Source organism: Pseudophryne corroboree, chromosome 5 (genome assembly GCF_028390025.1).
Source record: "Pseudophryne corroboree isolate aPseCor3 chromosome 5, aPseCor3.hap2, whole genome shotgun sequence".
Classification (NCBI taxonomy): Eukaryota; Metazoa; Chordata; class Amphibia; order Anura; family Myobatrachidae; genus Pseudophryne; species Pseudophryne corroboree.
Genome location: NC_086448.1, coordinates 296844390 through 297421105, shown reverse-complemented (window position 1 = coordinate 297421105; position 576716 = coordinate 296844390). Strand labels below are relative to the sequence as shown.

The 576716-nt window shown below is 47.1% G+C and overlaps 2 protein-coding genes and 1 pseudogene across 9 annotated transcripts in view; 1 reads left to right on the top strand and 2 right to left on the bottom strand.

Moving 5' to 3' along the window:
• CUL1 (cullin 1) overlaps positions 1 to 107300 on the top strand; it is a 198271-nt gene extending 90971 nt beyond the window's left edge. For all 3 annotated transcript variants that reach the window (XM_063922435.1, XM_063922436.1, XM_063922434.1), the window contains 17 exons: positions 2108 to 2198; positions 11050 to 11213; positions 12120 to 12282; positions 25741 to 25871; positions 26991 to 27098; positions 27197 to 27303; positions 27429 to 27477; positions 34353 to 34484; positions 53068 to 53185; positions 54386 to 54462; positions 73955 to 74086; positions 74219 to 74311; positions 74660 to 74707; positions 93630 to 93712; positions 104666 to 104771; positions 105919 to 106032; positions 106703 to 107300. In XM_063922435.1, the coding sequence (XP_063778505.1) occupies positions 2108 to 2198; positions 11050 to 11213; positions 12120 to 12282; positions 25741 to 25871; positions 26991 to 27098; positions 27197 to 27303; positions 27429 to 27477; positions 34353 to 34484; positions 53068 to 53185; positions 54386 to 54462; positions 73955 to 74086; positions 74219 to 74311; positions 74660 to 74707; positions 93630 to 93712; positions 104666 to 104771; positions 105919 to 106032; positions 106703 to 106783 (1797 nt within the window). In that variant the 3' untranslated portion in view covers positions 106784 to 107300. The remainder of the gene's footprint in view (positions 1 to 2107; positions 2199 to 11049; positions 11214 to 12119; positions 12283 to 25740; positions 25872 to 26990; positions 27099 to 27196; positions 27304 to 27428; positions 27478 to 34352; positions 34485 to 53067; positions 53186 to 54385; positions 54463 to 73954; positions 74087 to 74218; positions 74312 to 74659; positions 74708 to 93629; positions 93713 to 104665; positions 104772 to 105918; positions 106033 to 106702) is intronic.
• A 56021-nt stretch (positions 107301 to 163321) lies between these two features.
• Positions 163322 to 163440, bottom strand: LOC134931600 (5S ribosomal RNA; annotated as a pseudogene).
• A 79031-nt stretch (positions 163441 to 242471) lies between these two features.
• EZH2 (enhancer of zeste 2 polycomb repressive complex 2 subunit) lies at positions 242472 to 571399 on the bottom strand. 6 transcript variants are annotated; one of them, XM_063922427.1, is made up of 22 exons: positions 571317 to 571381; positions 511788 to 511866; positions 430711 to 430834; positions 423311 to 423439; positions 386365 to 386481; positions 366776 to 366896; positions 336045 to 336200; positions 335858 to 335963; positions 325848 to 326011; positions 322484 to 322575; positions 321360 to 321431; positions 321017 to 321257; positions 320753 to 320922; positions 320412 to 320506; positions 319459 to 319499; positions 300720 to 300845; positions 300347 to 300525; positions 298627 to 298722; positions 252485 to 252566; positions 251169 to 251249; positions 250415 to 250499; positions 242472 to 242792 (listed from the first exon to the last, which is right to left on the bottom strand). In XM_063922427.1, the coding sequence occupies exons 2-22, from the start codon at positions 511823 to 511825 to the stop codon at positions 242732 to 242734; spliced, it is 2376 nt and encodes a 791-aa protein (XP_063778497.1). In that variant the 5' UTR covers positions 511826 to 511866; positions 571317 to 571381; the 3' UTR covers positions 242472 to 242731. The 6 variants fall into 6 exon arrangements, with proteins under 6 accessions (XP_063778497.1, XP_063778498.1, XP_063778499.1 ...); XM_063922428.1 differs by having other exon boundaries at positions 335858 to 335960; XM_063922429.1 differs by lacking the exon at positions 511788 to 511866 and having other exon boundaries at positions 571317 to 571399.
• Between the last annotated feature and the right edge of the window lie 5317 nt (positions 571400 to 576716).

The window sequence follows — 576716 nt, the reverse complement described above, 5'->3', positions numbered from 1 at the left end:
CGATTGCTCGTTGGATTTGTAGTACAATTCAGCTTGCACATTCTGTGGCAGGCCTGCCACAGCCAAAATCTGTAAAAGCCCATTCCACAAGGAAGGTGGGCTCATCTTGGGCGGCTGCCCGAGGGGTCTCGGCTTTACAACTTTGCCGAGCAGCTACTTGGTCAGGGGCAAACACGTTTGCTAAATTCTACAAATTTGATACCCTGGCTGAGGAGGACCTGGAGTTCTCTCATTCGGTGCTGCAGAGTCATCCGCACTCTCCCGCCCGTTTGGGAGCTTTGGTATAATCCCCATGTTTCCTTACGGAGTCCCAGCATCCACTTAGGACGTTAGAGAAAATAAGAATTTACTTACCGATAATTCTATTTCTCATAGTCCGTAGTGGATGCTGGGCGCCCATCCCAAGTGCGGATTGTCTGCAATACTTGTATATAGTTATTGTTACAAAATTCGGGTTATTATTGTTGTGAGCCATCTTTTCAGAGTCTCCTTCGTTTATCATACTGTTAACTGGGTTCAGATCACAGGTTGTACGGTGTGATTGGTGTGGCTGGTATGAGTCTTACCCGGGATTCAATATCCTTCCTTATTATGTACGCTCGTCCGGGCACAGTATCCTAACTGAGGCTTGGAGGAGGGTCATGGGGGGAGGAGCCAGTGCACACCAGCTAGTTCAAGCTTTTACTTTTGTACCCAGTCTCCTGCGGAGCCGCTATTCCCCATGGTCCTTACGGAGTCCCAGCATCCACTACGGACTATGAGAAATAGAATTATCGGTAAGTAAATTCTTATTTTTTCTTCTAGCCTTAGCTTCGGCAAGGCGTGTTTCAGATTTGGGTGCCTTGTCATGCAAGCCACCTTATTTGGTGTTTCATGATGACAGAGCGGAACTTCAGACGAATCCCGCTTTCTTACCAAAGGTAGTGTCATCTTTTCACATCAATCAACCAATAGTAGTTCCTGTGTTGACAGCACATTCTGGAACTCTGGATGTGGTACGCGCGTTACGCGTTTATGTATCCCGAACGTCTACAGTTCGTAAAACGGATACGTTGTTTGTTCTCTATGATGCTGCCAAGATGGGTTGGCCAGCTTCTAAGCAGACCTTATCCAGATGGATAAAACTGACCATACGTCAGGCTTACCTTCATGCTAGGTTACAGCCACCTACATCAGTAACAGCTCATTCCACATGTTCTGTGGGAACTTCATGGGCAGCTGGTCGTGGAGCTTCTACGATGCAGCTTTGCCGTGCGGCTACATGGTCTTCCGTGCACACGTTTGTGCGCTTTTACAAGTTTGATATGTTTGCGGCATCAGCATCTAGCTTTGGCCGCCTAGTGTTACAGGTGCCAAACAGCTCTCCTGCCCACGGGGGAAGCTTTGGTACATCCCAAGAGTACTCCAGTGACCCCTAGTGGATGAAAAAGAAAATAGGATTTTGGTACTTACCAGGTAAATCCTTTTCTTTGAATCCATAGGGGGCACTGGACGCCCACCCAGAGCAGTTTTACCTGGTTTGTGGTCATTTCTGGGGATCTTATGGTAACACACTCTCACCGACTGGTTCAAATTATCAAGTGCTGGTTATGGTGTCGACTGTTTAGTTGTCAGTAACGTTAGGTGTCAACTTCATTGTTGTCCGTTATGTTATATGTAATACTCCATTGTCAACCTCATTATAGCTCCTGTTCGGCTCAGTAAAAAACACTGAGATACTCTGGGATATGGAGGGGTGGAGTGTTCTAAATTTAAATATTCAGTGCCCTGTTTCCTGCGGAAGCCGTCCATATCCCAAGAGTACTCCAGTGCCCCCTATGGATTCAAAGAAAAGGATTTACCTGGTAAGTACCAAAATCCTATTTTTTATACTTCTCTTAAATACTTTTTGGCTATCTATGCACATGGTGTAAATTACACCTCTTCCATTCAATGTGTAACCAGAATTCAAAGTGCTTAATCACTGGTGACTAATGTAAACCTATATTAAATAGTTTTCCTTGAAAATTGTTTGACTAGTCTTACTATTAAGACTTAAGTTGTCCTAATAATTGTCTACTACTTGTTGTGGAAAAGATTCAAACTGTTTATATGTCTCTTGTCTTAGGTGACAAATGCAGTGCTGAAACTGATAGAGAAAGAACGAAACGGAGAGACTATCAACACCCGACTTATCAGTGGCGTTGTGCAGTCTTATGGTAAGGTCTCAGGCATTTTAGGGAGAGCCTGCACTCCTGGTATATGCATTACGTGTGTATTACATATATGCCACTGTTATATCAAAGCAATATTTGAATCATACAGTTACTATTACATAGGGATAAGTTGAGTCTTCTGGTTTTAACAGTGTGATAATGTCTTATAAAATACAGGTTGAGTATCCCATATCCAAATATTCCGAAATACGGACTTTTTTGAGTGAGGATAGTGAAATCTTTGTTTTCTGTGGCTCAATGTACTCAAACTTTGTTTAATACACAAAGTTATTAAAAATATTGTATTAAATGACCTTCAGGCTGTGTGTATAAGGTGTATATGAAACATAAATGAATTGTGTGAATGTATACACACTTTGTTTAATGCACAAAGTTATTAAAAATATTGGCTAAAATTACCTTCAGGCTGTGTATGTAAGGTGTATATGAAACATAAATGCATTCTGTGCTTAGACTTGGGTCCCATCGCCATGATATCTCATTATGTTATGCAATTATTCCAAAATACGGAAAAATCCGATATCCAAAATACCTCTGGTCCCAAGCGTTTTGGATAAGGGATACTCAACCTGTGTATATATACGGTACTGTGCAAAAGTTTTGGGCAGGTGTGGAAAAAATGATGCAAAGTAAAAATGCTTTAAAAAATAGCAATGCTTAATAGTTTATTTTCTCTTATGTCCTAGTGGATACTTGGGAACTGTACTTTAGTATCGTGGGGTATAGATCGGGTCCACTGGAGCCTGGCACTTAAAACCTTTATTGTGTGTATGTGTGTGCTGGCTCCTCCCTCTATGCCCCTCCTACCAGACTCTGTTTTGAAAAATGTGCCTAAGGAGCCGGGTGCATTCCTCTGGAGCTCCAGAGTTTCCTCCAGTTTTATTTTTTTTATTTTTTTTCAGGTAGTACTGGTTGGCAGTCTACCTGCTTCGTGGAACTTAAGAGGGAGGACCGAACCAACCTCCGGAGGGTTAATGGTTCGTAATCCCTGCTGACAGGACACTGAGCTCCTGAGGTGCTGTTTCACACACCACACTGTGTGTGCGCATACCAGCAGCAAGCCGCCACCCTTTAACAGATGCCATAGAGACACAGGTGCGGTAAGTGTTAACACTGGGGTCCTCGGTTAGCGGCATGTCACGGGCCATGAGCTGCGGTGCCCGCTGCGGACCACACTGGCTTGGAGGAGTTTGTAACTCCACAGGGTGCTCATTTTACTATGCTACAGAAAAGGTGAAAATCCTTTTGGGCGCTGCTTGTCTATCGTTGGCTGCCTTCTAAATCCAAGATTGGACCTATCCCAAAAAAGATCCAAGAATTTGGACAGAAAAAAGTGATTTGTGGACTAGATGGTGCTAACGTTCATGCAAGAGTGGAAAATGTGAGGGAATAGGAGTACTTAGCCATGCTCTGTATATCCCAATAGTTGACCGGAAAGGCTCTGTGTCCGGGTCCTTGATGGAACACTAGGTGGAAAAATGCAGTTCCATATTCCCAATTTATTCGAATTAGAAAAAATTGCCGTGACCTTGGTACAATCCTCGAGGCACGAGGTGGATGAGAATGTCATTCTCATCCACCTTCCTCCAAACCAGTTTGTTTTCAGGCGGTTAAGAAGTCTACTAGGTGCCTCGAGGATTGTTCCAAGTATGTTTCAAGGTCACTGCAATTTTTTCTAATTCGAATAAATTGGGAATATGGAACTGCATTTTTCCACCTAGTGTTCTATCAAGGACCCGGACACAGAGCCTTTCCGGTCAACTATTGGGATATACAGAGCATAGCTGAGTACTCCTATTCCCTCACATTTTCCACTCTTGCATGAACGTTAGCGCCATCTAGTCCACAAATCATGTTATTTTACTATGTTTAACATGTATACAGCCAGTATAATTAATAGGGACCGTGCGCCATTATGGGGGCGGGGCTTCCCGGAGATCGGGACAGGAGGCGGAAAAGGCGCCATTTCCTGCTGCTGCTGATCACAAGGCTGCATGCAAGCTGCTCCTCCACAGACCCAGGCTGTTCAGACTGTGTACTGGTACCAGGGGGTCATAGGAGGGGGGGGGGGGGGGGGGCACATCAGCGGTGGCACACACACATGAACGCTCAGTGCCACAGTAGATAGTGTGATACTTATGTACAGTTATACACTGTGCTGCTGTGTTTGTGTACTGGTCTCCTTTCTCTATGTCACTCCAGGGGCTCTCTATGGTCTGTGTGGAGGTGTTCAGTGGGTTTAACTGTATTGTCACTGTAAAATCATGTCTGTTGTACTGCTTGTAATTTTACCCCTTCTTCTGAGGGGTCCCTTATGTGTGAACAGTGTTCATTATCCCCAAGGGGAAGCAGGTCTCGGGCACCTGCTTGGTTAGATGCTTTTAAGAGCATGATTCATAATGTTAATTCAGAACTGGCTGCAGCTAGGAAGGAGAGACAGGTGTCAAGTCTGTTGATTGTATGGCTAAAGCTGTGGATAACAAAGTCTTACAACAAACAAAGAGGAAGGGGGGTGCAAATCCCCACCTCCAAATTCCCTTCCGCACACTGAAAATTACCTGTAACCATCCCTGGATCTATCTGGTAATAAAATTCAGAGAATTCGTCACAAATGTTTGCAAACACATGTTTAGCTGCTGGCCACTTCACGGCTTCTCTGATACAGCAGTCCTAACTCTACTTGATAGCAGTGCCCACATAAGGCCATGTAATTTGTCACAGTACGCCTCATGATAAAGGCTATTACTATACTATTGCTATAACAAAGTCTTCTCTGTCCCCTCTGTTAGTTTCGCATAAACGCTCACTGCCACAGGTGCTCCAGTCTGATTCTGACCTGCCTGATGTGGATGATATGGAGGAGGACAGCTCTCTGTCATCCAGAGTGGAGGCCCTCATTTATGTTGTGAGGGAGATTCTTAACATACCCGATCCAGAGGCAGAACCAGATGAAAAATTGTACTTTAATGTAAAACCAAAATCCTCGGCCACTTTTCCTGTATCAAAGGAATTAAATTCCCTGGCTCGGGAGGCATGGGTAAACCCTGACAAAAATTCAAAACTCCTCAGAGGTGGTTATCATCTTTTCCCCTCCCAGCTGATGACAGCAAGGTATAGGAAAACCCCCCCCCATCAGTCCACACGTCTGTGTCCAGACTGTCTAAAAAAATTGGTACTGCCGGTACCTGGGGCTATATCACTGAAAGACCCAGCTGACCGTAAAATTGAGACCACTCACAGAGGGCGGCGGGCGTAGCACAACGTCCCACGATAGTTTGTGGTTGGATTTCAAGGGCAGGGTGTCAAGTGGTCTGATAATATTAATGGATTTGACTCTCTGCCCCAGGATGAGGTTATTACACTACTGCAACATATACAAGATGTTGCAAACTTTTGTGTCGGATAAATGGCTACTACTGCTATGGCTGTTTTGGTCTGCAGAGCTCTATGGTTATGTCAATGGTCAGTGGATGCTGGTTCCAAAAAGGGGGTGGAACATCTTCCCTTTACGGGCGATGCCTTGTTTGGTGACCAATTAAATAAATGGATTTCTCAGGCTACGATGGGTAAGTCTACCTATCTGCCGTTTGCTGCGCCACCTGCTAGGCGCCCTTACTCTGGACCTTCCTTGCAGTCCTTTTGTGTGGCGAGGTTCAGAGGCAGAGGCCGAGGAGCCTCCAATGCTCCTAGAGGATCTCGTGGTAAGTCCCGAAAATTTCCTTGGACCAAACTGAACTTCTACCACAAAGCCTTCCGCGTGACGGTTAGCCTCAACATCAGGGCGACTTTCCGGTAGGTGCTCGCATTCAACACTTTGCCCACATATCCAGGATGCTTACCTACATGTTCCTATAGCACTGTCCCATCAGTGCTGTCTCAGGTTTTCTATCTTCCAGCAACATTTTCAGTTTCGGGCCCCACCATTTGAACTGGCCACAGCTCCCAGAGTGTTCACTTAATTTATGTTGGTAATGGTGGCTTATCTCTGTCAGCAGGAGATAAGGATTTTTCCATACCGCTATGATTTATTAATCCTGGCATAATCTCAGGAATTGCTTCCGTGTCATCTGCAACAGACAGCTTGTTTACAGAGACACAGTTGGCTCATAAATTGGGCAAAGTTGTCCCTTGTTCCATCACAACAGATGACTAACTTGGGGGCTGTGTTGGGTTAGAGTCGTCTGAGAGTAATTTTACCTCTGAACAAAATATCCAAAATTCAGTTGAGGGTCCAGGAGCTGCTACACAGTCAAAAGGTATCCATTCACACAGCAATACGTGTGTTTTGGAATATATGGTGTCGACATTCGACATGGTGGAGTATGCTCAATTCCATTCAAGGCTTCTACAACGTCTGATCCTTTCCAAATGGTAATGGGTTACGTCCGACGACAAAAACGCATACTATGGTCCATCCTCTGGAAGTAAGGAGGTTATTAGCCTGGTGGCTACAGACATCCCATCTGTGGACACAGGGAGGCCCTTTTGGATACCAGATTGTGAAGTTTCTGAAAATGGATGCTGGTCTTCAGGGCTGGGGAGCAGTGTCAGGAAGAAGTTGAGATATATATATATATATATATATATATATATATATATATATATATATATATATATATATATATCTGCTCAAAAAAATAATGGGAACACTAAAATAACACATCCTAGACACTACGCTACACTATTGCCTATAATTTCCACCTGTTGACTATTCCATTTGCACAACAGCATGTGAAATTGATTGTCAATCAGTGTTGCTTCCTAAGTGGACAAATCTATATAATTTTTTTTTTTTTAAATAATTTTATAGCACTCATTCAGGCAAATTACATTCTTCAGGGGAGACCAGTTCAAATTTACAACAGCAGTAGCGTACCTCAATCATCAGAGAGGAACTCGCAGCCAAAAAGCAATGAAGGAAGCTATGCCGCACATTAAGGTGGGCAGAACTTTATCAATCCAGCCTTGTCCGCACTGTTATTTCCAGCAGTCCTAAACTGGGAAGCAGATTTTCTCAGTCTCCACGCCATTAATGCAAACGAATGGGCTCTACACCTCGAGGTCTTCCAGACTCTGGTAGACAAGTGGAGGTTACCGGAGATGGATCTCATGGCGTCACATCAGAACTACAAAGTTCCTGCATACGTATCAAGAACAAAGGATCTCGGAGCGACCTTTGTGGATGCCCTGTCATTAAGATGGGATTTACATATGGCTTATGTGTTACCACGGAGCGCCCTGTTGCCCAGGGTGATACGAAAGGTAAAACGAGGAAAGGGTGCCGTGATATTAATGGCTCCAGCTTGGCCCAGAAGTCATTGGTACACAGAGCTGCAGAGGCTGTCGATGGATGCTCCATTCCTACTCCCTCAACGTCCAGATCTACTGTCTCAGGGTCCTTGCTATTACAAGCACCTGGATCAACAGTCTGATGGCGTGGCTCTTGAGACTTCCATCATGAAAGCAAGAGGACTCTCGACTGGTAATTCAAACAATGCTCATAGCAAGGAAACCATCCTCTGCTCGCATTTATCACCGAATATGCTAAACCTATATTCAGTGGTGCAGTTACTGGAAATTTGACCCTAGGTCTTTCAGAGTTTCCAGAATCCTAGAATTCCTTCAGGCAGGAATGGACAAAGGTTTTCGGGTGGCTTCCTTGAGAGTGCAGGTGTCAGCATTGACTGGTTCCAAAAGAAAATTGCCAACCTGCAGGATCTTCACACTTTTTTTCCCCAGGGAATGCTTCACATTCAACCTCCCTTTTGTTCCTCCTGCAGTGGCTTGGGATCTAAATATAGTCCTAAAGGCGCTTCAAGTGTCCCCGTTTGAACCACTAAAGCAAGTGGATCTTAAATGGCATACAGCTAAAGCTCTCTTTCTACTGGCTATTGCTTCAGCTAGAAGAGTTTCAGATTTAGGGGCATTGTTATGCCATCCTCCTTTTTCTGATTTTTCTTCCAGATCAGTTCTCAGAACCAAATCTGGTTATCTTCCTAAAGTGGTCTCTAAATTCCACCTTAAAGAAATTTTAGTCCCGGCCTTCCAAGGGCTGGACCTTTTTGCGGGAGATGCATCATTGGACGTAGTCCGTGTCTTAAGGATCTACGTGGATCGTACCAGTGCCATCAAAAAGACACACACTCTTCGTTCTCTATGGATTTTATAAGAGAGGATGGCCTGCTGACAAGCAGACACTGGCAAGGTGGCTTTCGATGACTATTTCAGAAGCATATTCTCATGCTGATCTCCCTATTCCGGCTAATGTCTCTGCTCATTCGTCATGGGCAGCACAACGTGGTGCTTCAGCAGAACAGATATGTAAGGCAGCCACATGGTCTTCCATTAACACATTCGTTAGACATTATGATTTTGATAGCTTTTGCCTCTCAGGACGCTGAATCTGGGCAAAGGATTCTCCTGTCCAATCAGGAGCGTCCCCACCACTAAATTTACTTTGGGACATCCCAATGTTTATCCTGTGGACCCTGCAGGAGAAATATGTAGTTATGGTAGTCTTACTGCTGTATTTCTTTTAAGTCCACAGTATCCATAGAGTCCCACCCTGATGCACCTGATTTGAGGATCCTTTCACCTACTAACCTCTTTCTTTTACGGAAGGGTGTGCATGTGTGTTCTTCTCACCTGATTTAGGGCTCTCTCTGATGCTCCTGCTGTGAGCTTTGGAAAACAACTGAATTTCCTGAGCCAGGAGGAGGGGATATAGGAGACCGGCCCGTTGCATTCTGGGAGGCCATAAGCTTTGATCGCTGGTGCCAGTCCGCTGACTCTACCTCGTATCCCAATGTTTATTCTGCGGATACTGTGGACTTAGGAGAAATAGTTATCGACGATAAGTCTACCATAACTACATATTACTTTGTTTTGTTCTCAAAACACTGTCAAGCCCCCCCCCCTTCCTAGGATGCCTTTTAAAACTGTTTCGTTTTTTTTTTTTTTAAGTATGCTTTCTCACTCAGGGTAATTGATATTGATCTTATAGATGTCTATTTTTATTTTTTATGGTCTGGTAGAGTCAATTAATTTTTATTTTATTTATTTCTGGAAGTGCATCATTTTGTAGGAGTATGGATTACATGGTATTAATCGGTGTAAATCAGGGGTGAGGGAACCATTGGCCCTCCAGCTGTTGTTGAACTACACAACATGTCCTCGTACAGTTTTGCTGTTTGGCCATGCTAAAACTGTTGCAGGGCATGATGGAATGTGTAGTTGAACAACAGCTGGAGAGCCGCAGGTTCCCCACCCCTGGTGTAAATGACGATGCTGATAACTGGAATCATATACCGTATATACTCTCGTATAAGCCGACTTTTTCAGCACCTTTTTTTTGTGCTGAAAAAGCCACTTCGGCCTATACTCGAGTCAGTTGTAGGAGGTACACGGAGGGCACAGCACGCGGCTCTCCTGTGTCCCTCCTGCGTCTCCGGCGGCAGCAGCGTGTATGTGTTAAAGGAAGTGCACGAACCGGCACTTCCTTTAACACACACACACGCCGCTGCCGCCGGAGACGCAGGAGGGACACAGAAGAGCCACGCGCTGTGCCCTCCGTGTCCCTCCTTCAGAAGACCGCGCGGGAGTGACGGGACAGCGCGGGAGCGATGGAGGGTAAGTAACAAACTGGCACTGTGGGGCACATCTGGCACTGTGGGGCATATGACAGCATGAGGGCATATCTGGCACTGTGGGGCATATCTGGCACTGCGGGGCACATCTGGCAGCATGAGGGCATATCTGGCACATCTGGCACTGTGGGGCACATCTGGCACTGTGGGGCACATCTGGCACTGTGGGGCACATCTGGCACTGTGGGGCACATCTGGCACTGTGGGGCATATCTGGCAGCATGAGGGCATATCTGGCACATCTGGCACTGTGGGGCATATCTGGCAGCATGAGGGCATATCTGGCACATCTGGCACTGTGGGGTATATCTGGCACTGTGGGGTATATCTGGCACTGTGGGGCATATCTGGCAGCATGAGGGCATATCTGGCACTGTGGGGGCATATCTGGCAGTATGAGGGCATATCTGGCACTGAGGGCTGTGTACGTCTAGAGCTGCATTTCCCACCCTAGGCTTATACTCGAGTCAATAAGTTTTCCCAGGTTTTTGTGGTAAAATTGGGTGCCTCGGCTTATATTCGGGTCGACTTATACTCGAGTATATACGGTATTATAATTACTTGGTGTAATGTGCTGACCGGACTTTCCTAACCCCATGAGTTATAGCACTGCTTAGTCCTGTTGGAAAGTTGATGGCTTTCTTTTAAATTTACTGTATGTGACAAGAAACAAAAAGGAAGTGGTCACAATGCCGACGCCAGAATTTCAACTAGCAGGGAAATACTGACTGAATCCCTGCGCCACATACTTTCCTCCCTCTATGGGTGTCAACGACACCCATAGAGGGAGAATAAATCCTGTGGAGAGTGCAGAGAGCCGCCATGCCCGCATGGGGTTTGCTAGCGCATGCCCCGCTGCCGCCATAGCCGTGGTCGGGATCCCGCTGTCTGTATTCTGACGGCCGGGATCGTGACCGCCAGGTTTACATACTCAACCCAAACAAACTATTGCAAGAAGACCTATTTTTCAATTATAAGATTGACTTAAAGAAAACCTCCTTTTTTTTTTTCCTTTTTTTTTGTCATTTAGCTTTATTTTAAAATGTAAATTTAGATACCCTCATTAGATTCAAAGTTTGTGTCCTGATTTTGCTTCAGAGTGAATAAGACTGCTGGGGATGAGGTTTCTCAACACAATGCATGCTTGGCTGAAACTATGGACTGACAGTGTCCTTTTATACTTGCAGTGGAGCTGGGCTTAAATGAAGACGATGCGTTTGCCAAAGGCCCAACGTTGACAGTGTACAAAGAATCTTTTGAGTCCCAGTTTTTGGCTGACACAGAGAGGTTCTATACAAGAGAGAGCACAGAGTTTTTACAACAGAACCCAGTCACAGAATACATGAAAAAGGTTTGTTCAGTGTCGGCAATGTGGTTTTGTTATTAGTTTAATGCAGAGCTCATTCATACTATTTTATTTAATTTTATTTTTTATTGCTTGCGGTTTGCTTTAGCGGTGATTATACTTGAATAAACTTCAGAAGTAAGCTGTGGCCATTGTAGTATGACGATGACTCACGCACAGATAGATCAAATGTGTTTATTGATTACTTTTTTATTGATGCTGTCTAGGGCTGTGTGCAAACTACTTGGAAGCAGAACTTTTTATTTTGTATCTAACAGTCATCTTGTTCTCAAGTTTAAGCCCACTCATCTCTGGGTTCTGAGGCACTGATGGGATCTGACTGTAGACACCTCCATATATACACCTCCACTCCCCTAAAAATAAGTTAAAAGTAAATTGCATGTTCATCATTGGTTGTTTACAATGACTCAGTCAGTGAATGCATCGTTTTTCTGCAGCCTAACATTTTACACTTGCAGCAATGCTTTACGCTCATCCCAGGGCTGGCCCTAGTAGTACAAGTGTGCTTATGGTCATAAATAGCGTGCAAGGCATTGTGTAAAGTGGTCTTCATCTCAGAAATGACATACTCTGTGATCCTGATTAGAAGTTTTTTTTCCGTCGTCTGCATTGGTGCAAGACCAGCAGTATGACCTCAGTAGTAACTATGGCTGGCATGTGAATTGTCAAGACATTACCCTTACTACAGGTTAACTTCTTTGACTGTGCTGACGTTTTATATGACAAATTGTCTAGAAACCGTTTTCAACATATGAATCGCTGTATTGAGTAGCATTTACCCATTAGCCTGACTACTACCAGTACTTGGATATCTTATCACTGCTAAAATTAGGTGTTTATAGGCACTAAGCAACTGTATTTACACCCTTATTTTTATTTGCGGAATATTAGGCAGAAGCTCGGCTGCTGGAGGAACAGAGGCGGGTACAGGTGTACCTTCATGAGAGCACACAAGATGAGCTGGCACGGAAATGTGAACAAGTTCTTATAGAAAAACACTTGGAGATCTTCCACACGGAGTTCCAGAATTTGCTAGATGCAGACAAAAATGAAGGTAACCTATTTGTTGTTGTCATTAATACTTCATTCCTTAGAACTCTGCATATTATTTTGGTGGAACTTTTTCTTTCTTTCTTTCTTTCTAGTTGTGTCAGGCATGTCTTTTCTCTATCATCCATAAGGGATACTGGGGACATTTAGTACTATGGGGTATAGATGGGGTCCATAGGAGCCGGAGTACTTTAAATTTCTTCAACAGGGTGTGCTGGCCCCTCCCCTCTATGCCCTCCCTCACAGCTCAGTTTAGAAAAATGTGACCTCAGGAGAGGATGCACACTCTGGAGCTCCAGAGAGATTTTCTTCAGTTTTATTTTAATGTTTCTTATTTTTAGGTAAGCTGTTGAGCAACCGCTTATCTGCACCGAGGGACACTGGGGGGGAGACCGACACCGGCCTCCTGGAGGTGCTGAGTCGAATCCCGCTGACAGGACAATGGTGCTGAGGGTCAGTGTATCGCAGGCATTGCGCTCTCGCGCACACACCCGCAGCACGCTGCACACCCCCAGCACAGAGATTGAAGGTTGGCAGAGTGGTGAGTGACAACCGGGGACCTTGCTAGCCGGGGCCCTGGTTCTGTGTGTGGCATGGTCGTGGGGCAGGCATACGGACTCCCCTTGGGGTAATCCCCATAGTGCGCACCCCCACCCCCCGCGCGGTAACTGGCCAGCGGTTGTGAAAATACGTGCTTGCACCTCATTTTACACACATTGGGGACTTTTGCCAGTATAAATATGTATATAGCGCCATTGAAGAGGCGGAGCTTCATCAGAGCGGGACCAGCGGCTTCCTGGCGCCATTTCCTGCACTCTCGGCGTTACTCCAGGACTGCCAGCTCCTCCCAAGTGATTCTCCACGGCCAGACACTTGTACAGGGGTGTAGTTAAGGGGGAGAGCTCACTGTGCAACCCTTGTATTAGGCTCCTCAATCACTATACACCAAATTCCCATTTTCTAACAGTACAATTGTTCGTTTCAGGCTGTGTGCTGGTTCCTCCTCTCTGTCTCTCCACACACACTGGGCTAGGCAGGCTTGCTTGTACCTATGTGTGTGTGTGAATGTAAATGTCCTTTGTCAACATGGTTAAAATAGTTGTGCGCACTATTTGTCACACCAGGTTTTCCCCCTCCCCTGCAGATTCTCATGTGTGAACAGTGCAGTCAGCCTTCACAAGATAGTGGGGCTCCTGGGGGTGATTTGCAGGAGCCAACCTGGCTCACTTCTATTAAAACTGATGGCTGACATGTCCAATGAATTGACTACTGCCAGACAGGAAAGGCAGCAGTTACAATAGTCTGGCTGCTCTGACAAAAGAAAGGGCAGACAGACGTGTTTCTCCTCTCCCTAATCCATTACCCCAAAAAAGGGGGTTTCCGCATATCCTCTCTGAATCCGAGGGGGAGGAGCTGAAATCTAATACGGAGTTAGATGATTCCTCTGCTGCACAGGGTGTAGACTCGCTTATTGCAATAAGGGATGTCCTAAATATTCCTGGGAATGAGACCGATGTGCAGCAATCCTTTTTCTCTGCACAGAAAAAGGTGCAGATCACATTTCATGACTCAAAGAAACTGGATGATTTTTTTGAGGGAGCCATGGGCTACTCCTGACAAATTCTAAGTGTCAAAAAAATGGGTGGCCGCCTTTACTTTTGCTCATGAGTGGCGAAAGGTCTGGGAAACGCCCCCTGCTGTTGATGCATCAGTATCGCGTCTGTCAAAAAAGACAGTACTGCCGGTTCCAGGGGCTACAGCCTTAATGGAACCCGCAGACAGGAAAATAGAGACAAATTTAAAATTTGTTAATGTTGCAGCCAGGGTCCTCCCAAAGGCCTGTTATTACAGGTTGTTGGGTGACTCACGCCATACATTCTTGGGCTGGTAATCTTCAGGAGGGCCTCACTGGGGATAAGTCCCTGGCTGATATGGTGACGCTGATTCAGCACATGATGCCGATCAAAGGAATTGGCGTTATAAATGCCTGTACCTCTACCATGGTGGTTACTGCACGCAGAGCATTGTGGTTACGTCAGTGGGCGGCGGACACTGAGTCTAAAAAGAGTGTGGAAGCCTTGCCCTTCACAGGTGATTGGCTGTTTGTAGAGGAATTAGATATCTAGATTTCAAAGGCTACTGCTGGGAAGTCCATGTACAGTACCTCCACTCTGCAGCTTCACCGGCTAGATGTTCTTACACTGGGCCTTCACTGCAGTACTTTCGGACAGCGCACTTTGGGAGTAATTCAGAGTTGATCGCAGCAGCAATTTTGTTAGCAGTTGGGCATAACCATGTGCACCCCAGGAGTAGCAGATATAACATTTGCAGAGAGAGTTAGATTTGGGTGGTTATAGTGTTTCTGTGCAGGGTAAACACTGCAGTTCAGATTTCAGATTGAACACACCTCACCCAAATCTAACACTCTCTCTGCACAGGTTATATCTGCCCCCCCCCCCCCCCCCCCCCCCTGCAGTGCACATGATTTTGCCCAACTGCTAACAAATTTGCTGCTGCTCTCAACTCTGAATTACCCCCTTTAAGGGTGAGGCAAAAGGTGCCTTAAATGCGGCACAAGGCTCTAGAGCAGGGGTGGGCAATTATTTCAGCTGGGGGGCCGCTTAACACTTCCAGTGAATAGTCGAGGGCCACACACAAAATATCTTGTAAAATCGGGTCTGAACTGCGCATGCACCGCAATGTGCAGGCGCGTCGGTCTGCAGCGCCGGGCAGCAACGGGATGGTACGAACAAAGCGATCGCACAGTGATTGACAGGAAGAGGACGTTTGTGGGTGGCAATTGGCCGTTTTAGAGGAGTGTCCGCAAAAATGAAGGAGGGACCAATCGTTTGGAGGGGGGTTTCTGACGTCCGCTCCGGTCCCGATCATCGCACTGGAAGAGTAAGTCCTGAGCTGTGCAGAAACTGCACAAACTTCTGTTTGTGCAGCTCTCTGCAGATGTGATCACACCCCTGCACAGCGATTACCCCCACCCCCTGTAGGCGGCGACTACCTGATCGCAGCAGTGCAAAAATTGCCTGCTAGCGATCAGGTCTGAATTAGGCCCATAGTTATGTATATAACTATAAAAACATAGTGTGTATATATGTATATATATATATATGTATATATATATATATATATATGTATATATATATATATATATATATGTGCAAGGGAGGGTAGGGGTAATAGCGACTAACAGTGTCTACACAATAAAGGATATATATATGAAAAAACGATAAAAACCGTATTTCTAAAAGATGGGGGGGTATTTATTATAAAACAGACGTTTAATAGCAGTTAAAAAATATACATATTTTTGAATGATATAAAAAGTCAAGAAAAAAGAAAGGGGTTGGATTTAATCATTTAAAACATAAATTTAGACTTAATTAAAACATAAAAACATAACTGGAACATTAAAAGTATGTAAAAGTATATCAGATAAGAGAAAGGTGCTTATCTTTAAAAAAGGGAAGGTCACTTGAGGTATACCCAACGCGTTTCGTCCATCTGACTTCATCAAGGGGTCCTAGGTAGGATGATGACTGACATTTTATTCACTGCTGTGTATAAATAATGTGTATACTTGATTTATGCTGATTATTATTGCTGTTTTTATATGGGGTGTGGGGGTGTTGCTTTTGATTAATTGGTGGGTGGGTCTATATGGGTATATAAGGGTGATCCGTTCAGTCTGTAATTATCTTGACAAAGGTCTACATGCAGACTGAAACGTCGATGTGATTTCTACACTAATGATTTAAATAAAATTACTATACCTTCTTGAAGACTGGTGAGTGCTCCTGCTTTTTCAATTGGATTTATATATATATATATATATATATATATATATATATATATATATATATACACAATGCGGGTGTTCGTGGCGACCGGAGCCACAAGGCAATGACCCCCTCACCACAGAAGCAGGCGGCACTCCACGGATTTAAAGATGAAAAACATTTTTATGCAACAAACATCATGTAAATTCCAACGTTTCAACACCACGCTGGGTGTTTTTCTCAAGGATACATGGATACAAAAGCAAACATATGTGTTTTGTTTTTTTTTGTTTTATTTATTTATTTTTTTTATTTATTTATTTATTTTTTTTTTTTATTTTTTTTTCTCTGACGTCCTAGTGGATGCTGGGGACTCCGTCAGGACCATGGGGATAGCGGCTCCGCAGGAGACGGGCACAAAAGTAAAAGCTTTAGGATCAGGTGGTGTGCACTGGCTCCTCCCCCTATGACCCTCCTCCAAGCCCCAGTTAGGTTTTTGTGCCCGTCCGAGCAGGGTGCAATCTAGGTGGCTCTCATAAAGAGCTGCTTAGAGTAAAAGTTTTGATAGTTTTATTATTTTCAGTGAGTCTTGCTGGCAACAGGCTCACTGCAACGAGGGACCTAGGGGAGAAGAAGTGAACTCACCTGCGTGCAGGATGGATTTGCTTCTTAGGCTACTGGACACTAGCTCCAGAGGGACGATCACAGGTACAGCCTGGATGGGTCACCGGAGCCGCGCCGCCGACCCCCTTGCAGATGCCGAAGTGAGAAGAGGTCCAGAAACCGGCGGCTGAAGGCTTTTCAGTCTTCATGAGGTAGCGCACAGCACTGCAGCTGTGCGCCATTGCGCTCAGGCACACTTCACACCGGCGGTCACTGAGGGTGCAGGGCGCTGGGGGGGGCGCCCTGGGCAGCAATGTTAATACCTTTCTGGCTAAAAAGAATACATCACATATAGTCCATGAGGCTATATGGATGTATTTCACCCCTGCCAGGTCTCAGAAAAACCGGGAGAAGAGCCCGCCGGAATAGGGGGCGGGGCCTATCTCCTCAGCACACAGCGCCATTTTCCTACACAGCTCCGCTGCTAGGAAGGCTCCCAGGTTCTCCCCTGCACTGCACTACAGAAACAGGGTAAAAAACAGAGAGGGGGGGCATTTTTTGGCGATATTATATATATTTAAGCAGCTATAAGGAAACAACACTTATATAAGGTTATAGCGCTTTGGTGTGTGCTGGCAAACTCTCCCTCTGTCTCCCCAAAGGGCTAGTGGGGTCCTGTCTTCTATCGGAGCATTCCCTGTGTGTCTGCTGTGTGTCGGTACGTGTGTGTCGACATGTATGAGGACGATGTTGGTGTGGAGGCGGAGCAATTGCCGGTAATGGTGATGTCACCCCCTAGGGAGTCGACACCGGAATGGATGGCTTTGTTTATGGAATTACGTGATAATGTCAGCACGCTGCAAAAGTCGGTTGACGACATGAGACGACCGGCAAACCAGTTAGTACCTGTACAGGCTTCTCAAACACAGTCAGGGGCTGTAAAACGCCCTTTGCCTCAGTCGGTCGACACAGACCCAGACACGGACACCGAATCTAGTGTCGACGGTGAAGAAACGAACGTATTTTCAAGTAGGGCCACACGTTATATGATCACGGCAATGAAGGAGGCTTTGCATATCTCTGATACTGCAAGTACCACAAAAAGGGGTATTATGTGGGGTCTGAAAAAACTACCTGTAGTTTTTCCTGAATCAGAGAAATTGAATGACGTGTGTGATGAAGCGTGGGTTACCCCTGATAAAAAACTGCTAATTTCAAAGAAGTTATTGGCGTTATACCCTTTCCCGCCAGAGGTTAGGGCGCGCTGGGAAACACCCCCTAGGGTGGACAAGGCGCTCGCACGTTTATCCAAACAAGTGACGTTACCGTCTCCTGATACGGCCGCCCTCAAGGAACCAGCTGATAGGAGGCTGGAAAATACTCTAAAAAGTATATACACACATACTGGTGTTATACTGCGACCAGTAATCGCCTCAGCCTGGATGTGCAGTGCTGGGGTGGCTTGGTCGGATTCCCTGACTGAAAATATTGATACCCTGGATAGGGACAGTATTTTATTGACTATAGAGCAATTAAAGGATGCATTCCTTTATATGCGAGATGCACAGAGGGATATCTGCACTCTGGCATCAAGAGTAAGTGCGATGTCCATATCTGCCAGAAGTCGTCTATGGACACGACAGTGGTCAGGCGATGCGGATTCCAAACGGCATATGGAAGTATTGCCGTATAAAGGGGAGGAATTATTTGGGGTCGGTCTATCGGATTTGGTAGCCACGGCAACAGCCGGGAAGTCCACCTTTTTACCTCAAGTCCCCTCCCAGCAGAAAAAGACGCAGTCTTTTCAGCCGCAGTCCTTTTCGTTCCTATAAGAACAAGCGAGCAAAAGGACATTCATATTTGCCCCGAGGCAAAGGAAAGGGTAAGAGACTGCAGCAAGCAGCCCCTTCCCAGGAGCAGAAGTCCTCCCCGGCTTCTGCAAAGGCCTCAGCATGACGCTGGGACCTTACAAGCGGACTCAGGGGCGGTGGGGGGTCGCCTCAAGAATTTCAGCGCACAGTGGGCTCACTCGCAGGTGGACCCCTGGATCCTGCAGGTAGTATCTCAGGGTTACAGGTTGGAATTCGAGAAGTCTTCCCCTCGCCGGTTCCTAAAATCTGCTTTGCCAACGTCTCCCTCAGACAGGGCGACGGTATTGGAAGCCATTCACAAGCTGTATTCTCAGCAGGTGATAATCAAGGTACCCCTTCTACAACAGGGAAAGGGGTATTACTCCACGCTATTTGTGGTACCGAAGCCGGACGGCTCGGTAAGACCTATTCTAAATCTGAAATCTCTGAACCTGTACATACAAAAATTCAAGTTCAAGATGGAGTCACTCAGAGCAGTGATAGCGAATCTGGAAGAAGGGGATTTTATGGTGTCCTTGGACATCAAGGATGCTTACCTTCATGTCCCAATTTGCCTTTCACACCAAGGGTACCTCAGGTTCGTGGTACAAAACTGTCATCAGTTTCAGACGCTGCCGTTTGGATTGTCCACGGCACCCAGGGTCTTTACCAAGGTAATGGCCGAAATGATGATCCTTCTTCGAAGAGAAGGCGTATTAATTATCCCTTACTTGGACGATCTCCTGATAAGGGCAAGATCCAGAGAACAGCTGGAGGTCGGAGTAGCACTAACTCAAGTAGTGCTCCAACAGCACGGGTGGATTCTGAATTTTCCAAAATCCCAACTGATCCCGACGACACGTCTGCTGTTCCTAGGGATGATTCTGGACACTGTTCAGAAAAAGGTATTTCTTCCGGAGGAGAAAGCCAGGGAGTTATCCGAACTCATCAGGAACCTCCTAAAACCAGGGACAGTGTCTGTGCATCAATGCACAAGAGTCCTGGGAAAAATGGTGGCTTCTTACGAAGCGATTCCATTCGGCAGATTCCATGCACGAATTTTTCAGTGGGATCTGCTAGACAAATGGTCCGGATCGCATCTGCAGATGCATCAGCGGATAAAATTGTCGACAAGGATAAGGGTCTCTCTGCTATGGTGGTTGCAGAGTGCTCATCTGTTAGAGGGCCGCAGATTTGGCATACAGAACTGGGTCCTAGTGACCACGGATGCCAGCCTGAGAGGCTGGGGAGCGGTCACACAAGGAAGAAACTTCCAGGGCGTGTTGTCAAGCCTGGAAACGTCTCTTCACATAAATATACTGGAACTAAGAGCAATCTACAATGCTCTAAGCCTGGCAAAACCTCTGCTTCAGGGTCAGCCGGTGTTGATCCAGTCGGACAACATCACGACAGTCGCCCACGTAAACAGACAGGGCGGCACAAGAAGCAGGAGGGCAATGGGAGAAGCTGCAAGGATTCTTCGCTGGGCGGAAAATCATGTGATAGCACTGTCAGCAGTGTTCATCCCGGGAGTGGACAACTGGGAAGCAGACTTCCTCAGCAGACACGATCTTCACCCGGGAGAGTGGGGACTTCATCCAGAAGTCTTCCACATGATTGTAGTCCATTGGGAAAGACCAATGGTGGACATGATGGCTTCCCGCCTCAACAAAAAACTGGACAGGTATTGCGCCAGGTCAAGAGACCCTCAGGCAATAGCTGTGGACGCTCTGGTAACACCATGGGTGTACCAGTCAGTGTATGTGTTCCCCCCTCTGCCTCTCATACCCAAGGTACTGAGAATTATACGGCAAAGGGGAGTAAGAACGATACTAGTGGCTCCGGACTAGCCAAGAAGGACTTGGTACCCGGAACTTTAGGAGATGCTCACGGAAGATCCGTGGCCTCTACCTCTAAGAAGGGATCTGCTTCAGCAGGGACCGTGTCTATTCCAAGACTTACCGCGGCTGCGTTTGACGGCATGGCGGTTGAACGCCGGATCCTAAGGGAAAAAGGCATTCCGGAAGAGGTCATCCCTACCCTGGTCAAAGCCAGGAAGGAGGTGACTGCACAACATTATCACCGCATTTGGAGAAAATATGTTGCATGGTGTGAGGCCAGGAAGGCCCCGACAGAGTACTACATATACAGCCCCCGGTTGTGCCCCCAGTGGCACCGTGGGATCTCAATGTAGTTTTGGATTTTCTCAAATCCCATTGGTTTGAGCCACTCAAATCGGTAGATTTGAAATATCTTACATGGAAAGTAACCATGCTACTGACCCTGGCTTCAGCCAGGAGAGTGTCGGAATTGGCGGCTTTATCGTATAAAAGCCCATATCTGATTTTCCATTCGGACAGGGAGAATTGAGGACGCGTCCTCATTTTCTGCCTAAGGTGGTATCAGCGTTTCACCTGAACCAGCCTATTGTGGTGCCTGCGGCTACTAGCGATTTGGAGGATTCCAAGTTGCTGGACGTTGTCAGAGCATTGAAAATATATATTTCAAGGACGGCTGGAGTCAGAAAATCTGACTCGCTGTTTATACTGTATGCACCCAACAAGCTGGGTGCTCCTGCTTCTAAGCAGACGATTGCTCGTTGGATTTGTAGCACAATTCAACTGGCACATTCTGTGGCAGGCCTGCCACAGCCTAAATCTGTCAATGCCCACTCCACAAGGAAGGTGGGCTCATCTTGGGCGGCTGCCCGAGGGGTTTCGGCATTACAACTCTGCCGAGCAGCTACTTGGTCAGGTGCAAACACGTTTGTAAAATTCTACAAATTTGATACCCTGGCTGAGGAGGACCTGGAGTTCTCTCATTCGGTGCTGCAGAGTCATCCGCACTCTCCCGCCCGTTTGGGAGCTTTGGTATAATCCCCATGGTCCTTTCGGAGTTCCCAGCATCCACTAGGACGTCAGAGAAAATAAGAATTTACTCACCAGTAATTCTATTTCTCGTAGTCCGTAGTGGATGCTGGGCGCCCATCCCAAGTGCGGATTGTCTGCAATACTTGTACATAGTTATTGTTAACTAAATCGGGTTATTGTTGAGCCATCTGTTGAGAGGCTCAGTTGTTTCATACTGTTAACTGGGATTCATATCACGAGTTGTACGGTGTGATTGGTGTGGCTGGTATGAGTCTTACCCGGGATTCAAAATCCTTCCTTATTGTGTACGCTCGTCCGGGCACAGTGTCCTAACTGAGGCTTGGAGGAGGGTCATAGTGGGAGGAGCCAGTGCACACCAGGTAGTCCTAAATCTTTCTAGAGTGCCCAGCCTCCTTCGGAGCCCGCTATTCCCCATGGTCCTTTCGGAGTTCCCAGCATCCACTACGGACTACGAGAAATAGAATTACCGGTGAGTAAATTCTTATTTTTTTGTGGTACCTAAACCGGACAGTTCAGTGAGGCCATTTTGAACCTTAAATCGTTAAATCCATATCTGCGGATTTTCCGGTTCAAAATGGAGTCTCTGAGAGCAGTGATCTCAGGTCTGTGGGAGGGGGGGTGCTTGGTCTCTCTAGACGTAAAGGACGCTTACCTCCATATTCCGATATGGCCGCCTCATCAGGCCTACCTGAGGTTTGCTGTTGGAGGAACACTACCAGTTCCAGGCTCTACCCTTCGGCTTATCCACGGCCCCAAGGGTCTTCACCAAAGTTATGGCGGAAATGATGCTCCAATTCAGGATTCAAGTAGTGAACATTGTCCCCTACCTGGACGATCTGGTGATCAAAGCAAGATTAAAGGAACTACTGCTGGACAGCATCTGCCGCACGACATCCCTGTTGTCACACCACGGTTGGATTCTGAATTTTCAAAAATCCCACCTGGAGCCAACCCAGCATCTCCATTTCCTCGGAATGATCCTGGACACGGTGGCCCAGAAGGTCTTCCTTCCTGCAGACAAGGTGAAGGCACTTCAGGAGTTGGTTTGGGCAGTTCTGCATCCAAACAGGGTCTCTGTACATCTTTGTACCCATCTGTTGGCAAAGATGGTGGCCTCCTTCGAGGCCCTTCGATTTGGCAAGGACATTCCAACTGGATCTCCTGAAGAAGTGGTCGGGTTCGCATCTGCAGATGCACCAGGTCATACGCGTCTCACTGCAGGCCAGGATTTCTCTCCTGTGGTGGTTGCAACCCTCCAACCTCTTGAAGGGGCGGTGCTTCGGGATCCAGGATTGGTTTCTCAGCCTTTGGGACTGGGGAGCTGTCACCCAAGGGGCACAGTCTCATAGCAGGTGGTCAAGCCTCGAAGTCTGCCTTCCTATAAATATACTGGAACTCGGAGCGATATACAATGCTCTGCTGCAGGCTTCTCAGGTCGAGCTCCAAGGCCGAGTCATTCAAGTTCAATCAGACAATGCCATGGCAATGGCTTATGTCAGTCGACAAGGAGGGACGAAGAGCAGGGTCTGCATGCGGGAGGTATCTAAGATTCTCCTCTGGGTCGAGAGGAATGCAGTATCGGCCATTTTCATTCCAGGAGTAGACAACTGCGAGGCAGACTTCCTAAGTCGTCACCAGCTACACCCAGGAGAGTGAGGTCTCCACCCACAGGTGTTTCAACAGATAACAGATCAGTGGGGCTGTCCGCAGATCGATCTGATGGCCTCTCGGCTCAACAACAAGCTTCAGTGCTATTGTTCCAGGACGAGGGACCCTCTGGCAGTGAACGTGCTGACGACGCCATGGGTTTACTGGCTGGTGTACTGGTTTCCTCCGATTTTGTTGCGTCCCAGGGTTCTAAAAATAATCCGAGGAGAGGGAGTTCAGGCAATTTTCATTGCTCCCAACTGGCCTTGAAGGGATTGGTACGCGGATCTTCTGGCCATGGCAATAAAAGACCCCTGCCACTTCGGAAGGATCTTCTCCTGCAAAGACCGTTCGTCTATCCGGACTTAATGCGGCTTCGTTTATTGGCATGGCGGTTGAGCGAAACCTTCTAGCTGAAAAGGGAATTCTTGATAAGGTTATTACTACCATGATTTGAGCCGGGAAAGCTGTTACGTCGAAGTATTACCACAATTTCTGGGGACGATATGTTTCCTGGTGTGAGGACCGAAGATATCCACCTGCAAATTTCAACCTGGGAAGCTATTTGCGTTTCATACAGGCTGATGTGGATTTGGGCCTAAGGTTGGGTTCTATTAAGGTTCAGATCTCTGCCTTGTCCATTTTCTTTCAGAAGAAATTGGCTGCTTTGCCTGAGGTACAGACGTTCCTGCAGGGTGTACTTCACATCCAGCCTCTTTTGTGCCACACACGGCTCCTTGGGATCTACAAGTGGTTCTGACATTTCTGCAGTGTTCTTGGTTTGAACCTCTGATGTCTGTAGAGGTCAAGTACCTTGTGTGGAAGACTGTCATGCTCCTTGCCTTGGCTTCCGCCAGGTGCATTTCAGAACTTACAATGGGAGAGACAAGAAAGCTCTTGTGTGGGCGCACTCTTGTAGAAAGAAAGTTTGTTAGGTAATGTAAGTTAAGAAATATTTAAAACATAACTTTTAATGATAACATTAAACCTTAATTACCCATCCAAAAGATCCATATAAAGAAATAAAGAATTTACAAAAAATGTTAAAATGTTCTGGTCTCTTTATTTCAAAGAGTGTTCGGAAAGGTTGTGGACACTGAATTGTCATACCCCCATTTCCCCTGACCAGTACAGGGTTTCTGTATTATTGGGACCGGGGGTGGTCAAACAAGGTAATATAGAGAAGTCCAAATCTCTTCACTTAGATTTAAGTTGTAATCAATGGTCACCAAACTGTTAATCCAATACCTAAGTAGTAGACAAATACCATATTTGCAGACAAAATTAAAGGCATTAAACTGTAATCAAGGAATGAAATGGCTAATCACGATAATAAAGAAATGCTGGATAGAATTAGTGGTGATGCTGCTGTTGGTGTCTCTTGTCACATAGAGAAGAAAAATAATTTCAGAACTTGTCGCCTTGTCCTTTAGGAGTCCCTACCTGGTCTTTCATGAGGACAGCACGGAACTCAGGACTCCACAACAGTTCCTGCCTAAGGCGGTTTCTGCATTCCACCTAAATCAGCCTATTGTGGTTCCGGCATCTTTGGCCACTTCCTCAATTCCTGAGACCTTAATGCTCACAAAAAGGGTCATCCTGCTTCAAAGCAGTCTATTGCCCGTTGGATTAGGCTTACTATTCAACAGGCCTACGCTTCGGCGACCTTGCCTATTCCTCGGTCTGTCAAGGCCTACTCTACCAGGTCTGTGTGTTCTTCCTGTGCGGTTGCCCGTGGTGTTTCGGTCTTGCCACTGTGACAGGCCACTACCTGGTCGGGGTCAAACACGTTTGTGAAGTTCTAGAGGTTTAATACCCTGGCTACAGAGGATGTCCAGTTTGGACATACGGTGCTGCAGGTGTCTCAGCATGTTCCCACCTGTTCTGGGAGCTTTGGGACGTCCCCATCGTACTAAGTGTCCCTAGTATCCCTTATGGATGATAGAGAAAAGAGGATTTTAATTAGCTACCGGTCAATCCTTTTCTCGTAGTCCATAAGGGATACCAGGCGCCCACCTCTGTGCTTCGCCTTCCTGGAAGTTACTGTTCTTGTGTGAAGTTGGTTACACAGCTGTTGCTGTTTTCTGTGTTTGTTCTGCTGTGTGCTGGTTTGTTAATCTTGCCACTAGTTGTCTAGTCATGTTTCCTCCTCTCCAGTATGTCCATTTCCTTCGGATAGAGTTTTCCTAGATTGAGCTGTGAAAGAGGGTTTAGAGGGGAGGAGCCAGCACACCCTGTTGAAGACATTTTAAAGTGCACCAGATCCTTTGGACCCCATCGTACTAAGTGTCCCCAGTATCCCTTATGGTCTACGAGAGAAGGGTTTACCGGTAGGTAATTTAAAATCCTCTTTTCCATGTCCTGTTACATATTGGTGGGTAACATAGAGCTTTATGGATATGTACCTTCCAGAAGCTGTCAGTACATTGTCTCTCCTAGGCTTAATATGCAGATGTGTCCTCATACACTGTTGCTAAAGTTGCACCAAATAGCCCTCTCCGCCCGCCGTGTATGAAGACAAATCTGTAATCTTTCTAAATGATTCAGATTAAACCATTTGATAGCACAAATCACAAATTCTCTGACATATGACAAGTAGTATTTGCAGAGAAGGGTAGAAGCACTGAAGCTTTATTTTAGTGTGTGTAAGTATTGCTCACAAAAAATTTTTTTTTTTCAGATTTGGGGCGAATGTACAATCTTGTGTCCCGAATTCAAGATGGCTTAGGAGAGCTTAAAAAGCTATTAGAAACGCATATCCACAATCAGGGACTTGCTGCAATAGAGAAGTGCGGAGAAGCAGCACAAAATGCAAGTATCACATTGCCGTCTACTAACTTACTGAAGTGGCTTTGAATAGTAATGTGATGCCATGGTGCAGCTGAAGTCCTTCCTTTGGGTTGGGTATGAAATGCCGGCGGCCGGAGGTTAGCATACAGATATCAGTATCCCGGCCGCCAGAATGCTGACAGGATCACAAGCGCAACAAAGCCCCTTGCGGGCTCGCTGTGCTCACCACAGGTTCTATTCCCACACTGTGGGTGTCATTGACACCCACGAATGGTAATAGATCCTGTTAGCAGGGATTCTGGCTGGTGGCATTATCCGTGTTCGGGGTTCTGGCGTCAGTATCCTGACCACTGGGATCCCAACTGCTGGCAGTGTAACTTCATCCCTTTCCTTTATATGGCTTCACAATCTTTACCTCAAGTCACATGTTCATATGCCATGCTGTTTTGTTTTATTTTTCATGGTTAATGTTTAATTTGGTTTATATTCGAAGTCTGCGTGACTCCATTAACTTAAGGATTCCAAAACTTCTTGTCACCTTAAGGGCCCTACAGACTGGGTGACCCGCCGCCGATACGGTACACGGACAACCCAGCGGCAGGTGGGAGGTGACGGGAGGAGTGAACTTTCTTCACTCCCCCCGTCACCCAGCTCCATAGCACTGCACGCTAATATGGACAATTTCGTCCATATTGGCCTGCATGCATAAGCAACGGGGCACTAACGATGAACGAGCGTGGGGCCGCACATCGTTCATCGTTGGTGCCTACACACTTAACGAGAACGTGTTCATATCTTGCAGTGTTATCTGCCAGTGTGGTGGGCCCTTTAGTTTTCTTTATGAACAATTCACATCCTCCTGATGATGATTTTTAACATGTTCCAAACTGAAATCATCCAGAAATTGTGAGGTTAACATTGTCAATATATGCTTTAGAAGTGAATAACTTAACATTAGAGACTCTCCTCAGAAAACACACATTAACCTATTGCAGGTCAGGAACAAATAACTCTTTGATTTATACAATTGTATAATTTCAAATAAGACAGCACGTGTTATCATACATGCTGGAAAACAGAAATCAATAGAACACCTGTTGAGAGCAGCATTTAACTAAAGTGCTTCTTTCCCCCCTCTAGGATCCCAAAATGTATGTACAGACCGTTTTGGATGTTCACAAGAAATATAATGCACTAGTTATGTCAGCGTTCAACAATGATGCTGGTTTTGTGGCTGCATTAGATAAGGTGAGTTTCGATGCACTTGGTGTGTAGATTACTGGGATTTTTTTTTTTTTTTTTAAATTGGGCCGAGCATTTCTAATATGTGATTCTTTGCATCTTAGGCTTGTGGCCGTTTTATAAATAACAACGCAGTAACAAAAATGGCCCAGTCTTCCAGCAAGTCTCCAGAGCTGCTTGCTCGTTACTGTGACTCACTACTGAAGAAAAGGTTAGCAGCTTCCAAAGAGTCATCTCTGTCTTGGACACTAGACAGCAAAATTTGGCTGCGGTACTTACATGTTCTCTTGCCAGCCTATGCTTGTTCTTACTTTGTTGTACTTTGTTTTATCTTAGCTCGAAGAATCCAGAAGAAGCAGAACTGGAAGATACGCTCAATCAAGTTGTAAGTTTAAAGATTGTACCGAATAACATTTCTACAGTCTGTTTAGTTCAAATGAAGGAAAAAAAATGAAAAGATTTTCCTGTATAGCCTTTTAACTCCCACAGAGGCAATTTATACTCAAATGATCCTAATTAATTTGAACATAGAATGCAGGAGTCAGTAGAAGAGATTTAAATCTACATAGTAAACGTTTAAAGTCAAATATCTGCCAACGTTAAAGCGAAGTCCAGTTTGTCAATATTTTGAGCTAGAAATTCCTAAAAAAAATTGTATTTGTATAGTGTGCACACATTCTACTGAGCTTTCCAGAGATACTTTCCCATTCACAGTGGAGCATACAATCTATATTCCCTACCACTTGTACGCACACATACACAAAAGGGTTAATTTTGTCCAGGAGCCAAAAAAAGGATCTGAATAATGAAGGTTAGTCATAAAGACCTCCATCTCCCAGTTTTAATTACCAACTGATCACAACTTATTAAATTACATTATTTTCTTGGTGCCTCTGAATTACTGTCCTAAACTTTTTTTTTTTCTCTCTTTAATCCACTAGGGTCCACTGGAACAGCTTATACAGTAGGGGGTGTGAAGCTTGCAACCGGAGGTGTGGCACAATATAAAATTAAACAATTTATGCACAGCCGGCTCCTCCCCCTTCACGCCCACGTTTCCCTCAGTTTGAAAAATTGTGCCTAGGAGGTACAACACAAAAAGGAGCTACTGCTCCATTACAAAAGAACTGAGGCTGAGTCAACCTAATTGAAAGGGGGACTAAAGCCTTAAGATTAGGGGGACAAAGATCCCTTCTGAAGGGACCTGCATCTCTCTACAGGAGGTCCGGACCACAGAGAATTTGGTTTTATGCAGTGAGTACCTGTTGTAAAAAGGGCCCTAGTTTACAAGCCTATATAGATATATTAGGATAGGCAGCATTATAGGTGTAGATTTATACAGGTACTACACTCTGCCGGCAATTGGTTCTCGTCCGTACAAAGTTCGGGACCCGCGCCACACTGCTGCCTCCCGGCTCCCAGTAAACTCCCTAAGCAGCCGCAGCCATCGCCCGCCCCCTCACTCCGCCGGCACACGCGGTAGTGAAGAAGTATCACCACGCTCAGAAGAGGCGCCCAACAGTGGCAGATACTACATATGCGGCGGGGGGATCATGCACGCGGCAACGGCGTGGCTCTTTAGAACGCGCTGCACGAGGCCACAGCAGGGACGGCCAGGGGCTCCAGAATTTACCAACGTGGAGCAGTACAGCGAGCGCTGGGAGAGGAGGAGTACAGTAAGGAGCTCTGGCGGCCACAAAGCGCCAGAGGACTTTTAATGATGTTTAGGGAATTTTTCAATGGCGGCTGTCTTTACGGGAATAAGAGGCACCAAACTTGGGTAGAAATACCATACGCCCCCCTTAGTGAGGACATAACTGGCCAGACAGAACAGAGTGAGGGATCTTATTACAGGTAGATGAGTTGCTCACTCTACTGGTTAAAATGGACTATTTGTCTCTGCTGCAAAGGATCTTCCTGTATTTTAATCAGGCATTCTTATGCTTTATATATTCAAGGGACTTCTCTTTAAAAAGATCCTGATAAAAATAAACGGAAGCAACTGGACATCAACCCCGTCATCAAAGCTGAATCACAGTTGGGTGTGCTAGGGTTCCATGAAGGCTGGTGTATAAAAAAAAAAAAATCTTTTTAATTTGTTTGACAATATTTAGAAATAATCCAGCCAGGTGACTCCAGTTTACCTTTGCTTCCATTATTAGTCACAGTCTTTCCTAGTTTAAGGGGTGAAAGCACCAACCAAGAACACTAAAACATTTTATGTTTGCTCGAAATGTAACAAGAAGAGCACGAAAGTTGGCAGCTCTGGCGTGTGCGATTTCTTGTTTAGAAAGGGACACTCAACCCGGGAGCAATACTCCGTCTAGATCATGGGAACATGCCCTGGCAGACATTTCCAAGGAGATGGCGGAGTCCCGCAAGCAGCATTCAGAATGGGCTGCGGGATTTTCCAAGACCATGGAGGAATTTATGATCAGATTAACCCCACCTGCACAAGCAGTAAACAATGTGTGCAAGACAGTTAAGAGACCCCTCCCCATCCTAGGTCGGAGGGGAGGATGGTCTTGTTATTGATGAGGAAGAAGGTGAGTTGATGGAGACTATCTTGGATGTCGGTTCTCAGGAGGAGGACACAGAGGACACAGAGGTCAGAGGTTTAGATTCCCTTATTGATGCGGTAAAGGAGGACCTAAACTTTAAAGAGGAAGACGTTAAGGAGCCAGAGGGTTTTGATTTATCCGACTCCCAAAAACCGTTGTCAGTGTTTCAAATTCCTCAAACTCTCCAGAGACGGATGGGGGAAGCGTGGAAGCAGCCTGATAAATGCTTCCAGGTCCCAAAAAGGTTTGAGGCAAATTATCTTTTACCAAAGAGTGTCATGGCAAAGTGGGAGGTCCCACCAGTAGTGGACACCTCTTTAGGAAGGTTGTCAAAAAATACAGTTTTACCAATACCTAATGTGACGACTTTAAAGGACGCGTCAGATTGCAAGGTAGACACTGCCTTAAAATCCATCTTTGTAGCAGCAGGTACATCGCACAGGCCTTCAATTGTCGGTGCTTGGGTGAACAAGGCAATAGTAGCATGGGCTGGACGCATACAGGCAATTGAAGAAGAGAATAGCCTGGAGGAAATTACTCAAATAGCTGAACATGTCCGCGAGGCAGCTACATATATGTGCCAGGCCTCAAAGGATGCCAGCAAGATAGCGTCACGCATCGCCCATATCGGCTAGAAAGATTTTATGGCTCAGAGAATGGTAGGTAGACTCTGACTCCAAGAAGGCTGTAGAAGCCATTCCCTTTGGGGGTGAGATGTTATTTGGCAAGTGGAATTCACAGTCAACTGCAGGGAAACCTACCTTTTTTTACCTACACCTTATGTAAGACACACTCCACAGGTTAATAGAGGTTATTCAGGTCCAGTATTTTCTTCATTTAGATCAGTCCTTTTGGGCCAGAGGAAGAGGTTTTGGCACCCAAACTCGTGGAGGCAGAGGTAAGAGTCGTTCCCAGACAACAACCAGAAAGCAGGACAAGCCGGCTGACAAAAACGTGGCATGACGGTCTTCCAGCTCATCTGGGGTCCCCCTTGGTGGGCGCATGACTGGAAGGTTTGCAGCACACCGGGGCCAAAACCTCACCAGAACTTTGGATCAACAGGATTATCTCCCAGGGTTACCAGATAGATTTTCAAACAGCCCTCACTGTCAGTTTTTTTACAACAGGGTTGCCTCGGTGTCCTCAGAAAGCGAGGGCTTTACAGAGTGCAATTCAGGAAATACTACACACGAAGGTGATTCTAGCAGTCCCGGATCTCCAAAGAGGTACGGGATTTTATTCAAAGCTTTTTTTTTTTGCGCCAAAACCAGGCAGGCGGTCAGACCGATACTCAATTTAAAAGTTTTAAACCAGTTTCTAACGGTTTACAAATTCAAGATGGGGTCAATCCAGTTGGTTATTGCAGGTTTGGAACAAGAGGAATTCATAGTGTCCATGGACATAAAGTATGCATACCTTCATGTACCAATTTGGACTCCACACCAAGCTTACTTACGATTCGCACTGGAAAAAGATCACTACCAGTTCAGTGCCTTGTCATTCAGCCCTGAGGATTTTTACAAAGATCATGGTGATAATGGTCACAAGATTGAGAGCGCTAGGTGTCACGATCATACCTTACCTAGACGATCTGCTGATCTAGGCCACGTCTCAGGAACAGGTGATCAGAGATGCTCAGACGACTCGTCAATTTCTCAATCAACACGGCTGGATTGTGAACTTAAAGTCAAACCTAGCACATGCAGAGGATTCAATTCCTAGGTCTAATATTAGACACAATACAATTGAAGGTTTTTCTGGCAGAGAACAAGATTCAGGACATAAGGAAGCTGGTGGATCAGGTATTAAAGAACAAATCAGTTTCCTTATACCTATGTGTACAGCTTTTCGGGAAGATGGTGGCATCTTTCGAAGCTCTACAGTACGGCAGACTTCACTCCAGACCATTCAAGATGAACCTGATTGCTCAAGGAGCAGGCTCGCACTGACTTCTACATTGCAGGATCCGGCTGTCGACACAGGTCAGAACCTCGCTAAGATGGTGGTCATTACACTGAAATCTCGCAACAGGCAAGATACTCGGAATTTGGAATTGGAGGATCCTAACAACAGATGCCAGTCTCAGAGGCTGGGGTGCCGTTCTAGAGGATCATCGGTTTCAGGGCAGATGGACGGCACAAGAGAGCATTCTACCCATAAATATTCTCGAACTGAGAGCAATTTACAATGCACTTCTCTTAGCCGAGGACCTGGTGAAGAGTCAACACATAATACAGTCGGACAATGTAACAGCAACTGCATACATAATCCGTCAGGGAGGAACAAGAAGCAGAATGGCGTTAAGAGGACACAAAGATCTTGTTGTGGGCAGAAAGGCTCAACATCATCCTGTCGGCGGTGTTCTTTCCAAGAGTGGAAAACTGGGAGGCAGACTATCTCAGTCGCAAAGACATACAACCAGGGGAGTGGTATCTACACCCACAAGTCTTTGAGATGGTAGTGAGGAGGAGGGGCCTACCTCAGGTAGACCTAATGGCGTCTCGAAACAATCATCAGTTGCCCAGGTATGTGACTAGAACAAGAGATACAGCAGCGGAAGGAGTGGACGAGTTGACACTTCCATAGTCTTGCAGAAGAGTTTACATTTTTCCGCCATTCCCTCTCATACCCAGGGTACTGAAGAAGGCGGAACGGGAAAGAGTGTGGGCAATTCTAATTGCACCAGACTGGCCCCGCAGGTAGAAGACCTGCTGTCACAGGGGCCGTTCCTACACCCAGACCTGAACAGGTTGCGTTTAACGGCGTGGCTAATGAGACCCGGCTCTTGAGAGATAGGGGGATACCGAAAGCGGCCATTCCTACAATGCCAGCCGCTCGGAAGCCAGTCACATCCATACACTACTACAGAATATGGAAAAGATACATGGAGTGGTGTCAGGAAAGGAGGTGGAATTCAAAAGAATTCCACCTGTATAGACTTCGTTTCCTCCAAGCCAGCTTAGATGGAGGCCTAAGATTAGGTTCCTTGAAAGTTCAGATTTCGGCTCTCTACATTCTATTTCAACAATGTTTGGCATCCTTACAGGAAGTTCAGACATTCTTGCAGGGGGTTTTGAGGACCTAACCTCCCTTCTGTCCTCCCACAGCACCGTGGGACCTGAACTTAGTGTTAGAATATTTGAAATCAACAACTTTTAAGCCTTTTGGAAAGAGCAGAATTCAAATACCTCTCCTGGAAGGGTCACTCTGTTACTAACCTTAGCTTCAGCCAGACAGGTCTCTGAGATGGGAGCCTTATCGTGTAAAAGTCCTTTTCTAATTTTCCATGAGGATAGGGCAGTTCCTCCCTAAGGTAGTTTCAGGGTTTCATGTAAATCAGCCAATTCAAGGAATTGCAGATGGGGATGTGTCCTTGGACGTGGTAAGAGCTCTACGGATTTACATACATTTTACGTCCTCCATCAGAAAGTCTGACCATTTGTTTGTCCTTTATGATGGTCCGAAGAAGGGTTGGCCAGCATCTATACAGACTATGGGCAGATGGATTCGGCTTACCATTAGACCAGCTTATATATCCTGTGGTAAACTGGTTCCGTTTCAGGTTGGTGCCCATACTACCAGATCGGAGGGTGCCTCATGGACGGCAGCCAGAGGTGCCTCTACTACTCAGCTTTGCAGAGTGGCAACGTGGTCATCAGAGCACACATTCACGAGATTCTACAAGTTCGATACGTTTTGCGTTCAGAGATTCAAAATTTGGACGATTAGTTTTGCAGGCCACGGACAGCACTCCCGCCGTTGGGAGTAACTTTGGGACGTCCCCTACTGTATAAGCTGTTCCAGTGTCCCCTAGCGGATGGAAGAGAGAAAAGGATTTTGGTACTTACTGATAAATCCATTTCTCTGAATCCATTCGGGGACACTGGACGCCCGCCTCGATGCTGTCAGCCTACAGTGTTCAGTGTTCTTGTTAAACAGTTTGTGCAATCAGCGATAGCTTCTTTTAAGAAAGTTCTTGGATGCTGTTTGATTTGTTATTCCTCGGCATAGGTTTGTAGTCGCATGTCCTCTTCTCTCCGTCAAATTTTCCAAACTGAGGGAAGGGGGAGGAGCCGGCTGTGCATAAAATGTTTAATTTTAGATTGTGCCACACCTCCGTTTGCAAACTTCACACCCCCTACTGTATAAGCTGTTCCAGTGTCCCCAAGTGGGTTTAGAGAAATAGATTTATTGGCAAGTACCAAAATCCTCTTTTTCATTATGCGTTACTGAAAAGTAATTTTAAGAGCGCTACTTTTAGATATTAATGTCCGTTTTTAGTTTTGCCAATTAAAAACTGCTTCTCCTGATTGTTTCCATAGAAATGTTGCATGTAGAAAGAGTATTGACATTGTCTTCAATCGTTTAACGCTTATCGACCTTGTAGAAAATTGTTTAACTCATGTATTTCAGTTTTAGATTAATTATGCAGGGCTTTTTCCAAAATTCTCGTAGCATGTGACATAATTGCTGTGTATGTGACATCCAATTAACTGTGTGGGCCAATTGTAATAGCCAGCAGGTTGTGTAATGTGCCAAGATCTCAGAGTTTTAAAGAGGGAAAACCAAGTAGATTAATAAATTGTAAAAAGCTTTTTTAAACCCACAGGTTTAAAAATCTGTTTCTGAAACCCACAGGTTATGTTTTATTCATGAAAACAGAGGTCTGGTAACATTAGAAACTGTCTCTTTTTTGCAGATGGTGGTTTTCAAGTATATAGAAGATAAGGATGTCTTTCAGAAATTCTATGCAAAGATGCTTGCAAAACGTCTCGTTCATCAGAACAGTGCGAGCGATGATGCTGAAGCAAGTATGATATCCAAACTTAAGGTAAGTAACTGAAGAGTGTAGGGATCATCAGAATTTAAAAGTGCCCTTCTGTAATGACGCCTGAGAAAGACTAAGTAGGTTTAAGCACATTCTGTGAAATTAAAAAGGCACTAAACAATTTTTTCATCTTAAGATATGACTGTTCTGCAAAATACCCTTTTCTTTATCATCCACTAGGGGTCACTGGAGTACTCTTGGGATATGGACGGGCTTCCGTAGGAACAGCACTGAATATTTAAATTTAGAACACTCCACCCCTCCATATCCCAGAGTACCTCAGTGTACTACCTCAGTGTTTTTTCTGTGCTCGAAGTAGTAACAGCTCTGTGGCTAAGAGTCACAATTACTTTGAATATTTTTATTTTTATACATCCCTTTCCCCCTTCCAAAAGGCAGGGTCAGGGATAGTGCAGCTGCTGATAGCAGCAGGGGCGTGTCGGGCCTCTCTGAAAGAGCTCCCTCACAGCCACACACAGATCCTGCACAGGCTGGCCGGCGCTTACTAAGAAGCCCCGTCGGAGCCTCCTCACACGCTGCAGGACTGAAGGTATGTGAACGGGGCGGTCAGCTCCCGCTGCCGCCCCGAGGTGTGGGGACATTGTTAAAGAACTCGGGGACAGACTGCCTCCGGCCGCCGCCGCACACGGCTCCGGCCGCCGCTGCTCTCCCCACTCACAGCGGCTCCGGCCGCCGCTGCTCTCCCCACTCACAACGGCTCCGGCCGCCGCTGCTCTCCCCACTCACAACGGCTCCGGCCGCCGCTGCTCTTCCGCTCACACGGCGCCGCCCGCCGCTGCTCTCCCGCTCACGGCGCCGGCCGCCGCTACTGCTCCGGGTCCCACCGCTGTGTTACGCGCTGCTCACCCGGGCTCACAGGCGATCCGCTCGGCGATACCCGCTGGGGCCCCACACGCTGCGCTGCCGCTGCTCTGAATCTGAAAGAGCATGCAGGCATTACCAAAAGGGTGAGGCAGAGGGGGGGGCAATAAATAAGGGGGCTATAGAGCGGCATAAGAAATACTGCAGCACCAGTAGTGTCTGTTTTTGTGTATTGTATTGTCTGTCGCCATAATGAGTAAGGCACCAGCAAAAACTAAAAAGCATAATTGCAGAGTCTGTAGCAGTGTGTTACCGGATGGATCTACCACATGTACAGTATGTTTTGTGGATTCGGTTCAGAATACCATTTCTGCTCCAGTTTTACAACCAATGTCCTCACCGGACCCTCCGTGGGGTATGTTTGTAAATGTACTAGATAGGTTACAATCAGAATTGACCGCCGCTCGTCAGGAGCGGGAAACGGCAAGATCTGAGTCTAGGGTGAGACCGCCAGAACTACCGGAGGCGTCTCAGCCTTGCGTAAGGTCCAAATCCATTTTGGGTAAAAATTTCATATGTCTTATGATTTTCCAGTTTCTGCTATGTTGCACTCTGACGATTCCATGCCAGACCTCACGGAACAAGATGAGGGTGAGGAGGGCGAAGTGGAGTCAGATGGCGAGGATTTTAACAGTTCCGGCATTGATGATCTCATCAGAGCGGTACGTCAGTCTCTGAAGTTTACTGAAACTGAGGAGCCTCTCACAAATGATCAGGTCGTATTTACTAAACGACAAAAAACTCCGATAAGTTTTCCTGTGTCGGAATCTCTTAATCAGATGTTAGTAGAAACACGACGGAATCCAGATAAACGGTTTTCTATACCTCGCAGATTTAAGTCTAGTTACCCGTTACTAGACTCCGTAACATGTACATGGGAGAATCCACCAATAGTTGATTCTTCAGTGTCAAAACTTACCAAGAAATTAACCATACCAGTGCCAGCAGCTACTACGCTTAAGAAACTATGCTAAAATCCATGTATGTAGCAGCAGGTTACAGAACTCAAATCTGCTTTACATGACGAAAACCTGATACTACTTGTAAATCAAATGAGTGAGGCTGTAGAGTATCTCTGCACAGCGTCTACTGACGTCTGTCAGCTCACTTCTCGTATTTCATCGTCGCTAGTAACGGCACGAAGAGCACTCTGGCTGCGTGCTTATCATGCGGAGGCAGAGGTCAAACGAGGTATAGAGGCGTTGCCTTACAATGGCAAGAAGTTGTTTGGTCCTGAATTGGACGCATGGATTGTTGAGGCTACGGGAGGTAAGTCTGTTTTCTTACATTGCCTCCACCGGTATCAAGAAGAAGGTATGCTGGACCTTCGTTCAAATCTTTTAGACCTCAGCCCTTTCGAGGACGTGGCAGAGGAACAGCCACGCCTGCTAGACGTGGTCGAGGACGTGGTTTCCAACAAACCAACACAACTCGCGAGGACGCTAAGGCGACAAGCCAGTGGCATGACATCTCCGATTGTGGGAGCACACCTTCAGACGTTCCATTTGGCGTGGTTCCACACATCCGCGGATGGGTGGATCCGCAATTTAGTGTTAAAAGGTTACAAAATAGAGTTCGACTGTCTTCCGCCTCTGCGGTTTTTCAAGACAGGATTGCCTCTGTCGGACAAGAGGACGGTTCTGCAAATTGCCATTCAGTCCCTACTGGATTCGGCAGTTTTGATTCCGGTCCCTGTACACCAACAGGGTCAGGGTTATTATTCAAGTCTGTTTGTGGTACCAAAGCCGGATGGCTCAGTCAGACCAATATTGAACTTAAAGGGTCTCAATCAGTACGTAACTTACTACAGATTCAAAATGGAGTCTCTGCGCTCGGTGATTGCGGGTTTAGAGCCAAAGGAATTTATGATTGCGCTAGATCTCAAGGATGCGTACTTACACATTCCAATTTGGCAGCCTCATCAGAAACCATTACCAGTTTCAGGCTCTACCGTTTGGCCTGTCATCAGCGCCTCGGGTATTCACCAAAGTGATGTCTGTGATGATAGCTCATCTCAGATCCCTGGGAGTGACAATAGTTCCGTATTTAGACGATCTGCTCATCAAAGCACCGTCTCAACAGATACTTCTCCAACATGTGCTGCTAACATACGATGTACTGGTTCACCACGGTTGGATTGTCAACTTCAAGAAATCACATCTAATTCCGTCTCAACGCCTTCAATTCCTAGGTATGATTCTCGATACGGTCAATCAAAGAATTTACCTACCACAGCAGAAAGTACAAATTCTACGCCATCTAGTACAATTAGTGCTCAAGCCACGCACAGTGTCGGTACACTTGTGCATTCGCCTCTTAGGCACAATGGTGGCAGTTTTCGAAGCGCTTCAGTTCGGAAGATTTCACTTGCGTCCTTTTCAACTGAATGTGCTCGCCCAGTGGTCGGGCTCGCATCTGCAGATTCACCACAGGGTGAGGTTGTCGCCAAGGGCAAGAGTATCTCTGCTCTGGTGGCTTAAGGAACACAATTTAACCGCAGGAAGACTGTTCGGCGGACGCCAGTCTCAGAGGTTGGGGAGCGGTAATTCAAAATTGTCAGCTCCAGGGTCTCTGGGCGGATCACGAAAAATTGCTGTCTATAAATGTCCTGGAACTCCGCGCAATTTACAATGCGCTACGACAAGCAGTGCACATGCTTCGCTCTCAGCCTGTCCAAGTGCAGTCAGACAATGCGACGGCGGTCGCATACATCAACAAACAAGGAGGAACGAGAAGCCGCATGGCAATGCGGGAAGTAGCTCGAATCCTCAATTGGGCGGAATGCCACCAGGTGATGTCGGCCGTGTTCATTCCGGGAGTGGACAACTGGGAAGCGGATTATCTCAGTCGTCGGGATTTTCATCCAGGCGAATGGGCATTAAATCCAGAAGTGTTTTCACATGTTGGTTCAGCGATGGGGTTATCCTCAGGTGGACCTGATGGCGTCTCGACACAATCACCAAACGTTCCAGTATGTGTCCAGAACAAGAGATCCAAAGGCAGTGGCGGTGGACGCTCTCACTGTCGCGTGACCGTACAGTCTTGTGTATCTGTTTCCACCGTTTCCGTTGCTCCCTCTGGTGCTAAAACGGATCAAAAGAGAGTCTGTCACAGTCATACTAGTGGCGCCTCATTGGCCTCGGAGAGCTTGGTTCTCGGATCTCCGAGGACTACTCGCAGACGATCCTTGGCCGCTCCCACTACGTCCAGACCTGTTACAACAGGGTCCGTTCCTTTACCCCGATTTAGCGCGTCTGCGTTTGACGGGGTGGCTGTTGAGACCGCCCTCTTAAGGAGAGAGGGCATTCCAGATTCGGTTATACCAACCATGTTACGAGCTAGGAAGCCGGTTACGGCAGCTCATTATTACAGAATATGGCGTGCCTATATAGGTTGGTGTGAGGCGCGGAAAATTCCGACATCATCTTTCAAGTTATACCGCCTTTTGTTGTTTCTACAAACAGGGTTAGATGAAGGACTGCGTTTATCTACACTAAAGGTGCAGGTATCTGCTTTGTCAATTTACTTTTAAAGACGATTGGCTCTATTGCCGTCTATACGCACTTTTCTCCAAGGTGTCCTCAGAGTACAGCCTCCATTCATTCCACCTACAGCGCCATGGGACTTGAATCTGGTTCTTACAGTCTTCATATTTTGAACCCTTACAGCAAGTGGATATAAAGTTTCTCACTTGGAAAACAATTTTTCTTCTAGCCTTAGCTTCGGCAAGGCGTGTTTCGGATTTGGGTGCCTTGTCATGCAAGTCACCGTATTTGGTGTTTCATGATGACAGAGCGGAACTTCGGACGAATCCCGCTTTCTTACCAAAGGTAGTGTCATCTTTTCACATCAATCAACCAATAGTAGTTCCTGTGTTGACAGCACATTCTGGAACTCTGGATGTGGTATGCGCATTACGCGTTTATGTATCCCGAACGTCTTCAGTTCGTAAGACGGATACGTTGTTTGTTCTCTATGATGCTGCCAAGATGGGTTGGCCAGCGTCTAAACCAACCTTATCCAGATGGATAAAACTATCCGTACGTCAGGCTTACCTTCATGCTAGGTTACAACCACCTACATCAGTAACCGCTCATTCCACACGTTCTGTGGGAACTTCATGGGAAGCTGGTCGAGGAGCTTCTACGACGCAGCTTTGCCGTGCGGCTACATGGTCTTCAGTGCACACGTGTGTGCGCTTTTACAAGTTTGATACGTTTGCGGCATCAGCATCTAGCTTTGGCCGCCTACTGTTACAGGTGCCAAACAGCTCTCCCGCCCACGGGGGAAGCTTTGGTACGTCCCAAGAGTACTCCAGTGACCCCTAGTGGATGATAAAGAAAATAGGATTTTGGTACTTACCAGGTAAATCCTTTTCTTTGAATCCATAGGGGGCACTGGACGCCCACCCAGAGCAGTTTTACCTGGGTTGTATTAAGCTCAGAGGAGCTTATGGTAACACATTTTCACCGATTGGTTCAAATTATAAAGGTCTATCGGTTATGGTGTCAACTGTTTAGTTGTCAGTAACGTTGTGTGTCAACTTTGTTGTTGTCCGTTATGTTATAGGAATTCTCCATTGTCAACCTCTCTATAGTTCCTGTTCGGCTCAGTAAAAAACACTGAGGTAGTACACTGAGGTACTCTGGGATATGGAGGGGTGGAGTGTTCTAAATTTAAATATTCAGTGCTGTTCCTACGGAAGCCCGTCCATATCCCAAGAGTACTCCAGTGCCCCCAATGGATTCAAAGAAAAGGATTTACCTGGTAAGTACCAAAATCCTATTTTCTGTTACGTCCTAGGGTATACTGGGAATCCATTTAGTACCATGGGGTATAGACTGGTCCTCTAGGAGCCATGGACGCTAAAAGAAATTGATAGTGTGCGCTACCTACCAGACTCAGTTTAGAAAATGTGCCTGAGGGAGCCGGTCACGTCTATGGAAGCTCCTGAAGAGTTTTCTGCGTTTATTTTATATGTTTGTTATTTTCAGGCAGGACTGGATGGCACCAGCCTGCCTGCTTCGTGGGACTTAAGGGGGGGGGGGGATTGGCAGGGAACAGCCCAACCTCTTGAAGGGTTAATGGTCACGTTCCCCGCTGACAGGACACTTGCTCCTGAGGGAACTATTCGCAAGCCCCACCACGGCGAGCGTACATTCCCGCAGCACACCGCCACACCTAACAGAGCCAGTAGACTGAAGAGTGGTCAGTACTAAGCCTGGATGTATGTCCAAGTATGGCCAAGATAGTTGAGTCCCAATGGATACAGGATATAGAGTGGAATCCAGGTAGGTATTTAGTAACACCCCTTTCACACCGCACAAATAACCCGGTATTGACCCGGCATATTTCCGGGTCAGCGTGCGGTGTGAAAGGGGCATAGCCGAAATCCCGGGTTGCCTGACCCGGCAATTCAAACCGGGAATAGAGCAGTGTTATACCCGGGTTGAATACCGTGTCAGTGGCTGCGTAAACTAGCTCCCGGGTCGATGCGACCCGGGATCCGTTTACTAGATAGGGAGAGGCGGCGCGGAGATAATCTCATCTCTCAGCGACGCCGCCGGCTCCGCCCCCCCGCTGCTATGGCATCCCGCCCGGCATTTTGCCAGATCGGGAAAGCCTGCAGCAGCTGCTAATGCCGGATCCCACCCGTGAAGGACTCGCTTCCAATTCCTGGGTGGGATCCGGCATTGGCAGTGTGAAAGGGGTATAATAATAAGCTCAACGCGTTTCACTGGTAACAGTAGGATCCAGCTTCCTTAGGAGCATGCTCCTGAGGAAGCTAAATCCTATTTCTCTTTCATCCATCTGGGGGACGCTGCGCCATTACTTGTGGGTTAGAGGTGTGTGTTTGTGGAGTTTGGCACAGAACTATTAAAACCTGACTCCTCCCCCCTCTAACCCCTCCCATCTCCTTCCTGCCTAGCCAGCACCTCAGTTTTAGTTTTGTGCCTGTGGAGTACAGACACAGTTTTTATTTCTCCTAATTTTTATTTATTTTTTCTTTATTTTTCTATACCTAGTCCCTGTTTACAGGTGACGGGTATAAATGGAACAAGGATGCTGTCAGAAAGGGCCACCATACCTTGGTCACTGGGGCCTTTTGATTCACAGACAGATCAAAGAGATACTGGACAGCCACAATCTGTCACTGGCAGTATTGGGCTGTCCCTAACGGTTTTTATTATTTATTATTTATTAATATTTATTTATTTTACTGATTTTAGTATTATTTTTACTTTACCTCTCCCTCTCCCCCCTCCCCCCCCCCCCCCCGGCGCAAGCCCGCCAGCGGGAGCTGTGCCGGAGACCTGTACCCATACAGCCGCAGTACTGTCTGAAGGGCTGTGGGGACGGACGGGGATCCCGGAGAAGCCGCCGCAACAGTCGCTATACTTAGCAACGCGCGGCGGCCCGAACTTCCGGTTGGTCGCGTAAGGAGAGCAGGGACGGCTTCCCGCTCTGTTCTGCCCGCGCGCGCGTCACTTTGCCTGACGCCATCTACAGTGACAGGGGGACGCTGTGCTCGCTACCTGAACAGAACAACTTGGGGTGGCGGCACGCGAGAGCCGCAGACTTTCGGCTGCAGCGCGCCTACTGAAGCTGACAGGCGCTTCCTTGTTCAAGAAGGGACGGACTCCCGCCCTCCACTACCACGCGCGCACTCCCGTCCAGGTATGCAGGGCTCCGGCCGCCATCTTCTCCAGAGGCAGTACGGGGGACAAGTGCAGCGCTCACAACAAATGCTGATCACCTACCAGCAAGTATATTTTGGGACACAGTATAAATTCACTGTAGATTTACATTGTGTCATGCTATACTTTTAGGGGAGGTAATTTTTGCAATATAAAATATGCATTGAACACAGTATGATTCATAGTATATTTACAATATACAACAGTATATGTCAAAGTATTGGACTACTCTACTGAGTTTATTGTTCATTTGTAGTGCATTTGCTGTTTCAAAAAAGAAAATAAATTAATTAATTACTTATGAAATCTACAAAGGGTAAGACCGCCTCGTGGTTTATTTTTTCCTGCTCACTATGGGGATCATAGCTAGCAAAGGGAAGCCCGGACGCAGGTACTCTGTGTTTCATGCTCTGGGGCATCTGTGGCGGACCAGCAGGAAAGTTCCGCGGATCAGTCTATGCCTCTATGGCTACAGTGGAAGCTCTATGGGCTCGAAATATGGGCTCAATCTCTAAACAAATTTGTTAACTCTGCCGGCAGTTCTTATGCTACAAAACGGCCGCAGCCGTTGCCCGCTATAACTTTTCCGGAGGAGTAGTTGGAAACATTCCCACTGGAGGATGGGGAAGTAGACCCAGAGTGGGATAGTAGGATGAGGAGTTTTTCTACTAGCTCAGGTGTTAGATTCTGATATAAGCCATCCGTCAGACTCTTAATATTCAGAGTTCGGAGGTGGCGGGTTCTTCCTCTGCCTTTTTCAAAACACAAAAAAAAAAAAAAGACAAGTTACTGTCTTTCCCCCGTATTCACACTTTGCGGATATTTGAAAGAGCCCTGACTTAAGTCGGATTCTCCTGTCCCAGCCCCAAAATAAATGTAAATTTATATAAGGGGGATACAAGATGTTGAGAAACCCAAAAGGTAGACGCTCCTATTCACATTTAACAAAAGCTACGGTTATTCTTTTTGTACATGGGCAGTTCTGCTGGTGTAATGCTTGGCATTGCTGCCTTAGAGCACTGAGGTCGTGGGTTCAATTCCCACCATGGCCCAAACTGTGAGGTTTGTACGTTTTAGTTAAAAGATCCTACAGATAGGAAGATTGAAACAATGATTAAATCTGTTATCTTTATCAGGAATTTTCTACTCCCAATTATAGCTAGCATTTGGGTCCTCATGGCCGCGGATGACTGGCTGGCATAGGTTGTATCTTGAATGCAGTCCCACGATCCATCGGAAGTCATTCAATTAGAAGAATGAGACCTTGTTAGAGTTTACTGCGCTACCATCCTGTATTTCTGCCTTGACCGTGACAGCAAGACGGTCTCTTTGATTTCGGGTTTGGGAATGCCGTTTCTGACTCGGAACAGAACTTGACGGCGATACCCTTTGAAGGTGAGTTCTTTTTGGGTCGGAATTACAGAAGATTATTCAGAGACTACAGGGGGCAAGAGCCCTTTTCTTCCATTTGCTCCTCAGAGACCGAAGACCACGAGGTTTCGGTCCTTTCGTACACAGGACAGAGGTAGTTTCCATCCCTTTCGTTCTTTCTCCAGGTTCCCACGAAGAGAGGCATTCAGAGGTAGAGGACCACAGGCGGCTCTCAGACCAGCCAGTAAACCTGCCGACTTACCTACTGCATGACGGTTAACGATCTCTGGAGGGATCAATGACTGTTCGGGCTCGGTTACGGCAGTTCAAGGAAGTGTGGCTCCTGTCAAAACCAGATCTGTGGGTGACGGAGGTCATATCCAGAGATTATATGTTACATCTCGAGGAACCAGTCCCATATCGTGTGTTCGTCACTCCTCTCCAAAAACGCTCCCTCCAGACGTTGAGCTCTTCTTTATGCAACAGCCACTCTCTTACTAAATGGAGTGATTCTTCTAGTTCCCTCTCAGCAGAGAGGTCGGGATTTTACTCAGGTCTTTTTCTTGTGGACAAACCGTTTCGGCCAAAAGGGTTTGAATCCATATCTCTCAACCCAAAAGTTCAGAATGGAATCCATCCATTCGATTATCGCTACATGAAACCAGGGGAATATTTGGCTTCAGTGGACGTAGAGGACGTCTACCTGCATGTTCCTATTTGGACAGGTCGTCAATCTTGTCTGAGATACGCAGTCGGTCCTTGCCATTTTCAGTTTCTCTTCCCTTTGGTCTATCCACGGCTCCTCAGGTATTCACAAAGGTCATGGGCCGTGTGGTGACAATTCTGCGTTGCCAGGGTGTCAGCATTACTCCGTATTTAGATGATCTTTTCATCAGGACTGTCAGAGTTAATCCTTCACCAGAACTTGCGTCTCACGATAGAGACTCTAGTCATTCAGATGGATAATAACTTTTCCACAGTCGTCTTTACTTCCTTCCCAGAAAATGATATTTCTGGGATTCTTATTCGACGCCACCAACCAGAAAGCGTTTCTTCCTCACGGACAGGACCTCATCTCGAATTACAGCTAATCCGCTTGTCTGTAAAGACTCGTCGATCGCTTCGCTGGTGGCTTCACAGCCCAATTTGACCAAAAAGGGTACCGTTCACGATTTGCTCTTGGGGGATGGTCACCACAGACGCAAGCCTCAGAGGTTGAGGGGCGGTGTTTCAGACTCCTCACTCTCAGACATTCTGAAACAGTCGAGTCTAAATTACAGATCAACATCTTGGAGTTGAGGGCAGTCCGGTAGGCACTCCTTCGGATTCAAACCATGGTAAAGGGTAATCCAGTCCGGGTTCAGCCCGACAACGCCACGACAGTTACTTAAATAAAGGAACTCGAAACTGGACCGCCAGGAAGGCGGTCGCTCAGATTCTCACTTAGGCGAAACATTGGGTTCAGATTATATCCGTGATTCACATTCCAGGAGTCGAGACCTGGGAAGCGGTTTTCTTAAGCCGTCACACGGTACATAAGGGAGAGACGGGGCTTCACCAGGAGGTGTTTCTGACTCTAGTAGCCCGGTGGGGGATGCCCGATGTAGATCTGACGGCGTCTTGTCTCAACAATAAACCTCCTCTCTACGGGTCGCGTACTCAGGACCCTTAAGCAATTCTAATCAATGCACTGACGGCGCTGTGGCACTTTCAACTGGGATATGTGTTTCCACCATTTCCACTGATTCCACGTCGGCTTCAACGCGTTCAGAGAGAAGGTCTTCCAATCATTCTGGTGGACCCAGATGGGCCACGATGACAGTGGTACACTCTTCTGCACAATAGGGTCGTCGAGGAACCATCCCGACCCCCTCTGCTCTAGATCTTATGATTCAAGGACCATGTCACCACACAGGTTGGGTCGGCTGACTTTGACGGCTTGGTTCTTGAATCCAATATTTTAAGGGGAAAAAGGTTTTTCTCGTCCTGTTGAGTAAACGATGATTCTGGCTAGATAACCGGTGGCTTCTGGAATTTACATTGCTTGGTGTGAAAAGCGTGGTTTAACACCGGATGTGTTTAGAGTTTCCTCGTCTGTTATCCTGCATTCAGGAGGATCTCAATGAGGATCTCAGACTTCTTCACTAATGGGGTCAAGTTTCTACTTGGTCGACTCTTCTTCATAGGAGACTGGCTATCATTCCAGAAGTTCAGACGTTCCTTCAGGGAGTTCTTCGGATTCAGCCACCTTTTTTTTGTTCCTCCCTGGGACTTTAACTTAGTCCTTACGGTTTTTTTTTAGAAACCTCCATTTCAACCTTTGGAATCGGTACAATTGCGGTATATAACGTTCAATGTCTTCCGATTGACAATTTCCTCCAAAAGATGAGCATCTAAATTGGCAGCTCTTTCTTGCAGACCACCCTTGTTGGATTTTCATGATGATCGGGTGGTTCTGCGAACAAAACCTTCCTTCCTTCCGAAGGTTGTGTCAGCGTTTCATCAAAATCAGGACATTGTCCTTCCAGCGTTTACTCCTCCTCCTTCCGGGGAGGATTCCTATTGGCTCTCTTAGATGTGCTTAGGGCCTTACGGATTTATTTATCTCGTACGAATTCTATCCGTCGTACGAATGCATTGTTGGTTTTTAATGGCTGCGTCCAAATGAGATTGGCCGGATTCCAAGTACACAGTGACTCGTTGGGTAACTACGACCATCACAGAGTCTTCTAATGTTTCAGTTCCTGACTCGATTCAAGCTCCTTCGACTCCAGCTATTGGAGCTTCTTGAGATGTTCGCGGGGCTGCGTCTATTGAGCAGTCGTGTAGGGCGGCGACCTGGTCGTCTGTGCATACGTTTTAAAAAGGTTTTACCGTTCTCACACTTTCGGTTTGGAGACTGCCCCTGTTGGGCGTCAAAATTGGCGGACTGCTATGCCGTCTATGTCTCCCTCCTCTCATTTGCTTGCTTTGGGAAATCCCACAAGTAATGGCGCAGCGTCCCCCAGATGGATGAAAGAGAAATAGGGATTTTTGTTTACTTACCGTAAAATCTCTTTCTCTGATTCCATCTGGGGGACGCTGCGATCCCTCCCATATGTTGTCTGGTTTAACCAGTTAATTGTTTTCGGTCTATCTCCTTTGGCTTGGCTAAACGTTAACTGAGGTGCTGGCTAGGCAGGAAGGAGATGGGAGGGGTTAGAGGGGGGAGGAGTCATGTTTTAATAGTTCTGTGCCAAACTCCACAACCACACACCTCTAACCCACAAGTAATGGCGCAGCGTCCCCCAGATGGAATCAGAGAAAGAGATTTTACGGTCAAAAATCCCTATTTTTACCAGTGAAACGCGTTGAGCTTATTACTAAATCCCTACCTGGATCCATTGGGACTCTGTCAACTATCTTGGCCATATTTGGACATCCATCCATCCATCCATCATCGGAACTTCACACTTCAGCATCATTCCGGGTCATCCTTGCAGCTGTAAATGGACTTTCCCTAAGGCTGATGCAACCAAGGGATATCATTTTTGTGTATCCAGTAAATATGATTGCTCTATAAAGTCATAAAGAGATAGTATTCTTGGATTTATGTTAATGATCAGGGTTTACAAACCCGATTATATTGCAAACCCACAGATTCTAATAGTCAAATTCAAAAAAACGAGTCACCATCATATGAACTGGCTGGACGGCATTCCGTATAGCCAGTTCGAACTTCATACGTTCCAAACGTAATGGTACAGAGATAAAGGTTTATAATAAGGAGACAGAAGACATGATGAATCGTTTCCTAGAAAAGGTTATGATATGGATTCTCTTACAGAAGCACGTAAAAAAGTGGATCTTTTGGATAGAAATGGTTATTTTCAAATAAAACAAATAATAGAAAAACAGGTAAAACTGAAAATATTGAATGGGGTTTTGTATCTGAATTTAATTCCCAGTTCAGAGAAATTGAATATGCTTTTAGAAAGCACTGGCAGATCCTTCAAAAAGATCCCATTATAGGAAGCAGTTTGCCAACTAAACCTGTGTTTATATATAGAAGAGCACGTTTTCTTAAAGACAGACTTCTGCACAGTTCTATTGAACCATCTAAAAGAAGTAGTATGAGAACGAAAGGTTTTCATAGATGTGCTGTATGCAATATGTGCAGGGCCACAAAAGGTACCAGTAAAATAAAGGACTTTGTGGTGAAAAATAATAAGTATGATATAAATGAGTTTATAACCTGCAATTTGAAAAATTTAATTTATGCTATAGAGTGCCAGTGTGGTTTCGTGTATGTGGGAAAAACCACCCATAGTCTCAAGGTGAAACTTTCTGAACACTTGTATAACTTAAAAAAAGGGTTAGATCCCCATTCACTTTCATCACATTTTAGAAAGGTACATGGGTGTAGCCCCAATGGGATTAGGTCCTTTTGGGGAATTCAGTTAATCCTACATGGCACAATAAAGAGTAGATATTTTATTGGCTCAATCCGAAATGCGCTGGATATATAAATTAGGTACGTTAGTACCGTCTGGTTTAAATAGTGATTTTGCGTTCCAGTGGTTTCTGCAGTTTTAGATACCTTCTTTATATATTCAAAAGAGCCTCTTACATTTTTTCTATGTTCTTTCTTGTTTTTATTGTTTAATAATAGGAAATTTGTACTTTGATTAATCTAACATTGTTTTTAAAATCCTACTGTTTATTTTTTTATGATGGGTTGGCTGCCGGACGTTATATAAATTTACCCCCCTATGTGGAATTGATGTAACCATACAGTGGATGACTATCGCTATCGGTGGAACGCAAACAGGAAGTCCGGACATAGCTCTGGAACGCACTTCGCGTCACTTCCGGTGATAAAGTTTCGCTTTCAGCAGCACTGTACGCGCGGCTCCACAGGTTTAGCTGTGTTCACTGGTGATTAGGGTGGGTATATTAGGAGAGAAGGTCCGGGAATGTCCCATGCTTCTAATGAAGGATATTAATCCGAAAACGCGTTAAAGCAGTAAGGGACATTTGCACCTATCTGGATCCCGCAGCCACGCAGCACCAGGAGGTCTTGAGTTTGCTTTCCCAGTATCCGGAACTTAGAGTTACCATCTGGCTTTCTAAAAGGACTCCTGGAGTGTTTGGACTGGCTTGACTTTTGGGGAAACCAAGGATTTGGTGATACTTTCTCTGTTTTTTTTTTTTATTTGGGAGTGCATTTTGTATTAAATATTTGGTTTTATACCAGCGGAATTGCACTATCTCTTTTTTTTTTTTGTTTTTTTTTTTGTTTAAGCCCTAGCAACATGTTTAAGCCCTAGCAACGCATATCACCCTCAATGGGTTAACAGGACCAGATCAGGTCCTGTTAACCCATTGAGGGTGATATGCGTTGATTCATCAGCCTATATTTTTTAGATATAAATTCAACAGAAATGACGGATTGTTTTTACTTAGGAACTGCTGTGTCATATTTGTGTAAGCTACTTTTGATGATTAACGGTAGAGCCACGAGTGGTCACTTTTTGCTATTTCAAGAAATTCCAAGTGTCAAAAAAATGGGAGGCTGCCTCTCCTACTCATGAGGGGGAAAGGTCTGGGGAAACTCCCCCTGCTGTTGATGCGTTAGTATCACGTCTGTCGAAAAAGACAGTACTGCCGGTTCTAGGTGCTACAGCCTTAAAGGAACCCGCAGACCGGAAAATAGAGACAAATTTAAAATCTATTTGTTGCAGCAGGGGCCTCTCAAAGTCCTGATATTGCAGGTTGTTGGGTGACATATGCCATACATACTTGGGCTGGTAATCTTCAGGAGGGCCTCACTGGGGATAAGTCCCTGGCTGATATGGTGACGTTGATTCAGCACAACCAAGAATCTGCCTGCTTCCTTTGTGATACCATCAAAGGAATTGGCGTTATAAATGCCCATACCTCTACCATGGCGGTTTTTGCATGCAGAGCGTTGTGGTGATGCCAGTGGGTGGCGGACGCAGAGTTTAAAAAGAGTGTGGAAGCCTTGCCCTTCACAGGTGATTAGCTGTTTGGAGGGGAATTAGATATCTGGATTTCGAAGGCTACTGCTGGAAAGTCCACGTACCTCCCCTCTGCTGCTCCACCGACTAGATGTTCTTACACTGGGCCTTCACGGCAGTCCTTTCGGACAGCGCACCTTGAGGGTGAGGCAAGAGGTACCTCAAATGCGGCACGAGGCTCCAGAGGTAAATCACGTAAACCTGCCACCACTGGGTCTCGGGACCAGAGCATCAGCTCTATCTCCTCAAAACCCTCCGCATGATGGTGTCCCTCTGCTCCAGGGGAATCTCTGGGTGGGAGCTCGTCTGAGATTCTTCAGCTCCATTTGGAAAACCTCCTGCCAGGATGCCTGGGTAAAAGATCTGATCTCCCAGGGCTACAAACTGGAGTTCAAAAGTTCTCCGCCTCACAGGTTTTTCAATTCTGGTTTACAGGCTTCAGAAACCATGCGCCTCACACTACGGGAAGCCATTCAAAAGTTAGCTCAGACCCAGGTCATTGTTCCTGTGCCACTTCAGCAGCAGGGCGAGGGATACTATTCCAGCCTTTTGTGGTACCTAAACCGGACGGTTCAGTGAGGCCCGTTTTGAACCTCAAATCGTTAAATCCATATCTGCGGGTTTTCCGGTTCAAAATGGAGTCTGAGAGCAGTGATCTCAGATCTGTGAGAGGGTGAGTTCTTGGTCTCACTAGACATAAAGAACACTTACCTCCATATTCCGATATGGCCGCCTCATCAGGCCTACCTGAGGTTTGCTCTGTTGGAGGAACACTACCAGTTCCAGGCGCTACCCTTCGGCCTATCCACGGCCCCAAGGGTCTTCACCAAAGTGATGGCGTAAATGATGTTCCAACTCAGGATTCAGGGAGTGAACATTGTTCCCTACCTGGACAATCTGCTGATCAAAGCAAGATTAAAGGAACTACTGCTGGACAGCATTTGCCGCACGACATCCCTGTTGTCACACCACGGTTGGATTCTGAATTTTTTTCAGACATCCCACCTGGAGCCAACCCAGCATCTCCAGTTCCTCGGAATGATCCTGGACATGGTGGCCTGGAAGGTCTTCCTTCCTGCAGACAAGGTGAAGGCACTTCAGGAGTTGGATTAAGCAGTTCTGCAGCCAAACAGGGTCTCGGTACGTCTTTGCACCCGTCTGTTGGGAAAGATGGTGGCCTCCTTCGAGGCCATTTGATTTGGCAGATTCCATGCAAGGACATTCCGACTGGATCTCCTGAAGAAGTGGTCGGGTTCGCATCTGCAGATGCACCAGGTCATACGTTTCTCACTGCAGGCAAGGATTTCTCTCCTGTGGTGGTTGCAACCCTCCAACCTCTAGGAGGGGCGGAGCTTTGGGATCCAGGATTGTATTCTCTTGACCACGGACATGAGCCTTCGGGGCTGGGGAGCTGTCACCCAAGGGGCACAGTTGCAGGTCAGGTAGTCAAGCCTCGAAGCCTGCCTTCCTATAAACATACTGGAACTCAGAGCGATCTGCTGCAGGCCTCTCATCTGCTCCAAGGTCGAGCCATTCAAGTTCAATCAGACAATGCCACGGCATTGATGATGGAGAAAAGAGGATTTTAATTACCTACCGGGAAATCCTTTTCTCGTAGTCAACAAGGGATAGACGTCTCTGTGCTTCGCCTTCCTGTAAGTTACTGCTCTTCTGTGAAGTTGGTTACACAGCTGTTGCTGTTTTCCGGTTTCACTAGCTGTAGCTAGTGTGTTGTGCTGTATGCTGGTTCGTTAATCTCGCCACTAGTTGTCTTGTCATTTTTCCTCCTCTTAAATATGTCAAGCACACCCTGTTGAAATTTAAAGTGCACCAGATCCTTTGGACCCCATCTTACTAAGTGTCCCCAGTATCACTTATGGATTACAAGAAAAGGATTTACCGGTAGACAATTTAAAATCCTCTTTTTGTTATTATTGTGGCAGGACATTCTGGCTTGTGTAGTTTTACAAAAGCTGGAGAGGCACAGGTTAGCCAGGCAATGTCTAGTGTGAATGCGCCTTAACTTTTTTTATCGCCCTTTTTCTCCTTCTTCCACTAGGGGACACTGGAGCGCAGTCACTAATGGGTTTTCTCTTAAAAATTTTTTCTTCTTTCTTGTCTTTTTTTCACAGACTGGCAGCTCTACCACTGCCAGTCTGCTCCGCGGAAGCTGCCGGCGGGGTCCCAACGCAGCTGTGTGCGGCTCGGAATGGGCCCCGGCTGAAGGAGACACTGAGCTCTCCGAAGCTGGCCGGACACAGTCTGTGAAGAAAGAAGAAAAGAAAAAAAGATGTTTTTTTTTCAAGAGAGAACCCAAGAGTGACTGCGCTCCAGTGTCCCCTGTGGAATCGGACAAAGGGATTTATCAGTAAGTACCAAAACCCTGATTTCTTATTATACTGTAGCTGTGACAGCCTATTTAAGATGACTCTACTTTCTCAAATTACACATTCTCTCTCTCTCTCTCTCTCTCTCTCTCTCTCTCTCTCTCTCTCTCATCCTATTTTCAACTTCCTCCATTTCAAATGTATGCTCTTCCTACAGTTCTGTCCTTTCCCTCCCCAAACAGTCTTCTTCCAATTCCCTGATCTCTTAACAATCACTGTTGCTGCTTCACTACATTCAACTCACTCTTTCCTGCCCATGACTTTGTTAGCTACTTCACATTGAAAATGTAATTGATATGTCTGACATAACCACGTGCCAGGCTGTCATCTCTCCGCTCCCTCCATCCTCTGAAGATGAAATAATTGCCCTTATTTGGTCAGGCCACTCACTTGCTCCTTTTCCCCTACAGAACCCAATTCCCAGTCCCCACACTCAGTCGTCTACAAAGCCATTTCCCAATCTTCTCACCACCTCCGTCTGACCTCTTCCTCCCTTCTAACCACTTTTGCCTCTTCCCATTTGATTACCTCATCCCAGTAATGCCTTCTTGATTTTCTTATTCTGCTCCAGACCACAAGACCTTACTCCCTTGCTCCATCAGAGACTCCACCTGTCCAAAGCTTTAAAATGCTCCCAAAGTTCATTTACTTTATTAAAGCCTACCAGCTGTCATGCACACCTTTGTCTCACACCTGTCTGTTTTCTTATCACCTATATTTTGTACACTTTTACAAGCAGGGGCCCACTTCCCTTGTGGTCATTTTACGGGTTAGGTATGCGTGACTGGCGGTATACCGATGCCGGGACCTGTGCTCGCCACAAGTTACATCCCCACTCAGTGTATCGTGGACACCCACAAGTGTGATTAGTCCCTGTTATTCGGCATGCTGTCGGAACTGTAAGGATGCGGGATTCCTGCATCGGTATAGTGACCCAGCCGTCTCCTGATCCACCAGTCACATAACCTATCTCCCCATTATACCATCATCTTCTCCCTATTGCTAACAGTGAGTCTGAACCTTTTGTAGAATTTTTGGTTCTCATGACCTGTATATTCATTTAATGTTTATAATTGTATCCTTCTATGTTCTTGATGTGAAGTGTAAGTTGTATGCACAGTATATTTAATGTTGGTACTGTATGTATGTACTCTAAGGCCGTGGTGCCCTACAAATGAACTATAATAGCATTATACATCACACCTTACTGTGTGCATTCTGTTTACAGCAAGCTTGTGGTTTTGAGTATACTTCAAAACTGCAGAGAATGTTCCAAGATATTGGGGTCAGCAAGGACTTGAACGAGCAGTTTAAGAAACACCTAACAAATTCCGAACCACTTGACTGTAAGTAGCAAAGTCTGACTGAAATATTCATGGATAATGTGTGTAGTTTGCAATAGCACAAGCTTTTGATTTTTCTGAACGTTGAATAATTTACTAGATCTTTTAATATAAAGCACCTGAAAAACAGGATTTTAGTACTTGCTGTTTAATCTGTCTCGTGTAGTTAATTGGGGGACACAGTAAGGTTGGTATAAGCCCTGCCACTAGGACTTTTAAGGGGGAAATTCAATTAGCCACAATAAACTACTGTGGGCAATTGATCTCATGTGGCTATCCAAGCCAGGAGTTATGTTTTCCACCAGCCTCAGAGGTTCAAAGAAAAAAAAAAGTCCCCCAATAACTAGCGGGTTAATGGGTGGCGTAACCCTATTAACACTCTGATGTTCAATATTACTAACCTAATGATTCCAAAATGCCAGCACCATTACATCGTGTTCAAACATTTACAAAAGTAATAGATGGGTACAAGAAATGGTTTTGAGCTATTTTATTTTAGTAAAATATGGGTAATGCCTATATCTGGCATATCTGTAGAAGTTTCCTACACAATTTCTCCCTGTGGCTTTCCTCTAGCTCCTGTGACGCACCAAACTCTCACGAATATGATGTCGGTATAATCACTTAGTATGCCAAATCCTGCCACCCCCAATGCAATGCCAACAAAGTGCGTGCCAGGAGTTGCCTACTCATTGTAGATTAGGTGTGACCAATAAGTGGCCCTTAACCTTGAGGTTTTTTAGGACGTCACTTTACCCGGTAGTCTTGTCTCAGACACCACTGGGCATCTAGAAGAAAATAAAGAAAAAGCAGAACTTGCCGACTGGGAAGAAAATTAATCGAGGCACTGGTGAGCGAGATCAACTGCCATGATATGGCTAGCTGTAACTGCTGTTGAGATGAGCAAAACCTAGCACCATCATATACTCAGGTTGCAGTGTAGAGCATATTGAGTGAGTGCCAACACCCACCACTCCAGTATGCACGCTTCAGCTGGGTTTATTCATAAATTAACTCCTCAGTGTCCAGACTCCTGGTGACAGTCATACTATACTCTCCATTCTCTGTCCCTCTATGCAGTAGAGCAGAAAGAATTCATTGTAAATGTTCCTTTCTACAACAACCACAGCAAGTTGTTTTTTTAGTTGTGAGTGTAAAAACTGTTATTAAATTCTGTCTCCCCCCCCCCTCCCATCTCTGCAGTGGATTTCAGCATACAGGTTCTAAGCTCTGGATCGTGGCCTTTTCAACAATTCTGCACATTTGCTTTACCTTCTGAGGTACTGTGTTTACCGTTCTTCCATACTGAGATTTTGTCTGCAATACTGTGACCGCCTTTTTAATAGGTCTAATGTTTTTAATAATTTTGCATCAAAACCATTATCCAGGAACAAATGAATGCTAATTACATTTTCTGTGTATAGGTCCTGAAGCAAAAAGTATTATCTTGACAGTGTAACTTGTAGTTTAACAAGAAGAAAATGCACCCCAGGAGGTATCTTGAGGAATATTTGCAATCAATGGCAGGGTTTTGATGGTGATGTGGCGACAGGTTTTTTTTTTCCCTCAGTTGCAAGTAACTTATGGGTCTATTTACTAAGCCATAGAGAGAGAGAGAGAAAGTGGACAGGGATAAATAACCAGCCAATCAGCTGCTAACTTACAGGCTGTGTTTAAAAAATGCCAGTTAGTAACTGGTTGGTTGGTACTTTATCTCCGTCACTCTAAATTTCTCCATGGTTTAGTAAATTGACACAGTAGTCCCATCTACCATCGATTATGCTGCTACACACTGGAGCAAAGTCAGGCTAATTTTCTGTTTCGTGACAACAAATCTGCTACAGCGCTCAGTGTGTACGGATGATTTGCATGCTCCCGTAGTTGTAAGTAGTGAATGTACATTTGCCTTGCTGCACATCCAACCAGACATCAGTCGCTGGCCTATGTTATGCAAAGGAACAACGGAACAGTGATAGTTCCGTCCTTAATAAAATCTTTCCAGTGTGTGCGGGCAATCGGGCTCTAAGGAAGTCGTCTTTTAAATCAGCCCAATTGCCCGTCGCTCCAGTATGAACCTGGCTTTAGCCCCGCCATCCTCTGATTGGGCTGCCCACCAGTGGTTCAAACTAGCAACAGTTTTCAGTCAATGGTTTCCGTATGTCAATGTAAGATATCAATGGCACCATTGATGGTGAACCATTCGGTGTCCATTCTTGGTGGTGGGCATTTCCACGTGGATTATGTGTAATGGCATGGTCCTGATCTTGTGATCGGAAATTACTCAGCCAACAATAACATATATGGCAGTGCATCCTCTCACTGGGACAGGAAGTTCCAGTTAGTTGGAGGCTGTGTCTCTGTGGAGAGGCTGAGCATTGGTTGATTCCGGGAGGCTCTACTAATTATGGAAGCCAAACTTCCTTATGCTGATGGGGTACACATTTGTCTAGAAGGAGCATACAGACTGTCAGGAGCCTTAGCAAGCTTGGGCACTGTACGTTAGCAATGTGCATCTTATCTGCCACTTTTTTTAAATTATACCCAATCCAAGTAGCTGATGTCAAGTAGGTTTGTCTGTAGAATTACAGTAAGAGCCTTTCTGACACTAATAGTTCAGGTATTTTTTTTTCTCTGATTTTGGAGTAGACCATGTTTCATAAAAGTGGTTTGTTTCCAATAATATCAATAAATGACACATTTTGCGGGTTGTAGCCCATTTAATGAGATGGGAAACATTTAACTGTTTCAGGAATACAAGTAGAATCTCTGGTTTACCCTGTAAAACGAAATCTATCCAGTTTCCATTAAATACAGTATTTCTCTAACGTCCTAGAGGATGCTGGGGACTCCGTAAGGACCATGGGGATAGACGGGCTCTGCAGGAGACATGGGCACTTTAAGAAAGAATTTAGTTCCTGGTGTGCACTGGCTCCTCCCTCTATGCCCCTCCTCCAGACCTCAGTTTGATACTGTGCCCAGAGGAGCTGGGTGCTTTTCAGTGAGCTCTCCTGAGTTTACTGATAGAAAGTATTTTTTTAGGTTTTTTATTTTCAGGGAACTCTGCTGGTAACAGACTCCCTGCATCGTGGGACTGTGGGGAGAGAAGCAGCCCTACTGTCTGAAGCTAGGTCCTGCTTCTTAGGCTACTGGACACCATTAGCTCCAGAGGGATTGGTACGCAGGATCTCACCCTCGCCGTCCGTCCCAGAGCCGCGCCGCCGTCCCCCTCGCAGAGCCGGAAGATAGAAGCCAGGTGAGTATGAGAAGAAAAGAAAACTTCAGAGGCGGCAGAAGACTTCATGATCTTCACTGAGGTAACGCACAGCACTGCAGCTGTGCGCCATTGCTCCCACACACCTCACATACTCTGGTCACTGTAAGGGTGCAGGGCGCAGGGGGGGGGGCGCGCCCTGGGCAGCAATATAAACCTCTTATTTGGCAAAAGGAGCATATATACAGCTGGACACTGTATATATGCAGGAGCCCCCGCCAATTTTACACTTTTAGCGGGACAGAAGCCCGCCGTCGAGGGGGCCGGGCTTCTCCCTCAGCACTCACCAGCGCCATGTTTTTCTCCACAGCACCGCTGAGAGGAAGCTCCCCGGACTCTCCCCTGCTTATACCACGGTAGAAGAGAGGGTTTTAAAGAAGAGGGGGGGGGCATATATCGGCGCAGATAATAACAGCGCTACTGGGTAAACATTAAATTGCTGTGTTTTTTCCTGGGTCATATAGCGCTGGGGTGTGTGCTGGCATACTCTCTCTCTGTCTCTCCAAAGGGCCTTGTGGGGAAATTATCTTCAGATGAGCATTCCCTGAGTGTGTGGTGTGTCGGTACGTGTGTGTGTCGACATGTCTGAGGTAAAAGGCTCTCCTAAGGAGGAGATGGAGCAAATGTGTGTGTGAGTGGTGTCTCCGTCGACAACGCCGACACCTGATTGGATATGTGAAATTAAGTGCGAAGGTAAATTTATTGCACAAAAGATTAGAGAACAGACAGTGAATCTACACATGTCTGTCCCTATGTCGCAGAGACCTTCAGAGTCTCACAACGCTCACTATCCAAAATAATAGACACTGATATCGACACGGAGTCTGACTCCAGTGTCGACTACGATAATGCAAAGTTACAGCCAAAACTGGCGGAAAAGTATTCAATATATGATTATTGTAATAAAAGATGTTTTGCATATCACTGATGACTCATCTGTCCCTGACACGAGGGTACACATGTTTAAGGGGAAGAAAGCTGAGGTAAATTTCCCTCCTCTCATGAAGAAAAAGAGCGGGAATCTCCAGACAAGAGACTGCAGATTCCCACAAAGAATTCTCAGGGAGTATCCTTTCCCTACTAGGGCCAGGATACGATGGAAATCTTCCCCTAGGGTGGACAAAGCTTTGTCACGTTTACCCAAAAGATAGCGCTGACTTAACAGCTATCCTCAGGGATCCTGCAGATAGCATGCAGTAAAAGTACTATGAAGTCCATTTACACACATTCTGGTACGCTACTCAGATCGGCGATTGTGTCGGCATGGGTTTATAGCGCTGTAGCAGCGTGGACAGATGCCTCATCAGCGGAGATTGAAACCCTAGATAAGGATACCATGTTTTTGACCCTAGTGTGTGTGTGTGTGTGTGTGTGTGTGTGTAGATATATAGATATATATAGATATATATAGATATAGATATAGATATATATAGATATAGATATAGATATATATATATATATATAGATATATAGATATATAGATATATAGATATATAGATATATAGATATATAGATATATATATATATATATATATATATATATACAGGTTGAGTATCCCATATCCAAATATTCCGAAATACGGACTTTTTTGAGTGAGATAGTGAAACCTTTGTTTTCTGATGGCTCAATGTCCACAAACTTTGTTTAATACTCAAAGTTATTAAAAATATTGTATTAAATGACCTTCAGGCTGTGTGTATAAGGTGTATATGAAACATAAATGAATTGTGTGAATGTAGACACACTTTGTTTAATGCACAAAGTTATAAAAAATATTGGCTAAAATTACCTTCAGGCTGTGTGTATAATGTGTATATGTAACATAAATGCATTCTGTGCTTAGATTTAGGTCCCATCGTCATGATATCTCATTATGGTATGCAATTATTCCAAAATACGGAAAAATCCCATATCCAAAATACCTCTGGTCCCAAGCATTTTGGATAAGGGAGACTCAACCTGTATGTGTGTGTGTATGTATGTATGTGTATATATATATATATATATATATATATATATATTTCTCTAACGTCCTAGTGGATGCTGGGGACTCCGTCAGGACCATGGGGAATAGCGGCTCCGCAGGAGACAGGGCACAAAAAGTAAGCTTTTAGGATCACATGGTGTGTACTGGCTCCTCCCCCCACGACCCTCCTCCAAGCCTCAGTTAGGTTTTTGTGCCCGTCCGAGCAGGGTGCAATCTAGGTGGCTCTCATAAAGAGCTGCTTAGAAAAAGTTTTTTAGGTTTCTTATTTTCAGTGAGTCCTGCTGGCAACAGGCTCACTGCTACGAGGGACTTAGGGGAGAGAAGTGAACTCACCTGCGTGCAGGATGGATTTGCTTCTTAGGCTACTGGACACCATTAGCTCCAGAGGGATCGAACACAGGCCCAGCCATGGAGTCCGGTCCCGGAGCCGTGCCGCCGACCCCCCTTGCAGATGCCGAAGTTGAAGAGGTCCGGAAACAGGCGGCAGAAGACTTTCAGTCTTCATAAGGTAGCGCACAGCACTGCAGCTGTGCGCCATTGTTGTCAGCACACTTCACACCAGCGGTCACTGAGGGTGCAGGGCGCTGGGGGGGGCGCCCTGGGCAGCAATGTATAATACCTTTTTCTATGGCTAAAATACATCACATATAGCCCTTGAGGCTATATGGATGTATTTAACCCCTGCCATATATCGCAAACTCCGGGAGAAGAGCCCGCCGTTTTAGGGGGCGGGGCCTATTCTCAGCACACAGCGCCATTTTCCTGCTCAGCTCCGCTGTGAGGAAGGCTCCCAGGACTCTCCCCTGCACTGCACTACAGAAACAGGGTAAAACAGAGAAGGGGGGCATATTTTGGCGATATTTTTATATATTAAGCGCATATAACAGAAACAACACCTTTTAGGGTTGTTTATATACATTTTTATAGCGCTTTGGTGTGTGCTGGCAAAATCTCCCTCTGTCTCCCCAAAGGGCTAGTGGGGTCCTGTCTTCGATAAGAGCATTCCCTGTGTGTCTGCTGTGTGTCGGTACGTGTGTGTCGACATGTATGAGGACGATGTTGGTGTGGAGGCGGAGCAATTGCCGGTAATGGTGATGTCACCCCCTAGGGAGTCGACACCGGAATGGATGGCTTTAATTATGGAATTACGTGATAATGTTAGCACGCTGCAAAAGTCAGTTGACGACATGAGACGGCCGGAAAACCAGTTAGTACCTGTCCAGGCGTCTCAGGCACCGTCAGGGGCTGTAAAACGTCCCTTACCTCAGTCAGTCGACACAGGTACCGACACAGATGAATCTAGTGTCGACGGTGAAGAAAGAAACGTATTTTCCAATAGGGCCACACGTTATATGATCACGGCAATGAAGGAGGCTTTGCATATCTCTGATACTGCAGGTACCTCAAAGGGGGGTATTATGTGGGGTGTGAAAAAACTACCTGTAGCTTTTCCAGAATCAGAGGAATTGAATGACGTGTGTGATGAAGCGTGGGTTAACCCCGATAGAAAACTGCTAATTTCAAAGAAGTTATTGGCATTATACCCTTTCCCACCAGAGGTTAGGGCGCGCTGGGAAATACCCCCTAGGGTGGATAAGGCGCTCACACGCTTATCAAAACAAGTGGCGTTACCGTCTCCTGATACGGCCGCCCTCAAGGATCCAGCTGATAGGAGGCTGGAAACTACCCTGAAGAGTATATACACACATACTGGTGTTATACTGCGACCAGCAATAGCCTCAGCCTGGATGTGCAGTGCTGGGGTGGTGTGGTCTGATTCCCTGACTGAAAATATTGATACCCTGGATAGGGACAGTATTTTATTGACTATAGAGCAATTAAAGGATGCTTTTCTTTATATGCGAGATGCTCAGAGGGATATTTGCACTCTGGCATCGAGAGTAAGTGCGATGTCCATATCTGCCAGAAGAAGTTTATGGACGCGACAGTGGTCAGGTGATGCGGATTCCAAACGGCATATGGAAGTATTGCCGTATAAAGGAGAGGAATTATCTGGGGTCGGTCTATCGGATCTGGTGGCCACGGCAACAGCCGGAAAATCCACTTTTTTACCTCAGGTCACCTCCCAACAGAAAAAGACACCGTCTTTTCAGCCGCAGTCCTTTCGTTCCTATAAGAACAAGCGGGCAAAAGGACAGTCATATTTGCCCAGAGGCAAAGGAAGGGGTAAGAGGGTGCAGCAAGCAACTACTTCCCACGAACAGAAGCCCTCCCCGGCTTCTACAAAGCCCTCAGCATGACGCTGGGGCTGTGCAAGCGGACTCAGGGGCGGTGGGGGGTCGACTAAAGATTTTCAGCACACAGTGGGCGCGCTCACAGGTGGACCCTTGGATCCTGCAGGTAGTATCTCAGGGTTACAAGTTGGAATTCGAAAAGTCTCCCCCTCGCCGGTTCCTAAAGTCTGCTTTACCAACGTCTCCCTCAGAAAGGGCGACTGTATTGGAAGCCATTCACAAGCTGTATTCTCAGCAGGTGATAGTCAAGGTACCCCTCCTACAACAGGGAAAGGGGTATTATTCCACACTATTTGTGGTACCGAAGCCGGACGGTTCGGTAAGACCTATTCTAAATCTGAAATCCTTGAACCTGTACATACAGAAATTCAAGTTCAAGATGGAGTCACTCAGAGCAGTGATAGCGAATCTGGAAGAAGGGGACTTCATGGTGTCCCTGGACATAAAAGATGCTTATCTGCATGTCCCAATTTACCCTTCACACCAAGGGTATCTCAGGTTCGTGATACAAAACTGTCATTATCAGTTTCAAACGCTGCCGTTTGGTTTGTCCACGGCACCTCGGGTCTTTACCAAAGTAATGGCCGAAATGATGGTTCTTCTACGAAGAAAAGGCGTATTAATTATCCCTTACTTGGACGATCTCCTGATAAGGGCAAGGTCCAGAGAACAGCTGGAAGTCGGAGTAGCACTAACCCAAGTAGTGCTTCAACAACACGGGTGGATTCTGAATCTTCCAAAATCTCAATTGACCCCGACGACACGTCTGCTGTTCCTGGGAATGATTCTGGACACTGTTCAGAAAAAGGTGTTTCTCCCGGAGGAGAAAGCAAGGGAGTTATCCGAACTTGTCAGGAACCTCCTAAAACCAGGAAATGTGTCAGTACATCAATGCACAAGAGTCCTGGGAAAGATGGTGGCTTCTTACGAAGCAATTCCATTCGGCAGATTCCACGCACGAATATTTCAGTGGGATCTGCTGGACAAATGGTCCGGATCGCATCTGCACATGCATCAGCGGATAACACTGTCACCAAGAACAAGGGTGTCTCTTCTGTGGTGGTTGCAGAGTGCCCATCTGTTAGAGGGCCGCAGATTCGGCATACAGGACTGGGTCCTGGTGACTACGGATGCCAGCCTACGAGGCTGGGGAGCAGTCACACGGAAGAAACTTCCAGGGCGTGTGGTCGAACCTGGAGACGTCTCTTCACATAAATATACTGGAGCTAAGAGCGATTTACAATGCTCTAAGCCTGGCAAAACCGCTGCTTCAGGGTCAGCCGGTGTTGATCCAGTCGGACAACATCACGGCAGTCGCCCACGTAAACAGACAGGGCGGCACGAGAAGCAGAAGAGCAATGACAGAAGCTGCAAGGATTCTTCGCTGGGCGGAAAATCATGTCATAGCACTGTCAGCAGTGTTCATTCCGGGAGTGGACAACTGGGAAGCAGACTTACTCAGCAGACACGACCTCCACCCGGGAGAGTGGGGACTTCATCCAGAAGTCTTCCACATGATTGTGAACCGTTGGGAAAAACCAAAGGTGGACATGATGGCGTCCCGCCTCAACAAGAAACTGGACAGATATTGCGCCAGGTCAAGAGACCCTCAGGCAATAGCTGTGGACGCTCTGGTAACACCGTGGGTGTACCAGTCCGTGTATGTGTTTCCTCCTCTGCCTCTCATACCAAAGGTACTGAGAATTATACGGCTACGGGGAGTAAGAACAATACTCGTGGCTCCGGATTGGCCGAGAAGGACTTGGTACCCGGAACTTCAAGAGATGCTCACGGAAGAGCCGTGGCCTCTACCGTTAAGAAGGGATCTGCTTCAGCAGGGACCTTGTATGTTCCAAGACTTACCGCGACTGCGTTTGACGGCATGGCGGTTGAACGCCGGATTCTAAAAGAAAAGGGCATTCCAGAGGAAGTTATTCCTACCTTGATTAAAGCCAGGAAGGAAGTGACCGCACAACATTATCACCGCATTTGGAGAAAATATGTTGCGTGGTGTGAGGCCAAGAAGGCCCCAACGGAGGAATTTCAATTGGGTCGATTCCTACATTTCCTGCAGGCAGGATTTATATGGGCCTCAAATTGGGGTCTATTAAGGTTCAAATTTCGGCCTTATCGATTTTCTTCCAGAAAGAATTGGCTTCAGTGCCTGAAGTACAAACCTTTGTCAAAGGTGTACTACATATACAGCCCCCGATAGTGCCTCCAGTGGCACCGTGGGATCTCAACGTAGTTTTGGATTTTCTCAAATCCCATTGGTTTGAGCCGCTCAAATCTGTAGATTTGAAGTATCTTACATGGAAAGTAACCATGCTACTGGCCCTGGCTTCAGCCAGGAGAGTATCAGAGTTGGCGGCTTTATCGTACAAAAGCCCGTATCTGATTTTCCATTCGGACAGGGCAGAACTACGGACGCTTCCTCAGTTTCTGCCTAAGGTGGTTTCGGCTTTTCACTTGAACCAGCCTATTGTGGTGCCTGCGGCTACTAGCGACTTGGAGGACTCCAAGTTGCTGGACGTTGTCAGAGCATTGAAAATATATATTTCAAGGACGGCTGGAGTCAGAAAATCTGACTCCTGTTTATCCTGTATGCACCCAACAAGATGGGTGCTCCTGCGTCTAAGCAGACGATTGCTCGTTGGATCTGTAGCACAATCCAACTTGCACATTCTGTGGCAGGCCTGCCACAGCCTAAATCTGTAAATGCCCACTCCACTAGGAAGGTGGGCTCATCTTGGGCGGCTGCCCGAGGGGTCTCGGCATTACAACTTTGCCGAGCAGCTACGTGGTCAGGGGAGAACACGTTTGTAAAATTTTACAAATTTGATACTCTGGCTAAGGAGGACCTGGAGTTCTCTCATTCGGTGCTGCAGAGTCATCCGCACTCTCCCGCCCGTTTGGGAGCTTTGGTATAATCCCCATGGTCCTGACGGAGTCCCCAGCATCCACTAGGACGTTAGAGAAAATAAGAATTTACTTACCGATAATTCTATTTCTCATAGTCCGTAGTGGATGCTGGGCGCCCATCCCAAGTGCGGATTGTCTGCAATACTTGTACATAGTTATTGTTACAAAAATCGGGTTATTATTGTTGTGAGCCATCTTTTCAGAGGCTTCTTCGTTGTTATCATACTGTTAACTGGGTTCAAATCACAAGTTGTACGGTGTGATTGGTGTGGCTGGTATGAGTCTTACCCGGGATTCAAGATCCTTCCTTATTGTGTACGCTCGTCCGGGCACAGTACCTAACTGAGGCTTGGAGGAGGGTCGTGGGGGGAGGAAGCCAGTACACACCATGTGATCCTAAAAGCTTACTTTTTGTGCCCTGTCTCCTGCGGAGCCGCTATTCCCCATGGTCCTGACGGAGTCCCCAGCATCCACTACGGACTATGAGAAATAGAATTATCGGTAAGTAAATTCTTATTATATATATATATATATATATATATATATATATATATATATATATATATTATATATATATATCTATCATGCCCAAAGAGACATTAGTCTACTGGGTTCTAGTGTCAACGCTATGTCTATTTCTGCTAGACGTGTCCTGTGGAACATGCAATGGACAGGTGATGTCGACTAAAAGGGGCATATGGAAGGTTTACCTTACAAGGCTGAGGAATTGTGTGGAAGGGCTCTCGGACCTGGTCTCCACAGCTATAGCTGGTAATTCTGATCTTTTGCCTTATATTCCCTCACAGCCTAAGAAAGCACGACATTATTATCAAATGCAGTCCTTTCGGTCGCAGAATAACAAGAAAGTACGAGGAGCGTCCTTTCTTACCAGAGGTAAGGGCACAGCTAGTTCCCAGGAACAGAAGTCCTCCCCGGCCTCTACTACATCCACCGCATGACGCTGGAGCTCCGCTAAGGGAGTCCGTCCCAGTGGGAGCACGTCTTCGACTCTTCAGCCACATCTGAGTTCACTCACAGGTGGATCCCGGGGCAATAAAAATTGTTTCTCATGGTTACAAGCTGGAATTCGAAAGGTGCTTCCTCGACGGTTTTTCCTTATCGGACCTACCGGCTTCTCCCCCAGAAAGGGAGATAATATTAAATACAATTCACACATTGTATCTCCAACAGGTAGTGCTCAAGGTTCCCCTCCTGCAACAAGGAAGGCGATATGACTCAACCTTGGCTGTAGTCCCGAAACCGTACGGTTCGGTCAGACCTATTTAAAAAGATTCAAATTTAAAGTGGAATTGCTCGGAGCGATCATCGCCAGCCTGGAAGGGGGGGATTTGATGGTATATCTAGACATAAAGGCTGCATACCTTCATGTTCCCATTTATCCACCCCATCAGGCGTACCTGACAATTGCGGAACAGGATTGTCATTACCAATTTTAGGGAAATTGGCGGATATAATGGTGCTCCTACGCAAGCAAGGAGTCAGTTATCCCATACTTGAACGATTTCCTAATAAGGGCGAGATCAAAAGAGCAGTTGTTGAACAGCGTGTCACTTTCGCTGAAGGTGTCACAGCAACACGGCTGGATTCTCAATTTCCCGAGGTCACAGTTAGTTCCTATAACTCGTCTGCCCTTCTTGGGTATGATTCTGGATACAGACCAGAAATGGGTTTACCTTCAGATAGAGAAGGCCCAGGAACTCATGACTCTAGTCAGGGACCTATTGAAACCAAGACAGGTGTCAGTGCATCACTGCACTCGAGTCCTGGGAAAAACATTCCCTTCGGCAGGTTCCATGCGAGGACTACTGTACAAGTGGTTCGGGTCACATCTACAGATTCATCAGTTGATCACCCTATCCCCCAGGGCCAGGGTATCTCTCCTGTGGTGGCTGCAGAGTGCTCACCTTCTAGAGGGCCGCAGATTCGGCATTCAGGACTGGATCCTGGTGACCACGGACGCGAGCCTCCGAGGCTGGGGAGCAGTCACACAGGGAAGAAATTTCCAGGGTCTTTGGTCAAGTCAAGAGACTTGTCTTCACATCAACATCCTGGAGCTAAGGGCCATATACAACGCCCTACGTCAAGCGGAGACCTTACTTCGCGACCAACCAGTTCTGATCCAGTCAGATAACATCACCACAGTGGCTCATGTAAACCGCCAAGGCGGCACAAGGAGCAGAGTGGCAGTGGTGGAAGCCACCAGAATTCTTCGCTGGGCGGAGAATCATGTAAGCGCACTGTCAGCAGTGTTCATTCCGGGAGTGGACAACTGGGAAGCAGACTTCCTCAGCAGACACGACCTACACCCGGGGGAGTTGGGACTTCATCACGAAGTTTTCGCACAGATTGCAAGTCGGTGGGAACTGCCACAGGTGGACATGATGGCATCCCGCCTCAACAAAAAGCTACAGAGGTACTGCGCCAGGTCAAGAGACCCTCAGGCAGTAGCTGTAGACGCCCTGGTGACACCGTGGGTGTTCCAGTCACTCTGTGTTTCTTCCTCCTTCCTCTCATACCCAAGGTGTTGAGGATTATAAGAAAAAGAGGAGTGAGAACAATCCTCATTGTTCCAGATTGGCCACGAAGGACCTGGAACCCAGATCTGCAAGAACTGCTCACAGAAGATCCGTGGCCTCTTCCTATAAGACAGGACCTGTTACAACAGGGGCCCTTTCTGTTCCAAGATTTGCCGCGGCTGCGTTTGACGGCATGGCGGTTGAACGCCAGATCCTAGCAGAGAAAGGCATTCAGGATGATGTCATTCCTACGCTGATAAAGGCTAGTAAGGACGTGACATCTAAACATTATCACCGTATTTGGCGAAAATATGTTTCTTGGTGTGAGGCCAGGAATGCTCCTACGGAAGAATTCCAGCTGGGCCGTTTTCTTCACTTCCTACAGTCTGGAGTGAATTTGGGCCTAAAGTTAGGCTCCATTAAGGTCCAGATTTCGGCCCTATCCACTTTCTTTCAAAAAGAATTGGCTTCTCTACCAGAAGTTCAGACGTTTGTAAAAGGAGTGCTGCATATTTAGCCTCCTTTTGTGCCTCCGGTGGCACCTTGGGATCTTAACGTGGTGTTAAGTTTCCTAAAGTCACACTGGTTTGAACCACTTAAAACGGTGGAGTTAAATATCTCACGTGGAAGGTGTTCATGTTATTAGCCTTTGCTTCGGCTGGGCGTGTGTCAGAATTGGCGGTTTTGTCACATAAAAGCCCCTATCTGGTTTTCCATATGGATAGAGCAGAATTGCGGACCCGTTCGCCATTTCTGCCGAAAGTGGTATCTTTTCATATGAACCAGCGTATTGTGGTGCCTATGGCTACTCGTGACTTGGAGGATTCCGAGTTACTGGATGTGGTCAGGGCTTTGAATATTTACGTGGCCAGAACGGCTAGAGTCAGGAAAACTGAAGCGCTGTTTGTCCTGTATGCATCCAACAAGATTGGTGCCCCTGCTTCAAAGCAAACTATTGCTCGCTGGATTTGTAACACGATTCAGCAAGCGCATTATACGGCTGGATTGCCGTTACCAAAATTGGTCAAGGCCCATTCCACTAGGAAGGTGGGCTCTTCTTGGGGTCTCAGCACTACAGCTGTGTCGAGCTGCTACTTGGTAGGGTTCAAACACTTTTGCAAAATTCTATAAGTTTGATACCCTGGCTGAGGAGTACCTCCTGTTTGCTCAATCGGTGCTGCAGAGTCATCCGCACTCTCCCGCCCGTTTGGGAGCTTTGGTATAATCCCCATGGTCCTTACGGAGTCCCCAGCATCCTCTAGGACGTTAGAGAAAATAAGATTTTACTTACCGGTAAATCTATTTCTCGTAGTCCGTAGAGGATGCTGGGCGCCCATCCCAAGTGCGGACTTCTTCTGCAATACTTGTATATAAGAAATGGAAAACTTGGAACTCCACGTGGCGCTATTTAAATACCATCAGGAAAAAACTTACACGGTATAATCACATGCAATTTCAGATTCTCACAATTGTATCAATTGGGACCATAGCCAATGTAGTCACATGGAGATTGCAGATCTAACAGCTGGCTTGATTTAAGAACAGAACTAAAAGATATAAAATGTACAATACATAGTGCAAAACGGTTTAAAATTTGTATGGGTTTTTTGGGTTGTATCAGTCCCACTCACATAAGGATGTAATTTTAACGCATGTAGACCATCACAGAGAATGAAGGATGGTATTCACTTTATGCAGAATCTTCCTCCTCAGTACACTTTGAATAAAAAATAATAGTAATAGTGCAACACCGTCTTTAGGATAAAGACAAATAATTTAATAGAATGCACTCACAAAATATCTAATTTAAAAACAGCAAAAAGTATTGAAGACGTCCACATGGTTTGGGCTGCTGGCCCCGGGTATAGTCACCACAAAAGTCCAAGTGTCCCAAAGTCTTTCACCGGCTAGGGCAGCAGCTCCTCCACAGATACACGTCCGGCACGTCTCCCTGCTCAAGCGCTTTCGGACTTACGTCCTTCTTCAGAAGCATGGGAGCTAAAGTGTCCAGTTCCTCCTTAAATAGCACCTTAATTGGCACTAACTCGAAACTCCTGCTGTAACCGGAGCTTTTTTTCCCCTTCCCGGAAGTCACGGCCCCCGGAAGTGACGTATCGGGGAATGCCGTGCGGGTCAGATTCCTTCTCATGCGTCTCAAGTATACCAATATGAGACGCATGTATTCCCCATCCGCCGGAAATGATGTTAGCAGGAAATAGCCATGCGTTCCATGGCTTAGTATTTGCGTTCCACCGCGGATTCCTCCATAATTCACCAATACTCGTTCATAATATAGAATAAAAACAATAAATAATCTCAGAATATATAAAAAAATGATCAGCAACATGTATAATATAATAAAAAGTAACATATATACACTATAAAAACCATTTTAGTTCAAAGTCACTGTTAAGACCAAGAGGTACTAAAGATTTTAATTTATAGATCCACTTCATCTCTGTTTTTGAAAGGATTGTTTCTATTTCTTTATTGCGTGGTGTGGGATTGATGACTTGAATTCCCCAAAAGGTTTTAAAATGATTAGGATTGGAAGAATGTTTATCTTTAAAATGTGCAGAAACTGTGTGAGTTTCCAACCCTTTCCTAACATTATAGGTATGTTCATATAATCTGGTTTTCAAATTGCGGCTGGTTTTACCAATATAAATCAAGCCGCAATCACACTCCAACGCATATATCACATTGCGTGAATTGCACGTAATAAAATCACTAATTGGGTATGTAGTACCATTAACTGTAAATTCCTTAAGTTTACTTGGTCCACTAGTGCATTTGCACATAGCGCACAGACCACATCTATAGAAGCCTTTGCTTCTGATACTGCTTCTTTTTATAGGTTCTATGGAACTGTGTACTAAACGATCTTTAATTGACTTCGAACGCCTATAAATAAACTTAGGTCTTGCCGGTAATAAATCTCCAAGAACCGGGTCTTTGGTCAAAACCTTCCAATGCTTTTTTATTACGGATTCAATCTCCTTATGTTGTGAATTAAATCCCATTATAAAGGACCATTTAAAATCTTCATCTTTTATTTTTTCACACCTTCTACCCTGTATTAAGTCCTTTCTCAGGATACCATCAACATTGTCTTGGGCCTTCACTAATAATTCATTAGAGTAACCTTTCTCCAACAGTCTATCAGTAAGTTCCTTTGATTGTACAGCACAGATCTCGGGGTCGGTACAGTTCCTCTTAACCCTGATTAATTGGCTGTAGGGAATTCCATCTAGCCAATTTTCATGATGTTGGCTTGTACGTTCGATGAAACTGTTGGAGTCAGTTGGTTTGCGATACAATTTGGTTCTTAATGAACCATTCTCAACATATAGGCATAAGTCCAAAAAGGTAATTTCCTTATCGCTGACAACTGAAGATAACTTGATATTGAACATATTACCATCAAGGGAAGTCAAGAAAGAACTTAGGTCATCCCGACTGCCCTCCCAAATGAACCAAATATCGTCAATAAAGCGACGCCAATGCACCAGGCCCGCCCCCAGAACACCATCTGGCCATACTACAAGATCTTCCCAGTAGGCCATAAATAGATTTGCGTAACTGGGGGCGAACCTGGTGCCCATGGCTGTACCTACCCGCTGGAGGTAATAATTACCAATGAAGATAAAATAATTATTCCGAAGAATAAATTTTATGCCCTCTTTAATGAAATCTTTTAAATCACTGGTATAATCGGATTTGTCTAAAAAATGGGACACTGCTTCCAATCCCTTATCCTCTGCAATAATGGTGTATAGAGTTGACACATCTGCACTCACAAGGAAATAGTTACTCTTCCAATTAAAATCCTCCAGCAGATTTAATAAATGACCAGTATCTTTCAAATAAGACTTAGTCTCTTTGACCAACGGCTGAAGATAATGATCAATAATCATTGATAAATTGGACGTAATGCTGTTGGTCCCTGACACAATAGGTCTACCCGGCGGGTGTAAAGGGTCCTTATGGATCTTAGGCAGGCAGTAAATCGTGGGGATAGATGGTTGTTTGATATTAATGAATTCAAATTCGTCTTTGGTGATGATATTATTCGCAAGTGCTTCAGTAGTTAATTTATGCAATGCCTCACTAATCTTACTAGTGGGATCGGATTTGATCTTTAAATAGGTAACACCATCTCCCAATTGTCGATCCAGCTCTGCTACATAGTCAGTCTTATCCATGAGTACCACTCCGCCGCCTTTATCGGCGGGCTTAATTATTAAATTAGTGTCATCCCTTAGTGATTTTAAAGCTATCCATTCTTTTTTTGTCAGATTACACTTCTTCCGTTTCTTCCGTAAAGTGGTTTCGACTTCATCCAAAACCATCTTACTGAAACAGTCGATAAAACTCCCCTTCACATGTGATGGGTAGAAGGTTGATTTAGGTTTAAATTGAGAGTTGGATGAACCTCCGACACTCTCACTCGATGGTTCTCCTTTGTTAATGAAAAACTTTTTCAACGTAAGTTTACGTATGAACTTTTGAAGGTCTATATAAAACTCGAAGGGTTCTAACTGGCTGGTTGGTGCGAACTTTAGTCCTCTAGTAAGTACCCTTTTCTCCTCCATTGTTAGAACCCTTTTACTCAGATTAAATATCTTGACGGAATCATTGGATGTTTTATTAAGGGTGATTGATTTAATTTTTGTTGGGGTTTTTTTCTTTTTAACACCTCCCCTTTTACCCCTTTTAGTAGTGACCTTCCGTTTATTCTGAGTAGACTTAGTTAATTTGGTAGGTTGACCCTTATCAATTAGACAAATCCCCTCCGCCGAGGGGTTCGGTCTAAAAAACCGGACCTATAATGATTGTCTGATTGGAGATTTCTTCCCCATTGGTCCTCTCTTTGGTCCCACTCATCCCTTTCTTTATTCCAATAGTGATTATTCCTAAAACCTTTCCTATAGTTTTCCTGACCATAGTTTTTCTGAAATTGACTCCTTGTATTATCTCTCCACTTCCAATTTGGTCTAAATCGATCCCTTCTGGGTCTTGATTCTTCCCATCTCCCATTTTTTGTCTTAACAGGATTTGTCTCCTTTTGTGCCCCCCTCTTATTTAGGGCTTTTTCTGGTGACCTAGATTCAATGTTATTGGAGTCCAGGTTTAAAAGACCCTTATCTCGGAGGTACTTTCTTTTCTTCCTTTCTTTAATTTCCCTGGTTTCCTTATTTAATTTACGTACTATCTCTAGTTCCGCTTCCTTAACCTCTTTTATCCCTATTAGTGGGTCAATTGTAACACGAAGGTTAGAGATCTCCTCATTAAGTTTCTGGAGATCTTTTTTTCTTTCTGATACAATTAATTCCATCAATCTCAAAGAACAATGGTCCAATATTGAATTCCACTCTTTTCTGAACTCAGCATTGGAAGAACCAAACGACGGTTCCTTAGAGACTTGTAAACCCTTGGGAATCAATTTCTCGTTTTGATACCTTTCTAACGTATTGATTTCCCACCATAAACGATTCTCCTTAATCAGTGCTGAGTCCAATTTGTGCAACACTACGGATAAATCCTCATCACACAAAGAGGAGTCAGCTTCTTCTCCTTTAAACATCTCATCAAATAGGACTCGTCTATTATCCCTGAAGGTAAACATATTAAAGCAGCAATAGGGTCCAGGTGAAACAACAGTTTTGAACACAACATAAGGAGATTGAATCCGTAATAAAAAAGCATTGGAAGGTTTTGACCAAAGACCCGGTTCTTGGAGATTTATTACCGGCAAGACCTAAGTTTATTTATAGGCGTTCGAAGTCAATTAAAGATCGTTTAGTACACAGTTCCATAGAACCTATAAAAAGAAGCAGTATCAGAAGCAAAGGCTTCTATAGATGTGGTCTGTGCGCTATGTGCAAATGCACTAGTGGACCAAGTAAACTTAAGGAATTTACAGTTAATGGTACTACATACCCAATTAGTGATTTTATTACGTGCAATTCACGCAATGTGATATATGCGTTGGAGTGTGATTGCGGCTTGATTTTATATTGGTAAAACCAGCCGCAATTTGAAAACCAGATTATATGAACATACCTATAATGTTAGGAAAGGGTTGGAAACTCACACAGTTTCTGCACATTTTAAAGATAAACATTCTTCCAATCCTAATTTTAAAACCTTTTGGGGAATTCAAGTCATCAATCCCCCACCACGCAATAAAGAAATAGAAACAATCCTTTCAAAAACAGAGATGAAGTGGATCTATAAATTAAAATCTTTAGTACCTCTTGGTCTTAACAGTGACTTTGAACTAAAATGGTTTTTATAGTGTATATGTTACTTTTTATTATATTATACATGTTGCTGATCATTTTTTTATATATTCTGAGATTATTTATTGTTTTTATTCTATATTATGAACGAGTATTGGTGAATTATGGAGGAATCCGCGGTGGAACGCAAATACTAAGCCATGGAACGCATGGCTATTTCCTGCTAACATCATTTCCGGCGGATGGGGAATACAAGCGTCTCATATTGGTATACTTGAGACGCATGAGAAGGAATCTGACCCGCACGGCATTCCCCGATACGTCACTTCCGGGGGCCGTGACTTCCGGGAAGGGGAAAAAAAGCTCCGGTTACAGCAGGAGTTTCGAGTTAGTGCCAATTAAGGTGCTATTTAAGGAGGAACTGGACACTTTAGCTCCCATGCTTCTGAAGAAGGACGTAAGTCCGAAAGCGCTTGAGCAGGGAGACGTGCCGGACGTGTATCTGTGGAGGAGCTGCTGCCCTAGCCGGTGAAAGACTTTGGGACACTGGGACTTTTGTGGTGACTATACCCGGGGCCAGCAGCCCAAACCATGTGGACGTCTTCAATACTTTTTGCTGTTTTTAAATTAGATATTTTGTGAGTGCATTCTATTAAATTATTTGTCTTTATCCTAAAGACGGTGTTGCACTATTACTATTATTTTTTATTCAAAGTGTACTGAGGAGGAAGATTCTGCATAAAGTGAATACCATCCTTCATTCTCTGTGATGGTCTACATGCGTTAAAATTACATCCTTATGTGAGTGGGACTGATACAACCCAAAAAACCCATACAAATTTTAAACAGTTTTGCACTATGTATTGTACATTTTATATCTTTTAGTTCTGTTCTTAAATCAAGCCAGCTGTTAGATCTGCAATCTCCATGTGACTACATTGGCTATGGTCCCAATTGATACAATTGTGAGAATCTGAAATTGCATGTGATTATACCGTGTAAGTTTTTTCCTGATGGTATTTAAATAGCGCCACGTGGAGTTCCAAGTTTTCCATTTCTAGTGTACCATTTTAGAATCACGGTGAAAGGTTCTTTATTGGCCTCTAAGGCTGCTATCAGTATTTTAGCGCACCAGGGGTTCCTTCTTTCTTGTGTTCAATACTTGTATATAGTTATTGCTTCAATAAGGGTTACGTTAAAGTTGCATCGGTCTTGCACTGATGCTATGTTGGTTTCATACTGTTAACTGGGTAGTATATCACAAGTTATACGGTGTGATTGGTGTGGCTGGTATGAATCTTGCCCTTGGATTAACAAAATCCTTTCCTCGTACTGTCCATCTCCTCTGGGCACAGTTTCTCTAACTGAGGTCTGGAGGAGGGGCATAGAGGGAGGAGCCAGTGCACACCAGGAACTAAATTCTTTCTTAAAGTGCCCATGTCTCCTGCGGAGCCCATCTTTCCCCATGGTCCTTACGGAGTCCCCAGCATCCTCTACGGACTACGAGAAATAGATTTACCGGTAAGTAAAATCTTATTTTTTTATTTCTTCCAGCTGGAACGAAGTTACCAGAGGTTTACAGCTTTTTATGCCAGTCGTCACAGTGGGAGAAAACTGACTTGGTTATATCAGTTATCCAAAGGGGAATTGGTTACCAACTGTTTTAAAAACAGATACACCTTGCAGGTGGGTATTTGCAGAAGGATAAAATGAAGTTTTTGTTTATCCTTTTGCCTGAGTTTGATACTACATTGAAGCTGGCATTTGTTAATTTGTGTGATTAAGAAACCCAAGTGTGACATTTATTCTCTGTTTTAGGCATCCACATTCCAGATGGCAATCCTGCTTCAGTATAACACAGAAGATGCCTATACAGTGCAGCAGCTGACAGACAGCACGCAGATAAAAATGGTACCGTTGGGATATTCTACTTTTTAAATCTATATTGGGTCATTCCATGGTAACAAACGTTACATTTTGAAATATGTTTCATGTGAAAGTAAATGTTTGTGTGGTACATGATATGCTTTCATTTTGATGCAAAGCTTGTCATGAAAACTGGTAAGAAATGTTACATAAAAAGACCATTTTCATGGAATGACCCATTTGTGGTCTGTAACATGCATGCTGTCCAACTCACTTTATATACCCGCTCCCATTGCCTACTTCATATATTAGGGTGGATTTTCTTATGGTTCCGAGAGCTTATCTCGTAAAGATTTATATTGTATAAAATATTTATATCTTTTTCTATTACAGGACATCTTGGTACAAGTGCTACAAATATTACTGAAATCAAAGTTATTGGTAAGTGTATTGTACCCATTTGTGTCTTTTTGTGTCTCCTCTTTCTCCCGGAGAGAGAACACTGCTGGACACTTTGGGGGTTGGGACAGGGTTCTCGCATCATTAGCGCCGCCCCTTTCACACAGAACTTCGATTCCGTTGATTATCTTCCCATCCTGCCCACTTGACTAGGAAGCAGGTAAGATGTGGGAAATCCATCTACTCTACAAGAAAATCCAAGAGAAATACAAAAACCCTGACTCTCAATAAGAAACCTTGAAACACCACGGAATCTTATTGACTTTAACACAACCATCATCTAGGCACAAATTTAACCCCTCTTACCCACAATTATCAAAGCCACATGCAAAACTCCCAAACCTTCATTCAACAAAAATCAAATGCCAACAATCAAACCATGTCACATCCTCAGGCGCACTGGGCCTTGGCGTCCTTTAACCATTTAATTATTGTACTCACACGGGGTGGGTGCAGTGGGCTGTTACAGGGCAGATTGCTATAGTAGCCCATCTCCCCACTGCTTGTCTGTTTCAAAACCACTTGGTAATCTGATTCAGAAGCCACAGTGGGTGAGCAGAGGCCTCAGTGCGGTTTAGTCTCCAGAAATATGGCTGTCTGATATAATACAGTTAGTAAATGGACACATTGTAAGATAAATGAGTTCATAAGGAAATGTCTGTTAGCAAATTGGTGAACATACCTAGACATCTTTTGTGTCTTGCTTCTACACTACTCAGTTGCATTCTCAGTATCTCATGCAGACTTGTTTGATGATAAAGTAAACGTTTTAGGAAGTTAGAGATCGAGAAAGATTTAAAGGTGCAGTGGGGATGTGTAATGTGGCCTGGATATTATTCTCAATGTGTATGTGACATGGTAGGGGTGGTGGACACGATGTGGCTAGCCTTGCATTATGTAATAGGTCTAATCTAAAAGTAATATAAAAGTACCCTAAAGCCTGGTGGGCTGGGTGGCTCAGTCTATGCAGCTGCTTTTTTATAGCTGCACTTCAAGTGGGAGAGTTTACCTAAAATCTGCCACTCAAGCGAATACAATGTACTGCTAATAACTGCTGGACAGGCAGTCCCAGGAAAAGGTGGTTTCTCTGGATGCATACGCTTGTTTGTCATTCATAGTGTCAACAAGGGATCCGGTCAGGAGGTTAGGTTTAGGCTGCAGGAAGGGGGGATAGTTTTAGGCAGCCCCGAGGAGAGTTAGGGTTAGGCTGTGGAAAGGGAGGGTTGGGAGGTATGGAGGGAATGTAAGTATACTTACTTACCCCTGTCGGGATTTTCATAATCTAGTTGGTATTCTGACCACTGGCATATTGATCCCAACTCGTCAACAAGCAGGAGATCCACCACGGACTGTTAAAATGCAGCTTAAAGCATTTTCTCTAACGTCCTAGTGGATGCTGGGGACTCCGTAAGGACCATGGGGAATAGACGGGCTCCGCAGGAGACATGGGCACTTTAAGAAAGAATTTAGATTCTGGTGTGCTCTGGCTCCTCCCTCTATGTCCCTCCTCCAGACCTCAGTTTGAATCTGTGCCCGGACGAGCTGGGTGCTTTTCAGTGAGCTCTCCTGAGCTTGCTGTGAGAAAGTATTTTGTTAGGTTTTTTTATTTTCAGGGAGCTCTGCTGGCAACAGACTCCCTGCATCGTGGGACAGAGGGGAGAGAAGCAGCCCTTCTCTCTGAAGCTAGGTCCTGCTACTTAGGCTACTGGACACCATTAGCTCCAGAGGGATCGTACACAGGATCTCACCCTCGTCGTCCGATCCCAGAGCCGCGCCGCCGTCGTCCGATCCCAGAGCCGGAAGACAGAAGCCTGGTGAGCATGAGAAGCAAGAAGACTTCGAAATCGGCGGCAGAAGACTCCGGTCTTCACTGTGGTAACGCACAGCACTGCAGCTGTGCGCCATTGCTCCCACACACCTCACACACTCCGGTCACTGTAAGAATGCAGGGGGGGGGGCGTCCTGGGCAGCATTTGGACCTCTTTTTGGCAAAAGTGAACATATATACAGTTGGGCACTGTATATATGTGTGAGCCCCCTGCCAAGAAAATACATATTTAAGCGGGACAGAAGCCCGCCGTCGAGGGGGCGGGGCTTCTTCCTCAGCACTCATCAGCGCCATTTTTTCTCCACAGCTCCGCTGAGAGGAAGCTCCCCAGGCTCTTCCCTGCAGATACACGGTAGAAGAGGGTAAAAAGAGAGGGGGGGCACATAATTAGGCGCAAAAATCAATATAACAGCAGCTACTGGGTTAACATTAAGTTACTGTGTTATTCCTGGGTTTATAGCGCTGGGGTGTGTGCTGGCATACTCTCTCTCTGTCTCTCCAAAGGGCCTTGTGGGGGAACTGTCTTCAAAAAGGGCATTCCCTGTGTGTGTGGTGTGTCGGTACGCTTGTGTCGACATGTTTGACGAGGAAGGCTATGTGGAAGCAGAGCGGGAGCAAATGAATGTGGTGTCTCCGCCGACGGCGCCGACATCTGATTGGATGGATATGTGGAAGGTTTTAAATGATAATGTTAATTCCTTGCATAAAAGGTTGGAAAAAGCTGAAGCCTCAGGACAGTCAGGGTCTCAGCCCGTGCCTGATCCTATGTCGCAGAGGCAGTCAGGGTCTCCGAAGCGCCCACTATCCCAAATTGTTGGCACAGATACCGACATGGATTCTGATTCCAGTGTCGATTACGATAATGCAAAGTTACAGCCAAAATTGGCTAAATCCATCCGTTATATGATTATAGCAATTAAGGATGTGTTGCACATCACAGAGGAAACCCCAGTCCCTGACAAGAGGGTTCATATGTATGGGGAAAAGAGGCAGGTGGTGACCTTTCCCCCTTCACACGAGCTAAATGAGTTATGTGAAAAAGCTTGGGAATCTCCAGATAAAAAACTGCAGATTTCCAAACTGATTCTTATGGCATATCCTTTCCCGCCAACGGACAGGTTACGCTGGGAATCCTCCCCTAAGGTGGACAAAGCTTTAACACGCTTATCCAAGAAGGTAGCCCTGCCGTCACAGGATACGGCTACCCTCAAAGATGCTGCGGATAGAAAGCAAGAGGGTACACTGAAGTCCATTTATACACATTCGGGTACCTTACTGAGGCCGGCGATCGCGTCGGCCTGGGTGTGTAGTGCTGTAGCAGCATGGACGGACACCCTGTCTGAGGAACTTGATACCTTAGACAAGGATACTATATTAATGACCCTGGGGCATATAAAAGACGCTGTCCTATATATGAGAGATGCTCAAAGAGACATTAGTCTACTGGGTTCTAGAATAAATGCTATGTCGATTTCTGCCAGAAGGGTCCTGTGGACTCGGCAATGGACAGGTGATGCAGACTCAAAAAGGCACATGGAGGTTTTACCTTACAAGGGTGAGGAATTGTTTGGGGAGGGTCTCTCGGACCTGGTCTCCACAGCTACTGCTGGAAAGTCAAATTTTTTGCCATGTGTGTCCTCACAACCTAAGAAAGCACCGTATTACCAAATGCAGTCCTTTCGATCACAGAAAAGCAAGAAAGTCTGAGGTGCGTCCTTTCTTGCCAGGGGTAGGGGCAGAAGAAAGAAGCTGCACAACACAGCTAGTTCCCAGGAACAGAAGTCCTCCCCGGCTTCCACAAAATCCACCGCATGACGCTGGGGCTCCACAGGCGGAGCTAGGCCCGGTGGGGACGCGTCTCTGAAATTTCAGCCACAAGTGGGTTCACTCCCAGTTGGATCCCTGGGCAATAGATATTGTGTCTCAGGGATACAAGCTGGAATTCGAAGAGATACCCTCTCACAGATACCTCAAATCGGCCCTGCCAGCTTCCCCCCTCGAGAGGGAAATAGTGTTAACTGCAATTCACAAATTGTATCTTCAACAGGTGGTGGTCAAGGTTCCCCTCCTTCAACAAGGAGGGGGTTATTATTCGACCATGTTGTAGTCCCGAAACCGGACGGTTCGGTCACACCCATATTGAATTTAAAATCCCTGAATATGTACCTGAAAAGGTTCCGGTTCAAGATGGAATCGCTGAGAGCGGTCATCGCAAGCCTGGAAGGGGGGGATTTTATGGTGTCTCTGGACATAAAGGATGCATACCTTCATGTCCCCATTTATCCACCTCATCAGGCGTACCTCAGATTTGTGGTACAGGATTGTCATTACCAATTTCAGACGTTGCCGTTTGGTCTCTCCACGGCTCCGAGAATATTTACCAAGGTAATGGCAGAAATGATGGTACTCCTGCGGAAGCAAGGGGTCACAATTATCCGAAAAGGGTTTATCTCCTGATAGAGAAAGCTCAGGAACTCATTACACTGGTCAGAAACCTGTTAAAACCAAAACAGGTGTCAGTTTACTGACACCTGTTAGAAAGAAAGTATAGTTTAGGTTTTTTATTTTACAGTGAGACCTGCTGGCAACAGGCTCACTGCAGCGAGGGACTAAGGGGAGAAGAAGCGAACCTACCTAAGTGGTGGTAGCTTGGGCATCTTAGGCTACTGGACACCATTAGCTCCAGAGGGATCGCACACAGGACCCGAGTCCTGGGAAAGATGGTGGCATCATACGAGGCCATTCCCTTCGGCAGGTTCCATGCGAGGACCTTTCAATGGGACCTACTGGACAAATGGTCCGGATCACATCTTCAGATGCATCGGTTAATCACCCTATCCCCCAGGCCCAGGGTTTCTCTCCTGTGGTGGCTGCAGAGTGCTCACCTTCTCGAGGGCCGCAGATTCGGCATTCAGGACTGGGTCCTGGTGACCACGGATGCAAGCCTCCGAGGGTGGGGGGCGGTCACACAGGGAAGAAATTTCCAAGGTCTGTGGTCAAGTCAGGAGACTTGCCTTCACAGTCAGACAACATCACCGCTGTGGCTCATGTAAACCGACAAGGCGGCACAAGGAGCAGGGTGGCAATGGCGGAAGCCACCAGAATTCTTCGCTGGGCGGAGAATCACGTAAGCGCACTGTCAGCAGTGTTCATCCCGGGAGTGGACAACTGGGAAGCAGACTTCCTCAGCAGGCACGACCTCCACCCGGGAGAGTGGGGACTTCATCAAGAAGTCTTCACGCAGATTGCAAGTCGGTGGGAACTGCCACAGGTGGACATGATGGCATCCCGCCTCCAACAAAAAGCTACAGAGGTATTGCGCCAGGTCAAGGGACCCTCAGGCGATAGCTGTGGATGCACTAGTGACACCGTGGGTGTTCCAGTCGGTTTATGTATTTCCTCCTCTTCCTCTCATACCCAAGGTGCTGAGAATCATAAGAAAAAGAGGAATGAGAACAATACTCATTGTTCCGGATTGGCTAAGAAGGACTTGGTATCCGGATCTGCAAGAAATGCTCACAGAGGACCCGTGGCCTCTTCCTCTAAGACAGGACTTGTTGCAACAGGGGCCCTGTCTGTTCCAAGACTTGTTGCGTTTGACGGCATGGCGGTTGAACGCCGGATCCTAGCAGAGAAAGGCATTCCGGATGAGGTTATTCCTACGCTGATAATGGCTAGGAAGGACGTGACCGCTCAACATTATCACCGTATATGGCGAAAATATGTTGCTTGGTGTGAGGCCAGGAATGCCCCTACGGAGGAATTCCAGCTGGGCCGTTTCCTTCACTTCCTACGGTCAGGAATGACTTTGGGCCTAAAATTGGGTTCCATTAAGGTCCAGATTTCGGCCCTACCCATTTTCTTTCAAAAAGAGCTGGCTTCTCTACCTGAAGTTCAGACGTTTGTAAAGGGAGTGCTGCATATCCAGCCCCCTTTTGTGCCTCAAGTGGCACCTTGGGATCTTAACGTGGTGTTGAGTTTCCTGAAATCCCACTGGTTTGAACTACTCAAAACGGTGGAATTGAAATATCTCACGTGGAAGGTGTCATGCTACTAGCCTTGGCTTCGGCTAGGCGTGTCCGAATTGGCGGCTTTGTCACATAAAAGCCCCTATATGGTTTTCCATGCGGATAGAGCAGAATTGAGGACCCGTCCACAATTCCTGCCGAAAGTGGTTTCATCTTTTCATATAAACCAACCTATTGTGGTACCTGTGGCTACTACTGACTTGGAGGATTCCGAGTTGCTTGATGTGGTCAGGGCTTTGAAGGTTTATGTAGCCAGAACGGCTAGGGTCAGGAAAACAGAGTCTTTGTTTCTCTGACGTCCTAGTGGATGCTGGGGACTCCGTAAGGACCATGGGGAATAGACGGCTCCGCAGGAGACTGGGCACATCTAAAGAAAGATTTAGGTCTATCTGGTGTGCACTGGCTCCTCCCCCTATGACCCTCCTCCAAGCCTCAGTTAGATTTCTGTGCCCGGCCGAGCTGGATGCACACTAGGGGCTCTCCTGAGCTCCTAGAAAGAAAGTATAGTTTAAGTTTTTTATTTTACAGTGAGACCTGCTGGCAACAGGCTCACTGCAGCGAGGGACTAAGGGGAGAAGAAGCGAACCTACCTAAGTGGTGGTAGCTTGGGCTTCTTAGGCTACTGGACACCATTAGCTCCAGAGGGATCGCACACAGGACCCGACCTCGTCGTCCGTTCCCGGAGCCGCGCCGCCGTCCCCCTTACAGAGCCAGAAGGAAGAAGGTCCGGAAAATCGGCGGCTGAAGACTTCTGTCTTCTCCAAGGTAGCGCATAGCACTGCAGCTGTGCGCCATTGCTCCTCATGCACACCACACACTTCGGTCACTGATGGGTGCAGGGCGCTGGGGGGGGGGGCGCCCTGAGCAGCAATATTAACACCTTGGCTGGCAAAACTGACACCATATATAGCCCCAGAGGCTATATGGGTGTAAATTACCCCTGCCAGAAAAACACAAAAAGCGGGAGAAAGCCTGCCGAAAAAGGGGCGGAGCCATCTCCCTCAGCACACTGGCGCCATTTTCCCTCACAGCTCCGCTGGAAGGATCGCTCCCTGGCTCTCCCCTACAGTCCTGCACTACAGAAAGGGTAAAAAAGAGAGGGGGGGGCACAAATTTAGGCACAGTATAATATATATATGCAGCTATAAGGGAAAACACTCTTTATAGTTGATATCCCTGTGGTATATAGCGCTCTGGTGTGTGCTGGCATACTCTCCCTCTGTCTCCCCAAAGGGTTTTGTGGGGTCCTGTCCTCTGTCAGAGCATTCCCTGTGTGTGTGCTGTGTGTCGGTACTGCTGTGTCGACATGTATGATGAGGAAAATTTATGTGGAGGCAGAGCAAATGCCATTAAATATGTTGTCACCCCCTGAGGGGTCGACACCTGTGTGGATGGACTTATGGAAGGAATTACGTGACAGTGTCAGCTCCTTACATAAAAGGTTTGACGACATAGGACAGCCGGCTACTCAGCTTGTGACTGTTCCAGCGTCTCAAATGTCATCAGGGGCTTTAAAACGCCCGCTACCTCAGATGGCAGACACAGATGTCGACACGGATACCGACTCCAGTGTCGACGACTATGAGACTAGTGTACCCTCCAATAGGTCCACCCGTTACATGATTGAGGCAATGAAAAATGTATTACACATTTCTGATAGTACCCCAGGTACCACAAAAAAGGGTATTATGTTCGGTGCAGGAAAAACTACTGGTAGTTTTTTCTCATCTGAGGAATTAAATGAGGTGTGTGAGGAAGCCTGGACTTCCCCCGATAAGAAATTGATAATTTCTAAACGTTTATTGGCAGCGTACCCTTTCCCGCCAGAGGATAGGTCACGTTGGGAAACGTCCCCTAGGGTAGATAAAGCGCTTACACGTTTATCAAAACAGGTGGCACTACCATCTCCGGATACGGCCGCCCTAAAGGATCCTGCTGATAGAAAGCAGGAGGCTACCCTAAAAGCTATATATACACACACGGGCATTATATTGCGACCAGCAATTGCATCAGCATGGATGTGCAGTGCTGCTGCTGCGTGGTCAGATTCCCTGTCGGATAATATTGATACCCTGGACAGGGACACTATTTTGCTGACAGTAGAGCATATAAAGGACGCTGTCTTATACATACGTGATGCACAGAGGGATATTTGCCGGCTGGCATCAAAAATAAGCGCAATGTCCATTGCCGCCAGAAGGGGGTTATGGACTCGGCAGTGGTCAGGTGATGCCGATTCAAAAAGGCACATGGAAGTTTTGCCTTATAAGGGGGTGGAACTGTTTGGGGATGGTCTTTCAGACCTCGTTTCCACAGCTACGGCTGGGAAATCGTCATTTTTGCCACAGGCTACCCCACAGCAAAAGAAGGCACCGTATTATCAAGTACAGTCCTTTCGGCCCCATAAACACAAGAGGGCTCGAGGCGCATCCTTTCTGCCGAGAGGCAAAGGTAGAGGGAAAAAGCTGCAGCATACAGCCAGTTCCCAAGAGCAGAAGTCCTCCCCCGCGTCCGGTAAGTCCACAGCATGACGCTGGGGCATCACAGGCGGATCCGGGTACGGTGGGGGCCCGTCTCAGAAATTTCAGTACACAGTGGGCTCTCTCACAGGTGGATCCCTGGGCCCTTCAAGTAGTATCTCAGGGGTACAGGCTGGAATTCGAGACGTCCCCCCCCCCCCCCCCCCCCTCTGCCGTTTTCTAAAATCTGCCTTACCAGCAACTTACCAGTGTTGGTGGCTATCCAAAAACTGTGTTCACAGCAAGTGATTGTCAAGGTACCCCTCCTTCAGCAAGGGGAAGGGTTACTATTCCACAATGTTTGTGGTACCGAAACCGGACGGTTCGGTGAGACCCATCCTAAATCTAAAATCCTTGAACACTTATATCAAAAGGTTCAAGATGGAATCGCTCAGGGCGGTTATTGCGAGCCTGGACGAGGGGGATTACATGGTCTCCCTGGACATCAAGACCAGAAAAAAGTGTTTCTTCCAGTGGAAAAAGCCGAGGAGTTGTCATCTCTAGTCAGAGACCTCCTAAAACCGGGACAGGTGTCGGTACATCAATGCACACAAGTCCTGGGAAAAATGGTAGCTTCGTACGAAGCAATTCCATTCGGAAGGTTCCACGCAAGGTCTTTCCAGTGGGACCTGTTGGACAAATGGTCCGGGTCCCATCTCCAGATGCAACAGCGGATAACCCTGTCGGCAAGGACCAGGGTATCGCTGCTGCTGTGGTGGCTGCAGAGGGCTCATCTACTAGAGGGCCGCAGATTCGGAATACAGGACTGGGTCCTGGTGACCACGGATGCCAGCCTTCGGGGCTGGGGCGCAGTCACACAGGGAAGAAATTTCCAAGGACTGTGGTCAAATCAGGAGATTTCGCTTCACATAAATATTCTAGAGCTAAGGGCCATTTAAAATGCGCTAAGCCAAGCAAGGCCCCTGCTTCAGAACCAGCCGGTACTGATCCAATCAGACAACATCACGGCGGGCGCCCATGTAAACAGACAGGGTGGCACAAGAAGCAGGAGGGCAATGGCAGAAGCCACAAGGATTCTCCGATGGGTGGAAAAATAAGAATTTACTTACCGATAATTCTATTTCTCGGAGTCCGTAGTGGATGCTGGGGTTCCTGAAAGGACCATGGGGAATAGCGGCTCCGCAGGAGACAGGGCACAAAAAGTAAAGCTTTAGGATCAGGTGGTGTGCACTGGCTCCTCCCCCTATGACCCTCCTCCAAGCCTCAGTTAGGATACTGTGCCCGGACGAGCGTACACAATAAGGAAGGATTTTGAATCCCGGGTAAGACTCATACCAGCCACACCAATCACACTGTACAACCTGTGATCTGAACCCAGTTAACAGTATGATAACAGCGGAGCCTCTGAAAAGATGGCTCACAACAATAATAACCCGATTTTTGTAACTATGTACAAGTAATGCAGATAATCCGCACTTGGGATGGGCGCCCAGCATCCACTACGGACTCCGAGAAATAGAATTATCGGTAAGTAAATTCTTATTTTCTCTATCGTCCTAGTGGATGCTGGGGTTCCTGAAAGGACCATGGGGATTATACCAAAGCTCCCAAACGGGCGGGAGAGTGCGGATGACTCTGCAGCACCGAATGAGAGAACTCCAGGTCCTCCTTAGCCAGGGTATCAAATTTGTAGGATTTTACAAACGTGTTTGCCCCTGACTAAATAGCCGCTCGGCAAAGTTGTAAAGCCGAGACCCCTCGGGCAGCCGCCCAAGATGAGCCCACCTTCCTTGTGGAATGGGCATTTACATATTTTGGCTGTGGCAGGCCTGCCACAGAATGTGCAAGCTGAATTGTATTACACATCCAACTAGCAATAGTCTGCTTAGAAGCAAGAGCACCCAGTTTGTTGGGTGCATACAGGATAACAGCAAGTCAGTTTTCCTGACTCCAGCCGTCCTGGAACCTATACTTTCAGGGCCCTGACAACATCCAGCAACTTGGAGTCCTCCAAGTCCCTAGTAGGCGCAAGGCACCACAATAAGCTGGTTCAGGTGAAACACTGACACCACCTTAGGGAGAGAACTGGGGACGAGTCCGCAGCTCTGCCCTGTCCGAATGGACAAATAGATATGGGCTTTTTTGAGAAAAAAAACCCCACCAAATTGACACTCGCCTGGCCCAGGCCAGAGCCAAGAGCATGGTCACTTTTCATGTGAGATGCTTCAAATCCACAGATTTGACTGGTTTTAAACCAATGTGATTTGAGGAATCCCAGAACTACGTTGAGATCCCACAGTGCCACTGGAGGCACAAAAGGGGGTTGTATATGCAATACTCCCTTGACAAACTTCTGGACTTCAGGAACTGAAGCCAATTCTTTCTGGAAGAAAATCGACAGGGCCGAAATTTGAACCTTAATGGGCCCCAATTTGAGGCCCATAGACACTCCTGTTTGCAGGAAATGCAGGAATCGACCGAGTTGAAATTTCTTCGTGGGGCCTTCCTGGCCTCACACCACGCAACATATTTCCGCCACATGTGGTGATAATGTTGTGCGGTCACCTCCTTCCTGGCTTTGACCAGGGTAGGAATGACCTCTTCCGGAATGCCTTTTTCCCTTAGGATCCGGCGTTCCACCGCCATGCCGTCAAACGCAGCTGCGGTAAGTCTTGGAACAGACATGGTACTTGCTGAAGCAAGTCCCTTCTTAGCGGCAGAGGCCATAAGTCCTCTGTGAGCATCTCTTGAAGTTCCGGGTACCAAGTCCTTCTTGGCCAATCCGGAGCCACGAGTATAGTTCTTACTCCTCTACGTCTTTTAATTCTCAGTACCTTAGGTATGAGAAGCAGAGGAGGGAACACATACACCGACTGGTACACCCACGGTGTTACCAGAACGTCCACAGCTATTGCCTGAGGGTCTCTTGACCTGGCGCAATACCTGTCCCGTTTTTTGTTCAGACGGGACGCCATCATGTCCACCTTTGGTATTTCCCAACGGTTCACAATCATGTGGAAAAACTTCCCGATGAAGTTTCCACTCTCCCGGGTGGAGGTCGTGCCTGCTGAGGAAGTCTGCTTCCCAGTTTCCACTCCCGGAATGAAACACTGCTGACAGTGCTATCACATGATTTTCCGCCCAGCGAAAAGTCCTTGCAGTTTTTGCCATTGCCCTCCTGCTTCTTGTGCCGCCCTGTCTGTTTACGTGGGCGACTGCCGTGATGTTTTTCCCACTGGATCAATACCGGCTGACCTTGAAGCAGAGGTCTTGCTAAGCTTAGAGCATTATAAATTTACCCTTAGCTCCAGTATATTTATGTGGAGAAAAGTCTCCAGACTTGATCACACTCCCTGGAAATTTTTTCCTTGTGTGACTGCTCCCCAGCCTCTCGGGCTGGCCTCCGTGGTCACCAGCATCCAATCCTGAATGCCGAATCTGCGGCCCTCTAGAAGATGAGCACTCTGTAACCACCACAGGAGAGACACCCTTGTCCTTGGATATAGGGTTATCCGCTGATGCATCTGAAGATGCGATCCGGACCATTTGTCCAGCAGATCCCACTGAAAAGTTCTTGCGTGAAATCTGCCGAATGGAATTTCTTCGTAGGAAGCCACCATTTTTACCAGGACCCTTGTGCAATGATGCACTGACACTTTTCCTGGTTTTAGGAGGTTCTTGACTAGCTCGGATAACTCCCTGGCTTTCTCTTCCGGGAGAAACACCTTTTTCTGGACTGTGTCCAGAATCATCCCTAGGCACAGCAGACGTGTCGTCAGGATCAGCTGCGATTTTGGAATATTTAGAATCCATCCGTGCTGTTGTAGCAGTATCCGAGATAGTGCTACTCCGACCTCCAACTGTTCCCTGGACTTTGCCCTTATCAGGAGATCGTCCAAGTAAGGGGTAATTAAGACGCCTTTTCTTCGAAGAAGAATCATCATTTCGGCCATTACCTTGGTAAAGACCCGGGGTGCCGTGGACAATCCAAACGGCAGCGTCTGAAACTGACAGTGACAGTTCTATACCACGAACCTGAGGTACCCTTAGTGAGAAGGGCAAATTTGGGACATGGAGGTAAGCATCCCTGATGTCCCGGGACACCATATAGTCCCCTTCTTCCTGGTTCGTTATCACTGCTCTGAGTGACTCCATCTTGATTTGAACCTTTGTAAGTGTTCAAATTTTTTTAGATTTAGAATAGGTCTCACCTAGCCTTCTGGCTTCAGTACCACAATATAGTGTGGAATAATACCCCTTTCCTTGTTGTAGGAGGGGTAATTTGATTATCACCTGCTGGGAATACAGCTTGTGAATTTTTTTCCCATACTGCCTCCTTGTCGGAGGGATACTTTGGTAAAGCAGACTTCAGGAGCCTGCGAGGGGGAAACGTTTCGACATTCCAATCTGTACCCCTGGGATACTACTTGTAGGATCCAGGGGTCCTGTACGGTCCCAGCGTCATGCTGAGAGCTTGGCAGAAGCGGTGGAAGGCTTCTGTTCCTGGGAATGGGCTGCCTGCTGCAGTCTTCTTCCCTTTCCTCTATCCCTGGGCAAATATGACTCTCATAGGGACGAAAGGACTGAGGCTGAGAAGACGGTGTCTTTTTCTGCAGAGATGTGCCTTAGGGTAAAAACGGTGGATTTTCCAGCAGTTGCCGTGGCCACCAGGTCCGATGGACCGACCCCAAATAACTCCTCTTCCTTTATACGGCAATACACCTTTGTGCCGTTTGGAATCTGCATCACCTGACCACTGTCGTGTCCATAAACATCTTCTGGCAGATATGGACATCGCACTTACTCTTGATGCCAGAGTGCAAATATCCCTCTGTGCATCTCGCATATATAGAAATGCATCCTTTAAATGCTCTATAGTCAATAAAATACTGTCCCTGTCAAGGGTATCAATATTTTTAGTCAGGGAATCCGACCAAGCCACCCCAGCTCTGCACATCCAGGCTGAGGCGATCGCTGGTCGCAGTATAACACCAGTATGTGTGTATATACTTTTATATGATATTTTCCAGCCTCCTGTCAGGGCCGTCCTCAAGGAGCCAGCTATCTATAGACGGTACCGCCACTTGTTTTGATAAGCGTGTGAGCGCCTTATCCACCCTAAGGGGTGTTTCCCAACGCGCCCTAACTTCTGGCGGGAAAGGGTATACCGCCAATAATTTTCTATCGGGGGGAACCCACGCATCATCACACACTTCATTTAATTTATCTGATTCAGGAAAAACTACAGGTAGTTTTTTCACATCCCACATAATACCCTCTTTTGTGGTACTTGTAGTATCAGAAATATGTAACACCTCCTTCATTGCCCTTAACGTGTGGCCCTAATAAGGAATACGTTTGTTTATTCACCGTCGACACTGGATTCAGTGTCCGTGTCTGTGTCTGTGTCGACCGACTAAGGTAAACGGGCGTTTTAAAACCCTTGACGGTGTTTTTGAGACGTCCGGACCGGTACTATTTGTTTGTCGGCCGTCTCATGTCGTCAACCGACCTTGCAGCGTGTTGACATTATCACGTAATTCCCTAAATAAGCCATCCATTCCGGTGTCGACTCCCTAGAGAGTGACATCACCATTACAGGCAATTGCTCCGCCTCCTCACCAACATCGTCCTCATACATGTCGACACACACGTACCGACACACAGCACACACACAGGGAATGCTCTGATAGAGGACAGGACCCACTAGCCCTTTGGAGAGACAGAGGGAGAGTTTGCCAGCACACACCAAAAAACGCTATAATTATATAGGGACAACCTTATATAAGTGTTTTCCCTTATAGCATCTTTTTATATATTTCTAACGCCAAATTAGTGCCCCCCCTCTCTGTTTTAACCCTGTTTCTGTAGTGCAGTGCAGGGGAGAGCCTGGGAGCCTTCCCTCCAGCCTTTCTGTGAGGGAAAATGGCGCTGTGTGCTGAGGAGATAGGCCCCGCCCCTTTTTCGGCGGGCTCGTCTCCCGCTCTTCAACGGATTCTGGCAGGGGTTAAATATCTCCATATAGCCCCCGGAGGCTATATGTGAGGTATTTTTTGCCAAAAAATAGGTTTACATTGCCTCCCAGGGCGCCCCCCTCCCAGCGCCCTGCACCCTCAGTGACTGCCGTGTGAAGTGTGCTGAGAGCAATGGCGCACAGCTGCAGTGCTGTGCGCTACCTTAAGAAGACTGAGGAGTCTTCTGCCGCCGATTCTGGACCTTCTTCTCTTTTCAGCATCTGCAAGGGGGCCGGCGGCGAGGCTCCGGTGACCATCCAGGCTGTACCTGTGATCGTCCCTCTGGAGCTAATGTCCAGTAGCCAAAGAAGCCAATCCATCCTGCACGCAGGTGAGTTCACTTCTTCTCCCCTAAGTCCCTCGTTGCAGTGATCCTGTTGCCAGCAGGACTCACTGTAAAATAAAAAACCTAAGCTAAACTTTTCTAAGCAGCTCTTTAGGAGAGCCACCTAGATTGCACCCTTCTCGGCCGGGCACAAAAATCTAACTGAGGCTTGGAGGAGGGTCATAGGGGGAGGAGCCAGTGCACACCACCTGATCCTAAAGCTTTACTTTTTGTGCCCTGTCTCCTGCGGAGCCGCTATTCCCCATGGTCCTTTCAGGAACCCCAGCATCCACTAGGACGATAGAGAAATCATGTGTTAGCACTGACAGCGGTGTTCATTCCGGGAGTGGATAACTGGGAAGCAGACTTCCTCAGCAGGCACGACCTCCACCCGGGAGAATGGGGACTTCATCCAGAAGTCTTCCAAATGCTGGTAAACCGGTGGGAAAGACCACAGGTGGGCATGATGGCGTCCCGCCTCAACAAAAAGCTAAAAAGATATTGCGCCAGGGACCCTCTGGCGATCGCGGTGGACGCTCTAGTAACACCGTGGGTGTACCAGTCGGTTTATGTGTTTCCTCCTCTGCCTCTCATTCCCAAGGTAATGAGAATAATACGAAGGCGAGGAGTGAAAACTATACTCGTTCCGGATTGGCCAAGAAGAGCTTGGTACCCGGAACTTCAAGAGATGCTTTCAGAGGACCCTTGGCCTCTGCCGCTCAGACAGGACCTGCTGCAGCAGGGGCCCTGTCTGTTCCAAGACTTACCGCGGCTACGTTTGACGGCATGGCGGTTGAACACCGGATCCTGAAGGAAAAGGGCATTCCGGAGGAAGTCATCCCTACCCTGATCAAAGCCAGGAAGGATGTCACCGCAAAACATTATCACCGCATTTGGCGGAAATATGTTGCTTGGTGTGAGGCCAGGAAGGCCCCAACGGAGGAATTTCAACTGGGTCGATTCCTGCATTTCCTGCAAGCAGGGGTGACGTTGGGCCTCAAATTGGGGTCCATTAAAGTCCAGATTTCGTCCCTGTCGATTTTCTTCCAGAAAGAACTGGCTTCACTGCCTGAAGTTCAGACTTTTGTCAAAGGAGTTCTGCGTATTCAGCCTCCTTTTGTGCCCCCAGTGGCACCTTGGGATCTCAATGTGGTTTTGGAGTTCCTGAAATCACATTGGTTTGAACCACTTAAGACTGTGTATTTGAAATATCTCACGTGGAAAGTGGTCATGCTGTTGGCTCTGGCTTCGGCCAGGCGTGTGTCAGAATTGGCGGCTTTGTCCTATAAAAGCCCTTATCTGATTTTCCATATGGATAGGGCAGAGTTGAGGACTCGTCCTCCGTTTCTCCCGAAGGTGGTATCAGCGTTTCACTTGAACCAGCCTATTGTGGTGCCTGCGGCTACTAGGAACTTGGAGGATTCCAAGTTACTGGACGTAGTCAGGGCCCTGAAAATGTATGTTTCCAGGACGGCTGGAGTCAGGAAAACTGACTCGCTGTTTATCCTGTATGCACCCAACAAACTGGGTGCTCCTGCTTCTAAGCAGACTATCGCGCGCTGGATTTGTAGCACTATTCAGCTGGTGCATTCTGCGGTGGGACTACCGCAGCCTAAATCTGTAAAAGCCCATTCCACAAGGAAGGTGGGCTCATCTTGGGCGGCTGCCCGAGGGGTCTCGGCTTTACAACTCTGCCGAGCTGCTACTTGGTCAGGGGCAAACACGTTTGCAAAGTTCTATAAGTTTGATACCCTGGCTGAGGAGGACCTTGTGTTTGCTCAGTCGGTGCTGCAGAGTCATCCGCACTCTCCCGCCCGTTTGGGAGCTTTGGTATAATCCCCATGGTCCTTACGGAGTCCCCAGCATCCACTAGGACGTCAGAGAAAATAAGAATTTACTCACCGGTAATTCTATTTCTCGTAGTCCGTAGTGGATGCTGGGCGCCCATCCCAAGTGCGGATTGTCTGCAATACTTGTAAATAGTTATTGTTACACAAATCGGGTTGTTATTGCGAGCCATCTGTTGAGAGGCTCCGTTGTTATCATACTGTTAACCGGGGTTCCTATCACGAGTTATGCGGTGTGATTGGTGTGGCTGTTATGAGTCTTACCCGGGATTCAAAATCCTTCCTTATTGTGTCAGCTCTTCCGGGCACAGTGTCCTAACTGAGGCTTGGAGGAGGGTCATAGGGGGAGGAGCCAGTGCACACCAGATAGACCTAAATCTTTCTTTAGATGTGCCCAGTCTCCTGCGGAGCCGTCTATTCCCCATGGTCCTTACGGAGTCCCCAGCATCCACTACGGACTACGAGAAATAGAATTACCGGTGAGTAAATTCTTATTTTATCCTGTATGCTTCCAACAAGCTTGGTGCTCCTGCTTCAAAGCAAACTATTGCTCGCTGGATCTGCAACACGATTCAGCAGGCTCATTCTGCGGCCTGATTGCCGCTGCAAAAATCAGTTAAGGCCCATTCCACTAGGAAGGTGGGCTCTTCTTGGGCGGCTGCCCGAGGGGTCTCTGTATTACAGCTGTGCCGAGCGGCTACTTGGTCAGGTTCAAACACTTTTGCAAAGTTCTATAAGTTTGATACCCTGGCTGAGGAGGACCTTGTGTTTGCTCAGTCGGTGCTGCAGAGACATCCGCACTCTCCCGCCCGTTTGGGAGCTTTGGTATAATCCCCATGGTCCTTACGGAGTCCCCAGCATCCACTAGGACGTTAGAGAAAATAAGATTTTACTTACCGGTAAATCTATTTCTCGTAGTCCGTAGTGGATGCTGGGCGCCCGTCCCAAGTGCGGACTTCTTCTGCAATACTTGTATATAGTTATTGCGGCAATAAGGGTTATGTTATAGTTGCATCAGGGTTGACCTGATGCTCTGTTGTTGTTCATACTGTTGACTGGGTAAGTTTATCACAAGTTATACGGTGTTGCTGGTATGTGTCTTGCCCTGGATTACCAAAATCCTTTCCTTGTACTGTCAGCTGTTCCGGGCACAGTTTCTCTAACTGAGGTCTGGAGGAGGGACATAGAGGGAGGAGCCAGAGCACACCAGAATCTAAATTCTTTCTTAAAGTGCCCATGTCTCCTGTGGAGCCCGTCTATTCCCATGGTCCTTACGGAGTCCCCAGCATCCACTACGACTACGAGAAATAGATTTACTGGTAAGTAAAATCTTATTTTAACTGTGTTGGGATGTATTAGGACAGTAATATAGTGTATTGTTGCTACGTGCATCGCTTTATACCCATCTTCTAGTGGCTACTTTGTCTAGTGACACCTATGATTTGCACAGGTTCTATAGATTGCTAAATTCATGCCTGTATTTCTCCTGGTTTTAATCAGCCACAGAACCTGTGTAAATCATAGTTGTCCGGATTAAAGGGATATTATGACATGCCTAACTTTCACACTTCATCTCAAATTGGTTTTATGAAAATAACGAGTTTAGTGGCCTCCACATCGCCAGATCTCAGTCCAATAAACCAATACTTCTCAGACTCTGTCCACAAGCCATATTAATAGTCCAGGTTTTAAGGGTATCTGTGCTTTAGCGCAAATGGTTACGTAAAAATGTCTGGTAATAATAAAGTCCCTTGCATACAAGCATTTATATACTTGATATTGTACACATTGAGTACTGAGTTTGAGAAGCAGCGTGATAGAGCACCTTTGGGGTGTAGAGGAATGGGAGATTTGCAGCATCAATGTACCTCTGACAAATCTGTAGCATCTGCATGGTTCTGTCAAGTTACAATGGACCAGATCTCTAAGGCTGGGGTTCTTAACTCCAGTCCTCAGTTACCACCAGCAGGTGTGGTTTCGTGGGTTTCTTTAATCTTGCACAGCTGAGTTTTAATCTATTTCGCTGGTTCTGTAATTATCCCACCTGCTTCCCCAGACAGACATCCTCAAAGCATGAGCCGTTGAGGTTGGGAACCACTGGCCTAAGGAATGTTTCCAGCACCTTATTGAATCTGTTCCACAAAGATTTTAGGCTATTTAGGGAGAGAAGTCTACCACCTGAAGTGGCCACGGAGTATGTGTGTTTTTGGGTCACTATTATGATTTCCACCCACCACCTTCAACAACATCATTTGCCATGAATGTATGTTGAGTTGCATGAAGACTTTTGATTATGTTTATGCCTTTCTATTTCTGTAAGTATAATGCTCCTATGTTTGTACTATTATTTTAAATGATGTGATTATTTGTGTATTAAACTAGGTTTTAGAAGATGAAAATGCAAATGTGGATGAAGTGGAACTGAGGCCGGATATCTTAATAAAGCTGTATCTGGGCTATAAAAAGTATGTGCATATTTGCCATCCCACAACCTGGCAGTGACTTATGTAGTTGTAAATAGAATATTGTTCAATGCTCGGTAAGAGTGAAGAGATTACGAATAGGGGTATAAAGTAGCATTCTCCTTTGACATCGTACTCATGTACACATACCTGTAGAACATTTATGGGTATATATGTAACAACTAACCTATAGACAAACTATGTCCCTACCTCATTCATCTCAGTGTGAAGGACCAATAATTTTCCCCATCTTCAACTCCAAAGACCCATTTCAGGTTTGATGCCCAGTGTGTGTACGTTTGAAGTGCAAAGGTGGTTGCATTGCATATGCCATCATGGTCACCATTACTAGAATGCTATAGTTTTCAGCTGACAAGCCACCTATGTGTGATCCATGTGGCCCAGTTGAATGTTTGCACCTAGTTTACCAATTTTAGCGTTTTGGATATTGTTGATTTTCTTCTTCGGGTTCCATAGGTATCCACAGTGGTAGGATTGGGATGCGGTTATATTACCAGTGCTCAGTATCCCGGCGTTCAGCATGCTGACGCATATCATACCCAACCCAGTAGGATCAGCTCCTGGGCATCATACAGTTAAGCCTTTCAGATATCCCAGGATCCCTCTGCCCCTCTCCCTGTCCCCATGCTCAGGTAGGTCAGTTTTTCAATGGTGCCAGCAGAAAGCTGGATGCACCTCTTTACAAAGGGCTGCTCTTGCAGACAAATCTTTTTACTTTAATTTTCTCTTATTTTTACACCTGTCAGCGCTGGATGTCTATTAGACTTCAGCATACAGGCTCCAACACTCCCGGTCAGTGCCGAAAACTCCCGCACGGCCTCTGCCAAGACGAGTACTTGCAGCGGGGCCCAAACCCAACGACTAGCCCTACTGCTGCTGGCAAACCCTGGACTGCGTGGCCGGCCATCGAGGACCAGGTAAGAGGGACTTGCACTTATATCGCGGTCTGCCGTGCGTCCCGGGAGACAGGCGGCGGCGCTGGCTGTGGACTCTGTCGCCGGCCAGGGACTCCACATGTGGGGGCACAGGAAATCATTATTAAGGGCACCCCAGTACCAGTAGTTAAAACATCAGCATAGTGAAGGGAGTGCCAGTCTGTAGCCCCTCCCCCAGTTTTGCGTGCCAGTACACTGTGGACTTCCTGCTATTTATCTGCAGCACCACACCCTCCTCCCCTCAGAGACTCCGGCAGCCATACCAGTGCAAGCAAGCCAGGTCTCCGGGAACACTGGGTTCAGTCTCCCTGTAAAAACGTCTCTAAGGAGCCAGGTTTTTACATCACTTATATCCTACCTGCTGACAAACAAAGCTGAGTAGTTGATCGTGTTTTCAAGACAGTTATATAATTTTCTCTAACGTCCTAAGTGGATGCTGGGGACTCCGTAAGGACCATGGGGATTAGAGGCTCCGCAGGAGACTGGGCACAACTAAAGAAAGCTTTAGGACTACCTGGTGTGCACTGGCTCCTCCCACTAAGACCCTCCTCCAGACCTCAGTTAGATTCTTGTGCCCGGCCGAGCTGGATGCACACTAGGGGCTCTCCTGAGCACCTAGAAAGAAAGTATATTTAGGTTTTTTATTTTCAGTGCGATCTGCTGGCAACAGACTCACTGCAGCGAGGGACTAAGGGGAGAAGAAGCGAACCTACCTAACAGGTGGTAGTTTGGGCTTCTTAGGCTACTGGACACCATTAGCTCCAGAGGGATCGACCGCAGGACCCGACCTTGGTGTTCGTTCCCGGAGCCGCGCCGCCGTCCCCCTTACAGAGCCAGAAGCACGAAGAAGGTCCGGAAAATCGGCGGCAGAAGACTTCGGTCTTCACCAAGGTAGCGCACAGCACTGCAGCTGTGCGCCATTGCTCCTCATGTACACCTCACACTTCGGTCACTGATGGGTGCAGGGCGCTGGGTGGGGGGGCGCCCTGAGGGCAATAAATAACACCTTGGTTGGCAAAATATACATCATATATAGTCCCAGAGGCTATATAGATGTAAAATTACCCCTGCCAGTATCACAGAAAAAGCGTGAGAAAGTCCGCCGGAAAGGGGGCGGGGCTTCTCCCTCAGCACACTGGCGCCATTTTCTCTTCACAGTGCAGCTGGAAGACAGCTCCCCAGGCTCTCCCCTGTAGTTTTCAGGCTCAAAGGGTTAAAAAGAGAGGGGGGGCACTAAATTTAGGCGCAATATATGTATACAAGCAGCTATTTGGGGAAAAATCACTCAGTTATAGTGTTAATCCCTGCATTATATAGCGCTCTGGTGTGTGCTGGCATACTCTCTCTCGGTCTCCCCAAAGGACTTTGTGGGGTCCTGTCCTCCGTCAGAGCATTCCCTGTGTGTGTGCGGTGTGTTGGTACGGCTGTGTCGACATGTTGGATGAGGAAGGTTACGTGGAGGCGGAGCAGAGGCCGATAAATGGGATGTCGCCCCCTGTGGGGCCGACACCAGAGTGGATGGATAGGTGGAAGGTATTAACCGACAGTGTCAACTCCTTACATAAAAGGCTGGATGACGTAACAGCTGTGGGACAGCCGGCTTCTCAGCCCGCGTCTGCCCAGGCGTCTCAAAGGCCATCAGGGGCTCAACGCCCGTTACCTCAGATGGCAGACACAGATGTCGACACGGAGTCTGACTCCAGTGTCGACGAGGTTGAGACATATACACAATCCACTAGGAACATCCGTTATATGATCTCGGCAATGAAAAAATGTGTTAAGCATTTTCTGACATGAACCCAAGTACCACATAAAAGGGGTTTTATTTTTGGGGAGAAAAAACAGCCACTGTTTTGTTCCCCCATCAGATGAATGAATGAAGTGTGTAAAGAAGCGTGGTTTCCCCCGATAAGAAACTGGTAATTTCTAAAAAGTTACTGATGGCGTACCCTTTCCCGCCAGAGGATAGGTCACGTTGGGAGATATCCCTTAGGGTGGATAAGGCGCTCACACGTTTGTCAAAAGGTGGCACTGCCGTCTTAGGATACGGCCACCTTGAAGGAACCTGCTGATAAAAAGCAGGAGGCGATCCTGAAGTCTGTATTTACACTCAGGTTATATACTGAAACCTGCAATTGCCTCAGCATAAATAGTGCTGCTGCAGCATGGTCTGACACCCTGTCAGATAATATTAGACGCTAAGACAGGGATAATATTTTGCTAACATTGAGCATATTTAAGACGTTGTCTTATATATAAAGGATGCACAGAGGGATATTTGCCGGCTGGCATCCAGAATTAATGCAATGTCCATTCTGCCAGGAGGGTAGTAGAAACCCGGCAGTGGACAGGTGATGCTGCATTTAAAAGGCACATGGAGATTCTGCCTTATAAGGGTGAGGAATTGTTTGGGGATGGTCTCTGGGACCTCGTATCCACAGCAACAGCTGGGAAGAAATTTTTTTACCTCAGGTTTCCTCACAAAAGCCTAAGAAAGCACCGTATTTTCAGATACAGTCCTTTCGGCTTCAGAAAAGCAAGCGGGTCAAAGGCGCTTCCTTTCTGCACAGAGACAAGGGAAGAAGGAAAAAGCTGCACCAGTCAGCCAGTTCCAGGATCAAATCATCTTCCCTCGCTTCCTCTGAGTCCACCGCATGACGCTGGGGCTCCACAGGTGGAGACAGGTGCGGTGGGGGCGCGTCTCCGGAACTGCAGGGATCAGTGGGCTTGCCCACAGTTGGATCCCTAGGTTCTGCAAGTAGTATCACAGGGATACAGGCTGGAGTTCGAGACGACTCCCCCTCGCCGTTCCCTCACATCAGCCTTGCCTGCTGCCCTCGGAGAAAGGTAGTACTGGCGGCAATTCACAAGCTGTACTTCCAGCAGGTGAAATCAAGGTACCCCTCCTTCAACAAGGCCGGGGTTACTATTCCAAAATGTTGTGGTACCGAAACCAGACGGTTCGGTGAGACCCATTCTAAAATGGAAATCCTTGAACACTTATATACGAAGGTTCAAGTTCAAAATGGAATCGCTCAGGGCGATTATTGCAAGCCTGGAAAATTTCAGGGTATCACTGGACATCAAAGATACTTACCTGCATGTCCCTATTTACCCTCGTCACCAGGAGTACCTCAAAATTGTGGTACAGGATGGTCATTACCAATTCCAGACGTTGCCGTTGGTCTGTCCCCGGCACCGAGGGTATTTACCAAGGTAATGGCCGAAGTACTTATCCCGTACTTGGACGATCTCCTTATAAAGGCGAGGTCCAGGGAGCAGTTGTTCGTCGGAGTAGCACTATCTCGGGAAGTGCTACAACAGCACGGCTGGATTCTGAATATTCCAAAGTCGCAGCTGGTTCCTACGACGCGTCTACTGTTCCTGGGTATGGTTCTGGACACAGAACAGGATAAAAAGGGTTTCTCCCGGAGGAGAAGTCCAAGGAGTTGGCGTCTCTAGACGGAGACCTCCTAATACAAATACAGGTATCGGTGCATCTATGCACGCGAGCCTTGGGAAAGATTGTAGCTTCTTACGAAGAATTTCCATTCGCCAAGTCCCATGCAAGGATCTTCCAGTGGGATCTGTTGGACAAGTGGTCCGGGTCGCATCCTCAGATGCATCGGCGGATAACCCTGTCTCCAAGGGCCAGGGTGTCGCTGTGGTGGTGACTGCAGAGTGCTCATCTTCTAGGGGGCCGCAGATTCGGCATACAGGACTGGGTCCTGGTGACCACGGATGCCAGCCTTCGAGGCTGGGGGGCAGTCACACTGGGAAGAAACTTCCAAGGCCTATGGAAAAGTCAGGAGACTTCCCTACACATAAATGTTCTGGAACTATGGGCCATTTACAATGCCTTAAGTCAGGCTAGACCCCTGCTTCGACACCGGCTGGTGCTGATCCAGTCAGACAACATCACGGCGGTCGCTCATGTAAACCGACAGGGCGGCACAAGAAGCAGGATGGCGATGGCAGAAGCCACAAGGATTCTCCGATGGGCGGAAAATCATGTATTAGCACTGTCAGCAGTGTTCATTCCCGGAGTGGACAACTGAGAATCAGACTTTCTCAGCAGACACGACCTCCACCCGAGAGAGGGGGGACTTCATCCAGAAGTCTTCCAAATGATTGTACACCGTGGGGAAAGGCCACAGGTGGACAGGATGGCGTCCCGCCTCAACAAAAAGCTACAAAGATATTGCGCCAGGTCAAGGGACCCTCAGGCGATAGCTGTGGACGCTCTGGTAACACCGTGGGTGTACCAGTCGGTGTATGTTGTTCCCTTCTCTGCCTCTCATACCCAGGGTAATGAGAATAATAAGAAGGAGAGGAGTAAGAACTATACTCATTGTTCCGGGTGGCCAAGAAGAGCTTGGTACCCAGAACTCCAGGAAATGATCTCAGAGGACCCATGGCCTCTGCCGCTCAGACAGGACCTGCTGCAGCAGGGGGCCTGTCTGTTCCAAGACGTACCGCGGCTTCGTTTGACGGCATGGTGGTTGAACGCCGGATCCTGAAGGAAAAGGGCATTCCGGAGGAAGTTATCCCTACGCTATTTAAAGCTAGGAAAGAAGTGAACGCAAACCATTATCACCGCATATGGTGGAAATATGTTGCGTGCTGTGAGGCCAGGAAGGCCCCAAAGGAGAAATTTCAGCTAGGTCGATTTCTGCACTTCATACAGTCAGAGGTGACTATGGGCCTAAAATTGGGTTCCATGAAGGTCCAGATTTCGGCTCTATCGATTTTCTTCCAAAATAGAACTGGCTTCACTGCCTGAAGTTCGGACTTTGTTAAGGGAGTGCTGCATAGTCAGCCCCCGTTTGTGCCTCAAGTGGCACCGTGGGATCTCAACGTGGTGTTGGATTTCCTGAAGTCGCATTGGGTTGAGCCACTTAAATCCGTGGAGCTACAATACCTCACGTGGAAAGTGGTCATGCTGTGGGCCGTGGCGTCGGCCAGGCGTGTATCAGAATTGGCGGCTTTGTCATACAAATGCCCTTATCTGTATTTTATATGGATAAGGTGGAATTGAGGACTCGTTCCCAATTCCTTCCTAAGGTGGTATCAGTTTTTAATGTGAACCAACCTATTGTGGTGCCTGCGGCTACTTGGGACTTGGAGGATTCCAAGTTTCTGGACGTAGTCAGGGCCCTGAAAAGTATATGTTTCCAGGACGGCTGGAGTCAGGAAAACTGACTCGCTATTTATCCTGTATGCACCCAACAAGCTGGGTGCTCCTGCTTCTAAGCAGACTATTGCTCGCTGGATCTGTAGCACGATTCAACTTGCACATTCTGCGGCTGGAGTGCCGCACCCTAAATCTGTGAAAGCCCATTCCACGAGGAAAGGGGCTCTTCTTGGGCGGCTGCCCGAGGGGTCTCGGCTTTACAAATTTGCCGAGCTGTAACTTGGTCGGGTTAAAACACTCTTGCAAGAGTCTACAAGTTTGATACCCTGGCTGAGGAGGACCTAGAGTTTGCTCATTCGGTGCTGCAGAGTCATCCGCACTCTCCCGCCCGTTTGGGAGCTTTGGTATAATCCCCATGGTCCTTACGGAGTCCCCAGCATCCACTTAGGACGTTAGAGAAAATAAGATTTTACTCACCGGTAAATCTATTTCTCGTAGTCCGTAGTGGATGCTGGGCGCCCATCCCAAGTGCGGATTGTCTGCAATACTTGTATATAGTTATTGCCTAACTAAAGGGTTATTGTTGAGCCATCTGTTGAGAGGCTCAGTTGTTATCATACTGTTAACTGGGTATAGTATCACGAGTTATACGGCGTGATTGGTGTGGCTGGTATGAGTCTTACCCGGGATTCAAAATCCTTCCTTATTGTGTCAGCTCTTCCGGGCACAGTATCCTAACTGAGGTCTGGAGGAGGGTCTTAGTGGGAGGAGCCAGTGCACACCAGGTAGTCCTAAAGCTTTCTTTAGTTGTGCCCAGTCTCCTGCGGAGCCGCTAATCCCCATGGTCCTTACGGAGTCCCCAGCATCCACTACGGACTACGAGAAATAGATTTACCGGTGAGTAAAATCTTATTTTATTTCCCTGCATTGTATGTGACCTGTGCTAGTTTCTACTGTGTGATTTTCTCATCTCAGAGATATGTATGTGTGTGTGTATAAATAAATAAATAAATAAATATATATATATATATATATATATATATATATATATATATATAATTTATCCAATGTCCGGCTCTCACTTAATGCTCTGGTTCTGCGCCGGGTGCCCGCATGAGGAGGAAATCAATATACACGTGTTGATATGCAGCACTCCTGGCGTCTTTGAGAAATCACACGACTATTGCACTATCATATGGCAACGTTTCAGTGCCGTTTATTGTGGCACTTTCGTCAGGTTAAACCTGACGAAAGTGCCACAATAAACGGCACTGAAACGTTGCCATATGATAGTGCAATAGTCGTGTGATTTCTCAAAGACGCCAGGAGTGCTGCATATCAACACGTGTATATATATATATATATATATATATATATATATATATATATATATATATATATATATATATATATATAATACATACATACACAGTATATCTATACTGTGTATGTTTGTGTGTGTGTGTGTATATATATATATATATATATATATATATATATATATATATATATATATACACACATACACATACACATACACATACACATACACATACACACACACACACACACACACACAGGCGGCACTCGGAGACTGTCATCAGTTGAAAAAAGTGTGCTTTAATCGACATTTCGGGAGACGTACTCCCTTCCTCAAGACACAGCAAAGAAGTGTGCAAACAGTGCAAAACAACATTTAAATAACTTACCAGCCCCTGGCTTGCCCAATTCTGCCGCAGGCAGCGGCGTCCCGCTTCACGGCGCCTGCACTTCCGGGTTCAGATGACTCCGCCCCTCGGCAGTGACGTCCTTCCGTGGACGGGTGATGCCGCTGCTGCAGAGGAAGACACAGGAAGTGACAGCGCGTTGCCATGGGGATGTACCTAAACAATCACAACACATACGAAAACATGTAAACATGACATGAAATTTGACCACATATTGTGGAAACAAATGATTTAAACATTAAAACCCCCCAAAGTGCACCTTAAGACACACACTGCATACGGCAAGGGTGTGATGACAACAGTGACGAACGTGTCTAAAATCCATTATTTCAAAGAATCCATTCTTTTTTTTACAAAAATGTGAGAAATACATCGTATGCGTTAAGGCAAATCCCCTATTCTCAAGACTATATCTCTTGGGTCAATTAAATAGTTTCTTACTTCAATAGTAATCCTTAATATGCAAATTAGCAGCACACACAGCGTAGATGACACATGACGCCTCTACCGAATCTATGTGCCAATATTTTTATCAGATTTTTACATGGACAATGCAGCTTGAGCTATCCTGCACTAAAGCTACATGTCAACTAACTCCAAAGGGGCCACTAACTATCAATGGTATATTGGTCCGACCTCCTGACTTTAAAGGAAGCAATTGAGGCTCAAGTATTCATTTAAACCCCGTGGGTGGATCGTATCCAGTTTATGGATCCACCTTGCCTCTAGTTGTAGCAATTTATTGGCACGGTTACCTCCCCGCAATGAGTCTGGGACCTGGTCCACAATTTTGTATCGTACCGATGCCAAACTGTGACGCATCTGTACAAAATGACGCGCCACTGGTTGGTCACTTTTGCCCGTCATCAACGCTGCCCTGATGGCAGATCGATGTTGGGCCATCCTTTCTTTAAACATGCATTGTGTTTTGCCCACGTAGTATAAACTACATGGAGTTGATGACGGGCAAAAGTGACCAACCAGTGGCGCGTCATTTTGTACAGATGCGTCACATGGTCTTGCGACACAACCACAAGGTTCCGACATATGGATCCTGCTCCCGGGATCCACATGCAGCATTTGTGGATGCTCTCTCCATCAAGTGGACCTTCTATCTCATGTAAGTCTTAACTCCAGTTTCCCCATCTGCCATGGGTTCTACGGAAATTGAAACTGGAAGGAGGCAACCTCATCATAGTGGCCCAGCCTTCATTGGTTTTCCGACCTCCAGAGTCTCTCCGTTGGAGTTCCCCCTTAAACTTCCAGTGTGACAGGACCTCTTTTCTCAGGGTCCGTGTCTGCACCCGGACCTACACTTGGTTCTTGAGTCTTCCATACTAAGGCCAAAAGGTTTTTCTCGTCCAGTTGTGCAAACCATGCTTAAGGCTCAAAAGCCGGCCTCTGCCCGCATCTACTACTTGTTATGTCATAACTACTTCCAGTGGTGGGCTTCCAAGTGATATGAACCTGCAGTATTCCTGATTTCCAGAATTCTTGCCTTTCTACAAAGGGGATTGAGCCTTGGCCTTTGTCTGGCTTCCCTCAAAGTACGTTTCTGCTTTATCTGTTTGGTTTCAATACAGGATTGCCCCGCTTCTGGATATTCACACCTTCTTCCAGAGTGTTATCCGAGTACAGTCTCCCTACGTCCCTCCAGTGGCGCTATGGGATCTGTCTGTGGTTCTGGATGCTCTTCAACAGGTTCCTTTTGAACCTTTGGAATCAGTAGATCTAAAATGGTTAACTGCAAAGACTTTATTCCTTCTGGCCATTGCATATGCCAGACGGGTGCCCGATTAGGGAGCTCTTTCCTGTCTCCCTTCTTTCCTGAATTTTCATCCGGACAGGGCTGTACTTCATACTAGACCAGGTTACCTGCCTAAGGTGGTTTTCCATTTCCACATAAATGAGGACATTGTGGTTCCGGCTTTATCTTCCCAGATCTCTCAGCTGCAGAGTTCTCTGGACGTGGTTCATGCTCTCCGTGTCTATGTAGATCGAACCAGTTTTCTACGGAGATCGTAATCCCTCTTCATCCTCTGTTTTTACAAACTTAGTTGGACAGCTAATAAACTTACTCTGGCCAGATGGATTAAAATGACTATCGCACAAGCATACTCAAGCTGGTTTTCCAGCTTCAATTTCTGCTCATTCTACTCTGTCTGTGGGACAGTCATGGGCGTGTCCGCTGAACAGTTGTGCAAGGCGGCTTCATGGTCATCCATCCACACTTTTCTTAGGTTCTATGCCTTTGATACGTTCGCCTCCCAGGATGCTTCATTTGGATGCCATATTTTACTATCCACCCAAGAGCATCCCCAACCTAGAAGTACTACTTTAGGACATTCCCAATGTTATCCCTGTGGATCCTTATGGAATCTGAAGAAGTAAAGGAGAGTTATCGTAGACTTACCTTTTGTTAACTCTTTCTTCGAGATCCACAGGGCGCCCACACTGACACACCTGGCCTCTCAGGGTTTTGAGGCTTTGGTCACTGGTTCCTTTCTCCTGTCTGTGAGAGTGTAGTTATGTGTACCATGTCTTCCTTCTCTCATTCTCTTCCTGCTTTGTGCCTGTTATGAAAACTGACCTGCCTGAGCATGGGGACGGGGTTATAGGGAGAGGGACCGAGGCATCCTGGGATATCTGAAAGGCTTAACTGTATGGTGCCCAGGAGCCGATCTTATAACCCCAATGTTATTCCTGTGGACCCTATGGACCTTGAGGAAAGAGAGAGAGTTAACCAAGCTAAGTCAACCATCACTCTCCTTATCTGAAAGAACCCTGTGCAATATAAGAATAGTACATACAGAAGTTTGTCTGACCTAGATTCTGCTAAATAAAGTATTAAAACCATATTCACCTTGAACACACATTAATAAAAATCCTGATCCAACATGAAAATTCTTCAAATATTCGTGTGTATTCAAATTTCCCTTACTGTGACAGAATGTTAGCTCTTTATTTAACGCGTGACCTTTTTAACATAGCCTACTGAAAGGTTAGATGTGTGGTGTGTGACCGAATGCGTTCTACCCACTACTCCAAATATTCGCTAATCATCTGAAATGTTAATTTCTGATATAAATGATAAGATCACTAGAATGTTTATGATGGCATTTCCTCTTTTTCTTGGCAGTAAAAAACTTAGAGTGAACATTAATGTCCCTATGAAGACAGAGCAGAAACAAGAGCAAGAAACAACGCACAAAAACATAGAGGAAGATCGCAAGCTCCTCATCCAGGTAACACCTTGCCTTCAAGGTCTGATAATCCTTTGTACTTAGAGAAAGTAGGATAGGTTTCTGTCGTTTGAGTTTCGGCAACCTCTTATTTATGAACCATAAAATGTTTACTATGAAGTCAGCTATCGTATGTGAAAGTCTTTGATCTCTGACACCGATTACTTGCTGAAATATTTGTGGGTGTGTGCTGTAAACTAATTTGCAAAGATTTCGTCAGTTGCTTCAAGAGTTCTAGGAAATCTGCAGCCTACGTAATTATATAGATGCATTAACAGTTGTCGAGTTCATGAATACCAAAACCATTTTTAGTCCAGATTTGTGCCTTAAGATAATTCTAATTCTGCACGCCCTTATCCATTCCTTCGAATGCTAACAAAGCAAACTGGCTCAAGTGTGTTGCTTTTACTTACAGATGTGTCTTCCCTCATCGTTGCTGCAGTCACGTTAAGAATGCCTTATAGTCGCGCCTCATTACATAAGGAGGCTAGATGAGGAAGGAGGCATCTGTAGTTTTTACCTTTTATATACCACCAGCATATTATTCAGTGCCTTAGTCATCCTATTCTGTACCCTGCGCTCCGGTTTGGTTCCTAAAAGCCTGCTCTATGTGAATGGAGGGTTTGATTATGGAGGCTTTGCTTTCCTCTAGCCCAGTGGTTCCCAAACTTTTTTGAATCACGGTGCCCTGGTGCATCATTTTTTCACGGCAGCCGTAGACCAAAAGTTTCTTATTGAGACATTTACAAAGAAATCCTAAATTAAGTAAATTGTATTAAATGTCATCCTTAGGTTCAATTGTGTGGTGAGGGACAAGGTTTTCTTCTGTTTGTCCACATATTTTGTGATTGACAGCCACCAGCACTGGTTTTGCCTATTACATTGACCATAAATAATTTGAATTGGTCTTAGATCACCAATCCAAGGCACCCCTGCAAGTACCCCGAAGCAAACAAGGGACCACGGCACACAATTTGAGAACTGCTCTAGCCTTTTTTTATACACATATTATCTCCAAAAGAAAGATTAAGTACTCTGACCAGCGGTTCTCTCTTATCATGGTGCATTTGCTGCGATGTACTTTATTTGGAACGTGTCTGAGTATTTGCAGTACTTGATTGCTTTTCCCGTCACTTATGTCACAATGCAGGCTGCTATAGTGAGAATCATGAAGATGAGGAAGGTCCTGAAACACCAGCAGCTTCTTGGAGAAGTTTTGACCCAGCTGTCTTCAAGGTTCAAACCACGTGTTCCTGTTATCAAGGTAAATTTGAAACTAAATTTGTGAAGCCCTTAACAAGAATCTGAGTATGGTCAGAATTGCTTGTTGTATGCCAAACATATCATGCACCTGGGCCCTCAGCTCTATTGTGACTTGAAAGAACTGTTGCTGAGAAAACACCATGGTAAGGGACTACTGTAGACTTGTACAAGTGTCTACTCTGCTGACAAAGTTGAAATAACCGTGCTTGTTCTTGCTCACATTCACATGGGAGGTGTAATACCCACTACTGCAAGGACAAGTTAATTTATTCAGCCAGACAGACAAACACCTCACCTGCTAGTGTGCAGTTAATTGTCCTTATCATGGGTACATACAGGGCTTCTGGTGGAAGTAACGCGTCAGGTGCGCAACAGCACTCACCCTCTCCAAAACTATCCAGACATTCATTTTGCTTGTTATGTAGGGAGGGGGCTTGAGTAAAATAAACATAAAACAAATAAATATTAAAGTATCTGCAATTTTTCTAGCCTAACGCCAGAAACCACATGTGAGACAAACTGGCGAATTATGGCTACCAGTTGTGTGCAAATGGTGTAGCGTGCCATCTGCAGACTATTGGGCTGTACCGCTTGCAAGATACATGCAGACTATATACTAAAGGAAAACCGTACACTGGTTGCTCACTTTCTTGTTCTCTTTTTCTCCGTAGAAATGTATTGACATCCTAATAGAAAAAGAGTATCTGGAGCGGGTAGATGGAGAAAAGGACACATACAGTTACCTGGCTTGAATAAAAAAAGAAAATTTTATACATATATTTAGAAATTGCCTGATTGGGTAAATGTCATTTGTGTGACACTCGGCAGATAGTAAGTTACGTGATGGAAAGAATGGTGACACAGAAGAACTTCATATGAGCTTATTTGTTGCCACCTGGTCACTTTTTAACCACACAGGAAACATGACTCCAAAACGCCAGCCTCAGGACTGACACCATTTCAAGCATGTAAATATGGATATATGGACACCAATGCCCTTTAATTTAAGAACTGAGGGTAGCCTGTACCCAAGCAAAACAGATGTTCGCATGCTACCACCTCCCTCCTTTTAAATCAGTACATTTTGGCTGTATGGGCAACAGATGTCAATGAAGCTAGTCCCTAGTTATATTGGCAGCACAATGATATAGAGTATGAATGGACCTAATGTAATCTGCTATGAAATCCCATTTGTATAGTGTGTAATTTTTTTAATGTGTGAAAATAAAACAAAAAATCAAAAAAAAAAATAATAATAATTCTGTAAAAGTTTTTGTCCCATCAAATCACTTACTATGTTGTGACTGAGTAATAATAATCATGACTAGTAATCATTGACCTGCTGAAGACCTAAAACAAGATTGGTTGGAAGCAAATGTGAACGGCTGGATCTTGTCTGGAATGAAGGAAATTGTTACATTTTACATTGGTGACACCTACAGGCAAGCAAATCTGTATTCGGAAAGTGGACAATCAAAGTCTTAACCATCCTTCTAAAACTGACAAGGGCACAACTGCTGTCTGTGTCTTCTCTACTGCAAAGCTGTATGAAGGGAAGGCTAACACTGGGTTCAGATGTGTTGTCCTGTGTGCGAATTACAATTTCTTTTTCATCCACCAGGGGTCACTGGAGTACTCTTGTGATATGGACGGTGTTAGCAAGGACTGGGCACTGAATATTCAAATTTTAGTAACTCTCCTCCCCTCCATACTCCCCGAATACCTCAGTGTTTTTTCGGTGCTCACATGGATAGGAGCACAAAGTGTGGAGTTCCACATATTCTACTTTTAGATAATTTTTTATACTTTTTTCAATTACAATCCTTTCCCAGCTTAAACAAAAGCTCTGGGTCCAGGATTATAGAAGCTGCTGCGCCGCTGCTCTCCCCCTCCCTCCCGCTTCAGAGCTCCGGCCGCGAACGGCGGCTGGCTCGGCTCTGTCTGCCGGGAGAGGAGAGAGGGGAGACTGACCGCAGTCAGTGCTTGGGGAGGTCGCGCGGCCGGCCGCCGCTCTGAGAGATGCGCTGCAGGGCCGCTCCAAGCGCCGTTGAGCCGGGGTCTGTCCCTGTCACGGCGCCAGCTCAGCACTCAGAAGGGCACGCTGGGGGGGGGGGGGGGAGTTGCCGGCGGCTCTGCTCACTCAGACCGCGGACAGCGCTCAGTGCTGCCGCGGTCTGTCCCTAAAAACAGTCCTAGTAGTTACTGGGCTCATGCAGAGTGTGTGCCCTCATCAGCAGCAATAGCCTGCTTTTGCTAAAGAAGGCTGTTTTGTGTTATATATGCATAAGGGCACGTTTTATAACATTCAAATGCAATATGTAGTATGCTCTGTGTAAAGGACTATACGCACATGGCTGGAGGCCATTTTTAACAATGCTTCCTGTTTCTTTTCTAGAACTTTCCTGTCCTACAACACTCTCCAGCAGATGGCGCAGGGGTGTTAGTAGGAATTTTCACTCGTGCACTGCTCTTCAGCCATATACAGAATTTTACTGAGTCGTGGAATTTGTCTGGTTACATAATAGGTAAGGGGCCAGCAAAACCTCACTGCGCAAGATAGTGGGGATATTAACAGCCGGCCAGTGTTAATTTCACCAGGGCAGTGCGTCAGTCTCTGAAGTTTACGAGACCGAAGAAACTCTAATGCCTAATGGGGTACTATTTACTAGACGAAACAGAGCTCCGGTGTGTTTTCCGGTTTCGGAATCTCTTAATAAGAGGTTAGTAGAAACACGGAAGAAACCATATAACCGGGTTTCTATACCTCGCAGATTTAAGTCTAGTTGCCCATTTCCACAGTTTGTAACATCTACAGAATTCGTCTGTGTCTAAACTTACTCAAAATATTAACATTCCAGTAACAACTGCTACTACGCTTCAAGACCCGTCAGAGCATAAACTAGAAGCTATGCTAAAGTCCATGTATACAGCAGCAGGAGTGTTGCTTAGGCCTGGTTTGATTGCCATTTGGGTAACTAAGGCGCTAATGTTGTGGATACCTAACACAAGTCTGGTCTACATGACGATCACCTTATACTTCTCACAAATCACATCTGTGATGCTGCTAAGTATCTAGGTACAGCTTCTACTGACGTCTGTCAGCTCACTTCTTGCATTTCCTCGTCGCTAGTTACGGCACGACAAACACTCTGACTGCGGTCTCAGCAAGCGGAGGCAGAGGTTAATAGAGGTATAGAGGCGTTACCTTACGGAACTACTCTGGCCCGGCCTTCAAATCCTTTAGACCTCAGCCCTTTCGAGGCCGTGGTAGAAGAACAGCCATGCCTAGTAGACGAGGTCGAGGACGTGGTTTTCAACAAACCAACACCTGTAATCAGGAAGCTTAGGTCACCCACAAGCCGGTGGCATGACGAGCTCCTAGCCCTTCTCGGATCTCCAGTTCTGGGAGCACGCCTTAAGATGTTCCAGTTGGCATGGTTCCAGACTTCCACAGATGGGTGGATACGCAATTTAGTGTTAAAATGTAGAGTTCGACTGTCTACCGCCTCTGCGCAAGACAGGACTGCCTGTGTCGGACGACAAGAGGGCGATTCTGCAAATTGCCATTCAGTCTCTGCTGGATTCAGCTGTTTTGATTCAGGTCCCTGTACAAGACAAGGTCAGGGTTCTTATTCCAGTCTGTTTATGGTACCAAAGCCGGATGGCTCGGTCAGGCCAATATTGAAATTACAGGGACTCAATCAGTACGTAATTTACTACAGATTCAAGATGGAATCTCTGCGGTCAGTAATTGCAGGTTTAGAGCCACAGGAATTCATGATTGCGCTGGATGTCAAGGATGCGTACTTACACATTCCGATTTGGCCACCTCATCAGAGGTTCTTGCGGTTTGCGATACGGCAGAACCCGTATCAGTTTCACGTTTTACCGTTTGGCCTCTCATCAGCGCCTCGGGTATTCACCAAAGTGATGTCTCTGATGATAGCTCATCTCAGATCCTTAGGAGTTATAATAGTTCCGTACTTGGACGATCTGCTCATTAAAGCTCCGTCTCAACAGATGCTCCTCCAACATGCGTTGCTAACATACAATGTACTCGTTCAGCACGGTTGGATTGTCAACGTCAAGAAATCGCATCTACTTCCGCTCAACGACTTCAATTCCTAGGTATGATTCTCGATACGGTAAATCAAAGAATTTACCTACCAGATCAGAAAGTACAGATTATTCGTCATCTGGTACAATTAGTGCTCAAGCCACGCACAGTCTCGGTACATTTGTGCATTCGCCTCTTAGGCACAATGATGTTGGCTTTGGCAGTGCTTCAGGTCGGAAGATTTCACTCGCGTCCTTTTCAACTGGATGTGCGCGCACAGTGGTCGGGCTCGCATCTACAGATTCACCACAGGGTGAGGTTGTCGCCACGGACCAGAGTATCTCTACTCTGGTGGCTCAAAGTACACAATCTAACCGCAGGGAAACGGTTCGACGCCTGGAATTGGATAATTCTAACGACGGACGTGAGTCTCAGAGGTTAGGGAGCTGTGGTTCAAAATTATCAGCTCCAGGATCTCTGGGCAGATCACGAAAGATTGCTGTCTCTAAATGTCCTGGAACTCCAGGTAATTTACAATGGTCTATGACATGTAGTGCACATGCTCCGGTCTCAGACTGTTCAGGTGCAGTCAGACAACGCGACGGCGGTTGCGTACATTAACAAACAAAGAGGAACGAGAAGCCACATGGCAATGCGAGAAGTAGCTCGAATCCTCATTTGGCCTAAGCCTCACCAAGTGATATTGTCAGCAGTGTTCATTCCGGGAGTGGACAACTGGAAGGCGGATTATCTCAGTCGTCGGGATTTTCATCCAGGAAAATGAGCATTAAATCCAGAAGTGTTTCACATGTTGGTCCAAAGGGGGGGTTACCCTCAAGTGGACCTGATGGCATCTCGCCACGATCACCAAACACCCCAGTATGTGTCCAGAACGAGAGATCCAAAGGCAGTGGCGGTGGATGCTCTCACAATCGCGTGGCCGTACAGCCTAGTGTATCTGTTTCCACCGTTTCCTCTGCTCCCTCTGTTGCTAAAACGGATCAAAAGAGAGTCCGGCACAGTCATACTAGTGGCACCTCATTGGCCTCGGAGCGCTGGGTTCTCGGATCTCCGCGGATTACTCGCAGACTATCCTTGGCCGCTCCCACTACGTCCGGACTTGTTACAACAGGGTCCGTTCCTTTACCCCGATTTAGCGCGGGTGCGTTCGACGGGGTGACTTTGGAGACCGCCCTCTTAAGAAGAGAGGGCATTCCACAATCTGTTATACCAACCATGTTACGTGCTAGGAAGCCAGTTACGGCAGTTCATTATTACAGAATTTGGCGTGCCTATATAGGTTGGTGTGAAGCTCGGAAGTTTCCGACATCATCTTTCAAGTTATCCCGTCTTTTGTTATTTCTACAGACGGGGTTAGATGGAGGACTGCGTTTATCTACACTAAAGGTGTAGGTCCCTGCTTTGTCTATTTGCTTTCAAAGACGATTGGCTCTATTGCCGTCTGTACACACTTTTCTGCAAGGTGTCCTCAGAGTACAGCCTCCATTTATTCCACCTACAGCGCCATGGGACTTGAATCTGGTTTTAGATTTCTTACAGTTGTCATATTTTGAACCCTTACAGCAAGTGGATATTAAGTTTCTCACTTGGAAAAAAATTTTCTTCTAGCTTTAGCTTCGGCAAGGCGTGGTTCAGATTTGGGTGCCTTGTCATGCAAGCCACCGTTTTTTGGGGTTTCATGATGACCGAACGGAACTTCGAACGAATTCCGTTTTATTGCCAAGGGTAGTGTCATCTTTTTCACATCAATCAACCAATGGTAGTTTCTGTGTGAACAGGTAATTTGGGAACTTTGGATGTGGTACGCGCTTTACGCGTTTAGGTATCCCGAATGTTTACAGTTCGTAAGCCGGATATCTCTATCATGCTGCCAAGATGGGTTGGCCAGCTTCTAAGCAGACCTTATCCAGATGGATAAAACTGACCATACGTCAGGCTTACCTTCATGCTAGGTTGCAGCCGTCTACATCAGTAACAGCTCATTCCACACGTTCTGTGGGAACTTCATGGGCAGCTGGTCGTGGAGCTTCTACGACGCAGCTTTGCCGTGCGGCTACATGCTTATCAGTGCACACGTGTGTGCGCTTTTACACGTTTGATACGTTTGCGGCATCAGCATATAGCCTGGGCCGTTTAGTGTTACAGGTGCCAAACAGCTCTCCCGCCCACAGGGGAAGCTTTGGTACGTCCCAAGAGTACTCCAGTGACCCCTAGTGGATGAAAAAGAAAATAGGATTTTGGTACTTACCAGGTAAATCCTTTTCTTTGAATCCATAGGGGGCACTGGACGCCCACCCAGAGCAGTTTTACCTGGTTGTGGTAAGTTCAGTGGATCTTATGGTAACACATTCTCACCGATTTATCGGTTATGGTGTCAACTGGTTAGTTGTCAGTTACGTTATGTGTCAACTTTATTGTTGTCCGTTATGTTATAATGTTATAGGTAATTTTCCATTGTTCATCCTCTCTATCCTGTTCGCCTCAGGAAAAAACACTGAGGTATTCGGGGAGTATGGAGGGGAGGAGAGTTACTGAAATTTGAATATTCAGTGCCCAGTCCTTGCTAACACCGTCCATATCCCAAGAGTACTCCAGTGCCCCCTATGGATTCAAAGAAAAGGATTTACCTGGTAAGTACCAAAATCCTATTTTTTCTCTTTCATCCACTAGGGGACACTGGAGTCCTATATAGTAGGGGTGTGAAGCTTGCAACCGGAGGTGTGGCACAATCTAAAATTAGCATTGTCTGCACAGCCGGCTCCTCCCCCTTCACATCCCTCCTCCCTCAGTTTGAAAAATTGTGCTGGAGGTGCAGCACATGGAGCACTGAGCTCCTGACTAAAACTAATACGTAGGGTGGCAGCGTCAACCTAACTAAAAGGGGGACAAGACTGCATATCATCGGAGAGACAAAGTTCCCTATTGAAGGGAACTGCATCTCTCTTCAAGGATAAAGTTTTGTTTTTTGTTTTATATATACTGCTCCTTGAAGAAATAATAGTAAATGGATGCTGCGTCCACCTAAAAAAAAGGAAGACAAAGCTAACGTGGTTTTTGAGAGACAAAGATCCCTTTTGAAGGGACCTGTACCTCTCTCCAGGAGATACTCTCAGCAGCCCGGCTCTGTAAGTACTGGTTGTACGGAAGCCTCTATAGACAGGGGAGTCAGAGATAGTCCCCTGCTATTACCCCTATCACTGTAGCGCTTAGTCACAGCGAGCCGCGCCAGCAATCCCCATATCAGCCATAGCTGTGGCTGGAAATCAAGTGGCCGCAGCAGGGAGCGCATGGGGTAGCGCCGCTCCACAGAGCGACCAGATCTGAAAGCGGGGAGCGGCGGCCAGAACTGAGTGCGCGGCTGAGAGCAGGACAGGTAAGAGCACTCCATAGACGAAGAGGCAGCACTGCGCTATTAGAAGTCAGCGCCGCACAAGAGCGGGAGGCTGCACGGCGCACAGCAAAGGTCCCAGCGTTTTGACAGGGCTGGGGGGGCGGGCTCCTCTCGGTCCTGTGGCTACCTACCGGAACGGTATAAAACTACTTGTGGAATTTCAGGCGCCAAACTGAAATAGAGGGGGTTATACTCCTCCCCTCACGGAGACAGCCAGTTAGTCAGGGGAAGGGAGTCTTTCTTTAGATGGGATCTCCCTCTACTGGTAAAAATTGGTAATAGATTTATAAAAAGCTGCAATGGATCTCCTTTACTTTCATTATTACAATTTGTATTTATATTTTCAAGGGATTTCGGTGATAACGATCCTGACAAAAATAAAAGGAAGCAATGGACAACCCCAACATATCAGTGAATTTCAGTTGGGTGTGCAGGAATTGCAGTAAGGCTGGTGTTTTATTTATGATTTATTTTTAATTTATTTTTTAGTATATTACAGATAATCCAGCTAGGTGACTCCAAATATGCAGAGCTGGTGTGGCTCAGCACATTACTAAAGAGACATCCATAGGCAGGGGCCTGGGTTCAAGTCCCACCCAGGACAAAATTACCTTTGCTTTCGTCATCTGTCAGTCTTTCTCTTCCTAGTTTAAAGGGTGAAAGCGCTGCTTAGTAGTTTGGTACGGGGTTTATTCAACATGTCTAAGACACCAGCCAGGACCTCTAAGACCTATTATGTTTGCACGAAATGTAACAAACAGCACACGGGTTGACAGCTCCGGGGGGTGCGACTCCTGCTTAGACAAGGACGCTCCGCCTGGGAGCAGTGCTTCGTCTCGGTCAAGGGAAGATAACCTTGCAGATAGAATCTCCAAGGAGAGGGCGGAATCACGCAAGCAGCAATCGGAATGGGCTGCGGGATTCTCAGAGACGATGGAGAACTCCGTACAAGAGATTTTCTCAACAGGTTAACACCGCCCGCACAGGCAGAAACAAATGTGCGCAGGGCAGCTAAAATACCTCTTCCTATTGTACCAGAGGAGGAGGAGGGTCTTATTATTGATACAGAGGAAGGTGAGTTGATTGAATTCAACCTAGACGTCGATTCTCCGGAAGAGGACACGGACATCTCTGGTCTTGATTCCTTAATTGACGCTGTAAAAGATACCGTAAGCTTTAGGTAGAAGAAGTTAAGGATGCAGAGGATTTTGAATTATTTGAATCCTAAAAACCACATTCAGCAGTGTTTCCCATTCCTAAATCCCTCCAATCTCAAATGGAGGAGGCTTGGAAACAACCTGACAAACGCTTTCAACTTCAGAAAAGGTTTCAAGTAACTTATCCCCTACCTAAGGGTGAAATGGATAATTAGGAGACTCCACAAGTAGTGGATACTTTCCTAGGAAAGTTGTCGAAGAAGACAATCTTACCGATGCCTAATGTACCGACTTTACAGGATGCTTCTGATCGTAAGGTTGACACAGTCACTTTTTGTAGCAGCAGGTGCAGCACAGAGACCTGCTATCGTCTATGTTTGGGTCAAGGCCATGGGAGCATGGTCTGGCCATATTGTACAGGCTATTGAGGAGGAAAATAACTTAGAAGAGATTACCCAACTGGCGGAACACATTTGAGAATCTGCTTCATACTTGTGTCAAGCCTCAAAGGATAGCATTGAGCATCTCTGCATCGGCCATATCGGCTAGACGGATTTTATGGCTCAGAGACTGGCAAGGAGACTCTGACACCAAGAAGGCGGTAGAATCCATCCCCTTTGGGGGTGAGATGCTTTTTGGTCCAGAATTGGACAAGTGGATTTCGCAGGCTACAGCAGGAACCTGCTGACAAGACCGTGGCATGATGGCCTCCCAGCTCACCTGGGGTCCCTCTTGATGGGCGCACATCTGGAAGGTTTTCTGGACATCTGGGCCAACACCTCACCAGAACCTTGGATAAACAACATAATTTCCCAGGGGTACAAACTGGATTATCAACAGAGGCCTCACAGTCGTTTTTTTTACAACGGGATTGCCTCGGTGCCCTCAGAAAGCAAAAGCACTACTGACAGCAATTCAACAATTACTATATGGTCAGAAGTCATTATTCCAGTTCCCACCTTTCAGAGAGGAACAGGTTTCTATTCCAATATTTTTGTCGTGCCAAAGCCAGACGGGAAAAAAGTTTTAAACCAGTTTCTAAGGGTCTACAAATTTAAGATGGAATCAATCCATTCAGTTATTGCAGGCTTAGAACAAGGCGAGTTCATGGTATCCATGGACATATAGGATGCATATCCCAATCGGGACTCCTCACCAGGCTTACTTAAGGTTCGCACTGGTGACTGATCACTACCAATACAGGGCCTTGCCGTTCGGTCTATTGTCAGCCCCAGGAATCTTTACGAAGATCATGGCAATCATGTTTGCAGGATTGAGACTGTTGGGGGTCACGATTATACCTTATCTAGACGATCTACTGATCAAAGCAATCATCTCAGGAAGAGCTTATCAATCATGTTCAGACATCTCCTCAATTTTTCATTCAACATGGGTGGATTGTCAATTTCCAGAAATCCAACCTCATGCCAACTCAACGGATTCAATTCCTCAGTCTCATCTTGGACACGGTACAATTGGGAGTATTCCTACCAGAGAACAAGGTCCAGGACCTACAGTGATTGGTGTCTCAGGTACTGAGGACACACACGGTTTCTCTACACCTCAGTGTGCAACTTCTCGGGAAGATGGTGGCGTCGTTCGAAGCTCTCCAGTAAGGCAGACTTCATTCCCAACAATTCCAGATGAGCCTCATTGCTCAGGGAGCAGGTTCGCACTGGCTTCTACATCGAAGAATCCGACTTCCACCGCGCGTACGAACCTCTTTAATTTGGTGGTCGTTGCACAGGAATCTCGCAGCAGGCACGAGATTCGGCATTTGGGATTGGAGGATCCTGACAACGGACGCCAGTCTTAGAGGTTGGGGTGCCATCTTAGAGGAACATCAGTTTCAGGACAGATGGAAGTTGCTGGTGAGCAACCTACCTATTAACATTCTCGACCTAAGAGCAGCTTACTTTGCACTTCTCTTAGCCGAAGACCTAGTCATGGGTCAACACTTAAAGATACAATCGGACAATGTCACGGCAGCGGCTTACATAAACCGTAGAGAAACAAAGAGCAGGATGGCGTTAAAGGAAGCCACAAAGATCTTGTTGTGGGCAGAAGGGCAAATCATCATCTTCTCGGCAGTGTTCGTTCCAGGTGTGGAAAACTGGAAAGCAGATTATCTCAGTCGCCAGGACATGCATCCGGGAGAGTGGTTCCTACATGCACGGATTTTCGACATGGTGGTGAGGAGATGGGGTCTACCTCAAGTGGACATAATGGCGTCTCGGCAAAACCATCAGCTGCCCAGATGTGTCCAGAGCAAGAGATCCAGCAGTAGGAGTGGTGGACGCATTGACACGTCCTTGGTGTTACAGGAGGGTTTAAATTTTTTCACCTTTCCCCCTCATACCCAAGGTTCTGAAACGGTTAAAACGAGAACGAGTGTGGGCGATTCTAATCGCTCCAGATTGGCCCCGCAGGAGTTGGTACTCAGACCTGCGTGGGTTACTAGCGGAAGATCGTTGGCAGTTACCTCAGAGAGAGGACCTGCTATCTCAGGGGCTGTTCCACAAACCTGAACAGGCTGCATTTAACGGCGTGGCTATTGAAACCCGGATCTTAAGAAGCCGAGGGATACAAAGAACGCCCATTCCTACGATGATTGCCGCTAGGAAGCCGGTCACAGCCATGCACTACTACAGAATTTGGAAGAGGTACATGGACTGGTGTCAAGAACGTGGGTGAAATTCGACGAACTTCCACTTATCCAGACTTCTACTCTTCCTTCAGGCTGGTCTAGATGTAGACCTGAGGCTGGGCTCTCTGAGGGTTCAAATTGCGACTCTCTCCATCATATTCAACAGCGGTTAGCATCCTTGCCGGAGGTTCAAACCTTTTTACAGGGGGTACTGAGGATACAACCCCCTTTTCGTCGTCCTACTGCACTATGGAACTTAAATTTGGTGTTGGACTTTTGAGCCGTTGGCAAGAACTGATCTGAAATATCTCTCTTGGAAGGTCACATTATTGCTTGCCTTGGCTTCGGCCAGGCGGGTTTCTGAGTTGGGAGCCTTATCGTGTAAGAGCCCTTTTTAATTTCATGATGATAGGGCAGAACTCTGTACAAGAGCAGATTTCCTTCCTAAGGTGGTTTCGGGGTTTCATGTAAACCAGCCAATTGTAGTCCCATCTTTCCAGGGTCTCGCAGATGGGTACGTCTCCTTGGATGTTGTCTGAGCTTTAAGGGTATATGTACAAGTTACGTTGTCCTTCAGAAAGTCGGACCATTTGTTTGTTCTTTATGATGGGCCTAAGAAGGGTTGGCCAGCTTCTACGCAGTCTATGTCTAGATGGATTAGACTGGCCATTCGGCAAGCTTATATTTCCTGTGGCAAACGGGTTCCTGTTCAGACGGGTGCTCATACCACCCGTTCAGTGGGTGCCTCATGGGCGGCTGCCAGAGGTGCTTCCACTACTCAACTTTGCAGAGCGGCGACGTGGTCCTCAGCCCACACGTTTGCGAAATTTTACAAGTTTGATACTTTTGCGTCCGGTGACTCTCTAAGTTCGGACGTTTAGTTTTGCAGGCCACCTATAGCACTCCCTCCCTGGGGGATAACTTTGGGACGTCCCCTACTGTATAGGACTTCAGTGTCCCCTAGTGGATAAAAGAGGATTTTGGTACTTACCGATAAATCCATTTCTCTGAATCCTCTAGGGGACACTGGACGCCCACCTCGGTGTTAATTTTTTGGTTAAAGAAGGTTCTTGGCTGCTGTCTGATATGTTGTACGGTTCGGTTTCTCGCCATGTGCTATAGTATCATGTCCTATTCTCTCCGTCAAATTTTCCAAACTGAGGGAGGAGGGATGTGAAGGGGGAGGAACCGGCTGTGCAGACAATGCTAATTTTAGATTGTGCCACACCTCTGGTTGCAAGATTCACACCCCTACTGTATAGGACTCCAGTGTCCCCTAGAAGATTCAGAGAAATGGATTTATCGGTAAGTACCAAAATCCTCTTTTTTTGAAATACTGGAACATTTTGCACTGTCCCATTAGCTCCAGTATAAAAAAAACATAATACGTACAGTAGGTACTTTCTTCTCCATGGCTATATGTTGAATGTTATATAGTCATTTCTGTAACGAGCAAGTCTTAAATGAAGGTACCCTAACTGAAATGGACTATATTAATTTTCCTCTAGTACACTCGCTTAATCAAAAGTACTACACATAATGTTATGGTACCATGCAATACTGACTGAGATTTTGATAAAGGCTTTTTTGACCACACCCATGTTTATACCCAATATGTCAGAAGGCCAAGCCCAAAGCTGTTCTTGTTGTTCTTTGCACGAATAAGTAGTAGTAGGTTTTGGTTGGACATAAGGGGATTATGGGATAGAGCTAAAGAGAAGGACTCTGTTGTCAAACTAAACTAAGCACACCATTAAAAGAGTTAGGACAATTCCTACCCCTTCCCTGGTACCCCTGCGTATATGCGAATATCCTACCTGTTACTGCGACTGTGTAGTTGATTTGGCCATTGCAATATATTTCAATTGTATCCTGCATGGTCTGTGACTTGTACTAGTTCTGCTCTCTGTTCATTCATATTCCTGTCCGCATATAACTGTCATTTGTTTCCTTCCCTTTCACCTTAAGACCAGGCATTTAAGGGGTTCTGTATTTTCGCAGCTCTCAGTGCTGGTGAAGTTAATCACAGTACTGTCATTGTTGTACACTATCTGTTGTCATATTGTGTGCGATAATTCCCTTGCAGCTATGTCTGGCAAAGGCATGGGTCGCAAAGAGGCTGAGGCACCGCTGTTAGTCTCATGTAAGTCCTGTTTTGCTGGTTTATCCCCTCAGGACCTTTATACAGGATGATTTATGCATCCCTATATCCAGCACCCCCATCCCCTGTGCAGGGTTCCCCCTGGCAACCCCTCCTATTACACCCCCTCTGGGTTTACCTCATCAGGTGCATCTTACCATTCCAATGCCTCAGGCTATACCAGTCCCAGCTATGTTTCTTTCCTGGGTGGATGTGCTTTCTACCCCCGTGCAAAACCTGGCACAAACCTCCACGGATTTCCAACAGATGTACCAGGGTGACAGGCCCTTGTCCTCTAAGACCACTAGGCATCCTCTCACCACCTCTCAATCTACACATACTGATACAGAGGCATCTTCTCTCTCTCTCTCTCTCTCTCTCTCTCTCTGAGTCTCCCTTGGGAGGGATGAGCGTCAGTCCCCATTGGATGTATCTGCCCTTGTAAGAGCTGTCAAATATATCCTCCAAATAGAGGAAGAGGAGCCTGCTCCTGAATCTAAACATTCTCTGATATTTTTAAGCTGCAAAAGGTAGTCAAAGATTAATTTCCTCAGTCTGAGCCTCTTATGGAACTCTGATGTGAAGGCTGAAATAATCCTGGTAAAAAGTTCCCATTCCCCAAGTGGCTGACTTCTTTCTCCGGCAGGGTCCACAGGTTATCCACAGGATAACAATGGGATATGATGGTGCGACAGCGGATTGGCACCAAACGGTCACAAGCTTTCAGTCCTCCCAGGATGCAACGGGCCCGTCCATATATCCCCGCCCACTGGCTCAGGCAAATCAGTTTTTTGTTTGGTGCGGCAGGAGCCGGACCATGGTCAGAGAGGGCTGCTGTTCTTGGAAGCCCTAAGCTTTCTTATTTTATTTTTATAGTTACTATGTTTTTGAGCGATCTTTCTTAACAGCGTCTTATACGCATATTGGAGTCGCTCCAACAACTCTCCGCAGGGTTGCAACAACGCTTACCCATGTGTACAGTGCTGTCTTGATGGGCGTCTGTGTCGGATATACTTGCAGGTCCAGCAGACGTTACCAGGCTGCGGTCGGAGCACGGGGAGAAGGTAAGGCAAGGCAAGGCATCTGTTCCACGTAGTCGGGGAATACAGACACAGTCGCACTGTATTGGGAGGAGACTACCAAACAGTAGCTGACGCACCGCCACCACGGGTGCTCCAGCTCTAGGCCTTAGAGATCATAAGGCACCAGGAATAGTCTGAGGCTGCGATCCCTAGGGTTGATGTCAGCGGTGGGGAGTTAGACGCTCTCCTGGTCGCCCCTCCCCCCAGTTAATGACCAGTTTCTGCGAGTCTCCCGCCATGAACTGTTGCCTCACTTCCGTCTCAGACGCTACCACGAGGGGTCTCGGTCGCAGCATAGGCCGCTGCATCTGTGTTCACTAAACGCTACTGCGAGGAGACCCGGTCGCAGTACAGGAGTCTGTATGACCGGTGCGTCGGTATGCATAGTGCGTCTGTCCACTTAAGAGTTCCCGAAGCGGCAGTGTATACTAGCACCATCTGGATCCACTCAGCTTTCACTAACGTATTGATCGATCTTGGAAGGGAGGTGAGTCTCCCTGTATCCCACTCTACTGAGTACAGGTTATACACTACTAAATTTCTATCTACTTTTGTCAGTATGAATAGTTAAATTTAAGTGCCTATTACATATGAGTCTGTGTACATTACTGTGGTTTTCTTCGCATTGCATCTGAATACTTTAAGATCTGTATAAAACAGCATTCAGTAATATGTACTCCTACATACTTTAGAATGTGTTTGTAGTTGATTAAGTGCTCATATGACTAATATATAACATGTGGCTGAATGCAAGTGAGATTTCTGACTTTATATGTTTGTCAGTTGTTTCTTCTGGTCCTCAATGCTGGTTCATGGGTAGGGTCAGATTGATATCACTTTAGAAGGTTAAAGTGATTACAGTCACAAATTGTGTAGTACACTGTTAAAGTGCTTTATCATGTCTAAGAGCGGCAAAGGTGACGAGGGTACACTCACAGTAACACCAACACTCATATCATGTTTGTCTTGCAAAACTGTATTATCCTCTCAGGATCTGGTACAGGATGGTTTATGTGAAAATTGTTTTGCGTTTCAGCAGATTACAAGGCAGATCCCTGTTCAACGTCAGGTACAGATAGATCCACCTTGGGCAATGTTTGCACAGACCTTGTCCAGTATAGCTGAACAGGTAAGTCCTACAGCTTTGATACCAGGAATGGGGTACACTAATAACCATACATGCAGCTCCCTACCTACGGTATATCATTTCCCTCACCAGCTTCTCCAAAGAGACAAGCTGATAAACAAAGTGTAAGCAAACCGTCAACTTCACAGGCTACACAGGATGATTCATCGGACGATGAAAGCTCTATATACTCTACTTCGGCATAAGAAGAACAAGTAGAAGGTCTCAGCTCAGTGGATATAGCTGAGTTAATTAGAGCAATAAAGGCCATTCTATCCTTAGAGGATTCAGCAGAGCCTGTGTTAAAAGCCAAGGCACCTGTATTTAAACGGCCCAAAGCAGGTAAGACTGAGTTTCCAGGGTCAGATCAGCTAACGGAAATCATGGAAGAGGCTTGGGCTACACCCAGTAAAAAATATAGAATTCCCAGAAATTGGGATTGCAATTCTCCTTTTCCAGCTGGGGATTGTTTAAAATGAGTAATGGCTCCCAAAGTAGATACGCATGTCATTTGATGAGTGCGAAAATCTATATTGCCTTTGCCATCAACGTCATTGGATGATGTCACGGATAGGAGAGTGGATGGTTTTCTGGAAACCATATTTTCTCTGGGGCAGTCATAAGGCCAGCCATGGCTTCAGCTTGGATGGCAAAAGCAGTTGCTGCCTAGATAGAGGTACTGGAAGACTGTCTTTCAACACCTTCAAGGGAGCAAGAATCCTATATAGCTCATCTAAAACAGGCTGCAATATTCTTGGAAGAAGCAGCAATAGATATGGGCACTATCGCCTCCAGGGCATCAGCTTCAACAATAGCTGCTCGCAGAGCACTTTGGTTACGTACATGGAAAGCTGATTCAGAATCTAAGAAGGTTCTGGAATCTTTGCCTTTTACTGGAAGCATTCTGTTTGGTAAAGAATTGACAGATATTCTGGAGTCCGAAGCAGACTCCAAAAAGGTAAAATTTCCTTCCACATATAACCCCAAATGTAGGGGTCCTGCTTTTCGGCCCTTTGGGTCACAAGGAAAAGCAAAAGGAAAAAGTGATCGTAAGCAGCCCAAATATAATAAATTTGGTAAGGCAAAAAAGCAATGGGCTACCAGAACGCCAGCCTCCAAACCAGAGAATAAGCCATCAGTCTGATGGTGCGGGCCTCCTCCTGGGGGACCCCATGGTAGGGGGCCGACTTCTTCAGTTTGCACAGATATGGCAGCAGTCTACAACAGATGCCTGGGTGCAAGAGGTGGTATCTCTAGGTTATGTTTTTCCCTTCAAGAAGCATCCTCCTCGAAGGTTCTTCTGTACCAGCCCATCTCGGGTAGAGACAAAGGCCAGGGCTTTGCAAGAAGCAGTTCAGAATTTGCTTCAGTCACGAGTAATCATTCCAGTACCCCCTGCACAACGGGGACAGTGGTTTTACTCCAACCTGTTTTTTGGTTCAGAAGCCAAATGGGTCATTCCGGCCAATTCTCAATCTCAAAATGCTGAACAAATATATTTGGGTCCAACGGTTTCACATGGCGCCATAGTTTTGGCCATGGAACCAGGGGATTATATGGTATCCCTGGATATTCAGGATGCTTACCTACATGTTCCTATGGCACTGTCCCATCAGTGCTATCTCAGGTTCGCTATCCTCCAGCAGCATTTTCAGTTCCAGGCATTACCTTTTGGGTTAGCCACGGCACCCAGAGTATTTACCAAGATCATGGTGGTTATGGCAGCTTATCTTCGCAAGCAGGGGATAAGAATTTTTCCATACCTCGATGACCTGTTAATTCTAGCACAATCACAGGAAATGCTCCTGGACCATCTCCAACAGGCAATAACATGTCTGCAGAGGCATGGATGGCTCATTAATTGGGCAAAATCATTTCTTGTTCCGTCACAAAGGATGACTCACTTGGGGGCTGTAATGGATTCAAGTCTGCAGAAAATATTTTTACTTAGGGACAAGATAGCCAAGGTACAGTCAAGGACTCAAGAGTTGTTACACAGTCAAACAATATCAATTCACGCAGCTATGCGACTGATGGGTTTGATGGTGGCAACATTCGACATGGTGGAGTATGCACAATTCCACTCAAGACCTCTGCAGCGTCTGATTCTGGCCATATGGAATGGAATACATCAGACAATAAAGAAACAGACTATGGTACTTTCACACAAGGTAAGAAAGTCATTAGCCTGGTGGCTACAAACATCCCATCTAGACAACGGGAGACCCTTTTGGATATCGGATTGGGAGATCCTGACAACATATGCCAGTCTTCAGGGCTGGGGAGCAGTGTCTAGAAGATTATGGTTCCAGGGACAATGGACCACAGAAGAAAGTTGCCTGCCAATAAATCTGTTAGAACTTCGGGCCATATACATGGCACTGATTCAGGCAAAGGACACACTTCAAGGAAGACCAGTCCAGATCTGCTCGGACAATGTAACGGCGGTAGCGTAGCTCAACCATCAGGGAGGAATGCGCAGTCAAACAGCAATGAAGTAGGTAAGTCACATACTAAAATGGGCAGAACTCCATCTTCCAGCATTGTCCGCAGTATTCGTTCCGGGAGTCCTAAACTGGGAAGCAGACTTTCTCAGTCGACACGCCATTCAAGCAAGCGAATGGGCTCTACATCCGGAAGTCTTTCAGACTCTAGTAGACAAGTGGGGTTTGCCAGAGATAGATCTCATGGCATCCCGTCTGCACAACAAAGTACCCGTATACGGGTCAAGAACAAAGGATCCTGGAGCAATCTTTGTGGACGCCCTGTCAGTGAAATGGGATTTTCATCTGGCGTATCTGTTTCCTCCGATCATCCTGCTACCCAGGGTGGTGAGAAAGATAAAAGAAGCAAAGGGTGCCATGATTCTAATAGCTCCGACTTGGCCCAGAAGGCATTGGTACACATATCTGCAGAGAATGTCGATGGATGCTCCACTTCTGCTCCCTCAACGTCCAGATCTACTAATGCAGGGTCCTTGTTATCACAGGCATCTGGATCGACTATCGTTGATGGCGTGGCTCTTGAAACCTCTATCCTGAAGTCAAGGGGATTCTCACAACAGGTAATTAAAACAATGCTCAGAGCAAGGAAACCCTCCTCAGCTCGCATTTATCACCGAATATGGCAGGCCTATATTCATTGGTGCAGTGAAAGAAATATGGACCTGAAATCTTTCCAAATTTATAGGGTCTTAGATTTCCTTTAGGCGGGAATGGATAAAGGTTTGAAGGTGGCTTCCTTGAGAGTACAAGTATAAGCATGGACTGTATGGTTCCAAAAGAAAATTGCCAATTTACAGGATGTGCGTACTTTCTTCTAGGGAATGCTGCGCATTCAACCTCCTTTTTTTTTTTTCTCCTACAGTGCCTTGGGACTTAAATTTAGTCCTGAAAGCCTTTCAAGTTGCTCCATTTGAACCACTTAATAAAGTGGATCTTAAATGGTTGACCGCTAAAGTTCTCTTTCTACTGACTATGGCATCAGCTAGAAGAGTGTCAGATTTAGTAGCACTGTCATGTTGTTCTCCTTTTCTGATTTTTTTTTTTTTTATCCAGATAAAGCAGTCCTTAGAACTAAGTCTGGGTATCTTCCGAAGGTGGTGTCTAAATTCCACCTTAATGAAGAAATTGTAGTCCCGGCTTTTCAGGTATCGGGACTTTCTGTGGGAGATGCGTTGCTGGACGAGTGGACGTAGTCCGGGCATTAAGGATCTACGTGGATCGTACCAGTGCCATCAGAAAGACAGATTCTCTTTTCATTCTCTATGGATTTCACAAGACAGGATGGCCTGCTACTAAACAGACGCTGGCAAGATTGCTTTGAATGACCATTTCAGAAGCATATTCTCAAGCTGATCTCCCTGTTTCGGATAATGTGTCTGCTCACTCTACTCGTAAGGTAGGTCCTTCATGGGCAGCACAAAATGGTGCTTCAGCAGAACAGATATGTAAGGCAGCCGCATGGTCTTCCATTAACACATTCATTAGACATTCCTTGGATACTTTTGCCTCTCATGACGCTGAATTCGGGCGAGAGGTTCTCCTGTCCAATCAGGAGCGTCCCCACCACTAAATTGCTTTGGGAAATCCCATTGTTATCCTATGAATAACCTGTGGACCCTGCCGGAGAAATATACGTTATGGTAAGAACTTACCGTTGATAACTGTATTTCTCCTATGTCAACTGGTTCCACAGGGATCCCACCCATACGCACCTGATTTGAGGATCTTTCTACTCGCTAAACCTCTTCCTCCTTGTACGGAAGGGTGTGCACGTGTGTTCTTCTCGCCTGATTAGGGCTCTACACGATGCTCCTGCCTAAATGCTTTGGAATACAACTGATCTGCCTGAGCCAGTGGGCGGGGATATATGGACGGGCCCGTTGAATCCTGGGAGGACTTGTGATCGTTTGGTGCCAATACGCTGTCATCCATCCTATCCCATTGTTATCCTGTGGAATTAGGAGAAATACCGTTATCAATGGTAAGTTCTTACCATAACGTATATTTCTACCCAGTTCCAGCAGCTGACCGTACCAAGTGGGAGACTCCCCCCACCAGGGAATTCCCACGTAGCTGATTTAGTCAAACCTTGTCTCAAATCTGTATATTCCCTTACAAGTGCTGCTACTAGACCTACCGTGGGCAAAGCCATTAAACACTGGCAGACTCTTTTGGAGGAGGGCTCCCCTCAGTTGCTTCTACGGGAGACTCTCGCATCACTCATATCAAGGAGGCTGCCTCTTATCTAAGGGAAGCAGTTTTGGATGCCGGTCTCCTAACTTCCAAGACGTCTGCTACCTCCGTGGTCGTCCGCCGCATTCTCTGACTCCGTTCGTGGAAAGCAAATATGGACTCCAAGAAGGTCTTGGAATTCTTACCTTTTAAAGGGGACATCCTGTTTGGAGCGGAGATGGACAAAATTGTGGCTACATTGATAGCCGCCAAGACTGCTTTCCTGCTCTCTGCATCTGGTTTGGACGTACACCTTTTGCCGACATGTTAAGGGTAAAGGTCAGACCTTTCCCAGACAAGCGACTTCCTCAAAGACTATCAAGCCCAAACAGGCCTGTGCTACTCAGCCTGAAGACAAGCCCTCGGCCTGACGAGACAGGCCTCCGCCTGGTGGACCCCAGGGTGGGAGGCCAACTTTAGTATGCACCAGCCTGGCACCTGGCCACTTCAGACGCCTGGGTGCAAGAAGTGGTCTCCCACGAGTACGCCGTCTCATTCTGGAGACGGCCCCTTCAACAGTCCTTTTGCACAGGTCCCCCTTCAGATCCCAGCAAGGCTGTGGTCCTCCAAGTGGTCATTTAATCTCTCCTGCTATCGTGGGTGATAGTACCTGTCCCTTGGTCATAACGCGGGACCGGTTTCTATTCCACAGTTTCTGATTCAGAAACCCAACTGATTGACCTATTCTCTATCTCAAATCTCTCAACAAGTTTATCAGAGTACCCAGGTTTCGTATTGAAACCCTATGCTCTATTGTCCTAGCTATGGAGCCTGGGGACTTTATGGTGTCCCTGGACATTCAGAATGCTTATCTGCATGGCCCTATAGCACCCTCTCATCAACGATTCCTGCTTTTTGCTATCCTTCAACAACATTACCAATTTCGGGCTCTGTCCTTTGGGCTGTCTACTGCACCCAGGGTTTTTACCAAAATAATGGAGGTTATAATGGCATAGCTATGACGTCAGGGAGACAGACTACTCCCTTATCTGGATGACCTGCTCTTCTGGCGTACTCCCCGTAGGTTCTACAATGTCCTCTCTAACTGTATTGGCTTCTTATAGCAACATGGTTGGCTCATCAACTGGAAACAGTCATCTCTCGTGCCTTCACAACAGATGCTACATCTGGAAGCTTTCCTAGAGTCCTGGCTCCGAATGCTTTTCTTGCCTGCAGACAAAGTTTCAACACTGCAACAACGAGTAAGCAACTTGCTGCATAGTCGTCGAGTGTCCATCCACTCTGCCATGCAAGTCCTGGGATCCATGTTATCCACCTTCGACATGGTGAAGTCTTCCCAGTTCCACTCCAGGCCCCTGCAAAGCCTGATCCTGTCCCAATGGAACCTCATATAATCAGTACACAGATGATTGTCCTCTCCCTGGAGATCTGTCTATATTGCTCCAGGCGGCACACTTGGACAAGGGGTGAACCTTCTGGATTCCAGGTTGGATACTTATAACCACAAATGTCAGTCTCCGCGAATAGGGCGCAGTGACTGGACAACACTCCTTTCAAGGACATTGGATTACCACAGAAAGCTGCTTACCAGATTCAGTCAGACAATGCCACTGCGGTGGCCTACCTCAACCATCAGGGAGGCACTCTCAGTCAGTCGGCAATTAAGGAATTGTCTCACATTCTCTGGTGGGCCGAATGCCACTTTCCGGCCATAAAAACTCTCTTCATTCCAGGTGTACTTAACTGGGAAGCGGACTTCAGTCGGCAGGATGTACACAACGGCGAGTGGTCTCTACATCCAGATGGCTTCCAGCTCATGGTGAACAAGTGGGAACAACCGACGTGCACTTCATGGCCTCCCGACACAACCACAAAGTTCCTGTATATGGATCCAGGTCAAGAGATTCCAAAGCAGCTTTTGTGGACGCCTTAGCCGTGGGATGGACCCGCCGTACGTCTTCCCTCCAGTCTCCCTTCTTCCGCAGTGACTTTTGAAATTCAAGTAAGAAGGAGGCACTGTCCTCTTAGTAGCTGTGGCCTGGCCCAGGCGCCATTGGTTTTCTGATCGACAGAGTCTCCCGATAGACGCTCCCTTTCCACTTCCTCTATGATTAGACCTGCTGTATTATGGTCCCTGGCTCTTGAGTCATCCCTCTTAAGGTCAAAAGGTTTCTTTCGCTCTGTGGTTTAGACCATGCTCAGAGCGCGGAACCCGGCCTTTGTCCATGTCTATTACCGGGTGTGGCATACGTACTTCCAGTGGTGTGCTGCCCGACACTATGACCCTCTGGTGTTTTGCGTTTCCTGGATCCTTGACTTCCTTCAAGCTTGCTTGGAACTCTGACTCCGCCTGGCCTCTCCCAAAGTGCACATCTAAGCTCTGTCCTTCTGGTTCAATTGCAGAATTGCTCCACTGCTGGATGTTTACACCTTTCTTCAAGGTGTCCTCCATGTTAAACCTCCCTTTTCTCCGGCAGGGTCCACAGGTTATCCACAGGATGTAGCAACAGCAGATTGGCACCAAACGATCAAAAGCTTTCTGGCCTTCCAGGATGCAATGGGCCCGTCCATATATCCCGCCCACTGGCTCAAGCAAATCAGTTTTTCTCTGACGTCCTAGTGGATGCTGGGAACTCCGTAAGGACCATGGGGAATAGCGGCTCCACAGGAGACTGGGCACAAAAGTAAAGCTTTAGGACTACCTGGTGTGCACTGGCTCCTCCCCCTATGACCCTCCTCCAAGCCTCGGTTAGATTTTTGTGCCCGGCCGAGAAGGGTGCACACTAGGGGCTCTCCTGAGCTTCTTAGTGAAAGTTTAGTTTTAGGTTTTTTATTTTCAGTGAGACCTGCTGGCAACAGGCTCACTGCATCGAGGGACTAAGGGGAGAAGAAGCGAACTCACCTGCGTGCAGAGTGGATTGGGCTTCTTAGGCTACTGGACACCATTAGCTCCAGAGGGACCGAACACAGGCCCAGCCTCGGAGCTCGGTCCCAGAGCCGCGCCGCCGGCCCCCTTACAGAGCCAGAAGCAAGAAGAGGTCCGGAAAAATCGGCGGCAGAAGACATCCTGTCTTCACCAAGGTAGCGCACAGCACTGCAGCTGTGCGCCATTGCTCCTCAGCACACTTCACACTTCGGTCACTGAGGGTGCAGGGCGCTAGGGGGGGGCGCCCTGAGCAGCAATAAAAACACCTTGGCTGGCGAAAATACATCACATATAGCCCCCAGGGCTATATGGATGAATTTTAACCCCTGCCAGATTCCACAGAAAAACGGGAGAAAAGGCCGCCGAGAAGGGGGCGGAGCCTATCTCCTCAGCACACTGGCGCCATTTTCTCTCACAGCTCCGTTGGAGGGAAGCTCCCTGGCTCTCCCCTGCAGTTACTACACTACAGAAAGGGGTTAAAAAAGAGAGGGGGGCACTAATTAGGCGCAGTATAACAATACAGCAGCTATAAGGGGAAAAACACTTATATAAGGTTATCTATATATATATATATATATATATATATATATATATATATAATATAGCGCTCTGGTGTGTGCTGGCATACTCTCCCTCTGTCTCCCCAAAGGGCTAGTGTGGTCCTGTCCTCTATCAGAGCATTCCCTGTGTGTGTGCTGTGTGTCGGTACGTTGTGTCGACATGTATGAGGAGGAAAATGAGGTGGAGGCGGAGCAATTGCCTGTAACAGAGATGTCACCCCCTAGGGAGTCGACACCTGAGTGGATGAGCTTATGGAAGGACAGTGTCAGCTCTTTACAAAAGATTGATGACATGAGACAGCCGGCGACTCAGCCTGTGCCTGTCCAGGTGTCTCAAAAGCCATCTGGGGCTCTAAAACGCCCGTTACCGCAGATGGCAGATACAGACGCCGACACGGATACTGACTCCAGTGTCGACGATTAAGAGAAGAATGTGACTTCCAGTAGGGCCACACGTTGCATGATTGAGGCTATGGAAAATGTTTTTACACATTTCTGATAATACCAGTACCACTAAAAAGGGTATTATGTTGGGTGAGAAAAAACTGCCTGTAGTTTTTCCTGCATCTGAGGAATTAAATGAAGTGTGTGATGATGCGTGGGTTTCCCCCGATAAAAACTGTTAATTCCTAAAAAGTTATTAGCATCATACCCCTTCCCGCCAGAGGATAGGGCACGTTGGAAAACACCCCTTAGGGTGAATAAAGCGCTCACACGCTTGTCTAAACAGGTGGCACTACCGTCCCCGGATACGGCAGCCCTTAAAGAACCTGCTGACAGAAAGCAGTAAAATATCCTAAAATGTATATACACTCACACGGGTGTGATACTGCGACCAGCAATCTCCTCAGCCTGGATGTGCAGTGCTGGGGTGGCTTGGTCGGATTCCCTGACTGACAATATTGATACCCTAGATAGGGACAGTATATTACTAACTATAGAGCATTTAAAAGATGCATTTCTATATATGCGTGATGCACAGAGGGATATTTGCCGACTGGCATCAAGAGTAAGTGCGCTGTCCATTTCTGCCAGAAGAGGGTTATGGACAAGACAGTGGTCAGGTGATGCTGATTCCAAAAGGCATATGGAAGTATTGCCTTATAAAAGGGAGGAGTTATTTGGGGTAGGTCTAACAGACCTGGTGGCCACGGCAACGGCTGGAAAATCCACATTTTTACCCCAGGTAGCTTCTCAACCTAAGACGACGCCGTATTATCAGGCCACGGGGCAGAAATGAGGCGCCTTTTGCCCGCTTGCCCATAAGGGCAAGCGGGCAAAAGGCGCCTCATTTCTGCCCCGTGGCAGAGGGAGAGGAAAAAGGCTGCAGCAGACGCTGGGGCTTTACAAACGGTCTCAGGCACGGTGGGGGCCCGTCTCAAGAAATTCGAGACGTCTCCCCCTCGCCGTTTCATAAAGTCTGCTTTACCGACGTCTCCCTCAGACAGGGAGACAGTATTGCAAGCCATTCACAGGCTGTATTCCCAGCAGGTGATAATCAAGGTACCCCTCCTGCAACAGGGAAAGGGGTACTATTCCACACTATTTGTGGTACCGAAGCCGGACGGCTCGGTGAGACCAATTTTAAATCTAAAATCCTTGAACACTTACATACAAAGGTTCAAATTCAAGATGGAGTCACTCAGAGCAGTGATTGCAAACCTGGAAGAAGGGGACTATATGGTCTCTCTGGACATCAAAGATGCTTACCTACATGTCCCAATTTACCCTTCTCCAAGGGTACCTCAGGTTTGTGGTACAGAACTGTCACTATCAGTTTCAGACGCTGCTGTTTGGATCGTCCACGGCACCCCGGGTCTTTACCAAGGTAATGGCCGAAATGATGATACTCCTTCGAAAGAAGGGAGTTTTAGTTATCCCTTACTTGGACGATCTCCTGATAAGGGCAAGATCCAGGGAACAGTTGGAAGTCGGGGTAGCACTATCTCAGATAGTGCTGCGGCAGCACGGTTGGATTCTCAATATTCCAAAATCGCAGCTGATCCCGACGACACGCCTTCTATTCCTAGGGATGATCCTGGACACAGTCCAGAAAAAGGTGTTTTCTCCCGGAGGAGAAAGCCAGGGAGTTATCCGAACTAGTCAGAAACCTCCTAAAACCAGGCCAAGTGTCAGTGCATCAGTGCACAAGGGTCCTGGGAAAAATGGTGGCTTCCTACGAAGCAATTCCATTCGGCAGATTCCACGCAAGAACTTTCCAGTGGGACCTGCTGGACAAATGGTCCGGATCGCATCTTCAGATGCATCAGCGGATAACCCTGTCACCAAAGACAAGGATGTCTCTCCTGTGGTGGTTGCAGAGTGCTCATCTTCTAGAGGGCCGCAGATTCGGCATTCAGGACTGGGTCCTGGTGACCACGGATGCCAGCCTGCGAGGCTGGGGAGCAGTCACACAGGGAAGAAATTTCCAGGGCTTGTGGTCAAGCCTGGAGACATCACTTCACATAAATATTTTGGAGCTAAGGGCCATTTACAATGCCCTAAGCCAAGCAAGACCTCTGCTTCAAGGTCAGCCGGTGCTGATCCAGTCGGACAACATCACGGCAGTCGCCCACGTAAACAGACAGGGCGGCACAAGAAGCAGGAGGGCAATGGCGGAAGCTGTAAGGATTTTTCGCTGGGCGGAAAATCATGTGATAGCACTGTCAGCAGTGTTCATTCCGGGAGTGGACAACTGGGAAGCAGACTTCCTCAGCAGGCACGACCTCCACCCAGGAGAGTGGGGACTTCACCCAGAAGTCTTCCACATGATTGTAAACCATTGGGAAAAACCAAAGGTGGACATGATGGCGTCCCGCCTAAACAAAAAATTGGACAGGTATTGCGCCAGGTCAAGGGACCCTCAGGCAATAGCTGTGGACGCTCTGGTAACACCGTGGGTGTACCAGTCAGTGTATGTGTTCCCTCCTCTTCCTCTCATACCAAAAGTACTGAGAATTATATGACGGAGGGGAGTAAGAACTATACTCGTGGCTCCGGATTGGCCAAGAAGGACTTGGTACCCGGAACTTCAAGAGATGCTCACGGAGGACCCGTGGCCTCTACCTCTAAGAAGGGACCTGCTCCAGCAGGGACCCTGTCTGTTCCAAGACTTACCGCGGCTGCGTTTGACGGCAGGGCGGTTGAACGCCGGATCCTGAAGGAAAAAGGCATTCCGGATGAAGTCATCCCTACCCTGGTCAAGCCAGGAAGGATGTAACCGCAAAACATTATCACCGCATTTGGCGAAAATATGTTGCGTGGTGCGAGGCCAGTAAGGCCCCGATGGAGGAATTTCAACTAGGTCGATTCCTGCATTTCCTGTAAACAGGAGTGTCTATGGGCCTAAAATTGGGGTCCATTAAGGTTCAAATTTCGGCCCTGTCAATTTTCTTCCAGAAAGAACTAGCTTCACTACCTGAAGTTCAGACGTCTGTAAAAAGGGGTACTGCATATACAGCCTCCTTTTGTGCCTCCAGTGGCACCTTGGGATCTCAATGTAGTTTTGGGGTTCCTAAAGTCACATTGGTTTGAACCACTTGAATCTGTGGAGTTAAAATATCTCACATGGAAAGTGGTCATGTTGTTGGCCCTGGCCTCGGCCAGGCACGTGTCAGAATTGGCGGGCTTTATCCTGTAAAAGCCCTTATCTGATCTTCCATTCAGACAGGGCGGAATTGAGGACTCGTCCTCATTTTCTCCCTAAGGTGGTTTCAGTGTTTCATCTGAACCAACCTATTGTGGTACCTGCGGCTACTAGTGACTTGGAGGACTCCAAGTTGTTGGACGTAGTCAGGGCCTTGAAAATATATGTTTCCAGGACGGCTGGAGTCAGGAAATCTGACTCGCTGTTTATCCTGTATGCACCCAACAAGCTGGGTGCTCCTGCTTCTAAGCAGACTATTGCTTGTTGGATTTGTAGTACAATTCAGCTTGCACATTCTGTGGCAGGCCTGCCACAGCCAAAATCTGTAAAAGCCCATTCCACAAGGAAGGTGGGCTCATCTTGGGCGGCTGCCCGAGGGGTCTCGGCGTTACAACTTTGCCGAGCAGCTACTTGGTCAGGGGCAAACACGTTTGCTAAATTCTACAAATTTGATACCCTGGCTGAGGAGGACCTGGAGTTCTCTCATTCGGTGCTGCAGAGTCATCCGCACTCTCCCGCCCGTTTGGGAGCTTTGGTATAATCCCCATGGTCCTTACGGAGTACCCAGCATCCACTAGGACGTCAGAGAAAATAAGAATTTACTTACCGATAATTCTATTTCTCGTAGTCCGTAGTGGATGCTGGGCGCCCATCCCAAGTGCGGATTGTCTGCAATACTTGTACATAGTTATTGTTACAAAAATCGGGTTATTATTGTTGTGAGCCATCTTTTCAGAGGCTCCTCTGTTATCATGCTGTTAACTGGGTTCAGATCACAAGTTGTACGGTGTGATTGGTGTGGCTGGTATGAGTCTTACCCGGGATTCAAAATCCTTCCTTATTGTGTACGCTCGTCCGGGCACAGTATCCTAACTGAGGCTTGGAGGAGGGTCATAGGGGGAGGAGCCAGTGCACACCAGGTAGTCCTAAAGCTTTACTTTTGTGCCCAGTCTCCTGCGGAGCCGCTATTCCCCATGGTCCTTACGGAGTTCCCAGCATCCACTACGGACTACGAGAAATAGAATTATCGGTAAGTAAATTCTTATTTTTTGTTTGGTGGGGCAGGAGCCGGACCATGGTCAGAGGGCTGCTGTTACCTTAGCAGCCCCAAGCTTTCTTATTTTATTTTTATAGTCTTACTGTTTTTTGAGTGATCTTTCTAAACAGCGTCTTATGCGCATATTGGAAAGAGTCACTACAACAACTCTACGCCGGGTCGCAACAATGCTTACCGATGTGTACAGTGCTGTTTCGGCGGGCGTCTGTGTCGGATATACTAGCAGGTACATAAGACGTTACCAGGCTGTGGCCGGAGCACAGAGGGAAGGTAAGGCATCGGTTACGCTTAGTTGATGGAATACGGACACAGCCGCACTGTTTTGGGAGGAGACTACCAAACAGTAGCTGACGCGCCGCCACCACGGGTGCTCCAGCGCTAAGCCTTAGGGATCATGAGGCCACGATCCCTAGGGTTGATGTCAGCGGTTGGGAGTCGGACGCTTTCCTGGTCTCCCCTCCCCCCAGTTCAGGACTAGTTTCCGCCGAGTCTCCCGCCATGAACCGATTCCTCGCTTCCGTCTCAGACGCTACCAGTGTGTGACCACCGTCTGTGTTCACTGAACGTTACCTTGAGACCGGTGCGTCTGTGTCCGCTATAGGTTCCTGGAGCGGCAGTGTACACTAGTAGCGTCTGGATCAACTCTGCGTTCGCTAACGTATTGATCAATCACTGGAAGCGAGGTTAGTCTCACTGTATCCCACTCGACTGAGTACGGGCTGTACAGCACTGAATTTCTATCTACTTTGTCAAGTATGAATAGTTAAGTGCCTATTGCATATGAGTCTGTGTACATTTACTGTGGTTTTCTTCGCATTGCGTCTGAATACATTAGATCTGTTTATACAGGATTCAGTAAATGTTCGCCTACATACTTTAAAAAGTGTTTTTAGTTGATGATGTGCTCATATGACTAAAATATAACGTGACTGACTGCTAGTGTGATTGCTGACTTTAATGTATGTTTGTCAGTTTCTTCTGATCCTCAATGCTGGTGCATGGGTAGGGTCAGATTGATATCACTTTAAGAAGGTTAAAGTGATTACAGTCACAAATTGTGTAGTACACTGTGAAAGTGCTGATTATCATGTCTAAGAGTGGCAAAGGTGACGAGGGTACACTTACAACACTCCTATCATGTTTGTCTTGCAAAACTATTATCCTCTCAAGATCTGGTTCAGGATAGTTTGTGTAAATTGTTTTGCTTTTCAGCAGATCCCTGTACAACATCAGGTACAGATGGAATCACCTTGGGCTATGTTTGCACAGACTTTGTCCAGTATAGCTGAACGGATAATTCCTACAGCTTCGGTACCGGGTATAGGGTACCCATACATGCAGCTCCCTACCTACGGTATATCAATTCCCCCAGCAGTTTCTCAAATGAAACAAGCTGATAAACCGATGGTAAGTAAATCTTCACCCTCACAGGCTACACATGACGATTCATCGGAAGATGAAAGCTCAGTTTACTCTACCTCAACATATGAAGAGGAGGAGGAAGGTCTCGGCTCAATAGATATAGCTGAATTAATTAGAGCAATGAAGGCCATTCTGTCTTTAGAAGATTCAGCAGAGCCTGTGTTAAAAACCAAGGCACCTGTATTTAAACGTCCCAAAACAGTTAAGACTGAGTTTCCAGGGTCAGACCAGCTGACGGAAATCATGGAAGAGGCTTGGGTAACACCTAACAAAAAAATATAGAATTTCCAAAAAATGGGATTCAAATTATCCTTTTCCAGCCGGGGACTGTTCAAAAAGGGAGGTGGCTCCTAAAGTAGATACGCATGTGATATGATTAGTGCAAAAATCTATATTGCCTTTGCCGTCAACATCTTTAAATGATGTCATGGATAGGAGAGTGGATGGTTTTCTAAAAACCATATTTTCCCTGTCTGGGGCAGTCATAAGGCCGGCCATGGCTTCAGCTTGGATAGCAAAGGCAGTGGCTGCCTAGGCTGATACATTGGAAGGTGATTTTTCATCCGCTTCTAGAGAGCAAAAATCCTATATAGCCCATATTAAACAGGCTGCAGTATTCTTGGAAGAAGCGGCATTTGATATTGGGTACTATTGCTTCAGCCTCAACAATAGCTGCAGAGCAGTTTGGTTGCGTACGTGGAAAGCTGATTCAGAATCTAAGAAGGTTTTGGAATCTTTGCCTTTTTCTGGAAATATTTTGTTTGGTAAGGAATTGACAGATATTCTGGAGGCAGAAGCAGACTCCAAGAAGGTCAAGTTTCCTTCCACATATAACCCCAGATCTAGGGGTCCAGTTTTCCGGCCCCCTCGGTCTCAAGGAAAACCAAAGGGAAAAAGTGATTGTAAACAGCCCCAACACAATAAGTTTGGCAAGTCAAAAAACCATTGGGCTACCAAAGGGCCAGCTTCCAAACCAGAAGATAAGCCATCAGTCTGATGGTGCGGGCCTCCTCCTGGGGGACCCCAGGGTAGGGGGCCGACGTCAGTTTGCACAGATTTGGTGGCAGTCTACAACAGATGCCTGGGTGCAAGAGGTGGTATCTCTAGGTTATGTTTTTCCCTTCAAGATGCATCCTATTCGAAGGTTTTTCTGCACCAGCCCGTCTCGGGTAGAGACGAAGGCCAGGGCTTTGCAAGAAGCAGTTCAGAAATTGCTTCAGTCAGGAGTAAACATTCCAGTACCCTCTGCACAACGGGGACAGGGTTTTTACTCCAACCTGTTTTTGGTTCAGAAGTCAAATAGTTCATTTTGGCCAATTCTCAATCTCAAAATGCTAAACCAATATATTTGGGTACCAAGGTTCCACATGGAGACGTTACGCTCCATAGTTTTGGCCATGGATCCAGGGGATTATATGGTATCCCTGGATATTCAGGATGCTTACCTACATGTTCCTATAGCACTGTCCCATCAGTATTATCTCAGGTTCGCTATCCTCAAGCAGCATTTCCAGTTTCAGGCCCTACCTTTTGGGTTAGCCACAGCCCCCAGAGTATTTACCAAGATTATGGTGGTTATGGCAGCTTATCTTTGCAAGCAGGGGATAAGAATTTTTCCATACCTCGACGACCTCTTAATCCTGGCACAGTCACAGGAATTGCTCCTGTGCCATCTCCAACAGACAATAATATGTCTGCAGATGCACGGGTGGCTCATAAATTGGGCAAAATCATCTCTGATGCCGTCGCAACAGATGACCCACTTGGGGGCTGTACTGTATTCAGGTCTGCAGAGTATTCTTACCTCGGAACAAGATATCCAAGGTACAGTCAAAAATTCACCACTTGTTACACAGTCAGAGGGTATCCATTCACGCAGCTATGCGAGTGATGGGGTTGATGGTGTAAACATTCAACATGGTATGTACAATTCTACTCGAGGTCTCTGCAGCGTCTGATACTGGCCAGATGGAATGGAATACATCAGACAATAAAGAAACAGACAATGGTAATTCCAGTAAAGGTAAGGAAGTCATTAGCTTGGTGGCTACAGACATCCCATCTAGACAAAGGGGAGACCCTTTTGGATATCAGATTGGGAGATCCTGACAACAGATGCCAGTCTTCAGGGCTGGGGAGCAGTGTCCGGAAAATGATGGGACAATGGACCAGAGAAGAAAGTTGTCTGCCGATAAATCTGTTAGAACTTCGGGCCATATACATGGCACTGATACAGGCAAAGGACATTCTTCAGGGAAAACCAGTCCAGATCCGCTCAGACAATGTAACAGCAGTAGCATACCTTAACCATCAGGGAGGAACTCACAGCCAAAAAGCAATGAAGGGGTTAAGTGGGCAGAACTCCATCTTCCAGCCTTGTCCGCAGCGTTCGTTCCGGGAGTCCCAAACTGGGAAGCGGACTTTCTCAGTCGACACACCATTCAAGCAAGCGAATGGGCTCTACACCCGGAAGTCTTTCAGACTCTAGTAGACAAATGGGTGTTGCCAGAGAGAGATCTCATGGCATCCCGTCTGAACAACAAAGTGCCCGTATATGGGTTAAGAGCAAGGGATCCCGGAGCGATCTTTGTGGACGCCTTGTCTGTGAAATGGGACTTTCATCTGGCTTATCTATTTATTCCAATCATCCTGTTACCCAGGGTGGTGAGGAAAATAAAGCAAGCAAAGGGTGCCGTGATTCTAGTAGCTCCGGCTTGGCCCAGAAGGCATTCGTACACAGATCTGCAGAGAATGTCGATGGATGCTCCACTTCTGCTCCCTCAACGTCCAGATCTACTAATGCAGGGTCCCTGTTATCACAGGCATCTGTATCTATTATTGTTGACTGCGTGGCTCTTGAAACCTCTATCCTGAAGTCAAGGGGATTCTCACAATAGGTAATTCAAACAATGCTCAGAGCAAGGAAACCTTCCTCAGCTTGCATTTATCATCAAATATGGCAGGCCTATATTTATTGGTGCAGTGAAAGAAATATGGACCTGAAACCTTTCCAAATTTCTAGGGTCTTGGATTTCCTTCAGGCAGGAATGGATAAAGGTTTGAAGGTGGTTTCCTTGAGAGTACAAGTATCAGCATTGACTGTATGGTTCCAAAAGAAGATTGCCAATATACAGGATGTACGTACTTTCTTCCAGGGAATGCTGCGCATTCAAACTCCTTTTGTTCCTCCTACAGTGCCTTGGGACTTAAATTTAGTCCTGAAAGCCCTTCAAGTTGCTCCATTTGAACCACTTAATAAAGTGGATCTTAAATGGTTGACCGCTAAAGTTCTCTTTCTACTGACTATGGCATCAGCTAGAAGAGTGTCAGATTTAGGAGCGCTGTCATGTCGTTCTCCTTTTCTGATTATTTTTTTTTTTTTTTTTTTTTATCCAGATAAAGCAGTTCTTAGAACTAGGTCTGCGTATCTTCCTAAGGTGGTGTCTAAATTCCACCTTGATGATGAAATTGTAGTCCCGGCTTTTCAGGTGTCGGGACTTTCTGCAGGAGATGCGTCGCTGGATGTAGTCCGGGCATTAAGGATCTACGTGGATCGTACCAGTGCCATCAGAAAGACAGATTGTCTCTTCATTCTCTACGGATTTCACAAGAGAGGATGGCCTGCTACTAAACAGACGCTGGCAAGATGGCTTCGAATGACTATTTCAGAAGCATATTCTCGAGCTGATCTCCCTGTTCCGGCTAATGTCTCTGCTCACTCTACTCGTAAGGTAGGTCCTTCATGGGTAGCACAGCATGGTGCTTCAGCAGAACAGATATGTATGGCAGCCACATGGTCTTCCATTAACACATTCATTAGACATTATGCCTTGGATACTTTTGCCTCTCATGACGCTGAATTCGGGCGTAAGGTTCTGTCCAGTCAGGAGCGTCCCCACCACTAAATTGCTTTGGGAAATCCCATTGTTATCCTGTGGATAACCTGTGGACTCTGCCGGAGAAATATACGTTATGGTAAGAACTTACCGTTGATAACTGTATTTCTCATAAGTCCACAGGTTCCACAGGGATCCCACCCTGACGCTCCTGATTTGAGGATCTTTCTACTCACTAAACCTCTTCCTTCTTGTACGGAAGGGTGTGCATGTGATTTCTTCTCGCCTGGTTAGGGCTCTACATGATGCTCCTGCCTAAATGCTTTGGAATACAACTGATTTGCCTGAGCCAGTGGGCGGGGATATATGGACGGGCCCGTTGCATCCTGGGAGGACTGAAAGCTTGTGATCGTTTGGTGCCAATCCGCTGTCGCTCCATCATATCCCATTGTTATCCTGCGGAACCTGTGGACTTAGGAGAAATACCGTTATCAACGGTAAGTTCTTACCATAATGTATATTTTCATTCCGGACATTCTAAACTGGGAAGCAGACTTCCTCAGTCACTGTGATGTGCATGCCGGAGAGTGGAGTCTTCATCCAGAAGTCTTTCAACTCCTAGTGGACAAGTGGGGCTTACCAGACGTAGTCCTGATGGCATCTCGACACAATCACAAAGTTCCGGTCTTCGGATCAAGGACCAGGGATCCTCGAGCAGCGTTCGTGGACGCACTGGCAATTCCATGGAACTTCTGCCCTACGTGTACCCTCCAGTGTCACTCCTGGACACTGGAGGATCCTGCGGAAGTTCAAACAAGGAGGATTTCTACGTCTAGTCGCTCCAGCATGGCCCAGAGAGCATTTGGTTCTCAGACCTGCAGGGTCTATCGACAGAGCGCCCTCTTCTACTTCCTCAGCGCCCAGACCTCCTCGTACAGGGTCCTTGTCTTTAACCGGACCTAGCTTTGATGGTGTGGTTCTTGAAGCATCATTCCTGAGAGCCAAAGGATTCTCTGAGGCAGTCATCCAAACTATGTTAAAAGTCCATAAACTGGCTTCAGCTTGGATTTATTACAGGGTCTGGAATTCTTACTTCACCTAATGTGCTGATAAGAATTATGATGCATACAGATTCAGAACTTACAGAATTCTGGCTTTTCTGCAAAGAGGCCTGGACTTAGTCCTTCATTTGGCCTCTCTCAAGGTTCACATATCTGCCTTGTCGGTATGGTTTCAGAGAAAGATTGCATTTATACCTGACGTTCATACATTCATTCAGGGTGTCTTACGGATTCAGCCTCCCTATATCCCTCCTGTGGCACCATGGGATCTGTCTGTTGTACTGAATGCCCTGCAAGAGTCTCCATTGAACCTCTTGAGATAGTGGACCTTAAATGGCTCATGGCCAAGGTCTTCTTTTTACTGGCTATTTCCTCTGCTAGAAGGGTGTCGGACTTAGGCGCATTGTCCTGTCCTCCACCCTTTCTTATTTCTCTAACGTCCTAGTGGATGCTGGGGACTCCGTCAGGACCATGGGGAATAGCGGCTCCGCAGGAGACAGGGCACAAAAAGTAAGCTTTTAGGATCACATGGTGTGTACTGGCTCCTCCCCCTATGACCCTCCTCCAAGCCTCAGTTAGGTTTTTGTGCCCGTCCGAGCAGGGTGCAATCTAGGTGGCTCTCATAAAGAGCTGCTTAGAAAAAGTTTTTTAGGTTTCTTATTTTCAGTGAGTCCTGCTGGCAACAGGCTCACTGCTACGAGGGACTTAGGGGAGAGAAGTGAACTCACCTGCGTGCAGGATGGATTTGCTTCTTAGGCTACTGGACACCATTAGCTCCAGAGGGATCGAACACAGGCCCAGCCATGGAGTCCGGTCCCGGAGCCGTGCCGCCGACCCCCCTTGCAGATGCCGAAGTTGAAGAGGTCCTGAGGTCCGGAAACAGGCGGCAGAAGACTTTCAGTCTTCATAAGGTAGCGCACAGCACTGCAGCTGTGCGCCATTGTTGTCGGCACACTTCACACCAGCGGTCACTGAGGGTGCAGGGCGCTGGGGGGGGCGCCCTGGGCAGCAATGTATAATACCTTTTTCTATGGCTAAAATACATCACATATAGCCCTTGAGGCTATATGGATGTATTTAACCCCTGCCATATATCGCAAACTCCGGGAGAAGAGCCCGCCGGTTTAGGGGGCGGGGCCTATTCTCCTCAGCACACAGCGCCATTTTCCTGCTCAGCTCCGCTGTGAGGAAGGCTCCCAGGACTCTCCCCTGCACTGCACTACAGAAACAGGGTAAAACAGAGAAGGGGGGCATATTTTGGCGATATTTTTATATATTAAGCGCATATAACAGAAACAACACCTTTTAGGGTTGTTTATATACATTTTTATAGCGCTTTGGTGTGTGCTGGCAAACTCTCCCTCTGTCTCCCCAAAGGGCTAGTGGGGTCCTGTCTTCGATAAGAGCATTCCCTGTGTGTCGGTACGTGTGTGTCGACATGTATGAGGACGATGTTGGTGTGGAGGCGGAGCAATTGCCGGTAATGGTGATGTCACCCCCTAGGGAGTCGACACCGGAATGGCTTTAATTATGGAATTACGTGATAATGTTAGCACGCTGCAAAAGTCAGTTGACGACATGAGACGGCCGGAAAACCAGTTAGTACCTGTCCAGGCGTCTCAGGCACCGTCAGGGGCTGTAAAACGTCCCTTACCTCAGTCAGTCAACACAGGTACCGACACAGATGAATCTAGTGTCGACGGTGAAGAAAGAAACGTATTTTCCAATAGGGCCACACGTTATATGATCACGGCAATGAAGGAGGCTTTGCATATCTCTGATACTGCAGGTACCTCAAAGGGGGGTATTATGTGGGGTGTGAAAAAACTACCTGTAGCTTTTCCAGAATCAGAGGAATTGAATGACGTGTGTGATGAAGCGTGGGTTAACCCCGATAGAAAACTGCTAATTTCAAAGAAGTTATTGGCATTATACCCTTTCCCACCAGAGGTTAGGGCGCGCTGGGAAACACCCCCTAGGGTGGATAAGGCGCTCACACGCTTATCAAAACAAGTGGCGTTACCGTCTCCTGATATGGCCGCCCTCAAGGATCCAGCTGATAGGAGGCTGGAAACTACCCTGAAGAGTATATACACACATACTGGTGTTATACTGCGACCAGCAATAGCCTCAGCCTGGATGTGCAGTGCTGGGGTGGTGTGGTCGGATTCCCTGACTGAAAATATTGATACCCTGGATAGGGACAGTATTTTATTGACTATAGAGCAATTAAAGGATGCTTTTCTTTATATGCGAGATGCTCAGAGGGATATTTGCACTCTGGCATCGAGAGTAAGTGCGATGTCCATATCTGCCAGAAGAAGTTTATGGACGCGACAGTGGTCAGGTGATGCGGATTCCAAACGGCATATGGAAGTATTGCCGTATAAAGGAGAGGAATTATTTGGGGTCGGTCTATCGGATCTGGTGGCCACGGCAACAGCCGGAAAATCCACTTTTTTACCTCAGGTCACCTCCCAACAGAAAAAGACACCGTCTTTTCAGCCGCAGTCCTTTCGTTCCTATAAGAACAAGCGGGCAAAAGGACCGTCATATTTGCCCAGAGGCAAAGGAAGGGGTAAGAGGGTGCAGCAAGCAACTACTTCCCACGAACAGAAGCCCTCCCCGGCTTCTACAAAGCCCTCAGCATGACGCTGGGGCTGTGCAAGCGGACTCAGGGGCGGTGGGGGGTCGACTAAAGATTTTCAGCACACAGTGGGCGCGCTCACAGGTGGACCCTTGGATCCTGCAGGTAGTATCTCAGGGTTACAAGTTGGAATTCGAAAAGTCTCCCCCTCGCCGGTTCCTAAAGTCTGCTTTACCAACGTCTCCCTCAGAAAGGGCGACGGTATTGGAAGCCATTCACAAGCTGTATTCTCAGCAGGTGATAGTCAAGGTACCCCTCCTACAACAGGGAAAGGGGTATTATTCCACACTATTTGTGGTACCGAAGCCGGACGGTTCGGTAAGACCTATTCTAAATCTGAAATCCTTGAACCTGTACATACAGAAATTCAAGTTCAAGATGGAGTCACTCAGAGCAGTGATAGCGAATCTGGAAGAAGGGGACTTCATGGTGTCCCTGGACATAAAAGATGCTTATCTGCATGTCCCAATTTACCCTTCACACCAAGGGTATCTCAGGTTCGTGATACAAAACTGTCATTATCAGTTTCAAACGCTGCCGTTTGGTTTGTCCACGGCACCTCGGGTCTTTACCAAGGTAATGGCCGAAATGATGGTTCTTCTACGAAGAAAAGGCGTATTAATTATCCCTTACTTGGACGATCTCCTGATAAGGGCAAGGTCCAGAGAACAGCTGGAAGTCGGAGTAGCACTAACCCAAGTAGTGCTTCAACAACACGGGTGGATTCTGAATCTTCCAAAATCTCAATTGACCCCGACGACACGTCTGCTGTTCCTGGGAATGATTCTGGACACTGTTCAGAAAAAGGTGTTTCTCCCGGAGGAGAAAGCAAGGGAGTTATCCGAACTTGTCAGGAACCTCCTAAAACCAGGAAATGTGTCAGTACATCAATGCACAAGAGTCCTGGGAAAGATGGTGGCTTCTTACGAAGCAATTCCATTCGGCAGATTCCACGCACGAATATTTCAGTGGGATCTGCTGGACAAATGGTCCGGATCGCATCTGCACATGCATCAGCGGATAACACTGTCACCAAGAACAAGGGTGTCTCTTCTGTGGTGGTTGCAGAGTGCCCATCTGTTAGAGGGCCGCAGATTCGGCATACAGGACTGGGTCCTGGTGACTACGGATGCCAGCCTACGAGGCTGGGGAGCAGTCACACAGGGAAGAAACTTCCAGGGCGTGTGGTCAAACCTGGAGACGTCTCTTCACATAAATATACTGGAGCTAAGAGCGATTTACAATGCTCTAAGCCTGGCAAAACCGCTGCTTCAGGGTCAGCCGGTGTTGATCCAGTCGGACAACATCACGGCAGTCGCCCACGTAAACAGACAGGGCGGCACGAGAAGCAGAAGAGCAATGACAGAAGCTGCAAGGATTCTTCGCTGGGCGGAAAATCATGTCATAGCACTGTCAGCAGTGTTCATTCCGGGAGTGGACAACTGGGAAGCAGACTTCCTCAGCAGACACGACCTCCACCCGGGAGAGTGGGGACTTCATCCAGAAGTCTTCCACATGATTGTGAACCGTTGGGAAAAACCAAAGGTGGACATGATGGCGTCCCGCCTCAACAAGAAACTGGACAGATATTGCGCCAGGTCAAGAGACCCTCAGGCAATAGCTGTGGACGCTCTGGTAACACCGTGGGTGTACCAGTCCGTGTATGTGTTTCCTCCTCTGCCTCTCATACCAAAGGTACTGAGAGTTATACGGCTACGGGGAGTAAGAACAATACTCGTGGCTCCGGATTGGCCGAGAAGGACTTGGTACCCGGAACTTCAAGAGATGCTCACGGAAGAGCCGTGGCCTCTACCGTTAAGAAGGGATCTGCTTCAGCAGGGACCTTGTATGTTCCAAGACTTACCGCGACTGCGTTTGACGGCATGGCGGTTGAACGCCGGATTCTAAAAGAAAAGGGCATTCCAGAGGAAGTTATTCCTACCTTGATTAAAGCCAGGAAGGAAGTGACCGCACAACATTATCACCGCATTTGGAGAAAATATGTTGCGTGGTGTGAGGCCAAGAAGGCCCCAACGGAGGAATTTCAATTGGGTCGATTCCTACATTTCCTGCAGGCAGGATTGTCTATGGGCCTCAAATTGGGGTCTATTAAGGTTCAAATTTCGGCCTTATCGATTTTCTTCCAGAAAGAATTGGCTTCAGTGCCTGAAGTACAAACCTTTGTCAAAGGTGTACTACATATACAGCCCCCGATTGTGCCTCCAGTGGCACCGTGGGATCTCAACGTAGTTTTGGATTTTCTCAAATCCCATTGGTTTGAGCCGCTCAAATCGGTAGATTTGAAGTATCTTACATGGAAAGTAACCATGCTACTGGCCCTGGCTTCAGCCAGGAGAGTATCAGAGTTGGCGGCTTTATCGTACAAAAGCCCATATCTGATTTTCCATTCGGACAGGGCAGAACTGCGGACGCGTCCTCAGTTTCTGCCTAAGGTGGTTTCGGCTTTTCACTTGAACCAGCCTATTGTGGTGCCTGCGGCTACTAGCGACTTGGAGGACTCCAAGTTGCTGGACATTGTCAGAGCATTGAAAATATATATTTCAAGGACGGCTGGAGTCAGAAAATCTGACTCGCTGTTTATCCTGTATGCACCCAACAAGATGGGTGCTCCTGCGTCTAAGCAGACGATTGCTCGTTGGATCTGTAGCACAATCCAACTTGCACACTCTGTGGCAGGCCTGCCACAGCCTAAATCTGTAAATGCCCACTCCACAAGGAAGGTGGGCTCATCTTGGGCGGCTGCCCGAGGGGTCTCGGCATTACAACTTTGCCGAGCAGCTACGTGGTCAGGGGAGAACACGTTTGTAAAATTTTACAAATTTGATACTCTGGCTAAGGAGGACCTGGAGTTCTCTCATTCGGTGCTGCAGAGTCATCCGCACTCTCCCGCCCGTTTGGGAGCTTTGGTATAATCCCCATGGTCCTGACGGAGTCCCCAGCATCCACTAGGACGTTAGAGAAAATAAGAATTTACTTACTGATAATTCTATTTCTCATAGTCCGTAGTGGATGCTGGGCGCCCATCCCAAGTGCGGATTGTCTGCAATACTTGTACATAGTTATTGTTACAAAAATCGGGTTATTATTGTTGTGAGCCATCTTTTCAGAGGCTTCTTCGTTGTTATCATACTGTTAACTGGGTTCAAATCACAAGTTGTACGGTGTGATTGGTGTGGCTGGTATGAGTCTTACCCGGGATTCAAGATCCTTCCTTATTGTGTACGCTCGTCCGGGCACAGTACCTAACTGAGGCTTGGAGGAGGGTCATAGGGGGAGGAGCCAGTACACACCATGTGATCCTAAAAGCTTACTTTTTGTGCCCTGTCCTGCGGAGCCGCTATTCCCCATGGTCCTGACGGAGTCCCCAGCATCCACTACGGACTATGAGAAATAGAATTATCAGTAAGTAAATTCTTATTTTTTCATTGTGACCGGGCTGTTCTTGGGACTCTCCCAGGTTATTTACCTAAGGTGGTGTCATCTTTTCACCTTAACCAAGAGATTGTGGTCCTGGCCTTTATCTCTTCTGATTTGTCCTCCAAAGAGCGGTCTTTGGATGTGGTATGGGCTCTCCGTATATATGTGGAGAGGATTGCCTCTGTCAGGAGGTCAGACTCCCTTTTGGTCTTGTTTGGTTTTCACAAACGTAGCTGGCCTGCGAATAAGCAAACCTTGGCTAGATGGATTAGAATGGTGATTGCACAAGCTTATGCGCAGGCTGGTCTCCCAGCTCCTGCTGATATTAATGCCCATTCTACTCGGTCTGTTGGGCGACTCGCCATGGTGCATCCGCAGAACAATTGTGCAAGGCGGCTACGTGGTCCTCTGTGAACACGTTTATTAGGTTCTATACCTTTGATAATTCCACCTCCCAGGATGCTTCCTATGGACGCTGGGTTCTCATACCCGCTAAGACGCGTCCCCTTCCTTGAGGAACTGCGTTAGGACATCCCCAATGTTTTCCTGTGGAAACCAATGTAACCTGCTGCAGAAAAGGAGAGTTATGGTAGACTTACCATTGTTAACTCTTTCTGTGAGGGACATTGGGTTCCACAGGGCGCCCACCCTGACACACCTAGCTTCTATGGGTTTGTATGGCATTAGCCGCTGGTCCCTTCTCCTGTCATGAGAATGTGGTTCTATGTGACTAACATCTACTAACTTCTCTCTTACCTGCTCCTGCATTGGGCTGGTTAATGAAACTGAGCTCACAGTGCCTGGAGGCGGGGTTACAGAGGAGGCCCCAATAAGTCCTGGCAGAGCCTAAAGCTTTAGCCTGTTGGTGCCTCTGGATCAAGAGCCACTCTACACCCTGATGTTTCCCTGTGGAACCGAATGTACCTCGCAGAAAGAGAGGTAACAATGGTAAGTCTACCATAACTCTCACTCTCTATGTATGTATATATCTTTTTGCTTTTTAAAACTTTTAATCAAAGTATATGCTTACATACATCTCACTCATGGATCAAAAGCAGTGCCTCCAGATAGCACCGACAGAAGACATGTCTTCTGTCTGTGCTATCTGGAGGAGCTACTTTTGATCCACGAGACTGCTAATTCCTTATTTGAGATGTATGTAAGCATATACTGTGATTAAAAGTTTTTTAAAAATCAACATACTTATACCTTGCACACCTCATCTTTTCTCTTCACGTGCTATATCCAGCCTGTAGTACGGCTCTGTATGGAGGAGGCTGCAAGGGACATTACATTCTAAAAAGGACTATTCGGGAGCAGTGACAAAGAAGTAATGGACATGGACACACACCTGGGCCAGTATTTACTAATATTCGTGTTTGAGTTGGTTTGTGGAGTGTTTAAACTCCTTTGTTATCGGGTGCATTTTCATGCAACTTTATGAATTGAGATACGCTAATTTACGAAGCTGTCGTCTTATTTGTTTTCGTGTTTTCCGATGTCGTTGGCATTCGTTTTTTCGGGGGGGTCATTTACGGCCGTCATTAACGTTTGTGTACGGGTTTTTATTGTTTGTACTTGGTTTTTTTTCTATGTTAAACGCGGCAGTGTTTTTTTTAGACCACGGCCGCATTTTTACTTTTAGTTTCGGTTTTCATCCACGTTCATGATTGGTTGTGTTTCAGATGTAGGAGTGTCTGTGCGCAACCATATAAATACGCCCCAAACCGTCCGCACCTCGTGGGTTTAGTTAGTGGTGAGGAGAGAGGTTGTGCAGTGGAGTTTGGTGAGTAGTGTTTGTTTGGAGGAGTATTTTTTGCGAGTTCTGAGTGTTGTATTGTGTTTGAAAGTAGTTTTGTCATTCTTGTTGTCTTGTATTTTTTGGTTTTGTCTCAATTTTTGTCCAAGTTTTTTTTATTTATAGTCCCTTGTCAGTGTTTGTGTGTGTGTGAGATTAGTGTAGTGGTAGTGGAGGAGTGTTTTTTTTTTTTTTCTTTTTTTTTTTCTGTGTTAATTGTTTAGTCACACAATTATGTGTGACTCAGAGGTGGCTGAGGTGAGTGAGGGGGAGGAGGTCGGTCAGGTGGAGGAGGTGAGTGTTAGTGAGGTGGAGGAGGTTGCTGCAGCAGCCTCAAGTGATAGTGACAGTCAGACAGCTCCGCAGCCACGCACCACTACTAAGACTGGGCGTAATGTAAAGTTTAGTTATGCAGAAAATGTGGCATTGGTGCGGGAGCTGATGAAGTATCAGCGGCAGCTATTTGGGCCTGAGTCCGCCAAGGTGCCAACACGGAAGAAGACGGTGTTGTGGGCGAAAGTAGTTGCTGCTGTAAATAGTGAGGGGGTGGTCAAGCAGACGGAGGACACGTGCCGCAAACGGTACTATGACATAAAGCGACGTGTCAAGTCCAAAATGGCCAAGGAGGCGAAGTCTGCTCGCAAAACCGGTGGTGGTCCGCCCTTTATTGCCACATATCTGGACTATGAGGAGCCCATGCGGACTATAATCCCTCCAGAAGTAGTGTCTGCAACCCATGTCCAGGATTCCGATCGCCCCAGGAAGGATGGTGAGCATGAGTATTTGCCTTAACATTCTATGACATTACTTCTGGCTTACTGTATGTTTTAAATGTGTGTCATGTGAAGTTGCATATTACTCCCATCTTCAAGTGTGCGTCATCAAATACATTGTTTTGGGTCATGTTTCATACAAAAGTCAATGTAACGTCTTATTTGCTTGTATGTCATGTGGTTTTTGGACAGTACATTTTCCATGTGTAGTTTGGACTTGGTGTGTCATTGAATTGTCCACCAATAATGTTTTACTTTTGCACATTGTACATTTTGAAAGTTGGACTATGTTTTTTATTTCAGTTATCCATGTGCAATGTTTCCAAATCAGTGGTTGATATGTTAGAGGCTGGAGTAGTGCAAAGTGTCTTTGAAGGCAGTTACATGTGTAATTTCATTAGTACTCAATGTAATATTATTTAAGTCAAGGCCACTATTTGATGGTTCATTTTGAGTCTGTATTTGTACCCTGACACAACAACTGCAGACTTGGTTACCTTACTGTATTTTTATTTATTTTTATTTTTGTTGGCCTCCTATTGTGGTAATTTGTGTTTGGAGTGCCACATCACAGACCTATTTCTATATTGCATGTGTAATTTTTTTCCTTTTATTAGAAAATTAAGCTGTGTGTGTTTTGGCTTGTTAGTGTATGTTTTTGGAATTGTGTCCTGTATATGATTCCCTGTGTGGCACTTTCCATAGTCCATATGGCTATTGGACAATGTTTTGGGTTTGATGTTGTGCTTTTTGTGTTTAATGTCCTTATTTTTAGATTCATAATAAAACATCCTTTTTTTTAAGATGTAATGTTTATAAGCATACTGGGTGGATGTATTAACAATAGCAGGAATATATATATTTTTTTTTTAATTTACAGTGTTGAAAAAAAGCTACAGTCACTCCCATCACATCTGATGAGGATGACGCTGCGGAAGCAGGTAAAGTGTCCATTGTAGTATAGGTTAGGTTTGTAAATGAATGGCCATAACAAAATGTCACTTTCAATACTAGGTCCATCCAAAGAAGTCTTAAGCAGCAGAAGGCGCACTTCTGGAACACCACAAAAAACATCTGCCAGCAAAGAAAGCAAGGTCTGATGTCCAGGGCCAACCACAGCAGGCTACCCCGCCGCGAAGATTATCTACTGTTTGTTCGGTGCCCCCACTCCAAATTTTGGACACACCTCCAAGATGCCAACCACACTCCCCTCATCTTGATTGTGAGTAACAAACTGTGATACCAATTAAAATGTCAGATTTTTAAAAAACCATTTACTTAAACTCATTAAGTAAATACCCATCAAAATCGGCTATACTTACCCAAGTCAGTAAAACATGAAATGGAAACCTAACAAAATGGCCTTCACAACATCCAGTAAAGATATGCATGTCCACTTCAGCCATACAGTAGCACATTGTGTGGAAGATGCTGCAACAGAAACTCATGTGTAAGCTTTACAAATAGTAAGGTTGTTAGAATCATTTACACATGTGTTTGTCCTAACATTGCCAACTGCATACAAAAAGATTACTATGTTTTGGTTGGAGACACTATAAGGCAACACATTATGGATTACAATGTGTTTTTAGGCAGGAGTATGTCTGATGTACCATACAACTCATGTGTTTGCTTTCAGAATGAAGTAACCAGACACATTTGCCACAAACAGGCATATGTATGTATTTAAGTAATGAGTGATGATGTTGCTAGGCCGGATATCTAAAAGCACCAGTCCATTACATGTGTTCCATGTTTAGTGCTTTGTAACAATGTATTAAACATATGGATAAGTATTTCCGCTTCTAGTCCTGGTACCACCATCCCTCCGCAACAACAGCAACACAGTGACATGGATGACACAATCATGTTAGAAATGCATCCAGTAATCGAAGGAATCAGCCCCCCAGCACCTGTGAGAACTCCACCACAGCAAACCACACCACCACCCCAACACAGCCCAACAACACCAGTAACACAAGGCCCTGATCAAGTGTTCTGGACCATTTGGGCTAGACAGCAGGCCACTAATGAAGATTGCCTGCGTAGGCAGACCCAAATGTTTGCAAGCCTACCATCTCACCTCAGACGAATCAGCAGAAATCTGAGTAGACAAAATGAAACAAACACAAGAATTGCAAATACAATGGAAATCATGCGTGCAGACATTACACATGTCATGGGCAACTTACAGCGCATAATGGAAGAACAGCACAGACAACAGCAAAGCTATATCAACATTTTAGAAAGCAATCAAATGATCAATTAATCCATGTCCAGAATTGTAGACAATCAAAATGCTGCAACACGTGAACTCAATGCCACCCTCACTAACCTCAATGAAACACTCAGATCCCTGCAGCAACAGCAAACAAGCAGCAGTTCTGGTACGACTACTCCAAATGTAACTCCAAGGCGCTCCACCAGAGCACGCCAACACGACAGTGGTAAAGGCAAAGGCCAGGACAAGCAACCACCCAAATAAACATAAAAAATAAACCACACCCATTTCTTTAAAGAGAAGAGAAACCAAACACTTACCAAGTGTATGATTAACAGAATATATATAACACTTAGCTCCTTGACAATTTGTACAACATCATTAATTATAACTGGTACAAACAACAACAGGAATTTTGTACGCACATTTCTTCTTTATCAACTTTGTATTTTTTGTTAACAGGAAACTGTTGTTTGAGCTGCACATAGATGTTAGCAGGCAGAAAGCAGACCACTTGATTTTTTTCTAATCATTACTCTTTCTAGATTCTAATCATTCTTTGAGCCAGCAGGCAGAAAGCAGACCACTTGATTTTTTTCTAATCATTACTCTTTCTAGATTCTAATCATTCTTTGAGCCAGAAGACAGACTAATTGGCAGCCAGGCAGATTCATCCATGACCAATACAATTTACAATGTGAATTGTAACTGTTTTACATTTCTTCTCTGGACGAATTGACAAGAAAAACACAATTGAGTTGGCTAAAAGTGTCCTAATATGTTGGGGGTAATATTTAGATAATTCAGTCCGAAAATGACTGACATTATTGTTGTGCCATGTTTGTGTGTGTTAAAAATAAGTAATCAGATTTAAAAACATGATGCAGAAACAACAACATTTGAAATATTTGAAAGTTGAACACAAATGTGTGTAATAATGGATATATGTAGAAAAATGTGTATTGCCTTTCAAATCTACAAGTTTTGGCCAGCAAACATAAGGAAATAAATTATTTTGCGTGAGAGAAGTTTGTGTCCCTTTTATAGGCATCCTAATTCAGGTTAGAATGATTTGTAAGTGTCAACACATGTAAACACGGCTGAAAAAAGCAGGTCTATTTTTTTGCTGCGTTTTTTAACGAATCGCAAACCAATCTGACCGCAATTGAGCACTCAGAGACTAACACCCAAATACGAATGTATAGTGAATTCCCGTATTGTATGAAATAACAGGCGCGTTTTGACCGATGGTCTATTCATTCGTATTTGTGTACTTTGCCGTTCAAACCATTACGAATTACCCAAACACTGCTGAGATTTGTGCTTAGTGAATTCGTGTGTTGGGACTTAGAAAAAAACCCACAAATCGGCCAAACTCGGATTTTTAGTAAATACTGGCCATGGACTATGGAATGGGAAAGGGGGGGGGGGGTGAGACGTCCCAACCTCTTGAAGGGTTAATGGTCCCGTTCCCTGCGTACAGGACACTAGTTCCTGCGGGAACTATTCGCAAGCCCCACCACGGTGAGCATACATTCCTGCAGCACGCCACCACCCCTAACGGAGCCAGAAGAAAGAAGAGTGGTGAGTACTAAGCCGGCGTCCCGGTTGGTGGGTTGCTGGCCATTATGGCGGCGTGAGGGTGCGGAGATGCACCGCTTGTACATGGGGCGGCTGGCTCTCCAGACTCGGTACAAAGTGCAGACGCACAGCTCCTGAGGGGTCGAACCGAGTCTCAGTACACTGTGTACACAGTACCCACACTGGCATTACAGACTTAAAAGGGGGCTCACTCCATTTTAGGCACAAAATTACCTCAGCCGGTATAAAGAAGAGCGGGAAGACCACGTGCCATTGAAGGGGGTGGGGCTTCACTATGAGTGGATTCAGTAGCTCACCAGTGCCATTTTCCCTCTGCAGCTGACACAGACGCTGACTGACAGGGATGTGCAGCTCCTCCGGAGAGACTACAGATTACCTCAGCGATGCCAGGGGGGTCATAGCAGGGGGGGGGGGGGGTGATTATTGGTGTACTGATTCCCTAATCTAGGTACTTAGTCTGCGACCCGGCTAAGCTTGGCATTAGCAGCAAGGGTGCCGTGTGCTGGCTCCATACTATCTGTGTCTCCCTGGAAGGGCTCTTTGTGGGTTAATTGTGCATTTAACCTTTTCCTGTGTGTGTGTGTGTGTGTGTGTTGTCACTGTTATAGTATGTCAGGCAGAGTGTGCTTCATGTAAGGCACAGTGTTCCTCTTCTCCAGGGGGTTCACTACTGTGTATTCAGGGTAGTGTACCTTCCCAAGCTAGCGGGGCAGAGCCAGCATGGCTGGACTCCATTAAGGGAATGCAGAAAATTAGACCAGATGCGGTACACCTATCAGATAGCAATATGCAAATGATACTTCCCTTAACAAATCTTCTGTTGTAGGGTATAACGTGTACTTCAGACAAATGGAATCCACATGTGGGCATAAAAGAGAGAATTCCAAATATAGTGTAGTATGTTACAAATATAACAATTTTAATATAATCAAACAATAAAATTTGCCAACGTGGCCATTTAACATGCACTTTAAAATGGTAATAGATGGAGGTTTACCAGAATTAGGTAAAATAGAAGCCTTTAACAATGCCTTTAAAGTGTTAGTAGCTGGTGTATAATTTGCAGAACAAACATCCCAGTGCGTAAAAATATAGGTGGAGGTTTACCAGATTTTCATGAGGTATGTGCCTTTAAGATGTAAAGATGGGGAGATACCGGCTTCGGAACCTGTCTCCAAAGTCCACACAACTCTGTCCGTCTGGTGAATCTCCTTCCAACGATTGTTCTCCTGTCATACAATGCTGACTCGTTTCAGGACCTCTCTCTAGCAGAGGCAATTCTCTTTTGTGTGGACTTTGGAGACCGGTTCCTGAGCCGGTATCTCCCCATCTTTACATGTTAAAGGCACATACCTCATGAAAATCTGGTAAACCTCCACCTATATTTTTACGCACTGGGATGTTTGTTCTGCAAATTATACTCCATCGACTAACACCTTAAAGGCATTGTTAAAGCTTTCATTTTACCTAATTCTGGTAAACCTCCATCTATTACCATTTTAAAGTGCATGTTAAATGGCCACGTTGGCAAATTTTATTGTTTGATTATATTAACATTTTTATATTTGTAACATACTACACTATATTTGGAATTATCTCTTTTATGCCCACAAGTGGATTCCATTTGTCTGGAGTACACGTTATACCCTACGACAGAAGATTTGTTAAGGGAAGTATCACTTGCATATTGCTATCTGATAGGCGCACCGCATCTGGTCTAATTTTCTGCATACATGTGTTTAACCTGTGGTATTGGGGATACCTTCTGACCAGTTTGTCTGCAGCATATCTGTTTTTGGCGCCGGGGCACTTTTCTGACAGCAATAGTACTGTCCATTAAGGGAATGATTTCCAATATTTCTATTAAATTGTCCCTCAATAAGAAAGAGACGCAATACTTAGACAGTCGATGACTGAGTTTATGAAAAGAGACTCCGTACCCAAACCAGCATCTCAGTCCCCTGCCATTTGTCCGCAAAAATGTACTTTGGACCATATCCTGCAGTCTGACTTTGATGATGAACGGTCAGACATGGAGGAGGGGGAGGTGGACTCAGAGGTGGTGGAGGATACTCTGTCACAGGGAATAGAGGCTCTCAGCGAAGTTCTGCATATCCCTGATAAGGTGACAGAGAGAGTGAGGAATCTTATTTTCTCTGACGTCCTAGTGGATGCTGAGTACTCCGTAAGGACCATGGGGAATTAGACGGGCTCCGCAGGAGACTGGGCACTCTTAAAAGAAAGATTAGGTACTATATCTGGTGTGCACTGGCTCCTCTCTCTATGCCCCTCCTCCAGACCTCAGTTAGAATTTGTGCCCGGCCAGAGCTGGATGCACCTAGTGGGCTCTCCTGAGCTTACTAGAAAAGAAAGTATTTGTTAGGTTTTTTATTTTCAGTGAGATCTGCTGGCAACAGACACTGCTACGAGGGACTGAGGGGAGAGAAGCAAACCTACCTGCTTGCAGCTAGCTTGTGCTTCTAAGGCAACTGGACACCATTAGCTCCAGAGGGATCGAACACAGGGCCCGACCTCGATCGTCCGTTCCCGGAGCCGCGCCGCCATCCCACTTGCAGAGCCAGAAGACGGAAGATTCCTGGAGAAAATCGGCGGCTGAAGACTCCGGTCTTCAATAAGGTAGCGCACAGCACTGCAGCTGTGCGCCATTGCTCCCACAGCACACCACACGCTCCGGTCACTGGTGGGTGCAGGGCGTTGGGGGAGGGGGGGGGGGGGCGCCCTGGGCTAAAATATGTATACCTTTTTGGCAAAATGCACATAATACAGTTAAAACTGTATATGTGCCTAATCCCCCGCCATAAATATTATTAAAAAAGCGGGAGAAGCCCGCCGCTGAAGGGGCGGGGCTATCTTCCTCAGCACAGCCAGCGCCATTTTCTCTAAACAGCTCCGCTGGAAGGACGCTCCCCAGGCTCTCCCCTGCAGTATACACTACGAGAAGGGTAAAAAAAGAGAGGGGGGGCACATAAATTTAGGCGCAAAATGTGATATAAGCAGCTATTGGGGGAAAATTCACTTTGTAGTAGTGTAAATCCCTCTGTTATATAGCGCTCTGGTGTGTGCTGCCATACTCTCTCTCTGTCTCCCCAAAGGACTTTGTGGGGTCCTGTCCTCAGTCAGAGCATTCCCTGTGTGTTTGGGTTCGGTACGGCTGTGTCGACATGTTTGATGAGGACGCTTACGTGGAGGCGGAGCAGGAGCCGATAAGTGTGATGTCGCCCCCTGCGGGGCAGACACCAGAGTGGATGGATATGTGGAAGGTATTAACCGACAGTGTCAACTCCTTGCATAATAGGTTCGATGACGTAACAGCTTTGGGACATCCGGCATCTCAGCCCGCGCCTGCCCAAGCGTTTCAGAGGCCATCAGGGGCTCAAAAACGCCCGCTACCTCAGATGGCAGACACAGATGTCGACACGGAGTCTGACTCCAGTGTAGACGAGGATGAGACAAATGTACAATCCACAAGAGCCATCCGATGCATGATTACGGCAATGAAAAATGTGTTGCACATTTCTGACATTAACCCGGTTACCACTAAAAAGGGTATTATGTTTGGGGAGAAAAAGCAGCCAGTGACTTTTCCCCCATCTGATGAGTTAAATGAATTGTGTGAAGAAGCGTGGTGTTCCCCAGATAAGAAATTAGTGATTTCTAAGAGGTTACTGATGGCGTACCCTTTCCCGCCAATGGACAGGTTGCGTTGGGAAACATCCCCTAGGGTGGACAAGGCGCTCACACGCTTATCAAAAAAGGTGGCACTGCCGTCTCAGGGTACGGCCGCCTTAAAGGAGCCTGCAGATAGAAAGCAGGAGGCTATCCTGAAGTCTGTGTATACACACTCAGGTACTATACTGAGACCTGCTATTGCTTCAGCATGGATGTGTAGTGCTGCAGCAGCAGCATGGTCTGATTCCCTGTCAGATAACATTGATTCCCTTGACAGGGATACTATTTTGCTAACCATAGAGCATATTAAAGACGTAGTCTTATATATGAGGGATGCACAGAGGGACATTTGCCGGCTGGCATCTAGAATTAATGCAATGTCCATTTCTGCCAGGAGAGTATTATGGACTTGGCAGTGGACAGGTGATGCTGATTCTAAAAGGCACATGGAAGTTTTGCCTTATAAGGGTGAGGAATTGTTTGGGGACGGTCTCTCGGATCTCGTATCCACAGCAACAGCTGGGAAGTCGACTTTTTTACCTCAGGTTCCCTCACAGCCTAAGAAAGCACCGTATTATCAAGTGCAGTCCTTTCGGCCTCAGAAAGGCAAGCGGGTCAGAGGCGTGTCCTTTCTGCCCAGAGGCAGGGGTAGAGGGAAAAAGCTGCACCAGACAGCCAGTTCCCAGGAACAAAAATCCTCCCCTGCTTCCACTAAGTCCACCGCATGACGCTGGGGCTCCACAGGTGGAGCCAGGTGCGGTGGGGGCCCATCTCCGGAACTTCAGCGACCAGTGGGTTCGCTCACAGGTGGATCTCTGGGTTCTACAAGTGGTATCTCAGGGATACAAGCTGGAGTTCGAGACGTCTCCCCCTCGCCGTTACCTCAAATCAGCCTTGCCAGCTACTCCCTAAGAAAGGGAGGTAGTACTGGCGGCAATTCACAAGCTGTACCTTCAGCAGGTGATAATCAAAGTTCCCCTCCTTCAACAGGGACGGGGTTACTATTCCACAATGTTTGTGGTACCGAAACCAGACGGTTCGGTGAGACCCATTCTAAATTTGAAATCTTTGAACACTTCTATAAGGAAGTTCAAGTTCAAAATGGAATCGCTCAGGGCGGTTATTGCAAGCCTGGAAGAGGGGGATTTTATGGTGTCACTGGACATCAAGGATGCTTACCTACATGTCCCCATTTACCCACCTCACCAGGAGTACCTCAGGTTTGTGGTACAGGACTGCCATTACCAATTCCAGACGTTGCCGTTTGGTCTGTCCACGGCACCGAGGGTATTTACCAAGGTAATGGCCGAAATGATGATACTCCTTCGAAAGAAGGGAGTTATAATTATCCCGTACTTGGACGATCTCCTTATAAAGGCAAGGTCCAAGGAGCAGTTGTTGGTCGGAGTAGCACTATCTCGGGAAGTGCTGCAACAGCACGGCTGGATTCTGAATATCCCAAAGTCGCAGCTGGTTCCTACGACCCGTCTGCTGTTCTTGGGCATGATTCTGGACACAGAACAGAAGAAGGTGTTTCTCCCGGAGGAGAAGGCCAAGGAGTTGTCATCTCTGGTCAGAGACCTCCTGAAACCAAAACAGGTGTCGGTGCATCACTGCACGCGAGTCCTGGGAAAGATGGTAGCTTCTTACAAAGCAATTCCCTTCGGCAGGTTCCATGCAAGGATCTTTCAGTGGGATCTGTTAGACATTCAGGACTGGGTCCTGGTGACCACGGATGCAAGCCTCCGAGGTTGGGGGGCAGTCACTCAGGGAAGAAACTTCCAAGGACAATATTCGAGTCAGGAGACTTCCCTACACATAAATATTCTGGAACTAAGGGCCATTTACAATGCCCTAAGTCAAGCAGAACCCCTGCTTCAAAACCAGCCGGTGCAGATTCAGTCAGACAACATCACGGCTGTCGCCCATGTAAACCGACAGGGCGGCACAAGAAGCAGGATGGCGATGGCAGAAGCCACAAGGATTCTCCGATGGGCGGAGAATCACGTGCTAGCAGTGTCAGCAGTGTTCATTCCGGGAGTGGACAACTGGGAAGCAGACTTCCTCAGCAGGCACGACCTCCACCCGGGAGAGTGGGGACTTCATCCAGAAGTCTTCCAGCTGATTGTAAATCGTTGGGAAAGGCCACAGGTGGACATGATGGCGTCCCGCCTCAACAAAAAGCTAAAAAGATATTGCGCCAGGTCAAGGGACCCTCAGGCGATAGCTGTGGACGCTCTAGTGACACCGTGGGTGTACCAGTCGGTTTATGTGTTCCCTCCTCTTCCTCTCATACCAAAGGTACTGAGGATAATAAGAAAGAGAGGAGTAAGAACTATACTCATCGTTCCGGATTGGCCAAGAAGAACTTGGTACCCGGAACTACAAGAACTGATCTCAGAGGACCCTTGGCCTCTGCCGCTCCGACAGGACCTGCTACAGCAGGGGCCCTGTCTGTTCCAAGACTTACCCCGGCTGCGTTTGACGGCATGGCGGTTGAACGCCGGATCCTAATGGAAAAGGGCATTCCGGTTGAAGTCATTCCTACGCTGATAAAAGCTAGGAAGGATGTGACAGCAAAACATTATCACCGCATATGGCGAAAATATGTTGCTTGGTGTGAGGCCATGAAGGCCCAAACAGAGGAATTTCAGCTGGGTCGATTTCTGCACTTCCTACAGTCAGGAGTGACTATGGGCCTTAAATTGGGATCCATTAAAGTCCAGATTTCGGCCCTGTCTATTTTCTTTCAAAAAGAACTGGCTTCACTGCCTGAAGTTCAGACGTTTGTTAAGGGAGTGCTGCATATTCAGCCCCCTTTTGTGCCTCCAGTGGCACCTTGGGATCTCAACGTAGTGTTGGATTTCCTAAAATCACATTGGTTTGAGCCACTTCAGACCGTGGAGTTGAAGTATCTCACGTGGAAGGTAGTCATGCTGTTGGCCTTGGCCTCAGCTAGGCGTGTGTCAGAATTGGCGGCTTTGTCCTGTAAAAGCCCAGATCTGATTTTCCATATGGACAGGGCAGAATTGAGGACTCGTCCCCAATTTCTCCCAAAGGTGGTATTAGCGTTTCATTTGAACCAACCTATTGTGGTGCCTGCGGCTACTCGGGACTTGGAGGATTCCAAGTTGCTGGACGTAGTCCGGGCCCTGAAAATCTATGTTTCCAGGACGGCTAGAGTCAGAAAAACTGACTCGCTGTTTATCCTGCATGCACCCAACAAGCTGGGTGCTCCTGCTTCAAAGCAGACTATTGCTCGCTGGATCTGTAGCACGATTCAACTTGCACATTCTGCGGCTGGACTGCCACATCCTAAATCAGTAAAAGCCCATTCCACGAGGAAGGTGGGCTCTTCTTGGGCGGCTGCCCGAGGGGTTTCGGCTTTACAACTTTGCCGAGCTGCTACTTGGTCGGGATCAAACACTTTTGCAAAATTCTACAAGTTTGATACCCTGGCTGAGGAGGACCTTGAGTTTGCTCATTCGGTGCTGCAGAGTCATCCGCACTCCCGACCGTTTGGGAGCTTTGGTAAGATCCCCATGGTCCTTACGGAGTACCCAGCATCCACTAGGACGTCAGAGAAAATAAGAATTTACTCACCGGTAATTCTATTTCTCGTAGTCCGTAGTGGATGCTGGGAGCCCGTCCCAAGTGCGGACTTTCTGCAATACTTATATATAGTTATTGCTTAACTATAGGGTTATTGTTCTGAGCCATCTGTTGAAGGAGGCTCAGTTGTTGTTCATACTGTTAACTGGGTATAGTTATCACAAGTTGTACGGTGTGATTGGTGTGGCTGGTATGAGTCTTACACCAGATATAGTACCTAATTTTTCTTTTAAGAGTGCCCAGTCTCCTGCGGAGCCCGTCTATTCCCCATGGTCCTTACGGAGTACCCAGCATCCACTACGGACTACGAGAAATAGAATTACCGGTGAGTAAATTCTTATTTTAATATGAGAGAAATCCTCAGCCACGTTTCCTGTGTCAAAAGAACTAAATATCCTGTTTGAAGAACCGTGGGTTAATCCTGATAGCAACCTTTTAGGGATTTGAAATTTCCTATCTTTTGCTTTTCCTCCTGAGGATAGGAAAAAATGGGAAAATCCACCGTTAGTGGATGCATCAGTATCCAGGCTGTCATGAAAAATTGTATTGCCTGTCCCAGGTGCAGCCTCCCTAAAAGACACGGCTGATCGTAAAATTGAGACTACGCTCAAATCCTTGTATACAGCTGCTTGGGTCACCCAGAGACCCACTTTAGCATGTGGGTGGATTACTAGAGCCATTGCCAAATGGTTGGGTAACCTGATTGAAGGGTTAGACACCTTGCCTCAGGAGGAGGTTATGTTATTCCTACAGCATATACAAGACTGAAAATTTTATGGTGGAAGCCATAAAAGAAATAGGCCTACTTAATGCACGTACTACAGCTATGGCAGTGTCTGCGGCTACGCCAGTGGACTGTGGATGCAGACTCCAGGAAAGGCGTGGAAGGCCTACCTTTCACAGGTGAGGCTTTTTATTTGGAGATGAACTAGACAAATGGATCTCCAAAGCTACTCCGGGTAAGTCCACATACCTTCCTTTTGCATCTCCGCCAGCTAGGAAGGCCTTCTCAGGACCCAATCTACTGTCCTTTCGGACTGCCAAGTTTAGGAGCAAGGCCAGAGGTTCTTCTACAGCCACCAGAGGTGCTAGAAGTAAACCACGCAAACCAGCAGCTGCCAGTTCACAGGAACAGGGCTCAAGCTTTGATTCCTCAAAACCTTCAGCATGACGGTGGACTGCGTTCCCTGGAAAACTGGTAGGTGGGAGCCCGACTAAAATTCTTCAGTCACATTTGGACAAGTTTATGCCATAGATCTTACTTCCCAGGGCTACAGACTGGAGTTCCAGGAGCTCCCACCTCACAGATTCTTCAAATCAGGCTGACTAGTTTCACAAGATGCAAGTATAACTTTACAGAACGTCATTCAAAAGCTGATACAGACTCGGGTCATTGTTCCAGTTCCACCTCATCTGCAAAACAAGGGGTACTATTCCAACTTGTTTGTAGTACCGAAACCGGACCGTTCGGTAAGACCGATTCTGAACCTGAAGTCGTTGAACCCGTACTTACGAGTGTTCAAATTCAAGATGGAGTCTCTGAGAGCGGTGAACTCAGGTTTGAAGGAAGGGGAATTCCTAGTATCTCTGGATATCAAGGATGCGTACCTTCACATCTTCCGTTCTGGACGCCTTATCAGGCTTATCTACGGTTTGATAAGAAGAAAGGGGAGTTGTTCTGCACTGGTAAGAAATATCAGACAAGACCTTGTTACCAGGATTATGTCTGAGAACCGACCATAAACAATAAAACACTGTGTGTTAATATGGAGTTGGTGGTGCTCCCAGAGTCAGTAAGTTTACATGAAAAAAACAGAAAAAAGAAAGACTCTGTGCTGAGGCACTCTTATTAAAAAATTGATAGACAGTAAAATGTAACTTTTATTAAGGATCATGTAAAATATGGTGTGACAAAAAAGAAAATAATATTGCAAATATATCTAAATATATATAAGATAAACAGTAAATACTGCCAAGGTGAAAAGTGTTTGTAATAATATATTAACTGGAGTAGCCTGACATATATCCACAAGCAATAGATGGATGGCTTTAACCTCCTACAAAAAGGTGTCCCGTAGGATAATTTTAGCACCCTCAATAATTACTGATCTAATGAGGGGAGGGGGATGGTTTGTTGCCTAGTTTGGTGATAGTTCACCTTCTGTTTGTATATCTAACAGTGGTGTCACCATAGGCATTTTAATTCAGCAAATTATTCAAGAAGTGTATAATCTGCTAGTTAATTATGGCAGAAAATTACCACTATTGTAAATTAGTGCTATTTGTATGACAGTGGAAAAAAAAAAAAAAAAAAATAAAAAAAATATATATATATATATATATATATATATATATATATATATATATATATATATATATATATGCAATATCGGATAGGCACTCACCCTTCCTTGGGAATAGAGCCCCGGTGCCTTCTGGAAACAATAACACATCCAGCGATTCCTAGCATGCAGCGGCACTGAGTGCCGCTGCATGCTAGAAATCGCTGGATATATATATATATATATATATATATATATATATACACACACTCATTCCAAAAGGGGGATGCTGTATTTCCAAAGGTACTTGTACATTCACCTATCGGATCTTATGGGTGTAAGTAGGTTATATGGAAAAATTGTAGAGAGTTAGGGAAATTCCTTCTGCTTTCCAGCGAGACTGTTTACTGCACCTGGTATTCCTTGGCAGTCTCCCAAACAAGTACTAACCAGGCCTACCAGAGCTTTGCTTCCAAGATCAAACGAGATTGGGCGTCTCCTGTGGAGTATGGCAGTAAACTCATTCCTGGTAAATAGAAAGTGTGCTTCTGCTGTCCAGACAAGGAGAATACTGCACAAAATGGTCTCTAATCATCTAGAGCAGGGCTGGCCAAACCGGTCCTCGAGATCTACCAACAGTTCCTGTTTTCTAGGCCTCCTGAAGATCTGTAGAATTGTCAGTTAGGAATGAATGCAGCACATCTCAATTAGTAATGACTACACCTGTGCACCAGCTAGGTGGTCTGGAAAATGTGAACTGTTTGTAGATCTCGAGGACTGGTTTGGCCAGCCCTGATCTAGAGTTAAGGGCTGGATGAGAGGGCACACAAGCACAGATGTGCCAGAATATGAGAGAAGAAAGTAATAGCAATGAATGCCTGTTTGGCATCAATTGGGTATATAAGAAAATGAAGAAGTGTGGTTGCAAATAAATATTTGCTGTACGAAGTACACATATAGAAGAAAAACCCCTATCAGAAGATCCGAAAAGGTGAAATTCTATAATTATGCAGAAGGATTAAATCTTGGTTGTTCACATGTACATATCATTGGAGCATATCTTTGTTAAACGTACATAAAAAATTATATGAGAAAATAGCCGGAAAACCCTACTACAACTGTGTGTCGAAAACAAGTGTTACCCAGAGACTGATAGCAGTACATGTTCTATTTATGGCTGAAAAGTTGTACAACTGTCTCAACTTGTCTACCGTTCAAAAATACACACAAATGAACTAATCTGGAAGTATATGGCAAAAAAATAAGATTTTACTCACCGGTAAATCTATTTCTCGTAGTCCGTAGTGGGTGCTGGGGACTCCGTAAGGACCATGGGGAATAGACGGCTCCGCAGGAGACTGGGCACATCTAAGAAAGATTTAGGACTATCTGGTGTGCACTGGCTCCTCCCCCTATGACCCTCCTCCAAGCCTCAGTTAGGAACTGTGCCCGGAAGAGCTAACACAATAAGGAAGGATTTTTGAATCCCGGGTAAGACTCATACCAGCCACACCAATCACACCATATAACACGTGATAGGAACCCCGGTTAACAGTATGATAACAAAATGGAGCCTCTGAAGAGATGGCTCACAACAAAACCCGATTTTTGTAACAATAACTATGTACAGGTATTGCAGACAATCCGCACTTGGGATGGGCGCCCAGCATCCACTACGGACTACGAGAAATAGATTTACCGGTGAGTAAAATCTTATTTTCTCTGACGTCCTAGTGGATGCTGGGGACTCCGTAAGGACCATGGGGATTATACCAAAGCTCCCAAACGGGCGGGAGAGTGCGGATGACTCTGCAGCACCGAATGAGAGAATTCCAGGTCCTCCTCAGCCAGGGTATCAAATTTGTAGAATTTTGCAAACGTGTTTGCCCCCGACCAAGTAGCTGCTCGGCAAAGTTGTAAAGCCGAGACCCCTCGGGCAGCCGCCCAAGATGAGCCCACCTTCTGTGTGGAATGGGCTTTTACAGATTTAGGCTGCGGTAAGCCTACCGCAGAATGCGCCAGCTGAATAGTGCTACAAATCCAGCGCGCAATAGACTGCTTAGAAGCAGGAGCACCCAGCTTGGTGGGTGCATACAGGATAAACAGCGAGTCAGTCTTTCTGACTCCAGCCGTCCTGGAAATATAAATTTTTAGGGCCCTGACTACGTCCAGCAACTTGGAATCCTCCAAGTCCCTAGTAGCCGCAGGCACCACAATAGGTTGGTTCAAGTGAAAAGCTGAGACCACCTTTGGGAGAAACTGAGGACGAGTCCTCAATTCTGCCCTATCCATATGGAAAATCAGATAAGGGCTTTTACAAGACAAAGCCGCCAATTCTGAAACCCGCCTGGCCGACGCCAAGGCCAACAGCATGACCACTTTCCACGTGAGATATTTTAAATCCACAGTCTTAAGTGGTTCAAACCAATGTGATTTCAGGAATGCCAAAACCACATTGAGATCCCAAGGTGCCACTGGGGGCACAAAAGGAGGCTGAATATGCAGTACTCCTTTGACAAAAGTCTGAACTTCGGGCAGTGAAGCCAGTTCTTTTTGGAAGAAAATCGACAGAGCCGAAATCTGGACCTTTATGGACCCCAATTTGAGGCCCAACGTCACCCCTGCTTGCAGGAAGTGCAGGAATCGACCCAGTTGAAATTCCTCCGTCGGGGCCTTCATGGCCTCACACCAAGCAACATATTTTCGCCAAATGCGGTGATAATGTCTTGCGGTGACATCCTTCCTGGCTTTGATCAGGGTAGGGATGACTTCCTCCGGAATACCCTTTTCCTTCAGGATCCGGTGTTCAACCGCCATGCCGTCAAACGCAGCCGCGGTAAGTCTTGGAACAGACAGGGTCCCTGCTACAGCAGGTCTTGTCTGAGTGGCAGAGGCCAAGGGTCCTCTGTAAGCATCTCTTGAAGTTCCAGGTACCAAGCTCTTCTTGGCCAATCCGGAACCACGAGTATGGTTTTCACTCCTCGCCTTCTTATTATTCTCAGTACCTTGGGTATGAGAGGTAGAGGAGGAAACACATAAACCGACTGGTACACCCATGGTGTCACTAGAGCGTCCACCGCTATCGCCTGAGGGTCTCTTGACCGGGCGCAATATCTTTTCAACTTCTTGTTGAGGCGGGACGCCATCATGTCTACCTGTGGTTTTTCCCACCGGTTGACCAGCATTTGGAAGACTTCTGGATGAAGTCCCCATTCTCCCGGGTGGAGGTCGTGCCTGCTGAGGAAGTCTGCTTCCCAGTTGTCCACTCCCGGAATGAACACTGCCGTCAGTGCTAACACATGATTCTCTGCCCATCTGAGAATCCTTGTGGCTTCTGCCATCGCCATCCTGCTTCTCGTGCCGTCCTGTCTGTTTACATGGGCGACCGCCGTGATGTTGTCTGACTGGATCAGTACCGGCTGGTTTTGAAGCAGGGGTCTTGCCTGGCTTAGGGCATTGTAAATGGCCCTTCGCTCCAGGATATTTATGTGAAGAGAAATCTCCTGATTTGACCACAGTCCTTGGAAATTTCTTCCCTTTGTGACTGCCCCCCAGCCCCGAAGGCTGGCATCCGTGGTCACCAGGACCCAGTCCTGTATTCCGAATCTGTGGCCCTCTAGTAGATGAGCCCTCTGCAGCCACCACAGCAGCGACACCCTGGTTCTGGCCGATGGGGTTATCCGCTGTTGCATCTGGAGATGGGACCCGGACCATTTGTCCAACAGGTCCCACTGGAACGTCCTTGCGTGGAACCTTCCGAATGGAATTGCTTCGTACGAAGCTACCATTTTTCCCAGGACTCGTGTGCATTGATGTACCGACACTTTTCCTGGTTTTAGAATGTCTCTGACCAGAGATGACAATTCCTCGGCTTTTTCCAGTGGAAGAAACACTCTTTTCTGGTCTGTGTCCAGAATCATTCCCAGGAACAGAAGACGTGTCGTCGGGACCAGCTGTGACTTTGGAATGTTTAGAATCCAGCCGTGCTGTTGTAGCACTTCCTGAGAAAGTGCCACCCCCACTATCAACTGTTCTTTGGACCTCGCCTTTATCAGGAGATCGTCCAAGTACGGGATAATTAAAACTCCCTTCTTGCGAAGGAGTATCATCATTTCGGCCATTACCTTGGTAAAGACCCTCGGTGCCGTGGATAACCCGAACGGCAGCGTCTGGAACTGAGTGACAGTCCAGTACCACAAATCTGAGGTACTCCTGGTGCGGAGGGTAAATGGGGACATGCAGGTACGCATCCTTGATGTCCAGGGATACCATGTAATCCCCCTCCTCCAGGCTCGCAATAACCGCCCTGAGCGATTCCATCTTGAACTTGAACCTTTTGATATAAGTGTTCAAGGTTTTTAAATTTAAGGTGGGTCTCACCGAACCGTCCGGTTTCGGTACCACAAACATTGTGGAGTAGTAACCCTTTCCTTGCTGAAGGAGGGGTACCTTGACGATCACTTTCTGTGAATACAGTTTTTGAATAGCCACCAACACTGCCTCCCTGGCAGAGGGAGTTGCCGGCAAGGCAGACTTTAGGAAACGGCGGGGGGGAGACGTCTCGAATTCCAGCCTGTACCCCTGAGATACTACTTGAAGGACCCAGGGATCCACTTGTGAGAGAGCCCACTGTGTGCTGAAAAACCTGAGACGTGCCCCCACCGTTCCCGATTCCGCCTGAGCAGCCCCAGCGTCATGCTGTGGACTTACCGGACGCAGGGGAGGACTTCTGCTCCTGGGAACTAGCTGTGTGCTGCAGCTTTTTCCCCCTTCCTCTGCCCCTCGGCAGAAAGGATGAGCCTCTAGCCCGCTTATTTTTCTGGGGCCGAAAGGACTGTACCTGATAATACGGTGCTTTATTTTGCTGTGGGGTAGCCTGTGGCAAAAAAGTCGATTTCCCAGCAGTAGCTGTGGAAACGAGGTCTGAAAGACCTTCCCCAAAAAGTTCCGCCCCTTTATAGGGTAAAACTTCCATGTGCCGCTTGGAGTCGGCATCACCTGACCATTGCCTAGTCCATAACCCCCGTCTGGCGGCAATGGACATAGCGCTTATTTTTGATGCCAGCCGGCAAATATCCCTCTGAGCATCACGCATGTATAAGACCGCGTCTTTTATATGGTCAATCGTTAGCAAAATATTGTCCCTATCCATGGTATCAATGTTTTCCGACAGGGAGTCTGACCACGCAGCAGCAGCACTGCACATCCAAGCTGATGCAATAGCGGGTCTCAATATAATGCCAGTGTGTGTGTATATAGCTTTTAGGGTACTTTCCAGCTTTCTATCAGCCGGTTCTTTTAGGGCGGCCGTATCCGGAGACGGTAGTGCCACCTTCTTTGATTAGCGTGTCAATGCTTTATCTACCCTAGGGGGTGTTTCCCAGCGTGACCTATCCTCTGGCGGGAAAGGGTACGCAGCCATTAACCGTTTAGAAATGATCAATTTCTTATCTGGGGAAGTCCACGCTTCCTCACACACCTCATTTAATTCGTCAGATGCAGGAAAAACTACTGGTAGTTTTTTCTCACCAAACATAATACCCTTTTTTGTGGTACCTGGGGTATCATCAGAAATGTGTAAAACATTTTTCATAGCCTCAATCATATAACGGGTGGATCTATTGGAGGGTACACTCGTCTCATCATCGTCGACACTGGAGTCGGTATCTGTGTCGACATCTGTATCTGTCATCTGAGGTAGCGGGCGTTTTATAGCCCCTGATGACATTTGAGACGCTTGGACAGGCACAAGCTGAGTAGCCGGCTGTCCTATGTCGTCAAACCTTTTATGTAAGGAGCTGACACTGTCACGTAATTCCTTCCATAAGTCCATCCACACTGGTGTCGACCCCGCAGGGGGTGACATCACATTCACAGGCATTTGCTCCGCCTCCACATCATTATCCTCATCATACATGTCGACACAGCAGTACCGACACACAGCAGACACACAGGGAATGCTCTTACAGAGGACAGGACCCCACAAAGCCCTTTGGGGAGACAGAGGGAGAGTATGCCAGCACACACCAGGGCGCTATATAACACAGGGATATCACTATACAGAGTGTTTTCCCCTATAGCTGCCTATAATATATATATATACTGCGCCTAAATTGTGCCTCCCTTCTCTTTTTTACCCTTTCTGTAGTGCAGGACTGCAGGGGAGAGCCAGGGAGCTTCCTTCCAGCGAAGCTGTGAGGGAATAATGGCGCCAGTGTGCTGAGGGAGTTGGCTCCGCCCCTTTTTCGGCGGGCTTTCTCCCGCTATTTTATCGTTTCTGGCAGGGGTTAATATACACCTATATAGCCTCTGGGGCTATATATGGTGTTAGTTTTGCCAGCCATGGTGTTATTATTGCTGCTCAGGGCGCCTCCCCCCAGCGCCCTGCACCCATCAGTGACCGCAGTGTGTGGTGTGCATGAGGAGCAATGGCGCACAGCTGCAGTGCTGTGCGCTACCTTGGAGAAGACAGAAGTCTTCAGCCGCCGATTTTCCGGACCACCTTCTTGTTTCTGGCTCTGTAAGGGGGACGGCGGCGTGGCTCCGGGAACGGACGACGAGGTCGGGTCCTGTGTTCGATCCCTCTGGAGCTAATGGTGTCCAGTAGCCTAAGAAGCCCAAGCTACCACCACTTAGGTAGGTTCGCTTCTTCTCCCCTTAGTCCCTCGTTGCAGTGAGCCTGTTGCCAGCAGGTCTCACTGAAAATAAAAAACCTAAACTATACTTTCTTCTAGGAGCTCAGGAGAGCCCCTAGTGTGCATCCAGCTCAGCCGGGCACAGAAATCTAACTGAGGCTTGGAGGAGGGTCATAGGGGGAGGAGCCAGTGCACACCAGATAGTCCTAAATCTTTCTTAGATGTGCCCAGTCTCCTGCGGAGCCGTCTATTCCCCATGGTCCTTACGGAGTCCCCAGCATCCACTAGGACGTCAGAGAAATATATATAGCCCAAATTACCATATCATGGATATCAAGAAAAAAATATTATTAGTGCCAAATATTAAATCTGGCCGCCTTATCAGGCTTATCTACGGTTTGCACTGCAGGACTGTCACTACCAGTTCCAGGCACTGCCATTTGGTCTCTCCACGGTACCGAGGGTGTTCACCAAAGTGATGGCAGCTATGATGTTTCTACTCCACAAACAGGGAGTGAACATAATTCTGTACCTGTACGATCTTCTGATAAAGGCACCGTCCAGGGAGCGGTGTTGGACAGCATTGGCCTCTCAACTAGACTACTCCTGGATCACGGGTGGATTCTGAACCTACCAAAATCTCACCTGGAACCAACACTGAGGCTTCCTTTCCTGGGAATGACACTGGACACAGAGTCTCAGAGAGTGTTCCTTTCGTTGGAAAAGGCAATGGTAATCCTTGTCGATGGTTCGGGATGTCCTGAAGCCAACCCGGATATCGGTGCATCTATGCATTCGCCTTCTGGGGAAAATGGTGGAATATACAACTATGTTTTTTTAGCTAGTCGGAGGATTGCCTATATAGGTTCTATATATGTAAACAATTGTCTGTGGCACTCGCGGCCCAGCATTTTGTAAGCCGACCTCTGATCAAGCTTGGTCTCCTACAGCATTTGCTGAATAAATCTATTATGTAATTTTTATCATATATGGTAAAATTATGGTGTTATGATTTTTTTTACATTATTAAAAAATGTTATGCACTCTGGGAGTCATTCCAAGTTGATCGCTAGCTGCCGTTCGCAGCGCAGCGATCAGGCTAAAAATCGGCATTTCTGCGCATGCGCGACGTACTTTCACACAAAATTATGCAGTTTCACACAAGGCAGAGTGACTCTTTTCAGTCGCTCTGTTGATCGGTGAGTGATTGACATGAATGGGGCGTTTCTGGGAGATAACTGACCGTTTTCTGGGAGTGTGCTAAAAAACGCAGGCGTGTCAGATAAAAACGCAGGCGTGCCTGGGGAAACGGGGGAGTGGCTGGCTAGACGCAAGGCGTGTTTGTGACGTCAAAACAGGAACTAAACAGACTGAAGTGATCGCAAGGTAGGAGTAGGTCTGCATCTACTCTGAAACTGCTTGAAAAAATGTCTGCACTGTTCTGCTAGCCTTTTGTTTGCTCTTCTGCTAAGCTAAGATACACTCCCAGAGGGTGGCGGCTTAGCGTTTGCACTGCTGCTAAAAGCAGCTAGCGAGCGATCAACTCAGAATGAGGGCCTCTAGGTATTGATGGTAATGCCAATTATTGACACACCAACTGAACCAGACTTAAACCACTGTATGGAGGACCCTGCCTGTGGTGAGATTACTGCTTATCTAGGTGGGCAACAGGCTCACCTCTTGATTAGTGTATACTTTAAAGACTTCTCCACTACCGGCTGTCAGCCTAATAAACAAATAGTTTCTTTTCCTGGTTACACTGCTAAAAGATGGGAGTTTGTGGGTAGGCAAGTGTGAAAAGAATGTCCATACACTGTAAGAGAACACAGCATTGTTTAATCACAACCCACTACTGCAGAGGTTTGTTCCTATTGAACCATACATTTCTTCCATTTCTAAGATGCATTTTGCTTTATATTTTACCACATGCTACATCAATCATTCTGACTTAGGCGACATCATCTAAGGAATCCCTATCAATCATTTCTAGTCACTCATGAAAATGCTTAATGATTGTTGACACTGTTGTTGTTCATATGTCAGGGCATTCTCAATCATCAGATCTAACGACATTCAAGCATTTGAATATAAGTCAATGGGGATTTTGGTGATTTTTGCCCAGTTCTATCTCCGGCTCCAGGGGGTCTATAAACTATTGAAGATATACGTTTTGTAGCCCTGGATCTCTTCTCTGGGCATGTCAATTTGCTTGGATGTGGACCCCAAGGCACCGGAGCTACACCGCCTGAAAGCCGGTGCCCCTACCGGCAACCGCTCCATTATGTCAATGGGGATTTTGGGGTCTCTTTGGACCCCAATATCTCCGGATCCAGTGGGTTTAAAAAAAATTCTGAGATATACGTTTTGTTCAGGTGAACCTCCTCTTTCAGATTAGCACCCCTGGGGAGCAAAATATTCCAGGTGACTTTTTTTTGAGCGGGGTCAGTTTTGGGGGGGGGGGGGGGCGATTGCTCGGTCCAGTGACTTTTCAAAAATCCGAGATAAACATTTTGCAGAGGAGACTTTGGCCTACCCTCGGTACTTAGTGGTAGGGGTTAAAGGTCGCGTCCCCTGACCTGTGGAGCTTTCCATGCACTTTGGTCCATGTTTTGGGGTACCTCGACCCATCCTGGAGCTTAACCCCCACTGTAGCCCAGGAAGCCCCAGCGGATGTCTACCCCAAAATCATGACGTCAAGTTTCTGTACTCCAAATTGAGGGTGCTAGGCCCAGGGGGGGGGGGGGGTAGTGCCCCCCCCCACCGCTTCCGGACCATGTACCCCAAAATTTTGAAACTTGGTGGGGTGATAGTGCATAGACTCTTCTATCCACAGGCCAAATTTGGGGTCTCTGGTGCCCCAGGAATGTAAGATATGGCTCCTGGAATGGACCCCACTTCACTTGAGCGCTTGCGGGAGAGCTATTTACATGAGGTATCCCCTCTATTAGTGGTACAAATTTGGGGTGATTCAGTCCAGCAGAACCAGAGCTATAGACCGGTAAAGTCAGCTACCTCCACCCGGGCACTCCTGGGTAAGTCAATGGGCAAGTACCGCTGGCTGGAAGTCATGGATCTCTGGTTCCTGTGGAGTTATTTACATGAAATTTGGCACTATAGTAGGGGCGTATTGCCTCTATTAGTGGTCCACATTTGGGGTGATTCGGTCCAGCAGAACTGGAGCTATCGACCGGCTAAGTCAAGAATCTGTACCCAGGCACTCCTGGGTAAGTCAATGGCCAAGTACCGCTGACTGGAAGTCCTGGATCTCCGGTTCTGGTAGAGCTATTTACCTGAAATTTGGCACACTAGTAGGGGCGTATCCCCTATATATTTGGGGTGATTCGGTACAGCAGAACCGGAGATATTTTGCTCCAAAGTGGTCAAATTTTTGGCCCATTCAGGGAACCGGGGAGACTCTGCAGCTTGTGTCGGTGCCTTAAGTACCTGTGCTAAAACTGGTATCTGTTAAAAAAAAAAAAAAAAAAGTGCCGACCCTAAAGCTCCGACCGGTACAGGTGATGTTTTTGAATCCAGCGGTATGGATAGGTCCCAGGGGTCCAAACAGCCCCCCTGTCCCGGTGGGTGCTATTTTGTTGAATCCCATGCAGGGACCCAGGATATTTCTGCCCACAAGCCAGTGCAAAAAAGACTTGTACCGAAACAGAACTCTGTGCAATTAATATGGATACAGGCTTCATTCCAAAAGCACCGCCGATAATGTGCATTGCAGATGTTTTGGCATAAGATATTGACACCATTAAGCATTTCATCCAAATAGGCTTTGTCATTTTTATGGGTTTCTTCCTACCACACGAGAAATCCCTTCCATGCAAGCCTCATAATAGCTTTATACACCAGCTTGTGAAGTCGCACCGCATGGTTGTACTTACGACCTTCCATTATATCACAAAGCTGTGGCTATAAGGTGGTTATCATACAGAACTATTATGGCCCTACATATATCTTTAAGAAAAGTGCACTCAAGTTTTGCCCCTCTTGGTGGTACCGACATTTGGTCTGGCCCACGGACTATATGGACTACGACAACTTCAGACAACCCTGGTAGGTGGCACGATTTCCAGGTATGTATAGGTTTGGCCTCTCAACATCACACCAAACTTTTACAGAGGTACAGTACTCCTAGCATTAATAGTTGTTCTCAGCAAGCAAGTAATTGCAGTCTAAACAATATTCTAGTACAGTGGTTCCCAAACTCAAGGCACCCTAATAGCCTGTGGTTATAGGATATCCATGCTTAAGCACAGGTGACCTAATTTATACCATCAGTGCACAAGCATGGATACCCTAAAAACCTGGACTGTTACAGTGCCTTAAAGACTGAGTTTGGGAAATCCTGTTTTAGTAAGAGGAGAGTCAGAAAACAGTGCTCTGAATAAGATACTAAAAGTGATCTATTTTAACTGAAACATGGATGGATTATAAATGCCAGCAAAAATGTGGTGCCTTATCAACAGCTGCAGTATTTGTGACTCCAGAAAGTTCCTTTATTACAATCCTAAGACTTATGCAGAACACCAGGTGGGCTGATGGCAATATCGAACATTCACAGAAAAGGGAGTAATACTCATAGAACCATAATGTAAACTCGAGCTCCAATGTAAACTCGAGCTCCAAGGGTTAGTGTACTCAATGGCACAACATGGTATATGGAGTCGAAAGGAAAATGGACAGCATGCAAATTCCTTGGCGGCAATCTTTTCAGACAACTGGGTGGTGGTAGTCTTCATAAACATAGGAGGTACCAAAAGCTGACACATGATAGAGATAGCAACAGTCATATCATGGGAATAAAGTAAGACACTTAATAGTACATCATGTATTGCAAAGCTTGTCAACCTTGGTCCTCAAGGAACCCAAACGGTACAGGTTTTAAAAATATCCATGGCTCAGCACAGCCTGTTAAATCAAATTGACTGAAGTAATACTTAAGTCACCTGTGGTCACGCATGGATATACTTAAAACCTGTACTGATAGGGTTCCTTGAGGACCGCGTTTGGGAACCTCTGCTGTATTTGAGAAGGACAAGCTCGCAGACAATATGCCTGCCACCAAGAAGAGTGAGAGTTGCACAATGAGGTGTTTTAATATATGATTCAGCAGTTTGGGATATACCAGATGGCAAAATATCAAATTGGAAAAAAAAAATCAACAGACTCAAAAGCAAAAAGTAATAGATGGCTAACAAGACCTTGGAGATTCAAACTGGAGTAGGTTTTCCACCTCTAAGCTTCAAAAAGAATCACACAATACTCCTAACTTACATAATAACCCACCTATAATACATCAGCCATCATTTTAAACAATTGTCACAAGCTGGGTACACAGGGCAGTCAGGCACACACACCTACAGGTGTGACTGCTTCAGTGACGTGGCGGGGCGCAGAGCTCTGCAAAGGCAGCTGGGCATGCGCAGCAGCTCCCTCGTGGACATTTCCCCATCTCTATAACTATCTTCTCGTGCATGTGCAGAACAGTAAATGCTGATTGATCAGAGCTAGGCTCCGATCATGGGAAACAGGCCAACATTTATTTATCTGGCGGTTGTGGGCCGCATTCCATTGTCTTAAAAAAAAAAGTAAACTTGGGCCACACCAGCTTGGTGTTGTCATATGTAATGCAACCATGTCAGGCAAGTGGGTAACAGAACTATGATGTATTTCATTGAAATTTCTATATTGTAACACAGAAAAATAAAATATACACACAAAATATAAAGAAGCTCAAGGGAGGTTAATACCTTTCATAGCCAAAGTATATGTGGGAGAAGATTACCACTTGTACTTTGCAATAAATGGGCTAATAGGATTGATCACTGTATGGCACCTGAAATTTAATCTGTATTTTAACACGTGGAAAACATATTTGTCCAGAAACACTGCTATACTGTAGTTTGTGTAAATAGCTTGAACAGGGTAGTATATTAGTTACGATTAGATGTAAATAATAATCGTTTCATACAATAAGTAGGATAACTGCTGAGAGCAATTTTAGTCTAGAACACTGCAATTATCAAACCAGGGAAACAACAAAGTGGTAAAGTGCTTGTCACAGATTGAGTGGGGAATGTTTTTCCATTAAAATAAGTGTCCGCTTTAGTATAGTTTTCCCTAAGGGGCTCTGTAGCAGGTACAAGCTGTGAATAGCCACTTAGGGTCCCCAATATACACATTATGAAATGACCACACATGTGGCTACTAAAAATAAAATAACTTTCTAGAAATAGCTTAGCTTTTGTTTTTCCATTAAATATTATTTAACAAAGTATACAGTACTTCCACACTCCATGAAAGCCATGACAATGGGTATCTTCCCATTTAAGTTAGGTAGATAAACACCTCTGGATTGTAAATAATGCAGCTCCTCCATTTTCCCTGTGATATTTTTCATATCTCTTAGCATAGATAGGTCAGGTAGTTTTGGTATTATCTGTAAGGGCTTACCTTCTCCTTTATTCTTTTGATGCACAATGCTGAGGATGGTCCGGCTACCCATGGAACTACAAGTGCCTGGATTATACATGGCATTCTGCACATGAGCCATGTCATTTATAAAGCAGCGCATTTAGACTGGGCAGGGAGAAAGGGATCTGGTCAGAATCCCAGTGTTCGGGATCCCAGCAGTCAGTATGCCGGTGCCGTAATCCAGACACTGCTCAGAATACCGGCGCCGGCATCTCCACATGGATTGAAATGCCTGTGAAAGGATCCTGAATGAGGTCTGCCAGGACTCCGCACTGGTAAGTCACGTGGGGGATTGGGGGGTGGAGTAGGTAGGGTTAAGCTGCAGGGGTATGGGTTTGGGTAAGGCTGCGGGAAAGTAGGGTTAGGGAGATTAGGGGTTTACTTACCAAATAGATGTTGGGATACTGAGCACCTGGATGCCGCTGTCTGTATTTTGACTGCTGGCACCCACTGGGATCCCAATACCATCACCAGGAAAGCGGTCATTATTTAACAAAACAAAGGCATCTACAACCAACATTGAGCCTGAGCAACTCTTTTGAGTGAAAACGTGGTGGAGTACTTTTGTAGGAGTATAGAGGGTTCCGATGTATAGTCCGTATCTTACACCCCAATGGGAATGGCAGCAGGTAAGTTGATTAACTTTCCCTACCTTATGTTCATCTCAAAGGCTGCTGTAATGTCTGGCTTGATTCCCTCTGTGAGTGACACTGGCACCCATCGGCACTAGGTGATGACATCACCTCTGCTACTCCATGCTCAGTGTTCTCACCTGTGTGCATTTCGGGCATCCATGGCCTTTGTCAAGGATAGCGTTAGTGGCTGAGATCTTCCTTTTATTCACAAAAAACTTTATTGAACGTGATTAAAAACAGAAAGTGGGAAAAAGAATGTTTCTCTAAAAAAGTGGGAACCGTGAGGTATATTTACTAAGCTCCCGATTTTGACCGATTTGGTGTTTTTTTCTTCAAAGTGTCATCTCGGGAATTTACTAAGCACAAATCTCGGCAGTGATGAGGGCATTCGTATTTTTTTTGTAGTCCAAGAAAAAAAATACGAATGAATACGCCATCGGTCAAATACGCCTGTTATTTGATAGATCTCGGTAATTTACTAAAATGTTTATTTCACAAACACTGCCGTGAATAAATACTAATCGTAAAAAAAGCAGATTTAAAATAGACCTGCTTTTTTTTACCGTGTTCTGATAGGCATGCACGGATCCGTGAGATCCGTGCATGTTTATCAGTGGGAAGGCGTGGGAAAGTGTTAATTAAAAAAAATGCGTGGGGTCCCCCCTCCTAAGCAAAACCAGCCTTGGGCTCTTTGAGCCGGTCCTGGTTGACAAAATATGGGGAAAAAAATGACAGGGGTTCCCCCATATTGCATAAACCAGCACCGGGCTCTGCGCCTGGTCCTGGTTCCAAAAATACGGGGGACAAAAAGCGTAGGGGTCCCCCGTATTTTTGAAACCAGCACCGGGCTCCACTAGCCAGGTACATAGTGCCACAGCCGGGGGACACTTTTATACTGGTCCCGGCGGCCCTGGCATTACATACCCAACTAGTCACCCCTGGCCGGGGTACCCTGGAGGAGTGGGAACCCCTTAAATCAAGGGTCCCCCCATCCAGCCACCCAAGGGCCAGGGGTGAAGCCCGAGGCTGTCCCCCCATCCAAGGGTGGCGGATGGGGGGCTGATAGCCTTTTGAAAAAAATGTGAATATTGTTTTTAGTAGCAGTACTACAAGTCCCAGCAAGCCTCCCCCGCAAGCTGGTACTTGGAGAACCACAAGTACCAGCATGCGGTGGAAAACCGGGCCCGCTGGTACCTGTAGTACGACTACTAAAAAAATACCCCCAAAAAAACAGGACACACACACCGTGACAGTATAAGTTTATTACATACATGCACACCTCCAAACATACATACTTACCTATGTTCCCACGAGGCTCAGTCCTCTTCTCCATGTAGGCTCCCGTGAACAAGCCTGTCGGTGAAACGTACGTAGGGACCTGGACTGACGTCATCAAGGGACGTCGTACGGCCACGCCCCCCGTTTGGAATTCGGGTGGCCGTAGCACCTAACAGTGAGGTTACACGTAAGAGTTGTGTGGGGGAAAGCAGGAACGGGCTGGGTCGGATTTGCGGAGACGACAGAGCAACGCCGGCATCCAAAACTGCTGGAGCGGCGTTTGGTAACACTTTGGTCTATATCTTTAAGAAAGTACGCACGGCCTCCATCTTCACTTTCTCCCCCACCTCCCGCACCCAAACCCCCCCCTCCTCCTCGCCGTGTACTGTGTGCTGACGCCTGGGGATCACAAACGGGGATTTTTGTGTACTCTGCGTCCCGCCGCAGGGTGAACGGTATGCGAGGGGAGGCGGGAGCAGGTCGGGTTAAGACTCTGGAGGTGATTGAGTGATGCCGGCATTTAAATCGGGCTGGATATATGACTGATTAACCCTGTTCAATATCTTTAAACAGATCTCTACCACAGCTATATTTATCACGTCTCCCCCTTTCTCCCTTCTCTTCCCCCACACTATATGATAAACTATTGAGGTGCATGATTTCATATTTCACTAACATGTTTTGTTTAGCATCCTCATTATTCTAAATTACTCATTGTTGTCCTCATTTAATGCATAAAAACGAAAGCATTAACAAGGTGCATTTATTTCATAATTTTTGTATGTTTACGAGATACGTTGTTGCATTTGATTCATATGTTTTCAGCTATGTGGTCTATTTCATGTCTGAACTGCCATAGGTTTAATATATTAATTAATGAGACTCTATAAATAAATTGGCAGACACCTTGCACTTTTATGTTATCAAAAGACTTTGTTACACCTGATATTCATGCTGCACGATATTTATATATATGTGGATTCTTTATTTTTTATAATTGTTTGAATTGAAATGAACTTGCAGATTTTCTGCACTCCTTGTGCTAGTAAAGGATAACAATTTTTGGTACTAATTAGCATAACAAAGTTTGATTATACTTTTATTGCAGTATTGTGCGATGTAATGAATATAAGTGAACAACTTTTGAATTAATTAGTGTATTATAGTGTGCTATTTAAAGAGCCTACATAATCATGCACACTTGGGACTACTCCTTTTGTTACAAGCTTAGGAGATAGTTCTTTTTCTACCCCACTGCTGAATTGTTATAAATCAAATACACTTACTAACTGAATTTGCAGATTCACTGCGGGAGAATTTTTCTGCAACATTGTTTCTTTTAATACTTTCATGTGAGAGATCAGAAATATGACTGCTTACATCTATCATCTTAGATGTTTTAGGTGATAATAATCTTGTTAAACTACCACAATGTGTCATCTCTGTCTCAATAGAATCATTAGCACATGTTTATTGATTAATTAATACTCAGGATATAATATGACCAAAGTATAGAATCATTAGCACATGTTGATTGATTAATCAATACTCAGGATATAATATAACCAAAGTGTGTGAACCATACTTGCCTTCTATTAGATTTCTTGTATATTTAATTATCACAGTGTGCCATCCCTTTTCAATTATTCTCAATAAAATCATTAGCATATGTTGATTGATTAAGCAATACTCAGGATATAATACAACTAAAGTGTGTGAACTTTTTTTGATTTTTCAATACCTCTATGCACATTGGTAGAGGAGCATAGGAGGAGACCAAATTCCTGATTATTTCTATATTTACCAGAACTTTATCTCTTCTCAGCACTCTCTCATCTGGCTGACAGCTGTGCTGGCAAGGGTTCCGCCCTTGTCAGCGTACATTTGGCTGTCACAACAGAAAGCAGAAGTGTTCCTCTTTTTTCTGCCTTATTTCTGAGTGTAAGTAGAATAATCAATTTCCGATCTACTCCATTTAAAAACTGGTAATGGCTCTCCTTTCCAACACTCTCTCATCTGGAAAAGCCTGGGGCCAATTTATCCAGTGACGTATAACAGGCAGAGTACAGACAGCAGAAGTGGGTTCTCTCTTCCTTCATATGTCATCTTTACCATTCAAGGTCGTACTATCCTGAGAGTAGCCCGATCTTCTATCTCGGAAGCTGATAGGATAGACCTGGCTAGTATTTTGAAGGGAACCGCTTAGGAATACCAGGCACTGTGGATATCAAGATGATCACCTATATTTTCATGTGATAACACTGGTGGAGCAGTTCTATTCTGCTCACTCTCACTCATCCTATATTTCACCCTTCCTTCTATTTTTATTTTGAATAATTAACCAGACATTTTAAACATATTTTGGACCATTTAGGTCGATATTTTAATGGAACAGAATAAAAGTTAAGTTTTAGATCATCCATTATTACATCATTTCACTGTATATTGATTGATTATCACTACTAATTTCAATAAGAGTGCTCCAAAAAAGGATTTCTTTTGTCCTGTCCTTTCCTCTTTACGTGTAGAATCCTAGTGGCACCTGTTGAAAAAATGATACTCACATAATCCAGGGAATCTTGTATTCTTTGTATAATCCACGTACTTGGCAAAACAAAAAAACGGAAACCCGACCACGCACTGAAAGGGGCCCCATGTTTACACATGGGACCCCTTTCCCCAACTGCCAGGACCCCTCTGACTCCTATCAAAGAGGGTCCCTTCTGCCAATCAGGGATCGCCACGTCGTGGCACCCTCCTGATTGGCTGCGTGCTCCTGTAGTGTCTGTCAGGCAGCACACGGCAGTGATACAATGTAGCGCCTGTGCGCTCCATTGTATCCAATGGTGGGAACTTTGCGGTCAGCGGTGAGGTTACTTTCGGTCAACCGCTGACCGCAAAGTTCCCACCATTGGATACAATGGAGCGCATAGGCGCTACATTGTATCACTGCCGTGTGCTGCCTCACAGACACTACAGGAGCACACAGCCAATCAGGAGGGTGCCACGACGTGGCGATCCCTGATTGGCAGAAGGGGCCCTCTTTGACAGGAGTCAGGGGGGGTCCTGGCAGTCGGAGAAAGGGGTCCCTTTCAGTGTGTGGTCGGGTTTCCGTTTTTTTGTTTTGCCAAGTACGTGGATTATACAAAGAATACAAGATTCCCTGGATTATGTGAGTATAATTTTTTCAACAGGTACCACTAGGATTCTACATGGAGAAGAGGACCGAGCCTCGTGTGAACATAGGTAAGTATGTATGTTTGGAGGTGTGCATGTATGTAATAAACTTATACTGTCACGGTGTGTGTGTCCTGTTTTTTGGGGGGTATTTTTTTAGTAGTAGTACTACAGGTACCAGTGGGCCCGGTTTTCCACCGCATGCTGGTACTTGTGGTTCTCCAAGTACCAGCTTGCGGGGAGGCTTGCTGGGACTTGTAGTACTGCTACTAAAAACAATATTCACATTTTTTTCAAAAGGCTATCAGCCCCCCATCCGCCGCCCTTGGATGGGGGGACAGCCTCGGGCTTCACCCCAGGGCCTTGGGTGGCTGAAGGGGGGGGACCCCTTGATTTAAGGGGTTTCCACTCCTCCAGGGTACCCCGGCCAGGGGTGACTAGTTGGATATGTAATGCCAGGGCCGCCGGGACCAGTATAAAAGTGTCCCCCGGCTGTAGCATTATGTACCTGGCTAGTGGAGCCCGGTGCTGGTTTCAAAAATACGGGGGACCCCTACGCTTTTAGTCCCCCGTATTTTTGGAACCAGGAAAGGCGCAAAGCCCGGTGCTGGTTCATGAAATATGGGGGAACCCCTGTCATTTTTTTCCCCCATATTTTGTCAACCAGGACCGGCTCAAAGAGCCCGAGGCTGGTTTTGCTTAGGAGGGGGGACCCCACACATTTTTTTTCTTCTAATTTTACACTATTTTTAATTTTTTTAAAGATGCACAATGAAACCCTGCACGGATCTCACAGATCCGGACGAGTTTCATTGTTGTAATGTCGGCAGTGTTTTACTATTCACTCCCGTAAAACACTGGCAAAAATTACGAATAACATCGACATCGGTAAACACGAAAATGTAAAATACGGCAGCTTAGTAAATGAGGCGTAATAAATTCAAAAAGTTGCAAATTTACACATTCGATGTCATTCGTGATGAATCTCACTCCAAATCTGTACAAATATGATTTTTAGTAAATATACCCCCATGTGTTCCTTTTTGTAAATGGGGCTTTAGATTACAATTTGGCATGGCGTTTCTATATGATAGAATAATAGTGTATTGGTATAAAATAGGATTTTGGTACTTACCAGGTAAATCCTTTTCTTTGAATCCATAGGGGGCACTGGAGTACTCTTGGGATATGGACGGCTTCCACAGGAAGAAGGCACTGAATAAATTAATTTTGAAACTACTACTCCCCTTCATATCCCAAAATACCTCAGTGTTTTTTACTGAGCCGAACAGGAGCGATAGAGAGGTTGGCAATGGAGAATTACATATAACATAATGGACAACAATAAAGTTGACACAACATTACTGACAACTAAACAGTTGACACCATAACCGATTAGAACTTGTTAATTTGAACCAGTCGGTGAGAATGTGTTACCATAAGATCTACTGAACTTACCCCAAACCAGGTAAACTGCTCTGGGTGGGCGTCCAGTGCCCCCTATGGATTCAAAGAAAAGGATTTACCTGGTAAGTACCAAAATCCTATTTTCTTTTTCATCCACTAGGGGCCACTGGAGTACTCTTAGGACGTACCAAAGTTTCCCCCGTGGGCGGGAGAGCTGTTTGGCACCTGTAACACTAGGCGGCCAAAGCTAGATGCTGATGCCGCAAACGTATCAAACTTGTAGAAGCGCACAAACGTGTGCACTGAAGACCATGTAGGCGCCCGGCAAAGCTGTGTCGTAGAAGCTCCACGACTCGCTGCCCATGACGTTCCCACAGCACGTGTGGAATGAGCTGTTACTGATGTAGGCGGCTGTAACCTAGCATGAAGGTAAGCCTGACGTATGGTCCGTTTAATCCATCTGGATAAGGTCTGCTTAGAAGCTGGCCAACCCATCTTGGCAGCATCATAGAGAACAAACAACGTATCCGTCTTACGAACTGTCGACGTTCAGGATACATAAATGCGTAATGCGCGTACCACATCCAACCTTCCAGAGTCTCCTGTTAACACAGGAACTACTATTGGTTGATTGATGTGAAAAGATGACACTACCTTTGGTAGGAAAGCGGGATTCGTCCGAAGTTCCGCTCTGTCATCATGAAACACCAAATACGGTGGCTTGCACGACAAAGCACCCAAATCTGAAACACGCCTTGCTGAAGCTAAGGCTAAAAGAAAAATTGTTTTCCAAGTGAGAAATTTAATATCCACTTGTTGTAAGGGTTCAAAGTATAAGGACTGTAAGAAATCTAAAACCAGATTCAAGTCCCATGGCGCTGCAGGTGGAATGAATGGAGGCTGTACTCTGAGTACACCCTGCAGAAAAGTATGTACCGACGGCAATAGAGCCAATTTTCTTTGAAAATAAATTGACAACGCAGATATCTGCACTTTTAGTGTGGATAGACGCAGTCCTCCATCTAACCCCATCTGTAGAAATAACAAAAGACGAGAGAACTTGAAAGATGATGTCGGAAACTTTCGAGCTTCACACCAACCTATATAAGCACGCCAGATTCTGTAATAATGAGCTGCCGTAACCGGCTTCCTAGCTCGTAACATGGTTGGTATAACCGATTCAGGAATGCCCTCTCAAGAGGGCGGTCTCAACAGTCACCCCGTCAAATGCAGCTGCGCTAAATCGGGGTAAAGGAACGGACCCTGTTGTAACAGGTCCGGACGTAGTGGGAGCGGCCAAGGATCGTCTGCGAGTAGTCCGCGGAGATCCGAGAACCAAGCTCTCCGAGGCCAATGAGGCACCACTAGTATGACTGACGGACTCTCTATTGATCCGTTTTAGCAACAGAGGGAGCAGCGGAAACGGTGGAAACAGATACACGAGGCTGTACGGCCACGCGACTGTGAGAGCATCCACCGCCACCGCCTTTGGATCTCTCGTTCTGGACACATACTGGGGCATTTGGTGATTGTGGCGAGATGCCATCAGATCCACTTGAGGGTAACCCCACCTCTGGACCAACATGTGAAACACTTCTGGATTTAATGCCCATTCTCCTGGATGAAAATCCCGACGACTGAGAATCTGCCTCCCAGTTGTCTACTCCCGGAATGAACACTGCTGACGATATCACTTGGTGATATTCGGCCCACCTGAGGATCCGAGCTACTTCCCGCATTGCCATGCGGCATCGCGTTCCTCCTTGCTTGTTGATGTATGCGACCGCCGTCGCATTGTCTGACTGCACCTGAACAGTCTGAAACCGAAACATGTGCACTGCTTGTCGTAGCGCTTTTTAAATTGCCCGGAGTTCCAGGACATTTATAGACCGCAATCTTTCGTGATCTGCCCAGAGACCCTGGAGCCGATAACTTTGAACTACAGCTCCCCAGCCTCTGAGACTCGCGTCTGTCGATAGAATTATCTAATTCCAGACGCCGAACCGTTTCCCTGCGGTTAGATTGTGTACTTTTAGCCACCAGAGAAGAGACACTCTGGCCTGTGGCGACAACTTCACCCTGTGGTGAATCTGCAGATGCGAGCCCGACCACTGTGCTAGCACATCTAGTTGAAAAGGACGTGCGTGAAATCTTCCGAACTGAAGCACTTCGAAAGCCACCACCATTGTGCCTAAGATGCGAATGCACAAATGTACCGAGACGGTGCTTGGCTTGAGTACTAATTGTACTAGATGACGAATGACCTGAACTTTCTGTTCTGGTAGGTAAATTCCTTGATTTACCGTATCGAGAATCATACCTAGGAATTGAAGTCGCTGAGACAGAACCAGATGTGATTTCTTGAAATTGACTATCCAACCGTGCCGAACTAGTACATTGTATGTTAGCAACGCCTGTTGGAGAAGCATCTGTTGAGACGGAGCCTTGATGAGCAAATCATCCAAATACGGAACAATTATTACTCCTAGGGATCTGAGATGAGCTATCACCGACATCACCTTGGTGAATAACCGAGGCGCTGCTGAAAGGCCAAACAGTAGAGCCTGAAACTGGTAATGGTCTTGCCGTATTGCAAACCGCAAGAACCTCTGATGAGGTGGCCAAATCGGAATGTGTAAGTACGCATCTTTGAGATCCAGCGCAATCATGAATTCCTGTGGCTCTAAACCTGCAATTACTGACCGCAAAGATTCCATCTTGAATCTGTAGTAAGTGACGTACTGATTGAGGCCCTTTAAGTTCAATATTGGCCTGACCGAGCCAACCGGCTTTGGTACCACACACAGACTGGAATAATAACCCTGCCCCTGTTGTTGTACAGGGACCGGAATCAAAACTGCTGCATTCAGAGACTGAATGGCAATCTGCAGAACCGCCTTCTTGTCGTCCGACACAGGCAGACCTGTCCTGAAAAACCGCATTGGCGGAAGACAATCGAACTCTATTTTGTAACCTTTTAACACTAAATTGCGGATCCACCCATCTGTGGATGTCTGAAGCCACGCCCCCTGAAACGTCTGAAGGCGTGCTCCCACAATTGGAGATCCGAGATGGGCTGGGAGTCCGTCATGCCACTGGCTTGTTGGCGACCTTAGCGTCTTGACGACTTGTGTTGGTTTGTTGGGCACCACGTCCCCGACCTCTTCTACCAAGCATGGCCGCTCCTCTGCCCCGCCCACGAAAGGATTGAGGTCTAAAGGATTTGAATGCCGGACCAGAGTATTTGCGTCTAGGTACTGTTGGAGGCAATGGTAAGAAAACAGACTTTCCTCCCGTGGCCTCAGAAATCCATTTGTCCAATTCAGGACCGAACATCTTCTCGCCACCGTAAGGTAACGCCTCTATACCTTTTTTGACCTCCGCTTGCCAAGAACGTAGCCAGAGTGCTCGTCGTGCTGTGACTAGCGATGATGAAAGGCGAGAAGTGAGCTGACAGACGTCAGTAGAAGCTGTACATAGTCAGCAGCTTCCCAGATTTGATCAGCGGGAAGTATAAGATGATCGTCCTGTAGAGCAGACTTAAGCTCTTTTATCCATACCATTAGCGCCTTAGTTACCCAAATGCCAACCAACCCAGGTCTCAGCAGCATGGACTTTAGCATAGCTTCTATTTTACGGTCTGAAGGGTCTTTAAGCGTAGTAGCAGTTGGTACTGGTATGGTTAATTTCTTTGTAAGCTTAGATACGGACGAATCCACCAATGGCGTATTCTCCCATGTAGCTGTCATGGACTCTGGAAACGGGTAACTCGACTTAAATCTGCGAGGTATAGAAAACCGTTTATCCGGATTCTTTCGTGTTTCTAGTAACATTTTATTAAGAGATTCCGAAACAGGAAAACACAGCGGAGATCTCTGTCGTTTAGTAAAGACTACTTCATAATTTGTCAGAGGCTCCTCAGTTTCTGTAAACTTCAGAGACTGACGGACCGCTCTGATGAGATTATCAATGCCTGGGCTGTCAAAATCGTCACTATCTGACTGCTGGTCTATTTCGCCCTCCTCACCCTCATCCGCAGTGAGGTCTAGCATAGCAGAAACTGGCAAATTATAAGACAAAAGAAACTTATCCTTTCCACCCAAGGTGGACTTGGACTTTTGGTAAGATTGAGACCCCTCTGGTAACTCTAGCGGTCATCTTAGACTCAGATCTTGCCGCTTCCCGCTCTTGACAAGTGGCGGCCAATTCTGATTGCAATGCAACCAGGACATTTGCAAGCATAGCCCATGGAGGGTCCAGAGATGAAACTGGCTTTAAAACTGGAGTGGAAATTGTATTTGTAGCTGAATTCACAAAACATACTGTACATGTGGTAGATCCATCAGGCAACACACTTTTACAGACATGGCAAGGAAATTGCTTTTTAGTCTTTGGTGCCTTACTCATTATGCAGACAGACAATACAAACTACAAACACAGACAATTCACACGACTCAGTAAATAGCACTAAGGTTCTTGTGTGTATATATATATATATATATCTCTGGCAAAGTGCAGTGCATGCCAGTAATATGAAAAACCTGATCCCAAATTCCCCTAACACCCCTGCGCCTTTAGTAGAGATGTAGTATAGGAACTCTGGAAACAGACAGGAAAAATAACAGGAAGCATGGTTAAATATGCCAAGTTTCCAGTATAACACAAAAAAATGCAGATTATCCCCACTAAACTGCAAATATATATATATATATATCCTGATACAAGGCTTAATAGCCTACTAAAAACCCCTGCATCACTGTTGCACTTTCTTATGTGCCTCCCCCACCCCCACGCTCCGTGTAATGCTCTCTGTACACGGAGCCGGCTTACATGCCTGTGAAGAGGCCGGGAGGCGGCTAGCAGGAGCCGTGGAGCGCACAGCATAGAGCCGTGGAGCGGCCTATGCACGTGTGGCTCCGGGACGGCGGGGCTTGTTAGATGCGGCGGCGCTGGAAGCGGCGGCCAGCGGGAGCCGGAGAGCGCACAGCATAGAGCCGTGGAGCGGCCTATGCACGCGCAGATCCGGAACGGGGGGGGGGATCTTGTTAGATGCGGAGGCGCTGGAAGCGGCGGCTAGCGGGAGCCGGAGAGCGCATAGCATAGAGTCGTGAAGCGGCCTATGCACGCGCGGCTCCGGGTGACAGCGGGGCTTGTCAGTGCTGGAAGCGGCGGAGGGCTCTTCTAATACAGTTCCCCACCCAACATACCTGGACTCCCTGTAGTGAGGGCTATGACGGGGCTTCTTGTTCAAGCTCCGTCCAGCTTCCTGCAGCCAGTCCTGCACGTGGTGTGAGGGAGCTCTTTTTAGAGAGGCCCGACACCCACAGCTGCTCTGTAGCAGCTTCCACTATCCCGGACCCACGCCTATTGGAAGGGGGGGAAGGGATGTGGAAATCGTTGAAAAAAGAAAAACTTAGAAAAAAATCCAATGAATGTGGACAAATTCCACAAGCCTTCTAACTGTGTCGAGCACAGAAAAAACACTGAGGTACTCTGGGATATGGAGGGGAGGAGTAGTTTCAAAATTAATTTATTCAGTGCCTTCTTCCTGTGGAAGCCGTCCATATCCCAAGAGTACTCCAGTGGCCCCTAGTGGATGAAAAAGAAAATGAGGTAAAATACAATGTGAAAGGTGTAAGTAAATTATGTAAAAGAATTTATATCAATATCTAGATTTAGGGGCTAATTCAGTAATGATAGTAAATCAGCAGAATTTGTTATCCGTTGGATCGCATGCTGGGGTTGCCCAGCATACTGACCGGAGCCTCCCCCAGTTGAACAAGCAGAAATTGCGCAGCGTTCACAATTTCTGCTTCTTAGCAGAAACTGTGGCAGCCTCCTGCTGGCGCAGCTTAGCTGCAGCCGCAGGAGACTCGCCACCAGTTTCCTGATCGCAGCAGCTGTGTGTGATGTCACGCAGCCGCCACGATCATGCCCACGACATGCCCCCGTTCATCCACCTCCGCCCACCGTTCGAGCCACTCCTGCAACAATCCGTCTCCTCCCTGGAAACTGCGATCCAACCTGAATTAGCCCCTTAATCCAGCAGGTTGGTATTTTATACCAATACACTATTATTTTATCATATAGAAACATTATACCAATGTATTATTCTTTTTCACTTATGGCCATTTACACATATTTTAAGACACAACCGCTCCATCATCATTTGCGATTATTGTCTATACTTTTTATCAGAGCTGCTAATTTATAACATTCATTTAGCGAAGTATATGGGTTGGGGCTGATATGCTGGCGGTAGGGATCCCGGAGGTCAGCATACCAACCCTGGGATCCCATGCGTCAAAATGCCGGGGAGGGTGAGCACAATGGAGCCCCCTGCGGGCTTGCTGCATCGCCACACAGCGGGCTCGCTGCGCTTGCCACAGGTTCTGTTCCCACTCGAATGGGAAAAGCCCGTTAGCCGGCATTCCGGCTGGCGGCATTGTCAGCAGTCCGGATTCTGGCGTCTGTATCCTCCCCTCCGGCATATCAACTGCATCCCCAGTATATACCTAATATTTTATTGAGCCTGAACAGCTAAAAGATGCCTGCTGGAGACTTGCCCATAAATTAGCTAGTTATGGTGTATTCTTTTGTAGTGAGTGTTATGTGGGAGGTGAGCAAGACAGAAAAGCATCCAAAAACATAATGTATCATCTTGTCTCATACTGATACAGTTGTTATTGTTTAAGAAACTATATTGAAATTAGGTATCACCCCATGGCCTGAGTGGCTGTAGCCCACAGATTAGGGGGAAGAACACTCCCACTTATATCAAGCAGAACGTAAATAGTCATCAAATTATGTGAATCATACAGATAAGGGTAGAATTGCTATGTGAAGCTTAAACACCAGTGACTATGACATCAACAGTAGTTACTAGAAGAGTTATCTGGTTATGCCCCTGGGGAGCAGTCTAAAAATAAATAAAGCTAATATCCCATTTGAAGGGGCATTTATATTCAGAAAAAAATTCTACTATGATGCAAATATCTTTGGGAGGGAAATCACACAGGAGCAAAGGTCTAAATGTCCTTTTTACGAGTTGCCATTGGGATCCCAAAGGTTGGGATGCCGGTTGTCAAAACACCGACAGCAGCATCCCAAGGTTTAAAATACTGACAAACTAACAAAGGTAACCATGATTCCTAGCCCACCTTTCCCACAGTCTAAACCTAGATAGGCTGCAGACTGTCAGTGATTGATTGTCTGTGCCATTTGGGGACAGCGAGGGGCGGTGACAGCTGCCGTTTTGGGGGCGTGCCGAGGCAAAGATTTCCTTCAGAAGTTGGAGGTCTCCTGGCCTTTTTGTAGGAACTGTGGTGGCCAGCTTGCATGTCCCCATGGGTCACGCAGCCAGCCGATAGTATCGCAGCTGATCTGATGCTGTGTCCTAGCACACAACATGGTTCACTAATGCATGCAGAAGGCGTCTACTTATATCAGACACTCCTGTTGCTTTACCATACTAGTAAGCAGCAGCGATGTATTCTCCAACCACATCTGAATTAGGTCCTATATGCAGCAATATGGATTCATACCTTCAAAAGTCAATGAATATCAGAGATAATAAGAAATCAACAAAGTGATTCATGAATATCCAAAGGGAAATGTAGTTGTACAGTACTAGACTCCACAAACCCAGTACATTTGAAGGCTTGTAAGACAGACCTCCCAGAAAACTCAATCTAAACTCGAGCAATTGCCCCAGTTCCTTCTGATCAGGATGGGCAAACATTTTATTTCACACTATTCCTCGTACAGGAAAATAAAAAAAATAAAAAAAGATAACAATCCTTCAGAGCCTTTTGCACATCCAAGACCTGAGAAAATTCTATATAAATCTGTCAATGCCAGATAGTCAATGCTTTATATCCTCACTGCAATCAGCAGAGGGGATTTTTTCACAGCCATAGATATCCGAGATGCTACTTTCATGATCCAAATACAGTACAATATAGAAGGTTTCTCAGTTTCTGGTTCACAAAACAGCACTTCTAAATCACTGTCTACCTTTCCAATTGGCAACTTCAGTTCAGAATTAAGAAAACATGGATAACATATGGCCAAATTTAAATGATATCCTGTTAGGAAGGTCGGAAAATATTGTAAATGCCAGCATATTGAATGTAGTAACCATTTTGTGGAAGCATGGCTGGATTGTGAACAGGACATTTCTCTTCGCTTTGTATAAGCCTTTTATTAATTGTAGGGAATATCCGTCGTAGAGAGAAGCAGCTGAATAGATTTTTAGTGCTTACCATTAAATCTTTCTCATAGAAACATAGAATTTGACGGCAGATAGGAACGACTTGGCCCATCTAGTCTGCCCCTTTTTTTATCCTTTAGGTAATTCTTCCCATTCTATCCTTCCTAAATAAATTGTATCCTGGTATAGCTATGTCCCAGTCATGATTCTCATTGCACCATGACTCTGTAATTGCCAAAATATCCAGATTATCCCTTGTCATTATCGCAATTAGCTCTGAAATTTTGTCTCCTAAGCTTCTAGCATTTGTACATATAGCTTTAAGAATTTTGTCTGTGTATCTGTTATCAGTAGCCATGTCCAGACAGTACAAAATAAAAGTTTTAAATTGAAATTAGCTGTTTGATGATGTTGCTCAGTGTTTGGTATTTTATTTATTTTTTTAGTCCATGTGGGGGGCACTTCTTGACTGTGGGTGTAGTGAGGGTTGAGGAGATAGCACTTAGTAAGTTAACATTTTGTAGTATATAAGCTCCTACCCCTTCCTCAGTTTCAACTTAAAAAGCCCCAAGGACAGGTTGAAGAAAAAATATGGACAGAATCGCATCCTTCTCACACACACAACCAAAGGGAGGGATCATAGTGTTCCCCATATGGATTTGGAGAAAGAGATTCAATGATAAAAACAAAACATCTTATTTTCTCTTTCTTCCATTTGGGGGACACTTCTTGACCATGGGGATGTTCAAAAGCTGCCCCCAGAAAAGGGTATGGTCAGTCTTGGCTGAAAGTAATACTTTCCATCCAAAATAAGCATCCCTGGACACAGTCATGAAATTTGTAAATTTTGGTGAATGTATGAACGAAGGACTATATAGCTGCTCTACATAACTGCTCTGCTTAAGCTCCATGCTGCAGCACCCACAAAGTTCCAACTGAGCGAGTGGAATGGGCCCAGATCCTAGCTGGGATAGGTTGTTCAGTCCCCCTGTTGAATTGTGTCCCTAATCCATCCGGCTATAGTCTGCTTGCTGGCCAACCTTTCTTCTTAGCCTCATAAAGAATAAGTAAAGTAGCAGTTTTCTTTATGCTGGATGTCCTCTTCAGATAAATTCTTAGACTCTTTCTTCATCTAGCAGAGACAACTGACCCTGATCCATTGTTTTACCTGATTTAATAAAAGTCGGTATTACGATTATTTGATTGGCATTGATTAATGCAACACCACTTTGGGTTGAAAAGAAGGTAGTGCACAAAATACTGCCTCTCTTCGTGAATTACCAGAAAGGGAAGTCTGCACGATAAAACTCCTAGTTCTGACACTCTGTTAGAAGAAAACATAACTTCAAGTTACCCACTGTAGGTACAGCTCCATTCTAGCATTAATCATAGTCTATACTAGTGAAGCCGAAAAAAGTTTTATTTTTTAAGATATTGTCTTCAAGAACCATGCCATTAAATTTAACCAATGGATGTCTTGACAAACAATCAGCCCATTAGACAGCAGGTCCTGCTGAAGTGTAAGACTGACTCCTGGATCCAAAGCCATATTTAGTACCTTTGAATACCACACTCTACTTGGAGAGTTTGTTGCTACTATGACTACAGGAAAACCTTTCTTTTTGTTTTCTTTCTGAGAACTCAAGGAAGCATGGGTATCTAGAAAAATGTAAGCTAGATGAAAACTAGCTAACTTAAGGGTCCCATTTTTCAACAAGTTTTAACTATTTAAAACTTATTGCATATTCTAAATGGTGCTCCAGCCAATCCGCTCTTAATTGTCATGTGTTTGTCCAGCTGACTGGCTGGAGCACAATTATCATACGCAACAAGTTTTAAATAGTTAAAATGTGTTGATAAATGGGCCCCTTATTGCTGACCTAGCTCTGTCAGGATGTGTCTTAGTAATAGACTTTATCATGAGGCCTTATTGTAGACAAATTACATGGCCCTATGTGGGCACTGCTATAATGTAGTGTTAGGACTGCTGATATCAGAGAAGCCGTGAAGTGGCTCAGCAGCTAAACATGCGTTTGCAAACATGTGTGACCAATTCTCTGCATTTCTACTACCAGATAGGTTCGGGTATGGTTACAGGTAATTTTTAGTGTGCTGGGGGGATACAACGGGGGGGGGGGGAGGGGGGGGGGGGAGAGGAAAGCACCCCTCCTCCCCTCTCCTCTCTGCTGTTTGTCTGTAATCCATCCCCCTTTCTAGCACCTGATGTATAATTATCTCCAGGAATGACTGAGTAACTGCCATTGTTTGTTTGCTGACCTACTCCTTCAGCACTTGGAGGGGAGGAGCTTATATTCTACCACTAAATGCACAGGTAAATGAGAATAGCTTTGTTCTGACAATTTCTCAACTAGCATTAGATTTTAAAGCCAATAGCTCTTTCTCGTTATTACATCAAAAATAGTTTAAAATAAAACAAACCCAGTTATGACTTTAACCGTTATATGGCAATAGTCACAATAGACGCATTATTATATGACTGTCATCACAGATTAACTATTCACAGGTAATCCTAACAAAATGCAAGGTAAAAACCTAAAGGTATTATAACCAGTCCGACTACAGGACACTTAATTGCTAATAGGCAATTAAATTGAGTCTCCTGCTGTCGAGTTACTGATTATAATATCCATAAATTTGAGAAATTATATTACATCTATTTTGTTTGTATTTATTATGTTGCATATCAAACAAGAGAACAGTTTAAAATTTTCATGTACAAATTAACAAACAAATATAAAATAGAATAATATGCTGGTGGGACAGCAGAGATAACAAATATAAATGCAAAGAGCCCCCCCCCCCAAAAAAAAACAAACAAAAAACAGTAGTAGTCAACAAAGAAGAATTGTAAAATAAAGCACAACACGGAAAAATTAAGAAAGTGTTGAGCAGCTGTCATGTCTATATTGGCAGTGTAGCTTTGTAACCTTACCAAACATTAAAAAGGTATGTAGCCCTGGATTTTTTTAGCCAAAGAATCCTCCAGTCAATCCATTCTAAACAAATAAATAGATTTTCTTTGAATAAAGGAAAAGGAGGCATCCCGGGCAGGACCCAGACCTGCAACATGATCTTTCTGACAACTGCACTCAGGGCACGTGAAAGTTTCAAACAGCCACTAGACACCCTTTGTCCCTGTGGCAATATCCCTATAATGGCCCACACTGAATCAAAGTGTAAAATCATTTAGTCCAATTTTTAGTACCACCTTTTCAATTTTATATTATTTGCTTGCCTTTCAAAAACACTTAGTGCTTCAGCATAAAAAGTGGGATAATTATGGCACTCAATCAATGTGCTGACAGTCTTGGGGAAGTCTCCAATTGCCTTGGAGATGAAACACGTTGAAGTCAGCAGACATTCCATGTAGCTTCCCCTTACTCCGTTTCAGCTGTGTGTGGCAGTCCGGACGTCTCCCAGCAACACCTCCGCTCAAAACCCTCCACTGGGACACTGAGGATCCCATTTATCAACGAGGGATAAAACTCGTTGTGAATGATAAAACTCATTGCATATAATAAATAATGCTCCAGACAATCAGCTCCCAACTGTCATTTTTCAAACACATGACAGGAGTTGATTGGCTGGAGTACCATTTATCTTATACGCAACAGGTTTTATCTCTCCCAACAAATCTTATTACCAGCATGTTCACTTCCTTAGAAACCACCTTTGACACCTCACAAAAAAAGTACCAGATCATCCCAATGATATATGATATCATCAAGAAATTCATTCCATTTGCGATCTAGGAAATCCCTGAAATTCTTGGACTGAGAGAGATATAAAAGGAAGCGCCACAGGCGGATGGTTGATGCTGGGGAGGGCAATAAAGAGATACACTAACAGAACTGTGATTGGACAAAATGTCAACCAAAGTGAGGTCCTGTACAAATAAAAATAGGGAATCTGCCACTAAAATATCATCAATGTGAGACAGACCTATCAATATTATTAAACGAATGCCACAGATTAGTGCCATAGATCTATGAAAGAACTTTCCCTGAAATATGTTGGCAAAGTGGAGACTGGCTGAGAGGAGGGATGAATTTATACAGAAGAGCGTTACCCATCAACTGTTTTGATGTTCCCACCCACAATCAAACCTGGTGTGTCCTATTGGGCCAAAATATATGAATATGCGCAGCATACAGAGTAACAGAGAACAATAAACAGAAAACCAATGGAAGAACAATGTACTGAAAACAAAACAAATGAGAGTCTAAGGGTAATGCTTCAGAAAATACTACATGTAAATTTTTCCTTTAAACAAAAAAGTTCCCAGATAGCAGGGAGGTGCACATCTCCCAACTATAAATCCGAATAATGAAAAATGCCAGAAACTAGGTAATCTACAACCAATAGCCAGTAAAAAGTACTGAAATTGGGGTCAATCAAAGGTTTCAATGTATTAAATTGAGATAATTAGGAGAGTTGCAAAGGACGTCTGAAAATCCAGGGGACAGGTGACTGCGGTTTGGCGAAAACATGTAAAAAGGGAGCCAAAGGCAGGAAAGATTAGGGAGAACCTGAGGTTATTGTCCACAAGATGGCAGCTATCTGGAGAAAACACCTTTCGTTTTGTGCTACAGATGCAGACAAAATTTGTAAGATTAGGATGTGTCTATCCTCTATGATCAATTGTGGACACTTTCTATAAACCGCAAGAATTCCCTCTTTTGCTCTAAAATCCAGGTACCTGGCTATGACTAGATGGGGATGATCTTCAGTTCCCTCTCTATAAAGACCCAGTCTGTGTGACCACTCAGCTTGTGGTGGGGACATGTCTGTAGGAAAGTTCAAGAGTCTGGGCAGAGTAACACTAAGATAATCCATCAATTGTTGGCTTTCAGGAATCTGCATTCTCCATCGCATCACTACTGTGGAACTACAGGTTCCAGCAGTTCAGTTTTCAGTCTACTGCAGCCTGGAGTACACAGTGCTTCAGCTAACTCACAGCTGATCTGAACACCCAATCCAGCGGGGTGTGTTCTCACAGATGCAACATCCAATCATCACAGACCAAGGGGTATAAACTCCAGTTCCTGGCTCAGTCTCATCGCCTTGGACAACGCGTCACATCCTTTGAACAGGCGTCTCCTGTCTTCAGTCCTCTGTCTGCAGAGATTCCCCAGTGTATTGGACCTGTGGAACTACAGGTTCCATTCCAGTTCCGTTTCCAGTTCCAGTCTGCAATCCCGTTTCCAGTGATCTCCTATTTCTGGCATTTCCAAGTTGTTTCCCTGTTCCAGTGTTCCTGTGGAACTACAAGTACCAGCATCCATTCCAGCTTTCCTATGAGTCACATTCGGTGTACAAGTTCTCCTGGTTCCTGTTTCCAGTGGTTTCCTTGTTGTCATTCTTCAGTTTGCTATGAACTCCAGCCACAGTTTGCCACAACAACTTGCAGCAAGAGACTTTCTTCAGGTGTTCTTCTATTACTCAGCCTGTGCACCTGATTACCAGCATCTAGCATTGTGCATTGCATTCAGCACTTAACTTGCTGTGTTAGAACTGTCTCCTGCTAGGGCCTTGCTTGGCTTAAAGACGTGTGCTTCTACAGAGACTGTGTGCTTTGATTGCTATTTGTTATATATCGGAGTTTCGTTTGCTGCATCTGATTTCATTATTGCCTTATCATTTATATCAAGTTACAAGTTCATCTTCATTGCTCATTTGTTACCAGTGACTTTTGAAATATTCATTTATCGGATTAAGTTATTATTCATTGTTCCTGTCATCCGTTATCCCTGTGTGATAATAAATATCAAGCGCGCATGCACGGAACTTTTAGTCAGTCTCCCCGTTTCCTCTATCACTCCTACACTGACCCACTAGTGCCCCCTCTGTGGACAGACAAAGTTACAGAATCCTGACAGTTTGTCCAAAGCCCATGGACCCGGACGGTGGTCAGAGTGTGGGGTCAGGGTCACTCCAAAGTTTGGTGTCATGACTCAATGATCAAGAGTCAAGTATCAATGGACCTTACCCGGTTCCAGCCATCGGTCCAAAGACCCCACTGGTTCCAGCCAGCCCAAGTAGCTCTGTTTCCAATGATGGGCTACCTCCTTTGGTTCCAGCCGATTCCAGTAAGCCTCCTTCGGTTCCAGCTGATTCCAGTAAGACTCATCCGGTTCCAGTCGGTTCAAGCTCTTCCGGACCCAATCCGGTCCCATCTGTCTGTCCGGATCAGCCTCCTTCGGTTCCAGCCGATTCCAGTAAGCCTCCTTCGGTTCCAGCCGATTCCAGTAAGCCTCCTTCGGTTCCAGACGATTCCAGTAAGCCTCCTTCGGTTCCAGCCGATTCCAGTAAGCCTCCTTCGGTTCCAGCCAATTCCAGTAAGCCTCCTCCGGTTCCAGCTGGTTCAAGCTCTTCCGGTTCTATCCGTCAGTCCGGATCAGCCTCCTTCGGTTCCAGCCGATTCCAGTAAGCCTCCTTCGGTTCCAGCCGATTCCAGTAAGCCTCCTTCGGTTCCAGCCGATTCCAGTAAGCCTCCTTCGGTTCCAGCCGATTCCAGCATCCTCGGATCAAATCCGGTTCTATCAGTCAGTCCGAGGACTCCTCCGGTTCCAGCCGGTTCAAGCTTTTCTGGACCCAATCCGGTCCCATCCGTCTGCACAGATCAGCCTCCTTCAGTTCAAGTCAATTTAAGTAGTCCTGGACAAATCCCGGTTCCATCCATCTGTCCAAAGTTGCCGTCGGTTCCTACCTATTCCAGTTCCTCCGAACCCGGTGTGGTTCTCTCCAGTGTGTCAAGTAATGAACTCCTGTCAGTCAGTTTTGGAGATGACGTCCTCTCTCCATCCTAGAATATTTCAAGTTGATTCTACTCCTGCTTATGAATGCTTATTCCTAATTTCTTCTTCAAGGATCCTCCAAGTTCCAGCGTGGGTGTTCGGTGCCCACCCATAAAAGGGGGGTACTGTCAGGAATCTGCATTCTCCATCGCATCACTACTGTGGAACTACAGGTTCCAGCAGTTCAGTTCAGTTCCAGTTTTCAGTCTACTGCAGCCTGGAGTACACAGTGCTTCAGCTAACTCACAGCTGATCTGAACACCCAATCCAGCAGGGTGTGTTCTCACAGATGCAACATCCAATCATCACAGACCAAGGGGTATAAACTCCAGTTCCTGGCTCAGTCTCATCGCCTTGGACAACACGTCACATCCTTTGAACAGGCGACTCCTGTCTTCAGTCCTCTGTCTGCAGAGATTCCCCAGTGTATTGGACCTGTGGAACTACAGGTTCCAGCAGTTCCATTCCAGTTCCGTTTCCAGTTCCAGTCTGCAATCCCCTGTTTCCAGCGATCTCCTATTTCTGGCATTTCCAAGTTGTTTCCCTGTTTCAGTGTTCCTGTGGAACTACAGGTACCAGCATCCATTCCAGCATTCCTATGAGTCACATTCGGTGTACAAGTTCTCATGGTACCTGTTTCCAGTGGTTTTCTTGTCATTCTTCAGTTTGCTATGAACTCCAGCCACAGTTTGCCACAACAACTTGCAGTAAGAGACTTTCTTCAGGTGTTCTTCTATTACTCAGCCTGTGCACCTGATTACCAGCATCTAGCATTGTGCATTGCATTCAGCACTTAACTTGCTGTGTTAGAACTGTCTCCTGCTAGGGCCTTGCTTGGCTTAAAGACGTGTGCTTCTACAGAGACTGTGTGCTTTGATTGCTATTTGTTATATATCAGAGTTTCGTTTGCTGCATCTGATTTCATTATTGCCATATCATTTATATCAAGTTACAAGTTCATCTTCATTGCTCATTTGTTACCAGTGACTTTTGAAATATTCATTTATCGGATTAAGTTATAATTCATTGTTCCTGTCATCCGTTATCCCTGTGTGATAATAAGTATCAAGCGCACATGCGCGGAACTTTTCGTCAGTCTCCCCGTTTCCTCTATCACTCCTACACTGACCCACTAGTGCCCCCTCCAGGGACAGACAAAGTTACAGAATCCTGACATTGGCCCTTGACAGATTCTGGAATTCCAAAAACGCACAAATTATTTTTTCTTTTCCTACTTTAAAGGTAGTTGAGTTTGTCGGACATATGGTTGTAAGAACGAGTTTGGGAGACAACAGTGACTTGAAGTGTGCGAATGGCGTCTTCAGCGCCACACAGTGGTTGTTCCAAAGCCGAAATCTGAGCAGTGTTAGAGTGGACCTTAGCCAAGGCTACATCAAGGGAAGTCCGCATGGCTTCGAACTTATAAATCTGGGGCATAAGAGCTCTGGACATTATCTCTACCATATCTATGATAAAAGTCAGGTTTACCACTATCCCTTGTTCAGGCGATGTGGTCTAATAGGATGTGGAAGTGGTGTCTGAGGACGAATGGGAGGATGTGAAATTGTTGTCAGCTGTTTTATTCCTACCAGTTCTTGACAGAATAGCTTGGAAGGGGTCAGCCGAATGTGAAGGATTGTCAAGAAATCTTTCTTTCGGCAGCAAATAATTGAGAAAAAATAAGGCGGTCACCTAAGCTTTAATAAAATAAATGCAAATCGCATGGAATGAGTATGCTCACAAATGAAAAAACTTCAGATTGTTTTTAAGATAAAGAGAAAGCACAAAATTTACCAGTAATATATGCACAGTAATAAAAACAGAATAATGTCAGAAGGAGGAATGCAACGAACAGGTACTAGGGACCACAATATAACAGGGAGGCCAAGACTCAAATAATAAATACCTCTCACACCCCACCAGAAGAGGCCGACACAGGGCACAGGAATCCTGGCCAATGGAGCTGCTACTATGTCCCGTAACTGCCTGCAACAGAGCTGGACCCGGAAGAGTGAGTGCACACTCTTGTCACACATTCACTGTGTCTGAGAAGCTCCTGTCAGTCTGAGGCTGTGGCCACACCGCCTATAGCTCCCTGCCCTATTTGGACAAGACGGCTCAAATCCACTAAGTGGCGTATACTTGGGGCCTGGTACAGGTGTCCCCTTTGAACCCTGTGCCACCAGCCCTGCCTGCAGTGCAACATGGTTTTGCCCATTAGTGTGCTTTTTTTTTTTTATTGCTAACAAACCTGAATAAGGACCAGTGAATGTTCAGTCCCCCTCTTGGCCATGTCAGGCAACAGAGCAGACTGTAGATTCATCTCTCTCCTGTAGAGCTGCAGCAATAAGACTTTTTGTTTGACAAAACTGTTATTGAAGTGACAGAGCTCACATCCAGCTTCTACAGGGAGGAGAGGCAAATAACTGCAGCTCCAGGTGAAGAAGCCGACGCTGGAGAACACATCCAACGTTATTCAAGACTGCTATTAGTGCTGTCAGGCTGAAAGCAGAGCAAATTCCTTTAGTTCATAAAGAGAAGCAATATGTACAGGGATTTTCTCTGCCTTTTTCGTTTTGCCCCCTAATCTCTCATTAGTACAATAACCCCACAGTCCTTATCAGCGAACTCCAGCATTAACAAGCATCCATTCAGCAGCCAAGCATCATAATCAGGAAGATAAAGTCCACTGAGATAGTCAATGTATATGGAGATTGCATCCCAGGGAAGCGGATCATGAGGGCAGGGGTAGAGCGAGACATCCGCTACATTGAGGATCCGCTGGGCAAACCTCCTCCCAGGAGCACACTTGCGATGTTGAAGGTCACTGTCCAAGAGCAGAAGTTGGCAGAGGGCACTCAGCACCAGCGATACACATGGGGGACAACCAGCAGAGTGGATTGAACAACCACAAAAGCATCCACCACCCAGGGGAGTCAGGTAAACCATACCAGCAAACAGAATGATGGTAGGGAAGGGTGTCATGGCGTGCAGATGCCTGGATAGTAAGGCTGTGCTTTGGACAGTTTATATGGGCACAGTCCTTGGTCACAGGGGCCATCAACTGCACTCATCTATGATGAAGTAGCCTGCCAAGGAGGGGCCAGTAGGATAAAGCCCTAGGAAGCAGTGTTGAGGTTGCTTGTTAAAGCGTCTCCGGCAGCAATATGGCAAGATAGTTTCACGCCAAGGAGGCCACACAGTCTGGATGGTTTCTGGGAAGAAAATCTAAACTTCGTCATGGCAAAAATTGGTCACCAGAGAGATCCATATAGCATCCTCCTCTGAACATTCCAAAATGAATGGTGGCAAAAAATAGTCTGGGAGGGCACAGATATCTGAACTGTAGACATCAAGTATGCAGAACAGCTGAAAAGTGTCCATCCCGGATGCCCCGGCCACTGCAAGTCGTATTTCAACATATTTTAAAGGGGGTGGGGTTTACATTTTTGGGCCGATGGACGTAACTTGCCATTCCGAGACAGCAAATACCATAAATCTACAGTGCAAGTTTTGCCTTCACCCTAAGAGGTGTGCAGAAAAACTTTGGATTACCTTAAGAGACGGGATCGTCAGCAAATCAATTCACCAGTATATATGAGATAATCTAATACACAGCATTTCACTTCTCAGGTGTGACTAGAAAATAGGATTTTAATACCTACCGGTAAATCCTTTTCTCCTAGTCCGTAGAGGATACTGGGGACACCAAAAGGACCATGGGGTATAGACAGGATCAACATGAGCTTGGGCACACTAAAAAGACTTTGACTCGGTGTGAACTGGCTCCTCCCTCTACGCCCCTCCCCCAGACCTCAGTTATAGGAACTGTGCCCAGGAGAGACGGACATTTCGAGGAAAGGAATTTTGTTAAATTAAAGGCGAGACACATACCAGCCCACACCACAAACATACCGTACAACCGGAGTAGCAGGAAACCAGATAACAGTATGAACGAACAACAGCAACAAGCTGAACATAACCGATACACCACCCACGTGTAACCAAAAAATAACCAGTAACACTACAACTGCAAGGAACTGGAATGGGCGCCCAGCATCCTCTACGGACTAGGAGAAAAGGATTTACCGGTAGGTATTAAAATCCTATTTTCTCTGACGTCCTAGTAGATGCTGGGAACTCCGTAAGGACCATGGGGAATAGACGGGCTCCGCAGGAGACTGGGCACTCTAAAAGAAAGATTAGGTACTATCTGGTGTGCACTGGCTCCTCCCACCATGACCCTCCTCCAGACCTCAGTTAGATTTCTGTGCCCGGCCGAGCTGGATGCACACTAGGGTCTCTCCTGAGCTCCTAGAAAGAAAGTTTATTTTAGGTTTTTTATTTTACAGTGAGACCTGCTGGCAACAGGCTCACTGCATCGAGGGACTAAGGGGAGAAGAAGCGAACCTACCTGCTTGCAGCTAGCTTGGGCTTCTTAGGCTACTGGACACCATTAGCTCCAGAGGGATCGACCGCATGGAACTGGCCTAGGTGTTCGTTCCCGGAGCCGTGCCGCTGTCCCCCTTACAGAGCCAGAAGCAAGAAGAGGTCCGGAAAATCGGCGGCAGAAGACATCAGTCTTCACCAAGGTAGCGCACAGCACTGCAGCTGTGCGCCATTGCTCCTCATACACACTTCACACTCCGGTCACTGAGGGTGCAGGGCGCTGGGGGGGGGGGGGGGCGCCCTGAGCAGCAATAAAAACACCATGGCTGGCAAATATATCACAATATATAGCCCCAGAGGCTATATATGTGATAAAAAAACCCTGCCAGAATCCATAAAAAAGCGGGAGAAAAGTCCGCAAAAAAGGGGCGGAGCTATCTCCCTCAGCACACTGGCGCCATTTTCTCTTCACTGTGCAGCTGGAAGACAGCTCCCCAGGCTCTCCCCTGTAGTTTGCAGGCTCAAAGGGTTAAAAAGAGAGGGGGGGGCACTAAATTTAGGCGCAATATTGTATATACAAGCAGCTATTGGGAAAAATTCACTCAATATAGTGTTAATCCCTAAATTATATAGCGCTCTGGTGTGTGCTGGCATACTCTCTCTCTCCCCAAAGGGCTGTGTGGGGTCCTGTCCTCAGTCAGAGCATTCCCTGTGTGTGTGTGTGTGGTGTGTCGGTACGGCTGTGTCGACACGTTTGATGAGGAGGCTTATGTGGTGGCAGAGCAGATGCCGATAAATGTGATGTCGCGCCCTGTGGGGCCGACACCAGAGTGGATGGATAGGTGGAAGGTATAAACCGACAGTGTCAACTCCTTACATAAAAGGCTGGATGACGTAACAGCTGTGGGACAGCCGGCTTCTCAGCCCGCGCCTGCCCAGGCGTCTCAAAGGCCATCAGGGGCTCAAAAACGCCCGCTCCCTCAGATGGCAGACACAGATGTCGACACGGAGTCTGACTCCAGTGTCGACGAGGTTGAGACATATACACAATCCACTAGGAACATCCGTTACATGATCCCGGCAATAAAAAATGTGTTACACATTTCTGACATTAACCCAAGTACCACTAAAAAAGGGTTTTATGTTTGGGGAGAAAAAGCAGGCAGTGTTTTGTTCCCCCATCAAATGAGTGAATGAAGTGTGAAAAAGCGTGGGTTCCCCCGATAAGAAACTGGTAATTTCTAAAAAGTTACTGATGGCGTACCCTTTCCCGCAAGAGGATAAGTTACGCTGGGAGATATCCCCTAGGGTGTATAAGGCGCTCACACGTTTGTCAAAAAAGGTGGCACTGCCGTCTTAGGATACGGCCACTTTGAAGGTACCTGCTGATAAAAAGCTGGAGGCTATCCTGAAGTCTGTATTTACACACTCAGGTACTAGACTGAGACCTGCAAATAGTGCTGCTGCAGCGTGGTCTGTGACCCTGTCAAACAGGGATACTATTTTGCGAACATAAGAGCATATTAAAGACGTCGTCTTATATATGAGGGATGCACAGAGGGATATTTTGCCGGCTGGCATCCAGAATTAATGCAATGTCCATTCTGTCAGGAGGATATTAGAGACCCGACACTGGACAGGTGATGCTGACTTTAAAAGGCACATAGAGCCTTATAAGGGTGAGGAATTGTTTGGGGGTGGTCTCTGGGACCTCGTATCCACAGCAACAGCTGGGAAGAAAATTTTTTACCTCAGGTTTCCTCACAGCCTAAGAAAGCACTGTATTATCATCAGGTACGGTCCTTTAGGCTTCAGAAAAGCAAGCGGGTCAAAGGCGCTTCCTTTCTGCACAGAGACGAGGGAAGAGGGAAAAAGCTGCACCAGTCAGCCAGTTCCCAGAATCAAAATTCTTCCCCCGCTTCCTCTGAGTCCACCGCATGACGCGGGGGCTCCACAGGCGTAGCCAGGTACGGTGGGGGGCCGCCTCAAAAATTTCAGCGATCAGTGGGCTCGCTCACGGGTGGATCCCTGGATCCTTCAAGTAGTATCTCAGGGGTACAAGCTGGAATTCGAGGCGTCTCCCCCCCCGCCGTTTCCTCAAATCTGCCTTGCCGACAACTCCCTCAGGCAGGGAGGCTGTGCTAGAGGCAATTCACAAGCTGTATTCCCAGCAGGTGATAGTCAAGGTGCCCCTACTTCAACAAGGACGGGGTTACTATTCCACAGTTTGTGGTACCGAAACCGGACGGTTCGGTGAGACCCATTTTAAATTTGAAATCCTTGAACACATACATAAAAAAATTCAAGTTCAACATGGAATCGCTCAGGGCGGTTATTGCAAGCCTGGAGGAGGGGGATTACATGGTATCCCTGGACATCAAGGATGCTTACCTACATGTCCCCATTTACCATCCTCACCAGGAGTACCTCAGATTTGTGGTACAGGATTGCCATTACCAATTCCAAACACTGCCGTTTGGACTGTCCACGGCACCGAGGGTCTTTACCAAGGTAATGGCAGAAATGATGATACTCCTTCGAAAAAAAGGGAGTTTTAATTATCCCGTACTTGGACGATCTCCTTATAAAGGCGAGGTCCAAGGAGCAGTTGTTGGTCGGAGTAGCACTATCTCGGGAAGTGCTACAACAGCACGGATGGATTCTATACATTCCAAAGTCACAGCTGATTCCTACCACACGCCTACTGTTCCTGGGGATGGTTCTGGACACAGAACAGAAAAAAGTGTTTCTCCCGCAGGAGAAAGCCAAGGAGCTGTCATCTCTAGTCAGAGACCTCCTGAAACCAAAACAGGTATCGGTGCATCACTGCACACGAGTCCTGGGAAAAATGGTAGCTTCTTACGAAGCAAAATTCCATTCGGCAGGTTCCATGCAAGAACCTTTCAGTGGGACCTCTTGGACAAGTGGTCGGGATCGCATCTTCAGATGCATCGGCTGATAACCCTGTCTCCAAGGACCAGGGTATCTCTACTGTGGAGGCTGCAGAGTGCTCATCTTCAAGAGGGCCGCAGATACGGCATACAGGACTGGGTCCTGGTAACCACGGATGCCAGCCTTCGAGGCTGGGGGGCAGTCACACAGGGAAGAAATTTCCAAGGACTTTGGTCAAGTCAGGAGTCGTCCCTACACATAAATATTCTGGAACTGAGGGCCATTTACAATGCCCTAAGTCTGGCAAGGCCCCTGCTTCAAAACCAGCCGGTACTGATCCAATCAGACAACATCACGGCGGTCGCCCATGTAAACCGACAGGGCGGCACAAGAAGCAGGATGGCGATGGCAGAAGCCACAAGGATTCTCCGATGGGCGGAAAATCACGTCTTAGCACTGTCAGCAGTGTTCATTCCGGGAGTGGTCAACTGGGAAGCAGACTTGCTCAGCAGACACGACCTACACCCGGGAGAGTGGGGACTTCATCGAGAAGTCTTCCAACTGTTGGTAAACCGTTGGGAAAGGCCACAGGTGGACATGATGGCGTCCCGCCTAAACAAAAAACTAGATATTGCGCCAGGTCAAGGGACCCTCAGGCAATAGCTGTGGATGCTCTAGTGACACCGTGGGTGTACCAGTCGGTTTATGTATTCCCTCCTCTGCCTCTCATACCAAAGGTACTGAGAATAATAAGAAAACGAGGAGTAAGAACGATACTCGTGGTTCCGGATGGGCCAAGAAGAGCTTGGTACCCAGAACTTCAAGAAATTATATCAGAGGACCCATGGCCTCTACCGCTCAGACAGGATCTGCTACAGCAGGGGCCCTGTCTGTTCCAAGACTTACCGCGGCTGCGTTTGACGGCATGGCGGTTGAATTCCGGATCCTAAAGGAAAAGGGCATTCCGGAGGAAGTCCTTCCTACGCTGATAAAAGCCAGGAAAGAAGTAACCGCAAACCATTATCACCGTATTTGTCGAAAATATGTTGCATGGTGTGAGGCCAGGAAGGCCCCAACAGAGGAATTTCAGCTGGGTCGTTTTCTGCACTTCCTACAGTCAGGAGTGACTATGGGCCTAAACTTGGGTTCCATTAAGGTCCAGATTTCGGCTCTGTCGATTTTCTTCCAGAAAGAACTGGCTTCACTGCCTGGAGTTCAGACATTTGTAAAGGGAGTGCTACATATTCAGCCCCCTTTTGTGCCTCCTGTGGCACCTTGGGATCTCAACGTGGTGTTGAGTTTCCTAAAATTACATTGGTTTGAGCCACTTAAAACTGTGGATTTGAAATATCTCACGTGGAAAGTGGACATGTTATTGGCCTTGGCTTCGGCCAGGCGTGTGTCAGAATTGGTGGCTTTGTCATGTAAAAGCCCTTATCTGATTTTCCATATGGATAGGGCAGAATTGAGGACTCGTCCCCAGTTTCTCCCTAAGGTGGTATCAGCTTTTCACTTGAACCAACCTATTGTAGTGCCTGCGGCTACTAGGGACTTGGAAGATTCCAAGTTACTGGACGTAGTCAGGGCCTTAAAAACGTATATTTCCAGGACGGCTGGAGTCAGGAAAACTGACTCGCTTTTTTATCCTGTAGGCACCCAACAAAATAGGTGCTCCTGCTTCTAAGCAGACTATTGCTCGCTGAATTTGTAGCACAATTCAGCTGGAGCATTCTTGCCGCATCCTAAATCAGTAAAAGCCCATTCCACGAGGAAAGTGGGCTCATCTTGGGCGGCTGCCCGAGGGGTCTCGGCTTTACAACTTTGCCGAGCTGCAACTTGGTCAGGGGCAAACACGTTTGCAAAATTCTACAATTTTGATACCCTGGCTGAGGAGGACCTTGAGTTCTCTCATTCGGTGCTGCAGAGTCATCCGCACTCTCCCGCCCGTTTGGGTGCTTTGGTATAATCCCCATGGTCCTTACGGAGTTCCCAGCATCCACTAGGACGTCAGAGAAAATAAGATTTTACTCACCGGTAAATCTATTTCTCGTAGTCCGTAGTGGATGCTGGGCGCCCATCCCAAGTGCGGATTGTCTGCAATACTTGTATGTAGTTATTGCCTAACTAAGGGTTATTGTTGAGCCATCTGTTGAGAGGCTCAGTTATATTTCATACTGTTAACTGGGTATAGTATCACGAGTTATACGGTGTGATTGGTGTGGCTGGTATGAGTCTTACCCGGGATTCAAAATCCTTCCTTATTGTGTCAGCTCTTCCGGGCACAGTATCCTAACTGAGGTCTGGAGGAGGGTCATGGTGGGAGGAGCCAGTGCACACCAGATAGTACCTAATCTTTCTTTTAGAGTGCCCAGTCTCCTGCGGAGCCCGTCTATTCCCCATGGTCCTTACGGAGTTCCCAGCATCCACTACGGACTACGAGAAATAGATTTACCGGTGAGTAAAATCTTATTTTCTCTTACGTCCTAGAGGATGCTGGGGACTCCGTAAGGACCATGGGTATTACACCAAAGCTCCAGACCGGGCGGGAGAGTGCAGATGACTCTGCAGCACCGATTGAGCAAACATAAGGTCCTCATCAGCCAGGGTATCAAACTTGTAGAACTTAGAAAATGTGTTTGAACCCGACCACGTAGCTGCTCGGCAAAGTTGAAGTGCCGAGACCCCTCGGGCAGCCGCCCAAGATGAGCCCACCTTCCTGGTAGAATGGGCCTTTACAGACCTCTGCAATGGTAGCCCAGCCGAAGAATGAGCTTGCTGAATCGTATTACAAATGCAGCGTGCAAGTCTGCTTAGAAGCAGGATTTCCAATCTTGTTGGGAGCATACAGAACAAAAAGAGCCTGTTTTCCTAGTAAGAGCCGTTCTGGCGACATAAATCTTCAAGGCTCTTACAACATCAAGAGATTTTAGACCGCCACAGCATCCGTACCCACAGGTACCACAATAGGTTGGTTTATGTGAAACGAAGAAACCACCTTCGGCAGAAATTGTTGATGAGTCCTCAATTCCGCTCTATCAGAATGAAAGATCAAATATGGGCTCTTGTGAGACAAAGCCGCAAACTCGGACACTCGTCTAGCAGATGCCAGAGCCAAAAGCATGACCACTTTCCAAGTGAGAAATTTAAACTCAACCTTACGCAAAGGTTCAAACCAGTGAGACATAAGAAACTGTAACACCACTTCAAGGTCCCACGGTGCCACAAATGGAGGATGTATATGCAGCACCTTTACGAAAGTCTGAACCTCAGGAAGGACAGCCAATTCTTTTTGAAAGAAAATAGATAAAGCCAAAATCTGCACTTTGATGGAACCCAATTTCAGGCCTGCATCTATGCCAGCCTGCAAAAAATGGAGGAAACGACCCAAATGAAACTCCTCCGCAGGAGCTGCCTTGGTTTCACACCAGGATACATACTTCCTCCAAATACGGTGATAATGTTTTGCCGTGACCTCCTTCATAGATTTAAGGAGAGTGGGAATGACCTCCCCAGGAATACCCTTCCGAGCTAGGATTTGGCGTTCAACTTCCACGCCGTCAAACGCAGCCGCGGTAAGTCCGGAAACACGCAGGGCCCCTGCAGTAACAGGTCCTCTCTTAGAGGAAGCGGCCAAGGATCTTCTACCAGCAATTCCTGAAGATCCGGATACCAAGCCCTCCGTGGCCAATCTGGAACAATGAGTATTGCCTGAACCCCTGTTCGTCGTACGATCCTCAGCACCTTTGGAATGAGAGGAAGCGGAGGGAACACATACACCGACCGAAACACCCACGGAGTTACCAGGGCGTCTACTGCACTGGCTTGGGGGTCCCTTGACCTGGAACAATACCTCGGAAGCTTCTTGTTGAGGCGAGACGCCATCATGTCTATCAGAGGAATTCCCCAACGCCTTGTTACTTCTGCAAATACCTCTTTATGAAGAGCCCACTCTCCCGGATGGAGATCGTGTCTGCTGAGGAAGTCTGCTTCCCAGTTGTCCACGCCCGGGAGGAAGACTGCTGACAGAGCGCTCACATGCTGTTCCGGCCAGCGAAAGATTCTTGTGGCCTCCGCCATTGCCGCCCTGCTCCTTGTTCCGCCTTGGCGGTTTACGTACGCCACCGCTGTTATGTTGTCCGACTGGATCAGGACAGGGAGACCCTGAAGAAGGTTCTTCGCTGTCAGCAGGCCATTGTAAATGGCTCTTAACTCGAGAACATTTATGTGGAGACAAGATTCCTGGCTTGACCACTTTCCCTGGAAATTTCTTCCTTGCGTGACCACGCCCCAGCCTCGGAGACTTGCATCTGTTGTCGTCAGGACCCAGTCCTGGATTCCGAATCAACGTCCCTCTAGGAGGTGAGAACCTTGCAGCCACCACAGGAGAGAGATCCTGGCCCTGGAAGATAGACTTATTTTCCGATGCATGTGCAGGTGAGACCCGGACCATTTGCTTAGTAGATCCCACTGAAACACCCGGGCATGAAACCTGCCAAACGGAATGGATTCGTAAGCCGCCACCATCTTCCCTAGTACCCGAGTGCATTGATGAATTGACACACTTGTCGGCCTCAGAAGCTCCCTGACCATGGTCTTGATTTCCAGAGCTTTGTCTTCCGGAAAAAATACTGTCTGTAGTTCCGTGTCTAGGATCATACCCAGAAAGGACAGCAGAGTGGCTGGGACCAACTGAGATTTTGGCAAATTTAGAATCCAACCGTGATGTCGCAGTACCGATAGGGAGAGATCCACATTTCTCAACAACTGTTCCTTGGACCTCGCCTTTATCAGGAGATCGTCCAAGTACGGGATAATTGTGACCCCTTGCTTGCGAAGGAGCACCATCATATCCGCCATTACCTTGGTGAAAACCCTCTGGGCTGTGGAAAGCCCAAACGGCAACGCCTGAAATTGGTAATGACCGTCCTGTACCGCAAACCTCAGGAAGGCTTGATGAGGAGGGTATATCGGGATGTGCAAGTAAGCATCCTTTATGTCGACTGACGCCATAAAATCCCCCCCTTCGAGGCTGGAGATCACCGATCAAAAAGACTCCATCTTGAACTTGAACATTTTCAAGTATGGATTGAGGGATTTTAGGTACAGAATCGGTCTGACCGAGCCGTCCGGCTTCAGCACAACAAAGAGGCTCGAATAGAACCCTTCCCCCCGTTGGGATGGGGGAACCGGCACAACGACCCTCTGTTGACACAACTTTTGTATCGCAGCCCTTACCACTTCTCTTTCGGGAAGAGAAACTGGCAAGGCCGACACGTAAAAACGGCTGGGGGGCATCTCCTGAAACTCCAGTCTGTACCCTTGGGACACTATGTCTAAGACCCAAGGATCCAGGGCCGATTGAACCCAGACCTGACTGAAGAATTGGAGACGGCCCCCCCACCGGTAGGGACCTCTGCAGGGGAGCCCCAGCGTCATGCGGTGGACTTGGTAGAGGCGGGGGGAGGACTTTTGGTCCTGGGTGCCTGACACTGCAGGCGACTTCTTTCCCCTTCCTCTACCCTTTGAAGCGAGTAAGGACGAGCCTTTACCTCTTTTGTATTTATTAGACCGAAAAGACTGCATCTGGTGATGGGGTGCCTTTTTCTGTTGTGTGGGAACATAGGGAAGAAAAGATGACTTACCCGCAGTAGCGGTAGACACCAGGTCAGCCAGGCCGTCACCAAACAAGACACTACCTTTAAAAGGGAGAGCTTCCATATTCTTCTTGGAGTCGGCATCAGCATTCCATTGATGAATCCACAGCGCCCTCCTGGCCGAGACCGCCATTACATTGGCTCTTGATCCCAAGAGGCCAACATCCCTCGCAGCATCCTTTAGGTAATCTGCAGCGTCCTTGATATAACCAAGAGTCAAAAGAATATTATCCTTATCAAGGGTATCCATATCAGAAGCCAAATTATCAGCCCACTTAGCAATAGCACTACTCACCCATACCGACACCACAGCAGGTCTGAGCAATGCACCAGTATTAACGAAAATGACCTTCAATGTCATCTCCCATTTGCGATCCACTGGGTCCTTGAGGGCAGCTGTGTCCGGAGACGGAAGCGCCACCTTCTTGGACAGACGGGATAGAGCCTTGTTCACATTGGGAGACGATTCCCATTTGTCCCTGTCGTCAGAGGGGAAAGGATATGCCATCAAAATTCTCTTAGGGATCTGCCACCGTTTGTCAGGCGACTCCCAAGCCTTTTCACAAAGCGCATTCATTTCATGAGAGGGGGGAAATTTTACCTCAGGCCTTTTCCCTTTAAATAAACAAACTCGTGTCAGGAACGGCAGGTTCCTCAGATATATGTAAAACATCTTTAATGGCTATAATCAATGTACTGAATACTCTTGACAACCCGTGGATGTAAAGAGGTCTCATTAAAATCGACATCGGAGTCCGTGTCGGTACCTGTATCTGCCATCTGGGTAAAAGAACGCTTTTGTGACCCTGAGACTGTCTGTACCTGAGACAAAGCCTCCTCCACGGATTTTCTCCATGTTTGTGTCTGAGAATCAGATTTATCCAGTCTCTTAGATAATAAAGCCACATTTGCATTCAGTGTACTCAGCATAGTCATCCAATCAGCAGTCGGCTGTGCCGACAGAGTCGTACCTAAATCCCTCTCTGCACCCCCCATAACTTCCACCGGGGAGGAACACCCAGGCACAGACATGTCGACACAGAGTACCGACACACCCACACTGGCCACAAACATAGGGACAGACCCACAGGGAATCCTGTAGAGAGAAACACAGAGGGAGTATGCCAGTTCACACCCCAGCACCCATATACTAAAAGAAATAATATATGTGATCAGCGCTGTCTATAATATTATGAAAGCACCAAATTTTATGTGCCCCCCCCCCCCCCCGTTTTTGCCTCCCTGTTACTTGTGGGAGCTTGGAGGTCCGGGCCAGTGTCTCTGCAGCACTGTAGAGATAGAGAAAATGGCGCTGGTGAGCAATGTGCAGCTAAGCCCCGCCTCTTCCCGATGCGATGTAGCCCGCTCAAATTAAATTTTTTTTATACTGGCGGGGGTAATCTATACGGTGTCCGGACTCCATATAATCCGTTTTTGCCAGCCACCGACCCCAGTAACCGCTGCCCAGGGCGCACCCTGCGAGTGCCATTGGTGATACGTGTGGAAGCATGGAGCGCAGCGCTACCGCTGCGCTGTACCTCGTTACTGAAGTCTTCTGCCGTCACTGAAGTCTTCGGTTCTTTTAATACTCACCCGGCTTCTTTCTTCTGACTTCTGTGAGGGGGGTGACAGCGCGGCTCCCGGAACAAGCAGCTAGGCGAACCAAGTGATCGAACCCTCTGGAGCTAATGGTGTCCAGTAGCCTAAGAAGCATAGCCCTTAACTAAGAAGAAGTGGGTCTGACTTCTCTCCCCTCACTCCCACGATGCAGGGAGCCTGTAGCCAGCAGGTCTCCCTGAAAATAAAAAACCTAACAAAAGTCTTTCTAGAGAAACTCTGTAGAGCTCCCCTAGTGTGTGTCCAGTCACTCCTGGGCACAAAGTCTAACTGAGGTCTGGGGGAGGGGCATAGAGGGAGGAGCCAGTTCACACCCAGTCAAAGTCTTTTTAGTGTGCCCAAGCATGGTCCTTTTGGAGTCCCCAGCATCCTCTAGGACGTAAAAGAAAATCTGTTAGTATAACTTTTAAAAGTGAATATATAAAAAAAGAAGTTTCCAACAGCCACCAAAAAATAACTCAATAAATAAATAAATCTTGGATATACAAATAAATACCATGCAAAACAAAGTAATACCAGAGGAACAGGGGCTCAAAATACAGTGTTTGACTCCAATTCCATCAGTGAACAACAATAAAGAAGATGCACCAACAGTTGGGAATATTTTCCTTGGCCACTGGAGTGGTACCCTGTGCAAAATGTATAGTCTTTATAGGATTACCGACCCTGGTTACTGAGAACCATCAAGAAATCTCTCCCTTTCATGATTAAAAAAAAAATCTCACTGTTAGAGCCAGATTGGCCAATATGGACAAGATTCCAGTGCTACACACTGGGGACCTTACTCCTCACAAGGTACATGGTGATGGGGAAAAAAAAAAAAATCTTCACAGAAATGTTCAGGAATTAAAGCACACAATTGACAATGACTCCACTCCATCTCCTCTCATACCTTCCATGCTGAAAAAAACAAAAAGAAAGGGACAGCAATCCTTTTATTCTGGCTACAGCGTATGTGGTTCCCAGGAGATGCTTCAAGAGCAACCATAACATTCATCTACATATTGTGCTGAAATCGCTATTCATCGTCAGTGCATGCATGTGCAAGGTCTTAAACTGCAATCGAATGCGATCACAGTTCAAGACCTAGAGGGGGGTGGGAACGGGGCGTCGACACTCCATTTAAGTGGCGCGGTCTGGACAACGGAGGTGTGTCCTGAACATTGCTAGGATGGGTTGCTGCGGATGCGTGACATCACATGCAGCTGCAGCAATCAAAAACATGGCTGCCTGGCAACTGTCTTTCCAGCTAGGCTGCCTAGGCAGGAGGCAACCCTAAACATGAGAGCATCGCTGTCTTGCGATGCGCTCACGTTTGTGGGGGACAGGACCCGGTATGAGGGGCGGACTTGCACTGTGCTGGGCGTCTCCCCCCCCCCCCCCCCCCCCCCCGCATGTTAGAGTAATGGGTTGTAGGTGTGCGATTTTTCGCACATCTACAAACCCATACTGAATTAGTCCCATATTGCTTTATTGCTCTATGAAATGTACAGAAAATAGGATTTTCTCGTAGTCCATAAGAGATATTGAGGAGACTTAGGGGTACAGACGGGGTCCAAAGGAGCCGATGCACTTTAAATTTCTTCAATGGGTGTGCTGGCTCTTCTCCTCTATGCCCCCTCCCACAGGCAGTTATAGGTAAAACAGTGCCTGAAGGAGAAAGAACATATGAGAGAAGAAACATAACAAATGAGTGGTGAGATTTATACACCAGCACACCACTAACATACAACAACCAGCAACGGCTGGTAACAAAACCAGCAACAGCCGTAACAGGTAACCATATAAAAGAGAACCTGCAGAAAAGTAAATGCACTAAGGCGGGCGCCCAATATCCCTTATGGACTACGAGAAAAGGATTTACCGGTAGGTAATTTAAATCCTATTTTCTCTAGCATCCATTAGGGATATTGGGGACAGATTAGTACGATGGGGGATGTCCCAAACCTTCCAGAATAGGCAGGAACATGCGGAGACTTCTGCAACACCGCCTGCCCAAACTGGGTATCCTCTTTGGCCATCAAACTTGTAGAACTTCACAAAAGTGTTGTTTTCCGACCAGGTAGCAGCTCAGCATAATTGCAAGGCCTAGACTCCACGGCAGCCGCCCAGGAAGAGCCCACCGATCTTGTACTTCAGAGACCTAGGAACAGGTAAGGCTGCTGACACATAGGCCTGTTGGATAGTAAGCCTAAGCCAATGAGTAATGGACTGCTTTGAAGCAGGGCAAACCTTTTTCCGCACATCATAGAGGACGAACAAGGAATCCGTCTTTCTGATCAGAGCCGTTCGCTTGATATAGATCTTCAAGGCTCGAACAGCATCCAATGCCTCCAAAGGAGCAGAAGTGCCAGAACCGGACAGAACCACATTAGGTTGATTCAAGTGGAACGCAGAGACAACTCTCAGCAGGAACTGTTGCAGAGTCCTGAGCTCCGCTCTGTCCTCATAAAAGACCAAGTAAGGGCTTTTACACGATAAAGCTCCTAACTCTGAGACACGCCTAGCAGAAGCCAGGCCCAGTATCATCACTGTCTTCCACGTGAAGTACTTGTCCTCTACCATCGCCATAGGTTCAAACCAGGAGGATTGTAGAAATTCCAACACGATATTCAAATCCCAGGGTGCCCTGGGCGGTACAAAGGGAGGTTGCATGTGGAGTACACCTTGCAAGAAGGCCTAAACTTCTGGCAAGACTGCTAATTTCTTCTGGAAGAAAATTGAGAGGGCTGACATCTGGACCTTAATGGAACCCAGATGTAAGCTCTTATCCACACCAGCCTGCAGGAAACAGAGGAAACATCCCAAGTGGAACTCCGCAGGCGGTTACGTGCATTCCTCGCTCCTCCAGATATGATAGTGTTTTGACGTCACAGGTTTCCTGGCCTGAACCATGGTAGCAATAACCTTTTTGGAAAGGCCCTTGGGAGCTAGGGATGTTCCGCTCAACTTCCATGCTGTCAAACAAAGTTGCCGTAAGTCCGGGTAGACGAACGGTCCTGGTTGAAGATCTGTTCTCAGTGGTAGAGGCAAAGGGTCTTCTATGGACATATCCAGAAGATCCGCGTACCACGCCCTCCGAGGCCAATCTGGGGCAATCAGAATTGCCTGAACTCTTTGACTCCTGATTCGCCTGAGCACGCTTGGGAGCAACGGAATCGGAGGAAACAGGTAGACCAGCCAGTAAGGCCAAGGCAACGTCAGTGCATCCACTGCCCAAGCCTGAGGGTCCCTGGTTCGTGAGCAATACCAAGGAAGCTTCCTGTTGAGCCAAGAGCCATCATGTCTATCGATTATCTGCTGAAACACCTGATGATGAAGCCCCCACTCTCCCGGCTGGAGATCGTGACGACTCAGGAAGTCCGCTTCCCAGTTGTCCGCTCCCGGAATGAAGATTGCGGACAGTGCTCTTGCATTTTTTATCTGCCCAGAGGAGTATTTTTGACACCTCTCACATGCAGGTCTTGCTTTTTGTCCCTCCTTGTTGATTGATGTACACCAATGCTGTGACGTTGCCCGACTATAACTGGATCGTGTGATCCCTAACTAGAGGAGAGGCCTGAAGCAGAGAATTGTAGATCGCCTGAAGTTCCAGAATGTTGATCGGAAGGAGGGCTTCGTGGGCTGACCACCTGCCCTGGAACTGAGCCCCTTGCGTGACAGCTCCCCATCCTCTCAGACTCGCATCTATCGTGAGGAAGATCCAATCCCGAAACTCCAGCCTTCCAGGAGATTGGAAGACTGCAGTCACCACAGGAGAGAAATCCTGGCCTGAGGTGACAGCCATATCATCCGGCGCATCTGAAGATGTGATCCGGACCACATGCTCAGGAGATCCAATTGAAATGTTCTGGCATGGAACCTCCCATATTGGATCGCCTCATATGAGGCAACCATCTTCCCCAACAATCTTATGCAAAGATGGATAGAAATTCGAGCAGATCGGAGAACCATGCGGACCACCTCCTGAAGTATTCTCGCCTTGTCCTCTGGGAGGAACACCTTCTGGGCTATAGTATCCAGTAACATCCCCAGGAACAGGAGCCGCGGAGTTGGCTCCAGGTGGGACTTCTGTAAATTGAGAATCCACCCATGGTGTGACAGAAGTTGGATAGTGTGGTCGATATGGAGCAATAAAAGCTCCCTGGATCTCGCTTTTATCAAGAGATCGTATAGGTAAGGGACAGCATTGACCCCCTGGACCCAGAGCTGGAACATCATCTCCGCCATCACCTTCGTGAATACCCTCGGAGCTGTGGACAGGCCGAAGGGTAGCGCTTGGAACTGGTAGTGATCTTCCAGTAGGGCAAACCTCAGATTAGCCTGATGAGGTGGCCAAATCGGAATATGAAGATAGGCATCCTTGATATCTAGGGAGACCATGAATTCCTGTTCTTCCAGGCCTGCAATCACTGCTCTCAAGGATTGCATTTTGAACTTAAAAACCTTTAGGTAAGGGTTCAAGGACTTTAGATTAAAAATGGGCCTTACCGAACCATCCGGCTTCGGTACCACAAACTGGCTGCAGTAGTAACCATTTCCTCATTGTTGTATAGGTACTGGAACAATGACGTGGGACTGGACCAACTTTCGGATGGCCTGTTGCGACCTAACTTGCGTATCCACAAAAGCTGGTATGCTTGATTTGAAAAATCGTTGGGGAGGAGCACCGTTGAACTCCAGCTTGTAGCCCTGAGAAATTAGGTCCTTGACCCATTTATCCTGGCAGGAACCCTCCCAGACGTGGCTGAAGTGACGCAGTCGAGCTCCCACCTCGAGACCCCCTCGGGGTGGGTGGGCACCATCATGCTGAGGACTTAGTGGAAGCAGAACTGGTGCTCTGTTCCTGAGAACCGGTGGTCGAAGGTCTTCTTGTCATACTTCTGGTGCCTCTAGCCGCATTGGAGGCACCTCTGGCCCTAGATTGAAATCTGTTAGACCGAATAGGACTGAACAGACGGCCCCGGGTAGCAACGCCTTGCCGGCGGGGCCACATTGGGCAAAAATGTGAATTTCCCCACAGTAACCTTGGAAATCCACGTATATCAGCTCAACCCCAAAGAGCCATTCACCAGTAAAGGAGAGATTCCACACTGTGTTTGGACTCTGCGTCCGCTATACATTGCGTCAACCACAAGGCCCTGCGTGCCGACACTGCCATGGCAGAAGTCCTAGCATTATTACCCATCTCCTTGAGCGAATCAGACAGGACGCATGCAGTGTCCTGAATGTGCTTCAGGAGAGTCACCGTAGTGACCAGAGGCATATCCCCGGAGAGACCCTCCTGAATTTGAGTAGCCCACGTATGAATGGCATGGGTCATCCATCACCCCGCTATGAACAGCCTTTGTGCTACACCTACTGCTGTGTAGATAGAGTTTAGTGTTCTCTGTTTTTTTGTCCCCAGGGTCCTTTATGGTAAAGGAGCCCGGGGCCAGCAGCACTGCCTTTTTAGACAGTTGAGAGACTGATACGTCAACCCCCGGTGTTTCTTCTCAGAATTTCCTAACTTCAGGAGCAAATGGGAAAGTGTGCAAAAATCTTTTTGACTCTTGGTAGTTTTTGTCTGGATTTTTCCAGGCTAATGTAAACAGGTCATCTAGCTCTGCAGTCAGGGAAAGTGACATTAGGCTTGTTTTGTATAAAGAAAAACGACTGCTGTGACGCAGCATCCTCTAGAGGGAGCTTTAACACATCCTGTATAGTCAGAACGAAGGGTTCAATACCCTGAGCAGAAGTAGAATCCCCACTAACGAGATCCAAGTAATCCCCCCATCCTCCTGTACATCTTCATCTGAATCAGAGAGTAGAGCAGGTAAACCACACTTTTGTGGTCCTGAGTTAGGGAGGGGGGGCTGTGTAACATCTGCCCTGGAAGCTAAGTCTGCAACAGCTTGTTGTAGTAGCTGAGTTTTTTTAAACATTAGCAGTGAGTTGTGGGGACATATCAGACATCATATTTTTAAGAGCACCTAGCCAAGAAGGCTCTTAACCCTCTCCCCCAGCCCCCTCACTGAGTTGTGAAGATTGGCTGCATTGTTCACATGAGACAGAATCAAATGATAAGGGAGAGAATCTGGTATGGTATACACTGCATAGTTTGTGTTTGCCCATGTTCACAGTAAATCACAACGACATACACACAGACAGTAATACTTAGCAAGCCTGCCCCTACTGTATGTGAGAGGAGATACAGAGAGAGGAGACCAAATGAGGCTGTCAGCTTATATCACGGTGAAAACCTATGATTTCTGTCCTGTATAGGACACAGATTGTGGACAATAGCGGCTCTCCCCCTCTGCTACACCCTGTACTGGTTTTCCAGCGTGTCTTGGGTGTCAGGAGGAGCTGTGGGTGCCTGCTGCAGTAAGCAGAGGAAGGGGCTAAAGTGCCGCTGGTCCCGTTCTGCGGCAGCGAGGCCCCCGGTTTGTACTCACCACTGTAGTCACCTTCAGGCTAGTGTTAGGGGTGTGCGGCGTGCTGCGATTGTGACAGCTAAGGCACAGTGCCCCGCTGAACAATCAACCTCTCAGGACGTCGGTCCTGCAACGGGGAAGCGGCTCTGACACCTCTCAAGGCCGGTGACCGCCCCTCCTTCCCTAACTCCCACGGTGCAGATATGCTGTTGTCCACACAGCAAACTGAAAATAACAAAGATTTAAAATAGACTGAAGAAAATTCTCTGGAGCTGCAGAGATGTGCATCCTCTCCTGAGGGCACTTTTTTCTAAACTCCTTTGGAACCCGCCTATACCCCATCGTACTAAGTCTCCCCAATATCCCTTATGGATGCTAGAGAAACTATGTTTAAGGAGATAGAAAAGAATGGGAAGAACACAATGATAAGGGGGTATCAAGAGTGTAGTCCTTTGTGGCCCGATGGGATCTCAATTTAGTGCTTTATGTGCTGATGGATGCCCAGTTTAAGGCGGAAGACTCTCAGAGATGGATGACATAGAAGGTAGTGTTCCTGGTAGAAGTTACTTCTAACCACAGAGAAAATGAAGCGCCTGTGTCTGTATTTGACCAATTAAAAAATTAAGTAACCACCAGAACTCACGTTCGCTTCACTCAAGGGGCTGTATACACCCCTAAATTGGACAATAATTAAGCATAAAGAAAAGAGGAGCGCTTATGTGTTCATGATAGAAACCTAATAAATCTATTCAGAGCCGGTAAATGAATTAAAAAGGTATTTTATTCAATAAAAATCATACCAATAATATTTATCAAAAACAATTTATCAATTGTACCCAATATAGTGGGATAGTATCTTTCTGGCCAGCAGTTTCAAAAGATAACAAGTACTAATTCTGATACAAAGTTACTACATGTTGTTATTTTAACAGTATAGTTCTTTCAGTGCACCGATTCCTTACTGAGGGAAGTTTTATTAGTACTTGTTATCTTTTGAAACTGCTGGCCAGCAAGAAACTATCCCACTATATTGGGTACAATTGATAAATTGTTTTTGATAAATATTACTGGTATGATTTTTATAGAATAAAAGACCTTTTTAATTCATTTACCGGCTCTGAATAGATTTATTAGGTTTCTATCATGAACACATGAGCGCTCCTCTTTTCTTTATGATTAACTAGAAGTTACTTCTGCCTGAAGAGTTGGAGAGTTACCCTATGACAGTATAGTGCAAAACAATGCTTTTTATATAGCTACCGTATAAAAATGAGATTTATGGTAAGAACTTACCATTGTTAAATCTCTTTCTGCGAGGTACACTGGGCTCCACAAGGATAGACATTGGGGTGTAGAGTAGGATCTTGATCCGAGGCACCAACAGGCTCAAAGCTTTAACTGTTCCCAGAATGCATAGCGCCGCCTCCTCTATAACCCCGCCTCCCTGCACAAGAGCTCAGTTTTTAGTTAACCAGCCCAATGCAGTAGCAGGAAAAGAGATGACAACGGTTAGTAGCCACATACACCACACTCTCATGACAAGAGAAGTGTCAGCAGCTAATGCCATACCAACCTAAAGAAGTTAAGTGCGTCAGGGTGGGCGCCTTGTGGAGCCCAGTGTACCTCGCAGAAAGAGATTTAACAACGGTAAGTTCTTACCATAAATCTCGTTTTCTGCTGCGGGGTACACTGGGCTCCACAAGGATAGACATTGGGGATGTCCTAAAGCAGTTCCTTATGGGAGGGGACGCACTGTAGCGGGCACAAGAACCAGGCGTCCAAAGGAAGCATCCTGGGAAGCAGCAGTATCGAAGGTATAGAACCTTATGAACGTGTTCACTCAGGACCACGTAGCCGCCTTGCACAATTGTTCAAAGATCGCACCACGGCGGGCCGCCCAAGAAGGTCCAACAGACAGAGTAGAATGGGCCGTAATGTGAGCAGGAGCTGGCAGACCAGCCTTCACATAAGCATGTGCAATCACCAGTCTAATCCATCTGGCCAAAGTCTGCTTGTGAGCAGGCCAGCCACGTTTGTGAAATCCAAACAGTACAAAGAGAGAATCAGATTTTCTAATAGAAGCAGTTCTCTTCACATAGATACGGAGAGCCCGTACCACATCCAGAGACCTCTCTTTGGTAGACAGATCAGGAGAAACAAGTGCCGGAACCACAATCTCCTGGAACGAGGAAACCACCTTAGGTAAATATCCAGGACGAGTCCTAAGAACCGCCCGGTCACGGTGAAATATCAGATATGGGGAACTACAGGACAAGGCACCCAAATCCGACACTCTTCTAGCTGAAGCAATAGCCAGCAGAAACACCACCTTAAGGGAAAGCCACTTAAGATCAGCTGAACCAAGAGGTTCAAACGGAGACTCTTGTAACGCCTCCAAAACCACCGACAAGTCCCAAGGACCCACAGGCGGGACATAGGGAGGTTGGATACGCAACACACCCTGAGTAAAGGTATGCACATCAGGTAAGGTCGCAATTTTTCTCTGATACCACACCGACAAGGCAGAAATATGAACCTTGAGGGAGGCCAGACGCAGGCCTAAGTCCAGGCCCTGCTGAAGAAAAGCCAACAACTTGGCCGTACTAAGCTTGGAAGCGTCATAATTGTTAGGTGCGCACCAAACAAAGTAAGAATGCCAGACCCTATAGTAAATCTGAGCAGAATCCGGTTTCCGGGCCCGCAACATAGTTCGAATGACCGCCTCAGAAAACCCCTTAGCCCTCAAGATGGAAGCTTCAAGAGCCACGCCGTCAAAGACAGCCGGGTTAGGTCCTGGTAGACACAGGGGCCCTGAACGAGAAGGTCTGGGTGTTGAGGAATAGAATTGGACACTCTGACGGTAGACCCTGCAGGTCTGAGAACCAGTGCCGTCTGGGCCACGCCGGAGCTATGAGGAGCAGAATCCCTCTTTCTTGTTTGAACTTCCAAATTACCCTGGGCAGTAGTGACACCGGAGGGAACACGTACAGCAGCCGGCAGCATATCCACGAATGCTGCTCGAGGATCCCTTGTCCTTGCTCCGAAGACCGGAACCTTGTGATTGTGTCGAGACGCCATCAGATCTACGTCTGGAAGGCCCCACCTTTCCACTAGGAGTTGAAACACTTCTGGATGTAGGCCCCACTCGCTGGCATGTACGTCCTGACGACTGGGAAAGTCCGCTTCCCAATTCAGGACTCCCGGAATGAAGATTGCCAATATGGCCGGTAGATGGCGTTCCGCCCAATGTAGAATCCGTGAGACTTCCTTCATTGCCAGACGGCTTCGAGTGCCGCCTTGATAATTTATGTAAGCCACTGTGGTGGCGTTGTCCGACTGCACTTGAACAGGACGGTTCTGAATTAAATGCTGGGCTAGGTTCAATGCATTGAAGACCGCCCGCAATTCCAGAATGTTGATTGAGAGGAGGGAATCCTTCTTGGTCCACCGACCCTGAAGGGAGTGTTACTCCAGCACCGCACCCCAACCTCTTAGACTGGCATCTGTCGTCAATAGGACCCAGTTGGATATCCAGAAGGGACGGCCCCTGCACAATTGTTGGTCCTGGAGCCACCAGAGCAGCGACAGACGGACCTCCGGAGTCAATGAGAACATTTGAGACCTGATCCGGTGAGGCAGGCCGTCCCACTTTGCTAGAATCAGCCTCTGGAGGGAGCATACTCCATGTCGAATGCTGACACCATGAGGCCCAGCACCTGCATCGCCGAATGTATCGACACTTGCGGACGAGAAAGGAAGCAACGAATCCTGTCCTGAAGCTTCAGGACTTTCTCCTGACACAAGAACAACCTCTGGTTGTGAGTGTCCAATAGCACTCCCAGATGCACCATGCTCTGAGCAGGGACCGGGGAGGATTTCTTCCAGTTGATGAGCCACCCGTGGACTTGTAGAAACCGGACCGTCATATCCAGATGACGTAGGAGAAGTTCTGGGGAATTTGCCAGGATTAACAAGTCATCCAGATACGGCAGTATCCTGACCCCTTGACGGCGGAGTACCACCGTCATCACCGCCATGACCTTGGTGAAGACTCGCGGAGCCGTTGTTAAACCAAAAGGTAACGCCCGAAACTGGTAATGGAGGTTGCCAAACGCAAACCTCAGGTATTGCTGATGTGACGCTGCTATAGGAATATGCAGGTAAGCATCCTGTATATCCAGGGAGACCATGTAGTCCCCAGGTTCCAAGGCCAGAACTATAGAGTGAAGGGTTTCCATACGGAACTTGGAAACCTTCACAAACCTGTTCAATGCCTTGAGGTTGAGAATTGGCCGGGAGGACCCATTCGGTTTCGGGACTAGAAACAGCGGAGAATAGTACCCCCGGCCCCTCTGCGCAAGAGGAACCTGTACTACGACTCCTGTATCCAGGAGGGTCTGTACCACGGAAAGTAGAGTGTTTGTCTTTGTCTGGTCCAACGGGATGTCTGTCCGGCTAAATCGATGAGGGGGACAGTTTTTGAAGGCTATGGCGTAACCTCGAGTGACAACTTCCCGTACCCAGGCATCTGAAGTGGTCTTCAACCATTCCTGGGTATACCCTAGAAGCCGGCCTCCCACCCTGGGTTCCCCCAGGGGGAGGCCCGCCCCATCATGCGGCAGGCTTATCAGCCTTGGAAGCTGGCTGACGGGCCGCCCAAGCTCTTTTGGGCTTTGGCTTACCAGATTTGGAAGTACGGGCCTGCTTGTTGTACCCCTGACCTTTTGTTTTACCTGTAGGACGAAAGGGGCAAAAGGAAGTACCTTTAGCCTTCGACACAGAAGGAGCGGTACTTGGCAGACAGGCAGTTTTGGCAGTAGCCAAGTCAGCCACTATCTTATTTAAGTCCTCCCCAAACAGAATATCTCCCTTGAAAGGGAGTACCTCCAGGGTTTTTCTAGAGTCCAGATCCACAGACCAGGATCTCAGCCACAATATCCGGCGAGCCAAGACTGATGTAGTAGAGGCCTTGGCTGCTAGGATACCGGCATTAGAAGCCGCCTCTTTAATATAGCGAGAAGCTGTTACAATATATGATAAGCATTGTCTAGCATGGTCAGAAGAGGTTTCAGCTTCAAACTCCAAGGCCCATGCTTCAATAGCCTCTGCAGCCCATGTTGCTGCAATAGTGGGCCTTTGTGCAGCACCCGTGAGGGTGTAAATCTCTTTCAGACAACCCTCCACACGTTTATCCGTAGGCTCTTTTAGAGACGTGATGGTAGTGACAGGTAGAGCTGAGGAAACCACCATCCTAGGCACATGTGAGTCTACTGGAGGAGGCGTTTCCCAATTCTTAGCTCTGGTGTGAGGGGATAGCGAGCCAGCATCTTCTTTTGAGGCACAAACTTCATACCCGGGTTTTCCCAGGGTTCCTGACGTATATCCACTAGGTGGTCAGAGTGAGGTAAATCTTGTTTAACCACCTTCTGACGCTTGAACCTATCTGGTTTCTTAGGAGGGACGGATGGCTCGGGATCACCCGTAATCTGCAGAATCAACTTAATAGCCTCCAAAAGATCAGGAACATCCACATGTGAACTACCCTCCCCATCAGCCGTATCTGAGTCAGAACCTGTGGGGTCAGTGTAAGTGCCGTCTTCATCAGACGAGGTGTCAGTGACAGCAGTGGATTGTGAGGAGACAAGAGCTCGCTTAGAGGACCCCTTGGGCTTAGGCGAGCGATGGTCAGACTTTTTAGTAGTCAGGGACTGGTTCAACTTCCTCAATTGAGCAGATAAATAGACCGCCCACGGCGGGTTAGCTGCAGGTACCACATACGGCTGTACCGGCATAGGGGGTCCCATAGGGGGTGTTAGTTTATTAACTAGTGTATGTAGAAGCGTGGAAAAAGCGGCCCATGGTGGGTCATTATGTACCCCCATTGCCACAGTCCCACTGGGGGGCAAGGAGCCCCCAGAACCAGAGTCCCCAGCTGCTATATTTTCCTCATAGGGGTCTGTGGCTTCAGCAACACCTGTAGTGTGTTCAGCCCAGAACCGTTGCCCTCAGAAGCAGACATGATATAACTTGCAGTATCAGGTAACACAGTACAATTATCAGCAGCACAATACCTCTTACCCAAACCCCTGCGCAGTGTAGTCAGCACTAGCAGAGATAATAGGATTTTGGTACTTACCAGGTAAATCATTTTCTTTGAATCCATAGGGGGCACTGGAATACTCTTGGGATATGGACGGCTTTAGCAGAACCAGGGCACTGAATATTTAAATTTAGTAACTCTCCTCCCCTCCATATTCACAGAGTACCTCAGTGTTTTTTACTGAGCCGAACAGGAGCGATAGAGAGGTTGACAATGGAGAATTACATATAACATAACGGACAACAATAAAGTTGACACATAACGTAACTGACAACTAAACAGTTGACACCATAACCGATAGAACTTGAAAATTTGAACCAGTCGGTGAGAATGTGTTACCATAAGATCCCCTGAACTTACCACAAACCAGGTAAAACTGCTCCGGGTGGGCGTCCAGTGTCCCCTAGGGATTCAAAGAAAAGGATTTACCTGGCAAGTACCAAAATCCTATTTTCTTTTTCATCCACTAGGGGTCACTGGAGTACTCTTGGGACGTACCAAAGCTTCCCCCGTGGGCGGGAGAGCTGTTTGGCACCTGTAACACTAGGCGGCCAAAGCTAGATGCTGATGCCGCAAACGTATCAAACTTGTAAAAGCGCACAAACGTGCGCACTGATGACCATGTAGCCGCACGGCAAAGCTGCGTCGTAGAAGCCCCACGACCAGCTGCCCATGAAGTTCCCACAGAACGTGTGGAATGAGCTGTAACTAATGTAGGCGGCTGTAACCTAGCATGAAGGTAAGCCTGACGTATGGTCAGTTTAATCCATCTGGATAAGGTCTGCTTAGAAGCTGGCCAACCCATCTTGGCAGCATCATAGAGAACAAACAACGTATTGGTCTTACGAACTGTAGACGTTCGGGATGCATAAACGCGTAATGCGCGTACCACATCCAAAGTTCCAGAATTTCCTGTTAACACAGGAACTACTATTGGTTAATTGATGTGAAAAGATGACACTACCTTTGGTAAGAAAGCGGGATTCGTCCGAAGTTCCGCTCTGTCATCATGAAACACCAAATACGGTGGCTTGCATGACAAGGCACACAAATCTGAAACACGCCTTGCCGAAGCTAAGGCTAGTAGAAATTTTTTTTCCAAGTGAGAAACTTAATATCCACTTGTTGTAAGGGTTCAAAATATGAAGACTGTAAGAAATCTAAAACCAGATTCAAGTTCCATGGCGCTGTAGGTGGAATGAATCTAGGCTGTACTCTGAGGACACGTTGCAGAAAGGTGTGTACAGACGGCAATAGAGCCAATCATCTTTGAAAGTAAATTCACAAAGCAGATACCTGCACCTTTAGTGTAGATAAACGCAGACCTCCATCTAACCCCGTCTGTAGAAATAACAAAAGACGGGATAACTTGAAAGATGATGTCGGAAACTTCCGAGCTTCACACCAACCTATATAGGCACGCCAAATTCTGTAATAATGAGCTGCCGTAACTGGCTTCCTAGCACGTAACATGGTTGGTATAACCGATTCTGGAATGCCATCTCTTCTTAAGAGGGCGGTCTCAACAGCCACCCCGTCAAACGCAGCCGCGCTAAATCAGAGGAAAGGAATGGACCCTGTTGTAATAGATCCGGACGTAGCGGGAGCGGCCAAGGATCGTCTGCGAGAAGTCCGCGGAGATCCGAGAACCAAGCTCTCCGAGGCCAATGAGGCGCCACTAGTATGACTGTGGCGGACTCTCTTTTGATCCGTTTAAGCAACAGAGGGAGCAGCGGAAACGGTGGAAACAGATACACAAGGCTGTACGGCCACGCGATTGTGAGAGCATCCACCGCCACTGCCTTTGGATCTCGTGTTCTGTACACATACTGGGGTGTTTGGTGATTGTGGCGAGATGCCATCAGGTCCACTTCAGGATAACCCCACCTTTGGACCAACATGTGAAACACTTCTGGATTTAATGCCCATTCTCCTGGATGAAAATCCCGACGGCTGAGATAATCCGCCTCCCAGTTGTCCACTCCCGGAACGAAAGCTGCCGACAATATCACTTGGTGATGCTCGGCCCAATTAAGGATTCGAGCTACTTCCCGCATTGCCATGCGGCTTCTCGTTCCTCCTTGTTTGTTGATGTACGCGACCGCCGTCGCCTTGTCTGACTGCACCTGGACAATCTGAGACCGAACCATGTGCACTGCTTGTCGTAGCACATTGTAAACTGCCCGGAGTTCCAGGACATTTATAGACGGCAATCTTTCGTGATCCGCCCAGAGACCCTGGAGCTGACAATTTTGATCGACAGCTCCCCAACCTCTGAGACTCGCGTCCGTCGTTAGAATTATCCAATTCCAGGCGCCGAACCGTTTCCCTGCGGTTAGATTGTGTACTTTGAGCCACCAGAGTAGAGATACTCTGGCCCGTGGTGACAACCTCACCCTGTGGTGAATCTGCAGATGCGAGCCCGACCACTGTGCGAGCACATCCAGTTGAAAAGGACGTGAGTGAACTCTTCCGAACTGAAGCGCTTCGAAAGCCGCTACCATTGTGCCTAAGAGGCGAATGCACAAATGTACCAAGACTGTGCGTGGTTTGAGCACTAATTGTACCAGATGACGAATAATCTGTACTTTCTGTTCTGGTAGGTAAATCCTTTGATTTACCGTATCGAGAATCATACCTAGGAATTGAAGTCGTTGAGACTGAATTAGATGTGATTTCTTGAAGTTGACAATCCAACCGTGCTGAACTAGTACATTGTACGTTAGCAACGCATGTTGGAGGAGCATCTGTTGAGACGGAGCTTTGATGAGCAGATCGTCCAAGTACGGAACTATTATCACTCCCAGGGATCTGAGATGAGCTATCATCACAGACATCACTTTGGTGAATACCCGAGGCGCTGACGAGAGGCCAAACGGTAGAGCCTGAAACTGGTAATGGTTCTGCCGTATTGCAAAACGCAAGAACCTCTGAAGAGGTGGCCAAATCGGAATGTGTAAGTACGCATCCTTGAGATCTGGCGCAATCATGAATTTCAGTGGCTCTAAACCTGCAATTACTGACCGCAGAGATTCCATCTTGAATCTGTAGTAAGTGACTTACTGATTGAGACCCTTTAAGTTCAATATTGGCCTGACGGAGCCATCCGGCTTTGGTACCACAAACAGACTGGAATAATAACCCTGACCTTGTTGGTGTACAGGGACCGGAATCAAAACTGCTGAAACCAGCAGGGACTGAATGGCAATTTGCAGAACCGCCCTCTTGTCGTCTGACAGAGGCAGTCCTGTCTTGAAAAACCGCAGTGGCTGTAGACAGTCGAACTCTATTTTGTAACCTTTTAACACTAAATTGCGGATGTCTGGAACCACGCCAAATGGAACGTCTGAAGGCCTGCTCCTACAATTGGAGATCCGAGATAGGCTGGGAGCCCGTCATGCCACTGGCTTTTCGGTGACTTTAGCGTCCTGACGACTGGTGTTGGTTTGTTGGAAACCACGTCCTCGACCTCGTCTACCAGGTGTGGTTGTTCCTCTACCATGGCCTCGAAAGGGCTGAGGTCTAAAGGATTTGAACGCCGGGCCAGAGTATTTCCGTCTAGGTACCATTGGAGGCAATGGTAGGAAAACAGACTTTCCTCCCGTGGCCTCAGAAATCCATTTGTCTAATTCAGGACCAAACAACTTCTCACCACCATAAGGTAATGCCTCTATACCTCTTTTGACCTCTGCCTCCGCTTGCCAAGAACGCAGTCAGAGTGCTCGTCGTGCTGTAATTAGCGACGATGAAAGGCGGGAAACGAGCTGACAGACGTCAGTAGAAGCTGTACAGAGATAATCAGCAGCTTCCCAGATTTGATCAGCGAGAAGTATAAGGTGATCGTCATGTAGGGCAGACTTGAGTTCTGTTATCCATACCATTAGCGCCTTAGTTACCCAAATGCCAACCAACCCAGGTCTAAGCAACACTCCTGCTGCTATATACATGGATTTAGCATAGCTTCTATTTTCCGGTCTGAAGGGTCTTTAAGCGTAGTAGCAGTTGGTACTGGTATGGTGAATTTCTTCGTAAGTTTTGACACAGACGAATCCACCAATGGGGGATTCTCCCATGTAGATGTCACAGACTCTGGAAACGGGTAACTAGACTTAAATCTGCGAGGTATAGAAAACCGTTTATCCGGATTCTTCCGTGTTTCCACTAACATCTTATTAAGAGATTCGGAAAGAGGAAAACACATCGGAGATCTCTGTCGTTTAGTAAATACGACTTCATCATTTGTCAGAGAATCCTCAGTTTCTGTAAACTTCAGAGACTGACGCACCGCTCTGATGAGATTATCAATGCCTGGGCTGTCAAAATCTTCACTATCTGACTGCTGGTCTACTTCGCCCTCCTCATCCTCATCTTGCACAGTGAGGTCTGGCATAGAATCATCAGAATGCAACATAGCAGAAACTGGTAAATTATAAGACAAAATAAGATTTTACTTACCGGTAAATCTATTTCTCGTAGTCCGTAGTGGATGCTGGGGACTCCGTAAGAACCATGGGGAATAGACGGGCTCCGCAGGAGACAGGGCACTTTAAGAAAGAATTAGGAATACTGGTGTGCACTGGCTCCTCCCTCTATGTCCCTCCTCCAGACCTCAGTTAAGGAAACTGTGCCCGGAAGAGCTGACAGTACAAGGAAAGGATTTTGGAATCCAGGGTAAGACTCATACCAGCCACACCAATCACACCGTATAACTCGTGATAAACTTACCCAGTTAACAGTATGAATAACAACAGAGCATCAGATAACCCTGATGCAACCATAACATAACCCTTATTTAAGCAATAACTATGTACAAGTATTGCAGAAGAAGTCCGCACTTGGGACGGGCGCCCAGCATCCACTACGGACTACGAGAAATAGATTTACCGGTAAGTAAAATCTTATTATCTCTAACGTCCTAGTGGATGCTGGGGACTCCGTAAGGACCATGGGGATTATACCAAAGCTCCCAAACGGGCGGGAGAGTGCGGATGACTCTGCAGCACTGAATGAGCAAACACAAGGTCCTCCTCAGCCAGGGTATCAAACTTGTAGAACTTTGCAAAAGTGTTTGAACCTGACCAAGTAGCCGCTCGGCAAAGCTGTAATGCCGAGACCCCTCGGGCAGCCGCCCAAGAAGAGCCCACCTTCCTTGTGGAGTGGGCTTTTACTGATTTTGGAAGCGGCAATCCAGCCGCAGAATGATCCTGCTGAATCGTGTTACAGATCCAGCGAGCAATAGTTTGCTTTGAAGCAGGAGCACCCAGCTTGTTGGATGCATACAGGATAAACAGCGACTCAGTTTTCCTGACCTTAGCCGTTCTGGCTACATAAACCTTCAAAGCCCTGACTACATCCAGTAACTCGGAATCCTCCAAGTCACGAGTAGCCACAGGCACCACAATAGGTTGGTTCATATGAAAAGATGACACCACATTTGGCAGAAATTGCGGACGAGTCCGCAATTCTGCCCTGTCCATATGGAAAACCAAATAGGGGCTTTTATGTGACAAAGCCGCCAATTCTGACACACGCCTAGCCGAAGCCAATGCTAATAGCATGACCACCGTCCACGTGAGATATTTTAACTCCACGGTTTTAAGTGGCTCAAACCAGTGTGATTTCAGGAAACTCAACACCACGTAAAGATCCCAAGGTGCCACTGGAGGCACAAACGGGGGCTGAATATGCAGCCCTCCCTTTACAGACGTCTGAACTTCAGTTAGAGAAGCTAGATCTTTTTGAAAGAAAATGGATAGGGCCGAAATCTGGACCTTAATGGACCCCAATTTTAGGCCCAAAGTCACTCCCGACTGTAGGAAGTGAAGGAAACGGCCCAGCTGGAATTCCTCTGTAGGGGCATTCCTGGCCTCACACCAAGCAACATATTTTCGCCGTATACAGTGATAATGTTTAGCCGTCAGGTCCTTCCTAGCCTTTATTAGCATAGGATTAACCTCATCCGGAATCCCTTTTTCTACTAGGATCCGGCGTTTAACCGCCATGCCGTCAAACGCAGCCGCGGTAAGTCTTGGAACAGACAAGGTCCCTGCTGCAACAGATCCTGCCTTAGAGGCAGAGGCCATGGGTCCTCTGTGAGCATTTCTTGCAGCTCTGGATACCAAGTCCTTCTTGGCCAATCCGGAACAATGAGTATTGTTCTCACTCCTCTTTTTCTTATGATTCTCAGCACCTTGAATATGAGAAGAAGAGGAGGAAACACATAAACCGACTGGAACATCCACGGTGTCACCAGTGCGTCTACAGCTATCGCCTGAGGGTCTCTTGACCTGGCGCAATACCTCGGTAGCTTTTTGTTGAGTCGGGATGCCATCATATCCACCTGTGGCAGTTCCCACCGACCTACAATCTGCGCGAAGACTTCTTGATGAAGTCCCCACTCTCCCGGGTGGAGGTCGTGCCTGCTGAGGAAGTCTGCTTCCCAGTTGTCCACTCCCGGAATGAACACTGTTGACAGTGCTCGTACGTGATTCTCCGCTCCATCGAAGAATTCAGGTGGCTTCCGCCATTGCCACCCTGCTCCCTGCGCCGCCTTGGTGGTTTACATGAGCCACTGCGGTGATGTTGTCTGATTGAATCAGCACCGATTGGTTGCGAAGCAGGGTCTCCGCTTGACTTAGGGCGTTGTATATGGCCCTTAGTTCCAGGATATTGATGTGAAGGCAAGTGTTCTGACTTGACCACAGCCCTTGGAAACTTCTTCCCTGAGTGACTGCCCCCCACCCTCGGAGGCTTGCATCCGTGGTCACCAGGACCCAGTCCTGAATGCCGAACCTGCGGCTCTCGAGAAGGTGAGTACTCTGCAGCCACCACGGAAGAGACACCCTGGCCCTGGGGGATAGGGTGATCAGCCGATGCATCTGTAGATGCGATCCGGACCACTTGTCCAACAGATCCCATTGAAAAGGTCCTTGCATGGAACCTGCCGAAGGGAATGGCCTCGTATGACGCCACCATCTTTCCCAGGACTCTCGTGCAGTGATGCACCGACACCTGTTTTGGTTTTAAGAGGTCACTGACCAGTGTCATGAGTTCCTGAACCTTCTCCGTCGGGAGAAAAACCTTCTTCTGGTCTGCGTCCAGAATCATGCCCAGGAAGGGCAGACGCGTCGTAGGAATCAGCTGCGACTTTGGAATATTCAGAATCCAGCCGTGCTGTTGCAACACTTCCCGAGAGCGTGCTACACTAATCAGCAACTGCTCTCTGGACCTCGCCTTTATGAGGAGATCGTTCAAGTATGGGATAATTGTGACTCCTTGCTTTCGCAGGAGCACCATCATTACTGCCATTACCTTGGTAAATACTCTCGGTGCCGTGGACAGACCAAACGGCAACGTCTGGAATTGGTAATGACAATCCTGTACCACAAATCTGAGGTACTCCTGATGAGGTGGAAAAATGGGTACATGAAGGTAAGCATCCTTTATGTCCAGAGACACCATAAAATCCCCCTCCCTTGCGATGACCGCTCTAAACGATTCCATCTTGAACTTTTCAAGTATATGTTCAGGGATTTTAATTCAATATGGGTCTGACCGAACCATCTGGTTTCGGGACTACAACATGGTCGAATAATAACCCCCTCCTTGTTGAAGGAGGGGAACCTTGACCACCACCTGTTGAAGATACAATTTGTGAATTGCAGTTAACCATGTTTCCCTCTCGGGGGGGGGGGGGGGGGTTGGGGGGGGGGGGGGGAAGCCGGCATGGCAGTCAGTGAGGAGGCATCTTCTCAAAGTCCAGCTTGTATCCCTGAGACACAATATCTATTGCCCAGGGATCTAACAGGGGGTGAACCCACTTGTGGCTGAACTTACGAAAGCGTGCCCCCACCGGGCCTAGCTCCGCCTGTGGAGCCCCAGCGACCTGCGGTGGATTTTCGTAGAGGCCGGGGAGGACTTCTGTTCCTGGGAACTAGCTGTGTTGTGCAGCTGGTTTCCTCTGCCCCCGCCTCTGGCAAGAAAGGACGCACCTCTGACTTTCTTGTTTCTTTGTTCGAAAGGCTGCATTTGCGTGCTTTCCTAGGCTGTGCAGGAATACAAGGCAAAATATCAGAATTACCAGCTATAGCTGTGGAGACCAGGTCCGAGAACCTTTCTCCACACAATCCTCAGCCTTCCATATGCCACTTAAGTTGGCATCATCTGTCCATTGCATATTCTACAGGATACGTCAAGCAGAAATCGACATAGCTTTGCCTCTGGGACCCAGTAAACTCAGGTCTCTTTGGGCATGTTTTATGATATATATCTCTTAAGACAGCATCTTTTATATATATATATTATATATATATATATATCTCTCTCTCTATATATATATATATATATATATATATATATATATATACTAGGGTCTCAATTTCTGCTGATAAGGTACCTGTCCACGCCGCCACAGCGCTATAAACCCATGCAGACACAATCGCCGGTCTGAATAGTGTACCAAAATGTGCACGCTATCTGCAGGATCCCTGAGAATAGCTAGGGCTACCTTTTGGGCAAACGTGACACCCTAGGGGAAGATTCCCATCACATCCTGGCCCTAGTGGGGAAAGGATACTGCCTGAGAATTCTTTGTGGGAAGCTGCAGTCTCTTGTCTGGAGATTCCCGCTCTTTTTCCTCATGAGAGGAGGGAAATTTACCTCAGCTTTCTTCCCCTTAAAATGTGTACCCTTGTGTCAGGGACAGATGAGTCATCAGTGATATGCAAATCATCTTTATTACAATAATCATATATTGAATACTTTTCTGCCATTTTTGCTGTAACTTTGCATTATCGTAGTCGACACTGGAGTCAAACTCTGTGTCGATATCAGTGTCTATTATTTTGGATAGTGAGCATTGTGAGACACTGAAGGTCTCTGCGCCAAAGGGACATGGGTAGATTTCCTGTCTGTTCTCTAATCTTTTGTGCAATAAATTCACCTTAGCACTTACACATATCCAAACAGGTGTCGGCGTTGTCGACGGAGACACCCTCTCACACACATTAGCTCCATCTCCTCCTTAGGGGAGCCTTTTACCTCAGACATGTCGACACACACGTACTGACACACCACACACACAGGGGATGCTCTATTTGAAGACAGTTCACCCACAAGGCCCTCTGGAGAGAGAGAGAGTATGCCAGCACACACCCCAGCGCTATATGACCCAGGAATCACACAGTAACATAGTGTTAACCCAGTAGCTGCTGTATATATTGTTTTTACGCCAAATTTATGTGCCCCCCCTCTCTTTTCACCCTCTTCTATCGTGCTTCTGCAGGGGAGAGCCTGGGGAGCTTCCTCTCAGCGGAGCTGTGGAGAGAAAATGGCGCTGGTGAGTGCTGAGGAAGAAGCCCCGCCCCCTCAGCGGCGGGCTTCTGTCCCGCGATTTTGTGTAAAATAATGGCGGGGGCTCATGCATATATACAGTGCCCAACTGTATATATGCCCACTTTGCCAAGAGGTCTCTAATTGCTGCCCAGGGCGCCCCCCCCCCCCTGCACCCTACAGTGACCGGAGTGTGTGGGTGTAATGTGGGAGCAATGGCGCACAGCTGCAGTGCTGTGCGCTACCTCATATGAAGACTGGAGTCTTCTGCCGCCGCTTTTGACGTCTTCTTGCTTCACACGCCGTCTTCTGGCTCTGCGAGGGGGACGGCGGCGCGGCTCCGGGATCGGACGACCAAGGGTGCGTTCCTGTGTTCGATCCCTCTGGAGCTAATGGTGTCCAGTAGCCTAAGAAGCATGACCTATCCGCAGTTAGTAGGTCTGCTTCTCTCCCCTCAGTCCCACGTAGCAGATATAGATATATCTATGTAGTCAATAGATATAACACTGCACAGTCAGAACTGGATGTATATCACAGGGTAATTGTACTATAAAACCCTGACTAAATGCACTCTTTCTTAACTATCACTGTCTAAAAAGGCAGGTAGAATACTTAAGTGTCATGTAAAGTCACAGCACTGACAACCAGGCGGCTTTACACAGGAGGATTTGCCCAAGCAGTCCCAGGAACAGTGAAGCTGAGAGATAATGGCGCCCAGACACTGACAGGGAGTGAGGGAGACAGATAAGCAGCTCCGGGGCGCGAACATTTGCGGGAAATGGCGCCCTGGGGCTGTGGGAGGGGCTTCAGGTCTAAGCCTTATCCCCCTGCTGGCATAACCACCGGGTACTGTGGGCTACTGAAACCTGAGAGAGAAAACCTGACCTGCACTGCCACAGTGTCCACCGCCAGCACGCGCGGCCCGTCTCCCACTGACCGCGCCGGATCGCGATAAAGACCAGGTCCCGCAAGCAGGACCCACACACCACCTCCCGAAGCGCGGCCACGCGATCCCGGAGAGACCACGTCGTGTGTGCCTGACTGTGAAGAAACCCGGAGCCCCCTGCTGTAGTTACCCGGCAACCAGGGCTCGGGAGTGTACAGCGCCGCTGGGGAGAGCTGGAGCTGCAGCAGTGAATGTCTACTGACATTTACCACCGCTGCTCTTCCTTGTAGTCTTCACTTTTTTTCTTCAAAAAAAGCTCTTCTTAGGGCTGCCTGGAGCAGCCCCTCTGTTATGTGCCTGCTTACTGCAGCACCAACTACAAAACTGAGCTCCTGTGCAGGGAGGCGGGGTTATAGAGGAGGCGGCGCTGTACATTCTGGGAACAGTCAAAGCTTTGAGCCTGTTGGTGCCTCGGATCAAGATCCTACTCTACACCCCAATGTCTATCCTTGTGGAGCCCAGTGTACCCCGCAGCAGAAATTGTTCTTTCTTGCTAGAGGTTGTATCTTTATTTCAACAAGGAGTTTATGCTACCAGGTTTAATTAAATAACCTGCCCTGCTAGCAGCGACAAGTTGCTTACATTAATTCAATAATTTCAAAGACATTTATAGTTGTTTAAATACAATGTTATTGGTGATCAAAATAGGGTTTGTTTCTTTGGCAAAATACCTGCCCTTGGGACTCGGGACCCGGCGGCCTCCATTACATCTAGAGGTGAGCTGGCTCCCCAACACGCTCTCCCCCCTACCGCTGCATGTACCTCACGCCAGCGGGCGGTCACTACCAGTCTCCTCGGGCTGGACGCCGGAGGGAGACACAGCACCGCAGCAACACCGCACTTGCTCCTACCTCTCTCTGAGGCTGGCCCTCAGTCCCTACCCTGCAGCCTTCTAAACCTCATAAGGGGCATCACCAGCCACATTAAGCTTGGAGGCTCTGGAAACCCTCTGCCCTCTCCTTACCTGGCCTGCTGGGTGACACCTGGCTTGCGGATCCTGTCCGGTCGCTGGGGAGCCCCACTCGACGACCATCACGGTGCTGGCGTCGGCCCTCTCCCCCCCCCCCCCCCCGCCTTGGGGTGCGACTGGGCTAAACAGAGTGCCTTCCTCCTGCCACATAAGGGCTCTATACAGGCTCCAACACCCCCCCAGGGTTAAAATTTCATACATCTTGCTGAAGGTTTTTGATATTCCCTTTCTGTGCTGGACTTTTCTGTATTACAATATCACAAACCAGTGAGCGCCATCTCCTGGTCTCTGCCTGCAACTACGCCTGCTATATATATTCCAGTCTCCTATGTTATTACCTAGCAGAGAAATGTGCTGCTGACTGCCTATGGGCGCGACCATGGGGGTCTTGTTCTTGTGAATTCTCAATTCCTGTCTCGTGATGGATCACTAGCTATTTATGCTATTACTCTGATATGCCCTATGACCTCTCTTAATTCCGGGACTGTCACACATCATGCCTAAGTCCAAAGCCAAGAAAAATACGTCTTCTGCGGAAATTTCCTCCTTTATTTCTAAAATGAAGCCTAGTTCCACCAAAATACCGGCCGTCCCACCGCCCGCCCCGGTTTCAGAATCTGAGGAAGATTCATCTGCCCCAGACCCTTCCATGAAAGATTGCATTTCCTCCATCCTGGCGGAGATGAAGTCGCTGAAACAAGCTTTTCACTCGGAGATCCATAAAGCCATCTCAGGGCTCAAGGCGGAAATATCTGATCTTGGGGCCCGCACTAATGACGCTGAACAAAAAATCGACGAAGTCATTGCTTTCCAGCAGGAACTGGAACACTCAGTCTACGTTATGCAGGAGGATATTTACTTGCTCCAAGACCAACAGGAAGACGCAGATAATCGCGCACGACGTAATAACTTGCGCATTAAACACATTCCGGAGTCGGTGGAACCAGCACAATTGGAAGATTTCCTCCTTAGATTTTTCCAACACCTCCTTCCGGACGTCCCGCGGGAACAGTTCCTCCTGGACAGGGCTCACCGGGCCTTGCGCCAAAAACCCTCGAATTCGTCCCCTCCAAGAGACGTAGTTCTACGATGTCATTACTTCAAAACCAAGGAAAAAATTCTAACAGCGGCCCGGAATAGAGACTTGTGTATATTTGACACCCACAAGCTAATGGTGTTTCAGGACTTATCCCCGACCACTCTTAAGAGGCGCTTCGACCTGCGGGAGTACACCCAAATCCTCAGGGAAAACCAAATTCGGTACAGATGGGGTTACCCTTTTGCCCTTATTGTGCAACTCGATGGGAAGAGACTGTTGGCACGTTCGAGGGAGGAGGCTCACCGGCTTCTTTCGCGACTCAACCTTTCCCCCCCGGAATCTGATAAACCTGACTCCACACGGGAAGCTCCAGTTCTTCAACGTACTCCAGTCTCACCCCTCCCGCAACGGGCGCCTCGACGCCTTTGGTTGACAGTCCCGGCAAAAACCTCTGTGAGACATGACCCTTCGTGAACATTTCTTCACAGCTGCACTGCCGGGTTACTATATGTTATTTTCTACTGTTATGTATACTAGCTTAGAGGTTTACGGGTTAATTTTTGCTACAGTGTTCATATATTTGAACATATGTTCTCTTTGTTCATAAGAGTCAAAAATGGTTCATTACGGTTAATTGTTGTTATGTCCCCTCAGGTCGCCTCCCCCCATATATTTGGTCGGTGGGCCCCTTGATTCTCAGGGCCATACCCCCCACCGAGCTAGTATAGTCAGTTTTGAGCATAGGGGAGAACTCCTCTCCCTTTATACCCCATACGGGAGCTCAAACATCCAGACCCGTACGACACGTACAATGGGTCATTGGCTCGGTACGTTATATTTGTTCATTTCTTTTCATTTTGCACTGTTCTTTATGTTTCTATCCTCCTTTTTTCCTTTTCTCTCTCTACCCCCCACTCCTCTCCTCTTCTCTCCCCCGTCCCTCAGGGAGATCATTTATGGGCCCTTTGGGCCATTAGAGTTATGTTTCCACCTGTCCAATCATGTCTGTTAACATAATATCCTATAATGTGAAGGGTCTCAATAGTCCCCAAAAGAGGACCAAACTATTTCTCTTTTTGAAACAGGTGGGGGGAGATCTGGTATTCCTCCAGGAGACACATTTTAAAGGTACTTCCCACCCTGAATTACGTTCCAAACGCCACCCTGTCGCCATACACGCCTGCGATCACTCCCAGAAGAAAAGAGGGGTCGCCATATTAATCCCCGCTCATCTACACTTAGAATCAGAAAAAATTGTTAGGGACAAGCGCGGAAGGTTCCTCATTATAGTAGGCAAGCTTAACAATGTCCCCATCACCTTGGTCAATATCTATGCCCCCAATGTCAATCAAGCCTCGTTTTTCGCCGCCTCAGATTCCAAAATTGCTCAGTGTAGGAAAGGTGACATTTTAATGGCAGATTTCAACACTATTCTCCATCATAGTCTTGATCGCTCCAGCTCCCTGCCAACATCCCAGACCCATACACATACCCGCAACTCCCGAGCCCTGCAGTCCCTACTTAAAAATCACTTACTCTTCGATTCCTGGAGGGTTGTCGACCCCTTAGTTAAAGATTACACATTCTTTTCCCCAGTGCATAATCTATACACTAGAATTGACATGATTATGGTAGGAAGAGACCTCACTTCTCGAATCCAGAAATGCTGTATTCATCCAATTACGTGGTCTGACCATGCCCCGATATCCTTATCTTTGTCTGGGCTGGCCCGCACTCTTTCCCCCCCCTCTTGGTCCCTTAACGATGCCCTCCTCCAACAGACCGATGTGCCGCAACAAGTTACTCAGACATTGAATGATTACTTTAATGATAACCAAACCCCTGGTATATCGGACATGACCCTGTGGGAGGCGCATAAAGCGGTCCTTAGAGGCCATTTCATTCAGATCGCGGCCAGGCTCACCAAACAGCGCTCCCAAAAGATCTTAGAGCTCTCTGACCAACTCCACCTTCTGGAGGAGGTTCATAAGTCCTCTCTAAACCCTGCCGACTTAGACAAACTACTTAAAGTTAGGGGTGAACTTAATATGCTCTTGTCTCATAAGACTGAACAATGCCTTAGACGCCTCAACCAGATTTATTACGAAAAAGGGGATAAAGCAGACAAGATTTTGGCCAGGAAGTTGAGGGCTCAGATCTCCTCAAAAAATATCTTATCTATCCGCACCAAACAGGGAACACTAACACACGACCCCGACCGCATTCTGGGTGAATTCGAGGAATTTTATAAGCTATTATATAATACGGAGGCAGTCCCTTCGTCGTCCTCATCGAGATTCGAGGAGGGGATCAAATCCCTCTTAGATAAGTGTGACCTACCATCACTGAGCAGGTCGACAGTCTCTCAATTAGGCTCAGAAATAACTGTGGAAGAGTTAGATAACGCACTCAAAACTCAGAAATCTGGTAAAGCCCCTGGCCCTGACGGCATGTCAATTATGTATTACAAGAAATTTAAAGGGATTCTACTGCCCCATCTCTGTAGGCTCTTCAATGGCTTCCTCAAAGGTAACCCTCTATCACCCCGGGCTCTAGAGGCACGCATAGTTTTAATTCACAAACCTGGGAAGGACCCCAACTCCTGTGCTAGCTACCGCCCCATCTCTCTACTAAATAATGACATTAAAATCTTTGCCAAAATTCTCGCCTTGAGACTAAATTCAGTTCTCCCACGTCTGATCCATGCGGACCAGGTGGGCTTCATCCCAGGCCGACAAGCTAGGGACAATACCCGCAGAACCATTGACCTGGTCCACCTGGTCAATAAAGCTAAATTGCCCTCTGTCCTTCTCTCGCTTGATGCGGAGAAGGCTTTTGATAAAATACTTTGGCCTTTCATGTTCGCTACCTTGCGTAGGTTCGGCCTGGGAGGAAGCCTACTTCAGGGTATACAGGCACTCTACTCCAACCCTTCTGCCAGGGTCCGGGTTAATGGTAAAGACTCTTCCCTCTTCCAAATCAATAACGGTACGCGCCAGGGGTGCCCCCTATCTCCGTTAATTTTTGCCATGACCATCGAACCCTTGGCGTGCATGGTTAGGGCTAATCCTGATATTAAGGGCATCACTGTAGGCGATGAGGAGTTCAAACTGTCATTATTTGCAGACGATGTTCTGTTAACTCTGTCTTCACCTAATATTTCTATCCCCAACCTATTTAAAACCCTATCATTATATTCACATTATTCGGGATACCGTATTAACTATTCTAAATCGGAGGCCCTCCCTTTGCATCTCAATGAGGATACCAGATCTCTCCTAGCTGCTAACTTTAATTTCGCCTGGCGCTCCAAAAAAATTAAATACCTAGGCGTGTTCATCACAAACTCCTACGACTCCCTATACTCAGAGAACTTCCCAGCCTTATTTAAGTGTATAGAGTCGGACCTTCGGGCGTGGGACAAGCAGATTATAGCCTGGTTCGGACGGATAGTCTCAGTAAAGATGAACATCCTACCCAGGCTCTTATACCTGATTCAAACAATTCCCATACGCATTCCCGCTGAGGCCTTAGGCCGAATGCAGAGACTCTTCCTAAAATTCATATGGTCAGGCAAGCCTCCTAGAATTAAGACCTCTACTTTGGTACGTGACCCACTAGCTGGAGGCAGAGGTTTGCCGGACATTCGCAAATATTATCACGCAACTCACCTAAGCCAGGCTGTCGCCTGGTTTTCCCCAGCGCCCCATCTACCCTGGATTCGAATTGAGCGGCTGGCAGCCGGGGTTTCCACTTTGGTATCCCTACTAACGCCGACCAAGTCAGTCCAGACAAGGCAAACATGCCTCCCCCCCACTAAATTTACCTGCTCCCTGTGGTGTTTCTGCATTCGGCATTATGGTTTATCCACTTTCCCCTCGCCCATTACTTCCATTTGGGACAATCAAGATTTCCCCCCTGGTTCCACCTTACGGTCCCACCCATGGTTCCACCTGAGCCCGCGCCCGGGACTGGTGTTTGACTTCATAGAGGGTTCCTCCTGGCGCTCCCTGCAGTCCCTACGGGACAAATATGATATCCCCCAACCTGTATTTTATGAGTATTTACAAATTCGTTCTTTCCTAAGCTCCCTCTCAAAATCCCAAGTCATACGTCAACTTACCCCCTTGGAACGTTTGTGTATTTATTCTCCTATGCGACAGGGTATTATCTCCATACTTTATGGCTTACTACGTTCTCTGAAAGCAGCGAACATACTTCCCCATGAGCGTAAATGGGAACAGGACCTTGGCCCACCCCCTGCAGAGGACTCATGGGAAATCATCAGGCAAAACGTAGCCCAGTCCTCAATTTCCTCCTTAGTGAAGGAAAATTCTTATAAAGTCTATACTAGATGGTATCGGGTCCCAGCAACACTGCATAAGATTTTTCCCGGGTCATCCCCATTATGTTGGCGCGGATGTGGCCAGACTGGAGACTTTAAGCACATCTGGTGGTCTTGCCCCAAAATATGCGCGTTTTGGGCACAGGTGGAAACCCTCATTGGTTCCATTTTCCACTCGCGAGTAGTATTGGGCCCTTGGTCGGCCCTCCTGGGCCTACCTCTCCCCAACTTTGACATCCAGGCGAGTAACCTGGTACTCCAAATTCTACACGCCGCTAGATGTGCGATAGCTAAAAATTGGGAAAAAACCATTACCCCCCCTAGGAGCATGTTGATAGCCAAAATATGGCATATTTCCATGATGGAGAAAATCACGGCCTCTTTACGGGACAGGTCAGAGAAATATAGGAGAATATGGGACCCATGGTTCACCTATACTACGCCCTCTAATGCCGGAGTGTGACTCCCTCCGTCATATGGTTCTCAATAAGCAAAAGAAGTAATATACTGTCCACAGTTATAAATCTGGTAAAGAGTCCAGTTAGGAGGTGCTACCTCCCTTGACATGGTTTTACCCTGTATGTATGTTACTATGATGATCCCCCACTCTCCCCCACCCCCCCCCCCCCCCGTCCCTTCTCCCCCTCTCTCTCTTATTCTCTTCTTTTCTTTTCTCCTTCTATCCTTCTCTTTATTTTTAAGCTAAACACAAAAAATTGCTGTCGATATATATATATATGGTTGCGATGATGTACTTCCCTGTTGATGCTACAATTGGTTATTCCCCACGGGATAACGTGTATGTAATTTTGAATATCTCATTTGGAGTCATCATCTCCTGTTTGTCTTGTACCAGCATATTCGACTTCTCTTCAATAAAAATATATTTAAAAAAAAAAAAAAAAAATACCTGCCCTTTCCTCTAAGTATAAATATATGACTAAATTCACTATTATGCCACATTCCATATGTCACTATTAAACCAGCCCATCTAGATGGAGAGTGTAGCCCGTGCTCAGGAAATAGAATTGCACCAGCCATATTCATGATATTCTAAACAATAAGTGATGCCTAAAGTCTGTATTAAACACATTACTTTTAAATATGTAAACGTGCGCGCGTTTACATATTTAAAAGCTTGTAAGAGAACTTTACGGACAGAAGCGTATTCTTTATCAAGGAAAGAATGAAGTTAGACATACAGGAAGTAAAGAAGTTCAAGTATATTTTATTTGAGGTGGGAGATGTACCACAATACATTATTGCCAAAAGTTCACTGGTACAAAACATTTTGCAGCTGGCAAAAAGAACAACTGATTTCTTTTCATCTCTATAAATTACTTATACAGTACTCAGTAAATTCAGAACTTCAACTCGCATTTTTTTTTATTTGTAGCTAAAATTGCGCCAGTATTAGAAATTCCTGAAGAAGGTAAGGCATGGGTTGCAAGAGGAGGTAGCTGGTGAATCAAGGGATTTCCATTTCTCTCTCAATACCCACATATTTTAGAGCATCAGCTTGGCTATATCTACAAAAAGAAGAGGACAAGAAATCTCATTTATATGCTGGTAAGATAGAATTTTCACATGTTTAGAATTTATAAAGTACATCCCTGAATGATACAGAACATCATTCACCATCAAATCATGTTAATTAAGCAAACAACATTCCATAATGGTCAGGGTTGTCCACAATTAATGCTGGGCTGCCTTGGGCACCTACTGTTATAGTGAGCATGGCTTTAAGAGGAGATCTCCTGATGCAGGAAAAGGTGTGACGAATAGTAAGTGATAGGAGTATTAGTCATGCTGTTTTCTACTTTCACACTAGCACCTAAATATCGGGTTTTTATGTGTGAAAGCACATCAAATCGGGCTTTTGGTAGGTCTGAATGCACACTCGACCAGGGTCACCGACCCTGCTCTTTACCAGGCACCGACCCTGCTCTTTACCAGGGCTCTTTACCCAGGAATTTGCAGGCTTTTAGACATGGCAACATCCTAGCTTAAGTCTAGAAGGGGTATAAAGCTGGCCACACACTGCGTCTGGAGGCACGATTTTGATAAATCAATACATTGTGTGCAAATCGTGCTTGTTTTATGCACAATTACGCTGCGATGCGCGGCCCCACAGGTTGCATCCTCTTATCATATGTGCCGGCAGTGGTGAATTGCAGATGTACGATAGATCAAAAGGTGCAAAGTAGCACCTTACGATATCGTACGCTGCCGGGGCTATCTAATGCGAGTCATCTAATACCCCTTTTCCACTAGCTCAAAAAACACGGGTAAATGCACGGGGGCGCGCATTTACCCGTGTTTTTGGCAAGTGGAAAAGGGTCAACCCGGATCAAGTGACCCGTGAATCCTACCCGGCTATTTACCTGGGTAGGACACGGGAATGATCCGGGTAGGGTTCTAGTGTAAACGGGAGCCGTGTCGATGCGACACGGCTCCCGTTTACACTGTATGGAAGGGCGGCGCTGGGAGATCATGTGATCTCCCTGCGCCGCCCCTGCCGCGTCACTAGAAGCGTCACCAACCCGGCATATGCCGGGTTGTGACTGCTGATGGGAAAGGGGACGAGCACGGGTCGCAGCAGGGGGCAGCTCCCGTGTCAGGCTCCCGGCTGCGACCCGTGATCGTAAGTGGAAAAGGGGTACTAGTGTATGGACAGCTTAAGGCAGCCAAGCTGCTGAGTAACAATGTGTGAGATGATGGGACTCGTAAAACAATCAGCAGCAAAGATTACAGGAGGCAGAAACACCTATTTGAGGATTGTGATATCTTAGTGTTCACTCTAGGTTGTTTTAGCAGGGCGCCGCGCCCTGCCCGTTTTTAACAGGCAAAACCCGCCCTGCCCCTTTTGCGGCGCCCTGCTAGAACAGCCGCCCGCTCCCTGCCCTCTCGGCGTGTATAGATGCCGTGCACATGCGCGCGGCATCCATTCACGCATTGGGAGAGGGCTGGGGGAAGCCCAGCACCGACGGAGGTGCTGGGCACGCCCCCAACAGTGACGTCGCCGGCCACAGACGCTCTCTATAGTAGCGTCTGTGGGCCGCACCGCCCCCTAAAATGACGGAGGCGTGGCCACGCCCCCTAATTTGTGTGGCCGCGCCCCCATTTCGGGCGCGCACATGTGCCCCCGGAGTCCGGCGCCCTGCCCCTTTTCACTCCTAGAGTGAACACCAATATCTAATATACGTGGAAAAAAAACAGATCGTTTGGTTTATCAACACACCCTGGAATACTCATCATGTTGCTCAGAAACCCCAGTTGCAGACTTTATTAACATCCCTCAAATTATATAGATAATAAGAATTTACTTACCGATAATTCTATTTCTCATAGTCCGTAGTGAATGCTGGGGACTCCGTAAGGACCATGGGGGATAGCGACTCCGCAGGAGACTGGGCACAAAGTAAAAAGCCTTAGGACTACCTGGTGTGCACTGGCTCCTCCCCCTATGACCCTCCTCCAAGCCTCAGTTAGGATACTGTGCCCGGACGAGCGTACACAATAAGGAAGGATTTTGAATCCCGGGTAAGACTCAAACCAGCCACACCAATCACACCGTACAACTTGTGATCTGAACCCAGTTAACAGCATGATAACAAAGGAGCCTCTGAAAAGATGGCTCACAACAATAATAACCCGATTTTTGTAACAATAACTATGTACAAGTATTGCAGACAATCCGCACTTGGGATGGGCGCCCAGCATCCACTACGGACTATGAGAAATAGAATTATCGGTAAGTAAATTCTTATTTTCTCTAACGTCCTAAGTGGATGCTGGGGACTCCGTAAGGACCATGGGGATTATACCAAAGCTCCCAAACGGGCGGGAGAGTGCGGATAACTCTGCAGCACCGAATGAGAGAACTCAAGGTCCTCCTCAGCCAGGGTATCAAATTTGTAGAATTTAGCAAACGTGTTTGCCCCTGACCAAGTAGCTGCTCGGCAAAGTTGTAAAGCCGAGACCCCTCGGGCAGCCGCCCAAGATGAGCCCACTTTCCGTGTGGAATGGGCTTTTACAGATTTTGGCTGTGGCAGGCCTGCCACAGAATGTGCAAGCTGAATTGTACTACAAATCCAACGAGCAATCGTCTGCTTAGAAGCAGGAGCACCCAGCTTGTTGGGTGCATACAGGATAAACAGCGAATCAGATTTCCTGACTCCAGCCGTCCTGGAAACGTATATTTTCAGGGCCCTGACTACGTCTAGCAACTTGGAATCCTCCAAGTCCCTAGTAGCCGCAGGCACCACAATAGGCTGGTTTAAGTGAAATGCTGAAACCACCTTAGGAAGAAATTGAGGCCGAGTCCTCAATTCTGCCCTATCCGTATGAAAAATTAGGTAAGGGCTTTTATAGGATAAAGCCGCCAATTCTGATACACGCCTGGCTGAAGCCAGGGCTAACATCATTACCACTTTCCATGTGAGATATTTTAAGTCCACAGTGGTAAGTGGTTCAAACCAATGTGATTTTAGGAATCCCAAAACTACATTGAGATCCCAAGGTGCCACTGGAGGCACAAAAGGAGGCTGTATATGCAGTACCCCCTTGACAAACGTCTGAACTTCAGGAACTGAAGCTAGTTCTTTTTGGAAGAATATTGACAGGGCCGAAATTTGAACCTTAATGGACCCTAATTTTAGGCCCATAGACAGTCCTGTTTGCAGGAAATGCAGGAAACGACCCAGTTGAAATTCCTCTGTAGGGGCCTTCCTGGCCTCCCACCACGCAACATATTTACGCCAAATACGGTGATAATGTTGCACAGTTACATCCTTCCTGGCTTTGATCAGGGTAGGGATGACTTCATCCGGAATGCCTTTTTCCTTCAGGATCTGGCGTTCAACCGCCATGCCGTCAAACGCAGCCGCGGTAAGTCTTGAAACAGACATGGTCCCTGCTGGAGCAGGTCCTTTCTTAGAGGTAGAGGCCACGGGTCTTCCGTGAGCATCTCTTGAAGTTCCGGGTACCAAGTCCTTCTTGGCCAATCCGGAGCCACGAGTATAGTCTTTACTCCTCTCCTTCTTATGATTCTCAATACCTTGGGTATGAGAGGTAGAGGAGGGAACACATACACTGATCGGTACACCCACGGTGTTACCAGAGCGTCCACAGCTATTGCCTGAGGGTCCCTTGACCTGGCGCAATATCTGTCCAGTTTTTTGTTGAGGCGGGACGCCATCATGTCCACCTTTGGTTTTTCCCAACGGTTCACAATCATGTGGAAGACTTCTGGGTGAAGTCCCCACTCCCCCGGGTGGAGATAGTGTCTGCTGAGGAAGTCTGCTTCCCAGTTGTCCACTCCCGGAATTAATACTGCTGACAGTGCTATCACATGATTTTCCGCCCAGCGAAGAATCCTTGCAACTTCCGTCATTGCCCTCCTGCTTCTTGTGCCGCCCTGTCTGTTTACGTGGGCGACTGCCGTGATGTTGTCCGACTGGATCAACACCGACTGACCCTGAAGCAGAGGCCTTGCCTGACTTAGGGCATTGTAAATGGCCCTTAGTTCCAGGTTATTTATGTGAAGTGACGTTTCCATGCTTGACCACAAGCCCTGGAAATTTCTTCCCTGTGTGACTGCTCCCCAGCCTCTCAGGCTGGCATCCGTGGTCACCAGGACCCAATCCTGAATGCCGAATCTGCGGCCCTCTAGGAGATGAGCACTCTGTAACCACCACAGGAAAGACACCCTTGTCCTTGGAGACAGGGTTATCCGCTGATGCATTTGAAGATGCGATCCGGACCATTTGTCCAGCAGATCCCACTGAAAAGTTCTTGCGTGGAATCTGCCGAATGGAATCGCTTCGTAAGAAGCCACCATCTTTCCCAGGACCTTTGTGCATTGATGCACTGACACCTGGCCTGGTCTTAGGAGGTTCCTGACTAGGTCGGATAACTCCCTGGCTTTCCCCTCCGGGAGAAACACCTTTTTCTGTACTGTGTCCAGAATCATCCCTAGGAACAGCAGACGTGTCGTCGGAATCAGCTGCGATTTTGGAATATTTAGAATCCAACCGTGCTGTCGTAGTACTATTTGAGATAGTGCTACTCCGACCTCTAACTGTTCTCTGGACCTTGCCCTTATCAGGAGATCGTCCAAGTAAGGGATAATTAAGACGCCTTTTCTTCGAAGAAGAATCATCATTTCGGCCATTACCTTGGTAAAGACCCGGGGTGCCGTGGACAATCCAAACGGCAGCGTCTGAAACTGATAATGACAGTTCTGTACCACAAACCTGAGGTACCCTTGGTGAGAAGGGCAAATTGGGACATGGAGTTAAGCATCCTTGATGTCCAGAGACACCATATAGTCCCCTTCTTCCAGGTTCGCTATCACTGCTCTGAGTGACTCCATCTTGAACTTGAACCTTCTTATGTAAGTGTTCAAGGATTTCAGATTTAAAATGGGTCTCACCGAGCCGTCCGGCTTCGGTACCACAAACAGCGTGGAATAATACCCCTTTCCCTGTTGTAGGAGGGGTACCTTGATTATCACCTGCTGGGAATACAGCTTGTGAATGGCTTCCAATATCGCCTCCCTGTCGGGGGGAGACGTTGGTAAAGCAGACTTCAGGAACCGGCGAGGGGGAGATGTCTCGAATTCCAATTTGTACCCCTGAGATACTACCTGCAGGATCCAGGGGTCCACTTGCGAGTGAGCCCACTGCGCGTTGAAAATCTTGAGACGGGCCCCACCGTGCCTGAGTCCGCTTGTAAGGCCCCAGCGTCATGCTGAGGACTTGGCAGAAGCGGGGGAGGGCTTCTGTTCGTGGGAAGAGGCTGTCTGCTGCAGTCTTTTTCCCCTTCCTCTGCCCCGGGGCAGATATGAGTGGCCTTTTGCCCGCTTGCCCTTATGGGGACGAAAGGACTGAGCCTGAAAAGACGGTATCTTTTTCTGCTGCGAGGTGACTTGGGGTAGAAAGGTGGATTTCCCGGCCGTTGCCGTGGTCACCAAGTCCGATAGACCGACCCCAAATAACTCCTCCCCTTTATACGGCAATACTTCCATATGCCGTTTGGAATCCGCATCCCCTGACCACTGTCGCGTCCATAATCCTCTTCTGGCAGAAATGGACATCACACTTACTCTTGATGCCAGAGTGCAAATATCCCTCTGTGCATCTCGCATATATAGAAACGCATCTTTTAAACGCTCTATAGTCAATAATATATTGTCCCTGTCCAGGGTATCAATATTTTCAGTCAGGGAATCCGACCAAGCCACCCCAGCACTGCACATCCAGGCTGAGGCGATTGCTGGTCGCAGTATAATACCAGTATGTGTGTATATACTTTTTAGGACATTTTCCAGCTTCCTATCAGCTGGTTCCTTGAGGGCGGCCGTATCAGGAGACGGTAACGCCACTTGTTTTGATAAGCGTGTGAGCGCCTTATCCACCCTAGGGGGTGTTTCCCAGCGCGCCCTAACCTCTGGCGGGAAAGGGTATAATGCCAATAATTTTTTAGAAATTAGCAGTTTTTTATCGGGGGAAACCCACGCTTCATCACACACCTCATTTAATTCATCTGATTCAGGAAAAACTACGGGTAGTTTTTTCACACCCCACATAATACCCTTTTTTGTGGTACTTGTAGTATCAGAAATGTTCAAAACCTCCTTCATTGCCGTGATCATGTAACGTGTAGCCCTACTGGAAAATACGTTTGTTTCTTCACCGTCGACACTGGAGTCAGTGTCCGTGTCTGTGTCTGTATCGACCTGATGTAACGGGCGCTTTAGAGCCCCTGACGGTGTTTGAGACGCCTGTACAGGTATTAACTGATTATCCGGCTGTCTCATGTCGTCAACAGACTTTTGTAAAGTGCTGACACTATCACGTAATTCTTTCCATAAGATCATCCAGTCAGGTGTCGACTCCCTAGAGGGTGACATCACTAACACAGGCAATTGCTCCGCCACCACACCATTTTCCTCCTCATACATGTCGACACAACGTACCGACACACCGCACACACACAGGGAATGCTCTGATAGAGGACAGGACCCCACTAGCCCTTTGGGGAGACAGAGGGAGAGTTTGCCAGCACACACCAGAGCGCTATATATATACAGGGATAACCTTATATAAGTGTTTTTCCCTAATATAGCTGCTGTATATCTTTATATGCCAATTTTATGCCCCCCCTCTCTTGTTTTACCCTGTTTCTGTAGTGCAGGACTGCAGGGGAGAGTCAGGGAGCCTTCCTCCAACGGAGCTGTGAGGAAAAAATGGCGCCAGTGTGCTGAGGAGATAGGCTCCGCCCCCTTTTCGGCGGCCTTTCTCCCGCTTTTTTATTGTAATTTAGGCAGGGGTTAAATACATCCATATAGCCCAGGAGCTATATGTGATGTATTTTTAGCCAAAAAAAGGTATTTCTATTGCGTCTCAGGGTGCCCCCCCCAGCGCCCTGCACCCTCAGTGACCGGAGTGTGAAGTGTGCTGAGAGCAATGGCGCACAGCTGCGGTGCTGTGCGCTACCTTAATGAAGACAGGACGTCTTCTGCCGCCGATTTTCCGGACTCTTCAGTCTTCTGGCTCTGTAAGGGGGACGGCGGCGCGGCTCCGGGACCCATCCATGGCTGGGCCTGTGATCGTCCCTCTGGAGCTAATGTCCAGTAGCCTAAGAAGCCCAATCCACTCTGCACGCAGGTGAGTTCGCTTCTTCTCCCCTTAGTCCCTCGATGCAGTGAGCCTGTTGCCAGCAGGTCTCACTGAAAGTAAAAAACCTACTTTAAACTTTTTCTCTAAGCAGCTCAGGAGAGCCACCTAGATTGCACCCTTCTCGTTCGGGCACAAAATCTTAACTGAGGCTTGGAGGAGGGTCATAGGGGGAGGAGCCAGTGCACACCAGGTAGTCCTAAAGCTTTTTACTTTGTGCCCAGTCTCCTGCGGAGCCGCTATCCCCCATGGTCCTTACGGAGTCCCCAGCATCCACTTAGGACGTTAGAGAAATCATGTTTACAGATTACGTAATAACCTACACCTACATATCACTGGAACTCGTGGTTTCTCACCCTATTGTGAGAGGTAATTTTATACCTCAAGTATTAGTCCATAAAAACCCTGTTACTCTTGTTTTAGGACGGTTCTGTTATACTGCAGTCTAAGGCAATTATCACAATATGCACCTGTAATCAAAGAAGAGTTCTTCGCCTGTCTGAATGGCTCTTTTTGCAAATATGCCTATTCTATGGTCTCCGTTCACCATCATTACTGAAATGACAATAAAATAGATTGTTAAAATTGGATCAGTTACATTGTGGCTTTTGAGGCTATCAGATTGCTTTTTGCACAGGACTATTTCGGCACAGTAACTATGGATGACAGTTAAAAAACAGAATGAAGAGAATATAAAATATACATTGCACTACAAGCAGCAGAGACAGCTTCCTCATTGCACATCTGTTTGGGACCTACTCAGCTAGCCAATATCGGTCTTCCAACAAAATCTGATAAATCTAGAAGTGTCAATAGGATGTGGTGGTTGAAAGGTTATTGTGCTAGATAAATTCACATTTGTAAAAGGTATTATGAGTACGTGAACATACAGATCATTCTGCATCTCCCTTATTTAGAGAGATGTGTTGGCAATCTTAGTCCCAACGGCAGTAAAAATGGGTGGTCGTGATCCTCCTTTCCAGATCTGGTGTGTAATTTCAATACACTAACGTCACCCCCATCCCCGGAGATGCTGACTATAAATTAGAAACATAATCATAAGAATTTATAGTAACCATAATGTAAAAAAACGCTATTAAAATCAAAGCTGCAGCATAGGTAGCCAAGCAGAATACAAGCAATGATTGAGTAACACTGCAACAGTTCTAGATTTTGCAGGATAAAAGTACTGAATTACCGCATAGAAGAACAGACTAATGTTACCTTTTGCATAGCAGTTTGGATTCACAGAATGGTTTGCAAAACGAATTTTGTTGCCTTTGCGAGTTGCATCAACTACAAAATCTAGAACAGACAATGAAGGAAGAAATGGATCAAAAAATATTAACTATAGACAGATGAATATTTCTTAGTCAGTATAAAAAGCAATAAAGTGTACTGTGTTACGATCCCTACTATCAACTGGATTAATATACAAGAAAACAAAAACTCTTTTGGAAATTAATTTCTAAATGCCTTCAAATAAAAGTGGAGGAAGATTCTATGGTCTTAGGTGACCAAGACTGATCATTGTGGCCTTATTGTCATGTGTCTAACAATGTGCATCATCCCAAGCACACTATGCCTAGTATAAAGAACGGTACCATACTGCGCCACGGACTGCAGTAGAGGTCAAAATGGATGCAGCAAAAAGGAAGTAAACTCTCAGAAGAAATCCTGCTGCAGTCTACATTCAAGAGACCTGGGATTAGGAAGATTATATCCTGGCAGGACAATGGTGGTCATTCCGACTTGATCGCAGCCAGCAACTTTTTGCTGCTGCTGCGATCAACTAGTCCACGCCTATGGGGGAGTGTATTTTAGCTTAGCAGGGCTGCGATCGCTTGTGCAGCCCTGCTAAGCTAAAAAATGTCAAGCAAAAGTAGACTAGGCCTATACCTACTTACCCTGTGCGACGATCTCTGCGATGCTGGAGCCGGCTTTGACGTCAGACATCTGCCCTCCTGGACACGCCTGCGTTTTCCTTACCACTCCCCGAAAACGTCAGCCAACCGTCCGGATCCGCCCTGGAACGCCTTCTACCTGTCAATCTTCTTTGCGGTCGGCACTGCGACAGCTTCCTTCGTTAGACGTGACGTAACCCGGCGACCCCCGTCGCCGGGCAACGTCACGCACTCGCGCCGTGGCCGCCGCACATGCCGGACCCGTTCGCACCGCAGCGATAAACCGCTGCGTGCGAACGGGTCGGAATGACCCCCAATGACCCAAAGTATAAAGCAAAAGCAAATTGATGTGGCACCAAAAAACAATAATAAATGTCTTGGAGTTTCACAATCAAAGCCTAAACTATAAATCCCATAGACAATCCATGGAATGATCTGGAAATTGTTGTCCATAACACCCAGTTCCTGACCGAACATAATTAATTTTGTAAAGAAGACAAATAGGAAGGGTGAGCAGTACATGAATTAATAAATACAGTTTGTTTTTAGGGTGTAAAAAAAAGCAGAGAGGGTACACACACACACACACACACACACACACACACACAATTGTTTGTGTAGGACTTTTAGACTTACCATTGTTCAAGTTGAAGAGGAAGCTACACATGTACTTATCATACACTTTGCCTCTTCGATCTGCTTCGTCCTGAGATATGATCTGAAGACAAAACAGAATCACGTTTTTTGGTATCCAAGTGAAACAGAACAGGCATTTCTCACCCTGCATACAGTTACTATCACAAGTAGATTTTTATTGACTTCTACACATGAAAGAGGGACCATGGTTAAATCTCTTTGTGCGAGGTACACTGGATTCCACAGGGAATACATCGGGGTGTAGAGTTGGATCTTGATCCGAGGCACCAAGAGGCTAAAGCTTTGACTGTTCCCAGGATGCTTTGCACCACCTCCTCTATAACCCTGCCTCCAGGCACTGGAGCGCAGTTTCATTAACCAGTCCAATGCAGTAGCAGGTAAAAAAAGAGACGGCAGATGTTAGTCACATAGAACCACATTCTCACGACAGGAGAAGGGACTAGCGGCTAATGCCATACAAACTCAAAGAAGCTAAGTGCGTCAGGGTGGGCGCCCTGTGGAATCCAGTGTACCTCGCAGAAAGAGATTTAACCTTGGTAAGTCTACCATAAATCTCCTTTCCTGCAGTGGGGTACACTGGAATTCCACAGGGGATATCCTAAAGCGGTTCCTAATGGGAGGGGACGCACCGTAGCGGGCACAAGAACCCGGCATCCAATGGAAGCATCCTGGAAGGCGGAAGTATCAAAGGCATAGAACCTGATGAACATGTTCACTGAAGACCACGTAGCCGCCTTGCACAACTGATCAGCGGACGCGTCTCGACGGGCCGCCCAAGAAGGTCCAACAGACAGAGTAGAATGGGCTTTAATAGCAGCAGGAGCTGGGAGCCCAGCCTGCGCATAGGCTTCTGCAATCACCATTTTAATACATCTGGCCAATGTTTGCTTATTCACAGGCCAGCCACGTTTGTGAAAACCAAAAAGTACAAAAAGGGTATCTGACCTCCTTAGGGAGACAGTCCTCTCTACGTAAACACGGAGAGCCCGTACCACATCCAAAGACTGCTCTTTGGAAGACAAACCAGAAGAGATAAAGGCCGGAACCACAATCTCTTGGTTAAATTGAAACGATGATACCATCTTAGGTAGATAACCAAGGCGAGTTCTAAGAATGGCACGGTGAAAAATCAGAAAGGGTGGACGACAGGACAAAGCGCCTAAGTCAGACACCCTCCTAGCAGAGGCAATAGCCAGTAAAAACACGACCTTAAGTGTAAGACATTTAAGATCCACAGACTCAAGAGGTTCAAATGGAGACTCTTGTTGCAGGGCATTTAAGACAAATGACAGATCCCATGGAGCCACAGGAGGGACATAGGGAGGCCGAATCGGTAAAACACAAAGTATGAACGTCAGGAATAGACGCAATTTTCCTCTGAAACCACACCGACAAGGCAGATATATGAACCTTGAGGGAGGCCAGACGAAGGCCTAAATCTAGGCCTTGTTGTAGAAAAGCCAAAAGCCTAGAAGTTCTGAATGAATAGTCATCATAATTCTTAGCAGCACACCATGTGAAGTAAGAGTTCCAGACCTTGTAATAAATCCATGCAGAAGCCGGTTTGCGGGCCTTCAACATAGTTTTAATAACCGCCTCAGAGAATGCCTTGGCCCTCAGGAGTGAAGCTTCAAGAGCCACACCATCAAAGCCAGTCTAGCCAGGTAGACACAAGGGCCCTGAACGAGGAGGTCTGAATGTTGAGGAAGTAGAAGAGGACGCTCTATCGCAGTGATGGCTAACCTTGACACTCCAGCTGTTGTTGAACGTTGTCTGATTGTACTTGAACAGGCCTGTTCTGTACTAGAGGCAGGGCCAGTGTCAACGCATTGAACACTGCCCATAATTCCAGAATGTTTATCAGGAGGAGAGATTCCTCCATAGTCCACCGACCCTGGAGAGTGTGTTGCTCCAATACCGCACACCTGCATCCGTTGTCAGGGGGACCCAGTTGGAGATCCAGAAGGGACGGCCCCTGCTCAACTGTTGGTCCTGTAGCCACCAACTCAGTGACAGACGAACCTCCGGAGTCAAGGAGGTCACTTGAGACCTGATCCGATGAGGCAGGCTATCCCACTTGGAAAGGATTAACCACTGCATAGGGCGGGAATGAAATCGAGCGTACTCTACCATGTCGAAAGCCGACACCATGAGGCCTAGTACTTGCATCGCCGAGTGTATCGACACTCTTGGGTGAGAGAGGAACTATCTGATCCTGTCCTGAAGTTTCAGGACTTTCTCTGGAGACAAAAACAATCGTTAGCTGTGTGTGTCCAGTAGTGTCCCCAGGTGCACCATGCTTCGAGCAGGGACCAGCAAGGACTTTTTCCAGTTGATGAGCCACCTGTGGGCTTGTAGGAATTGGACCGTCCGTTTCAGATGACCGGGGAGAACCTCTTGGGAGTTCGCCAGGAACAGCAAGTTGTCCAGATACGGCAGGATCCTGATTCCCTGACGACGGAGAAGAGCAGTCATCAAGGCCATGAGCTTGGCGAAGATTCGAGGGGCCGTGGCCAATCCAAAAGGCAGTGCTTGAAATTGATAATGTAGGTTGCCAATAGCAAACTGCAGATATTGCCGATGCAACATGGCAATAGGTATGTGCAGGTAAGCATCCTGCATGTCCAGGGATACCATATATTCTTCGGGTTCAAGGCCAGCACTATAGAGCGCAGAGTTTCCATATGCAATTTGGATACTCTCACAAATTTGTTCAATGATTTGAGGTTGAGTATAGGAAGGACACATTTGGCTTCGGAATTAGAAAAAGGGTTGAATAGTATCCCCCTACCTCTCGGAGACAGAGGTACCAGCACTACCACTCCTGTATCCAGGAGGAATTGTACAACCAAGTGTAGAGCTTGCGCTTTTAACAGATCCGCAGGGATAACATCTCTTGAAAGAGATTGCGTTCCCGGGAGAGACCACTTCTCGTACCCAGGCGTCTGAAGTGGTCTTTAACCAGGCCTAGGCGAACTGCATAAGTCGGCCTCCCACCCTGGGGTCCCACAGGGAGAGGCCCGCCCCAGCATGCGGCAGGCTTGTCTTGTTTGGAATCAGGCCGACTGGCAGCCCAAGATTCTTTAGATTTAGGCTCAGTGGCTTTGGAAGCACGAGCATGTCGCGGATATGCCTGACCCTTTGCTTTCCCTGGAGCTCGAAATTAACAAAAGTTGGTACTCTTAGCCTTCGGAGCAGAAGGATTAGTATTTGGGAGACACGCAGTCCTGGCAGTAGCCACGTCCGTTACAATCTTGTTCAGATCCTCCCCAAATAGGATGTCTCCCTTAAAAGGGAGCACCTCCAAGGTCTTTTTGGAGTCCAGGTCCATCTTCCAGGACCTCAACCACCATTACACCTGCATCACAGGACACCTCCTGAAAATAGCGGGAGGCTGTGGTAATATACGACAGATATTGTCTGGCAGTGTCAGGAGAAATCCTGAGGCAGCTCATCCTCAATTGCCTGAACCCATGCTTCAATTCCTTTCACAGCCCAGTAGGCTGCCATAGTGGGTCTATATACCGAACCAGTAAGAGTAAATAGACTTCAGGCATCCCTCCACACGTTTATCTGTCGGTTTCTTCAGGTGAGGTGACAGTGGTGACAGGCGGAGTAGATGACACCACAAGACGGGTGACATGCGAGTGCACCAGCGGTGGATTTTCCCACTTGTTACTCAACTCCGCAGGGATAGGATAATGAGCTAGCATCTTTTTAGACAGGGAAAATTTCTTTCTTGGTGACAACCAGGGTTCCCGACATATGTCAATTACGTGGTCAGAATGTGGTAAGACTACTTTAGCAACCTTCTGACGTTTGAACTTATCAGATTTCTTAGACACAATAGGCTCAATGTCATCTATTTGAAGAATTAGCATAATAGCCTCCACTAGGTCAGGAACATCAACCTTGGTTGTATATTCCTCATCAGAAGCAACTGTATCAGTATCTGACGGATCAGTCTATTCCCCATCCTCATCGGTAGAATTATCCGAAATATTAGTGGATTGTGAGGAAGAAATGGCCCATTTAGATGACCCCTTGACCCCAAAGGGGCGTGGGGTAGACTGTTGTCTAACCAAGGATTGATTTCATTGTTGTAATTGGGTAGACAGAGTATCCGCCCAGGGCGAATTAACTACAGGGACAATATGTGGCTGCAATGGCACTGGAGGTCGCACAGGGGGCGTAAGACATGTCACAAGTATACTCGGCATACTTGAGAACGCTGTCCAAGGTGGGTTCTGATTGGCCACAGTTGCTGCAGGTTGACTGGGTGTATGGCACTCAGCGCCTGAACCAGCAGCTAAAACTTCCCCCTCAGGTAAATCCGTGGTGCCAGTACTGCAGGATGCAGAAGCGTCCGCGGATTTTCCACCCTGTGTGGCAGACATTATAAGGAATGTAGCCTTAGGGCGTAACAGTGCAATGAAGCCAGACAAACACAATACCTGCAAAAACCACCTATGTTTTGCGACGGTAAATACAGGGCACAAAACAGAAGATTTAAGCGGTATGAGGTGACACAGTAATTGCATATTATTCTGTGTAACACTATATATATATATATATATATATATATATATATATATATATATATATATATATATATATATAATTCCAAATTAAGGGAGTACTCGCCAGTCTTCAAGTAGAAAAAGGTAATTTATTCAGACCGTCAGCATATAGTTTATGTCGACGTTTCGGTCACTATTCTTACCTTTGTCAAGATACCAGTGCATTAAACTAGTGTTACCTATATACCCATATAGATCCCTCCCCCCAATTAGTCTCAGCAACTCCCCCACACCACACATAAAACAATTACACATAGTAAACATACAACAAACATGTACTAAAATCAAGAGGTCACTATATTTTGTTCTACCCCCTTGTTGGTAATCACTCACTCACCCCCTATTGCAGCCACCATCAAGTATCCGTGCAGTGAATCAAGACATACGGCGTGCGTTCCACCGCCGACCACACTTCCAGTCCGTGGAACGCATCCTCCGCATTGACGTACAGGACATCGTCATAGTGTAGCCTCTAGCCACGTGATCGGCGCTTCAAGGCACTACCTAGCAACAGATACATCCAGGCTACATGCTTTCCACCAAAGACCGGACATCTGGTCCGTGGGGCGCAGGGAGCCACTGCCACATAAATGGTGCGTCTTAAAGACGCATGACACTCATATTACGTTAATGATGTACTGTTGGCAACACAATATGAAATAAATCAACCTAGTCAGATTATTTGTGTATAGAGAAAAATAAGATTTTAAACCTACCGGTAAATCTATTTCTCGTACTCCGTAGAGGATGCTGGGGACTCCGTAAGGACCATGGGGAATAGACGGGCTCCGCAGGAGACATGGGCACTTCAAGAAAGAACTTGACTCTGGGTGTGCACTGGCTCCTCCCTCTATGCCCCTCCTCCAGACCTCAGTTAGAGAAACTGTGCCCAGCGGAGATGGACAGTACGAGGAAAGGATTTTTGTTAATCCAAGGGCAAGATCCATACCAGTCACACCAATCACACCGTATAACTCGTGATAAACTACCCAGTTAACAGTATGAAAACAACAACATAGCATCAGTCCAAGACCAATGAAACTATAACATAAACCTTATGTAAGCAATAACTATATACAAGTCTTGCAGAAGTAGTCCGCACTTGGGACGGGCGCCCAGCATCCTCTACGGACTACGAGAAATAGATTTACCGGTAGGTTTAAAATCTTATTTTCTCTAACGTCCTAGAGGATGCTGGGGACTCCGTAAGGACCATGGGGATTATACCAAAGCTCCCAAACGGGCAGGAGAGTGCGGATGACTCTGCAGCAACGATTGAGCAAACAGGAGGTCCCCCTCAGCCAGGGTATCAAACTTATAGAACTTTGCAAAGGTGTTTGACCCCGACCAAGTAGCAGCCTGGCACAACTGTAGTGCCGAGACCCCTCGGGCAGCCGCCCAAGAAGAGCCTACCTTCCTAGTGGAATGGGCCTTAACCGATTTTGGTAACGGCAATCCTGCCGTAGAATGCGCCTGCTGAATCGTGTTACAGATCCAGCGAGCAATAGTCTGCTTCGAAGCAGGGCCGCCAACTTTGATGACAGCATACAGGACAAACAGTGCTTCTGTTTTTCTGATCCTAGCCGTTCTGGCCACGTAAATTTTCAAAGCCCTGACCACATCAAGGGACTCGGAATCCTCCAAGACACGTGTAGCCACAGGCACGACGATAGGTTGGTTCATATGAAAAGATGAGACCACCTTAGGGAGGAATTGTGGACGGGTCCGCAATTCCGCTCTATCCATATGGAAAACCAGATAGGGGCTTTTATGTGATAAAAGCCGCCAATTCCGAAACTCGCCTAGCCAAAACCAAGGCTAACAACATGACCACCATCCAGGTGAGATATTTCAACTCCACTGTCTTAAGTGGTTCAAACCAATGTGACTTAAGGAAACTTAACACCACGTTAAGGTCCCAAGGCGCCACCGGGGGTACAAGAAAATGGATAAGGCCGAAATCTGAACTTTTAATGGAGCCTAATTTCAGGCCCAAATTCACTCCAGTTTATAGGAAACGAAGAAAAAGGCCCAGGTGAATTCTTCCGTAGGAGCATTCCTGGCCTCACACCAAGAAACATATTTTCTCCATATTCGGTGATAATGGTTAGATGTCGCGTCCTTCCTAGCCTTTATTTGCGTAGGAATGACCTCATCCGGAATACCTTTTTCCGCTAGGATCCGGCGTATAACCGCCATGCCGTCAGATGCAGCCGCGGTAAGTCTTGGAACAGACAGGGACCTTGTTGTAACAAGTCTAGCCTTAGAGGAAGAGGCCACGGATCTTCTGTGAGCATTTCTTGCAGAACCGGATACCAGGTCCTCCGTGGCCAATCTGGAACAATGAGAATTTCTCTCACTCCTCTTTTTCTTATTATCCTCAACACCTTGGGTATGAGAGGAATAGAAGGAAACACATACACCGACTGGAACACCCACGGTATCACCAGGGCGTCTACAGCTACCGCCTGAGGGTCTCTTGACCTGGCACAATACCTTTGTAGCTTTTTGTTGAGACGGGATGCCATCATGTCTATTTGGGGTAGTCCCCACCGACTTGCAATCTGCGCGAAGACTTCCTGATGAAGTCCCCACTCTACCGGATGCAGAGCGTGTCTGCTGAGGAAGTCTGCTTCCCAGTCGTCCATTCCCGGGATGAACAATGCTAACAGAGCGCTTACATGATTCTTCGCCCAGCGAAGAACTCTGGTGGCTTCCGCCATTGCCACTCTGCTCCTTGTGCCGCCCTGGCGGTTTACATGAGCTACTGCGGTGATGTTTCCCCGACTGGATCAGAACTGGTCGATTGCGAAGTAAGATCTCCGCTTGACGTAGGGCGTTGTATATGGCCCTTAGTTCCAGGATGTTGATGTGAAGACAAGTCTCTTGACTTGACCAAAGTCCTTGGAAATAACTTCCCTGTGCGACCGCTCCCCAACCTCGGAGGTTCGCGTCCGTGGTCACCAGGATCCAGTCCTGAATGCCGAACCTGCGGCCCTCTAGAAGGTGAGCACTGTTTTGCCACCACAGGAGAGATACTCTGGCCCTGGGGGACAGGGCGATCCGCTGACGCAATTGCAGATACGACCCGGACCATTTGTCCAATAGGTCCCATTGGAAGGCCCTTGCATGGAATTTGCCGTATGGAATGGCTTCGTATGTTGCCACCATCTTTCCCAGAACTTGAGTGCAATGATGTACTGACACTTGTTGTGGTTTCAACAAGTTCATGACTAGAGTCATGAGTTCCTGCACTTTTCCCTTCGGAAGAAAAAACCTTTTCTGGTCTGTGTCCAGAATCATGCCCAAGAAGGGCAGACGAGTTGTAGGATTCCAGCCGTGTCGCTGTAACACATTCAGTGAAAGTGATACGCTGCTCAGCAACTTCTCCCGTGATCTCACTTTTATGAGGAGATCGTCCAAGTACGAGATAATTGTGGCACCTTGCTTGCGCCGGAGCACCATCATTTCCGCCATTACCTTGGTGAAAATTCTCGGGGCCGTGGAAAGCCCAAACGGCAAAGTCTGAAATTGGTAATGACAATCCTGTACCTCAAATCTCAGGTACGCCTGATGAGGAGGATATATGGGGACATGTAGGTATGCATCCTTTATGTCCTGAGATACCAAAAAATCTCCCCCCTCTAGGCTGGCGATGACCGTCCTGAGTGATTCCATCTTGAACTTGAACCGTTTTAAGTAAAGGTTCAGAGGTTTTAAATTCAAAATGGGTCTGACCGAACCGTCCGGTTTTGGAACCACAAACAGAGTTGAGTAGTACCCCTGCCCTCTTTGAAGCAGGGGAACCTCTACCACCACTTGTTGCAGACACAATCTGTGAATCGCATGTAACACTATCTCCCTTTCCAGGGGTTGTTTCGGTAGGGCCAATTCTATAAAACCGTTGAGGAGGCACTTCTTCGAAATCCAGCTTGTAACCCTGGGAAACAATTTCTATTGCCCATGGATCCACCTGTGAGTGGAACCATACGTGGCTGAACAGTCAAAGACGTGCCCCAACAGGAGCTGACTCTCTCAGGGGAGCCCCAGCGTCATGCGGTGGATTTAGCAGAGGCCGGGGAGGACTTCTGTTCCTGAGAACTAGCTGTGTTGTGCAGCTTTTTCCCTCCGTCCTTACCTCTGGCAAGAAAGGACGAACCACGTGCTCTCTTGCTTTTATTGGAACGAAAGGACTGCATTTGATAATGAGGCACTTTCTTAGATTGTGAGGGAATATATGGCAAAATATTTTATTTACCTGCCGTAGCCATGGAGACGAGATCCGAGAGGCCCTCTCCAAACAATTCCTCACCCTTGTAAGGCAACAACTCCATATGCATCTTTTAGTCGGCATCACCTGTCCACTGCATGTGCCACAGGACACGTCTAGCAGAAATCGACATAGCGTTGACTCTAGAACCCAGTAGACTAATGTCTCTTTGGGCGTGTCTTTTATATATATATATATATATATATATATATATATATATATATATAATACAAATCTCCTGGTGCGGCACTCCTGGACTATTGGATAAATCACGGCTCAGATAGGCAGTTATAATAACTGCCTATCTGAGCTGTGATTTATCCAATAGTCCAGGAGTGCCGCACCAGGAGATTTGTGTGGATGCATGTTACGTGAGGGCACCCGGACCGGTACTGTGATTAGAAGGAGAGCCGGACCATACAGAGATATATATATATATATATATATATATATGACAACATCTTTTACATATAAATAAATAAATAATAAGAATTTACTCACAGGTAATTCTATTTCTCGTAGTCCGTAGTGGATGCTGGGAACTCCGTAAGGACCATGGGGAATAGACGGGCTCCGCAGGAGACTGGGCACTCTAAAAGAAAGATTAGGTACTATCTGGTGTGCACTGGCTCCTCCCTCTATGCCCCTCCTCCAGACCTCAGTTAAGGAAACTGTGCCGGAAGAGCTGACACAACAAGGAAAGGATTTGGAATCCAGGGTAAGACTCATACCAGCCACACCAATCACACTGTACAACTTGTGATAACCATACCCAGTTAACAGTATGAACAACAACTGAGCCTCAGTAACAGATGGCTCATAACAATAACCCTTTAGTTAAGCAATAACTATATACATGTATTGCAGAGAGTCCGCACTTGGGACGGGCGCCCAGCATCCACTACGGACTACGAGAAATAGAATTACCGGTGAGTAAATTCTTATTTTCTCTGACATCCTAGTGGATGCTGGGAACTCCGTAAGGACCATGGGGATTATACCAAAGCTCCCAAACGGGCGGGAGAGTGCGGATGACTCTGCAGCACCGAATGAACAAAGGCAAGGTCCTCCTTAGCCAGGGTATCAAACTTGTAGAACTTAGCAAATGTGTTTGAACCCGACCAAGTAGCAGCTCGGCAAAGCTGTAAAGCAGAGACCCCTCGGGCAGCCGCCCAAGAAGAGCCCACCTTCCTTGTGGAATGGGCTTTTACTGATTTAGGATGCGGCAACCCTGCCGCAGAATGAGCTTGCTGAATCGTGTTACAGATCCAGCGTGCAATAGTTTGCTTTGAAGCCAGAGCACCCAGTTTGTTGGGTGCATGCAGGATAAACAGCGAGTCAGTTTTCCTGACTCCAGCCGTCCTGGCTACATAGATTTTCAAAGCCCTGACTACGTCCAGCAACTTGGAAGCCTCCAAGTCCCGAGTAGCCGCAGGCACTACAATAGGTTGGTTCAAATGAAACGCTGATACCACCTTTGGGAGAAATTGGGGACGAGTCCTCAATTCTGCCCTGTCCATATGGAAGATCAGATACGGGCTTTTACATGACAAAGCCGCCAATTCTGACACACGCCTAGCTGAAGCCAAGGCCAACAGCATGACCACCTTCCACGTGAGATACTTTAGCTCCACGGTCTTAAGTGGCTCAAACTAGTGTGATTTCAGGAAATCCAACACAACGTTAAGATCCCAAGGTGCCACTGGAGGCACAAAAGGGGGCTAAATATGCAGCACTCCCTTAACAAACGTCTGAACTTCAGGCAGTGAAGCCAGTTCTTTTTGAAAGAAAATAGATAGGGCCGAAATCTGGACCTTTATGGATCCTAATTTTAGGCCCATAGTCACTCCTGACTGTAGGAGGTGCAGGAATCGACCCAGCTGGAATTCCTCTGTAGGGCCTTCCTGGCCTCACACCAAGCAACATATTTTCGCCATATACGGTGATAATGTTTTGCTGTCACGTCTTTCCTAGCCTTTATCAGCGTAGGAATAACTTCCTCCGGAATGCCCTTTTCCGCTAGGATTCGGCGTTCAACCGCCATGCCGTCAAACGCAGCCGCGGTAAGTCTTGGACCAGACAGGGCCCCTGCTGTAACAGGTCCTGTCTGAGAGGCAGAGGCCATGGGTCCTCTGAGTTCATTTCTTGTAGTTCTGGGTACCAAGTTCTTCTTGGCCAATCCGGAACGATGAGTATAGTTTTTACTCCTCTCTTTCTTACTATCCTCAGTACCTTGGGTATGAGAGGAAGAGGAGGGAACACATAAACCGACTGGTACACCCACGGTGTCACTAGTGCGTCCACAGCTATCGCCTGAGGGTCCCGTGACCTGGCGCAATATTTTTTTAGCTTTTTGTTGAGTCGGGACGCCATCATGTCCACCTGCGGCAGTTCCCAACGATTTACAATCTGTGTGAAGACTTCTTGATGAAGTCCCCACTCTCCCGGGTGGAGGTCGTGCCTGCTGAGGAAGTCTGCTTCCCAGTTGTCCACTCCCGGAATGAACACTGCTGACAGTGCTAGCACGTGATTCTCTGCCCATCGAAGAATCCTTGTGGCTTCTGCCATTGCCATCCTGCTTCCCGTGCCGCCCTGGCGGTTTACATGGGCGACCGCCGTGATGTTGTCTGACTGAATCAGTACAGATTGGTTTTGAAGCAGGGGCTCTGCTTGACTCAGGGCGTTGTAGATGGCCCTTAGTTCCAATATATTTATGTGTAGCGAAGTCTCCAGACTTGACCACTGTCCTTGGAAGTTTCTTCCCTGAGTGACTGCCCCCCATCCTCGGAGGCTTGCATCCGTGGTCACCAGGATCCAGTCCTGTATGCCGAACCTGCGTCCCTCGAGAAGATGAGCACTCTGCAGCCACCACAGCAGAGACACCCTGGCCCTTGGGGACAGGGTGATCAACCGATGCATCTGAAGATGCGATCCGGACCATTTGTCCAACAGATCCCACTGAAAGATCCTTGCATGGAACCTGCCGAAGGGAATTGCTTCGTAAGAAGCCACCATCTTTCCCAGGACTCGCGTGCAGTGATGCACCGACACCTGTTTTGGTTTCAGGAGGTCCCTGACCAGAGATGACAATTCCTGGGCCTTCTCCTCCAGGAGAAACACCTTCTTCTGTTCTGTGTCCAGAATCATTCCCAGGAAAAGCAGACGCGTCGTAGGGATCAGCTGCGACTTTGGGATATTCAGAATCCAGCCGTGCTGTTGCAACACTTCCTGAGAGAGTGCTACGCTGACCAACAACTGCTCTTTGGACCTCGCCTTTATGAGGAGATCGTCCAAGTACGGGATAATTATAACTCCCTTTCTTCAAAGGAGTATCATCATTTCGGCCATTACCTTGGTAAATATTCTCGGAGCCGTGGAGAGACCAAACGGCAACGTCTGGAATTGGTAATGACAGTTCTGTACCACAAACCTGAGGTACTCCTGGTGAGGTGGGAAAATGGGGACATGCAAGTAAGCATCCTTGATGTCCAGCGACACCATAAAATCCCCCTCTTCCAGGCTTGCAATAACCGCCCTGAGCGATTCCATTTTGAACTTGAACTTCCTTATATAAGTGTTCAAGGATTTCAAATTTAGAATGGGTCTCACCGAACCGTCCGGTTTCGGTACCACAAACATTGCGGAATAGTAACCCCTGCCCTGTTGAAGGAGGGGGACCTTGATTATCACCTGCTGGAGGTACAGCTTGTGAATTGCCGCCAGTACTACCTCCCTTTCCCTGGGAGCAGCTGGCAAGGCTGATTTGAGGTAACGGCGAGGGGGAGTCGCCTCGAACTCCAGCTTGTATCCCCGAGATACAATTTGTACAGCCCAAAGATCCACTTGTGAGCAAACCCACTGGTTGCTGAAGTTTCGGAGACGCGCCCCCACCGCATCTGGCTCTGCCTGTGGAGCCCCAACGTCATGCGGTGGACTTAGTGGAAGCAGGGGAGGATTTTTGTGCCTGGGAACTGGCTGCCTGTTGCAGCTTCTTTCCTCTACCCTTGCCTCTGGCCAGAAAGGATGCTCCTCTGACCCGCTTGCCTTTCTGAGGCCGAAAGGACTGCATTTGATAATACGGTGCTTTCTTAGGCTGTGAGGGAACATAAGGCAAAAAAGTCGACTTCCCAGCAGTTGCTGTGGATACGAGGTCCGAGAGACCGTCCCCAAATAGTTCCTCACCCTTATAAGGCAAAACCTCCATGTGTTTTTTAGAATCAGCATCACCTGTCCACTGCCGAGTCCATAATACTCTCCTGGCAGAAATGGACATTGCATTAATTCTAGATGCCAGCAGGCAAATGTCCCTCTGTGCATCCCGCATATATAAGACGACGTCTTTTATATGTTCGATGGTTAGCAAAATAGTATCCCTGTCGAGGGAATCAATGTTGTCTGACAGGGTATCAGTCCATGCTGCTGCAGCACTACACATCCAGGCTGAAGCAATAGCAGGTCTCAGTAGAGTACCAGAGTGTGTATACACAGACTTCAGGATAGCTTCCTGCTTTCTATCCGCAGGATCCTTTAGGGCCGCCGTATCCTGAGACGGCAGTGCCACCCTTTTAGATAAGCGTGTTAGCGCCTTGTCCACCCTAGGGGATGTTTCCCAACGTAACCTATCCGTTGGCGGGAAAGGGTACGCCATCAGTAACCTCTTAGAAATCACTAGTTTCTTATCAGGGGTACTCCACACTTCTTCACACAAATCATTTAATTCATCAGATGGGGGAAAAGTCACTGGCTGCTTTTTCTCCCCAAACATAATACCCCTTTTGGTGGTAACCGGGTTAATATGGCTTTTGTAGACTGTACATTTGTCTCATCCTCATCTACACTGGAGTCAGACTCCGTGTCGACATCAGTGTCTAACATCAGAGCTAGCGGGCGTTTATGAGCCCCTGACGGCTTCTGAGTCGCCTGGGCAGGCGCGGGCTGAGACCCCGGCTGTCCCAAGGCTGCTGCGTCATCAAACTTTTTATGTAAGGAGTCGACACTGTCGGTTAAGACCTTCCACATATCCATCCAATCAGGTGTCGGCCCCGTCGGGGGCGACACCACATGTATCTGCCCCTGCTCCGCCTCCACGTAACCCTCCTCATCAAACATGTCGACACAGCCGTACCGACACACCGCACACACACAGTGAATGCTCAGACTGAGGACAGGACCCCACAAAGTCCTTTGGGGAGACAGAGAGAGTATGCCAGCACACACCACAGCGCTATATAACACAGGGATTTACACTGCTAATAAGTGATTTTCCCAATAGCTGCTTGTTTGTATCGATTTGCGCCTAAATTTATGTGCCCCCCCCTCTCTTTTTAACCCGTCTTGTACCTGGATACTGCAGGGGAGAGCCTGGGGAGCGTGCTTCCAGCGGAGCTGTGAAGGGAAAATGGCGCTGGTGTGCTGAGGAAGAAGGCCCCGCCCCCTCAGCGGCGGGCTTCTGTCCCGCGTTTTTTGTAACTTAATGGTGGGGGTTTTTACACATATACAGTTAACTGACTGTATTATGTGTATTCTTTTGCCAAAAGGTAATATAATTGCTGCCCAGGGCGTTCCCCCCCAGCGCCCTGCACCCTACAGTGACCGGAGTGTGTGGTGTGCTGTGGGAGCAATGGCGCACAGCTGCAGTGCTGTGCGCTACCTTAATGAAGACAGGAGTCTTCTGCCGCCGATTTCATCGTTCTTCTGGCTCTGCAAGGGGGACGGCGGCGCGGCTCCGGGAACGGACGATCGAGGTCAGGCCCTGTGTTCGAACCCTCTGGAGCTAATGGTGTCCAGTAGCCTAAGAAGCACAAGCTAGCTGCAAGCAGGTAGGTTTGCTTCTCTCCCCTCAGTCCCACGTAGCAGTGAGTCTGTTGCCAGCAGATCTCACTGAAAATAAAAAACCTAACAAATACTTTCTTTCTAGCAAGCTCAGGAGAGCCCACTAGGAGCACCCAGCTCTGGCCGGGCACAGATTCTAACGGAGGTCTGGAGGAGGGGCATAGAGGGAGGAGCCAGTGCACACCAGATAGTACCTAATCTTTCTTTTAGAGTGCCCAGTCTCCTGCGGAGCCCGTCTATTCCCCATGGTCCTTACGGAGTTCCCAGCATCCACTAGGACGTCAGAGAAATAATAGGATTTTGGTACTTACCAGGTAAATCCTTTTCTTTGAATCCATAGGGGGCACTGGAGTACTCTTGGGGATAATGGACGGCTTCCGTAGGAACAGCACTGAATATTTAAATTTAGAACACTCCATCCCTCCATATCCCTGAGTACCTCAGTGTTTTTTACTGAGCCACACAGGAACTATAGAGAGGTTGACAATGGAGTATTACATATAACATAACGGACAATAACGAAGTTGACACATAACGTTACTGACAACTAAACAGTTGACACCCTAACCAGCACTTGATAATTTGAACCAGTCGGTGAGAGTGTGTTACCATAAGATCCTCAGAACTCACCACAACTAGGTAAAACTGCTCTGGGTGGGCGTCCAGTGCCCCCTATGGATTCAAAGAAAAGGATTTAACTGGCAAGTACCAAAATCCTATTTTCTTTTTCATCCACTAGGGGTCACTGGAGTACTCTTGGGACGTACCAAAGCTTCCCCCGTGGGCGGGAGAGCTGTTTGGCACCTGTAACACTAGGCGGCCAAAGCTAGATGCTGATGCCGCAAACGTATCAAACTTGTAAAAGCGCACAAACGTGTGCACTGAAGACCATGTAGCCGCACGGCAAAGCTGCGTCGTAGAAGCTCCCCGACCAGCTGCCCATGAAGTTCCCACAGAACGTGTGGAATGAGCGGTTACTGATGTAGGCGGCTGTAACCTAGCATGAAGGTAAGCCTGACATATGGTCAGTTTTATCCATCTGGATAAGGTTTGTTTAGACGCTGGCCAACCCATCTTAGCAGCATCATAGAGAACAAACAACGAATCCGTCTTACGAACTGAAGACGTTCGGGATACATAAACGCGTAATGCGCGTACCACATCCAGAGTTCCAGAATGTGCTGTCAACACAGGAACTACTATTGGTTGATTGATGTGAAAAGATGACACTACCTTTGGTAAGAAAGCGGGATTCGTCCGAAGTTCCGCTCTGTCATCATGAAACACCAAATACGGTGACTTGCATGACAAGGCACCCAAATCCGAAACACGCCTTGCCGAAGCTAAGGCTAGAAGAAAAATTGTTTTCCAAGTGAGAAACTTTATATCCACTTGCTGTAAGGGTTCAAAATATGAAGACTGTAAGAAATCTAAAACCAGATTCAAGTCCCATGGCGCTGTAGGCGGAATGAATGGAGGCTGTACTCTGAGGACACCTTGGAGAAAAGTGCGTATAGACGGCAATAGAGCCAATCGTCTTTGAAAGTAAATTGACAAAGCAGATACCTGCACCTTTAGTGTAGATAAACGCAGTCCTCCATCCAACCCTGTTTGTAGAAACAACAAAAGGCGGGATAACTTGAAAGATGATGTCGGAAACTTCCGAGCTTCACACCAACCTATATAGGCACGCCAAATTCTGTAATAATGAGCTGCCGTAACCGGCTTCCTAGCTCGTAACATGGTTGGTATAACCGATTCTGGAATGCCCTCTCTTCTTAAGAGGGCGGTCTCAACAGCCACCCCGTCAAACGCAGCCGCGCTAAATCGGGGTAAAGGAACGGACCCTGTTGTAACAGGTCTGGACGTAGTGGGAGCGGCCAAGGATCGTCTGCGAGTAGTCCTTGGAGATCCGAGAACCAAGCTCTCCGAGGCCAATGAGGCGCCACTAGTATGACTGTGACAGACTCTCTCTTGATCCGTTTTAGCACCAGAGGGAGCAACGGAAACGGTGGAAACAGATACACAAGACTGTACGGCCACGCAACAGTGAGAGCATCCACCGCCACTGCCTTTGGATCTCTTGTTCTGGACACATACTGGAACGTTTGGTGATTGTGTCCAGACGCCATCAGGTCCACCTGAGGATAACCCCATCGCTGAACCAACATGTGAAACACTTCTGGATTTAATGCCCATTCGCCTGGATGAAAATCCCGACGACTGAGATAATCCGCTTCCCAGTTGTCCACTCCCGGAATGAACACGGCCGACAATATCACCTGGTGGTATTCCGCCCAATTGAGGATTCGAGCTACTTCCCGCATTGCCATGCGGCTTCTCGTTCCTCCTTGTTTGTTGATGTATGCGACCGCCGTCGCATTGTCTGACTGCACTTGGACAGGCTGAGAGCGAAGCATGTGCACTGCTTGTCGTAGCGCATTGTAAACTGCGCGGAGTTCCAGGATATTTATAGACACCAATCTTTCGTGATCCGCCCAGAGACCCTGGAGCTGACAATTTTGAATTACCACTCCCCAACCTCTGAGACTGGCGTCCGTAGTTAGAATTATCCAATTCCAGCCTCCGAACCGTCTTCCTGCGGTTAAATTGTGTTCCTTGAGCCACCAGAGCAGAGACACTCTTGCCCTTGGCGACAACCTCACCCTGTGGTGAATCTGCAGATGCGAGCCCGACCACTGGGCGAGCACATTCAGTTGAAATGGACGCGAGTGAAATCTTCCGAACTGAAGCGCTTCGAAAGCTGCCACCATTGTGCCTAAGAGGCGAATGCACAAGTGTACAGACACTGTGCGTGGCTTGAGCACTAACTGTACTAGATGGCGTAGAACTTGTACTTTCTGTTGTGGTAGGTAAATTCTTTGATTGACCGTATCGAGAATCATACCTAGGAATTGAAGGCGTTGAGACGGAATTAGATGTGATTTCTTGAAATTGACAATCCAACCGTGGTGAACCAGTACATCGTACGTTAGCAGCGCATGTTGGAGAAGCATCTGTTGAGACGGAGCTTTGATGAGCAGATCGTCTAAATACGGAACTATTGTCACTCCCAGGGATCTGAGATGAGCTATCATCACAGACATCACTTTGGTGAATACCCGAGGCGCTGACGACAGGCCAAACGGTAGAGCCTGAAACTGGTAATGGTTCTGGCATATTGCAAACCGTAAGAAATTCTGATGAGGCTGCCAAATTGGAATGTGTAAGTACGCATCCTTGAGATCTAGCGCAATCATAAATTCCTTTGGCTCTAAACCCGCAATCACCGAACGCAGAGACTCCATCTTGAATCTGTAGTAAGTTACGTACTGATTGAGACCCTTTAAGTTCAATATTGGTCTGACTGAGCCATCCGGCTTCGGTACCACAAACAGACTGGAATAATAACCCTGACCCTGCTGATGTACAGGGACCGGAATCAAAACTGCTGAATCCAGTAGGGACTGAATGGCAATTTGCAGAACCGCCCTCTTGTCGTCCGACAGAGGCAATCCTGTCTTGAAAAAACGCAGAGGCGGAAGACAGTCGAACTCTATTTTGTAACCTTTTAACACTAAATTGCGGATCCACCCATCCGCGGATGTGTGGAACCACGCCAAATGGAACGTCTGAAGGCGTGCTCCCACAATCGGAGAACCGAGATGGGCTGGTAGCCCGTCATGCCACTGGTTTGTCGGTAACCTTAGCGTCCTGGCGACTTGTGTTGGTTTGTTGGAAACCACGTCCACGACCACGTCTAACAGGCGTGGCTGTTCCTCTGCCACGTCCTCGAAAGGACTGAGGTCTAAAGGATTTGAACGAAGGTCCAGCGTACCTCCTTCTTGATACCGGTGGAGGCAATGGTAAGAAAACAGACTTACCTCCCGTAGCCTCAGCAATCCATGCGTCCAATTCAGGACCAAACAACTTCTTGCCATCGTAAGGCAACGCCTCTATACCTCGTTTGACCTCTGCCTCCGCATGATAAGCACGCAGCCAGAGTGCTCTTCGTGCCGTAACTAGCGACGATGAAATACGAGAAGTGAGTTGACAGACGTCAGTAGACGCTGTACAGAGATACTCTACAGCCTCACTCATTTGATTTGCAAGAAGTATCAGGTTTTCGTCATGTAAAGCAGATTTGAGTTCTGTAATCCATATTATGAGCGCCTTAGTGACCCAGATGCCAACCAATCCAGGTCTCAGCATCACACCTGCTGCTACATACATGGACTTTAGCATAGTTTCTATCTTGCGATCTGAAGGGTCTTTAAGCGTAGTAGCTGCTGGCACTGGTATGGTTAATTTCTTGGTAAGCTTCGACACTGACGAATCAACTATTGGTGGATTCTCCCATGTACATGTTACCGAGTCTAGAAACGGGTAACTAGACTTAAATCTGCGAGGTATAGAAAACCGTTTATCTGGATTCTGTCGTGTTTCTACTAACATCTGATTCAGAGATTCCGAGACAGGAAAACTTATTGGAGTTTTTTGTCGTTTAGTAAATACGACCTGATCATTTGTGAGAGGCTCCTCAGTTTCAGTAAACTTCAGAGACTGACGTACCGCTCTGATGAGATCATCAATGCCGGAACTGTTAAAATCCTCACCATCTGACTCCACTTCGCCCTCCTCACCCTCATCTTGTTCCGTGAGATCTGGCATGGAATCGTCAGAATGCAACATAGCAGAAACCGGAAAATCATAAGACATATGAAATTTATCCCATTTACCCAAAATGGATTTGGACCTTACGCAAGGCTGAGACGCCTCCGGTAGTTCTGGCGGTCTCACCCTAGACTCAGATCTTGCCGTTTCCCGCTCCTGTCGAGCGGCGGTCAATTCTGATTGTAACCTATCCAGTACATTTACTAACATTTCCCACGGAAGGTTCGGTGAGGAAATTGGCTGTAAAACTGGAGCAGAAATCGTATTCTGAACCGAATCCACAAAACATACTGTACATGTGGTAGATCCATCCGGTAACACACTGCTACAGACTTTGCAATTATGCTTTTTAGTTTTTGCTGGTGCCTTACTCATTATGGCGACAGACAATACAATACACAAAAAACAGACACTTGCACGACTCAGTAAAATAGTAGTAAGGTGTCTCTGTATATATATATATATATATATATATATATATATATATATATATATATATATATATATCTGGCCAAGTGCAGTACACGTGGCCAGTACTATGAAATGTGATCCCAAATTCCCACTAACACCCCTGCGCCTCCGGTGGAGTAGAGATGTAGTACTGGAACGTTCTGGAATCACAGCAGGAAGACACAGGAAGCATGGTTAAAATGGCTGCCATGCTTAACTTATAATCACAGTGCAGGCTATTGTATTCATACTGATATTATAAACCGGCTGTGTAACCATCCCTGTTAGTAAAACAGATATATATATATATATATATATATACATATATATATATATATATATATATATATATATTTCACTGCTGATGTTGCTGCTGTACCTCTCGCCCCCACCCCCCCCCCCCCCGCGCGTCTGCTCCGTTGTGAATGCAGTGCGGGCCGGCCAGCGAGTTCGTGGGGCCGCCAGCAGGACTTGGAAGCGGGACGGGGAGCGCGCTGTGAAGCGCTATGATGAACAAGCGGCGGGCGGAGCAGCGGACGGCTTCTGAGAAGCGGCGGCCGGAGCAGCGGTGCGGCTATGAGAAGCGGCGGCCGAGCAGCGGTGGGCTATGAGAAGCGGTGGCCGAGCAGCGGTGGGGCTATGAGAGGCGGCGGCCGGAGCAGCGGGCGGGCTATTAGACACGGCGGCCGGAGCAGCGGCGGCTCCGTCAGCAGAGGGAACCCAGCGCCTTCCCCACACCTCGGGGCGGCAGCGGAAGCTGACCGCCCCGCTCACATACCTGCACTTCTTGTGATGAGGCTCCGACGGGGCTTCTCAGTAAGCGCCGGCCAGCCTGCAGGAGAGCTGTGTGTGTGTGGCTGTGAGGGTGCTCTTTTAGAGAGGACCGACACGCCCCTGCTGCTATCAGCAGCTTGCACTATCCCTGACCCTGCCTGTTGGAAGGGGGAAAGGGATGTGTATAAAATAGAAAAATATAAAAATAAAAATGAAATATTCAAAGTAATTGTGGACCCAGCCACAAACGAACTGTTGCTATCGAGCACAGAAAAAACACTGAGGTACTCGGGGATATGGAGGGGTGGAGTGTTCTAAATTTAAATATTCAGTGCTGTTCCTACGGAAGCCGTCCATATCCCCAAGAGTACTCCAGTGACCCCTAGTGGATGAAAAAGAAATATATATATATATATATATATATATATATAAATATAAGGGACAATAACATGGTATCCTTATCTAGGGTTTCAATCTCTGCAGATAAGATATCTGTCTACGCTGCTACAGCGCTATAAACCCATGCCGACACAATCGCCGGTCTGAGTAATGTACCAGAATGTGTGTAAATGGCCTTCAAAGTACTTTTACTGCATGCTATCTGCAGGATCCCTGAGGATAGCTGTAAAGTCAGCGCTACCTTTTTGGGTAAACTTGTCAATGCCTTGTACACCCTAGGGGAAAATTCCCATCTTATCCTGGCCCCATTAGGGAAAGGATACTCCCTGAGAATTCTTTTTGGGAAGCTGCAGCTTCTTGTCTGGAGATTCACGCTCTTTTTCTTCATGAGAGGAGGGAAATTTACCTCAGCTTTCTTCCCCTTAAACATGTGTACCCTCGTGTCAGGGACAGATGAGTCATCAGTGATAAGCAAAACATCTTTTTTACAATAATCATATATTGAATACTTTTCTGCCAATTTTGGCTGTACTTTGCATTATTGTAGTCGACACTGGAGTCAGACTCCGTTTCGATATCAGTGTCTATTATTTTGGATAGTGAGCGTTGTGAGACTCTGAAAGTCTCTGTGACATAGGGACAGACGGGAAGATTCCCTGTCTGTTCTCTAATCTTTTGTGTAATAAATTCATCTTAGCCCTTAATTTCACATCTCCCATCAGGCGACGGAGACACCACACACAGACATTTGCTCCATCTCCTCCATAGGAGAGCCTTTTACCTCAGACATGTCGACACACACGTACCGACACACCACACACTCAGGGAATGCTCTTCTGAAGACAGTTCCCCAACAAGGCCCTTTGGAGAGACAGAGAGAGAGTATGCCAGCACACACCCCAGCGCAATATGACCCAGGAAAAACACAGCAATTTAATGTTTACCCCGTAGCGCTGTTATTAATATCTGCGCCGAATTATGTGCCCCCCCTCTTCTTTAAAACCCTCTCTTCTACCGTGGTATAAGCAGGGGAAAGTCCGGGGAGCTTCCTCTCAGCGGTGCTGTGGAGAAAAACATGGTGCTGGTGAGTGCTGAGGGAGAAGACCCGCCCCCTCGGCGGCGGGCTTCAGTCCCGCTAAAAGTGTAAAATTGGCGGGGGCTCATGCATATATACAGTGTCCCGCTGTATATATGCTCTCTTTTGCCAAATAAGAGGTTTATATTGCTGCCCAGGGCTCCCCCCCCTGCGCCCTGCACCCTTACAGTGATCGGAGTATGTGAGGTGTATGGAGCAATGGCGCACAGCTGCCATGCTGTGCGTTACCTCAGTGAAGCTCACGAAGTCTTCTGCCGCCTTTTGAAGCCTTCTTTCTTCTCATACTCACCCGGCTTCTTTCTTCTGGCTCTGTGAGGAGGACGGCGGCGCGGCTCTGGGACGAACGTCCAGGGCGAACCTGTGTTCCGACTCCCTCTGGAGCTAATGGTGTCCAGTAGCCTAAGAAACAGAGCCTATCATTTAAGTAGGTCTGCTCCCCTCTCCTCAGTCCCTCGATGCAGGGAGTCTGTTGCCAGCAGTGCTCCCTGAAAATAAACAACCTAACAAATATACTTTCTTAGCAGGAAACTCAGGAGAGCTCCCTGCAGTGCACCCATCTGCCTATGGGCACAGTCTCAAACTGAGGTCTGGAGGAGGGGCATAGAGGGAGGAGCCAGTGCACACCCAGAGTCAAGTTCTTTCTTAAAGTGCCCATGTTTCCTGCGGAGCCCGTCTATTCCCCATGGTCCTTACGGAGTCCCCAGCATCCTCTAGGACGTTAGAGAAAATATATATACACATCTCTAGCTGGGGCTGCAAAGGAAGCAAGTGTTTTACAGGGGAGAATAACCTATAACAGGTATCATTATAAAGACCATCATATAGCAGCTTTAACTCTTATTCGGTCCAACCTACATATATAATGGATCCCGTCCCAATCACTAAAAAGCATGATTCGTCAGGGATCCCCTATATGCACAGTAGGATCCTGTTTCTCATTACATATTTTCGGTTTCAGAACATTGTAAAGGAAAAAATGAAAAAAAGATAACCGACAACAGGAACAAACAAAAAAATATAAAAATACAAAAATAATGATAATAAAAAAATAAGAATTTACTTACCGATAATTCTATTTCTCGTAGTCCGTAGTGGATGCTGGGAACTCCGTAAGGACCATGGGGAATAGCGGCTCCGCAGGAGACAGGGCACATCTAAAGAAAGCTTTAGGATCACCTGGTGTGCACTGGCTCCTCCCCCTATGACCCTCCTCCAAGCCTCAGTTAGGATACTGTGCCCGGACGAGCGTACACAATAAGGAAGGATTTTGAATCCCGGGTAAGACTCATACCAGCCACACCAATCACACTGTACAACTTGTGATCTGAACCCAGTTAACAGCATGATAATAGAGAAGCCTCTATAAAAGATGGCTCACTACAACAATAACCCGAATTTTTTGGTAACAATAATTATGTACCAGTATTGCAGACAATCCGCACTTGGGATGGGCGCCCAGCATCCACTACGGACTACGAGAAATAGAATTATCGGTAAGTAAATTCTTATTTTCTCTGACGTCCTAGTGGATGCTGGGAACTCCGTAAGGACCATGGGGATTATACCAAAGCTCCCAAACGGGCGGGAGAGTGCGGATGACTCTGCAGCACCGAATGAGAGAACTCCAGGTCCTCCTCAGCCAGGGTATCAAATTAGTAGAATTTTACAAACGTATTTGCTCCTGACCAAGTAACTGCTCGGCAAAGTTGTAAAGCCGAGACCCCTCGGGCAGCTGCCCAAGATGAGCCCACCTTCCTTGTGGAGTGGGCATTTTAAGATTTTTGGCTGTGGCAGGCCTGCCACAGAATGTGCAAGCTGAATTGTACTACAAATCTAACGAGCAATCGTCTGCTTAGAAGCAGGAGCACCCAGTTTGTTGGGTGCATACAGGATAAACAGCGAGTCAGATTTTCTGACTCCAGCCGTCCTGGAAACATATATTTACAGGGCCCTGACCACGTCAAGCAACTTGGAATCCTCCAAGTCCTTAGTAGCCGCAGGTACCACAATAGGTTGCTTCATGTGAAATGCAGAAACCACCTTAGGTAGAAATTGAGGACAAGTCCTCAATTCTGCCCTGTCAGAATGAAATATTAAATAAGGGCTTTTATATGATAAAGCCGCCAATTCTGACACACGCCTGGCTGAAGCCAGGGCTAACAGCATCGTCACCTTCCATGTGAGATATTTTAAGTCCACAGTGGTGAGTGGTTCAAACCAATGTGACTTTAGGAAACTCAACACAACATTGAGATCCCAAGGTGCCACTGGAGGCACAAAAGGAGGCTGTATATGCAGTACCCCTTTTACAAATGTCTGAACTTCAGGCACTGAAGCCAGTTCCTTTTGGAAGAAAATCGACAGGGCCGAAAATTGAACCTTAATGGACCCTAATTTTAGGCCCATAGACAGTCCTGTTTGCAGGAAATGGAGGAAACGACCCAGTTGAAATTCCTCTGTAGGGGCCTTCTTGGCCTCCCACCACGCAACATATTTTCGCCAAATGCGGTGATAATGTTTTGCGGTTACGTCCTTCCTGGCCTTGACCAGGGTAGGGATGACTTCATCTGGAATGCCTTTTTCCTTCAGGATCCGGCGTTCAACCACCAAGCCGTCAAACGCAGCCGCGGTAAGTCTTGGAACAAACAAGGCCCCTGCTGGAGCAGGTCCTTTCTTAGAGGTAGAGGCCACGGTTCGTCCGTGAGCATCTCTTGAAGTTCCGGATACCAAGTTCTTCTTGGCCAATCCGGAGCCACGAGTATCGTTCTTACTCCCCTTTGCCGTATAATTCTCAGTACTTTTGGTACGAGAGGCAGAGGAGGGAACACATACACTGACTGGAACACCCACGGTGTTACCAGAGCGTCCACAGCTATTGCCTGAGGGTCTCTTGACCTGGCGCAATACCTGTCCAGTTTTTTGTTGAGGCGGGACGCCATCATATCCACCTTTGGTTTTTCCCAACGGTTCACAATCATGTGGAAGACTTCTGGATGACGTCCCCACTCTCCCGGGTGTAGATCGTGTCCGCTGAGGAAGTCTGCTTCCCAGTTGTCCACTCCCGGAATGAACACTGCTGACAGTGCTATCACATGATCTTCCGCCCAGCGAAGAATCCTTGCAGCTTCTGCCATTGCCCCCCTGCTTCCCGTGCCGCCCTGTCTGTTTACGTGGGCGACTGACGTGATGTTGTCCGATTGGATCAATACCGCCTGACCCTGAAGCAGGGGTTTCGCTTGACTTAGGGCATTGTAAATGGCCCTTAGTTCCAGAATGTTTATATGAAGAGATGTCTCCAGGCTTGACCATAAGCCCTGGAAATTCCTTCCCTGTGTGACTGCTCCCCAGCCTCGCAGGCTGGCATCCGTGGCCACCAGGACCCAGTCCCGAATGCCGAATCTGCGGCCCTCTAGAAGATGAGCACTCTGCAACCACCACAGGAGGGATACCCTTGTCCCCGGTGACAGGGTTATCCGCTGAAGCATCTGAAGATGCGACCCGGACCATTTGTCTAGTAGGTTCCACTGGAAAGTCTTGCGTGGAATCTGCCGAATGGGATTGCTTCGTAGGAAGCCACCATTTTTACCCAGAACCCTTGTGCATTGATGCACTGAGACTTGGTTCGGTTTTAGGAGGTTCCTGACTAGCTCGGATAACTCCCTGGCTTTCTCCTCCGGGAGAAACACCTTCTTTCTGGACTGTGTCCAGGATCATCCCTAGGAACAGAAGACAAGTCGTCGGAACCAGCTGCGATTTTGGAATATTAAGAATCCAATCGTGCTGCCGCAACACTACCTGAGATAGTGCTACACCGACTTCCAAGTGTTCCCTGGATCGTACCCTTATCAGGGAATCGTCCAAGTAAGGGATAACTAAAATTTCCTTCCTTCGAAGGGATATCATTTCGGCCATTACCTTGGTAAAGACCCGGGGTGCCGTGGACCATCCCTACGGCAGCGTCCGAACTGATAGTGACAGTTCTGTACCATAACCTGAAATACCCTTGGTGAGAAGGGTAAATTTTGACATGAAGGTAAGCATCCTTGATGTCCCGAGACATCATGTAGTCCCCTTCTTCCAGGTTTGCAATCACTGCTCTGAGTGACTCAATTTTGAATTTGAACCTCTGTATGCAAGTGTTCAAAGATTTTAGATGTTAAAATCGGTCTCACCGAGCCGTCTGGCTTCGGTACCACAATAGTGTGGAATAATACCCCGTTCCCTGTTGCAGGAGGGGTATCTTGATTATCACCTGCTGGGAATACAGCTTGTGAATGGTTTCCAAAACTGCCTCCCTGTCAGCGGGAGACGTCGGTAAAACAGACCTTTGGAAACGGCGAGGGGGATACGTCTCGAATTCCAATTTGTACCCCTGAAATATTACCTGAAGGATCCAGGGGTCTACTTGCGAGTGAGCCCACTGCGCACTGAAATTCATTGAGAACGGGACCCCACCGTGCCTGAACTTGTAAAGCCCTAGCGTCATACTGAGGGCTTGGCAGAGGCGGAAAAGAGTTTCTGTTCCTTGGAACTGGCTGATCTCTGCAGCCATTTTCCTCTCCCTCTGTCACGAGCAGAAAAGAGGAACCCTTTTGTCCGCTTGCCAACCAGGACTGCGCCTGATAATACGGCGTCTTATTTTGAGAGGCGACCTGGGGTACATCCCCTTTTTGTTAAGGCAATACTTCCAAATGCCGTTTGGAATCCGCATCACCTGACCACTTTACTGGTATAATTGGACAACGCACTTAGACTTGATGCCAGTCGGCAAATATTCCGCTGTGCATCATGCATATATAGAAATGCATCTTTTAATTGCTCTATAGGCAATAATATACTGTCCTTATCTAGGATATCAAATTTCCAGTCAGGGAATCCGACCACGCCAACCCAGCACTGCACATCCAGGCTGAGGCGATTGCTGGTCGCAGTATAACACCAGTATGTGTGTAAATACATTTTAGGATACCCTCCTGCTTTCTATCAGCAGGATCCCTAAGGGCGGCCATCTCCAGAGAGGGTAGAGCCCTTGTTCTTACAAGCGTGTGAGCGCCTTATCCTCCCTAGGGGGTGTTTCCCAACGCACCCTAACCTCTGGCGGGAAAAGGTATACTGCCAATAACTTTTTAGAAATTATCAATTGTTATCGGGGGGAAACCCACGCATCATCACACACCTCATTTTATTTCTCAGATTCAGGAAAACTACAGGAAGTTTTTCCTCACCAAACATAATACCCCTTTTTTTTGGTGATATTTATATTATCAGAAGAGTGTAAACTTTTTCCATTGCCTCAATCATGCAATGTGTGGCCCTATTGGAAATCACGGTTGTCTCTTCACCGTCGACACAGGAGTCAGTATCCGTGTCGGCGTCTGTATCTGAGGTAACGGGCGCTTTAGAGCCCCTGTATGAGACGTCTGGACATGCACAAGCTGAGTAGCCGGCTGTCTCATGTCAACCACTGTCTTTTATACAAAGCTGACACTGTCACGCAATTTCAACAGTACATCCACTCAGGTGTCGACCCCCCAGGGGGTGACAACACTATTACAGACACTCTACTCCGTCTCCTCATCATTTTTCTCCTCATACATGTCGACACAAACGTACCGACACACAGCACACACACAGGGAATGCTCTGGTAGAGGACAGGACCCCACTAGCCCTTTGGGGAGACAGAGGGAGAGTTTGCCAGCACACACCAGAGCGCTATATATATATATATATATATATATATATATACAGGGATAACCTTATATAAGTGTTTTTCCCTTTATAGCTGCTGTATTGTTTATACTGCGCCTAATTTGTGCCCCCCTCTCTTTTTTAACCCCTTTCTGTAGTGTAGTGACTGCAGGGGAGAGCCAGGGAGCTTCCCTCCAACTGAGCTGTGAGGGAAAATGGCGCCAGTGTGCTGAGGAGATAGGCTCCGCCCCTTTCTCGGCGGTCTTATCATCCGTTTTCTTGTATGTTTTGGCAGGGGTTAAATGCATCCATATAGCCCAGGAGTTATATGTGATGCATTTATTTTAGCCATAAAAGGTTTTCTATCGATTTATTGCGTCTCAGGGCGCTGCCCCCCCAGCGCCCTGCACCCTCAGTGACCGGAGTGTGAAGTGTGCTGAGAGCAATGGCGCACAGCTGCGGTGCTGTGCGCCTACCTTTTTCTGAAGACAGGAAAGTCTTCTGCCGCCGATTTTTCCGGACCTCTTCGCTCTTCTGGCTCTGTAAGGGGGCCGGCGGCGCGGCTCCGGTGACCCATCCAGGCTGAACCTGTGATCGTCCCTCTGGAGCTAATGTCCAGTAGCCTAAGAAGCCCAATCCACTCTGCACGCAGGTGAGTTCGCTTCTTCTCCCCTTAGTCCCTCGATGCAGTGAGCCTGTTGCCAGCAGGTCTCACTGAAAATAATAAACCTAAACTAAAACTTTCACAAAGAGCTCAGGAGAGCCCCTAGTGTGCACCCTTCTCGTCGGGCACAGAAAATCTAACTGAGGCTTGGAGGAGGGTCATAGGGGGAGGAGCCAGTGCACACCAGGTGATCCTAAAGCTTTCTTTAGATGTGCCCTGTCTCCTGCGGAGCCGCTATTCCCCATGGTCCTTACGGAGTTCCCAGCATCCACTAGGACGTCAGAGAAATATTATATATTAACCACGGAGCCATAGTGGGGCTATCATTCCAAGAAGATACTATAGTGTATTGCATCATTGAGGCCACGTGGTCGCATTGTATCCAGTCTGTGAATCCACGCGGCTTCTCGTTTCAGTAAGCGTTTTGCCCGATCCGCACCTCTCCTGGGCATCTCCACTCTATCGATCACCATACTCCTCAGAGACGCCAAGGGATGTCGTGCTTCACAAAAGTGTCTGGCCACCGGTTTGTCCGAATTGCCACTTGTTATGGCATTCCTGATAGAAAGTCGGTGATTGGCCATTCTTTCGCGGAATGGACAAATAGTTTTTCCAACATATACTAAGGAGCATGGGCATGTCAGGGTATACACCACATAATCCAAGGTGCAGCTCAATCTATGACAAACGGATATTTTTGCTCCTGTATGCGGATGATGGAAAAATTGACCTGTGGTCATGCTTCGGCATGTGGTGCAGTTTATACACCTGAAACATCCTAATTTCTTAGGCATCAGCCACATATCTGAAGCTTCTGGCATTGGTCTATCGGGCTGCATCAGGATGTCCTTCAAATTGTGAGCACGTCTGAAACTTAATAGTGGTTTGTCAGGTAGTTTTTTCATGAGAACCGGATCTGTTCTTACTACTGGCCATAGCCTTTTGTCCGCTTTCCGAATGGCCGGACTAGCCGTATTAAATGTGGTGAAGATAACAAAAGGATTATCTTCCTTATGTTTTCTATGTGAGGCTCCCTTATGGATGTTTTTAGCCTTGCATAGGCACCTGCTGATGGTCTGTTTGTCATATCCCCTTGTCTCAAATCTCACTTTCATCTCCTCCAATTGCATGCTAGCCACTTCTTCATCTGAATTATTTCTAAGGACCCTCAAAAATTGGGATATGGGTAGATTTTGCTTTAATGGGCCAGGGTGATGACTGTCAAATGACAGTATGGTGTTCCTGTCAGTCGGCTTCCTATGCAATCTGAAACCATAGCCCTCACTGGTGGTGCAAATACTGACATCTAGAAAATCTACTGTTTCAGTGCTCGAGTGCATAGTAAACCTAATCGTAGAACCAAGACCATTCAAATACTCCAACATATTCGTTAGGGCTTCCTGAGTATCCACCCATATAAGAAAAACATCATCAATGAATCTTTGGTAGAAGGCGATACTATCCCCAAACGGTGGGATGATGTTCATAGTTTCATACGCATCCATATATAGATTTGCATACGATGGGGCTATATTACTCCCCATCGCTGTACCAGCCGTTTGGAGATAGTACTGCCTCCCCATAAGTGAAATAATTACAGATCAGGATCAATTCCAACAAATCCATCAAAAAAATCAACCGGAGGGGAACCCCTATGTGATGAAGTCAACGCTCGTCTAGTAATAGCCAACCCTTCTTATGGGGTATTACCGTATATAGTGATACTACATCCATGGTGACCAGAATCCTCTGGCCAACATGGGATTGTAGATTTAGTAATCTCAAGAAATCTTCCGTATGTTTTAGGTAACTGCTGGTTTTCTTGACACAAACTTGCAAAAAGCTATCAACAGATTGTGCCACTTTAGAAAAAATAAGAATTTACTTACCGATAATTCTATTTCTCGTAGTCCGTAGTGGATGCTGGGAACTCCGTAAGGACCATGGGGAATAGCGGCTCCGCAGGAGACTGGGCACAAAAGAAAAGCTTTAGGACTACCTGGTGTGCACTGGCTCCTCCCCCTATGACCCTCCTCCAAGCCTCAGTTAGGATACTGTGCCCGGACGAGCGTATACAATAAGGAAGGATTTTGAATCCCGGGTAAGACTCATACCAGCCACACCGTACAACTTGTGATATGAACCCAGTTAACAGCATGATAACAGAGGAGCCTCTGGATAGATGGCTCACAACAATAATAACCCGAATTGTTAACAATAACTATGTACAAGTATTGTAGATAATCCGCACTCGGGATGGGCGCCCAGCATCCACTACGGACTACGAGAAATAGAATTATCGGTAAGTAAATTCTTATTTTCTCTGACGTCTTAGTGGATGCTGGGAACTCCGTAAGGACCATGGGGATTATACCAAAGCTCCCAAACGGGCGGGAGAGTGCGGATGACTCTGCAGCACCGAATGAGAGAACTCAAGGTCCTCCTCAGCCAGAGTGTCAAATTTGTAAAATTTTACAAAGGTATTTGACCCTGACCAAGTAGCAGCTCGGCAAAGTTGTAACGCCGAGACCCCTCGGGCAGCCGCTCAGGATGAGCCCACCTTCCTTGTGGAATGGGCATTTACAGATTTTGGCTGTGGCAGGCCTGCCACAGGATGCGCAAGCTGAATTGTATTACAGATCCAGCGAGCAATGGTCTGCTTAGAAGCAGGAGCACCCAGCTTGTTGGGTGCGTACAGGATAAACAGCGAGTCAGATTTTCTGACTCCAGCCGTTCTGGAAACATATATTTTCAGGGCCCTGACAACGTCTAGCAACCTGGAGTCCTCCAAGTCCCTAGTAGCCGCAGGCACCACAATAGGCTGGTTCAGGTGAAACGCTGACACCACCTTAGGGAGAAACTGAGGACGAGTCCTCAATTCCGCCCTGTCCGAATGGAAAATCAGATAAGGGCTTCTACAGGATAAAGCCGCCAATTCTGACACGCGCCTGGCCGAAGCCAGGGCCAACAGCATGACCACTTTCCATGTGAGATATTTTAAATCCACAGATTTAAGCGGTTCAAACAAATGTGATTTGAGGAACCCCAAAACTACATTGAGATCCCAAGGTGCCACTGGAGGCACAAAAGGAGGCTGTATATGCAGCACCCCCTTGACAAACGTCTGAACTTCAGGAACTGAAGCCAGTTCTTTCTGGAAGAAAATCGACAGGGCCGAAATCTGAACCTTAATGGATCCCAATTTGAGGCCCATAGACACTCCTGTTTGAAGGAAATGCAGGAATCGACCCAGTTGAAATTCCTCCGTTGGGGCCTTCCTGGCCTCGCACCACGCAACATATTTTCGCCAAATGCGGTGATAATGCTTTGCGGTTACATCCTTCCTGGCTTTGATCAGGGTAGGGATGACTTCCTCCGGAATGCTTTTTCCTTCAGGATCCGGCGTTCAACCGCCATGCCGTCAAACGCAGCCGCGGTAAGTCTTGGAACAGACAGGGTCCTTGCTGGAGCAGGTCCCTTCTTAGAGGTAGAGGCCACGGGTCCTCTGTGAGCATCTCTTGAAGTTCCGGGTACCAAGTCCTTCTTGGCCAATCCGGAGCCACGAGTATAGTTCTTACTCCTCTCCGTCTTATAATTCTCAGTACCTTGGGTATGAGAGGCAGAGGAGGGAACACATACACTGACTGGTACACCCACGGTGTTACCAGAGCGTCCACAGCTATTGCCTGAGGGTCCCTTGACCTGGCGCAATACCTGTCCAGTTTTTTGTTGAGGCGGGACGCCATCATGTCCACCTTTGGTTTTTCCCAACGGTTTACAATCATGTGGAAGACTTCTGGGTGAAGTCCCCACTCTCCCGGGTGGAGGTCGTGCCTGCTGAGGAAGTCTGCTTCCCAGTTGTCCACTCCCGGAATGAACACTGCTGACAGTGCTATCACATGATTTTCCGCCCAGCGAAGAATCCTTGCAGCTTCTGCCATTGCCCTCCTGCTTCTTGTGCCGCCCTGTCTGTTTACGTGGGCGACTGCCGTGATGTTGTCCGACTGGATCAGCACCGGCTGACCCTGAAGCAGAGGTCTTGCTTGGCTTAGAGCATTGTAAATGGCCCTTAACTCCAGGATATTTATGTGAAGTGATGTCTCCAGGCTTGACCACAAGCCCTGGAAATTTCTTCCCTGTGTGACTGCTCCCCAGCCTCGCAGGCTGGCATCTGTGGTCACCAGGACCCAGTCCTGAATGCCGAATCTGCGGCCCTCTAGAAGATGAGCACTCTGCAACCACCACAGGAGAGACACCCTTGTCCTTGGTGACAGGGTTATCCGCCGATGCATCTGAAGATGCGATCCGGACCATTTGTCCAGCAGGTCCCACTGGAATGTTCTTGCGTGGAATCTGCCGAATGGGATTGCTTCGTAAGAAGCCACCATTTTTCCCAGGACCCTTGTGCATTGATGCACTGAGACTTGGCCTGGTTTTAGGAGGTTTCTGACTAGCTCGGATAACTCCCTGGCTTTCTCCTCCGGGAGAAACACCTTTTACTGGACTGTGTCCAGGATCATCCCTAGGAATAGAAGACGTGTCGTCGGGATCAGCTGCGATTTTGGGATATTGAGAATCCAACCGTGCTGCCGCAACACTACTTGAGATAGTGCTACCCCGACTACCAACTGTTCCCTGGATCTTGCCCTTATCAGGAGATCGTCCAAGTAAGGGATAATTAAAACTCCTTTCCTTCGGAGGAGTATCATCATTTCGGCCATTACTTTGGTAAAGACCCGGGGAGCCGTGGACAATCCAAACGGCAGCGTCTGAAACTGATAGTGGCAGTTCTGTACCACAAACCTGAGGTACCCTTGGTGAGAAGGGTAAATTGGGACATGGAGGTAAGCATCCTTGATGTCCAGAGACACCATATAATCCCCTTCTTCCAGGTTCGCAATCACCGCTCTGAGTGACTCCATCTTGAATTTGAACCTCTGTATGTAAGTGTTCAAGGATTTCAGATTTAAAATAGGTCTCACCGAGCCGTCCGGCTTCGGTACCACAAACAGCGTGGAATAATACCCCTTTCCCTGTTGCAGGAGGGGTACCTTGATTATCACCTGCTGAGAATACAGCTTGTGAATGGCTTCCAACACCGCCTCCCTGTCGGAGGGAGACGTCGGTAAAGCAGACTTTAGGAAACGGCGAGGGGGAGACGTCTCGAATTCCAATTTGTACCCCTGACATACCACCTGAAGGATCCAGGGGTCCACTTGTGAGTGAGCCCACTGCGCGCTGAAATTCTTGAGACGGGCCCCCACCGTGCCTGAGTCCGCTTGTAAAGCCCCAGCGTCATGCTGAGGACTTGGCAGAAGCGGGAGAGGGCTTCTGTTCCTGGGAACTGGCTGTTTGCTGCAGCCTTTTTCCTCTCCCTCTGCCACGGGGCAGAAATGAGGAGCCTTTTGCCCGCTTGCCCTTATAGGGCCGAAAGGACTGCGCCTGATAATACGGCGTCTTCTTATGTTGAGAGGCTACCTGGGGTAAAAATGTGGATTTCCCAGCAGTTGCCGTGGCCACTAGGTCTGATAGACCTACCCCAAATAACTCCTCCCCTTTATAAGGCAATACTTCCATATGCCTTTTGGAATCCGCATCACCTGACCACTGCCGCGTCCATAACCCTCTTCTGGCAGAAATGGACAGCGCACTCACTCTTGATGCCAGTCGGCAAACATCCCTCTGTGCATCACGCATATATAAAAATGCATCTTTTAAATGCTCTATAGTCAGTAATATACTGTCCCTATCTAGGGTATCAATATTTTCAGTCAGGGAATCCGACCAAGCCACCCCAGCACTGCACATCCAGGCTGAGGCGATTGCTGGTCGCAGTATAACACCCGTGTGAGTGTATATACATTTTAGGATATTCTCCTGCTTTCTGTCAGCAGGTTCCTTTAGGGCGCCCGTATCAGGAGACGGTAGTGCCACCTGTTTAGACAAGCGTGTGAGCGCTTTATCCACCCTAGGGGGTGTTTCCCAACGTGCCCTATCCTCTGGTGGGAAGGGGTATGATGCCAATAACCTTTTAGGAATTATCAGTTTTTTATCGGGGGAAACCCACGCTTCATCACACACTTCATTTAATTCTTCAGATGCAGGAAAAACTACAGGTAGTTTTTTCTCACCAAACATAATACCCTTTTTAGTGGTACTTGTACTATCAGAAATGTGTAAAACATTTTTCATTGCCTCAATCATGTAACGTGTGGCCCTACTGGAAGTCACATTCGTCTCTTCATCGTCGACACTGGAGTCAGTATCCGTGTCGGCATCTGTATCTGCCATCTGAGGTAACGGGCGTTTTAGAGCCCCTGATGGTCTTTGAGACGCCTGGACAGGCACAAGCTGAGTAGCCGGCTGTCTCATGTCATCAACCGTCTTTTGTAAAGAGCTGACACTGTCACGTAATTCCTTCCATAAGCCCATCCACTCAGGTGTCGACTCCCTAGTGGGTGACATCTCCATTACAGGCAATTGCTCCGCCTCCACATCATTTTCCTCCTCATACATGTCGACACAATCGTACCGACACACAGCACACACACAGGGAATGCTCTGATAGAGGACAGGACCCCACTAGCCCTTTGGGGAGACAGAGGGAGAGTATGCCAGCACACACCAGAGCGCTATATATATATACTGGGATAACACTATACAGAGTGTTTTTCCCCTTATAGCTGCTGTTTATATTATTACTGCGCCTAATTAGTGCCCCCCCCCTCTTGTTTTACCCTTTTCTGTAGTGCAGGACTGCAGGGGAGAGTCAGGGAGACGTCCTTCCAGCGGAGCTGTGAGGGAAAATGGCGCCAGTGTGCTGAGGAGATAGGCTCCGCCCCCTTCTCGGCGGACTCTTCTCCCGCTTTTTTCTGGAATCTGGCAGGGGTTAATATACATCCATATAGCCCTGGGGGTTATATGTGATGTATTTTTGCCAGCCAAGGTGTTTTTATTGCTGCTCAGGGCGCCCCCCCCCAGCGCCCTGCACCCATCAGTGACCGCAGTGTGAGGTGTGCATGAGGAGCAATGGCGCACAGCTGCAGTGCTGTGCGCTACCTTGTTGAAGACTGATGTCTTCTGCCGCCGATTTTCCGGACCTCTTCTTGCTTCTGGCTCTGTAAGGGGGCCGGCGGCGCGGCTCTGGGACCGGACTCCGAGGCTGGGCCTGTGTTCGGTCCCTCTGGAGCTAATGGTGTCCAGTAGCCTAAGAAGCCCAAGCTGGCTGCAAGCAGGCAGGTTCGCTTCTTCTCCCCTTAGTCCCTCGATGCAGTGAGCCTGTTGCCAGCAGGTCTCACTGAAAATAAATAACCTAAAACTATCTTTTTTCTAAAGAGCTCAGGAGAGCCCCCTAGATTGCACCCTGCTCGGTCGGGCACAAAAATCTAACTGAGGCTTGGAGGAGGGTCATAGGGGGAGGAGCCAGTGCACACCAGGTAGTCCTAAAGCTTTTCTTTTGTGCCCAGTCTCCTGCGAAGCCGCTATTCCCCATGGTCCTTACGGAGTTCCCAGCATCCACTAGGACGTCAGAGAAAAGTGAATTACGTGCAGATATAATTGGACTGCCAGGAGGCCTATCTAAAGTCTTATGTATTTTAGGTATCAAATATATGATCGGAGTAATCGGAAGATCAGTCTTCAGAAAACCAACAGTATCCTCATCTATCCATCCCTGAGAAAATGCTTTATCTAAGACATTATCTAGACGGCTTTTAAAGACCACACCTGGGTCCCCAGGTAGCAATCTGTATGTCTTAGTATCCGCTAGTTGTCTCAATACTTCAGTATTGTAGTCTGCAGTGTTTAATACAACTGCTCCCCCCTTATCCGCGGGTCTCACAGTAATGTTTGGATTGTTTTTTATTTCATATAGTGCCCTCCTTTCTACCGCAGAGAGATTATGTCTAATCTTTTTTTGCAGGGATAAGGATTTCTTATTATCAGAGTCAAGCATTCTGGTAAAGTTCTTTATACTTGGATTGTGTGATATGGGATCATAGGTACTTTTATTCTTGAATGGTTTAACAGTTTCAATATTGGGTTTCACATTCTCAAATTTCTCAGCAAGTCTCAATTTCCTGCACATTTCAACCCTATCCACAGACCACTCAAAATCATTAAACTTAGGGGAGGGTATGATACTCAAACCCTTGGATAATACACTCATTTCTGCTGATGAGAGTTTATATGTAGATAGATATATCACTGATTCTTCTGAGTTTTGGTTGTTTTTTTCTTTTCTTTTGTATTTGCCCCGCCAGAGGTGGGGCCTTCTGCGTTTAAATTCTGCTCACCAACCCGTGAGCGAGTGTTGGCTCTTGGTAACGTTTTTTTTTTTTTATATGTCTGGGAATCTGAAGATTCTCTCTCAGAAGAAGAGTAGATGTCTAATTGTGCACGGTCTTGTCTAAATCTATTACCTCTATGTCTAAAGTTAGAGTTATCATTACCCACCAACCATCTATACACCCTATGGTCTTTGTAATCACGGTCCACTTTTTCAAGCTTAACCCTCTTAAAAGTGATCAGGTCTTTACGGTGTTTATCAAGTTGTTGTTTCAGTTTAATTAACCACTGCTGTGTGTTATCTTTCTGTAGGGTTTCTGTTGCTACTGGTCTAAAGTCTGCAATTTCAGTTCTCAATTTTTTCAAATCTCTCCCAACCTCCTCGATGACTAGTAGGAGTAAGTCATCAGTGAATACTAATAAATCATGCTCTGCTGCAAACAATAATTCAGTTGAAACAAGGCCTTCCAATAAATGACCAATACACCACTGTGCGTTATTTGATGGCAAAACAACACTAACAAGTATTACCAAAGTATCATGCACCACCAATTAGGCTCCAAAAAATAAATCAATCAAAAAAATACAAGAACTCAAAAAAAGGGAATTAACTCAAAAAAATAAACTGAACTAAAGAAAAAAGTCCACTGTCGTCACTGATCTTTAAGGATCACTAGTATAGTCCACCGGAGAATCAAAGTTATCCAAATATATTCATCAGTGTAAAAGTTCCATTTCGGTTAAAGGTATATAGTCACTGGTGCAGGACAAAATTTGCAAGCAACTGCAAATCATCTTTATAAACATAGAGGGTCCACACTCACGTTTATATGAAGAAAGTGCTGGGGTGACATCCAATGAGGGAGAAAAAATCCACTCCAATACAATTCCAAATTAAGGGAGCACTCACCACTCAAGTAGAAAAAGGTAATTTATTCAGACCATCAGCATATAGCTTATGTCGACGTTTCGGTCACTATTCTGACCTTTGTCAAGATACCAGTGCATTAAACTAGTGTTACCTATATACCCATATAGATCCCTCCCCCCAATTAGCGGTATGAGGTGACAAAGTAATTGCATATTCTGTGTAACACTATTTATTTATTTTATATATATATATATATATATATATATATATATATATATATATAGTGTTCACGCTAGGCAATTTTAGCTGGGCGCCGCACCCTGCACGATTTTTTTTAAGGGCAAAACCCGCCCTGCACTTTCTGCGGCGCCCTGCTAAAACTGCCGCCCGCTACCTGCCCTCACAGCGTGTAAAGATGCCGCGCGCACGCTGAGAGCGCGCTTGGGGGAAACGCTAACTTTTATCACCCGTGATGACCCCTCCCCCTATTTTGCATGACCGCGCCCCCTTTTTGGGGCGTGTAGTACCCCTCTAGAACCGGCGCCCTGCCCGGATTCTAGAGTAAACGCTATAATATATATAATAAGAATTTACTCACCGGTAATTCTATTTCTCGTAGTCCGTAGTGGATGCTGGGAACTCCGTAAGGACCATGGGGAATAGCGGGCTCCGAAGGAGGCTGGGCACTCTAGAAAGAATTATGACTACCTGGTGTGCACTGGCTCCTCCCACTATGACCCTCCTCCAAGCCTCAGTTAGGACACTGTGCCCGGACGAGCTGACATAATAAGGAAGGATTCTGAATCCCGGGTAAGACTCATACCAGCCACACCCATCACACCGTACAACTCGTGATACTATATCCAGTTTTACAGCATGAAAACAGAGCCTCTTAACAGATGGCTCAACAATAACCCTTTAGTTAACAATAACTATTTACAAGTATTGCAGACAATCCGCACTTGGGATGGGCGCCCAGCATCCACTACGGACTACGAGAAATAGAATTACCGGTGAGTAAATTCTTATTTTCTCTGACGTCCTAGTGGATGCTGGGAACTCCGTAAGGACCATGGGGATTATACCAAAGCTCCCAAACGGGCGGGAGAGTGCGGGTGACTCTGCAGCACCGAATGAGAGAACTCCAGGTCCTCCTCAGCCAGGGTATCAAATTTGTAGAATTTTGCAAACGTGTTTGCCCCTGACCAAGTAGCAGCTCGGCAAAGTTGTAAAGCCGAGACCCCTCGGGCAGCCGCCCAAGATGAGCCCACCTTCCTTGTGGAATGGGCATTTACAGATTTTGGCTATGGCAGGCCTGCCACAGAATGTGCAAGCTGAATTGTACTACAAATCCAGCGAGCAATAGTCTGCTTAGAAGCAGGAGCACCCAGCTTGTTGGGTGCATACAGGATAAACAGAGAGTCAGATTTTCTGACTCCAGCCGTCCTGGAAACATATATTTTCAGGGCCCTGACAACGTCTAGCAACTTGGAGTCCTCCAAATCCCTAGTAGCCGCAGGCACCACAATAGGCTGGTTCATGTGAAACGCTGACACCACCTTAGGGAGAAACTGGGGACGAGTCCTCAATTCTGCCCTATCCATATGGAAAATCAGATAAGGGCTTTTACATGATAAAGCAGCCAATTCTGACACTCGCCTGGCCGAAGCCAAGGCCAATAACATGACCACTTTCCACGTGAGATATTTCAGATCCACAGTTTTTAGTGGTTCAAACCAATGTGATTTTAAGAAACTCAACACCACGTTGAGATCCCAAGGTGCCACAGGAGGCACAAACGGGGGCTGAATATGCAGCACTCCTTTCACAAACGTCTGAACTTCAGGTACTGAAGCTAGTTCTTTTTGAAAGAAAATCGACAGAGCCGAGATCTGTACTTTAATGGACCCTAGTTTTAGGCCCATATTCACTCCTGCTTACAGGAAATGCAGAAATCGACCTAGTTGAAATTCCTCTGTTGGGGCCTTTTCGGCCTCGCACCATGCAACATATTTCCGCCATATGCGGTGATAATGATTTGCCGTAACATCTTTCCTGGCTTTAATAAGCGTAGGAATGACTTCTTCCGGAATACCTTTTTCCTTCAGGATCCGGCGTTCAACCGCCATGCCGTCAAACGCAGCCGCGGTAAGTCTTGGAACAGACAAGGCCCCTGCTGTAGCAGGTCTTGTCTGAGCGGCAGAGGCCACAGGTCCTCTGAGATCATCTCTTGAAGTTCCGGGTACCACGCTCGTCTTGGCCAATCCGGAACCACGAGAATTGTGTTTACTCCTCGCTTTCTTATTATTCTCAATACCTTCGGTATGAGAGGCAGAGGAGGGAACACATAAACCGACTGGTACACCCACGGTGTCACTAGAGCGTCCACAGCTATCGCCTGAGGGTCCCTTGACCTGGCGCAATATCTTTTTAACTTTTTGTTGAGGCGGGACGCCATCATGTCCACCTGTGGTTTTTCCCAACGGTTTACCAGCATCTGGAAGACTTCTGGATGAAGTCCCCACTCTCCCGGGTGGAGGTCGTGTCTGCTGAGGAAGTCTGCTTCCCAGTTGTCCACTCCCGGAATGAACACCGCTGACAGTGCTAGTACATGATTCTCCGCCCATCGGAGAATTCTTGTGGCTTCTGCCATTGCCATCCTGCTTCTTGTGCCGCCCTGTCGATTTACATGGGCGACTGCCGTGATGTTGTCTGACTGGATCAGCACCGGCTGGTGTAGGAGCAGGGATTTTGCTTGACTTAGGGCATTGTAAATGGCCCTTAGTTCCAGAATATTTATGTGAAGGGAAGTCTCCTGACTCGACCATAGTCCTTGGAAGTTTCTTCCCCGTGTGACTGCCCCCCAGCCTCGAAGGCTGGCATCCGTGGTCACCAGAACCCAGTCATGTATGCCGAACCTGCGGCCCTCTAGAAGATGGGCACTCTGCAGCCACCACAGTAGAGACACCCTGGTTCTTGGAGACAGGGTTAGTAAGCGATGCATCTGAAGATGCGATCCGGACCATTTGTCCAACAGGTCCCACTGAAAGATTCTGGCATGGAACCTGCCGAAGGGAATTGCTTCGTAAGAAGCTACCATCTTTCCAGAACCCTCGTGCAGTGATGCACCGATACCTGTTTTGGTTTCAGGAGGTCTCTGACTAGAGATGACAACTCCCTGGCTTTCTCCTCCGGGAGAAATACTTTTTTCTGGACTGTATCCAGAATCATACCCAGGAACAGTAGACGTGTCGTCGGAACCAGCTGTGACTTTGGGATATTCAGAATCCAGCCGTGCTGGTGCAGCACTTCCTGAGATAGTGCTACTCCCACCAACAACTGTTCCTTGGACCTCGCCTTTATTAGGAGATCGTCCAAGTACGGGATAATTAAAACTCCCTTTTTTCGAAGGAGTATCATCATTTCCGCCATAACCTTGGTAAATACCCTCGGTGCCGTGGACAGTCCAAACGGCAGCGTCTGGAATTGGTAATGGCAATCCTGTACCACAAATCTGAGGTACTCCTGGTGAGGATGGTAAATGGGGACATGCAAGTAAGCTTCCTTGATGTCCAGGGATACCATGTAATCCCCCTCCTCCAGGCTTGCAATAACCGCCCTGAGCGATTCCATCTTGAACTTGAATTTTTTTATGTATGTGTTCAAGGATTTCAAATTTAGAATGGGTCTCACTGAACCGTCCGGTTTCGGCACCACAAATAGTGTGGAATAGTAACCCCGGCCTTGTTGAAGTAGGGGTACCTTGATTATCACCTGCTGGGAATACAGCTTGTGAATTGCCGCTAGCACCGCCTCCCTGTCCGAAGGAGCAATCGGCAAGGCAGATTTTAGGAACCGGTGGGGTGGAGACGCCTCGAATTCCAGTTTGTACCCTTGAGATACTATTTGAAGGATCCAGGGATCCACCTGTGAGCGAGCCCACTGATCGCTGAAATTCTTGAGGCGGCCCCCCACCGTACCTGGCTCCGCCTGTGGAGCCCCACCGTCATGCGGCGGACTTGGAAGAAGAAGCGGGGGAGGACTTTTGCTCCTGGGAACCTGCTGTTTGTTGCAGCCTTTTTCCCCTACCTCTGGACAGAAAAGACCCGCCTTTTCCACGCTTGTTTTTCTGGGTCCGAAAGGACTGAACCTGATAAAACGGCGCCTTCTTAGGCTGTGAGGGGACATGGGGTAAAAATGCTGACTTCCCAGACGTTGCTGTGGAAACTAGGTCCGAGAGACCATCCCCAAATAATTCCTCACCCTTATAAGGCAAAACTTCCATGTGCCTTTTAGAATCTGCATCTCCTGTCCACTGGCGAGTCCATAAGCCTCTCCTAGCAGAAATGGACAATGCACTTACTTTTGATGCCAGCCGGCAGATTTCCCTCTGTGCATCTCTCATATATAAGACTGAGTCTTTGATATGGTCTATGGTTAACAGGATCGTGTCTCTGTCTAGTGTGTCAATATTCTCTGACAGTTTATCTGACCACGCAGCGGCAGCACTGCACATCCATGCTGACGCAATAGCTGGCCTAAGTATAATGCCTGAGTGTGTGTATACAGACTTCAGGATCGCCTCCTGCTTTCTATCAGCAGGTTCCTTGAGGGCGGCCGTATCCGGAGACGGTAGTGCCACCTTTTTAGACAAACGTGTGAGCGCTTTATCCACCCTAGGGGGTGTTTCCCAACGTGACCTATCCTCTGGCGGGAAAGGGAACGCCATTAGTACCTTCTTAGGAATTACCAATTTTTTATCAGGGAAAAGCCACGCTTCTTCACACACTTCATTTAATTCATCTGATGGGGGAAAAACTACAGGTAGTTTTTTCTCCCCAAACATAATACCCTTTTTAGTGGTACCTGTATTTATATCAGAAATGTGTAACACCTCTTTCATTGCCTCAATCATGCAGTGAATGGCCTTAGTGGGCATCAGGTTAGACTCATCGTCATCGACACTGGTGTCAGTATCAGTGTCGACATCTGCGTCTGCGGTCTGATGTAGCGGGCGTTTCAGAGCCCCTGATGACCTTTGAGACGCCTGGACAGGCACAAGCTGAGAAGTCGGCTGTCCCACATTTGGCATGTCGGCAAATTTCTTATGTAAAGAGTCTATACGTGCACTCATTTCTTTCCATAAGCACATCCACTCAGGTGTCTGCCCCGCAGGGGGTGACATCCCTCCTAAAGGCATCTGCTCCGTCTCCACCTCATTATCCTCATCAAACATGTCGACACAGCCGTACCGACACACCGCACACACACAGGGAATGCTCTAACAGAGGACAGGACCCACAAAAGCCCTTTGGGGGGACAGAGTGAGAGTATGCCAGCACACACCAGAGCGCTATATAATGCAGGGACTAACTGAGTTATGTCCCCTATAGCTGCTTTTTCTATATAACTGTATACTGCGCCTAAATTTAGTGCCCCCCCTCTCTTTTTTACCCTTTTCTGTAGTGTAGACTGCAGGGGAGAGCCAGGGAGCTTCCTTCCAGCGAAGCTGTGAGGGAGAAATGGCGCCAGTGTGCTGAAGGAGATAGCTCCGCCCCTTTTCCGCGGCCTATTCTCCCGCTTTTTTCTGGATTCTGGCAGGGGTATTTACCACATATATAGCCTCTGGGGCTATATATTGTGGTATTTTTGCCAGCCAAGGTGTATTTATTGCTTCTCAGGGCGCCCCCCCCCCCAGCGCCCTGCACCCTCAGTGACCGGAGTGTGAAGTGTGTGTGAGGAGCAATGGCGCACAGCTGCAGTGCTGTGCGCTACCTTGGTGAAGACTGATGTCTTCTGCCGCCGCTTTTCCGGACCTCTTCTTGCTTCTGGCTCTGTAAGGGGGACGGCGGCGCGGCTCCGGGACCGAACACCAAGGACTGGGCCTGCGGTCGATCCCTCTGGAGCTAATGGTGTCCAGTAGCCTAAGAAGCCCAAGCTGGCTGCAAGCAGGTAGGTTCGCTTCTTCTCCCCTTAGTCCCTCGCTGCAGTGAGCCTGTTGCCAGCAGGTCTCACTGAAAATAAAAAACCTAATTTCTATACTTTCTCTCTAAAGGCTCAGGAGAGCCCCTAGTGTGCATCCAACCTCGGCCGGGCACAAAATCTAACTGAGGCTTGGAGGAGGGTCATAGTGGGAGGAGCCAGTGCACACCAGGTAGTCATAATTCTTTCTAGAGTGCCCAGCCTCCTTCGGAGCCCGCTATTCCCCATGGTCCTTACGGAGTTCCCAGCATCCACTAGGACGTCATATATATATATATATATGTATATTTCTCTATCTATATATACACACACACACACACACACACACACACATATATACCGTATTTGCCGGCGTATAAGACTACCCCCTTCCACACACCAAATAAAACGTAAAAGAACATCAGATTTGTGACATACTGTATATTATGACCTGATAAGAGATTTGGATAGGGAGTATTTATCAAGTTATGCATAAGAAGGGGGGAGGGGGCGAGGAGAAAGTTGTAAAATGTATAAAAGTATACCCCTGTGTGCATTTAGTGTTACCGGTTTCACATGAGTGCCATTAGTATTAGTGCCATTACAGTACCTGTCATTGTCACTATTGTACGGCCACAACGCGACTGCAGCGCCTCCGGCCAGTCCCTGCATCTCCCTGTAATTGGCACTAGTGACCCGCCGCGGCCGCACTGGATATCGCGCGATACTGGATGGTGAGTAGAATGAGGTGGGCGGGCATCGGGAGGCCACTATGGGCACCGGGCGAGTATCGGAAGGCCACTATGGCAGCTATGTCTATCCCAACTGAAGTGCACCCGGCGTATAAGACGACCCCCCCACTTGGAGGCATGTTTTTCAGGGCAAAAAAGTAGTCTTATACGCCGGCAAATACTGTATATATATATATATACATATACATACACACACATATATATATATATATATATATATAGCCATAGTGGCAGCCCGGCACTCCGTTGTCCCCGTAGGGGTATCGCTCCGGTGCCCTCCTAGGGGTATGGCGACCCCAATATGCAGAATGGAGAGGGACGGCGGCACTCAGAGTCTTTCACTCCCAAGTAAATCAAAGCAAGAAGTGCATTTATTGGTCAATAAAGGAGATAAAGCCCTGCAGTTGCGGAGATCAGTCCAGCTAGTAGTGAAGATGGCGCCAAAATCTCTGACAGGGAGTGAGGAAGAGTGAAATGCAGCTCCAGGGTGGGAGCACCAGCAGTAGATGGCGCCCGGAGCTGGGGGAGGGGCTACAGGTTAGCGCTTTATCCCCTATGCTTGTCCTCACCACAGAGTACTGTGGAGCCTATATCAAACGGATTTTAGTAAATCCGACCTGTGTTTCCTTGCCCTGGTGGATATAGTGGGGGCCCTGTGCAGTACAGTGTCCACGGAAGCGGCGCGATCCGTCTCCTGGGACCGCGAGTTACCGGCGGGTCCCACCTGGAAGACCCTCTTACCTCCTCCCTGATGTGCAGCCACGCGATCCTGGAGAGCGTCAGCGGTGGTGTGCCTGATGACCGATGCGCCTCCGATGCAAGTACCCAGGAACCTGGTCGCGGGAGTATGCAGCGCTACTGGGGGAGGTGATGGTGCCGCAGCACAACATGTCATAAAGACATAGAAAGTGCTGTGGCCCTTGAAGTCTTCTTAAAAGCTCCTTCAGGGCTGCCTAGCGCAGCCCCACCTGTTAGTGACCAACTTACAAACTGAGCTCCAGTGCCTGGAGGCGGGGTTATAGAGGAGACGGTGCAATGCATCCTGGGAACAGTCAAAGCTTCAGCCTGTTGGTGCCTCGAATCAAGATCGATCTCTACACCCCAGTGTATTCCCTGTGGAATCCCAGTGTACCCCGTTGCAAAAATATTAATTCAAAATAGTAAAAGGAACATGCATATGCTGGTTCACTTTAGTGTGCTCAATGCTCTGCTCTTTCACATACCACCCTCGCTCTGTCTCATCACGGCCCCCCTTCTCTGTCAGCTGCTCTGCCCCACTACCTCTCACGGTTGTATACTTACCTTACCTGTTCGCAGTGGGCCCTCTCTCTGGCTAGGGTCTGTTCCACTGCCCCAGCAGTGGTACAGATGGAGCCACGCGCTACATCACAGGTGGGGGACCTGGCGTGCCTGTGCCCAGGTACGCCGCCAAGCGCACAGAAACGCTCCAAGGCGCGCATCCCATTCTTGCCCGGGAGTCCGCCTCGCCGGGCGTGCCTAGTCGCAAATGGAGCTACGATTAGCGTGGCTCCATCTGTAGCTGTCGGAGAGGTGGCATATGCCCCAGCTCTCACTGTGCATGCATATTGGAGACAGGACAGACCAAGGGAGACTATTCTATAACTATAGAGTATTTTGTTTCCCGCAAAGTACATGAGGTTTCTGAAAAGTTATACGAAATACCTCCTGAACATAAGCAGGCCAAATTTCTCACATAATAAAACACACTCAGAAAGGCAACTGCATATGTAATAAAATAAAGGTACAGTAGGAATACCTGCATATGCAAATGAGCTGGTTTCAGGTTTATAGACACAACATACCTCTCCACAGTACTCCGAAATGAACTCGTTCTTCTGCACAGGGTCTTTAATGAAAATCCCCCAGCCAGCCACATCAGATGGAGCCAATAGCAAATGCTACGAAAATAGAGATCTTAGGTTGCAAATTAAAATATATATATATTTGTTCACGAAGGAAACTGATTAAATGTAATGTCAGCAACAAAAGTCTTTTGCAAAAAGGGGGAAATAATAAAAATAAAAATCTCTCAATGACTAATGCAGTATACATAACCCATCTCACTGTGCCATAAGCAGTTCACAGGTGCAAGACATACATTCGAGTACGTGAACATGGCAAGCATAAGCTGTAAAAACCACAAAACTGCACCTATTGCGAGGCACACATCCAATGGCATCTCCCTCCCCTTTCTGAGCCACAAAGAAATGGAGAACATGGAGGAAAAAAAATATATAAAAAAAAACAGATTAATGAGACCTGCTCTAACATGGCTGCGTCTCATGATTGTTGTAGAAGAAATGTAGTTTGAAATGGCCAGCTCACGCTCCGCACCGTCTCTTATGTCAAGGCAGCCATATCGCCCATTCACGTGCATCTTATCCAAAAACTGGAGAGGCCTTACCTAGCATTCTGCCTCTTTGCCAAAATTGGATGAAATCAGTCTGCAGGATCAAATGTTATTGAAAGAGGGGGGGCAAACAAAGACAGGGTATTTGTTACATTCCTCTAACCCAAGAGAAAGGCAACATTATTGTCACTTATCTAATCATGTGTCAGATGTATGGCTGTGCATGGTCTGCTACCAGCACTCATGTTACACAGTTTCTCTCCTCACTGGCAGCAAAATCTGCATAATAACTAATGTGGTAAAGACTCCTACAGCACGAGTATGTTTCACTGGCTGCTACCAGGGCTGTTTTAACAATGGGCAAGAATGGTCATATACAATGAGTCAACCAGTGATAGATTAGGTACGGAAGGCCCTAGAACAAATCCAACCAACCAAAAACCTTTTCTAAATGCCCTGGTGACTATGGAACATTAATTAGACTTACTATCACCACGTAGACTCCTTTTTTTAATGTAAGGTTTTCTTAGGCTACAAATAACCACCCCACTTCCCTCCAATACCATGTGCCATATCTTGAAACCCATTATTCTGCACTTTGCATTTTTTCACCCCAAAAGTGACATGTCATCAAGTAGTCATTAAGGGAATGCCCCAATGTTTATAAATCAAGTCCCAACATTTCTACCTTAAAATAGGGTTTTTCCCCAACTTTTCACCTGCTCTGGAGGTGGTGAAAAGAAATCCCCATTAAAACCTATGGAGAATTATTGCGTGTAAAGTTTCACAAACAATATTTCAAGCTGCGATAAAAACCCATTTTACATACAAAAACAGGTTATTGCAGCTAACTGAATTTCCCCCATAGTGTTAGCGGTAACAGTGGATGGGAGTCCTGAAAAAAAAATTAAAGTTATTACTGTTCTGCTCTCAAACACTGGATGCAATCTGCTAATCTGAGTTCTCCCTATAGATTTGGCGAAGGATTATAAATCTCACCATTGTGATCTTTGGCCCTGGACCCACTAATATCATAAAATGGCCTTGTGAACGAGGAGGTTCCCCAGCAGGAGGATAATTCCCCAGATTTGTTTAGCTGATAACTTAATCGTCAAGTCCCTCAACTAACATAAAAAGCAGCAAAACGAACATGACATGCCTGTGGTACTGACCTTTTTGGATCCCCGCTGAATGCTGCAGTTCTTGCATGACACATTTTTGCTGTCCCAGTGATCAGCAGCTCCACAGGTGAGACACAAGTCTGGGTCACACTCCCGCACAGCGAGGTAACAAGGACACTGCTTGGTGTTGCACTGTGCTTTACAGCGACATCCAGGAAATCTGTTTTGGCCTACACAAATAGGTGTCAGTTAGTAGGATACCATGTCCAAATATACAAAATGAAAGAACTACACATAGCATGTAAATTGAAAAGATATAAATATTCTACATAAAGCAAAGCAATATTTTCACTTCTACATTTTGCTGAAGAATTATCTCCTACATTTAATACTGGTGTATTTTCTCTTAAGGCATATAACTTACACTCAGAGCTACACTGGCAGAACTTCTCACAGAAATTCTGTGCAATCACACAGGGACAGGAGCCGTCACAGGGCTGGCGGGGGTGATCACAAGGCTGGTAATTGTAAACATGATTAGAGGAGCCATCTGGAACAGAGAAAATAAGAATTTACTTACCGATAATTCTATTTCTCGTAGTCCGTAGTGGATGCTGGGGACTCCGTAAGGACCATGGGGAATAGCGGCTCCGCAGGAGTCTGGGCACAAAAGTAAAGCTTTAGGACTACCTGGTGTGCACTGGCTCCTCCCCCTATGACCCTCCTCCAAGCCTCAGTTAGGATACTGTGCCCAGACGAGCGTACACAATAAGGAAGGATTTTGAATCCCGGGTAAGACTCATACCAGCCACACCAATCACACCGTATAACTTGTGATCTAAACCCAGTTAACAGCATGATAACAGAGGAGCCTCTAGAAAAGATGGCTCACTACAGCAATAACCCGATTTTTGGTAACAATAACTATGTACCAGTATTGCAGACAATCCGCACTTGGGATGGGCGCCCAGCATCCACTACGGACTACGAGAAATAGAATTATCGGTAAGTAAATTCTTATTTTCTCTGACGTCCTAGTGGATGCTGGGGACTCCGTAAGGACCATGGGGATTATACCAAAGCTCCCAAACGGGCGGGAGAGTGCGGCTGACTCTGCAGCACCAAATGAGAGAACTCCAGGTCCTCCTCAGCCAGGGTATCAAATTTGTAGAATTTTACAAACGTATTTGCTCCTGACCAAGTAGCTGCTCGGCAAAGTTGTAAAGCCGAGACCCCTCAGGCAGCCGCCCAAGATGAGCCCACCTCCCTTGTGGAGTGGGCATTTACAGATTTTTGGCTGTGGCAGGCCTGCCACAGAATGTGCAAGCTGAATTGTACTACAAATCCAACGAGCAATAGTCTGCTTAGAAGCAGGAGCACCCAGCTTGTTGGGTGCATACAGGATAAACAGCGAGTCAGATTTTCTGACTCCAGCCGTCCTGGAAACATATATTTTCAGGGCCCTGACAACGTCTAGCAACTTGGAGTCCTCCAAGTCCCTAGTAGCCGCAGGCACCACCATAGGTTGGTTCAGGTGAAACGCTGAAACCACCTTAGGGAGAAACTGAGGACGAGTCCTCAATTCCGCCCTGTCCGAATGGAAAATCAGATAAGGGCTTTTACAGGATAAAGCCGCCAATTCTGACACGCGCCTGGCCCAGGCCAGGGCCAACAGCATGACCACCTTCCATGTGAGATATTTTAACTCCACAGATTTAAGTGGTTCAAACCAATGTGACTTTTGGAACCCAAAAACTACATTGAGATCCCAAGGTGCCACTGGAGGCACAAAAGGAGGCTGTATATACAGTACCCCTTTTACAAACGTCTGAACTTCAGGGACTGAAGCTAGTTCTTTTTGGAAGAAAATTGACAGGGCCGAAATTTGAACCTTAATGCACCCCAATTTCAGGCCCATAGACACTCCTGTTTGCAGGAAATGTACGAATCGACCCAGTTGAAATTCCTCCGTCGGGCCTTACTGGCCTCGCACCACGCAACATATTTTCGCCAAATGCGGTGATAATGTTTTGCGGTTACATCCTTCCTGGCTTTGATCAGGATAGGGATGACTTCATCCGGAATGCCTTTTTCCTTCAGGATCCGGCGTTCAACCGCCATGCCGTCAAACGCAGCCGCGGTAAGTCTTGGAACAGACAGGGTCCTTGCTGGAGCAGGTCCCTTCTTAGAGGTAGAGGCCACGGATCCTCCGTGAGCATCTCTTGAAGTTCCGGTTACCAAGTCCTTCTTGGCCAATCCGGAGCCACGAATATAGTGCTTACTCCTCTCCATCTTATAATTCTCAGTACCTTGTGTATGAGAGGCAGAGGATGGAACACATACACTGACCGGTACACCCACGGTGTTACCAGAGCGTCTGCTGAGGAAGTCTGCTTCCCAGTTGTCCATTCCCGGAATGAACACTGCTGACAGTGCTATCACATGACTTTCCGCCCAGCGAAGAATCCTTGCAGCTTCTGCCATTGCCCTCCTGCTTCTTGTGCCACCCTGTCTGTTTACGTGGGTGACTGCCGTGATGTTGTCCGACTGGATCAACACCGGCTGACCTTGAAGCAGAGGTCTTGCTAAGCTTAGAGCATTGTAAATGGCCCTTAGCTTCAGGATATTTATGTGAAGTGATGTCTCCAGGCTTGACCATAAGCCCTGGAAATTCCTTCCCTGTGTGACTGCTCCCCAGCCTCTCAGGCTGGCATCCGTGGTCACCAGGACCCAGTCCTGAATGCCGAATCTGCGGCCCTCTAGAAGATGAGCACTCTGCAACCACCACAGGAGGGACACCCTTGTCCTTGGTGACAGGGTTATCCGCTGATGCATCTGAAGATGCGACCCGGACCATTTGTCCAGCAGGTCCCACTGGAAAGTTCTTGCGTGGAATCTGCCGAATGGGATTGCTTCGTAGGAAGCCACCATTTTTCCCAGAACCCTTGTGCATTGATGCACTGAGACTTGGCTCGGTTTTAGGAGGTTCCTGACTAGCTCGGATAACTCCCTGGCTTTCTCCTCCGGGAGAAACACCTTTTTCTGGACTGTGTCCAGGATCATCCCTAGGAACAGAAGACGAGTCGTCGGAACCAGCTACGATTTTGGAATATTGAGAATCCAACCGTGCTGCCGCAACACTACCTGAGATAGTGCTACACCGACCTCCAACTGTTCTCTGGATCTTACCCTTATCAGGAGATCGTCCAAGTAAGGGATAACTAAAACTCCCTTCCTTCGAAGGAGTATCATCATTTCGGCCGTTACCTTGGTAAAGACCCGGGGTGCCGTGGACCATCCAAACGGCAGCGTCTGAAACTGATAGCGACAGTTCTGTACCACAAACCTGAGGTACCCTTGGTGAGAAGGGTAAATTGGGACAAGAAGGTAAGCATCCTTGATGTCCCGAGACATCATGTAGTCACCTTCTTCCAGGTTCGCAATCACTGCTCTGAGTGACTCCATCTTGAATTTGAACCTCCGTATGTAAGTGTTCAAAGATTTTAGATTTAGAATCGGTCTCACCGAGCCGTCCGGCTTCGGTACCACAACAGTGTGGAATAATACCCCGTTCCCTGTTGCAGGAGGGGTACCTTGATTATCACCTGCTGGGAATACAGCTTGTGAATGGCTTCCAAAACTGCCTCCCTGTCAGAGGGAGACGTCGGTAAAGCCGACTTTAGGAAAACGGCGAGGGGGAGACGTCTCGAATTCCAATTTGTACCCCTGAGATATCACCTGAAGGATCCAGGGGTCTACTTGCGAGTGAGCCCACTGCGCGCTGAAATTCATTGAGACGGGCCCCCACCGTGCCTGAGTCTGCTTGTAAAGCCCCAGCGTCATGCTTAGGGCTTGGCAGAGGCGGGAGAGGGCTTCTGTTCCTGGGAACTGGCTGATTTCTGCAGCCTTTTTCCTCTCCCTCTGTCACGGGGCAGAAATGAGGAACCTTTTGCCCGCTTGCCCTTCTGGGAACGAAAGGACTGCGCCTGATAATACGGCGTCTTCTTATGTTGAGAGGCGACCTGGGGTACAAACGTGGATTTCCCAGCTGTTGCCGTGGCCACCTCCGCCTCACCTGACCACTGTCGTGTCCATAACCCTCTACTGGCAGAAATGGACAACGCACTTAGACTTGATGCCAGTCGGCAAATATTCCGCTGTGCATCACGCATATCTAGAAATGCATCCTTTAAATGCTCTATAGACAATAATATACTGTCCCTATCTAGGGTATCAATATTTTCAGTCAGGGAATCCGACCACGCCAACCCAGCACTGCACATCCAGGCTGAGGCGATTGCTGGTCGCAGTATAACACCAGTATGTGTGTAAATACATTTTAGGATACTCTCCTGCTTTCTATCAGCAGGATCCTTAAGGGCGGCCATCTCAGGAGAGGGTAGAGCCCTTGTTCTTACAAGCGTGTGAGCGCTTTATCCACCCTAGGGAGTGTTTCCCAACGCACCCTAACCTCTGGCGGGAAAGGATATAATGCCAATAACATTTTAGAAATTATCAGTTGTTATCGGGGGAAACCCACGCATCATCACACACCTCATTTAATTTCTCAGATTCAGGAAAACTACAGGTAGTTTTTCCTCACCGAACATAATACCCCTTTTTGGTGGTACTCGTATTATCAGAAATGTGTAAAACATTTTTCATTGCCTCAATCATGTAACGTGTGGCCCTACTGGAAGTCACATTTGTCTCTTCACCGTCGACACTGGAGTCAGTAACCGTGTCGGCGTCTATATCTGCCATCTGAGGTAACGGGCGCTTTAGAGCCCCTGACGGCCTATGAGACGTCTGGACAGGCACAAGCTGAGTAGCCGGCTGTCTCATGTCAACCACTGTCTTTTATACAGAGCTGACACTGTCACGTAATTCCTTCCAACAGTTCATCCACTCAGGTGTCGACCCCCTAGGGGGTGACATCACTATTACAGGCAATCTGCTCCGTCTCCACATCATTTTTCTCCTCATACATGTCGACACAAACGTACCGACACACAGCACACACACAGGGAATGCTCTGATAGAGGACAGGACCCCACTAGCCCTTTGGGGAGACAGAGGGAGAGTTTGCCAGCACACACCAGAGCGCTATATATATATATATACAGGGATAACCTTATATAAGTGTTTTTCCCCTTATAGCTGCTGTATTTTTAATACTGCGCGTAATTAGTGCCCCCCTCTCTTTTTTAACCCTTTCTGTAGTGTAGTGACTGCAGGGGAGAGCCAGGGAGCTTCCCTCCAACGGAGCTGTGAGGGAAAATGGCGCCAGTGTGCTGAGGAGATAGGCTCCGCCCCCTTCTCGGCGGCCTTATCTTCCGTTTTTCTGTGTATTCTGGCAGGGGTTAAATTCATCCATATAGCCCAGGAGCTATATGTGATGCATTTTTTTGCCATCCAAGGTGTTTTTATTGCGTCTCAGGGTGCCCCCCCCCCAGCGCCCTGCACCCTCAGTGACCGGAGTGTGAAGTGTGCTGAGAGCAATGGCGCACAGCTGCAGTGCTGTGCGCTACCTTGTTGAAGACAGGACGTCTTCTGCCGCCGATTTTCCGGACCTCTTCTGTCTTCTGGCTCTGTAAGGGGGCCGGCGGCGCGGCTCTGGGACCTATCCATGGCTGGGCCTGTGATCGGTCCCTCTGGAGCTAATGTCCAGTAGCCTAAGAAGCCCAATCCACTCTGCACGCAGGTGAGTTCGCTTCTTCTCCCCTTAGTCCCTCGATGCAGTGAGCCTGTTGCCAGCAGGTCTCACTGAAAATAAAAAACCTAAAACTAAACTTTTCAGGAGAGCCACCTAGTGTGCACCCTTCTCGTTCGGGCACAAAAATCTAACTGAGGCTTGGAGGAGGGTCATAGGGGTAGGAGCCAGTGCACACCAGGTAGTCCTAAAGCTTTACTTTTGTGCCCAGACTCCTGCGGAGCTGCTATTCCCCACGGTCCTTACGGAGTCCCCAGCATCCACTAGGACGTCAGAGAAAATGGAATTAAGAAGGTCGCCCACAACAAGCATAGCATTAAACTGAAATAAGTACAATCAGACATGTAGCATGCCTTGCAGTGTGTGTGTGTGTGTGTGTGTGTGTGTGTGTGTGTGTGTGTGAATATAAACAAGGAATACATCCACCACTAGAAAGGCATGGGCATAGAACCCTTTAACTAAAACACCCCAAAACCTCACCCTTTCCCTCTGTCTGTCACAGACACCGGTAGCTTGGAGATGCAGCAGATAAAACTTATTTTGTGCTCTCTTAACAACAACTGCTGTAAGTGAACCACACATTCCCCCCTTTCAGAGACTCACAATGACTTTTGATGAAGAAATCACGTTAGTCTTTAATGAATGCAGTGATCACTGAAAGGAAAAAAAGTTTTCCTACCAGTCATATCATGCTAGTGCTACCGTGGGTTTATAAGCCCTACACAAGCACAGCCAGGCGACATTTTCTGTCCAAACATACTGTGGAGGGATTAATAGTTTTTATCAACTTTCCTTTCTCATAAATAAGAAATTAACAAATGGAAAATGCAGCATCCAGATGGCTAGCGAGAGCTCATACAGACTAGTTTATTCGCTTGTGAATTGTGGACATTTTGGAAGAGACATCCAGGACAATCCTCAAATAGAGTTGTCCAATTTGTATTTTGATCAAATACAAAGTATAGTGGTTATTTAAATTGAATCAAATATTATATATTTATTAATGATCTTTCATAATGTATTGGAAAGTATCAGGCGACAGGTCACTGTTTTCTGGCAGTCTTGTCACAAAACGTCCAATATTGGCTCCTTAAACAAACACCCGATGCCTAGTTACTTTCTTCCAAGTAGAAGTGACTGTCTGCATTAGACACCAGGAAAGACAGGAGCGTTACTTGGGAAAGCATTGCTCCAAGGTGGAATTCTAATTAGCAGTTATTTACACTAAGACTATGCATCAGCTCATGTAGTCATTTCACTTAGGAGGTCCAATATAAAAGAAAAACAGGATTACGAATATACGTAAAGGGGTAGATTCAGGTTGAATGCGATCCAACCGCAAAAACAAAAACAAAAAAATATTATGTAGGTGCATGTGCAGCGCCCGTTCTGCGCATGTGTATGCATTTTCTGCGGTGGGCTGCAGAAAATGTGATCGCCTCTGCCTATCAATCAAGCAGAGGCGTTAGTAGGGCGAGGGGAGCAACGCTCCATTTTCTAGACGGACACGGAGCATTGCGTGGGGACGCGAATGGGGGCATGACTGCGTGGCTGCGTGACATCACACACAACCGCTGTGATCGGAAAGATGGCAGCGGGCAACCTTAATTTCTGCTATCTAGCAGAAATTGCGATGCGATCACAATTTCTGCTTGATAAAGGCCTTGCCCTGCGATGGACGGCTCCCAGCATGCGTTCTCATGGATTGCAAATTCTGCTAATTAGCAGAAATTTCAACCCAACCTGAATCATGCCCAAAGAACCTATTTTTTAATAAGTGGCATTTCCCCATGTAGAATAGTTTGAAACCAACCCATCTCTGGAAGTAATAAAAGAAAGGGCACAATTGCATATTACTATGAAAAGTACTAGCTTTACTTTAGCAAAATGGTAGCCAATAAATATAGCAAAATAATTGAAAAATGACCAGCAGCTATCACATAGACTGATCATATATAAGATTATGCCAAATCCCAACTCTATAACGCAGTCTAGAGAAAATTGCCTGTGCACATGAAGTATCCATTCATTACAATGTAGACGTACAAAGGTTTATATATGTAAAAATAAGATTTTACTTACCGGTAAATCTATTTCTCGTAGTCCGTAGTGGATGCTGGGGACTCCGTAAGGACCATGGGGAATAGACGGGCTCCGCAGGAGACTGGGCACTCTAAAGAAAGATTTAGTACTACCTGGTGTGCACTGGCTCCTCCCTCTATGCCCCTCCTCCAGACCCCAGTTAAGGAAACTGTGCCCGGAAAAGCTGACAGTACAAGGAAAGGATTTTGGAATCCAGGGTAAGACTCATACCAGCCACACCAATCACACCGTATAACTCGTGATAAACTTACCCAGTTAACAGTATGAACAAGAACAGAGCACCAGATAAACCTGATGCAACCAAAACATAACCCTTATTTAAGCAATAACTATATACAAGTATTGCAGAAGAAGTCCGCACTTGGGATGGGCGCCCAGCATCCACTACGGACTACGAGAAATAGATTTACCGGTAAGTAAAATCTTATTTTCTCTAACGTCCTAGTGGATGCTGGGGACTCCGTAAGGACCATGGGGATTATACCAAAGCTCCCAAACGGGCGGGAGAGTGCGGATGACTCTGCAGCACCGAATGAGCAAACACAAGGTCCTCCTCAGCCAGGGTATCAAACTTGTAGAACTTTGCAAAAGTGTTTGAACCCGACCAAGTAGCTGCTCGGCAAAGCTGTAATGCCGAGACCCCTCGGGCAGCCGCCCAAGAAGAGCCCACCTTCCTTGTGGAATGGGCTTTTACTGATTTTGGAGGCGGCAATCCAGCCGCAGAATGAGCCTGCTGAATCGTGTTACAGATCCAGCGAGCAATAATTTGCTTTGAAGCAGGAGCACCCAGCTTGTTGGATGCATACAGGATAAACAGCGACTCAGTTTTCCTGACTCCAGCCGTTCTGGCTACATAAACCTTCAAACGCCCTGACTACATCTAGTAACTTGGAATCCTCCAAGTCACGAGTAGCCGCAGGCACCACAATAGGTTGGTTCAAATGAAAAGAGGACACCACTTTTGGCAGAAATTGCGGACGAGTCCGTAATTCTGCCCTGTCCATATGGAAAACCAGATAATAAGATTTTACTTACCGATAAATCTATTTCTCGTAGTCCGTAGTGGATGCTGGGACTCCGTCAGGACCATGGGGAATAGCGGCTCCGCAGGAGACAGGGCACAAAATTTAAAAGTTTGACCACTAGGTGGTGTGTACTGGCTCCTCCCCCTATGACCCTCCTCCAAGCCTCAGTTAGGATACTGTGCCCGGACGAGCGTACACAATAAAGAAGGATTTTTAATCCCGGGTAAGACTCATACCAGCCACACCAATCACACCGTACAACTTGTGATCTGAACCCAGTTAACAGTATGACAAACGTAGGAGCCTCTGAACAGACGGCTCACAACAATAACAACCCGATTTTTTTGTAACAATAACTATGTACAAGTATTGCAGACAATCCGCACTTGGGATGGGCGCCCAGCATCCACTACGGACTACGAGAAATAGATTTATCGGTAAGTAAAATCTTATTTTCTCTGACGTCCTAGTGGATGCTGGGACTCCGTCAGGACCATGGGGATTATACCAAAGCTCCCAAACGGGCGGGAGAGTGCGGATGACTCTGCAGCACCGAATGAGAGAACTCCAGGTCCTCCTTAGCCAGGGTATCAAATTTGTAGAATTTTACAAACGTGTTCTCCCATGACCACGTAGCTGCTCGGCAGAGTTGTAATGCAGAGACCCCTCGGGCAGCCGCCCAAGATGAGCCCACCTTCCTTGTGGAATGGGCCTTGACAGATTTAGGCTGTGGCAGGCCTGCCACAGAATGTGCAAGTTGAATTGTGCTACAAATCCAATGAGCAATCGTCTGCTTAGAAGCAGGAGCACCCAGCTTGTTGGGTGCATACAGTATAAACAGCGAGTCAGATTTTCTGACTCCAGCCGTCCTTGAAATATATATTTTCAATGCTCTGACAACGTCCAGCAACTTGGAATCCTCCAAATCGCTAGTAGCCCCAGGCACCACAATAGGCTGGTTCAGGTGAAACGCCGAAACCACCTTAGGCAGAAAGTGAGGACGCGTCCTCAGTTCTGCCCTGTCCGAATGGAAAATCAGATATGGGCTTTTATACGATAAAGCCGCCAATTCTGACACTCTCCTGGCTGAAGCCAGGGCCAGTAGCATGGTTACTTTCCATGTAAGATATTTCAAATCCACCGATTTGAGTGGCTCAAACCAATGGGATTTGAGAAAATCCAAAACTACATTAAGATCCCACGGTGCCACTGGGGGCACAACCGGGGGCTGTATATGTAGTACTCCTTTTACAAAAGTCTGGACTTCAGGAACTGAAGCCAATTCTTTCTGGAAGAAAATCGACAGGGCCGAAATTTGAACCTTAATGGACCCTAATTTGAGGCCCATAGACAATCCTGTTTGCAGGAAATGTAGGAATCGACCCAGTTGAAATTCCTCCGTCGGGGCCTTCCTGGCCTCACACCACGCAACATATTTTCTCCAAATGCGGTGATAATGTTGTGCAGTCACCTCCTTCCTGGCTTTTACCAGGGTAGGGATGACCTCTTCCGGAATGCCTTTTTCCCTTAGGATTCGGCGTTCAACCGCCATGCCGTCAAACGCAGCCGCGGTAAGTCTTGGAATAGACACGGTCCCTGCTGAAGCAGGTCCCGTCTTAGAGGTAGAGGCCACGGATCTTCCGTGAGCATCTCCTGAAGTTCCGGGTACCAAGTTCTTCTTGGCCAATCCGGAGCCACGAGTATCGTTCTTACTCCCCTTTGCCGTATAATTCTCAGTACTTTTGGTATGAGAGGCAGAGGAGGAAACACATACACTGACTGGTACACCCATGGTGTTACCAGAGCGTCTACAGCTATTGCCTGAGGGTCTCTTGACCTGGCGCAATACCTGTCCAGTTTTTTGTTGAGGCGGGACGCCATCATGTCCACCATTGGTCTTTCCCAATGGACCACAATCATGTGGAAGACTTCTGGATGAAGTCCCCACTCTCCCGGGTGCAGATCGTGTCTGCTGAGGAAGTCTGCTTCCCAGTTGTCCACTCCCGGGATGAACACAGCTGACAGTGCTAACACATGATTTTCTGCCCAGCGGAGAATCCTTGCAGCTTCTGCCATTGCCCTCCTGCTTCTTGTGCCGCCCTGTCTGTTTACGTGGGCGACTGCCGTGATGTTGTCCGACTGAATCAACACCGGCTGACCCTGAAGCAGAGGTTTTGCCAGGCTTAGAGCATTGTAGATTGCTCTTAGCTCCAGTATATTTATGTGAAGAGACGTCTCCAGGCTTGACCACACGCCCTGGAAGTTTCTTCCCTGTGTGACCGCTCCCCAGCCTCTCAGGCTGGCATCCGTGGTCACTAGGACCCAGTTCTGTATGCCGAATCTGCGGCCCTCTAACAGATGAGCACTCTGCAACCACCATAGCAGAGACACTCTTGTCCTTGTGGACAATTTTATCCGCTGATGCATCTGCAGATGCGATCCGGACCATTTGTCCAGCAGATCCCACTGAAAAGTTCGTGCATGGAATCTGCCGAATGGAATCGCTTCGTAAGAAGCTACCATTTTTCCCAGGACTCTTGTGCATTGATGCACAGATACTTTTCCTGGTTTTAGGAGGTTCCTGACTAGATCGGATAACTCCCTGGCTTTCTCCTCCGGAAGAAATACCTTTTTCTGAACAGTGTCCAGAATCATCCCTAGGAACAACAGACGTGTCGTCGGGAACAGTTGGGATTTTGGAAAATTCAGAATCCACCCGTGTTGTTGGAGCACTACTTGGGTTACTGCTACTCCGACCTCCAGCTGTTCTCTGGATCTTGCCCTTATCAGGAGATCGTCCAAGTAAGGGATAATTAAGACGCCTTCTCTTCGAAGAAGGATCATCATTTCGGCCATTACCTTGGTAAAGACCAGGGGTGCCGTGGACAATCCAAACGGCAGCGTCTGAAACTGATAATGACAGTTTTGGACCACGAACCTGAGGTACCCTTGGTGTGAAGGACAAATTGGAACATGAAGGTAAGCATCCTTGATGTCCAAGGACACCATAAAATCCCCTTCTTCCAGATTCGCTATCACTGCTCTGAGTGACTCCATCTTGAACTTGAATTTTTGTATGTACAGGTTCAGAGATTTTAGATTTAGAATCGGTCTTACCGAGCCGTCCGGCTTCGGTACCACAAATAGCGTGGAGTAATACCCCTGTCCCTGTTGTAGGAGGGGTACCTTGACTATCACCTGCTGAGAATACAGCTTGTGAATGGCCTCCAATACCGTCGCCCTGTCGGAGGGAGACGTTGGCAAAGCAGACTTTAGGAAACGGCGAGGAGGGGACTTCTCGAATTCCAACCTGTAACCCTGAGATACTACCTGCAGGATCCAGGGGTCCACCTGCGAGTGAGCCCACTGTGCGCTGAAATGTTTGAGGCGACCCCCCACCGCCCCTGAGTCTGCTTGTAAGGTCCCAGCGTCATGCTGACGCCTTTGTAGAAGCCGGGGAGGGCTTCTGCTCCTGGGAAGGAGCTGCTAGTTGCAGTCTCTTACCCTTTCCTTTGCTTCGGGGCAAATAGGAATGTCCTTTTGCTCGTTTGTCTTATAGGAACGAAAGGACTGCGGCTGAAAAGCCTGCGGCTTTCTGCTGGGAGGTGACCTGGGGTAAAAAGGTGGATTTTCCGGCCGTTGCCGTGGCCACCAGATCCGATAGACCGACCCCAAATAATTCCTCCCCCTTATACGGCAATACTTCCATATGTCGTTTGGAATCCGCATCACCTGACCACTGGCGCGTCCATAAACTTCTTCTGGCAGATATGGACATCGCACTTACTCTTGATGCCAGAGTGCAAATATCTCTTTGTGCATCTCGCATATAAAGAAATGCATCCTTTAACTGCTCTATAGTCAGTAAAATACTGTCCCTATCCAGGGTATCAATATTTTCAGACAGTGACTCCGACCAAGCCACGCCAGCACTGCACATCCAGGCTGAGGCGATTGCTGGTCTCAGTATAACACCCGTATGTGTGTATATACTTTTTAATGTATTCTCCAGCCTCCTATCAGCTGGATCCTTGAGGGCGGCCGTATCAGGAGACGGTAACGCCACTTGCTTTGATAAGCGTGTGAGCGCCTTATCCACCCTAGGAGGTGTTTCCCAGCGCGCCCTAACCTCTGGCGGGAAAGGGTATAATGCCAATAACTTCTTTGAAATTAGCAGTTTTCTATCTGGGGTAACCCACACTTCATCACACACTTCATTCAGTTCCTCTGATTCAGGAAAAACTATCGGTAGTTTTTTCACACCCCACATAATACCCCTTTTTGTGGTACTTGCAGTATCAGAGATATGCAAAGCCTCCTTCATTGCCGTGATCATATAACGTGTGGCCCTACTGGAAAATACGTTTGTTTCTTCACCGTCGACACTGGATTCAGTGTCAGTGTCTGGGTCTGTGTCGACCGACTGAGGTAAAGGGCGTTTTACAGCCCCTGACGGTGTCTGAGACGCCTGGACAGGTACTAACTGGTTTGCCGGCTGTCTCATGTCGTCAACCGACTTTTGTAGCGTGCTGACACTATCCCGTAATTCCATAAACAAAGCCATCCATTCTGGTGTCGACTCCCTAGGGGGTGACATCACCATTACAGGCAATTGCTCCGCCTCCACGCCAACATCGTCCTCATACATGTCGACACACACGTACCGACACACAGCAGACACACAGGGAATGCTCTGATAGAAGACAGGACCCCACTAGCCCTTTGGGGAGACAGAGGGAGAGTTTGCCAGCACACACCCAAGCGCTATAAATATATATAGGGACAACCTTAATAAGTGTGTTCCCTTTATAGCAGCTCAAATATTATAAATATCGCCAATAAGTGCCCCCCCTCTCTGTTTTTACCCTGTTTCTGTAGTGCAGTGCAGGGGAGAGTCCTGGGAGCCTTCCTCGCAGCGGAGCTGGGCAGGAAAATAGCGCTGTGTGCTGAGGAGAATAGGCCCCGCCCCCTTTTCGGCGGGCTTCTTCTCCCGGTTTTTTTGGAACCTGGCAGGGGTTAAATACATCCATATAGCCCCAGGGGCTATATGTGATATATTTTAGCCAGAATAGGTATATTACATTGCTGCCCAGGACGCCCCCCCCAGCGCCCTGCACCCTCAGTGACCGCTGGTGTGAAGTGTGCGGAGAGCAATGGCGCACAGCTGCAGTGCTGTGCGCTACCTCACGAAGACTGAGACGTCTTCTGCCGCCGGTTTCTGGACCTCTTCTCTATTCGGCATCTGCAAGGGGGTCGGCGGCGCGGCTCCGGTGACCCATCCAGGCTGTACCTGTGATCGTCCCTCTGGAGCTAGTGTCCAGTAGCCTAAGAAGCAAATCCATCCTGCACGCAGGTGAGTTCACTTCTTCTCCCCTAAGTCCCTCGTTGCAGTGAGCCTGTTGCCAGCAGGACTCACTGAAAATAAAAAACCTAACAAACTTTTTCTAAGCAGCTCTTTAGGAGAGCCACCTAGATTGCACCCTGCTCGGACGGGCACAAAAACCTAACTGAGGCTTGGAGGAGGGTCATAGGGGGAGGAGCCAGTACACACCACCTAGTGGTCAAACTTTTAAATTTTGTGCCCTGTCTCCTGCGGAGCCGCTATTCCCCATGGTCCTGACGGAGTCCCAGCATCCACTAGGACGTCAGAGAAAGGGGCTTTTATGTGACAAAGCCGCCAATTCTGACACGCGCCTAGCCGAATCAAAGGCCAATAGCATGACCACCTTCCACGTGAGATATTTTAACTCCACAGTTTTAAGTGGCTCAAACCAGTGTGATTTCAGGAAACTCAACACCACGTTAAGATCCCAAGGTGCCACTGGTGGCACAAAAGGGGGCTGAATATGCAGCACTCCCTTTAAAATCTGGACCTTAATGGACCCCAATTTTAAGCCCAAAGTCACTCCCGACTGTAGGAAGTGAAGGAAACGGCCCAGCTGGAATTCCTCTGTAGGGGCATTCCTGGCCTCACACCAAGCAACATATTTTCGCCATATACGGTGATAATGTTTAGCCGTCACGTCCTTCCTAGCCTTTATTAGCGTAGGAATAACCTCATCCGGAATGCCTTTTTCTGCTAGGATCCGGCGTTCAACCGCCATGCCGTCAAACGCAGCCGCGGTAAGTCTTGGAACAGACAGGGCCCCTGTTGCAACAGATCCTGTCTGAGAGGCAGAGGCCATGGGTCCTCTGTGAGCATTTCTTGTAGTTCCGGATACCAAGTCCTTCTTGGCCAATCCGGAACAATGAGTATTGGTCTCACTCCTCTTTTTCTTACGATTCTCAGCACCTTGGGTATGAGAGGAAGAGGAGGAAACACATAAACCGACTGGAACACCCACGGTGTCACTAGTGCGTCCACAGCTATCGCCTGAGGGTCTCTTGACCTGGTGCAATATATTTGTAGCTTTTTGTTGAGGCGGGATGCCATCATGTCCACCTGTGGCAGTTCCCATCGATTTGTAATCTGTGTGAAGACTTCTTGATGAAGTCCCCACTCTCCCGGGTGGAGGTCGTGCCTGCTGAGGAAGTCTGCTTCCCAGTTGTCCACTCCCGGAATGAACACTGCTGACAATGCTTGCACGTGATTCTCCGCCCAGCGAAGAATTCTGGTGGCTTCCGCCATCGCCACCCTGCTCCTTGTGCCGCCTTGGCGGTTTACATGAGCCACTGCGGTGATGTTGTCTGACTGAATCAGCACCGGATGGTTGCGAAGCAGAGGTTCCGCTTGACTTAGGGCGTTGTATATGGCCCTTAGTTCCAGGATATTGATGTGCAGACAAGTCTCCTGACTTGACCACAGACCCTGGAAATTTCTTCCCTGTGTTACTGTCCCCCACCCTCGGAGGCTTGCATCCGTGGTCACCAGGACCCAGTCCTGAATGCCGAACCTGCGACCCTCGAGAAGGTGAGCACTCTGCAGCCACCACAGAAGAGACACCCTGGCCCTGGGGGATAGGGTGATCAGCCGATGCATCTGAAGATGCGGTCCGGACCACTTGTCCAACAGATCCCACTGAAAGGTCCTCGCATGGAACCTGCCGAAGGGAATGGCCTCGTATGACGCCACCATCTTTCCCAGGACTCGCGTGCAGTGATGCACCGACACCTGTTTTGGTTTTAAGAGGTCTCTGACCAGAGTCACGAGCTCCTGAGCCTTCTCCGTCGGGAGAAAAACCTTCTTCTGGTCTGTGTCCAGAATCATGCCCAGGAAGGGCAGACGCGTCGTAGGAATCAGCTGCGACTTTGGAATATTCAGAATCCAGCCGTGCTGTTGCAACACTTCCCGAGAGTGTGCTACGCTGATCAGCAACTGCTCTCTGCACCTCGCCTTTATGAAGAGATCGTCCAAGACTGGGATAATTGTGACTCCTTGCTTTCGCAGGAGCACCATCAGTTCTGCCATTACCTTTGTAAATATTCTCGGTCCTGTGGACAGACCAAACGGCAACGTCTGGAATTGGTAATGACAGTCCTGTACCACAAATCTGAGGTACTCCTGATGAGGTGGATAAATGGGGACATGCAGGTAAGCATCCTTTATGTCCAGAGACACCATAAAATCCCCCTCTTCCAGGCTTGCAATGACCGCTCTGAGCGATTCCATCTTGAACTTGAACGGTTTCAGGTAACTGTTCAGGGATTTTAAATTCAATATGGGTCTGACCGAACCGTCCGGTTTCGGTACCACAAACATTGTTGAATAGTAACCCCTTCCCTGTTGAAGGAGGGGAACCTTTACCACCACCTGCTGGAGATATAATTTGTGAATTGCTGCTAACACTATTTTCCTCTCTATGGGGGAAGCTGGCAGGGCCGATTTGAGGTAACGGTGATGGGGCATCACTTCGAATTCCAGCTTGTATCCCTGAGATACAATCTGTATAGCCCAGGGATCCACCCGTGAGCGAACCCACTGGTGGCTGAAATTTCGGAGACGCGCCCCCACCGATCCTGGCTCCACCTGTGGAGCCCCAGCGTCATGCGGTGGATTTAGTGGAAGCCGGGGAGGACTTCTGTTCCTGGGAACTAGCTGTATTGTGCAGCTTCTTCCCTCTACCCCTGCCTCTGGCAAGAAAGGACGCACCTCGGACTCTCTTGCCTCTTTGTGATCTCTTGCCTCTTTGTGATCGAAAGGACTGCATTTGGTAATAAGGTGCTTTCTTAGGTTGTGAGGGAATATATGGCAAAAAATTTGACTTCCCAGCCGTAGCTGTGGAAACTAGGTCCGAGAGACCGTCCCCAAACAATTCCTCACCCTTGTACGGTAAAAGCTCCATGTGCCTTTTTGAGTCGGCATCACCTGTCCATTGCCGAGTCCACATGACCCTTCTGGCAGAAATCGACATTGCATTTATTCTAGAGCCCAGTAGGCTAATGTCTCTCTGGGCATCTCTCATATATAGGACCGCGTCTTTTATATGCCCCAGGGTCAGTAATATAGTATCCTTGTCCAAGGTATCAAGTTCCTCAGATAAAGTATCTGTCCATGCTGCTACAGCACTATACATCCAGGCCAACGCAATTGCCGGCCTTAGTAGGGTACCTGAATGTGTATAAATGGACTTCAGGATACCTTCCTGCTTTCTATCTGCAGGATCTTTTAGGGTGGCCGTATCCTGTGACGGCAGGGCTACCTTCTTAGATAAGCGTGTCAAAGCTTTGTCTACCCTAGGGGAGGATTCCCAGCGTAACCTGTCCGTTGGCGGGAAAGGATACGCCAACAGTTTGGAAATCTGCATTTTTCTATCTGGAGATTCCCAAGCTTTTTCACATAACTCATTTAACTCATGTGAAGGGGGAAAGGTCACCTCATGCCTTTTTTCCCCAAACATATAAACCCTCTTGTCAGGGACTGGGTTTTCCTCTGAGATGTGCAATACATCCTTCATTGCTATAAGCATGTAGCGGATGGCTTTAGCCATTTTAGGCTGCAACTTTGCATCATCGCCATCGACACTGGAGTCAGAATCCGTGTCGATATCTGTGTCAACAATTTGGGATAGTGGGCGCTTCTGAGACCCTGAAGGCCTCTGCGCTGTAGGAGCTGGCATGGGTTGAGACCCTGACTGTCCCAAGGCTTCAGCTTTATCCAACCTTTTATGCAAGGAATTAACATTATCATTTAAAACCTTCCACATATCCATCCAATCGGGCGTCGGCGGCGATCCCACATTCATTTGTACCTGCTCTGCTTCCACATAGCCTTCCTCGTCAAACATGCCGACACAAGCGTACCGACACACCACACACACAGGGGATGCTCTATTTGAGGACAGAACCCCCACAAGGCCTTTTGGAGAGACAGAGAGAGAGTATGCCAGCACACACCCCAGCGCTATATGTCCCAGGAATGACACAGTATCTTAGTGTTTACCCAGTAGCTGCTGTATATACTGATTTTGCGCTAAATTTATGTGCCCCCCCCCCCTCTCTTTTTACCCTCTTTCTACTGTGAATCTGCAGGGGAGAGCCTGGGGAGCTTCCTCTCAGCGGAGCTGTGGAGAGAAAATGGCGCTGGTGAGTACTGAGGAAGAAGCCCCGGACCCTCACGGCGGGCTTCTGTCCCGCGATTTTGTGTAAAATAATGGCGGGGGCTCATGCATATATACAGTGCCCAACTGTATATATGCCCACTTTGCCAAGAGGTCTCTAATTGCTGCCCAGGGCGCCCCCCCCTGCGCCATACAGTGACCGGAGTGTGTGGGTTTAATGTGGGAGCAATGGCGCACAACTGCAGTGCTGTGCGCTACCTCATGTGAAGACTGGAGTCTTCTGCCGCCGCTTTTGAAGTCTTCTCACGCCGGCTTCTGGCTCTGCGAGGGGGACGGCGGCGCGGCTCTGGGATCGGACGACCAAGGGTGCGTTCCTGTGTTCGATCCCTCTGGAGCTAATGGTGTCCAGTAGCCTAAGAAGCATGACCTATCCACAGTGAGTAGGGCTGCTTCTCTCCCCTCAGTCCCACGTAGCAGAGTCTGTTGCCAGCAGACCTCTCTGAAAATAAAAAAATCCTAACAAAATACTTTCTATTCAGCAAGCTCAGGAGAGCTCACTAAAGTGCACACAGCTCGTCCGGGCACAGATTCAAACTGAGGTCTGGAGGAGGGACATAGAGGGAGGAGCCAGTGCACACCAGTATTCCTAATTCTTTCTTAAAGTGCTCTGTCTCCTGCGGAACCCGTCCAATCCCCATGGTCCTTACGGAGTCCCCAGCATCCACTAGGACGTTAGAGAAATATATTTTAAACCCCCCCCCCCCCAAAAAAAAAAAAAAAAAAACAATACATTCTCCTGCAGAAGATCACGGAATGTATACAAACCTTTTTTCAACTGTATTTTCCTGCAGTGTGCAGCCCACAGTCTGTAACAACAATGTACCGTTAGGGAATTAATGGAATCCAGTTAAAAAAAACCATTATCTTGTTTATCAGCCAGTCTTCGAAAACATAAAACTAATGAAGCACTAGACATCCCACCAATGAAAGGGGTCACACAGCTGTGTGCACATTTCTTACAATACAAATGTATGGTATACCCTTTGAAGGCAAAGTACAACGTGTTTGTCGCCAGTACAATATGCATGGACAAAGAGTCACAGGACGTACATGGCTTGCATTCATGGTATAAACCTTCTTATTTGAAGAATATTACATTCACACAACAACACACAAAGAAAACATTTTGTGGACTGTACTAGCAATAAAACACATTTAATCCTGCCTAGTTTTAGATGTTATATTGTTTGCTATGGGTTGGGGAATAAATCAAAGTAGGGGAAGTGACAAGCTCCCTTGCCTAAACCTAATCTTTTCTTAAAAAGGGCAAGTACTACATGTTATTACAACAGACATAATATCATCACCATCAAAACAATGGCTCAATATAGTTATTTAGGCTGCTTGACATAATGGCCAGGGAAAGCTAATGGAAGAGTGTCTTAGGGCTATTTCACGCTCAAGTTTTGACCGGCACGGCAAACTCCCGGACGGCTGTTTGCCGTGCCGGAATTGTAGACAATACTTAAGCCAGATGACTCCTTTTACACATTACGGTCGCCATGTAGCAGCCGAATCAATCCACTGAAGAGGACAGCTGCAGGGTCATGGCCGTGCCATCCCTGGAGGCACTGGAGTGTGTGTGTGAATGTGTTCTTTCACACACACCAGGTTTTTGTGCCGCTTCCACTGTGCACAGCATTAAACACGCATAAAACCACTGTGTGTAAGGGACTGCCAGACAATAAAAAACTGGACCATTAGAATAAAAAGGTGACCTGTGTTTCCGTTTCTTCTTCCTCGGTGGTGTGTCTACATCCTCCTCAAGGACTGGAGCTATGATATTAGATTCCTTCACTCTGAACTCGTACACCTGCAACATATATTCCACATACTCAATTTCTGGGGGGGAATTAGAGCAAAGCTGGGATATGGAGTTCAACATAAATTGTACAACTAGTTTCTAGTGTGAGAGCATTAAAGAGACGAATACTAAGGCCATAAAAAATAAGCTGTAAAAATAAACCAGAGTCTCCGGATCAGGCCTTGACAGTTCTCAGATATGTTAATAACACACTAACACACTGTTTACAATCACTGACTAAGGAGAAAGAATTACCTGCCGACACGTCTTTGTGTCAATCAGCTTTGCAATTGCACAGAAGTTGTCATAATAGGTGCCAATGAGGACTCTAAACAGAGAGGCTTCAGCTCCACTCCAATCTACATTCTCAGGAAGCTCAATATTTGGCTTCATCTTGACTGGTGTTTGGCAACGAGAATTTGCTTCTAGAAGACCAAATAAAAGTCTGACATCAGTCAATAATCAGCAGTACACGAGAACCCCACCTGGGATCGATCAGTATTCTAACAAGCCACTTGCCAGAAGAGCTTGAGGTCTCGTCTTTCTTCTCCTCTTCCTCCTTATCATTGCTCTCCCCGCTGGTTTCAGTGCCAGCTTCCCTGTCACTATCTGTGTCTTTGGATTCTGACACATTGACTGTTGGCGTGCTAGGTCTGCTGGTGCTGTTAGGAAGTCTACCTCTTCGGCGACCACCTGGGCGTTTTGGTGGAGTTTTTATCCTCTCTGCTGTCAATGCTGCAGCAAATTCCTTTGCTCCGTCCTGCAGAATAAAAGTTCTCATAGTGAAAATTGTGCAAATTTATATTTACAGTAAATAAACTGTATTCTTATAAAAAGGTATAACAGTGACGCTCATGCATACCTTTGAAGAGACTGTGGGGTCTTCAGCAGCTGTCAAAAACATATGATCCCATGATCCCCTGCAGTAACTCGGCTAGCAAAGAGTCATGGGAGTTAGGCAAGAACTGACAATTTAGAGAGAAAATTTAATCTGTACAGTGTTGCTTCACTTGTGTTAAGAGACTTCTTATTGTATAATAAGTAAAGTGAACCAATCCCCATACACAGCTTTCCGCTTTAATATCAAACAAAACTGCTACATCATATTTATGTGCAACACACAAAGTACACTAAATATACAAAAAGCAGTTCTCTGGCCTGAACATCATTTGCACAAAACAGGTTTGACACAGACATAGATGACTATCAGGCATAAGGAAGGGGACATCTGTTAGGTGAAGAGGCCCCAACATTTATTATGGTGGCCTTGACGTGCGGCAGGTGGAAAGTGGAAGGTGACAGATAGCTGTACTAATAGTAGGCTGGTTGTAATTAGGAAACGGTTACTAAGAATTAGGGGAAGATGGACTCAGCCTTTAAATATACTTTCAACATTTCCATCTCCAATATGTTTTATTTGACAAAATCTCCAGCCAAGGAGTCTACAGAAGTATAGTACATAGTATGAATGTCTGCATGTGTTTTAGCACGTGTGTGCGCATAATATATATATATATATATATATATATATATATATATATATATACACACACACACACATATATATATGCAGTTGTAAGCTGTGGAGATCATGTACAAAGCCGAGGAGTGCCTCTCCAATTGTGCTGCTGTAAATTGTGCCCTAGAGGTTCGGAGGGGGCACCCAGGTACTATCTGTTACTGTTTTATGGAGTGATGGTCACAACTGCTGGACTACATTATGTGTGTGTATATATATATATATATATATATATATATATTATATACACACACAATCATACATATACATACACACACATTATATATATATATATATATATATATATATATAAAAACACACATATACATACACACACACGAAAAATGCATAAATAACAAATTGCACTGTAAACATGGTCCGTATCTATGTGTCAATCAAAACATTTAGTGAATTATCCCATTCAACAAAATGTTCACTACTCCAAACAATTATCAGAAGCAGCTTACCAAAAGTTGGTAACAGTGAGGTCCACAAGGTTTTCCATCATTTGCACCTTCATTATTTTTTCTCTTGTAGGTGTTCGGAGTGGCATGAAACGCTGTTTTAGACATTAAAAGGGGAAATCATTTAACTACCACTGACTGCTAAAGGAGCATATTTCATGTAGCTCAAAACATAAAACAAAAATACATATTTGTTAGACATGTGAAAGTCTTAAAGCAAATACTACCTACATTCAGTAAATATCACACCCCTGCCATGACTTGAGGCATTGTACCCACTGGCAAGCTCTGCATTGCAATGGAAGTAAAATGCCAATATGTATGGAGTCCTCTAGAAACAATAATTCCTAGTATCATAGGTGCTGCCTTGCATTAAAAATGCAAGTAAATTGTATTTAAAACTCATCCGCTTGAATGAACCCTGGGGTTTTCTATACTTACGGACATAACGCACATTTTTGTTACTAGCCAAGAACTGGTAGAATGTGTGTCTTTGCTCTCCTTTGAATAAACGGAACATAGACAACAGAGTAATGGGATAAAGAACACTCTTTATCCATGATCACTTGTGTAGTCACCAAGTACAAGCAGGCACACGCATAATAATACAAAGTGGGAACACATATGCATATGTTACATGATTTGTTCCAAAAAATGTCCCTCCATAGCGTTATATATAAGGAGCAGCAACAACAAGGGTCCGGACAGGTGCTACTAACAAACCATTTGCAGTTCTATATGATACATTTTATTATACAGAGAGTATGCATGGAGTCGTTTGGGAACCCAGGATATGTTCCACTTTATCTCTAAGTGACAATATATTAATACAACTTCTGCAGGTGTACAGAAGGCAAACATTACATATGTATTGCTCAATTTTACAGAATTAAACACTTTTATGACAAATTGTTTTCACAAACCTGCTCAGAGATTGCAGATTTTTTATGAGTGAATTATGTAAAGAACATGTACTTAAAACTTATCCAAAATTACTTAAAAAATAAAATAAATGTTTTTTCAAACATTGGTACACACTCAGAGGGCTGTGGGGTGTAATTTACAATTCCCCAGAGGCTGTTATTGTCTACAGCCGCTGGGTAGGGGGTTCTGCCGTGGTGACCAATCAGCAGCGAGAGGTGCAACTGTGGGAAAATTTCCCTTCCTGGCAGCTGCACACGCTGTGTATCTGACTGGTCGCATCGTGTGCGTCTTGATCATATAGAGCACTTGCTGGTGTGGTCGCATCTGATGTGACCATGCCAGGCAAGTGGTCAAAAAAAATTACTTGTGATTGGAGTTTGTGAAAAAGTTTGTACATCTAAGTCATTACCTAGTAACACCTCCTTTGCTAGAAATCAGTAAGTTCCTTACAAATGTTACTGTAACCAGCTAAGAGTTTATCATCTTCTCCCACTCTTACTTTTCCAGCTCAATAATACACTTCTTGCATACAGTATATTGCATGTTTCAGAGCTCCCAAATACTTAAACCTATTGCTTAGCACTGAATAGCCCCTTTCTAATGAGGATGTATAAAAGGTCTCTTCTGACAACTCTTCCAGGAGGATGTTTGTGCAAACAATACAGTACTCTAGACCTTTTCTTTGGTATCAAGGAAATCAGCGGGTCCCCAGCAGTGATGTGGGCGCTCTGATTTATAGAACTAACCAGGTTACAAGCACTTATCAGAGTTTTATGGGTATTCAGGATTTCCTTAGATTTATCAGTTCCTCTTTACCCATTTCTTAATGAGGTCTCTGACTGAGGAAATTCCAAGACGAGAGCATTTAGATATCTTTTTATAGCCTTCCGTTGTTTTGTAGCAATCTCTATTTTCAAGCATTGATTCAGCTGCTTCCTGAGTTGCACAAACTGCCTGAGTTGTAGAAACCAGGCCCAACGTCCTTAGACGGGTCACAGTATTTATTCAACTCTGCATCCATCAAAAACTGACTTAGTAAATTAATGAAGTGTCCTTGTTGTTGTTCTTTCAAATATATGGGCCCCCCAAAAAAGGGAGGGGGGCTGGAGCTGATACTTTTACAGATGCTATATTCACTTTTTTTCCTGATCTGTTCCATTTAGCAGTGATAGTGCATCAAAGTGTACAGGCATATGTCAAGCTTAGGTCTTTACTCTGCATAAATTATGCGCTAACATTTGCAAACATCTATATATTATACATGTTGATTTATTCCTCCTGCCAGCTTCTGTGATTTGCTGCTGTAGTCATCTCCGTGATCAGTTATCTGAGTAACCCCCCACCCCGGTCTCTCCAACGCTGTCCCCATGACAATAATGCTGCGGCTTGGGGATACTGTGTGCGTTGTTGCAGAATCTGCAGATGAGCAGATCTCTCACCATCAGTGCTGTATGCGAATCATCAGGCTACTGTACAACGGAGTCTGGCTTTATGCAACGGATGCTGCAGAGCCAATAAATGCTCCAATCCAATTCCTTGTTGAATAGGATCGGTGGGATTGGGTGTACAACTCACAATATGTGACCTCCTGATCTGACCGGTTGAATCTATTTATCTGCTTCCACTCCTGCATACACATTACACAATTATCGGGCCAATCATAAGATTAATCAGCTGATCGGCCCGATAATTGTATGGTGTGTACCCAGCTTAAGTCAGTAAGGGCCTGATTCAGAGATTTATGAAAACCCGATATTTAGAGATTTGCCTTGCAGTGCCCCCAAGTTGCATGGCTGGCAAGTTGAGGCAGTTTGGCAAGCAGTGGCAGTGCTGCCTGCGTTTCCAGAAACTGGAAGCGTATCAGCCCCATTTTCTGGGAGTGGCCAGTGTCTTAGCCTTCAGATGCAGATTTACTGGTCTCACAAGCAGACAGGAGGCAGCCGTTATGAATAAGCTTAGGCTTACTCAGATGACCAATGCTGCAGCCACTGCTGGTCGCCATGGTGATCCAATGCTGCATCTTCGGACGCAGCACTCGGATGCTGGCAGGAGGCACCTTTTCCTTCAGACACCTCTTGCAGGCAGTAGCAGCTGCTGTGCAAAACCGACCATCTCTGAATCAGGCCCTAAGTTACTTGGACTCAAATTTGCCTATCCTTAGAAGGGCTGTAGAACTTTATTTGGGAAACCTTAATATAGCTGCAAACAAGTGACACCCCTACAAGCAAAGCTGATAGGAAAGCAAGTTTATAGTGTTAACAGTAGTGCCGGACGCAGTGTTTAGCCAATAAACCACTGCGTGTGTAGCTACCACACTCACCTTCCACACACTAATACAAACCAAGCTATTTTACTTATTCTGGTGCAGATTATGGAGCAGTTTAAATCCGATAACGTAAGGAACTACTATTGTGACATAAGGCACAGTAAGAACTGCACTTACGATGCAAAAAACAGTCATACTTGAAACATCGCCTACAGAACAGAGTATGGAATGAATGAAGACTCTGCTCCCTCTGCACAGATTTTGCATTTGGTCCATCAATATTGGGGGTGCACTCTGGAGGTAGAGCACCGGGTAACTGTTGCTCTGTTAATTCCTTGTATCTGAAAAGGGTAAAAACACAAATGCCTTACTTTTACACTTTAGTTAGTATAGTCAATATAGATTCACTAGCAAGATTTATTCAGAAGTACTGGACTATGTTAACATCCATTTACTTGTGAAAAACATATCAGAAGCCGGTAGTAGTTAACAAGTGCTTAAAAGTTACAGTATGGCACTTTAACTTGCATGCATCCATTCATATAACATTATATATTCATTCATATGGGGCAGCACAGACGGTGTAATGGTTAGCATTACTGCCTCACAGCACTGAGGTCATGGGTTCGATTCCCACCATGGCCCTAACTGTGTGGAGTTTGTATATTCTCCCTGTGCTTGTGTGGGTTTCCTCTGGGTACTCCGGTTTCCTCCCACAATCCAAAAATATACTGGTAGGTTAATTGGCTCCCTACAAATTAACCTTAGCGTGAATGTGTGCGCGTGTACATGTGGTAAGTAATATAGATTGTAAGCTCCACTGGGGCAGGGACTGAGGTGAATGGCCAAATACGCTCTGTAAAGAACTGCGGAATATGTGTGCGCTATATAAATAACTGGTAATAAATAATAATATAACATCTAGGTAAAAAAACAGAAGAAACGGTGGCCCCTTCCAGCTTCTGTCTGCCTGCTGTGATGCTCTATGTAATACTGAAGATTATGGTTTTGGATGATCACGGAACAAAATCAAGAGCCTGTGCTTGATGCTGGTAGACGTCCTACAGTTTCAGGACATCAATAGGTTTCTCAGGAGCACGCTAAACACAAGTGCTAGTACATGGCATGTCACACTCTCACCAATATTTCTAAAACATAACAGGGCTGATGCGGAGTTGAACATTGCAGAGTAATCTTGTGTGTTTTCGCATGGCACATGCTCTGTGTATACAAGTACGGGCAATAAAAAAATCATACACATTTCTATGCCATCTACACTTGCATCTGAAGAGGTGTAAAGTGGGCTGTAATGTGGTTTCTCATGTCGGCAACACTCATTTAGGGCATGTCAATGCAACTACGGGTTATGCAGAGTATGCCGCAAGCAAAAATACATAGCTGTCATTCAGCAAAAGAAGACCCCACTAACAGAGTTGCACGGGACCGGTCAGCTCACTCACGCCTGGCATCTCCCACTGAGTGGCGTATTGAGGCTAGATATGCATGTAAAAAGGGAGCAACATACACCAGATCTAATTTTCTGTGTTCAGATATATGTACATAAATTATAGGTATTGTAAAGTCCTTTCTGGAAATTACAGTATTAACCAATAAAGATGGAGATTCATTGCTTCACTAGTGGCTACTCTGAGGTTTTGCAAAGACGGCAATTAACTGGCATTGACAAATATACTATGCACACAACTTCGATGTAGACAATCTGTTATCTGTAATGTGCAATGCTATTCTCTGAACATAACATTCAGTACCTTTCTAGTTTATTATAATTAAATTGATAAGTCTGACTTGCTACAGTGCAATTCTTGTTCTCTGCCCAAAACATAATTTGCAGAAAACAGCTTTGACACAGATGACTATCAGGAATCTTAATCTCAGCAGAACATTTTATTTATTTAGAAGACTCTAACGTACTGCAGCTACATGATCAATACATAAACAGATGGAAAAATAAGAATTTACTCACCGGTAATTCTGTTTCTCGTAGTCCGTAGTGGATGCTGGGAACTCCGTAAGGACCATGGGGAATAGCGGGCTCCGAAGGAGGCTGGGCACTCTAGAAAGATCTTAGACTACCTGGTGTGCACTGGCTCCTCCCACTATGACCCTCCTCCAAGCCTCAGTTAGGTACTGTGCCCGGACGAGCGTACACAATAAGGAAGGATTTTGAATCCCGGGTAAGACTCATACCAGCCACACCAATCACACCGAACAACTCGTGATATGAAACCCAGTTAACAGTATGAAACGATAGAGCCTCTCAACAGACGGCTCAACAATAACCCGATTTAGTTAACAATAACTATGTACAAGTATTGCAGATAGACCGCACTTGGGATGGGCGCCCAGCATCCACTACGGACTACGAGAAACAGAATTACCGGTGAGTAAATTCTTATTTTCTCTAACGTCCTAGTGGATGCTGGGAACTCCGTAAGGACCATGGGGATTATACCAAAGCTCCCAAACGGGCGGGAGAGTGCGGATGACTCTGCAGCACCGAATGAGAGAACTCCAGGTCCTCCTCAGCCAGGGTATCAAATTTATAGAATTTTGCAAACGTGTTTGCCCCTGACCAAGTAGCTGCTCGGCAAAGTTGTAAAGCCGAGACCCCTCGGGCAGCCGCCCAAGATGAGCCCACCTTCCTTGTGGAATGGGCATTGACAGATTTAGGCTGTGGCAGGCCTGCCACAGTATGTGCAAGCTGAATTGTACTACAAATCCAACGAGCAATAGTCTGCTTAGAAGCAGGAGCACCCAGCTTGTTGGGTGCATATAGGATAAACAGCGAGTCAGATTTTCTGACTCCAGCCGTCCTGGAAACATATATTTGCAGGGCCCTGACAACGTCTAGCAACTTGGAGTCCTCCAAATCCTTAGTAGCCGCAGGCACCACAATAGGCTGGTTCAGGTGAAACGCTGACACCACCTTAGGGAGAAACTGGGGACGAGTCCTCAATTCTGCCCTATCCATATGAAAAATCAGATAAGGGCTTTTACATGATAAAGCCGCCAATTCTGACACTCGCCTGGCTGATGCCAAGGCCAATAACATGACCACTTTCCACGTGAGATATTTCAGATCCACGGTTTTTAGTGGCTCAAACCAATGTGATTTCAAGAAATTCAACATCACGTTGAGATCCCACGGTGCCACAGGAGGCACAAATGGGGGCTGAATATGCAGCACTCCTTTCACAAATGTCTGAACTTCAGGTACTGAAGCTAGTTCCTTTTGAAAGAAAATCGACAGAGCCGAGATCTGTACTTTAATGGAGCCTAGTTTTAGGCCCATATTCACTCCTGCTTGCAGGAAATGTAGAAATCGACCCAGTTGAAATTCCTCTGTTGGGGCCTTTTTGGCCTCGCACCATGCAACATATTTCCGCCATATGCGGTGATAATGTTTTGCCGTAACATCTTTCCTGGCTTTAATAAGCGTAGGAATGACTTCCTCCGGAATGCCCTTTTCCTTCAGGATCCGGCGTTCAACCGCCATGCCGTCAAACGCAGCCGCGGTAAGTCTTGGAACAGGCAGGGGCCCTGCTGTAGCAGGTCCTGTCTGAGCGGCAGGGACCAAGGGTCCTCTGAGATCATCTCTTGAAGTTCCGGGTACCACGCTCTTCTTGGCCAATCCGGAACCACGAGAATTGTGTTTACTCCTCGCTTTCTTATTATTCTCAGTACCTTTGGTATGAGAGGTAGAGGAGGGAACACATATACTGACCGGTACACCCACGGTGTCACTAGGGCGTCCACCGCTATCGCCTGAGGGTCTCTTGACCTGGCGCAATACTTCTCTAGTTTTTTGTTTATGCGGGACGCCATCATGTCCACCTGTGGACGACCCCATTGATTTACAATCATTTTGAAGACTTCTGGATGAAGTCCCCACTCTCCCGGGTGGAGGTCGTGCCTGCTGAGAAAGTCTGCTTCCCAGTTGTCCACTCCCGGGATGAACACTGCTGACAGTGCTAGTACATGATTCTCCGCCCATCGGAGAATTTTTGTGGCTTCTGCCATCGCTGTCCTGCTTCTTGTGCCGCCTTGTCGATTCACATGGGCGACTGCCGTGATGTTGTCTGACTGGATCAGCACCGGCTGGTGTAGAAGCAGGGATTTTGCTTGACTTAGGGCATTGTAAATGGCCCTTAGTTCCAGAATATTTATGTGAAGGGCAGTCTCCTGACTTGACCATAGTCCCTGGAAATTTCTTCCCTTTGTGACTGCCCCCCAGCCCCGTAGGCTGGCATCCGTGGTCACCAGGACCCAGTCCTGTATGCCGAATCTGCGGCCCTCCAGAAGATGAGCACTGTTCAGCCACCACAGAAGAGACACCCTGGTTCGTGGAGACAGGGTTATTAAACGATGCATCTGAAGATGCGATCCGGACCACTTGTCCAACAGGTTCCACTGAAAGATTCTGGCATGGAACCTGCCGAATGGAATTGCTTCGTAAGAAGCTACCATCTTTCCCAGGACCCGCGTGCAGTGATGCACCGATACCTGTTTTGGTTTTAGGAGGTCTCTGACTAGAGAAGACAACTCCCTGGCTTTCTCCTCCGGGAGAAACACTTTTTTCTGGGCCGTGTCCAGAATCATTCCCAGGAACATTAGACGTGTCGTGGGGACCAGCTGTGACTTTGGGATATTCAGAATCCAACCGTGCTGGCTCAGCACTTCCTGAGATAGTGCTACTCCCACTAACAACTGTTCCTTGGATCGTGCCTTTATTAGGAGATCGTCCAAGTATGGGATAATTAAAACTCCCTTTTTTCGAAGGAGTATCATCATTTCCGCCATAACCTTGGTAAATACCCTCGGTGCCGTGGAGAGTCCAAACGGCAGCGTCTGGAATTGGTAATGGCAATCCTGTACCACAAATCTGAGGTACTCCTGGTGAGAATTGTAAATGGGGACATGCAGGTAAGCATCCTTGATGTCCAGGGATACCATGTAATCCCCCTCGTCCAGGCTTGCAATAACCGCCCTGAGCGATTCCATCTTGAACTTGAATTTTTTTATGTATGTGTTCAAGGACTTCAAATTTAGAATGGGTCTCACCGAACCGTCCGGTTTCGGTACCACAAATAGTGTGGAATAGTAACCCCGGCCTTGTTGAAGTAGGGGTACCTTGATTATCACCTGCTGGGAATACAGCTTGTGAATTGCCGCTAGCACTGCCTCCCTGTCTGAGGGAGCAATCGGCAAGGCGGATTTTAGGAAACGGCGGGGTGGAATCGCCTCGAATTCCAGCCTGTATCCCTGAGATACTATTTGAAGGATCCAGGGATCTACCTGTGAGCGAACCCACTGATCGCTGAAATTCCTGAGGCGGGCCCCCACCGTACCTGGCTCCGCTTGTGAAGCCCCACCGTCATGCGGCGGACTTGGAAGAGGAAGCGGGGGAGGACTTTTGTTCCTGGGAACCTGCTGTTTGCTGCAGCCTTTTTCCCCTGCCTCTGCCTCTAGACAGAAAAGACCCTCCTTTTCCCCGCTTATTTTTCTGGGATCGAAAGGACTGAACCTGATAAAATGGCGCCTTCTTAGGCTGTGAGGGGACATGGGGTAAAAATGCTGACTTCCCAGACGTTGCTGTGGAAACTAGGTCGGAGAGACCATCCCCAAATAATTCCTCCCCTTTATAAGGCAAAACTTCCATGTGCCTTTTGGAATCTGCATCTCCAGTCCACTGGCGAGTCCATAAGCATCTCCTAGCAGAGATAGATAGTGCACTTACTTTAGATGCCAGCCGGCAGATTTCCCTCTGTGCATCTCTCATGTATAAGACTGAGTCTTTGATATGGTCAATTGTTAACAGGATCGTGTCTCTGTCTAGTGTGTCAATATTTTCTGACAGGTTATCTGACCATGCAGCGGCAGCACTGCACATCCAAGCTGACGCAATTGCTGGTCTGAGTATAATGCCTGAGTGTGTATATACAGACTTCAGGATCGCCTCCTGCCTTCTATCAGCAGGTTCCTTAAGGGCGGCCGTATCCTGGGACGGTAGTGCCACCTTTTTTGACAAACGTGTGAGCGCTTTATCCACCCTCGGGGGTGTTTCCCAACGTAACCTATCCTCTGGCGGGAAAGGGAACGCCATTAGTAATTTCTTAGGAATCACCAATTTCTTATCAGGGGAAGCCCACGCTTCTTCACACACTTCATTTAATTCATCTGACGGGGGAAAAACTACAGGTAGTTTTTTCTCCCCAAACATAATACCCTTTTTTGTGGTACCTGGATGTAAATCAGAAATATTTAACACCTCTTTCATTGCCTCAATCATGCAGCGAATGGCCTTAACGGGCATTAAATTTGACTCATCGTCGTCGACACTGGCGTCAGTATCCGTGTCGACATCTACTTGTGCCACCTGAGATAACGGGCGTTTTAGAGCCCCTGATGACTTTTGAGACCCTTGGACCGGCACGAGCTGAAGACTCGGCTGTCCCACAGTCGGCATGTCGTCAAATTTTTTATGTAAGGAGTCTATACGTGCACTCATTTCTTGCCATAATACCATCCACTCCGGTGTCTGCCCCGCAGGGGGTGACATCTCTGCTAAAGGCATCTGCTCCCCCTCCACATCATTATCCTCCTCAAACATGTCGACACAGCCGTACCGACACACTCCACACACACAGGGAATGCTCAAATAGAGGACAGGACCCACAAAAGCCCTTTGGGGGGACAGAGTAAGAGTATGCCAGCACACACCAGAGCGCTATATATATACAGGGACTAACTGAGTTATGTCCCTAATAGCTGCTTATACTGTATACAGTGCCAATTTAGTGCCCCCCCTCTCTTTTTCCCTCTTACTGTATTGTAGAAATGCAGGGAAGAGCCAGGGAGCTTCCTTCCAGCCGAGCTGTGAGGGAAAAATGGCGCCAGTGTGCTGAGGAGATAGGCTCCGCCCCTTTTTCGCGGCCTATTCTCCCGCTTATTTTGGGATTCTGGCAGGGGTATTTACCTCATATATAGCCCCAGGGGCTATATATTGAGGTATTTTAGCCAGCCAAGGTGTTTTTATTGCTGCCTCAGAGCGCCCCCCCCCAGCGCTCTGCACCCTCAGTGACCGGAGTGTGAAGTGTGTATGAGGAGCAATGGCGCACAGCTGCAGTGCTGTGCGCTACCTTGGTGAAGACAGGATGTCTTCATGCCGCCGATTTTCCGGACCATCTTCCTGCTTCTGGCTCTGTAAGGGGGACGGCGGCGCGGCTCCGGGACCGAACATCAAGGCTGGGCCTGCGGTCGATCCCTCTGGAGCTAATGGTGTCCAGTAGCCTAAGAAGCCCAATCCGGCTGCAAGCAGGCGAGTTCGCTTCTTCTCCCCTTAGTCCCTCGCTGCAGTGAGCCTGTTGCCAGCAGGTCTCACTGAAAAAAAAAAAAAAAAAAAATTCTAAGACTATAACTTTCTAAGAGCTCAGGAGAGCCCCTAGTGTGCATCCAACCTCGGCCGGGCACGAAATCTAACTGAGGCTTGGAGGAGGGTCATAGTGGGAGGAGCCAGTGCACACCAGGTAGTCTAAGATCTTTCTAGAGTGCCCAGCCTCCTTCGGAGCCCGCTATTCCCCATGGTCCTTACGGAGTTCCCAGCATCCACTAGGACGTTAGAGAAATACTGTATGCAAAGCTAGAATGTATTTTATCATACATCTTCTGGTCTTACCAAGTTTTCTACTTTGTCTACACTTTCACAAGCCCCAAGAGATTCTCTGAGCTTTACACGGATGCATCCTGGTGAGTTAGCGCCCTTACCCAAGACTCATGGAACAGGTCAAGACATCCATGAACTCTGCGATCACATAGTAACTTCAAAGGGAGAAATCAGCAGACTCATAAGGGCAACTCCCAATACGCAAACGGGGTGTGGCAGGTATCGCTCACAGTCTCCCCAATCCGAAGTCACAAATGCCCGTAGCATCTGCTTCAGAGTTACATTAAATCTCTTGCACTGCCCATTCGTTTGGGGGTGATAGCGGGCGGTATGGAGGTGCCACACACCGAACCTTTACACAGGAGACACAAAAATGCCCCCTGGCTGGTGTCAGGATCATGAACATATCAATTCCTGTGTGAGAACCCCCAATAACTGTATAGTCCCCTAGGTCTCTTCATTTTCAGAGCACAGTTACCTGATCTTCCAGGTTGGTGGGAGATTCCTGGATGTTGTGGTATAGAGCCCAAACGAAGTAGATCCCCTGTGTACACGTCTAAAATGTTACAGCGTATCGTGGTCTTTGTGCAGAGCAGATGGATTTGGTTATTTTCCTTAGTCTCTCACAACTTTGCGGGGTGTCCACTCTCCCAGGGACAGTTTTGGGAAAATCACAAGGATAGTAGTGCCCCCCAAAGTGCCTGTAAGGTGTGTCACCAGTGTATTAAGCATATTTGAGAACGCCGCCCAAGGTGGCTCCTGATTGGTTACAGGAGCTGCGGACTGACTGGGAGATGTATGGCACATATTACACAGACTATCATTCAAAGCTTCCCCTTCAGGTGAATTCCTGGCGCATGCGCTGCATGATACAGGAGAGTCCATGGATTTCCGCCCTTTGTGTTAGGCATTTTAGTGAATGTAACCGCAGAGCGTATGAGTACGATACAGCCAGACAGAGTACAATACCTGCGAATAAATCCCCTAGTATGCGACAGCGTACACAGTACACACCAGCATCTAAAACTGGTACCATGTAAAAAGTGCATGTATGTATTTCACAAAGCCACAAATAGCACAACCTGTGCATGACTTCATATTGCAGCGTTCCCACCGGCCCAGCCAGATCCACAATCATTATAAAGTCAGGTCTGCATTGCTGCCAAGAGATTTGGCTGGAAACAAATCATGTCCACTAACAGCTGTGAGAGAGCAATTACCAGCCAGATAGACAAAAGACTTCCACCAAGGACACAAACTATAGAAAACCCAATTGTTCACCCCTCCCCTACCAGAGCAGGCTGCAATACAATGGCGACCAGCCAGTAGTAGTGTGGGACAAGTTAGCATACAGTACACTCCTCCATATAAACAACCCTGGTACACAATCACCTTTCTGGTTTTCAGCCCAGTCTGATCAACAGCAAAATGCAGATAAATATTTAAAACTAGACTAAGGTCAATCTCCTAACACAGTGACTGGAACACGATTTAATGGCGGGTCCCACCTGGGGGACCCTCTTACCTCCTCCCTTAGAAGCAGCCACACGATCCAGGAGAGTGTTTGTGGTGGTGTGCCTAGAAACCGGAGCGTCTCAGCCGCAAATAACCGGGAACAAAGCCAGCGGGAGTATGCGACGCTGCTGGGGAGGTGGTGAAGCCGCAGCACAGTATGTCACACTGACTTATGAAGTGCTGCAGCCCTTGAAGTCCTCTATGTAGCTTTTTCAGAGCTGCCTAGCGCAGCCCCAGTACCATCTCTAAAACTGAGCTCACAGTGCCTGGAGGCAGGGTTATATAGGGGAAGCCATGCAATGCATCCTGGGACAGTCTAAAGCTTTAGCCTATTGGTGCCTCTGGATCAAGATCCATCTCTACACCCCGATGTATTCCCTGTGGAACACAGTGTACCCTGCTGCAGAAACATATTTTGTTTAATTATTAGCTATTCGCTGTATTTCCCACACGCTGTTGTCCTCTCACTGAGCCGGTTGCCAACACCTGGCACTACCAGTGGTGGTAGTCGCCACATGATGTGTGATCTCTAGATGTCTTTGTTACTTCTGCAGTCATTTATTTCACTTGGCTGCCACTAATATTGTCAGGCCAGCTCACTGATATAGCGCTAATCTTTTATTTCATATTTATGCAACCACAGTACAAAAGATGCAGTAGCCCTTAGCCTAGCCTACTACCAAAAGCAAAGTGAAGATATCTAAAGGAAAGGCATCACATGCACAAATGGTAAAAGAACTTTGCTTAATACAGAGGTGAAATCTTGGGGTGCTCATATACAAAATGCACTCACCAACAGGGACAAACCCCACTTCAGGTAGCTTAGTCATTACAAACACAAAAACACGTTTTCTTTTAAATGTGGCTTGGTGTCCACCAGATTTCAGGAATGCTCCCATTATCAGAAAGAATAAAAGTAGTAATATAGAGAATGCTCTCTACTCAATTCTTCATTTGGTTACATACACATTCACATTACTGGTCTTACTTTTCTTTCAGCTCCTCTGTCGTCCCCTTATCTGGAAACATGGAGGATATAGCTTCAAATATTTTATCCGAAGGAAACTTGCGTGGCAGTCCCGACACCTTGTCTGCTAGAAAAAGTCACATGAAGTTTTATTTCTAGACACCTTGGCGGTTAAAATAAAGCCCAGAGAAATGTTTATTCAGCTTACCATCCATACTGTCTTCCTGATCCTTTACTTTATCATCCTGCTCATCATCCCGATTGTCATCTCCATCATCCTCATCATCGTCATCATCATAATCACTATACTGACCCAGGGCATTGACGAGCTCCACAAATATTTCATCATTAATAAAGCCGCACTCTGCAATAAAATACATCCAAGTACTAAAATGACATGTATCAATCTTGTGTCCCAAAGCAATCATTTGGGGGCATTAGTTGACAAGCTTTTCAAAAACAAGAAATGGATTAAATATGCTCCACAATTTAGTGGAAATAGAAACAAGCTATTACGCATTCAGACTCATGCTCCTATTATAGTGAATGGAGCCACGTACCCGTATTTGCTGGAATCACAGATGCCATAACAAGGATTATCTACTACAAGGGTGCATCTTAGTCTGCTTCAATAATAAAGCATGTTGTGCTATAATATAGTGTTACTGACTAATTAAATGCTGGTAGTTGTCCAGATGGCGCTATAGTACCATTAATAATGTGCATTGTCACATGCCTAAAAACTGCTTGGCTTGCCAGTTGTTCTTTACAAAATTGCGGATAAAAAACTTGATACATTTGTTCAAGGCAGATAGAGAAGGCATACAATGTGGGGGTGATTTTTTATCTATATAACATATAAATACAGATACATATTAAGATACTCAATGTAAATAATTTTCAGTGCATCTGCACAAATCTTAAGGGCCCTACACACTGGCAGATAAAATGCACGATATGAACGTTCTCGTTCATTAATGAACGAGAACTCGTTCATATCATGCAGCGTGTAGGCACCAATGATTAACAATGAGCTCCTTAATCGTTGGTGCACCGTCGCTTATGCATGCAGGCCAATATGGACAAGATTGTCCATATTAACATTAACAGAGTGCTATGGAGCCGTGTGACGGGGGGAGTGAAGAAACGTCACACACACCCCCGCCGCCGGGTCGCCCGAATCCGCCGTCGGGCAGCTCAGCGGCGGATCGGTAAGTGTGTAGGGCCCATTACTGTTCTGTTCATGTAGCATATTATAGTATTTTCATTAACATTGAGCCCTATGGGCACTGTTCCACTGGAGTCATGCGTACAGAATTATCTCAGCCTAGGAAACAGCATGACAGTGCCATTCAAAATATTTTAAAAATGACATAGAAACGAGTTTTATGGTAAGAACTTACCTTTGTTAAAACTCTTTCTGCGAGGTACACTGGGCTACACAAGGATAGACATAGGGGGTGTATAGTAGGATCTTGATCCGAGGCACCAACAGGTTGAAAAGCTTTGACTGTTCCAAGAATGCATAGCGCCGCCTCCTCTATATCCCCGCCTCCCTGCACAGGAGCTCAGTTTTTAGTTAACCAGCCCAATGCAGTAGCAGGAAAAGAGACGACAACGGTTAGTAGCCACATACACCACACTCTCACGACAGGAGAAGTGTCAGCGGCTTATGCCATACCAACCCAAAGAAGCTAAGTGCGTCAGGGTGGGCGCCTTGTGGAGCCCAGTGTACCTCGCAGAAAGAGTTTTAACAAAGGTAAGTTCTTAACATAAAACTCGTTTTCTGCTGCGGGTTACACTGGGCTCCACAAGGATATACATTGGGGATGTCCTAAAGCAGTTCCTTATGGGAGGGGACGCACTGTAGCGGGAACAAGAACCCGGCGTCCAAAGGAAGCATCCTGGGAAGCGGCAGTATCGAAGGCATAGAACCTTATGAACGTGTTACCGGAGGACCACGTAGCCGCCTTGCACAATTGTTCAAGGGTCGCACCACGGCGGGCCGCCCAAGAAGGTGCAACAGACCGAGTAGAATCGGCCGTACTGTGAGCAGGAGCTGACAGACCAGCCCTCACATAAGCATGTGTAATCACCATTCTAATCAATCTGGCAAGGGTCTGCTTGTGAGCAGGCCAGCCCCGTTTGTGAAAACCAAACAGCACAAAGAGAGAATCAGATTTCCTAATAGAAGCAGTTCTCTTCACATAGATACGGAGAGCCCGTACCACATCCAAAGACCGCTCTTTGGGAGACAGATCAGTAGAAACAAGTGCCGGAACCACAATCTCCTGGTTAAGGTGGAACAAAGAAACCACCTTGGGTAAATATCCGGACGAGTCCTAAGAACCGTCCGGTCACGGTGAAATATCAGATATGGGGAACTACAGGACAAGGCACCCAAATCCGACACTCTTCTAGCTAGGTGGTCAGAGTGAGGTAAAACGTGTTTAACCACCTTCTGACGCTTGAACCTATCTGGTTTCTTAGGAGGGACGAATGGCTATGGGTTCATCCGTAATCTGTAAAATTTACTTAATAGCCTCCAAAAGATCAGGAACATCCACATGTGAACCACCCTCCCCATCAGCAGTATCTTAGTCAGAATCTGTGGGGTCAGTGTAAGTGCCATCTTCATCAGACGAGGTGTCAGTGACAGCAGTGGATTGTGAGGAGATAAGAGCTCGCTTAGAGGACCCCTTGGGCTTAGGCGAGCGAGGGTCAGACTTTTTAGTAGTCAGGGACTGGTTCAATTTCTTCAACTGAGCAGATAAATCGTCCGCCCACGGCGGATTAGCTGCAGGGACCAAATGCGGTTGTACCGGCATAGGGGTGTTAATTTATTAACTAGCGTATGCAGAAGCGTGGAAAAAGCAGCCCACGGTGGGTCATTATGGACATCAGTTGCCACAGTTCCACTGGGGGGCAAGGAGCCCCCAGAACCAGAACCCACAGCTGCTATATTCTCCTCATATGGATCTGTGGCTTCAGCAACACCAGCAGTGTGTTCCGCCCCAGAACCGTTACCGTCAGAAGCAGACATGATATAACTTGCAGTATCAAGTAACACAGTACAATTGGCAGCAGCACAATACCTCTTACCCAAACCCTTGCGCAGTGTAGTCAGCACAAGCAGGGACACAGGAGAGATACGGTGACTAAAATCACAGAGAAATATAAGTATTAGAGTATATCTTGTAAATATCCTATTTTATTATAAGACCTGACGCACCAAGCCCCCTCAGGTTATAGAATATAGGGATAGCAAGTTGAGTGAGAGACACGAAATGGAAACCACTCCGCAAGCTAATGCACACACACATAGTCACAGTTAGACAATACATAGGTTATTACCAACAATAATACTGTACTGGACCAGCTGGTATAGCTATGTAGTCAAAAGATATAACACTGCACAGTAAGAACTGGATGTATATCACAGGGTACTTGTACCAGAGAACCCTGACTAAATGCACTCTTTCTTAACAAACACTGTCTAATAGGCACAGGAGGATTTGCCCAAGCAGTCCCAGGAACAGTGTAGCTGAGAGAAATGGCGCCCAGACACTGACAGGGAGTGAGGAAAAGACAGATATGCAGCTCAATGGCGGGAACATTTGCGGGAAATGGCGCCCTGGGGCTAGGGGAGGGGCTCCAGGTCTAAGCCTTATCCCCCCACTGGCAAAACCACCAGGTACTGTGGGCTACTATTAAAATAAGATTTTACTCACCGGTAAATCTATTTCTCGTAGTCCGTAGTGGATGCTGGGAACTCCGTAAGGACCATGGGGAATAGCGGCTCCGCAGAAGACTGGGCACAACTAAGAAAGCTTTAGGACTACCTGGTGTGCACTGGCTCCTCCCTCTATGCCCCTCCTCCAGACCTCAGTTAGGAAACTGTGCCCGGAAGAGCTGACACAGTAAGGAAAGGATTTTGGAATCCCGGGTAAGACTCATACAAGCCACACCAATCACACCGTACAACTCGTGATACTATACCCAGTTAACAGTATGAATAACAACTGAGCCTCACGAACAGATGGCTCATAACAATAACCCTTTAGTTAGGCAATAACTATATACAAGTATTGCAGACAATCCGCACTTGGGATGGGCGCCCAGCATCCACTACGGACAACGAGAAATAGATTTACCGGTGAGTAAAATCTTATTTTCTCTGACGTCCTAGTGGATGCTGGGAACTCCGTAAGGACCATGGGGATTATACCAAAGCTCCCAAACGGGCGGGAGAGTGCGGATGACTCTGCAGCACCGAATGAGCAAACTCAAGGTCCTCCTCAGCCAGGGTATCAAACTTGTAGAATTTAGCAAACATGTTTGAACCCGACCAAGTAGCAGCTCGGCAAAGTTGTAAAGCCGAGACCCCTCGGGCAGCCGCCCAAGAAGAGCCCACTTTCCTCGTGGAATGGGCTTTTACAGATTTAGGATGCGGCAGTCCAGCCGCAGAATGTGCAAGTTGAATCGTACTACAGATCCAGCGAGCAATAGACTGCTTTGAAGCAGGAGCACCCAGCTTGTTGGGCGCATACAGGATAAATAGCGAGTCAGTTTTCCTGACTCCAGCCGTCCTGGAAACATAGATTTTCAGGGCCCTGACTACGTCCAGTAACTTGGAATCCTCCAAGTCCTTAGTAGCCGCAGGCACCACAATAGGTTGGTTCAAATGAAAAGCTGAGACCACCTTAGGAAGAAATTGGGGACGAGTCCTCAATTCCGCCCTATCCATATGGAAAATCAGATAAGGGCTTTTACATGACAAAGCCGCCAATTCTGACACACGCCTGGCCGAAGCCAAGGCCAACAGCATGACCACTTTCCACGTGAGATATTTTAGTTCCACGGTTTTAAGTGGCTCAAACCAATGTGACTTAAGGAAATCCAACACCACGTTGAGATCCCAAGGTGCCACTGGAGGCACAAAAGGGGGCTGAATATGCAGCACTCCTTTAACAAACGTCTGAACTTCAGGCAGTGAAGCCAGTTCTTTTTGGAAGAAAATCGACAGAGCCGAAATCTGGACCTTAATGGAACCCAATTTTAGGCCCATAGACACCCCTGACTGTAGGAAGTGCAGAAATCGACCCAGCTGAAATTCCTCCGTTGGGGCCCTTCTGGCCTCACACCACGCAACATATTTTCGCCATATGCGGTGATATTGGTTTGCGGTCACCTCCTTCCTAGCTTTAATCAGCGTAGAGATGACTTCCTCCGGAATGCCCTTTTCCTTCAGGATCCGGCGTTCAACCGCCATGCCGTCAAACGCAGCCGCGGTAAGTCTTGGAATAGACAGGGTCCCTGCAGCAGCAGGTCCTGTCTGAGCGGCAGAGGCCATGGGTCCTCTGAGATCATTTCTTGAAGTTCTGGGTACCAAGCTCTTCTTGGCCAATCCGGAACCACAAGTATAGTTCTTACTCCTCTCCTTCTTATTATTCTCAGTACCTTGGGTATGAGAGGCAGAGGAGGGAACACATAAACCGACTGGTACACCCACGGTGTCACTAGAGCGTCCACAGCTATCGCCTGAGGGTCCCTTGACCTGGCGCAATATCTTTTTAGCTTTTTGTTGAGGCGGGACGCCATCATGTCCACCTGTGGCCTTTCCCAACGGTGTACAATCATTTGGAAGACTTCTGGATGAAGTCCCCACTCTCCCGGGTGGAGGTCGTGCCTGCTGAGGAAGTCTGCTTCCCAGTTGTCCACTCCCGGAATGAACACTGCTGACAGTGCTACCACATGATTTTCCACCCATCGGAGAATCCTTGTGGCTTCTGCCATCGCCATCCTGCTTCTTGTGCCGCCCTGACGGTTTACATGGGCGACCGCCGTGATGTTGTCTGACTGGATCAGCACTGGCTGGTGTTGAAGCAGGGGTCTTGCCTGACTTAGGGCATTGTAAATGGCCCTTAGTTCCAGAATATTTATGTGTAGGGAAGTCTCCTGACTTGTCCATAGTCCTTGGAAATTTCTTCCCTGTGTGACTGCCCCCCAACCTCGAAGGCTGACATCCGTGGTCACCAGGATCCAGTCCTGTATGCCGAATCTGCGGCCCTCTAGAAGATGAACACTCTGCAGCCACCACAGCAGCGACACCCTGGCCCTTGGAGACAGGGTTATCAGCCGATGCATCTGAAGATGCGACCCGGACCACTTGTCCAACAGATCCCACTGAAAGATCCTTGCATGGAACCTTCCGAATGGAATTGCTTCGTAAGAAGCCACCATCTTTCCCAGGACTCGCGTGCAGTGGTGCACCGACACCTGTTTTGGTTTTTGAAGGTCTCTGACTAGAGATGACAACTCCTTGGCCTTCTCCTCCGGGAGAAACACTTTTTTCTGTTCTGTGTCCAGAACCATCCCCAGGAACAGTAGACGCGTTGTAGGAACCAGCTGCGACTTTGGAATATTCAGGATCCAGCCGTGCTGTTGTAGCACTTCTCTAGCTAGTGCTACTCCGATCAACAACTGTTCCCTGGACCTCGCCTTTATAAGGAGATCGTCCAAGTACGGGATAATTAAAACTCCCTTTTTCCGAAGGAGTATCATCATTTCGGCCATAGCCTTGTTAAATACCCTCGGTGCCGTGGACAGACCAAACGGCAACGTCTGGAATTGGTAATGACAGTCATGTACCACAAATCTGAGGTACTCCTGGTGAGGAGAGTAAATGGGGACATGCAGGTACGCATCCTTGATGTCCAGTGATACCATGTAATCCCCCTCGTTCAGGCTTGCAATCACCGCTCTGAGCAATTCCATCTTGAACTTGAACCTTCTTATATAAGTGTTCAAAGATTTTAAATTTAAAATGGGTCTCACCGAACCGTCCGGTTTCGGTACCACAAACATTGTGGAATAGTAACCCCGTCCTTGTTGAAGGAGGGGTACCTTGATTATCACCTGCTGAGAATACAGCTTGTGAATCGCCTCCAGCACTTCCTCCCTGTCCGGGGGAGCTGTCGGCAAGGCAGGATTTGAGGAAACGGCGAGGGGGAGACGTCTCGAATTCCAGCTTGTACCCCTGAGATACTACCTGTAGAATCCAGGGATCCACCCGTGAACGAGCCCACTGGTTGCTGAAGTTCTTGAGACGGGCCCCCACCGTACCTGGCTCCGCCTGTGGAGCCCCAGCGTCATGCGGCAGACTTAGAGGAAGCGGGGGAGGACTTTTGTTCCTGGGAACTGGCTGTATGTTGCAGCTTTTTCCCTCTACCTCTGCCTCTGGGCAGAAAGGACGCGCCTCTAACCCGCTTGCCTTTCTGGGGCCGAAAGGACTGTACCTGATAATACGGTGCTTTCTTTGGCTGTGAGGGAACATGGGGTAAAAATGCTGACTTCCCAGCTGTCGCTGTGGAAACGAGGTCCGAGAGACCATCCCCAAACAACTCCTCACCCTTGTAAGGCAAAACTTCCATGTGCCTTTTAGAATCTGCATCTCCCGTCCACTGCCGAGTCCACAATCCTCTCCTGGCAGAAATGGACATTGCGTTTATTTTAGATGCCAGCCGGCAAATATCCCTCTGTGCATCTCTCATGTATAAGACTGCGTCTTTAATATGCTCTACGCTTAGCAATATAGTGTCCCAGTCTAAGGTATCAATATTTTCTGACAGGGAATCTGACCACGCAGCTGCAGCACTGCACATCCATGCTGAAGCAATAGCTGGTCTCAGTATAATACCTGAGTGTGTATAAACAGACTTCAGGATAGCCTCCTGCTTCCTATCAGCAGGTTCCTTTAGGGCGGCCGTGTCCGGAGACGGTAGTGCCACCTTCTTTGACAGGCGTGTGAGCACTTTATCCACCCTAGGGGATGTCTCACAACGTGACCTATCCTCTGGCGGGAAAGGGTACGCCATTAGTAACTTTTTAGAAATTACCAGTTTCTTATCGGGGGAAGCCCACGCTTCTTCACATACTTCATTTAATTCATCAGAAGGGGGAAAAACCACTGGTAGTTTTTTCTCCCCAAACATAATACCCTTTTTTGTGGTACCTGGGGTAATATCAGAAATGTGCAACACATTTTTCATTGCCATAATCATGTAACGGGTGGCTCTATTGGAATGTACACTAGTCTCATCATCATCGACACTGGAGTCAGTATCCGTGTCGACATCTGTGTCTGCCATCTGAGGTAGCGGGCGTTTTAGAGCCCCTGATGGCTTTTGAGACGCCTGGGCAGGCACGAGCTGAGAAGCCGGCTGTCCCACATCTGCTATGTCGTCAAACCTTTTATGTAAGGAGTTGACACCGTCACGTAATTCCTTCCACATGTCCATCCATTCAGGTGTCGACCCCGCAGGGGGTGACATCACATTTATCGGCCCTTGATCCGCCTCCACATAAGCCTCCTCATCAAACATGTCGACACAGCCGTACCGACACACCGCACACACACAGGGAATGCTCTGACTGAGGACAGGACCCCACAAAGTCCTTTGGGGAGACAGAGAGAGTATGCCAGCACACACCAGAGCGCTATATAATGCAGGGATTCACACTACACACAGTGATTTTTCCCCTATAGCTGCTAATATTACACAGATTGCGCCTAAATTTAGTGCCCCCCCTCTCTTTTTTACCCTATGGAGTCTGGAAACTGCAGGGGAGAGCCTGGGGAGCGTCCTTCCAGCGGAGCTGTGAGGGAAAATGGCGCCAGTGTGCTGAGGGAGATAGCTCCGCCCCTTTTTTGGCAGACTTCTCCCGCTTTTTTATGGAAAGTTATGGCAGGGGATTTTACACATATATAGTCTAAATGACTATATTATGTGGTAATTTGCCAAGTAAGGTACTCTTATTGCAGCCCAGGGCGCCCCCCCCCCAGCGCCCTGCACCCATCAGTGACTGGAGTGTGTGGTGTGCATGGGGAGCAATGGCGCACAGCTGCAGTGCTGTGCGCTACCTTAATGAAGACCGAAGTCTTCTGCCGCCGATTTCCAGGAACGTCTTCTTGCTTCTGGCTCTGCAAGGGGGACGGCGGCGCGGCTCCGGGACCGGACGACCGAGGCTGGGCCTGTGTTCGATCCCTCTGGAGCTAATGGTGTCCAGTAGCCTAGAAGCCCAAGCTAGCTGCAAGCAGGTAGGTTCGCTTCTCTCCCCTCGGTCCCTCGTAGCAGTGAGTCTGTTGCCAGCAGATCTCACTGAAAATAAAAAACCTAATTTATACTTTCTTTTCTAGAAGCTCAGGAGAGCCCCTAGTGTGCATCCAGCTCGGCCGGGCACAAAATTCTAACTGAGGTCTGGAGGAGGGTCATAGAGGGAGGAGCCAGTGCACACCAGGTAGTCCTAAATCTTTCTTAGTTGTGCCCAGTCTCCTGCGGAGCCGCTATTCCCCATGGTCCTTACGGAGTTCCCAGCATCCACTAGGACGTCAGAGAAAATGGCTTTAAGAGAAAACCTGACCTGCACCCATGCCCTGGTGATCTAGTGGGATTGCCTGTAGTGCCACAGTGTCCACCGCCAGCGCGCGCGGCCCGCCTTCCACTGACCGCACCGGATCGCGATAAAGTACGGATCCCGCAAGTGGTACCCACTCACCACCTCCCGAAGCGCGGCCACGCGATCCCGGAGAACCCTCGTCATGTGTGCCTGGCCATGGAAGAAAACCGGAGCCTCCTGCTGTAGTTACCCGGCAACCAGGGCTCGGGAGTGTACAGCGCCGCTGGGGAGAGATGGAGCTGCAGCAGTGAATGTCAAAACACATATACACACTGCTGCTGCCCTTGAAGTCTTCACTTTTCTTCTAAAAAGCTCTTCTCAGGGCTGCCCAGCGCAGCCCCTCTGTTATGTGCCTGCTATCTGCGGCACCAACTACAAAACTGAGCTCCTGTGCAGGGAGGCGGCGTTATAGAGGAGGCGGCGCTATGCATTCTGAGAACAGTCAAAGCTTTTCAGCCTGTTGGTGCCTCAGATCAAGATCCTACTCTACACCCCCTATGTCTATCCTTGTGGAGCCCAGTGTACCCCGCAGCAGAAAATAAGATTTGAAACCTACCGGTAAATCTATTTCTCGTAGTCCGTAGAGTATGCTGGGACTCCGTAAGGACCATGGGGATAGACTGGCTCCGCAGGAGACATGGGCACTTTAAGAAAGACTTTGACTCTGGGTATGCACTGGCTCCTCCCTCTATGCCCATCCTCCAGACCTCAGTTAGAGAAACTGTGCCCAGAGGAGACGGACAGTACAAAGAAAGGATTTTTGTAATCCAAGGGCAAGATTCATACCACCCACACCAATCACACCGTATAACGTGAGAAATTCTACCCAGTTAACAGTATGAAAAACAACATAGCATCAGTCCAAGACCGATGAAACTATAACATAACCCTTATGTAAGCAATAACTATATACAAGTCTTGCAGAAGTAATCCGCACTTGGGACGGGCGCCCAGCATCCTCTACGGACTACGAGAAAAAGATTTACCGGTAGGTTTAAAATCTTATTTTCTCTAACGTCCTAGAGGATGCTGGGACTCCGTAAGGACCATGGGGATTATACCAAAGCTCCCAAACGGGCGGGAGAGTGCGGATGACTCTGCAGCACCGATTGAGCAAACAGGAGGTCCTCCTCAGCCAGGGTATCAAACTTGCAAAGGTGTTTGACCCCGACCAAGTAGCAGCTCGGCACAGCTGTAGTGCCGAGACCCCTCGGGCAGCCGCCCAAGAAGAGCCCACCTTCCTAGTGGAATGGGCCTTAACCGATTTTGGTAACGGCAATCCTGCCGTAGAATGCGCCTGCTGAATCGTGTTCCAGATCCAGCGAGCAATAGTCTACTTTGAAGCAGGGCCGCCAACCTTGTTGGCTGCATACAGGACAAACCGTGCTTCTGTTTTTCTGATCCTAGCCGTTCTGGCCACGTAGATTTTCAAAGTCCTGACCACATCAAGGGACTCGGAATCCTCCAAGTCACGCGTAGCCACAGGCACGACAATAGGTTGGTTCATATGAAAGGATGAGACCACGTTAGGCAGGAATTGAGGACGGGTCCGTAATTCTGCTCTATCCATATGGAAAACCAGATAGGGGCTTTTATGTGATAAAGCCGCCAATTCCGAAACTCGCCTAGCCGAAGCCAAGGTTAACAACATGACCACCTTCCAGGTGAGATATTTCAACTCCACTGTCTTAAGTGGTTCAAACCAATGTGACTTAAGGAAACTTAACAACACGTTAAGGTCCCAAGGCGCATCCGGAGGTACAAAAGGAGGCTGAATATGCAGTACTCCCTTCACAAAAGTCTGTACTTCAGGTAATGAGGCCAATTCCTTTTGAAAGAAAATGGATAAGGACGAAATCTGAACTTTTAATGGAGCCTAATTTTAGGCCCAAATTCACTCCAGTTTGTAGGAAGTGAAGAAAACGGCCCAGGTGGAATTCTTCCGTAGGAGCATTCCTGGCCTCACACCAAGAAACATATTTTCTCCATATTCGGTGATAATGTTTAGATGTCACGTCCTTCCTAGCCTTTATTTGCGTAGGAATGACCTCATCCGGAATACCTTTTTCCGCTAGGATCCGGCGTTTAACCGCAATGCCGTCAGACGCAGCCGCGGTAAGTCTTGGAACAGACAGGGACCTTGTTGTAACAAGTCTAGCCTTAGAGGAAGAGGCCACGGATCTTCTGTGAGCATTTCTTGCAGATCCGGATACCAGGTCCTCCGTGGCCAATCTGGAACAATGAGAATTGCTCTCACTCCTCTTTTTCGGATTATCCTCAACACCTTGGGTATGAGAGGAAGAGGAGGAAACACATATACCGACTGGAACACCCACGGTGTCACTAGGGCGTCCACAGCTACCGCCTGAGGGTCTCTTGACTTGGCGCAATACCTTTGTAGCTTTTTGTTGAGACGGGATGTCATCATGTCTATTTGGGGTAGTCCCCACCAACTTGCAATCTGCGCGAAGACTTCCTGATGAAGTCCCCACTCTCTCGAATGCAGAGCGTGTCTGCTGAGGAAGTTTGCTTCCCAGTTGTCCACTCCCGGAATGAACACTGCTGACAGAGCACTGACATGATTCTCCGCCCAGCGAAGAACTCTGGTGGCTTCCGCCATTGCCACTCTGCTCCTTGTGCCGCCTTGGCGGTTTACATGAGCTACTGCGGTGATGTTGTCTGACTGGATCAGAACTGGTCGATTGCGAAGTAAGATCTCCGCTTGACGTAGGGCGTTGTATATGGCCCTTAGTTCCAGGATGTTGATGTGAAGACAAGTCTCTTGACTTGACCAAAGTCCTTGGAAATTTCTTCCCTGTGCGACCGCTCCCCAACCTCGGAGGCTCGCGTCCGTGGTCACCAGGATCCAGTCCTGAATGCCGAACCTGCGGCCCTCTAGAAGGTGAGCACTGTTTAGCCACCACAGGAGAGATACTCTGGCCCTGGGGGACAGGGTGATCCGCTGATGCAATTGCAGATACGACCCGGACCATTTGTCCAATAGGTCCCATTGGAAGGCCCTTGCATGGAATCTGCCGTATGGAATGCCTTCGTATGTTGCCACCATCTTTCCCAGAACTTGAGTGCAATGATGTACTGACACTTGTTTTGGTTTCAACAAGTTCATGCCTAGAGTCATGAGTTCCTGCGCTTTTCCCTTTGGAAGAAAAACCCTTTTCTGGTCTGTGTCCAGAATCATGCCCAAGAAGGGCAGACGAGTTGTAGGATTCAGCTACGACTTTGGAATATTGAGAATCCAGCCGTGTCGCTGTAACACATTCAGTGAAAGTGATACGCTGCTCAGCAACTTCTCCCGTGATCTCGCTTTTATGAGATCGTCCAAGTACGGGATAATTGTGATACCCTGCTTGCGCAGGAGCACCATCATTTCGCCATTACCTTGGTGAAAATTCTCGGGGCCGTGGAAAGCCCAAACGGCAACGTCTGAAATTGGTAATGACAATCCTGTACCGCAAATCACAGGTATGCCTGATGAGGAGGATATATGGGGACATGCAGGTATGCATCCTTTATGTCCAGAGATACCAAAAAATCTCCCCCTTCTAGGCTGGCGATGACCGCCCTGAGTGATTCCATCTTGAACTTGAACCGTTTTAAGTAAAGGTTCAGGGATTTTAAATTTAAAATGGGTCTGACCGAACCGTCCGGTTTCGGAACCACAAACAGAGTTGAGTAGTACCCCTGCCCTCTTTGAAGCAGGGGAACCTCTACCACCACTTGTTGCAGACACAATTTGTGAATCGCATGTAACACTATCTCCCTTTCCAGGGTTTGTTTCGGTAGGGCCGATTTGAAAAACCGGCGAGGAGGCACTCTTCGAATTCCAGCTTGTAACCCTGGGAAACAATTTCTATTGCCCATGGATCCACCTGTGAGTGGACCCAGACGTGGCTGAACAGTCGAAGACGTGCGCCCACAGGCGCTGACCCCCTCAGGGGAGCCCCAGCGTCATGCGGTGGATAAGGCAGAGGCCGGGGAGGACTTCTGTTCCTGGGAACTAGCTGTGTTGTGCAGCTTTTTCCCTCTGCCCTTACCTCTGGCAAGAAAGGACGATCCACGTGCCCTTGTTTTTATTGGAAAGAAAGGACTGCATTTGATAATGAGGCGCTTTCTTAGATTGTGAGGGAATATATGGCAAAACATTTGATTTACCTGCCGTAGCCGTGGAGACGAGATCCGAGAGGCCCTCTCCGAACAATTCCTCACCCTTGTAAAGCAACAACTCCATATGCCTCTTTTAGTCGGCATCACCTGTCCATTGCATATTCTACAGGACACGTGTAGCAGAAATCGACATAGCGTTGACTCTAGAACCCAGTAGACTAACGTCCCTTTGGGCATGTCTTATATATATATACATACATACATACACACACACACACATACTAGGGACAATAACATGGTATCCTTATCTAGGGTTTCAATCTACGCTGATAAGGTATCTGTCTACGCTGCTACAGCGCTATAAACCCATGCCGACACAATCGCCGGTCTGAGTAGTGTACCAGAATGTGTGTAAATGGACTTCAAAGTACTTTTACTGCATGCTATCCGCAGGATCCCCGAGGATAGCTGTAAAGTCAGCGCTATCTTTTTGGGTAAACGTGTCAATGCCTTGTACACCCTAGGGGAAGATTCCCATCGTATCCTGGCCCCATTAGGGAAAGGATACTCCCTGAGAATTCTTTTTGGGAAGCTGCAGCTTCTTGTCTGGAGAAGCCCGCTCTTTTTCTTCATGAGAGGAGGGAAATTTACCTCAGCTTTCTTCCCCTTAAACATGTGTACCCTCGTGTCAGGGACAGATGAGTCATCAGTGCTATGCAAAACATCTTTTATTACAACAATCATATATTGAATACTTTTCTGACAGTTTTGGCTGTACTTTGCATTATCGTAGTCGACACTGGAGTCAGACTTCGTGTCGATATCTGTGTCTATTATTTTGGATAGTGAGCGTTGTGAGACTCTGAAGGTCTCTGTGACATAGGGACAGACATGGGTAGATTCCCTGTCTGTTCTCTAATCTTTTGTGTAATAAATTCATCTTAGCACTTAATTTCATATATCCAATCAGGCGTCGGTGTTGTCGATGGAGACACCACACACACACACATTTGCTCCATCTCCTCCTTAGGAGGGCCTTTTACCTCAGACATGTCGATACACACGTACCGACACACCACAACACTCAGGGAATGCTCTTCTGAAGACAGTTCCCCCACAAGGCCCTTTGGAGAGACAGAGAGAGAGTATGCCAGCACACACCCCAGCGCAATATGACCCAGGAAAAAATAAGATTTTACTTACCGGTAAATCTATTTCTCGTAGTCCGTAGAGGATGCTGGGGACTCCGTAAGGACCATGGGGAATAGACGGGCTCCGCAGGAGACATGGGCACTTTAAGAAAGCTTTGGATTCTGAGTGTGCACTGGCTCCTCCCTCTATGTCCCTCGTCCATACCTCAGTTAGAGAAACTGTGCCCAGAGGAGATGAACAGTACGAGGAAAGGATTTTTGTAAATCTAAGGGCAAGATTCATACCAGCCACACCAATCACACCGTATAACTTGAGATATTCTACCCAGTTAACAGTATGAAAAACAACATAGCCTCGGTTCAAACCCGATCAACTATAACATAACCCTTATGTAAGCAATAACTATATACAAGTCTTGCAGTAGAAGTCCGCACTTGGGACGGGCGCCCAGCATCCTCTACGGACTACGAGAAATAGATTTACCGGTAAGTAAAATCCTATTTTCTCTAACGTCCAACAACATGACCACTTTCCAAGTGAGGTATTTCAACTCTACTGTTTTGAGTGGTTCAAACCAAGGTGACTTGAGGAAACTTAATACCACGTTAAGGTCCCAAGGCGCCACCGGAGGTATAAAGGGAGGCTGAATATGCAGCAAGCCTTCACAAAAGTCTGTACTTAAGGAAGAGAAGCCAATTCTCTTTGAAAGAAAATGGATAAGGCCGAAATTTGAACCTTTATGGACCCTAATTTTAGGCCCAAATTCACTCCCGTTTGAAGGAAGTGAAGCAGACGGCCCAACTGGAACTCCTCCGTAGGAGCAGTTCTGGCCTCACACCAAGAAACATATTTTCGCCATATACGGTGATAATGTTTAGACGTCACGTCCTTCCTAGCCTTGATCAGGGTAGGAATGACCTCCTCCGGAATCCCTTTTTCCGCTAGGATCCGGCGTTCAACCGCCATGCCGTCAAACGCAGCCGCGGTAAGTCTTGGAACAGATAGGGCCCCTGCTGCAGCAGGTCCTGCCTTAGAGGAAGAGGCCACGGATCTTCTGTGAGCAACTCTTGCAGATCTGGATACCAAGTCCTCCTTGGCCAATCTGGAACAATGAGGATTGTTCTGACCCTTCTTATTCTTATTATCCTCAACACCTTGGGTATGAGAGGTAGAGGAGGAAACACATAGACCGATCTGAAAACCCAAGGTGTCACCAGAGCGTCTACCGCAACCGCCTGAGGGTCTCTTGACCTGGCGCAATACCTCTTTAGCTTTTTGTTGAGGCGGGACGCCATCATGTCTATCTGAGGCAGACCCCACCGATCCGTGATCTGTGTGAAGACTTCTTGATGAAGTCCACACTCTCCCGGATGCAGGTCGTGCCTGCTGAGAAAGTCCGCTTCCCAGTTGTCCACCCCCGGGATGAACACTGCTGATAGTGCGCTTACATGGCCTTCCGCCCAGCGTAGAATCCTGGTCGCCTCTGCCATGGCCACTCTGCTCCTTGTGCCGCCTTGACGGTTTACATGAGCCACTGTCGTGACATTGTCTGACTGAATCAGAACCGGTGTGTTCCGAAGCCATTCCTCCGCTTGGCGTAGGGCGTTGTATATGGCCCTCAACTCCAGGACATTGATGTGGAGACCAGTCTCTAGGCTTGACCAGAGACCCTGGAAATTTCTTCCTAGTGCGACAGCTCCCCAACCTCGGAGGCTCGCGTCCGTGGTCACCAGAACCCAGTTCTGAATGCCGAACCTGCGACCCTCCAGGAGGTGAGCACAGCGCAGCCACCACAGGAGAGACACTCTGGCCCTGGGAGACAGGGTGATCCGTTTTTGTATGTGTAGATGGGACCCGGACCATTTGTCCAATAGGTCCCATTGAAAGGTCCTTGCATGGAACCTGCCGAAGGGGATGGCCTCGTATGAAGCCACCATCTTCCCCAGAACCCTCGTGCAATGATGCACTGAAACCTTTTTTGGCTTCAATAGGTTCCTGACCAGTCCTAATTCTGTGGTTTTGCTGGGGTGCGCTCCCTGGATCACTACGGGTATTAGTCCTTTGTGTGGAAAGGAAAAACTCTCCGCACTGGATAATTGATCAGCAGTACTTCCTTGGTACAGTAAAGCACGATGTCCTCAAGGAAAGAAACAATAGATAGTGAAGTTCCGTAGGGATCAGTTTGATTATCAAAAATTTCAATCACATAGGAGTATAATGTAAAGGAAATTTTAATCCGCCTCAGTGTGGCGGACCTACGTACCGGACTTAGTGGGGTGTCTACAGTGCCCACCCAATTACGCTTGTAGTATCCCTTCCTTTGTCCCGCAGATTCAAATAAGGTTCTTTCCTAGTCCACCTTTATCTCTCCATCCAGATAAAGGATTTTCTTGGGTAGGAAAACAAAATCAATATATAGTGAAGTATTGCTTGAGTTCAAATATAAAATTAGTTTATTCAATAAAGTGCAGAAAAGGTACTCGTTAAAAAGCTAGACGTCTAGATCAAAAAACAGCTTAAAATCCACCACAGATTAGTGGACCCACGTACCAGAGGTTGTGGGGTGTCACAATGGCCCACCCTAACAGCGTTTGCAATGTAGCTCCCCGGGGTATATAGCAGCAATCAGCGTGTTCCCTCTGGCTCCAGTAGGTCCCTCCAATCAGTCACCAACGCGTTTCTGCCCTCAGGGGGCCTTTCTCAAGGTGTGTGGTGTATGCTATATGGTGGGTCTATTTAAACCCCACAGTGTGCCCTGATTGGAGGAGCCCTGGCCGGTTCAAATTCTCTTAAAAACATAATAGTTTCCAATATTATTTGCTAGCTGGTTACAGATACACTTTCAAAACTGTTCCCTTCAATTGGTAACATACTTTGGTGCCATAAACGAGTTATTCAAAAGTTTTATAGTTTCGGCGTGCGTTCCACGGCCGGAGGAACGCACGCCGCTTCCTCCACTTCCGGGCACCATCCACTTCCGGGCGCGTGCGTTCCACAGTCCGTGAAACGCACGCCGCTTCCTGTTTAAACCGGAAGTGCCGCGTATAGCGCTGCGGGTCCGTGATAGAGGTCTCAGAATCCTGGATGTCACAATAATTAGTATTCCAAACATAGTAAAGCATGTATAAATATGGAGATGCAGATAGTAAATACAAAAGACATATAGAGAACGAAATGTAAATATAAAAAGTATATACCGTATATACTCGAGTATAAGCCGACTTTTTCAGCACTTTTTTTTGTGCTGAAAAAGCCACCTCGGCTTATACTCGAGTCAGTGGCAGTGCAGTGTGACAGGCAGAGCAGTGTGAAGGAGGGACACGGAGCGCACAGCGCGCGCCTCTCCTGTGTCCCTCCTGCATCTCCGGCGGCAGCGGCGGGTCTATTAAAGGAAGTACCCGTTCGTGACCTCTGATCACGAACCGGCACTTCTTTAATAGACCCGCCGCGGCCGCCGGAGATGCAGGAGGGACACAGGAGAGGCGCGCGCTGTGCGCTCCGTGTCCCTCCTTCAGCAGACAGCGCGGGATCGACGGAGGGGTAAGTAACAGGCGCTGGGGGAGCATATTTGGCACTTGGGGAGGGGGCATATCTGGCAGCATGAGGGGCATATCTGGCAGCATGAGGGTCATATCTGGCAGCATGAGGGGCATATCTGGCAGCATGAGGGGCATATCTGGCAGCATGAGGGCATATCTGGCAGTATGAGGGCATATCTGGCACATCTGGCACTGTGGGGCATATGTGGCAGCATGAGGGCATATCTGGCACATCTGGCACTGTGGGGCATATTTGGCAGCATGAGGGCATATCTGGCACTGTGGGGCATATTTGGCAGCATGAGGGCATATCTGGCACATCAGGCACTGTGGGGCATATCTGGCAGTATGAGGGCATATCTGGCATTGTGGGGGCATATCTGGCAGTATGAGGGCATATCTGGCACTGAGGGCTGTGTACGGCTAGAGCTGCATTTCCCACCCTAGGCTTATACTCGAGTCAATAAGTTTTCCCAGGTTTTTGTGGTAGAATTAGGTGCCTCGGCTTATATTCGGGTCGACTTATACTCGAGTATATACGGTAAATATATATAGGAATACCCTAAAACATTAAAACATTCAATTTCATGTAAAACACATATAAACATGGAGAAAGGGTATAAAAACTCATAAAAACCACTTTACTTCGAAATCCATATTTAGCCCTTTTGGATTAAGAGTACCCATTTCATAAATAAGTCTCATTTCTGTTTGGGCTAAAATTTCTTCTCCATTATTCCGTCTCCAATGGTTTTGAACAGTTTTAATCCCTATCACGTTGGTTAAACCCTCACACTTACTATTATGGACTGATTTAAAATGGTTAGATACAGAATGGGTGATGAGCCCCTTTTCTATATTTCTAACGTGCTCCGCCCATCTTATTTTTAGAGACCTACTAGTACGTCCAATATATTGTAAGCCACACTTGCATTCCATTAAATATATACAATTCTTCATGTTGCAAGTGATGAATTCCTTGATGTTATATTTAATTCCAGTGGATGCTGAATGATAGTATTCAGTTTTTGATGCCTGTGTTGTATGTGTTTGGCACATTTTGCACAAGCCACACCTATGGAAACCTACGGTCTTTATTCTATTTGATTTTTTAGGAGGAAGGGCACTTTTAACAATCTTCTGTCTCAGGTTCGGAGCCCTGCGGTAAATGAATTTAGGTTGTGGCTTGATCAAGGGTTTTAAAACTGGGTCCCTGGATAGCAGGTGCCAATGTTTTCTTATAATTTTTTCCATCTCTTTATATTGGCTATTAAAAGTGGTGATAAAGGGTAGCATGATATCCTCTTCTTCTCTCGAATTTTTCGGTCTCAAAATATCCTCCCTATCCATTCCTGCTATTTCTTCTATATGAATATCCATAGGTTCTTTCTGATATCCTTTGGTTAGGAATTTCTTTTTTATATCATCTGCCTGTTGTTTATATGTTTCTATTTCCGTACAGTTCCTCCTCATACGTCTAAACTGGCTCTTTGGAATATTCTTAATCCAGTTAGGGTGATGATTACTTCCTGTAGGGATATAGGAGTTGGTATCTGTGGGTTTAAAGAAGGATTTGGTATGCATACATCCATCTTTTATATATATCGTTAAGTCTAGGAAGTTGATTTCTTCCCTACTTATGCTAAAAGTTAGGTCAATATTAAAATTGTTCGAATTTAATAGTGTGCAGAATTCATCACCTTCCCAAACGAATATTATGTCGTCGATAAACCTATACCAAAGTTTGATGTGTTGGAGGAACCTGTTATTGCCCCAAATATGGTCATCCTCCCATAGGCTCATGAAAAGATTAGCGTATGAAGGCGCAAAACGAGTTCCCATTGCGGTCCCTCTTTTTTGTTGGAAAAATTTTCCATTATACCAAAAAAAGTTGTTCTTTAGGATAAAATTAATACCCTCCAATAGGAAGGTAGTTTTACTTTCGGCATTCTCGTTTTTCTCAAGATGGTATTTTACTGCTTGGATGCCTTTTTCGTGTTCTATAATAGTGTAAAGACTCCGCACATCCGCAGTACAGAGGAAGGAGTTTTCATTCCACGTTATTGTTTTCAATTTATTTAGAACATCGGTGGTGTCCTTGATGTACGACTTAATTTTTAGCACCTCAGGTTGCAGGTGATAGTCAATAAAATGGGACAGGTTCCTGACCAGAGCTACGAGCTCCTGAGCCTTCTCCACTGGAAGAAAAACTCTTTTTTGGTCTGTGTCTAGAATCAGGCACAAAAAGGGCAGACACGTTGCAGGGACTAGCTGGGATTTCGGTAAATTGAGAATCCAGCCGTGCCTCTGCAACGTCTTCACGGACAGAGACACGCTGTCCAGCAACTTCTCCCGAGATCTCGCCTTTATGAGGAGATCGTCCAAGTACGGGATAATTGTGACGCCCTGCCTGCGCAGGACCACCATCATTTCCGCCATTACCTTGGTGAAAATTCTCGGGGCCGTGGAAAGACCAAAAGGCAACGTCTGAAATTGGTAGTGACAGTCCTGTACTGCAAATCTCAGGAACGCCTGGTGAGGAGGGAAAATCGGAACATGAAGGTACGCATCCTTTATGTCCAGGGACACCATCCAATCCCCTCCCTCCATGCTGGCGACGACCGCTCTGAGCGACTCCATTTTGAACTTGAACCTCTTCAAGTACAGGTTCAGGGATTTCCGATTTAAAATGGGTCTGACCGAACCGTCCGGTTTCGGTACCACAAACAGGGATGAATAATAACCCTCTCCTTGCTGGAGATGAGGAACTTTGACTATCACCTGTTGAATGTCCAATTTGTGAATTGCAGCTAACACCAGCTCCCTCTCCGACGGGGAAGCCGGCAGAGCCGATTTGAAAAACCGGCAAGGAGGCATGTCTTCGAATTCCAGTCTGTATCCTTGGGAAACAATCTCTATTGCCCAGGGATCCACCTGTGAGAGAACCCAGACGTGGCTGAACAGATGAAGACGTGCCCCCACTTGATCTGACCCCCCCCTCCCGGAATGCCCCAGCGTCATGCGGTGGACTTTGCGGAAGTAGGGGAGGACTTCTGCTCTTGGGAACTAGCCGAGTGCAGCTTTTTTCCCTTGCCTTTACCTCTGGCAACAAAGGACGATCCTCGTACCTTCTTTGTTGTTTTGGAACGAAAGGACTGCATTTGATAATGCGGTACCTTCTTAGCATGCTTACCTTTACATAAGGTAAAAAATTTGATTTACCAGCCGTAGCAGTAGAGACAAGGTCCGAGAGGCCTTCTCCAAACAACTCCTCTCCCTTTTAAGGCAATGACTCCATATGCCGCTTTGAGTCGGCGTCTCCCGTCCACTGTCGGGTCCACAAGAGTCGCCTAGCAGAAAATAAGAATTTACTCACCGGTAATTCTATTTCTCGTAGTCCGTAGTGGATGCTGGGGACTCCGTAAGGACCATGGGGAATAGACGGCTCCGCAGGAGACTGGGCACATCTAAAGAAAGATTTAGGACTATCTGGTGTGCACTGGCTCCTCCCCCTATGACCCTCCTCCAAGCCTCAGTTAGGAACTGTGCCCGGAAGAGCTGACACAATAAGGAAGGATTTTTGAATCCCGGGTAAGACTCATACCAGCCACACCATATAACACGTGATAGGAACCCCGGTTAACAGTATGCTAACAAATGGAGCCTCTGAAGAGATGGCTCACAACAAAACCCGATTTTTGTAACAATAACTATGTACAGGTATTGCAGACAATATGCACTTGGGATGGGCGCCCAGCATCCACTACGGACTACGAGAAATAGAATTACCGGTGAGTAAATTCTTATTTTCTCTGACGTCCTAGTGGATGCTGGGGACTCCGTAAGGACCATGGGGATTATACCAAAGCTCCCAAACGGGCAGGAGAGTGCGGATGACTCTGCAGCACCGAATGAGAGAATTCCAGGTCCTCCTCAGCCAGGGTATCAAATTTGTAGAATTTTGCAAACGTGATTGCCCCCGACCAAGTAGCTGCTCGGCAAAGTTGTAAAGCCGAGACCCCTCGGGCAGCCGCCCAAGATGAGCCCACCTTCCGTGTGGAATGGGCTTTTACAGATTTAGGCTGCGGTAAGCCTACCGCAGAATGCGCCAGCTGAATAGTGCTACAAATCCAGCGCGCAATAGACTGCTTCGAAGCAGGAGCACCCAGCTTGGTGGGTGCATACAGGATAAACAGCGAGTCAGTCTTTCTGACTCCAGCCGTCCTGGAAATATAAATTTTTAGGGCCCTGACTACGTCCAGCAACTTGGAATCCTCCAAGTCCCTAGTAGCCGCAGGCACCACAATAGGATGGTTCAAGTGAAAAGCTGAGACCACCTTTGGGAGAAACTGAAGACGAGTCCTCAATTCTGCCCTATCCATATGGGAAATCAGATAAGGGCTTTTACAAGACAAAGCCGCCAATTCTGAAACCCGCCTGGCCGACGCCAAGGCCAACAGCATGACCACTTTCCACGTGAGATATTTTAAATCCACAGTCTTAAGTGGTTCGAACCAATGTGATTTCAGGGATGCCAAAACCACATTGAGATCCCAAGGTGCCACTGGGGGCACAAAAGGAGGCTGAATATGCAGTACTCCTTTGACAAAAGTCTGAACTTCGGGCAGTGAAGCCAGTTCTTTTTGGAAGAAAATCGACAGAGCCGAGATCTGGACCATTATGGACCCCAATTTGAGGCCCAACGTCACCCCTGCTTGCAGGAAGTGCAGGAATCGACCCAGTTGAAATTCCTCCGTCGGGGCCTTCATGGCCTCACACCAAGCAACATATTTTCGCCAAATGCGGTGATAATGTCTTGCGGTGACATCCTTCCTGGCTTTGATCAGGGTAGGGATGACTTCCTCCGGAATACCCTTTTCTTTCAGGATCCGGTGTTCAACCGCCATGCCGTCAAACGCAGCCGCGGTAAGTCTTGGAACAGACAGGGTCCCTGCTGCAGCAGGTCTTGTCTGAGCGGCAGAGGCCAAGGGTCCTCTGTAAGCATCTCTTGAAGTTCCGGGTACCAAGCTCTTCTTGGCCAATCCGGAACCACGAGTATGGTTTTCACTCCTCGCCTTGTTATTATTCTCAGTACCTTGGGTATGAGAGGTAGAGGAGGAAACTGGCTTAGGGCATTGTAAATGGTCCTTAGCTTCAGGATATTTATGTGAAGAGAAATCTCCTGATTTGACCACAGTCCTTGGAAATTTCTTCCCTTTGTGACTGCCCCCCAGCCCCGAAGGCTGGCATCCGTGGTCACCAGGACCCAGTCCTGTATTCCGAATCTGCGGCCCTCTAGTAGATGAGCCCTCTGCAGCCACCACAGCAGCGACACCCTGGTTCTGGCCGATAGGGTTATCCGCTGTTGCATCTGGAGATGGGACCCGGACCATTTGTCCAACAGGTCCCACTGGAACGTCCTTGCGTGGAACCTTCCGAATGGAATTGCTTCGTACGAAGCTACCATTTTTCCCAGGACTCGTGTGCATTGATGTACCGACACTTTTCCTGGTTTTAGGATGTCTCTGACCAGAGATGACAATTCCTCGGCTTTTTCCAGTGGAAGAAACACTCTTTTCTGGTCTGTGTCCAGAATCATTCCCAGGAACAGAAGACGTGTCGTCGGGACCAGCTGTGACTTTGGAATGTTTAGAATCCAGCCGTGCTGTTGTAGCACTTCCTGAGAAAGTGCCACCCCCACTATCAACTGTTCTTTGGACCTCGCCTTTATCAGGAGATCGTCCAAGTACGGGATAATTAAAACTCCCTTCTTGCGAAGGAGTATCATCATTTCGGCTATTACCTTGGTAAAGACCCTCGGTGCCGTGGATAACCCGAACGGCAGCGTCTGGAACTGATAGTGACAGTCCTGTACCACAAATCTGAGGTACTCCTGGTGCGGAGGGTAAATGGGCACATGCAGGTACGCATCCTTGATGTCCAGGGATACCATGTAATCCCCCTCCTCCAGGCTCGCAATAACCGCCCTGAGCGATTTCATCTTGAACTTGAACCTTTTGATATAAGTGTTCAAGGTTTTTAAATTTAAGATGGGTCTCACCGAACCGTCCGGTTTCGGTACCACAAACATTGTGGAGTAGTAACCCTTTCCTTGCTGAAGGAGGGGTACCTTGACGATCACTTTCTGTGAATACAGTTTTTGAATAGCCACCAACACTGCCTCCCTGGCAGAGGGAGTTGCCGGCAAGGCAGATTTTAGGAAACGGCGGGGGGGGGGGGGGGAAGACGTCTCGAATTCCAGCCTGTACCCCTGAGATACTACTTGAAGGACCCAGGGATCCACTTGTGAGAGAGCCCACTGTGTGCTGAAAAACCTGAGACGTGCCCCCACCGTTCCCGATTCCGCCTGAGCAGCCCCAGCGTCATGCTGTGGACTTACCGGACGCAGGGGAGGACTTCTGCTCCTGGGAACTAGCTGTGTGCTACAGCTTTTTCCCCCTTCCTCTGCCCCTCGGCAGAAAGGATGAGCCTCTAGCCCGCTTATTTTTCTGGGGCCGAAAGGACTGTACCTGATAATACGGTGCTTTCATTTGCTGTGGGGTAGCCTGTGGCAAAAAAGTCGATTTCCCAGCAGTAGCTGTGGAAACGAGGTCTGAAAGACCTTCCCCAAAAAGTTCCACCCCTTTATAGGGTAAAACTTCCATGTGCCGCTTGGAGTCGGCATCACCTGACCATTGCCTAGTCCATAACCCCCGTCTGGCGGCAATGGACATAGCGCTTATTTTTGATGCCAGCCGGCAAATATCCCTCTGTGCATCACGCATGTATAAGACCGCGTCTTTTATATGGTCAATCGTTAGCAAAATATTGTCCCTATCCATGGTATCAATGTTTTCCGACAGGGAGTCTGACCACGCAGCAGCAGCACTGCACATCCAAGCTGATGCAATAGCGGGTCTCAATATAATGCCAGTGTGTGTGTATATAGCTTTTAGGGTACTTTCCAGCTTTCTATCAGTAGGTTCTTTTAGGGCGGCCGTATCCGGAGACGGTAGTGCCACCTTCTTTGATAAGCGTGTCAATGCTTTATCTACCCTAGGGGGTGTTTCCCAGCGTGACCTATCCTCTGGCGGGAAAGGGTACGCAGCCATTAACCGTTTAGAAATTATCAATTTCTTATCTGGGGAAGTCCACGCTTCCTCACACACCTCATTTAATTCGTCAGATGCAGGAAAAACTACTGGTAGTTTTTTCTCACCAAACATAGGGGGTAATGTATTAAAAACGTCCTAACGGACGTTATGTGTCCAGGTGCATATCACCACATTATCGTGGTGATACGCCCGCTGCCGCCGCCACAATGTATGAAGATGGCCCCCGCCGATGTGTGAGTGCGTTATCCTACCTGTCCTGCGGTAGCGCACCTTCCACATCGGCTCGGCGCCGCAATCTGTGCGCATGCGCCCTTCTTCCTGTGTTCACCGCCGGAGGCCCCCGACGCATGCGCAGTAGAGCTGTGTGGACCAGCAGAAGAATGTCCACGTTAAATAAAGTTTATTTAAAAAAACAAAAAAAAAACAAAGCCACTGCACATTCTGACCACATCGCCTGCCTGGGGGAGGCGTTCCGGACAGTCGGCTTCAGGAGACGAAAAGGGGCAGCAGAGGCAATCATACATTGCCTCTGCTCTTCGTCTCCCGTTCACTACAGCGGGGTAGCGGTAAGTGGCGGGGGCACGCGGCGACCAGGCTATACGGCGTTAACACGCCGTTCATACATTAGGAGGATGCGCTAATTGCAGGCTTAAGGTGCGCTGTGGTCAGCGGAAACCACAGCGCACTTTCATACATCTGGCCCATAATACCCTTTTTTGTGGTACCTGGGGTATCATCAGAAATGTGTAAAACATTTTTCATAGCCTCAATCATATAACGGGTGGATCTATTGGAGGGTACACTCGTCTCATCATCGTCGACACTGGAGTCGGTATCCGTGTCGACATCTGTATCTGTCATCTGAGGTAGCAGGCGTTTTATAGCCCCCGATGACATTTGAGACGCTTGGACAGGCACAAGCTGAGTAGCCGGCTGTCCTATGTCGTCAAACCTTTTATGTAAGGAGCTGACACTGTCACGTAATTCCTTCCATAAGTCCATCCACACTGGTGTCGACCCCGCAGGGGGTGACATCACATTCACAGGCATTTGCTCCGCCTCCACATCATTATCCTCATCATACATGTCGACACAGCAGTACCGACACACAGCAGACACACAGGGAATGCTCTTACAGAGGACAGGACCCCACAAAGCCCTTTGGGGAGACAGAGGGAGAGTATGCCAGCACACACCAGGGCGCTATATAACACAGGGATATCACTATACAGAGTGTTTTCCCCTATAGCTGCCTATAATATATATATACTGCGCCTAAATTGTGCCCCCCCCCCCCCCCCTCTCTTTTTTACCCTCTCTGTAGTGCAGGACTGCAGGGGAGAGCCAGGGAGCTTCCTTCCAGCGAAGCTGTGAGGGAATAATGGCGCCAGTGTGCTGAGGGAGTTGGCTCCGCCCCTTTTTCGGCGGGCTTTCTCCCGCTATTTTATCGTTTCTGGCAGGGGTTAATATACACCTATATAGCCTCTGGGGCTATATATGGTGTTAGTTTTGCCAGCCAAGGTGTTATTATTGCTGCTCAGGGCGCCCCCCCCAGCGCCCTGCACCCATCAGTGACCGCAGTGTGTGGTGTGCATGAGGAGCAATGGCGCACAGCTGCAGTGCTGTGCGCTACCTTGGAGAAGACAGAAGTCTTCAGCCGCCGATTTTCCGGACCACCTTCTTGTTTCTGGCTCTGTAAGGGGGACGGCGGCGCGGCTCCGGGAACGGACGTCGAGGTCGGGTCCTGTGTTCGATCCCTCTGGAGCTAATGGTGTAAAGTAGCCTAAGAAGCCCAAGCTACCACCACTTAGGTAGGTTCGCTTCTTCTCCCCTTAGTCCCTCGTTGCAGTGAGCCTGTTGCCAGCAGGTCTCACTGAAAATAAAAAACCTAAACTATACTTTCTTCTAGGAGCTCAGGAGAGCCCCTAGTGTGCATCCAGCTCAGCCGGGCACAGAAATCTAACTGAGGCTTGGAGGAGGGTCATAGGGGGAGGAGCCAGTGCACACCAGATAGTCCTAAATCTTTCTTTAGATGTGCCCAGTCTCCTGCGGAGCCGTCTATTCCCCATGGTCCTTACGGAGTCCCCAGCATCCACTAGGACGTCAGAGAAATAGACATAGCGTTTATTCTGGAGCTTAGTAAACAAATGTCTCTCTGAGCATCCCTCATATACAATCAGCATCTCTGATATGCTCAATGGTCATTAGAATGGTATCCCTATCTAAGGTGTCAATCTCCGTAGATAAGGAGTCTGCCCATGCCACGACAGCACTACAAACCCAGGCCGACGCCATGGCCGGTCTAACGATAGTTCCTGAATGTGTGTAAATGTGCTTCATGGTAATTTCCTGCTTGCGATCAGCAGGATCCTTGAGGGAAGCAGTATCCTGAGAAGGCAGTGCCACCTTCTTGGATAAACGTGTCAGTGCCTTGTCTACTTTAGGCGAAGATTCCCATCGTATTCTATCCTTCTGTGGAAAAGGATACGCCATAAGAATCCTTTTGGGAACATGTAGTCTCCTATCCGGAGACTCCCAAGCCTTTTCGCACAATTCGCTTAGCTCAAATGAGGACGGAAACGTGACCTCAGGCTTTTTCCCTTTATACATGTGAACCCTCGTGTCAGGGACAGGGGGTTCCTCAGTGATATGCAAAACCTCTTTTATGGCAATAATCATGTATCGAATACCCTTTGCCACCTTCGGCTGTAATTTTGCATCCTCATAGTCGACACTAGAGTCAGTATCTGTGTCGGTATCTGTGTCAGCGACCTGGGATATGGGGCGCTTTTGAGACCCTGAAGGTCCTGGCGCCACAGGGACAGGCACGGTCTGGCTACCTGACTGATCCCTAGCCTCAGCCTTGTCTAACCTTTTATGCAGGAGATTCACATTTGCATTTAAGACATTCAGCATATCCACTCAGTCCGGAGTCGGCGTTGCCGACGGCGACCTGACATTCAAACACTCCCCCTCCACATTAAGCGAGCCTTCCTCGTCAAACATGTCGACACACACGTACCGACACACTTCATACACACAGGGAAACTCTTTTCTGAAGACAGTATCCCCTTTAAGGCCCTTTGGAGAGACAGAGAGAGAGTATGCCAGCACACACCCCAGCGCAATGACCCTGGAGACCAACACAAAATGTTTTTCCCCCAGCAGCGCTGTATAATATCTTATCCGCCAATCATGTGCCCCCCCCCCTCTCTTTTAAACACCCCTTCACCGTGTGTAAGCAGGGGATAGTTCTGTGGAGAGAAAAATGGCGCTGGTGAGTGCTGAGGGAGAAGCCCCGCCCCCTCGGCGGCGGGCTTCGGTCCCGCTCAAATTTGTGTAAAAATGGCGGGGGCTCTTTTATATACATGTACAGTGCCCAGCTGTACATGTATATATCTTTTTGCCATGTTTTGAGGTGTTATTATTGCTGCCCAGGGCGCCCCCCCTGCGCCCTGCACCCATACAGTGACCGGAGTGTGTGAGGTGTGTGGAGCAATGACGCACAGCTGCGGTGCTGTGCGTTACCTCAGTGAAGCCGCTGAAGGCTTCTGCCGCCTGAGACGTCTTCTTGCTTCTGTTCTTCTGGCTCTGTGAGGAGAATGGCGGCGTGGCTCCGGGGGTGGACGCCCAGGACGAACCTTTGTTCGCCCCCTCTGGAGCTAATGGTGTCCAGTAGCCGAGGAAGCAGATCCTATCATTTAAGTAGGTCTGCTCCTCTCTCTCCAGTCCCTCGATGCAGGGAGCCTGTTGCCAGCAGTGCTCCCTGTAAAAATAGAAAAATCCAAACAAAAATGCTTTCTAATGCAAAGAACTCAGGAGAGCTCCCTGCAGTGCGCCCATCTTCCTCTGGGCACAGTGTAAAACTGAGGTCTGGAGGAGGGACATAGAGGGAGGAGCCAGTGCACACCCAGAATCCACAGCTTTCTTAAAGTGCCCTATCTCCTGCGGAGCCCGTCTATTCCCCATGGTCCTTACGGAGTCCCCAGCATCCTCTAGGACGTTAGAGAAACACAGCAATTTAATGTTTACCCCGTAGCGCTGTTATTATTATCTGCGCCGAATTATGTGCCCCCCCTCTTCTTTAAAACCCTCTCTTCTACCGTGGTATAAGCAGGGGAAAGTCCGGGGAGCTTCCTCTCAGCGGTGCTGTGGAGAAAAACATGGCGCTGGTGAGTGCTGAGGGAGAAGCCCCGCCTCCTCGGCAGCGGGCTTCAGTCCCGCTAAGTGTAAAATAGGCGGGGGCTCATGCATATATACAGTGTCCAGCTGTATATATGCTCTCTTTTGCCAAATAAGAGGTTTGTATTGCTGCCCAGGGAGCCCCCCCCTGCGCCCTGCACCCTTACAGTGACTGCCGTTTGTGAGGTGTATGGGAGCAATGGCGCACAGCTGCAGTGCTGTGCGTTACCTCCGTGAAGATCAATGAAGTCTTCTGCCGCCTCTGAAGATCTTTTCCTCTCATACTCACCCGGCTTCCATCTTCCGGATCTGTGAGGAGGACGGCGGCGCGGCTCCGGGACGAACTCCAGGGTGAGACCTGTGTTCTGACTCCCTCTGGAGCTAATGGTGTCCAGTAGCCTAAGAAACAGAGCCCTGAAACTCAGAGAAGTAGGGTTGTTTCTCTCTCCTCAGTTCGTCGATGCAGGGAGTCTGTTGCCAGCAGGCTCCATGAAAAAAACAAACCTAACAAAAATGCTTTCTTACAGGAAACTCAGGAGAGCTCCTGAAATGCACCCAGCTCCTCTGGGCACAGTATCAAACTGAGGTCTGGAGGAGGGGCATAGAGGGAGGAGCCAGTGCACACCCAGAGTCAAAGTCTTTCTTAAAGTGCCCATGTCTCCTGCGGAGCCCGTCTATCCCCATGGTCCTTACGGAGTCCCAGCATCCTCTAGGACGTTAGAGAAATATAAATAAATTTGTAACAATATTCCCATTTCTTTACATAACTGAACAAAACCAAATATCTCCTTTGCTGAATAGGGTATATTTTCCCTCTTAACAAGTGACCATTTAGATGCAAGTTACACTATAAGAGCAATAAACGTAACTGCAGATCAGCCCATTTCATGCACTGGAATCTTTCCTAACTCTGCAATAGCTTAACCTTGTAAAAAGTGCATGTATGTATTTCACAAAGCCACAAATAGCACGACCTGTGCATGACTTCATATTGCAGCGTTCCCACCGGCCCAGCCAGATCCACAAACATTATAAAGTCAGGTCTGCATTACTGCCAAGAGATTTGGCTGGAAACAAAACATGTCCACGAACAGCTGTGAGAGAGCAATTACCAGCCAGACAGACAAAAGACTTCCACCAAGGACACAAACTATAGAAAACCCAACTGTTCACCCCTCCCCTACCAGAGCAGGCTGCAATACAATGGCGATCAGCCAGTAGTAGTGTGGGACAAGTTAGCATACAGTACACTCCTCCATATAAACAACCCTGGTACACACCTTTCTGGTTTTCAGCCCAGTCTGATCAACAGCAAAATGCAGATAAACATTTAAAGCTAGACTGAGGTAATGAATGACTGATCTTACCCCTGTCTCCATGGACCTTTCCATCATAGTTTTTGATCAGTTCCTCGATAAAAGTCCCGTCTTGGTCCAGTACTTCATCACCCATGTAAGGAATATTATGCAATACGGTTTCATCTTCCACCTGCAAATACAAAACGACAACACTTACATGTCAGTGTGAAACAGAAAACAGGTTTTATCAAATCAAACCACCAACATGGAAAAATCTATTTAATAGCTAAGCGGCTAGGAAGAGTCTCCGTTGTGGCACCTCAAGCCCTAACCCTAATTGTGTTGTATTAAAGTGGGATATTAACGGTCATGTCCACAATGGTCACAGGGTTGCCTGGTCCTGGAGCAGAAATATGTATTATGGACTCTATAACGTTACGTGGGCCAGATGCCATTACAAAAAAAAAAAAAAAATCTGGAAAGCAAAAATGATGAATAATTTCTACTTTTAATGCAATTAAATAATGTAGATTTCTCTTACGTCCCAGTGGATACTGGGGTCTTGTACTTTAGTACCATTGGGGTATAGATCGGGTCCACTGGAGCCTGGCACTTTAAAACCTTTAGTGTGTGTATGCGTGTGCCGGCTCCTCCCCTCTATGCCCCTCCTATCAGACTCCGTTTAGAAAAATGTGACCGAGGAGCCGGGTGCACTTCTCTGGAGCTCCAGAGATTCTTCTTTTCCGTTTATAATTTTCAGGTAGATCTGGTTGGCTACCAGACTACCTGCTTCGTGGGACTTAGAAGGGGGACCGAACCATCCTCCTGAGGGTTAATGGCTCGTAATCCCAGCTGACAGGACACTGAGCTCCTGAGGTGCTGATCACACTCCGTTAGTGCGTGTGCCCACGCTGGCAGCTAGCCGCCACCCTCTAACAGATGCCGAAGATCCAGGTGCGGTGATCGTAAGACCGGGGTCCCGGTTAGCGGGTCCCCGGTGCAGTGTTGGCGGTCACGGGCCCGGAGCTGCGGTGCCCGCCGCGTACAAACTGGCTCTGGGCTACAAGCCCCACAGTGCTCACTGTCTTAAGGCTTTGAGTGGACTGTATATGGATATATAATTTTATTTTTAACATTACCAGTATAAAATCACTCTCAGGGACCGCGCACCATTACAGGGGGCAGGGCTTCCCGGAGCGGTAACAGAGGCGGGGAGGTGCCATTTCCTGCTGCAGCGGAACATCAGGCTGCATGAACGCTGCTCCTCCAGGGACCCAAGCTGCTACAGACTGTAAAGTGGTACCAGGGGGGAATAGAAGGGGTGAGCACGCCAGCGGTAGCGCCGCTGCACTCCTATCAGGTCATATACATACTTTCACACTTTGTGCTGCTGTGTTTGTGTGTGCTGGTGTCCGCTCTCTACGGTCTGTGTGGAGGTGTTAGTCAGTGGGCTACGCTATATTACAGTTCTCTAAAAGGTCTGTGGACATGGTTATGGGTACTGCTTGTAACTCAACACCCTCTTCAGCGGGGTCACTCATGTGTGAACAATGGGGGTCATTCCGACCCATTCGCACGCAGCGGTTCTTCGTTGCTGTGCGAACGGGTTGGAAATGCGCATGCGTGGCGGACGCACTGCGCACCGTTGCCTGGCGACAAATGTGATCGCAGCGGCGATCACAAGAAGATACTCGCCGTTTCTAGATGTTTTCGGGAAATGGTAAGAAAAACACAGGCATGTCCAGGCGAACGGAGGGCGGATGTCTGACTTCAAAGCCGGGACCTACATTGCTGAATCCGTCGCGCAGGGTAAGTAGGTCTAGGGCTACTCTTGTTTTGTGTGAAACTTTATTAGCATAGCAGGGTTGCACAAGCGTTCGTAGCCCTGCTATGCTAAAATACACTCCCCCATAGGCGGAGATCAACTCGGAATGAGGGCCAATGTTCTTTGTCACCACAGGGACACAGTTCACAGGCACCTGACTGGCTAGATAGCTTCAAAAGCATGATTCAGAATGTAAATTCAGAATTGGTGGCTGCTAAAAGAGGGAGACAGGTGCTAAGACAATCTATTGATTGTGTGGCTAAGGCTGCAGATGCCTCAGGTATTACAGTCTGATTCTGACTCTGATCAGCCGGATGTGGATGATGATGATGATATGGATAAGGACAGCTCTCTGCCCCCTGGAGTGGAGGCTCTCATCTTTGCTATTAGAGATGTCCTCCACATACCAGATCAGGAGGCGGAACCAGAGGAGGAATTGTATTTTAAAGTTAGACCAAAGACCTCAGCAACTTTTCCTGTGTCTAAGGAATTAAACTCACTGGCCAGGGAGGCTTGGTTAAAACATGATAAAAGAATTTAAGATACCTCAGAGGTTTTTAACTACTTTTCCCCTCCCTGCTGAGGTCAGGAAGATATGGGAAAATCCCCCCATCGGTCGATACGTCTGTATCCAGACTGTCCAAAAAATTAATACTACAGGTACCAGGGGCTGTATCCCTGAAGAAGCTGGCTGACCGTAAGATTGAGACTACGCTCAAGGAAATTTATACGGCAGCGGGCGCGGCACAGCGCCCCACAATAGTTTGTGGGTGGATTTCTCGGGCGGTAGTCAGGTGGTCTGACACTGTTATTGAAGGTTTAGACTCTCTACCCCAGGATGAGGTCATTACTCTTCTGCAACATATACAGGATGCTGCAAACTTTATGCGCTGCCTGCTAGATGTACTTACACCGGACCCTCCTTGCAGTCCTTTCGTGTGGCAAGGTTCAGAGGCAGGGGCCGAGGGCCCTCCACCACCTCCAGAGGATCTCATGGTAAGTCCCGTAAACCTGCACCTGCCGTCTCCCTGGACCAGACCACTGGATGTCCTGCCGCTAAGCCTTCCGCGTTACAGTTGGCCCCAGCGGAGAGGCGCCTTTCAGGTAGGTGCTCGCTTTCAACACTTCGCCCACGTGTGGGCGGAGTCCTGCCGAGATCCTTGGGTGAGTGACCTCATTTCCAAAGGATACCGGCTGGAATTCCAGACACTCCCTCCTCACAGGTTTTTGAAGTTGTGCTTACCAGCTTTATCCGCAGCAAGAGTTACCTTGCAAGAGGCTATTCAAAAGCTTTTGCAGACAGGGTTGGTGGTGCATGTACCTCCTCAGTTACACAACCGGGGTTTTTACTCCAGTCTTTTGATCATACCCAAACCAGACGGTGCGGTGCGCCCCATCTTGAACTTGAGGTCTCTAGACCTGTATCTGTGGGTACTCAAATTCAAGATGGAATCCCTGCGGGTGGTGGTGTCCGTGCTGGAAGAGGGGGCGTTCATGGTATCTCTGGATTTCAAGGATGCTTACCTACACACTCCCATGTGGCCCCCTCATCAGGCTTACCTCTGGTTCGCCATATTGAATGACAATTTCCACTTTCAGGTCTTACCCTTTGGATTATCCACACCTCCGAGGGTTTTCACCAAGTGCATGGCAGAGATGATGTTGCAGCTGCGCATGATGAGAGTGAACATAGTCCCCCTACTTGGACGATCTCCTCATAAAATGCGGTGTCCAGGGAACGTCTGCTGGACAGCATCGATATGACAACTCAACTACTAACGGATCATGAGTGGATCCTAAATTTTCAGAAGTCTCACCTGGAACCGACCCAACATCTTCAGTTCCTGGGAATGACACTCGATACGGTGTCTCAAAAGGTATATCTCCCGAGGGATAAAGCCTTGACTATACAGGCTATGGTTCGCTCGGTGCTCACAAGATATCCATACATCTTTGCATCCGATTACTGGGCAAGATGGTGGCTGCTTACGAGGCAATTCAATATGGCAGATTTCATGCACGACCATTTTAGCTGGGTCTGCTGGACAAATGGTCAGGGTCTCACCTTGACATGCATCAGGAAGTGACGTTGTCCACGCAAGCCCAGATCTCTCTCTTATGGTGGATACAGGTTCCTCACCCTGTGGAGGGCAGGAGTTTCAATATCCACCCGTGGATTTTACAGACAACGGATGCTAGCCTCCGAGGTTGAGGGGCTGTGACCCAAGGGGCCCAGTTCCAGGGGATTTGGTCACGACAGGAATCTGCCCTACCAATAAACTTCTTGGTACTCAGGGCAGATTACAATACTCTTCTGCAGGCTTCTTATCTTCTGAAGGATCAGGCGATCCAGGTTCAGTCGGACAACACCACGGTAGTGGCGTACATCAACCGACAAGGGGGAACAAGACGCAGAGTGACGATGCAAGAGGTGTCGAAGATCCTCCTGTAGGCGGAGGCGAACGCAAGGGCCATCTCCACCATATTGATTCCGGGAGTGGACAACTGGGAAGCTGACTTCCTAAGCAGGCACGACCTCCATCCGGAGGGAATGGGGCCTACATCCCAAGGTGTTTCAACAGTTAATTCACCAGTGGGGCTGTCCACAGGTAGATCTGTGGGTTTCTCGACTCAACAAGAAGCTATGCAGATACTGTTCCAGAACGAGGGATCCGCAGGATGTAGCGGTGGACGCGCTGACGACACCGTGGATGTACCAGTTTTTGTACCTGTTCCCTACGCTACCGCTAATCCCAAGGGTTCTCAAAAGACTAAGGGAAAGCGTTCAGGCAATTCTAATTGCCTCAGATTGGCCTCGACGGGCGTGGTACTCGGACCTCCTGACCATGTCTCTGGAGGATCCCTGGCCTCTGGCGCTCCAAGAATATCTTCTTCAGCAAGGCCCGTTCATCTATCCAGACTTACAGCGGCTACGTTTGACGGCTTGGAAATTGAGAGGGAGATTCTAGCAAAGAAAGGTCTCCCCTCTCAGGTTATCTCCACGATGGTCCAGGCCAGGAAGATGGGTACATCAAAACACTATCATTGTATCTGGAAAAAGTATGTTTCCTGGTGTGAAAGTAGAAAGGTTTCTCCTGTGGAGTTTAAACCTGGTCGTTTTCTGCTTTTCCTACAAGCGGGAGTGGATATGGGTCTACGTCTAGGTTCCTTTAAAGTCCAGATTTTGGCACTCTCTATTTTCTTCCAGAAACAACTTGCCCTGTTACCAGAGGTATAGACTTTCCTGAAGGGAGTTCTTCATATGCAACCACCCTTTGTTCCTCCCACGGCTCCGTGGGATCTCAATGTGGTTCTGTCCTCTCTCTAATCGGATTGGTTTGAACCCTTACATAGGGTGGAGTTGAAATTTCTCACCTGGAAGACGGTGATGTTATTGGCATTGGTGTCTGCCAGACGTGTCTCTGAATTAGGGGCCTTATCCTGTAAAAGCCCTTACTTGATTTTTCATGAAGACAGAGCGGAACTTCGGACCCGTCTTCAGTTTTTGTCTAAAGTGGTGTCTACCTTCATGTGAACCAGCCTATTGTGGTTCCACAGTATTGTCTTGACGCTTCTGTGGGCCCTGAGTCCTTGGATGTGGTCAGGGCTCTGAAGATTTATGTCAAAAGGACGGCACGTCATAGGCACGTCATCGGAAATCCGGCACGTCATAGGAAATCTGACTCGCTGTTTGTCCTTTATGATGCCTCCAAGATTGGTCGGCCAGCTTCTAAGCAATCTATTGATTGTTGGCTCGGGTTGACCACTCAACAGGCCTATACTTCGGCGGCTCTGCCATTGCAGACGTCTATTCATGTCCACTCGACGATGTCGGTGGGATTCTCCTGGGCGGCTGCATGGGTTGTCTCTCGGCCCTACAATTGTGCCGAGCTGCAACTTGGTCTGGTTCGAACACATTTGTTAAATTATATAGGTTTGATCCCTTGGCCAGGGATGACCTTCAGTTTGGTCAAGCGGTTTTGCAGGGGTACAAATTATGTTAGTGGATGTAGAAGAAACCACACCTCACCAAAAGAAAAGAAATTCCTTTGTTTGGAGCACTCTTTTAATAATATATGTGAATTAATGAAAAATGTATTTAGATTAAAACTTAGCTTTTATTATTCGTCTCAGCACTCTCCTCCCTGTTTGGGAGCTTTGGGACTTCCCCATGGTTCTAAAATACAAGACTCCAGTATCCAGTAGAACGTAAGAGAAAATAGGAATTTAATACCCACCGGTAATGCCTTTTCTCCTAGTCCGTAGTGGATACTGGGTGCCCGCCTCTGCTTCGTTCCTGCTTACCGGTGTAAGTTTTTGGTTGGACCGATGTTGTGGTCCTCTTCTGTTGTTGGGATAGCTGTGCTATCCTGGTTAGGTTGTTGTTGCTATCCTCTGTTCTGGTTAGCGCCCTCCTTTTGTTTATGGTTTTGTACAGAATTTTTGGGGACTAGCCCGGAAGAGGAGCACTCTTTTATTGTGTATAATAAATTTTGATACGGTTATAATCTTAAAACGTAACTTTTAATTCTTTATTATTAAAAAAAAAAAAAAAAAGAGAGACGGGCGGACTGTGTATAGTGAGACACTGTTACAAATGTGGCTAAAAAAAAATAAGAATTTACTTACCGATAATTCTATTTCTCGGAGTCCGTAGTGGATGCTGGGGTTCCTGAAAGGACCATGGGGAATAGCGGCTCCGCAGGAGACAGGGCACAAAAGTAAAGCTTTCCGATCAGGTGGTGTGCACTGGCTCCTCCCCCTATGACCCTCCTCCAAGCCAGTTAGGTACTGTGCCCGGACGAGCGTACACAATAAGGGAGGAATTTTGAATCCCGGGTAAGACTCATACCAGCCACACCAATCACACCGTACAACTTGTGATCTAAACCCAGTTAACAGTATGATAACAGCGGAGCCTCTGAAAAGATGGCTCACAACAATAATAACCCGATTTTTGTAACTATGTACAAGTATTGCAGATAATCCGCACTTGGGATGGGCGCCCAGCATCCACTACGGACTCCGAGAAATAGAATTATCGGTAAGTAAATTCTTATTTTCTCTATCGTCCTAGTGGATGCTGGGGTTCCTGAAAGGACCATGGGGATTATACCAAAGCTCCCAAACGGGCGGGAGAGTGCGGATGACTCTGCAGCACCGAATGAGAGAACTCCAGGTCCTCCTTAGCCAGGGTATCAAATTTGTAGGATTTTACAAACGTGTTTGCCCCTGACTAAATAACCGCTCGGCAAAGTTGTAAAGCCGAGACCCCTCGGGCAGCCGCCCAAGATGAGCCCACCTTCCTTGTGGAATGGGCATTTACATATTTTGGCTGTGGCAGGCCTGCCACAGAATGTGCAAGCTGAATTGTATTACACATCCAACTAGCAATAGTCTGCTTAAAAGCAAGAGCACCCAGCTTGTTGGGTGCATACAGGATAACAGCAAGTCAGTTTTCCTGACTCCAGCCGTCCTGGAACCTATATTTTCAGGGCCCTGACAACATCTAGCAACTTGGAGTCCTCCAAGTCCCTAGTAGGTGCAAGGCACCACAATAAGCTGGTTCAGGTGAAACACTGACACCACCTTAGGGAGAGAACTGGGGACGAGTCCGCAGCTCTGCCCTGTCCGAATGGACAAACAAATATGGGCTTTTTTGAGAAAAAAACCACCAATTTGACACTCGCCTGGTCCAGGCCAGGGCCAAGAACATGGTCACTTTTCATGTGAGATGCTTCAAATCCACAGATTTGACTGGTTTTAAACCAATGTGATTTGAAGAATCCCAGAACTACGTTGAGATCCCACAGTGCCACTGGAGGCACAAAAGAGGGTTGTATATGCAATACTCCCTTGACAAAGTTCTGGACTTCAGGAACTGAAGCCAATTCTTTCTGGAAGAAAATTGACAGGGCCGAAATTTGAACCTTAATGGACCCCAATTTGAGGCCCATAGACACTCCTGTTTGCAGGAAATGCAGGAATCGACCGAGTTGAAATTTCTTTGTGGGGCCTTCCTGGCCTCACACCACGCAACATATTTTCGCCACATGTGGTGATAATGTTGTGCGGTCACCTCCTTTCTGGCTTTGACCAGGGTAGGAATGACCTCTTCCGGAATGCCTTTTTCCCTTAGGATCCGGCGTTCCACCGCCATGCCAACAAACGCAGCTGCGGTAAGTCTTGGAACAGACATGGTACTTGCTGAAGCAAGTCCCTTCTTAGCGGCAGAGGCCATAAGACCTCTGTAAACATCTCTTGAAGTTCCGGGTACCAAGTCCTTCTTGGCCAATCCGGAGCCATGAGTGTAGTTCTTACTCCTCTACGTCTTATAATTCTCAGCACCTTAGGTATGAGAAGCAGAGGAGGGAACACATACACCGACTGGTACACCCACGGTGTTACCAGAACGTCCACAGCTATTGCCTGAGGGTCTCTTGACCTGGCGCAATACCTGTCCCGTTTTTTGTTCAGACGGGACGCCATCATGTCCACCTTTGGTATTTCCCAACGGTTTACAATCATGTGGAAAAAACTTCCCGATGAAGTTTCCACTCTCCCGGGTGGAGGTCGTGCCTGCTGAGGAAGTCTGCTTCCCAGTTTCCATTCCCGGGATGAAACACTGCTGACAGTGCTATCACATGATTTTCCGCCCAGCGAAAAGTCCTTGCAGTTTTTGCCATTGCCCTCCTGCTTCTTGTGTCGCCCTGTCTGTTTACGTGGGCGACTGCCGTGATGTTTTTCCCACTGGATCAATACCGGCTGACCTTGAAGCAGAGGTCTTGCTAAGCTTAGAGCATTATAAATTTACCCTTAGCTCCAGTATATTTATGTGGAGAAAAGTCTCCAGACTTGATCACACTCCCTGGAAATTTTTTCCTTGTGTGACTGCTCCCCAGCCTCTCGGGCTGGGCTCCGTGGTCACCAGCATCCAATCCTGAATGCCGAATCTGCGGCCCTCTAGAAGATAAGCACTCTATACCACCACAGGAGAGACACCCTTGTCCTTGGATATAGGGTTATCCGCTGATGCATCTGAAGATGCGATCCGGACCATTTGTCCAGCAGATCCCACTGAAAAGTTCTTGCGTGAAATCTGCCGAATGGAATTGCTTCGTAGAAAGCCACCATTTTCTACCAGGACCCTTGTGCAATGATGCACTGTTTTTAGGAGGTTCCTGACTAGCTCGGATAACTCCCTGGCTTTCTCTTTCGGGAGAAACACCTTTTTCTGGACTGTGTCCAGAATCATCCCTAGGCACAGCAGACGTGTCGTCGGGATCAGCTGCGATTTTGGAATATTTAGAATCCACCCGTGCTGTTGTAGCAGTATCCGAGATAGTGCTACTCCTACCTCCAACTGTTCCCTGGACTATGCCCTTATCAGGAGATCGTCCAAGTAAGGGATAATTAAGACGCCTTTTCTTCGAAGAAGAATCATCATTTCGGCCATTACCTTAGTAAAGACCCGGGGTGCCGTGGACAATCCAAACGGCAGCGTCTGAAACTGATAGTGACAGTTCTGCACCACGAACCTGAGGTACCCTTAGTGAGAAGGGCAAATTTGGGACATAGAGGTAAGCATCCCTGATGTCCCGGGACACTATATAGTCCCCTTCTTCCTGTTCGTTATCACTGCTCTGAGTGACTCCATCTTGATTTGAACCTTTGTAAGTGTTCAAAAAAATTTTAGATTTAGAATAAGTCTCACCTAGCCTTCTGGCTTCAGTACCACAATATAGTGTGGAATAATACCCCTTTTCTTGTAGTAGGAGGGGTAATTTAATTATCACCTGCTGGGAATACAGCTTGTGAATTTTTTCCCATACTGCCTCCTTGTCGGAGGGAGACCTTGGTAAAGCAGACTTCAGGAGCCTGCAAAGGGGAAACGTCTCGACATTCCAATCTGTACCCCTGGGATACTACTTGTAGGATCCAGGGGTCCTGTACGGTCTCAGCGCCATGCTGAGAACTTGTCAGAAGCGGTGGAACGCTTCTGTTCCTGGGAATGGGCTGCCTGCTGCAGTCTTCTTCCCTTTCCTCTATCCCTGGGCAGATATGATCTTATAGGGACGAAAGGACTGAGGCTGAAAAGACGGTGTCTTTTTCTGCAGAGATGTGACTTAGGGTAAAAACGGTGGATTTTCCAGCAGTTGCCGTGGCCACCAGGTCCGATGGACCGACCCCAAATAACTCCTCTTCCTTTATACGGCAATACACCTTTGTGCCGTTTGGAATCTGCATCACCTGACCACTGTCGTGTCCATAACATCTTCTGGCAGTTATGGACATCGCATTTACTCTTGATGCCAGAGTGCAAATATCCCTCTGTGCATCTCGCATATATAGAAATGCATCCTTTAAATGCTCTATAGTCAATAAAATACTGTCCCTGTCAAGGGTATCAATATTTTTAGTCAGGGAATCCGACCAAGCCACCCCAGCTCTGCACATCCAGGCTGAGGCGATCGCTGGTCGCAGTATAACACCAGTATGAGTGTATATACTTTTTATGATATTTTCCAGCCTCCTGTCAGCTGGTCCTTGAGGACGGCCCTATCTATAGACGGTACCGCCACTTGTTTTGATAAGCGTGTGAGCGCCTTATCCACCCTAAGGGGTGTTTCCCAACGCGCCCTAACTTCTGGCGGGAAAGGGTATACCGCCCATAATTTTCTATCGGGGGGAACCCACGCATCATCACACACTTTATTTAATTTATCTGATTCAGGAAAAACTATTGTAGTTTTTTCACATCCCACATAATACCCTCTTTTGTGGTACTTGTAGTATCAGAAATATGTAACACCTCCTTCATTGCCTTTAACGTGTGGCCCTAATAAGGAATACGTTTGTTTATTCACCGTCGACACTGGATTCAGTGTCCCTGTCTGTGTCTGTGTCGACCGACTAAAGTAAACGGGCGTTTTAAAACCCCTGACGGTGTTTTTGAGACGTCTGGACCGGTACTAATTGTTTGTCGGCCGTCTCATGTCGTCAACCGACCTTGCAGCGTGTTGACATTATCACGTAATTCCCTAAATAAGCCATCCATTCCGGTGTCGACTCCCTAGAGAGTGACATCACCATTACAGGCAATTGCTCCGCCTCCTCACCAACATCGTCCTCCTACATGTCGACACACACGTACCGACACACAGCACACACACAGGGAATGCTCTGATAGAGGACAGGACCCACTAGCCCTTTGGAGAGACAGAGGGAGAGTTTGCCAGCACACACCAAAAACGCTATAATTATATAGGGACAACCTTATATAAGTGTTTTCCCTTATAGCATCTTTTTTATATATTTCTAATGCCAAATTAGTGCCCCCTCTCTCTGTTTTAACCCTGTTTCTGTAGTGCAGTGCAGGGGAGAGCCTGGGAGCCTTCCCTCCAGCCTTTCTGTGAGGGAAAATGGCGCTGTGTGCTGAGGAGATAGGCCCCGCCCCTTTTTCGGCGGCCTCGTCTCCCGCTCTTAACGGATTCTGGCAGGGGTTAAATATCTCCATATAGCCTCCGGAGGCTATATGTGAGGTATTTTTAGCCAAAATAGGTTTTCATTTGCCTCCCAGGGCGCCCCCCTCCCAGCGCCCTGCACCCTCAGTGACTGCCGTGTGAAGTGTGCTGAGAGGAAAATGGCGCACAGCTGCAGTGCTGTGCGCTACCTTTAGAAGACTGAGGAGTCTTCTGCCGCCGATTCTGGACCTCTTCTTATTTCAGCATCTGCAAGGGGGCCGGCGGCAAGGCTCCGGTGACCATCCAGGCTGTACCTGTGATCGTCCCTCTGGAGCTGATGTCCAGTAGCCAAGAAGCCAATCCATCCTGCACGCAGGTGAGTTCACTTCTTCTCCCCTAAGTCCCTCGTTGCAGTGATCCTGTTGCCAGCAGGACTCACTGTAAAATAAAAAACCTAAGCTAAACTTTTCTAAGCAGCTCTTTAGGAGAGCCACCTAGATTGCACCCTTCTCGGCCGGGCACAAAAATCTAACTTGCTTGGAGGAGGGTCATAGGGGGAGGAGCCAGTGCACACCACCTGATCGGAAAGCTTTACTTTTGTGCCCTGTCTCCTGCGGAGCCGCTATTCCCCATGGTCCTTTCAGGAACCCCAGCATCCACTAGGACGATAGAGAAATTATGGTTTATGGTTGTGTGTTGCCTTATTGCCTCACCGCTGTTGTTTTGTTCTTCTCTCAGATTATGTCCGTCTCCTCGGGCACAGTTTCCTAGACAGTCTGATAGGAGGGGCATAGAGGGGAAGAGCCAGCACACACTAAAAGTTTTTAAAGTGCCAGGCTCCAGTGGACCCGATCTATAACCCCATGGTACTAAAGTACAAGACCCACTATCCACTATGGACTAGGAGAAAAGGAATTGCCGCTAGGTATTAAATTCCTATTTTCTATAGGATTTATTAAGTAGATTGCAGCTTATACACGCAAACCAGTGGATAATCAAGACACTCCTCATCCGAAACAGACTCTCCCCAGTTAATGCGAGTTTCCTGCCAAGCTCCAAGTTTGAATGGAAGTTACACAAAGCCCACAGGGCTTAGCCAGAGTCACTGCTAAACTCATTTTACAGTAAGTAAGTCAAAGTGAACGTGCAATAACATACTTTAATAAAGAACACATAAAAAAATGCCAGCATGGAAAAACAGTTTCCTTCTAAAAGACATTCTGAGTGAAAGCATGTTTGATTAATTGTGACAAGAAATAATAATAAGAATTTACTTACCGATAATTCTATTTCTCGGAGTCCGTAGTGGATGCTGGGGTTCCTGAAAGGACCATGGGGAATAGCGGCTCCGCAGGAGACAGGGCACAAAAAGTAAAGCTTTAGGATCAGGTGGTGTGCACTGGCTCCTCCCCCTATGACCCTCCTCCAAGCCAGTTAGGTACTGTGCCCGGACGAGCGTACACAATAAGGGAGGAATTTTGAATCCCGGGTAAGACTCATACCAGCCACACCAATCACACCGTACAACTTGTGATCTAAACCCAGTTAACAGTATGATAACAGCGGAGCCTCTGAAAAGATGGCTCACAACAATAATAACCCGATTTTTGTAACTATGTACAAGTATTGCAGATAATCCGCACTTGGGATGGGCGCCCAGCATCCACTACGGACTCCGAGAAATAGAATTATCGGTAAGTAAATTCTTATTTTCTCTATCGTCCTAGTGGATGCTGGGGTTCCTGAAAGGACCATGGGGATTATACCAAAGCTCCCAAACGGGCGGGAGAGTGCGGATGACTCTGCAGCACCGAATGAGAGAACTCCAGGTCCTCTTTTGCCAGGATATCAAATTTGTAGAATTTTACTAACGTGTTCTCCCCTGACCACGTAGCTGCTCGGCAGAGTTGTAATGCCGAGACCTCTCGGGCAGCCGCCCAAGATGAGCCCACCTTCCTTGTGGAATGGGCCTTAACCGATTTAGACTGTGGCAGGCCTGCCTCAGAATATGCAAGTTGAATTGTGTTACAAATCCAACGAGCAATCGACTGCTTAGAAGCAGGCGCACCCAACTTGTTGGGTGCATACAGTATAAACAGCGAGTCAGATTTTCTGACTCCAGCTGTCCTGGAATATATTTTCAGGGCCCTGACAACTTCTAGCAACTTGGAGTCCTCCAAGTCCCTAGTAGGTGCAAGGCACCACAATAAGCTGGTTCAGGTGAAACACTGACACCACCTTAGGGAGAGAACTGGGGACGAGTCCGCAGCTCTGCCCTGTCCGAATGGACAAACAGATATGGGCTTTTTTGAGAAAAAACCACCAATTTGACACTCGCCTGGTCCAGGCCAGGGCCAAGAGCATGGTCACTTTTTATGTGAGATGCTGCAAATCCACATATTTGACTGGTTTTAAACCAATGTGATTTGAGAAATCCCAGAACTACGTTGAGATCCCACAGTGCCACTGGAGGCACAAAAAAGGGGTTTGTATATGCAATACTCCCTTGACAAACTTCTGGACTTCAGGAACTGAAGCCAATTCTTTCTGGAAGAAAATTTACAGGGCCGAATTTGAACCTTAATGGACCCCAATTTGAGGCCCATAGACACTCCTGTTTGCAGGAAATGCAGGAAACGACCGAGTTGAAATTTCTTTGTGGGGCCTTCCTGGCCTCACACCACGCAACAAATTTTCGCCACACGTGGTGATAATGTTGTGCGGTCACCTCCTTTCTGGCTTTGACCAGGGTAGGAATGACCTCTTCCGGAATGCCTTTTTTCCCTTAGGATCCGGCTTTCCATCGCCATGCCGACAAACGCAGCTGCGGTAAGTCTTGGAACAGACATGGTACTTGCTGAAGCAAGTCCCTTCTTAGCGGCAGAGGCCATAAGACCTCTGTAAGCATCTCTTGAAGTTCCGGGTACCAAGTCCTTCTTGGCCAATCCGGAGCCATGAGTATAGTTCTTACTCCTCTACGTCTTATAATTCTCAGCACCTTAGGTATGAGAAGCAGAGGAGGGAACACATACACCGACTGGTACACCCACGGTGTTACCAGAACGTCCACATCTATTGCCTGAGGGTCCCTTGACCTGGCGCAATACCTGTCCCGTTTTTTGTTCAGACGGGACGCCATCATGTCCACCTTTGGTATTTCCCAACGGTTTACAATCATGTGGAAAAAACTTCTCAATGAAGTTTCCACTCTCCCGGGTGGAGGTCGTGCTGAGGAAGTCTGCTTCCCAGTTTCCATTCCCGGGATGAAAAACTGCTGACAGTGTTATCACATGATTTTCCGCCCAGCGAAAAGTCCTTGCAGTTTCTGCCATTGCCCTCCTGCTTCTTGTGTCGCCCTGTCTGTTTACGTGGGCGACTGCCGTGATGTTTTTCCCACTGGATCAATACCGGCTGACCTTGAAGCAGAGGTCTTGCTAAGCTTAGAGCATTATAAATTTACCCTTAGCTCCAGTATATTTATGTGGAGAAAAGTCTCCATACTTGATCACACTCCCTGGAAATTTTTCCCTTGTGTGACTGCTCCCCAGCCTCTCAGGCTGGGCTCCGTGGTTACCAGCATCTAATCCTGAATGCCGAATCTGCGGCCCTCTAGAAGATGAGCACTCTATAACCACCACAGGAGAGACACCCTTGTCCTTGGATATTGGGTTATCCGCTGATGCATCTGAAGATGCGATCCGGACCATTTGTCCAGCAGATCCCACTGAAAAGTTCTTACGTGAAATCTGCCGAATGGAATTGCTTCGTAGGAAGCCACCATTTTTACCAGGACCCTTGTGCAATGATGCACTGTTTTTAGGAGGTTCCTGACTTGCTCGGATAACTCCCTGGCTTTCTCTTCCGGGAGAAACACCTTTTTCTGGACTGTGTCCAGAATCATCCCTAGGCACAGCAGACGTGTCGTCGGGATCAGCTGCGATTTTGGAATATTTAGAATCCACCCGTGCTGATTGTAGCAGTATCCGAGATAGTGCTACTCCGACCTCCAACTGTTCCCTGGACTATGCCCCTATCAGGAGATCGTCCAAGTAAGGGATAATTAAGACGCCTTTTCTTCGAAGAAGAATCATCAATTCGGCCATTACCTTGGTAAAGACCCCGGGGTGCCGTGGACAATCCAAACGGCAGCGTCTGAAACTGATAGTGACAGTTCTGCACCACGAACCTGAGGTACCCTTAGTGAGAAGGGCAAATTTGGGACATAGAGGTAAGCATCCCTGATGTCCCGGGACACTATATAGTCCCCTTCTTCCTGGTTCGTTATCACTGCTCTGAGTGACTTCATCTTAATTTGAACCTTTGTAAGTGTTCAAAAAAAATTTTTTAGAATAAGTCTCACCTAGCCTTCTGGCTTCAGTACCACAATATAGTGTGGAATAATACCCCTTTTCTGTAGTAGGAGGGGTAATTTAATTGTCACCTGCTGGGAACACAGCTTGTGAATTTTTTTCCATACTACCTCCTTGTCGGAGGGAGACTTGGTAAAGCAGACTTCAGGAGCCTGCGAAGGGGAAACGTCTCGACATTCCCATCTGTACCCCCGGGATACTACTTGTAGGATCCAGGGGTCCTGTACGGTCTCAGCGCCATGCTGAGAACTTGTCAGACGCGGTGGAACGCTTCTGTTCCTGGGAATAGGCTGCCTGTTGCAGTCTTCTTCCCTTTCCTCTATCCCTGGGCAGATATGATCTTATAGGGACGAGAGGACTGAGGCTGAAAAGACGGTGTCTTTTTCTGCAGAGATGTGACTTAGGGTAAAAAACGGTGGATTTTCCAGCAGTTGCCGTGACCACCAGGTCCGATGGACCGACCCCAAACAAGTCCTCTTCCTTTATACGGCCATACTGTGCCGTTTGGAATCTGCATCACCTGACCACTGTCGTGTCCATAACATCTTCTGGCAGTTATGGACATCGCGTTTATTCATGATGCCAGAGTGCAAATATCCCTCTGTGCATCTCGCATATATAGAAATGCTCTATAGTCAATAAAATACTGTCCCTGTCAAGGGTATCAATATTTTTAGTCAGGGAATCCGACCAAGCCACCCTAGCTCTGCACATCCAGGCTGAGGCGATCGCTGGCCGCAGTATAACACCAGTATGTGTGTATATACTTTTTATTATATTTTCCAGCCTTGTCAGCTGGTCCTTGAGGACGGCCCTATCTATAGACGGTACCGCCACTTGTTTTGATAAGCGTGTGAGCGCCTTATCCACCTTAAGGGGTGTTTCCCAACGCGCCCTAACTTCTGGCGGGAAAGGGTATACCGCCCATAATTTTCTATCGGGGGGAACCCACGCATCATCACACACTTTATTTAATTTATCTGATTCAGGAAAAACTATGGTAGTTTTTTCACATCCCACATAATACCCTCTTTTGTGGTACTTGTAGTATCAGAAATACGTAACACCTCCTTCATTGCCTTTAACGTGTGGCCCTAATAAGGAATACGTTTGTTTATTCACCGTCGACACTGGATTCAGTGTCCCTGTCTGTGTCTGTGTCGACCGACTAAAGTAAACGGGCGTTTTAAAAACCCTTGACGGTGTTTTTGAGACGTCTGGACCGTACTAATTGTTTGTCGGCCGTCTCATGTCGTCAACCGACCTTGCAGCGTGTTGACATTATCACGTAATTTCCTAAATAAGCCATCCATTCCGGTGTCGACTCCCTAGAGAGTGACATCACCATTACAGGCAATTGCTCCGCCTCCTCACCAACATCGTCCTCCTACCTGTCGACACACACGTACCGACACACAGCACACACACAGGGAATGCTCTGATAGAGGACAGGACCCACTAGCCCTTTGGAGAGACAGAGGGAGAGTTTGCCAGCACACACCAAAAACGCTATAATTATATAGGGACAACCTTATATAAGTGTTTTCCCTTATAGCATCTTAATATATATATAAGCATATCGCCAAATTAGTGCCCCCCCTCTCTGTTTTAACCCTGTTTCTGTAGTGCAGTGCAGGGGAGAGCCTGGGAGCCTTCCCTCCAGCCTTTCTGTGAGGGAAAATGGCGCTGTGTGCTGAGGAGATAGGCCCCGCCCCTTTTTCGGCGGCCTCGTCTCCCGCTCTTAACGGATTCTGGCAGGGGTTAAATATCTCCATATAGCCTCCGGAGGCTATATGTGAGGTATTTTTAGCCAAAATAGGTATTCATTTGCCTCCCAGGGCGCCCCCCTCCCAGCGCCCTGCACCCTCAGTGACTGTCGTGTGAAGTGTGCTGAGAGGAAAATGGCGCACAGCTGCAGTGCTGTGCGCTACCTTTAGAAGACTGAGGAGTCTTCTGCCGCCGATTCTGGACCTCTTCTTACTTCAGCATCTGCAAGGGGGCCGGCGGCAAGGCTCCGGTGACCATCCAGGCTGTACCTGTGATCGTCCCTCTGGAGCTGATGTCCAGTAGCCAAGAAGCCAATCCATCCTGCACGCAGATGAGTTCACTTCTTCTCCCCTAAGTCCCTCGTTGCAGTGATCCTGTTGCCAGCAGGACTCACTGTAAAATAAAAAACCTAAGCTAAACTTTCCTAAGCAGCTCTTTAGGAGAGCCACCTAGATTGCACCCTTCTCGGCCGGGCACAAAATCTAACTGGCTTGGAGGAGGGTCATAGGGGGAGGAGCCAGTGCACACCACCTGATCCTAAAGCTTTACTTTTTGTGCCCTGTCTCCTGCGGAGCCGCTATTCCCCATGGTCCTTTCAGGAACCCCAGCATCCACTAGGACGATAGAGAAACATGGTTTTAGATGCTCTCACATTGCTAGCAATGAGCAAATTTAGGGATTATTTTGTGTGCGTCTTCCCATAGCCTGCTGTAGTAATTGCTAAATCCATACCCCCAAACTGGTAAAGTGTGACAAAAACTGGCTAAGATGGACAGGAGGTCTCAGAAGGGGCTCATGTGAATGAGAGAAAACTGTATTAGCTCTTTAAGTACCTACTTGCAACGCCTAGTCTGCACTACATTGTAAACTAGGGAAAGCCAGGCAAAAGAGCATTATATATTCCATCCATCTCAATATTTCTTTTAGACATTTACAATGGTGGGGGGGGGGGGGGGAAATGTACTTGGCTTTTTTATTCTATGTACAGTTTATTTATGTGATTGACGGTCTCTTGAAGAAAGCCATAAACATCCACTTTGAGGATCAAGATGTTGAAATGCTAAAGAAGGTTGTATACTCCACTGAGATTACATATACTTGCCAATTATCCTCGGTTGTGGCCTGGAAACCTTTATCCAAATATGGGTGTGTAAAAATAGTCTTTATATTACATCACCTTCTATATGTAGTTTTGTAGTCAATTCTGTATTACTATACCAAAATGGTCACTCATTTACGCAGATACACACAAGGCCTCATATAACACACATACATGTAGACACACACACACACACACACCATAGTGTTCCATTTACCACCCTCATCCTGCACAGCTGCTTACTGTATCCTCTTCACCAGTTGTGGAACTACACATCTCAGCATACCCTGCCACATTTGCAACACTCCCAAATAGAAAATCTGTGGCAAAGCATGCTGGAATGTGTCTTTCCACAAAAGCTAGAGGGCTGAGTGAGACCCCTGCTCTACACACTAGCCATAAACCTTTGAAGCCCTGTTTTTGGCTTCTGCAGACTTATGTTAACTAACCTTCATGGGGAAGCGCTGTGACCCACTGTTGTGGCAGGATCCTTACAAGAGAATAGTGACTACTAGGGTATTACCACTCTAAACTAGACCATACAAACATCACAAAACCCTACACTGGATTCAGCATATGTGGACAAAACATTCCCAAGATTTTGTAGTCAGCAATTTACCATATAAAATGTCATCTGCATTACAAATAAAACAAAGACCAGTTAAAAATCCCTGTGACTTTATCAAATACACTCTCAGGAGATGGTGCAGAGTTAAATGCAAGTTGGCCATAAAACTGCTACTGCACGAAACGAAATGCATATTTCTAATACTGTCAACATCATCTGTGAGCACTTGCACCATGCTCAGTGTAAAATACATGTCTGGAAACAAGCATATATGCGCTTCCAGCCCAACTCTGCACAGCCTGTAAATCAGTCAGCATGACCTATTGAAAAGTCCTTATTTTATACCCCTTCTGATGCAAAAGGAGATACGTTTGAAATGTGTATCACTCTGCATTGGCCTTACTTGTGTATGCTTGGCTGAAGAGCACGCATAATGTAAAAACACGTAAAAAAAAAAAAAAAAAAAGGTTCCGTAACCGGGCGTACATTAAACTAAATTATCAGCCCCACTAATGAAGATTATCGATTGCAGAAACGGTCAGTTAAAATTCTGTATATCACTTACCATAAAATTTTGCTGAAGGGGAGACCAAGAGTACATGATAGGCACAGAGGCTACAGCATTCAGTGTTTTAAGAGGGATGACTTGTTTTGGAAAATCCAAGTCACTAATCACAGAGCACTAAAATATAAAAAACAAACAAGATAAGAGACATTTGTAAACAAAACAAAAATATTTCAAATATGACTAAATCATACAGATTGATACAAAACATGTAAACCGTAAAGGCACAAGGCACTGTAAATATAGAACTTTATTGCAGTTTTAGGCTACTGGTGTTTATCAGGTCTTCTCTATAGCAGTGCATGGACTATTCAAGAAGCAGACCATCTAATAGGACCACTTTGCTCCAGCTACAGTAAATAAGATGATGGGTCTGCAGAAAATCCTCAAATTCTCCATGACACAGATTTGTTACCTGTAATTTGGCACAGTTGGCGCTTGCAAAATATTCTCCCTACACTTGTGTAGTTACCAGCCCTCAAATAAGAACCTACAAGCCAACATAAATGTTGCCATTAACACACCAGAAATCATCAGGATACACGATGAATGAGAAAATAAGAATTTACTTACCGATAATTCTATTTCTCGCAGTCCGTAGTGGATGCTGGGGACTCCGTAAGGACCAAGGGGGGATAGCGGCTCCGCAGGAGACAGGGCACAAAAGAAAAGCTTTAGGATCAGGTGGTGTGCACTGGCTCCTCCCCCTATGACCCTCCTCCAAACCTCAGTTAGGATACTGTGCCCGGACGAGCGTACACAATAAGGAAGGATTTTGAATCCCGGGTAAGACTCATACCAGCCACACCAATCACACTGTACAACCTGTGATCTGAACCCAGTTAACAGCATGATAACAGCGGAGCCTCTGAAAAGATGGCTCACAACAATAATAACCCGATTTTTGTAACAATAACTAAGTACAAGTATTGCAGACAATCCGCACTTGGGATGGGCGCCCAGCATCCACTACGGACTACGAGAAATAGAATTATCGGTAAGTAAATTCTTATTTTCTCTGACGTCCTAAGTGGATGCTGGGGACTCCGTAAGGACCATGGGGATTATACCAAAGCTCCCAAACGGGCGGGAGAGTGCGGATGACTCTGCAGCACCGAATGAGAGAACTCCAGGTCCTCCTCAGCCAGGGTATCAAATTTGTAGAATTTTGCAAACGTGTTTGCCCCTGACCAAGTAGCAGCTCGGCAAAGTTGTAAAGCTGAGACCCCTCGGGCAGCCGCCCAAGATGAGCCCACCTTTCTTGTGGAATGGGCATTTACATACTTTGGCTGTGGCAGGCCTGCCACAGAATGTGCAAGCTGAATTGTACTACACATCCAACTAGCAATCGTCTGCTTAGAAGCAAGAGCACCCAGTTTGTTGGGTGCATACAGGATAACAGCAAGTCAGTTTTCCTGACTCCAGCCGTCCTGGAAACCTATATTTTCAGGGCCCTGACAACATCTAGCAACTTGGAGTCCTCCAAGTCCCTAGTAGCCGCAGGTACCACAATAAGCTGGTTCAGTTGAAACGCTGACACCACCTTAGGGAGAAACTGGGGACGAGTCCGCAGCTCTGCCCTGTCCGAATGGACAATCAGATATGGGCTTTTGTGAGACAAAGCCGCCAATTCTGACACTCGCCTGGCCGAGGCCAGGGCCAACAGCATGGTCACTTTCCATGTGAGATATTTCAAATCCACAGATTTGAGCGGTTTAAACCAATGTGATTTGAGGAATCCCAGAACTACGTTGAGATCCCACAGTGCCACTGGAGGCACAAAAGGGGGTTGTATATGCAGTACTCCCTTGACAAACTTCTGGACTTCAGGAACTGAAGCCAATTCTTTCTGGAAGAAAATCGACAGGGCCGAAATTTGAACCTTAATGGACCCCAATTTGAGGCCCATAGACACTCCTGTTTGTAGGAAATGCAGGAATCGACCGAGTTGAAATTCCTCCGTGGGGGCCTTCTTGGCCTCACACCATGCAACATATTTTCGCCAAATGCGGTGATAATGTTGTGCGGTCACCTCCTTCCTGGCTATGACCAGGGTAGGGATGACCTCTTCCGGAATGCCTTTTTCCCTTAGGATCCGGCGTTCAACCGCCATGCCGTCAAACGCAGCCGCGGTAAGTCTTGGAACAGACATGATCCTTGCTGAAGCAAGTCCCTTCTTAGTATCTCTTGAAGTTCCGGGTACCAAGTCCTTCTTGGCCAATCCGGAGCCACGAGTATAGTTCTTACTTTTCTCCGTCTTATAATTCTCAGTACCTTGGGTATGAGAGGCAGAGGAGGGAACACATACACCGACTGGTACACCCACGGTGTTACCAGAGCGTCCCAGCTATTGCCTGAGGCTCTCTTGAGCTGGCGCAATACCTGTCCAGTTTTTTGTTCAGACGGGACGCCATCATGTCCACCTTTGGTCTTTCCCAACGGTTCACAATCATGTGGAAGACTTCCAGATGAAGTCCCCACTCTCCCGGGTGGAGGTCGTGCCTGCTGAGGAAGTCTGCTTCCCAGTTGTCCACTCCCGGAATGAACACCGCTGACAGTGTTATCACATGATTTTTCGCCCCGCGAAGAATCCTTGCTGTCATTTCCCTCCTGCTTCTTGTGCCGCCCTGTCTGTTTACGTGGGCGACTGCCGTGATGTTGTCCGACTGGATCAGCACCGGTTGACTTTGAAGCAGAGGTCTTCCTAGGCTCAGAGCATTGTAAATTGCCCTTAGCTCCAGTATATTTATGTGGAGAGAAGTCTCCAGACTTGACCACACTCCTTGGAAATTTCTTCCCTGTGTGACTGCTCCCCAGCCTCTCAGGCTGGCATCCGTGGTCACCAGGACCCAGTCCTGAATGCCGAATCTGCTGCCCTCTAGTAGATGAGCACTCTGCAGCCACCACAGAAGAGACACCCTTGTCCTTGGAGACAGGATTATCCGCTGATGCATCTGAAGATGCGATCCGGACCATTCGTCCAGCAGATCCCACTGAAAAATTCTTGCGTGAAATCTGCCGAATGGAATCGCTTCGTAAGAAGCCACCATTTTTCCCAGGACTCTTGTGCATTGATGCACTGACACTTGGCCTGGTTTTAGGAGGTTTCTGACTAGCTCGGATAACTCCCTGGCTTTCTCGCCCGGGAGAAACACCTTTTTCTGGACTGTGTCCAGAATCATCCCTAGGAACAGCAGACGTGTCGTCGGAATCAGCTGCGATTTTGGAATATTTAGAATCCACCCGTGCTGTCGTAGAACTACTTGAGATAGTGCTACTCCGACCTCCAACTGTTCTCTGGACCTTGCCCTTATCAGGAGATCGTCCAAGTAAGGGATAATTAAGACGCCTTTTCTTTGAAGAAGAATCATCATTTCGGCCATTACCTTGGTAAAGACCCGGGGTGCCGTGGACAATCCAAACGGCAGCGTCTGAAACTGATAGTGACAGTTCTGTACCACGAACCTGAGGTACCCTTGGTGAGAAGGGCAAATTGGGACATGGAGGTAAGCATCCTTGATGTCCAGGGACACCATATAGTCCCCTTCTTCCTGGTTCGCTATCACTGCTCTGAGTGACTCCATCTTGATTTGAACCTTTGTATGTAAGTGTTCAAAGATTTCAGATTTAAAATAGGTCTCACCGAGCCGTCTGGCTTCAGTACCACAAATAGTGTGGAATAATACCCCTTTCCTTGTTGTAGGAGGGGTACTTTGATTATCACCTGCTGGGAATACAGCTTGTGAATTTTTTCCAATACTGCCTCCCTGTCGGAGGGAGACGTTGGTAAAGCAGACTTCAGGAACCTGCGAGGGGGAGACGTCTCGAATTTCCAATCTGTACCCCTGAGATACTACTTGTAGGATCCAGGGGTCCACTTGCGAGTGAGCCCACTGCGTGCTGAAACTCTTGAGACGACCCCCCACCGCACCTGAGTCCGCTTGTACGGCCCCAGCGTCATGCTGAGGACTTGGCAGAAGCGGTGGAGGGCTTCTGTTCCTGGGAAGGGGCTGCCTGCTGCAGTCTTCTTCCCTTTCCTCTACCCCTGGGCAGATATGACTGGCCTTTTGCCCGCTTGCCCTTATGGGGACGAAAGGACTGAGGCTGAAAAGACGGTGTCTTTTTCTGCTGAGATGTGACTTGGGGTAAAAAAGGTGGATTTTCCAGCTGTTGCCGTGGCCACCAGGTCCGATGGACCGACCCCAAATAACTCCTCCCCTTTATACGGCAATACTTCCATGTGCCGTTTGGAATCTGCATCACCTGACCACTGTCGTGTCCATAAACATCTTCTGGCAGACATGGACATCGCACTTACTCTTGATGCCAGAGTGCAAATATCCCTCTGTGCATCTCGCATATATAGAAATGCATCCTTTAAATGCTCTATAGTCAATAAAATACTGTCCCTATCAAGGGTATCAATATTTTCAGTCAGGGAATCCGACCAAGCCACCCCAGCGCTGCACATCCAGGCTGAGGCGATCGCTGGTCGCAGTATAACACCAGTATGTGTGTATATACTTTTTTGGATATTTTCCAGCCTCCTATCAGCTGGCTCCTTGAGGGCGGCCGTATCTGGAGACGGTAACGCCACTTGTTTTGATAAGCGTGTGAGCGCCTTATCCACCCTAGGGGGTGTTTCCCAACGCGCCCTAACTTCTGGCGGGAAAGGGTATAACGCCAATAATTTTCTATCGGGGGAAACCCACGCATCATCACACACTTCATTTAATTTATCTGATTCAGGAAAAACTACAGGTAGTTTTTTCACACCCCACATAATACCCTTTTTTGTGGTACTTGTAGTATCAGAAATATGTAACACCTCCTTCATTGCCCTTAACATGTAACGTGTGGCCCTAATGGAAAATACGTTTGTTTCTTCACCGTCGACACTGGAGTCAGTGTCCGTGTCGACCGACTGAGGTGATGAGCGTTTTAAAGCCCCTGACGGTGTTTGAGACGCCTGGACAGGTACTAATTGGTTTGCTGGCCGTCTCATGTCGTCAACCGACCTTGCAGCGTGTTGACATTATCACGTAATTCCCTAAATAAGCCATCCATTCCGGTGTCGACTCCCTAGAGAGTGACATCACCATTACAGGCAATTGCTCCGCCTCCTCGCCAACATCGTCCTCATACATGTCGACACACACGTACCGACACACAGCACACACACAGGGAATGCTCTGATAGAGGACAGGACCCCACTAGCCCTTTGGGGAGACAGAGGGAGAGTTTGCCAGCACACACCAAAACGCTATAATTATACAGGGACAACCTTATATAAGTGTTTTCCCTTATAGCATCTTAATATATAATAATATCGCCACATAAAATGCCCCCCCCCCCCCCCCTCTCTGTTTTAACCCTGTTTCTGTAGTGCAGTGCAGGGGAGAGCCTGGGAGCCTTCCTAGCAGCGGAGCTGTGTAGGAAAATGGCGCTGTGTGCTGAGGAGAATAGGCCCCGCCCCCTTTTCGGCGGGCTTCTTCTCCCGTTTTTCTGACAACCTGGCAGGGGTTAAATACATCCATATAGCCCCAGAGGCTATATGTGATGTATTTTTAGCCAGAATAGGTACTTTCATTGCTGCCCAGGGCGCCCCCCCCAGCGCCCTGCACCCTCAGTGACCGTTGGTGTGAAGTGTGCTGAGAGCAATGGCGCACAGCTGCAGTGCTGTGCGCTACCTCATGAAGACTGAGAAGTCTTCAGCCGCCGGTTTCTGGACCTCTTCTCTCTTCGGCATCTGCAAGGGGGTCGGCGGCGCGGCTCCGGTGACCCATCCAGGCTGTACTTGTGATCGTCCCTCTGGAGCTAGTGTCCAGTAGCCTAAGAAGCCAATCCATCCTGCACGCAGGTGAGTTCACTTCTTCTCCCCTAAGTCCCTCGTTGCAGTGAGCCTGTTGCCAGCAGGACTCACTGAAAATAAAAAACCTAACAAAACTTTTACTCTAAGCAGCTCTTTAGGAGAGCCACCTAGATTGCACCCTTCTCGGCCGGGCACAAAAACCTAACTGAGGCTTGGAGGAGGGTCATAGGGGGAGGAGCCAGTGCACACCACCTGATCCTAAAGCTTTTACTTTTGTGCCCTGTCTCCTGCGGAGCCGCTATCCCCCCTTGGTCCTTACGGAGTCCCCAGCATCCACTTAGGACGTCAGAGAAATTAGGGTTAAATTATATATAAACTTCTGGATGCTGGGAATGAGTGGCTATTATCGGGCATCAGCCAAAAGAGAAGGGACAAGAACTAAGCTTTCTCAATGTAATATCTGTAATGTGAATTCTTGTGAGTCTTTCGGTCAAATTTTACTCAGAATATAAATAGGGGTAATGTCATTTCAGTTTCTGTTTTCAGATAACAGAACTTTTAATTAAGCTTCCAAACTTGACCTGGTTACCAGCCTTCCTGTAATATCTTCATGTAAAGGGGGGTACTCACGGAGCGATCGCTGCTTAAAATCTAAGCAATCTGACTAGATTGCTTAGATTTTAAGCACGATCGCTCCGTGTGTAGCCCCCTCAGCGATAGCGATGCGCAGCCCCGCGCATCGCTATCGCTGCTGCTAGATTGGCCTGCATGCAGGCCAATCTAGCGGGTCGCTCACTTCACCCGCTGGGTGAAGTGAGCGGCCCCCCGTCTCCCCCCCGCACGCTCAGCACAGATCGCGCTGTGCTGAGCGCCGGGAGAGATGTGTGCTGAGCGGTTCGCTCAGCACACATCTCTCTGCCATCGGCCAGTGAGTACTGGCCTTTACTGTTGTATAATGATTATAAATGTTATGGCTGCAGGCAAGTCACAAATGTTACAAAGTACACCCACACACACACACACACACTAATGAAAGTACAATGTCACATGCAAACAAGATCAGTATGACGGCTTACAATGACCTACTACAGATGGGTTTAATCAAGGATTAAGATTGCAACTAAACCATTATGAATGGTTTAGTTGCAAATAGGATAATAACATCCAGCAAAAACCACATTACAGGGCCTATTGATAAATAAAAATGGCACAAGTTATTGCTACGGCTCTAGGCCAGAGGTTCCCAAACGCGGTCCTCAAGGCACCCCAATGGTCCAGGTGACTTAATTAGCACCTCAGTCAATTTGATTTAACCATCCATGCTGAGCCATGTTGGGGTGCCTCAAGGGCTGCATCTGAGAAACTCCGTTCAAGGCAGATTAAAGTAAGGGTAAAACCGTTCCATAAAATGACATTACCAACACTGACGCAAAGTCAGAAGAAAGCTTCTCAATAAAACTGTATTAGCAACATTGATGCATGCACACGATAGTTTGCATATGTGCTGCACTGGCCAGGAATATAATAGCTTTTCTCAGGTTAGGGTTGTGTAATTTGGTATTATTTTTTAGTCATTTTAAAAGACAAAATTACAATTAAAAAATGAATTCTTCCACAAAATCTTTCCATAGTTACATCTGTACAGTTATCAGATACACATAACGTTACTCCAATATTCTATCTTTTGGAGTAGTTATGGGGACTTGATAGAGGAGTAAAGCCCGGAGAACAGTACTGAATCAACGAGAGCTGTGGGTACCACCAATGGGCCATGATTGTAAATACACTTTGCAACCAAATTGTATGTATATTTTAAAAGAAAAATCAGAGTAGGTATTTATGAAGGCTTTAAAGTGCACCTGCCACCAAAACAAGCAGATCTTACAGTATGTATAATTGAAAAGGGTTGATCCAAACGTTATTTCTGGGTATTGTGTAATTAAACCTACATTTGTTTTGTTTTTAGTTTAATTGTTCCCCCAGAGTGCTTAAGTAACATAAAAGAAACAAGGAAATGCAAACAAGTCACATTCTTGAATAGAATTTTAAAATCAACTAAATCTAGACTACTGAAATCTCAGGTATGCACGGTTGCTGCTATTTAACAGATAAGAAGAGCAGTCAATCACAACCTAAACAATAGTGTGCTTAATTAACTGCTCTTCTTAACCAATAGTGTGCTTCTGAGATTTCAACTTGTATTTCAACTAAGCATTAAAAACATGATTCCAACCCCTAAGCACCCCTACTTTAATAGTGAAAGTCTCCCAATGAAGAAATGGGACACATACAAAGAGATCTTTATTTGGTAGCCCACAAACAGAGCTCCATTTTGTCCCTGCTTTCTGCATCGGACAGCTTACACAATTACTAAAACCAGGAGCAACTAATAGGTATTAATGTACAAACAGGGTGCAAATTTTTTTTATAGAAGAAATCACAAATTAAACAGTTTTATCTCCCCAAAAGCTGTGTGTCCAAATAGAGATTACTTCACTACAAAAAAAAATTATGAAGTCCAGGATTGTGGGAAGGTTTCTCCCCAACCTGACATCCATGAAACGAAGTTCACCTATTTCGAGAGATGGGTGAAAACACGTTTTCGCAGTAAAAAGGTGCAAAATTACCGCAAAATCACTGTAAATTCACCAAACGCCTATTCAATTGTATGTGAAAACTTTTTCGCTGTAATTTTAATGCAAATTTCAATTCAACTCTGAGCAGGTGATAAACTTGGGGAAAAATAAGATTTTACTTACCGATAAATCTATTTCTCGGAGTCCGTAGTGGATGCTGGGGTTCCTGAAAGGACCATGGGGAATAGCGGCTCCGCAGGAGACAGGGCACAAAAAGTAAAGCTTTTCCGATCAGGTGGTGTGCACTGGCTCCTCCCCCTATGACCCTCCTCCAGACTCCAGTTAGGTACTGTGCCCGGACGAGCGTACACAATAAGGGAGGATTTTGAATCCCGGGTAAGACTCATACCAGCCACACCAATCACACCGTACAACTTGTGATCTAAACCCAGTTAACAGTATGATAACAGCGGAGCCTCTGAAAGATGGCTTCCTTTAACAATAACCCGAATTAGTTAACAATAACTATGTACAACTTATGCAGATAATCCGCACTTGGGATGGGCGCCCAGCATCCACTACGGACTCCGAGAAATAGATTTATCGGTAAGTAAAATCTTATTTTCTCTATCGTCCTAGTGGATGCTGGGGTTCCTGAAAGGACCATGGGGATTATACCAAAGCTCCCAAACGGGCGGGAGAGTGCGGATGACTCTGCAGCACCGAATGAGAGAACTCCAGGTCCTCCTTAGCCAGAGTATCAAATTTGTAAAATTTTACAAACGTGTTCTCCCCTGACCACGTAGCTGCTCGGCAAAGTTGTAATGCCGAGACCCCTCGGGCAGCCGCCCAAGAGGAGCCCACCTTCCTTGTGGAGTGGGCCTTTACAGATTTAGGCTGTGGCAAGCCTGCCACAGAATGTGCAAGTTGGATTGTGCTACAGATCCAACGAGCAATCGTCTGCTTAGACGCAGGAGCACCCATCTTGTTGGGTGCATACAATATAAACAACGAGTCAGATTTTCTGACTCCAGCTGTCCTTGCAATATATATTTTTAATGCTCTGACAACGTCCAGTAACTTGGAGTCCTCCAAGTCACTTGTAGCCGCAGGCACTACAATAGGCTGGTTCAGATGAAATGCTGACACCACCTTAGGGAGAAAATGCGGACGAGTCCGCAGTTCTGCCCTGTCCGAATGGAAAATCAGATATGGGCTTTTGTAAGATAAAGCTGCCAATTCTGACACTCTCCTGGCAGAAGCCAGGGCTAGAAGCATGGTCACTTTCCATGTGAGATATTTCAAATCCACCTTTTTTAGTGGTTCAAACCAATGAGATTTTAGGAAGTCCAAAACCACATTTAGATCCCACGGTGCCACTGGAGGCACCACAGGAGGCTGAATATGCAGCACTCCCTTAACAAAGGTCTGGACTTCAGGGACTGAAGCCAATTCTTTTTGAAAGAAAATTGACAGGGCCGAAATTTGAACCTTAATAGATCCCAATTTGAGACCCATTGACAATCCTGATTGCAGGAAATGTAGGAATCGACCCAGTTGAAATTCCTCCGTCGGAGCACTCCGATCTTCGCACCACGCAACATATTTTCGCCAAATTCGGTGATAATGTTGCACGGTTACTTCCTTCCTTGCTTTAATCAAAGTAGGAATGACTTCTTCCGGCATGCCTCTTTCCTTTAGGATCCGGCGTTCAACCGCCATGCCGTCAAACGCAGCCGCGGTAAGTCTTGAAACAGACAGGGACCCTGCTGAAGCAAGTCCCTCCTTAGAGGTAGAGGCCACGGATCTTCCGTGATCATCTCTTGAAGTTCCGGGTACCAAGTCCTCCTTGGCCAATCCGGAACCACTAGTATCGTTCTTACGCCTCTTTGCCGTATAATTCTCAATACTTTTGGTATGAGAGGCAGAGGAGGAAACACATACACCGACTGGTACACCCAAGGCGTTACCAGCGCGTCCACAGCTATTGCCTGCGGATCTCTTGACCTGGCGCAATACCTGTCCAGTTTTTTGTTGAGGCGAGACGCCATCATGTCCACCATTGGTCTTTCCCAACGGGTTACCAGCATGTGGAAGACTTCTGGATGAAGTCCCCACTCTCCCGGGTGAAGATCGTGTCTGCTGAGGAAGTCTGCTTCCCAGTTGTCCACTCCCGGGATGAACACTGCTGACAGTGCTATCACATGATTCTCTGCCCAGCGAAGAATCCTTGCAGCTTCTGCCATTGCCCTCCTGCTTCTTGTGCCGCCCTGTCTGTTCACATGGGCGACTGCCGTGATGTTGTCCGACTGGATCAATACCGGTTTTCCCTGAAGCAGAGGTTCTGCCTGGTTTAGAGCATTGTATATTGCTCTTAGTTCCAGAATGTTTATGTGAAGAGACGTTTCCAGGCTCGTCCATACTCCCTGGAAGTTTCTTCCTTGTGTGACTGCTCCCCAGCCTCTCAGGCTGGCGTCCGTGGTCACCAGGATCCAATCCTGTATTCCGAATCTGCGGCCCTCCAATAGATGAGCACTCTGCAACCACCACAGAAGAGACACCCTTGTCCTTGGAGACAGGGTTATCCGTAGGTGCATCTGAAGATGCGACCCTGACCATTTGTCCAACAGATCCCTTTGGAAAATTCTTGCGTGGAATCTGCCGAATGGAATCGCTTCGTAAGAAGCCACCATTTTTCCCAGGACTTTTGTGCATTGATGTACAGACACCTTTCCTGGTTTTAGGAGGTTCCTGACAAGCTCGGATAACTCCTTGGCTTTTTCCTCCGGGAGAAAAACCTTTTTCTGAACCGTGTCCAGAATCATCCCTAGGAACAGCAGACGAGTTGTCGGCATTAACTGGGGTTTTGGAATATTCAGAATCCACCCGTGCTGTTTTAGCACTTCTTGAGACAGTGCTAATCCCATCTCTAGCTGTTCTCTGGACCTCGCCCTTATTAGGAGATCGTCCAAGTATGGGATAATTAATACGCCTTTTCTTCGAAGAAGAATCATCATCTCGGCCATTACCTTTGTAAAGATCCGAGGTGCCGTGGACAATCCGAACGGCAGCGTCTGAAACTGATAGTGACAGTTTTGTACAACGAACCTGAGGTACCCCTGGTGTGAGGGGTAAATTGGAACGTGGAGATACGCATCCTTGATGTCCAAGGATACCATAAAGTCCCCCTCTTCCAGGTTCGCTATCACTGCTCTGAGTGACTCCATTTTGAACTTGAACTTCTTTATGTACAGGTTCAAGGACTTCAGATTTAGAATAGGCCTTACCGAGCCATCCGGCTTCGGTACCACAAAAAGAGTGGAATAATACCCCTTCCCTTGTTGCAGAAGAGGTACCTTGACTATCACCTGCTGAGAGTACAGCTTGTGAATGGCTTCCAACACCGTCTCCCTTTCGGAGGGGGACGTTGGTAAAGCAGACCTCAGGAAACGGCGAGGTGGATCTGTCTCTAATTCCAACCTGTATCCCTGAGATATTATCTGCAGGATCCAGGGATCTACTTGCGAGTGAGCCCACTGCGCGCTGTAATTTTTGAGACGACCGCCCACCGTCCCCGAGTCCGCTTGAGAAGCCCCAGCGTCATGCTGAGGCATTTGTAGAAGCCGGGGAGGGCTTCTGATCCTGGGAAGGAGCTGCGTGTTGCTGTCTCTTCCCTCGACCTTTGCCTCGTGGCAAATATGAATAGCCCTTTGCTCTCTTATTTTTAAAGGAACGAAAGGGCTGCGGTTGAAAAGTCGGTGCCTTTTTCTGTTGGGGAGTGACTTGAGGTAGAAAGGTGGATTTCCCGGCTGTAGCCGTGGCCACCAAATCTGATAGACCGACTCCAAATAACTCCTCCCCCTTATACGGCAAAACTTCCATATGCCGTTTTGAATCCGCATCGCCTGTCCACTGTCGCGTCCATAAAGCTCTTCTGGCCGAAATGGACATAGCACTTACCCGTGATGCCAGTGTGCATATATCCCTCTGTGCATCACGCATATAAAGAAATGCATCCTTTATTTGTTCTAACGACAGTAAAATATTGTCCCTGTCCAGGGTATCAATATTTTCAATCAGGGATTCTGACCAAACTACCCCCGCACTGCCCATCCAGGCAGTTGCTACAGCTGGTCGTAGTATAACACCTGCATGTGTGTATATACTTTTTTGGATATTTTCCATCCTCCTATCTGATGGATCTTTAAGTGCGGCCGTCTCAGGAGAGGGTAACGCCACTTGTTTAGATAAGCGTGTTAGCGCCTTGTCCACCCTAGGAGGTGTTTCCCAGCGCTCCCTAACCTCTGGCGGGAAAGGGTATAATGCCAATAATTTCTTTGAAATTATCAGCTTTTTATCAGGGGCAACCCACGCTTCATTACACACGTCATTTAGTTCTTCTGATTCAGGAAAAACTATAGGTAGTTTTTTCATACCCCACATAATACCCTGTTTAGTGGTATCAGCTAAATGTAACGCCTCCTTCATTGCCAAAATCATATAACGTGTGGCCCTACTGGAAAATACGGTTGATTCGTCACCGTCACCACTGGAGTCATCGCCTGTGTCTGGGTCTGTGTCGACCGACTGAGGCAAAGGGCGTTTCACAGCCCCTGACGGTGTTTGAGTCGCCTGGACAGGCACTAATTGATTGTCCGGCCGTCTCATGTCGTCAAACGACTGCTTTAGCGTGTTGACACTATCCCGTAGTTCCATAAATAAAGGCATCCATTCTGGTGTCGACCCCCTAGGAGGTGACATCCCCATATTTGGCAATTGCTCCGCCTCCACACCAATATCGTCCTCATACATGTCGACACACACGTACCGACACACAGCAGACACACAGGGAATGCTCCTAATGAAGACAGGACCCACTAGCCCTTTGGGGAGACAGAGGGAGAGTTTGCCAGCACACACCAAAAGCGCTATATATATATCAGGGATAGCCTTATAATAAGTGCTCCCCTATAGCTGCTTTGTTATATAAAAATATCGCCATAAATTTGCCCCCCCTCTCTGTTTTACCCTGTTTCTGTAGTGCAGTGCAGGGGAGAGACCTGGGAGCCGTCCTGACCAGCGGAGCTGTGAGAGGAAATGGCGCCGTGTGCTGAGGAGATAGGCCCCGCCCCTTTTCCGGCGGGCTCGTCTCCCGCTATTTTGAGAAATCAGGCAGGGGTTAAATATCTCCATATAGCCTCTAGGGCTATATGTGAGGTATTTTTAGCCTTTATAGGTACTATTTTGCCTCCCAGGGCGCCCCCCTCCCAGCGCCCTGCACCCTCAGTGACTGCCGTGTGAAGTGTGCTGAGAGGAAAATGGCGCACAGCTGCAGTGCTGTGCGCTACCTTTAGAAGACTGCAGGAGTCTTCAGCCGCCGATTCTGGACCTCTTCTGTCTTCAGCATCTGCAAGGGGGCCGGCGGCGCGGCTCCGGTGACCATCCAGGCTGTACCTGTGATCGTCCCTCTGGAGCTTGATGTCCAGTAGCCAAGAAGCCAATCCATCCTGCACGCAGGTGAGTTGACTCCTTCTCCCCTCAGTCCCTCGCTGCAGTGATCCTGTTGCCAGCAGGAATCACTGTAACATAAAAAACCTAGCTAAACTTTCTCTAAGCAGCTCTTTAGGAGAGCCACCTAGATTGCACCCTTCTCGGCCGGGCACAAAAATCTAACTAACTGGAGTCTGGAGGAGGGTCATAGGGGGAGGAGCCAGTGCACACCACCTGATCGGAAAAGCTTTACTTTTTGTGCCCTGTCTCCTGCGGAGCCGCTATTCCCCATGGTCCTTTCAGGAACCCCAGCATCCACTAGGACGATAGAGAAATACCTATTTTAAAGTTTAAAATGTTGGGATTTTGTTCTGAACCCCTGTGACAACCCCTCGAATGACTAATTAGGCACTTAGACTTTTTAATTAATTTTAATTGTCCAATAAGAAAAATTTCATTTTTGCAGTGAAAGTGCAAAATGATAGAAATTGGGGTACAAGGTATGTGACAGGTACAGTGCCTTGCTAAAGTATTCACCCCCCTTGGCTTTTTACCTATTTAGTTACATTACAACCTGTAATTGATTTTTTTTTATCTGAATTTTATGTGAAGGATCTGCACAAAATAGTCTAAGTTGGAAGTAAAATGAGAAAAATTTATATAAAAAGAATTTTTATAAATAAAAATTTGAAAATTGCCATGTGCATATGTATTCACCCCTTTGCTATGAAGCCCCGCAAAAGTTCTCATGCAACCAATTACCTTCAGAAGTCACATAATTAGTGAAATGAAGTACACCTGTGTGCAAACTAAGGGTGGTATTCAAATGTTTGAAAAGTCGGTTGGGTGTCTGTTTTTTCCTGTCTATTAGATAGGAAAAAACAGACTCCCAACTGACTTTTCAAACATTTGAATCTCTCCCTAAGTGTCACATGATCTGTCAGTATAAACACACTTTTTCTGAAAGACTCCAGAGGCTGCAACACCACTAACCAAGAGGCATCACACCATGAAGACTAAGGAGCTCTCCAAACAAGTCAGTTGTTGAGACAAAGTTGTTAAGTACAAGTCAGGGTTGGGTTATAAAAAAAAAATATCCAAATCTTTGTGGATTCCCCGGAGCACCATCAAATCCATCATCTTCAAATGGAAAGAACATGGTACCACAGCAAACCTGCCATGAGAGGGCTTCCACCAAAACTCACAGACCGGGAAAGGAGGGCATTAAACAGAGAGGAAGCACAGAGACCAAAAGGTAACCCTGAAGGAGCTGCAGAGTTCGACAGCAGAGACTGGTGTATCTGCGCACGTGACCACAATAAGCCATACACTCCATAGAGCTGGGCTTTATGGAAGAGTGGCCATAAAAAAGCCATAAAAAAAAAAGAAGGCACGTTTTGAGTTTGCCAAAAGGCATGTTGACGACTACCCAAATGTAAGGAGGAAGGTGCTCTGGTCAGATGATACTAAAATTTAACTTTTCCGCCACCAAGGAAATCGCTATGTCTGGCACAAACCCAACACATCCCATCACCCCAAGAACACCATCCCCACAGTGAAACTTGGCGGTGGCAGAATCATGCTGTGGGGATGTTTTTCAGCAGCAGGGACTGGGAAACTGTTTCGAGTTGAGGAAAAGATGGATAGTGCTAAATACAGAGATATTCTTGAGCAAAACCGGTTTCAGTCTGCCTGTGATTTGAGACTGGGACGGAGGTTCACCTACTAGCAGGACAATGACCCGAAGCATACTGCTAAAGCAACACTCGAGTGGTTTAAGAGGAAACATTTAAATGTGTTGGAATGGCCTAGTCAAAACCCAGATCTCAATCCAACTGAGAATCTGTGGTCAGACTTGAAGATTGCTGTTCACAAGCGGAAACCATCCAACATGAAGGAGCAGGAGCTGTTTTGCCTTGAGGAATGGGCAAAAGAAAAGAAAAAAAAAGCTCAGAGACTTATCCCAAGCGACTTGCAGCTGTAATTGCCGCAAAAGGTGGCTCTACAAAGTACTGACTTTGGGGAGGGGGGGTGGGTGAAGTTATGCACGCCGAAGTTTTCTGTTATTTTGTCCTATTTGTTGTTTGCTTCACAATAAAAAAAAACCCAAAACATCTTCAAAAGTTGCAGCAATGTTCTATGAATGAAATGGTGCAAACCTTCAAACAATCCATTTTAATTCCAGGTTGTGAGGCAACAAAACATGAAAAATGCAAAGGGTGGTGAATACTTTAGCAAGGCACTGTATATTGGGGTGCTTTATGAGTGGGATAAGTATTTTTAGACTTGCAGATGGGAGTAGACAGTCTGTTTAATCTTCTTTTTTTAGGTCCCCTAAAATGACACATATATACTTATACCCATTTTTATGTACCCCTAGTTTAATTTTAGCACTTATTTTACTGGAAAAAAATAGCTTTCTATAATTTTTGTACATTTAAAAAAACATGCATATAACAGCCATTTGATCTAATTTAAGTACCAGAAATACTTTTATTATAACCAACAATAAACTTTTAAACTATTATCCAATGTTAGTTTAGCTTTTTTGGGGAGTACGGACAGATTTACCCATTTTTCACTTTCGGCACCAACTTTTGTGACAATCCCATTATCGCTAATTTGCATATGAATAGTGCGAATAGTGGGGGCGAGCATACCTGTGAAAATTGACTTTTTCAGATGAAAACGGCAAACGTCGTGATTTCGCCACTAACTGAATGCGATTCATGATCACTAGAAAATGCTACACTACTCTATGGAAAAAATAAGATTTTATACCTACCGATAAATCTTTTTCTCCTAGTCCGTAGAGCATGCTGGGGACTCCGTAAGGACCATGGGGTATAGACGGGCTCTGCAGGAGACATGGGCACTATAAAGAACTTTAGAATGGGTGTGCACTGGCTCCTCCCTCTATGCCCCTCCTCCAGACCTCAGTTAGAGAAACTGTGCCCAGAGGAGACGGACAGTACGAGGAAAGGATTTTGTTAATCTAAGGGCAAGATTCATACCAGCCCACACCATCCACACCGTATAACATGGAATATACTAACCTGTTAACAGTATGAAACAAAACAGCATTAGCCCGAAACCGATCAAATCTGTAACATAACCCTTATGTAAGCAAAAACTATATACAAGTCTTGCAGAATTTAGTCCGCACTAGGACGGGCGCCCAGCATCCTCTACGGACTAGGAGAAAAAGATTTACCGGTAGGTATAAAATCTTATTTTCTCTTACGTCCTAGAGGATGCTGGGGACTCCGTAAGGACCATGGGGATTATACCAAAGCTCCAGACCGGGCGGGAGAGTGCGGATGACTCTGCAGCACCGATTGAGCAAACATGAGGTCCTCATTAGCCAGGGTATCAAACTTGTAGAATTTTGCAAAAGTGTTTGAACCCGACCAAGTCGCCGCTCGGTAAGGCTGTAATGCCGAGATGCCTCGGGCAGCCGCCCAAGAAGAGCCCACCTTCCTAGTGGAATGGGCCTTTACCGAATTTGGTAATGGCAATCCAGCCATAGAATGAGCCTGCTGAATCGTGTTACAGATCCAGCGAGCAATAGTCTGCTTAGAAGCAGGAGCGCTAATCTTGTTGGCTGCATACAGGACAAACAGAGCCTCTGTTTTCCTAACCCGAGCCGTCCTGGCTACATACATTTTTAAGGCCCTGACTACATCAAGGGACGTGGAATCCTCCAAGTCCCCCGTAGCCACAGGCACCACAATAGGCTGGTTCATATGAAAAGATGAAACCACCTTTGGCAAAAATTGAGGACGAGTCCTCAATTCTGCTCTATCCACATGGAAAATCAGATAGGGGCTTCTGTGAGACAAAGCCGCCAATTCGGATACCCTCCTTGCAGACGCCAAGGCCAACAACATGACCACCTTCCAAGTGAGAAATTTTAATTCCACTGTTTGAAGAGGTTCAAACCAGTGAGACTTTAGGAACTGTAACACCACGTTAAGGTCCTATGGCGCCACTGGAGGCACAAAAGGAGGCTGTATGTGCAGCACTCCCTTTACGAAAGTCTGGACTTCTGGGAGAGAAGCCAATTCCTTCTGAAAGAAAATTGATAGGGCCGAAATCTGTACCTTAATGGAGCCTAATTTCAGGCCCATATCCACTCCTGTCTGCAGAAAGTGGAGAAGACAGCCCAGATGGAAATCTTCCGTAGGAGCATTCTTGGCCTCACACCAAGATACATACTTTCTCCAGATACGGTGATAATGACATCTTCCGGAATGCCTTTTCCACGTAACCGCGGTAAGTCTTGGAACACGCAGGGCCCCTGTTGCAACAGGTCCTCTCTGAGAGGAAGAGGCCACGGATCTCCTGTGAGCATTTCCTGAAGATCTGAATACCAGGCCCTTCGAGGCCAATCTGGAACAATGAGTATTGTCCGCACTCTTTTTCGTCTTATGAATCTCAATATCTTTGAGATGAGTGGAAGAGGAGGAAACACATAGACCGACCGAAACACCCACGGTGTCACCAGGGCGTCTACCGCTACTGCCTGAGGGTCCCTTGACCTGGCACAATACCTCCGAACGCCCTGCGTTCTCCCAGCCACGCCTGTGTTTGTCCTGGCACGCCTGCGTTTTTTGGAACACTCCCTGAAAACGGTCAGTTGACACCCAGAAACGCCCACTTCATGTTAATCACTCTGCTGCCAGCAGTGCAACTGAAAAGCTTCGCTAGACCTTGTGTAAAACTGCATCGGCCGTTGTGAAAGTACGTTGCGCGTGCGCATTGCGCCGCATGCGCAGAAATGCCGTTTTTTTTTGCTTCACCGCTGCGCAGCGAACATTTTTAGCTAGCGATCAACTCGGAATGACCCCCAATATCGCCTAGCACTAAGGAAATTTTTTTTTCCTATAGATGGTGGAAGTTCATATTGTGTCCTAACTCCACTTTTCTGGCTAGCACACACATGGGGGCACCCTGTCTTGAACGAAGGGACTCTCCTCTTTCAAACAACATGCCCCATTAGTAGTTATTGTCTGGTGATCACCAGACAGTAACTTAAACAGTACACAAAAAATATAAAATTTCCCACAGACGGGGAGGGAATCTAAAGCCCTGATCTTACCCTCTTGCGTCATAAAAAAAAAGTGACCCTTCATTTAATGTGGTAGGCTGCATAGTTCAATTCAAATTAAATAAAATACATTTTCAATTAAAGTGTAGATTTTTTTTTTTTTGTCAAACCCTACACATAGAATCCTATTTTTTACTATTCTGTAAAGGTAGATTATTGGTGAAACAAGATCCACAAAGTATTTATTTATGGTACTTATAAGAGATTCCCATTTCTGAAATTTCAATCAAAATAAAATCTTTTTTTGGCTATTTGGGTTAAAACTATTTTACTTGCTAGAATGGGTAAACAGGCAAAAGGTATGTCTTGTGAAAAAACAAGGTATCATTTGTGTGGGTACTGCACAATTTATTTATTTTTTGAAATTGCGATATTGATGTGGGAATGTGCTGAGTGCCAGCATCAGAAAATGGCCTTGCGAGTGAGAAAAACCTTCCGTAGCAGAGAGGATAATAAGAATTTACTCACCGGTAATTCTATTTCTCGTAGTCCGTAGTGGATGCTGGGAACTCCGTAAGGACCATGGGGAATAGACGGCTCCGCAGGAGACTGGGCACATCTAAAGAAAGAATTAGGACTATCTGGTGTGCGCTGCTTCCTTCCCCTATGACCCTCCTCCAAGCCTCAGTTAGGACACTGTGCCCGGAAGAGCTGACACAATAAGGAACGATTTTGAATCCCGGTAAGACTCATACCAGCCACACCAATCACACCGTATAACTCGTGATAGGAACCCCGGTTAACAGTACGATAACAAAAGGAGCCTCTGAACAGATGGCTCGCAATAACAACCCGATTTGTGTAACAATAACTATTTACAAGTATTGCAGACAATCCGCACTTGGGATGGGCGCCCAGCATCCACTACGGACTACGAGAAATAGAATTACCGGTGAGTAAATTCTTATTTTCTCTGACGTCCTAGTGGATGCTAGGAACTCCGTAAGGACCATGGGGATTATACCAAAGCTCCCAAACGGGCGGGAGAGTGCGGATGACTCTGCAGCACCGAATGAGAGAACTCCAGGTCCTCCTCAGCCAGGGTATCAAATTTGTAGAATTTTGCAAACGTGTTTGCCCCTGACCAAGTAGCAGCTCGGCAAAGTTGTAAAGCCGAGACCCCTCGGGCAGCCGCCCAAGATGAGCCCACCTTCTTTGTGGAATGGGCTTTTACAGATTTAGGCTGCGGTAGTCCCACCGCAGAATGCGCCAGCTGAATAGTGCTACAAATCCAGCGCGCGATAGTCTGCTTAGAAGCAGGAGCACCCAGTTTGTTGGGTGCATACAGGATAAACAGCGAGTCAGTTTTCCTGACTCCAGCCGTCCTGGAAACATAAATTTTCAGGGCCCTGACTACGTCCAGTAACTTGGAATCCTCCAAGTCCCTAGTAGCCGCAGGCACCACAATAGGCTGGTTCAAGTGAAACGCCGATACCACCTTCGGGAGAAACTGAGGACGAGTCCTCAACTCTGCCCTATCCATATGGAAAATCAGATAAGGGCTTTTATAGGACAAAGCCGCCAATTCTGACACACGCCTGGCCGAAGCCAGGGCCAACAGCATGACCACTTTCCACGTGAGATATTTCAAATCCACAGTCTTAAGTGGTTCAAACCAATGTGATTTCAGGAACTCCAAAACCACATTGAGATCCCAAGGTGCCACTGGGGGCACAAAAGGAGGCTGAATATGCATAACTCCTTTGACAAAAGTCTGAACTTCAGGCAGTGAAGCCAGTTCTTTCTGGAAGAAAATCGACAGGGCCGAAATCTGGACCTTAATGGACCCCAATTTGAGGCCCAACGTCACCCCTGCTTGCAGGAAATGCAGGAATCGACCCAGTTGAAATTCCTCCGTTGGGGCCTTCCTGGCCTCACACCAAGCAACATATTTCCGCCAAATGCGGTGATAATGTTTTGCGGTGACATCCTTCCTGGCTTTGATCAGGGTAGGGATGACTTCCTCCAGAATGCCCTTTTCCTTCAGGATCCGGTGTTCAACCGCCATGCCGTCAAACGTAGCCGCGGTAAGTCTTGGAACAGACTGCAGCAGGTCCTGTCTCAGCGGCAGAGGCCAAGGGTCCTCTGAAAGCATCTCTTGAAGTTCCGGGTACCAAGCTCTTCTTGGCCAATCCGGAACCACGAGTATAGTTTTCACTCCTCGCCTTCGTATTATTCTCAGTACCTTGGGAATGAGAGGCAGAGGAGGAAACACATAAACCGACTGGTACACCCACGGTGTTACTAGAGCGTCCACAGCGATCGCCTGAGGGTCCCTTGACCTGGCGCAATATCTTTTTAGCTTTTTGTTGAGGCGGGACGCCATCATGTCCACCTGTGGTCTTTCCCACCGGTTTACCAGCATTTGGAAGACTTCTGGATGAAGTCCCCATTCTCCCGGGTGGAGGTCGTGCCTGCTGAGGAAGTCTGCTTCCCAGTTGTCCACTCCCGGAATGAACACTGCTGTCAGTGCTAACACATGATTTTCGGCCCATCGGAGAATCCTTGTGGCTTCTGCCATTGCCCTCCTGCTTCTTGTGCCGCCCTGTCTGTTTACATGGGCGACCGCCGTGATGTTGTCCGATTGGATCAGTACCGGCTGGTTCTGAAGCAGGGGCTTTGCTTGGCTTAGGGCATTGTAAATGGCCCTTAGCTCCAGAATATTTATGTGAAGCGAAATCTCCTGATTTGACCACAGTCCTTGGAAATTTCTTCCCTGTGTGACTGCACCCCAGCCCCGAAGGCTGGCATCCGTGGTCACCAGGACCCAGTCCTGTATTCCGAATCTGCGGCCCTCTAGTAGATGAGCCCTCTGCAGCCACCACAGCAGCGACACCCTGGTCCTTGCCGACAGGGTTATCCGCTGTTGCATCTGGAGATGGGACCCGGACCATTTGTCCAACAGGTCCCACTGGAAAGTCCTTGCGTGGAACCTTCCGGATGGAATTGCTTCGTACGAAGCTACCATTTTTCCCAGGACTCGTGTGCATTGATGTACCGACACCTGTCCCGGTTTTAGGAGGTCTCTGACCAGAGATGACAACTCCTCTGCTTTTTCCACTGGAAGAAACACTTTTTTCTGGTCTGTGTCCAGAATCATTCCCAGGAACAGAAGACCTGTCGTCGGGACCAGCTGTGACTTTGGAATATTGAGAATCCAGCCGTGCTGTTGTAGCACTTCCCGAGAAAGTGCTACCCCCACTACCAACTGTTCCCTGGACGTCGCCTTTATCAGGAGATCGTCCAAGTACGGGATAATTAAAACTCCCTTCTTGCGAAGGAGTATCATCATTTCGGCCATTACCTTGGTAAAGACCCTCGGTGCCGTGGATAACCCAAACGGCAGCGTCTGGAACGGATAGTGACAGTCCTGTACCACAAATCTGAGGTACTCCTGGTGAGGAGGGTAAATGGGGACATGCAGGTACGCATCCTTGATGTCCAGGGAGACCATGTAATCCCCCTCGTCCAGGCTCGCAATAACCGCCCTGAGCGATTCCATCTTGAACTTGAACCTTTTGATATAAGTGTTCAAGGATTTTAAATTTAAGATGGGTCTCACCGAACCGTCCGGTATCGGTACCACAAACATTTTGGAATAGTAACCCTTTCCTTGCTGAAGGAGGGGTACCTTGACAATCACTTGCTGTGAATACAGTTTTTGAATAGCCACCAACACTGCCTCCCTGGCATAGGGAGTTGCCGGTAAGGCAGATTTTAGGAAACGGCGGAAGGGAGACGTCTCGAATTCCAGCCTGTACCCCTGAGATACTACTTGAAGGACCCAGGGATCCACCTGTGAGAGAGCCCACTGTGCGCTGAAATTTCTGAGACGGGCCCCCACCGTACCCGGGTCCGCCTGAGCAGCCCCAGCGTCATGCTGTGGACTTACCGGACGCAGGGGAGGACTTCTGCTCTTGGGAACTAGCTGTGTGCTGCAGCTTTTTTCCTCTACCTTTGCCTCTCGGCAGAAAGGATGAGCCTCTAGCCCTCTTGCTTTTCTGGGGCCGAAAGGACTGTACCTGATAATACGGTGCTTTCTTTTGCTGTGGGGTAGCCTGTGGCAAAAAGGTCGATTTCCCAGCAGTAGCTGTGGAAACGAGGTCCGAAAGACCCTCCCCAAACAGTTCCACCCCCTTATAGGGCAAAACTTCCATGTGCCGTTTCGAGTCGGCATCGCCTGACCATTGCCGAGTCCATAACCCCCTTCTGGCGGCAATGGACATAGCGCTTATTTTTGATGCCAGCCGGCAAATATCCCTCTGTGCATCACGCATGCATAAGACGGCGTCTTTTATATGCTCTATCGTCAGCAAAATATTGTCCCTATCCATAGTATCAATATTATCCGACAGGGAATCTGACCACGCAGCTGCAGCACTGCACATCCATGCTGATGCAATAGCTGGTCTCAATATAATGCCCGTGTGTGTGTATATAGCTTTAAGGGTAGTTTCCTGCTTTCTATCAGCAGGTTCCTTTAGGGCGGCCGTATCCGGAGACGGTAGTGCCACCTTTTTTGATAAGCGTGTCAGCGCCTTATCTACCCTAGGGGGTGTTTCCCAACGTGACCTATCCTCTGGCGGGAAAGGGTCCTCAGATGCAGGAAAAACTACTGGTAGTTTTTTCTCACCGAACATAATACCCTTTTTTGTGGTACCTGGGGTACTATCAGAAATGTGTAATACATTTTTCATTGCCTCAATCATGTAACGGGTGGACCTATTGGAGGGTACACTAGTCTCATCGTCGTCGACACTGGAGTCTGTATCCGTGTCGACATCTGTGTCTGTCACCTGAGGTAGCGGGCGTTTTAAAGCCCCTGATGACATTTGAGACGCTGGAACAGGCACAAGCTGAGTAGCCGGCTGTCCTATGTCGTCAAACCTTTTGTGTAAGGAGTCGACACTGTCACGTAATTCCTTCCATAAGTCCATCCACCCAGGTGTCGAACCCGCAGGGGGTGACATCACATTCACAGGCATTTGCTCCGCCTCCACATCATTTTCCTCATCATACATGTCGACACAGCAGTACCGACACACACACACAGGGAATGCTCTGACAGAGGACAGGACCCCACAAAGCCCTTTGGGGAGACAGAGGGAGAGTATGCCAGCACACACCAGAGCGCTATATACCACAGGGATATCACCTATAAAGAGTGTTTTCCCTTATTCCTCCATATATATTTATATTATACTGCGCCTAAATTTGTGCCCCCCCCTCTCTTTTTTACCCTTTCTGTAGTGCAGGACTGCAGGGGAGAGCCAGGGAGCGATCCTTCCAGCGGAGCTGTGAGGGAAAATGGCGCCAGTGTGCTGAGGGAGATGGCTCCGCCCCTTTTTCGGCGGGCTTTCTCCCGCTATTTTAATAATTCTGGCAGGGGTTAATATACACCTATATAGCCCCTGGGGCTATATATGGTGTCAGTTTGCCAGCCAAGGTGCTTTTTTATTGCTGCTCAGGGCGCCCCCCCCCCAGCGCCCTGCACCCATCAGTGACCGCAGTGTGTGGTGTGCATGAGGAGCAATGGCGCACAGGTCGGGTCCTGTGTGCGATCCCTCTGGAGCTAATGGTGTCCAGTAGCCTAACAAGCCCAAGCTACCACCACTTAGGTAGGTTCGCTTCTTCTCCCCTTAGTCCCTCGGTGCAGTGAGCCTGTTGCCAGCAGGTCTCACTGTAAAATAAAAAACCTAACATATACTTTCTTTCTAGGAGCTCAGGAGAGCCCCTAGTGTGCATCCAGCTCGGCCGGGCACAGAAATCTAACTGAGGCTTGGAGGAGGGTCATAGGGGGAGGAGCCAGTGCACACCAGATAGTCCTAATTCTTTCTTTAGATGTGCCCAGTCTCCTGCGGAGCCGTCTATTTCCCATGGTCCTTACGGAGTTCCCTGCATCCACTAGGACGTCAGAGAAAATAAAGATAGAATAGCATAAACAATGTATTTCTCCTAACAACATATGCTCCAAGCTGACAAGTTTCTTTGTTAGATGCCGACATGTATTAAAGGACTGGTCACAGATGTCCCAGAAAAAGCCAAGCTTGAGCATACTCATCCCTTGCGCGCTGACACAAAAAAAAAAAATCAGCATAAAAAATAAGATTTTACTTACCGATAAATCTATTTCTCGTAGTCCGTAGTGGATGCTGGGACTCCGTCAGGACCATGGGGATTAGCGGCTCCGCAGGAGACAGGGCACAAAAATAAAGCTTTAGGATCAGGTGGTGTGCACTGGCTCCTCCCCCTATGACCCTCCTCCAAGCCTCAGTTAGGATACTGTGCCCGGACGAGCGTACACAATAAGGAAGGATTTTGAATCCCGGGTAAGACTCATACCAGCCACACCAATCACACCGTACAACTTGTGATCTGAACCCAGTTAACAGTATGACAAACGTAGGAGCCTCTGAACAGACGGCTCACAACAATAACAACCCGATTTTTTTGTAACAATAACTATGTACAAGTATTGCAGACAATCCGCACTTGGGATGGGCGCCCAGCATCCACTACGGACTACGAGAAATAGATTTATCGGTAAGTAAAATCTTATTTTCTCTGACGTCCTAGTGGATGCTGGGACTCCGTCAGGACCATGGGGATTATACCAAAGCTCCCAAACGGGCGGGAGAGTGCGGATGACTCTGCAGCACCGAATGAGAGAACTCCAGGTCCTCTTTAGCCAGGGTATCAAATTTGTAGAATTTTACAAACGTGTTCTCCCCCGACCACGTAGCTGCTCGGCAGAGTTGTAATGCCGAGACCCCTCGGGCAGCCGCCCAGGATGAGCCCACCTTCCTTGTGGAATGGGCCTTGACAGATTTAGGCTGTGGCAGGCCTGCCACAGAATGTGCAAGTTGAATTGTGCTACAAATCCAACGAGCAATCGTCTGCTTAGAAGCAGGAGCACCCAGCTTGTTGGGTGCATACAGTATAAACAGCGAGTCAGATTTTCTGACTCCAGCCGTCCTTGAAATATATATTTTCAATGCCCGGACAACGTCCAGCAACTTGGAATCCTCCAAATCGCTAGTAGCCGCAGGCACCACAATAGGCTGGTTCAGGTGAAACGCTGACACCACCTTAGGCAGAAACTGAGGACGCGTCCGCAGTTCTGCCCTGTCCGAATGGAAAATCAGATATGGGCTTTTATACGATAAAGCCGCCAATTCTGATACTCTCCTGGCTGAAGCCAGGGCCAGTAGCATGGTTACTTTCCACGTAAGATATTTCAAATCCACCGATTTGAGTGGCTCAAACCAATGGGATTTGAGAAAATCCAAAACTACATTAAGGTCCCACGGAGCCACTGGGGGCACAACCGGGGGCTGTATATGTAGTACTCCTTTCTCTATCGTCCTAGTGGATGCTGGGGTTCCTGAAAGGACCATGGGAATAGCGGCTCCGCAGGAGACAGGGCACAAAAAGTAAAGCTTTCCGATCAGGTGGTGTGCACTGGCTCCTCCCCCTATGACCCTCCTCCAGACTCCAGTTAGATTTTTGTGCCCGGCCGAGAAGGGTGCAATCTAGGTGGCTCTCCTAAAGAGCTGCTTAGAGAAAGTTTAGCTAGGTTTTTTATGTTACAGTGATTCCTGCTGGCAACAGGATCACTGCAGCGAGGGACTGAGGGGAGAAGGAGTCAACTCACCTGCGTGCAGGATGGATTGGCTTCTTGGCTACTGGACATCAAGCTCCAGAGGGACGATCACAGGTACAGCCTGGATGGTCACCGGAGCCGCGCCGCCGGCCCCCTTGCAGATGCTGAAGACAGAAGAGGTCCAGAATCGGCGGCTGAAGACTCCTGCAGTCTTCTAAAGGTAGCGCACAGCACTGCAGCTGTGCGCCATTTTCCTCTCAGCACACTTCACACGGCAGTCACTGAGGGTGCAGGGCGCTGGGAGGGGGGCGCCCTGGGAGGCAAAATGAGTACCTATAAAGGCTAAAAATACCTCACATATAGCCCTAGAGGCTATATGGAGATATTTAACCCCTGCCTGATTTCTCAAAATAGCGGGAGACGAGCCCGCCGGAAAAGGGGCGGGGCCTATCTCCTCAGCACACGGCGCCATTTCCTCTCACAGCTCCGCTGGTCAGGACGGCTCCCAGGTCTCTCCCCTGCACTGCACTACAGAAACAGGGTAAAACAGAGAGGGGGGGCAAATTTATGGCGATATTTTTATATAACAAAGCAGCTATAGGGGAGCACTTATTATAAGGCTATCCCGGATATATATATAGCGCTTTTGGTGTGTGCTGGCAAACTCTCCCTCTGTCTCCCCAAAGGGCTAGTGGGTCCTGTCTTCATTAGGAGCATTCCCTGTGTGTCTGCTGTGTGTCGGTACGTGTGTGTCGACATGTATGAGGACGATATTGGTGTGGAGGCGGAGCAATTGCCAAATATGGGGATGTCACCTCCTAGGGGGTCGACACCAGAATGGATGCCTTTATTTATGGAACTACGGGATAGTGTCAACACGCTAAAGCAGTCGTTTGACGACATGAGACGGCCGGACAATCAATTAGTGCCTGTCCAGGCGACTCAAACACCGTCAGGGGCTGTGAAACGCCCTTTGCCTCAGTCGGTCGACACAGACCCAGACACAGGCGATGACTCCAGTGGTGACGGTGACGAATCAACCGTATTTTCCAGTAGGGCCACACGTTATATGATTTTGGCAATGAAGGAGGCGTTACATTTAGCTGATACTACAGGTACCACTAAACAGGGTATTATGTGGGGTATGAAAAAACTACCTATAGTTTTTCCTGAATCAGAAGAACTAAATGACGTGTGTAATGAAGCGTGGGTTGCCCCTGATAAAAAGCTGATAATTTCAAAGAAATTATTGGCATTATACCCTTTCCCGCCAGAGGTTAGGGAGCGCTGGGAAACACCTCCTAGGGTGGACAAGGCGCTAACACGCTTATCTAAACAAGTGGCGTTACCCTCTCCTGAGACGGCCGCACTTAAAGATCCATCAGATAGGAGGATGGAAAATATCCAAAAAAGTATATACACACATGCAGGTGTTATACTACGACCAGCTGTAGCAACTGCCTGGATGGGCAGTGCGGGGGTAGTTTGGTCAGAATCCCTGATTGAAAATATTGATACCCTGGACAGGGACAATATTCTACTGTCGTTAGAACAAATAAAGGATGCATTTCTTTATATGCGTGATGCACAGAGGGATATATGCACACTGGCATCACGGGTAAGTGCTATGTCCATTTCGGCCAGAAGAGCTTTATGGACGCGACAGTGGACAGGCGATGCGGATTCAAACCGGCATATGGAAGTTTTGCCGTATAAGGGGGAGGAGTTATTTGGAGTCGGTCTATCAGATTTGGTGGCCACGGCTACAGCCGGGAAATCCACCTTTCTACCTCAAGTCACTCCCCAACAGAAAAAGGCACCGACTTTTCAACCGCAGCCCTTTCGTTCCTTTAAAAATAAGAGAGCAAAGGGCTATTCATATTTGCCACGAGGCAAAGGTCGAGGGAAGAGACAGCAACACGCAGCTCCTTCCCAGGATCAGAAGCCCTCCCCGGCTTCTACAAAAGCCTCAGCATGACGCTGGGGCTTCTCAAGCGGACTCGGGGACGGTGGGCGGTCGTCTCAAAAATTACAGCGCGCAGTGGGCTCACTCGCAAGTAGATCCCTGGATCCTGCAGATAATATCTCAGGGATACAGGTTGGAATTAGAGACAGATCCACCTCGCCGTTTCCTGAGGTCTGCTTTACCAACGTCCCCCTCCGAAAGGGAGACGGTGTTGGAAGCCATTCACAAGCTGTACTCTCAGCAGGTGATAGTCAAGGTACCTCTTCTGCAACAAGGGAAGGGGTATTATTCCACTCTTTTTGTGGTACCGAAGCCGGATGGCTCGGTAAGGCCTATTCTAAATCTGAAGTCCTTGAACCTGTACATAAAGAAGTTCAAGTTCAAAATGGAGTCACTCAGAGCAGTGATAGCGAACCTGGAAGAGGGGAACTTTATGGTATCCTTGGACATCAAGGATGCGTATCTCCACGTTCCAATTTACCCCTCACACCAGGGGTACCTCAGGTTCGTTGTACAAAACTGTCACTATCAGTTTCAGACGCTGCCGTTCGGATTGTCCACGGCACCTCGGATCTTTACAAAGGTAATGGCCGAGATGATGATTCTTCTTCGAAGAAAAGGCGTATTAATTATCCCATACTTGGACGATCTCCTAATAAGGGCGAGGTCCAGAGAACAGCTAGAGATGGGATTAGCACTATCTCAAGAAGTGCTAAAACAGCACGGGTGGATTCTGAATATTCCAAAATCCCAGTTAATGCCGACAACTCGTCTGCTGTTCCTAGGGATGATTCTGGACACGGTTCAGAAAAAGGTTTTTCTCCCGGAGGAAAAAGCCAAGGAGTTATCCGAGCTTGTCAGGAACCTCCTAAAACCAGGAAAGGTGTCTGTACATCAATGCACAAGAGTCCTGGGAAAAATGGTGGCTTCTTACGAAGCGATTCCATTCGGCAGATTCCACGCAAGAATTTTCCAAAGGGATCTGTTGGACAAATGGTCAGGGTCGCATCTTCAGATGCACCTACGGATAACCCTGTCTCCAAGGACAAGGGTGTCTCTTCTGTGGTGGTTGCAGAGTGCTCATCTATTGGAGGGCCGCAGATTCGGCATACAGGATTGGATCCTGGTGACCACGGACGCCAGCCTGAGAGGCTGGGGAGCAGTCACACAAGGAAGAAACTTCCAGGGAGTATGGACGAGCCTGGAAACGTCTCTTCACATAAACATTCTGGAACTAAGAGCAATATACAATGCTCTAAACCAGGCAGAACCTCTGCTTCAGGGAAAACCGGTATTGATCCAGTCGGACAACATCACGGCAGTCGCCCATGTGAACAGACAGGGCGGCACAAGAAGCAGGAGGGCAATGGCAGAAGCTGCAAGGATTCTTCGCTGGGCAGAGAATCATGTGATAGCACTGTCAGCAGTGTTCATCCCGGGAGTGGACAACTGGGAAGCAGACTTCCTCAGCAGACACGATCTTCACCCGGGAGAGTGGGGACTTCATCCAGAAGTCTTCCACATGCTGGTAACCCGTTGGGAAAGACCAATGGTGGACATGATGGCGTCTCGCCTCAACAAAAAACTGGACAGGTATTGCGCCAGGTCAAGAGATCCGCAGGCAATAGCTGTGGACGCGCTGGTAACGCCTTGGGTGTACCAGTCGGTGTATGTGTTTCCTCCTCTGCCTCTCATACCAAAAGTATTGAGAATTATACGGCAAAGAGGCGTAAGAACGATACTAGTGGTTCCGGATTGGCCAAGGAGGACTTGGTACCCGGAACTTCAAGAGATGATCACGGAAGATCCGTGGCCTCTACCTCTAAGGAGGGACTTGCTTCAGCAGGGTCCCTGTCTGTTTCAAGACTTACCGCGGCTGCGTTTGACGGCATGGCGGTTGAACGCCGGATCCTAAAGGAAAGAGGCATGCCGGAAGAAGTCATTCCTACTTTGATTAAAGCAAGGAAGGAAGTAACCGTGCAACATTATCACCGAATTTGGCGAAAATATGTTGCGTGGTGCGAAGATCGGAGTGCTCCGACGGAGGAATTTCAACTGGGTCGATTCCTACATTTCCTGCAATCAGGATTGTCAATGGGTCTCAAATTGGGATCTATTAAGGTTCAAATTTCGGCCCTGTCGATTTTCTTTCAAAAAGAATTGGCTTCAGTCCCTGAAGTCCAGACCTTTGTTAAGGGAGTGCTGCATATACAGCCTCCTGTGGTGCCTCCAGTGGCACCGTGGGATCTAAATGTGGTTTTGGACTTCCTAAAATCTCATTGGTTTGAACCACTAAAAAAGGTGGATTTGAAATATCTCACATGGAAAGTGACCATGCTTCTAGCCCTGGCTTCTGCCAGGAGAGTGTCAGAATTGGCAGCTTTATCTTACAAAAGCCCATATCTGATTTTCCATTCGGACAGGGCAGAACTGCGAACTCGTCCGCATTTTCTCCCTAAGGTGGTGTCAGCATTTCATCTGAACCAGCCTATTGTAGTGCCTGCGGCTACAAGTGACTTGGAGGACTCCAAGTTACTGGACGTTGTCAGAGCATTAAAAATATATATTGCAAGGACAGCTGGAGTCAGAAAATCTGACTCGTTGTTTATATTGTATGCACCCAACAAGATGGGTGCTCCTGCGTCTAAGCAGACGATTGCTCGTTGGATCTGTAGCACAATCCAACTTGCACATTCTGTGGCAGGCTTGCCACAGCCTAAATCTGTAAAGGCCCACTCCACAAGGAAGGTGGGCTCATCTTGGGCGGCTGCCCGAGGGGTCTCGGCATTACAACTTTGCCGAGCAGCTACGTGGTCAGGGGAGAACACGTTTGTAAAATTTTACAAATTTGATACTCTGGCTAAGGAGGACCTGGAGTTCTCTCATTCGGTGCTGCAGAGTCATCCGCACTCTCCCGCCCGTTTGGGAGCTTTGGTATAATCCCCATGGTCCTTTCAGGAACCCCAGCATCCACTAGGACGATAGAGAAAATAAGATTTTACTTACCGATAAATCTATTTCTCGGAGTCCGTAGTGGATGCTGGGCGCCCATCCCAAGTGCGGATTATCTGCATTAGTTGTACATAGTTATTGTTAACTAATTCGGGTTATTGTTAAAGGAAGCCATCTTTCAGAGGCTCCGCTGTTATCATACTGTTAACTGGGTTTAGATCACAAGTTGTACGGTGTGATTGGTGTGGCTGGTATGAGTCTTACCCGGGATTCAAAATCCTCCCTTATTGTGTACGCTCGTCCGGGCACAGTACCTAACTGGAGTCTGGAGGAGGGTCATAGGGGGAGGAGCCAGTGCACACCACCTGATCGGAAAGCTTTACTTTTTGTGCCCTGTCTCCTGCGGAGCCGCTATTCCCATGGTCCTTTCAGGAACCCCAGCATCCACTACGGACTCCGAGAAATAGATTTATCGGTAAGTAAAATCTTATTTTTACAAAAGTCTGGACTTCAGGAACTGAAGCCAATTCTTTCTGGAAGAAAATCGACAGGGCCGAAATTTGAACCTTAATGGACCCCAATTTGAGGCCCATAGACAATCCTGTTTGCAGGAAATGTAGGAATCGACCCAGTTGAAATTCCTCCGTGGGGGCCTTCCTGGCCTCACACCACGCAACATATTTTCTCCAAATGCGGTGATAATGTTGTGCAGTCACCTCCTTCCTGGCTTTTACCAGTGTTGGAATGACCTCTTCCGGAATGCCTTTTTCCCTTAGAATTCGGCGTTCAACCGCCATGCCGTCAAACGCAGCCGCGGTAAGTCTTGGAATAGACACGGTCCCTGCTGAAGCAGGTCCCGTCTTAGAGGTAGAGGCCACGGATCTTCCGTGAGCATCTCCTGAAGTTCCGGGTACCAAGTTCTTCTTGGCCAATCCGGAGCCACGAGTATCGTTCTTACTCCCCTTTGCCGTATAATTCTCAGTACTTTTGGTATGAGAGGCAGAGGAGGAAACACATACACTGACTGGAACACCCACGGTGTTACCAGAGCGTCCACAGCTATTGCCTGAGGGTCTCTTGACCTGGCGCAATACCTGTCCAGTTTTTTGTTGAGGCGAGACGCCATCATATCCACCTTTGGTTTTTCCCAACGGTTCACAATCATGTGGAAGACTTCTGGATGAAGTCCCCACTCTCCCGGGTGTAGATCGTGTCTGCTGAGGAAGTCTGCTTCCCAGTTGTCCACTCCCGGAATGAACACTGCTGACAGTGCTATCACATGATCTTCCGCCCAGCGAAGAATCCTTGCAGCTTCTGCCATTGCTCTCCTGCTTCTTGTGCCGCCCTGTCTGTTTACGTGGGCGACTGCCGTGATGTTGTCCGACTGGATCAACACCGGCTGACCCTGAAGCAGGGGTTTTGCCAGGCTTAGAGCATTGTAAATCGCTCTTAGCTCCAGTATATTTATGTGAAGAGACATCTCCAGGCTTGACCATACTCCCTGGAAGTTTCTTCCCTGTGTGACCGCTCCCCAGCCTCTCAGACTGGCATCCGTGGTCACCAGGACCCAGTCCTGTATGCCGAATCTGCTGCCCTCTAACAGATGAGCACTCTGCAACCACCACAGAAGAGACACCCTTGTCCGTGGCGATAAGGTTATCCGCTGATGCATCTGCAGATGCGATCCGGACCATTTGTCCAGCAGATCCCACTGAAAAGTTCGTGCGTGGAATCTGCCGAATGGAATCGCTTCGTAAGAAGCCACCATCTTTCCCAGGACTCTTGTGCATTGATGCACAGACACTTTTCCTGGTTTTAGGAGGTTCCTGACAAGTTCGGATAACTCCCTGGCTTTCTCCTCCGGAAGAAACACCTTTTTCTGAACCGTGTCCAGAATCATTCCCAGGAACAGCAGACGTGTCGTCGGGTTCAATTGAGATTTTGGAAAATTCAGAATCCACCCGTGCTGTTGCAGCACTACTTGGGTTAGTGCTACTACGTCTTCCAGCTGTTCTCTGGACCTTGCCCTTATCAGGAGATCGTCCAAGTAAGGGATAATTAATACGCCTTTTCTTCGCAGAAGAAACATCATCTCGGCCATTACCTTGGTAAAGACCCGAGGTGCCGTGGACAATCCAAACGGCAGCGTCTGAAACTGATAATGACAGTTTTGCACCACGAACCTGAGGTACCCTTGGTGTGAAGGGCAAATTGGGACATGCAGGTAAGCATCCTTGATGTCCAGGGACACCATAAAGTCCCCTTCTTCCAGATTCGCTATCACTGCTCTGAGTGACTCCATCTTGAACTTGAATTTTTGTATGTACAGGTTCAAAGATTTCAGATTTAGAATAGGTCTTACCGAGCCGTCCGGCTTCGGTACCACAAATAGCGTGGAGTAATACCCCTTTCCCTGTTGTAGGAGGGGTACCTTGACTATCACCTGCTGAGAAAACAGCTTGTGAATGGCTTCCAATACCGTCGCCCTGTCTGAGGGAGACGTTGGCAAAGCAGACTTTAGGAACCGGCGAGGGGGAGACTTCTCGAATTCCAACCTGTAACCCTGAGATACTACCTGCAGGATCCAGGGGTCCACCTGTGAGCAAGCCCACTGCGCGCTGAAATTCTTGAGTCGACCCCCCACCGCTCCTGAGTCCGCTTGTAAAGCCCCAGCGTCATGCTGAGGGCTTTGCAGAACCCGGGGAGGGCTTCTGTTCCTGGGAAGGAGCTGCTTGCTGCCCTCTCTTACCCTTTCCTCTGCCTCGGGGCAGATATGACTGTCCTTTTGCCCGCTTGTTCTTATAGGACCGAAAGGACTGCGGCTGAAAAGACGGTGTCTTTTTCTGTTGGGAGGGGGTCTGAGGTAAAAAGGTGGATTTCCCGGCAGTTGCCGTGGCCACCAGATCCGATAGACCCACGCCAAATAATTCCTCCCCTTTATACGGCAATACTTCCATATGCCGTTTGGAATCCGCATCACCTGACCACTGTCGCGTCCATAAACTTCTTCTGGCAGATATGGACATCGCACTTACTCTCGATGCCAGAGTGCAAATATCCCTCTGAGCATCTCGCATATAAAGAAAAGCATCCTTTAATTGCTCTAAAGTCAATAAAATACTGTCCCTATCCAGGGTATCAATATTTTCAGTCAGGGAATCCGACCAGACCACCTCAGCACTGCACATCCAGGCTGAGGCGATGGCTGGTCGCAGTATAACACCAGTATGTGTGTATATACTTTTTAGGGTAGTTTCCAGCCTCCTATCAGCTGGATCCTTGAGGGCGGCCGTATCAGGAGACGGTAACGCCACTTGTTTTGATAAGCGTGTGAGCGCCTTATCCACCCTAGGGGGTGTTTCCCAGCGCGCCCTAACCTCTGGCTGGAAAGGGTATAATGCCAATAACTTTTTTGAAATTAGCACTTTTCTATCTGGGTTAACCCACGCTTCATCACATACATCATTCAATTCCTCTGATTCAGGAAAAACCACAGGTAGTTTTTTCACACCCCACATAATACCCCTTTTTGTGGTACTTGCAGTATCAGAGATATGTAAAGCCTCCTTCATTGCCGTGATCATATAACGTGTGGCCCTACTGGAAAATACGTTTGTTTCTTCACCGTCGACACTAGATTCAGTGTCCGTGTCGACCGACTGAGGTAAAGGGCGTTTTACAGCCCCTGACGGTGTCTGAGACGCCTGGGCAGGTACTAACTGGTTTGCCGGCCGTCTCATGTCGTCAACTGATTTTTGTAATGTGCTGACATTATCACGTAATTCCATAAACAAAGCCATCCATTCCGGTGTCGACTCCCTGGGGGGTGACATCACCATTACCGGCAATTGCTCTGCCTCCACACCAACATCGTCCTCATACATGTCGACACACACGTACCGACACACAGCAGACACACAGGGAATGCTCTATTGAAGACAGGACCCCACTAGCCCTTTGGGGAGACAGAGGGAGAGTTTGCCAGCACACACCCAAGCACTATAATATATATGGGAACAACCCTATATAAGTGTTGTATCCTTATAGCAGCTTAAATATAGTAATATCGCCAAAAAAAATGCCCCCCCTCTCTGTTTTACCCTGTTTCTGTAGTGCAGTGCAGGGGAGAGTCCTGGGAGCCTTCCTCACAGCGGAGCTGAGCAGGAAAATGGCGCTGTGTGCTGAGGAGAATAAGCCCCGCCCCCTATTTCGGCGGGCTCTTCTCCCGGAGTTTGTGAGATCTGGCAGGGGTTAAATACATCCATATAGCCTCAAGGGCTATATGTGATGTATTTTTAGCCATAAGAAAGGTATTATACATTGCTGCCCAGGGCGCCCCCCCCCAGCGCCCTGCACCCTCAGTGACCGCTGTGTGAAGTGTGCGGACAACAATGGCGCACAGCTGCAGTGCTGTGCGCTACCTCATGAAGACTGAAAAGTCTTCTGCCGCCTGTTTCTGGACCTCTTCAATCTTCGGCATCTGCAAGGGGGGTCGGCGGCGCGGCTCCGGGACCGGACTCCATGGCTGGGCCTGTGTTCGATCCCTCTGGAGCTAATGGTGTCCAGTAGCCTAAGAAGCCAATCCATCCTGCACGCAGGTGAGTTCACTTCTCTCCCCTAAGTCCCTCGATGCAGTGAGCCTGTTGCCAGCAGGACTCACTGAAAATAAAAAACCTAAAAACTTTTTCTAAGCAGCTCTTTAGGAGAGCCACCTAGATTGCACCCTGCTCGGACGGGCACAAAAACCTAACTGAGGATTGGAGGAGGGTCATAGGGGGAGGAGCCAGTGCACACCACCTGATCCTAAAGCTTTATTTTTGTGCCCTGTCTCCTGCGGAGCCGCTAATCCCCATGGTCCTGACGGAGTCCCAGCATCCACTAGGACGTCAGAGAAATTATGTAATTTGGGAAATTCATTACGGAGGAAAATTGCACACGTGCCTGCCCTAGCACACAACCCCCCATACACCTCTACAGACAGACAAGGCCCAGGTTATCTGTAACCTCCCTCCCTCTCTGCAACCACTGACTTACTAAAGCCGCTGCCTGTAAGCTGCTCCGCAGGCCATTCTTCAACCACAGACAGCAGCCTGTCTTTCACACTCGCCTCACTGCCAGGGCTGCCCCAGTCCATAGAGCAACACTAGTCTCGCTCTCTAGCCTCATCCCTTTTTTGCCTAATAGTGAGCACTGCTGGACTAAACAATGGCAGCGACAGTGACGCAACGTTGGATGCAGAAGGCAGCGACAATATAAAGCAATAATTGTGGCCGATTTTAAAATGCTGCCGCCTTTAGACAGATCTGAATTCTACAGGAAACCTCCATAAATTAAGAAGACTGTAAATTACATTTTTAAATTAAAGAAAAAAAATACATAAGTAGCCTTTAAATATTTTATTATCATGAAAACTTTTGTAAGCTTTTCAGGCACATACTTCTCTTGTCCCCCGTAGGGAGCCGACAGAGGTCATAATGTGCACAGGTTGTATTCTTCGTTGTTTCCATTCTTGGTTTAAAATCTCAGTACGCTCTAGAATTTTTTGTCGATTTGTATTAAACATACTCTGCAAGCACAGAAATAAAATGATTATTAAATGTCAGACATACGACCTATTAAGCACTCCTATATAACATTCTAATTACTAATAAATCACTTAATTATACTGTTGTAATAATGCAATTTAAGCAATCCAAATAAATATTGAAATTTAATTTTAATCCTTAAGAGGTCTTGTTGAATAATCTTGCTCCACTTTTCTAGCCATCTGTGTAAAACAAACTAGCCATAATCACATTTCATATTTAAAGTAGCAAGCCTCTTCAAAAATACTGCAGGATAAACCGTAAGCCTAAAAAACACTAATACACACATTAAAAGTAAATGTCACAGTAAAAGTACCCAGGGTTTTTACTGCACAGTAAAGGTGTGTACACACTTAGCGATATAGTAAACGATAAAGCTCATTTTCCCCCTCCTGAGCGATAATAAGAATTTACTTACCGATAATTCTATTTCTCGGAGTCCGTAGTGGATGCTGGGGTTCCTGAAAGGACCATGGGGAATAGCGGCTCCGCAGGAGACAGGGCACAAAAAGTAAAGCTTTCCGATCAGGTGGTGTGCACTGGCTCCTCCCCCTATGACCCTCCTCCAAGCCTCAGTTAGGTACTGTGCCCGGACGAGCGTACACAATAAGGGAGGAATTTTGAATCCCGGGTAAGACTCATACCAGCCACACCAATCACACCGTACAACTTGTGATCTAAACCCAGTTAACAGTATGATAACAGAGGAGCCTCTGAAAGATGGCTCCCTACAACAATAACCCGAATTAGTTAACAATAACTATGTACAATTATTGCAGATAATCCGCACTTGGGATGGGCGCCCAGCATCCACTACGGACTCCGAGAAATAGAATTATCGGTAAGTAAATTCTTATTTTCTCTATCGTCCTAGTGGATGCTGGGGTTCCTGAAAGGACCATGGGGATTATACCAAAGCTCCCAAACGGGCGGGAGAGTGCGGATGACTCTGCAGCACCGAATGAGAGAACTCCAGGTCCTCCTTAGCCAGAGTATCAAATTTGTAAAATTTTACAAACGTGTACTCCCCTGACCACGTAGCTGCTCGGCAAAGTTGTAATGCCGAGACCCCTCGGGCAGCCGCCCAAGATGAGCCCACCTTCCTTGTGGAGTGGGCCTTTACAGATTTAGGCTGTGGCAGGCCTGCCACAGAATGTGCAAGTTGGATTGTGCTACAGATCCAACGAGCAATCGTCTGCTTAGACGCAGGAGCACCCATCTTGTTGGGTGCATACAATATAAACAACGAGTCAGATTTTCTGACTCCAGCTGTCCTTGCAATATATATTTTCAATGCTCTGACAACGTCCAGTAACTTGGAGTCCTCCAAGTCACTTGTAGCCGCAGGCACTACAATAGGCTGATTCAGATGAAATGCTGACACCACCTTAGGGAGAAAATGCGGACGAGTCCGCAGTTCCGCCCTGTCCGAATGGAAAATCAGATATGGGCTTTTGTAAGATAAAGCTGCCAGTTCTGACACTCTCCTGGCCGAAGCCAGGGCTAGTAGCATGGTCACTTTCCATGTGAGATATTTCAAATCCACATTTTTTTAGTGGTTCAAACCAATGAGATTTTAGAAAGTCCAAAACCACATTGAGATCCCACGGTGCCACTGGAGGCACCACAGGAGGCTGTATATGCAGCACTCCCTTAACAAAAGTCTGGACTTCAGGGACTGAAGCCAATTCTTTCTGGAAGAAAATCGACAGGGCCGAAATTTGAACCTTAATAGATCCCAATTTGAGACCCATAGACAATCCTGATTGCAGGAAATGTAGGAATCGACCCAGTTGAAATTCCTCCGTCGGAGCACTCCGATCCTCGCACCACGCAACATATTTTCGCCAAATGCGGTGATAATGTTGCACGGTTACTTCCTTCCTTGCTTTAATCAAAGTAGGAATGACTTCTTCCGGCATGCCTTTTTCCTTTAGGATCCGGCGTTCAACCGCCATGCCGTCAAACGCAGCCGCGGTAAGTCTTGAAACAGACAGGGACCCTGCTGAAGCAAGTCCCTCCTTAGAGGTAGAGGCCACGGATCTTCCGTGATCATCTCTTGAAGTTCCGGGTACCAAGTCCTTCTTGGCCAATCCGGAACCACTAGTATCGTTCTTACGCCTCTTTGCCGTATAATTCTCAATACTTTTGGTATGAGAGGCAGAGGAGGAAACACATACACCGACTGGTACACCCAAGGCGTTACCAGCGCGTCCACAGCTATTGCCTGCGGATCTCTTGACCTGGCGCAATACCTGTCCAGTTTTTTGTTGAGGCGAGACGCCATCATGTCCACCATTGGTCTTTCCCAACGGGTTACCAGCATGTGGAAGACTTCTGGATGAAGTCCCCACTCTCCCGGGTGAAGGTCGTGTCTGCTGAGGAAGTCTGCTTCCCAGTTGTCCACTCCCGGGATGAACACTGCTGACAGTGCTATCACATGATTCTCTGCCCAGCGAAGAATCCTTGCAGCTTCTGCCATTGCACTCCTGCTTCTTGTGCCGCCCTGTCTGTTCACATGGGCGACTGCCGTGATGTTGTCCGACTGGATCAACACCGGTTTTCCCTGAAGCAGAGGTTCTGCCTGGCTTAGAGCATTGTAGATTGCTCTTAGTTCCAGAATGTTTATGTGAAGAGACGTTTCCAGGCTCGTCCACACTCCCTGGAAGTTTCTTCCTTGTGTGACTGCTCCCCAGCCTCTCAGGCTGGCGTCCGTGGTCACCAGGATCCAATCCTGTATGCCGAATCTGCGGCCCTCCAATAGATGAGCACTCTGCAACCACCACAGAAGAGATACCCTTGTCCTTGGAGACAGGGTTATCCGCTGGTGCATCTGAAGATGCGACCCTGACCATTTGTCCAACAGATCCCTCTGGAAAATTCTTGCGTGGAATCTGCCGAATGGAATTGCTTCGTAAGAAGCCACCATTTTTCCCAGGACTCTTGTGCATTGATGTACAGACACCTTTCCTGGTTTTAGGAGGTTCCTGACAAGCTCGGATAACTCCTTGGCTTTTTCCTCCGGGAGAAAAACCTTTTTCTGAACCGTGTCCAGAATCATCCCTAGGAACAGCAGACGAGTTGTTGGCATTAACTGGGATTTTGGAATATTCAGAATCCACCCGTGCTGTTTTAGCACTTCTTGAGACAGTGCTAATCCCATCTCTAGCTGTTCTCTGGACCTTGCCCTTATCAGGAGATCGTCCAAGTATGGGATAATTAATACGCCTTTTCTTCGAAGAAGAATCATCATCTCGGCCATTACCTTTGTAAAGACCCGAGGTGCCGTGGACAATCCGAACGGCAGCGTCTGAAACTGATAGTGACAGTTTTGTACGACGAACCTGAGGTACCCCTGGTGTGAGGGGTAAATTGGAACGTGGAGGTACGCATCCTTGATGTCCAAGGATACCATAAAGTCCCCTTCTTCCAGGTTCGCTATCACTGCTCTGAGTGACTCCATCTTGAACTTGAACTTCTTTATGTACAGGTTCAAGGACTTCAGATTTAGAATAGGTCTTACCGAGCCATCCGGCTTCGGTACCACAAATAGAGTGGAATAATACCCCTTTCCTTGTTGTAGAAGAGGTACCTTGACTATCACCTGCTGAGAGTACAGCTTGTGAATGGCTTCCAAGACCGTCTCCCTTTCGGAGGAGGACGTTGGTAAAGCAGACTTCAGGAAACGGCGAGGTGGATCTGTCTCTAGTTCCAACCTGTATCCCTGAGATATTATCTGCAGGATCCAGGGATCTACCTGCGAGTGAGCCCACTGCGCGCTGAAATTCTTGAGACGACCGCCCACCGCCCCCGAGTCCGCTTGAGAAGCCCCAGCGTCATGCTGAGGCTTTTGTAGAAGCGGGGGAGGGCTTCTGTTCCTGGGAAGGAGCTGCCTGTTGCTGTCTCTTCCCCCTTCCTCTGCCTCGTGGCAGATATGAATATCCCTTTGCTCTCTTGTTTTTAAAGGAACGAAAGGGCTGCGGTTGAAAAGTCGGTGTCTTTTTCTGTTGGGGAGTAACTTGAGGTAAAAAGGTGGATTTCCCGGCTGTAGCCGTGGCCACCAAATCTGATAGACCGACTCCAAATAACTCCTCCCCTTTATACGGCAAAACTTCCATATGCCGTTTTGAGTCCGCATCGCCTGACCACTGTCGCGTCCATAAACTTCTTCTGGCCGAAATGGACATAGCACTTACCCGTGATGCCAGTGTGCAGATATCCCTCTGTGCATCACGCATATAAAGAAATGCATCCTTTATTTGCTCTAAAGACAGTAAAACATTGTCCCTATCCAGGGTATCAATATTTTCAATCAGGGACTCTGACCAAGCTACTCCAGCACTGCACATCCAGGCTGTCGCTATAGCTGGTCGTAGTATAACACCTGTATGTGTGTATATACTTTTTTGGATATTTTCCATCCTCCTATCTGCTGGATCTTTAAGTGCGGCCGTCTCAGGAGAGGGTAACGCCACTTGTTTAGATAAGCGTGTGAGCGCCTTGTCCACCCTAGGAGGTGTTTCCCAGCGCGCCCTAACCTCTGGCGGGAAAGGGTATAAAGCCAATAACTTCTTTGAAATTAGCATCTTTTTATCGGGGGCAACCCACGCTTCATCACACACCTCATTTAGTTCTTCTGATTCAGGAAAAACTATAGGTAGTTTTTTCACACCCCACATAATACCCTGTTTAGTGGTACCTGTAGTATCAGCTAAATGTAACGCCTCCTTCATTGCCAAAATCATATAACGTGTGGCCCTACTGGAAAATACGGTTGATTCGTCACCGTCGCCACTGGAATCAGTGCCTGTGTCTGGGTCTGTGTCGACCGACTGAGGCAAAGGGCGTTTTACAGCCCCTGACGGTGTTTGAGGCGCCTGGACAGGCACTAATTGATTGTCCGGCCGTCTCATGTCGTCAAACGACTGCTTTAGCGTGTTGACACTATCCCGTAATTCCAAAAATAAAGGCATCCATTCTGGTGTCGACCCCCTAGGAGGTGACATCCCCATATTTGGCAATTGCTCCGCCTCCACACCAATATCGTCCTCATACATGTCGACACACACGTACCGACACACAGCAGACACACAGGGAATGCTCTTAACGAAGACAGGACCCCACTAGCCCTTTGGGGAGACAGAGGGAGAGTTTGCCAGCACACACCAAAGCGCTATATATGACAGGGATAGCCTTATAATAAGTGCTCCCTGTATAGCTGCTTTTATAATATAATTTTTGCCACTATTTTGCCCCCCCTCTCTTGTTTTACCCTGTTTCTGTAGTGCAGTGCAGGGGAGAGACCTGGGAGCCGTCCTGACCAGCGGAGCTGTGTAAGGAAAATGGCGCTGTGTGCTGAGGAGATAGGCCCCGCCCCTTTTTCGGCGGGCTCGTCTCCCGCTCTTTAGTGGATTCTGGCAGGGGTTAAATATCTCCATATAGCCCCCGGAGGCTATATGTGAGGTATTTTTTAGCCAAATAGGTTTTCATTTGCCTCCCAGGGCGCTCCCCTCCCAGCGCCCTGCACCCTCAGTGACTGCCGTGTGAAGTGTGCTGAGAGGAAAATGGCGCACAGCTGCAGTGCTGTGCGCTACCTTTAGAAGACTGAGGAGTCTTCTGCCGCCGATTCTGGACCTCTTCTTGTTTCAGCATCTGCAAGGGGGCCGGCGGCGAGGCTCCGGTGACCATCCAGGCTGTACCTGTGATCGTCCCTCTGGAGCTGATGTCCAGTAGCCAAGAAGCCAATCCATCCTGCACGCAGGTGAGTTCACTTCTTCTCCCCTAAGTCCCTCGTTGCAGTGATCCTGTTGCCAGCAGGACTCACTGTAAAATAAAAAACCTAAGCTAAACTTTTCTAAGCAGCTCTTTAGGAGAGCCACCTAGATTGCACCCTTCTCGGCCGGGCACAAAAATCTAACTGAGGCTTGGAGGAGGGTCATAGGGGGAGGAGCCAGTGCACACCACCTGATCGGAAAGCTTTACTTTTTGTGCCCTGTCTCCTGCGGAGCCGCTATTCCCCATGGTCCTTTCAGGAACCCCAGCATCCACTAGGACGATAGAGAAATTGTTTAATATATCGCCCAGTGTGTATGCAGCGGACGACGTCCGATGCGCGGCCCCGGGGGTCGTTAACGACCCTCGTGTCGACCTTTCATGCAGCTCAATTTGGACTCATTGTCCAAAGCTGCATGTACAGCCCAATCGCGGCATGACGTCACTGTGCAATATTGCTAGCGATATCGCACAGTGTGTATGCCCCCCATCGAGAGACCCGGGTCGATAGGGAACACACTAGGCAATGTCGCTCACAGAGCACATCGCCTAGCGTGTACCGCCTTAAACCAACTATAGGCTACTGTCCTTCCGACGGGATGCGGTCTTTAGGTCGACAGTAAGTAGGCTGACATGGTTTCTAGGTCGACAGGGACTCTAGGTCGACATGACACAAGGTCGACATGAGTTTTTCAAAAAATTTCTTAATTTTTTAGACTTTTTTTATACTTTACGATCCACATGGACTATAACTGGGAACGGTAACCTGTGCCGAGCGCTGTGGTAGCGGAGCGAGGCATCTTGCCCAAAGCATTGCGAGCGAAGCGAGCTATACGAGGGAACACTGTGCACTAATTGGGGTTCCCGTTCACTGTACAGAGAAAACTACACCAAAAAAAGGTTTAAAAACACATGTCGACCTAGAAACCATGTCGACCTACTTACTGTCGACCAATAGTGATCGACCTAAGTCTAACCTACCTAACATACCACACCCCCTTCCAACAACTTAAGGGTCATGGAGGTGACAAACAGACCAGTTAGATACAATACTACGGAAATATTTACAGCAACATGTTTTAAGAAACTTTTCATTTTTTTTTTTTTATATTTTTTTTTTTTTGTTTTGCTGCCTTTTAAATTACATTTAGTGCTAATGCAGAATAAGACATTTAGGAAATGAAAGATTTATTCACTTACACCAATGAACACAAATATATATGTGCAGATCTATTAAAAGCGGACAACAAGAAATTTAAAGATAAATAAGACCACTTTGAACTCAGATTATAAACCTTATTTATGTTCCATTTAAATAACCTTATCAGGTACAAGGAGCTTTATAGCAATTTTAATTGCAGTGAAATATAATGCTGGTGCCTTTGGCATTAGGTAGGTCAGTGAGCAATATGTTGTAATGAAATTTCATACAAAAGCAAAATCCCCCAGACTTGAGCCCATCCTGTGCTTATCCATGTACCTTTACTTCATCCGCTCGCCTGAACCGTTTGAGTTGCCGCAAGCGCATATACTCAGATTTCACCCGCTTCCTCCAGCACACTGGTCCCTTCTCCGATTTCTTGCCTGTCTGGCCCATGATTATCCTACAGAGATAAAAAAAAAAAAAAAGGAAGAGATTACGTTTAGGTTTCCAGCACTACAAAGTATACCACCTACACTTTCCACAATATCAATTAGAGACCTTTCAGTAGAAAAAGGCTTATAACAAGAAATCCTACAGCTTATACAACTGTTAATTTAAAACCAATGAGGCATGGTTATGTATAATATAATTTTATTATATAATAAAGTCATATTATGTCGCAACATGACCAAAGCTCATATGACCATATTATCAAATGGAATGTCAACAGTCCTAAAGTGCATAAGAAAAATAAAAACATACAGTATAGGTCTGTTAGGTTTTAGAGGGCAAATTAATTTCAGCGTGCTGAATTGTCTAATACAATATACTATGGCAGTGTTTGTTAAGGAAATGTATAGGACTAATTGAATAGAGTTGCAATGTTTCAGATCATGATTTTTTTTACCCTACATAGTAACGAACTTCTGTTTTTTTCTTTTATCTATTTTTGTTTTCACATAAAAACATCTGTTCAGCATTCAACCACCTTACCCTTAACATACTGGGGCAGATTTAACAACATGTGATATTCTTGTTATCACTTGTTACGAATGTTAAATGGTGCTCCAGCCAATCAGCTCCTAACTGTAATGTTTGAATAATGGCAGTTAGGAGCTGATTGGTTGGGTCACCATTTAACATTCCTAACAAATTATAAGAATATCAATTGTTAAAATCTGACAGTTTATGCGTCCAGGGTAAAGTCAGGGGCAGCCACTGCTTAACCATAGATAGCTGGTGCTGGCCTTTGTCACTTTTCTCATGTGAGAGCATTAGTAATTGTGTGTCAGAATGGGTATATAAATTTGTGAAAATATGAAATTTGCATTATTGTACTTTTACTGAAGTAGCCTACAATCTGGCAATAAAATCTTCCTAGATTGCTTTACTGTGGATGCCAGTTATGATAGTTATGTAAGCGTAAAATATTAGTGTCCTGACTTTCATATTCACTTCTGTCCTACGTACATGTGGTACATTTGCATACTGTTTAGTTAACGCTATATATAGTGACTGACAGTACTGGAATCTAATCGCTTTGTGTAAGAGTTTATTTTCCTCCCATAGCTTCACAGATCACCAACATCAGGGCCATTTCCACAGTGGAAACCACTAAGACCTCTTTCACGCCATGCTTAGGACCTGATTCAGACCTGATCGCTAGGGTGCGTTTTTGGCATCCCTGCGATCAGGTAGTCGCCACCTACAGGGGGAGGGGAAAATGGCTGGGCAGGGGTGCGATCGCATGTGCAGAGAGCTGCACAAACCAAAGTTTGTGCAGTCTCTGCATAGCCCAGGACTTACTCAGGCACTGATCGGGGCCGGAGCTGACGTCAAGAATCCTCCCTCCAAACGCCTGGATCCTCCTGCGTTTTTTTCGGACACTCCTCTAAAACGGTCAGTTGTCAACCACAAACGGCCTCTTCCTGTCAGTCACCTTGTAATTGCCTGTGATCGCTTTGTTCGCACCATCCCGTCGCTGCGGACCGACGCGCCTGCACAAAACGGTGCATGCACACACTCTGTTCAGACCTGACCACCCGCTGGGCGAAAATGCACAGCAGCGATCGGGTCTGAGTTAGGTCCTTAGATCAGTACCTAGAAAACGAATCTACTCCTCACAAGCCATCTGAAATCCTGCTTTCCCCCTCTCCAAACTAGCCTCATTACTGCTGCAGATCTAATTTTGCCCTCTCAATGCTCCACCTGCACTCTTCGTTCTGTACCTTACGGAATCAAGTTTATACTCCTTTCACTCATTTTAAGTCCTCAACCACTCTTCTGACATATCCAGCCTCATTTCCAAACTTTCTCTTCTGCATCAGCCAACTACTGCCACCTTTCCTCACATCCTTCTCCCAACCTCAAACACCCTTCCACGCTTGGATCTTCAATAAGCCAAGACAAGTACTCTTGTTTCTTTCGTGGCTATGATGTAATTACGTATACATGTGAATTTGTCTATACCCATCCTATGTGGTGACCTTTTATTTTTGTAATGTTTGGACTCTTATGTTCTTTTATAGCACTAGGACAAAAACCAAAAATCGCATTCATTATTTTTACACTTTACAAATATCCAAACATATGGTTATGTATTAATGGATGTATTTAATGAACAATTTTTTCTGTACCCAGTCTATCATCTTGTATCTAATGGCAGAGTCCATGCTTAAGGTGCATACACACTAGACGAGATGCTGTACGACGTGTCCAATTTGGACACAACATTTACGATATTGTCCAGTGTGTATGCACTTAGTCGCTGCCGATGCACACTCACACGCATAGCCAGCAGCACCCGTCAGACCTGCATGCAAGTCCGATGGGCGACATCACCAGCGTGGCCATGCTGCCCCGTTGCTCGTCGCTGTCTGCATCGGCAAGTGTGTATAGACTTGCCGCAGCTGGCATCCCCGCCGGGTCTTGTCACTGACGACATCGCATCAATTGCGAATAGTCTAGTACACACCCTTAAAGTCATGTATATGCCTTGCCGGTGGCTGTTCAGAGTTCTTTCCTTCCAGAGCAGTACAGATACTAGAGCCGTGAAAAGCCATGCGCTCTTAACTGTCAAGTCATCTTTCCTATAAAGAGCCGGTGACCATGCATTTCTGTGACTCTGAGCATGGACTTGCTACTATTAGATACAAGATGAAAGACAGGGTACCCCCAAGTACTAGAGATGGCAACAGAAGATGTATTTTATTAAAGAATGAGGCCAAAAGGATACATACTCTCCATACAGTCCATCCTTATGTCATATACTTGGTTCTTATAAGTGGCTTAGCTTTTTGTATCACATTGACGTAAATGAGTTTGTACTTTGCACATGTATTGTCTTGTCTGGTACTTTATCATGCTCATATACATGTAGTCAGTATGTACTGTCTATTCATATGTAGTTTCCTGGGCCAATTTTAATCCAACATTTGGCAATTAGCAATTTGCATCTGGTTAGAACATTATCTTACAGTGGATGATTATCCTATTCCCTGTAGCAATACGTATTCAACACCATTCAAAAGAGAGATGTAGCTGCTTCCGACCAACCACCTTACGGGTGTGAGCTCAATGGCGGAGACCTCTCAGATGGCGAATAAATTTGACACCAGAAAACCTATATGTTTCGTTCCTTCAACGGAACTTCTGCAGGGGTAATATAAAAAATAAAAAAAGCTGAAGAAAATGTTTCACTGAACGTTTATCAGGAAAGTAATGCTCTTTATTAGACCAATTGTAGCTTCTGGCCCCCTCCCAAAACATATACTTTAGTGTAGGCATGTCAAACTCGTAGCCCTCCAGCTGTTGTGAAACTACAGGTCCCAGCATACCTTCCACTGATCAGCTGGTACTTGTAGTTTAGCAACAGCTGGATGACCATGAGTTTGACATGCCTGCTCTAGTGGAAGTTGATTGTCCTCTGGCTGTAGTGTGTGTGTGTGTGTGTGTGTGTGTGTGTGTGTGTGTGTGTGTGTGTGTGTGTGTGTGTTCCAGACTAATGGTGAATACACACTTGCCGAGAAAACTCACAACGCCGCTCATTTTCACCTTTCCTAAGCGACGTTGTTCACTTTCTCGGCAAGTGTGTATGCCGCCGCTGATGAGCGATGCGCAGTCCCGCGGGTAGTTAACGGCCCTCACTGTCGGCTGGGCACGCAGCTCAATTTAAACGGTCGACCAAGAGCTGCCTGCACAGCCCGGTCGCTGCGTGACGTCACTGAGCGATATGGTCGTCATATCGCTCTGCATGTAAGCCCTGCCGCCGACCGCCCCGGCAGGGGAAACACTAGGCAACGTCGCTCATAGAGCACGTCGCCTAGTGTGTATCCACCTTTACACCTTTGTCAAAACGCTTATGGTAATCACATACATTATAATAACAGATCAATAACAACATCACCACATACATGACAACCATCACTTGATCGCCTCAGTGGGCCCCTGTATTTATACCTAGGCCAGTTTATCTCAATTAGCACCAGAAAACCTACCACAGAGGTCAAATATAATCTTTAGCAAAAGTTTTATAGATTAAGTATTTTTTACTTTGGAGTGGTGGTACGGAATCTTTTACTGAGATGGTTACAACTTTAAATAACGTGGATTACCCTGTTAAATTTAAAACCCACATAAACAACTAAAAAATAAAATTTCCTGGATGTAACAATCCTTAAAAAAAATGGTCTATTGAATTATACTCTGTTCAGGAAGTAAATAGACAGAAACACCATTTCACACACAAACACACACACACACACACACACACACACACAGTAATCATCATAAATAATTCTGATATCACCAGGGCTGATATTCAACTCACAGAAATTAGTTGAAAGATTAATTGATCGAGGAGGATTATACAAGGATATGCGGATAGTGCTAGGAAGGTATTCAATACCAGGACTGCCCAGGCAGGGATGCTAATGCTAAACCATCTTGACTGATATTCACTATGATGTATAATAATAGGTCTCATTAAATTCGGAAATCTTTACATCAAAGATGGTCAAGTGTATCCTCAAACCGAATGCAGGGTCTTGGGAGAACTCCAGCACCAATGATGGCATACTAGAAAGGCCCAAATCTCAAACAACTTTTATTAAGACCACTCTCTATGCCTGATCAAAATATAAAGATGGCATTGTTATTACTACAAAGGCCTGTATGTGTGCGTTGCCACAACTGTACCAGTTGCAGAAGCCTGATATCAGGGGCTACTTTCCATCATCCCCATTTGGGAAACCAGATCAAGATTCAATTTAGTCTACATTATTTGATGGATCGTGTTGTTATTTATAGTCTTATATGACCTTCTGGGTTATATTATATCGGACTTGCCACCCACTTTTTTTTAACGAGAGAGTATTGCCAACTATAGGATGTCGCTCTATGAAACAACATCAAAGTGAAATCTGTTATATTCACTATCTGGGTATGGTTGCACTAAGTTTCAAATGAACATTGGGGGTGATTCAGACCTGATCACTTTGCTGATAATTTTGCGTTAAGTTAGTTACCGCCCAAGTGGGGTGTAAATTTGCCCAGTGCAAGTGTACGATCGCATGTGTACGAAGTGCGAAAACGTCCCTCAGTCAGTGGACAGCTGCAAATCCGTTAGCAACTCACTCACCACCAAATGGATTTTCCATTGTGTGCAGTCTGTGAGCAGCCCAGGACCTACTCCTACATTACAAAAAAAAAAAGAACAGGCTGATCGGGTCCGGAGCTGACGTCACACACCCTCCCTGAAAACACTTGGGAACGCCTGCGTTTTCCCGGACACTCCCAGAAAACGGCCAGTTACCACCCACAATTGGCCTCTTCCTATCAATAAGCTTGTGAATGGCTGTGCGATCGAAATTTTCGCACCAGCTTGTCGCGGTTTGGTGATGCCTGTTTGGCGACGCACGTGCGCATTGCGGTGCATACCTAGTCAGTCGATAATCGCCCACTGTGCAGAAACACAGCACAGCAGCGATCAGGTCTGAATCGGGCCCATAATCATCTATCTGTACTTTTGGAGTAGTCCATTTGCTGCCATTATGAGTAAACCATTTGATTCCTTTTGGGCCCTATTTGCATTTATTTTGAGAGTGGCATTTTTTTTAGCGGTTTATTTTATTTAGCAATTTTTAACATTTATTCCTCATTCATTCCTTATATTTGTATTATATTTTTTCTTATTTTCTGTATAGTTTTGACAAAGCGATATTTGCTAGGATGGGCAGATTAAAAGATAGAAAGAAAAAAAATGTTTCACTGTAATTTATATTGGATTTATTATAATGTATTTGATTACTATAAGTGCAGAACTGGATTATATATTATCCAATTATAGATAACGGCAGTCAAGAACCACTTAAGTCCATCTAGTCTGCCCCTTTTTTTAACCATAGTACTGTGTATATACACATATACTCACACAGGGGCCAATATTTACAAAAAAATCAGAGTTTGTCCGATTTGTGTTTTTTTTTCTAAGTCCCAACACGGGAATTCACTAAGCACAAATCTCGGCAGTGTTTGGACTATTCGTAATGGTTTGATTGGCAAAGTTCAGAAATACGAATGAATAGACCATCGGTCAAACGCGGCTGTTATTTCATACAACACGGGTATTCACTATTCATTCGTATTTGGGTGTTGGTCTCTGAGTGCTCAAGCGCGGATGTATTTTTTTGCGAATCGTTAAAAAAAAAAAAGCAGCAAAAAAAATAGACCTGCTTTTTCCAGTCGAGTTTGGATAACCATGCACAGATCAGTGAGATCTGTGCATGGTTATCTATGGGAAAGGGTCTGTTTACTGTAAAAACTGGGGGAAAAATTTGTGTGGGGTCCCCCCTCCTAAGCATAACCAGCCTCGGGCTCTTTGAGCCGGTCCTGGTTGAAAAAATATGGGGGGGGGAAAATGACAGTGGTTCCCCCATATTTGATCAACCAGCACCGGGCTCTGCGCCTGGTCCTGGTGCCAAAAATACAGGGGACAAAAAGCGCAGGGGTCCCCCGTATTTTTGGAACCAGCACCGGGCTCCACTAGTCAGAGAGATAATGCCACAGCCGGGGGACACTTTTATCTTGGTCCCTGCGGCCCTGGCATTAAATCACTAACTAGTCACCCCTGGCCGGGGTACCCTGGAGGAGTGGGAGTGGGAATCTCTTAAATCAAGGGGTCCCCCCCCTCCAGCCACCCAAGGGCCAGGGGTGAAGCCAGAGGCTGTCCCCCACCCCACATCCAAGGGCGGCGGATGGGGGGCTGATAGCCTTGTGAAAAAAAATAAGAATTTACTCACCGGTAATTCCATTTCTCGTAGTCCGTAGTGGATGCTGGGAACTCCGTAAGGACCATGGGGAATAGCGGGCTCCGAAGGAGGCTGGGCACTCTAGAAAGATTTATGACTACCTGGTGTGCACTGGCTCCTCCCACTATGACCCTCCTCCAAGCCTCAGTTAGGACACTGTGCCCGGACGAGCAGACATAATAAGGAAGTATTTAGAATCCCGGGTAAGACTCTTACCAGCCACACCAATCACACCGTACAACTTGTGATACTATATCCAGTTTGACAGTATGAAAACAACTGAGCCTCTCAACAGATGGCTCAACAATAACCCTTTAGTTAACAATAACTATTTACAAGTATTGCAGACAATCCGCACTTGGGATGGGCGCCCAGCATCCACTACGGACTACGAGAAATAGAATTACCGGTGAGTAAATTCTTATTTTCTCTGACGTCCTAGTGGATGCTGGGAACTCCGTAAGGACCATGGGGATTATACCAAAGCTCCCAAACGGGCGGGAGAGTGCGGATGACTCTGTAGCACCGAATGAGAGAACTCCAGGTCCTCCTCAGCCAGGGTATCAAATTTGTAGAATTTTGCAAACGTGTTTGCCCCTGACCAAGTAGCTGCTCGGCAAAGTGGTAAAGCCGAGACCCCTCGGGCAGCCGCCCAAGATGAGCCCACCTTCCTTGTGGAATGGGCATTTACAGATTTTGGCTGTGGTATGCCTGCCACAGAATGTGCAAGCTGAATTGTACTACAAATCCAGCGAGCAATAGACTGCTTAGAAGCAGGAGCACCCAGCTTGTTGGGTGCATACAGGATAAACAGCGAGTCAGATTTTCTGACTCCAGCCGTCCTGGAAACATATATTTTCAGGGCCCTGACAACGTCTAGCAACTTGGAGTTCTCCAATTCACTAGTAGCCGCCGGCACCACAATAGGCTGGTTCAGGTGAAACGCTGACACCACCTTAGGGAGAAATTGGGGACGAGTCCTCAACTCTGCCCTATCCATATGGAAAATCAGATAAGGGCTTTTACATGATAAAGCCGCCAATTCCGACACTCGCCTGGCTGAAGCCAAAGCTAATAACATGACCACTTTCCACGTGAGATATTTCAGATCCACGGTTTTTAGTGGCTCAAACCAATGTGATTTTAAGAAACTCAACATCACGTTGAGATCCCAAGGTGCCACAGGAGGCACAAACGGGGGCTGAATATGCAGCACTCCTTTTACAAAAGCCTGAACTTCAGGTACTGAAGCTAGTTCTTTTTGAAAGAAAATCGACAGAGCCGAGATCTGTACTTTAATGGAGCCTAGTTTTAGGCCCATATCCACTCCTGCTTGCAGGAAATGCAGAAATCGACCTAGTTGAAATTCCTCTGTTGGAGCCTTATTGGCCTCGCACCATGCAACATATTTTCGCCATATGCGGTGATAATGCGTTGCCGTAACATCTTTCCTGGCCTTAATAAGCGTAGGAATGACTTCTTCCGGAATACCCTTTTCCTTTAGGATCCGGTGTTCAACCGCCATGCCGTCAAACGCAGCCGCGGTAAGTCTTGGAACAGACAGGGCCCCTGCTGTATCAGGTCCTGTCTGAGCGGTAGAGGCCACGGGTCCTCTGAGAGCATCTCTTGAAGTTCCGGGTACCACGCTCGTCTTGGCCAATCCGGAACCACGAGAATTGTGTTTTCTCCTCGCTTTCTTATTATTCTCAATACCTTTGGAATGAGAGGCAGAGGAGGGAACACATAAACCGACTGGTACACCCACGGTGTCACTAGAGCGTCCACAGCTATCGCCTGAGGGTCCCTTGACCTGGCGCAATATCTTTTTAACTTTTTGTTGAGACGGGACGCCATCATGTCCACCTGTGGTTTTTCCCAACGGTTTACCAGCATCTGGAAGACTTCTGGGTGAAGTCCCCACTCTCCCGGGTGGAGGTCGTGTCTGCTGAGGAAGTCTGCTTCCCAGTTGTCCACTCCCGGAATGAACACTGCTGACAGTGCTAGTACATGATTCTCCGCCCATCGGAGAATTCTTGTGGCTTCTGCCATCGCCATCCTGCTTCTTGTGCCGCCCTGTCGATTTACATGGGCGACTGCCGTGATGTTGTCTGACTGGATCAGCACCGGCTGGTGTAGGAGCAGGGCTTTTGCTCGACTTAGGGCATTGTAGATGGCCCTTAGTTCCAGAATATTTATGTGAAGGGAAGTCTCCTGACTCGACCATAGTCCTTGGAAGTTTCTTCCCTGTATGACTGCCCCCCAGCCTCGAAGGCTGGCATCCGTGGTCACCAGGACCCAGTCCTGTATTCCGAACCTGCGGCCCTCTAGAAGATGGGCACTCTGCAGCCACCACAGTAGAGACACCCTGGTTCTTGGAGACAGGGTTATTAAGCGATGCATCTGAAGATGCGATCCGGACCACTGGTCCAACAGGTCCCACTGAAAGATTCTGGCATGGAACCTGCCGAAGGGAATTGCTTCGTAAGAAGCCACCATCTTTCCCAGGACCCGCGTGCAGCGATGCACTGATACCCGTTTTGGTTTCAGGAGGTCTATGACTAGAGATGACAACTCCTTGGCTTTCTCCTCCGGGAGAAACACTTTCTTCTGGACTGTATCCAGAATCATACCCAGGAACAGTAGCCGTGTCGTCGGAACCAGCTGTGACTTTGGGATATTCAGAATCCAGCCGTGCTGGTGCAGCACCTCCTGAGATAGTGCTACTCCCACTAACAACTGTTCCTTGGACCTCGCTTTTATTAGGAGATCGTCCAAGTACGGGATAATTAAAACTCCCTTTCTTCGAAGGAGTATCATCATTTCCGCCATAACCTTGGTAAATACCCTCGGTGCCGTGGACAGTCCAAACGGCAGCGTCTGGAATTGGTAATGGCAATCCTGTACCACAAATCTGAGGTACTCCTGGTGAGGATGGTAAATGGGGACATGCAAGTAAGCATCCTTGATGTCCAGGGATACCATGTAATCCCCCTCGTCCAGGCTTGCAATAACCGCCCTGAGCGATTCCATCTTGAACTTGAATTTCTATATGTACGTGTTCAAGGATTTCAAATTTAGAATGGGTCTCACCGAACCGTCCGGTTTCAGTACCACAAATAGTGTGGAATAATAACCCCGGCCTTGTTGAAGTAGGGGTACCTTGATTATCACCTGCTGGGAATACAGCTTGTGAATTGCCGCTAGCACCGCCTCCCTGTCTGAGGGAGCAATCGGCAAGGCAGATTTTAGGAACCGGTGGGGTGGGGACGCCTCGAATTCCAGCTTGTACCCCTGAGATACTATTTGCAGGATCCAGGGATCCACCTGTGAGCGAACCCACTGATCGCTGAAATTTTTGAGGCGACCCCCCACCGTACCTGGCTCCGCCTGTGGAGCCCCACCGTCATGCGGCGGACTTGGAAGAAGAAGCGGGGGAGGACTTTTGCTCCTGGGAACCTGCTGTTTGTTGCAGCCTTTTTCCCCTACCTCTGCCTCTGGACAGAAAGGACCCGCCTTTTCCACGCCTGTTTTTCTGCGTCCGAAAGGACTGAACCTGATAAAACGGCGCCTTCTTAGGCTGTGAGGGGACATGGGGTAAAAATGCTGACTTCCCAGACGTTGCTGTGGAAACTAGGTCCGAGAGACCATCCCCAAATAATTCCTCACCCTTATATGGTAACACTTCCATGTGCTTTTTTGAATCTGCATCTCCTGTCCACTGGCGAGTCCATAAGCCTCTCCTAGCAGAAATGGACAATGCACTTACTTTAGATGCCAGTCGGCAGATTTCCCTTTGTGCATCTCTCATATATAAAAGACTGAGTCTTTTATATGGTCTATGGTTAACAGGATCGTGTCTCTGTCTAATGTGTCAATATTTTCTGACAGTTTATCTGACCACGCAGCGGCAGCACTGCACATCCAAGCTGACGCAATAGCTGGCCTAAGTATAATGCCTGTGTGTGTATATACAGACTTCAGGATCGCCTCCTGCTTTCTATCAGCAGGTTCCTTGAGGGCGGCCGTATACGGAGACGGTAGTACCACCTTTTTAGACAAACGTGTGAGCGCTTTATCCACTCTAGGGGGTGTTTCCCAACGTGACCTATCCTCTGGCGGGAAAGGGAACGCCATTAGTACCTTCTTAGGAATTACCAATTTTTTATCAGGGAAAGCCCACGCTTCTTCACACACTTCATTTAATTCATCTGATGGAGGAAAAACTACGGGAAGTTTTTTCTCTCCAAACATAATACCCTTTTTAGTGGTAACTGTAGTTATATCAGAAATGTGTAACACCTCTTTCATTGCCTCAATCATGCAGTGAATGGCCTTAGTGGGCATCAGGTTAGACTCATCGTCGTCGACACTGGTGTCAGTATCAGTGTCGACATCTGGATCTGCTTGAGGTAGCGGGCGTTTTAGAGCCCCTGACGACCCATGCGACGCCTGGGCAGGCACGAGCTGAGAAGTCGGCTGTCCCACATTTGGCATGTCGTCAATTTTCTTATATAAGGAGTCTATACGTGCACTCATTACTTTACATAAGCCCATCCACTCAGGTGTCTGCCCCGCAGGGGGTGACATCCCTTCTAAAGGCATCTGCTCCGCCTCCACATCATTATCCTCATCAAACATGTCGACACAGCCGTACCGACACACCGCACACACACAAGGAATGCTCCGAATGAGGACAGGACCCACAAAAGCCCTTTGGGGGGACAGAGTGAGAGTATGCCAGCACACACCAGAGCGCTATATAATGCAGGGACTAACTGAGTTATGTCCCCTATAGCTGCTTTTTCTATATAATATATATACTGCGCCTAAATTTAGTGCCCCCCCTCTCTGTTTTTACCCTGTTCTGTAGTGTAGACTGCAGGGGAGAGCCAGGGAGCTTCCTTCCAGCGGATCTGTGAAGGAGAAATGGAGCCAGTGTGCTGCAGGAGATAGCTCCGCCCCTTTTCCGCTGACTATTCTCCCGCTTTTTTCCATATTCTGGCAGGGGTATTTTCCACATATATAGCCTCTGGGACTATATATTGTGGAGTTTTTGCCAGCCAAGGTGTTATTATTGCTTCTCAGGGCGCCCCCCCCCCAGCGCCCTGCACCCTCAGTGACCGGAGTATGAAGTGTGTATGAGGAGCAATGGCGCACAGCTGCAGTGCTGTGCGCTACCTTGGTGAAGACTGATGTCTTCTGCCGCCGTTTTTCCGGACCTCTTCTTGCTTCTGGCTCTGTAATGGGGACGGCGGCGCGGCTCCGGGACCGAACACCAAGGACTGGGCCTGCGGTCGATCCCTCAGGAGCTAATGGTGTCCAGTAGCCTAAGAAGCCCAATCCGGCTGCAAGCAGGCGAGTTCGCTTCTTCTCCCCTTAGTCCCTCGCTGCAGTGAGCCTGTTGCCAGCAGGTCTCACTGAAAATAAAAAACCTAAACTATACTTTCTTTCTAAGGGCTCAGGAGAGCCCCTAGTGTGCATCCAACCTCGGCCGGGCACAAAATCTAACTGAGGCTTGGAGGAGGGTCATAGTGGGAGGAGCCAGTGCACACCAGGTAGTCATAAATCTTTCTAGAGTGCCCAGCCTCCTTCGGAGCCCGCTATTCCCCATGGTCCTTACGGAGTTCCCAGCATCCACTAGGACGTCAGAGAAATAGAATATGGTTTTTAGTAGCAGTACTACAAGTCCCAGCAAGCCTCCCCCGCAAGCTGGTACTTGGAGAACCACAAGTACCAGCATGCGGGGGGGGAAATGGGTTCGCTGGTACCTGTACTAATACAAAAAAAATACCCAACAAAAAACAGGACACACACACCGTGACAGTAAAACTTTAATACATACATGCACACATACATACATACTTACCTATGTTCACACGAGGCTCGGTCCACTTCTCCATGTAGACTCCACGGGGTACCTGAGAAAAAAAATTATACTCACATAATCCAGGGTAGCATCTGTCCTCTTTGTAATCCACGTACTTGGCAAAAAAACAAACCGAAAAAGCCGAACCACGCACTGAAAGGGGTCCCATGTTCACACATGGGACCCCTTTCCCCGACTGCTGGGACTCCCCCTGACTCCTGTCAAAGAGGGTCTCTTCAGCCAATCAGGGAGCGCCACGTCGTGGCACTCTCCTGATTGGCTGTGTGCGCTCCTGTAGTGTGATTGAGGCTGCGCACTGAAGATACAATGTAGCGCATAGGCGCTCCATTGTATCCAACAATGGTGGGAACTTTGCGGTCAGCGGTTGAGGTTACTCGCGGTCAACCGCTGACCGCAAAGTTTCCACCATTGTATACAATAGAGCGCCTATGCGCTACATTGTATCTTCAGTGCGCAGCCTCAATCACACTACAGGAGCGCACAGCCAATCAGGAGAGTGCCACGACGTGGCGCTCCCTGATTGGCTGAATGGACCCTCTTTGACAGGAGTCAGGGGGGGTCCCAGCAGTCGGGGAAAGGGGTCCCATGTGTAAACATGGGACCCCCTTCAGTGTGTGGTTCGGCTTTTTCGGTTTGTTTTTTTGCCAAGTACGTGGATTACAAAGAGGACAGAAGCTACCCTGGATTATGTGAGTATAATTTTTTTTCTCAGGTACCCCGTGGAGTCTACATGGAGAAGTGGACCGAGCCTCGTGTGAACATAGGTAAGTATGTATGTATGTATGTATGTATGTATGTATGTATGTGTGCATGTATGTAATAAAGTTTTACTGTCACGGTGTGTGTGTCCTGTTTTTTGTTGGGTATTTTTTTTGTATTAGTACTACAGGTACTAGCGAACCCGTTTTTCCCCCGCATGCTGGTACTTGTGGTTCTCCAAGTACCAGCTTGCGGGGGAGGCTTGCTGGGACTTGTAGTACCGCTACAAAAAACAATATTCTATTTTTCTCACAAGGCTATACCCCCATCCGCCGCCCTGGGATGAGGGGGGGGGGGGGGGGGGGGGAGAGACAGCCTCGGGCTTCACCCCTGGCCCTTGATTGGCTGGAGGGGGGGACCCCTTGATTTAAGGGGTTCCCACTCCTCCAGGGTACCCTGGCCAGGGGTGACTAGTTAGTGATTTAATGCCAGAGCCGCAGGGACCAAGATAAAAGTGTCCCCCGGCTGTGGCATTATCTCTCTGACTAGAGGAGCCCGGTGCTGGTTCCAAAAATACGGGGGACCCCTGCGCTTTTTGTCCCCCGTATTTTTGGCACCAGGACCAGGCGCAGAGCCCGGTGCTGGTTGATCAAATATGGGGGAACCCCTGTCATTTTTTCCCCCACAATTTTAAACCAGGACCGGCTCAAAGAGCCCGAGGCTGGTTATGCTTAGGAGGGGGGACCCCACGCAATTTTTCTCAGATTTTAAAACAATTTGAACACCTTTTTAAAGGTACACAATGAAGCCCTGCACGGATCACACAGATCCGGCCGGGATTCCTTGTGTTTTGTCAGGCAGTGTTTGACTCATCACTCCCGTAAAACACTGCCTGACATTACGAATCACATCGACATCGGAAAATACAAATTTGGAAAAGTCGGCAGCTTAGTGAATGACCGTATCAGGATTCAAAAAGTTGCAGTAAAATGCACCCGATACCATTCAAGATCAAACACCCTTAAAAACGGCAAAAACACGAATCTTTGTAAATATACCCCAGGGTGTCTATAATTAAAGATCACCTATTCCAAGCTGTTTACAGCAAAAGCTACTTATCCGAATGTCTACAAATTTACATTACAGCTTAATGAGGCCATGGAATTAATGAGGCCATGGGAAGGAAATTCACAGGGAAAAAAAAAAAAATTATAAAAAAATTAAATAAAAATAATATTATATATACATACATATATACATATACATATATATATATATGTATATGTATATATATATATATATATATACACACACACACACACACATATATATATCACTTTTTAGTAACCTTTCTAAGGAGAATTTGGCATCTGTATTAATCAGCAGTGGTTTGGTTTTGTTCATTATTAAAAATGTAAGTTGTTTAGTTCCCCCTTTTTTTTTATACAATTTTAATCGAGTATATATGAAAATCTCATACCGCCCAACGGGATGCGGTTAATATTCCGGCTGACGGGATCCCGGTGATCAGAAGACCGACTCCGGAATCCCGACAGCTGGTAAATTGCCGATGGTCAGAATCCTGACCGCAGACTGGTATTCCCACTCGCGTGGTGGGTCCACGCCGCCACCAGAGTGGAATAGACTCTGTGGTGAGTGCAGCGAGCTGCCAGTAATCCCATCTGGCAGGAAGCCGCTGTCGGGATCCTGACAGCCGGCATTCCGTTAGCCAGGATTACATGTGTATTCCCTCCCAACATGACCCATTTAAGGAGGGAGGGGGGGGGGGGGGAATACTCTGTTCCTAGACTTCCTAGCTAGTGACAGTTGCAGAGGTGGGGAACCACACTAACTGCCAGTGAGTCATGACCAGTGATGTTTACCAGTGTTTCAGGTGGCAGTTGGTGTGGTTGATCTTGACGTGCTAAAAGCAATTTGCATCTGATAACTTAGAACTAATTTATTTATTTTGCCCGTGAACATCCTTTCCGTGGCCTCATGATGATGTACTGAAAACCTGGGGACATTCAGATAAGTAGTTTTTGCTGTAGAATGCTTGGAATAGGTGTACTTTAATTATAGACACAATAATAAGAATTTACTCACCGGTAATTCTATTTCTCGTAGTCCGTAGTGGATGCTGGGGACTCCGTAAGGACCATGGGGAATAGACGGCTCCGCAGGAGACTGGGCACATCTAAAGAAAGATTTAGGTCTATCTGGTGTGCACTGGCTCCTCCCCCTATGACCCTCCTCCAAGCCTCAGTTAGGACACTGTGCCCGGAAGAGCTGACACAATAAGGAAGGATTTTGAATCCCGGGTAAGACTCATACCAGCCACACCAATCACACCGTATAACTCGTGATAGGAACCCCGGTTAACAGTATGATAACAACGGAGCCTCTCAACAGATGGCTCGCAATAACAACCCGATTTGTGTAACAATAACTATTTACAAGTATTGCAGACAATCCGCACTTGGGATGGGCGCCCAGCATCCACTACGGACTACGAGAAATAGAATTACCGGTGAGTAAATTCTTATTTTCTCTGACGTCCTAGTGGATGCTGGGGACTCCGTAAGGACCATGGGGATTATACCAAAGCTCCCAAACGGGCGGGAGAGTGCGGATGACTCTGCAACACCGAATGAGAGAACTCCAGGTCCTCCTCAGCCAGGGTATCAAATTTGTAGAATTTTGCAAACGTGTTTGCCCCTGACCAAGTAGCAGCTCGGCAAAGTTGTAAAGCCGAGACCCCTCGGGCAGCCGCCCAAGATGAGCCCACCTTCCTTGTGGAATGGGCTTTTACAGATTTAGGCTGCGGTAGTCCCACCGCAGAATGCGCCAGCTGAATAGTGCTACAAATCCAGCGCGCGATAGTCTGCTTAGAAGCAGGAGCACCCAGTTTGTTGGGTGCATACAGGATAAACAGCGAGTCAGTTTTCCTGACTCCAGCCGTCCTGGAAACATAAATTTTCAGGGCCCTGACTACGTCCAGTAACTTGGAAACCTCCAAGTTCCTAGTAGCCGCAGGCACCACAATAGGCTGGTTCAAGTGAAACGCTGATACCACCTTCGGGAGAAACTGAGGACGAGTCCTCAACTCTGCCCTATCCATATGGAAAATCAGATAAGGGCTTTTATAGGACAAAGCCGCCAATTCTGACACACGCCTGGCCGAAGCCAGAGCCAACAGCATGACCACTTTCCACGTGAGATATTTCAAATCCACAGTCTTAAGTGGCTCAAACCAATGTGATTTCAGGAACTCCAAAACCACATTGAGATCCCAAGGTGCCACTGGGGGCACAAAAGGAGGCTGAATACGCAGAACTCCTTTGACAAAAGTCTGAACTTCAGGCAGTGAAGCCAGTTCTTTCTGGAAGAAAATCGACAGGGACGAAATCTGGACTTTAATGGACCCCAATTTGAGGCCCAACGTCACCCCTGCTTGCAGGAAATGCAGGAATCGACCCAGTTGAAATTCCTCCGTTGGGGCCTTCCTGGCCTCACACCAAGCAACATATTTCCGCCAAATGCAGTGATAATGTTTTGCGGTGACATCCTTCCTGGCTTTGATCAGGGTAGGGATGACTTCCTCCGGAATGCCCTTTTCCTTCAGGATCCGGTGTTCAACCGCCATGCCGTCAAACGTAGCCGCGGTAAGTCTTGGAACAGACAGGGCCCCTGCTGCAGCAGGTCCTGTCTGAGCGGCAGAGGCCAAGGATCCTCTGAAAGCATCTCTTGAAGTTCCGGGTACCAAGCTCTTCTTGGCCAATCCGGAACCACGAGTATAGTTTTCACTCCTCGCCTTCGTATTATTCTCAGTACCTTGGGAATGAGAGGCAGAGGAGGAAACACATAAACCGACTGGTACACCCACGGTGTTACTAGAGCGTCCACAGCGATCGCCTGAGGGTCCCTTGACCTGGCGCAATATCTTTTTAGCTTTTTGTTGAGGCGGGACGCCATCATGTCCACCTGTGGTCTTTCCCACCGGTTTACCAGCATTTGGAAGACTTCTGGATGAAGTCCCCATTCTCCCGGGTGGAGGTCGTGCCTGCTGAGGAAGTCTGCTTCCCAGTTGTCCACTCCCGGAATGAACACTGCTGTCAGTGCTAACACATGATTTTCGGCCCATCGGAGAATCCTTGTGGCTTCTGCCATTGCCCTCCTGCTTCTTGTGCCGCCCTGTCTGTTTACATGGGCGACCGCCGTGATGTTGTCTGATTGGATCAGTACCGGCTGGTTCTGAAGCAGGGGCCTTGAAGCGAAATCTCCTGATTTGACCACAGTCCTTGGAAATTTCTTCCCTGTGTGACTGCGCCCCAGCCCCGAAGGCTGGCATCCGTGGTCACCAGGACCCAGTCCTGTATTCCGAATCTGCGGCCCTCTAGTAGATGAGCCCTCTGCAGCCACCACAGCAGCGATACCCTGGTCCTTGCCGACAGGGTTATCCGCTGTTGCATCTGGAGATGGGACCCGGACCATTTGTCCACAGGTCCCACTGGAAAGTCCTTGCGTGGAACCTTCCGAATGGAATTGCTTCGTACGAAGCTACCATTTTTCCCAGGACTCGTGTGCATTGATGTACCGACACCTGTCCCGGTTTTAGGAGGTCTCTGACTAGAGATGACAACTCCTCGGCTTTTTCCACTGGAAGAAACACTTTTTTCTGGTCTGTGTCCAGAATCATTCCCAGGAACAGAAGACGTGTCGTCGGGACCAGCTGTGACTTTGGAATATTGAGAATCCAGCCGTGCTGTTGTAGCACTTCCCGAGAAAGTGCTACCCCCACTACCAACTGTTCCTTGGACCTCGCCTTTATCAGGAGATCGTCCAAGTATGGGATAATTAAAACTCCCTTCTTGCGAAGGAGTATCATCATTTCGGCCATTACCTTGGTAAAGACCCTCGGTGCCGTGGATAACCCAAACGGCAGCGTCTGGAACTGATACGGACAGTCCTGTACCACAAATCTGAGGTACTCCTGGTGAGGAGGGTAAATGGGGAGGTGCAGGTACGCATCCTTGATGTCCAGGGAGACCATGTAATCCCCCTCGTCCAGGCTCGCAATGACCGCCCTGAGCGATTCCATCTTGAACTTGAACCTTTTGATATAAAAGTGTTCAAGGATTTTAGATTTAAGATGGGTCTCACCGAACCGTCCGGTTTCGGTACCACAAACATTGTGGAATAGTAACCCTTCCCTTGCTGAAGGAGGGGTACCTTGACAATCACTTGCTGTGAATACAGTTTTTGGATAGCCACCAACACTGCCTCCCTGGCAGAGGGAGTTGCTGGTAAGGCAGATTTTAGAAAACGGCGGGGGGGGAGGGGAACGTCTCGAATTCCAGTCTGTACCCCTGAGATACTACTTGAAGGGCCCAGGGATCCACCTGTGAGAGAGCCCACTGTGTGCTGAAATTTCTGAGACGGGCCCCCACCGTACCCGGATCCGCCTGTGAAGCCCCAGCGTCATGCTGTGGGCTTACCGGACGCGGGGGAGGACTTCTGCTCTTGGGAACTGGCTATATGCTGCAGCTTTTTCCCTCTACCTTTGCCTCTCGGCAGAAAGGATGCGCCTCAAGCCCTCTTGTGTTTTTGGGGCCGAAAGGACTGTACTTGATAATACGGTGCCTTCTTTTGCTGTGGGGCAGCCTGTGGCAAAAATGTCGATTTCCCAGCCGTAGCTGTGGAAACGAGGTCTGAAAGACCATCCCCAAACAGTTCCACCCCCTTATAAGGCAAAACTTCAATGTGCCTTTTTGAATCGGCATCACCTGACCACTGCCGAGTCCATAACCCCCTTCTGGCGGCAAAGGACATTGCGCTTATTTTTGATGCCAGCCGGCAAATATCCCTCTGTGCATCGCGCATGTATAAGACAGCGTCCTTTATATGCTCTACTGTCAGCAAAATAGTGTCCCTATCCAGGGTATCAATATTATCCGACAGGGAATCTGACCACGCAGCAGCAGCACTGCACATCCATGCTGATGCAATCGCTGGTCGCAATATAATGCCCGTGTGTGTATATATAGCTTTTAGGGTAGCCTCCTGCTTTCTATCAGCAGGATCCTTTAGGGCGGCCGTATCCGGAGACGGTAGTGCCACCTGTTTTGATAAATGTGTAAGCGCTTTATCTACCCTAGGGGACGTTTCCCAACGTGACCTATCCTCTGGCGGGAAAGGGTACGCTGCCAATAACCGTTTAGAAATTATCAATTTCTTATCGGGGGAAGTCCAGGCTTCCTCACACACCTCATTTAATTCCTCAGATGCAGGAAAAACTACTGGTAGTTTTTTCTCACCGAACATAATACCCTTTTTTGTGGTACCTGGGGTACTATCAGAAATGTGTAATACATTTTTCATTGCCTCAATCATGTAACGGGTGGACCTATTGGAGGGTACACTCGTCTCATCGTCGTCGACACTGGAGTCGGTATCCGTGTCGACATCTGTGTCTGCCATCTGAGGTAGCGGGCGTTTTAAAGCCCCTGATGACATTTGAGACGCTGGAACAGTCACAAGCTGAGTAGCCGGCTGTCCTATGTCGTCAAACCTTTTATGTAAGGAGCTGACACTGTCACGTAATTCCTTCCATAAGTCCATCCACACAGGTGTCGACCCCTCAGGGGGTGACAACACATTTACAGGCATTTGCTCTGCCTCCACATCATTTTCCTCATCATACATGTCGACACAGCGGTACCGACACACAGCACACACACAGGGAATGCTCTGACAGAGGACAGGACCCCACAAAGCCCTTTGGGGAGACAGAGGGAGAGTATGCCAGCACACACCAGAGCGCTATATACCACAGGGATATCACCTATAAAGAGTGTTTTCCCTTATAGCTGCATATATATATTATACTGCGCCTAAATTTGTGCCCCCCCTCTCTTTTTTACCCTTTCTGTAGTGCAGGACTGCAGGGGAGAGCCAGGGAGCGATCCTTCCAGCGGAGCTGTGAGGGAAAATGGCGCCAGTGTGCTGAGGGAGATGGCTCCGCCCTTTTTTTGGCGGGCTTTCTCCCGCTTTTTGTGATATTCTGGCAGGGGTAATTTACACCTATATAGCCTCTGGGGCTATATATGGTGTCAGTTTTGCCAGCCAAGGTGTTAATATTGCTGCTCAGGGCGCCCCCCCCAGCGCCCTGCACCCATCAGTGACCGAAGTGTGTGGTGTGCATGAGGAGCAATGGCGCACAGCTGCAGTGCTGTGCGCTACCTTGGAGAAGACAGAAGTCTTCAGCCGCCGATTTTCCGGACCTTCTTGCTTCTGGCTCTGTAAGGGGGACGGCGGCGCGGCTCCGGGAACGGACGACGAGGTCGGGTCCTGTGTGCGATCCCTCTGGAGCTAATGGTGTCCAGTAGCCTAAGAAGCCCAAGTTACCACCACTTAGGTAGGTTCGCTTCTTCTCCCCTTAGTCCCTCGCTGCAGTGAGCCTGTTGCCAGCAGGTCTCACTGTAAAATAAAAAACCTAAACTATACTTTCTTTCTAGGAGCTCAGGAGAGCCCCTAGTGTGCATCCAGCTCGGCCGGGCACAGAAATCTAACTGAGGCTTGGAGGAGGGTCATAGGGGGAAGAGCCAGTGCACACCAGATAGACCTAAATCTTTCTTTAGATGTGCCCAGTCTCCTGCGGAGCCGTCTATTCCCCATGGTCCTTACGGAGTCCCCAGCATCCACTAGGACGGCATAGAAAATAATATTATAATATATATATATATATATATATATATATATATATATATATATATATTTATAGCAATTGCAGAACTCAGTAGTCTTGTACAACTTGTGTATCATGGGCGCACGCTTCCCGGGAGGGCACCGCGGCAAGTATTAACTTATATCTGGAGTGCCAGACTATCTTTTTTTTTTTTAACTAAATAAATATTATATATATATATATATATATATATACATACATACATACATACATACGTACACACACACACTGCTCAAAAAAAATAAGAATTTACTTACCGATAATTCTATTTCTCGGAGTCCGTAGTGGATGCTGGGGTTCCTGAAAGGACCATGGGGAATAGCGGCTCCGCAGGAGACAGGGCACAAAAAGTAAAGCTTTAGGATCAGGTGGTGTGCACTGGCTCCTCCCCCTATGACCCTCCTCCAAGCCTCAGTTAGGATACTGTGCCCGGACGAGCGTACACAATAAGGAAGGATTTTGAATCCCGGGTAAGACTCATACCAGCCACACCAATCACACTGTACAACCTGTGATCTGAACCCAGTTAACAGTATGATAATAGCGGAGCCTCTGAAAAGATGGCTCACAACAATAATAACCCGATTTTTGTAACTATGTACAAGTATTGCAGATAATCCGCACTTGGGATGGGCGCCCAGCATCCACTACGGACTCCGAGAAATAGAATTATCGGTAAGTAAATTCTTATTTTCTCTATCGTCCTAGTGGATGCTGGGGTTCCTGAAAGGACCATGGGGATTATACCAAAGCTCCCAAACGGGCGGGAGAGTGCGGATGACTCTGCAGCACCGAATGAGAGAACTCCAGGTCCTCCTTAGCCAGGGTATCAAATTTGTAGGATTTTACAAACGTGTTTGCCCCTGACTAAGTAGTCGCTCGGCAAAGTTGTAAAGCCGAGACCCCTCGGGCAGCCGCCCAAGATGAGCCCACCTTCCTTGTGGAATGGGCATTTACATATTTTGGCTGTGGCAGGCCTGCCACAGAATGTGCAAGCTGAATTGTATTACACATCCAACTAGCAATAGTCTGCTTAGAAGCAAGAGCACCCAGTTTGTTGGGTGCATACAGGATAACAGCAAGTCAGTTTTCCTGACTCCAGCCGTCCTGGAACCTATATTTTCAGGGCCCTGACAACATCTAGCAACTTGGAGTCCTCCAAGTCCCTAGTAGGCGCAAGGCACCACAATAAGCTGGTTCAGGTGAAACACTGACACCACCTTAGGGAGAGAACTGGGGACGAGTCCGCAGCTCTGCCCTGTCCGAATGGACAAACAGATATGGGCTTTTTTGAGAAAAAAAACCACCAATTTGACACTCGCCTGGCCCAGGCCAGGGCCAAGAGCATGGTCACTTTTCATGTGAGATGCTTCAAATCCACAGATTTGACTGGTTTTAAACCAATGTGATTTGAGGAATCCCAGAACTACGTTGAGATCCCACAGTGCCACTGGAGGCACAAAAAGGGGGTTGTATATGCAATACTCCCTTGACAAACTTCTGGACTTCAGGAACTGAAGCCAATTCTTTCTGGAAGAAAATCGACAGGGCCGAAATTTGAACCTTAATGGACCCCAATTTGAGGCCCATAGACACTCCTGTTTGCAGGAAATGCAGGAATCGACCGAGTTGAAATTTCTTCGTGGGGCCTTCCTGGCCTCACACCACGCAACATATTTTCGCCCCATGTGGTGATAATGTTGTGCGGTCACCTCCTTCCTGGCTTTGACCAGGGTAGGAATGACCTCTTCCGGAATGCCTTTTTCCCTTAGGATCCGGCGTTCCACCGCCATGCCGTCAAACGCAGCTGCGGTAAGTCTTGGAACAGACATGGTACTTGCTGAAGCAAGTCCCTTCTTAGCGGCAGAGGCCATAAGTCCTCTGTGAGCATCTCTTGAAGTTCCGGGTACCAAGTCCTTCTTGGCCAATCCGGAGCCATGAGTATAGTTCTTACTCCTCTACGTCTTATAATTCTCAGTACCTTAGGTATGAGAAGCAGAGGAGGGAACACATACACCGACTGGTACACCCACGGTGTTACCAGAACGTCCACAGCTATTGCCTGAGGGTCTCTTGACCTGGCGCAATACCTGTCCCGTTTTTTGTTCAGACGGGACGCCATCATGTCCACATTTGGTATTTCCCAACGGTTCACAATCATGTGGAAAAACTTCCCGATGAAGTTTCCACTCTCCCGGGTGGAGGTCGTGCCTGCTGAGGAAGTCTGCTTCCCAGTTTCCATTCCCGGAATGAAACACTGCTGACAGTGCTATCACATGATTTTCCGCCCAGCGAAAAGTCCTTGCAGTTTTTGCCATTGCCCTCCTGCTTCTTGTGCCGCCCTGTCTGTTTACGTGGGCGACTGCCGTGATGTTTTTCCCACTGGATCAATACCGGCTGACCTTGAAGCAGAGGTCTTGCTAAGCTTAGAGCATTATAAAATTACCCTTAGCTCCAGTATATTTATGTGGAGAAAAGTCTCCAGACTTGATCACACTCCCTGGAAATTTTTTCCTTGTGTGACTGCTCCCCAGCCTCTCGGGCTGGCCTCCGTGGTCACCAGCATCCAATCCTGAATGCCGAATCTGCGGCCCTCTAGAAGATGAGCACTCTGTAACCACCACAGGAGAGACACCCTTGTCCTTGGATATAGGGTTATCCGCTGATGCATCTGAAGATGCGATCCGGACCATTTGTCCAGCAGATCCCACTGAAAAGTTCTTGCGTGAAATCTGCCGAATGGAATTGCTTCGTAGGAAGCCTCTTTTCCTGGTTTTAGGAGGTTCCCGACTAGCTCGGATAACTCCCTGGCTTTCTCTTCCGGGAGAAACACCTTTTTCTGGACTGTGTCCAGAATCATCCCTAGGCACAGCAGACGTGTCGTCGGGAACAGCTGCGATTTTGGAATATTTAGAATCCACCCGTGCTGTTGTAGCAGTATCCGAGATAGTGCTACTCCGACCTCCAACTGTTCCCTGGACTTTGCCCTTATCAGGAGATCGTCCAAGTAAGGGATAATTAAGACGCCTTTTCTTTGAAGAAGAATCATCATTTCGGCCATTACCTTGGTAAAGACCCGGGGTGCCGTGGACAATCCAAACGGCAGCGTCTGAAACTGATAGTGACAGTTCTGTACCACGAACCTGAAGTACCCTTAGTGAGAAGGGCAAATTTGGGACATGGAGGTAAGCATCCCTGATGTCCCGGGACACTATATAGGCCCCTTCTTCCTGGTTCGTTATCACTGCTCTGAGTGACTCCATCTTGATTTGAACCTTTGTAAGTGTTCAAATTTTTTTAGATTTAGAATAGGTCTCACCTAGCCTTCTGGCTTCAGTACCACAATATAGTGTGGAATAATACCCCTTTCCTTGTTGTAGGAGGGGTAATTTGATTATCACCTGCTGGGAATACAGCTTGTGAATTGTTTCCCATACTGCCTCCTTGTCGGAGGGAGACCTTGGTAAAGCAGACTTCAGGAGCCTGCGAGGGGGAAACGTCTCGACATTCCAATCTGTACCCCTGGGATACTACTTGTAGGATCCAGGGGTCCTGTACAGTCCCAGCGTCATGCTGAGAGCTTGGCAGAAGCGGTGGAAGGCTTCTGTTCCTGGGAATGGGCTGCCTGCTGCAGTCTTCTTCCCTTTCCTCTATCCCTGGGCAGATATGACTCTTATAGGGACGAAAGGACTGAGGCTGAAAAGACGGTGTCTTTTTCTGCAGAGATGTGACTTAGGGTAAAAACGGTGGATTTTCCAGCAGTTGCCGTGGCCACCAGGTCCGATGGACCGACCCCAAATAACTCCTCCCCTTTATACGGCAATACACCTTTGTGCCGTTTGGAATCTGCATCACCTGACCACTGTCGTGTCCATAAACATCTTGTGGCAGATATGGACATCGCACTTACTCTTGATGCCAGAGTGCAAATATCCCTCTGTGCATCTCGTATATATAGAAATGCATCCTTTAAATGCTCTATAGTCAATAAAATACTGTCCCTGTCAAGGGTATCAATATTTTTAGTCAGGGAATCCGACCAAGCCACCCCAGCTCTGCACATCCAGGCTGAGGCGATCGCTGGTCGCAGTATAACACCAGTATGTGTGTATATACTTTTTATGATATTTTCCAGCCTCCTGTCAGCTGGCTCCTTGAGGACGGCCCTATCTATAGACGGTACCGCCACTTGTTTTGATAAGCGTGTGAGCGCCTTATCCACCCTAAGGGGTGTTTCCCAACGCGCCCTAACTTCTGGCGGGAAAGGGTATACCGCCAATAATTTTCTATCGGGGGGAACCCACGCATCATCACACACTTCCTTTAATTTATCTGATTCAGGAAAAACTACAAGTAGTTTTTTCACATCCCACATAATACCCTCTTTTGTGGTACTTGTAGTATCAGAAATATGTAACACCTCCTTCATTGCCCTTAACATGTAACGTGTGGCCCTAAAGGGAAATACGTTTGTTTCTTCACCGTCGACACTGAAATCAGTGTCCGTGTCTGTGTCTGTCGACCGACTGAGGTAAAAGGACGTTTTAACGCCCCTGACGGTGTTTGAGACGCCTGGACAGGTACTAATTTGTTTGCCAGCCGTCTCATGTCGCCAACCAACCTTGCAGCGTGTTGACATTATCACGTAATTCCATAAATAAGCCATCCATTCCGGTGTCGACTCCCTAGAGAGTGACATCACCATTACAGGCAATTTGCTCCGCCTCCTCACCAACATCGTCCTCATACATGTCGACACACACGTACCGACATATAGCACACACACACAGGGAATGCTCTGATAGAGGACAGGACCCAACTAGGCCCTTGGGGAGACAGAGGGAGAGTTTGCCAGCACACACCAAAGCGCTATATTTTACAGGGATAGCCTTATAATAAGTGCTCCCTTATAGCTGCTTTTATAAAATCACAATTTCGCCAAATTTTGCCCCCCCCTCTCTTGATTTAACCCTGTTTCTGTAGTGCAGTGCAGGGGAGAGCCTGGGAGCCTTCCTGACCAGCGGAACTGTGTGAGGAAATGGCGCTGTGTGCTGAGGAGATAGGCCCCGCCCCCTTTTCGGCGGGCTCGTCTCCCGCTTAAAAATGGATTCTGGCAGGGGTTAAATATCTCCATATAGCCCCGGAGGCTATATGTGAGGTATTTTTTGCCAAAAAAAAGGATTTTCATTGCTGCCCAGGGCGCCCCCCCCCCAGCGCCCTGCACCCTCAGTGACTGCCGTGTGAAGTGTGCTGAGAGCAATGGCGCACACCTGCAGTGCTGTGCGCTACCTTAAGAAGACTGAGGAGTCTTCTGCCGCCGATTCTGGACCTTCTTCTCTTTTCAGCATCTGCAAGGGGGCCGGCGGCGAGGCTCCGGTGACCATCCAGGCTGTACCTGTGATCGTCCCTCTGGAGCTAATGTCCAGTAGCCAAAGAAGCCAATCCATCCTGCACGCAGGTGAGTTCACTTCTTCTCCCCTAAGTCCCTCGATGCAGTGATCCTGTTGCCAGCAGGACTCACTGTAAAATAAAAAACCTAAGCTAAACTTTTCTAAGCAGCTCTTTAGGAGAGCCACCTAGATTGCACCCTTCTCGGCCGGGCACAAAAACCTAACTGAGGCTTGGAGGAGGGTCATAGGGGGAGGAGCCAGTGCACACCACCTGATCCTAAAGCTTTACTTTTTGTGCCCTGTCTCCTGCGGAGCCGCTATTCCCCATGGTCCTTTCAGGAACCCCAGCATCCACTAGGACGATAGAGAAATAAAGGGAACACTAAAATTACACATCCTAGATCTGAATGAAATATTCTTATCAAATACTTTGTTCTTTACATAGTTGAATGTGCTGACAACAAAATCACACAAAAAATAAGAATTTACTTACCGATAATTCTATTTCTCATAGTCCGTAGTGGATGCTGGGGACTCCGTCAGGACCATGGGGAATAGCGGGCTCCGCAGGAGACAGGGCACATCTAAAAAAGCTTTTAGGTCACATGGTGCGTACTGGCTCCTCCCCCTATGACCCTCCTCCAAGCCTCAGTTAGGTACTGTGCCCGGACGAGCGTACACAATAAGGAAGGATCTTGAATCCCGGGTAAGACTCATACCAGCCACACCAATCACACCATACAACTTGTGATCTGAACCCAGTTAACAGTATGATAACAAAACGAAGTAGCCTCTAAAAAGATGGCTCACAACAATAATAACCCGATTTTTGTAACAATAACTATGTACAAGTATTGCAGACAATCCGCACTTGGGATGGGCGCCCAGCATCCACTACGGACTATGAGAAATAGAATTATCGGTAAGTAAATTCTTATTTTCTCTAACGTCCTAGTGGATGCTGGGGACTCCGTCAGGACCATGGGGATTATACCAAAGCTCCCAAACGGGCGGGAGAGTGCGGATGACTCTGCAGCACCGAATGAGAAAACTCCAGGTCCTCTGTAGCCAGAGTATCAAATTTGTAAAATTTTACAAACGTGTTCTCCCCTGACCACGTAGCTGCTCGGCAAAGTTGTAATGCCGAGACTCCTCGGGCAGCCGCCCAAGATGAGCCCACCTTCCTTGTGGAGTGGGCCTTTACAGATTTAGGCTGTGGCACGCCTGCCACAGAATGTGCAAGTTGGATTGTGCTACAGATCCAACGTGCAATCGTCTGTTTAGACGCAGGAGCACCCATCTTGTTGGGTGCATACAATGTAAACAACGAGTCAGTTTTTCTGACTCCAGCTGTCCTTGAAATATATATTTTTAATGCTCTGACAACGTCCAGTAACTTGGAGTCCTCCAAGTCGCTAGTAGCCGCAGGCACCACAATAGGCTGGTTTAAGTGAAATGCCGAAACCACCTTAGGGAGAAATTGAGGACGCGTCCTCAATTCTGCCCTGTCCGAATGGAATATCAGATATGGGCTCTTGTATGACAAAGCTGCCAACTCTGAAACTCTCCTGGCAGAAGCCAGGGCCAACAGCATGGTTACCTTCCATGTAAGGTATTTTAATTCTACCGATTTTAACGGCTCAAACCAATGAGATTTGAGAAAATTTAGAACCACGTTCAAATCCCACGGTGCCACTGGAGGCAGTATTGGGGGTTGTATATGTAGTACACCTTTGACAAAAGTTTGTACTTCAGGCACTGACGCCAATTCCTTCTGGAAGAAAATTGATAAGGCCGAAATTTGAACTTTAATAGACCCCAATTTTAGGCCCATAGACAATCCTGCTTGCAGGAAATGTAAGAATCGACCCAATTGAAATTCTTCCGTTGGAGCCTTCTTGGCCTCACACCACGCAACATATTTTCGCCAAATGCGGTGATAATGTTGTACAGTCACTTCCTTCCTAGCCTTAATCAAGGTAGGAATAACTTCCTCTGGAATGCCCTTTTCTTTTAGAATCCGGCGTTCAACCGCCATGCCGTCAAACGCAGACGCGGTAAGTCTTGGAACATACAAGGTCCCTGCTGAAGCAGATCCCTTCTCAGAGGTAGAGGCCACGGATCCTCCGTGAGCATCTCTTGAAGTTCCGGATACCAAGTTCTCCTTGGCCAGTCCGGAGCCACCAGTATCGTTCTTACTCCTCTTTTCCGTATAATTCTCAGCACCTTTGGTATGAGAGGCAGAGGAGGGAACACATACACTGATTGGTACACCCACGGTGTTACCAGAGCGTCCACAGCTATTGCCTGAGGGTCTCTTGACCTGGCGCAATACCTGTCCAATTTTTTGTTGAAGCGAGACGCCATCATGTCTACCTTTGGTTTTTCCCAACGGTTCACAATCATGTGGAAAACTTCTGGATGAAGTCCCCACTCTCCCGGGTGAAGGTCGTGTCTGCTGAGGAAATCTGCTTCCCAGTTGTCCACTCCCGGGATGAACACTGCTGACAGTGCTATGACATGATTCTCCGCCCAGCGCAGAATCCTTGCCGCTTCTGCCATTGCACTCCTGCTTCTCGTGCCGCCTTGTCGGTTTACGTGGGCGACTGCCGTGATGTTGTCGGACTGGATCAACACCGGCTGACCCTGAAGCAGCGGTTTTGCCAGGCTTAGAGCATTGTAGATCGCTCTTAGCTCCAGTATATTTATGTGAAGAGACGTCTCCAGGCTTGACCACACGCCCTGGAAATTTCTTCCCTTTGTGACTGCTCCCCAACCTCGTAGGCTGGCATCCGTAGTCACCAGGACCCAGTCCTGTATGCCGAATCTGCGGCCCACTAACAGATGGGCAGTCTGCAGCCACCACAGGAGAGACAACCTTGTTCTTGGTGACAGTGCTATCCGCTGATGCATGTGCAGATGCGATCCGGACCATTTGTCCAGCAGATCCCACTGAAATGTCCGTGCATGGAATCTGCCGAATGGAATCGCTTCGTACGAAGCCACCATCTTTCCCAGGACTCTTGTGCATTGATGTACTGACACCGTTCCTGGTTTTAGGAGGTTCCTGACAAGTTCGGATAACTCCCTTGCTTTTTCCTCCGGGAGAAACACCTTTTTCTGAACCGTGTCCAGAATCATTCCCAGGAACAGCAGACGAGTTGTCGGGGTCAATTGAGATTTTGGAAGATTCAGAATCCACCCGTGTTGCTGGAGCACTACCTGGGTTAGTGCTACACCGACTTCCAGCTGTTCTCTGGACTTTGCCCTTATCAGGAGATCGTCCAAGTAAGGGATAATTAATACGCCTTTTCTTCGTAGAAGAACCATCATTTCGGTCATTACCTTGGTAAAGACCCGAGGGGCCGTAGACAAACCAAACGGCATCGTTTGAAACTGATAATGACAGTCTTGTATCACGAACCTGAGATACCCTTGGTGTGAGGGGTAAATTGGGACATGCAGATAAGCATCCTTTATGTCCAGGGACACCATGAAGTCCCCGTCTTCCAGATTCGCTATCACTGCTCTGAGTGACTCCATTTTGAACTTGAATTTCTGTATGTACAGGTTCAAGGATTTCAGATTTAGAATAGGTCTTACCGAACCGTCCGGCTTCGGTACCACAAATAGTGTGGAATAATACCCCTTTCCCTGTTGTAGGAGGGGTACCTTGACTATCACCTGCTGAGAATACAGCTTGTGAATGGCTTCCAAAACCGACGTCCTTTCTGAGGGAGACGTTGGTAAAGCAGACTTTAGGAACCGGCGAGGGGGAAACCTTTCGAACTCCAGCATGTAACCCTGAGATATTATCTGCAGGACCCACGGGTCCACTTGTGAGTGAGCCCATTGATTGCTGAAAATCTTGAGTCGACCCCCCACCGTTCCTGGGTCCGCTTGTAAAGCCCCAGCGTCATGCTGATGGCTTTGTAGAAGCCGGGGCGGGCTTCTGTTCCTGGGCAGGGGCTGCGTGCTGCCCTTTCTTACCCTTTCCTCTGCCTCTCGGCAGATAAGACTGTCCTTTTGGTCGCTTTTTATAGGAGCGAAAGGACTGCGGCTGAAAAGACGGTGTCTTTTTCTGTTGTGAAGGGGTCTGAGGTAAAAAGGTGGATTTGCCGGCAGTTGCCGTGGTCACCAGGTCCGAAAGACCGACCCCAAACAATTCCTCTCCTTTATATGGCAATACTTCCATATGCCTCTTGGAATCCGCATCACCTGACCACTGTCGCGTCCATAAACTTCTTCTAGCAGATATGGACATCGCGCTTACTCTTGATGCTAGAGTACAAACATCCCTCTGAGCATCTCGCATATAAAGAAAAGCATCCTTTAATTGCTCTAGAGTCAATAAAATACTGTCCCTATCCAGGGTCTCAATATTTTCAGTCAGAGAATCCAACCACACTACCCCAGCACTGCACATCCAGGCTGAGGCTATTGCCGGTCGCAGTATAACACCCGTATGTGTGTATATACTCTTCAGTGTAGTTTCCAGCCTCCTATCTGCTGGATCCTTGAGGGCGGCCGTATCAGGAGACGGCAACGCCACTTGCTTTGATAAACGTGTGAGCGCCTTATCCACCTTAGGGGGTGATTCCCAGCGCGCCCTAACCTCTGGTGGGAAAGGGTATAATGCCAACAACTTCTTTGAAATTAGCATTTTTCTATCGGGGGTAACCCACGCTTCATCACACACATCATTCAATTCCTCTGATTCTGGGAAAAATACAGGTAGTTTTTTCACCCCCCCACATAATACCCCTTTTTGAGGTACCAGTAGTATCAGAGAGCTGCAAAGCCTCCTTCATTGCCGTGATCATATAACGTGTGGCCCTATTGGAAAATACGTTTACTTCCTCACCGTCGACACTAGATTCATCTGTGTCGGTACCCGTGTCGACTGACTGAGGTAAGGGACGTTTTACAGCCCCTGACGGTGTCTGAGATGCCTGAACCGGTACTAACTGGTTTGCCGGGCGTCTCATTTCGTCAACTGACTTTTGTAATGTGCTGACATTATCACGTAATTCCATAACCAAAGCCATCCATTGCGGTGTCGACTCCCTAGGGGGTGACATTACCATCATCGGCAATTGCTCTGCCTCCACACCAACTTCGTCCTCATACATGTCGACACACACGTACCGACACACACAGCAGCCACACAGTGAATGCTCTATTGAAGACAGGACCCTCCTAGCCCTTTGGGGAGACAGAGGGAGAGTTTGCCAGCACACACCAAAAGCGCTATACAGTATATAACAACCCTAGAAGGTGTTGTTTTTATATATGCGCTCTCAATATATATTTATATCGCCAATTTATGCCCCCCCTCTCTTTGTTACCCTGTTTCTGTAGTGCAGTGCAGGGGAGAGTCGTGGGAGCCTTCCTCACCAGCGGAGCCGTGCAGGAAAATGGCGCCGAGTGCTGAGGAGAATAAGCTCCGCCCCTTTTCCGGCGGGCTTTTCTCCCGGTTTTTCTAATAAACTGGCCTGGGTTAAATACATACATATAGCCTTAATGGCTATATGTGATGTATTTATTTGCCTCTAAGGTACTCTATATTGCTGCCCAGGGCGCCCCCAGCAGCGCCCTGCACCCTCCGTGACCGAGATCCGTGAGCCGTGTAGCAACAATGGCGCACAGCTGCAGTGCTGTGCGCTACCTCTATGAAGACTGAAGTCTTCTGCCGCCTGTTTCCGGACCTCCGTTCTGCCGTTCTTCAGCGTCTGTAAGGGGGATCGGCGGCGCGGCTCCGGGACGAACCCCAGGCTGACCTGTGTTCCGACTCCCTCTGGAGCTCAGTGTCCAGTAGCCTAAGACTTCAATCCTCCTGCAGGCAGGTGAGTTGCAAGTCTCTCCCCTAAGTCCCTCGTTGCAGTGCTCCTGTCGCCAGCAGGAGACACTGATTAGAAACCTAAAAAAAACTTTTCTAACTAGCTCTTTAAGAGAGCCACCTAGATTGCACCCTCTCGGACGGGCACAAAAACCTAACTGAGGCTTGGAGGAGGGTCATAGGGGGAGGAGCCAGTACGCACCATGTGACCTAAAAGCTTTTTTAGATGTGCCCTGTCTCCTGCGGAGCCCGCTATTCCCCATGGTCCTGACGGAGTCCCCAGCATCCACTAGGACGTTAGAGAAATTATCAATGGAAATCAAAATTTATTAACCCATGGAGGTCTGGATTTGGAGTCACACAAAATTAAAGTGGAAAAACACACTACAGGCTGATCCAACTTTGATGTAATGTCCTTAAAACTCAAAATGAGGCTCAGTAGTGTGTGTGGCCTCCACGTGCCTGTATGACCTGACTACAATGCCTGGGCATGCTCCTGATGAGGTGGCGGATGGTCTCCTGAGGGATCTCATCCCAGACCTGGACTAAAGCATCCGCCAACTCCTGGACAGTCTGTGGTGCAACGTGGCATTGGTGGATGGAGCGAGACATGATGTCCCAGATGTGCTCAATTGGATTCAGGTTTGGGGAATGGGCGGGCCAGTCCATAGCATCAATGCCTTCGTCTTGCAGGAACTGCTGACACACTCCAGCCACATGAGGTCTAGCATTGTCTTGCATTAGGAGGAACCCAGGGCCAACCGCACCAGCATATGGTCTCACAAGGGGTCTGAGGATCTCATCTCGGTACCTAATGGCAGTCAGGCTACCTCTGGCGAGCACATGGAGGGCTGTGCTGCCCCCCAAAGAAATGCCACCCCACACCATTACTGACCCACTGCCAAACCGGTCATGCTGGAGGATGTTGCAGGCAGCAGAACGTTCTCCTTGGCGTCTCCAGACTGTCACATGTGCTCAGTGAGAACCTGCTTTCATATGTGAAGAGCACAGGGCACCAGTGGCAAATTTGCCAATCTTGGTGTTCTCTGGCAAATGCCAAACGTCCTGCACGGTGTTGGGCTGTAAGCACAACCCCCACCTGTGGACGTCGGGCCCTCATACCACCCTCATGGAGTCTGTTTCTGATCGTTTGAGTAGACACATGCACATTTGTGGCTTGCTGGAGGTCATTTTGCAGGGCTTTGGCAGTGCTCCTCCTGTTCCTCCTTGCACAAAGGCGGAGGTAGCGGTCCTGCTGCTGGGTTGTTGCCCTCCTACGGCCTCCTCCACGTCTCCTGATGTTCTGGCCTGTCTCCTGGTAGCGCCCCCATGCTCTGGACACTACACTGACAGACACAGCAAACTTTCTTGCCACAGCTCGCATTGATGTGCCATCCTGGATGAGCTGCACTACCTGAGCCACTTGTGTGGGTTGTAGACTCCGTCTCATGCTACCACTAGAGTGAAAGCACTGCCAGCTTTCAAAAGTGACCAAAACATCAGCCAGGAAGCATAGGAGCCGAGAAGTGGTCTGTGGTCACCACCTGCAGAACAACTCCTTTATTGGGGGTGTCTTGCTAATTGCCTATAATTTCAACCTGTTGTCTATTCCATTTGCACAACAGCATGTGAAATTGATTGTCAATCAGTGTTGCTTCCTAAGTGGACAGTTTGATTTCACAGAAGTGTGATTGACTTGGAGTTACATTGTGTTAAGTGTTCCCTTTATTTTTTTGATCAGTGTATATATATATATATATATATATATATATATATATATACACACACACATACATATATATACATACACACACGCACACACATACATACACACACACACATACATACATATACACAAACACATATATACACAGGTTGGGCATCCCATATCAAAAATGCTTGGGACCAGAAGTATTTTGGCTATCAGATTTTTCCGTATTTTGGAATAATTGCATACCATAATGAGATATCATGACAATGTGATCAAGTATACGCACAGAATGCATTTATGTTTCATATACACCTTATACATAGACGGGATATGGTCGTTAGGTCGACACAACTTAGGTAACCTGTGCTGAGCGCAGCGGTGTGAGGCACCTTGCACGAAGCAGGACGAGCTAAGCGAGCCATGTGAGGGGACAATTACACCAAAAGTCCAAAAACTCATATCGACCTAGTACATGTTGACCAAATGCCCACGTCGACCTAGTGCCCTTGTTGACCTTCAGTGGTCGCCATGACTGTCGACCTAAGTTGTGTCGACCCAATGACCCATACCATAAAGGTAAGTTTAGCTAACATTTTTAATAACTTTGTGCATTAAACAAAGTTTGTGTACATACACACAATTCATATATGTTCCATATACAGCTTATACACACAGCCTGAAGGTCATTTAATACAGTATTTTTAATACTTGTGTATTGAACAAAGTTTGTGTACATTGAGCCATCAGAACACAAAAGGTTTCACTATCTCACTCTCAAAATTCCATATTTCTGAATATTCCGATATGGGATACCCAGGGGTATATTCAAATAAAGGTCGAAACTGCCGTCTTGTCGAAAAGACGTCAGTTTTCGACTTTTTCAGGTCGGAAGGGGTTCCGACCTATTCAGTCCCCAGCATTTTTAACGGGGCCAAATTCTACAGGTTTTGGCCCCGTTTCCGACCATCTCAGTTCGACCTAAAAAAAAGTCGAACTGGGATGAGAGACCGGAGAGGAGAGAGAGCCGCAGGCAGACGGGGGGACAGCAGCGCTACAGCACAGCGCTGCAGGAGGATGTGTCATAGCCGCCGCTCACGGCAGCGTCCACCCGGCTCCAGCAAGTGAGGTCCTGCTTGCTGGAGCCGGGTGGACGCTGCCGTGAGGTCTGGCGGCTGTGCCACATTCTCCTGCAGCACTGCTGTTCCCAGTCTGCACGCAGCTCTCCCCCCTCTCCGGTCCCTCATCTCAATTCGACTTTTTTAAAGTCGAATCGAGATAAGCATTGAATAGCCCTTGTCGGATCCATTCTGACAAATGCATGTCGGAATGGATCCAACCTCAATTGAATATACCCCTCAATATGTGTGTGTATATAATATTTATATTATAATAAATATATATATATATATATATACACACACATACATACATACATACATACATACACACACACACACACGTTGAGTATCCCATATCCAAATATTCCGAAATATGGAATATTCCAAAATACGGACTTTTTTGAGTGAGTGAGATAGTGAAACTTTTGTTTTTTGATGGCTTAATGTACACAAACTTTGTTTACTACACAAAGTTATTAAAAATATTGTATTAAATGACCTTCAGGCTGTGTGTATAAGGTGTGTATGAAACATAAATGAATTGTGTGAATGTAGACACACTTTGTTTAATTCACAAAGTTAAAAAAAATATTGGCTAAAATGACCTTCAGGCTGTGTGTATAAGGTGTATATGTAACATAAATGCATTCTGTGCTTAGATTTAGGTCCCATCACCATGATATCTCATTATGGTATGCAATTATCTCGTAGTCCTTAAGGGATACTGGGGTCACTTAGTACGATGGGTATAGGTGGGTTCCAAGGGTGCCGATGCACTTTAAATATCTTCAACTGGGTGTGCTGGCTCCTCCCCTCTATGCCCCTTCCTACAGTCAGTCTAGGTAAAACTGTGCCCAAAGGAGAATGGACATACTTGAGAGAAGGAACATAATAACGAGTGGTGAGATTCACACACCAGCACACCACAACATAAACCTAAGTAACGGCTGCCCGACGGCGGATACGGCCGACCCGGCGGCGGAGGGGCAGTGAAGTTTCTTCACTCCCCCCGTCACCCGGCTGCACTGAAGTGCAGGCAAATATGGACGAGATCGTCCATATTGGCCTGCATGTACAGCCGACGGGGACCAGCGATGAACGAGCGCGGGGCCGCGCATCGTTCATCGCTGGAGCCTCCACACTGCACGATATGAACGATATATATATATATATATATATATATATATATATATATATATATATACCGTATTTGCCGGCGTATAAGACGACCCCCAACATTTCCACTCAAAATATAGAGTTTGTTATATACTCGCCGTATAAGACTACCCCCTCTTCCGCACACCTTCCACACACCAAATAAAATGTAAAAGAACATCAGATTGTAAAATGTATAAAAGTATACCCGTGTGCATTTATTGTTACCGGTTTCACATGAGTGCCATTAGTATTAGTGCCATTACAGTACCTGTCATTGTCACCATTGTACGGCCACAACGCGACCGCATCTGCCTCCGGCCAGTCCCTGCATCTCCCTGTAATTGGCACTAGTGCGCAAGTCCGCATGTGCGAGCTCTGCGTAGACAAGGGGCGGGCCACGCTGATGACCCGCCGCGGCCGCACTGGATACCGCGCGATACTGGATGGTATGTAGAATGAGGTGGGCGGGCATCGGGAGGCCACTATGGGCACCGGGCGAGTATCAGAAGGCCACTATGGCAGCTATGTCTATCCCAACTGAAGTGCACCAGGCGTATAAGATGACCCCCCCACTTGGAGGCATGTTTTTCAGGGCAAAAAAGTCGTCTTATACGCCGGCAAATACGGTAGATCATAACAATCTAATCAGTGTTTCAATGCAGCTTCTATTGTTTTGTAATGCGGAGAAGTGCCGGCCTCATTGTGTTTGTATGACAACTACCTATTCCGGATGTGCGGGACTGTGTAATTGATTATGCTCGGGCACCCTGCGGTTTTGTCATTAAGGGCTCAGTCATTCATTTCACTGCTGCATTTCAACAAAGATGGATTGTGGTGAAAGCATTGGATTTTTTTAGGTTTCAACCCTTCCTTTGCTAGAATTTGTTGGTGGTTCTTTGCCTCTTTCATTATGGAGTCGACTAATGTTGATCCGGACATTCCAAAGAGGGTCTCACTAGATGTGGGAGATGTTTACTCATATTCTGATTCAGATGCCCAGAATATTGTTTATAAGGATAAAGGGGTATATTCAATTGCGGTCGAATTGCCGAAATCGTCGAAAAACGGGTCATTTTCGACACAAAAAACCTGTCGAATTTGATTCAACAATTCAATACAGTACTTTGACAAAAAAAACTGCCGTTTCATTTTTGACTTTTTTCAAATCGACATTTTTTCAATTCGACATGCCTGCAATGTTAAAATGCGGCTTTTCGACAAAAGTATGTTCAATTGAAGAATGTCGATTCAACAACAGTGCTTTTCGACAGTCATTTCGTCAATTTCATTCAGTCTCATTTTTCTGTCGTGATCTAATACATTTTTTAAAAACCTGTATTTTTTGGAGCTTTTTTGATTGCTAATAGCATATCTATTTATATTTGAAGGGATTATCTACTTGGTTTGACTATTTATGAGCCACAAGTATTATTTAATAGACTTTTTAAAATATATATATATTTATTTTTGTACTGACTACAATAATATGGAGAGATCAGTGCATGTTTTTCAGTAGGAAGGGGTGTGAAATGGTTAAAAATCCTGAAAAAAATTGCATGGGGTCCCCCCTCCTAAGCATAACCACCCTCGGGCTCTTTGAGCCAGTCCTGGTTGTAAAAATACAGGGGGAAAATTGACAGGGGTTCCCCCATATTTTAACAACCAGCACCTGGCTCTGCACCTGGTGCAAAAAATACGGGGGACAAAAGACGTAGGGGTGCCCCGTATTTTTAACACCAGCACCGGGCTCCACTAGTCAGAGAGATAATGCCACAGCCGGGGGGACACTTTTATATAGGTCCCTGCGGCCGTGGCATTAAATCCCCAACTAGTCACCCCTGGCCGGGGTACCCAGGAGGAGTGGGGACCCCTTAAATCAAGGGGTCCCCCCCCTCCAGCCAGCCAAGGGTGAAGCCCGAGGCTGACCCCCCCACCCCCCAATCCAAGGGAGGCATTGTTGCTGCTTTATTGCTAATTATCTCATTGTAATCATTATCCTGTCAGGAATTAGCTTAATACTATTAGCTCTTATTAGCATTAAGAGATACTCCATTATGGAAGCTGCATTGAAACACTGATTAGATTGTTATGATCTATGTATTTGTGTATATGTTACTATGGCGACGGGCTGCACTGGTGATGTCATCAAAGTGCGCACGACATTACGGAAGAGACGCCGGCGGCACTGGACAGCGTGGTGAATAGTGACCACATAAAAGGATGAGTGTACATGCTTGTTTTTATGCCCTGACGGAAAAGAAGAGAGTCTTTGAAACGTTGGCTACGGAGGCTGTTGTCCGGTCTTCAGTTACCTGAGTGCCGCCGTACACGTTTGTTTGTATAAATAAATTATATATATATATATATCTCCTATCCGTTTGATAGATAGACAGTGTCTAGTTAGACAGTCAATAGATAGACACCATATATTAGACAGACATTAGGTCGACAGGGTCAAAAGGTCGACAGGGTCAAAAGGTCTACCCTGTAAGTCTAGTATGTCTTAAATTACAACTTAATGTAGAATCTTACGCTGTAGCTTCTTCTCACCTGTCAGTCCTCAAAACCTATTAAAATAAACATGATCCTGTAATCAACAAATGGCACCCTGCGGACCTCATATCCCTCGCCACTATGGTGAATCACAGAAAATTGATGAGCCCTAAATTCTCATTCAGGCCCCCCGGTTTAAGGGTTTGCAATCTATGGATCCACATGGATTCTAGCTGTAATAGTTTTTTACCCGTTTCCACCCCGGGGTGATTCTGGTACATGATCAATAATCCGATGTTTAAGACATACTAGACTTACAGGGTAGACACGGGACAGAATCAGGACAGACAGGAGCTGTATTGCTCATTAGTAGTAATATGTAGGATGTGTAGTATATTTTTTATGTATAGTTTTTATACGGTTATGAAATGTGTATAAACACGCTGTTTACATTTGATATTAGCACCTTATGAGAGATTTGCACTAATAAGTAACCAGTCCCTAGTTTGCACAGCACAATTTTTAAAATTTTTAAATGTTGCATGTATATGTGTTGTTTATTATGTATTGGCAGCGTTTCCAAGGTAACGCGGCATACTCCCGCAACGTCACTTCCGGTTGCGGCAAACGACACTTCCGGTTGTGGCGCCGGGCGGTGAGAGCGGCGGCGTGACCAGTGGAGACGCCAGGTGATAGGGTGAAGTGTGGGGGGTAAGTACTTCTGTTAAGTATTTATATGTGTGTAATGCTGTGGTCACATTTATCCTGAAGAAGGGGAACTGGTCCCCGAAACGTTGACATCTTTTTTCACTATTACAAGATTTTATCACAGCCTCTGAGTGCCGCCTTATTTTGTGATATATATATATATATATATATATATATATATATATATATATATATATATATATATAGAGAGAGAGGAATTGGTGACAATAAGCGCCCAAGAGTGAGGTTTATATAACAAGGTAAGTATAAATGAAGGTATCAAGAGTGGGTATATTAAAATCAATTAGAATGACTTATCTGAAGACCAGAGAAGCTAATTTCAAGCGATGCTTCTTAGATGCTTAATACATGTTGAAAAAAAGAAGAGCAAACATAGTGTGTACTGTTTTGTACAATATCAAAGTATACTACTGACAATAAAACACTTAGGCTTGATTAGGGAAATAGCATATTCCCAAGTATGTAATCAATATGTAGCCTTGGCAGTGTGTATATAAAAACTTAAATTATTTAATACAAGGAATGACATAAAAATACATAGAAATGCATAAAAGTATGTGAATAGCTGTATATCATGCGTACAGGATTAAAAATTAAATCTGGCTTATCTGTCCATAAATAACTGGAATGCATGCGTACAGAATTCAGATTGATAAAATGGCTTATCTGTCCATAAGAGGAAGTGACAGCAGGTAGTCCCAACGCGTTTCGTCCGTCTTCAGCAGGACTTCATCAAGGGAATGGACAAACAGAGCAGGCATGCTTTATTTATACCATGCTTGGGCAATTTATGATGACATCACTTCCTGTGATGTCATGTACTGAAATGTTGTTGTAACATTAAATTTTTTAATTGCACTCAAAAAGTGACAATATATAGGAGTGAGGTGGAGAGATTGATAGGAAAAAAGAAGAACTAGGAAGAACGAGGTGAAGAGTGACTTAAAACGCCAAATAAACGTCCGGATTTTTCTGTGGAACGCATGCGTCATTTCCGCGTGTGGCACTGACGTAACTTCCGGTCGGCGTATTCCGATAAAAATCGGTGTATAAAAGAAAGTGACCATAGGAAAATGTGTGTGTCACATTAAAAGGAGGTGTGGGGATAAAAATCTAGGCTGGTTGGTGATTAGAGGTGACCGTAGAAGAGGAGATGATCCGTCTTAATTTAGCGGTCACGTGACTTCCGAAATATCGCGGAAGTAAGTGTGTGGAACGCAAACAAGTGACGTAACTTCCGCTAAAACCGGAGTTACGGACGGAATCATCAGGATTTTTTATAAGCACTAGGAAGTATAGACTACAAGGCCAAAGTGAGAAGGGATATAACTAAATATTGGTGATCCATTGTGTCACATAAATAAAGAATGTGTTGGACGTAATAAAGTGACATATTTACAGCTAAGGAATCGTGACAAAAAAAAAAAATGGGATGAGATTCTACACAACTGTTCTATCAACCTTATTAAACTAATCATTTTAGAGAAGCAGAAAGTTCTTATCAAGATTGAGGAGGAGCTCAAAGCAAAAGAACAAAAACTCATTATACACAAAGACAAAGAAGAGTTCAAAGCAAATGATTTGACATTGACAAAAAAGCTTGAACATATTGAGGAAGATGTGATTAAAGGTAAACAAAAGAAATTTCTCAGGGACAAACAAGATTACCTTCACAACAAAATACAGAATTGGAGTAGATTTCAGGATACTAAGTATCAACATATTCCTGTATATCAGGATCAAAGACAAAGAAGATGGAAAACAACACCATATCGGACAAAGAACACCCGCCCTCAAAATCGACAACAAACATACCATGAACAAGACAAAAATAAACCTTCGACCTTAAGACCTATCACTACAAATAACAGATTTACAGCTCTTCAAAGATTGGAGTCCAACAGTGACTCTGATTTTTTATCACCGGACCCAACAGAGAATTTATTCTCGACAAGGAAAACATTCTTCAAAGAGAGACTGAAAGGGAACTCCCCCATGAAAAGAGGTTTTCAAGAAGAAGAGGCACAAGGGGCGGGCGTTGGAAGAACAAACAAAAGACGGTACCTACCGTAACGAACCCTGTGGAACGAGGCATATTCAATTTATCTAGACATACCCTTAGTGAGACAGAAATATCATTATTAAGTAAGGGTCTTAAATTTGCTCCAGACAAACAAATGAATAAATTTGACACATTCATAGATAAACAAATTTTCAAGAACCCTTACTCTTAAAAGACATTTCGCAAAACAAGAAAAGTCACTTGACCCAACTGAACCATCTAAATCAGGACTGAAACGAAAATCAACCTACTACCCCCTGGAATCCAAAGGTAATTATATCAATGTATTCCAGGAATTGGTGAAAAAGGACTTATGTGATATTGAACTAAAGAAACCAAGACATTCAAACTTGAAGAATAAGGAGAAAGAAGCATTGAAACAACTACAAGAAAATCACGAACTCATCATCAAGCAAGCAGATAAAGGAGGCGGGATTGTAATCCTCGACAGAGAAGCATACGAAATCGAAGCACTACGTCTCCTTCAGGATACATCCTCTTATAAGCAACTTCAAAATGACCCCACTACTAATTTTGTAGAAGAACTCAGAAGTCTGCTGGTACATTATTTTCACAATAATACTCTGGATAAAAATGAATTCCAATACCTTCTGATAGCAACACCTGTAATACCAACATTCTATTATCTCCCAAAAATACATAAAAATCTTACACAGCCGCCGGGCAGACCTATCATCGCAGGTATTGATTCACTTACCAGCCATCTATCAGAATATGTTGACATTTTTTTGTGCAAATATGTGATTTGCTTACCATCTTTCCTGAAAGATACTAGCAGTATCATCAATGTTTTATCCTCATTAGAATGGAAGGACTCATATATTTGGATCACAATAGACGTTCAAAGCCTGTATACATCCATCATCCATGAGAAAGGGATAGAGGCTTGCAGGAGATTTCTGGACAAAGACCCTGAACTCTCTACAACCCATAAGAATGCAATTTGTGATTTCATGCAATTCATTTTGGGCCATAATTACTTTATGTTCCAACAGATATTTTATTTACAAACCTGTGGAACGGCAATGGGTACATCATTTGCACCTAGCTTCGCAAATTTATTAATGGGTGCATGGGAAGAAGATTGTATATACGATAACAATCCGTACATCAGCAACTTGATCATCTACAAGCGTTACATAGATGATATACTAATCATCTGGGAAGGAGACGAAGAATCATTCAAATCATTCTTTTCAACACTCATCATGAACAAATATAACTTGAAATTCACGTATGAGATGAATAAAGAAAATGTACACTATCTGGACTTAACTCTCTCCAACACTTCATCCAAGATCATAACGAGCAACTACATAAAAGAAGTAGATACTAATAGTTATCTTCACTTTGACAGCTGTCATGCTCAGAACTGGAAAACCAACATTCCATATTCACAGTTTTACCGGATTAAACGCAACTGTAGTAATGAACAAGAATGTCAACAACAACTCACAACATATGCCACCAGATTCAAAGACAGGAAATATCCAAAGCATGTGATCAACAAAGCATTAGAAAAAACCGCCAAGAAACAAAGATCTGAGCTATTCACTAAACAGATAGAACAGAAACCCGACAACTTCACCCCTTTCATCACCACATACAGCAATCAAGAATCAATAATTAGGAAATCCATCAGTCAACATTGGAATATATTGTTGATGGACCCAATACTACGAGAAATCCTTCCACCAAAACCTGACATCATGTTCCGTAAAACCAGCAACTTGAAAGATATTTTGGCACCCAGTCATTTACGAAGCAAAAACAAACCTGGAAATAACACATTTATCAATTGCAAAGGTTGCTTTAAATGTGGAAAATGTAACATCTGTAAATACCTTCACCCAGTCAGGAAAAAATTTAGCAACCACAACAACACAAAAGAATACAGTATTAAAGAATACATAAACTGCAACTCTACAATGGTAATTTATTTGCTTGAATGTACATGCGGACTTAAATATGTTGGTAAAACCAAAAGGGTCCTAAAATTAAGAATCCAGGAGCATATTCGGAACATCAAAAATAAGATCGACAATCATACAGTCCCCAAACACTTTATTGAAAAACATCAAATCCAGAAAACATATTCTTTAAAGCAATAGAACTTGTCAAACCTGGTGAAAGAGGGGGAGATATCTTGAACAAACTTTCCAAAAGAGAAATGTTCTGGATCCATGAACTAAAGACCTTATCTCCATTCGGACTTAATGAAGCCTTCGAGATAGCCCCTTTTCTCTAATTTTCCTGCTTCCATTAACTCTTGTTTTCCAATTCAATCTCTAACCTTCACAAATATTCCACTGTCTCTTACTATCTAGATTCAACAACTTTCTAGTAACATTATTCTCTTTTAAATTAGATATCAATAGTCAATTTTTTACTATTTCAGTAAAACACCAACCCCTAACCTGATGTGGATTATCATCAAGACCTTCCCCAAAGAAGAACACACAACGCGCACCCTAAAAGTGATATGACTATGCAATTCCGTTGAATGGAACCATCAATAAGTATTGCGCAGCTTAAATATGATATGACTTTGCATCTTTGATGAAGGAAACCACCAGCCAAAATTTCTACTTTAAATACTTTTTTCGTGTCATGGTGTAATTAGTTCATATTTCGCCTATTATGATCCTTTCTGATGATATGGATTATTCCCTTTCTTCATTGCACTCAAAAAATACACATTAATTGTACCTTATTATTTAAAAATTAACTCCATAGTTATAAAGATGTTGTTTCTTACTGTTCACGTTAATCACATTAGTCACAATAAATATTGTGAATAATAGCATCACAGTGGTGCAATATTTAATGGTCCTTCTATATTAATATCCCCCCTTTTTTTTTTTTTTTTGTCACGATTCCTTAGCTGTAAATATGTCACTTTATTACGTCCAACACATTCTTTATTTATGTGACACAATGGATCACCAATATTTAGTTATATCCCTTCTCACTTTGGCCTTGTAGTCTATACTTCCTAGTGCTTATAAAAAATCCTGATGATTCCGTCCGTAACTCCGGTTTTAGCGGAAGTTACGTCACTTGTTTGCGTTCCACACACTTACTTCCGCGATATTTCGGAAGTCACGTGACCGCTAAATTAAGACGGATCATCTCCTCTTCTACGGTCACCTCTAATCACCAACCAGCCTAGCTTTTTATCCCCACACCTCCTTTTAATGTGACACACACATTTTCCTATGGTCACTTTCTTTTATACACCGATTTTTATCGGAATACGCCAACCGGAAGTTACGTCAGTGCCACACGCGGAAATGACGCATGCGTTCCACATGCGTTCCACAGAAAAATCCGGACGTTTATTTGGCGTTTTAAGTCACTCTTCACCTCGTTCTTCCTAGTTCTTCTTTTTTCCTATCAATCTCTCCACCTCACTCCTATATATTGTCACTTTTTGAGTGCAATTAAAAAATTTAATGTTACAACAACATTTCAGTACATGACATCACAGGAAGTGATGTCATCCTAAATTGCCCAAGCATGGTATAAATAAAGCATGCCTGCTCTGTTTGTCCATTCCCTTGATGAAGTCCTGCTGAAGACGGACGAAACGCGTTGGGACTACCTGCTGTCACTTCCTCTTATGGACAGATAAGCCATTTTATCAATCTGAATTCTGTACGCATGCATTCCAGTTATTTATGGACAGATAAGCCAGATTTAATTTTTAATCCTGTACGCATGATATACAGCTATTCACATACTTTTATGCATTTCTATGTATTTTTATGTCATTCCTTGTATTAAATAATTTAAGTTTTTATATACACACTGCCAAGGCTACATATTGATTACATACTTGGGAATATGCTATTTCCCTAATCAAGCCTAAGTGTTTTATTGTCAGTAGTATACTTTGATATTGTACAAAACAGTACACACTATGTTTGCTCTTCTTTTTTTCAACATGTATTAAGCATCTAAGAAGCATCGCTTGAAATTAGCTTCTCTGGTCTTCAGATAAGTCATTCTAATTGATTTTAATATACCCACTCTTGATACCTTCATTTATACTTACCTTGTTATATAAACCTCACTCTTGGGCGCTTATTGTCACCAATTCCTCTAAATTTCCATGTGTGCATGCCAAGCACATTTCTATGTATGATAAGCTGCCACTCACTTAACATTGTGAGAAGTGTGTATCCATTTTTTTACAAAAAGGTTATTTTTATATAAAAAAATCTTTTAAAAGGTATAGATAACACAAAGCCGCACCTAAGCGCCGTAGTCTTTATTTATATATATATATATATATATATATATATATAGTAACTAAAGTTGAAAAAAATAAGATTTTACTCACCGGTAAATCTATTTCTCGTAGTCCGTAGTGGATGCTGGGACTCCGTAAGGACCATGGGGATTAGCGGCTCCGCAGGAGACTGGGCACAACTAAAGAAAGCTTTAGGACTACCTGGTGTGCACTGGCTCCTCCCACCAAGACCCTCCTCCAGACCTCAGTTAGGATACTGTGCCCGGAAGAGCTGACACAATAAGGAAGGATACCTGCCACACCAATCACACCGTATAACTCGTGATACTATACCCAGTTAACAGTATGAAATATAACGGAGCCTCTCAACAGATGGCTCAACAATAACCCTTTAGTTAGGCAATAACTATAAACAAGTATTGCAGACAATCCGCACTTGGGATGGGCGCCCAGCATCCACTACGGACTTCGAGAAATAGATTTACCGGTGAGTAAAATCTTATTTTCTCTAACGTCCTAGTGGATGCTGGGGACTCCGTAAGGACCATGGGGATTATACCAAAGCTCCCAAACGGGCGGAAGAGTGCGGATGACTCAGCAGCACCGAATGGGCAAACTCAAGGTCCTCCTCAGCCAGGGTATCAAACTTGTAGAACTTTGCAAATGTGTTTGAACCCGACCAAGTAGCAGCTCGGCAAAGCTGTAATGCCGAGATCCCTCGGGCAGCCGCCCAAGAAGAGCCCACCTTTCTCGTGGAATGGGCTTTCACTGATTTTGGATGCGGCAACCTATCCGCAGAATGAGCCTGCTGAATCGTGCCACAGATCCAGCGAGCAATAGTTTGCTTTGAAGCAGGAGCACCCAGCTTGTTGGATGCATACAGGACAAACAGCGAGTCAGTCTTCCTGACTCCAGCCGTTCTGGTCACATAAATCTTCAAAGCCCGGACTACGTCAAGCAACTTGGAATCCTCCAAGTCACCAGTAGCCGCAGGCACCACAATAGGTTGGTTCAAATGAAAGGATGACACCACCTTTGGCAGAAATTGGGGACGAGTCCGCAATTCTGCCCTATCCATATGGAAAACCAGATAGGGGCTTTTACATGACAAAGCCGCCAATTCTGACACACGCCTAGCCGAAGCTAAGGCCAACAGCATTACCACTTTCCACGTGAGATACTTTAGCTCCACGGTCTTAAGTGGCTCACACCAGTGGGATTTCAGGAAACTCAACACCACGTTAAGATCCCAAGGTGCCACTGGTGGCACAAAAGGGGGCTGAATATGCAGCACTCCCTTAACAAACGTCTGAACCTCAGGCAGTGAAGCCAGTTATTTTTGGAAGAAAATGGATAGGGCCGAAATCTGGACCTTTATGGACCCTAATTTCAGGCCCATAGTCACTCCTGACTGTAGGAAGTGCAGGAATCGACCCAGCTGGAATTCCTCTGTTGGGGCCTTCCTGGCCTCACACCAAGCAACATATTTTCACCATATACGGTGATAATGCTTTGCTGTCACATCCTTCCTAGCCTTTATCAGCGTAGGAATAACTTCATCCGGAATGCCTTTTTCCGCTAGGATCTGGCGTTCAACCGCCATGCCGTCAAACGCAGCCTCTCTTGTTGTAACAGGTCCTGTCTGAGAGGCAGAGGCCACGGGTCCTCTGTGAGCATTTCTTGCAATTCCGGGTACCAAGTCCTTCTTGGCCAATCCGGAACAATGAGTAATGTTCTCACTCCTCTTTTTGCAATCTGCGTGAAGACTTCTTGATGAAGTCCCCACTCTCCCGGGTGGAGGTCGTGCCTGCTGAGGAAGTCTGCTTCCCAGTTGTCCACTCCCAGAATGAACACTGCTGACCGTGCTAGTACGTGATTCTCCGCCCAACGAAGAATCCTGGTGGCTTCTGCCATTGCCACCCTGCTTCTTGTGCCGCCCTGGCGGTTTACATGGGCCACTGCCGTGATGTTGTCTGACTGAATCAGCACTGGTTGGTTTTGAAGCAGAGGCTCCGCTTGACTCAGGGCGTTGTATACGGCCCTTAGTTCCAGGATATTGATGTGCAGACAAGTCTCCTGACTTGACCACAGCCCCTGGAAGTTTCTGCCTTGAGTGACTGCCCCCCAGCCTCGGAGGCTTGCATCCGTGGTCACCAGGACCCAGTCCTGTATGCCGAACCTGCGGCCCTCGAGGAGGTGAGCACTTTGCAGCCACCACAGAAGAGACACCCTGGCCCTGGGGTACAGGGTGATCAGCCGATGCATCTGAAGATGCGATCCGGACCACTTGTCCAACAGATCCCACTGAAAGATCCTCGCATGGAACCTGCCGAAGGGAATGGCTTCGTATGACGCCACCATCTTTCCCAGGACACGCGTGCAGTGATGCACCGATACCTGTTTTGGTTTTAGGAGGCCTCTGACCAGAGTCACGAGCTCCTGAGCCTTCTCCTCCGGGAGAAACACCCTTTTCTGGTTTGTGTCCAGAATCATGCCCAGGAAGGACAGACGCGTCGTAGGAATCAGCTGCGACTTTGGAATATTCAGAATCCAGCCGTGCTGTTGCAACACTTCCAGAGAGAGTGCTACGCTGATCAGCAACCGCTCCCTGGAACTCGCCTTTATGAGGAGATCGTCCAAGTATGGGATAATCGTAACCCCTTGCTTCCGAAGGAGCACCATCATTTCCGCCATCACCTTGGTAAATATTCTCGGTGCCGTGGACAGGCCAAACGGCAACGTCTGGAATTGGTAATGACAGTCCTGTACCACAAACCTGAGGTACTCCTGATGAGGTGGATAAATGGGGACATGCAAGTAAGCATCCTTGATGTCCAGAGACACCATAAAATCCCCCTCTTCCAGGCTTGCAATGACCGCTCTGAGCGATTCCATTTTTAACTTGAACGGTTTCAGATAAATGTTCAGGGATTTTAAATTCAATATGGGTCTGACCGAACCGTCCGGTTTCGGTACCACAAACATTGTGGAATAGTATCCTCTTCCTTGTTGAAGGAGGGGAACCTTTACCACCACCTGCTGGAGATATAACTTGTGAATTGCCGCTAACACTACTTCCCTTTCTATGGGGGAAGCTGGCAGGGCCGATTTGAGGTAACGGTGAGGGGGCATCACTTCGAATTCCAGCTTGTATCCCTGAGACACAATCTGTATAGCCCAGGGATCCACCTGTCAGCGAACCCACTGGTGGCTGAAATTTCGGAGACGCGCCCCCACCGCTCCTGGCTCCTGTGGAGCCCCAGCGTCATGCGGTGGATTTAGTGGAAGCCGGGGAGGACTTCTGTTCCTTGGAACTAGCTGTCTTGTGCAGCTTCTTTCCTCTACCCCTGCCTCTGGCCAGAAAGGACGCACCTCTGACCTTCTTGCTTCTCTGTGATCGAAAGGACTGCATTTGGTAATACGGTGCTTTCTTAGGCTGTGAGGAAATATATGGCAAAAAGTTTGACTTCCCAGCCGTAGCTGTGGAAACTAGGTCCGAGAGACCGTCCCCAAACAATTCCTCACCCTTGTAAGGTAACACCTCCATGTGCTTTTTGGAGTCGGCATCACCTGTCCATTGCCGAGTCCACAGGACCCTTCTGGCAGAAATTGACATTGCATTTATTCTAGAGCCCAGTAGGCAAATGTCCCTCTGGGCATCCCTCATATATAGGACAGCATCTTTTATATGCCCCAGGGTCAATAAAATGGTATCCTTGTCTAAGATATCCATTTCCTCAGACAGATTATCTGTCCATGCTGCCACAGCACAACACATCCAGGCCGACGCAATAGCCGGCTTCAGTATAGTACCTGAGTGTGCATAAACAGACTTCAGGATACTTTCCTGCTTCCTATCTGCAGGATCCTTTAGGGCGGCCGTATCCTGCCACGGCAGGGCCACCTTTTTAGATAAGCGTGTCAAAGCTTTATCTACCCTAGGGTAGGATTCCCAGCGCATCCTGTCCGTTGGCGGGAAAGGGTACGCCATAAGTAACCTTTTGGAAATCAGCACTTTCTTATCGGGGGAATCCCATGCTTTTTCACATAATTCATTTAACTCATGTGAAGGGGGAAAAGTCACCTCTTTTGCTTTTTCTCCCCATACATATATACCCTTTTGTCAGGGACAGGGTTTTCCTCCGGTATGTGCAATACATCCTTCATTGCTATAATCATGTATCGGATGGCTTTAATCATTTTAGGCTGCAACTTTGCCTCATCGTCATCGACACTGGAGTCAGAATCCGTGTCGACATCTGTGTCAACCAACTGGGATAGTGAGCGCTTTTGAGACCCTGGCGGCCTCTGAGCTGCAGAATCAGACACGGGTTGAGACACTGACTGATTATCCAACCTTTTATGCAAGGAGCTTACATTATCATTTAACACCTTCCACATATCCATCCAATCAGATGTCGGCGCCGTCGGCGGCGACACCACAGTCACTTGCACTTGTTCTGCCTCCACGTAACCGTCCTCGTCAAACATGTCGACACAAACGTACCGACACACCGCACACACACAGGGAATGCTCTAATTGAGGACAGGACCCCACAAGGCCTTTTGGGGAGACAGAGAGAGAGTATGCCAGCACACACCCCAGCGCTATATAACCCAGGGATTACACAGTAACTTAGTGTTTACCCAGTAGCTGCTGTTTATGATAATTTTGCGCCTAAATTTATGTGCCCCCCCTCTCTTTTTACCCTTTTTCTACCTTGATACTGCAGGGGAGAGCCTGGGGAGCTTCCACTCAGCGGAGCTGTGAAGAGAAAATGGCGCTGGTTAGTGCTGAGGAAGAAGGCCCCGCCCCCTCAGCAGCGGGCTTCAGTCCCGGGTCTGTGTAATAAAATGGCAGGGGCTCGTACATATATACAGTGCCCAGCTGTATGTGTGTGTCTTTTTGCCAAGAGGTATCCCAATTGCTGCCCAGGGCGCCCCCCCCCCCCCCCCCTGCACCCTACAGTGACTGGAGTGTGAGGGTAGTGTGGGCGCAATGGCGCACAGCTGCAGTGCTGTGCGCTACCTCATGTGAAGACAGGAGTCTTCTGCCGCCGATTTCGATGTCTTCTTGCTTCTGCCGGCTTCTGACTTCTGGCTCTGCGAGGGGGACGGCGGCGCGGCTCCGGGAACGGACGACAAGGTCAGGTCCTGTGTTCGATCCCTCTGGAGCTAATGGTGTCCAGTAGCCTAAGAAGCGCAACCTAGCCGCAGTTAGTAGGTTTGCTTCTTTCCCCTCAGTCCCACGTAGCAGAGAGTCTGCTGCCAGCAGAAGCTCTCTGAAAATAAAAAAACCTAACTAAAAATAAGATTTTACTTACCGATAAATCTATTTCTCGGAGTCCGTAGTGGATGCTGGGGTTCCTGAAAGGACCATGGGGAATAGCGGCTCCGCAGGAGACAGGGCACAAAAAGTAAAGCTTTTCCAGATCAGGTGGTGTGCACTGGCTCCTCCCCCTATGACCCTCCTCCAGACTCCAGTTAGGTACTGTGCCCGGACGAGCGTACACAATAAGGGAGGATTTTGAATCCCGGGTAAGACTCATACCAGCCACACCAATCACACCGTACAACTTGTGATCTAAACCCAGTTAACAGTATGATAACAGCGGAGCCTCTGAAAGATGGCTTCCTTCAACAATAACCCGAATTAGTTAACAATAACTATGTACAATTATTGCAGATAATCCGCACTTGGGATGGGCGCCCAGCATCCACTACGGACTCCGAGAAATAGATTTATCGGTAAGTAAAATCTTATTTTCTCTATCGTCCTAGTGGATGCTGGGGTTCCTGAAAGGACCATGGGGATTATACCAAAGCTCCCAAACGGGCGGGAGAGTGCGGATGACTCTGCAGCACCGAATGAGAGAACTCCAGGTCCTCCTTAGCCAGAGTATCAAATTTGTAAAATTTTACAAACGTGTTCTCCCCTGACCACGTAGCTGCTCGGCAAAGTTGTAATGCCGAGACCCCTCGGGCAGCCGCCCAAGATGAGCCCACCTTCCTTGTGGAGTGGGCCTTTACAGATTTAGGCTGTGGCAGGCCTGCCACAGAATGTGCAAGTTGGATTGTGCTACAGATCCAACGAGCAATCGTCTGCTTAGACGCAGGAGCACCCATCTTGTTGGGTGCATACAATATAAACAACGAGTCAGATTTTCTGACTCCAGCTGTCCTTGCAATATATATTTTTAATGCTCTGACAACGTCCAGTAACTTGGAGTCCTCCAAGTCACTTGTAGCCGCAGGCACTACAATAGGCTGGTTCAGATGAAATGCTGACACCACCTTAGGGAGAAAATGCGGACGAGTCCGCAGTTCTGCCCTGTCCGAATGGAAAATCAGATATGGGCTTTTGTAAGATAAAGCTGCCAGTTCTGACACTCTCCTGGCCGAAGCCAGGGCTAGAAGCATGGTCACTTTCCATGTGAGATATTTCAAATCCACCTTCTTTAGTGGTTCAAACCAATGAGATTTTAGAAAGTCCAAAACCACATTGAGATCCCACGGTGCCACTGGAGGCACCACAGGAGGCTGTATATGTAGCACTCCCTTAACAAAGGTCTGGACTTCAGAGACTGAAGCCAATTCTTTTTGAAAGAAAATCGACAGGGCCGAAATTTGAACCTTAATAGATCCCAATTTGAGACCCATAGATAATCCTGATTGCAGGAAATGTAGGAATCGACCCAGTTGAAATTCCTCCGTCGGAGCACTCCGATCTTCGCACCACGCAACATATTTTCGCCAAATTCGGTGATAATGTTGCACGGTTACTTCCTTCCTTGCTTTAATCAAAGTAGGAATGACTTCTTCCGGCATGCCTTTTTCCTTTAGGATCCGGCGTTCAACCGCCATGCCGTCAAACGCAGCCGCGGTAAGTCTTGAAACAGACAGGGACCCTGCTGAAGCAAGTCCCTCCTTAGAGGTAGAGGCCACGGATCTTCCGTGATCATCTCTTGAAGTTCCGGGTACCAAGTCCTTCTTGGCCAATCCGGAACCACTAGTATCGTCCTTACGCCTCTTTGCCGTATAATTCTCAATACTTTTGGTATGAGAGGCAGAGGAGGAAACACATACACCGACTGGTACACCCAAGGCGTTACCAGCGCGTCCACAGCTATTGCCTGCGGATCTCTTGACCTGGCGCAATACCTGTCCAGTTTTTTGTTGAGGCGAGACGCCATCATGTCCACCATTGGTCTTTCCCAACGGGTTACCAGCAAATGGAAGACTTCTGGATGAAGTCCCCACTCTCCCGGGTGAAGATCGTGTCTGCTGAGGAAGTCTGCTTCCCAGTTGTCCACTCCCGGGATGAACACTGCTGACAGTGCTATCACATGATTCTCTGCCCAGCGAAGAATCCTTGCAGCTTCTGCCATTGCACTCCTGCTTCTTGTGCCGCCCTGTCTGTTCACATGGGCGACTGCCGTGATGTTGTCCGACTGGATCAACACCGGTTTTCCCTGAAGCAGAGGTTCTGCCTGGCTTAGAGCATTGTATATTGCTCTTAGTTCCAGAATGTTTATGTGAAGAGACGTTTCCAGGCTCGTCCATACTCCCTGGAAGTTTCTTCCTTGTGTGACTGCTCCCCAGCCTCTCAGGCTGGCGTCCGTGGTCACCAGGATCCAATCCTGTATGCCGAATCTGCGGCCCTCCAATAGATGAGCACTCTGCAACCACCACAGAAGAGACACCCTTGTCCTTGGAGACAGGGTTATCCGCAGGTGCATCTGAAGATGCGACCCTGACCATTTGTCCAACAGATCCCTTTGGAAAATTCTTGCGTGGAATCTGCCGAATGGAATTGCTTCGTAAGAAGCCACCATTTTTCCCAGGACTCTTGTGCATTGATGTACAGACACCTTTCCTGGTTTTAGGAGGTTCCTGACAAGCTCGGATAACTCCTTGGCTTTTTCCTCCGGGAGAAAAACCTTTTTCTGAACCGTGTCCAGAATCATCCCTAGGAACAGCAGACGAGTTGTCGGCATTAACTGGGATTTTGGAATATTCAGAATCCACCCGTGCTGTTTTAGCACTTCTTGCGACAGTGCTAATCCCATCTCTAGCTGTTCTCTGGACCTTGCCCTTATTAGGAGATCGTCCAAGTATGGGATAATTAATATGCCTTTTCTTCGAAGAAGAATCATCATCTCGGCCATTACCTTTGTAAAGACCCGAGGTGCCGTGGACAATCCGAACGGCAGCGTCTGAAACTGATAGTGACAGTTTTGTACAACGAACCTGAGGTACCCCTGGTGTGAGGGGTAAATTGGAACGTGGAGATACGCATCCTTGATGTCCAAGGATACCATAAAGTCCCCCTCTTCCAGGTTCGCTATCACTGCTCTGAGTGACTCCATCTTGAACTTGAACTTCTTTATGTACAGGTTCAAGGACTTCAGATTTAGAATAGGCCTTACCGAGCCATCCGGCTTCGGTACCACAAAAAGAGTGGAATAATACCCCTTCCCTTGTTGTAGAAGAGGTACCTTGACTATCACCTGCTGAGAGTACAGCTTGTGAATGGCTTCCAAAACCGTCTCCCTTTCGGAGGGGGACGTTGGTAAAGCAGACTTCAGGAAACGGCGAGGTGGATCTGTCTCTAATTCCAACCTGTACCCCTGAGATATTATCTGCAGGATCCAGGGATCTACCTGCGAGTGAGCCCACTGCGCGCTGTAATTTTTGAGACGACCACCCACCGTCCCCGAGTCCGCTTGAGAAGCCCCAGCGTCATGCTGAGGCTTTTGTAGAAGCCGGGGAAGGCTTCTGTTCCTGGGAAGGAGCTGCCTGTTGCTGTCTCTTCCCTCGACCTCTGCCTCGTGGCAGATATGAATAGCCCTTTGCTCTCTTATTTTTAAAGGAACGAAAGGGCTGCGGTTGAAAAGTCGGTGCCTTTTTCTGTTGGGGAGTGACTTGAGGTAGAAAGGTGGATTTCCCGGCTGTAGCCGTGGCCACCAAATCTGATAGACCGACTCCAAATAACTCCTCCCCTTTATACGGCAAAACTTCCATATGTCGTTTTGAATCCGCATCGCCTGTCCACTGTCGCGTCCATAAAGCTCTTCTGGCCGAAATGGACATAGCACTTACCCGTGATGCCAGTGTGCAGATATCCCTCTGTGCATCACGCATATAAAGAAATGCATCCTTTATTTGTTCTAACGACAGTAAAATATTGTCCCTGTCCAGGGTATCAATATTTTCAATCAGGGACTCTGACCAAACTACCCCAGCACTGCACATCCAGGCAGTCGCTATAGCTGGTCGTAGTATAACACCTGCATGTGTGTATATACTTTTTTGGATATTTTCCATCCTCCTATCTGATGGATCTTTAAGTGCGGCCGTCTCAGGAGAGGGTAACGCCACTTGTTTAGATAAGCGTGTGAGCGCCTTATCCACCCTAGGAGGTGTTTCCCAGCGCGCCCTAACCTCTGACGGGAAAGGGTATAATGCCAATAATTTCTTTGAAATTATCAGCTTTTTATCAGGGGCAACCCACGCTTCATTACACACGTCATTTAATTCTTCTGATTCAGGAAAAACTATAGGTAGTTTTTTCACACCCCACATAATACCCTGTTTAGTGGTACCTGTAGTATCAGCTAAATGTAACGCCTCCCTCATTGCCAAAATCATATAACGTGTGGCCCTAATGGAAAATACGGTTGATTCGTCACCGTCACCACTGGAGTCAGTGCCTGTGTCTGGGTCTGTGTCGACCGACTGAGGCAAAGGGCGTTTCACAGCCCCTGACGGTGTTTGAGTCGCCTGGACAGGCACTAATTGATTGTCCGGCCGTCTCATGTCGTCAAACGACTGCTTTAGCGTGTTGACACTATCCCGTAGTTCCATAAATAAAGGCATCCATTCTGGTGTCGACTCCCTAGGGGGTGACATCCTCATATTTGGCAATTGCTCCGCCTCCACACCAATATCGTCCTCATACATGTCGACACACACGTACCGACACACAGCAGACACACAGGGAATGCTCCTAACGAAGACAGGACCCACTAGCCCTTTGGAGAGACAGAGGGAGAGTTTGCCAGCACACACAAAAAGCGCTATATATAACAGGGATAGCCTTATAATAAGTGCTCCCTTATAGCTGCTTTATATATATCAAAATATCGCCATAAATTTGCCCCCCCTCTCTGTTTTACCCTGTTTCTGTAGTGCAGTGCAGGGGAGAGACCTGGGAGCCGTCCTGACCAGCGGAGCTGTGAGAGGAAATGGCGCCGTGTGCTGAGGAGATAGGCCCCGCCCCTTTTCCGGCGGGCTCGTCTCCCGCTATTTAGTGAATCCAGGCAGGGGTTAAATATCTCCATATAGCCTCTGGGGGCTATATGTGAGGTATTTTTAGCCTTTATATAGGTTACATTTGCCTCCCAGGGCGCCCCCCCCCCAGCGCCCTGCACCCTCAGTGACTGCGTGTGAAGTGTGCTGAGAGGAAAATGGCGCACAGCTGCAGTGCTGTGCGCTACCTTTAGAAGACTGCAGGAGTCTTCAGCCGCCGATTCTGGACCTCTTCTGACTTCAGCATCTGCAAGGGGGCCGGCGGCGCGGCTCCGGTGACCATCCAGGCTGTACCTGTGATCGTCCCTCTGGAGCTGATGTCCAGTAGCCAAGAAGCAAATCCATCCTGCACGCAGGTGAGTTCACTTCTTCTCCCCTCAGTCCCTCGTTGCAGTGATCCTGTTGCCAGCAGGACTCACTGTAAAATAAAAAACCTAAGCTAAACTTTTTCTAAGCAGCTCTTTAGGAGAGCCACCTAGATTGCACCCTTCTCGGCCGGGCACAAAAATCTAACTGGAGTCTGGAGGAGGGTCATAGGGGGAGGAGCCAGTGCACACCACCTGATCTGGAAAAGCTTTACTTTTTGTGCCCTGTCTCCTGCGGAGCCGCTATTCCCCATGGTCCTTTCAGGAACCCCAGCATCCACTAGGACGATAGAGAAATACTTTCTTATTAGCAAGCTCAGGAGAGCTCACTAAAAGCACCCAGCTCTGGCCGGGCACAGATTCTAACTGAGGTCTGGAGGAGGGGCATAGAGGGAGGAGCCAGTGCACACCAGATAGTACCTAATCTTTCTTTTAGAGTGCCCAGTCTCCTGCGGAGCCCGTCTATTCCCCATGGTCCTTACGGAGTCCCCAGCATCCACTAGGACGATAGATAGATAGATAGATAGATAGATAGATAGATAGATAGATAGATAGTATAGCTGGGTCTGGCACTCCACCTGCATACCTTGGATACTTTGCCTGGGTGCCTCCTGTGAGAAGGCAGCACCTCTCCAACATACACACCAACAGTAGCGGCACTCCAGGACAGCCAATAGATTCAAAATATCTGTGTCGTTTTATTGCATATCATCAACGTTTCGGGGTGTTAGCAGTTTATGTTGGCATGGAAACCACCCTACGAGTCTCCCCTGGACTTCCTGACGCCACGGGTTACAAACGACGCAATTTCCGGGTCCGGCGGGTGACGTGACCGGAAGTGCGTCAGATTACTGCCTGGACGACGGGTGGGAGTCGCAGCGGGTAGGACCGAGGACGGTAAGGTATAAATTTCACTTTTTTAATGTGTAATATTATCCTGAAGACGGGGGTAACACCCCAAAACGTTGATGATATGCAATAAAACGACACAGATATTTTGAATCTATTGGCTGTCCTGGAGTGCCGCTACTGTTGGTGTGTATGTATGTATGTACGTACGTACGTACGTATACACATTATATATATATATATATATATATATATATATATATATATATATATATATATATATATATATATATATATACACACACACACACACACACACACACACACACACACACTAGTAAAAGGGACCCAGATCAAACTGCTGCCCCATTATATACTCACCTTTCCAGGCGTACAGCAACCCGTATGTACGTACGTACTGGCTGTATTTGCTCTTTAAACTGACAACTACATTTGAATTTCTATTTTAAATGTGCTAAAATTTCTTCAAAATTACTAGTTCCTTTTTTTCTTTTAAACATTATTTTCCAGAAAGACTCACACTTATGGAGGGGTCTGGGGGGTTTTTTTTAGGTTCTTGCTTGCACTCCCTGTCATTTTTATACATTTCAGGTTGCTGTTGTCCTTATTCTACCATTTTTGGAGGCACAATGGCACACCTTTTAAAAATGGAAATCAAATAAGCAGTTACAGACCTTTCGCTTCAATGCCTTGTTTGCATAGACTCCTCCTGCCTTAAATGGATCTGAGACTTGTCTGTAGCACAAAAGGTTGTGCCTCACCTAGGCCTAAGGGGAACTGGCAGATTCCCTATATAATTAATGTAATTAAAATATTCACCAGTGTAACGAAAGACGGAAAAAAAAAAAAAAAAAGTTCTAATCATCAGAACTAACTAACCAGTGAAAGTAATTTATTATTCAGAAGAGGGAGGAAGCAGAGCAGACATTATGGATTCACAGGTTATTCATTGCCGATTAAAAATATACTTGCATTGAATAATTATAGGACATTTTGGTTGTGGACACTTGTTAACAGTTATGGGTTCAAAGATATTTTCAAATAAAAACTAGGTAAATTCTAATTAAAAAGTCTTAGTTTCTTTCCCACATACTCGTCCTTGGGTTCCCATAATAATAATAATAATAATAATAATAATAATAATAATGTGTATATGGTAAATATTTTGTTTGAACAATGTGGGTGAAAATCATTTTCAGAGTTCATTATTAAAATAATGCCAAATTGAATTTTAAGGGCTAGACCAGTGGTTTCCAAACTTTTTTGAATCATGGCGCCCTAGAATATCAGAATTTTATTCACGGCACCCCTAGGCCAAAAATTTCTTATTGAGAAATTTAGAAAGAAATATTACATTAAGCAGATCACGTTTATATGTCATCCTTAGGGACAGTTGTGTGGTGAGGGACAAGATTTGCTTGTTTGGCAACATATTTTATGACTGGCAGCCACCAGCACTGGTTTTGCCTATTATATTGACCATGAATAATTTGAATTGGTCCTGGACCACCAACCCAGGGCACCCCTGCAAGTATCCTGAGGCACCCCAGGGAGCCACGGCACACAGTTTGGGAACCTCTGGGCTAGACTTTAATGTAATGTAATGCTGCTTTTTCCTTATAATACTAGTATAGTAGTAGTTTTGTGATTTATTGCACCATGACGTTTTTCCATTTTTATGAAATTACTTATATAGAACCACATTACTTTATCATTCATAGCAGTCCCTTCCCTGAAGGATATACTTTTTTTTTTTTTTTTTTTTTTAAATAAAACAGGCCTTTACCGCGATATTTGCCCAATGTTCATTATCAGGCAATTCAAATTCGTTGCCCACAAAATGAGCAGCTTCAGGTGAAAACACATAAGGGCCGATTCAATTGTTTTGGGTGTCTAAACAGGGCTTTTAGACACCCAAACAATTGTCATTATTCAATTGTGTTTGGGCACCCATGCATGTCGGACCCAAACAGACCATGATTAGCCGCCTACAACGGCTAAAATCGTTTAAACTCCCTGGCTTTGGCCATCAAAACCCCTATTAAAGGCACGATTCAATTCATTGATAGCTGAATAGAGCCGGGAATTAGCTCCCAGCGTTATTCAATAAAGCGCCATGTGACACCCAACGACAGGATTTTTTCTTGCACCCCCAGAGGGGTGCGAGCAGAAACTTGACAAAAGTGCCAGAACGATGCAGATTTCTGCCCTTAGCGTGGCGGAAACAATGTTGCGCCGGGCACTTAAGTCGGAGAATGCCCGTTCTACCGGCAAAACACCATGTTTAGTCCAGGGAACTGGGCATTCTCCGACTTACAACTGCGCTGTATTGAATAGCGCTGGGAGCTAATTCCCAATGCTATTCAACTGTCACCAAATTAAATCGAGCCCTTGGAACGCCCAAAGTGCAGAGTTTCCACACATTATTCCTCCTCCTTTAGGATGCTGCGAGAAAAGATGTCAGCCCCGCGGATACTGTGCGTCTAAACAGAGCAGCAATTGAATTGCTCCATTTTGCACCCCCTGGTGGTAGCCATGGGGAAAAACAATTGAATCAGCCATATAGGATCCGGGATAAGTTCCCAGACCTATGTGTTTTCGCTACTGCGATCGCAAAAATGGGCATTTAATGGGGATTTTTGGGGGGCTTGACGAGGTCTGAAAAACAAATCCCTGATAAGTTCTGCTACTGACAGCGCTTTGAGGATTGAATTCAATATACACAAGTGTAAGGTAATGCACTGTGGTAACAAGAACAAAAATAATACCTAACTACTAAATGGGGTAAAATTAGGGGATTCTGTACTGGAAAAGGACTTAGGTGTCCTCATAGATAGCAAACTAAGCAGCAGTACCCAAAGTAGGACTGCAGCAAAGAAGGCTAATAAGATATTAGCATGCATAAAACGGGGAATTGATGCTAGGGACGAGAGAATTATACTCCCGTTATAAAAATCACTTGTGAGGCCACACCTTGAATACTGTGTACAATTCTGGGCACCTTACTACAAAAAGGATATCCTGGAGCTAGAAAAGGTTCAAAGGCGGGCGACCAAACTAATTAAGGGTATGGAGACGCTGGAATACGAGGAAAGGCTTGCAAGACTAGGTATGTTTACACTGGAAAAGAGAAGAAGATTAAGAGGGGACATGAACAACATTTACAAATATATAAGGGGACAATATACAGATCTTGCGCAGGACCTGTTTTTGGTTAGATCAACACAGAGAACTCGTGAACACTCGCTCAGGTTAGAGGAGAGGAGATTCCACACAATACGGCGTAAAGGCTTTTTTACGGTGAGGACGATACGCGTTTGGAATTCCCTGCCTGAGGGAGTTGTAATGGCCAACTCAGTCAACACCTTTAAGAATGGGTTAGATAAATTCCTAATGGATAAGGATATCCGGGGTTACGGGGCATAGTCACGCACTATGGTTATTATAAAAAAGAAGGGTGAATCGGAACGGTAGTCAGCAACTTCAGTCAAAATTTTATACAAAATAATCGTGCATAGGAGACCACAAATAGGTTGAACCCGATGGACAATTGTCTTTTTTCAACCTTAGATACTATGTTACTATGAATTGACCCAGGGGATCAATTAGCCTGCTGTACATTAACACGGGCAATTGAGTTCCACCCTAAATCTACCTGCAAGTTTTTGGAAGGAAACCCAGAGGACACCCACATCAAAAAAAAAAAAAAATAAGATTTTACTCACCGGTAAATCTATTTCTCGTAGTCCGTAGTGGATGCTGGGCACTCCGTAAGGACCATGGGGAATAGACGGGCTCCGCAGGAGACTGGGCACTCTAAAAGAAAGATTAGGTACTATCTGGTGTGCACTGGCTCCTCCCACTATGACCCTCCTCCAGACCTCAGTTAGGATACTGTGCCCGGAAGAGCTGACACAATAAGGAAGGATTTTGAATCCCGGGTAAGACTCATACCAGCCACACCAATCACACCGTATAACTCGTGATACTATACCCAGTTAACAGTATGAAATATAACTGAGCCTCTCAACAGATGGCTCAACAATAACCCTTTAGTTAGGCAATAACTATGTACAAGTATTGCAGACAATCCGCACTTGGGATGGGCGCCCAGCATCCACTACAGACTACGAGAAATAGATTTACCGGTGAGTAAAATCTTATTTTCTCTGACGTCCTAGTGGATGCTGGGAACTCCGTAAGGACCATGGGGATTATACCAAAGCTCCCAAACGGGCGGGAGAGTGCGGATGACTCTGCAGCACCGAATGAGAGAACTCAAGGTCCTCCTCAGCCAGGGTATCAAATTTGTAGAATTTAGCAAACGTGTTTGCCCCTGACCAAGTTGCAGCTCGGCAAAGTTGTAAAGCCGAGACCCCTCGGGCAGCCGCCCAAGATGAGCCCCCCTTCCTCGTGGAATGGGCTTTTACTGATTTAGGATGCGGCAATCCAGCCGCAGAATGCGCCAGCTGAATTGTGCTACAAATCCAGCAAGCAATAGTCTGCTTAGAAGCAGGAGCACCTATTTTGTTAGGTGCATACAGGATAAAAAGCGAGTCAGTTTTCCTGACTCCAGCCGTCCTGGAAACATAATTTTTCAAGGCCCTGACTACGTCCAGTAACTTGGAATCCTCCAAGTCCCTAGTAGCCGCAGGCACTACAATAGGTTGGTTCAAGTGAAAAACTGATACCACCTTAGGGAGAAACTGGGGACGAGTCCTCAATTCTGCCCTATCCATATGGAAAATCAGATAAGGGCTTTTACATGACAAAGCCGCCAATTCTGACACACGCCTGGCCGAAGCCAAGGCCAATAACATGACCACTTTCCACGTGAGATATTTCAGATCCACAGTCTTAAGTGGCTCAAACCAATGTGATTTTAGGAAACTCAACACAACATTGAGATCCCAAGGTGCCACAGGAGGCACAAAAAAGGGGGCTGAATATGTAGCACTCCCTTTACAAATGTCTGAACTTCAGGCAGTGAAGCCAGTTCTTTCTGGAAGAAAATCGACAGAGCCGAAATCTGGACCTTAATGGAACCCAATTTTAGGCCCATAGTCACTCCCGACTGTAGGAAGTGCAGAAAACGACCCAGCTGAAATTCCTCTGTTGGGGCCTTCCTGGCCTCACACCACGCAACATATTTTCGCCAAATATGGTGATAATGGTTTGCGGTTAAATCTTTCCTGGCTTTTATCAGCGTAGGAATTACTTCTTCCGGAATGCCCTTTTCCTTTAGGATCCGGAATTCAACCGCCATGCCGTCAAACGCAGCCGCGGTAAGTCTTGGAACAGACAGGGCCCCTGCTGTAGCAGATCCTGTCTGAGCGGTAGAGGCCATGGGTCCTCTGATATCATTTCTTGAAGTTCTGGGTACCAAGCTCTTCTTGGCCAATCCGGAACCACGAGTATCGTTCTTACTCCTCTCCCTCTTATTATTCTCAGTACCTTTGGTATGAGAGGCAGAGGAGGGAACACATAAACCGACTGGTACAGCCACGGTGTCACTAGAGCGTCCACAGCTATTGCCTGAGGGTCCCTTGACCTGGCGCAATATCTCTTTAGCTTTTTGTTGAGGCGGGACGCCATCATGTCCACCTGTGGCCTTTCCCAACGGTTTACCAACAGTTGGAAGACTTCTGGATGAAGTCCCCACTCTCCCGGGTGTAGGTCGTGTCTGCTGAGGAAGTCTGCTTCCCAGTTGTCCACTCCCGGAATGAACACTGCTGACAGTGCTAAGACTTGATTTTCCGCCCATCGGAGAATCCTTGTGGCTTCTGCCATCGCCATCCTGCTTCTCGTGCCGCCCTGTCGGTTTACATGGGCGACTGCCGTGATGTTGTCTGATTGGATCAGTATCGGCTGGTATTGAAGCAGGGGCCTTGCCTGACTTAGGGCATTGTAAATGGCCCTCAGTTCCAGAATATTTATGTGTAGGGACGACTCGTGACTTGACCATAGTCCTTGGAAATGTCTTCCCTGTGTGACTGCCCCCCAGCCTCGAAGGCTGGCATCCGTGGTCACCAGGACCCAGTCCTGTATGCCGAATCTGCGGCCCTCTAGAAGATGAGCACTCTGCAGCCACCACAGCAGAGACACCCTGGTCCTTGGAGACAGGGTTATCAGCTGATGCATCTGAAAATAAGATCCCGACCACTTGTCCAAGAGGTCCCACTGAAGGTTCTTGCATGGAACCTGCCGAATGGAATTGCTTCGTATGAAGCTACCATTTTACCCAGGACTCGTGTGCAGTGATGCACCGATACCTGTTTTGGTTTCAGGAGGTCTCTGACTAGAGATGATAGCTTCTTGGCTTTCTCCTGCTGGAGAAACACTTTTTTCTGGTCTGTGTCCAGAACCATCCCCAGGAAACAGTAGGCATGTGGAAGGAACCAGCTGTGACTTTGGAATGTTTAGAATCCATCCGTGCTGTTGTAGCACTTCCCGAGATAGTGCTACTCCGACCAACAACTGCTCCTTGGACCTCGCCTTTATAAGGAGATCGTCCAAGTACGGGATAATTAAAACTCCCTTTTTTCGAAGGAGTATCATCATTTCTGCCATTACCTTGGTAACACCCTCGGTGCCGTGGACAGTCCAAACGGCAGTGTCTGGAATTGGTAATGGCAATCTGCTCCGTCACCACATAAGCCTCCTCATCAAAACATGTCGACACAGCCGTACCGACACACCGCACACACACAGGGAATGCTCTGACTGAGGACAGGACCCCACAAAGCCCTTTGGGGAGACAGAGAGAAAGTATGCCAGCACACACCAGAGCGCTATATAATGTGGGGATTAACACTATAACTGAGTGAATTTTCCCCAATAGCTGCTTTTCACAACACACTCTACATGGGTTAACTTACCTGAAGAAAAGGCTTGCTGCCTTGAAGCGTCGTAAGACCTCCATGTCTTTTTCATTGTTTGTACACTTTTGATTTGCCATGCTTTGCACATAAATTATTTTTCAAAGTCCTCGGAGTGCCGCCTCTGTCCTTTCCAGATATACCTGAGCCACAGGTGGGAAAGGCATGCTACATATATATATATATATATATATATATATATATATATATATATATATATAATCTCTGCGCCTAAATTTATGTGCCCCCCCCCCCCTCTCTTTTTTACCCTCTATTGCACCTGTATACTGCAGGGGAGAGCTTGGGGAGCGTCCTTCCAGCAGAGCTGTGAAGAGAAAATGGCGCTGGTGTGCTGAGGAAGAAGGCCCCGCACCCTCAGCGGCGGGCTTCTGTCCCGCTTCTCATGTGTAAAAATGGCGGGGGCTCGCACATATATACAGTGCCTGACTGTATCAGGTATCTTAATTGCTGCCCAGGGCCCCCCCCCCCCCGCGCCCTGCACCCTACAGTGACCGGAGTGTGTGGGTGTGCTGCGGGAGCAATGGCGCACAGCTGCAGTGCTGTGCGCTACCTTAAGTGAAGACAGGAGTCTTCTGCCGCCGATTTCGATGTCTTCTTGCTTCTGCTGCTTCTGTACTTCTGGCTCTGCGAGGGGGGACGGCGGCGCGGCTCCGGGAGCGGACGATCAAGGTTAGGTACCTGTGTTCGATCCCTCTGGAGCTAATGGTGTCCAGTAGCCTAAGAAGCGCAACTTAGCTGCAGTGAGTAGGTTTGCTTCTCTCCCCTCAGTCCCACGTAGCAGAGTCTGTTGCCAGCAGAAGCTCTCTGAAAATAAAAAACCTGACAAAATACTTTCTTTTCTAGCAAGCTCAGGAGAGCCCACTAGAAGCACCCAGCTCTGGCTGGGCACAGATTCTAACTGAGGTCTGGAGGAGGGGCATAGAGGGAGGAGCCAGTGCACACCAGATAGTACTGAATCTTTCTTTAGAGTGCCCAGTCTCCTGCGGAGCCCGTCTATTCCCCATGGTCCTTACGGAGTCCCCAGCATCCTCTAGGACGTTAGAGAAAAAAAAAAAAAGATTACAACGTAACACACACCGTCTAGTAATATGATCTTTTAATCTATATTCCTTGGAGTGTTCACTGGCAGCTAATAGTCGTCAAGCCAACTACATGTAATTGTATCCATGTGTATTATACAATCAACTCTGAATAAATCCAATAACACTCTTACATCAACTATTGTTCATATAATCTTTACACAACACTCAGTTGTATCATTCTGGTTGAAAAACACTTTCGATTACACAAAAACCCTATTAAGTATTAATACTCTTCATACTTTTTGTGAACTCATTAAAACAGCAATCTTATTAGCCAGTGAAGTATCCTTTAAAGTCACTTCTTAGCTCCTACAGATTATTTACTGAATGCATCCCTGGATAGCAAAGAAGCTTGGCTGCCAGTGTCAGAGTTATGATAGCAGAGGATTGGGAAGATATCACAGTGCACACACAAAACACTTAATAGTGGCCCATTTATCAACGAGTTTTAGGTATATAAAACTTGTTGCGTATGATAAATGGTGCTTCAGCCAATCAGCTCCTATCATTTTTCAAACACATGACTTTTAGGAGCTCATTGGCTGGAGCACCATTTATCACATGTAACAAGTTTTAAACAGGTAAAACTCATTGATAAATTGGCCTCACTGTCAGACTGCAAGACAGACAACCTGCAACAGTCTCACCGATTCAAACTAAACTAAGCACGTCACATGAAAAGGGGTGTGGTATACAAGTTAAACCATCATTAAGGTGACAGTCAAAAGTCCAACAGGGTCAAAAGGTTGAAACTACATTTTTTATTTATTTATTTATTTTTACAAAATGTGTGTCATTTTGTTTTTTTATTCCCAAATTGTTGGACTTCGTCCGCTCTCCACGCTCTAGGCTCAGTGGCTCGCTCCGCTTTGTAGTTTGTGGAAAGGATAGTAAATGAAAAAAAAAAAAAGTGGTAAAAGCATGAAAAACCCTAAAAAACCATGTGTCGACTTTTTGACCATCAACCATATGGTGTCGACCTACTGTCTATCAACCGCCTCCAACATGAAAGTTGGTGGTGGGGCAGATGGTGGCTCCTACAGGGAAGGGGAATATCCCAGTGTACAGTTCAGACAGAAGTCAGAGGAGCGTTCTAGAGCCTCTCAGTTCACTATGTCATGTGCCAGGTGACATGTTACTGAGCAGAATTCTAATTAACAATAGGCTGAAAACATAAAAAGGAAAATAAGATTTTACTCACCGGTAAATCTATTTCTCGTAGTCCGTAGTGGATGCTGGGAACTCCGTAAGGACCATGGGGAATAGCGGCTCCGCAGGAGACTGGGCACAACTAAAGAAAGCTTTAGGTCACCTGGTGTGCACTGGCTCCTCCCACTATGACCCTCCTCCAAGCCTCAGTTAGGACACTGTGCCCGGACGAGCTGACATAATAAGGAAGGATTTTGAATCCCGGGTAAGACTCATACCAGCCACACCAATCACACCGTATAACTCGTGATACTATACCCAGTTAACAGTATGAATATAACTGAGCCTCTCAACAGATGGCTCAACAATAACCCTTTAGTTAGGCAATAACTATATACAAGTATTGCAGACAATCCGCACTTGGGATGGGCGCCCAGCATCCACTACGGACTACGAGAAATAGATTTACCGGTGAGCAAAATCTTATTTTCTCTGACGTCCTAGTGGATGCTGGGAACTCCGTAAGGACCATGGGGATTATACCAAAGCTCCCAAACGGGCGGGAGAGTGCGGATGACTCTGCAGCACCGAATGAGAGAACTCAAGGTCCTCCTCAGCCAGGGTATCAATTTTGTAGAATTTAGCAAACGTGTTTGCCCCTGACCAAGTTGCAGCTCGGCAAAGTTGGAAAGCCGAGACCCCTCGGGCAGCTGCCCAAGATGAGCCCACCTTCCTTGTGGAATGGGCTTATACAGATTTTGGCTGCGGTAGTTCAGCCGCAGAATGCGCCAGCTGAATTGTGCTACAAATCCAGCGAGCAATAGTCTGCTTAGAAGCAGGAGCACCCAGTTTGTTGGGTGCATACAGGATAAACAGCGAGTCAGTTCTCCTGACTCTAGCCGTCCTGGAAACATAATTTTTCAAGGCCCTGACTACGTCCAGTAACTTGGAATCCTCCAAGTCCCTAGTAGCCGCAGGCACTACAATAGGTTGGTTCAAGTGAAAAGCTGATACCACCTTAGGGAGAAACTGGGGACGAGTCCTCAATTCTGCCCTATCCATATGGAAAATCAGATAAGGACTTTTATATGACAAGGCCGCCAATTCTGATACACGCCTGGCCGAAGCCAAGGCCAATAACATGACCACTTTCCGCGTGAGATATTTTAGATCCATGGTTTTTAGTGCCTCACACCAATGTGATTTTAAGAAACTCAACACCACGTTGAGATCCCAAGGTGCCACTGGAGGCACAACCGGGGGCTGAATATGCAGCACTCCTTTTACAATGTCTGAACTTCAGGTACTGAAGCTAGTTCTTTCTGGAAGACAATCGACAGAGCCGAGATCTGTATCTTAATGGAGCCTAATTTTAGGCCCATAGGCACTCCTGCTTGTAGGAAATGCAGAAATCGACCTAGTTGAAATTCCTCTGTTGGGGCCTTTTTTGGCCTCACACCAAGCAACATATTTCCGCCATATGCGGTGATAATGTTTTGCAGTTACATCTTTCCTGGCTTGAATCAGCGTAGGAATGACTTCCTCCGGAATGCCCTTTTCCTTTAGGATCCGGCGTTCAACCGCCATGCCGTCAAAACGTAGCCGCGGTAAGTCTTGGAACAGACAGGGCCCCTGCTGCCGCAGGTCCTGTCTGAGCGGCAGAGGCCATGGGTCCTCTGATCTAATTTCTTGAAGTTCTGGGTACCAAGCTCTTCTTGGCCAATCCGGAACCACGAGTATCGTTCTTACTCCTCGCCTTCCTATTATTCTCAGTACCTTTTGTATGAGAGGCAGAGGGGGGAACACATAAAACCGACTGGTACACCCACGGTGTTACCAGAGCGTCCACAGCTATCGCCTGAGGGTCCCTTGACCTGGCGCAATATCTTTTATAGCTTTTTGTTGAGGCGGGACGCCATCATGTCCACCTGTGGCCTTTCCCAATGGTGTACAATCTTTTGGAAGACTTCTGGATGAAATCCCCACTCTCCCGGGTGGAGGTCGTGTCTGCCGAGAAGATCTGCTTCCCAGTCGTCCACTCCGGGAATGAACACTGCTGACAGTGCTAACACATGATTTTCCGCCCATCGGAGAATCCTTGTGGCTTCTGCCATCGCCATCCTGCTTCTTGTGCCGCCCCGTTGGTTTACATGGGCGACTGCCGTGATGTTGCCTGACTGGATCAGTACCGGCTGGTTTTGAAGCAGAGGCCTTGCCTGACTCAGGGCATTGTAAATGGCCCTCAGTTCCAGAATATTTATGTGTAGGGAAGTCACCTGACTAGACCAAAGTCCCTGGAAGTTTCTTCCCTGTGTGACTGCCCCCCAGCCTCAAAGGCTGGCATCCATGGTCACTAGGACCTAGTCCTGTATGCCGAACCTGCGGCCCTCTTGAAGATGGGCACTCTGCAGCCACCACAGTAGAGATAACCCTGTCTTCAAGGACCAGGGTATCAGCCGATGCATCTGAAGATGTGATCCGGACCACTTGTCCAACAGGTCCCACTGAAAAGTTCTTGCATGGAACCTGCCGAATGGGATTGCTTCGTAGGAAGCTACCATTTTTCCCAAGACTCGCGTGCAATGATGCACCGATACCTGTTTTGGCTTCAGGAGGTCTCTGACTAGAGATGACAGCTCATTGGCTTTCTCCTCCGGGAGAAACACTTATTTCTGTTCTGTGTCCAGAACCATCCCCAGGAACAGTAGACGTGTCATAGGAACCAGCTGTGACTTTGGACTGTTTAGAATCCAACCGTGCTGTTGTAGCACTTTCCAAAATAGTGCTACCCCGACTAGCAACTGCTCCTTGGACCTTGCCCTTATAAGGAGATTGTCCAAGTACGGGATAATTAAAACTCCCTTTTTGTGAAGGAGTATCATCATTTCGGCCATTACCCTGGTAAACACCCTCGGTGCCATGTACAGTCCAAACGGCAGTGTCTGGACTTGGTAATGGTAATCCTGTACCACAAATCTGAGGTACTCCTGGCGAGGATGGTAAATGGGGACATGCAGGTAAGCATCCTTGATGTCCCGGGATCCCATGTAATCCCCCTCGTCCAGGCTTGCAATAACCGCCCTGAGCGATTCCATCTTGAACTTAAATTTTTTTATGTATGTGTTCAAGGATTTTAAATATAAAATAGGTCACACCGAACCATGCGGTTTCATTACCCCAAACCGTGTGGAATAGTAACCCCGTCCTTGTTGAAGTAGGGGCACCTTGAGTATTACCTGCTGGGAATACAGCTTATTAATTGCCTCTAGCGCAGCCTCCCTGCCTGAGGGAGTTGTCGGCAAGGCATATTTAAGGAAACAGCGGGGGGGGAGACATCTCGAATCCCAGCTTGTACCCCTGAAATACTACTTGAATGAAACAGGGATCCACCTGTGAGCGAGCCCACTGATCGCTGAAATTTTTGAGACGGCCCCCCACCGTACCTGGCTACACCTGTGGAGCCCCCGCGTCATGCTGTGGACTCAGAGGAAGCGAGAGAAGAATTTTGATTCTGGGAACAGGCTGACTGGTGCAGCTTTTTCCCTCTTACCATGTCTCTGTACAGAAAGGAAGCGCCTTTGATCCGCTTGCTTTTCCGAAGCCGAAAGGACTGTACCTGATAATACAGTGCTTTCCTAGTCTGTGAGGAAACCTGGAGGTAAAAATATTTCTTCCCAGCTGTTGCTGTGGATACGAGGTCCCAGAGACCATCCCCAAATAATTCCTCACCCTTATAAGGCAGAATCTCTATGCGCCTTTTAAAGTCAGCATCACCTGTCCAGTGACAGGTCTCTAATACCCTCCTGACAGAATGGACATTACATTCATTTTGGATGCCAGCCGGCAAAATATCCCTCTGTGCATCCCTCATATATAAGACGACGTCTTTAATATGTTCTCATGTTTGACAGGGTCACCGACCACGCTGCAGCAGCACGATCTGCAGGTCTCAGTCTAGTACCTGAGTGTGTAAATACAGACTTCAGGATAGCCTCCTGCTTTTTATCAACAGGTACCTTCAAAGTGGCCGTTCCTAAAACGGCAGTGCCACCTTTTTTGACAACCGTGTGAGCGCCTTATCCACCCTAGGGGATATCTCCCAGCGTAACTTATCCTCTGGCGGGAAAGGGTACGCCATCAGTAACTTTTTAGAAATTACCAGTTTCTTATCGGGGGGAACCCACGCTTTTCACACACTTCATTCATTCATCTGATGGGGGAACAAAACACTGCCTGCTTTTTCTCCCCAACATAAAAACCCATTTTTAGAGGGTTAATGTCAGAAATGTGTAACACATTTTTTTTATTGCCGGGATCAAGTCACGGATGTTCCTAGTGGATTGTGTATATGTCTCAACCTTGTCGACACTGGAGTCAGACTCCGTGTCGACATCTGTGTCTGCCATCTGTGTGAGCGGGCGTTTTTGAGCCCCTGATGGCCTTTGAGACGCCTGGGCAGGCGCGGACTGAGAAGCCGGCTGTCCCACAGCTGTTACGTCATCCACCCTTTTATGTAAGGAGTTGACACTGTCGGTTAATACCTTTCACCTAACCATCCACTCTGGTGTCGGCCCCACAGGGGGCGACATCACATTTATCGGCATCTGCTCCGTCACCATATAAGCCTCCTCATTAAACATGTCGACACAGCCGTACCGACACACCGCACACACACAGGGAATGCTCTGACTGAGGACAGGACCCCACAAAGCCCTTTGGGGAGACGGAGAGTATGCCAGCACACACCAGAGCGCTATATAATGTGGGGATTAACACTATAACTGAGTGAAATTTCCCCAATAGCTGCTTGTATATATAATATTGTGCCTAAATTTAGTGCCCCCCCTCTCTTTTTAACCCTTTGAGCCTGAAAACTACAGGGGAGAGCCTGGGGAGCTTTCTTCCAGCTGCACTGTGAAGAGAAAATGGCGCCAGTGTGTCTGAGGGAGATAGCTCCGCCCCTTTTTCGCTGACTTTTCTCCCGCTTTTTTCTGGATTCTGGCAGGGGTATTTACCACATATATAGCCTCTGGGGCTATATATTGTGGTATTTTTGCCAGCCAAGGTGTTTTTATTGCTGCTCAGGGCGCCCCCCCCAAGCGCCCTGCACCCTCAGTGACCGGAGTGTGAAGTGTGTATGAGGAGCAATGGCGCACAGCTGCAGTGCTGTGCGCTACCTTGGTGAAGACCGATGTCTTCTGCCGCCGATTTTCCGGACCTCTTCTTGCTTCTGGCTCTGTAAGGGGGACGGCGGCGCGGCTCCGGGACCGAACACCAAGGCTGGGCCTGCGGTCGATCCCTCTGGAGCTAATGGTGTCCAGTAGCCTAAGAAGCCCAAGCTGGCTGCAAGCAGGCAGGTTCGCTTCTTCTCCCCTTAGTCCCTCGCTGCAGTGAGCCTGTTGCCAGCAGGTCTCACTGAAAATAAAAAACCTAATTCTATACTTTCTTTCTAGAAGCTCAGGAGAGCCCCTAGTGTGCATCCAACCTCGGCCGGGCACAAAATATAACCGAGGCTTGGAGGAGGGTCATAGTGGGAGGAGCCAGTGCACACCAGGTGACCTAAAGCTTTCTTTAGTTGTGCCCAGTCTCCTGCGGAGCCGCTATTCCCCATGGTCCTTACGGAGTTCCCAGCATCCACTAGGACGTCAGAGAAAAGTAGTTAATACGTAGTCTTGTAATCTGCCACTGTGATTTATGAAAAAAAGAAAAAAAAAAATTAAATTGCTGCTTTTTTTTTTCTTTCCCCAAGTTGTATTATTCCTGCTGATGATGCGGTATATGAACTTCCACTTTTGAGATACTGCTTGGTAGATACAAACAAACATCCTGTCACACACGTGACCACTACCAGCAATGATCTGTTACATGTTCTTTGGTATCGATTTCATTCACTGTTCTTATGCAAAAAACACAGTTCAGGAATCACTGGAATTGCATAGCCTGGCATATAGTTGGTCAGATCGTCATAACAAAAAGGTAGTGTATAGCCAGCACTACCACTGCAGGCAATCAAGGATTAAACTACAGTATATGTTATACATTCAGGTGGATGAATGGAAAATAGGTCCTTTAAACAGCAATCAGCTTAATATTATAAAGTTACTGCACTTAAAGAAGGGAGTGCAATGTGCCATTTTTTTCTACAAAAAAGTATTAGGCACATAGTGGAATTATGAGTTTATTGGACATAAAGTATTACAGTAGGCAAACTGGTGATCCTTTATGAAAATAACCTTCCTGTTATTGCATCAAAGGTCTCTGCCTGTCTCTACAAACCAAGGGCACAGACTATACACTCCATAAGAGTTTGTAATTGTCAGCAGTACTTATCCCCAAAGTAACAACAGTAATTGAGATGCGGTATGATAATCTAATGATATATTGCCCAGCCACTTTCCTGCAACATACATTTAATAAAATATGCATTGATGCAAAAAAACAATCCACAATCACAGAGTCAGTCCCTTTTATTCAATCAAAAAGGTCAAATAGGAGTGAACATATTGACAATTAAAAATACAGGCTTTAGGATTTCACTGTGTATAAAGTTCAGGTGGTGGACATAAAACATAAAAAGGAGATTAAGGAACAGTACATAAAACCGCATTTTATGCAGTTTGCAGTAGTGTACACATTGAAAAAGGTTGGCACGAATAAAACTTCAAAAATCAATATCGAGCAAAATCACATCAAAAAATTTTTAGAAAACAAAATATACACACATAATAGCATAATATATGGCTGAGTAAACAGCCAATCAGAAGTGCTCGAGCATCATAATGATGTAATAGCATTTGCACCTGAAGCTGACCACCTGTGAATGAAAGGAATCTCAGACAAATGTACGCCCGTGTGCTGATCTGCTTGTGTTCACATCTTACTGTACATGGCTACCTTAGAACACCCCTCATCTCCATATAGGTGGATGTAAGGTCTGGAACCACACAAGCCTGCGCAGGAATGTGTGTGTGCCCACTTTTAAAATGAGAATGGCTTAAAATTTTGAATATTAATGGACTTTTACCACCCTCTTCACTCATCAATGAGCCACTAATATGAGGGTTGTTACAACAAACACAGTTTCACACTTCTTTTATACTACCAACAGTTACCTCTACTCTCCCAAATACATCTCCCTGCACATTCACTTTGACTTCTCTAACCTTCACCTCCTCACAGACATGATGATATAGTTTATAAATCAGTAAGCTTCCAAATTACTTTCCTCTATTACTGTGATCAATCCCCAAATCTCTTAAGAGAGAGGAGGTAGATACTGGCTTAGTCTTCAGAGATTTTACATGCCTCACAGATGTTCAGACAGTCGTAACAAATAAACCAAGAGCACATTTCAGATATACTGTATATGCACTTTCCGGTTTGATGTACACTGCTGGAAAAATAGCTGCAGAAAAATGCTTAGAAATTTCCAAGCCTGTAAAAAGTCATTGTGATGGGGCAGTCCCCAAGTCCTGTAGTAAGTCACTGACACATGCAAAGTGAAAATAGCGTGAGGTGTAGCCTCTCTCTAGATATCACACAGAAATACAGTTGTGAGTGAACCTACATTTTGAGGCTAATGTAATTAACTTTCAAGCCACGTAACTGATAAAAATAAAAAAACCTCAGAAACATTTTTTTTTCTTGTTACTGTAAACTTCCCATAGAAATATATTGCACAAGGTGTCAATGGAAGCTTGTGGTTAACTTAGTTGGTGTCAAACTCTAGTCACCAGCATCATAAAATGTAATTTAATGGCTAAAACTGGTAACAGTACAATCATATATAGGATAATTAAATTTTAATGCACATCAATTTTCACATGTACAGATACCAAGTTGGAGAATGCCCGTACTCGCGGACTAAACATGGTGTTTAGTCATGAGAATGGGCATTCGCGACTCAAGTGCCTCACCACGATGCTGTTTGCGTTGCGGATATAGTTTTGCCTGATTTCTGCTTGCAGTCCCGGAGAGGTGCATGAAGAAATCCTCTAGTCGGTGATAACACTGCATTGAATTGAATAGCTCCAGAACTCCTTCCCGGCGCTACTGAATTCGCTCTGATTTGAACAGACCCCCATGTTAGCTTGTGTCAACAAGAAACAATAAAAATAGCATTAAATATAAATAAAAGCCATAAAATGAGCTGCTTATTAGCAATGTTATACCTCTTTTCCATATTTTCTGCACCTCTAAGAAGCCAGGTGAGTTTGGGAATAGGTTATTTATGGCTGGCAAGCCTCCTCACCCTAAACTTATCCAGTCACTTCCCACCTGTTATTCTGTAGCACTAAACAGTCCAGATTTTAAGTAAATCCATGGCTCAGTGAAGATGATTACATAATATTGACTTAAGGGTCTTTCCATGAAAATGGTCTTATGTAACGTTTGTTACCAGCTTTCATGACAAGCTTTGCATCAAAATTAAAGCATATCATGTACCACACAAACATTTACTTTGCACAAAATATTCAAAACATGCTCAAAAAAAATATATTTCACATGAAATATATTTAAAAATGTAACGTTTGTTACCATGGAATGACCCTTAGGTACTAATTAAGTCACCTGTGGCCACACATGGATATACTTAAAACCTGGACCGTTAGTGCTTCTTGAGGACAGTTTGGGAATCAGTGCTCTACTAAATTCCCCCATGGTCTTTTAACAGAAAGTTACACTGGTAGAAATTACAAGAAAATTGGGAAAAAAATAAGTGAAATAATTGCAAGAGAACCACAATTTTTATAACTATATGAATGCTATGAGCAATTCTGGCATATGGCACATCTAATAATGTTTCCACAACCTAAAGGTGCATACACACTGGGTGTTTTTGCGCAGCGTGTATGCACAGCAATGATGGCTGACATCGCTGGGCTGAAAATCACTCAGTACACTACACACACACTGAGCAGGACGCTATGGAAAGCCGCTCACCCCGCCATTCATCTACTGGTAATACCAGCAGATGAACGGCGGCCGTCGATGAAGCGAGAGCGCGCATCAACGCTCACCGCCGGGGCATACACACTGGGGTCGATTCAATTCGGCAACTTAAGAATAGCGCCAGGAATTCGCTCCCGACGCTATTCAATTCAGCTCCAGTTAAGTCGGCGATGTCCCGTTCTCGCCGACTAAACAGGTTGAATTGTCGGGAGAACGGGCATTCTCCGACTTAACTCCCCGGCGCGAGGCTGATTCCCGACAGAATCAGCCTTGCGCCGGCCGCGAGGCAGCACTTTTGTCGGGTTTCTTCTCTCATCCCCCGAATGAGAGAAGAATTCCCGACAATTGCGGGTCACTAGCAGCTGAATCGAATAGCGTCGGGAGCTAATTCCCGACACTATTCTTAAGTTGCCGAATTGAATCGACCCCACTGTGTGGTTTTGAGCTGAAAGCAGCTCAAAACACCAAAAGTGAGCTGCTTTCAGCTCAAAATCGTCCAGTGTGTATGGGCCTAAAGAGTCGTCCAGTGCTGTAACACAAAAGAATGCACAGCTAGCAATAGATTTCATTGGTGTTCTCCCCAGGAAGCAAAATGTGTTTGTAGCTTCTAGGTGCAATAATGCCAGGACTAGATGAACAATAAAGGATGCTTGCTCTTAAGAAAATTAGGGCTTTATGTGCTTTAACATATTTCCATGGCCACACAGGTACAGTGGGCATGAGACCTCTGCAATAAGAATGAACTGTGCTTCTGTTTCTGTATGAGGGATGATGGTTGGAAAGCATCGCAAGAAACCAAAAGTGTGAAATATGCAACAGGGAGGAAGGAGGGTTTACTAGGTATATTCCTTTAATTGAAGTGTTTTAAGTTAGCTGAGGCTCTAAGTTAATGCAATAAAATAAGATTTTACTTACCGATAAATCTATTTCTCGTAGTCCGTAGTGGATGCTGGGGACTCCGTCAGGACCATGGGGAATAGCGGCTCCGCAGGAGACAGGGCACAAAAGTAAAAGCTTTAGGATCAGGTGGTGTGCACTGGCTCCTCCCCCTATGACCCTCCTCCAAGCCTCAGTTAGGATACTGTGCCCGGACGAGCGTACACAATAAGGAAGGATTTTGAATCCCGGGTAAGACTCCTACCAGCCACACCAATCACACTGTACAACCTGTGATCTGAACCCAGTTAACAGCATAACAGCGGAGCCTCTGAAAAGATGGCTCACAACAATAATAACCCGATTTTTGTAACAATAACTATGTACAAGTATTGCAGACAATCCGCACTTGGGATGGGCGCCCAGCATCCACTACGGACTACGAGAAATAGATTTATCGGTAAGTAAAATCTTATTTTCTCTGACGTCCTAGTGGATGCTGGGGACTCCGTCAGGACCATGGGGATTATACCAAAGCTCCCAAACGGGCGGGAGAGTGCGGATGACTCTGCAGCACCGAATGAGAGAACTCCAGGTCCTCTTTAGCCAGGGTATCAAATTTGTAGAATTTTACAAACGTGTTCTCCCCCGACCACGTAGCTGCTCGGCAGAGTTGTAATGCCGAGACCCCTCGGGCAGCCGCCCAGGATGAGCCCACCTTCCTTGTGGAATGGGCCTTGACAGATTTAGGCTGTGGCAGGCCTGCCACAGAATGTGCAAGTTGAAATGTGCTACAAATCCAACGAGCAATCGTCTGCTTAGAAGCAAGAGCACCCAGTTTGTTGGGTGCATACAGGATAACAGCGAGTCAGTTTTCCTGACTCCAGCCGTCCTGGAAACCTATATTTTCAGGGCCTTGACAACATCTAGCAACTTGGAGTCCTCCAAGTCCCTAGTAGCCGCAGGTACCACAATAAGCTGGTTCAGGTGAAACGCTGACACCACCTTAGGAAGAAACTGGGGACGAGTCCGCAGTTCTGCCCTGTCCGAATGGACAATCAGATATGGCTTTTGTGAGACAAAGCCGCCAATTCTGACACTCGCCTGGCCGAGGCCAGGGCCAACAGCATGGTCACTTTCCATGTGAGATATTTCAAATCCACAGATTTGAGCGGTTTAAAATGTGATTTGAGGAATCCCAGAACTACGTTGAGATCCCACAGTGCCACTGGAGGCACAAAAAGGGGGGTTGTATATGCAATACTCCCTTGACAAACTTCTGGACTTCAGGAACTGAAGCCAATTCTTTCTGGAAGAAAATTTACAGGGCCGAAATTTGAACCTTAATGGACCCCAATTTGAGGCCCATAGACACTCCTGTTTGCAGGAAATGCAGGAAACGACCGAGTTGAAATTTCTTCGTGGGGCCTTCCTGGCCTCACACCACGCAACATATTTTCGCCACATGTGGTGATAATGTTTTGCGGTCACCTCCTTCCTGGCTTTGACCAGGGTAGGAATGACCTCTTCCGGAATGCCTTTTTCCCTTAGGATCTGGCGTTCCACCGCCATGCCGTCAAACGCAGCCGCGTTAAGTCTTGGAACAGACCTGGTACTTGCTGAAGCAAGTTCCTTCTTAGCGGCAGAGGCCATGAGTCCTCTGTGAGCATTTCTTGAAGTTCCGGGTGCCACGTCCTTCTTGGCCAATCCGGAGCCACGAGTATAGTTCTTACTCCTCTACGTCTTATAATTCTCAGTACCTTGGTTATGAGAAGCAGAGGAGGGAACACATACACCGACTGGTACACCCACAGTGTTACCAGAACGTCCACAGATATTGCTTGAGGGTCTCTTGACCTGGCGCAATACCTGTCCAGTTTTTTGTTCAGGCGGGACGCCATCATGTCCACCTTTGGTCTTTCCCAACGGTTCACAATCATGTGGAATACTTCCCGATGAAGTCCCCACTCTCCCGGGTGGAGGTCGTGCCTGCTGAGGAAGTCTGCTTCCCAGTTGTCCACTCCCGGAATGAACACTGCTGACAGTGCTATCACATGATTTTTCGCCCAGCGAAGAATCCTTGCAGTTTCTGCCATTGCCCTCCTGCTTCTTGTGCCGCCCTGTCTGTTTACGTGGGCGACTGCCGTGATGTTGTCCCACTGGATCAATACCGGCTGACCTTGAAGCAGAGGTCTTGCTAAGCTTAGAACATTGTAAATTGCCCTTAGCTCCAGTATATTTATGTGGAGAGAAGTCTCCAGACTTGATCACACTCCCTGGAAATTTTTTCCCTGTGTGACTGCTCCCCAGCCTCTCAGGCTGGCATCCGTGGTCACCAGGACCCAGTCCTGAATGCCGAGTCTGCGGCCCTTTAGTAGATGAGCACTCTGCAGCCAGCGCAGAAGAAACACCCTTGTCCTTGGAGACAGGGTTATCCGCTGATGCATCTGAAGATGCGATCCGGACCATTTTTCCAGCAGATCCAACTGAAAAGTTCTTGCGTGAAATCTACCGAATGGAATCGCTTCGTAAGAAGCCACCATTTTTCCCAGGACCCTTGTGCAATGATGCACTGACACTTTTCCTGGTTTTAGGAGGTTCCTGACTAGCTCGGATAACTCCCTGGCTTTCTTCTCCGGGAGAAACACCTTTTTCTGGACTGTGTCCAGAATCATCCCTAGGAACAGCAGACGTGTCGTCGGAAACAGCTGCGGTTTTGGAATATTTAGAATCCACCCGTGCTGTCGTAGAACTACTTGAGATAGTGCTACTCCGACCTCCAACTGTTCTCTGGACCTTGCCCCTATCAGGAGATCGTCCATTTTCTTTGAAGAAGAATCATCATTTCGGCCATTACCTTGGTAAGGACCCGGGGTGCCGTGGACAATCCAACCGGCAGCGTCTGAAACTGATAGTGACAGTTCTGTACCACGAACCTGAGGTACCCTTGGTGAGAAGGGCAAATTGGGACATGGAGGTAAGCATCCCTGATGTCCCGGGACACCATAGAGTCCCCTTCTTCCTGGTTCGCTATCACTGCTCTGAGTGACTCCATCTTGATTTGAACCTTTGTATGTAAGTGTTCAACTATTTCAGATTTAGAATAGGTCTCACCGAGCCGTCTGGCTTCAGTACCACAATATAGTGTGGAATAATACCCCTTTCCTTGTTGTAGGAGGGGTACTTTGATTATCAACTGCTGGGAATACAGCTTGTGAATTGTTTCCACTACTGCCTCCCTGTCGGAGGGAGACGTTGGTAAAGCAGACTTCAGGAACCTGCGAGGGGGAGACGTCTCGAATTTCCAATCTGTACCTCTGGGATACTACTTGTAGGATCCAGGGGTCCACTTGCGAGTGAGCCCACTGCGTGCTGAAACTCTTGAGACGACCCCCCCCACCGCACCTGAGTCCGCTTGTACGGCCCCAGCGTCATGCTGAGGACTTGGCAGAAGCGGTGGAGGGCTTCTGTTTCTGGGAATGGGCTGCCTGCTGCAGTCTTCTTCCCTTTCCTCTATCCCATGGCAGATATGACTGGCCTTTTGCCCGCTTGCCCTTATGGGGACGAAAGGACTGAGGCTGAAAAGACGTTGTCTTTTTCTCCTTTATACGGCAATACTTCCATGTGCCGTTTGGAATCTGCATCACCTGACCACTGTCGTGTCCATAAACAACTTCTGGCAGATATGGACATCGCACTTACTCTTGATGCCAGAGTGCAAATATCCCTCTGTGCATCTCGCATATATAGAAATGCATCCTTTAAATGCTCTATAGTCAATAAAATACTGTCCCTGTCAAGGGTATCAATATTTTCAGTCATGGAATCCGACCAAGCCACCCCAGCGCTGCACATCCAGGCTGAGGCGATCGCTGGTCGCAGTATAACACCAGTATGTGTTGATGGTGTGGGAGCTTCCTTTTTAATGGCAAATATATATTGATTCAAGCTTTTTCACATTAACTAAGATATTTACTGCTCCTCACTTCTTTAGGTTCGTGTTTCCTTAGAAGCTTCACAGATATGTTATAAGCAACATTGTATTTCAAAGCATGAATTACTCATTGTTATAACGCCAGATGTATTCCAAGGCCAGTCAAGCATATCGCCAAAAGTTCTGAACATCGGGGAGGATTTTGACCTGTCCTGACCTCCAGAAAGGATGTTCCGGGAAAGCTGATAATCGCAAAGCAACAAATATATTTTAATTGCAATTTATAATATATTTTGACAAATGACGTGTTTCAATTTTCAAGACATACATGGTGTATTTTGATTGGCTAAATGTATTGGCACACATGAATCCTTTGTTCTTTTGCTATAAAATAAACCTTATATGGCCCCTAAGACAGATCAACTATGAACTGCTTAGGTTACACAATGATCCTGTGTCATCTATTCATTCACTGATCTCCAACCGGTTGCTAAGGGGAACAGCATTCTGACTGATGACTGAAGAGAGTTCATAATCAGACCTGAATAGGTTAACATACCCTAACATTTGGGAGCATCGTCCGGGGTATTCCAGCATCTCCTCCACTGGCAATAAATCCTCTGATCTTTCAGGAACCGCTGATAACAAAAAAAAACGGTAAGTGAGATTTATTGTGTAGATTTCTACCTGCTCACTTGAACTCAGCGCTTCCTGTGTAAATCAAGGGGAGAGTCCAGTCGGGAAGGTCAGAGGATATCTTAAAGAGCCCAGCGTCAGTCAGAAGAAATTTTTTTTTAAGGTACCATACATGTATGTTATATTGTTGAATTGTGTTATATTGTTGAATTATGTTATATTGTTGAATTGTGGGTAAATAATTTCAGATAATTTGTCACAAGTGCACAGGGGGAATTAATCAAGTATGCAGAAAACTTTTAAATTGTGCAAGTACTAATGCATGTTTATTAAGAAAATAGAGCCGTTTTATAAAGGTGGCGCATGGCCAAGATATGTTCTAATGCTGATAACCAGTTTGAATTGATAAATAACCAAAGAGGTATATGCAAATCTTGTACCTGTGTTGTTGTGTTAAGAAAATACAAAGGGTCTGTAGCACCAAGATTGCTGGCAATTACAAGCACTGAAGTCTCATTTGGTTATGTGGAAAATTATGATGAATTTTATTATACAAAAGGTTGTCATTTTAAAAAGAGAATTGTTGGAACATTACATTAAGAATGATTGATTTAACATCATAACCTATTGGCCTAGGAACCACATAATTCCAGGTCTAAGACCCATGTGCCGTGCAGTCTCAAACAGCTGCCGTGCACGCAGATAACAGATATAGGATTTACTGTCATCTTTGTTTTTGTATCCTTGCACTGTTATATGTACTGTCAATATGCTTTTGAAAAGGTGGGGGGGAGTCGGGTTGTCTGCTGAATAATGAAACTAGATTCTCCTACACACACTGATAGGTATTTCTCACATCCAAGCATTCCCGGTGTTAGCTGTTACTTTCTGAAGAGAAACAAGCATTAAACTACAACAGGGATACTGATACAAGCAGGAGTCCATATAGGCAGGGGGATAGACCCTTGGAGTAACTTAACAATAATATTAGGGACGCATCTCAGTGATCCAGAAGAAATAATCTATTATGCAGGTCTCACTTGGGGAGCAGTACTAACAAATTCTCCACCAACACAGGGAGGAAGGGGCAACACTACAACCCCAGTCATTTGTCCACAGACGGATTGAAGAAGCTCTTTTAGAGATTCTTTAAAAGGAGATTTTAAGTCCCTCATAAGGAGTTACTAAAATACCACATCAGGATGGGTTCAAACCCGTGGATATTGTTAATAACAAGGAGGGAAGAAAAAGCTTTAAAAGGAGATTTTAAGTCCCTCATAAGGAGTTACTAAAATACCACATCAGGATGGGTTCAAACCCGTGGATATTGTTAATAACAAGGAGGGAAGAAAAAGCTTTAAAAGGAGATTTTAAGTCCCTCAAAAGGAGTTACTAAAATACCACATCAGGAGGGGTTCCGCGCACGTTCACCCAGGCATGGGAGCGCGGTCTGTAAAGATGTCAGGGCCCGACAAACCCGTGGATATTGTTAGTGACAAGGAGGGCAGAAAATCTCTGAAAGGAATTTCAAAAGAGCAGGCTTCCCGTCAGAAGGGACACTTGACCTAGAGAAATGGGAAAAATTTGCCTCCTGTAACAAAAGTTGGATAATTAAGCATAATAGTAGAGATCAAGCATCCATCTGGATCACTGTAGCAAAAGAATTAGGAGCAGAGAATAGAAGAAGAGATGAGGAAAATGATTTCCCCATTGTACCAGAGTACTCAATAGCACCACAACGAGCGTTAAACTCACTGCCTGTAATTGCAGCAACAGCACCTGCACACTATACCCCACCCCTATACCCAGACATGCATGCACACCAAGGTACCCCTAGTATGAACAGAATGCAATTACCTACAAGCTCACTAACAGTGAGATTACAAAGATACGAGCAAGGAAAAGAGTGACAAATAATCAGCCCTATCTTAGAAGGATTTGTGGTTGAAAATCCGAATGATTTACCTGAGCTATGTGTACAGAGTATGCCCCAGTGTCCTGATACTTTATCACAAGAAACCCCAACAAGACCAACCAAAGAAACTAGCCACCTAATGCTTCCCTCATGTTTAAACGAGTGGTAGACACCTGCAATCAAGCTGAGTCCAGTAAACAATTGTCCACAATCAGGAACTATAGGCGAAAGGGTGCAAATCAGGTGAAGAGGAGAAGCAAGGGGTCAAGACACAGCCTCTACAGCTTTTCATGCCCAGGTGCATAATGTACAGAATAAACTGACATATTTTCCAGAAAGATTGTGTCCGGTATGTCAGTTTTGCGTTCCAGAAGGATATGAACATTGCCCAAATTGTGGAAACTGGATTTCACACCATGAACCACCATGCCAAGATATCTATGCGACTAGAAATACTGAAAGACGGTCATCATTGCCTGTTTCTCTGTATCCAGCACAAGTACAGGGAATACGCAACCCAGATAATGCAGCCAGGACGAACGAACCATACATCGTACAGAGCCAACACCACAAACCATGGTATGGCAATGACCTCGCAAATATAGTTGCAGAGTCCCCAGATCCTAGAAAAGAAAAAAAAAAAAAAAAAACCCAACAGCAGTTTATGCCTATATGGAAAGAATTCAAACCATATGGACACCGGCATGGGTCGACTACCACCAGTTGTGTGAGGCTATACTAAGACCAGCAACTGCCCAAACAGTAAGCACCATGTTAAAAGCAGATGCAGTAGATGATTGCCCAGCCATAACGGACGTTCCGACAGAGAAAAATAGAACAACGTTTGAAAGTGGAAAGATGTACATGACAAGACTTAAGAGATGGTGTCATGCACAGACACTCAGGGCACCAGCAGCCCCAGACTTGAAACAGGAAAAGACTGAGTCCATCAGAACTTACTATGATAAAGTCACTATACGACACACAAGATGATAGAATATGAAGGTGTGCAACTCCTGTGTCGGCAACAGTGTACTCAGTCACCACTGGCAGTTCGATAAAAGTGACTTTACCCACAGGAGACCCAAGGGTTTCAAGAGCTGTTTTTATGCACAACCAGATTCCTCTACGTTTACTTACAGATCAAGCCATTGCAACGACTGGATTGAGAGGTTAAGCCCTACCCTTGCAAGAAAGCAAAGATGTAACCTGAAATACAAGCTGCTATACAAGACTATCTCTCACAGGAAAAGTAAGACAAAGAGGAACAACTCCTCCCAGCATAAATATCATTATGTTAAACACCAGCCTGGGTGGACTTGGACTAAGAAAATGACATGCCAGCAGCAGTGAGAAAGAATATGCAAGTAAAGAAAGGACAAAGTATGAAGAATAATGAATGAATCATAAAGAGAGGTGATTGGAAAAAAGAAAAGTTGAGAAACAATATGAAGGTTGCATGAAAGTTTGGAGACTAAAGGAAGTCTGCTTTAAGAAGGACAAAGAAAGACATCTGACAAGTGGTCAGTACTACCTGGCAAGATTACAGAGATAATGCCATGATTTAAAGCAACAGAAGCTCCGGGGTTTAAAGCAAATAATAAGGAACAAGACAGAAAAAGTTCCAGAAAACAAATGAATGATGCTTCTTCTGCCAATATGAAGTACAAGCTTCTTCAGGTACTCCCCAGTGAACATAATGTCTCCAGAAGAAACAGCAGAAGGTATGATTACAGTCACCTTGCCCACTGGAGAAATACGTCTGTGCCTAATGAATACCGGAGCCAGCACACGCAGAAGACAGCAGAGGGAGATACCACAAGAACGGATGATATCAGAAATTCTTAAAGGGACAGGAGATGAGAGAAATGCAGTCACCAATACCAGCCCAATTCTTGACCTTGGAGTACATGTCCAGTGACTTTGCTGAAGCACAATGTACTAAAGCTTATCCAAGGAGAATACAGTACACATCAGCAGAAGTTTAACTTTCCAGCAACTTATCAAAGGAAAGAACAAAAATAAGAATTTACTTACCGATAATTCTATTTCTCGGAGTCCGTAGTGGATGCTGGGGTTCCTGAAAGGACCATGGGGAATAGCGGCTCCGCAGGAGACAGGGCACAAAAAAGTAAAGCTTTACTAGGTCAGGTGGTGTGCACTGGCTCCTCCCCCTATGACCCTCCTCCAGACTCCAGTTAGGTACTGTGCCCGGACGAGCATACACAATAAGGGAGGCATTTTGAATCCCGGGTAAGACTCATACCAGCCACACCAATCACACCGTACAACTTGTGATCTAAACCCAGTTAACAGTATGACAACAGAAAGGGCCTCTTAAAGATGGCTCCTTAACAATAACCCGAATTAGTTAACAATAACTATGTACAAGTATTGCAGATAATCCGCACTTGGGATGGGCGCCCAGCATCCACTACGGACTCCGAGAAATAGAATTATCGGTAAGTAAATTCTTATTTTCTCTATCGTCCTAAGTGGATGCTGGGGTTCCTGAAAGGACCATGGGGATTATACCAAAGCTCCCAAACGGGCGGGAGAGTGCGGATGACTCTGCAGCACCGAATGAGAGAACTCCAGGTCCTCCTTTGCCAGGGTATCAAATTTGTAAAATTTTACAAACGTGTTCTCCCCCGACCACGTAGCTGCTCGGCAGAGTTGTAATGCCGAGACCCCTCGGGCAGCCGCCCAAGATGAGCCCACCTTCCTTGTGGAGTGGGCTTTTACAGTTTTAGGCTGTGGCAGGCCTGCCACAGAATGTGCAAGTTGAATTGTGTTACAAATCCAACGAGCAATCGACTGCTTAGAAGCAGGTGCGCCCAACTTGTTGGGTGCATACAATATAAACAGCGAGTCAGATTTTCTGACTCCAGCCGTCCTTGCAATGTATATTTTTAAGGCTCTGACAACGTCCAACAACTTGGAGTCCTCCAAGTCGCTAGTGGCCGCAGGCACCACAATAGGTTGGTTCAGATGAAATGCTGATACCACTTTAGGGAGAAAATGCGGACGAGTCCGCAGTTCTGCCCTATCCGAATGGAAGATTAGATAAGGACTTTTATAAGATAAAGCCGCCAATTCAGATACTCTCCTGGCAGAGGCCAGGGCTAGTAACATAGTCACTTTCAATGTGAGATATTTCAAATCCACCTTTTTCAATGGTTCAAACCAATGGGATTTGAGGAAATCTAAAACTACATTTAGATCCCACGGTGCCACCGGAGGCCCCACAGGAGGCTGTATATGCAGTACTCCCTTGACAAAAGTCTGGACCTCAGGGACAGAGGCCAATTCTTTTTGGAAGAATATTGACAGGGCCGAAATTTGAACCTTAATGGATCCCAATTTGAGACCCATAGATAATCCTGATTGCAGGAAATGTAGGAAACGACCCAGTTGGAATTCCTCCGTCGGAACCCTCCGATCCTCGCACCACGCTACATATTTTCGCCAAATGCGGTGATAATGTTTCACGGTGACTTCCTTCCGTGCCTTAATCAAGGTAGGAATGACTTCTTCTGGAATGCCTTTCCCTTTTAGGATCTGGCGTTCAACCGCCATGCCGTCAAACGCAGCCGCGGTAAGTCTTGAAAAAGACAGGGACCCTGCTGTAGCAGGTCCCTTCTCAGAGGTAGAGGCCACGGTTCGTCCGTGAGCATCTCTTGAAGTTCCGGATACCAAGTCCTTCTCGGCCAATCCGGAACCACTAGTATTGTTCTTACTCTTCTTTGCCGTATGATCTTCAATACCTTTGGTATGAGCGGCAGAGGAGGAAACACATACACTGACTGGTACACCCAAGGAGTTACCAGTGCGTCCACAGCTATTGCCTGTGGATCTCTTGACCTGGCGCAATATTTGTCCAGTTTCTTGTGGAGGCGAGACGCCATCATGTCTACAATTGGTCTTTCCCAACGGTCTATTAACATGTTGAAGACTTCTGGATGTAGACCCCACTCTCCCGGATGAAGATCGTGTCTGCTGAGGAAGTCTGCTTCCCAGTTGTCCACGCCCGGGATGAACACTGCTGACAGTGCTATCACGTGATTCTCCGCCCAGCGAAGAATCTTGGCAGCTTCTGCCATTGCACTCCTGCTTCTTGTGCCGCCCTGCCTGTTTACATGGGCGACCGCCGTGATGTTGTCCGACTGAATCAACACCGGCTTTCCTTGCAGGAGAAGTTCCGCCTGGCTTAGAGCATTGTAGATTGCTCTTAGTTCCAGAATGTTTATGTGAAGAGACTTTTCCAGACTCGTCCATACTCCCTGGAAGTTTCTTCCTTGTGTGACTGCTCCCCAGCCTCTCAGGCTGGCGTCCGTGGTCACCAGGATCCAATCCTGAATGCCGAATCTGCGGCCTTCTAATAGGTGAGCCTTCTGCAACCACCACAGAAGTGACACCCTTGTCTTTGGTGACAGGGTTATTCGCAGGTGCATCTGCAGATGCGACCCTGACCATTTGTCCAACAGATCCCTTTGGAATATTCTTGCATGGAATCTGCCGAATGGAATTGCTTCGTAAGAAGCCACCATTTTTCCCAGGACTCTTGTGCATTGATGTACTGACACTTTTCCTGGTTTTAGGAGGTTCCTGACCAGATCGGATAACTCCTTGGCTTTTCCCTCTGGAAGGAAAACCTTTTTCTGAACCGTGTCCAGAATCATTCCTAGGAACAGCAGACGAGTTGTCGGGATTAAATGGGATTTTGGAATATTCAGAATCCACCCGTGTTGTCTTAGCACCTCTTGAGATAGTGCTAAAGCTGTCTCCAGCTGTTCTCTGGACCTTGCCCTTATTAGGAGATCGTCCAAGTATGGGATAACTAATACGCCTTTTCTTCGAAGAAGAATCATCATCTCGGCCATTACCTTGGTAAAGACCCGAGGCGCCGTGGACAATCCGAACGGCAGCGTCTGAAACTGATAGTGACAGTTTTGAACAATGAACCTGAGGTACCCCTGGTGTGCGGGGTAAATCGGAACGTGTAGATACGCATCCTTGATGTCCAAGGATACCATAAAGTCCCCTTCTTCCAGGTTCGCTATCACTGCTCTGAGTGACTCCATCTTGAACTTGAACTTTTTTATGTAGAGGTTCAAGGACTTCAGATTTAGAATAGGCCTTACCGAGCCATCCGGCTTCGGTACCACAAATAGAGTGGAATAATACCCCTTTCCTTGTTGTAATAGGGGTACTTTGACTATCACCTGCTGAGCGTACAGCTTGTGAATGGCTTCCAACACCCTCTCCCTTTCGGAAGAGACGGTTGGTAAGGCAGACTTCAGGAAACGATGAGGAGGATCCGTCTCTAATTCCAACCTGTACCCCTGAGATATTATCTGCAGGATCCAGGGGTCTACCTGCGAGTGAGCCCACTGCGCGCTGTAATTTTTGAGACGGCCCCCCACTGTCCCCGAGTCCGCTTGAGAGGCCCCAGCGTCATGCTGAGGTTTTTGCAGGAGCCGGGGAGGGCTTCTGTTCCTGGGAAGGAGCTGCCTGTTGGTGTCTCTTCCCTCTTCCTCTGCCTCGTGGCAGGTACGACAAGCCCTTTGCTCTCTTATTTTTGTAGGAGCGAAAAGGCTGCGGTTGAAAGGTCGGTGCCTTTCTCTGTTGGGGAGTGACTTGAGGTAAAAAAGTGGATTTCCCGGCAGTAGCCGTGGCCACCAAGTCTGATAGACCAACTCCAAATAACTCCTCCCCTTTATACGGCAAAACCTCCATGTGACGTTTTGAATCCGCATCGCCTGTCCACTGTCGTGTCCATAAGGCTCTTCTGGCTGAAATGGACATAGCACTCACCCGAGATGCCAGTGTGCAAATATCCCTCTGTGCATCACGCATATAGATAAATGCATCCTTTATTTGTTCTAACGACAGTAAAACATTGTCCCTATCTAGGGTATCAATATTTTCAATCAGGGATTCTGACCAAACTACTCCAGCACTGCACATCCAGGCAGTTGCTATAGCTGGTCGTAGTATAACACCTGCATGTGTGTATATATTCTTTTGAATAACTTCCATCTTTCTATCTGATGGATCCTTAAGTGCGGCCGTCTCAGGAGAGGGTAACGCCACTTGTTTGGATAAGCGTGTGAGCGCCTTGTCCACCTTAGGGGGTGTTTCCCAGCGCGCCCTAACCTCTGGCGGGAAAGGGTATAATGCCAATAACTTTTTTGAAATTATCAACTTTTTATCAGGAGCAACCCACGCTTCATCACACACGTCATTTAATTCTTCTGATTCAGGAAAAACTGTTTGTAGTTTTTTCACACCATACATAATACCCTGTTTTACGGTATCTGTAGTATCAGCTAAATGTAACGTCTCCTTCATTGCCAAAATCATATAACGTGTGGCCCTACTGGAAAATACGTTTGAATTTCTACCGTCGTCACTGGAATCAGTGCCCGTGTCTGGGTCTGTGTCGACCGACTGAGGCAAAGGGCGTTTTACAGCCCCTGACGGTGTTTGAGGCGCCTGGACAGGCATTAATTGATTGTCCGGCCGCCTCATGTCCTCAACTGACTGTTTAAGGGAAGATAAACCATCACGTAATTCCACAAATAAAGGCATCCATTCTGGTGTCGACCCCCTGGGGGGTGACATCTGCATATTTGGCAATTGCTCCGCCTCCACACCAATATCGTCCTCATACATGTCGACACCACGTACCGACACACACCGCAAACTCACAGGGAATGCTCTAATGAAGACAGGACCCACTAGCCCTTTTGGGGAGACAGAGGGAGAGTCTGCCAGCACACACCACAAAGCGCTATATATACAAGGGATATCCTTATATTAAGTGCTCCCTTATAGCTGCTTTAATATATATATATATAGCCATTAATGTGCCCCCCCTCTCTGTTTTACCCTGTTTCTGTAGTGCAGTGCAGGGGAGAGACCTGGGAGCCGTTCTGACCAGCGGAGCTGTGACAGAAAATGGCGCCGTGTGCTGAGGAGATAGGCCCCGCCCCTTTTTCGGCGGGTTCTTCTCCCGCTATTTTTCCAGTCAGGCAGGGGTTAAATATCTCCATATAGCCCCTATGGGCTATATGTGAGGTATTTTTAGCCTTGTATAAGGTTTATATTTGCCTCTCAGAGCGCCCCCCCCCAGCGCTCTGCACCCTCAGTGACTGCCCAGTGAAGTGTGCTGAGAGGAAAATGGCGCACAGCTGCAGTGCTGTGCGCTACCTTATGAAGACTGAGGAGTCTTCAGCCGCCGGTTTCCGGACCTCTTCACGCTTCAGCATCTGCAAGGGGGTCGGCGGCGCGGCTCCGGGACCGGACTCCACGGCTGGGCCTGTGTTCGATCCCTCTGGAGCTAATGGTGTCCAGTAGCCAAGCAGCAAATCCACTCTGCATGCAGGTGAGTTTACTACTTTCCCCCTAAGTCCCACGTTGCAGTGATCCTGTTGCCAGCAGGACTCACTGTAAAGAAAAAAACCTAAACTAAACTTTCTCTAAGCAGCTCTTTAGGAGAGCCACCTAGATTGCACCCTTCTCGTTCGGGCACAAAATCTAACTGGAGTCTGGAGGAGGGTCATAGGGGGAGGAGCCAGTGCACACCACCTGACCTAGTAAAGCTTTACTTTTTTGTGCCCTGTCTCCTGCGGAGCCGCTATTCCCCATGGTCCTTTCAGGAACCCCAGCATCCACTTAGGACGATAGAGAAAAGCCATTTAGAAGCAAGTTAAAACAGAAGTTCAGTATTGACTCATTCCAGCAGTACCAGTTGTAGAAGAAAGGAAGCAATACTACTGGACCGGAATAGCCCTGTGGAGGGGCTATATCACCAAGTGATATATCCACAAAACACACAGCTAAATACAGGATGTGAATGAACTGCTGATTGCCACCACTACTAAAAGAAGCACCAAGAAGGGGCAGTGTCCTTAGTGAAGTTTCTGAAAGACCAAGACTGCAGAGCCTCAGAAGGAGAAATTGCAGCTAGTCAAGCAAGAGTTAATCTTCCTAGGACACTCAAGGTACCAGACATCTAACAAAAGTGAAAAGGAAAAGATTCAGACTGCAAGCTAAGATGCCAACTAGTGTCAAGCAAGTCAGATGATCATTCCTGGGCCTAGTAGGACACTACAGAACACGGATACCTCTAGCACCAGTCTACATGCAAGCATTGTATGACAACACTGAAAGGGAGGAGGGTCCGCATCCTACATACAGCAACAGATGAATTAGGCTATTGAACAGTTGGAAACAGCAGTTGCCTCATCTCAAGCCCTAGAACTACCTGACTATTAAAGAAGGAGGCCATACATAGAAGTCCTTATGCAAAATCATGGACTGAGGTGAAGACCAGTGGCCTACAACTTAAGCAAGCTTGACAGCGGTAATCAAAGAGCACCTACCGGCATCAGAGCAGTGATAGCAGCAACAGCCCTAGAAGAGTATAAGAGCACAGACACAGTGATGAATCAGAAGTCCTAGAAGAGGACAAGAGCACAGGCATAGTGCTGAATCATGAACTTATCATCCAGGGTCCACATGCAGGTACAGAGAAGCTTCAACAAGCAAGAACCAAACACCTGTCAGTGGCAAGGCTGACCATGTATGAAGTAGCACTGCCAAAATGTGACAAGTAACCATCAGAAGATGTATTACCCTCAACGCAGCAACCCTTTTCCAACATTAATCAATAAAGGTGTTGAATCTCAAGATTCAAAAGGAGGGACGATTACCCCAAGGGGGAGCCACCAGTCCATCAGATTTCTCAGAGGCAATGGCATTAATCCTACAGAAATGGAGACCACACTTTACAGACACCCAGTTAGTTCAATATGTCGATGATCTGCTTATTGCTGCACAGACAGAAGAGAAGTGCAAAAAAGGAAACAGTATCACTACTCATCTTTTTGGCAGAAGAAGATTGCAGAGTGTCAAAAGACAAGCTTCAGCTAGTACAGAAAAAAGTTGTCTTCTTAGGACACTGCATATCTCAAGGAACAAGGCATCTTACTGATAAAAGAACAAAGGCAATAACTCAAGCAAAAACCCCAAGAACATTAAAAAGGAGGCGTCAGCAGAAAACAGGGACACCATTGAAGAAGCAGTAAGACAACTAAAGCAAGCCATAATCACAGCCCCAGCATTGGGATTGCCTGATTACACTGTGTATACAAGTACCGCACGCTGTAACAGAAATATTAAGTCAAGAAAATAGCAAGCATCTTTCTGCAGCCAGACTTACCAAATATGAAGTGATTGCCTAGCCTCATGGAATTAGAGACTTTACCTCTTCCTAATGTCTAAGATACACCATTGGACAATCCAGACATGAACCTGTTCGTCGATGGATCAAGATATTATGATAATGGATCCCCAAAGACAGGATATGCAGTAACAACTGAAACTGAAGTCATAGACTCTGGAGCATTGCTACCAAGTATGTCAGCACAAGAAGCAGAACTCATAGCAATGACCAAAGCCTGCATACATGCTGAAAACATGACAGCTAACATCTAGTCCCAAGATTACGCTGTTATATGGAAAAGTAGGGACTTCAAAAGTGCAAACGGAAAACCCATCAAACATGCCAGTTTGATTATGGAACTCTTCAGAGCATTGGAACTACCTAAAAGAATTGGAATAATCAAGGTACAAGCACATACTAAGAGCCAAACCATGGAAGCTAAAGGAAATGCATTTGCAGATGCAGAAGCCAAGAGAATTGCCTTACAATCAAAATAACTTGAGCAAGTCTTAGTAGCTCAAGACGTGAAGCAAATGCCCAGTGAACAGGAGCTGATCAAAATTCAACAACAAGCATCACAAGGAGAAAAGGAGAAATGGAGACGACTGGGGGCAGAAGAAGATGAACATGGACTTTGGAAGTCAAAAGAATTGAAGTACTGTCTACCAGCAGCTCTATTTCCACCTATGTTACAAGTAGCTCATGGACAAGTACACCATTCAAAGGAAGCCACGGTGAATAGAGTACAAGAACATTGGATAGCTCCAGGCTTCAATAAAGCTGCAACAAACTTTGTAGCAGGATGCTGGATCTGTGGAATCAGCAATCCAGGACAAAGAACCAAGACACCTCTAGGAACTATACCCAAAGCCTCTTACCCATTTGAAAGACTACAAATTGACTATATACAGTGGCGACGAAGCAGTCCATATGAATATGTACTAGTAGCAACGGACATGTTTAGTCACTGGGCCGAAGCCTGGCCAGTAAGCAAAGCCACAGCAAAAACCACTGCAAAGAAACTGATAGCAGAAGTAGTATGTAGATTTGGGATACCTGAGGTTATAGAATCAGATAGAGGTACACATTTCACAGGAGAAGTCATGCAGCATATAATGAAAGATTTGGGGGTACAGCAGGCCTTCCATGTGCCTTACCAGCCCCAGGCAAGTGGGAGGGGGGACATCTGAACTTTGACCTTAAGCTAAAACTACAGAAAATGACAGAAACCAAAAGAACTTGGCCAGAATGCCTACCTATAGTCTTGTTTAATATTAGGACCACACCCATGAAACCTAGTAAACTGACTCCATATGAAATATTGTTTGGGTCAGCTCTAAGAACAGGTTGTTATTATCCACTACAATTACAACATAATCATGATGATTTTTACAGGTTATGTACAGGAGGTCTGTAAAACATTGACTAACCTCCATTGCCGAGTGTTTTCTTCCATTCCAGACCCAAAAGGATCAGCTACGCATAAGCTAAATCCAGGAGATTGGGTCTATTTAAAGAGACATGTGAGAAAGACCTTTGAACCAAGGTATGATGGTCCATATCAAGTGCTGCTAACCATGTCTACCTTAGATTAAGGTGAAAGGTCGTGATACTTGATTACATGCATCCCACTTGAAGAAGTTGACAGTGACTCTCCAGCCAGAAGAATGAAGTTGCTTATCCTTTGATTGTTGTTAGGGGTAATCCCCAAGGTTTGGACTATAAGTCCAGGGGACTGGTTTACTGAAAGAGAATAGTTCAGGCCTAGATAGTGTAGGTAGATATTAGGGAGAAAAAGTGGAATCAAAAAGAGGGGAAATGATGGTGTGGGAGCTTCCTTTTTAATGGCAAATATATATTGATTCAAGCTTTTTCACATTAACTAAGATATTTACTGCTCCTCACTTCTTTAGGTTCGTGTTTCCTTAGAAGCTTCACAGATATGTTATAAGCAACATTGTATTTCAAAGCATGAATTACTCATTGTTATAACGCCAGATGTATTCCAAGGCCAGTCAAGCATATCGCCAAAAGTTCTGAACATCGGGGAGGATTTTGACCTGTCCTGACCTCCAGAAAGGATGTTCCGGGAAAGCTGATAATCGCAAAGCAACAAATATATTTTAATTGCAATTTATAATATATTTTGACAAATGACGTGTTTCAATTTTCAAGACATACATGGTGTATTTTGATTGGCTAAATGTATTGGCACACATGAATCCTTTGTTCTTTTGCTATAAAATAAACCTTATATGGCCCCTAAGACAGATCAACTATGAACTGCTTAGGTTACACAATGATCCTGTGTCATCTATTCATTCACTGATCTCCAACCGGTTGCTAAGGGGAACAGCATTCTGACTGATGACTGAAGAGAGTTCATAATCAGACCTGAATAGGTTAACATACCCTAACAGTGTGTATATACTTTTTAGGATATTTTCCAGCCTCCTATCAGCTGGCTCCTTGAGGGCGGCCCTATCTGGAGACGGTACCGCCACTTGTTTTGATAAGCGTGTGAGCGCCTTATCCACCCTAAGGGGTGTTTCCCAACGCGCCCTAACTTCTGGCGGGAAAGGGTATACCGCCAATAATTTTCTATCGGGGGAAACCCACGCATCATCACACACTTCATTTAATTTATCTGATTCAGGAAAAACTACAGGTAGTTTTTTCACACTCCACATAATACCCTTTTTTGTGGTACTTGTAGTATCAGAAATATGTAACACCTCCTTCATTGCCCTTAACAAGTAACGTGTGGCCCTAAAGGAAAATACGTTTGTTTCTTCACCGTCGACACTGGAGTCAGTGTCCGTGTCTGTGTCGACCGACTGAGGTAAAAGGACGTTTTAACGCCCCTGACGGTGTTTGAGACGCCTGGACAGGTACTAATTGGTTTGGCGGCCGTCTCATGTCGTCAACCGACCTTGCAGCGTGTTGACATTATCACGTAATTCCTTAAATAAGCCATCCATTCCGGTGTCGACTCCCTAGAGAGTGACATCACCATTACAGGCAATTGCTCCGCCTCCTCACCAACATCGTCCTCATACATGTCGACACACACGTACCGACACACAGCACACACACAGGGAATGCTCTGATAGAGGACAGGACCCCACTAGCCCTTTGGGGAGACAGAGGGAGAGTTTGCCAGCACACACCAAAAACGCTATAATTATACAGGGACAACCTTTATATAAGTGTTTTTCCCTTATAGCATTTTAATATATATATAGTCATATCGCCAAATAAGTGCCCCCCCCTCTCTGTTTTAACCCTGTTTCTGTAGTGCAGTGCAGGGGAGAGCCTGGGAGCCTTCCCACCAGCATTTCTGTGAGGGGAAAATGGCGCTGTGTGCTGAGAATAGGCCCCGCCCCCTTTTCGGCGGGCTTCTTCTCCCGTTTTTCTGAGACCTGGCAGGGGTTAAATACATCCATATAGCCCCCAGGGGCTATATGTGATGTATTTTTAGCCAGAATAAGGTACTATCATTGCTGCCCAGGGCGCCCCCCCCAGCGCCCTGCACCCTCAGTGACCGCTGCTATGAAGTGTGCTGACAACAATGGCGCACAGCTGCAGTGCTGTGCGCTACCTTATGAAGACTGAAAAGTCTTCTGCCGCCGGTTTCTGGACCTCTTCACTTTTCGGCATCTGCAAGGGGGTCGGCGGCGCGGCTCCGGGACGAACCCCAGGGTGAGACCTGTGTTCCGACTCCCTCTGGAGCTAATGGTGTCCAGTAGCCTAAGAAGCCAATCCATCCTGCACGCAGGTGAGTTCACTTCTCTCCCCTAAGTCCCTCAATGCAGTGAGCCTGTTGCCAGCAGGACTCACTGAAAATAAAAAACCTAACAAAACTTTTACTCTAAGCAGCTCTTTAGGAGAGCCACCTAGATTGCACCCTTCTCGGCCGGGCACAAAAATCTAACTGAGGCTTGGAGGAGGGTCATAGGGGGAGGAGCCAGTGCACACCACCTGATCCTAAAGCTTTTACTTTTGTGCCCTGTCTCCTGCGGAGCCGCTATTCCCCATGGTCCTGACGGAGTCCCCAGCATCCACTAGGACGTCAGAGAAAAGGAAATACTTGACATTAATAATGTTTATTCAATCAAGAAAAGTCCACACAATTCTAAACAGGTCAGGTAGAAGATCAAGCATATATTTAAGTAATCTAAAACAGAAAACACCAACAGATGTCATATCGTTTTTCCTGTACACATGGCCAGCCCTAGGCACAGGCAACATAGGTAATTGCCTTGGGTGACATAGCCGCCAGCTGGCTCCTACATGGAACAGACCACTCAGTCTCTAATTTGAGACCTTAGGTGGGGGCAGAGCTGCCTGAGGTTTCTCGAATCTCTCAGCCAGTGACCCCAGGAGTCTGAAGTTTAACTACAGATGTGTCCTCATACATCTTGCCTCAATATTCCACATAGCGGGAGATGCCTGGAGTGAGCGAGCTGACAGGTCCCATGCAACTCCATTGATGTCATGCATATTTTTTGCTGGAAATGCGTCTTAGGCACATCGCTACGCGAATAAGATGCATAAGCAGACTCTGCTGATTAAAATGATATGCAGCATGCCTATATTCTGTGTACATTTGCAGGTGTAACTGTATACGAAACACTACGTCACAATGTTTTTTTAGGAAAACACAAACGTAGCATTTCGTACAGCTGCTCCCGCACAACGAATGTAGGCATGCTGCATATAATTTTAATCAGCAGAGTCTGCTTGTATGTCCGATTCACATCCTTTTGCATTTTAATGGTAAAAGTCGCATATAAAGACAATCTGTGCTACAGAGTCACGCCACAGAATGGCGTGACTAGAAGAGCTGTTTACCTTGCAGGGAGGCTATATGTAAGTGGATACATCTGTAACGGTCTGTTACTTCAGATGCCTAGGATCACGTGCTGAAAGATACGAGGAGTCAACAGGCCACTGTGTCCCCACCTCAGTGTTCAGTAACTGCATCTATACCAAAAGCATCCAAAGTGCGGACTGCCACCTGGAGCAATCCTGCCGCCTGATCAAGCAGCTGTTTGGACATTAGAGTGGCTCGCCCTGCGTGCTGCACAACTGAGAAATGAGCTATGATGACCGGGTGATAATTGTCATGCCAACAAGTGCACCAGCTAGCAACAAGCATATCTGGGAGCAACTGACCAGGGTATGCCAGCGGCCGCAAGGGCATACCGACAGCTGGGCGAGCGCAAATGAGCCCCTTGCGGGCTCGCTGCGCTCGCCACACTGCGGGCACGGTGGCGCGTTGTGTGTGCCGCGCTATTTATTCTCCCTCCAGGGGGGTCGTGAACCACTCACTGACCACAAGGCGGTGATTACATACAGGAGTACATGGCTGCCTGCAGCCATATCCCCTGCTCATGGGGCCTAATTCAGAGTTGATCGAAGCAGCAAATTTGTTAGCAGATGGGCAAAACCATGTGCACTGCAGGGGGGGGGGGGGCAGATATAACATGTGCAGAGTTAGATCTGGGTGTTGTGTTCAAACTGAAATCTAAATTGCAGTGTAAAAATAAAGCAGACAGTATTTACCCTGCACAGAAACAAAATAACCCACCCAAATATAACTCTCTGCAAATTTTATATCTGCCCCCCACCCCCTGCAGTGCACATGGTTTTGCCCAACTATTAACAAATTTGCTGCTGCGATTAACTGTGAATTACCCCCCATTGAGCAAAGCAAGGAAAGGATTTATCAGCAGAGCATAATTGGCTGGACAGGACAGAGTGAGGCAGAGGAGAAGTGATGGGTGAGGAAGAGAAGATTGGAAAGGCGGCAGACTCGGGGAGGATCCCGGTATTTAGGCCGAAAATGGCCAAAAATCAATCCCGGGATTGGAAGCTCCAATCCAGGGGATTGAGGGATCAGCGCTGAGCATCCTCAGGATGCACAGACGCTGCCCGGCTCCCTCCCCCTGGCTTCACAGCGCAGCGTGACGTGCAGTGATAGGTCATGCTGTGCCACCCGCCCTCTTTGTATGGTGAGTGTTGTGTGTGCGGTGCAAGGGGGCGGACACATAAGGAATAGCCAATCCCTGGATTGACCATTTTTCAATACCAATACCCGGGATTGAAAAAATGACCCGGGATTGGCCTCCCTAGGCAGACAGAGACAGGACAACCTCTACCAAGACCAACAGTGCTGGGCATTCAGGTATGTCAATATCAGTGTAGGTGGGCTATGTATGCCATGCATTATCATATTACTCCCCACACATGCTAAATCACCCATTATGAAGCCTGCAGTTTGATTTAATCACATCTAAAAGATGGATAGTCAAACAGTAAAGGGTAAATTGCCCAGCATGGAGTCTTAAGTCAAAACAATTCCATGTGGATAGAAGAGAATAATTTTGTGGTGACCTTCTGTTCAAAGTATTTTTTTTTTTTTTTTTTTTTTAATACGGCACGCCAAGAAAAGTTTGGTCACCCCTGATTTACACATCTCTAATCAGTGTCTAGAAACTTCTTGGGGCTAAACTTAATTCAAACTGATACAACTCTAGGGGAAGAATTCAATCGAACGCAATGCCTGTGTGCCCATGTCAACCATATACGGTAGGGCAGACATTGCATGCTTTCCCTCACACTTCTATGTGTACATCACACGAAACTGAATTCCCCCTAGAAGACCTCTTGATAAAACCTGCTTTTGTTTGTATATTGCCCTTTAATCCAACCATCAAAGCCACCAAGAAGCGGTAGAGTACATCATAGGGTTTTTTTTTTTTAACCTCTGTAAATGGTCACAGCATGGCTTATCTTGAAGTTTAAACATAAAAATAAGAATTTACTTACCGATAATTCTATTTCTCGGAGTCCGTAGTGGATGCTGGGGTTCCTGAAAGGACCATGGGGAATAGCGGCTCCGCAGGAGACAGGGCACAAAAAGTAAAGCTTTTCCAGATCAGGTGGTGTGCACTGGCTCCTCCCCCTATGACCCTCCTCCAGACTCCAGTTAGGTACTGTGCCCGGACGAGCGTACACAATAAGGGAGGATTTTGAATCCCGGGTAAGACTCATACCAGCCACACCAATCACACCGTACAACTTGTGATCTAAACCCAGTTAACAGTATGATAACAGAGGAGCCTCTGAAAGATGGCTCCCTAAACAATAACCCGAATTAGTTAACAATAACTATGTACAAGTATTGCAGATAATCCGCACTTGGGATGGGCGCCCAGCATCCACTACGGACTCCGAGAAATAGAATTATCGGTAAGTAAATTCTTATTTTCTCTATCGTCCTAGTGGATGCTGGGGTTCCTGAAAGGACCATGGGGATTATACCAAAGCTCCCAAACGGGCGGGAGAGTGCGGATGACTCTGCAGCACCGAATGAGAGAACTCCAGGTCCTCTTTTGCCAGGGTATCAAATTTTACAAACGTGTTCTCCCCTGACCACGTAGCTGCTCGGCAGAGTTGTAATGCCGAGACCCCTCGGGCAGCCGCCCAAGATGAGCCCACCTTCCTTGTGGAATGGGCCTTAACAGATTTAGGCTGTGGCAGGCCTGCCACAGAATGTGCAAGTTGAATTGTGTTACAAATCCAACGAGCAATCGACTGCTTAGAAGCAGGCGCACCCAACTTGTTGGGTGCATACAGTATAAACAGCGAGTCAGATTTTCTGACTCCAGCCGTCCTTGAAATGTATATTTTTAAAGCTCTGACAACGTCCAACAACTTGGAGTCCTCCAAGTCGCTTGTAGCCGCAGGCACTACAATAGGCTGGTTCAGGTGAAACGCTGATACCACCTTAGGGAGAAAATGCGGACGCGTCCGCAGCTCTGCCCTATCCGAATGGAAAATTAAATAAGGGCTTTTATAAGATAAAGCCGCCAGTTCAGATACTCTCCTGGCGGAAGCCAGGGCCAGTAACATAGTCACTTTCCATGTGAGATATTTCAAATCCACATTTTTTAGTGGTTCAAACCAATGGGATTTGAGGAAATCTAAAACTACATTTAGATCCCACGGTGCCACCGGAGGCACCACAGGAGGCTGTATATGCAGTACTCCTTTGACAAAAGTCTGGACCTCAGGGACTGAGGCCAATTCTTTTTGGAAGAATATTGACAGGGCCGAAATTTGAACCTTAATAGATCCCAATTTGAGACCCATAGACAATCCTGATTGCAGGAAATGTAGGAAACGACCCAGTTGAAATTCCTCCGTCGGAGCACTCCGATCCTCGCACCACGCAACATATTTCCGCCAAATGCGGTGATAATGCTTCGCGGTGACTTCCTTTCTTGCCTTAATCAAGGTAGGAATGACTTCTTCTGGAATGCCTTTTCCTTTTAGGATCTGGCGTTCAACCGCCATGCCGTCAAACGCAGCCGCGGTAAGTCTTGAAAGAGGCAGGGACCCTGTTGAAGCAGGTCCCTTCTCAGAGGTAGAGGCCACGGATCGTCCGTGACCATCTCTTGAAGTTCCGGGTACCAAGACCTTCTTGGCCAATCCGGAGCCACTAGTATCGTTCTTACTCCGCTTTGCCGTATGATTCTCAATACCTTTGGTATGAGAGGCAGAGGAGGAAACACATACACCGACTGGTACACCCAAGGTGTTACCAGCGCGTCCACAGCTATTGCCTGCGGATCTCTTGACCTGGCGCAATACCTGTCCAGTTTTTTGTTGAGGCGAGACGCCATCATGTCCACCATTGGTCTTTCCCAACGGTTTATTAGCATGTGGAAAACTTCTGGATGAAGTCCCCACTCTCCCGGGTGAAGATCGTGTCTGCTGAGGAAGTCTGCTTCCCAGTTGTCCACGCCCGGGATGAACACTGCTGACAGTGCTATCACGTGATTCTCCGCCCAGCGAAGGATCCTGGCAGCTTCTGCCATTGCACTCCTGCTTCTTGTGCCGCCCTGTCTGTTTACATGGGCGACTGCCGTGATGTTGTCCGACTGGATCAACACCGGTCTTCCTTGAAGCAGAGGTTCCGCCTGGCTTAGAGCATTGTAGATTGCTCTTAGTTCCAGAATGTTTATGTGAAGAGACTTTTCCAGGCTCGACAACACTCCCTGGAAGTTTCTTCCTTGTGTGACTGCTCCCCAGCCTCTCAGGCTGGCGTCCGTGGTCACCAGGATCCAATCCTGTATGCCGAATCTGCGGCCCTCCAATAGATGAGCCCTCTGCAACCACCACAGAAGAGATACCCTTGTCCTTGGAGACAGGGTTATCCGCAGGTGCATCTGAAGATGCGACCCTGACCATTTGTCCAACAGATCCCTTTGGAAAATTCTTGCATGGAATCTGCCGAATGGAATTGCTTCGTAAGAAGCCACCATTTTTCCCAGGACTCTTGTGCATTGATGCACAGACACCTTTCCTGGTTTTAGGAGGTTCCTGACCAGGTCGGATAACTCCTTGGCTTTTTCCTCGGGAAGAAAAACCTTTTTCTGAACCGTGTCCAGAATCATCCCTAGGAACAGCAGACGAGTTGTCGGCATTAATTGGGATTTTGGAATATTCAGAATCCATCCGTGCTGCTTTAGCACCTCTTGAGATAGTGCTAATCCCATCTCTAGCTGTTCTCTGGACCTTGCCCTTATTAGGAGATCGTCCAAGTATGGGATAATTAATACGCCTTTTCTTCGAAGAAGAATCATCATCTCGGCCATTACCTTTGTAAAGACCCGAGGTGCCGTGGACAAACCAAACGGCAGCGTCTGAAACTGATAGTGACAGTTTTGTACAACGAACCTGAGGTACCCCTGGTGTGAGGGGTAAATTGGAACGTGGAGATACGCATCCTTGATGTCCAAGGATACCATAAAGTCCCCTTCTTCCAGGTTCGCTATCACTGCTCTGAGTGACTCCATCTTGAACTTGAACTTCTTTATGTACAGGTTCAAGGACTTCAGATTTAGAATAGGCCTTACCGAGCCATCCGGCTTCGGTACCACAAATAGAGTGGAATAATACCCCTTCCCTTGTTGTAGAAGAGGTACCTTGACTATCACCTGCTGAGAGTACAGCTTGTGAATGGCTTCCAAAACCGTCTCCCTTTCGGAGGGGGACGTTGGTAAAGCAGACTTCAGGAAACGGCGAGGTGGATCTGTCTCTAATTCCAACCTGTACCCCTGAGATATTATCTGCAGGATCCAGGGATCTACCTGCGAGTGAGCCCACTGCGCGCTGTAATTTTTGAGACGACCGCCCACCGTCCCCGAGTCCGCTTGAGAAGCCCCAGCGTCATGCTGAGGCTTTTGTAGAAGCCGGGGAGGGCTTCTGTTCCTGGGAAGGAGCTGCCTGTTGCTGTCTCTTCCCTCGACCTCTGCCTCGTGGCAGATATGAATAGCCCTTTGCTCTCTTATTTTTAAAGGAACGAAAGGGCTGCGGTTGAAAAGTCGGTGCCTTTTTCTGTTGGGGAGTGACTTGAGGTAGAAAGGTGGATTTCCCGGCTGTAGCCGTGGCCACCAAATCTGATAGACCGACTCCAAATAACTCCTCCCCTTTATACGGCAAAACTTCCATATGCCGTTTTGAATCCGCATCGCCTGTCCACTGTCGCGTCCATAAAGCTCTTCTGGCCGAAATGGACATAGCACTTACCCGTGATGCCAGTGTGCAGATATCCCTCTGTGCATCACGCATATAAAGAAATGCATCCTTTATTTGTTCTAACGACAGTAAAATATTGTCCCTGTCCAGGGTATCAATATTTTCAATCAGGGACTCTGACCAAACTACCCCAGCACTGCACATCCAGGCAGTCGCAATAGCTGGTCGTAGTATAACACCTGCATGTGTGTATATACCTTTTTGGATATTTTCCATCCTCCTATCTGATGGATCTTTAAGTGCGGCCGTCTCAGGAGAGGGTAACGCCACTTGTTTTGATAAGCGTGTTAGCGCTTTGTCCACCCTAGGAGGTGTTTCCCAGCGCTCCCTAACCTCTGGCGGGAAAGGGTATAAAGCCAATAACTTCTTTGAAATTATCAGCTTTTTATCAGGGGCAACCCACGCTTCATCACACACGTCATTTAATTCTTCTGATTCGGTAAAAACTACTGGTAGTTTTTTCACACCCCACATAATACCCTGTTTAGTGGTACCTGTAGTATCAGCTAAATGTAACATCTCCTTTATTGCCAAAATCATATAACGTGTGGCCCTACTGGAAAATACGGTTGATTCGTCACCTTCACCACCGGAATCAGTGCCTGTGTCTGGGTCTGTGTCGACCGACTGAGGCAAGGGGCGTTTTACAGCCCCTGACGGTGTTTGAGGCGCCTGGACAGGCACTAATTGAGTGTCCGGCCGCCTCATGTCGGCAAACGACTGCTTAAGCGAGTTGACGCTATCCCGTAATTCCACAAATAAAGGCATCCATTCTGGTGTCGACCCCCTAGGAGGTGACATCCTCATATTTGGCAATTGCTCCGCCTCCACACCAATAACGTCCTCATACATGTCGACACACACGTACCGACACACAGCAGACACACAGGTAATGCTCTATACGAAGACAGGACCCACTAGCCCTTTGGGGAGACAGAGGGAGAGTCTGCCAGCACACACCAAAAAGCGCTATATATGACAGGGATAGCCTTATGATTAAGTGCTCCCTTATAGCTGCTTTTATATTAATATATTGCCATTTATTTTGCCCCCCCTCTCTGTTATACCCTGTTTCTGTAGTGCAGTGCAGGGGAGAGACCTGGGAGCCTTCCTGACCAGCGGAGCTGTGACAGAAAATGGCGCCGTGTGCTGAGGAGATAGGCCCCGCCCCTTTTTCGGCGGGCTCGTCTCCCGCTATTTAGTACATTTAGGCAGGGGTAAATATCTCCATATAGCCTCTGGGGCTATATGTGAGGTATTTTTAGCCTTTTTAAAGGTTTTCATTTGCCTCCCAGGGCGCCCCCCCCCAGCGCCCTGCACCCTCAGTGACTGCCGTGTGAAGTGTGCTGAAAGGAAAATGGCGCACAGCTGCAGTGCTGTGCGCTACCTTAAGAAGACTGCAGGAGTCTTCAGCCGCCGATTCTGGACCTCTTCTTGCTTCAGCATCTGTGAGGGGGCCGGCGGCGTGGCTCCGGTGACCATCCAGGCTGTACCTGTGATCGTCCCTCTGGAGCTTCATGTCCAGTAGCCAAGAAGCCAATCCATCCTGCACGCAGGTGAGTTCACTTCTTCTCCCCTCTGTCCCTCGTTGCAGTGATCCTGTAAGCTAAACTCTCTAAGCAGCTCTTTATGAGAGCCACCTAGAATTGCACCCTTCTCGGCCGGGCACAAAAATCTAACTGGAGTCTGGAGGAGGGTCATAGGGGGAGGAGCCAGTGCACACCACCTGATCTGGAAAAGCTTTACTTTTTGTGCCCTGTCTCCTGCGGAGCCGCTATTCCCCATGGTCCTTTCAGGAACCCCAGCATCCACTAGGACGATAGAGAAATTATGATGTGCCTAGGTTCAATTAATAATGTAATCTTCTTTTACAGTGAAAAGACAGGCAGAGCACTATGGAAGCTGTAGAACACATGCAAACGAGGCAAAGATGGTAAACCAATGGCATATGCCTAAAACACAGACATGTGTTCGTGTTTTTGGATGACTAGCTACTGTATATACAAAATTTTACTAGTTAGTAATTGGAAGACATGTTAACAAATAATCAGTACTAATTGCACTGTGGGGGACAAACTAATTTGTGAAAAAGCAGAAATTAGTCTACAACTCCACTATACTAACAGTCATATTTCATTTATTTTATTTCACAACAATCACATGGCTCTAATTTTTAGAACATATAAAAGAACCTGACAATTTACATGCACAAAAAATGGCTAATCTAAAAACAGTTTAATCTGCTACATGGATTCAGCCTTGGAGAGATATAGGGGCAGATTCTATTTTTTTGAGAGTGCTGAAACATATTGGGCACCCACCAGGGCTATTCAACTGTTGCCCCCGTTGGGCGCGCAAGCCCCATATGCGAAACCGTTAGTACTGGTTCAGCCGCACATAGCGACTATACCCGGCTAAAGTACAGGTTAGGGCACCCAAACCACGGAGTTTACTCACATTTCAGCTCCACCCTCTGGAGGCTGCAAGCTGACATGTGTCCCCCTGGCTGCATGAGTGCCAGAACTGAGCACCAATTTAATTGCTCCATTGGACGCCAACTAGTGAAAAATGAGCTAGGAGCTGACTGGCTGGTGCGTTTTCACCTTCCACTTTATCACCTCTCCAGGTTTAACCCCCTGGAGACAACTGTTCAGTGTGCATGGCACCCGGGAATCAGCATACTCCATTATGGAGTTTAGCCCGCCCCCCGGACTCCTATTGGCCAGGAAAGCTTAGCTGTAAAATGGCTTATGCTGATTCCCGGGCGCCACAAGGCGGGCAGGAATCAGCGCTGGGGCTGGTGATCACCAGGCGATTACCTCACCCTGCCCCATCACCCCCCCACTTCAATGTAAAAGAACACACCCTAGGGTGTGTTTTTAAATTAAAAACCTGACACTGAAGGAGTTAATACATCTGCCCCATAACCTGTAACATGGCAGTTATTAGTTGATTGGTTGGTATTTTATCTCCCTCCACAATTTAGTAAATAGACCCCCAAGTCACTTGGATGATGCATCTGTCAAATGTTATTTCTAAACCAAACCATATTTGGTTGTAATAAATCTTTCTACTAGACCAGTGGCTGCCAAACTTTTTTGAACCACAGCACCCTAGAGTAACAGAATTTTTTCCATTGCACCCCTCAGCCAAAAGTTTCCTATTTTTTTTTTTTTTTTGGGGGGGGGGGGGGGGTTATTAAGTAAAATAAGAATTTACTTACCGATAATTCTATTTCTCGTAGTCCGTAGTGGATGCTGGGGACTCCGTAAGGACCATGGGGGATAGCGGCTCGGCAGGAGACTGGGCACAAAGGTAAAGCTTTAGAACTACCTGGTGTGCACTGGCTCCTCCCCCTATGACCCTCCTCCAAGCCTCAGTTAGGATACTGTGCCCGGACGAGCGTACACAATAAGGAAGGATTTTGAATCCCGGGTAAGACTCATACCAGCCACAACAATCACACCATATAACTTGTGATCTAAACCCAGTTAACAGCATGATAACAGAGGAGCCTCTAGAAAAGATGGCTCACTACAGCAATAACCCGATTTTTTGGTAACAATAACTATGTACCAGTATTGCAGACAATCCGCACTTGGGATGGGCGCCCAGCATCCACTACGGACTACGAGAAATAGAATTAATCGGTAAGTAAATTCTTATTTTCTCTGACGTCCTAGTGGATGCTGGGGACTCCGTAAGGACCATGGGGATTATACCAAAGCTCCCAAACGGGCGGGAGAGTGCGGATGACTCTGCAGCACCAAATGAGAGAACTCCGGGTCCTCCTCAGCCAGGGTATCAAATTTGTAGAATTTTGCAAACGTATTTGCTCCTGACCAAGTAGCTGCTCGGCAAAGTTGTAAAGCCGAGACCCCACGGGCAGCCGCCCAAGATGAGCCCACCTTCCTTGTGGAATGGGCTTTTACAGATTTTGGCTGTGGCAGGCCTGCCACAGAATGTGCAAGCTGAATTGTACTACAAATCCAACGAGCAATAGTCTGCTTAGAAGCAGGAGCACCCAGCTTGTTGGGTGCATACAGAATAAACAACGAGTCAGATTTTCTGACTCCAGCCGTCCTGGAAACCTATATTTCCAGGGCCCTGACAACGTCTAGCAACTTGGAGTCCTCCAAGTCCCTAGTAGCCGCAGGCACCACAATAGGTTGATTCAGGTGAAACGCTGAAAACCACCTTAGGGAGAAACTGAGGACAAGTCCTCAATTCCGCCCTGTCCGAATGGAAAATCAGATGAGGGCTTCTACAGGATAAAGCCGCCAATTCTGACACGCACCTGGCCCAGGCCAGGGCCAACAGCATGACCACTTTCCCTGTGAGATATTTTAACTCCACATATTTAAGTGGTTCAAACCAATGTGACTTTTGGAACCCAAAAACTACATTTAGATCCCAAGGTGCCACTGGAGGCACAAAAGGAGGCTGTATATACAGTACCCCTTTCACAAACGTCTGAACTTCAGGGACTGAAGCTAGTTCTTTTTGGAAGAAAATTGACAGGGCCGAAATTTGAACCTTAATGGACCCCCATTTCAGGCCCATAGACACTCCTGTTTGCAGGAAATGTAGGAATCGACCTAGTTGAAAATTCCTCCGTCGGGGCCTTACTGGCCTCGCACCACGCAACATATTTTCGCCAAATGCAGTGATAATGTTTTGCGGTTATATCTTTCCTGGCTTTGATCAGGATAGGAATGACTTCATCCGGAATGCCTTTCTCCTTCAGGATCCGGCGTTCAACCGCCATGCCGTCAAACGCAGCAGCGGTAAGTTTTGGAACAGACAGGGTCCTTGCTGGAGCAGGTCCCTTCTTAGAGGTAGAGGCCACTGATCCTCCGTGAGCATCTCTTGAAGTTCCGGTTACCAAGTCCTTCTTGGCCAATCCGGAGCCACGAATATAGTGCTTACTCCTCTCCATCTTATAATTCTCAGTACCTTGGGTATGAGAGGCAGAGGAGGGAACACATACACTGACTGGTACACCCACTGTGTTACCAGAGCGTCTACAGCTATTGCCTGAGGGTCCCTTGACCTGGCGCAACACTTGTCGAGTTTTATAAACATGTGGAAGACTTCTGGGTGAAGTCCCCACTCTCCTGGGTGGGGGTCGTGTCTGCTGAGGAAGTCTGCTTCCCAGTTGTCCACTCCCGGAATGAATACTGCTGACAGTGCTATCACATGATTTTTCGCCCAGCGAAGAATCCTTGCAGCTTCTGCCTTGCCCTCCTGCTTCTTGTGTCACCCTGTCTGTTTACGTGGGTGACTGCCGTGATGTTGTCCGAATGGATCAACTCCGGGTGACCTTGAAGCAGAGGTCTTGCTGAGCTTAGAGCATTGTAAATGGCCCTTAGCTTCAGGATATTTATGTGAAGTGATGTCTCCAGGCTTGACCATAAGCTCTGGAAATTCCTTCCCTGTGTGACTGCTCCCCAGCCTCGAAGGCTGGCATCCGTGGTCACCAGGACCCAGTCCTGAATGTCGAATCTGCGGCCCTCTAGAAGATGAGCACTCTGCAACCACCACAGGAGAGACACCCTTGTGCTTGGTGACAGGGTTATCCGCTGATGCATCTGAAGATGCGACCCGGACCATTTGTCCAGCAGGTCCCACTGGAAAGTTCTTGCGTGGAATCTGCCGAATGGGATTGCTTCGTAGGAAGCCACCATTTTTCCCAGAACCCTTTCATTGATGTACTGAGACTTGGCTCGGTTATAGGAGGTTCCCGACTAGCTCGGATAACTCCCTGACTTTCTCCTCCAGGAGAAACACCTTTTTCTGGACTGTGTCCAGGATCATCCCTAGGAACAGAAGACGAGTCGTCGGAATCAGCTGCGATTTTGGAATATTGAGAATCCAATCGCGCTGCCGCAACACTACCTGAGATAGTGCTACACCGACCTCCAACTGTTCCCTGGATCTTACCCTTATCAGGGAATCGTCCAAGTAAGGGATAACTAAAATTCCCTTCTTCGAAAGAGTATCATCATTTCGGCCATTACCTTGGTAAAGACCCGGGGTGCCGTGGACCATCCATACGGCAGCGTCTGAAACTGATAGTGACAGTTCTGTACCACAAACCTGAGGTACCCTTGGTGAGAAGGGTAAATTGGGACATGAAGGTAAGCATCCTTGATGTCCCGAGACATCATGTAGTCCCCTTCTTCCAGGTTCGCAATCACTGCTCTGAGTGACTCAATCTTGAATTTGAACCTCCGTATGTAAGTGTTCAAGATTTTAGATTTAGAATCGGTCTCACTGAGCCGTCCGGCTTCGGTACCACAACAGTGTGGAATAATACCCCGTTCCCTGTTGCAGGAGGGGTACCTTGATTATCACCTGCTGGGAATACAGCTTGTGAATGGCTTCCAAAACTGCCTCCCTGTCAGAGGGAGACATCGGTAAAGCCGACTTTAGGAAACGGCGAGGGGGAGACGTCTCGAATTCCAATTTGTACCCCTGAGATATCACCTGAAGGATCCAGGGGTCTAATTGCGAGTGAGCCCACTGCGCGCTGAAATTCATTGAGACGGGCCCCCACCGTGCCTGATTCTGCTTGTAAAGCCCCAGCGTCATACTGAGGGCTTGGCAGAGGCGGGAGAGGGCTTCTGTTCCTGGGAACTGGCTGATTTCTGCAGCCTTTTTCCTCTCCCTCTGTCACGGGGCAGAAATGAGGAACCTTTTGCCCGCTTGCCCACGAAAGGACTGCGCTTGATAATACGGCGTCTTCTTATGTTGAGAGGCGACCTGGGGTACAAACGTGGATTTCCCAGCTGTTGCCGTGGCCACCAGGTCTGAAAGACCGACCCCAAATAACTCCTCCCCTTCTTCCAAATACCGTTTGGAATCCGCATCACCTGACCACTGTCGTGTCCATAACCCTCTACTGGCAGAAATGGACAACGCACTTAGACTTGATGCCAGTCAGCAAATATTCCGCTGTGCATCACGCATATATAGAAATGCATCTTTTAAATGCTCTATAGGCAATAATATACTGTCCCTATCTAGGGTATCAATATTTTCAGTCAGGGAATCCGACCACGCCAACCCAGCACTGCACATCCAGGCTGAGGCGATTGCTGGTCGCAGTATAACACCAGTATGTGTGTAAATACATTTTAGGATACCCTCCTGCTTTCTATCAGCAGGATCCTTAAGGGCGGCCATCTCAGGAGAGGGTAGAGCCCTTGTTCTTACAAGCGTGTGAGCGCTTTATCCACCCTAGGGGTGTTTCCCAACGCACCCTAACCTCTGGCGGGAAAGGATATAATGCCAATAATATTTTAGAAATTATCAGTTGTTATCGGGGGAAACCCACGCATCATCACACACCTCATTTAATTTCTCAGATTCAGGAAAACTACAGGTAGTTTTTCCTCACCGAACATAATACCCCTTTTTGGTGGTACTCGTATTATCAGAAATGTGTAAAACATTTTTCATTGCCTCAATCATGTAACGTGTGGCCCTACTGGAAGTCACATTTGTCTCTTCACCGTCGACACTGGAGTCAGTATCCGTGTCGGCGTCTATATCTGCCATCTGAGGTAACGGGCGCTTTAGAGCCCCTGACGGCCTATGAGACGTCTGGACAGGCACAAGCTGAGTAGCCGGCTGTCTCATGTCAACCACTGTCTTTTATACAGAGCTGACACTGTCACGTAATTCCTACCAACAGTTCATCCACTCAGGTGTCGACCCCCTAGGGGGTGACATCACTATTACAGGCAATCTGCTCCGTCTCCACATCATTTTTCTCCTCATACATGTCGACGCAAACGTACCGACATACAGCACACACACAGGGAATGCTCTGATAGAGGACAGGACCCCACTAGCCCTTTGGGGAGACAGAGGGAGAGTTTGCCAGCACACACCAGAGCGCTATATATATACAGGGATAACCTTATATAAAAGTGTTTTTCCCCTTATAGCTGCTGTATTTTTAATACTGCGCGTAATTAGTGCCCCCCTCTCTTTTTTAACCCTTTCTGTAGTGTAGTGACTGCAGGGGAGAGCCAGGGAGCTTCCCTCCAACGGAGCTGTGAGGGAAAATGGCGCCAGTGTGCTGAGGAGATAGGCTCCGCCCCCTTCTCGGCAGCCTTATCTCCCGGTTTTCTGTGTATTCTGGCAGGGGTTAAATTCATCCATATAGCCCAGGAGCTATATGTGATGCATTTTTTGCCATCCAAGGTGTTTTTAAAGCGTCTCAGGGCGCCCCCCCCCCCCAACGCCCTGCACCCTCAGTGACCGGAGTGTGAAGTTTGCTGAGAGCAATGGCGCACAGCTGCAGTGCTGTGCGCTACCTTGTTGAAGACAGGACGTCTTCTGCCGCCGATTTTCCGGACCTCTTCTGTCTTCTGGCTCTGTAAGGGGGCCGGCGGCGCGGCTCTGGGACCTATCCATGGCTGGGCCTGTGATCGGTCCCTCTGGAGCTACTGTCCAGTAGCCTAAGAAGCCCAATCCACTCTGCACGCAGGTGAGTTCGCTTCTTCTCCCCTTAGTCCCTCGATGCAGTGAGCCTGTTGCCAGCAGGTCTCACTGAACATAAAAAACCTAACACTAAACTTTTCACTAAGCAGCTCAGGAGAGTCACCTAGTGTGCACCCTTCTCGTTCGGGCACAAAAATCTAACTGAGGCTTGGAGGCGGGTCATAGGGGGAGGAGCCAGTGCACACCAGGTAGTTCTAAAGCTTTACTTTTGTGCCCAGTCTCCTGCGGAGCCGCTATCCCCCATGGTCCTTACGGAGTCCCCAGCATCCACTAGGACGTCAGAGAAATTGTGTTTATATGTCATCCTTAGGTTTAGTTATCCGATGAGGGAAGATATTCAATTGTTTGTCCACATATCTAGGATTCAGAGCCGCAAACACTGGTTTTGCCTATAACATTGACTATAAATAATTTGAATTGCTCCTGGACCACCAATCCAAGGCACCCCGGCAAGTGTCCCGAGGCTCCCCAGGGTGCCACGGCACACAGTTTGAGAAACCCTGTACTAGACTGTTAAAGAATGTTCCTGTCACTACAAAGGCATTTTATTACTTCAATTTTCATACAAGTGCTAGCATTTCCTCAAATCATTTCTATATCAAAATATTAATATAAACACCTGAGGTCAGGCTAAAAGACTCAACTAGAACTCCTGAGTTTGGATTTAATCAACTTGTAAAACAGATGGTCACATCTCATATTTATCTTTAGAAAAAGGTCACATGATAACTTGGGGTTGCTGTGCGCAGTGTCATACAAAAAAATACCCCTTTCAGACTGACAGAGCCGGGTCACACCCGGGAATGTGTTCCTGGACGCATCCCGGGACACAACTCGGGAATGACCCCTTTCACACTGCACTTAGACCTGGGAACGAACCGGGACTGCCCCGTTTACACTGATCCCGGGAAATCCCTGCATATGCACGTCATTAGAAATGGACATTTTGTCATGCACCTTCAAGAACTGCTTTGTCCGAGTCTTCATTTTATTAACAACTTGCTGTTGTGTATGGTTAATTTCTCTGGCTTCAAGCAGCTTTGCAATATTTTTATAAATAATAGCATCCTTCACTGTGCCTGTTATCTGTCTCTATTTCCTCCTCCCCCATATTGCCAGTCTCCTCCGCGCTGGATGATGACATCATCTTTTCTGAGCCCAAGAAAGCTCCAATGAGAGGCCTTTTTAACTAGTGATGTGCACCGGACATTTTTCGGGTTTTGTGTTTTGGTTTCGGACGGGTTTTGGCAAAACCTCACCGAAATTTTTTTGTCGGATTCGGGTGTGTTTTGAATTCGGGTGTTTTTTTTCAAAAAACAGCTTAAATCATAGAATTTGGGGGTCATTTTGATCCCATAGTATTATTAACCTCAATTACCATAAATTTCCACTCATTTCCAGTCTATTCTGAACACCTCACAATATTATTTTTAGTCCTACAATTTGCACCGAGGTCGCTGGATGGCTAAGCTAAGCGACACAAGTGGCCAACACAAACACCTGGCCCATTCAGGAGTGGCACTGCAGTGTCAATCAAGACAGGATGGCACTTCCAAAAAATTGTCCCCAAACAGCACATGATGCAAAGAAAAATGAAAGAAAAAAAAAAAAAGGAGGTGCAAGATGGAATTGTCCTTGGGCCCTCCCACCCACCCTTTTGTTGTATAAACAGGACATGCACACTTTAACGAACCCATCATTTCAGCGACAGGGTCTGCCACATGACTGTGACTGAAATGACTGGTTGGTTTGGGCCCCCACCAAAAAAGAAGCAATCTCTCCTTGCACAAACTGGCTCTACAGAGGCAAGATGTCCACCTCATCATCATCCTCCGATTCCTCACCCCTTTCACTGTGTACATCCCCCTCCTCACAGATTATTAATTCGTCCCCACTGGAATCCACCATCTTAGGTCCCCGTGTACTTTCTGGAGGCAATTGCTGCTGGTGAATATCTCCACGGAGGAATTGATTATAATTCATTTTGATGAACAGCATCTTCTCCACATTTTCTGGAAGTAACCTCGTACGCCGATTGCTAACAAGGTGAGCGGCTGCACTAAACACTCTTTCGGAGTACACACTGGAGGGAGGGCAACTTAGGTAGAATAAAGCCAGTTTGTGCAAGGGCCTCCAAATTGCCTCTTTTTCCTGCCAGTATACGTACGGACTGTCTGACGTGCCTACTTGGATGCGGTCACTCATATAATCCTCCACCATTCTTTCCATGGTGAAAGAATCATATGCAGTGACAGTAGACGACATGTCAGTAATCATTGCCAGGTCCTTCAGTCTGGACCAGATGTCAGCACTCGCTCCAGACTGCCCTGCATCACCGCCAGAGGGTGGGCTCAGAATTCTTAGCCTTTTCCTCGCACCCCCAGTTGCGGGAGAATGTGAAGGAGGAGCTGTTGACGGGTCACGTTCCACTTGACTTGACAATTTTCTCACCAGCAGGTCTTTGAACCTATGCAGACTTGTGTCTGCCGGAGAGAGAGAGATACAACTTAGGTTTTAAATCTAGGATCGAGCACGGTGGCCAAAATGTAGTGCTCCGATTTCAACAGATTGACCACCCGTGAATCCTGGTTAAGCGAATTAAGGGCTCCATCCACAAGTCCCACATGCCTAGCGGAATCGCTGTTTTAGCTCCTTCTTCAATGTCTCCAGCTTCTTCTGCAAAAGCCTGATGAGGGGAATGACCTGACTCAGGCTGGCAGTGTCTGAACTGACTTCACGTGTGGCAAGTTCAAAGGGTTGCAGAACCTTGCACAACGTTGAAATCATTCTCCACTGCGCTTGAGTCAGGTGCATTCCCCCTCCTTTGCCTATATCGTGGGCAGATGTATAGGCTTGAATGGCCTTTTGCTGCTCCTCCATCCTCTGAAGCATATAGAGGGTTGAATTCCACCTCGTTACCACCTCTTGCTTCAGATGATGGCAGGGCAGGTTCAGGAATGTTTGGTGGTGCTCCAGTGTTCTGTACGCGGTGCCTGAATGCCGAAAGTGGCCCGCAATTCTTCGGGCCACCGACAGCATCTCTTGCACGTCCCTGTCGTTTTTTAAATAATTCTGCACCACCAAATTCAATGTATGTACAAAACATGCGACGTGCTGGAATTTGCCCAGATGTAATGCACGCACAATATTGCTGGCGTTGTCCGATGTCACAAATCCCCAGGAGAGTCCAATTGGGGTAAGCCATTCTGCGATGATCTTCCTCAGTTCCCGTAAGAGGTTGTCAGCTGTGTGCCTCTTATGGAAAGCGGTGATACAAAGCGTAGCCTGCCTAGGAACGACTTGGCGTTTGCGAGATGCTGCTACTGGTGCCGCCGCTGCTGTTCTTGCTGCGGGAGGCAATACATCTACCCAGTGGGCTGTCACAGTCATATAGTCCTGAGTCTGCCCTGCTCCACTTGTCCACATGTCCGTGGTTAAGTGGACATTGGGTACAACTGCATTTTTTAGGACACTGGTGAGTCTTTTTCTGAGGTCTGTGTACTTTTTCGGTATCGCCTGCCCAGAGAAATGGAACCTAGATGGTATTTGGTACCGGGGACACAGTACCTCAATCAAGTCTATAGTTGCCTCTGAATTAACGATGGATACCGGAACCACGTTTCTCACCGCCCAGGCTGCCAAAGCCCGAGTTATCTGCTTTGCAGCAGGATGACTGCTGTGATATTTCATCTTCCTCGCAAAGGACTGTTGGACAGTCAATTGCTTACTGGAAGTAGTACAAGTGGTCTTCCGACTTCCCCTCTTGGATGACGATCGACTCCCAGCAGCAACAACAGCAGCGCCAGCAGCAGTAGGCGTTACACTCAAGGATGCATCGGAGGAATCCCAGGCAGGAGAGGACTCGTCAGACTTGACAGTGACACGGCCTGCAGGACTATTGGCTTTCCTGGGTAAGGAGGAAATTGACACTGAGGGAGTTGGTGGTGTGGTTTGCAGGAGCTTGGTTACAAGACATTGGGCATTGGCCTTGGCAGACGACGTTGATGGCATTTCATAGTCTCGGCCATGACTAGTGGCAGCAGCTTCAGCACGAGGTGGAAGTGGATCTTGATCTTTCCCTATTTTAACCTCCACATTTTTGTTCTCCATTTTTTAATGTGTGGAATTATATGCCAGTATCAATAGCAATGGCCTACTACTATATATACTGCGCACAACTGAAATGCACCACAGATATGGATGGATAGTATACTTGACGACACAGAGGTAGGTACAGCAGTGGCCTACCGTACTGCTATATATAGTATACTGGTGGTCACTGTGTCAGCAAACTGCAAAACTAAAATGCACCACAGGTATAGAATGTAGATGGATAGTATACTTAATGGATGACGACACAGAGGTAGGTACAGCAGTGGCCTACCGTACTGCTATATATAGTATACTGGTGGTCACTGTGTCAGCAAACTGCAAAACTAAAATGCACAACAGGTATAGAATGTAGATGGATAGTATACTTAATGGATGACGACAGAGGTAGGTACAGTAGTGGCCTACCGTACTGCTATATATAGTATACTGGTGGACACTGTCAGCAAACTGCAAAACTAAAATGCACCACAGGTATAGAATGTAGATGGATAGTATACTTAATGGAGGACGACACAGAGGTAGGTACAGCAGTGGCCTACCGTACTGCTATATATAGTATACTGGTGGTCACTGTGTCAGCAAACTGCAAAACTAAAATGCACCACAGGTATAGAATGTAGATGGATAGTATACTTAATGGATGACGACAGAGGTAGGTACAGCAGTGGCCTACCGTACTGCTATATATAGTATACTGGTGGACACTGTCAGCAAACTGCAAAACTAAAATGCACCACAGGTATAGAATGTAGATGGATAGTATACTTAATGGATGACGACACAGAGGTAGGTACAGCAGTGCACTCTGCACTGTACTCCTCCTATATAATATTAATTATACTGGTGGTCCCCAGTCCCCACAATAAAGCAGCACACTGAGCACAGATACAGGTGTACCCCAGGGTTGTGTTCTTAGTCCTTTTTTATATTCATTGTTTACTCATGATTGTGTATCAGCGGACGCATCAGTCAAATTGATTAAATTTGCGGATGATATTGCCGTAGTTGGGTTAATTAGTGGTAATGATGAGCTGGCATATAGGACGGAAGTTGCAAAGTTAGTCAATTGGTGTAATGAAAATCATTTATTTTTAAATAGCGGGAAGACTAAAGAACTGATTATTGATTTTAGGAGAAGGCAGCTGCCGAAGTCACCAGTGTTAGTTGGTGATCAGGAAGTGGAAATGGTCACCTCATTCCGTTTTTTAGGCATTCAGATCTAGTCATGTTTGACTTGGTCTGAGCACGTTATTGATAGGGAAAAAGGCTCAACAACGACTTTTCTTCCTACGGCGTTTAAGGGCCGCAGGTGTTGGTGCTCAGACCATGTTAAATTTTTACAGGTGCTCGATAGAGAGCATTCTTAGTTATGGGATCGTGGCTTGGTATGGTGGTTGTACTCTAAAAGATCGATGGGCATTAGAAAGAATAAGGAAAATGGCAAGTAAAATCATTGGTATGCCACTGCCTAGCTTTGATGACTTGTACAGGAGTAGGGTTTTAAGCAAAGTCAGGTGTATTTTACTAGATAGTGCGCATCCTTTTAATATGCTTTTTGTAAAACTTCCTTCGCTAAAGAGATTTCGTTCTCTGATAGCTCGTACCAACCGGTTTAGGGTTAGTTTTATTCCATCTGCTGTACGTATGTTAAATGAATGATTCATTTTTATGTCTGTTTTATGTTGTCACCTGCTACTACTTGATGCTTTGTACAATGTAATTTCGTCTGTCAACTTGTTTTGGCTGATGACAATAAACTTGAAACTTGATATGGTGTGTATTTCAGGCAGACAACGTATACTGGTGGTCACTGTCAGCAAAACTCTGCACTGTACTCATGCTATATAATACAGCTGCTCCCCAGTCCCCACAATTAAGCAGTGTGAGCACTCAGCACAGATATATTATGCAGCACACTGAGCACAGATATGGTATGGAGCGTTTTTTTCAGGCAGAGAACGGATAAAAACTGGTGGTCACTTATCAGCAAAACTCTGCACTGTACTCCTAACAGCTGCTCCCCAGTCCTCCCCACAATTAAGCAATAAACCAATCAACTTCAACAATAAACAGAGAGGATGCCAGCCACGTCCTCTCCCTATCATCTCCAATGCACGAGTGAAAATGGCGGCGACGTGCGGCTGCTTATATAGAATCCGAAAGCGGGATGATGACGTTCGGGCGCGCTCGGGTTAGCCGAGCAAGGCGGGAAGGTTCGAACCTGCCTCGGACCCGTGTAAAAAGGGTGAAGTTCGGGGGGGTTCGGTTTCCGAGAAACCGAACCCGCTCATCTCTACTTTTAACAGTCCCGTGTACTGAATACCGGGTGGGGCCTATTCACACTACACTGCATCCCAGATTCAACCCTGGTCGAGACCTGGGATTAAATACCGGGACACTCGACCAGAGATACTCTTTCAGGACCCTTTCACACTGAGCAAATTCCCGGGTTGATGCGCATTCATGTGCAATAACCCGGGAAATATTCGTCAGTCTGAAAGGGGTATAAGCCAGTTCAACTGGCATCCCTTCTAAGACAGTCCTTTCCAATTGATTGGCTGAACAATTGTTTTAATCAACAGCTTTTCTCTGACGTCCTAGTGGATGCTGGGACTTCCGTAAGGACCATGGGGAATAGCGGCTCCGCAGGAGACTGGGCACAAAAGTAAAAGCTTTAGACTAGCTGGTGTGCACTGGCTCCTCCCCCTATGACCCTCCTCCAAGCCTCAGTTAGATTTTTGTGCCCGAACGAGAAGGGTGCATGCTAGGTGGCTCTCCTGAGCTGCTTAGAAGTAAAAGTTTAAATAGATTTTTTTATTTTCAGTGAGTACTGCTGGCAACAGGCTCACTGCATCGTGGGACTAAGGGGAGAAGAAGCGAACTCACCTGCGTGCAGAGTGGATTGGGCTTCTTGGCTACTGGACATTAGCTCCAGAGGGACGATCACAGGTTCAGCCTGGATGGGTCCTGGAGCCGCGCCGCCGGCCCCCTTACAGAGCCAGAAGAGCGAAGAGGTCCGGAGAAAGCGGCGGCAGAAGACGTTCCTGTCTTCAAATAAGGTAGCGCACAGCACTGCAGCTGTGCGCCATTGCTCTCAGCACACTTCACACTCCGGTCACTGAGGGTGCAGGGCGCTGGGGGGGAGCGCCCTGAGACGCAATAAAACACTATAAAAACCTTATATGGCTAAAGAAATGCATCACATATAGCTCCTAGGCTATATGGATGCATTTAACCCCTGCCAGTTTTCCTGAAAAAAGCGGGAGAAAAGGCCGCCAAGAAGGGGGCGGAGCCTATCTCCTCAGCACACAAGCGCCATTTTCCCTCACAGCTCCGCTGGAAGGACGGCTCCCTGACTCTCCCCTGCAGTCCTGCTACAAGAATCAGGGTAAAACAAGAGAGGGGGGGCACTATTGGCAGCTAATATATAATACAGCAGCTATAACAGGGAGTAACACTTATATAAGGTTATCCCTGCTTATATATAGCGCTCTGGTGTGTGCTGGCAAACTCTCCCTCTGTCTCCCCAAAGGGCTAGTGGGGTCCTGTCCTCTATCAGAGCATTCCCTGTGTGTGTGTGCTGGGTGTCGGTACGATTGTGTCGACATGTATGAGGAGGAAAATGATGTGGAAGCAGAGCAATTGCCTGTGTTAGTGATGTCACCCCCTAGGGAGTCGACACCTGACTGGATGGTCGTATTTAAAGAATTACGTGACAATGTCAGCACTTTGCAAAAAACTGTTGACGACATGAGACAGCCGGCAAATCAGTTAGTGCCTGTTCAGGCGTCTCAGACACCGTCAAAGGCGCTAAAACGCCCGTTACCTCAGATGGTCGACACAGACCCAGACACGGATACTGAATCCAGTGTCGACGGTGAGGAGACAAACGTAATGTCCAGTAGGGCCACACGTTACATGAACATGGCAATGAAGGAGGCATTGAACATTTCTGACACTACAAGTACCACAAAAAAGGGTATTATGTGGGGTGTGAAAAAACTACCAGTAGTTTTTCCTGAATCAGAGGAATTAAATGAGGTGTGTGATAAAGCGTGGGTTTCCCCCGATAAAAAACTGCTGATTTCTAACAAATTATTGGCACTATACCCTTTCCCGCCAGAGGTTAGGGCACGTTGGGAAACACCCCCTAGGGTAGATAAGGCGCTCACACGCTTATCAAAACAAGTGGCGTTACCGTCTCCTGATACGGCCGCCCTCAAGGAACCAGCTGATAGAAGGCTGGAAAATATCCTAAAAGGTATATACACACATACTGGTGTTATACTGCGACCAGCAATAGCCTCAGCCTGGATGTGCAGCGCTGGAGTGGCTTGGTCGGATTCCCTGACTGAAAATATTGATACCCTGGATAGGGACAGTATTTTATTAACTATAGAGCATTTAAAGGATGCATTACTATATATGCATGATGCACAGAGGGATATTTGCACCCTGGCATCAAGAGTGAGTGCGATGTCCATTTCTGCCAGAAGGGCGTTATGGACGCGACAGTGGTCAGGTGATGCAGATTCCAAACGACATATGGAAGTATTGCCGTATAAAGGGGAGGAGTTATTTGGGGTCGGTCTATCAGACCTGGTGGCCACGGCAACGGCTGGAAAGTCCACCTTTTTACCCCAGGTCACCTCTCAGCAGAAAAAGACACAGTCTTTTCAAACTCAGTCCTTTCGTTCCTATAAGAACAAGCGAGCAAAAGGCCACTCATTTCTGCCCCGAGGCAGAGGAAGAGGAAAAAGACTGCACCAGGCAGCCTCTTCCCAGGAGCAGAAGCCCTCCCCCGCTTCTGCCAAGTCTTCAGCATGACGCTGGGGCTTTACAAGCGGACTCAGGCACGGTGGGGGCCCGTCTCAAAAATTTCAACGCGCAGTGGGCTCACTCGCAAGTGGACCCCTGGATCCTGCAGGTAGTATCACAGGGGTAGAAATTGGAATTCAAGACGTCTCCCCCTCGCCGATTCCTGAAGTCTGCTCTTCCAACGTCTCCCTCCGACAGGGAGGCAGTATTGGAAGCTATTCACAAGCTGTATTCCCAGCAGGTGATAATCAAGGTACCCCTCCTACAACAGGGAAAGGGGTATTATTCTACGCTGTTTGTGGTACCGAAGCCGGACGGCTCGGTGAGACCAATTTTAAATCTGAAATCCTTGAACACTTACATAAAAAGGTTCAAATTCAAGATGGAATCACTCAGAGCAGTGATAGCGAACCTGGAAGAAGGGGACTATATGGTATCTCTGGACATCAAAGATGCTTATCTCCATGTCCCAATCTTCCCTTCTCACCAGGGGTACCTCAGGTTTGTGGTTCAAAACTGTCATTATCAGTTTCAGACGCTGCCGTTTGGATTGTCCACGGCACCCCGGGTCTTTACCAAGGTAATGGCCGAAATGATGATTCTCCTTCGAAGAGAAGGCGTCTTAATTATCCCTTACTTGGACGATCTCCTGATAAGGGCAAGATCCAGGGAACAGTTAGAGTTCGGAGTAGCACTGTCTCAGGTAGTGCTACGTCAGCACGGATGGATTCTAAATATCCCAAAATCACAGCTGATTCCAACAACACGTCTACTGTTCCTGGGGATGATTCTGGACACAGTCCAGAAAAAGGTGTTTCTCCCGGAGGAGAAGGCCAGGGAGTTATCCGAGCTAGTCAGGAACCTCCTAAAACCAGGCCAAGTGTCAGTGCATCAATGCACGAGAGTCCTGGGAAAAATGGTGGCTTCTTACGAAGCAATTCCATTTGGAAGATTCCATGCAAGAACTTTTCAGTGGGATCTGCTGGACAAATGGTCCGGATCGCATCTTCAGATGCATCAGCGGATAACCCTATCTCCAAGGACAAGGGTGTCTCTCCTGTGGTGGTTACAGAGTGCTCATCTTCTAGAGGGCCGCAGATTCGGCATTCAGGATTGGATGCTGGTGACCACGGATGCCAGTCTGAGAGGCTGGGGAGCAGTCACACAGGGAAGAAATTTCCAGGGCTTGTGGTCAAGCATGGAAAATAAGAATTTACTTACCGATAATTCTATTTCTCGGAGTCCGTAGTGGATGCTGGGGTTCCTGTAAGGACCATGGGGAATAGCAGCTCCGCAGGAGACAGGGCACAAAAAGTAAAGCTTTAGGATCAGGTGGTGTGCACTGGCTCCTCCCCCTATGACCCTCCTCCAAGCCAGTTAGGTACTGTGCCCGGACGAGCGTACACAATAAGGGAGGAATTTTGAATCCCGGGTAAGACTCATACCAGCCACACCAATCACACCGTACAACTTGTGATCTAAACCCAGTTAACAGTATGATAACAGCGGAGCCTCTGAAAAGATGGCTCACAACAATAATAACCCGATTTTTGTAACTATGTACAAGTATTGCAGATAATCCGCACTTGGGATGGGCGCCCAGCATCCACTACGGACTCCGAGAAATAGAATTATCGGTAAGTAAATTCTTATTTTCTCTATCGTCCTAGTGGATGCTGGGGTTCCTGAAAGGACCATGGGGATTATACCAAAGCTCCCAAACGGGCGGGAGAGTGCGGATGACTCTGCAGCACCGAATGAGAGAACTCCAGGTCCTCTTTTGCCAGGATATCAAATTTGTAGAATTTTACAAACGTGTTCTCCCCTGACCACGTAGCTGCTCGGCAGAGTTGTAATGCCGAGACCTCTCGGGCAGCCGCCCAAGATGAGCCCACCTTCCTTGTGGAATGGGCCTTAACCGATTTAGACTGTGGCAGGCCTGCCTCAGAATGTGCAAGTTGAATTGTGTTACAAATCCAACGAGCAATCGCCTGCTTAGAAGCAGGCGCACCCAACTTGTTGGGTGCATACAGTATAAACAGCGAGTCAGATTTTCTGACTCCAGCTGTCCTGGAACATATTTTCAGGGCCCTGACAACTCCTAGCAACTTGGAGTCCTCCAAGTCCCTAGTAGGTGCAAGGCACCACAATAAGCTGGTTCAGGTGAAACACTGACACCACCTTAGGGAGAGAACTGGGGACGAGTCCGCAGCTCTGCCCTGTCCGAATGGACAAACAGATATGGGCTTTTTTGAGAAAAAACCACCAATTTGACACTCGCCTGGTCCAGGCCAGGGCCAAGAGCATGGTCACTTTTTATGTGAGATGCTTCAAATCCACATATTTGACTGGTTTTAAACCAATGTGATTTGAGGAATCCCAGAACTACGTTGAGATCCCACAGTGCCACTGGAGGCACAAAAAAGGGGTTTGTATATGCAATACTCCCTTGACAAACTTCTGGACTTCAGGAACTGAAGCCAATTCTTTCTGGAAGAAAATTTACAGGGCCGAATTTGAACCTTAATGGACCCCAATTTGAGGCCCATAGACACTCCTGTTTGCAGGAAATGCAGGAAACGACCGAGTTGAAATTTCTTTGTGGGGCCTTCCTGGCCTCACACCACGCAACATATTTTTGCCACACGTGGTGATAATGTTGTGCGGTCACCTCCTTTCTGGCTTTGACCAGGGTAGGAATGACCTCTTCCGGAATGCCTTTTTTCCCTTAGGATCCGGCTTTCCATCGCCATGCCGACAAACGCAGCTGCGGTAAGTCTTGGAACAGACATGGTACTTGCTGAAGCAAGTCCCTTCTTAGCGGCAGAGGCCATAAGACCTCTGTAAGCATCTCTTGAAGTTCCGGGTACCAAGTCCTTCTTGGCCAATCCGGATCCATGAGTATAGTTCTTACTCCTCTACGTCTTATAATTCTCAGCACCTTAGGTATGAGAAGCAGAGGAGGGAACACATACACCGACTGGTACACCCACGGTGTTACCAGAACGTCCACATCTATTGCCTGAGGGTCTCTTGACCTGGCGCAATACCTGTCCCGTTTTTTGTTCAGACGGGACGCCATCATGTCCACCTTTGGTATTTCCCAACGGTTTACAATCATGTGGAAAAAACTTCTCAATGAAGTTTCCACTCTCCCGGGTGGAGGTCGTGCTGAGGAAGTCTGCTTCCCAGTTTCCATTCCCGGGATGAAAAACTGCTGACAGTGTTATCACATGATTTTCCGCCCAGCGAAAAGTCCTTGCAGTTTCTGCCATTGCCCTCCTGCTTCTTGTGTCGCCCTGTCTGTTTACGTGGGCGACTGCCGTGATGTTTTTCCCACTGGATCAATACCGGCTGACCTTGAAGCAGAGGTCTTGCTAAGCTTAGAGCATTATAAATTTACCCTTAGCTCCAGTATATTTATGTGGAGAAAAGTCTCCATACTTGATCACACTCCCTGGAAATTTTTTCCTTGTGTGACTGCTCCCCAGCCTCTCAGGCTGGGCTCCGTGGTTACCAGCATCCAATCCTGAATGCCGAATCTGCTGCCCTCTAGAAGATGAGCACTCTATAACCACCACAGGAGAGACACCCTTGTCCTTGGATATTGGGTTATCCGCTGATGCATCTGAAGATGCGATCCGGACCATTTGTCCAGCAGATCCCACTGAAAAGTTCTTACGTGAAATCTGCCGAATGGAATTGCTTCGTAGGAAGCCACCATTTTTACCAGGACCCTTGTGCAATGATGCACTGTTTTTAGGAGGTTCCTGACTTGCTCGGATAACTCCCTGGCTTTCTCTTCCGGGAGAAACACCTTTTTCTGGACTGTGTCCAGAATCATCCCTAGGCACAGCAGACGTGTCGTCGGGATCAGCTGCGATTTTGGAATATTTAGAATCCACCCGTGCTGATTGTAGCAGTATCCGAGATAGTGCTACTCCGACCTCCAACTGTTCCCTGGACTATGCCCCTATCAGGAGATCGTCCAAGTAAGGGATAATTAAGACGCCTTTTCTTCGAAGAAGAATCATCAATTCGGCCATTACCTTGGTAAAGACCCCAGGGTGCCGTGGACAATCCAAACGGCAGCGTCTGAAACTGATAGTGACAGTTCTGCACCACGAACCTGAGGTACCCTTAGTGAGAAGGGCAAATTTGGGACATAGAGGTAAGCATCCCTGATGTCCCGGGACACTATATAGTCCCCTTATTCCTGGTTCGTTATCACTGCTCTGAGTGACTTCATCTTAATTTGAACCTTTGTAAGTGTTCAAAAATTTTTTTTTTTTTTTTTTTTTTTTTTTTTTTTTTTTAGAATAAGTCTCACCTAACCTTCTGGCTTCAGTACCACAATATAGTGTGGAATAATACCCCTTTTCTGTAGTAGGAGGGGTAATTTAATTATCACCTGCTGGGAATACAGCTTGTGAATTTTTTTCCATACTACCTCCTTGTCGGAGGGAGACTTGGTAAAGCAGACTTCAGGAGCCTGCGAAGGGGAAACGTCTCGACATTCCCATCTGTACCCCCGGGATACTACTTGTAGGATCCAGGGGTCCTGTACGGTCTCAGCGCCATGCTGAGAACTTGTCAGACGCGGTGGAACGCTTCTGTTCCTGGGAATGGGCTGCCTGCTGCAGTCTTCTTCCCTTTCCTCTATCCCTGGGCAGATATGATCTTATAGGGACGAGAGGACTGAGGCTGAAAAGACGGTGTCTTTTTCTGCAGAGATGTGACTTAGGGTAAAAAACGGTGGATTTTCCAGCAGTTGCCGTGACCACCAGGTCCGATGGACCGACCCCAAACAAGTCCTCTTCCTGTATACGGCCATACTGTGCCGTTTGGAATCTGCATCACCTGACCACTGTCGTGTCCATAACATCTTCTGGCAGTTATGGACATCGCGTTTATTCATGATGCCAGAGTGCAAATATCCCTCTGTGCATCTCGCATATATAGAAATGCTCTATAGTCAATAAAATACTGTCCCTGTCAAGAGTATCAATATTTTTAGTCAGGGAATCCGACCAAGCCACCCTAGCTCTGCACATCCAGGCTGAGGCGATCGCTGGCCGCAGTATAACACCAGTATGTGTGTATATACTTTTTATTATATTTTCCAGCCTTGTCAGCTGGTCCTTGAGGACGGCCCTATCTATAGACGGTACCGCCACTTGTTTTGATAAGCGTGTGAGCGCCTTATCCACCCTAAGGGGTGTTTCCCAACGCGCCCTAACTTCTGGCGGGAAAGGGTATACCGCCCCTAATTTTCTATCGGGGGGAACCCACGCATCATCACACACTTTATTTAATTTATCTGATTCAGGAAAAACTATGGTAGTTTTTTCACATCCCACATAATACCCTCTTTTGTGGTACTTGTAGTATCAGAAATACGTAACACCTCCTTCATTGCCTTTAACGTGTGGCCCTAATAAGGAATACGTTTGTTTATTCACCGTCGACACTGGATTCAGTGTCCCTGTCTGTGTCTGTGTCGACCGACTAAAGTAAACGGGCGTTTTAAAACCCTTGACGGTGTTTTTGAGACGTCTGGACCGTACTAATTGTTTGTCGGCCGTCTCATGTCGTCAACCGACCTTGCAGCGTGTTGACATTATCACGTAATTTCCTAAATAAGCCATCCATTCCGGTGTCGACTCCCTAGAGAGTGACATCACCATTACAGGCAATTGCTCCGCCTCCTCACCAACATCGTCCTCCTACCTGTCGACACACACGTACCGACACACAGCACACACACAGGGAATGCTCTGATAGAGGACAGGACCCACTAGCCCTTTGGAGAGACAGAGGGAGAGTTTGCCAGCACACACCAAAAACGCTATAATTATATAGGGACAACCTTATATAAGTGTTTTCCCTTATAGCATCTTAATATATATATAAGCATATCGCCAAATTAGTGCCCCCCCTCTCTGTTTTAACCCTGTTTCTGTAGTGCAGTGCAGGGGAGAGCCTGGGAGCCTTCCCTCCAGCCTTTCTGTGAGGGAAAATGGCGCTGTGTGCTGAGGAGATAGGCCCCGCCCCTTTTTCGGCGGCCTCGTCTCCCGCTCTTAACGGATTCTGGCAGGGGTTAAATATCTCCATATAGCCTCCGGAGGCTATATGTGAGGTATTTTTAGCCAAAATAGGTATTCATTTGCCTCCCAGGGCGCCCCCCTCCCAGCGCCCTGCACCCTCAGTGACTGCCGTGTGAAGTGTGCTGAGAGGAAAATGGCGCACAGCTGCAGTGCTGTGCGCTACCTTTAGAAGACTGAGGAGTCTTCTGCCGCCGATTCTGGACCTCTTCTTACTTCAGCATCTGCAAGGGGGCCGGCGGCAAGGCTCCGGTGACCATCCAGGCTGTACCTGTGATCGTCCCTCTGGAGCGGATGTCCAGTAGCCAAGAAGCCAATCCATCCTGCACGCAGGTGAGTTCACTTCTTCTCCCCTAAGTCCCTCGTTGCAGTGATCCTGTTGCCAGCAGGACTCACTGTAAAATAAAAAACCTAAGCTAAACTTTCCTAAGCAGCTCTTTAGGAGAGCCACCTAGATTGCACCCTTCTCGGCCGGGCACAAAAATCTAACTGGCTTGGAGGAGGGTCATAGGGGGAGGAGCCAGTGCACACCACCTGATCCTAAAGCTTTACTTTTTGTGCCCTGTCTCCTGCGGAGCCGCTATTCCCCATGGTCCTTACAGGAACCCCAGCATCCACTAGGACGATAGAGAAACGTCTCTTCACATAAATATCCTGGAACTAAGGGCCATTTACAATGCCCTAAGTCAAGCAAGGCCTCTGCTTCAGGGTCAGTCGGTATTGATCCAATCGGACAACATCACGGCAGTCGCCCACGTCAACAGACAGGGCGGCACAAGAAGCAGGAGGGCAATGGCAGAAGCTGCAAGGATTCTCCGCTGGGCGGAAAATCATGTGGTAGCACTGTCAGCAGTGTTCATTCCGGGAGTGGACAACTGGGAAGCAGACTTCCTCAGCAGACACGACCTCCACCCGGGGGAGTGGGGACTTCACCCAGAAGTCTTCCAAGTGATTGTAAACCGTTGGGAAAAACCAAAGGTGGACATGATGGCGTCCCGTCTCAACAAAAAACTGGACAGATATTGCGCCAGGTCAAGGGACCCTCAGGCAATAGCGGTGGACGCTCTGGTAACACCGTGGGTGTACCAGTCGGTGTATGTGTTCCCTCCTCTGCCTCTCATACCCAAAGTACTGAGAATCATAAGAAGGAGAGGAGTAAGAACTATACTCGTGGCTCCGGATTGGCCAAGAAGAACTTGGTACCCGGAACTGCAAGAGATGCTCACGGAGGACCCGTGGCCTCTACCTCTCAGAAAGGACCTGCTCCAGCAGGGACCTTGTCTGTTTCAAGACTTACCGCGGCTGCGTTTGACGGCATGGAGGTTGAACGCCGGATCCTGAAGGAAAAAGGCATTCCAGATGAAGTCATCCCTATCCTGGTCAAGGCCAGAAAGGATGTAACCGCAAAACATTATCACCGTATTTGGCGGAAATATGTTGCGTGGTGCGAGGCCAAAAAGGCCCCTACAGAGGAATTTCAACTGGGTCGTTTCCTGCATTTCCTGCAAACAGGACTATCTATGGGCCTAAAATTAGGGTCCATTAAGGTTCAAATTTCGGCCCTGTCAATCTTCTTCCAAAAAGAACTGGCTTCAGTGCCTGAAGTTCAGACGTTTGTCAAAGGGGTACTGCATATACAGCCTCCTTTTGTGCCTCCAGTGGCACCTTGGGATCTCAATGTAGTGTTGAGTCTCCTAAAATCACATTGGTTTGAACCACTCACCACTGTGGAATTGAAATATCTCACATGGAAAGTGGTCATGCTGTTAGCCCTGGCTTCAGCCAGGCGTGTCTCTGAATTGGCGGCTTTATCATATAAAAGCCCTTACCTAATTTTTCATTCAGACAGGGCAGAACTGAGGACTCGCCCTCAATTTCTCCCTAAGGTGGTTTCAGCGTTTCACATGAACCAGCCTATTGTGGTACCTGCGGCGACTAGGGACTTGGAGGACTCCAAGTTGCTGGACGTAGTCAGGGCCCTGAAAATATATGTTTCCAGGACGGCTGGAGTCAGAAAATCTGACTCGCTGTTTATCCTGTATGCACCCAACAAGCTGGGTGCTCCTGCTTCTAAGCAGACGATTGCTCGTTGGATTTGTAGTACAATTCAGCTTGCACATTCTGTGGCAGGCCTGCCACAGCCAAAATCTGTAAAAGCCCATTCCACAAGGAAAGTGGGCTCATCTTGGGCGGCTGCCCGAGGGGTCTCGGCTTTACAACTTTGCCGAGCAGCTACTTGGTCAGGGGCACAAAAAAACCTCTTTATATCGGGCGCTAATAGTATTTTCTGTTAAAAAACATTTTGAATATAGTAAAACTCAGCTGCAAAAAGTTAATGACCTGGGGTTCACAGGTCAAATAAATTACACTGGACCACCCAAGTGCAATTAACCACAAAACTCCAATTTGAAAAAACTCTTGCGCTATAGTTATATAATTACAAGATATGGCTGACAAGAATGACAAACTCCTGATAAATTCAAAATATATTTACTATTGTATAAATTATCATATAATAAAACAAGACCGGTCTTTAAAACATCAAAAAATAATAACAAATATGTATACTTTCTAATACATGGAGGTGGACTTAAGCATACTCTGTGCACAGACGTGTAAAAAAAACAAGCTCTATAGCTATATGGCTTAATGAGGTCAAAGAATGTTTTGAATCAAGTGTGGCTGCTGGTAAGACCCATATATTATTTGTTCCCAATGGATAGTCACTTTGTATCAAAGATCTTTACGATGTGAAGATCCAACATGTAACAATAGAATGGATATGAGCTTTTTGTAACCGGAAACTTTACGTGAGATGTGAGCAAGTGGTATCAGCACAAATGCATCCCGACGACCACCGCAGTGGCTTGGAGCTGCGGGAAATAAAGGCACCTGCAATGGCGCCCGCTGTGATTTAACCTGCTCAGTCGCGATGCTCCACGAGTATCCACCTCTACGTGCCGTTTGCAGGCACCGGTCAGCGGCTCCTCTTTGTATGAAAACAAATTCCAGGCAGAAGAATGCTGCAGCCAGTTCGTGATATGGGTCTAACTTCAGCTGGGGTCCAACAGAATCAACTTCTGACGCGTTTCGCTCCTCCCACAGGGGCTTCCTCAAAGAATCCTTTGATGAAGCCCCTGTGGGAGGAGCGAAACGCGTCAGAAGTTGATTCTGTTGGACCCCAGCTGAAGTTAGACCCATATCACGAACTGGCTGCAGCATTCTTCTGCCTGGAATTTGTTTTCATACAAAGAGGAGCCGCTGACCGGTGCCTGCAAACGGCACGTAGAGGTGGATACTCGTGGAGCATCGCGACTGAGCAGGTTAAATCACAGCGGGCGCCATTGCAGGTGCCTTTATTTCCCGCAGCTCCAAGCCACTGCGGTGGTCGTCGGGATGCATTTGTGCTGATACCACTTGCTCACATCTCACGTAAAGTTTCCGGTTACAAAAAGCTCATATCCATTCTATTGTTACATGTTGGATCTTCACATCATAAAGATCTTTGATACAAAGTGACTATCCATTGGGAACAATTAATATATGGGTCTTACCAGCAGCCACACTTGATTCAAAACATTCTTTGACCTCATTAAGCCATATAGCTATAGAGCTTGTTTTTTTACACGTCTGTGCACAGAGTATGCTTAAGTCCACCTCCATGTATTAGAAAGTATACATATTTGTTATTATTTTTTGATGTTTTAAAGACCGGTCTTGTTTTATTATATGATAATTTATACAATAGTAAATATATTTTGAATTTATCAGGAGTTTGTCATTCTTGTCAGCCATATCTTGTAATTATATAACTATAGCGCAAGAGTTTTTTCAAATTGGAGTTACTTGGTCAGGGGCAAACACGTTTGCTAAAATAAGATTTTACTTACCGATAAATCTATTTCTCGGAGTCCGTAGTGGATGCTGGGGTTCCTGAAAGGACCATGGGGAATAGCGGCTCCGCAGGAGACAGGGCACAAAAAGTAAAGCTTTTCCAGATCAGGTGGTGTGCACTGGCTCCTCCCCCTATGACCCTCCTCCAGACTCCAGTTAGGTACTGTGCCCGGACGAGCGTACACAATAAGGGAGGATTTTGAATCCCGGGTAAGACTCATACCAGCCACACCAATCACACCGTACAACTTGTGATCTAAACCCAGTTAACAGTATGATAACAGCGGAGCCTCTGAAAGATGGCTTCCTTCAACAATAACCCGAATTAGTTAACAATAACTATGTACAATTATTGCAGATAATCCGCACTTGGGATGGGCGCCCAGCATCCACTACGGACTCCGAGAAATAGATTTATCGGTAAGTAAAATCTTATTTTCTCTATCGTCCTAGTGGATGCTGGGGTTCCTGAAAGGACCATGGGGATTATACCAAAGCTCCCAAACGGGCGGGAGAGTGCGGATGACTCTGCAGCACCGAATGAGAGAACTCCAGGTCCTCCTTAGCCAGAGTATCAAATTTGTAAAATTTTACAAACGTGTTCTCCCCTGACCACGTAGCTGCTCGGCAAAGTTGTAATGCCGAGACCCCTCGGGCAGCCGCCCAAGATGAGCCCACCTTCCTTGTGGAGTGGGCCTTTACAGATTTAGGCTGTGGCAGGCCTGCCACAGAATGTGCAAGTTGGATTGTGCTACAGATCCAACGAGCAATCGTCTGCTTAGACGCAGGAGCACCCATCTTGTTGGGTGCATACAATATAAACAACGAGTCAGATTTTCTGACTCCAGCTGTCCTTGCAATATATATTTTTAATGCTCTGACAACGTCCAGTAACTTGGAGTCCTCCAAGTCACTTGTAGCCGCAGGCACTACAATAGGCTGGTTCAGATGAAATGCTGACACCACCTTAGGGAGAAAATGCGGACGAGTCCGCAGTTCTGCCCTGTTTGAATGGAAAATCAGATATGGGCTTTTGTAAGATAAAGCTGCCAGTTCTGACACTCTCCTGGCCGAAGCCAGGGCTAGAAGCATGGTCACTTTCCATGTGAGATATTTCAAATCCACCTTCTTTAGTGGTTCAAACCAATGAGATTTTAGAAAGTCCAAAACCACATTGAGATCCCACGGTGCCACTGGAGGCACCACAGGAGGCTGTATATGTAGCACTCCCTTAACAAAGGTCTGGACTTCAGGGACTGAAGCCAATTCTTTTTGAAAGAAAATCGACAGGGCCGAAATTTGAACCTTAATAGATCCCAATTTGAGACCCATAGACAATCCTGATTGCAGGAAATGTAGGAATCGACCCAGTTGAAATTCCTCCGTCGGAGCACTCCGATCTTCGCACCACGCAACATATTTTCGCCAAATTCGGTGATAATGTTGCACGGTTACTTCCTTCCTTGCTTTAATCAAAGTAGGAATGACTTCTTCCGGCATGCCTTTTTCCTTTAGGATCCGGCGTTCAACCGCCATGCCGTCAAACGCAGCCGCGGTAAGTCTTGAAACAGACAGGGACCCTGCTGAAGCAAGTCCCTCCTTAGAGGTAGAGGCCACGGATCTTCCGTGATCATCTCTTGAAGTTCCGGGTACCAAGTCCTTCTTGGCCAATCCGGAACCACTAGTATCGTCCTTACGCCTCTTTGCCGTATAATTCTCAATACTTTTGGTATGAGAGGCAGAGGAGGAAACACATACACCGACTGGTACACCCAAGGCGTTACCAGCGCGTCCACAGCTATTGCCTGCGGATCTCTTGACCTGGCGCAATACCTGTCCAGTTTTTTGTTGAGGCGAGACGCCATCATGTCCACCATTGGTCTTTCCCAACGGGTTACCAGCAAGTGGAAGACTTCTGGATGAAGTCCCCACTCTCCCGGGTGAAGATCGTGTCTGCTGAGGAAGTCTGCTTCCCAGTTGTCCACTCCCGGGATGAACACTGCTGACAGTGCTATCACATGATTCTCTGCCCAGCGAAGAATCCTTGCAGCTTCTGCCATTGCACTCCTGCTTCTTGTGCCGCCCTGTCTGTTCACATGGGCGACTGCCGTGATGTTGTCCGACTGGATCAACACCGGTTTTCCCTGAAGCAGAGGTTCTGCCTGGCTTAGAGCATTGTATATTGCTCTTAGTTCCAGAATGTTTATGTGAAGAGACGTTTCCAGGCTCGTCCATACTCCCTGGAAGTTTCTTCCTTGTGTGACTGCTCCCCAGCCTCTCAGGCTGGCGTCCGTGGTCACCAGGATCCAATCCTGTATGTCGAATCTGCGGCCCTCCAATAGATGAGCACTCTGCAACCACCATAGAAGAGACACCCTTGTCCTTGGAGACAGGGTTATCCGCAGGTGCATCTGAAGATGCGACCCTGACCATTTGTCCAACAGATCCCTTTGGAAAATTCTTGCGTGGAATCTGCCGAATGGAATTGCTTCGTAAGAAGCCACCATTTTTCCCAGGACTCTTGTGCATTGATGTACAGACACCTTTCCTGGTTTTAGGAGGTTCCTGACAAGCTCGGATAACTCCTTGGCTTTTTCCTCCGGGAGAAAAACCTTTTTCTGAACCGTGTCCAGAATCATCCCTAGGAACAGCAGACGAGTTGTCGGCATTAACTGGGATTTTGGAATATTCAGAATCCACCCGTGCTGTTTTAGCACTTCTTGCGACAGTGCTAATCCCATCTCTAGCTGTTCTCTGGACCTTGCCCTTATTAGGAGATCGTCCAAGTATGGGAAAATTAATATGCCTTTTCTTCGAAGAAGAATCATCATCTCGGCCATTACCTTTGTAAAGACCCGAGGTGCCGTGGACAATCCGAACGGCAGCGTCTGAAACTGATAGTGACAGTTTTGTACAACGAACCTGAGGTACCCCTGGTGTGAGGGGTAAATTGGAACGTGGAGATACGCATCCTTGATGTCCAAGGATACCATAAAGTCCCCCTCTTCCAGGTTCGCTATCACTGCTCTGAGTGACTCCATCTTGAACTTGAACTTCTTTATGTACAGGTTCAAGGACTTCAGATTTAGAATAGGCCTTACCGAGCCATCCGGCTTCGGTACCACAAAAAGAGTGGAATAATACCCCTTCCCTTGTTGTAGAAGAGGTACCTTGACTATCACCTGCTGAGAGTACAGCTTGTGAATGGCTTCCAAAACCGTCTCCCTTTCGGAGGGGGACGTTGGTAAAGCAGACTTCAGGAAACGGCGAGGTGGATCTGTCTCTAATTCCAACCTGTACCCCTGAGATATTATCTGCAGGATCCAGGGATCTACCTGCGAGTGAGCCCACTGCGCGCTGTAATTTTTGAGACGACCACCCACCGTCCCCGAGTCCGCTTGAGAAGCCCCAGCGTCATGCTGAGGCTTTTGTAGAAGCCGGGGAAGGCTTCTGTTCCTGGGAAGGAGCTGCCTGTTGCTGTCTCTTCCCTCGACCTCTGCCTCGTGGCAGATATGAATAGCCCTTTGCTCTCTTATTTTTAAAGGAACGAAAGGGCTGCGGTTGAAAAGTCGGTGCCTTTTTCTGTTGGGGAGTGACTTGAGGTAGAAAGGTGGATTTCCCGGCTGTAGCCGTGGCCACCAAATCTGATAGACCGACTCCAAATAACTCCTCCCCTTTATACGGCAAAACTTCCATATGTCGTTTTGAATCCGCATCGCCTGTCCACTGTCGCGTCCATAAAGCTCTTCTGGCCGAAATGGACCTAGCACTTACCCGTGATGCCAGTGTGCAGATATCCCTCTGTGCATCACGCATATAAAGAAATGCATCCTTTATTTGTTCTAACGACAGTAAAATATTGTCCCTGTCCAGGGTATCAATATTTTCAATCAGGGACTCTGACCAAACTACCCCAGCACTGCACATCCAGGCAGTCGCTATAGCTGGTCGTAGTATAACACCTGCATGTGTGTATATACTTTTTGGGATATTTTCCATCCTCCTATCTGATGGATCTTTAAGTGCGGCCGTCTCAGGAGAGGGTAACGCCACTTGTTTAGATAAGCGTGTTAGCGCCTTGTCCACCCTAGGAGGTGTTTCCCAGCGCTCCCTAACCTCTGGCGGGAAAGGGTATAATGCCAATAATTTCTTTGAAATTATCAGCTTTTTATCAGGGGCAACCCACGCTTCATTACACACGTCATTTAATTCTTCTGATTCAGGAAAAACTATAGGTAGTTTTTTCACACCCCACATAATACCCTGTTTAGTGGTACCTGTAGTATCAGCTAAATGTAACGCCTCCTTCATTGCCAAAATCATATAACGTGTGGCCCTACTGGAAAATACGGTTGATTCGTCACCGTCACCACTGGAGTCAGTGCCTGTGTCTGGGTCTGTGTCGACCGACTGAGGCAAAGGGCGTTTCACAGCCCCTGACGGTGTTTGAGTCGCCTGGACAGGCACTAATTGATTGTCCGGCCGTCTCATGTCGTCAAACGACTGCTTTAGCGTGTTGACACTATCCCGTAGTTCCATAAATAAAGGCATCCATTCTGGTGTCGACTCCCTAGGGGGTGACATCCTCATATTTGGCAATTGCTCCGCCTCCACACCAATATCGTCCTCATACATGTCGACACACACGTACCGACACACAGCAGACACACAGGGAATGCTCCTAACGAAGACAGGACCCACTAGCCCTTTGGGGAGACAGAGGGAGAGTTTGCCAGCACACACCAAAAGCGCTATATATAACAGGGATAGCCTTATAATAAGTGCTCAGCTGCTTTATATATATCAAAATATCGCCATAAATTTGCCCCCCCTCTCTGTTTTACCCTGTTTCTGTAGTGCAGTGCAGGGGAGAGACCTGGGAGCCGTCCTGACCAGCGGAGCTGTGAGAGGAAATGGCGCCGTGTGCTGAGGAGATAGGCCCCGCCCCTTTTCCGGCGGGCTCGTCTCCCGCTATTTAGTGAATCCAGGCAGGGGTTAAATATCTCCATATAGCCTCTGGGGGCTATATGTGAGGTATTTTTAGCCTTTATATAGGTTACATTTGCCTCCCAGGGCGCCCCCCCCCAGCGCCCTGCACCCTCAGTGACTGCGTGTGAAGTGTGCTGAGAGGAAAATGGCGCACAGCTGCAGTGCTGTGCGCTACCTTTAGAAGACTGCAGGAGTCTTCAGCCGCCGATTCTGGACCTCTTCTGACTTCAGCATCTGCAAGGGGGCCGGCGGCGCGGCTCCGGTGACCATCCAGGCTGTACCTGTGATCGTCCCTCTGGAGCTGATGTCCAGTAGCCAAGAAGCCAATCCATCCTGCACGCAGGTGAGTTCACTTCTTCTCCCCTCAGTCCCTCGTTGCAGTGATCCTGTTGCCAGCAGGACTCACTGTAAAATAAAAAACCTAAGCTAAACTTTTTCTAAGCAGCTCTTTAGGAGAGCCACCTAGATTGCACCCTTCTCGGCCGGGCACAAAAATCTAACTGGAGTCTGGAGGAGGGTCATAGGGGGAGGAGCCAGTGCACACCACCTGATCTGGAAAAGCTTTACTTTTTGTGCCCTGTCTCCTGCGGAGCCGCTATTCCCCATGGTCCTTTCAGGAACCCCAGCATCCACTAGGACGATAGAGAAATTTTACAAATTCGATACCCTGGCTGAGGAGGACCTGGAGTTCTCTCATTCGGTGCTGCAGAGTCATCCGCACTCTCCCGCCCGTTTGGGAGCTTTGGTATAATCCCCATGGTCCTTACGGAAGTCCCAGCATCCACTAGGACGTCAGAGAAAAGAAGAATTTACTTACCGATAATTCTATTTCTCGTAGTCCGTAGTGGATGCTGGGCGCCCATCCCAAGTGCGGATTGTCTGCAATACTTGTATATAGTTATTGTTACAAAAAAATCGGGTTGTTTATTGTTGTGAGCCATCTTTTCAGAGGCTCCTACGTTTATCATACTGTTAACTGGGTTCAGATCACAGGTTGTACGGTGTGATTGGTGTGGCTGGTATGAGTCTTACCCGGGATTCAAAATCCTTCCTTATTATGTACGCTCGTCCGGGCACAGTATCCTAACTGAGGCTTGGAGGAGGGTCATAGGGGGAGGAGCCAGTGCACACCAGCTAGTCTAAAGCTTTTACTTTTGTGCCCAGTCTCCTGCGGAGCCGCTATTCCCCATGGTCCTTACGGAAGTCGCAGCATCCACTACGGACTACGAGAAATAGAATTATCGGTAAGTAAATTCTTATTTTTACATCACTATGCATATGTTCCCAACATTGTAATCCTTAAACTTCTTTAAGGTCAGTTCAGATGAAACCTTTCAAATGCTTTTCTGTAGTTGGAAACTCCATATCATCTATGACTAGACTGCCTTAATATTTGGTTGCAAGGAAAACATGCTGTAAATTCATATGCAGATAGTGTGTTGATTCACTCAGTTGAGAGGGGGGGTGAGTTGCTGCCACTTCGGCGTGGCAACGCTAGGAATGAAAACACACCCAAGCTCACAGACTTGTACAAAAGCACCAAACCAACCAAAAATCAGCCACTCCAGAGCATGTAGCCACACTTATTCACACGTACTCACAGGGAGAGTCTAAAGCTGGCCATACACTTGTCCGATATGGCCTCTTTTCACCGATTCCAATGGATCGGGTCAGTAAATCGGGTTAAAACAGGACAAATTGCAGCTGTTTGACATCCGATTAGATGCGCGGTCCCAAGCGCATCAGGGCCGAGTTGGCGGTCGGATGTGCTGCACATAGGATAAATCGGAATCGCAGCCATCAGGTGCACATTGCAGCTAGGTTTTTTTTTTTTATAGTACCTGCGATATATTGCATACGATTTCTCAGATGTCTTCATCTGAGCAGCTTTTCTCTGGATGCTCCCACCCACACAGCAGCATGTGATAAATCGCATGTAAAAATGGCACATCAAGTACCAAATCAGATGGAAAACTCCCGAGGAAGTTCAAGGGACATCAGATCAGACTTGTGCCCCAGACAAATCAGAGTAACGTATGGTTGCCTTAAAGCTGGGAACACTGACAACAATTTGAGCGATTTGCCCAATATAGGCGAGTTTTTAGAACAAATCGTCCTAATGTGTGCCCACTGCATCGTTTGCGACATCTCCCATCGTCTTTACATACAGCTCAGTCAGGGGATGTCGCTAGCGATGACATGCTGCCACCACCCCATTGTTGCCGGCATCGGCAAGTGTAAATGCACTTGCCAATGCCGGCACCCCAGATGGGTCTGTCGCTCCCAATCTCGCTGGGTACACATTATCCCTTGATGTGTACATAGGCTTAATTCAATCGACCTCATTGTATCTTAATGTCCATACACACTGGGCGTTTTTGCCCAGCGTGTATGCACAGCGATGATCGCAGACATCGCTGGGCTGAAAAGCGCTCAGTGCATACACACTGGGCGCTTTTCCCCGCTGCCCAGCAATGTCAGCGGGGGTGAGCAGATTTCAATAGGACGCTATGGAAAGCCGCTCACCCCGCCGTTCATCTACTGGTAATACCAGTACATGAACGGTGGCCTCCAGCAATGAAGCGGGAGCGCGCATCAGCGCTCATCGTTTGGGAATACACACTGGGCGGCTTTGAGCTGAAAGCAGCTCAACACACCAAAAGTGAGCCGATTTCAGCTCAAAATCACCCAGTGTGTATGGTCCTTTACAGTTCAGTTTAACTTACCAAACAATCAGAGGACGTCAGAACAAATTTGGTGTGCACATATGCAACAAATAGCAAGGACATCATTTCCCACAAATGTATGTTTTAGGGCTTATTCAGAGTTTGAAGGTAGACCCTAATTAGGTTGACAGTCAGTAAGTCAACCCCATATAGCTGACATGGAAAAGATCAACATGATCAAAAGGTAGACAAGAAAAAGGTAGACATTTTTTTTGTGCCATTTTCACAGTCAGAGCACTGGGAACGCCAATTAGTGTACCACTCGCTATGCTGCAGCAAGGTGCACGTAGATGGTAAAGTATAAAAAAAAAAGCTGGAAAAATGCAAAAACACCTTAAAAAGTTGTGTCAACCATTACTGGTCAACACAGTCCAGATACTGGGAAAACACTGACTGCTTATTCATGTACTGTAGCAAGCAAAAGTGTGCAGCTTTATTTTCACACTTAAAATTCAAATAAAGCCAGGACACCCTTCCATCTTCTCAAATAAAAATCTCGGCACCTCTTAAATCTGTGCTGCAGGACCATAGTTTTTCCCTAGGTGAAAACTGACATACATACATACATACAAATATTGTATTAAATGACCTTCAGGCTGTGTGTATAAGGTGTATATGAAACATAAATGAATTGTGTGAATGTACACACATTTTGTTTAATGCACAAAGTTATAAAAAATATTGGCTAAAATGACCTTCAGGTTGTGTATATAAGGTGTATATGAAACAAATGCATTCTGTGCTTAGATTTAGGTCCCATTGCCATGATATCTCATTATGGTATGTAATTATTCCAAAATACGGAAAAATCCCATATCCAAAATACCTCTGGTCCCAAGCATTTTGGATAAGGGATACTATGTATGTGTGTATGTATGTATGTATGTATGTATGTATGTATGTATGTATGTATGTATGTATGTATATATATATATATATACATATATATATATATACATATATACACACACACATACATACACAAATAGATACATCCAGCACTCTGATCAAATTAATAAATGCCAGGGTGCCCTCCTAGAACTAAAGCAGCAGAGGTATCCTTCCCCACCTACGGCTCAGGTGTTAGCAGCGAAGGAAATGAGGCGGCACTCCATGGACTTGTGGCAAAACTTGTATTCAAAGCATAGTGACAGTCAATAACATTGTGTTCAAAAAGCAACAAAATGCAGGCATCTTACGACGTTTCAAGGCATAGCAGCCTTTTCATCAGGTAAGTAAACCCTAGTGCTGTGTGAAACAAAAAACAAAGGGTTTACTTACCTGGGGGTTTAAGGGTTTACTTACCTGATGAAAAGGCCTTGAAACGTCATAAGATGCCTGCATTTTGTTGCTTTTTGAACACAATGTTATTGACTGCCACCTGAGCCATAGGTGTGGAAGGATACACATACATATATATATATATATATATATATATATATATATATATATATATATATATATATATATATATATTTTACCTAACTCTGGGTCAAGATCTAATCTAGGTTCAGTCAGACTGCAATGCACAATTAATACCATGCTACTGTATTTGCGCAAAAAGGTTTTTAATGTCCGATTTGGCAAGTAATTTGCCGGCATTGCCTTATTTGTGTTACACAATGATTTAAGAGCAATTGCTGTCTTTAAATACCTTTAATCATACTGTTACCCATCTTGCAAAACATTCATAAAAAAAGATTTCCTTTTAAAATTCAAATAGTAAAAGATGGTGGAAACTTTACACTAAGTTATGTGGAACAAAGGTGGAAGTCTAGACAATGTCAGATCCTTTGAATACAAAAATTTAAAAAAAGTTACAAGGTTTACTTGCTTGTAGTAAAACACTGCACAATTATAGACAGATGAGGATGCAGTGTAGGGAGACATAATGTCACACATGAGACTACAGCCAAGTTCAAAGGTGCAATGCTAATAAACCAGACTAATTGTAGCCAAGAGAAAGTAGTAAAGTTATTTCCCGTAGGTCACCGTGTGCTCTATGTGCTCAGTAGTGAGAGGGTCTTCCCCTATAGCCTATGCTCTCAGTGGGAATCGTGCGACTTTCCCGAGAAATAGTGTGACACAGGCTAGCGCAGTAATATATATATATATATATATATATATATATATATATATATATATATTCACAAATATAAATAAATAATCAGAGGGATTTCCTCCCATTCATATACGTAGCAGTGAGTGGCAGAGGGGAACTTACAGCACCGGTCTATCAGCCCGGTAGCCGCCGCCTGGGGGAGGGGACAGCGGTGTATGTATAGACCACGAAACCGGCGAGCCTGTGACCCGGCTACATGATGCCGCTACCTTGTCCCTATGCTGACCCCATACATATACCTGCTGCGGGCAGCAGCCCCCCTCCTCACACACACACTGCTGCTGCTGCTGCTGACTCCGGGAGCCCCGGCTCCTCCTCCACGGCTGGGGGCGGCCCCTTTGTCCTCGCCTGCACTCCTCACACAGGGCCCATACTACACCGCAATATCGAGCATACGGGACAGACGAGCATTACCGTATCCGCGGCTCCCGCCTCCGATCTTCCGCTTCCCCCAACCGGCTCTCCGCCTTCCCCCCAGTGTGTGCGCGGCCACCAGGCTCTCTCAGCAGCACCGGTCCCGGGCGCCAAAGTACTAACCTCCCTGATCCTCCTCTCCCCGCCCACCCTGCTCCCGGCAGCAGTAGCCACGCCCACACCTGGCCCTCGCCTCCTCATTGGCCGCCTGAGCGGCGCCCGAAGCTCCCGCGGCCAATAGGAAGGCAGAGAGGGAAACGAAGCCGGCGCCAGCGATTCCCCCCTCACACAGTCGCGCTCTCCGCCGCGTCCTTTGTTCTGCTTTCCTATGTCGGGTGGGACAGGAGCGCGCACTGCCGCCTTCCCGGCACCTCCGCGATCTCCCTTCCTGAGCCGGGCAACTAATAGCGCCCGATACTTCTGCTTCATGCGCTGGTAATGGCAGATAGGATTAGACTTTGTTCCCGTACGTCCATTGTGCGTCAGACTACTAGCGCTGTCTCCGGCACATAGTAATAACTCTACCAGAGACGGTTTCGCGCGCGGTCACATTGGCGGGAGACGGACAGTGGGCGGTTGAAGTTTGAATTTATGACCTGCCCGTTGGCAACGATAACGGACAGGCTTGTAGCATGGTGGGCGGGATTAGTGGGGTGGCCGGGCACGTGGTTACAGGCGCGGTGACGTACAGCACGGCCGCTGTGTGACTGGTGTGGGAGGAGCCTAGTAACAATGCTCGTCTTATTACAGGGTGCAGCACATACACGGCGCGAAAGTAGGGATGGCCATCGGTGGGTTGTCCATTGATGGATAACCTCGATGGTGTAAAACCATCTGTAGGGGATGCGGGGATGGTCATACCTGCATTACTGTAAAATGAACTGCGGGCCTATCAGAGTCCGAGGGCGTGGCTTTGCAGGTGTCAGGGGCGAGGCAAAGCTCCGAGACTGACACCTTGACGAAAAAAATATATATTTGGTAGCATTGAACCATCGATGGTGGGAAACCATCTGGTTGTCCACCATTTATGGTAAAAGTATTCAAAATCAGTCATAGACCTTCAATGATTTTGAATGGTCGATGGCAATCCCTACGTGGGAGTGCTGGAGATACTATAAACTAAAAAATAATTATAGCAATAAGCAACTTATAGCACGTTTGCTCTACAGATCTGAATAAAATGTCTTAAAGCTGGTGTAGTGCCCAGCAGTACGTATATGTTTTATAGCAATAAGTAACTGTGGGTAATTGCAACAGTTCCCGTGTGTAGCACACTGCTCAAATGTATCAAAATGATATCTCTAAAAGACCTCCAACGCAGGGACTCTCAGATGAACAGTCAATCACACAATAACGGGGTCTTGCAATATTTATTTGGTTAGTGTAGCCTTTATAAAATGGTTTCTCTCATCAAAGATAGAGTCACGGTTTGACCGGCTGCACAACCTGGCAGTGCGGTGCCGGCTATTTGGACTCCTGTGCCAGCGACCTGATGATGCACACATTGTAGTTAGTGGGCCAATGCAAAGCCGCAGCTCCGTCCTACCCTACTGCGTGCTGGTACTCAGTGCGAGGTGGTGGCTCCGTAAACGCCGGCTTCTAATACTTTGTGTGCATTGGTGTCACAAGTTCCTATAAGGAGAAGGCAATGTTCAAATTCAGCAAGGGCACATAGACACCGGCAATCCACATTCCTCAACGCGTTTCACAGCGCCCCGGGCAGCTTTTTTCAAGAGGCAGATATCCTGCACTATTGAAGGTCAAGGGTTTAAATATCCACCCTCTATGTGTGTTCAGATGATAGATAATCCGTCTGCTAGTTTTCTCTATCGTCCTAGTGGATGCTGGGGTTCCTGAAAGGACCATGGGGAATAGCGGCTCCGCAGGAGACAGGGCACAAAAAGTAAAGCTTTACGATCAGGTGGTGTGTACTGGCTCCTCCCCCTATGACCCTCCTCCAAGCCTCAGTTAGATTTTTGTGCCCGGCCGAGAAGGGTGCAATCTAGGTGGCTCTCCTAAAGAGCTGCTTAGAAAAGTTTAGCTTAGGTTTTTTATTTTACAGTGAGTCCTGCTGGCAACAGGATCACTGCAACGAGGGACTTAGGGGAGAAGAAGTGAACTCACCTGCGTGCAGGATGGATTGGCTTCTTGGCTACTGGACATCAGCTCCAGAGGGACGATCACAGGTACAGCCTGGATGGTCACCGAAGCCTTGCCGCCGGCCCCCTTGCAGATGCTGAAGTAAGAAGAGGTCCAGAATCGGCGGCAGAAGACTCCTCAGTCTTCTAAAGGTAGCGCACAGCACTGCAGCTGTGCGCCATTTTCCTCTCAGCACACTTCACACGGCAGTCACTGAGGGTGCAGGGCGCTGGGAGGGGGGCGCCCTGGGAGGCAAATGAAAACCTATTTTGGCTAAAAATACCTCACATATAGCCTCCGGAGGCTATATGGAGATATTTAACCCCTGCCAGAATCCGTTAAGAGCGGGAGACGAGGCCGCCGAAAAAGGGGCGGGGCCTATCTCCTCAGCACACAGCGCCATTTTCCCTCACAGAAAGGCTGGAGGGAAGGCTCCCAGGCTCTCCCCTGCACTGCACTACAGAAACAGGGTTAAAACAGAGAGGGGGGGCACTAATTTGGCGTTAGAAATATATAAAAAAGATGCTATAAGGGAAAACACTTATATAAGGTTGTCCCTATATAATTATAGCGTTTTTGGTGTGTGCTGGAAAACTCTCCCTCTGTCTCTCCAAAGGGCTAGTGGGTCCTGTCCTCTATCAGAGCATTCCCTGTGTGTGTGCTGTGTGTCGGTACGTGTGTGTCGACATGTATGAGGACGATGTTGGTGAGGAGGCGGAGCAATTGCCTGTAATGGTGATGTCACTCTCTAGGGAGTCGACACCGGAATGGATGGCTTATTTAGGGAATTACGTGATAATGTCAACACGCTGCAAGGTCGGTTGACGACATGAGACGGCCGACAAACAATTAGTACCGGTCCAGACGTCTCAAAAACACCGTCAGGGGTTTTAAAACGCCCGTTTACTTTAGTCGGTCGACACAGACAGGGACACTGAATCCAGTGTCGACGGTGAATAAACAAACGTATTCCTTATTAGGGCCACACGTTAAAGGCAATGAAGGAGGTGTTACATATTTCTGATACTACAAGTACCACAAAAGAGGGTATTATGTGGGATGTGAAAAAACTACCGTAGTTTTTCCTGAATCAGATAAATTAAATAAAGTGTGTGATGATGCGTGGGTTCCCCCCGATAGAAAATTATGGGCGGTATACCCTTTCCCGCCAGAAGTTAGGGCGCGTTGGGAAACACCCCTTAGGGTGGATAAGGCGCTCACACGCTTATCAAAACAAGTGGCGGTACCGTCTATAGATAGGGCCGTCCTCAAGGACCAGCTGACAGGAGGCTGGAAAATATCATAAAAAGTATATACACACATACTGGTGTTATACTGCGACCAGCGATCGCCTCAGCCTGGATGTGCAGAGCTGGGGTGGCTTGGTCGGATTCCCTGACTAAAAATATTGATACCCTTGACAGGGACAGTATTTTATTGACTATAGAGCATTTAAAGGATGCATTTCTATATATGCGAGATGCACAGAGGGATATTTGCACTCTGGCATCAAGAGTAAATGCGATGTCCATATCTGCCAGAAGATGTTATGGACACGACAGTGGTCAGGTGATGCAGATTCCAAACGGCACAAAGGTGTATTGCCGTATAAAGGAAGAGGAGTTATTTGGGGTCGGTCCATCGGACCTGGTGGCCACGGCAACTGCTGGAAAATCCACCGTTTTTACCCTAAGTCACATCTCTGCAGAAAAAGACACCGTCTTTTCAGCCTCAGTCCTTTCGTCCCTATAAGATCATATCTGCCCAGGGATAGAGGAAAGGGAAGAAGACTGCAGCAGGCAGCCCATTCCCAGGAACAGAAGCGTTCCACCGCTTCTGACAAGTTCTCAGCATGGCGCTGAGACTGTACAGGACCCCTGGATCCTACAAGTAGTATCCCAGGGGTACAGATTGGAATGTCGAGACGTTTCCCCTTCGCAGGCTCCTGAAGTCTGCTTTACCAAGGTCTCCCTCCGACAAGGAGGCAGTATGGGAAAAAAATTCACAAGCTGTATTCCCAGCAGGTGATAATTAAATTACCCCTCCTACTACAAGAAAAGGGGTATTATTCCACACTATATTGTGGTACTGAAGCCAGAAGGCTAGGTGAGACTTATTCTAAAAAAATTTTTGAACACTTACAAAGGTTCAAATCAAGATGGAGTCACTCAGAGCAGTGATAACGAACCAGGAAGAAGGGGACTATATAGTGTCCCGGGACATCAGGGATGCTTACCTCTATGTCCCAAATTTGCCCTTCTCACTAAGGGTACCTCAGGTTCGTGGTGCAGAACTGTCACTATCAGTTTCAGACGCTGCCGTTTGGATTGTCCACGGCACCCCGGGTCTTTACCAAGGTAATGGCCGAAATGATGATTCTTCTTCGAAGAAAAGGCGTCTTAATTATCCCTTACTTGGACGATCTCCTGATAAGGGCATAGTCCAGGGAACAGTTGGAGGTCGGAGTAGCACTATCTCGGATACTGCTACAACAGCACGGGTGGATTCTAAATATTCCAAAATCGCAGCTGATCTCGACGACACGTCTGCTGTGCCTAGGGATGATTCTGGACACAGTCCAGAAAAAGGTGTTTCTCCCGGAAGAGAAAGCCAGGGAGTTATCCGAGCTAGTCAGGAACCTCCTAAAAACAGTGCATCATTGCACAAGGGTCCTGGTAAAAATGGTGGCTTCCTACGAAGCAATTCCATTCGGCAGATTTCACGCAAGAACTTTTCAGTGAGATCTGCTGGACAAATGGTCCGGATCGCATCTTCAGATGCATCAGCGGATAACCCTATATCCAAGGACAAGGGTGTCTCTCCTGTGGTGGTTATAGAGTGCTCATCTTCTAGAGGGCCGCAGATTCGGCATTCAGGATTGGATGCTGGTGACCACGGAGCCCAGCCCGAGAGGCTGGGGAGCAGTCACACAAGGAAAAAATTTCCAGGGAGTGTGATCAAGTCTGGAGACTTTTCTCCACATAAATATACTGGAGCTAAGGGTAAATTTATAATGCTCTAAGCTTAGCAAGACCTCTGCTTCAAGGTCAGCCGGTATTGATCCAGTGGGAAAAACATCACGGCAGTCGCCCACGTAAACAGACAGGGCGACACAAGAAGCAGGAGGGCAATGGCAAAAACTGCAAGGACTTTTCGCTGGGCGGAAAATCATGTGATAGCACTGTCAGCAGTGTTTCATCCCGGGAATGGAAACTGGGAAGCAGACTTCCTCAGCAGGCACGACCTCCACCCGGGAGAGTG

Bases quoted from the DNA above. Each gene is read 5' to 3' on its own strand.
- EZH2 (XM_063922427.1), bottom strand. From the start codon at position 511,825: ATGCTGGAATACCCCGGACGATGCTCCCAAATGTTAGG. The intron at 336,201-366,775 runs GTAAGATCAGTC...ATTTTATTGCAG, and splicing joins AAAGGTCCATGGAGACAGGG to AGTGCGGCTTTATTAATGAT. The intron at 250,500-251,168 runs GTAACATTAGTC...TTGTCATTTCAG, and splicing joins TCCAAACTGCTATGCAAAAG to TAATGATGGTGAACGGAGAC.